Source organism: Eumetopias jubatus, unplaced genomic scaffold (assembly GCF_037043125.1).
Source record: "Eumetopias jubatus isolate StellerSeaLion01/CBP00866 unplaced genomic scaffold, mEumJub1_p1.0 scaffold_6, whole genome shotgun sequence".
In the NCBI taxonomy this organism is placed as follows: domain Eukaryota; kingdom Metazoa; phylum Chordata; class Mammalia; order Carnivora; family Otariidae; genus Eumetopias; species Eumetopias jubatus.
Genome location: NW_028274812.1, coordinates 15,980,080 through 16,556,795, shown reverse-complemented (window position 1 = coordinate 16,556,795; position 576,716 = coordinate 15,980,080). Strand labels below are relative to the sequence as shown.

The 576,716-nt window shown below is 43.2% G+C and overlaps 2 protein-coding genes and 1 pseudogene across 4 annotated transcripts; 2 read left to right on the top strand and 1 right to left on the bottom strand.

Annotated features, from left to right (window-relative positions):
* The first annotated feature begins 206,009 nt into the window (after positions 1–206,009).
* Positions 206,010–371,861, top strand: PLEKHG1 (pleckstrin homology and RhoGEF domain containing G1). 2 transcript variants are annotated; one of them, XM_028103317.2, is made up of 16 exons: positions 206,010–206,064; positions 281,127–281,632; positions 313,884–313,984; positions 328,718–328,787; positions 335,642–335,688; positions 339,426–339,576; positions 343,049–343,180; positions 345,574–345,756; positions 345,842–345,937; positions 346,171–346,257; positions 351,253–351,286; positions 353,870–353,965; positions 355,852–355,890; positions 357,602–357,624; positions 361,247–362,891; positions 368,411–371,861. In XM_028103317.2, exons 2-16 carry the CDS (start codon positions 281,225–281,227, stop codon positions 369,472–369,474), a joined length of 4,176 nt encoding a protein of 1,391 aa, XP_027959118.1. In that variant the 5' UTR covers positions 206,010–206,064; positions 281,127–281,224; the 3' UTR covers positions 369,475–371,861. The 2 variants fall into 2 exon arrangements, with proteins under 2 accessions (XP_027959118.1, XP_087879966.1); XM_088023840.1 differs by lacking the exon at positions 206,010–206,064 and adding an exon at positions 241,809–241,926.
* Positions 371,862–382,973: 11,112 nt separating this feature from the next.
* MTHFD1L (methylenetetrahydrofolate dehydrogenase (NADP+ dependent) 1 like) lies at positions 382,974–568,653 on the top strand. 2 transcript variants are annotated; one of them, XM_028103372.2, is made up of 28 exons: positions 382,974–383,418; positions 390,697–390,781; positions 391,927–391,977; positions 392,068–392,121; positions 394,495–394,619; positions 396,167–396,267; positions 399,304–399,440; positions 414,126–414,237; positions 421,203–421,294; positions 422,882–422,979; positions 425,769–425,942; positions 433,473–433,609; positions 435,068–435,114; positions 439,974–440,081; positions 440,950–441,024; positions 442,262–442,364; positions 446,816–446,892; positions 453,572–453,712; positions 456,584–456,652; positions 462,860–462,971; positions 492,055–492,194; positions 497,569–497,610; positions 498,414–498,514; positions 499,060–499,237; positions 516,293–516,400; positions 518,775–518,927; positions 561,486–561,606; positions 568,286–568,653. In XM_028103372.2, exons 1-27 carry the CDS (start codon positions 383,192–383,194, stop codon positions 561,573–561,575), a joined length of 2,937 nt encoding a protein of 978 aa, XP_027959173.1. In that variant the 5' UTR covers positions 382,974–383,191; the 3' UTR covers positions 561,576–561,606; positions 568,286–568,653. The 2 variants fall into 2 exon arrangements, with proteins under 2 accessions (XP_027959173.1, XP_027959172.1); XM_028103371.2 differs by having other exon boundaries at positions 382,980–383,418; positions 567,766–568,653.
* Positions 556,524–557,259, bottom strand: LOC114209316 (tRNA-splicing ligase complex subunit RTRAF pseudogene; annotated as a pseudogene).
* Positions 568,654–576,716: the final 8,063 nt, after the last annotated feature.

The following is a 576,716-nucleotide window of genomic DNA, read 5'->3' as shown; positions in this document are numbered from 1 at the left end:
CCACAGAAGAGTACTCTGACTTTGTGCTTCCTCCCACCCTCTGAACTCCCACCCATGCTTCCAATCAGCTGAGCCTTTCTCCCTCCCTCTCCTCTTCCCTTCTTCCTTCCTTTCCTATTTTTAAGACTTCCCCCAACATGTTTTTTTAAAAACAGGGGAACTTTTCTGGAGATCTCTAGATACCTCTAGAAAAGAAAACAGCACATTTAAAATTAAAAAGTAAAAAACTATAGTGGTCCCTGGTAGCCATGACTGCAGTGAGGACCTGAGGCCTTCCTCTTCCTGACCTCCAAGCCCCCCCGGAAACCGCAGGGGGAGCCCTGCGCGCCTCACCTGAGGGACAGCCGGCCTGGTGGGCAGGCAACCTTAGTCTGGGCTCCAGCCCACTTCCTAACCGGGTGCTCCTGGGCAAGTGTCCACTTGGTCATGGAGTGCTCCCACTTGTGGGAAGCGGGAAACGATCCGGTAGCCCTTCCCTTATAGGGTGATTGTAAGGATGATGGCGTTAACACACTTCAGGGCCTTAGGACAGTGCCTGGCAACCAATACGGGAGCTCTAATCCCAGGAAGGTTCCTAAGTGGTCCTGTAGTCCTCAAGTGTCCCCTGGCGAGCTCCGGAAAATAGAAAGCTGCAGCGATCCTCCTCCTATGGAAATATTTGGACTTGGAGGTCGGATAGCGTCCATTTTCGGCCCTTAATCTAACGGACGGTATTTCCACCAGCGCACGCCGAGTGCTGCCTTGGCATCCTGCCAAATGTCAACTGGTGAGGACCCAATTAAACTAGCAGCAGGAAGGAGGAGAGACAAAATAAGCCCTTCTTTTGTCTCACGATGGCATTTCAAAGCCTGCCGGGCTCAGCTGCCGCCCCAGCGCAAATCAGGGTCAATGCACTGCACCTGTGGAATGAGGGCCCTGGGCTTGCAATGTGCCCCCACCCCCACCCCCGCCCCCGCACCCGCACCCAGCCCCAGGCGGGAGAGCCGAGAGTCCCCTGCATCACTGCAGGGGCGGAGCCGTATACCTCCCCACCCCCACCCCTGCCCACCCCTGCACCATTTGGCTGGCAGGCCGGGCCTGTTCATCCAAAGCCTGTGCCTCTGTGAACTGGTTTCTTGAATCAGCTGCTTTCGTAGTTCCTGTATGCTCTTGCTTCTTTATCTTGTAAAGTTATAGTATGATTTCTGAAAAAAATAAGAATTGGGCTAGAGATCCCAAACGTTTATACGCCTTATCCTCAACATATTAACCACTGAAACAAGAAAGGACTCTATCAAACACAAGAGACCTCCCAAGTATCGAGGATCCAGTTCACAAAATGGAAATGGAGAAACGCGTGAAACTTTTATCACAAACTCTTTGTGTACCTAGAAGCTAGGGACTTCTGATTTTCAATTAGGTGTTTAAATGTAATTAAATTAACACTTCTGCAATTCCCTTAATTAAGGTCTAAGGAAATGAAGTGATTGAACTTAGGCCAGTTTCCATCCATGCATGATTTTTTTTTCCATGCTGAAAGTAAAACTCAGAATTTCCTAGCTTAGAGGCAGAAACTAAACCAGAGCCAGCATGAACTCTGTCAGTGACCTGTAACGAGAAAATGGTGTGGGGGAGAAGCTGGAGAGAAAATAAAGCTTAAAAGAGGCAGATGTCCACTAATCAAGACTAAAAGGGGACATGAAAATCAAAGCTAATAGATGGTGGCTTTAATTCTTTAAGACATCATGTCCAAACCCTGGTTTTCACGGCCAAGTCCGCACTCAATACAACATGAGTATTTGCTAAATATGGGGACCCCTCTTACTGTTTTAATAGGTGTAGTTTCCATAAAGATTTAAGACTGCTAACACTATCAAAACCCATTTTTTAAACAAAAACAAACAGAAAAAAATAGAAGAGTTAAAGACAATAAGGAAGACAACTTCTAATGAGATATTGTCCTCTTTCAGCATCCTGGGGTGCAAATGTATAGAATTTAAGATGACGACATTTCACTGTTATCTCAGCATAAGAACCCTTGAAAACAGTCTGAATGTGGAAAGGCTTTTCTAAAGACTACTTCTGAGTTTTCTCTCTATCAGGAAAAACTGCAGGCTGAGTCAATTTTAATATGACACATGGTATATCAGTCATAGGAGAAGCTATCGGTCACGGCCATTGAGATAAATGGCCCACTTCAAGATGATGAATTATACTGAAGGATTAAAACAACTCCAAGCCTTACATACGAATAGATATGACTTAAAATACCATTTTTCCTTTTTATAAGCCATATTTCTATGATTGATCATAAAAAGCAAAGTGTAATAGGTGCCAGCCAGTTACGAGAAGATCTATCCTTTTCAAAGCCAAGGTTAGAAAGGAGAGATTCTGACAGCTCACTGATGTTCTTCTACATAACAAATCATGTGTACGGTCCACTAGTTCTAATCTGTAATTATTCGTTTATAAAATGAAGCCTTATGATGAGGATTCTTTATCATAACTTACAATTAAGAAGCAAATACAGATAAAAACTGTAGAGCCAACATGGGTCAGCCAGGACCCTTTGATTACAGAAAATCTGCCTTCTCAAGAACAGATGCTGCCAGGTATTTTGAGTGGTCAAAAGCCTCCTACACCAAGAGACAGAAAACAACCGCTGGGTTCTTCCTCTTTGGGTGAGTAACACCAGCCATGTCTCCTCCTACTGTTCATTGTGAGACTCAAATACCATCCTTTATATCTTGAAGCTATAAAGCACCATTTATATATTAGATGTGATAGTCACAGTAGGGACAGAAATACTGGAGATTCAATGCAAACTATTCTTACTCCAAAAGAGAACCCAAAGTATGTTCCTATAAAATGGAATCAGTGTGTCATTGCCCTCTGTTGTGAAGGACAGCAAGTGAAGGACAGCCACTTTAAAGCAGAACCAAAATAATTCCATCAAATCTGAAAATCAAAAGACAGCTTTTTCTAATGATCTGCAGCTTCAAAACACAATGGACCCAACCATTGGCTTTTTGGGGGAAAATAGAAAACAATCATATAAAATGCATCTTAAACACTCAACAATTGCATAGTTATATATTTACTAACATTAATTCAATAATTAATAATATATTAAAAGAGTACTTTTCAAAAATCAATTTATAATGTCCTAGTCCAAATTGGCTTGATCATGGCACCCAAACCGCTAAGTGAGTTTGCTCCAAATAAAAATTGCTGGATTAGAAAACCAGAATGCTGGGGTGTCTGGGTGGCTCAGTCGGTTGGGTGACCAACTCTTGATTTTGGCCTGGGTCATGATCCCAGGGTCATGAAATCGAGACCTGCATCCAGCTCCTTGCTGATCATAGAGCCTGCTTGGGATTCTCTCTCTCCCTCTGCACCCCCCCCCCACACCCCCCTACCCCTGCTCACATTCTCATGTGCTCTCTCTCTCTCTCTCTCAAAAAAAAAAAAATCAGAAGACTGACTTTCATCATCTAATAGTCTAGAAATAGAAAATAAAACCGTTAATGTCTTCACAATTAGTTTTGAATTTCAAGGCACCACTTTCAGCAGCAAGCAGGTAATTTCTTCATAGACCATCTAAAGGTAAAAATGTCAAGTGTGTAGAGTTTCTATCAAATTCAGAAATGACTTGTTTGACAGATGTTTGGATTTATAAAAATCTCAACCTCCTGGTTCATAAGTTCCAACTCAGAAGAGAACATTTTTTTTTTCCCTCAGAGCCTTAAACAGCTGTTGCAAAACCATTCTAAAGACCCAGAACAATCCACAAGAAAGGTCCTCAGCTCTTTACCCGAAGTCTATTTATTTTATGAACATGTCTAAAAAGCAGAGTTATTTCACTTCCGGCATACAGTAAATTAAATTGCAACCTGGAAGGTGAGAGAAGGTGAGGAAAACAGGAAGAAGCAACATGAGGGAAGACATGATTGTCTGCTCAACAACAGACAGACAGCTATAAACCTAGATGCACTCACAGATACCAGGCTGGGGACAGTTAATTCTCTAGTGTACTTGCAACTTTAATAGTGTTTAGGAGTGTCACTGTGTTACAGCATATAACTTCCAGATGACTATTAAAACAATGGAACACAAAGTAGGATATAGTAAAACAAATTTTTATTTTTTCTGTGGAAAATTTGGAACATATATGAAGAATACGAAAAAAAATCCCTCACAATCTTATAACTTAGAAATACTCATTGTCAGCCATTTGTTTTATTTCCTTCTAGTTGTCAACATGGGCAGTAAATTCGCATAGCACTAAGATTTTTTATTAGCTCATTTCCTAATGGCTTGGCCTAGCTTTTTATAGAGAAGCTTATTGTTAGAGCCTCTGAGAGGAATCCACAGAGCCAAAGGGAATCTGGATATCCTCTCCCCCCCCCCCGTTGTGAGCCAAACTGGTCTTCTAGAAGAAACTATGAAGAATGTTGTAGTCACTCTGAAGGGATTTTTAAATTAATTTTTTACTGATATATGTTAAATGTGTTGTGATACAATGTGAAATCTGAGGACAATTTTGTTGGTTTTTGACTAATCCGATGTCATGAACCACACAAGTGGGCGTCCTCCGCTGGGTAGTGTCTGTTCCCTCATGCAATTACCAGGGGGCAGTGAAAATACCCGTTCCCTTGTTTGTCCCTCTGTTCGGCGGGACTTTCAAAGTTCAAAAAGAATGGTGGCTTCAGCAGTTTCTCATGTATCAAAATGTCCACATACCCGTGGATTTGCTTTTTGAAATACTAGTTTTGCAACTAGTATTCCACTCAGTCAGTTAAGCGTCTGCCTTCCGCTCAGGTCATGATCCCGGGGTCCTGGGATTGAGCCCCGCTTCCGTCTCCCTGCTCAGTGGGAAGTCTGCTTTTCCCTCTCCCTCTGCCCCTCCCCCCTGCTCATGCTCTCTCTCGCTCACTCTTCTCTCTCTTTCAAATAAATAAATAATCTTTTTTAAAAATGCCAGCAAGTATAGAGAACATAAAAACACACATGAGGGGCACCTGGATGGTTCAGTCAGTTAATCGTCAGACTCTTGATCTCAGCTCGGACCTCGAGCTGAGGGTCTTGAATTCAAGTCCTGCATTTGGCCTCCATGCTGGGCATGGAGCCTACTTAAAATAACAACAATAACAAAAAACAACAACAAAAAAACCACACACACGAATCCATTTGAATTAGTGAATATATTTACCTTTTGTAATCGTGCAGGCTTTTTTTTGGAAATAAAAGAAGCAAAGCATTAGAAATGAATATGTAAGACCTCCCCAGTCTCTTCTAGGTCTCAAGCTGTTCCTGCCTCTCTCCCAGGCATCCATTCCCAGGGATTCATTTTTGAAAGACAGGTATCCCAGCCACCAGCAGAAATCTGCGTACCTTACAGGTTTGCTGTGAGGATGGGATGAGGTAGTACATAGAAAACAGTAGCGCACGTAGCACGTAGCTAAGCACGTAGCTAAGCACGTTTTCTAAGCACGTAGAAAAGGCCGAAAAACACCAGGTACTGCTATGGGAACTAGGAAGATAAAGGAGGATGTCTGACAAAGTGAACTAACTGTTAGCTATGCAGAATGTGTCAATGCCCAGCTTTTCATTTTTTCTTTGACCATGGCTTAACATAGCTCAACGGTGGGATTTTAGCGAGAGGCAGGGGGTGTCTCGTGTCGTGTGACTGGGGAGTGGTCCTATCAGCTAAGCTCTAAGCCGGCATTTGAAAGGGAGATTTAGTCCATTTCCATTCAACAGACACATATTGAGTGACTAGTACTGGCGAGTCCCATCAGAGAGACAGACAAGTGAACAGGTATTTCACTGCGTCCTGGTGCTCCATGAGAGAACAGATACTATGCAGGAAGGGACACTTTCTGTCTGGTTCCTAACAATGAGGTAGTCAAAGACCAACAAAAAATGCCTTTCTAATTCATGATGAACATAAAGCTGAGAGAGGTTGTGTAGTGGAGACAAATTCATGAATCCAAAAGAGTCTAGTAAGCTGGATATAGCCTAGAATTTAAAAGATGAGATTTTATAGGGATAGATATAAAGTCCCACAAATTGTAAAAACCAACTGCCCAAAAACAGCCAGGCAACAGCCGGTCATTGACAACGGTCTCAGGGATGTTAGCTGATTGGTGCAAACACAATCTGAGCTAATATATTGCATAGTTGCAAAAAGTCATGTAGTCTTAGACTACGTTATTAGAGGAAGCCCAGTATTATAGCCAAGTTATGCTCTCATTCTATTCCCCACTCCCCGGAGCACATCTTGCTCACATTTGAGTGATACATGTTTAGAGAATATTGACACATTTTAATATGTAGAGGAAGGAAGATGGTGAAGGAATGGAATCCATGAATCTATAGAAAAGGTAAAGGTCTAAAGATAGCTAGCTTAGTGGGGATATACATATTGAGGGCAGGAATATAGTAGATGCCTTGACATAGTTTAAGATTTTTTCACGTGGGGGCTGCCTGGGTGGCTCAGTCAGTGACACATCTGATTCCTAGTTTTAACTCAGGCAATGATCTCAGGATCGTGAGATTAAACCCCACATTGGGCTCCACACTCAGCATGGAATCTGCTTGAGATTCTCTCTCTCCCTCTCCCTCTGCCCCTCCCTCCACTTGCTCTCTCTCTCTCTCTCTCTCTCAAATAAATAAATAAATAAATAAATAAATAAATAAATAAATAAAATCTTTAAAAAAAAAGGATTTTTTCACATGGTCTCAAACTTTACAGGAAGTTATAAGATGACAAACTTTACATGTAAGGAAGACCAGCATAGAAATTATAAATGAAATGGTAAGCCTTGTGAAGAAAACTGTTCCCTGTTATTGGATGAACTGGATGAAAGAAACTGTCAGATACATTGTAGAGAACTTTCTTGCATCAGGTAGAGAAATCTCCGTTCTGACTCCAAGACTCTAGAAGTACCCTGGTCATCGAATATAAATGTAAACAAGCCATATGATTATTCTCCTCTGGGTTAGGTATGGTCAAAGCACATAGCTGACTTTACTATAGCCAAGTCTTTTCTATGCCCAAAGATCATGCATTTTTTTTCCAGTCTATATTTGCCTAAATATTTGCTCTTAAAAATCGGTGACTACTTCACACCCACTAAAATGGCTATAATAATATAGTAATGACAACAACAACAGTAATTTTTTTAAACAGAAAATACCAAGTGCTGGTGAGGATATAGAGAAATTAGAACCTTCATATATTGCTGGTGGGAATGTAATGCCACCTTGAAAAACAGCTGGGTAGTTCTTCAGAGAGTTAGACGTACAATTACCATATGACCCATCAATTCCCCTCCTAGATATAGACCCAAGAACATTGAAGACATACCTTTATACAAAAATTGTGCATTAATATTCAAAGCAGGACTATTTATGATAGCCAAAAAATAGAAACCACCCAAGTGCCCATCAACTACCGAACACATAAATAAAGTGAAATATAGCTAGACAATGGAATATCATTCAGCCACAAAAAGGAATAAAGTGCTGTAATGCTACAAGATAGATGAACTTGGAATACATGCTCAGTGAGAGAAGACAGACACCAAAGGCCACGCACATACCATTTATATGAACTATCTAGGTTTGGCAAATCCAGAGGGAAACAAAGGAGATTATTGGTTGCCAGAGACTGGAGGGGGAGGGGGGATATGAAATGATTGCCATGGGAAAGGGGTTTCTCTGAGGGGTAATGAAAATGTTCTACAATTAGTTTCAGGTGATGATGGTACAACGTTGTGACTGGTCTGAAAAACACTGAACTATACACTTTCAAATGGTGAATTTTGTGTTGTGTTATGTGTATCTCTAAAAAATACCACTAAAAAATAATATTGACTATTTGGAATGTTCTAGTTTCAAACGTCGAATATGTTTCTAGAATTCTGAAACTCTTCTGTTTTTCCCGCTTTTCCAAAGGATACGGAGGCTTTTGCCCCAGCTTTGCTTCCTTCCTGGCTCAGCTAGTTTACCATTCGGTACATTTATATATTTTTCTAGATCCACGTGAAATGCACAGTCATCTCAAAACAACTTGTAAAATAAACCATGAAGATTGTTTTCTAACTTTTCTTTCCTGAATCTCCTTTGACTCTCTCACCATGGTGGGCACTGACCCCCACACTCAAACAGAGAGGAGAAGACCAAGCACAGAACTGCATTTATGTGGGGAAATTGGGGGGGCTGGGGGCTGTCAGAACAGGACAAGGAGGAAGGGATTCCAGGTAAGTAAGAGAGAGCCAAAAGTTTGGTGTGGCTAGGCTTCACATTTAGAACGAAAATTAGCGGAGGTCATCAAATTTCAGAGCAAAGAATTGGGAGGTCAATGTTGTTGCTTCATGAAGAGCGTCAGCCTTTGGTTATTTGAAGGCTGTCTACTGAGTTTGGGAATTCCTCTTCTATTTGTTTATTAGTTGCTACTAATACTATCTCTAACTCCTAGCACCTTAAAAACAGCAGGAAAGAGAAGTCTGTAACTCCTCTCCTCGACACAGGCGTCTGGAGGGTAGTGACTGAATCCAGACAGAGCCGGTTGGTGTATTGAAGACACCGTGATACACACACTGGTGCACATTTTGGCAGTGAGTGGATGAATTCATCATTTTACATGATGAATTCACGGGCGTGAAATCAGGCATTTGTGTGAAGTTCATGAGCTTTCACTCCATTGGCTTCAGTAGTTGGGAAATAGCTACATGTGGGTGCCATAGAAAGCCTCCTTCAACCCCCTTTTACCGCAGCTAATGGGCAATTCAAAGCACATTTCTGAACAGGCAGGAACTCCGGCTGGCGGCAGTTCCCGTGCAGCCACTAGATGGCACCGTGTCGCCGGATGTGATCAAGCTCAGCAGGGAGGAGAATGACTCTCACTAGATAACTCCATCAGATACTTCAGGAGCCGTCGTTGGCATCTTTTTTGCCCCCACCCCTAGAATTTTCCTGTGTGTTCCAGATCATGTAAATACAGATGTGCTAGAGTCAGCCATTCAAATCAACTGTTCGGTGACTAACTCCGCACCGTATAACGGAGCATTTCCCTTTGTTTCCAGTTCAAGTATTTTGACAATTCCTTTGTCACACATTCCTCTGTCTTTCCTACAGTTACATCAGTGGACGGGATCGCTTTTCTGTTGTACACAGACTGAAGGACAGGGAAACGACTATCTTTAATGTGCTCGCAATTCTTTTCCAGTACATCAATTTCCTAGCCCTCTTTAAGGTGTCACTCATCTGATTTTGCGCTGTTAGGGAGCTCCAGCTTTTGGAATGATGTTACGGAAAAGAAATGTCCCGAGACACAAAGTAGACCCGGCTTTGTCTTTGCCTTTTGAAAAACAAAACACAACAAAACAAAAATGAGAGGAAACGTTTTGTTCACAGTCAGAAGCTGAACCAGCAAGACCAGGCATGTTAGTGAGACTGCGCCACCTGTGATCACTTGAGGTGGGCCCCCTCCCCATCCCCCCTGGCCCCAGCCAGCACCCCCTCTAAAGCCAGACACACGCGGGCCCCCGGAGGAAAAGCTAGCAAGTCCAGAGCCAATAGAAGAAACTACTGCAAGACGCTTAGGGGCGAGAAGAGAGAAATGAGACTCCCTTAGTCTAAGGTCACAGTGTTGCACATGCCGCCATCATGAGGCTCGTCCTGCACAAGTGCAAAGCCGGAACCACCCGCAGACTTGGAGCTGGAGGCTGGGAGTTCCACCTCTTGGCTGGGTGCCTGTGGCTGTCTTGAGAAATTCTTGAGTTTGGGATCTCACGGAATCTGAAGAAGAGGCCCCCCTGAGGTGGTGGCAGCCCCTGGAGTGGGAGGTGTTGAGGAAAGGGCAGCAGACCCGACCCAAGATGGTGGAAGGTGTATGGGGTAAGAATAGACACACTGGCATGCTTTCCTCAATTTCCTTATGGTGCTCATTTTCCACAGGGGGAAAACAGAAATAGTGGAGTCTAAATTACAAAACAAGGTGTGATCTAGTTTTGTTGTTGTTGTTGTTTTAAGAGAAAAACATTAAGAAACAGCTCTCAATTGTGTGGACAAGATTTTAGGATCTATTTATAAGTATGTGACTGAGGTCTTCAGAGATGACCTTCAATTCTAGAAGTGTATGGGTAAAGATTTTTTTTTTTTTTTTACTTGCTCTGTCCTTGGGATATAAACAGAACCTTGCATCACTTTGACATTCATTAAAAAGTAGAGTTCTTTTAACTTTTGAATACTCTGGATCAATTTTTATATAGTATTACATTTTTAATAATCCTTATTTCCTTTTTCTTTTTAAACCCCACCTTCCTGGGCATCTGGGTGGCTCAGTCGTTAAGTGTCTGCCTTCGGCTCAGGTCATGATCCCAGGGTCCTGGGATCGAGCCCTGCATCGGGCTCCCTGCTCAGTCAGAAGCCTGCTTCTCCCTCTCTCACTCCCGCTGCTTTTGTTCCTGCTCTCACTATCTCTCTCTGTCAAATAAATAAATAAAATCTTAATAAATGAATAAATAAACCCCACCTTTCTGTTCTTTGGATCCAAATATCGTGTAATAAGATGTGGCATCATACATTTGTACCTTAGAACCATGGTCTAGGGTCTTGGTGCTCTTGTTATTTAAGAGGGTCCATTGGGGAGGGTATGTGCTATGGTGAAGTGCTGTGAATTGTGCAAGACTGATGAATCACAGACCTGTACTTCTGAAACAAATAATACATTATATGTTAAAAAAAAAAGAAGAAGAAGAAGATAGTAGGAAGGGAAAAATGAAGAGGGGGAAATAGGAGGGAGAGATGAACCATGAGAGACTATGGACTGTGAGAAACAATTCCTCACAGGGTTTTAGAGAGGAGGGGGGTGGGGGGATGGGTTAGCCCGGTGATGGGTATTAAAGAGGGCACGTATTGAATGGAGCACTGGGTGTTATATGCAAACAATGACTCATGGAACACTACATCAAAAACTAATGATGTAATGTATGATGACTAACATAACATAATAAAATAAAATAAAATTAATAAATAAAAAATGATATGTCCTATGAGAAAACACAAATGTTAAAGAAAGTAGACCTGGATTCAGCTTTGGGAGAATAAACTACATTCTGGGATGGCAAAGATTTATGTATGATTTATACCCAGCATTAGTCATAATCAAGAAATGCTGGCTGCGGTAACAAAATGCTGATCATTTCAGGGGCTCTATTGCAACAAATGCTTATATCTCACGCTCATCACAGTTGGCCGTGGGTCTCTCAGGATCCACACCCTCATTCAGGGATCCAGGCTCTTTCTCGCTGGCGGTTCTGCCATCTTCTGGGGCTTTTGTTTCCTCCACCAATGCTTTGCATCCTATCAGCCAGGGAGAGAAGAGAAGAATGCAAAAATCATCCTCCACTTAAGTCGGGAGGTGACATCCACCACGTCTACTGGCACTCCACTGTCAAGCACTGTTCCCAGGAACCCATGTCAGGAAGAAGAGAAGCTGGACATTGGGCGTAAAATATTCTGGTATTTACTACACCTGTACACCAGCAATATAGAGTTTGGTGAGATACAAAACTATTTGTTTTTTTGTTTTTTGTTTTTTTAAGTTTTTATTTATTTATTTGACAGAGAGAGGCATAGCGAGAGAGGGAACACAAGCAGGGGGAGTGGGAGAGGGAGAAGCAAGCTTCCTGCGAGCAGGGTGCCTGATGAGGGGCTTGATCCCAGGACCCTGCGATCATGACCTGAGCCGAAGGCAGACGCTTAAAGACCGAGCCACCCAGGTGCCCCGATACAAAATTATTTGTAAGAAATGTCATGTTCCGGGGCGCCTGGGTGGCTCAGTCATTAAGCATCTGCCTTCGGCTCAGGTCATGATCCCAAGGTCCTGGGATCGAGCCCTGCATCGGGCTCCCTGCTCGGCAGGAAGCCTGCTTCTTCCTCTTCCACTCTCCTACTCCCCCTGCTTGTGTTCCCTCTCTCACTTTGTTTTTCTCTCTCAAATAAATAAATGAAATCTTAAAAAAAAAATTAAAAAGAAAAAAGAAAGTAATGTCATGTTCCACTTCTTAATATACAACTCCAACAGATCCAGCCCACTTGTGCCACACCCCGTCAGGCAGGAGCGAAATCTGGCCTTGGGAAAGAGACCCCGAGAGGGGGGCAGTGTCAGTTTGGGGGCATGGTACCTGCCGGGCAGTGAGGGACACAGTGTTTCTGAAGTCAGTTGGAGCAGTTCAATAACTATTTGCTAAGCTCCAACTTAGTAAATTGTGCCCTTAGGTGTTACTGGCCTGTGGATTCTTGATGGTCATAATAATGATGGTAATGACAGCATGGTGCTCACCATATGTCAGAGACTACCCTAACTCATTGCCGCATATTCACTCATTTTCTCCTCACAACAAACCTATGGTAGGAACTGTTGTTCATGCTATTTGATTGATGAGGCACCAAAGCAAAGAAAGGTGAAGTAACCCCTTCAAGGTCACTTGAGGTAGGGTAAGTGGTGGAGCTGGGACTCTAGACCCGAGAGGCTGACTACAGAGTCTGGGCATTTAACTGGACTGTGTGCCTTTCCACGCTGCTTAATTGTTGAGGTTAGGTTTGTGCTATATCTGCTGGTCTACTCACCCCCTGTTATGTGCTGAATTGTGTCTCTCCAAGATTCATATGCCAAAGCGCTAACCCCCAGTATCTCCGAATGTGATGGTACCTGGAGACAGGGCCTTTAAAGAGGTGATGAAGTCACAAAGAAGCCATGAGAGTGGGACCTAATCGAATCTGACTGGTGTCCTCATATGAGAAATTTTGGATACACAATGAGTCATTTGGCGCACATGCACGGGAAGGACCGTGTAAAGGCCCAACAAGAAGGTGGCCATCTGCAAGCCAAGGAGAGAGGCCTCAAAAGGAACCCAACCCAACCAGACCACACCTTGATCTTGGACCTCCAGTCTCCAGAACTGTGAGAAGATAAATGTCTGCTGCTGAAGCCACTGAGTCTGTGGTATTTTGTTATGTCAGCCCTAGGAAGCTAAAACACCCCTCCCTGTTCCCCGCCTCTGGCCTCTGCTCTCCTCGCCATGCCTTCTTGTGTCTTCCTTTCCACATCAGCTCCTAGTCCAGCCACCGCCCCTGTGTTCACACCCTGTGGTCTACCAGCTGCTGATGCCCCCATGGTGGCCATGCTCCTTGCCAGAGCTGTATGGGTTCTAGACTGTTGTTTCACCCACTGTTTCTGTGATGAACTGAATGTGTCTCACCCACCCCCAAATTCATGTTGAAGTCTTACCTCCACGATGTGATAGTATTAGGATAGTGTTAGGGCCTTTGGGAGATAACTTGGTTTGGATGAGGTCATGAGGACAGAGACCTTTTAAAGGTCGTGAGAGAGCCTGCCTCCCCTCTCTGCTCTCTGCCATGTGGGGATGCCACGAGAAGTTGGCAGTCTGCAACCCGAGAGAAGGATCACTCCAGAACTTGACTACAACGGATCCCTGATCTTAGACATTCAGCACCCGGACCCTGAGAAATAAAGTTCTGTTCTTTATAAGCCACCCAGTTTGGGGTATTTTGTTATAGCAGCTCATACTGACTAAGGCACTCCCCAACTTTGACGCAGCCTGAATCAGTCTTCAGAGACAACGAAGGAGTCTGTGTTCAAGCGGTGTGACATGGTTACCCAGCGGCAGGGTGTGGTGAATCACTTGGGGTACCTGTTTAAAATTCAGCTCCCCAGGCTCCACAGGCCATTCTGAGCGGTAGCCGTGGGGTGAGGCTGGTGATTCTGAGGCAAAAAGATATCCCTGGCCCCGGAAGAAACTTGTAACAGAGAAGAACCCTCCCTTCCACATGCTCCACCCTTTGAGGGGTGGCTCTCCTTCCCAGAGTACTCCTGTCCGTGTTCCAAGTACCTCTCATGCTTGCCATAATTACTGCTTCCTTCTCTCCAGGTCAGGTGGCCTTCTGCCCCACAGTGTAATTCTCACACCCTTTCTCACTTACAGTGCTCTGTTCTCCTCAGGGCCCAGGCAAACCAGGGGAGAAGCCTCAGACAACACCCAACTCCACTCAGGCCACTCAAGCCTCAAATCAGGGCTCTGATTCAGTTGGCAGCCCCAAGCCACGCCCTAGAGCCCAGAACAGGGAGACACCAGCCCTGCCCTGGGGGCACTTAGTTGTTAGGAAATCAGACACAGAAGCAGATTATTCCAATACCCTATGGAAAGAGCTGAAAAAGAAGCACGAACTGGGTCCCGTGGGAGTGCAGATGAAGGGCCTTTTGCCCAATATGCCCAACGTTCAGAGAAGTTTCCTGATGCAGGCAACATCTGACACGGCCGCGAAGAGCTAGGATTAGTCTAGATCGGGAACCGGCAGACTACATCCCATGGGCCAAATCCAGGCAATTGGAGGTTTTTATACAATCCATGGACAAGAATAGTTTTTACATTTTTTAAAAAAAGATTTTATTTATTTATTTGAGAGGGAGCATGAGCAGGGGGCAGAGGGGAGGGGCAGAAGGCAGAGGGAGAAGCAGACTCCCCACTGAGCAGGGAGCCCGACATGGTGCTTGATCCCAGGACCCTGAGATCATGACCAGACATGAGGCTCGATCCCAGAACCCTGAGAGCATGACCTGAGCTGAAGGCTTAACCGACTGAGTCACCCAGGCGCCCCTTTCCATGTTTAAGTGATTGGGAAAAAAATCAAGAGAACAAGATCTCACGACTACAAGAATATGGTATGGAATTCTTCTTTTTTTTTTTTTACTTTAAATTTTTATTGCTATGTTAATCACCATACATTACATCATTAGTTTTTGATGTAGTGTTCCATGATTCATTGTTTGCGCATAACACCCAGTGCTCCACGCAGAACGTGCCCTCTTTAATACCCATCGCCAGGCTAACCCATCGTCCCACACCCCTCCCCTCTAGAACCCTCAGTTTGTTTTTCAGAGTCCATCGTCTCTCATGGTTCGTCTCCCCCTTCGATTTACTCCCCTTCATTCTTCCCCTCCTGCTATCTTCTTCTTCTTTTTTTTTTCTTAACATATATTGCATTATTTGTTTCAGAGGTACAGATCTGTGATTCAACAGTCTTGCACAATTCACAGCGCTCACCGTAGCACATACCCTCCCCAATGTCTATCACCCAGCCACCCCATCCCTCCCACCCCCACCACTCCAGCAACCCTCAGTTTGTTTCCTGAGATTAAGAATTCCTCATATCAGTGAGGTCATATGATACACGTCTTTCTCTGATTGACTTATTTCACTCAGCATAACACCCTCCAGTTCCAGCCACGTTGTTGCAAGTGGCAAGAATGATACGGAATTCTAATTCTCTGTGTCTATAAATCAAATTTTATTGGAACCCAGCCATTTTCATTTGTTCATGTATTATCTGTGATTGTTTTCATAACTTGAGTAGCTGCCACAGAAATTGTGTGGCCTGCAAAGCCTCAAATATTGAGTATCTGGCCCTTGAGAGCACAGGTAAGGCAGCCTTCAGCCCAGGCCGAAGCACAAGGTGAGGGCACCACCCGCTCCGAGCAGTGTTGTCAGGGCGGGGAGGGTGAGGTGGGGAGAGGTGGCAGACGGAGCCGAGGGAAGAGCATCAGGGTGGCCAGGGGCCTTGCTCGGACATGGCCCTGTGCATAACGGGGAGCTCTGGGAAGGAGAGAAATGTAGCAATAAGAACCTAACCCCAAGGTCAAGTTGGGGATGGGTAGCCAGTCAGCCCTGAACAGTCTGAGGGGCTGGAGCCCCACAGGTGGAAGAACAGTACAAAAAAAAACATGTAAAAGGAGCAAAGACGGATGAAGGAAAGCCCTCCCATTAGGCAATTTTGCAGGAGCCATCTCTGCTCTTGCAGACGCTTCGTTTGTATAAATAGAAGTCTTAGCTTCATTATTTATTTTCCAAGTCCCTAATGAGCGTCTCCAGTGGGAAGTTGCCCTTTTGCACTTTCTCAGCTCAGGGGCTGGAAGATACGGTAACGTACCTAAAGGCACTTAATAGAGCGCCACGTAAATACCCGCTGCTCTTGATCGACTGAGCCAAAACCAGGGCCAGGTCACCCTGGGACAGGTTAAATGGGTCAATATTGTCTTTTCTCCAACATTTGCCGCTATTTGCAATTTATCCCAGAGGCACTAAATCTCAATTCATTTCGGGTCGCTGTCTGAGTGACTTTTCTCATGTGGTTGTGCTTGTGAGTGGCTGGTTTGGCAAACAGGGTATCCCTTGCCATTCATCTCTGTTCAGGGACAACTAGCATAACCGGCACACCCTCGATGAGCTCTCTAGATAGTTGTACTCAATATTGGGGGGGTGCAGGGGGAGACTAAAGATCCGTGATTAATCCAGTTCATATTTGGCAATTCATCATTGAGCTGTTCCTCCAGTAGAAGAGGTGAAGTTCAGGCAGTGCGGGAGGAGATCAAGGAAGGGGGAAGCACTTCAGAGAATCTTGAACCTCAAGCATACCACGGAGCTTTGTGTCCTGCACGGTAAAATAAGGATTATACAAGGATTTGGAAGCCATAGGAAATGCTTTCTCAGCGCTAATTTGTCTTCATTTACGTTTTTTCGGGGGGGTGATGAAGTCAGAATTATTTTTAAATAAGAAAGATGATAAAAACCCAACCCATTAAAAGGTACTAATTAAATATTCATAAACATAATCCCACATCCTTCATGGGCAATCTTCCAGGGGAGGTAGCTGTCTCCTGCTTATGGGGGGCGGAGGGACTAACATCTCACTGGGAGCTGCCCCTCCAGTGGCTGACTCTGGTCCAGCTGCCACACCCACATCTCAACTGTCCTTTGAACCTGGGTGCTGCCTACTGTGTTCACATTTCTCCACCTTTTCGATTTACTTTCTAAACAACTACCACAAATGCAAACTTAAGTTGGCTCCACTGGTCCTTTCTCCCAAATTCTTACCCTTTTCTTTCTGAGAGGAGGCAGGCAACAGAAAAGCAGGCTTTCGGTGGTGCACATAAACCTAAGGGTGTGTTCTGAATTAATTAGGGAATATGATATGTCCACCAGCCTTGAAAATCAGTGACATCACACCAGCTCCCACAGCCCCTTCCCTCCGTAATTAAACGGGGTGAAAGATGGTTTCTAAAAGCTCAGTCTACTGTGGATGAGGGTTTCAGTGACCAAAGCAGATGCCAAGAGTGCATGTGAATTAACAAACAATTGGACAGAAAACAAAAGATACTAAAGTGATATTTAGAAACTCCCTCTTCTATAATGATCTGGAAGCAGGACCAGCCTCATACTTGGTGGGGTCCAGTACTAAAAGAAAAATGCAGGGTCCCCAGTTCAAAATTATTACGAATTCTGAGAGCAGAGCATTAACCAGGAGCAGGCTCTTCAGAGTGCAGGCCCTCGGCAACTGTACAAGTCTCACGCCCATGATAGTTTGAGGCAGCTTTCAAGACGTGTCTAATTTACTCAAAGAGGGTTAATTTACCCACTAAGAGTTTGTCTCAGAGAGCAAGATTAAAATGTCCTGAAATAATTTTTCTTTAACCTTGCAGAGGAACGAATCTGCCTATGACATGCCTATCAAGTAGGTTCAAACAGGTTCTTGTCGGTGGGATTCTCATGCTGGAGAAAGTCATCAAGATCCACTTGAGTACCACACGTGTCGGCAAATATCCCCATGTTAGCCGAACTCAACACACTTTGGAATTGTAGTACCTACGGATAAAAAACTCCACCGATAATAGGGGGTTTTGAACCTACACTCAGATATTTAGGAATCCCATTTCCTTTGCTGCTTTTTCCTTTCATAAAAATGTATTCACTGCCGTCGACTATTACACTCAAACGTATTGTCTACTTAAGGGCTTGATTGGAAGTTATTTGACAAGTCTGTGTGAAGAGCAATTAGTGTGATTTTTGGCTACAGAACAGAGGGTCAGTAGATGACCCAAGTCTTTCAAGTCTTGAAAGCTAACATGGATGTGGGATCAGGTGAGAGAAGAAAGGAGGAGCCCTGGAAATGGTGGAGGAGCTGGGAGAGGAGTCATCCCACAAGACAGAAAAACACCAGGGAGCCTGCTCTTGGAGGCAGCAGAGACGGGGCAGGGGGCGCCCAGAGCAGCTACGCAGGGAGTGAGCTCAGGGAGCAGGTGGGCCGGCAGGCTAGTCAGGCCCTGTATTCCCACACCTCCCTGGCCCTGAGGCAGGTACCTGAATGTAATGAGCGGAAGCAGGCAGGAGCCGCGCGTAGGACCAAGGGGAAGGGCAGACCTAAGACTAGCAAGAGGATAAGCCAAAGTCCACAGTTAAGGTAGGCCTCTGGTCAGACTGTGGCTGCTAACATTTCTTTGGCCAAAGGAATTCACACGGCCACGCCCAAAGTCAGCCCCTGGGAAAGTACCCTGGACCCCAGCTAGTACAGTACAAGGTCATGTTGCCAGAGGAGTAAAGACTCTAGAACAATCCAGTGCAGCCAGGGTGACGGAGGGCTTCCCACCAGAGGCTCTGCTTCCCTCCTCAACTCAGGTTCACAAAGTCTGATCCATGAAGAAAGGTCAGGAAGGCCTCGGGCCATGGGGCACGTGGGTCTCCATGGGTGGAAGAGATGGGGCACTGCTGTGAAGAAGCCGGCAGAGTAGTTCTGAGGGGCTCTGGCCACCAGACGCGGTTGTCCCAGCAGCAGTTACACCCCTGAACACCCAAAGGACCCGTTCTACTGTTGCAACGGTTGGGGGCCCTCCAGGGTCCCACCCCTGGCATGCTGACTCCTGGGGGCACCACAGGGAGAAGCAGGAGCTGCTCACGGGCCACTGTCGAGCCAGGAGGCTGTGCTGAGGGAGGGGGTCTGCGGGACAAAGTGGAGCTTCCCAAAGTCTGGAGTGTGAGACGCTCAGCGTTCATCCATCCCCAGGCCTGTGAGGCTGGAACCAGAGGGGAAACGGGCATGCGGAGAGAGGGGGGTTTGGCTCATCTAGGCTGAGGTGGTAGGTGAATTCCAAGAGAAGTCTGGCAACAGAAGGCACAAGTGGGTTGGAGAGACAGAGCCTGGAAGTATCCTGGGAGTCAAGAGCACCGGGTCAGTAAGTCCTCTGGGAACTTCTGTGCTGAGCCCAGGGGTGTGGAGGCCATTGTGCGGGGCACCCAGCCCCCTGGGACAATGACTCCACTTTACCAATGAGAATCACAATCACAGAGCTGGTTAAGAATCCATGAACAGGCAACTTCTATAATGCCGTTAGGTTTATGCGAGCCACTCATTTGAATTGTTTTTTTAATTAGATGACCAGTTGAGCCCTTAATCAATGATGTTTGGAGTTCTTAACCAATAATGTTTGGAGCTCCTAATCAATAATGTTTGGAGCTCTTAATCAAAAATGTTTGGATAAAAGGGCTTCCGCCATGTGCGTTGGGAGTCAGGATCTAGGGTTCTAAAATTTTTTCCAATGAGCGAATAACCAATTTATATGTGCACGGTGCCTTTAAATTTTTGCATTAAGCTGTGCAGAGTTAGCGGGGATTCCTGCTGGCCATGACCTTGTGGCCCGTCTTGCAGGAAGAGGCTGCAGCTACAACAATGGCAAGAAGAAGGGCTGTCGCTCCAGCCTTGCCCTGCTGGCCGGTGACAGAGCCAGCTGCAAGGCGACAGGGCTGGGACAGCCGGGGCTGCCGAGGACATCGGGCCTGCATGAGTTGGGAGGCTGTTCTTGCACCCGGGCCCTCCAGCCCTTGGGTCGGTATTAACATGCCCAGGACACAGAGCCGCCTCACCTCCTTTTACCATACTCCCTTCTGAGCACTGGAGTGCAAAAGGCTCCTTCTTTACATCCTGGATCTTTTTTTTCCATAGTAAAAAGGCAGAGAAAGTAGCAGGAGCGAAATGTACATATATGCCATGTGTGTTCTTTGGAATGTATGATAGAGTTCACAACTTAAAAAATGTTGACAAAGGGAAAGATGAAGGCCATGGGATTTTTATATGAGATCCCTCTGGGCAGGTGTCTCGTTTTCCTCCCCGAGCTGCTCCCTTCTGGGGAGGGTTGGGGTGGGCTCAGAGCTCCCTGCTCCAGCCTCACTTTCTCACTGCGGAATGAGGGGGCTCAGCTGGATGATTGCGGGAGCAGCTCACCTCCCTAGCTCTAGCCTTCTATGATTCTGTGTTCCTGGCCCCCTTTCTATAATGGGCACCCATTTTTTTTTTTTGCCTGAGTTTGCAATTTATTCCTGAATGAGGCTTAGATTTATTCTAATAGGGTCAAAGTCTCCAAAGTGAGAAGGGTGTCTCATTTTTCTTTAATTCTCTGTTTTCATTTTAAGGAGTGTGGGACAGGAGCGCTTGGGTGGCTCAGTCAGTTAAACATCCAACTCTTGATTTTGGCTCGGGTCCCGATCTCTCATCAGGTCCCGACCTCTCATCAGGTCATGAGATCGAGCCCCATGTTGGGCTCTGTGCTGAGTGTGAAGCCTGCTTGAGACTCTCTCTTTTCCTTTGCCCCCCCCAACTCTCTCTCGTTCTCAAAAATAAATAAATAAAAATAAATAGTGTGGGGCAGATGAATATGGGGGGCATGGACTCCCCACAGTGGGATGGTGGTTCTTGTCACTTGTCCAATAGCCTGTCCCTCTACACCTGCTCATCTCACTAGGGATTGCTGCCTTATCCACGGGACAGACAACACTTCCCAAACCCTTAACTTGCCTGGGAACATTCACGGGGACTTTTAAGTTTCTGCTTGTCTCTTCTGGAGTATAATGCACAACCAGAATTTTCCCTTTTAGAAGAGGCTAAAATCCATAGAGTCACTTTATGTTTAGGCATTGCATTGAACTCAAATTTCTACTTCAAACTGAATTTAGAAAAGACAGTGCTTAAATTGACTGAAAATGAAATCTGGTTCGTTTACAAGTTTAAAAGAATCTGGCCGCATCTTACCTTGGGCCCTGCAACAATTGAGCATGAAGCAGTCAGGAAGGGTGACGGACAAGGAGTTTATTCTGAAAGGGCCACAACATTCAGTCTTCTCTCTAGGGAGGGACTTATTGTTTAATATGGACCCAACCTGGAAGATATCCACCAAAAAGAGAAGAGTTGGAGAGTGCCTCATTTTGTGCTACAGAACAGACCAAGGAAGAGGAAGCTGGTTTGAGAAAACAGCTGCCTAGATCAGAGCAGACAATTGAAGGACTGTTCCTCAGGAAGAGACATCTCCTGGTGGTAGCTTCTGTTGGCTTTCTAACAACATTTCTTGAAAGAATCATCCATACTTGATGTTTCCAGTTCCTCCTCTCTCATTCTCTTCTCCACCTATTCCAATCAGGTTTTCACCTGCCCCTCTCCATAGATACCACTCTTGACCATGTCATGTATTGGTCCATGGACAATTCTCAAATCCATTTATTTGACCTCTTAGAGACAATGAACCAACTGATCACTTCTCCTTGAACGCTTGGCTGCCAGGTCTCCACAAGTACATGATTTTCCTTTTATCTCCCGGTCTCTCCTTCCTGGTCTTTGTCAGAGTGCTCTGGGACTCACTTTTTAAATGTCTGACAGGCATCTCAAATTAAACATGGCAAAACCAGAACTCTCGATTCTTTCCCTCATATGTGCCCTTACTCCAGCTTCCCCGTGCCCCCCATAGCACAGGCGTTACTCTTGAAAGGGATTAAAAGGATTCTGAAAACCTTTCATGGATCCTTCATGAAGACATCCTAAAATTTCTATGTCATTGCTGGTGAGCCTAGAGAAAGGAGTTATTCCTAATTTTAGGAAATTCTAAAGCATAGATGCAATTAATATATACTGAATGAATGAATGAATGAGAAGTAGAGAATGTCAACAACCACCATAGAACTTCAGGGCCTTGTTTATCTGGGTAGACATTTATCAAAATGTTGATTTAAGAATCTCTGTCTCTGGGTTGACTAGACGTCTCAGCTGTTGTCTGTGGACACTTCTGTGCCTGAATCCCTAGCCCTGAGCATACACATCAACAGCTGGGATGTAAAACTTTGCAATTGAATAGCAGCTTACATTTAACACTATAAGTAGATTACTCTAGGCCCAGCCTATATCAATTCAAAACACTTAAAATTGACCATTTGGTTCTGTTGCTTTTCATATGGTTTGAAATGACCTCTGATAAATGTTTGGAAAAAAGTAGGAATTGCATATTTTCATTTTTTCCCCTTTCCATGAAATTGCACAAAAAGAGGGGAGCTCATACGTTGAAAGATCAATTCATGTCACCTCTAAAGAAGCCCAAGAAATAAAATGGACAATATCAATGTAAGAGAGATACTCTCTTTTTGCTTTTAAATTATTCAATTATTCACATCCTTGGTGTCATCTTCTTTTGGGAGATGATCCTTTTAAATAGCCCCGTCAGATCTTCATATTAAAAATATTGGTGATGACAGAGAAACCAATAATGCAGGATTGGTCTGAAGTCATGAAGCCATTAAATCATTTATTTGACTCTAAATAAAACTCTCATTGTATGCTAAAGAGCTACAGATTCCTTTCTGAGATACAAGAAAGAGGTGGTGGCCCATGAGTCAGGCTCTACTGATAATGCATGGGGAGAAAGTCAACTGCTCTCTTCACTTGGCTGACCAGAGATTAATGAGACCCAGAGCAGGACCAGATATGATAAGGAAGAGCCAGGGACAAAGCATAGGCAGAGGTTTTTATCGGGTCACTTCACATAGGCGGTGGCATCTCTAATCTCTGTTTTTATACTTATGTACATAATACGTGTGTGTATATATACACAATCTTATACTTGTATACCTAGCATGAATATACACACGCATATACATATATATAAGCATATATATACACACATAGTTTTATATTTCGGAAACATTACAGACTAAATAGGGGTTTTGAGGATAGTCGAGGAGCAAATTATCATTTATTTCAAAAGAAGTGCCACACATACAGGAGATGACTCAATATATTGTAAACTACCTACATTATTTAAGTATTTGGACTTAATCATAAAGATAAGTAGTTCGAATATGAATCCTCTGCTCCTGTTTTGTTTGGCTTCCCTGATAATCCACATTGAGCCCGGGGAATTATGCACATGTGTGCTTCCCGCCATTAAGAAAAGAGAAGCATTGAAAGGCAGGACAGCTGGGGAGGAACGTTAGTAGCTGGTGCAAGTATAGCATGGGCTGGTTGGAAGGTCCAGCTGAATTCTAAAGATTTCATTTTTGAGAACAGCTTGCAAAGCTTGATTACATCATGCTATTTTAGAGATTCCCACCACAGGATGTCTCGGCCACAGGATACTGCAGTCCGGTCAATACTTTTCCCTCTTACACTATTGTGTATTACCTCATTCTGCTCATGAGACATCAAGGCCATGGCCATTTCTGTCTTTACTTTATGCACAAGGTAGAAACTCTAAGGCTATGTGGTTGTGTTTATGAGTTTTATCTCAGAACTTGGAATTATATCATAGTAACATCTCAGGGATCACTGGAATGAAAAGAAGTAAAAAGGAAAGTAAGACATGACTTTGGGGCTGGGGCAAGTTGAGAAGGTTACTAAGGCATAACTGGGGTCTTTTCCTGCCCCACTCCACCCTAAGTAGAACAATCTTAAGAGACAAGGAAAAGGAAGAGAAATCCTATTTCTAGGAAAAGAAAGCACTGGTAATTCCTACATTAATACAACATCTCTCAGCATGGTGTCTGAGAATAAGAGCATACACTGGGTTGTCCTAACAGGTCATGTGACTTTCAGCATGCCACCTCACCTCCCTGAGCCCCCGTTCTCTCATGAGTAAACTGAATGGGTGTGCATGGCTGACGCTGTCGGTTTCCCTCCCAAGAACAATGCCCCCTTTCCCCTCATCTATAAAAAACAAAAAACAAAAAAACAAAAAAACAGATTGTTCTGGTGGCCACATGATCAGGGAAGGTAGGTCCTGCTGTCATCCCCCAGATATGAATCTGATTGGTGGGAGCCAAACAGGGCAATTTCCCTTCTCTGGTGTGTGGTTTAGGAGTGGGCATGTGTTGAAACATTCCCCCTTCCTAACACACACACACACACACACACACACACACACACACACACACACACCAGAGTCTTAAGCCCCAGGACCTCAGAATCTGATCTTTTTAGAGATAGGGCCTTCACAATGGTTATCAGGCTGAAATGAGGTCATTAGGGTGAACTTTAATTCAGTGGGATTTGTGTCCTCATAAAAAAGAGAAATCCGGACAGAGACAGATATGCACAGAGGGAAGACAATGTGAAGAGACAGGGACAGAAGACAGCTATGGACAAGCCAAGGAGAGAGGCCGGGGCAGATTCTCTCTCACAAACTTCAGAAGGAAACAACCTGCTGACAGCTTGATTCCTGACCGCTAGCCTCCAGAGCTCCGAGATGATACATTTCCATTGTTTAAGCCACTCACTTGGTACTCCCGTGTTATGGCAGCCCTAAGACATTCCCTCCTTGCTGCCTTACTGGTGAGGTGGGAAGTCTGGGGGCCCCGAGCTCTGGGGCAGTCCTGTGACTGTGCCAGGCACACCCCCAGGACAAAGGCTTCCCAGCCAGGGAGGGTGGGACACTGTGGGAAGGCTGAACTCACCTGGGGCCCTCTACTTCCAGGCTTAGTGTTTTATGATAAAATTATACATCTTTTATGCATAAGCCCATGTTAGATACTGGGAAATAGTTACTTCAGCTCCAAACAAATATGATTCTCACTGTTTACCCTTAATATGCCCCCAAAGCTGATCTTTGTGGGTCTCTTAGTGAATGATGACTATAAGGTTTTGAGGGGTGGTAGAGACTGCACATAAAAGATACTAAAGTCGGAGTGCATATAACTCATTTCTATTCAAGTTTTTTAAATGACTCCCATGGGGTACTAAAGTGTAAGCAATTGAAACTCTCACTCTCCAGTAGCCTATAAAATGCCACCGACCCTGGAAATGAATCACTTGACAGTGAAGACAGGTTCTGGGGATTGAATTACTTAACTTTCACATATGAATTTTGACTGAAAGTTCTTGTGCAAAGGACTATGGGACCTGCATGGAGCATCTGGGTCCTGTCCGTGGCTCTGATGAAGGTAGCAGCAGCTGTCTCTAAACGGTCACACCTAGGTAGGCAGACCCAGGACGCAGGAGCACAGACCAGGGGAGGGGAGCCAAAGCCACCCAGAGGAAAGTGGCGCACACCAAGTGTGACAAGGCAAAAGAAGCTGGAGAAGGGAGAAAGCGAAACTGAGTCTGAAGTAGCAGGACGAGAACAGTGCAGGGGCAAAGCTAGAGCCAGCAGGCTGTGACCACCAGTAAACAGGGTATCATGGTCCTATTTTCAGTTAGTTCTGCCTACAGAAACTGGGGGAAGTGGCGGTCAATTAGAGGAAGCTATAGGATCAGATTCATTACACATGGTAGATTGTTCGGATGCTATTCCCTAAAGGATGCCCTTTCTCCATGGCAATCTCCTTGCCACAGACCAGTGCTATGAGCACATACTCACCTCTGTGATGAGATATGAGCAGCACTGGCAAAGCATCCCTTTTCCCTAAAGGGGAACGAGTCTCCAGACTCTCTACCCAGTTTCCTGAAATCCACCCATACCAAGTCTTTTCTGTGACCATTATTTAAGATAATTATTCAACTTCTGTTTCTGGCAATATGGTGGACTCTGTTATTTGGATCAGTATTTCTGCTGAAAACTAAAAATTCTCAATAAAAAGATTTTAGAATATTTTCTCGAAAGCATCAAAGCAATGAGAAGATAGTAAGGAATGATCAGGCCAAAAATGTAAGTGAAATTTGAAACCTGAGGAGAAGCACCAAAGTTGCTCTTGCTCTGAGGGCATTTGCCAGTCCAGGTGAACTTGAGCTTCAGATCTAATATCCTTCTGGGGCATAGAGGACAAAAGAGATTCATCTATGTTACTGCATGTATCAGTTCTTCGCTACTTTTTATTGCTAAGTGGTATTTTGACGTACAGATGTACCACAGATTAATTATATATTCACCAGTTCATGGACATTTGGTTTGTTTCCAGTCTCTGGCGATTACCAAGCAAGCTATCATAGAGAGTCATGTATGAGTTTTTGTGTGAACCTAAGTCTTCATTTTCACTTGAATAAATATGCAGGAGTGGGATTGTTGGGGTGTATGAAAAGTGCCTGTTTAACTTTATAAGAAATTGCTAAGTGTCAGTGCCATCAATGCATGATGTTCCAGTGGCTTCACATACTCACCAGCACCTAACAGTGTCAGTTCTGTTTTGGTTTGGTTTGGGTTTTTTGCCATTCTAATATAGTTGCCTCTCATTGATTTAAATTTGCATTTTCCCAATGATTAATGATGTCAAGCATCTCTTCATATACTTATTTGCAACTGTATATTTTCTTTGAAGCAGTATCTACTCAATGCTTTTGCTCATTTTTTACTTATTTATTTTTTTAAAAGATTATTTATTTATTTATTTATTTGAGAGCGAGAGAGAGAGAGAGAGAGAGAGAGAGCACGAGCAGGGGGGAAGAGCAGAGGGAGAGGGAGAAGCAGACTCACCACTGAGCAGGAAGCCCAATACGGGGCTCGATCTCAGGACCCTGAGACCATGACCTGAGCCCAAGGCAGACGCTTAACTGACTGAGCCACCCAGATGCCCCAACACTTTTGCTCATTTTTTAATTGAGCTGTTTGATTAATATTTAGTTTTGACAGTTCTTTATATATTCTGGATACAAGTTTTTTTAGTCAGATCTGTGATTTTGCAATTATTTTCCCCACCTGTGCCTTCTCTTTTTATTTTTAACAGTAACTTTTTAAAGATCAAAGCCTTTTAATTTTGATGAAGTTCAATTTATCAAATTATGGGACATGCTTTTTGTATTAGAACCAGTTTTATGTTTCAGTGGCTGGCAGCTCCCAGGCTCTCATGTGGTTTTAGTACTTCCTTTCCACTTACAGCACTTTCTCAGATAAATGGAAAGTCAGTCTTGTAATAAATCACACAGAACAATTCAAAATCTATTATATGGATAGCATCTCCATCTGTCAAAGTCTTCAAGACTTGGGATTAAACAGAACAAGCAGCAGCAAAACCACCATCAATCCTTTATAAAGAATAAAGCAGCCTTTTCTATTACTTTACTGCTTCACCCATTCTGATGTTCATAACAAAAATGAGGTAGTAGGCACAATTTAGGGGACAAAGCGAACTGTAATCTAAAATGAAGAGAGGTAAGAACAGAAGTGCTGGTAGCCAATAATGTTGCTCACAAATTGAAAATCACCCACAATGTTGGGCTTCAAAGATTTGCTCTATCAACTCAACCTCCCTGGATAGCAAGGAGGGTGTGGGTTTTTAAAGACATGAAACTGATGCAGAGGAAAACTATTAGTAAATTGCTGATCTGAATATCTTTTCACTTTGTTGGTCTTCTACCTTTCAAGTTCAATCATTATTTTTTGAAGGGTGACTGCCTAGTAAAAAAAGATTTTGTTCATTCAATGGTTTTGTCACCTAGGATTATATCATTACTCCTAAATCCTAAAATAAGTTTTAAATAATAAAAAAAAAATCCCTAATCACCCATACTGAGCTATTATTGTTTTCTGATTAGCTGTGATCATTGAAATATGGCCTTGATGGCTTCACATATATAGGATAAAATTCTTGTTATCCTCTTAAAGGATCTTCCAGGTATTTTGGTTAAAAGTTTTTAAAGCTTGGTAATATATTTTATCTCCTTTTCAAATCTACTAATAACCTATTATATGCCAAAATAACACTGGATCTAGAACCTAATAAAAAATTCCATCTGACTTACAGTCCAGTAAAATACAAATTAATACCCAGTAGGTATATAACAAGCAGGGTTTATTTCATTCATTAATCATTCCAGAAATATTTCCCAAACACCTTACAGAGGTCAAACTCTGTTGAAGTTGCTGGAGATGTAATAATGAACAATAACTGATGTTTTCCCTGTAATATGGAGCTTGTGGTCTAGTATGGGTACAGGCATTAACCAATACTCTTGCAAGTAAATATATAATTAAAATATGTGATAAGTGCTATGAATGATAATTAAGTCATGATATGAGAGATCTCCTGGGAGTAGGGAAGGTTTTTATAAGAAAACAATGTTTTGGATGAGATCTCAATTAGAGTGAAAATTAACAGGGAAGGGGTGGTAGAGCAAGTGAACATTTCAGACAGAAGTAATAGCATATGCAAAGGCCCTGTGATACATTCAAAGAAGGCTTGAGAGACTGGGGCAAAGAAAACATAGGAGAGAATAAGGTAAAGATGAGGCTCGGCAGGGCCTTTTAGGTCATATGAAAGATTTTGCTTTACGAGCAATGGGAAGCCATGTTTCAGGCCAAGAAGGAGATGTTAGTGGGTGGGGGAGGGTAAGATTTTTCACTTTCTTTGTAGTGTGAAGAGTGTTACTAAAGACGGCAGGTAAGAGTAGATTAAGGAGGGCCAGTTAGGAGGCTACTGAAATACTTCAAGTGAGAAGAAATGGTGGCTTGGATTGAAGTGGTGGCTTTGGAGACAGATGTAGAGGGATTTGTAAGATATGAGTAGGTAGGTAGGAACTGGGGGTTGAGAGACAGGGAGGCCCTAGGCTTCCAGCTTATAGAACTCGATGGAAAAGAGTATCCGTCTGGTAAGAAATCCTAAAAGAGGAACAGGCTGGTATGGAAGATCATGAGGTCATCATCCATGCTGTTGTGGTCACGTTGGGTTTGAAGTCACCCTCATGGAGATGGTGAATAAGCAGTCAGACTCATACATCTGGAACTTAGAAGAGGGGTCTGGGCTGGAGATACAAATTTGAGAGACCCTGGTGTATGATCATTGAACACAGAGGCAAGCATGGAACCAACCAGGGAACGTGTGCAAGGTGAAAAGAGAAGAGCTGGCCGGGGCCTTGATGGATTCTCTGTGTTCATGGTCCGCGAGAGGAGGATAAGCTCACAAAGAAGGGGTTGGCAGAGTCCGATGGAAAAAATCAGGAGAGTTACAGCAGCATGCAATCCACTGTACTGAGTGCTGCTGAGAAGTCAAAAGTCTGGGGAAAAAGACACACTGTACTTAGTGACCTGATGGTTATTGCAGCTGGTTGTAATACAACGACCAGGAAAAAAATGGCCAGATGGGATGGATTGAGACGTGGTTTGGAGGTGAGCAAATGAAGACAGTGAGCGAAGACAGCTCTTGAGAAGTTAGACTCTCAATGAGAGAAAAAAGGTGGGGTTGGCTAAAGGGATACATGTGGCCCAGGTTAAAATAATTAGTGTCATGTAATTAATGACAGCTGCAGATATCGAGAGACTATTATGCAGTACTAAATCCTTGAAATTTGTTATGTAAAATCATTCAAGTTCCTGCATTAAAATCTAACTGCATCTCTATTCCAGAAGTTTTTCAGCCTATTTTTGAAGAAACGGAATTCTTTAACTAAATTTCCACTAATCATTCCAATCTGTAGAACAGATAAAAGCAGAGGTGGTCCTTATGACACCTGCATCAAACACGAGCCTCCTCTCATTACAAACCCATGTCCTTTGCAAAGGTGTTGACAGGTGACACACCTGTTACTAATGAGCAATGTATTTCTTCGAAGCAACTTGCAAAGATACATAAAATGCAAAAGAATGAAAGAGAGGAATGCATCAGGGCGAAGCAGCAATCAGAATAGCGTACCTAAATCGGTTACCAGGAGATTCTATACAGTTGCTAGACAGGATAGAATTCTGTCTCTGAGCTTCCCAGGAGCCAAAGCAAAGAGGTAAAAAAGATTACTCACAAGAATTACATAAGGTAAAATGCCCAGCTGTTCAGGAAGCTAGCTTTTCATGATAACAAGGGCCAAGATGGATGTTTCCTGTAAATTCTCATATGCGAGGAACCAGCATGTAATAGGGCAACACCCTCCACATCTTTTTCAGTAGCTATAGTGACAAATTTTGTGCACCTGTTTCTTATGTTCCTCAAGAGGCCAAAGGGATAACATCAAAGTGCAGTCTAATAAAAGCAGTTTTAGTGGGATTAAGGAAGTATAGCAGGGAGAGCAAAGCAATTTCTGAATATCCAAAACACAGCCCTTTGATGATGTTGCAAATCTCCCCATCCCTCCTCCTTAACACACATATTTATCTTCTCTAGAAAAAAAAGAACAAAACCATTTCTTTAAGATTACAAAAGTAATGCACATTCCTTACAAAAATGCAAATAATTCTGAACTATAAAGCACAAAAAAGTCTAATTTTCAGTAATCCTATGCCTCAAAGAGAAAAGTCCTTTCAGTTTGAGTATGTTCTCCTGAGCTTTTTGCATGCATCTACAGCACTAGTTCATGCACATATTTACTAAATGGGATCATACCCTACCTAGTGTATAAAACCTCATCTTTTAATGATGAGGCTTAGCTCATCCCATGCGTGTAAAATAATCCATCTCCTATTGATGGATATTTGGGTGTTTCATTTTTTTCACTCTTTAAAATAAAGCTTCCACAAAATTTTCATAGGTGTAATTTTACAAAGTTCTTCTCAGAATTCCCTATCTGAACCTCCTCCAGCTAGCAGGACCTGATGTGAGCTCATCTGTTTTCTCTCTTTACGTTCAAAGTTATCTTGTGCTTCATTTCTTAAAGTCCTGACCTCTGTCTGATGACTCATAGCCAGTTAATTCATTTCCATTGCAGTGATGTCCTTCTAGAAAAAATACTTCATCCACAGACATCAACTTTTTGAAAGTTAATCAGATGGGCAGGTGAGGTATCTTAGGCCAGACAGAGCGGGTCAGGGGCCTGGAAACCAAGCCAGTTTGCAAGTGTTCTCAAATACACAGCTGGCGTATTGGGAAGGCTGTGCTGAGCCCGGTGATGAGGGGTGAAGAGTGGGACCCAGCTGCCTAGGTTTGAATCCTGGCTCCAGCGCTGGCTGTGTGTGATCTCGGACAACTTCGTTTGCCTGGGTTCTCCATCTCGAAAATAAATAGAGTGCTATGAAGAGTGAATGCACTAGTAACTACAAAGCACCTAGAACAGTGCTGGCACATAGTAAACAATTTGAGTATTTGAAAATTAAATAAAATCTACTTTTAACCTGCTAGACATGGATGCAGACACTTACAAGCCCTTCCTAACTCCATGCTGCTATTCAGCTGGGCCACAATGAGGATTTGCAGCAAGCAAGGCTCAATTTTTCTGTGGCTAATCAACTCACAGGTTGCTAAATGAGTCTTCAGGTGTTTATACACTCACTGCTACACCCAGAGTTTAATTTTGGTCAAACACAGCTTCATAAATGCCATCAAAATCATTTTTATTCTATTACTATGAAAATTACTCTTTCTTTGGATGAATTCATAACATATTAGACTTTAGCTTAAGAAATGGTTACTATTGTTCAGTTTGTAATAGAGTAAATACTTTGGATACTAGAGAACATGGACATTATTGAACTATATTTTATTAAATGTAATTACAACATTTTTTAAATTCTCAACTTCATTCCAAAACAGACTTGAAGTAGCTTAACAAATATCACTTAAGGAAAGAAAACCCTCCATCAGAGTGCCTCTAAAAACAAACTCTTTCAAAGTGGATCCTAACTCTGCAACAGATTTTACTAGGCTTTTTTCCAGATCTGCCTACAAAAATCATGCTATTATTTTTTGGTGAAGAAAGGCTCAACAATAACCAGCTTTATTCACCTACAGAAGCATGTTCTAGAAACATCCTTTTGAGTACTTACAAACAATGACCTGTTTATGCTCTGTGTAGTCTCCCACTGAGGGCGCATACCAGGTGCTTTGAGAGACTAAAAACACCAAAAATGCTCATAAACATACACACTTAACTCACTCATTTCTTCTGGGAACTTCTGGGCCACAGTATTTGCTTCCTGTATAACCTGAAATGTGAACCAGTGTTGCTCACATAACTAGCTCCAGTCACAGGATTCCTCCAGCAATCACCTTTTTGCATATGAAATTACAATTTTTAGAAACCACACTGCAGCCCTGTTACATAAAACACCTTGAACTAATGCTTAGATTTGCTTCTTTTTTATGGTTTGATATATGGCAATACCTCCTTGTAACCTAAAGCTAATATAACTTCGTATTGAAGCTAAACATATTTACTTGTCTTTGCAGTATGACAAGAAAAGGCACTTCTACCTCCTTCTTTAGGAGAAATCATACTAAAGTTTTTCATTAGTTAGGGGGTTAACCAAACACACAATGCTTAATTTTGTAGAATTGTCATTTTTTGATAGCTAAATCAGTTGGGTAAAAAAAAAAAAAAATTGAATGAAAGAGTCAAACTACCATCTCAAGTCCAATTAGGGAAATTTTCTGAAAGTGTTTGTTTTGAAAGATTCTCTAAAGAGGGTATTTTTTGCTCAATTGAAGGCAGGGGCTGTAACTTTGTTATTTCTGTTCTTGCCATCACAACCAAGATATGATAGGTGCTTGGTAACTGTTGAACTAAATTGAGTGTGAAGAACTGGTAAAAATTTTGTTTTGGACACTTGGCATAAAAGCAAGAACATGAACTTGGGAGTCAAGCATGTCTCTGTTGAAAGTATGTCTCTCCCGCTTACTTGCCATAAAACCAGGCAGCTTAATTATCAGATAAGCTCCAGTCTTCTCATCAATAAGAGGACATGAAGAAGCCCCACATCTCTGGGCTGCTGGGAAAAACAGTAATAATGGATGTCGGGTACCTAGTACGGTGACAAGTAGGCTATGATTATGAGGATTTATGAGAATAAGGTCTGGACCCTACCATCAGAAAGGGAGTTTTTCTCTAAGGGTGCCAGTCAGTCCTTCTCTCTCTTTGTTATTCATCCTATGAGTTGACATTTATGTCCAAAAACTGTTTGATTTCTTGTGTTAGGGTAAAATATTGAAACCAATAGGGCTCTGTCTGATGTTGGATAGGGGCCCCCAGAGTAGTTGTTCATTCTAAACATCAGGCAGGATTATTGAGTACATGTTACTGTAGGAAGGGTAAGAAATTAGACCCAATGCACTCTGCAAGATGTTTTGTTGGTGGTTTATTTTTTCAAAAGCCACAATCTCGGTTTGTTTCCTTTAGGTAGCCTGCCTTCTTTCCCCTAAAAGTAGAGTGCAGAAAACATTTTGATGAGTGATTTGATTGGTTAGTTCCAGTGAGGATTTTAGTGAGCAGAACAGACATACCTTCTTGACACACGCGGAACTCAGGGGCAAAGTGCGGCTTTCAGAGCAGGGGAGGGAGAAGGGGAGTGAAAGACTTTAACCTGCGCAGGTGTCTAAGAGGCAGGATCTCAGATGAGGGTGGGCCATGCCAACAGGTGCTACACACACACACAGATCACAGGATAAGCTCAGGATGTGAAGTGTGAAAAGAACTGCTCACCACCCATTGGGTTTATGGGTGACAGATGGCTCACACACAGGGCTCTTTGTGGGCCATCCTTGAATGACCAAGGGCACCAGCGCAGGGGGTCTGCAAACAGCTTCTGCATGCATGGAGCTGGGCTCAGAGGATCAGAGGTTCAGAGGCAGTTGAGGGGAGAAGATGTCTAGCTGGAAGAGAAGGTAGGAAGCTTTCATCACCTTACTACATTAGGAAGCCTTTGTCAAATGTGAGTGAGGGAGGTTTGCTCGCACAACTGCATTCCTCATTGCTTGATAAAAGGGGAACTACACCTGTCACCAGAGAGCTAATGGAGTGCAACAGCACGTTATTGCACAGCTGCTTAGAATGGACAGGAGTAACAGGCACCGCTTGGCCTTTGGAGCCCATTTTCCCAGTTGAGGCATTTGAAATATCTCTTGCACAGTGGAACATTAGCAACGTTATGAAATCAGAGAAAGAAGATGTTTCTCTGGCTCAGGACCCAGTACTGGTTTTAAGGATGTTTCCTATCATCCTCAGTGAGCAGGCATGTGGACCTCTGGGACCTTCCTCCTTGCTTCATTACCATCTCCTAGAAATGATGTTCCCTGGGGGCCTGGTTGTCTTCCAACTGCAAATGTGGTCCTCAGACCAGCAGCCTCAACATCAAGAAGCTTCCCTCCAAGTAATGGAACTAGAGGAGAAAATTCTGAAACCCATATAGGACATTTCTCGCTCTTTACCCGGACTGGCCATTAAGAAAGGCTGGCTGCCTGGTCACATACTTGCCTGGTTCCTTCCTTTAGGCCATACTGTGTCCACACCTATGACCTGATGCTAAAACTGGGGCCACATGTTATCGTGTGGGCTATGGAAAATAAGGAGCCACCCAGTTTTTTGGATTGTTTCCCAATGTTCATGATTCCTGGCAACTGAAAACCGCTTCCAGGGACAGGACTATTGGGGCGGGGGCAGGGGGGCGGAAGAGGGAGGAGAGGGAAGTGGGGTGAATACTGCTGACACAGTGGAAAAGCTGCCAGGGAGGGACCCTGAATCAGCGGGAGTCCACCTTCCTTCCCGCCCTGCTCTCCAGGCTCCAGTGCTGGGGTCAGTAGTTCATGCATAAGAAATCAGGATTCTTTGGAGCAATTCATGCTGCCAAATCCACACTGACAGTCCAGGCCAACCCCCAACCCTCTTTGTATTTGAAGGTCAGTTGCTCTGCGTCAAGCACACTTGACAATTGCTCAAAGGGAAACAAGGGAACTGTGTAGAAATGAGTCAACTTGCCTTCGATTAACTCAATTTGAAATGAACCTTTCCGTGATAGTCAGACCACTCTGTGGGGCTTTACCTGAATGTTACCCTCATGTAGAACACATAATATGTACTTGTCAGATTATGGTTCTACATCAGGTTTGGGGAAGAAATTAACTTGAACATAACATACAATCCAGGTAATTTCAGCAAGATTGGAGGCAAATGTTAAGAACATGTGTTCAGATTTTAATTATCCACAATGAGGAGAAGAAATCATGAAACTGGTCCAAGGGGGTAGGTAGCCAGCCTTCACCTCCCTACCCTCCATACCCCACCCCTTCATTTCACCCTCTCTCTAGGGATGGCTGGCCCCTTGGGGAGGCAGGTACAAGTAGATAGCCAACACGTGGCACTGTGAGGATTCAGGGAGGCCTTGGGCAGGCTGAGGGCATGGAGAGATGTCCTACCAAGCACGGTTAACCTGTACTATGGATTATGGAGAGTTGGTTATGCACATACCTGGATAAGTATTGGACAATACATTCAGTTGATACAATATTTATAGTCAATACGGGAAAAGGGGTGGGACGCCTGAGTGGCTTAGTCAGTTAAGCACCAGACTCTTGATTTCAGCTCAGGTCATGATCTCAGGGTTGTGAGATTGAGCCCCATATCAGGCTCCGTGCTGGGCATAGAGCCTGTTTGGATTCTCTCTCTCCCTCTCCCCCTGCCTCTCCCTTCCCCACTCTCTAAAAAAAATAAATAAATAAATAATAATAATAAAATAAAATGTAAAAAAAAAGAAAAAGAGAAAATTGGGGTTTCCCCATGTTTCCCAACATCTGCTGTGAAATACAGTGATGCTGCTGGTAGGAAAATGTCATTCCTGGTGGTGTCAGCTATTTGGTATGGAGGCATGAGGCAAAGTTAACCTCAGAAGCTCTTCCAAAACTGTTTTGATCTATGTTATATAACTCCATCGCCAAAGCTGTTGCTTCTGCAGAGGAATTTGCCATACTCACAAGGTTCTCAGAACTTCATAAACGTAAATTTTCAGTTAAAGCCGTATTAGATAGGTATATGTTCTCAAGAAGAACATCTTTACAGCCTGTATCCTACTAACTCCCAACACATCTTTGGTAGGAAGGCAGGAAGAATATCTACAGAGATGCCCCAAACACTACCAGGGACCCCCTGTGGTTGACCACTGCAGTCATATGGCAACCTTTCCTCCTGACTTGGGGGGAAAGTCAAACACTTAGTCTCAGGGCCTACAACCTGATCCAGAAAAGGACCTCCAGCCAGCATCTCCTTGTCCTTCTATATGGCATGCTCAGGACTTTGGGGAAAAAAATATTGTATGCTTCTGCCTCACAGAAATTTGAAGATTCATGGTATAGATTATACCTCACCTAGAAAACCAGGAGAGATAATCCAAGTGAGTGTCCATTTCTCTTGACTTCTAACCCTGTGCTTTATCATATAGTTATCCCTCTAAGTGCTTCCACATTGGAAACCAATTCCCTGGATTGTGCTAGATAATACCCACAAGACCATGTGTGCGTGTGCGTGTGCATGTGCGTGTGTGTGTGTGTGTGTGTGTGTGTGTTGGGGGAAGTGAAACTTGCCTTAGAGCTGTGGAGGAAAGAGATTCTAAATCCTTCTTGGTGTCACAGGGTCGTATAGAACCAGTCAGAGCACTGGAGGCCAAGACAAAGTCCCATCAGGCAGCCGGCATGAGAACCTGGCAGTGCCCACTTGATTGTAGGAGGGAAGAGGAGTTTCCTTCTAAAAAGTTGAAATATTCTGGAAATGAACAGAGGGTACAGACATAGGCCTGGCATTCAGAGGGTCCGTAGAGTAACTGCTGCAAGTCTATTTGGGTTGAGACAAGGTCCAGGCCCCCGGTTCCTTCCACTGAAACCAACCTGGGAGAAAACTATGGAAATTAGAGATCACTGATCTGAGGAATTAGCATACAAACTGGGACAATTCTTGGGTGGACTGAAAGCTGAAACCGGTCAGGTCCAGGCATGGGGTGGGGGTGGGGGTGTGTGGCTGCCTTCCAGGGCAGAGGGTATCGTGAGGGGAGAGGAGGTTGGGGGCAACCTTTTAAGTGTTGCTCTATCGTCTTCTTCTCATTTCCTTGCTAGAGTCTCCAAAACAACCCAAAAAGCAAAGCAAACATAGTGACTATTCTGTGATTAAGCTTGAGATATGTAGAGCTCTGATAGCCCCTGATCTTGCTCTCTACCCCATGTCAGCCACCTACTCCCTGGCACAACTTCGACTCTGACATTACTACTGCCTCATCACCTCCACAATCTCAGTTCCAGACGCCCCGCCATCTGCCCACCACTTCCTATCCTCACAGCTATGACCACTCAGCCAACAATTCTTTAGCTGTATTCAGGATCTACCATCCATTGTCTTTGCCCTCTTTTCTAGGCCACCCCTCCAATATTCTCACTTCCTTGCGTGTCCTGCAAAGGTTTCATATCACCTCATCACAAATATTCCCTTCTTATACTCCAGCACCCTTTACCCTCTCTCCCTGCAGCTTCCTTCCCTGGAAATAACCCCAACTTTGATGAAATCCTACCCCCACCTTCTCTAGGCTGCACCCACGTAGCTTACTTGACTGGAGAACATTAGTCAACGGTGCCTAGCAGTCTCGCCGTATTTCCTTAGAACATTCGATCTCTGACTCTCCGAGATAACCATAATTGACCCTTGAACAACGTGGGTTTGAACTGGGTGGGTCCACTTGTGCATGGATTTTTTTTTTTTGATAAATACAGTACAGTACTATAAATGTATTTTCTCTTCCTTATGATTTTTCTTAATAACATAATAATATGATTTTCTTTTCTCTAGTTTCCTTTATTGTAAGAATATAGCATATAATATGTATAACATACAAAATATGTGTTAATCGACTATGCTATCAAGAAGTCTTCTGGTCAACAGTAGGCTATTAGCAGTTAAGTTTTGGGGGAGTCAAAAGTTATACATGGATTTTCACCTGCACAGCGAGGGGGGCAGTCAGTACCCCAAATCCCATGTTGTTGAAAGGTCGATTGTATTTCACAGCTTCTCCTCTCTCCCTGGCAATCCAGCGGTCCTCCCCGTCCCAGCTGGAGACCATGTTTTTTGTTTAAGACAACAGAAGGCACCCTTATCTTCCCACTCCCAAATTTACCAATCTATCCAGACCTCCTGCCTTCCTTCCCATTCATGGGATGCTACCCTGCTCCCCGCTGAGGCCAGTTTCTTCCTGCTTGGGTTCCTCAGAAGCAGACCCTGAGATGAGCATTTGGGTGAAACAATTTGTTAAAATAATCCCCAGAGAAACCAGGCATGGAGAGGGGAAGCAGAACAGGTCGAGGGGAAGCCAAACAAGGGTATAGTTGCAGACAAAATCCTTCAGAGCATGGTTTGGCCTGCAGAACTCAGGAGTGTCACTTACACCTTGGATTTGTTCCGCCTAAAAGCCCAGGAGCTGGGCTCTCATACCCCTGCACTTAATCAGCCACGGGCCAAAGACCGCCCACGGGGTTGCAAGCTCCCAGGTACTTACAGCCGCTGGTACTCCCATAATAGCTCCCATAGCCCAAGGGCAGGCTCTGCAGAAGGAGGGTAGGGTCAGGCCTTTGGAAGCAAAATACGCTGATAACATAGAATAAGTTTATTATCGAAGATGCTGGAGTATGATCAGATATGGAAAAAAGAGTACCATAAAAGAAACTGGGGGTGTGGGTTCGGGGGAGGAGGGCCCGCTTCATCATCAAATCAGGTGGTCAGGACAGAACTCGTTTAAGAAGATGAGATTTGAGCAGATGGGACTGAAGGAATTAGTGAAGCAGCTCTCTGGGGAAGACGGGCCCAAGCTGAGGAATCTGCTAAAGGGCAGCGCCTTTAGGCACTGACCCCCTCATCTGGCAGGTTCTAGCAGGAGCATTTTGGCCAGTGTAGCTGGTGAAGTAGAGCAGAAAAGAGAAGCAGGAGATGAGGTCCGAGAGGTTGCAGGGATGCGGTCAGGTCAAGTAGGACCCTGTAGGATCAAGTATTTTGCACCAGGGTAAAATGCAGAGCCCTGTGGGGATTTTAAGCAGAGGACTGACTAGATCTGACACATCTTGCGTTTCCTTACTCTCCATGTCCCTACCTGCTTCATTCACGTATTATTATGGTTGATTGATTGACTGATTTAGCACTTACCACTTCTTAACAACATATTTTATATTTGTTGCCTTGCTTATTTATTTTCTGCTTCCCTGAGTAGGATCCAGGCTCCCAAGAGCAGGGTCTTTCTAAGTGAATGAATGGGTGAACCCCTGTTCTGATGTGGAATCAGTAATCAGTAGGATGGAAGTTCTTTTCCTTTTGTGATTAGAAGACAATGGGACCGAGAAAGCCCAACACCCCTGGTGTGTCCTCCCAAAGCACCTGTCTTGATAGGTAGATTTTTTTAAATTCAATTAGCCAACATATAGTACATCATTAGTTTTTGATGTAGTGTTCCATGATTCATCAGGGGCATATAACACCCAGTGATAGGTAGATTTTTAATGAGCAACGTCTTTAAGGGAGAAATTGCCCCACCCCAGGACAGTGTCCTTGGTAGCCAGATCTGAACCATTCTCAGTTATGATTGCAACACAGATTTGTTCTCAAAGAAACATCGAATCCACAAAAATGGTCCAAAACACTGTGTACACGGGTCACACTTAAAGCTCCCGGCAGAATACACTCTTCCGATGCATGTGGGGGAAAACTAAAAGAACTGAAAATCAAACAAAAGTTAAATATTGAGATACATTATGTCAGTTGGTCCAAAACCCTAAAAGAATATTTCTTTTCCTGAAATGAGCAGAAAATACATTTCTAGCTACATTCCTTCAATCCTGAAACAGCCAAGCACGAAATATTTGTCAAAGACACCGCATGTAAGCAGTAAAAATGGTTGAGAATATCTGCTCTATCAAGGATACTTGAGGACAGGTTTATTAACCTCACCTCCCGGTGCTTCCACAGGGATACACAGAGAAAAACGAGGTGATTATGTTGGTCAGTCTTACTCCCAACTGTATCGATTTCTATAGTAAAATTTGCCCACATCCAAATTATTAATTACTTCCATATATTAATCTAGCCTAATTGCCTGGTTGCACCATTATACTTATAATATTAACTTTTCTGATTTTATAATTAGTGCATACATATAGCAGATATTTTTTATTTGCTTCCTCTAATCCATTTTCTTTCCCCTGATCACAGCCCTAGCATAGAAGGGTCGAGAAGTTACTCCTGAATTCATCAGTACTGATGATACTGTTTGTAGAAATTCCATCTGCTTTTGGCATGTGGCCTTTTGCATTTAATACTCAGGAAATTGGAAAGGTTGTATTATTTAGGGGATGTGAGGGCAAAACAGTAGTATTTTCATGGAAGTTGCCAAAAGATAGGTCAGGAGCATTGGACCTGACATGGTATTCAACCAGAATACTATGATCAATCCCATGTCACGAATATCAAAGAGGAGCGATACATTCTAGTTTTTAAAATTAGGTAAAAGTATATATAATAAAAATAGCAAACACCTACACAGGGCTAGTGATAAGGAAAATCTGTGTCCTAAGACGGCCCACCGAGCCAGCGAGAGAGTACCAGTCCTTGCCCCCGGGCTCTTCTGGGTTCTTCTTCCCGCCCCGCTTCGGCGCATGCGCCAAAAGTGCCAAGTATGCGGAAGTAGAAGTGTATAAATTTCCCCCTCTGTGCTCGGGGCTCGGACCTTTGGAGACCACTCTCCTCTGGGCTCCCAGGTGTTAAATAAACCTCCTATCCTCCAAAATCTCCGGGTGCCGCTTGGTTCTTAAGTCGGGGGATCTAGTCCAGGTTCCACAACACTAGTAAATAAATGCCAGGCACTACTCTAAATGCTTTACCTTTACCCACTTTACCCCACCACAACCCTCGAGTAGATACTATCATTATCCCCCACTTGAGAGATGATAAAACTGAAGCAGAGGGGTTGGGTAACTCACTTCGGGTGAGTTCAGATGAGTTACTTAGATCCCAAGGGGCAGCGCTGGGACTCAGGACGGTCTGGCTGGGGCCCCTGTGCTCTCAACAGCACACCCCACAAATTGCAGTCCTTGCTCTCTTTAAGCCCTGCTTTCAAACACGGCACGTTCCACGCTCTGGCCACGCATGGCTTGTGTAGACTAAGTCCGGTCTTCTCCGTTGTTGGTTACACAGCTCGGCTCTAGAAGTAGGTGCACTGTGCTTTGTGAACCTCCTGCCCGATGCTGGAAGCGGCCAGGCTCCCCACTCATTCAGGAAGCCATAAAAGTGAAGGGAAATGCACTGTCCCGGTGAAATTGAGGCTTCCTTGTATCATTTTGCTTTTTCGTTTTGTTGGTTGCTGAATTCTTTTCCCCCTTATCTCTGCTCTTCTGGCTGGTGTAGACAAGCCCCAGGTTTTCCTCTATTTAAAAAGTTCTGGATGTGAAGTTAGTAAACAATTTACGTGAGTGAACATATGTTACGGAAGTGGAAACAGCTGGTGCTGGGGAGGCTGGTGGCCATGAGTTGTTTTTATGGGAGGAGTCATTGGAAAAGCTCCCAAACCGGGCCTGAATTGTCCTTCATGGTTCCTCTGGGTTCTCCTCCACGCCACCCCTTCCCTTACTCCTCCCATCCCCCCCTTATCCCCCTTCCTCTCCTCCCTCACCTTCCCCTACCTACTCCCCTCCTCTGCTGACCCTCCCCTTCCCATGCCCTCCTCTCCTCTCCCCTTCCCATGCTCCTTTCCCTCCTCTCCTTCTTCCCCTTCCCATGCCCTCTCCCCTCCCCTCCTCTCCCCTTCCTGTGCTCCCTTCCCTCCTCTCCTCCCTCCCCTTCCCATGCCCCCTCCCCTCCTCTCCCCTTTCTCTTCTTTCTCCCATCCCTTACTCTCCCCTCCCCTCTGTTCTCCTTCCCGCTCCTCCTTCTTTTCTCCCATTCCATTCCTTCCCTTACTTATGCTTGAATGTTGAAAAGCACGGTCTTTTTCCACAACTTCCTCCCTCCCATCCCGCCTTTTTGGAGGGAGTGGCTAAGACCATTATTTTGCCTCCAACCCCACAGGACACACAAGGGGTGAGAAGGAAAGCAGTGCGCTCTGTGGCCCAGGGAGCCTGTGGCCTGGACAGCAGCTACTTGCCACCTCAATGCAGGACAGCCCCTGGTGGAGAGCCAGGTCTGGAGGGTGGGCACCCAGGCAGGGAAAGCCCAGCGAGGGATGCACGTGAGGACGGGTTCAGAGGGCCACGAGAAGCCCCTCAAAGGGCCAGGCACTCAGGGGCTTGAATTATAACGACAGTGTGAAACCAGACTAAATGATTTCCTCTTGCTTAATAATAACAGGGACAGTATTAATACGGCAATAGTAACAAATACACATAGCGCGTCTTACATTCCAGGTACTACCCGAGGTACTTGATATACATTAACTCTCTTCTTCCTCATAACAGCCCTGTGAAGTAGGTACTACACACGAGCCAGCGGAGGTACAGAGAGCCTAAGTAACTTGCCCGAGGCCACACAGCCAGTAAGTAACAGAGCTGGGACTCGAGCCCAGGCAGTTGGACTGCAGAATTGGAGCTGCAGTTTTGAGATGGCTCATTCTTGTGCCTCACTTTGCAATCACAGAAAAGCAAGCCACCTGACAAATTGGCACGTTTGCTCCCTATGAAGGCCTGTGCGTAACACATTCAAGTAGAATGGGATCTTGATGTTCTCTAATTCTGGTAGTTTCACACACGATTGCGTAGCTGGATGAAGGGCTCCACTAGTGAACACATTTTGTCTACATGTGTGTATCCTCTGGGAGGTCTGCTAGCCTTAGTTGAGAAAGAATACTGGAAATGCAAGTTACCTATTCGTTTACTCAGTCATGTGTTGTTTATTGTGTATCGGAACTGGGCCAGGTTGTAGGGATATAGAGAGAAAAGACTTGGTCCAGTTGAGAAGACAATGGAGCAAATATAAAGAATAGCATGGTATGATAAGAACTATGAAGAGAGGTAAGTGCTGGATGGCAGGTGCTATGGAAGAACCTCTCCCAACCCTCTGGTGGGCAGGCACAGCTGAGGCTGAGGAGGGGAGCTGTCGTGGGGGTGGGGGTGTCCTTTCAGGAAGAGATGGTATATGCACCTCAGCTCAGAGGATGAGCAGGTGTTGAGTTAGTGAACATAAGGAGCATTTCTTCTCTCTGGATGGAGGACCAAAGCATGCCCTCATCCTCGTGGGGACACATTTGACTGATCGTGCTACCTGGCTTGTCATCTGTACCATGGGTGAATCGATACATTAATTTTTCTCTTTTCTGACACAAGCCTCCCCCCGCATCCCCACAGACAGGGGGCAAGTGAAAAGTGTATGAGACAGCATTATGCCGTGCTTTTCAAGGCTGGTTAATGAAAAAAATCCTAATTGCTGTCTCTATGTGGGCTGAATTGTGTGTCCCCCCCCCAAAAAAAAAAACTCATGCATGGAAGCTATAGGCCCGGTAGCTCAGAATATGACTGTATTTGGAGATAGCGGTGTTAGGGTAGTAATTATGTTAAAATGAGGTCAGTAGGGTGGGCCGTAATCCAATATGACAGGTGTCCTTAAACGAGCAGAAGATTAGGACACAGACATGCACAGAGGAAAGACCCCGTGAAGACAAAGGGAGAAAATGACCACCTACAAGCCAAGGAGAGAGGCTGCAGAAGGAAGCACCCTGCCAACACTTTGATCTTGGACTTCTAGCCTCCACTATGGCGAGGAAATAAATTTCTGTCATAAAAGCTAACCACTCTGTAGTATCAATCATGGTAGCCCTCAGAAACTAACTCCCTGCCTGACCCTCACTAAGCCATGCTGAACGAAGGTGTCCCTCGTTGGATCAGTGTCAATCAGGAGAAAATCCTGGTGGAAAGCACCATGGTTGGTAAACGGGGGTTCAGAGAAGAGAATGTCACAGTTCCTTATCTTAAGGAGCTCTGTGCCCTGAAACAGCACGCCAAGAAGGGCCGTCTTCTGCAGACCTGGACTCTTGGCATGATATTGCATCCAGAATGCTGCAAGCCGGGCCTTCCTTTAGACCAGGCTCAGCCAAAAGTTTTAACAAGAAGAGATTTCACAAATACGTATGTACAGCATGGATAGCAGAATTCAAAACCTTTCAATTTGTGTATAAGTTAAATTTGATGAGTTTAATACCACATTGTATCAGATATTTTCTCCCAGAGTGGGACCATTATTTGCTTATGGAGAGCAGATGGACACACACTTGGAATCTTAGAAGCTTTCTAAAGCAGTGTTCCCAGGTAATCCTTGAGCAAATTGAGCAACTGAGTTGGCCGAATCATTTTTTTTTTCTGTCATTTCAAATGTCAATAGTCATTTCTATTTTCCTAAAATAGTCAAAGAGAGAATTGTGCTATTTTTCCTAACCTAGCATGACTTAGAAGTTGATTACGAGCCACTCTCCCCAGCCACTTATTTCTAGTAATAAAAAATTAGCAGATGAGATGGGGCTGCTTATTAACTAGAAATCCCATGTAATTACAGTGATAATACAATTTATCTTTCAAGCTAGGACATTTTTCAAAGTGAAAGAAGAAGACACTATTAAAAATCATGCCAGGATAAAGTCAGGACCCAGGGTTGTTCTAAGCAGACATGCAATCATTGTACTAGACAAATATTTTTGCCCCAGTTACAGCTGTCACTGAAGAATCTTCCGGGGCATTAGCTCATTGTTTCTTAAATCTTAAAAATCACAAGCATCCTTTTTTAATTTGGACAAAGTTATTTGGATAAGCTCATGATAGCACGTATTTCTGGTACTTCCCCAAGCTTGGCCATGTGAAGAACTGCAAGTCTGGGCACCCACATCTGAACGCCTCGTGTGCCGGGACGTGCTGCTGACTAAGGAAGCAGCAAGTGGAGAAGATATAGTGGTGGTCCAGGGGTCAGCTCTGCCACTCCTAGCCTCTGGACAACAGATAGTTTGCTTAGCTATAAAATGTGAAGGTGGGACCATGTAATTTCTACACCAGCCATGGCTCTGTCATTCCCATAGAGGAGCAGCTTAGGGACAGGAGTAGGGTTTGGACAAGGCTGGGGGCCTTGTGTGAAGCTGCATTTATAGCACAATTTTGTTGTTGTTGTTGTTGTTGTTGTTTTAGAGAGAGGGTGGGGAGGGGCAGAGGGAGAGAGAGAATTCCAAGCAGGCTCCACACCCAGCACGGAGCCTGACGTGGGGCTTGATCCCACAACCTTGAGATCATGACCTGAGCCACGATCAAGAGTCAGATACCCAACCAACGGAGCCACCCAGGTGCCCCTACAGTAGCACACTTTTTATAAAATGCTGGAAACAGCAATTGTCCATGTCAGAAAATGGGGAGGCGTTGCTGAAGCTGGTGCTTCGTTGGTCCACAGCCGCCTTCAGTGCTGCATACACAATTCAGCCCTCAAGCTCTGCCACCCTTCTGTGGATCTAGGATTTGGTAAGAATAAGCATAGTGACAAAAAATAAGAGACAAATATTGACTACAAGATGGGAATGAATCTGAAATGTTGAAATTCTTAGAGAAAAATAGAACGTTTGGATAATTATCTAGAATTGAAAACCTGAAGAGGCATACATGATCATGCTAGTAACTCTTTCTCATTAAGCAGAAGCTTTACTTGCAATGGTTTTTAGGATATAAAAAGTGGTGTGGTCTCCGGTCAGAGGTTCCTATTGCATAATATATAAAAGTTCATCTCAAAAGTTGGAAATTGTGTTTTTCACCCACTAGAATGGCAAAAAATTAAAAGTGCAGTAGTAACTGGTGATACAGAGGCTAGCAGGAAATGGACACTTACATGTTGGTAGAAGTATAACTGTTTCAAACTTTTTTTTTTTTTAAGTGGGCTCCCTGCCTGGTGTGGAGCCCAATGTGGGGTTTGAACTCACCAACCTGAGCCCAGCACCACAGTCGGACGTTTAACCAACTGAGCCACCCAGGTGCCCTCAACCATTTTTTAATTAATTTATTAATTTTTTTCAATCATTTTTAAATAAACTTTTAAATTGAGGCATGATTTCCTTACAATAAAATGTACCCATACTAATTGTACATTTGGGTGAGTTTGGACTAGTACACCCATAAATCGCCTCCATAATCATGTAGAGTATGTCTTTCAGCCCCAAAATGTTCCCTTTGTCCCATTCCAGTTAAGTCTCCCAATCTCCCCCACTCCAGGCAACCATTGGTCCATTTTCTATCACCATAGATTAACTTATCTTTTCTAGAAGTTCACATAAGTGCAATCATATGTCTATATTCTTTTGTGTCGTGCTTCTCTTACTAACTCAGTATAAGGGTTTTAAGATTCATCTATGTTGCTGCATGCGTCATCTTATTGATGAGTAATGGTCTATTGCATAGATAAGCCACAATTTGCTTATCCACTCACCTGCTGATAGACCTTTGGGTTGTTTCTAGTCTTTTTATATTACAAACAAAACTGCTCTGAACATTTTTGTACAAGTCTTTGTGTGGATGTATGTTTTCTGCATTTCTCTTGGCAAACACCTGCGAAGGTTAATGGCTGTGATTCTTAATCTTATGTATTTTTAATTTTTTAATTGTGTCCACCTGACTGGCCACAGAGTGCCCAGATTAAACCTTATATTTGGATTGTCTGTGAGGGTGTTTCTGTATGAGATTAACATTTGAGTCAGTGGACTCAGTAAAGGAGACTGCCCTCCCCAGGGTGGGTAGGCATCGTCCAATCTGTTTAGGGCCTAACTAGCGTGAAAGGTGGAGGAAGGGAGAATCTGTCACATTCTTCTGCCTCACCGTGTGAGTGGCGACATCTCATCTCATCTTCCCGGGGCCCTCACACTGCCATCCACTCCCGGATCTCTGGCCTTTGGACTCAGACTGAATTATACCACCAGCTGTCTTGGGTCTCCAGCTCATCCACAGCAGATGGCGGGACTTTTCAGCCTCCGGGATTACTGTTTTCCGACCTGATTCTCCCCTCTAAATTCTCACCAGACAATTCTAATGATGTGTGGTAGGATCCCATTGTGCTTTTAATGTGCCTTTCCCTCATGACTAATAATGCTGAACACCTTTTCATATGTTTATTAGCTTTTGGGAAACATCAGATCAGTGTATTCTTTATACATTTACATATATTCTAGATAGACAATATTTTGGATGATATATAGATAGAGAGAAAGAGAAAGAATATTTTCTGTCAGTCTGTGACTTGTGTTTTTTCTGCTATATATTTTTTATTTAAATTCAGTTAATTAACACAGAGTGTATTATTAGTTTCAGAGGTGGAGGTCAGTGATTCATCAGTCTTATATAACACCCAGTGCTCATTACATCACGTGCCCTCCTTAATGTCCAGCACCCAGCTTCCCCGTCCCCCCACCTCTTCCCCTCCAGCAACCCTCAGTTTGTTTCCTATGATTAAGAGTCTCTCATGGTTTGTCTCCCTCTCTGATTTCGTGACTTGTGTTTTCATTAACAAATTTCTTTTTTAGGAACGGAAATTTAAATTTTGATTTAATTTTGATTGATTAGATTTAATTGAAGATACATATATACATGTGTTGCACACTGAGTTAGGGGTCAGTTTCTCCTTTTTTCCCTCAAGGGTCTCTAAATAACCTAAAACCATTTATTGGGGCGCCTGGGTGGCTCAGTCATTAAGCGTCTGTCTTTGGCTTGGGTCATGATCCCAGGGTCCTGGGATCGAGCCCCGCATCGGGCTCCCTGCTCGGCGGGAAGCTTGCTTCTCCCTCTCCCACCCCCCCTGCTTGTGTTCCCTCTCTAGCTGTGTCTCTCTCTCTCTGTCAAATAAATAAATAAAATCTTTAAAAAAAATAAAACCATTTACGGAAAAGACCATTACCCGCCACTGAATTACAGTGTTTGTTTTCTTATTATTGAATCGTAAAAGGTCTTCATACATTCTAGATGGAAATGCTTTGTCGGTTAGATGTATTGAGAACATTTTCTCCCTGTCACTTACATTTTCATTTTCTTAACAATATCTTCTGGAAAGCAGAAGTTTTTCATTTTGATGAAGTCCAATTGATCATTTTTTTTCTTTTATGATCTGTGCTTTTGTCCTGAGAAATCTTTGTCTAACCTCTGGTCACAAAGATTTCTTCCTCTGTTTTTTTTTTTTTCTCTAGAACTATTATGTTTTTAGGTTTTACATTTAGTGCCATTTTGAGTTGATGTTTGTATGTGGTGTGAAATAAGAATCAAAGTTCAGTTTTTTGGTTGTTACATCTTTTTTATTAATAAGCTTAATTTTTAGAACAGTTGTAGGTTTATAGAAAAATTGAGTAGAGAGTCAAAAATTTCCATATATCCCACACCTGATTTCCCCTATTGTTAACATCTTACATTAGTGTATTTGTTAAACTAATGAGCGAATACTGACACATCATTAGTTTACCTAGTGTCTTTTTTCTGTTCCAGCATCCCATCCATCCCATGACATTTAGTTGTCATGTCTCCTTGGTTTCCTCTGGGCTGTGACAGGTTCTCAGACCTTCCTGTTTTTGATGACTTTGGCCTGCAGTTGTTTATACCCTTTGGTCCTGCTCGCTGCCTGTCCCGAATGTCCCACTCCACTTTATGATGGATTGCTGCTAGATCTGTCCAACCTTTTGGCTTGTGAGTCTCACAGGACCTTGTTCAGGATGGGCAGCCCTGAACACACAGACCATATTTGATGTCACATTGTCAAATACTCCATCTTTACCAGAGGCAAGTAGCACGCCAAGAGGTGGTTTCCCAGTGCTGTGGAATCCTGTCCTAGAGAAGGTATGATCTTTCTCCAGAACTCTGTGGTCTATGCTGAGACTCTCCTACTGAGGCTTGCCGTCGGCTCTGCAAAGTGACTTTTCCTGCCGCAGGTATTTCTAGAGCCATGGTATCTGCTGGATCAACTGGCCTGTGTCAGAGATTCTCGTACTTCTGTCTGTCTGGACTTATTCAGAACCCTTTCCTCTTCTGGGCCTGATTCATACCTTGTAGCCTTTCATAGTACTTAGTAAATGGATCAGACAGCATTCTCAAGTGTGAAATACACTGATTGTGGAGCCAGAAGCCGCCGGCCAAATATTGCACTACCTTCTTTGTGTTGACAAGGAACAGGTGCAATAATTTGTCCTTTAATTTCATGGGACTTTCTGGCACACCCGTAAACACTTCCCTGACATGACAGACCCCTGAATCTTCATAGAGTCTACCCCCCACCGCCATGGATCACACCAGGGCCTCCAACCTCCTAGGCACTTTTTGCTCATCTGGTTAATATAATGTCATTGGTGTAACAGACTAGTGTGATATTCTCTGCGACGTCCTGTGGTTCAGGTCCCCATGGATATATCATGAGAGCTGGTGGGATAGTTAGCCTAGCTCTGGGGCAACCCTGTAACTATATGCTCTTGTCTATCCCCCATGAATAAGAGCTGTTTCTGGTCCTGGAAAAGACTGGGAAAGAAACCATCCACCAAAGCCATGGCGGCATTCCATGACCTCGAGGCTGTGTTGGTCTGCTCTAGCAAAGACACCACACCCCGTGGTGCAGCTGCAGTTGGGGCGGGAAGAGAGGGCCTGTGGCCGAAGATGGGACTGAATGAGGCCGGCACCAGTTTCGAGTGACCCAGAAGAGCTGGGTTAGACTCCTGCCCGAACACAGTGAGGAGCCCTTACAGGTTTGTAGGCCATGTACTCTCTCCCCTCGCTAGTTTCAAACAGAAACTGTTGGCTAACATGGAATAGTTTCTAGGCGCCGTCTCTAGGTGGAATGGGTGCTGTGTGCTGAGATGACCGCCCAGCTCCTACCTTCAGGATTGAGACACGCGTTCTGCGGGCCTCCCAGCCACACCCAGCCGCCATTATTCCCAGGAGAGATGCGCCCTTGCAGTCGTCTGCTGCTCTTTCTTGGGAACATCTCCTCCACTTCCTCCACTTTCAGATATTCTCTTCACTCCACAAGACTTCCTTGGGTGTCTCCTCTCACCCCAGATAGGATTAACTGCTTCCTTCTGTTTCCAGAGCATTTTGTTCATAATGTGAGTTTTGGACAGCAGAGACCCTGTGTATCACATTATGGCTCTTTGCCTGGTTGACCCCTCTGTGAGCACTCTGGACGCAGACTAGGCCATGCCTCCTTTGTCTTCATGTCACCAGAGGTTTGCGTACGGCCCAACACACACAGGCATCCAAGGAATGGTTATTGAATTAAATTTGTTATTTAATTAAATCTGATTCCAATGCTACGGAAGTAAAAAAAAAAAAAAAAAAAATCCAGGCCGGGATGCATACTTTATCTTTTCATAAAATATGTATTTGTTGTCACATAACCAAAAGAAGGACTCAGAGAAGTCTTTCTGTGCTGATATAATTTAGCATTCTGAATTTGCAAAGTACAACTGTCATAAACGAAAACCTTTTCTTTTTTCTCCATCTGAATTGGAACTGTTTAACCAGAAACGCACATGACTCTATTACCTTCAAAAACGATTTAATTTTGTGTGTGTCTGTGTCTGTGTGTGTATGTGTAGATATGAGCTCGTGTTGCATTTGGAAACTCCCACTCTTTGACTCATTGACTTTTTATCTTCAAGCATTAACTTCATAATAATTAAGGAAACAGGATAGTGCTGAAAGCAAAGTTACTTTTGTTTATAGCTTAAAAATTACAACCTGGTTTTTAGTTTAACACAAACCCGAATTCTTTTTAAATTTTGATTGGGGCATAAGCGATTTACTGCCGTGAAGACTGTCAGTTTGACATGTGTTTACCTTTTTCAGGTGCAAATATTCAGTGGCAGGATTTCCAAATTCCAGTTTCTAGCACTTGACTATTTGTTTTAAATGTAGACTGCAGACTGAAATGCATACATAATTTGCCTGTTTCTGCATTATGGACCACGTATGTACGTTTTAGACAACAAACAAGACATTTAACCAAGCCAAAAAGTGCTCATTATATTGGTTAGAACTAACTTGCCATTAACTTTAGGGTCCTAAATCTCAGTGGCTTAAACATGATAGAAGGGTATAGAGTGCATATTTCTCTCATGAAAAGTCTGAGTGTGGGCAGTTTAGGGCTTTGGTGATGGCTCTAGGATCATCTGAGCCATAGGTGCCTCCAATTTTCTGTTCCACCAACTCAGAGATCTGGTCCTCATTCCTCTGGTCCAAGATGGAGCACTGGCCACCAGACCTATATCGCAATGCTGAATGGATAACAGGAACAAGAAATGGCCTCTGTCCCTCAGAACCTGTGGACGTCACTTCCTCTCATATCCCATTGGCCAGAACTTAGTTCTGGGGCTACCCAAACATCTGGCAAATGACACTGAGAAGTGTGGTCTATACCTAGTACGGCCACATGCCCAGCCAAGTATTGGTCCTATTATGAAGACAACGGGGAAAATACATAGGGGGGACCCACTGATATCTCTGCCACAAGCACACGTACCAAAGAGAAAACACAAGGCCAGAAAACATTTTGCACAACAGTACATTGGAGGATTCCAGCTTTTGGGAAGCTGTCTTTGTTTGTCTTCATTTCTTCCACTCGCCCAAACATAAGTCTCCCACTTCCATTTCCTGTTTTTGTGTGTGTGAGACACGTGGTCATCAGAGTCTCTATGGCCTGGCAGGCTCACTCCACAGAGGGCCTTGGAGATGACTTTGGTTATTCCGGAACGCATCTAATTTGTCCTACATGAGCTCAACCCTGAGCAGCCGATTCATTTGGCAACAATAATTTATTTATAAATAATCATGAACCTTTCCTTAAGTGTTTGTTTTGCATTTGGTCAGCTACAACTACCAAAAAAAAAAAAAAAAAAAAAAAACTGGTTTGCTGAGAGTTTAGAAAAATGACACTAGCAATTTGAGATACAGAACTGGGGACATAGGTGGGAGGAGGAAATGGAAGTTAAGAAACACTCAAGTGGTTCTCTTGGAGCAGCTTCAACTGCCAGGGGAGTGGGTTTTCCATCTCTTTCTTTTTCAACTGGGAATTTTTATCACTTTCATAAACCACATCAATGCCAAGAGGTTTTGGTTTTTTCTTTTTTAAATTTTTTTAAGGGCAGGGGAGAAACTTCTATCAGCTTAACATTACCCTTGGTGCTGTGGGAAATACAAGAGATTTTTATTTTCTAGACTTTAAGAAAATGAGAAGGACAAGGGTATGGATTTAGTTGGGATAAAATAAGCTTAGCGGCAGTAACAAATAAATCGCAAAATCTCACTGGCTTAACACAGTAAACATTCCTTTCCTACTCACCTTTCAGTCTGCAGCAGGTCTGCCAGCCACGCTCCATGTCCCAGGACTGCCATCTGGAACTCACATCCTTCACACTTGCCGTGGAAGGAGAAGGGAGGACTGGGCGACTAAGCAGGATGTTTTTAAGGGCCAGGTTTGGAAGCTTCTTTGGCACGGGCCAGAGTTCAGTCAAGTGGCTGGAACCCCAGTGCTGGTTCAGCTGAGGCAGGAAGCCTAGGGTATCTGTGTGCCCAAGGATAGGAAATGGTGGGGCAGACACATGACCATGTCTCCGCCACACCTGGGGTTAACTTCCAGCTCTCGAGCTTTTCATCCTCCTCTGTCTCACATATAAAATATACACAATATCAACTGCTTGGGTGAAAGTTCAGTGCTTGACATCTAGGTCTTCATGAAATACCGGTTCTCTTCCTTTTATTTTGAAGCATCTGCAGCCTTGGAGACAATACTTAACATATGTGTCTAAAACTAGAAGCATCTCTGACCTCGTCCTGAACACTGCCTGCTTCCAAGCACTGAGGGTGATAATTAAAATGAAGGTTTCTCTCCCCCTCACACCCAGACAAGAACATCAAAAATAGGAATCTCGGGGGTGGGCCTGAGAAGCTGCACCTTTATATTCTCTCCCCAGATTATTCTTTTATTTAAAAAATTATGATAAAATATACATAGCATAAATTTACCATCTTAGCCATTTTTAAGTGTACAGTGCATGTTATTGTATGACCAATCTCCAGAACTCTTTTTGCTTGCAAATCTAAAACACTGTATCCATTAAATAACTCCCCATTCTTCCTCCCTCAGCGCCTGGCAACCACCCTTCTATTTTCTGTTTATGAATTTGAGTACTCTAGACACCCCATCTAAGTGAAATCACACAGTATTTGTCTTTTTGTGACTAGCTTATTTCACTTAGCAGAATGCCTTAATTTTCATCCCTGTTATAGCATCTGTAGGAATTCCCTTCTTTTTTAAGGCTTAATAATGTTACAGCGCGTGTATGTGTGTGCATGTGTGCGTGTGTGTGTGTGTGTGTGTGTGTGTACACAACACATTTGCTTAGCCATTCATTCGTCTATGTATACTTGGATAGCTTTCACCTCTTGGCTATTGTAAATAGTGCTGCTATAAACCTGGGTATACAATTATATCATCAAGATCCTGCTTTCAATTTTTGGAGGTAAATACCCAGAATTGGAATTGCTGGATCATATGGTAATTTTATTTTTAATTTTATTTATTTATTTTGAGAGAGAGAGCGTGTTTGTGGGGGGGCAGAGGGAGAGAGATAATCCCAAGCAGACTCCAAGCTGAGTGTGGAGCCCAACGCAGGGCTTTATCTCACAACCCTGAGATCATGACCTAAGCTGAAATCAAGAGTCAGATGCTTAGCTGATGGAGCCACCCATGCACCCCTATTTTTAATTTTTTAAGAAACCAGATGATTCTTCTGCCCATCAAAGTTTGAGAAGCACTGGACTAGGAGATGAGAAAAGATATAATCAGGTGCCAGATTTGTACAGTAGGACCATAAATACTATGGAGGTTAGAAAGGAAGAGGAGACAATAGAAAGAATTAGCATGGGAGGGAAATGCTGCTGAGAAAAGGTGAGGACTGAGAGCAGCCTCAACACTTAGGGTTGAATAAAATGAAGTGCAAGGAGAAGGCAGTCTAGGTGGTATACCACAGAAGCAAGTCAAGGAAGAGGCCATGAGTGAGCAGGTAGGAAGAGAGAAAAATCATGCTGGAGGCTCGTGGGAGATGAGGCTATCAGGAGAGGTTAGTTAGAGGTTAGTTAGATGATTGCAAGCCTTGAAATCCATGCAGATGGGTTCATATTTAATGCACAGACTAGGCAACTCTCAATGGCTCTTGAAGAGAAGTGACATGGTAATTGTTGGGTCATCATCCAGGAAAATTAATATCATCGATAAAATAGCATTAAAAGTGCATTTCTATATGAATTCCATTATAGTAAGAATTTCAATAAAATTATGTAAATTGTTATTGTAGTATTATAAATGATTATAAGTATATAATTATATTGTCCCCCTCTGCCCCCCAGAATCTTCTAACAGAAAAAGGTATAAAGAACAACGAAAGATTAGAGCATCTTCCGCAATACCTGGCAAAATGCAGGAAAAAAAAGTCTTTCCATCTGAATGGGATAAATAATATGAAAATCTGTGTGAAGAAAGTGATGTGTCTTTGGGGTTTTACACAAACGCTACCCAGAGTTGTGGCATTTGGAAGGTTTGTGAAAGGTCCACCACGTACCGGTACCATGACAGTGAACAACCAAACCACTTTATGTGGTAGTTTCCTCATCTGTGAAATGGTGACAAGACTAGAACCTGACTTTTTTGTGATGATTTAATGAGTTAAGGTATGTAAAGCCCTTAGCACAGAGTCTGGTGCTGAATAACAAATAAATGCCATAGGGGCGCCTGGGTGGCTCAGTCGTTAAGCGTCTGCCTTCGGCTCAGGTCATGATCCCGGGGTCCTGGGATTGAGCCCCGCATCGGGCTCCCCGCTCGGCGGGAAGCCTGCTTCTCCCTCTCCCACTCCCCCTGCTTGTGTTCCCTCTCTCGCTGTGTCTCTCTCTGTTAAATAAATAAATAAAATCTTAAAAAAACCAAATAAATGCCATATTAATGTTATTATCTGTACTCTCTGAAGACATAAATGAAAGTCAATAAAATAATTTCCAGTTCCAACAAGAAATCATCAAGCATCAGAAACTTTCAAACTCATAATTTCCCTCAACTAATTTAGGACTTGAAGATATTCTCCATGTGGATTTTCTTATTTGGAGCAAAGCAAATTTAAGGCATTGCTTACAAAATACATAAATTTTAATAGTCCTCAAGAGGAATTCCAAGACTCACTTTTTTTCTGACCAGTCCAATTTTCCATTATTTTAACCTTTTTTTTTTTCTTTCTGCCATCTCTATGCCATCCTTCTTAAAATATAAGATTCTAAACAATAAGGACCTGACTGGGAGTGGGAATAAAACGGTTGGTTGGGCTGATAAGTCTTGGGGGCAGAAACCAACTCTGTTGTGTTCAGTGTGGAGTCTTTGCCTCCCCCTGCCACTCCCCTCCCCGCATCTGACGTGTGGGAGAAGACCAATCAAAGCAACAATGGCTTGTGGCCTCCCAGGCCAACCTTCATCACAACCCATCAGTTGTTGCTATTACTAATTCGAAGGAGCAGATAATGACTCGATGGAAGATGGCGAATCATTGCATATGGCAGCTTTGACAGTGATGACCTCAGGACAAACTTCTGGGAAAAGTGTGAAGTAGGAGAATAGTATTGTACCACCGATAACTACCTGGTTTAATAATTTACGAGCCAAAGCAGGGCTGGGGAAACAACGTGGTGACAAAAAGGAAGGGAGCAGCGCAGGAAAGAGAAAAGAAAACAAAAATGCAAAACAAAAACAATAAACTAGGTTTTGCCTCATGGATACATTTCTAGGCACATGCGCATTTTAGAATGGCACCAATTTATCAGGGAGAAGTATTTGCTGACTGAGTACTGGTCATAGATATTTCTCAGAAGTAATCCTCATGGGGCGCCTGGGTGGCTCAGTCGTTAAGTGTCTGCCTTCGGCTCAGGTCATGATCCCAGGGTCCTGGGATCGAGCCCCACATCGGGCTCCCTGCTCAGCAGGAAGCCTGCTTCTCCCTCTCCCACTCCCCCTGCTTGTGGTCCCTCTCTCGCTGTGTTCTCTCAGTCAGATAAATAAATAAAATCTTGAAGAAAAAAAAAAGAAGTCATCCTCATTAGGAAACATTTTGAGAGTTTATAATCAAGCAGGGACTAGACGAGGATGTCTGTTGATGTGACCAGGGTTCTCGGTCACATACACTCTGGTTCTCAGGTCACTCGGCCATACACTCTGTATTAAGCCACTGACCTGCTTTAATCCCCCACGGAGCTACTGAAGGTCATTGGGGCCTGAGGCCCCAACGGATCAGGACTCTCCGAATTGCGTTGATTCCTGAGTGTTTATGAAAGAAAGCCCCGTGGGGGCCACACAATGGTCTTCAGGGCCCAAAGACTGCATCCAGGCTGTGACTATTGAGGCTCCCATTTGGGTCAATAATAGAAAACTCTAAGAGGACTCTGGATTCCTTTATAAACCAAATCAAACCCCTGAAAAGACAGTGAGAATTAATATTAGCAGACTTGCAAACCGTCTCTCTAAAAATCCCAGATAAGGAGCCTACGACTTGGCTGAGCCACTGGTCACCAAGTCACATCTAAGTCACAAATTGGGACTATCTCTCACGTGGAGTGACAAGAAACCAAACATCTTTCCTGCCCCTGAAGAGAACCCTGGGCTTCATAAAAGAGAGCTGCTCTCTTTGATCTCCCAGTCAGGATTATCTTTGTGTTATAAAACAGAATCATGTGAGTTTGGGAGGTACGATGATTAGTTTTATGTGTCAGCTTGGCTAGGCTGTAGTACATAGATATTCAACCAATTACTAATCTAGGTGGTTCTGTGAAAATACAGTTGACCCTTGAACAATTCGAAGGTTAGGGGCACTGACCCCCACACAGTGGAAAGTCCAGGTATAACTTTTGACTCCCCTAAAACTTAACTACTAATACTCTATTTTTTATCAGAGGCCTCACTGATAAAGTAGATTAGCACATATTTTGTTTGTTATATGTATTATATACTGTATTCTTACAATAAAGTAAGCTAGGGAAAAGAAAATGTTATTAGGAAAATCATAAGAAAGAGAAAATACATTTACAGGACTGCACTGTATTTACCAACACAGCAGTTAAGTTTATATCATCCATTTACATGATGAATTGTCAATACCTATACCATTATTATCTATGTGACACAAATCATTGTAGACGTTATATGTCCTACTAACACTAGACATCCAAAATGAAAAGATGACATGAAAAAAGAAATTCATACTTATTGACAGGTATAGTGATTCTTGCTTTGATAACAAAGAAGCAGCAATATGATTGCTTTATGGTAACCTACTGTAATCAGTACAATCGCTTCAAGGTAGCCCAGCCTATACACCAGTGAATGAATCATAAAATTTTAATGGCATACGGTGTGATAGTCAGAGTCATAATACAGTGTTAGAAACATTGTGATTTTTTTTTAAAAAGCCACTTACTTGTGATGCTAGGCTGATGCACAATTTCTCCAATTATAAAAGAGAGGCATACTGTACTGTAATGTAATTCTTTGAAAGCAAAGTTATAAAACAGTAAGAAAACATTTTTCTTTATTATTATTATTAATTTTATATGAAATATCACTCACTTTATGCCTTCATTAGGCTACGCTCTTCACTTCCATACAAGCCTAGCACACGATTCTACAAGATGAATACTTTAGGGATGGTGATGACACAAAAACATCTCACACATTTTTATGGTTGAGTCATACTCCATTGTGTGTATAAACCACATCTGCTTTATCAATTCATTTATTGATGGATGCTTGGGTTGCTTCCATATCTTGGCTATTATAAATACAGCTGCAATAAACATTCAGGGGTGCATATATCTTTTTGAATTAGTGTTTTCATTTTCTTTGAGTAAACACCCAGTAGTGGAATTGTCGGATCATATGGTATTTCCATTTTTAATTTTTTGAGGAATCGCCGTACTGTTTTCCACAGTGGTTGTATCAATTTACACTCTCACCAACAGTGCACAAGGGTCCCCTTCTCTCCATATCCTCACCAACACTTGTTATTTCTTGTCTTTTTGATACCAGCCATTCTGATAGGTGTGAGGTGATATCTCAGAGAGGTTTTGGTATGCATTTCCCTGATAATTAGTGATGCTGAACATCTTTTCATGTGTCTGTTAGCCATCTATACGTCTTCTTTGGAAAATGTCTATTCAGGTCCTCTGCCCATTTTTAATCAGATTATTTGGTTTTTTGGTATTGACTTATAGAAAAAAGAATGAGATCTTGCCATTCACCACAACATGGATAGACCTAGAGGGTATTATGCTCAGTGAAATAAATCACACTGAGAAAGAAAAATACCATATGATTTCACTTACATGTGGAATCTAAAAAAAAAATAACAAGCCAACAGCAACAAATGAACAAGCAAACAAAAAGTAGAAACTGATCTATAAATACAGAGAACAAGGTGGTGGTTGCCAGAGGAAAGAGGGGTGAGAGATGGGAAAAGGGGTGAAGGGGAGTGGGAGAGACAGGCTTCCAGTTATGGCATGAATAAGCCATGGGGATGAAACGTACAGCATACGGAAGATACTCAGTAGTATTGGAATGCCGTTATATGGTGTCAGGTAGTATCTACATTTCTGGTGAACATAGAGTAACATGTAGAGTTGTCAAATAACTACGTTGTATACCTGAAACTGGTGTAACATAGTGTGTCAACTCTGCTTCACTAAAAAAAAAAATTTAAGTCTTCTACAGTTCATGCCATATACAGTTACTAGATTTTCACATGAAGACACACAAATATACAACAGATAAATTTACTCACGGCATGGCATGATGATTATTCACTACTCATTAAGTGGAAGTGGATCATCATAAAGGGTTTCATCTTTGTCATCTTCGTGGTGAGTAGGCTAAGGAGGAGGAGGAAGAGGAGTAATGGTCTACAGTAATTTGCTGTCCCGGGGGGGGGGGGGGTGGCAGGGGCAGAAGAGGTGGAGGAGGTAGAAGGGAAAGAAAAGAGGAGAGGCAGGTATGTTGAGTGCAACTTTATGGAAATAGATCACCATTTCTGCCTGACTCTTTTGCTTTGTTGTTTCTCTAAAAATGTTTCTCTGCGGTGCCAATCCTTCTTTTACCATTTGCTTTAGTTTCCGTGCCCATATCATAGAAAGATCCGTGTCCTAAAAGAAGTCAAAAGCAATCTTGAATAATCGGAACCCTTCTGCTAGACTAACTAATGTCAATTTGTTTTCTGGCAACGCTTCTTCGAGATCTTCTTCCTCATCGTCTGGCACTCGTTTGGAAGCACTTGTATCCATTAAGTCATCTTCTGTTAATTCCTCTGGTGTTGTGTCTATTAGCTCTTAAATTTCTCTAAGATCCATATCTTAAAACCCTTTATTCCCCCCCACCACCATCTTTTTGCCATATCCACAATCTCTTTCATGATTTCCTTAATTGACTCTGTCGTAAATCCTGTGAAGTCATACACACCATCTGGACACGGTTTTCTCTGGCAGGAATTCATTGTTGTGGGCTTGGTGGTTTTCATGGCTTTTTCTGTAACAGTGATGGCATCTTCATTGGTGTAATGCTTCCAGACTTTCATGATGTTCTCTCTGTCGTGGGTTCTCCTCCATGGTGTTGACAGTCCTTTCCATAGAGTATGATGTGTCATGCGCCTTAAAGATCCTTATGAGCCCCTGACCTGGAGGCTGAATTGGAGACATTGGGTTGGCACTTTGACCCTTTTGGTGTTGAACTCATGGGGTTCTTTCTGGGTGGCCAGGGGTAATGTTCAATATCAAAAGAACTTTAAAAGGCAGTCCCTTATTGCCAAGGTACTTCCTGCTTCACAGACAAAGCGTTGATGGAATCAATCCAGAAAAAAAGGTTCTCATTGTCCAGGCTTCTTGTCACACAACCGAAGTTTGGCAGCTGGTGTTTAGCTTTTCCCTTCAAGGCTCAGGGGTTAGCCTGAGAGATAAGGGCCGTCCTGATCATAAACCCGACTGCATTTTCACAAAACAATAGTTAGCCTATCCCCTCCTGTCTCAAAACCTAGTGATCACTTCTCTTCCTTACTTATAAATGTTCTTGGTAGCATTTTTTTTTTTCCAGAATAAGGCACTTTCATCTGCATTAAAAATCTGCTCAGGCAGATATTCTTTCTCCTCAATGACTTTCTTAATGGAGTCTGGAAACTCAGCTGTTCCTCTTGGCTGGAAGAAGCTGCTTCTCCTGTTATCTTGACATTTTTTAAGCCAAACCTCTTTCTAAAATATCAAACCATTCTTTGCTGGCATTAAATTCTCCAATGTTCATTCTTTCACTTTGGCTTTAAGTTGTCATATACTGTCATGACTTTGCTTTTTCTCAAATCATATTAGAGTCTACAGGTATGCCTTGCTTATAGCAATCCTACACCCACATTTTCAATATGAGATAAAAAGGTATTTCACAAAAAGCACAAGGTTTTCATGTCTGCTGGCGGGCTTATGAATTTCCTTTTCTTTTCTTTACAGTGCTCCTTATGCTGGATTCATTTATCTTGAAATGGCGAGCAACCAAAGCCATGGATCTTGATCTACAGTACATATCAAGCAATTCAACTTTTTCTTGCAATGTCATGTCATGATTTCCCTCGGCTTCTTGGGAGCACTCCCAACATCATCAGTGGTATTTTGTATGGGTCCCATGGTACTAGCCAAGGTTTGCCCCGTTGTACTAAACACAATGAAAAATACACAAGAAGCATGACAGAACACTTTTTACTATGATAAACGATTTACTGGAGAGACAGATTGCTCATATGGAGACAATTGGTGTCACAATGTGTTTTAAGTGGGTACTTGGAACACTTGAGCTCCCTGCAGCAGCAACAGGAGGTGGCTACGAAGTGATTACAGTAGTAGCACATGTACTATAGTCGGTTTTATGCAGTTATGATTTAATACTGCGTCTTTACATTTGTTCACATTTCTCTTGATAGTAAATGGCACTGTGTATGGTCTGTGTTTGCGTGCATAAGTTTTTATAAATTTCAACTTCTTAGAATAGATTTGGGATATTTTATGGTAGTAAGTGATAAAATAGACTAGTATCTGCATTTATTTTATATGTTCATGACATACTAACTTTTTCTTAAGATTTTTGGTATTTCTAGCTTATGCAGTTCATCTTTGCACTTTTTTAATTTGTTGTAAATCTCAAAAAATTTTTCTGATATATTTACTGAAAAAAAAATCCACATACAAGTGGACCTGTGCAGGTCAAACCCTTGTTGTTCAAGAGTTAACTGTATTTTGTAGATGTATTTAACACCTGCAATCAGTTGACTTTAAGTAGAGGAGATCATCCTTTGTAATATTGTGGGCCTCATCCAGTCAGTTGAAGGCCTTCAGAGCCAAACTGAGATTTCCCTGAAGAAAAAGAAATTCCATCTGTGGACTACATTATCAATTCCTTCCCTGGTAAGTCAATTCCTTGTAATCTATCTGTCCATCCATTCATTCATCCGTCCATCCATTCATCCATCCATCTACTGGTTCTGTTTCTTCGTTAGAATCCTGGCTGATACAAAAGGGAATCATTAGGAAATTTCAAACTCCAAAGGGAAAAATTATTTTGACTAACGACAACAAAAACAACAAAAGCCAATGGCCTCATCACTGTTAACCATTGAGTCCCAGACCAAGACCAAAAACTCCAAAAGCAAAGCCATCTGCTCCTTTCATGGTTCAGAGTGAATTCTACTCTGGCCATCCCAATTACACATCGCTCTGCCAGAGATTGTGTAATCCTGAGCAAATTTTTGAAACATATGAAGTCGTAGTTCCCTAATCTACAGACTTTTTTTTAAATTACAGTGCCTAGGGGCGCCTGGGTGGCTCAGTTGGTTAAGCGACTGCCTTCGGCTCAGGTCATGATCCTGGAGTCCTGGGATTGAGTCCCACATCGGGCTCCCTGCTCAGCGGGGAGTCTGCTTCTCCCTCTGACCCTCTTCCTTCTCGTGTTCTCTATCTCTCATTCTCTCTCTCTCAAATAAATAAATAAAATCTTTAAAAATAAATAAATAAATAAATAAATTACAGTGCCTATTAGATGAGATGGTCTATTTAAAATAGGTAGTAAAGGGAGTAGTACTTGATAGGTATAATAAATATAAACCCCTTTTTCTTCCCCCTTTGGATTGTTTCTCCCAAAGAGTTTCAACTGTTTTGCTCCTTTCAAATGACCTTATATAAAAATCGAGCCATTGAAATGGGCATCTTGGATGTCCATGATACTCTTTTGGTTCACTCCGTTTGTTCTGAGGTCTTCCTTTGGTATACAGCACTTGAAATTAATAAATCAGGGGAATGCAAAAGATGGACCCACACTTATGCATTTCCTTCCATAATTAATACTAAAATCAGGCCCTTGGTTGTTCAAAGATATACATATGTGAGCACCAAAGTCCTACTAAAGTATACAAATGTTCACTTATCCCACCTTGCTGGCCTGAACACATTTCCACTGGAAAACATAATTCTTTTTAAATATATTTTCAACATAAAGACACGAAGGAAGCAGAAATATTTTTCAGGTTTGCCAATCTCTCCCTAATCCCCCCATGCTCTGCTCTAAGACCCAACCCTGCTTTCAGCCCCACCCCACAAACTCTATATAGTTTTTCCCCATAGACACTTTCAGCTCCAGTTGGTTCCATCCCCTACCTAATGAACCGAACTTAGTACTACCTCCCTCTGCATCTCAGGTGGGAAGCTGGTGTCATGAGGTCCATATATGGCCCCAACATCTGATTCATGTGGCCTTTGCATCAAGCTCAGACAGGAACTTAAGGTACGAAACTTGGACATAATGGCAGCACTGGCTTGCCATCTATATGACCCATCACTACCCTTCCCATAGGAGTTTGAGTTTGTCATCTTTGCTTTCTACCTGTGTTCAGATTGTTCCATTTGCTTGGTCTGCTCTTCACCCTCGTATGCTAAGTGTCCTTCAAAATCTTGTTGTGCTCCCCTGCTTTCCCCTGCCAACTGTCCGTGTCTTAGGTGCCATTTCAGCTCCTCTTGGATAGGAATGACCTTTACGGCTTGGTCCTAGATTTTCTTCCCATTTATTCTTGTCACGGATCATCCTTGGTTTTGAGCAATTCTGGTTTCCTCTTGTGGACAACCAATCTTTACAAGTTTTGACATAAATAGCCATGCAAATGTAAAAAGCTTCTTTAATTCTTTGAACTCAGAAGATGAGTACAAACAGACATGACTACAAACATAAGATCATTATTGTTGTTTTCTAGCAGTGGTGATGGGTTGTACAGGGCAATTTATTCATCTAGCCTGGCTCCCAGGGTAGTCACGGTGTGAACTTGAGCTCGTAGCTGGAGAATTTAAGTTTGAATCAAGTTGTTAAGCTAGAAAGAATCGAACAATAGAAGAGCTCTTTCTGTCTACCCAGTGACTCAACCCACATCAAAAGACACATTCAGATGCCCCTGTTCAACTCGATCACAGCCTCAAATGACACTTTCTTTTGTTTGATGTCAGAAATTTGCTCCAGTTCTGCAATGGTTGCTTGCCTCGCTGAAAGAATGCAGAATGATTCCTGTTTCCCTGTTGTTTCCTGAAGGATGAACGCTGACCTAAAATCCCTTTTGTCAACAAGTCTGGAAGGAACCCGTCTTCACGTGAGCGTTTTTTCCGGTCCTGCCAGGGTTGTTTGTCACCTCAAAGGCCACGGCAGGATGTTTCTCTCCTCAGTTCATCAGGGCTTCTCATCCCTCAGCTGTCCTTGAAGAACTAAACAGGAATGAAGTAATGCTCTAGATGTCTCCTAATCGACACTCAAGGAGAATGAAATACCTCCCCATGCCTGACCATGCAGCCTTGTCTTAGTAAGTGGAGAACTATGTATGTGTGTGTATAGATGCACCTATATTTATGTGTTTATAATCATACACGTGTGTATCATATATGCATACATATATTCACATGTGTGCGTATATTCATGTGTATGTATATATAAATTGTGTCTGTGTGCGTGTATTTAGAGCTTTAGCTATCAATTATAGCCCTACTCCAACACTTCCACAAAACTATTCAGCTTACTGCTTAGGGCAACTTCACATTTTTGAGTGTCTGCCCTATAACAAGTAACATGCCTGTGTCATATAACCCTGTGTAATGAGTACTATTTTGTAGATGAGTAAGCTGAGGTCCAGCTCACACAGCGTAAGTGTCTGGGCTGAGACGTGACCTCAGACCCATCTGGCTCAGAACCTTGCTCTCCAATTCCTCTTCTGCTCCTTCTTGTGGAGAAAGCTCTGTCCCTTCCTCCTGCATCTGCCTGTCCTTAAGATCCTGCTAAGCTTCTGTTTCTTCCCAAAATCCTCCTTCCCCCAACTTTCAGAGTTCTCAACTTGGTGGGGTACTAAAACTCACTCAGACTGGCTCACACTGACTCCAAGGGCCAAGTGTTAGTTAGCATCTCTTCCTGCTTCAGGTTCGGTGGCGTCACGTTGGGAGCTTGAAATTGGCCATGGTGGGGATATTTATACCACAGAAATAACTACATCACAGCTTCTCCCATGGGTTGTCTACCACTTGGCCAGCTTTCTCGGCCATGTGACCACTTTCTAGATGGGTTTTTGACCTCACTCCATATGTCCACTGATGCCAAGAGGGTCCTCCAGTGGCCTTTTATGGAACATGATGTGCCATAAAATATTTATTAATTCAGTTGAACTGAATGGTTAAAACCAAATGCTAATAAAATAATGTAGGAGAAAGTTCATTTAGAGGATCTTTCTCACTGTGTGTTCCTTGGTTCATCTGCCTCCAAATCTCTAAAAAAATACAGAATTCTGCATCCCACTCTAGAATCAGTAAATTGGAATTGGGAGAGGGGGTAGATTTGAAAATCCACATAGTTCCAAACTGCTTTGTTAAATAGCAAATAGTTTGCTTGGTTCAAAAATCAGTGTATAGAAGCATATATACAGCAAAGCATTTAGACTACTCCCCTTGGCCCCTATATATTATCCTGTTTTTCTTAATGCAAGTAGGCACATATATTCTCACTTCCACCTTTCTTGCAAAAGTTAAATATATGTATATCTGTAATATTTAATTTTTTCATATAACACTAGATCTTAAAGATCTCTTCATGCTAGGAGTACATAGATAGATAGTCCCATCATATTTTTTATACTGCATAATATTCCATTGTGTGGATCTACCATAGTTTAATAACCAATCTCTTATTGCTTTGCACTTGGGTTATTTCCAATCTTTTGCTATTATAAACAATGTCACAATGAATGACTGTACATCTGTCACTTATTATGTGTACAGGTGTCTCTGTGGAACAGATGATCAGAAGTGGGTTTTCTGGGCCAGAAGGTAAATGCACCTGTAATTTTTTAGATATTGCCAGAAACTTCTTCACAGGGACTAGGCCAACAACGTATGAGAATCTCAATTCCTCCCTTAGTGTTGCCAAAAGAGAGTGTCATACATTTGCCAATTTGATAGGTTAGAATGGTATTTTGTGAGTTTTGATTTGTACTTCTCTCATTGCAAATGAAGTTGAGCATCTTTTCATGTTTAAGGTCAAGTAATCTACACTTTTAACAGAATCCTTGGATGAGCCGTATGTACCTAGCTCTTAAACTTTCTGGTCCAAAGCCATAGAACTTGAGGGAAGAAATGGTGAAGTGAACCCTAAGGCTAAGAAGTGGATTCCCGTCCAGTTGACCTCATGCAGACTATTAGCAGCCTCCCCAAGGAATGGTCTCCCACTGGCACATGGTCCCTCAGTGACTTGAACCCAAAAAGTTTACCTTACTCCATCCTAAGCAGATAAGCTAACAGATTTTGTAGGATGTAGTCCATGACTCATGTCTAGGCTAGATAAGAAGACGTTAAGGTACATGGAAATGCTGGCCAAAGACAGGCTTTCTTTGGAGCATTGGCTGTTGTGTTCTGTTCTCCCATTTCAAGGGAAATGGGAGTACACACTTCCCCTATGCTTCACACCTAGCATAAGGGCTTCGCCGGGCCCAATTGGAAGAGTTTGATGGGCTTGGGAATGGATATTTGACTCACCCTGGAAGAACCTAACTACGTGACGCTATAGCTGCTTTGGGTCCCTACGTTCCAGGGTGACCAGCCATCCCAATTTGTCCAGGACTGAAAGATCTCCTGAGATGCGAGACTTCAGTGCCAGGAATAGGACAAAACCAGAATCACTGTCACCAAGAGTAAGGCAAAGATATTTTTCCAAGGAATAGGATGTGGACTCTGAAGATATTACCGAGCCACGAGTCATCCTGAAAAGAGTCCCATTCCAAAGGAGCACCTGGGAAGGCAAGGGATCCGAAGAGAAAGATCAACAACCACATGCCAGGCCTGTGTGGGAACCACAAGCAGCTGGACTGCACTTTGTCAGTGCAAAGAACTGCAGTGAAAGGAAGCCCCAAAGTACCACGCCAAGGATGAGCCTGCACTTGCCTGTCTAGCAGAAGGCGCCAATGGCAGGTCACACCGCTCCTAGCTAAGGATTGTGACCTTTTCCTCCAGCTCCCTGTGGTGGACACTGGGATGCCCTGACACTGGATGAAGGACTTAATCCCAGCTGCTGGAGGGCTGCTGACAGACAGCATTCAGCTATCCGCTGCCTGGAGGCTTAGCTCTGCAGAGAGCCACCTGCTCAAGGCCACACTCCCTTCCTAGGGAAGCCAGCATATCATGGCTGATAGATGTGGGAGAATAAAGGCCTGATCCCCCGGCCACAAATGGGACAACTCTGAAGGGTCATCCCAACTTCAAAACTGTCTGGGATCAGGTAAGGCCCTATAGAGGGAGACAGCATCACAGCTCAGCTTTACCTTCTGGCCTCTCCTCCGGCTCTTCCCCTCTCCCTCTCCTCCCCCTACCCATTCCTCTCTCCTCCCCCTCTCCTCCCCCTCCTCCTGCACAGGGGATGATGACAAGGTTTCACCCTGAGGCAGGTAAAACAACTGGTATGGAGGGAGTTGACTTGGGGCCAAGAGGGTTTTTGTCACATCCACTGAATTCAGTTCATTCAATACACCACTTACAGAAACTTCTAGTGACTCTCACTACCCACAAAATGAGTGAAATAGTGCTAAATCTGCTCCTTGTTTCACAAAGACCTCAAAGACAAACAAAAGGTGATTCAAAGCCTGAGATAAAGGTAATCAAAGATCCCAAGTCACTATTTTAAGACCAAACACAGCCCTCAGAACAGCACCATTAAGGTGACCACAAGTAGGATGTGGGGATTTTTTGAGTCACTTCACCCAATTAGTTATTAACCCAGTTTGCCAAGTGGGCTTAAAGGATCTCCTTAATAGAAATGATAGGGGCCATGTGTTGGCCCCAAGCAAATGTGAAAGTTTGGACTCTCCCCTCAACTTTTTCTGAGCCTTTGAAGACAGACCCCTAATCACATTTGGTCAGGGGCTTATGTTATTTTTGAAAAAGTACTTTACATTTTTAGCTGAGATCATGTCACCAATGCCTCAAGAACAGAAACCTTGGCCTGTCTTCTCAGGGGTGTGAAAATTGTGGGACAGCAGGTCACAACCTCCCACCTCCTTCTTACCAGGTGTTCCAGGCCCTGGGGTACTTGACGGGTTTACAGAACCTAAGAAATGAGTGTGCATCCATGAGGTTTTCATATTAAGGGTCAAACCAAACCAAACCAAACCAAAACAAAACAAAACAAAAACCACCCAAACCACAGGTCAAAGGAACCAGGAAAAGGGAAATAAATACACTTTATCCACAAAATGTATTTTTAAACATCTGTTCTTCCTGTGCAGCTGTCTGGCCTGATTCCTCCACTGAAGAGCAAAACGTTAAAAAAATAATAATAACAATTAAAAATAATTTTGTTTTCAACTTAACATAGGATTAGAGTACATTAGGATTAAAAAGGAACATACAGTTCATTTAGTCAAACCCTTATCTTATGTAGGTGAAGAAATGGCACCAGAAAGGTGACTTGTTGGTTAGTGATGGGACCCAATACTGCCCACTGTAATAATCTCTTACGTATATATTTATTGTATTCCACTGCTAATAATCTCACTTGAGAATTTCGTTCTCCAGTAGGTGAGAAAGGTGGTGTCTCCTCCAGATGACAAAGTTTTAGAAACATTAGGTGATTTGCTTCAAATCTCACAGCTAAAAACTTGTCAAAATTATTCAATGGTTCTCCATACATTTTGAGACAAAGCACTTCCTGTTCCCACCGCTCGCTGGCCCCACCCCTTCCCTGGCCCCATCCTCTCCCTGGCCTCGCCTTCTCTCTGGTCCCTCCTATCCTTCCAGCCCATCTCAGCTCTGGTGGGGTTTCCGACCTGGTCCCGTTCTACACCTGCCGTGGTTCCAGTGGCACATCCGGCCACGCAGAGGCTGCTGGGGCAAATAGCAGAATCCTGCAGAGCGAGGCTGGGGTCTCAGCTCCAACACTAGCTGTGCTGGGTGAGCCATGTGGCCGCCTGAGATCCAGCTTCCTCACCTGTGGAAGGGAAGCCGGGACTAGCCCACCTCTAGGGCTGGCTCCTACAAGTCCAGCCTCTAGCTCTGACACCAGATCCACAGCAAGCCTCAGCCACGCAGCACCCAAGGCCCCAAAGCCTTCATTAGCTCACCTCCTAACTTCCTTTTACTCCTTTTTTCTAATATGTCAGCTGAAACTAAAACCAAGTTCCCAGGGAAAGACAATCCCATTATCAATCCAAGTGATTGGTATGCACTGTTTAAAACTTAAAGGTATTACACGAAGGTTATTTTCAGTGCAGAAATTTTTTTTTTAAGATTTTTATTATTTACTTATTTTGACACACAGAGAGACACAGCGAGAGAGGGAACACAAGCAGGGGGAGTGGGAGAGGGAGAAGCAGGCTTCCCGCGGAGCAGGGAGCCCGATGCGGGGCTCTATCCCAGGACCCTGGGATCATGACCTGAGCCGAAGGCAGACGCTTAACGACTGAGCCACCCAGGTGCCCCTCAGTGCAGAAATTTTATTTTCTTGAATGAGGATTGTGAATGAATGAATGAAAAATACAAATGTGTCCTTTGGAACTTAATTGAAATGGATGCATTCCCTGTTATTTTTAAGTCCCTTGTTACTTGTTGACACAACATCTAGTAGTCTTCCTCATCACAACTGTAACTAAAAAATTATGTATGCAACTATTTAACATCCGCCTATCCATCTAGAATATCAACTCCATTTCTTTTTTGATTGTTTTATCCTGAGGGCTTACTACAGTCTGTGACACAGAACAGAACCTCAATAAATATTTCTTGAATGAATGAATAACCAATCTGATCGAGGCTCTCAAAGTGTGCTTGGTCTGCAGATCAGCCGCAGAGGCCTTACCTGGGAACTTCTAGAAATGTAAATTCTAGGGCCTCACTGGAGCCTTATTGAATCAGGATGGTGGGGGGTGGGGCAGCCCAGCAATCTATGTTTTGATGAGCCCTCCAGGGGACTCTGATGCATTCTCAAGGGTTCTGGTGAAACAGATCAAGACTTAGCACAAAACCCTCTCCCCAAGGAGCTACTGGTGTTGAGACATGAGACTGTCCCTATGCATGTGAGGTGTACATCCTCTGTAACAGGTTCCCTGGCCTCTTATGGTTTGTTTGCTGGAGTAACAAAGTGTGGTAGGGTCCAGATTTGTGATCCCTTGGTGGGAGGGATTGCTGGCCCTGAAAAATATCCTGGAAATTGCTCCCTTCAGTCTGAGAGATAAGTCACCCACTTTTGAGTATGAGTCGGCCATAAGGATGACTGTCTAAAAATGTTTCCTCCCTCAACAGCTATTAGGTGGCTCCCCCCAAGTCCTGCCTGGTGGTCTGGGGACTCCTGAGGCAAGATTGTCCGCTTTGGCTCCCTAGTCTCTTTTTCAAGAATTAGTTAGAAATTTTGACTTAGAAATTACACATTTGATGATGCTTACAATTGTTTAAGGCTCATATGAGTTCCAAAGAGTGAATGGAGAAGGGCACTTGGACACAACCACTTGGATGATTGTCCCCAAAAGGACCAGACTCAAGTCACCATGTCCCCCTGGACTTGAGGATTGGACTGTTAACCCCTTCTGTAGGGCACCTGACTTTCTGTTCCAGTTAATGTTTTCCTGTCCCTGGTGGCCTCCCAATCCGTTCCTCTCCCCAACTCTGTTCTCACAGGTTGTCCTACTGAGCATGGTCTCCTTCCCCACTGAGACTCCCAGCGTGCCACGAGGTTGGGGCTTTGCCCATTAGAACCCTGTGGATGACTAGTTCATCGTTCAACAAACTACTTTTGTGATCTCCCACCTCGTAAGAACATTTGGTTGACTCTGCCCAGCCAAACTTGTGTAATTTTTAAAAATTGCTCTTTTCATTTAAAAAAAAAAAAAGGCCAATGGCTATATTTGTTTAGAAAACAGATACAGAGTTGGGAAAAGAGAAGAGTCCTAGTAAAGAGGGGTGCTTGACTATGAGCTGGGCATTATTGGGGCTACCAAATCATAAGTCTAAATGATGTGGCGGCAATATGTCATACTATGGAAGTGGTAAGTTGAGATTGGAGAATAGGGGCTTCTCAAGAAAGTGACATGAGTAGATAGGTGGTCAAGACTACGACATCACCAGTTGCTGAAGCACTGTAACCTCTATCTTTGCTCATGATCAGGACCTTATGAGTCTTCCTCGGGGCCCACTAGGTGAGAGAGAGGAGAATTTAAAATGGGAGAGAGGAGGGGAGGCTGGGTGGCTCAGCCGGTTAAGCATCTGCCTTTGGCTCAAGTCATGACCCTGGGGTCCTGGGATGGGGCTTCCATTTGGGGTCCCTGCTCAGTGGGGAGCCTGCTTCTCCCTCTCCCTTTACCTGCCTCTCCCCCTACTTGTGCTCTCTCTGTCAAATAAATAATAAATGAAATCTTAAAAAATAAAAAGAGAAAAATAAAACATACATAAAGTCTCCACAATGCTTTTGGAATAAAAGTCAAACTTTATTACATTGTCTTTCCAGTCTCTTTCATTATCTGAACTGCTCTGCTTAATCTTCCAGATTATTTCTGTTATTATGAAATGTTCTTCCTGAAATACTCTTAAGTCTATGTCCAGTGAGTAAAAAAAGTGAGCAAAAGAAAAGTCAGGGCCTGAGCCAGGCTGAGAACCTTTTGGGTCCCTTATTATATTAATAATCACTTTTTCATAAGTGCGTAGTTATTCCCTATGGGTGTGTCCTGATTCCATTGCAAACATCTTGATGACCACAGCAGTGTCTTCAGATGAAGACCCAATGCCTTATCCTAAGCACCTCCGCAGACTTGGCTCAGCCAACAGGCTGGATCATGCCTGTACCAGATGTTCTGGCTTCCCCTGGCTAAGGAGGTCAGTCCCCTCCCAGTAGATGAGACACTTCATCCTTTGGACACGAGAAGCACCTTCCTGATTTCATCAGGCGAGATGACATATTTGTTTGGGAGATGACCCCAATGTCATGGCTTAAGCAAACAAGTCAAATGTACAAACTTAGAGCAGGAACTGTCTATGCACGATTGAGACAATTATATTAGATTTAAAAGAGCACATTCTTCTCTTGATGAGCCAGCGATATGCCAAAAAATGATTTTGTAAAGGGACAGACAAAGCAATCTCTGTAAGAAATCTTCATGTTCTGGAGAACATAATCAAATCGGAGAATTGGAGAACAGCATGTATGATTTCTCAAAAAAACTTTAAAATTTAATTAAAGCCTCAAAGCACAATAAAGCCCTTACTAAAATAGATGGTCAATGTATTTCTTTTGTGTGATCTAGTCAGTGTTCCTCAAAATTTAATGTGAATGTGAAGAACCCAGGGATCTTGTTACAAGGCAGATTCTGATTCCGAAGGGTCTCAGGTGGGGCCCCAGATTCTGCATTTCTAACCAGCTCCATACATGACAGGTGCTGCTGGTCTGTGGCCCGCACTTTGAGTAGCAAGGATGTAGACTATTCTTCCAGCAATGTTTCTTCAAGGATGGTCAGTGGATCCCCTATATGACAATGTCCTGGATCATCTGTTAAAAAATAGCATCCCATGCTCCACCCGTTTACTAAATCTGGAGTGTAAGGTTGAAGCCCAGGAGTCTGCATATGACAGACTGCTTACACGATTCTTAACAATGCTGAAGCTTGAGAATGGTCACTGTTTAATGGATAAATGGTGAATTGGGGATAACTAAGAAACTTGGGCAGGGAGGACTTTGGCTGTGGTCCAGAGGATCTTGTGTAGGTACCAGGAAGGGAAGGTGCCGAGCAGTTGAGCGGATGGGGGCATTCATCGACAGACAGGTGCAAGCCACTCAGGGGTCTAGATGCTAGGGAAGGAATTCTATAAGCATTCATACTGCTACGATGCCGTTCTAGTTTCCGTTGCTAAAATAAACTTTAATTCTCAGTATTGAACACAATGCCCCTCTGTTTAAAAAATAATTATGGTTTGGAAAAAGTTGCAGAAAATCCCGTTTTTATTTTCTTATCTTCTCACTGACTTACATGATAATTTTAGAGGAGTTTAGCATTATTTATGGGGATTCTTAGTTGGTGGTGTGTTCTAGCCTTTAGGTTTTTATATATTTTCACTTCTCAAGTCCCCATCTCTTTGGTGGAGGAGAAAACATTTTGTAAACAAATGCTAACTTTCACCAAGGTCATTGCTTCTCAAGAAAAAATTGTTAAAGATTGTACTTGTTTGGGGGCCGCCTGGGTGGCTCCATTGGTTAAGCGTCCCACTCTTGGTTTCGGTTTAGGTCATGATCTCAGGCTCGTGAGGTGGAGCCCCGCATTGGGCTCTGCGCTGAGTGCGGAGTCCGCTTGGGACTCCCTCTCCCTCTCCCTCTACCCCTCCCCGCCCCCAAATAAATAAGTAAATAAATAAATCTTTTAAAAAAAGATTGTACTCGTTTGGTAATAGCAGCTAGTATTCGCAATGCACTTATGACACACTTGGAACTGTGACAAGTAAATTAAATTAATAATTGCAATTAATCCTAAATATGAGATATGTGCCATCTACTGATTTTTCCTCCATCATAAATGTTCATTGATGTGTGAAGGAGGGGGCTGCTCATTTCTAAGGTGACACCAAGTGACATCATCTGCTGTCTCCACCAGTTTCCCCTCTTCCAAGGTGACATGACGATTTTCTGTGAGAGAAGCTTAAATCCAAGGGATCAGGCTTGGCTTTTCTTAAGTAATATTCACTTTTTTAGGTAGTGCGGGGCAGTGCTGCCAAACACATGCCCTCACTTTGGGCTGGGGCATCTGGGTTTGATCAAAGCCGAAGGGAGCAGGGAAACTGGCTCTGGCAACCAGGGAGGTTTCTATGAACGGAGGGAAGATAGAGCATTGCGGGGTGATGCACTGGCCAAGGACCAGCCAGGAACTCCGGCTCCTCCAGCTCACTTGGGGATAAGAAGAATCTATGTCTCAGATTCAGGATTAATTGCAATTATAAATTTCATTTCCTTTGTCACGGTTCCAAGTGCATAATAAACGCCATCCTGACTCACCTCTTTCACACCACACATGTAACCTGTCAGCAAATCCTGTGGACTCCTTAGCAATCTTTCCAGACTCCCCCGCCCTTCCCACCGCCTCGCCTGTCTGAGCTGCATGGCCTCTCACCTGGATTACGCAGGAGCCACGCACCTAGTGTCTGCTTTTTCTTCCTGTGGTCTGTTCATGTTGCAGCATCTAGAGTGACCCATTTCACTTAGAGTGAATGTCCTATATGATGTGGTCCTGTTTCACCTCTGATCTCACCTCCTTCTACTCTTCCCTCTGCTCTATGCAACCTCCTCAAGCACATGCCAGCCCCAGGATGTTTGCACTTCCTTTGTCTGAAATGCTTTTGCCTTCACATCCACATGGTTCGATTCTTTACCCCCCCTCATATATTTTTTTGAATACTATTTTCTCAGTGAGGCCATTTTCCAAGTTTTTTCCATCCTTAACATATCAATTGCATTTATTTGTCTCATGCTTATCATCATAAGACAAGCCACATGATTTATTCATTCATCTGATTCATTATGTTTCCCCTGACTAGGACAGAAGCTTCATGAATGCAGGTATTTTCTATGTTTTGTTTACTGCTGTATCCCTGGTTCCTAAAACAGTATGTGGCTTTTAGTAGGCACTACATAGTATAATTGTTGAATGAATGAATTTGGGTTTTTTCTACCATCTTTAACTTTGTACAACCATTTTTTTCTCCTTTCTTGCCTTTTTTTTTTGGATTGAGCTTTTGTTTTAGTTTTTTTTATTTGTTCCCTTCTACTTGTTTGGAAGATGTAGTACTCTATTTCTGTTCCTAGATTGGCTAGCCTCTCAGTTTTTATTTTTTTAAGATTTTATTTATTTATTTGAGAGAGAGGAGAGTGCATGCATGCATGCACATGTCAGCCAGTGGGGGTGGGGGGAAAGTAGGAGTAGACGGGGAGGGAGAGGGAGAGGGAGAGAATCTTAAGTAGACTCATGCTGAGCCAGTTAGGGACTGGATCTCAGGATCCTGAGATCCTGACCTGTGCCAAAACCAATAGTCGGGCGCTGAACTGACTGAACCACCCAGGCACCCCTCAGTATTAATTTTTAATTTTACTGTGCATAAATTTAACTGAATCTAATCAGAATCTAATTAAGAATCTAATCGGAATCTTAACCCTGCACAATAATATTGTTTTATCTTTAAGCGATTCATTTCAAGCTGGCTTCCTAGATCATCTCAGTATTTAATTATTTTTAGAGATGTAAATGTGCAACAATAAAACTGGCTGTTGTTACTAAAAATAAATAAATAAATAAAAAGAAAGGGGAAGGGCGCCTGAGTGGCTCCTTTGGTTAAGTGTCCGGCTTCGACTAGGGTCATGATCCCAGGGTCCTGGGATGGAGTCCCCCCTCTGGCTCCCTGTTCCGAGGGGAGCCTGCTTCTCCCTCTGCCTCCCTCTCCTTCTCTCATGAATAAATAAAGAAAATCTTTTTTTTAAAAAAGGGGGTGGGGAAGGAGGAGGAGAAGAAAGAAAAAGCACCCCCCCTCCAGTCGCAGGCCTTTGCTGCCATAGATTGCAGCCCACTATGCTGTTTCTCTTTGACCTGCGAGTTCTTGAACTATGAACTCCGCCTTGCTAGGTGCAAGTAAAAAGGAAATAAGGCGGCTGGCTGTATATTTGCCACATATATGTGATCGTTCCTTTATTTTCTCTTTTTCCTTTATGTGTCGTCTTTTTAAATTAAAAAAATGCCTGTCTTTGTCTTTCACTAGAATTCAGCCCATTCATACCTAATGGACCTACTGGGAAACTCAATGTTATCCCTTCCATCTTAATGATTTTTATTTATTTCACCTTTTTGTTGCTGTTGTTCTTTCTTCCTTCTTTTTTTTCTTCTGGTTTAGTCATTATTATTATTATTTTATTTATTTATTTGTTTTTATTTATTTATTTTTTTTACCTATTTTCTGTTTTACTACTGGGCTGTAGTAAAAGGTTGTCACCTCTGTCCCGATATTCATAAACCAACCCCTACTTTTTTTTTTTTTTTTACCACTACGGCATCACAAATCTAGCCAGATAGTGCACACACCCACCACTTGTTCACGCTTAGGCAACAGGTGGCCTGAGGAGCAGAAACAGGAATAAGGAATAAGGAGCCAAAATGATTTTTTCCTGTACCGTCTAAACTTCTTTGTCGGTTATTTATTATTAATGCCTTTTTGTATAAAGTTCTTTCATTGCTCTGGTTCCACTCTTTATAAAGGTCTAGATTCATCCCAGGCTCCTGGGCGGGAGCGCGATGTTCCCACGACAAGTGCAGAGGAGACACCCCCAGGCGCGGGGCAGACTGGGTAATGCTTACCCAAAGGAGCCACTCAGGCGCCCTTCCCCTTTCTTTTTATTTATTTATTTATTTTTAGTAACAACAGCCAGTTTTATTGTCGAACATTTACATCTCTAAAAATAATTAAATACTGAGATGATCTAGGAAGCCAGCTTGAAATGAGTCGCTTAACACTCTCCACCGTGTTACTGCAGAATTCACACTACCTTCCAGTGGTTACAGCGTGCCATCTTCTGGGGGCTATTTGTGCACTATTATTATTATTATTATTATTATTATCATTATTATGTTTCTATTTTACGTTTACTAAAATAATGTGTGCTCCTTGCAGGAAAGTTGGTCAACAGAAAAAGTGATAAGAAGAAAATAGAAATTGTCGTGATCCCAGCAGCCAGGGAAGACAGCGGCTAAACGTTAGGCGTATTTTCTTTCAGTCTGTGCCCCGCCGCCCGCCCCGTTTTCACATTCATTTAGAATTTTGACTCATTTGCTGTGTGGCTTTGAACTAGTTACTTAACTTCTCTGAATCTCACCTTCTCTTCCGAAAACGGGATATACAAATAGTACTAACTTCACAAAGCTGTTGTAAGCAGTAAATAAGGCAAGGAATATACAGTGTTCAGGATAGACAGTAACACAGAGCAAACACTCGGTAGGTGTTAGCTTTTTTCTCCTCCTTCTCTGCTGCTTCTCTTCCTTCTCCTCCGCTTCTCCCTCCACCCTCACGATGATATAGCCTATCTCATATTGCTAACCTTAAACCTTATAGAGTTGTGAGGATAAAAAGGGATAATGACCATAAATATCATCTTTGTAAACCGCAGGCTCCCAAATTTATTTCTGGTATATTAAATGCCACAGATTTATAATAAAGAAGAACAAATGATTCTTCTTCCCAAAAATATTTTGCAATCACACAGAAGCTAGGTGGATTCTAGGGGGACTACAAAAGTACTTAAGACACTATCCCCTCCCTTCACTTCTAATAATTGGGTTCCTACATTATTTTACAGGAAGATTCCAGATATCAAGTCATACTCTAAAATTAAGAAATTGAACACTGTGTTATTGGCACAGATAGAAGAAAATAAATCATCAGAACATATTAGAGAGTCCAGAAGCAAGTTCTTGTGCATATGGGAATTTAGTTAATGAAAACCATGACATTTCAAATCAGTGATGAAAGAAACTTCAATAAATACTGCTGAGAAAATCAGCCATACAATTTAGTAAAATAAATAAAAACCCCTTAACTACCTCACCCAATGCACAAAAGTAAACTTTCTATGGATTAAAGAGTTAAGAACAAAAAGATGTTCCAAGAAAATATAAGTGAATCAAGTATTTATTGCCTTATAGCAAGAGCCCCAAACTTAGTGCTTTAAAGCTACAATCACTGGGGCATTTGGGTGGCTCAGTCGGTTAAGCATCTGCCTTTTGCTCAGATCATGATTCCAGAATCCTGGGATCGAGTCTGGCGAGTCCGGCTTCGGGCTCCCTGCTCAGTAGGGAGTCTGCTTCTTCCTCTCCCTCTGCCTGCCACTCCCCCTGCTTGTGCGTGCTTGCTCTCTCTCTCTCTCCCTCTCTCTCTCTCTCTCTCTCTCTCTCAAATAAATAAATATATTCTTTAAAAAAAATAAAAATAAAACTACAATCATTTACTATTGCTCACATGTCTTCAGGTCATCTGGGCCATTCTGTTGATCTGGGTCAAGAGTGGCTGATGTCAGTTGGGCTCACTCAGGAAGCTGTGTTCAGCTGCCAGGTGGGCTGGTGCTGACTGTCTCGCATGGCCTTACCCACACTGCCTCTTGGTTGGCCAGATACTGGCATGGGTTGAGGGTAACCAAGCCACTGTCTCTCATCTCCCAGTAAGCCAGCCTGGATTTTTCACATGGCAGAGGTAGGGTTTTAAGAAAGAGAGCAAACGGTGCACCTTGTCACTTCTGCTGCATTCCATTGGCCAGTGCAGGTCATGAGTGGGGAAATAGGTCAACCATTTGATGGGAGACACAGCGAAGGTGCATTGCAAAGCACACAGACACAAGGAGTGAAAAACTGTGGCCATTTTTGCAATCTTCCACAACATAAACTTACTTTTTTAATTTTTATGCTTTCAGCATTGATTTCATAAAAATGTAAAATGTAGGCACAGTAAAAGATTCTATAAAGTAAAAAGAGAAATGTCAAATTGAGAAAAATGTGAGATATGAATAGCAGATGTAGCAGAAAAACCTCCATTAAACTCTCTCTCTCTCTCTCACACACACACACACACACACACACACAATAGTTGGCTCAAAGAAAGAAGAAGAAAAATAAATAGCGAACAATGTTGCTAATAGAGGAAACTGGGTTCGATAATATTCGAAGTTTTTGATCAATGTTAAAAGAGACTATGATGTGTAGGAAATACTTTCACTTATTGTTTGGATTTTTTTTTTTTTAATTTGGTTAGTTGTTTTGTCTTGTTTCCTGAGGGACCAATCCCCTAGGCTAGGACTGTGTGGAATGCACCTCCCAGCAGATGCCTGAAAGAGCTCCAGGGGACACTGAGCCTGAGTCGGCAAGAGGCAGGCCTGCCAGATGCTGGGGCGTGGCCTTGAAGCTACTTACCTGCGTGTCAGGCAGAGCCCCTCCAGACACAAATGGATTTATCTGGCATATGAATTTTATTACTTTTATTTATATGAGCTAATCTACTAAAGCTTTGAAGTTCCTATAATTCATAAAAATTAGAAGGCCCTTAGAGTCTCGGGGGGAAAAAGGAGTCTGTACGCATGAACTATGCCCAGGAAGATGGAATGGGAACAGATCTACAATTCCCTGGGGATAGAAGGAATAAAGCAAGGTGACCCCTCCCCTCAAGAAAATCTGGTTTGAAAAGAAGAGATCATTTTTGTGAAATGAGGTCATTTTGTGTGACACAGAGAAAGAATGAAAGAAGGAGAGGAAGAAAGAAAGAAACGAGGGAAGGAAGGAAAGAAGGAAGGAAGGAAGGAAGGAAAGAAGGAAGGAAGGAAATGGGACCACTTCAGGAAAAAAATACATTATCACTCATTATGTGTGCTAAATAACAAAAATTTAACCAAGTGCTTTTGACGATCCAATTGGCTTTACTAAGCAATTCATGAATCGGGCAGCATCCCACCTAGCAAGTAGAGGGGAGCTCTGAGAAGTTGTATAAAATGGAAGGTTTTTATAGACAGAGGGTAGAGGCAAGAAAGTTATTAGCAAAAAAAAGGATTGTTCCAGACCATGTTGTTTGCTAGGGGGGAAAGCAAGCTGTCTTATCACACAGACAACCTCATCTTTCTTCAGGGGATGGAGAGGACCCAGGTGACAGACTTGTGGACGCTGATGGAACGACAAATTTTCCGGACTGACCGGTTAAGGCCACGTTTCTGGGGAGGGTGGAAACTGCAATTAGATTGAGTTTTAAGCCCCGGTTTAGAAATTCAGTCTAAGTGACACCATTTGGGGCCTGGGGTTTTCTTTTTTGACCATATGTTAAAGTACAGAATTCCTGGTACACTTCAGTGTACATGCTTGTCTGGATCCTGAGTCTTAAAGTATGTATATTTACATTTTGTAAGTGTGTAACCAGCTAGTATTACTTCCATATCACCCTACCGTGAAGTACCTTGTATGTAATGATTACATTTTAAATCACGTTTTCTCTTTTCCCCCACTAGCAAAAACCCAAGAAAATAGTTAAATGATTTTTTTAAAAGTACGGTCATGCAGGAACTTGTATCAATTTCCGGACATGACACAATATTTTAAAACTACTTCAGGCATAATACCCTTCAAATATGGCACTGGTTTGGCTTTCAATTAGAATAATAACAATACGTGTAAAGTCTACAGTCTTTACTTGGCATAAAAATTACAGAAGATTAACTAAAACATGCCAGCATTCTTTAAATTTTCTGAGAGCATAAGATTTCATCTTGACACAAGAATGAACTTCTCCCCAAATGAAAGCACTCGTGATTTCCCCAAATCACACACGTCAACTTAAGCTCACTGGATTACTTACAAAACAGGTACTTTTTACCGTTAAATGCTGTAGATTAGCTGTTGGCTTACTGCTTTGAAGGATTCCCAAAGGGTGGGGTTGGGCTATTTTTTCCTAGGCTAAATCCATATTTTCTGAATATTCCTTCTGAGTGTTCTTTCAGGACTGAACTCTGCCTGGAAGGGACAGAAGCTGGAGTTTTGGGAAAAAATGGAACTGGCATTGGGACTATTACCTCTTGTTGATTCGTGATTAAAAAAAAAAAAGATGCGTTCCTTATTCTTCAGGAGTTGAGAAATATCATCAAACATCAGAACAGGGATCACACACGCATCTGGCTGCAGAAAGATCTCGCACCGTTCTGCCTGTGTCTTCTTAGAGAATATGTCTGCCAAGAGCATCTTCAGCCTCAGCCCGTGCAATAAACTCAGCTGCTTGAAACGTTTTAAAGGATGAAGACAGAGTCCTTTCAGAGGTTTCTCAAAGATGGGGGCTTCAAAAGCCCCCACAGCCATGAACTTCCCATCAGAGGTCTGATCGATTTCACAGAAGGGCACACCGCCGTCAGGTAGATGTTCTCCCTTTGCTGTGTTGAAATTGTTCACATCCTGCATGTACACGGCTAACGTGCTGCACCTTCTATCACATTTGCATCCAATGTTTGCCCCTTGCCAGATGGGGCACATTTGGAGAGAGCCATCACAGTACCCACTGCCCCGAGAACCCCTCCAACTGAGGAAGCCTAAGAAATCTGGTGGTGCAAATGGTTACTCCTATTTGCAGCCAAATTTTGACAACTGATAAAGCCAGAAAGTTTATATCATGCCCTTTGTTTTGGGAATACTTACTGAATACGTGCATTCCAGGAGAAACTTTAGCATAGATGAGTCTTGGATTCTTCTGTAGTATGTCCTCTAGCAAAAGTTTCCCTCTTCCCAGAGCTCCCTGAGGGGAAAGGATCAATCAGCACGTCAGTCAGTCTGAAGACAGATTTTCTCAAGGACGGTGGCACTTTCTGGAGTTTTCAGGTTTACAGCCAGTGAGTGCTTACGTCAATTCGCAAACGAGGTCTTTTTGGTCCCAAACCCCGGGAATCACCTGGTCTCCAAAGGCAGCTGGGGTCAAACCACCGATGGGTGAGGGAAATTTCCCGGCCAGCCCCAGTACCAGCCCTGTGCTCAAGGCCACGTTAGCTTGACTCGCAGAGAGCTGGGAAGAGCTGGGATCAGCCTGAAGCTTTGTTTTTATAAATGTAAGCTCAGGACTTTCTGGGGAGGTACTAGAGAAAGAAAAAGCCCCACCCATCAAAGAGTCAATAAATAACTTTTAAAATTAACTTCATGGGCCGTCTTCCAGCTTCCACTGCTTTTATAGCTTATCTCCTTTCAACTATTAAGTACATTTACCAAATAAAGGCAAACACCTTTCTCCTTGAGACCCTTTTCTGGGATCGTAACAGTTCTTTATCCTTTAGATGTATAAATCAGGGGCAGAGATACCCTTTCATTAGCTGAAAGCAGCCACTGGCCCCCTTTGAAGTGGCGTGACCTTCTGGAAGGGAGGGAAGTGTCTTCTGATGGATATTGCCAGAAGAGAGGAATACAGCACAAAATTTCTTTTCCCGTCAGTGCCAGCAGCCGGTGATTGTAAAATGTTGCAAATGCTCAAATGCTCTTGAGATCTCGATGGCATGACCTCTGCATGTATTAAGTTAAAAAGCTAGGTGCAGAATACTATGTTAGTGTGTCCCCTTTAACTAAGAAGGGGAGGGAATAGAAATGGGTATAAGCATGAGCTTATATTTTTTAAAAACTAATGGCAGAACAAAACACAAACAAATGAAAATGTAAAATATTTCAATAATATCTTACATTGATTACCTGTTGAAATACTAACATTCTGCTACTGAGTTAAATAAAAGAGATTATTAAAATTAATTCCATCTACTTTTTAATGTGGCTACTAGAAAATTTACTTACATATAAGCTTTCATATTCATAAGAATATTAATAGGTTATCTCATGCTCCTAGATCTACTTAGCCCCCAAACCAGGCTCACGGAGTTCCATTCTTAAAATAGGAATCAGGAAATCAGGAATCAGAAAAACACAAACAGTTGATGAAAGAGCTGCTTTTTCTTCGGAACTTAGAGTTTATATTAATGGTGTTAGACTTGACAGTGTGGCTTTCAACCCTCAGAGCAGTTTGTACTTATGAGAACACAGAAACACCTGCCAATACCTCACGACGTCTGCAGGCTTCGTGTACTGGTGCAGACCTGCTGCACGCCTTTTATTTACAGGCACCGAATGTCATCTGTGAAAGGACCTCGTCTCTGTTGTCAATGTTGGCATCATGGAAAATGTAGCACAGTATCAATCACTGCTCATGTCAAAGATTAGGGAGGTTCATCTGAACACTGGTGTTTTCCCTAAGAAGTGATCGCTCCTATATGTATTTAAATATTTATGAAGATTTTTCCTTTTGGTTAGGTTTTTTTCATTTGAATGTAGCTTTTGCTTTATTATTATAAAAATAATATAAAGTTGCCCCAAATTTTTATAAAATACTCAAAGTTAGATTAAAAAAAAAATCTTCTGAAAGTCCACCGTTCAGAGGTAGTCTCCGTTAACATTTAGGAATACCTCTTTCTCTGGTAATTTTCTCTACATATTATAATAATTAGATATGGAATCCTATTTTTTAATAAAAGTGGTATCATATGACCCATCTGTTTTATATCTGGTCCTGATGCTCAAGAATATATTGTGGAGATCTTTTCGTGACATTAAATTTTCATTCTACTCATCACTTTAATAGTTGTGTACTATTTCACCGAACAGATGACGCTTATTTATTTAAAGTCTCTTGTAAATGAACATTTGGACTAATTCCATTTTTTTTTCCTGTTACAAACACTTCTGGAATGAATTCTTTTCCATTGGTGTTTTCCTTGGTATTTATTCTCTCAAGTAAAATAACTGTGAAATTTTACTGTTTTAAGACTTAGGTTACAATTGCTTTCCAGAAACTTTTCCATTATTTGTACTTAAACCAATAGTAAATGCTTATGTTTGTTTTTATTTTAAGTAGGCTCCACACCCAGTGTGGAGCTCAAACTCATGACCCTGAGAGGAAGAGTTACATGCTCTACCAACTGAGCCAGCCAGGTGCCCCAGGTATCTTATATTTTTCATAGAGATGCCGGTCTGCTGTGCTATAACATAGTAAGCGAATCATACAAAATTGCTGCTACTCAACATTTGTTGCTTACAAATGATCAGTTCACATGGATAAACCTAACAGCAATTTCTAGAAACACATTTCATTATCTTACTCTTACATATCATATCTCGTTAACATAAAGAAAGGAACTCAGTCACGAAGCCTTACAGCTTAGCCTTCTTAATAGCCACCAACTCAGTTCTCTCCTCTCAGCTGTAAAATCCTGACCCCACATTGTTGCTAGGATGATGTTCTTATAAATAAATGAAGCTAGTCATGCCATCGTCTGATAAAAACCTTTCACTGTCTCCTTGGGCCATGGTGGTGCCCTCTGCTGAAATCAGAAACAGTGGGGAGGATCGTGTTTCTGGAGGTGGGAGAATAAATTTAGAAGTCCCCCCGGGACACCTTAACTCTGAGACAGTGTGAAATATCCCAGTGGAGATGCCAAATGGCTGGTTAGACAGAGGATTCCAGAATTCAGAGCAGAAGTCTTAGCTGAACATGAAGATTTGGGTAACGTCAGCCCAAGGATGGCATTTATACCTGTCAATGTGCCTGTTCCTCCCACTTCCGCACACTCTGTGTGAGCTGGCTGGGTGACGTTATCCTCAGCAAACCTGGGCAGGACGATGAAAAGCTTTCTCCCAGACTGTCCACAAGTCTGATTTATTAGGGAACATTTATGTGCCCAGAGGAAAGGGAACATGCATTCTCCCACCTGAAGGAGACACAACAATAGTAATTGCAAATACTAGTTGAGAAGTTGGCCAAATCTGCAAGAAAAATCCTTAAAGGAAGGTCCCTCTTATTCAACCTTTGTCACTAACTTTCGCATCCTCAGAGCCTCAGTCGTTTAAGTTGGCTTGTAAATGACTCCAGTCTGGCTTACGAGAAGCGAAGCAATGCTGTGTATCAGGGAATGGAAAGATCTCTGGTGAGAGAGACAATATGAATTCTCCATCACCTGTCCTAGCTCTGTGGTTTTGGAAATTCTTACCTGCTCTGCACCTCCTCACTTGTACGTTCAGAACCATCTGCCTACTCCTCTGGAGGGTGGGTACAGGCATGGTGAACCTACCCACTATCGTTTGGGACTGGGGGTTGCAACTGATCCTGCGTTTGAGGGTGGAGGTGAATTATCTTCCCTCCCTTAGTCACAGGGTGTTAGGAAGGAGTCTGCCCTGTCCTTGGGAAGGCTGAACCAGGGAACTCATCTAAATGCAGGTATTTCAGCCAGTGAGTGCTGACATGTGGGCAGAGCAAGAGATCTGCGGAGATTAAGAAGATGTTGGGTGTCCCTCCCGCTCGGGGCAGAGACTCAGATAGGACGGGGACAAGGGACTCTCGTTAGAGGTTCCTCTTTAGAGAAGGACAGCCAGTAAGAGATTCCTGGAGGGAGGCATGACTCATGGATTTTGGTGGTGAGACCTGATTTTGACTTGTTTTCCTTTTTTACCAGTTGTACTAACCTACTCCACACCCAGCATGGACGGAGGTGGTAATAAAGGCTAACCCTCCTCAAGTGCTGTTCTGACCACTTCACATAAGCAAGCCCACGCAACCCTCACAACTCTAAGCGGAAAGTACTCTGATCATGCCCATTTTTCAGATGAAAAAAACCAAGGCGTAGAGAGATTAAGGAACTTACTCCAGGTCACTCAGATAAGGTGTGTCTTTCCTGCATTATAATCCCCATATACATTAGAGCCGAGCCTTTGTTGAACTCTTATGGAACAGTTGAGTCTATTGGTAGCTGAGTTTCGGGGAATTGAGGTAGGACCTAGGTCTACGCTTTGTGTAAATCAGTGAAGTGCGAAGAGCAGGAGTGAAAAGGAGATGAATAAGTATAGAGAGAATAATAAGTATAGAATATAGAATATTCTTTCCAGAAACTTGGCTGAAAAGGAAATGGGAAAGATGGGACTATAGCTGGAGTAGGACAAAAGGTCAACTGATCCCTTTTTAGGATGGGAGGCACTTGTGCATATTTAGAAGCAGAAAAGAAAGAGCAAAATGGGAGAAGGGTTGAAAATATAAGAGGGAAAGGGAATCATTACAAGATCTTCTGCTGGAGTCAGGAAGGAGTGGAGTTTAGAGTATAGGTGGTGTAGCCTTTGGACAGGAAGTGGCATGGCTCCCCCAGGGGGCCTACAGAGAGGGAGCAAGGGAAGGTGCAGGGCTTAGTAAGCTGACATGATCTCAGAAAGTTGATCTAATTCACACCTGACGACTTTAGTTCTCTTGATAGGACACATCTCTGGCCAAGGGTAAAGACTAGAGTTTGGATAGGGAATTAGAGGGCACAAGTAAAGATTTGAAACAGTGGTTCAGTGGTAAGGCATAAGAGGCCAACATGGGTCAAGAAAAAAGACTTTTGAAAGATGTTCGAGGTCCAACTGAAGGAGGAGACCAGGAGTTTGTAGTGGATCCAGCATATTCTCTTGTGGTTTGCTCCAGTGACAGCAGCATTAGCAACAGATTGTCAGACTGGTCCAGAGGTTTTGCTGGGCTGCGCAAGGGTAGGGGAGGACAGGGGCTTAAAGATCTGAGAAAGAATGTCGTTTGGGGATCCATCCTGTGGCCCAACGTGGATCAAGAAGTCAGACGAGGAAAGGGCTACTAGGTTGGGAGAAGTGAAGGGATATACAGCGGGCACAGTCAAGAGCAGGTGTAGGAGGGACGAGGCTGAGAGAATGTGAGGGTGTGGCCAGAGATGGGGGTCACAGAGCTTAGATTTCAGAGGTGAAACCATTCTGGGTGGTGACAAGGTCTGGGGTGTGAAGATACACCGGGTAGCAGAAATGGAAAGGAGAAGAAACCACTGGAGAGAAGGCCATCAAGACCCTGAGGATGCTCGGGCGCCTGGGTGGCTCAGTTGGTTAAGCGACTGCCTTCGGCTCAGGTCATGATCCCGGAGTCCCGGGATCGAGTCCCACATCGGCCTCCCTGCTCAGCGAGGAGCCTGCTTCTCCCTCTGACCCTCCCCCCCCCATGTACTCTCTCTCTCTCATTCTCGCTCTCTCAAATAAATAAATAAATCTTAAAAAAAAAAAAAAAAAGACCCCGAGGATGCTGCTGTGTGTGTGTTGTTCACATGGACACTGCGGTAACCAAGAACTGGTGGCAGGACCTGAGACAGAGAAGAAGCCTGTGGTCTTCGCCTCTAGGAAGGTGGGCAGTGACCAGGATGTCCACAGAGGGCAGCAATGAGTCAGGTGGCAGGAGCCGCCAAGGAGGCAGCCTTAGCGATGGGGAAGTGGCAAGAATCCAGCAGAAGGGCCATGTGGTAAGTGCATGGGTTTGGGAGCAAAGTAAACATGAGTTCGAATCCCAGTTCTGCTTAGACGTTGTAGGACTTGAGGTCCTTTGTTTCCTCATCCCGGAAGCAGGGATAATAAATAATACATAGTCTGAGAATCCTTGTGAGAACCCAGACCACACATGCTGTGTTGGCAGCACAGTCTTGACCCACGATAATAAGCACCTGATAGAGGCAGCTTCCCTCTGCCTGGAAGGGCCCTGATTTTTCTAATTTATTGGAAGTCCTACTTTTCTATTAGGTTTCAGTTTCAATTTTTCAACTCTTCCCTGTGGAATCTTTTGTATTCCAGGAGTTCAAACTGCTCCTTCTCCTCTCTGAATTCCCCAAGAGGTCTCTGATTTTCCCCTGCAAACATAGTTCTTATAGGTCTCCACGTTATAGCTCTTTCTGGATGTTTTTTGCCCCTACTAGACTACAAACTTATGGAGAGAGGGAATAAGAGCTTACTTGTCTGTATTTCGACTAAATGATTAATAAGTACTTGTTGCATTTTCCCCCTTACCCTGTCAACATTATTCTAATCATTAAACTTACATTCTAAAGCCTTATAATTGATGAGGAAAAACACCAAAAACTTTTAAAGTTGCTGACAAAAATCTTGGGGCCAGATCCCCTAAACACAGAGCCTAAGGACATGAAGAGAAAGATTATGAGAGCACACCCATGAGCTGTAGCTTTGGGTGGTTCTGGGATCAAAAGATTTCCTGTGACAGCCAAGTCATTCATAACCTTAACTGACTGTAGAAATACATTCTAAAATCAGTCAGTGCATTACAACTCAACACATATGTTTTATTTTAAGCCGGTGGTTTAATTGATTGTCCAGTGTACCTTAAGCCGTATAGAAAACTCCATTCATTTCAGGTAAAGGAGACATTATGGAATTTTATTCTGTCTTACTAGAATCTGCAAGAATGCCCTGAAGGACAAAGATCAGATCTTCATTAAAATCTTCTTAACACCAAGTATGCGGTTGCACAGGGCAGCCTCTTTCTCCCTGTATACACATAAAAAGCCACAAAAAGGAAGGAACTGCTGATACAACATGGATGAATCTCAAAAACAGCATGTTGAACAAAGGGAGCCAGACACAAGAGTAAACACTGCATGATTGCGTTTGCGCGAAGTTCTAGAAAGGGCAAAACTAATCTACAGTGACAGAGCACTGGCTGTCTGGGGGCTGGGGAACGACTGCAAAGGGGCAAGTAGAACATTTTGGGATGATGCAAGTAATCTGTATTTCAGTAGGAGTGTACGTCACCTGGGTACATGCATTTGTCACAATTCATAGAGCTGTACATTTTAAATGAGTGCATTTTATTTTAAGTTATACCTCGATAAAGGTGATTTTGACATAAAATTTTTAAAAATTTGAATATAAATTGTGTCCATCTGACCAGTTCTCTATATACCAGGACCGCCTGAGAGCTGGTATTACCAGCAATGTTTGTAGACAGTGGAGGAAGCTTATAGTGAATTAATTAAGATGTTCTAAAATGTTTATTTTAAGTGACAGTAACTTTCTGAGATGGAAATTCTCCTTTCTCTTCCAATTAGACCCAAAGATATGGAGGAAGCCAACTACCAAGCATGGATGAATGCTTTCCCCTAACAAGGTCACGTGTATGGGTCCTTCCTCATGCACGGCAGGCACAGGCTGGATGGAAGGCTTCTGTGGGTGCTTTGGGAGCAAAACTGCGTTGGAGGACCCACAAGTTCAAGAGCTAGAAACAAATTCCCAGGCATTCTGTAACACATTACACACAGAGTGGTTGAACTGAGCCATAATTGATAACAGCTGAAAATTAGAAAGCTGGTTCATAACATCTTCGATGGGTGTCTCTTAAAATTTTTCTATACATGGATCATCCGGCTAAATATAATAGAGACTTCATAAAATTTGACCTTAGTTGGTTTAACAAAGTTTTTTTTTTCTTTTTTTTTCCCCACTTAAAAAAAAATCCTCTCATTGGTGGAAAAATTCTCTAGTTCTGTGTCTGAAAGAAATCCCTCTGTTTGTCCAGGAGGCTTTAGTCCAGATACCACCGAGAGTTGCTACCCAGTTGGTGCAGATCAGGGTGGATGGGCTTTGGCCATCTGGCAAGTCTTAATTTCATCAGACACATAATCTGGCACTTTATAAAATGTTGTTTTCTGTGCTACCCAGTGGGCCTCATTTGTGTTTTATTAGTGTTGTCTCCTAAACTAGAGAGCAAAGGATCTCACTTTGTGTCTCCCAGAATACTTGCCACTCTCAAATTTGGCCCCTGGCCCCATAGTGCTCTATTTTTAATGAGTATTCTATGCATGGTGTCACCTCAAGCCCCCTACCTGAAGCTTGACACTTGTCCCCACTTACCTGCCTCCAACCTTTACCATGCTGCTTTCTAACATCCTGAGAACATACTTCTCCTTGACTAACCCAACCCTAGGACTCCACATTTCTACACAGTCCCCCAGGGGCATGTCCCTCTTCTGCCCCATCAGATTGCCCCAGTCAGATGGCATGAGGCCCACGTCTTTTCCTTGAGGCTGCTAGCGCTCCCCGTACACACCTTTATTCTCCAAAGACTTGGCGTAAACAAAGGTTGGTTACACGTGGCTGCGAATATGTGTACATATATGTAGCTGCGAACACCAGAGGGGGTCCCAGAATACCAACATACAGATTTAATTTTAAAAAAGGGATATCACCTGGCTGTAATGAGTGCCTGTGAGTTTGCTTACAGCCGGCGTCCATACCCAGGTGTGTTTGCTGATCCTGTACACCCCAGCAGTCTCCCCATGGTGAACTGAATCATACCAGGCAGTTACATTCCTGCTTCCCAGAGGTCCTAGAAGATCTGCGTTTGGAATAGCTCTCAAGTCCCCACACAGTGCAGAGATGCTCTACCTGGATGTTTTTCTTTTTTCAAAAAGGAATCTTCTCTCTCCTAATGGAATGTATTCAGAAATTGATTCTGATTCTCAGTTCTATCCTGGCCGTCTCACCTACAAGGCAGATATATAGTCATTTTCTCTCCTCAAAAGCCTCATTTCCACTAATTTTAAGGATTTCGGGAGTTGATAACCACCATCCCAGGAGAAGTTATCTTCCCTCTCGAAGAACAATTAAGATGTTTTCTTTCTCTAAAAATTAGAGATCATCAAAGATTCTTTCTGCTCTATTAAGAGCTACATTATAAGAGATACTATATAAAATATAATATATAGTGCATATTATTATTATTATGTATATCATTATTATGGATATTATATATTATACATAGTATATATATAATATATATAACCCTGAAATAGCTGCCGTTCCCGAAAAGAAGAGACAATTTCGGGTTCGCTGACTATCAAACACAGTTGGGAGGCAGGAATAAAATAAGAAACATCTCAAAAAGAGCAGGACTGCTTCCTTATAGTGTTTGACAATGCACAAGTGCTTACAAAGAGAAATGTGTGGAAGAAATTAATCATAAGGGCAGAGACCTTTGCCAAATAATTTAAAACCATGACATTTGGTGGTTCTTCCATAGGATAAAAGACTTTAACGGAGATGTCACGCCATTTTATGATGATCTTGACTAGCAGACATAAACCAAGGAAGAAAAGTCCTAACAGCAATTGTAACCTAGCAATTCGTCGAGATGAGGACTCCAATGAGTGCTTTGTGGGGTTTTTAGAAGACAGTGTGGCCACTCTCATCAGTTCACAAGACAGTGTGGCCACTCTCATCAGGTCACTGTACATGCAATTCACCACCACCCAGACAGCGGGGAAAGCTGCACAACTGTTTACTAGAGCAGAAAAGAGAAAATATTTTTCTTTTCATGCGAGATGGCAAAGGAATGTGATCATTCTGAAAGCAAAAGGATTTTTAGATGTTTCTCTTTTCTCTCCTATGAAGGAAGCATGAGTATGGGGAATCCAAACAAATGTAGAGCCAAATAATTTACTATTATTCCAAAGATGTCTTCTGTCCATATTCAAATAAAGGTGTGTCTTAGGTCCTAGGAATTCACATTTTTCCTTGCCATAATCATTTCCATACAGGCATAGAGCCTTGTTTCATTCAATCAGGGCTTGGTGTCTGACAAAGGCTACAAGTTACACCTTGTTGGAAGACATGGTTATCATCTCTCAAATGTTAGGATTATAAACTGAATGTACCCATGTTCCTTAATAATCTAGCATAGCCCTGAGATTCTCCATACGCCCTTCCTCTCAGCCCCCACATCTGTATGGTAAAGGAGAACTGAAGTGTATGACCTTAGTCATGTGACCTTAGTCCTCTTTAATCCAAATGGCTCCAAGCTCCTCTCATCCTCCAGTCCTGGCTGTGCTTTCTCACCATTTCCATTCTGACTTTATTCTTCTAATTTGACCCTCTGTACAATGCTCCTACCCCATGTCTTGTTTCCTTTCAACAGAGATTCTGATTCTCCGTCTCGGCTGCCCTCCCTCAAGAAACACCCCTTCCAAACTGTCTGCTTTAGACCTTCCCGTTTGAGGTTTATCGTTGCCCTTTCTGTCAAAATATGTTGTAAATATATATTTGTCTGCTCATTCTGATCTTTTCTGGAGGTAATGAGTACAATTGATTTATTGTAGCATTTCAAGTGGGTAGAAAATTATGTAGACTGAAAACAATTGTATTTTTCCAACTTTCTCCCTAGTAATGTTTACTATTTGGCTTTTTTTTCTTCTTCTTCTAGTTCCAGCAGATGAGACAGGGTCATTTCTGTGTATGAATTAACTTGCACATACCCCCATGCAAACTCAACCCTACTCTTCTGGCCAGTCTGTGAGTCTCTGGTGATCTTCTGGTTATTAACCTCAGATCAGCATTTGACTTGTATAAATATGATTAGTACCATTTGTAAACTTTGAAAATTTATTGTTCATCTTCTCTTCTCTTTCTAATAAATATGTGAAAAATTCTAAGGTTCCGTTCCAACATCATTTCCATTTTTAAAACCTAGCCTGCTCTTGGGAAAGATTCCAGTCCTTTGATCAAACAGTCAATCTACTAGAGTTTACTGAGAATGAGCATTAATGTGCGCAGGATTGTGGAGATCAGGAGAATATTTGTGTCTGACCAGCTTGTCGAGACTGGAAGTTTGAGTCATAGCTTTTGGCCCATAGGGTGCTCCTGAGTGCCTGCCTAGGGATATAAATAACACTGATGGTTCAGCAGTTCTCTATGAAGCACAGTGTTCCTATAAAACTGAAGCTGCATAATTTGGTCAATAAGTCAACAATTTCATTCCACTCCTTCCTAATGGTTTAATTTCACCTCTTCTGTTAATAGGTCTACTATACCCTGTTTATCCACTTACCCATTTCAAAAGACAATTTGGGAGTTAGCTTCTCCCTCTAGCTTTTTCTCCAAGGGTAATTCTGGAGAAGAGCACATTCTTCCTTGCCTTTAAAAAAAAAAAAAAAAAAAAAGTCAGAAAATGAGCAATTAGCAACATCAAGTGCCAGCACTGAGTAGCTCCTATTCTTTGAACAGCCTTTTAGTATTATATTTGGATCCCCCTGAAAGGATCTTGTCCTTTGGTTGGGAAGCTAGCCTGATTTCTGATTGTTCCTGACCTGGAACATATTCAGAAGTTCTTTCTTGGGCCAAAAAAGCGACATCTCCAGCCTCCCTGAAGCCCCTGACGACACCAGGAAAGCTCTCTGCATTTTCTCAGAAGACGTTGTCACTTAACCTCCACAGAGCATTTCCAGTTGAATCCCCTTTTTTACAGAGTGAAATCAAACTGCAGGGTGAAGTCATGGTTAAGACTGTGGGCTCCAGAACCAGGTTACCTGTGTGAATCTGGGCTCCGTGTGACCTTGGGCAAATTAACTAACCTATTGCTGTTTCCCTTTCCTCTGCTTGAATGCGGATATAATAATAGAACAGCCTCTCAAAGGGCTGTTCAGAGGATAAAATGAGTTAGTATAGATGAGATGCTTAGAATATGGTAGTACACAGCAAGTGTTAATTGTTGGTATTAGCTCGTATGAAAGAAAATAGAGTATATCAATTGGAAAACCACTCAACTCCTGACACCAAACCTACAAACTAACTTGCATGCACTTATATCATTTTCTCCTGTTTCTCCATTCTTTTCAGAGGTTCTTTTAGGTTGCCTCAGGTTAATTCTTCCCCTGTGCTTCAGATACATCCCATGACCCCTTACTTTCTCAGGGACCTAATTCATTATACCCCTCACCCTCTTTCTCACTTCACGATGTGGAGGCCTGGGAGGTCTGGGTAAGGTTGTGGGGTAGTCCTTCCTTAGGTGATGTTTTATGAGAGTGCTGTCTTGTGTGGGCAGACAAGTCGTGTTGGGGATCTTAAGAGGGATCCTTGAACAGATTTTAGAATTTCAACTTTCTGAACTTTCAGGCTTCCAAGACTTCGGTTTGATAAAGGAAATTTGTCTAATCAAAAAAATTTTTGTTGTGATTTTTAAAATTGGAATTGGGAGGCGCCTGGGTGGCTCAGTCATTTAAGCATCTGCCTTTGGCTCAGGTTGTGAGTCCAGGGTCCTGGGATTGAGCCCCGCATCAGACTCCCTGCTCTGCGGGAAGTCTGCTTCTCCCTCTCCCTCTCCCCCTGCTTGTGTTCCCTCTCTCTATGTCTCTTTCTGTCAAGTAAATAAAATCTTTAAAAACAAATAAAAATTAAAAAAAATAAAATTGGAATTGAGATTGCACTGAATATATACATCAATTTGAGGAAGACTAATTTCTTTACAATATTGACAATCCATGAACATGGTATATCCTGCCAATTTTTCAAGTTTTTAAATTTTTATCTTAATAATGCTTATTTATTTACAAAGAAGTCTTGCACATCTTTGTTGGATATATTCCTAAGCATTTTATATTTTTGACACAATTTAAATAGAGTCTTTTAAATTATATTTTCTAACTGTTCATTGCTGGCACATAGAAATTATACTGATTTTCGTAGTTTGTCACAAGGTCCAGCTCAGTCTTAGCTCTATATATTCTAATAATATATTTGTTGAATATTTTTTTGGATTTCTACGTAAATATACATATAATCATGTCATCAATTTTATTTCTTCTTCTTCAGAACTTGTACATTTTGTTTCTTTATTTTCCCTCAATACACAGGCTTGAACCTCCAGTGTAATCTTGAATAGAAATGATGACAATGGGTATATTTGTCCCTTTCCCTAATATTATTTTTCTAATATCATTTTCTCCAATATTATTTCCTTGGTTAATTCCAAAGAATAATAGTAGACTTACAGACTATTAGAGTGGGGAAGAAACTTTGAGGACCATCAGTTGAGACAGCAAGAGGTGAATGGAATTCCTTAATCGTTCAATGAGAGTGAACAGGGATCAGAACCCAGATACTCTCACTTCTAGTTTAGTATTCTTTTCCCTATAGCCAAAAACCTCTCTGGAAAAGGAATACAATTAAGACAATTTCTTTTTATCTCCTGAAGTTAAGGAGTGCTTGAAGTTAAAAGTTTTTAGAGTTGAATAACGTGTGGGCTATGCCATTAACAAAGCTGCCACAGCTAGGCCAGAAACAGGGATGCGTCATTGGCAAGTCCAGCTCATTCCACTAAAAGCTCCAGGCCTATTTCACCTCCAGAGAGCTTCCAGAATGGGCAATGGTCCTACTTGATTTGAGATTCTGTAGTAATTTCACTGACCTTTCCTCTTGATCCTATGTCAATCTGTCCTGGCACCACAAGAATAGTTGGTGTGAACAAAGCTGTTTATACACCTATTCTCCTTCAGCCTGATTTCCCATGAGATCAAAGGAAATGATTTTGTCCAGTTTCCTCTTTTCTCTTTGGACTTAAATTACTGGCAGAGCATGACCAGTGAAACTTCCACCTGTCTCTTGCCATTGTCAGCACCTTCAATTCCATGACTTCACTACTCCTCATAACCAGATTGATGATCCCTGCTGGGACTTAGTATGTCAAGAGTGTCACCGACGGCGTAACTGACTGATTTTGAGACGCCACCGCAGAAGGCAGTATACGTATCATACATAGTGATAGACCTTTAAGAGTTTATAATCTAGTTGCAGAGACAAGATTAACTCGCATGAATTAAAGAGCAATAAATGATAACATACATATAATCTCTATTAGTAAATAAGTATACAAATACATATATCAACATAAAAATAAATAGCCCCAGCCACTGAACAAATTCAAGAGTATTAAAGCCTGTGCCCACAGTCCTGACTTCTATATTGCAACTGCTCCGACACATTCCCACACATTGTTACCCCTCTGTCATCTCAGCTCCAATTACTGGTTCTTTCTTCCCCCTCCCCCACCCAAGTCATTAAGGGAAATGTTTGCTGTGGGTATTCTTGTTGGAACTTGGAATGTACTTTACTCCGGGAAACAGTGGTTAGGAATGATGTAAATACTTGAGCCACGTTACAGGTTAAATGAGCTTTTGTGAATGGACTGTAACTATTTCTTTGGGAAAGCTGTTCTAAATACAAAATGACCTGCTTTCGAGTGAAGTTTCAGAACACAGACTCTTCTTTAAATTCCAGATACTCAAAACTAAGCCCTCAGGAAGGATGTCCTGCCAATACCACAATGCTCTCCTTCATCAGCAGTGTTGATTGTCTTATTGTATACCTGCAAAAGGATAAATGTGGATGTAATGAGCAATAGAACATGTTCTTTAATTTCATGGAGACTAGCACTCTTCAGGTCCTCCTGTACAAAGGCAGGAGGGTTAAAAGCATTTCTGGAGAACTGAGAATGGATTGCACATGCTTTGTATACAATCATAGCTCTCAAGACTGCAAAATGAACATATTATCTTAGTTTGCACCCTTGGCCTAACCTGAGGAAAACAGCTTTGGGAATAGATGTTGTTCATAATCCTGAGGCTGCTAAATAATAGAAGTCAGAACTGAGAAGGACAAAACCCCAGTGTGGTATTTGGCAGTGCTACTCCAATTGTGGTCCATGGACCAATTGTGTCCACCTCATTTGGGAGGTTGCTGGAAATGCAGATTCTTGGGCCCACCCAGAATCAGAATCTCTGGGGTGAGGCCCAAATACATGGGCTTTGACAAGTTTCCCAAGTGATTTTTACGCACAGCAAAGAGAACTGGTGCTAAGTTTGTCTTCTCTCCACTCTGTGGAACCAGCATTGGTAGTAGCTGCCAGAACTTGTAAAAGTCCCATAGCCCTCATAGGGGCCCCATCTGATGGGTCCAACAGTCCCTGGAGCAAAGAGCATGGCACAAACAGGCACCCAATACTTGGGAAATGAATAAATGTAGTGCAGCCCATGTACATTCTGCTTCTCCTTACGTTCTATACACTTCTTGCGATCTGTTTTACCCCCCAATTCATACGTTGAAATGCTGACCTCAGAAAGTAACCATATTTAGAGATAAAGTCTTTAGTACCTCAGAAAGTAACCATATTTAGAGATAAAGTCTTTAGTACCTCAGAAAGTAACCATATTTAGAGATAAAGTCTTTAAAGAGGTAATTAAGTGAAAACACAGTCATTAAGGTGGACCCTAATCCAACAGACTGTGTCCTTATAAGAAGAGGACGTTAGGATGTTAGGACAGATGCACACAGAGGAAAGACCATGAGAAGACAACAGGGAGAAGATTAACAAAGAGGGAGTCCTCGGAAGAAACTGACCCTGCTGACACCCTTGATCTTGAACTTCTAGCCTCCTAGAACTATGAAAGAATAAACTTCTGTTGTTTGAGCCATCCACTCTATGATAATTTGTTACAGCAGCCCTAGCCAACGTGACGCACCTCTGCCCTCACGCACGGGGAAAGGTTTATACAGAGCTCTACCCAAAGTAATTGCCAATTCCTATAGCAACACATCGCTGGCCTTTAGAGTGGGGATGGTGCATGGGATTTTCTGTGATGGGCCATTTGTGCAGAGTACCTCTGCCTGATGCTGACTCAGGTGAGAAGGTGCTCCTCTGTGCTGTCATGTCCAACCGGGGAAGGAGGGCAGCATCAGCCTAACACTCAGGGTTCCAGTGTTTACTACTAACTACGCGTGTGTCTGAGGGCAAATGCCATCACTCTGGGTCTGTTTCTTCATGTGTAAAATGGAAACATTCATGACCTTCATAATGTCAATAATTCTGTCTTTTACAGGGATGTTGAAAAAGTCCGGGGGCGGGTAACATGAGTGAGAACATTAAAATGCATTGTTAATGGGAGGTGGGGTTGTGGACTATTGTTTTCACTTTATTAACAGAGCTATTATTAGCAAACCTGCTAGTTCTACAGCTTGGGCGGAACAACAGCTGGGAGCCCGCAAAGAAGCATCTGCTTCCCTGAGCTCCGTCACCTGGTAGAATGGAAGGGCCTTCAGATTCAACCCAGCAGCCACATGTTGGAAACTTGCCAAAGGATCACGTAAACATATTCGTATTTCTGTGATCTGTTTGTCACTGCACACTTTTATCTCGACTTTAGTGTGTGTCCATGTGCATGTGACCAAGTTAACTCATCTATAATTGGGGCTCCCTCTCACCCATGTCCTTAATTTAAATCACATTCCTTCCTACTCTCATTAAAGAATGCTTGAATCTTGGATCGTTAGGAGTACAATGTGATTGAAGATAAAGGCCCCTTATTTCTGAGTTTAGGTCATCAGAACAAAGAAATCATATCAAGGGCTCTGGTCAGCCAGGAAATGGGGCAGATTGAGTGCTAAATGACACCAGACAAAACAAGGGGATGTTTTGAGAGATCATTGGTGGAGTTTAGACTCAAAGACTTCTATTTAATTCGAACCACATAACAAATGATGGTGATATCATTAAGATAAATATCCCACATGGGCCACCCCTTTCCCTCCCATATCATAGCACTGACATCATTTTTGCATATTATATCAATGGCATTTTCATATTCCGCTGAAAGGTCACAATTATGTCAGTAATGAGATGCAGCCCCCAGTCAAGCTGTTCCAAGACACCACCGCCCATTTCCAAAACAATTTTGAGGGCGGCTTCTCAGCAGTGTGAATTCCAGAGAGCAGATGTCTCCTTGGGTGTGAGCCACAAGTTAAGTTGGGGGAGCCTACTCCAGATCACTGTGGTCATTGGAGCTGCAGCCAGGCCACCTAGGAGGACACAGAGTAGCATGCAACCTCCAGGAAGATAGATAGAGCAGGTAGAAGGAAGCTGAAAGCTCAGTGGCACCATCTGTCTGGGCTAACCCCTAGAGTCCTTGCTAGTACAGTCTTGCTAGTTGTCAAACAACGAATCCTTAAAATGAGACTGGTAGGCATTATTGGTCTAAATGTTAAGAGCTCTTTTAAGTGAAGCGGAATTGCGACAGAGACCTGGCCCTGCTCCTTGCATAGGTGTGTGGCTTGAAGCAAATTGTCTATCCTCCCTGAGGCTTCATTTCCCCAGCTATAAGATAGGGAAGGCAACGATGCCTCCATGACAGGAGGATTGTGAGGATTGCCATGTAATGCATGTAAGTCAGCCCTCCATGAAAGCTGGCTGCTACTATCACCCTCTATGGGTATTTTAAGGTTGGGCTAAACTTGAACATCTGTAACAAAAGGGACCTACCACTCCTCCAGTCCCCTGCTGGGGCCGAAAAAAGGGAGAGTAAGGTGCATTTGACACTTGCTGAATCTGGTGACTTTTAGAACAGAAGGGAAGAGAAGGGCATATTTGTGAGCACGTATTGGAATCCTCAGAGGCTATGTAATCAGTTTCATGTCTTTATCTCTTTGTAAATGTGGATCTGTGCATGGGTCCATTCTGAGCTCATTTGCTAAGTCAATAAGATTTATTTTCATTCTCCATTCCGCTGTGACTACACACTTTTATGCTTGTATTAGCAACCCTCCCTTCACTTCCAGTGTTCAGTGACTTCTTCACTCCCAGCTGAGTCGGTTAGAAAGGGGTCTGTTAGATCACTACCAGGTTAGTGTGAATTAATGCAACATGTTGGCTCTCCCAAGAGGGGTTGCCTTTCAAAAGAGAATGCATGGGAGACAGGGGGATCTTTTCACTACTATATCAGGGCAATGACCTAGACATAGACTATCTGGATTTCAGCAGGGCAATTGACAAAAGCTCTCACAATATTCATGTGGAAGAGAGGGAGAAACATAGACCAGAAAAGAGCACAGTTCTATTTATAACTTGCTCAATGTCCCTGACCAAGGAATGCTTGTTAAAGAAAGAAGGCACAAGAGGATGGTGTCCCTACCGAAGGTCACAGGGCTCTTTCTAAAGCCACATCCTGGCCAACATTTTTATCAGTAACCTAAAAGAAAACACAGATGGCGTGTTGAACATGTTCACAGTTGGCTGGGTTTGTGGCTGATACATTTTGATGATCGAGACTATTCCATGCTCTTATTTGACCTAATAGCATGGCATAATGGACCCAACTGTTCTCCGTGACGGCCCACCTGCTCAGCCCAGGTGATGTGCCAGGCAGTTTGCACATATTATCTCTGCCCCTCCAAAACAGAGACTATTCTCTCCATGTGATAAATAACAAAATCGACGTTCATCATGGTCAAGAAACTTGACTGGACCCTACAGCAAAATGGAAGGACAGCGCTGGAACTTGAATTCAGATCCCTGTAGCACTGAAGTCGTTCATGACTAAGGTGAGTTCTACGCTTCCCTTTAAGAGACAAGTGTACATGGTGTACAGTGGAGGGAAGGCCTTCTAGCACAGTGATTGGCACATATAGACGCAGAAATATTGTGCGGAGAAAACCAGCCACAAGTAGGAAGAAGGAGAGAGGGAAGGATAGTATCTGCTTTAATCTGGGCTGGTAATCATGACCAGTGGGAAACAGCTGATAATATTTTGTTTGGCAAATGGAGACACGCTAGTTCTCTTCAAGTATTTACAGGGCTATTGCGTGGAAGAAATATGAGATGTAAACTGGGGGTGGTGGTGGTGGTGGTGGTGGTGGTGGATTTTAATTCAATGTGAACTGGAACTTTCTAAAGTAATGAGCACTATTTGTCCACACAGCAGGCTCCCTGCCGAGGTGCTCCTTGTCCCTGGAGGTCCCCAAGCAGGACCAGGTCACAGCTCACTGGAGGTGACAGGGATGAGCAGCAGACAGAAGGCCTCTACTTCATGAGGGTCGTAGTGGTATTTCAGATACTTCAGTGCCTGGGTGGGGGACACCTTTTGGAGCAGAGGGAGTTCTCTCCCTCCCGAAGTGTACCACACAGATTTCTGCCTTCTCCATGGAATATGCCGAGATTATAAGTGTGAGATAGAGACTGCCCTTCCTTTGACCAAACACCAGCAGAACAGTGGCCTCATTTAGTTCTTTGAAGGAGAGGGCTAAAAATTCCCTCAAACAGGCTTCTGGGGAAAAGAAAAACCCTCGAAAGTACAACAGGGGTGCTTTGGGAAGCACAAAATAGGCTTTGTTCTGCCTCTGCAGGCCTGTGCCAGAAGAGTAGTGAGCAAATGGAAAAACGTCCTGACAGACCATGTTTATCACCCATGCCATCTTGCACTATTCACAGATTCTTATACAGACTTTCTTGCTGGGATACTCATGCTCATGAACTTGAGTATTTTTTCTTTTAATGTTCAAGGCAGTAAACCAGGAAGAGCTTGAGACATCCTCCCGGTAACTGGAATACTAACAATGAAATGCACCAAGAGCACAGCCTACTTGATTATTTCCTAATTTTCTCTTTATGCTGGTTCCAGCCCGGAGACCCTGCCAGATGCAGAAAGCTTCCTTCATGGCCGCACAAATAGTTTCCATTTCCCAGCTGAGAGCCAGCATCCAAGAGGATCTTCTGATTTGAGACTGAATGAAACAAAAGATGGCCCAGAGCTTGACTACAGCCAGGAAACAGAGGCTCACAAGCCAGAAAACTTCTGCAATGTCCCAGAAATCCCCATGAGGCAGAGAGGGCACATTGGCTACTCTATGCAAGTAAGCAAGCTTGCAGTCAGTACAATCTCCCAGCTACTTTTCGATCAAAGATTTCTTCAGGCTTTTGGTGAAATTTTGCAAAAAATGCATTCCACATTATATTCCCCATAGTATGCCCTGAGTCTGACTCTCTTCTCATTTATTGTTATGGGACTTCATAAATTCATCATCCAGTCATTTGGTTTTTGATTTACTTCTTTCATTTATTAATTTAGCAAACATATATTGAGCATCTCATAATTCATTCATTTCTTTGTTATTTCTTGAGCACCCATCACCAGCAAGAATGGGGTTGGGTTAAGGAGATGTATACAACATGGTTTCTACTCAGTAGCATTTCCCTCATGCTGAACCCTCACTAAATGCTCTGCACTTTCGAAGAGCTTTCGGTTACATGGAAAATGTTCTCAACTATGTATTTCCAATTCTGGCTGCTTTCCAGAGTTGCCAGATTTCAACATGCCCACTAGATTCAATTTCATTGGGAACATCCCGCTGACAGCTGCACTTCAACATGGTCAAAAGTGAACTCGTGCCTTGCTCCTCTAAGCCTGCTCTTCTCTGTGACTTTCCATTTCTGTTCAATGTCACCATCTTTGCATTGCATGGGCTCAGGCTAAGATACCTTTGAAGTTCCTCTTCCCTTTACCCAGGACAATAGTGACTTTCACCTCCAAAATGTCTCTCAAACATTTGTTTTTTTTTCCATTTCTGTGGCTACTATTCAAGGACAGGATGGAAACTCAGCAGTTCTTACTTGGACTATTGCAATAGCCTTTCGACCAGTCTTCCCACCTTCGTATTACCAAATTCTGGTCTATCCTGAGCTTTGCCTCCAGAATAACCTCCTACTCCCATGTCCTCTGTGCCCACCCAAACTGGTCAAATACCCTTTGCCACATATTCTCTAGGCTGTCCTGTCTCTATGCCTTTTCTTATGCTGTTCCCTCTGGCTGGTGCCCCCTTTCCAATTTCTGCCAGCAGAACTTCTCCCAGATGTAGTCTTCTAGCCCAGGTCCTCCATGAAAACTTGACCGCCTCTTTGGTGACAAGTGCCCTCTCCTTCCTTGAATATGATGGCATCTCATGTCCATGCAGCACTGCCTTAGGTCCCATCTCCCCTTCCAGAATCTGAGCTTCATGACTTCAGCACTCTGCTAAATAAATCATCGAAATGGAAATGTTACTTTGCACGAGGGGGTAAATGGACCATGCCTTTTTCATGAAAAGGAGTGAGTAGAGAATGAAAGATCAAAGGTACTCAAAAGGAAGTGTTTGGAAGAAGGACTTCATAGAATAGAAAAGAACTGAATCAAGGGAGAGCATTTTGTTCATTTTAGACCAGAGGTGAAACATCTCTTTTTTCTGACCTCTCAGGGAAGGATGAATGGTTGAGGAAATGTTCAGGTGGTGATGAGCAGTGCTCCTGCTCTGATGCGGGAGGGTACGGCAGAGTCAGAGATGCATGTGCTTCGTTCCGTGGTCTGGGGCAAGTCACTCTCCAAGCCTATTCCATCCTCTATGAGATGGGAGAAGAGCAGTGCCTATGCATTTGCTGCGAGGAGTATATGAAATAATGTATGGGCTTAACACAGAGTCTGGCCCCACACTAACAAAAATTGGTGTGGGTACTTGCTACATTGTGGCCCAAAAGGGGTGGAGCTGAAAGTTCTGGATTCTAGAAATAGCAGAAAGTGTACAGGAGATGTAAGTAACAAGCTGCAATAGCGGATGTGAAAGTTCAGAAGAGGTGTGATCACAGATGGGGGAAGGTGTGCTTCGGCAGAAAAGGGAGTAAGAACTAAGACAACCTCGGCCTTTATCTAGGATGCTACAGATCGGGAAGAGCTATAAACTACCACTCTCCTGGGGTAGTCAGGGAGTTCCGGTGGAACTTAGCTGGCAAATGGCTATAATCAGAAACTGTTGTAGAGAATGACACAAACAAAAGTGGTAAGTTCCTTCCCTCCTGAATGCAGTTCCTTTGATTGCATCGTCAGTAAACGTTCTTTCTTAGTTCTTTCCTTCCTAGGACTCACCTCATCCTCCTCTATGGACTCTAAGACTGTTAAGTGGCACTTCAGAGTGTCCGAGGGACACTTCAATAGCCAGAGGTCCCCGACCACCTTAGCTTCTCCATTTACTCACATGGGAGTCACACTTCCCTAGAGCATGGTGATTTGGGGAGTGAGCAGAGGAATTAAAGACAAATGTCCACCCAGGGGACGACATGCAACTAATCATTAGTCAGAAACAGGAATTCTGGGACATCTATACAGAGCGTTATTGAGGTAGCCCATAAAAGAAATTCATGTCAGTTTGCGTGGGCCTGGTCTCCTTGTTAAAAAGATTTTCAGCGTTTGGGGGGAGGGTATTAGGGGGTGATCAGGTGGTTTTCCAACCTATCTTAGTACAACTTGATTACGGAAAAAGCTCTAAACCTGGGATTGTCTTAGAGACCCAACTGGTGCCTCCAACTGGCCTGATCTGTTGGCAGCAACCTGAGGAACCAGCAGCCCCAGGATGGCCCTCTTTGCCTTGGGAAGCGATTCAATACAGGACCCATTTTCTCATTCTGACTCCCCTGTCAGGATCAAGAGTAGAAAACAACTCTAGGAAGTCACCTTTTTATACGTATTCTGATTAACTGGTATCTGAGGCTAGACAGATGCCAGATTTAACTTGGGAAGACCGAAGGCAGCCCCTTTTCAACTGAAAGAGGTGGCTGAATTAGGATTGCAGGTTGCTAAAGGCATGGGCTTGTTATTTTGGCTTTCATTTCGTGGATATAGGAGGAAGACTAAATTTCCATGGACTTTAACCTAGAACTCCTGGGAGTTGTTGCAAGTAGCATTTTCTTTCTCTCTCAGTTTCATTTTCTTTCCTAATTCTTCTGTTGGAAGGTCAACAACAAGGAGCTCATATTATTTTCCTATCATAATCTCTTGTCCATTTTTAAACACACACACACACACACACACACACATTATATATTAGTCTGCTTGGGTTGCCATAACAAAACACCATAGACTATGTGACTTCAACAACAGAAATTTCTTTCTCACGGTGCTGGAGACCAGAGAGTCCAAGATCAGCGTGCCAGGATGGATGGTGGGCTCCCGGTGAGAGCCATCTTCCTGGTTTGCAGATTACTGCCTTCTCGTGGGTTTTCACATGGTGGGTGAGAGAAGGGCAGGGGTGGCTCTCTAGTGTCTCTTCTTATAAGGACACTGATCCTATTGGATCAGAACCCCACCCTTAGGACTTCATTTAACCTTAATTTCTTCCATTAAGGCCTCCTTTCCAAATATAGTCACCTCGGGGGTTAGGGCTTCAACATATGAATTTGAGGGGGGAGGGCACAAACATTTAGTCTGTAACAATACATGAATTCTTAACATGAGTTAGGGATGCTGATAAGCATCTAGATTGTTAAAAGAGTAAGCTCATTACTTGGGCTCATAGTACAGTTTCTCTTTCATCTCCAGTTCTCAGATAAAGACAAACATGAATAAGCCATTAGATGAATGCAAATCCCAGTCTCACACATTTTTTCTTCCTTGATTTTAATGTGATTCTTTGCTCATTTGATGATTTGTCAACCTTATTTTATTCAATACATAACTGCCTGACAACAATATAAATCCTAATTTGTTGTTTGATTATTTCTACCTTACCCTCTTCCAAACAGAAGTGTGTGAGGACGTTTACAGAAATGTAGACAGGACAATAGAATTTTTCAGTGAAAGGATGGAAAGGGAGAACCAGCATCGGAAAGGAGGATGGAGCCAAGGGTAATGCTAGAACCCAAAATGGTTGCCATAAACTCATGGGTAGTGCCCGTAACGAGCTCCGATTTTGTGACTGAGCTCCCCAGTAGCTAAAGCCGAAAGAAAAGCAGGAAGACGGGTTTTCTCTGTTGATGGTGAACGGTGAGTCCATGTTCTTTGAAGGCTGAACAAGTGGGAGGGAAAAGGGAAAGAATAGAGTGGACACGTCCTTATGGAAATTAAGAAGCCAGTCGGAAGACAGACTCACCACAGGTGTGCTGAGGGCATACGTAAGGTAAAGCCAAGATTTTCCTAAGAAGACTGCTTTTTCTGATATAGAGCAGGCGTCCTCAAGCTTTCGAGTGCAAAAGAATCACCTAGGATTGTTTGTGAAAGTGCAGAGGATTGTGGGATCCGACCTCAGAGATCTTTGTTTAGGAAGTTAAGGGCAGGAGCTAGGAATCTGTATATTTAGCAAGTTTTCAGGTGATGCTAATTCTGGTGGTCCACAGACCACACGGCGAGAGACATTACCAGAGAGTGCTTGTCTGTGATAACTTTGCCAAGAAACTTTTTCAAAACAGAATGTACAAGTTGCTTACTGTGCATAGAACTGTACGTGTGTGTGTGTGTGTATACAAAGAATCCATAGAAATCTAATCTTAGGCAGTACTCCTCCTGGTTAACCTTCCAACATAAACTAGTTGTAAAATAAATCCCTAGGAAGTTAAATAAGTTGATTTGCTATACATGGATTTTGGATAGAAGCCAATTAAAACTCCCAGGTTTTTTTCACATGAGCGGCCCTTGAGTTATTGGGTTGTTTTTTTTTTTTAAGCTCAAACACAGAACTTTACATTTATTCTTGTTACTTTCCACCTGTGATTCCATTTGATTGGCTGGCCTGAGTCCATGGAGTTGGCCCTATTTGCCCTCTACTCTAAACAGCTGAATTCATAAAGGGCGCCCCTCCCCTCAACATTTAAGCCTACGGAACACTTATCAAAGCCAATTTTCTTGAATTGACAATGAACAACATACTCTATTTAAAGTTTTTTTTTAATTTTCTTCCTAAATTCAAGTTTTTACTAGAGCAGTTAAGAACTAAACAAAATAACTTAATGCTTCCTAAAGTCTCTCAGCACGTGAAGGCAATAACGACTTTTCTTCCATAGAACTTATCACCAGCTGACCTACATTTTCTTGGTTGCTGGTGCTTTTTTTTGTTTTTTGTTTTTTGTTTTTTTTTTCCCACAGAAACGAGTCAGACTCCATCATGGCTAAGAGATCTGTAATTTCAGAGGCTTCAATAGTGCCAGTCACTGTGAGCAATAAATATTGAATGAATGAATGAATGGTTGACACAGCATACGTGAAAAATGCTTTGGAAAATATGAAGATGCTACCACCATAAACAAGTTCTACAAATAAGTGGCAGACTGGAAGAAGTTATTTGTGACATGTATAATTGACCAAAAATATAGCTATACTATATTTCTTAAAATCCTAGATATTGATACGAAAAAGACCAGCAACATAATAGAAAAAATGGGTAAAGGGTATTAATAGGAAATTTATAGTAGAGGGAATGTGGTGGCCAATGACCTTGGCAGGTAACTTGACATCTGGATCTAATTTTCCTAACCCAGTAAAAGAGCTCCCTGCCTCCTAGGATTGAAAGAATAAAATTAGTTAATACAAATTAACTGCTTGAAAAGTGGCTGGCACGTACTGCTATTCAAGTGCTACCTAGCATCATCGTCAGTGGTGATCAGAGAAATATAACTGAGAAAAAAATACCGCTTTTCCCCATCAGATCAGTAAAAATTTTTAAACAGGTGATGGGGATTAAGGCGTGCACTTGTCATGCTGAGCACTGGGTGATGTATGGAATTCTTGAATCACTATATTGTACCCCTGAAACTAATATAACACTAACTAACTGGAATTAAAATAAAAACTTTTTAAAAATTTGCTACGAGGGTAGGTCTCAATGTTACATGTTCTTAGTACAATAAAATAATTTACTTGAAAAAGAAAAAAAGCAAAATACACATAAAAATGTACCCTATATTTTCTGGGCATATATTTTATGTAAAATATGAAAATGGGCTTGAATCACACATACCAAACTCATGATACCATTGCCTAGGTTGGGGTGTTGGGAATGACAAAGCTTTCTGGGACCAAGGATGATGGTTAAACTTTCACCACCTCTGTGATGCTTTAAATATTTCCGCCCCCCCAGGGGGAAAAAAGTGGCTGGCAGGGGGGAAAAAAGCTAGATGCAAATCCAATAAATATTAAGTTGATGAGTCTGGATGATGAAAATATGTGTGTGGCATTACATTATTCTTTGGTTTTTCTATTTTTAGAACTCAAAATTTTTTTAAATATAAGAAAAAACATTCTAAAGAGCAAAATTTTTAAATTAAGGCATTGCTAAGTTTGAGGGGAAATATTCATGTGTTATAGATGAGCCACAAACAGATGAAGTAATTTTTCTTAGTCACTTTAATAAGAGTGGCATTTCTCTAAAGTCTTCATTAATGATTGAATTTGGAGAATAAAATGAAACAGTAATGTTTGTTATACCCTTCAGCCCATCCATCCGCTGCTACAGTATGCCGCAAAAAACCCCTGGACGTTCACAACGTCATTGTTTTATTGTTAATAGTGAAACTGAAAAAATCTTGTTTGCTTGTAGGGACACAAAGACTGGAGCTCTCCCACTCTAACAGAGTTGCAAAAATTCAGATGGACTGTCTGCAGCCCAAGACATGGTTTGGCCCAGAGGATGCTCTTGCCGACACAATTGACTTCCTGGTCTCTGCACTGAGATAAAGCCATTCTCAAAGAAGGATGCCAAAAATAGGGAGTCTTAAAATACAAAGGAAACAACCACTGTTTTTTCCTGACATTGATCCTCTTGACGCGGGCCACCAGAAGATAAGTTATCCCCCCTTAAGAGAACATGTCCCAGAAAAAGAAAAAACATTGCAGCTACACCTGTGAGCCGTTTGATTTCAGGTTGGACATTCCCGAGGCTCAGGAACAGCTTTGTGACCACGGTCAAAAGCTCCTGAAGAGCTGGATCCAAACACCTCCATGACAGCTTTTAAGGTCTGTAATTTACAGCCAATAATTAAGCTTTTAATTGTTATCATTTTCCTGTGTATTTGCTTAGCAGTAAAAACTCTGCTTCTCTTTGTTTACCTACCTTCCTCAGCCTGGATGGGGGGCCAGCCAAAAACGAACAGGGGACTCAACCAGAGGAGGGGCAAATTTGTGATCAGGCCCACTGAATGTTTGTTCAAAGTCCCCTACACAAGGATGAACCAATGTTATGTTGGTTTGATGGCTTGTGTTTTGTCCAGGATTCTCTTCTTTCCTTTTGGCCGGAAGTTGCTTTTTGCACGTAGTCTTAGGAGAGAGGAAACCCGTCGTCTAGCACCTCCCTCCTAATTCTCTAAGGATTTGGTTTCTTACTCTCAGACAGCCAGTCTCATGCTCATTTTGGAAAATGTGAAAGTAGATGTCGGTGTCCAGAAGTGCTCTTCTTTGTCAAGTGCTCCCTACTTCTCCAGGGCCAGGCAAGCCCCTCGGTCCAGTCCTCCACATGGAGCTCGGTTCCACACCAATACCTGCGCGACTCATTTCTCCAAGCCCCCCGGTCTTGTGTCTGGGGTGGGGCGGGGGGGGCGGGTTGTGAAAGAAGGAAGAGAAGGAGAGAGAGAGGGAGGGGGGTATCACAGGGCATGGAGTCCCTGGAGGTGAAGGAGAGGAAGACAAGAGAAGCATGGGTTTGACTGTAAAACAAGAAACAAGAATTTCTAATGTGGCTAGAAACTCGCTCTGAAGGGAATCTCTGTGGGAAAGTCTGAAAATCTAAATTTTGAGTGGATTTTGAGGTGGTATTTTGGTAGGGGGAGAAATCTCATGCCTCATAGTCAAGCCTTACATATACTTGCCAAGCAGAAATGCAGACACCTGGCAAGGGTTACCAGAGGGATGTTCAGTGCAGGAGTGGCAGCATGAATAAATAGACTCTTCATTTTATGGCCTCAAGCTCAATCTCTGTACCACATGCCATTGACGTTACCTTCAACGTAAGCCAAAATTTGAAGCTCCTTGACAATGGGAAGTCACAATGTGGTGGAGGATCAAAAGCTGGGCTATTTGGTGTTTGGCATGAAGGAATAAACTAAAATGGCCAGTGACAGTGAGAGGGAGGCCCACAGAAAACCCTGAGGGGTATTTATGATGAGAAAGGGGGGTGGGCAGCAAAGCATAGATCTAACAGAATTCTTCAAAAGTGCCTGTCAATATCAATTCTAATCAGCCTTCCCGAATTCCATGAGTTGATTGTTGTAGTGACCGCATACACATATTATGTCATTTACAGTATGTGTGACTGGTCACCACATAGTATTTTAAAGTTATATATTCTTTAGAAATCTCCTTAAGGGGGTGCCTCAGTGGCTGAGTTAAGTGTCCAGCTCTTGATTTTGGCTCAGGTCAGGATCTCAGGGTCGTGAGATCGAGCCCCACATTGGGCTCCACACTGGGCAAGGAACCTGTTTAAGATTCTTTCTCGTGGGACGCCTGCACGGCTCAGTTGGTTAAGTGTCTGCCTTCGGCTCAGGTCATGATCCCAGTATCCTGGGATTGAGTCTCACATTGGGCTCTTTCCTCAGCGGGGAGCCTGCTTCCTCTGCCTGCTGCTCCCCCTGCTTGTGCTCTCTCCCTCTCTGACAAATAAATAAATAAAATCTTTAAAACAAAATTCTCTCTCACTCTTTCCCTCTCTCTCTGCCCTTCCTCCCCAGCTCACATACTCTCTCTCTCAAAGAAATGAAGAAAGAGATAGAAGAAAGAGAAAGAAAGAAAGAAAGAAAAAAGAAAGAAAGAAGGAAAGAGAGAAAGAAAGAAAGAAAAAAGAAAGAAAGAAGTAAAGAAAGAAAGAAAGAAAGAAAGAAAGAAAGAAAGAAAGAAAGAAAGAAAGGAAGGAAGGAAGGAAGGAAGGAAGAAAGAAAGAAAGAAAAAGAAAATCTCCTTAGAGATGGGGGAAATGGATCTGGAGGGGCAAATGGAAAATATGGAGGTTGTATCTGGGTCTCACTCTCTTCCCATTCTTGCCAGTGTTTCCCTTTGACACACCCAGCAAGTGCCTGTGAGCAAGAGGGCCCACTGATGCGTACATAGGGGTAGCTCCTGAGACATAGCGCAGGTGTTTCATAGCAGAAAATCCATCTAGGAGAGCAAAGAGAGATGAGTTCTTCATCCTGGGAGACCACCCCCGCCCCCAGTTAGTGGCCCTGGAGGCTGAAGGGATTGCTGACCCTGTGCCACAGAGAGAGGTGGCATCCCATGGCCTGAATGGTCTGCAGAACAAGCTCATTTTACCTCATGACACCACTTCCGGCCTGCACCGATGTCTGCAACTGTCATCAGAAGAGGGTGAAGGGCTCTTTTGGGTGTCTGAGGGGGCCACAGCTCTGCTGGGCCCATCCCACCTTGGAGCAACCCAAGGTCTGGAGCCCTGGGAGAGGACGGGGTCACCGTACTGAGAAACAGCCATGCACCATTTTTGTGCCTCTGAAAGTCATGACTCAAAAATCCCACCAAAGAGTCCACCAGAAGCTTATAAAAGTCTTGTCACAGTCTTATCCTCACATTTTAATCCAATAATCCTCTTAGACCTTAGACCTAACAGGCCCTTCTTGCTCTGGTGAGTTGGTGACATGTGAGGGTGTGCTTTTTAGTCATCTGCAAGTCTTGGTCAGACAAGAATTTCAGGTCCTGGTTGCCTGGACCACTTCCTAGCACCAGGGCTACTACACTATAAAAGCCTCAGTCCTAGGGGCCCAGCTTGTTGGGGCCTTCCCTCCCAGCCAGTTTCTCCCTCCGTCTTATACTATGAATTGCTGGATATCAGAGCTGAGAGGACCACACAAGCCTTCCCACCCAACATTCTCCTTTTCTGTGATGACTGGAGGCTGCAGAGTCGCACAGGATCGCATGGCCAGTCATGCTGGGGCAGTACTACACTGGTGAACTCCTAGCCAGAGAGTTTTTTTCTAGGTGGCATTCTCTGTAGCTTTTCTGAGGAAAATGTCCTTTGAGAAGAGCGGAAGCTACAGCCTTATTTTGAGACTTTGCTGTTTTGGAGGATGTCACAGGACTAACCTTACCGGAATATCTGTCACACTTCTTCCCTCCCCCTTACGTATCTCGGCCCTCCTCCTCTTCCTGGCTCCCTCATAACCCCCTCTTCTCCCATTTTTTGTCCCCACCACCTCTCCTTCTAGCTCAGCCTCTCCCCTTCTGGTTGTTTGCAAGAGATTTTGAAAGGGTGGCGGGCGGCGAGGAAAAAGCAAAAAACAGGCAAGACTGGGGAGTCAGGAGAGGGGGGAAGTACCTGGAGCTCCCCTCAAGCTGTCTTTGTGTTATTGCACTTTGAATAAATGACCTCATTTCCCAGGGAGTCTGTTTATGTGAATTTTTCATCGCACTCTATAACAAAGTCCTCCACATTCCAATGACTGGAAAGTGCATCCGGGTGCTCTCTCTTTAATTAAGCGCACTACTCTTGATCCACTTACAGCCTTGGAAAATTCTTTCGGAGTGACTGTCTCTTCTTCGTTGAACCCTGCTGGAAGAGTGGGCGGGAGGAAGATGGCAAGGGAAAGAAAATGCTAAACCGCAAGCTTGCGCCCTGCCTTGCGCTGCTCGGGGCCTGATCGGGCCACCCAGTGATGCCGCGCACCCCTGAGCTCAGCTCTCCTAAACTGACCTGTTGCCCTGCCTTGGTGTCCTATTACTCATTGCCTGAGGTCCTTGCTTTCACTGAATATGGCCTGTTCCCTAAAAGACTGGATTTTGACCTCTAATCTGCCCACAGATTGGTTGTGACAACCCCTGAATTCCTTTTAGCTCTGACATTCTCTGAATCAAAGTACATTTGTTAAGGGTGCTACGTGTGTGTGCACGTGCACACACACACGCACACACGCCAGGGCCTTCTTCATCAAAGGTGTATCTACCGTTGCATTTTTTATGTATGTATTTTATTTGTCTCACATACAGTGGCAATTCTGATAGTGCTCACCTCAAGCCAGATGGGCAGAATCTGTAGTGCTGATGAGTCACGAGTACATTTGAGCAGATAAAACCTCGCAGCGGGAACGTCGCCACACCACATCATGTAGCCGCCGCACCATACGTGGGCCAAGGTGGGCACAGTACTTCTTTCTGGAGACTAACTGATATTGATGGCTGCTTCTGATCAGTAAGAATGTGCAATTCAGCCAAAGGGCCATTCATATCCACAAGACAAGAAATTTATCTTTCTTATTTTCCCTAGGGTAACAGCAGCATGTCTATGGAGATTAGTCCTTGACATTTTTCTGAAGCTAGAACAAAATTGCTACCCGAGGGGCTACAAACCGATTCTGCTTTGAATGTAAAAGCTTGATTTTACATCAGGGCAGAGTGTTCCTTTTAAGGGAAAAGCTGCTTTATTGGACTATTAATAGTTCATTAATGCAGTTGTCCACAATTGACTAAATGCCAAAACTAGAGTTTCTAGGTTTATGGTGGTGAACAAAACAGAGTCCCTGCCATCTCTAAGCTTGCAGCATAGTGAAGTATAAATACAGTCAAGTAACCAAACATTTCATTGCTCTCAAGTACACAAACGGGGCACAAATGGGATCCATGATGGGTAATAATAGAAGTTCAATTTAGACAAAGCATTCATTATTCAGGGAAAGTGAAGACCTAAAGAATGAAAAAATGTCAGTTAGGCATGACGGGGGAAGAGAGGATGTACTGAGGAAGGGGAACAGTATGTGTAGGTGGTGGGGGGTGGGGGCTATGGAGAAGATTTTGCTTGTCTGAGGAAATGAAGGTGTGAAACATAGTGTATGAAGTAAAAGGTGAGGTAGAAGGACATGACGTTGGAGAGGTAGGCAGGGATTAGGTCATGTAGGTCTGTGTAAGCCATGGGAATGGGTTTACACTCTATTCAAAATGTATTGGAAACCACTGTACAATTTTATTTATTTTTTTTAAAGATTTATTTATTTATTTTGAGAGAGTGAGAATGAGAGAGAGAGAGAGAGAGAGAGAGAGAGAGAGAGTACATGAGAGTGGGGAAGGTTAGAAGGAGAAGCAGGCCCCTCGCCGAGCAGGGAGCCCGATGCGGGACTCGATCCCGGGACTCCAGGATCATGACCTGAGCCGAAGGCAGTTGCTTAACCAACTGAGCCACCCAGGCGCCCACCACTGTACAATTTTAAACAGAAGGGCAACAGTGTTCAGTTAATATCTGGCAAAGGACAACTGGCTGCTGGGAAGAAAAGTTCAGGGGAAGGCCAAGGTATCTGATGGAGGCCGGTGGGGAGGCAATTGCTAGGTCTGAGCAGGAGATGGTCACCTGACCAGTGGGATGACCGATAAACTGCTATGAGGTGCTTTGGCTCCTGAAGGGAAACATACGGTAGGAGTTACTGAGGCATTAGATTGGGGTGGGGGAGCGGGGGAGAGGTGAGGGAAAGAGGGAACTAAGAATGAGATGCAGATTTCTGGCATGACAAACTGAGTTCATGGAGTGTCATTCAGGAAAAGAGAAGCCTAAAGAAGAGCAGTCTGAAGAGAGCGTAGGGGTCGGTCAGAATTTCCATTTTGAGGTGTCTATGAGCCATTCTACATCTGGACTTAGCCTATGCCTGTTAATTGATGCTTGTTTCTGTGAATATGCATGCTGCTTGAGCACTCTGCAGAAGAGGCGGGGTTTGGGCCAGAAGGAATGCAGGAGAGCCAGCTCTTCATCTCAGTACACTCGCTGTTGAGATGCCCCAGTGTGATTTGGTGTTTTACACAAGATGTTAAATCTGATATTTGTGAAGTGCACCCTAGGCCCCAACTACACCCTGTGGATGAGTCGGGGGGAGGAGGAGGGTCACTAAAGGGAAGCACCAAGACCATTCAATGAGGAAAGAACCATCTTTTCAACAAATGATGCTAGGAAAACTGGATATCCACATGCAAAACAATGAGGTTGGATCCTTACCTTATACCACATACAAAAATTAACTCAGAATGAATCACACCTAAATGTAAGAGCTAAAAGCTATGAAATCTTAGAGGAAAACAGATTTATGACATTGGATTTAGCAATAATTTTTTGGATGCAATACCAAAAGTATAGGTAACAAAAGTGAAAGTAGATAAATTGAACTACATCAAAATTTAAAACTTCTGTGCATCAAAGGACACAATCAGCAGAGTTAAAAATAATGACTTACCAAATGGGAGAAAATATTTGCAAATCATATTTCAGATAAGGGGTTAATGTCCAGAATATATAAAGAACTTCTACAACTTAATAACAACAACAAAAAGCAACCCAACTTAAAAATGAGCAAGGAAGTTGAATAGACATTTTTCCAAAGAAGATATACACATGGCCAACAAACACATGAAAAGATATTCAACATCACTCAACATCAGGGAAATACAAATCAAAACCACAATGAGACATCACTTCACACTCATTAGAATGGCTACTAAACAAACACAAAAACAGAAAATAACAGAATCACAAGTGTTAGCAAGGATGTGGAAAATTTGGAACCCTTGCGCACTAATGGTGGAATGAAAAATGACGCAACTGTTATCAAAAACAGCATGGCAGCTTCTTGAAAAATGAAAAATGGAATTATCATATGATCTGGTAATTCCACTTCTGGGTATATACTCAAAAGTATTGAGAGCAGGGCCTCAAAAAGATATCTGTACACCTATATTCACAGCAGCATTACTTACAATAGCCAGAGGTGAAAGCAACCCAAGTATCTATCTATGGATAAATGGATAAACAAAATGTGGTGTATATGTACAACGGAATATTATTCAACCTTAAAAGAACAGAAATTCTGACACATGCCACACTTAACCTGGTGGACATTCTGCAAAGTGGAATAAGACAGTCACAAAAAGACAAATGCTGTATGATTCCATTTATCTGGAGTACCTAAGGTAGTCAAATTCATAGAGACAGAAAGTAGGATGGTGGTTGCCAGGGGCTTAGGGGGGGTGGGGAGTTTAACGAATGCAGGGTTTCAGTTTTGCAAGATTAAAAGATTTCTGGAGATTGATTGCACAACAATGTGAATGTAGTTCACAACACTGAACTGTACATTTAAAAATGGTTAAGATGGTAAATTTTATGATATATGTATTTTACCACAATAAAAAAAATAAAGCAATAAGACATTTTTAGAATTAAAAAAGCTGAGAGATTTTATTTCTAGCATAATTCCACCATAAAAATACTGAAGGAATTTCTTCAGGCTAAAGGGAAATGCCATCAGAATGCAACTTGGATTCACATGAAGAAATAAAGAGCACAAGAAATGGTAACTTTGCTATAACTATTTTTTTCTTTTCTTAATTTCTTTAAGAGATAACTGAACTATTTAGCACAAAAATAATAAAGCATACTGTGGGCTTTATAAAGAAGTAAAATGTAAAACAACAAAACAATAAAAAATGGGAGTAAATGGAAGTTATACTGTTTTAAGGCTCTTACATATGAGGTAGTATAATATTGATTCAGGGGTAGATTGTATTTAAATAAGCATAGTGAGGAGTGCCTGGGTGGCTCAGTCAGTTAAGCATCTACCTTCAAATCAAGTCATGATCCCAGGGTCCTGGGATTGAGCCCCACATCAGGCTCTCTGCTCAGCAGGGAGCCTGATTCTCCCTTTCCCACAGCCTGCCACTCCCTTGCTTGTGCTCACTCTCTCTCTCTCTCTCTCTCTCTCTCTCTGTCAAATAAATAAATAAAATCTTTAAAAAAATAAAATAAAATAAATAAGCACAGTGAAATTTTCAAAGCAATGACTAAAAGAGTAAAACAAATAGGTACAGGTGATGTGCCAATGGATGAAAAAAAGTGCAATACTACAGAATATACAATTAATTCAAAAGAAGGCAGGAAAATAAGAAAACAACAAATAAGGCTTTGTGATAAAAAAAAACAATAGCAAAATGGCAGTCTTAAATATGGGACATTTCATAATAATAAAAGTATCAATTCATCAAGAAGAGATAACAGTGTTGAATATATATGCAGCTATTAATAGAGCTTCAAAATACATAAAGCAAAAAGTGACAGAAGCAAAAAGAGAAATAGACTAATCCAGAAGTACAGTTCAATATTTTAATATTCCTCCCTCAATAGTCGATAGAGCATGTGCACATAACTCTCAATCAATTTGGCCTAATTGACATTTATGGAATATTCATGTTCTTGCAAATGCATGTGGAACATTCTCTAATATGGACTCTATGCTGGGCTGTTAAAAAGTCTGTAAATTTGAAATAAAGTATATGAAGTATGTTTTCTGAACATAATGAAATTAAGTTAGAAATCAATAAAAAGATATCTAGAGGATCTCTAAATATTTGAAAATTAAAATGTGAGCTGTAGCTAAAGCAGTGAAATAGAAAATAGAGAAACAACAGAGAAATTTAATTAAACAAAAAGATGGCTCTTTAAAAAGATCAATAAAATTGATACACTCACGCTGGATTGATCAAGGAACGAGATCAATTCATTCATCAATTCCATTAACAGGAAGTGTAGAGAAAAACTACTACAGGCATTACAGACATTAAAAGGAAATAAGATAATTATATATACAAATATATATATATTAACTATATAATATATTATATAATTATATTATAAACAAGTTTAGTCCAAAAATTCTACAACCTAGATAAAATGGACAAATTCCTTCAAGTAGACAAATTATCAATACTGATTCATGTAAAAATAAAAAACCTGACTAGCCCTACATCAGTAAAATAAATTGATTTTATATTTAACCTTCTCACAAAGAAAACTCTAGATCTTGATCCTAACAATATATAAGGAAGAACGTAGTATGTCTATGTCACAAGTTTTTTCCAGAAAATGGAAAAGTATTAAACACTTCCAAACTCATTTTATGAGTGTAGTATCATCATGGTATAAAAACTAGACAAAAATATAACAATGAAAGAAAACTACAGACATATATTCCTTATGATCATAAATACAAAAATTTTTAACCCAATATTAGCATATCAATTCCCAGAAATATATGAGAAGAATAATATATCATGACTAAAGGGGGTTTATTCCAGGCATGTAAGATTGGCTTAACATTTAAAAACCTATCCATGTAAGGTAGCATAGTAACAGAATAAGGGAGAAAAACCATATGATCATATTAATAGATATAGCAAAATTACTTAAGAAAATTCAATGCCTAGTCACAATAAAAATTAAACAAACTAAAAATAGAAACTTCATCATTCTGATATGAGGAAAAGCATACAATTACCCCATCAAACTTAATGATAGGAGCCTGAATACTTTCCTCCTATGACTGAGAACAAAGCCAAATGTCTACTCTCACAATTTCTATTTAACAGTGTGCTGAATACCCTTGCCACTGCAATAAGGAAAGAAAAAAAAATCAATCAGATTGAAAAGAAAAATTTTAAACCTTTCTTCACAGATGTTGTCAATATGTAATAGAAAATTCTATGAAACTTATTAAAAATACCAGAACTAATAAGAGAATTTAGAAAGGCCACAAGATATTTAGTTAGTACACAAAACATAGTTTTGGTCCTATATTCTAGCAGCAAGCAAAACTTTAAAAACAATACCATTTATTTTGGCATCAAAAAAATAAAATACTTCAGGATAAATTTAACAAATATATGAACAAGACCTGCACACTGTAAACCACAGTGCATTGCAGAGAGAAAAATTTAAAGATCTAGTAAGTCGATAAACATATTCATGGCTTGAAAGTCTTGATTTACAGATTTAACATTACTCCTATCAAAATTTCTGGTAGAGTTTTTTGTAGAACTTGGCAAACTTAATCTAAAATTTATATGAAAATGCAAAGGACCTGGAATTGATCCTTGAATATTGACCTACTTCTTGTTTCAAAAAACATTTTTGAAAACTAACACCAAAGGTAGAGAATTTACAATAATGGATTTTCAAGACTTACGTTAAAGCTACAGTAATCAAAAACATATACTAGCTCTGGCATAAGGATAGACAAACAGGTTAATGTAATACAAGAGAGTCCAAAAATATTATACACACATATATAGTCAGTTGATTTTGACAATGGTACTGAAGGAATTTAATAAGGAAAGGTTAATCTTTTAAGCAAATGGTGTTGAAAAACCTGGCTATATTCATATAGGGAGAAAAAATAAATCTTGACTTATATTTCATATCATGCACAAAAACCAATTTGAAATGGATTATAGAGCAAAATGTAAGACCTAAAACTTTCTTTAAATTCTAGGAAAAAATCATGTGTTAAGCCAAAATTTCTTAGCTAGGATGCAAAAATTTAAAACATAAAAGAAAAAAAGAATGGTAAATTAGACATAAGCTAGAATTTAAAACTTTTCCCTTTCTAAATGCATGATTAAGAAGATAAAAATCCAAGACACAGGCTGGGGAAAACATACTGCAAAACATGTATCTGATGAAGGACTTGTATTCAGAACATGTAAATGACTCTTACAACTCAACAATAAGAAGATAACCTACTTTTTTTAATGGACAGAAGATTTGAGTAACACTTCACAGAAGAAGATGTACAAATGGAAAATAAGCACATGAAAAGATAAATATCATTGGAAGAAGACATAAAAATTAAAACCACAATGAGATACTAATATATATCTGATAGAATGGCTAAAATTAAAAAGACTGACAATATGAAGTGTTGACAAAAATAGGGAAGAACTGGAACCCTCATACATTGCTGATGAGATGCAAATGATACAATCACTTTTGAAAACAGTTTGGTTTTCTTATAAAGTTTGGATTTCTTATAAAGTTAAATATACACTTAACATTATATTATAAATTGTATAATTAGGCATTTACTCAAGAAAAATGAACAACTTATGTCTACAACAACATGGGTACATGAATATTGATAGACGCCTTATTCATAATTGCCAAAAAGTAGAAGCAACCCCAATGTCTATCAATAATGAGTAAGTAAACAAAATGTGGTCTATTCACATACTGGAATAATATTAAGCAATAAGAAGCAACAGAGTATTGATAAATGCAACAACTTGCATTAATCTCAAAAGCATTATGGTGAACAAAAGAAGCCAGCCACAAACTGATATATACCATTTGTTTTCTTTTTATGAAATCCTTGGACAAGCAAAATTAATTTATAGAGACAATAAGCTGATCAGTGGTTGCTTAGTACCAAAAATGGGGAGCATTCACTGCAAGGGAGCAACAATTTTGGGGTGATGGAAATGTTCCACAGCTTGATTGGATAGTGGCTACACAGATATACACATAGAACCTAAAATAGGTGCATTTTATGGGAGGTAAATTGTACCTCAATAAGGTGGAATTAAAAAGAAGAAAAAAAATTGAGGTATTTGCTACACACCTACTCAAATGTCTATAACTAAAAACACTGACAATACTGTTACCAAGTATGGGAACAACTCTCATCCACGCTCATCCACTGCTGATGAGTGTGTAAACTGGTAAAATCATTCTAGAAAACTCTTTGGCACTCATCATATGAGTAACCTTTGACACACCGAAATTCCTTTTCCAAGTATATACCCAACAGAAATGTGTACATGCATGCACCAAAAGAATGCTCATGGTAGCAACAGCTAAAAACTGGAAACAATGTGATTTACCAGAAATAGCAGAATGACTAGTGGTATATTATATGATGGAATACTAGACAGCAATGAAAATGAACGAACTGCTCCTATACGCAGGAAACAGGAGCGAATCTCACAAACTTTATACTGAGGGAAATAAGGCAGATACAAAAGTCTGCATACTGTATGATTCCATTTATATAAAACATTAAATGTGTAAAATTAACCCAGGACGTTGGAAATCAGAATAGCATTTTTCTTTGAAGAAGAGGGAAGGGGTCACAGCTGGAAGGGGGCAGGAAAGGAGCTTCTGGGAAGCTGTTAAGATTTCTGAGAGATATTTTTGGATTAAAAACATTTGAGTAATGTAGGGATCTGAAGGGGTACGTGCACCCCGATGTTTATAGCAGCAATGTCCACAATAGCCAAACTGTGGAAAGAGCCAAGATATCCATCGACAGATGAATGGATAAAGAAGATGTGGTATATATATACAATGGAATATTATGCAGCCATCAAAAGGAATGAAATCTTGCCATTTGCAATGAAGTGGATAGAACTGGAGAGTGTTATGCTGAGCGAAATAAGTCAATCAGAGAAAGACATGTATCATATGACCTCACTGATATGAGGAATTCTTAATCTCAGGAAACAAACTGAGGGTTGCTGGAGTGGGGGTGGGGTGGGAGGGATGGGGTGGCTGGGTGATAGACATTGGGGAGGGTATGTGCTATGGTGAGCGCTGTGAATTGTGCAAGACTGTTGAGTCACAGATCTGTACCTCTGAAACAAATAATACATGTTTAAAAAAAGAAGAAGAAGAAGAAGATAGCAGGAGGAGAAGAATGAAGGGGGGAAATTGGAGGGGGAGATGAACCATGAGAGACTATGGACTCTGAAAAATAAACTGAGCGTTCTAGAGGAGAGGGGGGTGGGGGGATGGGTCAGCCTGGTGATGGGTATTAAAGAGGGCACGTTCTGCGTGGAGCACTGGGTGTTATACACAGATAATGAATCATGGAACACTACATCAAAAACTAATGATGTAATGTATGGTGATTAACATAACATAATAATAAAATAAATAAATAAATAAATAAATAAATAAAACATTTGAGTAGCCCCTATTCTAATTTATTTAAAGCCAGTGAAAGGGAAGAATTAATGCTATAGGAAATAAATGGTTAGAATGATGAAGCACTGTTTTAAAAAATTTCTGAAGGAGAGACTCATGAGAAAGCAAAGAGGGTGTATGTGGACGTGCTAATCTTTTATAAGAATGACTTTTTTCTCTCCAACTCTCAAAAAAAAAGATAATAATGGGACTCTACAAAAGGATGGAGGAAGCATGGGAAGTTTGGGGAACAAAGCTAAGGGAGTTTGTATCTGATAACAAAGCAAAGGCAAATGCCGAGAAGTTGTGAATCAGGCTTGGGATCTTAAGAAAAAAGTCATCAAAGTTGGCACATTCACCCCTGGAAACGTGAGGGGCTGCTGCTAGGGATAAATGAAAGGAAAACTGAGTCACATTGGGGGTTTAGCTAAATTTAGAAACTACATTCTTCTCGCTCTGCTAATTGGCACCATCATTCTCTTGGACACCCAGGCAGGAGAGCTGGAAGTTACTGGTTTAGGAAATGTTTTATTCCCCCCTCCCACAGTGTTCTCATATCTCGCACTCCTTCCCATTCAGCTTCCTGCAGTGCAGGCCCTACCAGAGACAACCTACACCACCAGCTTCCCAGTGGGGACTCTGTCTCCAGTCTCTCCTTTCCATACTTGTCTTCTTAGTAAGGTTCAAAAACCTTCCATGGCTCCTAGTGTTGGATGCCATTTAAACAAAAGAGCCTCATCAGCTAAGTCCACCTCACATTTCAGACCATAATGGAATCCAGAGCACATGGCACCTTCATGGACCAAAGACTCACTCAGCAGCTTTCTCATAACGCTGCCAAGCCTTCTCCCAGCCACATATAAACTGATAATAGCTGACATTGATGACCTATGATGTGTGACACATTGTTCTAAGCACCTGGCATATGTTGGCCTATTCAATTCTCAGAACAACCTCCGGGGAAAGTTCGGGTTTTCTCATTTGGTAGCAGGGAGAATAAGATACAGAGAGGCCAAGAAAATTGCCCCACTCAGAGTCAACGAGTGAGAGCGCAAGGATTCAAAGCCCAGGCAGCTGGGCTCCAAAACCATGCACTTAACCCCCACACTAAGAACAGGAACTTGCTTGCCTTATAACACCTGTGTCTGGATCTGCTTGTCCAAGTCACAGTCTGGGCTCTGTGATCCACCTTCCCTCAGCATGGCTCAAGAGAACATTGGTTTTCTCCGGTTCTGGAAGCTACATGCCATTTTGAAGCAAAACTCTCTCCTCCCCCAACTCTTTGTTGGGGTTTGACCCCCAGCCGCAGCCCTTGTCTGTGATGTTTCTCAGTGATGTATTCATGTTTCTGTCCTCCCTGCTCAACAGTGAGAAATGATTACTAATTTTTAAATTCTGATTACGAGTATTAGGAAGTTAAAAAAAAAAAAAAAAAGATTGTAAGGGAAAGCCCATCCTTGTAATGACTAAGTGGTTCCCTAAAAGATTATTTTCACTCTTCCCTGTACCTTGTAATTCGAGTTCCAACACAAAACTATCTTTATTTTATTAATATCTTAGCTTACCCTGTTCTGGTGGATTGAGTCTCATTTACAAAAAGACTTGTTCTTTTCTTCATTGCTTTTCTTAAGAAAGTCATGGTTGGAAAAAAAGAAATGTTTAGAGAGTTGGTTTTACCTGCCTCAGAAGTTTGTTTCCCCTTTCCAAACTCAATGGTTACCCCCTTTCCCCCCCGCCTAGAGATTTTTTTTTTACAGGATCTTTTTTAGCAAGCTAGAGGTCACAACCACCTTTGCTATCTGAGACACTTTCAAGATTCCATCATAGCTATAACACTTATCAGTTTGAATGTGTTTACCACGTCACATAAAGTCAAAGATAAATGCTGGTATTCTTCAGCCTCAAATCCTGCAGCCTTGGAAAGTTTCTCAGGCACACTCTGTCCCTCAAGACAGAGCGAAAGGGCCGGTTGTGAGGGGCGAGACACCCCTACCTTCCCACGCTTCGATGTGAAAGCCCTATCGTAAAAACATGGTACATTATCCTTAAAACAAATTTCTCTCTGACTTCAGTGACACTAAAAGGCAGGGCAAACAATGGCTCTGGCATAGTTCCAGGGTCTCTGGACACTGCTTCTTAACATAAAGTGAGTTCACAAAGGCTGGGGTTTCATTTCTGAGGATAGCAGATACTTTAAATACTGTGCACTTTTGTGTCCACACAGACAAAGTAAAGCAGTGAATTGGGGCAATTATCCTTGTAATTCAAGTGCGCCCGTTCCTCCCCGCATACATATTTTGGCTTCAATTATCTGAATGTTTCAAACAAAATGTATCTTTATTCCCCCCTTGGATAATTGTTTCATTTCTCTTTCTCGTGTATATAAATTCCAAGTATTCCCTAGTCCGTATCGACAGATGAGAGAAACGTGTGCACATAAATTATCTCAGAAGCAACGCTTCTCTTTTTTTCTAATGGAGGGCCATCGAGCACCTCCAATATGGTGCAACAGGCAAAAAAAAAAAAGGTTGCCTGTGAGGCTGGAGTCCCACCCAGGCAGGGCCACCCTGCTCCCCATCCTCTAGCGCCGAGGAGCAGAGAAGACAGGAGAGGCCCAGCCACCCGGCATCTGACAGAAGCTGTCATCCAGTAGACAGGAACGCAATTCACCTGTGGCCTGCGTGTTATCACCAGACGTGTTGACAGGCGTGGGGGCTGGGGAGGGAGGCAAAGTCTTCTATGCCAGCAGGTGAAAGGCTGGAAGCTTCCTTCCCCTCTGGCCCAACAGGAGTGAGAGACAGCTGCGGCACTGTTGACGGGCATGAGCCTTTCCAGGCATGGACAGGAAGTCCCTAGACCCTTTGTGGAGCCCTTCTCGGGGCTTCAGGGTGCCGGTGGGGGTAGGGGAGTGGGGGGGGGCGGGTGGGGGGAGGGTTCTCACAGGATGGGATTCGAAATCGTTGTCCTCAGTGTGTTAAGAGTGAACGCATTATGGGATTAGCTGGCCACCCCGGGACCGGGATGAATCGCCCATCCCAATGCGCTCACATTAGTTGAAGGGAAAAAGTTTCTGTGCTTTGGCAAGGTGAACCGAGCCGTCCTTTTTTATTGTTGTCTGTCCTTTGAACTAGGCTATGAAAGGAATGTGTCGCTTTCTTTCGAAACTATGTAGACAGAGATGAGGACTTTGTTTCGGGAACCCCTTAATGGAGTATAATTGAGTGAAGAAAAACAACCCACATGTTTAAACTCCCTAGGAAGTTCATCCTCCAATTATACACCAGAATCTCTGAAAATGACTGATTTTTGGTGTTCTCAAACACAGGACAAACAGGGAAGTGCAACTCTGAAAGACCTCGCATAACTGAAGGAGAAAGCTGTATGGTTTCCATTGTACCTCGGCTACCGTTCCAAGGTTTCAGACTACAAGAGATTCTAAAACAGTCTTGGTTCCCTTGGTGTTAACTGGATAGCTTGTTGATTCCAAATGACTGCAAAGTGAGCAAGCGTGGGTGTATCCTGCTCGGAAGTTGATTTCTTTGTAACCAGCTGGTAATGAGAACAAGATGCCCCATTTCTGGAAAGGGGAACTCTACAGGGCCATACAAACCAAGAGATGTCAAGAGGCTGGATTCATGAGAGCTGTGAAGAATGAGGTGACTGGTGGGAGCTGTTTAAGATAAATGGCCCAGATAAGAAGTCTGTTACCAAGTTCTGGGAATTGTCAGCAACCCATGTGGCCATGGATATGAAAGAAAAATTATTTCATGATGCTAAGGTTTTTGTTTTCTGGTCATAAATCTGTATTTTTATGTCACTTTACCTTAAAAGGAACACTTAGTTATATGGGATATTTTACCATAATTTATTATTGCTTTGGGTCACAAACAGCAGAAGGGAGCCAGAAATACAAGGCCCTGAAGGGAATGAACCTTGTGTAGAGCTTGAGTGGTTCAGTTGGGTGGTCAGTGGTGTGAGCCACCTGCTGAAGGTCTGCAGCCATTCCTCCTTTCCTCCGTGGATGTGTTTAGGGATCCCCAAAACTCGCTTGCTGAAGCTTAATCCCCGTGTACCATTCAGCCTCTGTCATTTTCCCACTAAAACCTTCAAGCCTATAACCATCCATTTGGTCCCCTCTTCAACCCCTGAAATTTCCACCTCCACCATCCAGATGGAACCACACCTTTCAAAGTCTTCCATGACCTCCCTCTCTTTCTTGCTCCTCCTCTACTTCTTCCTCCTCCTTTCTCTCTATGTCCCCACAACCCCCACCCTGCTCTCTCCCCGACCCTCTCTCCCCAGTTCAAATGCAGGGCACGGGTCAGTGTATCCTTCTCCTTAGCCCTTTGATCTTGGACACTTTTGACCACTAGATCCTTTTAAAAATAATTCCTTTGACTTCCAAGGTCTCAGCAATTCTCTGTCTGATCCTGTGTCACCTTGGCATTTCCCTTCTTCCTCCCGCCCCCTTACCTGTGGGTGCCTTCAAGTCTCTACCATGTAGACACTCATTCCTCCCCCCATATTCTTCCCAAGACCTTTCATTCCCTCTCTAGCTCCACTGAAATCCTCATCTCCAGGATTAATCCCTTTCATGCCTGCTACAGTCAGGCTGACCCACTCAACTGGTATCGGGAACCTGTCTTATGTGTCCAACTGACTACAAGATAGCTCTCGCTGTTTTTCCTGATGGCACGGGCAGCCCAAAATGTCCAAACCCAGCATCTTCCCTCCTAAAACTACCTCCGCTTCTCAATGGCCCCATTTCCGGTACCGCTCTTCCTGCTTCCTGTCTTTGAAGCTAAAAACCCTGACATGTGATTCTTTCCTGTTCCTCAGTCTGCATATCCAAGCTGTCACGTTTCTGACTTCAAGAGGTCTCTGTGTACTGCCTTTCCTTGCTCCCTCTCCTTAGCTACCATTTCTCTTGGTTTCTTTCCTCTTTGACAATTATTTCTACGGGTCCTGTACCAGTGGATCTTCTGCTACTTCGTCCCTGCACCAGGCTGGCCTTTGATCCTCCATATCTGTCCCTCTGCCCATCACTGCAGTAAGCCCGAGCAGCTACTATACCCTCTGCATGGAAACTCACAAGTCCCCCTGCAGGCTGTGGCCACGATGGCCTGTATTTGAACCGTAATTGTAACACAGACCATTTACTGCCCATCCTTAAGAACTGGATTTTTCTTTTTCAATATCTCTGACACTTGCCTCTTCCTTCCCATTCCCCCCCCCACCACCACCACCACCTGAGTGCAGACCCGCTCCCATGGTCACCTGGACAGGGCCAAAAGCTCCCCAACTAGTCCTCATTCCAAATCCCCTTTTCTATCCATTCTCATCACCGTCTTCTTCCTCAGCATCATCCTTGCTATGGTGCTCTGCATCCCAGTTTACTGAAGGCTTTCATATATATATTCCTAGCATGTCATCTCCATAATAACCTTTTGCAGTGCAGAGAGGAGAGGAGCAGATGAAGAAACTGAAGCTTAGGATGGTTCAGTGGTGGTCCAAGATTTCAGGGCTGGGTGACTGGTGGAAGCAGGACCCACATCCCTCAAGTCCCAGGATCTGAGCCCTGTGTTCACTTACAGCGCTCAGAAGCTAAACAACAATCATCACTTTTCTGCTTAAGTCTTCCAATATCTCCTCACTGTCTACAAAATAGGGTCTAATGGCATTAGTCTGGCTCTCAAGGTGGAAACCCCATAGCCTGGTTCCAGATCACTTCCCCAGGATTATTTCTTAAAGAAATTAATTCCTTCTGCAATTCCTTATCTATAAACCAAACTCCAGGCAAAGGTGCCCCCTGCAACTCAGAGCTCATCTCACAACTTTAGCCTATTGTATAGTCCTTTCCCCTCTCAGCAGCTAGTGTCATCGTTTAGAAATGTGAGACCATGTCACTGCTCCCTGTCACACGCAGGATAAAATACCCAGCCGTTCCTGTTGCTCACACATGTCATGTGGTCCGCTCCCAACACTCTCTCTGGCCCCCGGGTCCTGTCATTCACCTCCTCTGACGCGTGCCCGGTTGGTTCACCTGGGCTCCTCAGACCTGCCCAGTATGATCTCTCCGCAGGCCCTTGGTACCTGCTGCTCCCCTTCATGTGGTGCTTCAGCCTCTGAAAGCCACTCTCACGTCCATCCGGTTTCTGTTTGTCAGAAGGACTTTCCCCACCACCTTCCCCTGTCACTCTCTGCCCTGTTATCTGACCCTAGTTTTCTTTTCAGTGCCTAACACCACCTGATACGTTAGTCTTATTTGTTGAGTGTCTTTCTCCTGCCCCTGGAATGTGAGCTCGGTGAGAGTGGAGACTTCGTGTGTCTACTTTATTCCTGCATCCCCAAATCCAGAACCATGCCGGCTGCACGGTAAATGAACATTTGCCAGACGAATCAATCAATCAGTGGAAATGAGGCTGCTTGTCATTGACTGTCTCTGCGTTTTCTCTTGCGCTGCTCTTTCTGCCTAGAATTCATGGAGTGTCCACTTTGCACCGGGGCCTCACAAAGGGATCAGTGCCATGCCTCAGTCCCTCAACCCCCAATTCACCTCCCTTGCCTGCAGGTGCGCTCACTATCCTCTGTGCTCCAACAGCAGTGTCTTTGTGTCCCTTTCGTAACCTCCATTGCCTCCTACCTGTGGTGTGGATAGTTGTGACGTATCCCAGCTGAGGGATGAGACCAACTGCCCCAGGGGCAGAGACCCCCTTGTATCTGTTACGGCACCCGGTACACATCTCAACACATAGTAATTATTTAAGTAGAGTAGTATTTTTAAATATATTGTAAGAGCATGACTGCATTTGTAATTAAATGCATACGTAGGAAAGTAAATACAATGAAAGAATAGGATGGATACAGGAGCATAAGTAACTAAGGAAAGAGAAATATGGAGGAAAACCCAAGAGAAGCATAGATTTCTCCTCTTTCCAAAAAGTGCGCCCCTTTCTTTGGGTTAACCCCTTTCCTTGGGAAAATGCCCCGGGCAACATGACTGGTTAATTTCAGATGACCTCGACTTCCATTTGTTCGTGAAAGTCCGCGGCCGGCCGCGGGGGGAGGCGGGAAAGCCGAGCTCGGGTCAGAGAGCCCCCAGGCCTCCGTGCGAGGGGCCCGCTCCGCGGTCCTCGGTCCACGGTCGTCCGCGCTCTTCCCCACTGACCCGCTGACGGTGTGCGCCCTAACTCGTGTGCCGCCAGAAAGTCCAGTGACCCTCGGCCAGCGGGGCTCACAGGTGCCTTTCCCAGCGTCCTCGGGCTGCGCGCTGAGCCGGAGCGGGGACCGGTGGTCCGCGGGGGCGGCGGGCAGCGGCGGGGCCAGGGCAGAGGCCCAGGACGGCCCGAGCCCCCGGCTGCAGTCTGGCGTGTTGCTCCGCCGCGAGAACTCAGAAGCAGGACGCGGGAGCGGAGGGCAGGCCTCTCGGCCCAGGGCGGCAGCGCGGTGGCCGGTTTGCCCGGCCAGGCGTAGGGCAAGTCTGGGGAGAGCACGGCCAGCGCCCCCCGCCGCCCCTCTCCAGCTCAGCCTGTCGGGGGAGGGGCTGTGCTGACTTGGTCCCCTGCTGGCCCAGCGTCAGCGGCCCTCGGGATTCACCTCCCAGCTCCCGGGTACCCCTCCGCTGTCCACCTCTGTCCTCCGCGCCTCCCACGGGCAGTTTGGGACAGGCACTACATGCAACGTCTACGAAAATTCAAGTCTTCGAGGAGAGTCAGGTACCCCCTGTACCCCAAGGTTCCCATCTGTAAAATGGGTAAGAGAATGCTTATCTGATCTGTGCCTCAAATAAAATGCTTATGAAACATTTCCTGGTAAACTGTTATTCTTACCATACTGACGTTCGCTTCCTTCAGCCTCCCTTTAGAATATAAAAATATTAGTTACGTAAAATTGAAAGGCGGTCACAGGGATTTTATTTCAAACCACCTCTGGTGGGTGCGGGAAATGGGGCTTGCTAAGCAGATCTGAGCCCCGAGGGTGACTTTGACAACAGCAGAGTTGCAGGCTGCCCCTGTGGTGTGATTCTAAGGGCTGGCAGGAATCATTCCGGACCAGCTTTATACCTCCCACCCCAAAACTCACTCTCTCTGGCCAGTACCTGATGCCTAAAACGCCGCCATCACTTAAGCCAAGGCAAGAGTTCAAGGTTAAAATGAGAACCTAGGTTAAGTCATTGGCATGACTGAACTCTAGCTCTTTTCTCACCAAGGGGGGTAGCTTTCCAGAGAAGGACACAGATGAAAAACAACTGTTCGTGCGTTTCACAGAGAAGAGGGCGTTGTTTTAAAAATGTTTGTGAAGAAAAAGCAAAGAGGCTATTAGACACTGCTTTTGTCCTCAAAGAATTTGTACAACTTTGAGATGGTATATAAATGCTGGTACCCTAACTCCAGAATCAGAGTTCTGTCTGGAAACAGAACGGGGGGGCCCGGGAGGAGTATTTTACCTCATAGGCCAAGTAGACAGCAGAGAGTCCTAGACATTCCGGGGGGTGGGAGGAGGGGATTTGGGGTCAGCCCAAAGATAGGAAAAAGCACCCCCACGTCAGGAAGAATGATCTTTCATGCCATCCCTGTCGATGGCTGAATTTGGCCTGATCATACTAGATCGGTAAGAAGTAGGAGACATGATCTCATATTTATTGTGTCCTGCTCAAATAAGCCAGCTACCTTGATTGAATACTTACTCTGTGCCAAGTGCTATCTTAACCACTTTACATTTAAGCCTTTGCAACAATTGCATGAGGAGGGTCTACTTACTGTCCCCATTTCGCAGATAAGGAAACTGAAGCCCAGAGTTGTTAAATTAGCTGCCACAGGGCCCCCAGGCCTTAGGAGACAGAACTAGGATTTGAACCCAGGCACTTGGACTTTAAAATCCACTCTCTTAGCCGGATACCTGACTAGCTTGAGCAAGGGAATTGACACAAGGCCAATGGAAGGTTTTCCTTCTCTTGGGACACTGACCCAGCCAGAAGTACACCCTTCTCCTCGCTGCTCCCACCTGCCGCCTTCCGGGGGCACAGCATAGCTTCAACTCCTTTCTCTTTCGGTCTTACAAAGGCTATGTTTTCAAGAGTGCCCACAGCAAGAAGCTGGTCAGAGAGGGCTGGATTCTCCATCTTACCTCCGCCCAGATGTAGGGGCCAGTCCTCCACTGTGGCCAGAGCTGAGCCCCCACCACCCTTCCAGGGAGGAGGGCGGAGTGAGGACTCAGAGCACCCTAGGTAACAACTGTTTCTCCTCAGGCACGCCCACACACATAGGCACACACACACACACGCACAGGTGCACACACACACGCACGCATGCAGGCGCATGGGCATGCACGCACGCATGCAGGCACATGGGCATGCACACACACAGGCGCACACACGCACGCACGCATGTAGGAGCATGGGCATGCACACACACACACACGCAGGCACGTGGGCATGTACACACACGCATGCATGCAGGCGCATGGGCATGCACACACACAGGCACGCACACACACGCATGCACGCATGCAGGCGCATGGGCATGCACACACACACAGGCGCACACACGCACACATGCAGGTGCATGGGCATGCACACACACATGCATGCATGCAAGCAGGCACATGGGCATGCACACACACACGCACGCAGGCAGGCACATGGGCATGCACACACACATGCACGCATGCAGGCGCATGGGCATGCGCACACACACAGGTGCACACACACACGCATGCAGGCGCATGGGCATGCACACACACAGATGCACACACGCACGCATGCAGGCACATGGGCATGCACACGCACGCATGCAGGCACATGGGCATGCACACACACAGGCGCGCGTCACAGGCGCACACACGCACGCACGCATGTAGGAGCATGGGCATGCACACACACACGCATGCAGGCACGTGGGCATGCACACATGCATGCATGCAGGCGCATGGGCATGCACACGCACCATGCAGGCACATGGGCATGCACACACACAGGCGCACACACGCACGCATGCATGTAAGAGCATGGGCATGCACACACACACACACACACACACACACACAGGCACATGCACAAAACATGGACACGGAGCAGGGACCTTGGTGCATTTAACCCTCTTCCAGGGATCACACAGAAAAGTTACTGATTGCTGCGTCTGAGACTGAATTGCTTCCCTCCGTGTATTTTCACCTTGCCCTCTTCCCTCCTCCACTGCAAAGGGGGGCTCCCCTCAGGCATTACACCCAGGCCTGTTGGGTCTGCACAGAATGAGCCTTCCGCTCAGTTCTGAGACATGGGGTTTGCAAAGAAGAGGTCAGGCTCATGTATTTCAAGAATGGCTCAAAAGGATGGAGAGTGAGTTCGGGAGCTTGGGGTCTGCTGTCCTTACCCATCAATGTTGGTAATTATCTGAATCTCTAAACAATGAGCTCCAAAAGAATAGGGACAATTCCTTGACTATGTTTATTTCTCCAAATCCTAGGATTTGGACCTGGCATATGGGAAGGAAGGAGAAACGGAATGTGTAACTCAAACACCACCCTGCCTTCATGGGGCACACACTCTCTCTGTATTTCTCTGTAGATATAAGGAAAGTTCAAACGATGACAGGGGTAAGAAGAGAAAGAAATGACACCTGGTTGGGCAGATTGGGAAAGACTGGATGAAGACTCCGACCTTGGAGAGGGACCTTGAAGGACAAGTAGGATTTCAGTAGGAAAAGAGGCATGAACAAGGCATGCTTCAGGAAAGCGTGGGAATATTCAGGAAACAGGAGGTGGTTTCCTTTGGCCGGAGCACAAGGTACATATAAAAGAGCAGTAGGGGCCAGAGTGAGGGCGGTGTTTGGACCAGGCTGACAAGGATGTGAGCACCCCCAGCAGCATTGGGCTGGATGGCGCAGCAGGAAGGCCAAGGTGAAAGGGCCTGGCTGCCTTCCATGTTGTCCCACCTCCATTTCTCCACTGGTTCCAAGAATCGGTTCCTCTGCGTTGAGTGAACGGAGGGACTTTCCTGGCCTCCTGTCTATGCTTGTAACTAGACTTCGCAGAGCCTGCAACAATGGCTTTCTGTTTAGAACCAGAAATCAGGCTTTGGGACGTCATTTTCCATAGGTGGGGAAGGGAATAGATTGTTACTGACTTGTGGAAAGACTATCTGGAGGATGTAACAATTCTACCAAACTCCAATAGACTGCTTTCTTTATTAATAACGATTAATAGCACAAGCCTTTGGTCAAAAGCATATCTTCAACTTCCCACATTTGAATTATTCAACTGGACTCCTAAGTGGGGAGAGCTGAAGTGCAAGAATAGTTGGCATTTGGGGGCGCCTGGGTGGCTCAGTTGGTTAAGCGTCAGCCTTCAGCTCAGGTCATGATCCCAGGGTCCTGGGATCGAGCCCCACATCGGGCTCCCTGCTCAGCGGGGAGTCTGCTTCTCCCTCTGCCTCTGTCTGCAGCTCTACCTCCTTGTGCTCTCTCTCTCTCTCTCTCTCTGTCAAATAAATACAAAAAATCTTAAAAAAAAAAAAAGAATAGTTGGCAAGCCTGTACAGGATTCTAGAAATAAGGCAAATGAGTAAAACATATTCTCCATGTAAAATGTTACAAGGCTGATGAGGCTACAATCCTGTAGGACCAACCTCTGCTCCATCCTCTCACCCATGCCTCTACTGAGCTGACCGTTAGGAACATGCTGTTGTCTCTGTCTCCACTACTTTTCCCTGTGTATTTGCATATTTAGAAAATTTATACTCATGTTTGGTGTTCATGTACCTAAATGTATTGTTTATGTGGTTTCAAAATTAATTTTGAAAAAGCTGGATGCAGGTCAACAGAACACGGTACTTGCTGCAGTGGAAATTTATTTTCGATAAATAGGGCATTTGTTCACTTACACTTGGATTTTCCTTTCATGCTCAGGAAGATGTGGAAGCATAAAGTTGATACTGTGTGTTCCTGCTTGGGTTTCTTACCCCTTTCTGGAAATCTCCGCCCTATGTCCCACCTCACACAGTCATTAGCACACCTAATAAGCATAAGCAGAAGAAGAAACCCACAGATGGATGGGACTGTCACCCATTCTGCTCACACAGAGCTGAAGAAACCCCCCACCTGCTGGAAGAATACTGGCATCTGGGGGCTCCTGATACATACACCCCCCCATTTCAATAGGGAAAACCTGTCTCAGCCTAAAGGTGGGGAGTTCATCTCCTTCGCTTGCTTAGATCTCTGGTTTGATAGCGATATTGTGCAAGTTCTCTTGCTTTCTTTTTATTTGAAATCTGTTCTTCTACCAGGAGACACAGGGTTCAAATCCTTGCAGATAAAGGCCTTCCATCGGGAAAAACAAGAGACTTAGATAACTCATAGACTGGAAATGTTTAGGCGAATTACTAATAAAATGAACAATAAAGATTTCTTCACTTGGAAGTACACATTTTGGGCACTTTTGAGTTCATTTGCTTTTCCTGTCACCACTAAAAGTGTTAGCTCTCACAGCATAAAACTTGTAAAGTTAGAATGCATTTTCACATCACCCATTGGCAAGGATCAGCTCTCTCTCCGGATGAATTAACTACTGATCCTTATTCTGTTCTCCTAAAGTGACGTGGGTTATTTTGCCTATGATGATTTCATTAGGGGACGAGCTAAGGGCACATCATCCTCCCCTGACAATCTGTCTTCCTCTTTATCTCCATGTAGCACTCAGGTCCACGTTGGTTATTGTCAAATAATTATAAAAACTTCTGCTTTCATTGCAAAGGCCAATGACAAATTGCTTTGGGGTCAGGTTTTAAGAAGATGGTAAAATCCTCTAATCCTCTAATGGGCTTCAGGTGCATCTTTACCACCAGCCATGAGGCTCTCTTGAGGTCACTGAATGGATATTATCATAGTTTAGGGATATGGATAGGACAGGTGCACCTGATGTTTTTCTTCCACCCTGTCTTTTAAAGGATTTCCATTAGAATCTGGAAGTCTTGATGCTGAGATTTGCTAAGTGAAGGGAAAATGATTTTACCTTTCAAACGTCCTCAACAATTCTATTTCTGCTGTGACTTTATAATCCTCAAGAGCAATCGTCCCTATTGCCTCTCTTGTGCCATGAAGCCATGCATCTCTGCTTATCACCAAGCATGGTTCCCCGTCGGTATATAAATCATGCCTGATGACAGTACCGCAGTGGCAGCATCGGCTTTCGATGTCAGGCAGTCCTTTGCCTCCTACAGCTGCTTTCTTGCATGTGAGTGGGGATGCAGTACAGCGGATTTGGGAATCTGCGGTCCGATCTCTTACGGTAGCATTAGGAAGATAGGCATTAAAAGAGGGAGCATTGTGCTATGCTAACCTCATAAGTTACAATGTATCCATTACACTCAACTATAACTTTTGCCAAATTTTGAAATCTTCATATTAAAATGTTCAAGATTTATATTAAAATAGTCGTCTCCAGGGGCGCCTGGGTGGCTCAGTCGGTTAAAGCATCTGCCTTCAGCTCAGGTCATGATCCTGGGGTCCTGGGATTGAGCCCCGCATCGGGCTCCCTGCTCAGTGGGGAGTCTGCTTCTCCCTCTGCCACTCTCCCCAGTTTATGCTCTTTCTCTCTCTCTCAAATAAATAAATAACATCTTTGAAAAAAATAAAATAATAAAATAAAATAATTATCTCCAGGGGATCGCAAACCTGATGAGTGAAGGGAAGGGGTTTGGTATTCCCTTTATCATGCCTCAGAATGATAAGCACATCCAGGGGATGCCTCTGGAGCATCTTTGGACGGTCAGTGTTGCCATGTCTCGTGGAACACCATCCTCCCCCGCGGGATTCCACAGCTCCTTCCTGGGCAGAACACCACTCTGGTCCTCCACCCTAGCCTCCTGCCCACCTCGCCTCATGCCTGGCTAAAAGGAAGAATGAGCGAGCACCCTGTTCCCAGTAGCTGACCCTAAGTTCTGCCTGCTGGCCCCTCTGTGGCATCTACAGCCAGTGGTGACAGAGAATGTGGCGTCTCCACTTCCCAAAAGGCTGGGCGGGCCACATCCCATCAGGAGCTGAGTCTCAACCAAGCCCGGCCCTAAGGCTCGCCTGGGTTACATCGCATGTTCGTCTGATGTGGTTTCCTCTCCTGAAGAAAAGCCCTTTCAGTCAGCTCAGTCTGCCTGCAGAGCACGGCTTTCCTTCTCCCAGGAGGCTGTGACGCGCCATTACAGTGCGTACCATGCAGAGCGCAGAAGGCACGGGCATTACGGCATCGGGCGGGGCCAGACACCACCGCGCTCAAACCCGAGCCCGGCACCTTCTAGCTGGGTGGCCCTGGGAAAATTCCCAACCTCTCTAGTGCTCCACTTCTTTATCAGGGAAATGGAAGCAAGGACGATGTGCTATCTTTTTCATATGAAATAATACAAGCAATATAGCGATCTCTCAAAAAAACAGTAGCCAAATGAAATGTCTTTTTCCAACTCCCATGTTCTTTTACATATTCTGTAGCACACAGTATGTATTTTTGCCCTTTCCTTAATCACTAAAAAAATGCTAGACTACAGGATGTTAGAGGTCATGTCAGTCATCCAGACACTAAATGGACCTCAGTTAAATAGATTAACTGTATGTGTCCCATTGATGAAGAAAGCAACAAACTAAAAGAAAATAACCTATCGGAGATGCAGACATATTTTCAAGTGACTTCTATGATGAGGCCCAAGTGTCCGTTCAATCTCCCCTTGGCCCAGTCAACCCCGGCATTACACAGTTAGAATAAATTTTCAGAAAGGTAACTCTGAGCTAATACAAGATTGTATTAGGGAGAAAAGCATCCAGTCATTTTAAGACAACATTTTTAGGCATCAATATGCCTAGAGATTTTCTACATAATATATTACAAAAGAAAGGGAGTTCTGGTGACCTGAAAATTCAGTGAGTCCTGCTTCCTGAGGTTTCATTTTATCCAAACTTGACTGGAGTGGAGAACCTTTGTGAATCAGAAGATTTGGGGCTACGTGGGGCAGAACTAGCATACATCATGTTTCTCTTCTCTGTCCTCCAAGACTGTGCCATTAGTCATTATCTATGGCTTAAGCCTTGGAGTAGAGCACAGAAAATGCATCACCAGATAATATGCTCCACTCAAATCATGTTTTGTCATACTGTATCATTAACCCTAAAGATACTCCTATGAGGCAAACATTCATATGCAGAAATTATGAATTCCTTTTCATTGCTGGAGAAATGAGGGCCCATAAGCAGTTGAAAGGCCACTTGAAATTGCAACAGGAGCTAGTCTTCTCCAACTAATACCAGTATTTAGGTCTGTGGTTCCTCTACCACCTACCGCATTGTTTTTGAAGACTTGTGAAGAGCTACAGTACTGACCTCCCCCCCAAACCTGCATATGACTGATTTAGGGGAGAATGACCATTTCAGGGAGAGTGTGCTCTGTCTCCTGGGTGGAAGCACAGTAACCCATTCACTGTGCTGATCTCCAACTGACTAATAATGCAGCTGCTTAGATTTATGGCCAGTTGATGGATTTAAGGGCTCTTGGCTCTTTTGTTGAAATTCATATTAATAAAGAAGGGGGCTTTATAAAAACTTACTGTTGCATGGAGCGAATGCATGAAGCATCGCAGTGCAAGGATTATGATGTCTTCACAGCTAAAAAAGTAGGGGAGAACCATGCTTTCTTTCATCAGTTTCTGCAGTCTTAAAAGCAAATAGGCTTTGAGGGAATTTACCCATAAAATTTTCAGGATAAAGTAAACTCTGGCAATTATATATAAAATCCTGTTTTCCTCTTCACCATTGCCACCACCAAGAAGTTACTTTGACTGCCAAGACATATTTTCTTTTAAGATCAGACATAAACACCCCAAGGTTGAATTCTGGCAAGTTCTCTTCTTGTCCAAGTTCTTAATTTATGTCTATATGCAGCATACATCAGTTCTCAGCTACTTAAGAGAAACCAAATCCTGGTTATGTCATGCAGTAGCATAAAACTCTAAAAGAACTTTCCAAACTTGTAAGGCAGAGGACCCATTGCTCTTTTTTACAAAAAAATTAAAATTAAATAAAATAAATCTCATCTGGCATTAGGAGTTAACCAGTCTCTTAATGTACAAAACTGAATGTGAGATAAATCAGGAAAAGAGTATTCATATTTGTTGCATATCTGCTATGTTTCAGACACAGTGTCTGTCTTATTTTACTTATCAACAAAATAATGCTTCAAGGTATGATTTCACTCCCTCGTACAGATGAGGAAACTAAGACTGATACAGATTAAGTAACCATCTCATCAGGGTCATGTTGAGAGATTGCAGTAGACAGAATTCTGAAAATGTTCCTAGGATTCCATGCCTTAATCCCTGAAACCTGTAAATATAATGAGATATCATTCCCATGATTATATCATAGTGCTTAGTTGACCTTAAAATAAGAGATTATCCATGGACCTGACTTAATCACATAGAACCATAAGAGCGGAGAGATTTCTCTGCCTGCCACTGGGAAAAGAAGTTGGAGAGAGTCAAAGCATGAGGAGGCCTGAGGAACCACTGCTGGCTTGAAGATGGAGGATGGAGAGATGCCTCTAAAGGCTGAGAATGTCCCTTAGCTGACAGCCAGCAAGGAAACCAGGACCTCAGTCCTACAACCACAAGAAACTGACTTCTGCCAACAATCTCAATTGAGCCTGGAAGGCCCTTCGCCAAAACCTCAGATGAGAACATGGCTAGCCAACACCTTGCATGGGAGGTCTTTAGCAGAAGACCCAGTTGAGCCATGCTGGATTTCTGACCTTAGGAAATTATGCAACAATAAATGGGAATTGTTTTAATTTGCTAAATTTATGAAACTCTATTATGCAGCAATAAAAAACTAATACAGCAATTAAGTAGAGGAACTGAGATTAAAATTCAGCTCCATTTGGTTTCAACCAAGTAGATAAGACAACTTCTAACCTACTCATAAAACTTGCTTCAATAGATTAATGTGAAATAAAGAACTATCTCATTTCCATAACAGATTAGAACATTTAGAAGATTAGAATTTGTGTCCACCCCATCCCTGATTTCATCTTCAGGAACATCCACCTTTTCCGGATGAACAAACGGAAGAGCAAAGTAGTTAACTAATTTTTGTAATAGTCACCTAATTAGTAAGTAAGAGGAAAACCACTCCTGGCTTTCCTCCAAATGCAACTTTTTTGTAGAGATTAGGAAACTGAAATTCAGGGAAGTCGAGTGACAAGCTCTGGGTCAAAAATCTACTGGCCTCATAATTCCTGGTCTTCCTGGCACATTGACCTGCAATTCCTTGTACCTCAGCTATCTGACCCCAGTCGTTCTGCCCCTGAAGCCCCCACAGCCTCTGTTGAAGCAACAGCCTCTGACTTGGGTCTCCTCCTCACTCACGGCCCTCCAACCTTTTCCCCAGTGGCTAACCATCCTGCCCCAGGGCCTTTGAATTGACTGCAAATGTTTTCTCTGCCTGGAACACTCTCTCTGTCTTCATCCCTTCCCCCTTAACCATGTTAACTCCTATTCATTCTTCTGATCCCAGTTCAAATGACCGTTTTAGGGACAACTCCCCTGAACCTCTAGAGCACATTAATTTCTATGTATGCATCCTTTGGTTTCCACAGTTGGCAATTTATACTGATTTGGGGATTAAGTCATTGAAGTCTTTTCCACCCATTATATGACAATTCCAGCGGGACTAGAATAGCATCTCTTTTGCTCACCTGTGTCTAGTATGGTCCTGGCATATACACGGGTTTCAGCAAATATTGGATGAATTCATGAGTACCTTCATGGATTTGTGCATTACTGAAATAATGTAGCTACTCTCTAGGTAGGCAGTCCATTACATTAAAGACTGTCCCTCCAAAGGGTCAGCCAGTGAAGGTACTTTGGCAATACTAGACCACATCTGTCTCCCTCCACCCTGTCCATGCCAAGCCCAAGAAGTGAGTGTAGGGCTTTTCCATCTCCAAAAAAAAAAAAAATCCCAAAACAAAAAACAAAATCCACTTCACAGTCATGATGGGAAAGCACCCTGTGCCTCCTGAGTACTTCCTCCATTTCATGGGCCGGTGTGGAGGTATTTCTCTCCTCTCACCTTTATAGCTTTATTGACAGATCCGCTGAGAAAGAGCCGCCCACCCCACCACCAGGGGACTGGCCGTAACCCAGCCACACTGGGAGCTGCTATGTAGACCGTTACTTCCATGACTGGGTCAATCCTTTCTCACAGCAGAATTCACTTATAAAAAACTGTTCCACATACTAGTCATTCATGAATAAATTGGCATTTTTATTTTATTTTCTTGACAGGTGTTATTTGGAAAATTGTTTGAAAAGTGGCACTAGACTATCTCCAAGTTCTTTCCAGTTCTGGAAATTTGTCAGTCTGTGATTTTTCACTTCGGATGTTACAGCCACAGATTTACAGCATCACCACGCTCATTAAATGAAACCAAACAGCACCAGATTCCAGGAAGTTATAGGGCAGCAGAGAGAATGCCTTCTTCTGTAAAGAGGGACTGGAGTAAGGCACTAAAGGTACTTTTAATCCAATCTAAGCTTACATATCCCCTACGCTCCTGCCAAGTGGTTAGCTGTCTATTAAAAAATACTTTGGTAGAGAAGCTGGGGCTCTAAGAACCCATCAATAAATCAGTTTATTAGATGACTACCTTCAATTATATCAATTTAAAGACAAAAAATCATGTACATGCAAGCTGACCATTATGAAATTAAATGTCTTGCCTGCCTTATTCTATCATTGTCAATAGTTACACTTTGAGTACATAGCGGGTAAAGGATTTTGGTCCTCATTGCAGTTTGTGGGGAAGACAACAGATGCAGGGCAGGGTTTGGACATTCTGAGAGAGGAACTCTTCCCTGGGATTTTAGGAAAACCTAACACAAGAAGTGGAACCAGAACCATTCTTTGGAGGAAGAGTATATCTCCTCAACGAACACATGGGAAGGCACATCCCAACCACAAACACAAGACAGTCACATGCTAATGATACGCTCTGATATGGGACCACTACTTATTGGTGGATTTGTTTGACTGAAAACTTTTGGTGGAAGAAGAAAAGGCAGGATGGTCAGATAGGGGCTAGATTAATTGGCCTTGAATATTGGACTAAGAAATTTGAACTTGATTCTAAAACTAGGGACCCACTGAAGTTTGTTCAAGGAGTGGCTGCTGATATGCATGTAATTGAGGTTCACCCAGCCCCATGAGGGCAGTTGTCCCTGACTTACCTGTACACTCTGAGTATCAAGTTGAGAGTGAGGTCCCCATGGTTTAGCATCTTCCTTTAACAATCCTGAGGGATTCTTTGAAGATATAATATTGTGACATCATCAAACAAGAAATTAATTGAAAATGAACATATCCACATTATGGGATATGCATATACAGTTTTTTTTTAAGATTTTTTATTTATTTATTTGAGAGAGAGAGCATGAGCAGGGGCGAGGGGCAAAGGGAGAGGGAGAAGCAGGCTCCCCGCTGAGCAGGGAGCCCGAGACGGGGCTTGATCCCAGGACCCCGGGATCATGACCTGAGCGGAAGGCAGACGCTTCACCAACGAGCCACCCAGGCTCCCTGCATATACAGTTTTTAAAAACAATGAATATGGGCACCTGGATGACTCAGGCAGTTAAGCATCTGATTCTTGATTTCAGCTCAGGTCATGATCTCAGGTTTGTGAGATTAGGCCCTGAGTCAGGCTCCACGCTGAGGGTGCAGCCTGCTTGAGATTCTCTCTCTCTGTCTGCCCCCGTCCCCATCTAAAAAAATAAATAAATAAAAGCAATGAATGTCAGTAAGTATGTAGACAACACACTGCAAATAATATGCAGAAGTTCCAGTGTTTGAGCCTATCTTAATAAGAAATCTGTGAAACAAGATTGATAGTGTGAGGATTCACAACCATCACCTTCTTTTAAGGGAAATATCTTCGTCCCAAGCCTGTCAAGTTCTTCTTTTATCTTTCTGCTTTAGGATAATTAGGTGATCCTTGTAGGCATCCCATGGGTCCACTTTCCATGATAATTGAGAGTGGGTTGATTATTTCCTTACATCAGAAATAAAACAGTATAATTCAAAGATCAATTGCCAGTCAAGCCTGCAATTACTCAAAGCTAAGGGCATAAGTAGAGCAACTTCCTCAACTATAATCCCAAACTCTAGCTACATCTTTTTCCGCTTAACCCCCGTGCGAGTCTGGACAACACTGACATTTAATTAGATGTGGTCTTCTCCAACGGGAGCGCTACAAAACCACTTGTCCCAACCCCAAGTGACTGCCCACGGAATAGCTTCCCTTCTGGAAAGCAAGGGTAGAATTGGGGGGCAGGAGGTGGGGTGATCCGCCTCACACCTTGGGAAGAACAGTGGCCAGGAGTTAGCATCACAGAGAGAGAGAACGCACAGGTTGCAGGCCACTGGGCAAGTCTCCCCACTACTCAGAAGTCTTTGAGTCTTTGCTTACTCTCTGGGTCACACTCTCAAAGTCCTTCCTGAGCACACAGTCTGGTTTTCTTTTAACCCTTTGGGGTCCCTTTCTGCGTTGTTAGCTATGCAAACAGTATCCTGCTGAGATCAGGCTCGCAGCAGGTTATGTAGACTACAGTGGAGCCAGAAAGCGGACACAGCCTAGTCGGGGAATTACTTGATGAGGACTTGAACTCAAGCTGGAGGACGGGGACAGAAAGAAGAAATAGATGTGGGTGCTCCTAGGAGGTATGTAGTTATTTCAGCCTTATGTATTATATTTTGAATGGTAAGATTACAGATGCTTGTTAATTTAATTAGCCCACAGCAAGGCTATCTTCTTCTTTGGTGGATAGTTTCTTGTTTGTTTGTTTGTTTTTTACTTACTGAATAGTTTTAAAAGACCCTTTCTGTTCTTGAAAGGATACATTTCCTATGAGAAATAGGAGCTCAAAACATCTTGCTTGGAATGTAGGGATCAACTCTAAGGAAGGTATTGGGTTGCTGGAAAGTGGTCATGAAATTGGGTTCTTCATAAACAAAGTCCTTCTGTAATTTCAGAAAAAGTTACTTTGAAACCGGTATATAGAATGTGCCTGAGGTTAATCACATTACAAAGGACTCGAATCTACAGAGGCAGCTGAGTCCGTGTAATCTGTGAGGTCTCTACCTTCTATGGAATCTCTGTCTAGGTATTTGGCAGGTGGTTTTCTTCTATACCTATGTCAGTTGTCCAAGTATGGTGAATTAGTCAAAGGAATTATAAAAATAAGAAATTAGTTTTTAAAAGAATGATCTTTTTTAAGATAAATTGAGAAAAGGCGTGATGTTTCTTTGGCTTCTGGTTTAATTTATTCTATCACAAAATTCCAAAGAAAAGTGTAACATCTCAGAATTTATATGCAGTATGTTAATATTATGTAATCAGGCTTTGCTGAATTCAGCTGGAAGAAAATGCTGATGGGAATAAGGATTTTATAACGTGAATGAAGTTGAGCTTGTTGGCAGAAGCGGGCTCAGAAATTAAGAGAAAAAGAGAAAGGAAGTCTGGACGAATGGACCTGTACAAAGAGGAACAAATACATATGCAAATGGGATTGCAATGTGGAGGGGGATTTTATTTCTGTTCTGAGAAGGCTGATACACACAAGTGAAACAGCTAGATCTCACCCGTCTTAAACTGATGCAGATATGATTCTCCATATTTGGGGTGTATTCACTGAACGAGCATGAAGGAACTAATATGTAGTAAGAATCTTTCATTTATTCTTACTAATTCTTAAGTTTATCCAAGATCCTCCATATGAATAAAGTCTGATTGCTAAAATTAATGAATAAAATTGTTCCCAAATTTAATAACAAATTAGGAGAAAAAATGAATTTGAGATATTTTATTATAAATTGCCTGTATGACAGAGCGCCTGGGTGTCTCAGCCGTTTGAGTGCTCGATTCTTGGTTTCGGCTCAGGTCCTGATCTCCTGGGTCGTGGGATGGAGGCCTGCATCAGGCTCTGCGCTCGGCGGGGAGTCTGCTTGAAGATTCTCTCCCTCTGCCCCTCCTCCCACTCACTCGTGCTCTCTCTCTCCCTCTCTCAAACAAATAAATAAATCTTTAAAGATAAATAAATAAATGTGTGTATGGTAAAAACTCAGTCCACCATATTTTAGCAGATCAGAAACCTTGGTCATGCTAACTTGAAGAAAGTATCTTGGGGTTAGAAGGATACTGTCTCCAATCCTCTCTTTCCAAGGAGCTCCCAGAAATAAAAAAGAAATCTCAGCTTCCTCCCTCGGCTCTTTAATCACCCTTGCTCCCCATATTGTCCTACTGTTCTTCCAAGCCTGAGTACTATCAGCCTGCTGATAACTTCTTCCTTCAGCATTAAACTCTGTTTAAATTTCAGGTCTTCATATTTTCAAGTACCAACATTCCCCAATCAAAATTTTCCTTTTTTTTTTTTTTTTGAGAATATCATGGGACTTAATTTTATTGTTAATCTTGCGTTTGTCTTACAGGGCTGGGCTACATTGAGCTATATTTCAAAGTTCATGTTTTAACTTAGTATATATGTAATATGAAAACCCAGTTCTAGATCATCGTATTCCTACTACCAGACATTTGGAACAACATTTTGCAATTGATTTGAGAACAACCTTGAAAACCTGATTTCACTGGAACTTTTCCTTCTAGAGTTTTTGCTTGGAATAAGGTTATGTTTTATTCTTCAGGAACCATAGCCTGCCACCACTTAAAATGGAAGTGAAAAAGGAATAGCATTTTATTGAATATCCCAAGTCTCTAAATTTGCCAGTAGCTTCTAAAGAGTTGTTATAGAGACCTCAGTGATGGCCCTAGATCATTATTTCTGAGATGATCGTGTCCGAAAGAGCATTGCCAATCTACAGTCTCAAAGACCTTTTTTTGGTGTAAATGAGTAAGAATAATTATGGGGCTTTTCCCCTTTCTTCTGATCACTTTGTTCTTCATAATTATTCAGTTCCCTTTTTATTCTTTCGATAGCATGTGCATTCAGATCTTGAGTGTAAAATTCCTTTCCTTGCAGGTAGTGAAGTTAGCCTGAAAACATAAAAAAAGGAAAACTGGATAATCACTAAACTCCATTTGAAGGTAGCAGTGTAGAAGGGCTTCTTTGGGCTAAAAATCTTTTCCCTCCAAATTTGTGTTGGTTCGTGTACTAACTGAGCCTCCCATGTGCTCTTGCTTCAATCCATACACTCCCCGTGGCCCATAAGGTCTAAACATCTTGCCTGGTTGAGTGCAGGAGGCATGGGTCCCACGGAATCCTTGTGACTGGCAACATCGTGAAGACTTTGCCTGGCCTCTGCACAACCTTAATCTGACTATTTTTCATGTCTTCCTTTAAAAAGAGAGACAGAGAGGAGGACGAGGAGAAAATTCACACCTCGGTCTTTATCACAACATGTGTAAAACTGAGATTGCCCCAACGTGGTGGCAATAATTGTTCACAATACTGAATTCCCTGGGGAGAACTTGGATGGACATTCTAAGGCAATTCCACGGGATCTCCTTTTATTGATGTACCAATATAGTGCACCTCGAATACGTAACTCCTTATTCCCTTCTATCTCTAAATTCCTGCTGCGTCTCACTTGTCAGAAAACCTTGGCCACGTTACCCACGCCTCTAAGCCTTTGTTTCCTGAGAAGTCTCAATGCCCTAACAATCTTGATCAGCACTGTCAAAATTATCCCCAAGACAAAAAGATTAAGTTAGTCTATGAAAAGTGTTTTGCCCCAGTGAAACCAACACTACATTTTCTCTTCGTCCTCGACCGTCCCTTAACACCTTCCAACTTGCAGGGAGGGTGGACTGGGAAGAGCTCACAGCATGGTATTTCACCCCCTTTCTTATCTCATCCCTACTTCAGTGGTGTGCTGGTAAATGTTTAACAATGAGCTTCCAGGCAAGACAGGAGCTTCCGGGCAAGGCAGAGGAGGGAAATCTGATTTGTAGCATTTGCCACTTTCTGCAGTGTAAATATTCCTACCATGGCTCATTTCAGGCTAACCAACTTGATTTCCACTGGCTTACAGAATTCTGGAAATGTTAACAACCAGCTCTTGCAAACTAGTACAAGCCAACTCCAACACGCCACTGCTTCTTACCATTCAGGAAATAGAGTTTTATTAGTATCTCTTCAATATAATGTGGGCTTTTTGAAGCTCCAGATTCATAATCTCTCACGCAAGACGCTAGGGGTTTTTTGATGGGGGCTCTTAGAAAGGCAATACAGTGCATATAACATATATATGTAGTAGTCTTGCAGGAGTCTGGGATGGCACCCCGAAATCAATCACCCTCATATTTCTGCAGCTAAATGAAAAATTCATACCCAATGGGATTAAAAGCAAAAACTACAAATAGTCTCTAACTACTGAAGGTGAGGTTTTATTGCATAATGATTTCAGGTCAGGGCAGGCTTTGGTACAAAGGATTTCAGAAAAACTTCCCATTTGCAGAGTTGTTGGATTTCAGATTGAGGGAAAAAGATTTTGAACTGCAAATATTTACAGTACCTCCTTATCAGGGCACATGTGTGCATTAGCCCATGAAATTCTGTGTAGAAGTCATGACTACTGGTCGTGAACTTGTAAAAGGTGACCAAAATGGAGAGATGAAGATGGCTGATGCACGGAGAAGCTCATGTCAGTGGTACATGGCACTTAGGGCAGGTTTGGGAATCACAGAATCTGATTCCGGATTCTGGCGCTTCTTCTTACTATTTATAAAGCCTTGACCACATCACCTGAGCTCTCTAAGCCTTGGTGTCCTCACTTACAAAATGGAGAAAATACACTTAATTGTGAAGATTAAATAAGAGGCAGAGCATCTTAATGTAGACTTAAAACATGGTAGGGGTTCAGAATCCAGTAGTACTCACTGTTATGTCTACTAACTTGTAAGGATTTGTTGTACATCATCAACATCAGAGAAGAGGAGACACAGAAGGATGAGAGAACACGCTAGAAGCCTCTGTCATCAGTTTATTATTTAAATTTTTAATTAACTCAATTTTTCATGGTTAAAAATAGTCTGATTTTCCCCCCACTCATTTTATCATTTCAATTAAAGCATCCATGGCATTGAATTCTTAGAGGAGAAAAGCATTTTCTATTAATCTTTCCCCATGCAGTTGATTATATGTCTTTAAGAAAGATGCAGGAGGTGGAGCACTGGATGTTACATGCAAACAATGAATCATGGAACACTACATCAAAAACTAATGATGTCATGTATGGTAATTACCATAACATAATAATAAAAAATAAAAATAAAAATAAAGAAAGATGCAGGAGGAGATGGAGGAGGGAAGAAAGATCCTTTCTTTCATTTTTGTCTGAAAAGTCATCCGAAGCAACGGAAGTGAAAGGGAAGGAGCAAATTGGAGGTCTGCGAGAAGCTCCTGGATTTGGGGAGTGTATGTTTGGCCAAAACAGTGTTTAAGAAAATTTGAATGATATGCCTTAAGTGTGCACCACATGCTAACAATTCTGAGCTGCTGAACAAATTTTTTTTACTGGCCTGGCCCCAGAAGGCATTTAAATTTGTGATGCCCAATCTACAGGGACACCTCACAGTGGGTCCTTCAGGAGATGCTTTGGTATTTAGGATGGGACCACCCTTCATGGTGCAGGACTGTCCCAACATTGCAGAAAGTTTATTGACTTGGCACCCTACCACCAGTAGAACCCACCTCCCACAGTGACAGCCGAAAACACCCACCCCCAACACACACATTTCTGTAAGACTCCAAGGGCTGTGAGAGTACTCTTGTGGAGAACTTCTAAACATAATATTTTTGAGAAACAAAGTTGTAAGCAGCTCCTCCTTCGAACACGTCTGACATAGAGAAAACAGCCCAAAAAATACATTAAATTTTAAAAGCTTCCACATATATACTGTTATAAATTTGAAAATACAACTAATTTTGAGGCAGAAGCATAAACTGTTCAGTGTTGCTTTATTTCATATAACACAATGAAGAGCGTTCTCTATTACAGAGATGTTCAGGCCATTTGCATAAAATAATACTGGATTTCATTTAACCAAGACAAATTAAAAGTTTCGAGTTAGAGGGGAATTTTTTTTCTGCAAATGTCAATATTTATAAAGCATGTCCACGTACATCTTTGCTGTATTGGTCAAAATTGAGGAAATTTAGGCAATTAGAGAAATAGACAAAATTATGATGTTGACTATGAGAAATTTACATGATGCTCACAGGCTTCTGTTCTCCCGGCACATTTCTGTTGTCCTTTTTGGCATTTGTTGGTGTCCCTTTGCTCTCTTCCTGCCCTGGCTGGTATCTGGGATCCTCTTCTTCCCCTGGGGCCTTCTTTACCAGCAGGAAATTATGCTTTTTAAGAAGATCTGGTTCACTCAATAGACTAGTTCAATAATGGGCAGGATAATCCTTCACCATATTATCTATCCTTTGATAAATAATGAATTCACACTTGCCTCCTGGACACCAGGTCTTAATCCACTCGGCTTCTAGGGAGGGGAATTTTAGAGACCGTGCTGCAGGTCAGCAATGGAGATACTATAAAGTGTCAGGATTTCCAAATGGCCTCAAAATCCTCTACCTACTTTTAGACCCAACTCAGCAAGCTTCTAATAATCATGGGCATTTCTTATTTTAGCTTGCACTCTTTGAGATCAGCACAGTTTCTTAATTTTTCAATCTTCTAGCTAATTTGAGACTTGAGAAGGATCAAATTAGGGATCACCAGCACCAATACAGATGCTGATCCCCACTCCTGGCTGGAGAGAATTTGAAGGTGCTTGTCACCCTACCATGCATTTACTTACGCTCTTGGTTTTCTGTCTTCCCTACATGAGACGCTATACCGTAAGACCCTTCACTTACCCTAATCTCTCTCACTGGCCAGAATATTCTAGATCATTTCCTGAAAGCCTCACAAAAATCAAATTTGAAATTGAAACGGCTTTTCCAAAAAAGAACAAATAAACGATACCCATGTTTTTCCTGAGGTACTCTGACAATCCAATGGACACGATGTTTCTGATCTTGTGTGATCATAAATTCAGCCCAGCCATCATCGGCATCATAAAAGTTATCACCATAAGTCGTAAAATGAAAGCAAGGCGCGATCCAGCCTTTTGACTCTGTAAGCTTTGCAAACATTAACTCCCATATGGGCATGGACTGGTGACCCTGAAATGTGATTCTATACAAGACTGTGTATGATTGCACTGCTTTTCGTTAGAAACAGCTGAGTTAGTGGGACACGCGGGAGAGCTGAAACCTGCTCCACCACGTATGGCTGTGTGGCCTTGACCAAATGACTGAAACTTCCAGAATCTCTGTGACCTTGTATGTAATCTAGGGATTATATTATCTATCTATAGAATCTATCTCACCAGGTCTGTATGAGGAATGAATGAGATGCTATGGGGGACACTCAATAATCTCAAAAGGCAAGAGCATTTCTTTGGCAGAAGTACAATTGGTAGACCCAACCTTATTTGAGAGGGGAGAGGTATGCTTTGAGGGATAGGCTAGGCCTGGGCTGGCTGTCCTCAGGTCCTCCTGGCCTTTTTTCTGTTCAGTATCACAGGATTACAGGGGTGGCAATGGGCACCTCTATAGGCTGAGTGTTCTGGGTTCCCCTGTCAGCTGGGTTCAACCCATGTTGGGTTATGGGGCAAAGGAAGGGAAAAACCAGGGTGTTTCTCCCCCTCTCTGCAAGTGTCTAAGGCAGTGGCTGTTTCTCCAGCTCTCAAAGACAGGTTCCATCCAGGACAGCCCCTCTCCCTGCTTCTCCAACCTGGAGGAGTGAGGAGTGGCTTTCTGCTGTTGATAATTTCTGGGCTGCTTCGTCATCTCTCCTTTTGGATTCTTGGTTCTTTCATCACTTGTGGAGTCCAGTCCTTGCATAAAATCTCTCTTTTGTAAATACTTTAAGAGGTTTCTTTTTCCCTTTTTTGACCTTGACTGACATTGGAATTAATAATAAGAAAACCTCTCACCCAGAGAATTTTCCTGATACTAGATGTACCATTAGAAAGTCATTCCATTGGAAGGGCACCTAGGTGGCTCAGCCTGTTGAGCGTCTGCCTTCAGCACAGGTCATGATCCCAGGGTCCTGGGATTGAGCCCCAATTTGGGCTCCCTGCTCAGCAGGGAGCCTGCTTCTCCCTCTCCCTCTGCCTGCCACTCTGCCTACTTGTGCTCTCTCGCTTTCTCTGTCAAATAAATAAATAAAATCTTAAAAAAAAGAAAGAAAGAGCCATTCCAAGGATTCTTTTCCTTAAAGGGGAGAGTAGGAAATTACTAACGTGGAAGGCTACATACTAGCATGTTCACGAGTCTTACATTGCCCTTTCTTTCATCCATCCATCCATCCATCTACCCACCCACAGAACTTTTATTTCTGTTGTGTTAGGAGTTGAGCAAAGTGCTGGGCACACACAGATAAACTAGATACACAGTGTGATAAACCAGGTGATTTCAAGATCGCTCTCTAGTGCATTCATTTGGGAAATCAGGAATGGCAATGCAGATTAGGTGCCTCGTGCTGTACTTGGCACTCAGTATCAATAAAAGAGATTTCACGCACCTGTTTCTACTTCCTACCTCCCACCTCTCACCTCATTAATAAACTGAGGTGCAGTGAATAATAACCATTCCATTGATAAAGAACCAAAGTTCACAACTGTTATCTGCCTAAGGGTGAGCAGCTAGTAAGTGACAGAGTCTGCGACTGGTGGTCAGATCACACTGCTTCTCTAAGTCCTCTGCGCAAAGAAATGTGTGAGTATGTGGGGTCAGGGAGTAGAGGAGCAGAGAGAGCATTTTCCAGGAATTGGGAAACCCTAATTCTCGTCCCTTCTTTTCCAAGCTGTCCCCAACACCCTATCCAGCAGACACACACATACACACCCACACAAACACGCACACACACACACGTACAACAATTAGCTTCTTTGAGCCTGAGGCCCCTGGAGTGTCAAGTGAGACCAGCACCTACCTCACAGGAGTGCTAAAGACCATCGGTGTGTACCAGCTCACAAATGTTGTACAAGTGTGAGGTATTCCTGCTCACTTCTATTGCGAGTAACAACAGAGAGAGATGAGGTTATAGGCACGGTTTTGTGTGAGCTCCATGTCCTGGAAAGGGTCCTGATTAAGCCTCCCCAGCCTCCATTTCCTGTCTGTGGAAAGAAGCTAGCATCTGTCCTGTCGACCTCACAAGGTTATTGCACGACCATCTGAAACGATGCTTTGAAGATGGCAAAGATCTGTTTTAGTCCCATTGCAAATCTTCCGTGGTAGTGTAGTCCAAGCATAACCCAGTCTCATCGCTTTAGGTAATACAAGTCAGTCGCGGAGACAAAATAAATTGTAAAACTGAACATAAACTGCACGTTGTGGGGCAAGAACTGTGACATGTGTAACCTTACTGCACAAAACCTTGTTTTGTTTCAGATCTTTATTATATTCTCCATAATCAGGTACACGCATAAAAGCGGACGAGAGGAGCTAATCAACAACGGTAACAGCTTCTATCTAGGCTTTATTATCCAGGCTTAGTCTCCTAAGCCTTTCCTGTGCATTACCTTGTTTAAATCACACACAGCAGCTCTGGGGTAGGTACTACCATTACTATCCCCATTTTACAGATGAGGGAACTGAGGCACAGAGAGGGTAACTAATTTGCTCAAGGTCACATAGCTAATAACTGGTAAAGCTGGAGGTCTGTAAACGGTGTGAGAATGCATTCCTACAAATTACAAAACCTAATGGAGCCAATAGGCAAACATGGCATGTCTGCTTTTGACGGGATAAGTGTTAAGAAATCACTTCGCATGCCTTTGACGGTCATCCTAGGCACCTTTGACTGAAGTCATAATTTTACTGCAGAGCCGGCGCCTTTAAACATTTATCAGGCTATTACAAAGGTTAGTCTTCTTCGCTCCTTTTCACTTTTACTTTCTCTAAGCAAAGGTTATTTGGTACATGAACTTAGGTGACTAGGGTAATGATGTCTGAAAACCTGAGCTTCCCCCCTCTTTTTACATAGTATTACCCCAAAGCTTCTGTGCAATACTAGAAAGTTGACTTAAAGAAATGATTTTTGGTATTATTTTAAGGAAATTGTATGGGAAATTATCACGTCCAAGAGAAAGATAGACCCGAGGATCCCGGAAAATGAAGAAAAATGATGTGTCTGCGAAAACGGTAGCTGGGATTTAAAAAAAAAAAAAAAAATTTCCCCCAGGGGTTGTAATTTGACTGCGCTCTTTGGCAATGCTCCAGTGACAAGTCCAAGTGCTTAATCTCGCTCTTCGGCTCTCCCCCTCCTCCTCCCCACCTTGCTCGCCCGGGGGCCGCGGGGAGGAGGGACCGAAGATCCGCTGCTCTCGGCGGCCGAGCCGGCGGCATCTCGGCGCTGGGAGGGGCGGGCCCGGGCGCGGCCGAGACGGGGAGCGCGGCCGAGCGGCGGGGCCGAGCCGAGGAAGAGGAAGTCCGAGCCCGAGCGGCTGCGCAGGGCGCTCGGCGGGCGCGGGAGCCGGAGCCGGAGCCCGCGCAGCGCAGCCGCACCTTCCCCGCCGACCTGCGAGCGCGGAGCCCGGCGCAGGAGCCGCCCCTCTCCGGGTAAGCGCCCCGCTTCGCCCCGACGCCCGGGGTCCTTTTCCAGGGATGGGACCGCTCGCCGGGAGCCCCGGGGAATGGGGAGGGGACCCAGGGACCCTCGGTCTGGCACCCCAATCCGCAGGTGGCGGCGGGCGGAGCGTGGTGCCCCGGGCCCCCTCTCCCCTGCGCGCTCCCTCCGGGGTGGGGGCAGACGGTGTTCCCGGAGCGCGCCCCCGCCGCCGGGACCCGGGGCCCGCCGCTGCCCGCCGCCGCCTGGAGGGGGCGACGCGCCGCCGCCCGGGCTCCGGGGACTCCCGGTCCCCGAGTCCCGGCCCCAGCCCCAGCGCAGCCTCGATCTGCCGGCCTCGCGCTCCCGCCCCTCCGCCCGCTCCGAGAAGGGGTTTCTGCGTGCACCCAGGAGTGTTACAAACCCCAACCCCACAACTCAAACAGGATCGTCCGAAAACGGGACGCGTCGGCCAGACACCCGAGGTTAACTCCCCAACACAGGTCCCGGCCCCTGGCCTCCCAGGACCGGCGAACCGCGGTGGGAGTCGGAGGGCAGGGCGCCGCGTTTGGCTTGGGGGACCCCTGCCTTTGTGGGAACTAACCTTGGGGTCCCGGCGCTGCAAATATGCTCCCTGGGGTGGGGGGCGGCGGTTGAGGTGGCTCCTCCGTCACGGGGGTAAATGGTAGCACCTGGTCCGCTGGGACGTTGCCGACCTCCTGGCCTCGGAGGACGGCGGGGGTCTGCGGGGGATGCCCCAAGCCCAGCCCCTCTTTGTGTCCTCCGTTGAGAGTCTGGTTCCTAAACCAGACGCCTAAGGAGGTTCTAACTGGGAGAAGTTAGGCTGTTATATTTCTTTCGCTTCTTGGGAGACAATGAGGTGGGTGACTTTTCAAGTGCGCCTTGGAGTCTTGTTTGTAGAGCCGCTGTTGTATTAAGTTCTGGTCCTTAACACTCCGTTTGTACCACCCTCAGGTGGCCCCGGCTACTGCACAGATTTTTGAAATCGTTGAGTGGGAGCCCCGGGGAAGGCTGTTTCCAGCCGGCATCTATGTGGAGCTCCGGGGGAGAGTTGGTGTGGGGGTTTGCCGACGGGGTGGATACCGAACTACCTCGTGTTTCGTATTTAAACCAGGAGGAGTCCAGAATGTTGACTCTAGGTCAAATTTGTCATCTCACAGAATTCCAGGCCTAGATAGGTCGTGTAAATTCTGTGAAAATAGTTATCAGGTGTTAAAATCAGCTGCTTCTGGCTTCTCAGTTTCTGTAGTTGACTGACTTTTAAAGAATTTATAGGCTTTGGACTTTGATTAGACGCTATTAAAACATTCCCAAGCCCGTCGTGTCCGGGAATAAGAAAACTCTATTCTAACTTGAGACCTGAGCAGGCTACTCGCTCCGGTGCCCTTGGCTTCCCGATTATAAAGCGATGTACAGGAACCAGATAGTTTCTAAAGCTTCATGCTCACTCCCCCTGCCCCAAACCTCTGGTGATATTGATTTGGGCTATAATATTCAAGACTTACATAGAAAAGTGATGGTTTGACATATGATCCTTTAGTGTCTTTGAGTCTGGATCCCTAATTCTTCACTTTCCTTTTTGTCCGATTTGAGGCCCCTGTCAGGCCCCCAAATCACCTGAAGAAATGTTGTCCCATCTTGCTGACCTCATACTGCATAGGTCACCCATAGCCATCACTGCCTGACCTTCCCCTTCCGTCCTGCATCCGCTCTCCGAAGCTTATTGTTGAGGGGCAAAGTGAGAAAATTATCTGGCAGTCGGATCCGTGACCCAATCATGCTTTCCTTGATTGGTTTCCCTGCTCATCTCCATCTTCACCATGGGCACCAATTCTTCCAGTGACTTGAATATGGATGATGCTACCAGGTATAAGCTTAAATGTTTCCATGGGACACTCAGTCTGTGCTCCGAAGACGTTAAGCAATCACTTTTAAACAAATCAATAGAAAGCAGCAGTGTAATTTTTCAAAACCAAGAATAACTCGTACTATTTTGTTCTCCTTTGAGGTTATGATTTTGAGTGATTTAATTAAGATTTAACGGTTCGTAATCTGACACATACATATGGGGATTGCTTGAGTAGCACTGAATCTTTTGAGCTGTTAGTAAACTAAAAGCAGTTCCTGGATCTAGGCTCCGATTCTTTTTTTTTTTTTTAAGATTTTATTTATTTATTTGGCAGAGAGCACAAGTAGGCAGAGTGGCAGGCAGAGGGAGAGGCAGAAGCAGGCCCCCCACTGAGCAGAGAGCCCGACTCAGGGCTCCATCCCAGGACCCCGGGATCATGACCTGAGCCGAAGGCAGATGCTTACCCGCCTGAGCCGCCCAGGCGCCCCTGTGCCCTGATTCTTATTGGCTGCAATCCATTTTTTGCAGCGTTCTCCCTCCTGTTTTCATTGCTGGTGGTTGGTCTCTCAAATAATTATCACCTTTTAATCCTCTTGCAAGGATTTAGATGCATGGAATATTAAAGCTAGAATGCCTGGATGATCTTGGTCAGCCCCTGCATCTTAAAGATTTGGGAAAGCAGGGGCACCTGGGTGGCTCAGTCGTTAAGCGTCTGCCTTCCGCTCAGGTCATGATCCCAGGGTCCTGGGATCGAGCCCCGCATCGGGCGCCCTGCGTAGCAGGAAGCCTGCTTCTCCCTCTCCCACTCCCCCTGCTTGTGTTCCCTCTCTCACTGTGTCTCTGTCAAATAAATAAATAAAGTCTTAAAAAAAAAAAGATTTGGGAAAGCATGAGTTGGGAAGAACCAAGTGCTCTGGAATTAACCCGTGAATGAAATTTGCCTCCCTACAGCTCATTAGCACTGAGACCTTGACCCCTCTAAGGAAATTATTTAGACGTAGATTATTTTATAATCAGGAAAATGTAACAATTATAGGTAGTCACTCTCTCTGAATTATCTCACCTTTACCCATTTCTTCCTCTGTAAATTTAGGAAATAATGACTCTTCCCTGTGGAGTCATGCTGAGCATTGATGATTATTAATGAGACGATCCATTGTGTTTGCCACATTCTGTGCTTTAAAGGTGATTGTTGTTGATAAACCAAGTCCCAGGAGTGAGTGTTTTTGCTGGAGGTTACAAAGCTCTCTACTAGCAGAACTGTGATTTAACCCAGGTTCACTTGTCTTTACCCCAGTCGGTACAATCTAGAAATGATGGTGGCATAGGGACATATGTTTTGTTAATTGTAATGGTTCATTCTTTCAGAAAAAAAAAATCACTTGTCTCTTTTGTCTTAGGAAAAACATGGTTCCTAAAGCAAAATGGTCATGTATTCAGCAGGGATGGAAATGGGAACATTTTCTGGACAGAGACTGTAAGCAGCCGAGTATTTGGGGGTGGCAAGCATCTCAACTACTAATGTTTCATCACAGCCTGCATCAATCTTGATAAAATGAAAGGCTGATCCCAAAGACCCCAAAGAGCCATGGGTGTCTGTGCCAAGTAGAACTTAGGACTACAGAGCCAGCTTTCAAGTAATTAAGAGACAACTACACGTTCAGCTTTATATTGCTCACGCTGATGAAAAGCAACAGATGTTTTAGCAACGATAATAGAAGTGTAGGCTAATCCTCCTAGTGAGGAGGCCCGGGTTTGTTTGTAGGATAACAGGGCCACAGGTTACCCAGATGCTACAGAACAACTTCCAGTATGCCTGGGTGATTCCTCTCCCAGTGATCAGGAGTTGACTGTATATCTAGAATAGTTTTCATGTTTGAGTCATGCTTTGCTATCTTTTCAATCTGTATATACAAGATTACCCCCCCCAAAAAAAAAAAAAGTTTTTCTGGTGAGATAGAAGCCAAGTAAAAATTTCCAAGCCTAAACATCTTCTTTTGGTAAATATTGAATTACTCTTTGATGGAAAGCTAAAGTATGTTACATTCGTGGATCCAAAAACCCATAACCTTCTTCTTCTTCCTTCCCCCATCCCATACAATCCTGGAGAAAAAGTCGACTTGAAGCATGTGAGGCTAAGTTTTGGAAAAAGATTCCAGCTACACCCGCTTGATGTACTAACCCGATGGGAGGAGAGGCAGGGTTTTCACGGGTCTTTAATTAAGAAAGTTGTTTTGGTAAGCTTTAATAACCAGGCTGCTATGGGGCCTGCAGAAGCCACTTACCACCAGCATGAGGAAAGGCAAAACCGTTACAACAGGTGGCCAAAAGCCAGCAAGCCCTTGAGTGTAAGGAGGACATCTTAAAATATCAAAGACAAAGTTGAAATGGGTGTGAGTCTAACAATCGGCTAAAAATTTAGAATTTTCCTAAGAGGAATTCCTAAAGCAATAAATTATCATACGATTGAATTGGCTTTCATTTCTGAGGTGGTAGATAGATCTAGTTCTCTACATGTCTGGTCACACTAGGCACTAACTCAGATGACCTGTGTCAGAATGGAGGTGGCGGAGGACGCTAGATGGTAAGCCTTTTCCCGTAAAGAGCCAGATAGTAAGTATTTTCTGGCACCTGGATGCCTCTGCCATATATTCTTTGTGTGGGGGAGGGGAATGTTGTTTATTTACAGTCCTTTTAAAATATTAAAACTGATCTTTCCTCGACTGCCACGTAAGACAGGCTGCAGGCTGGCCTTGACCTATAACCATAGTTTGTCACCTCTGTCCTAAATGAAATAGGCTATGTTTGTGGTATCCTTCAGTATTTTTGCAGAAACCCAAAATAACCAATAGGCTCTATTTAAGCTGGCTCAATAGAAATGGACTTATAATCAAATCTCCTTTGTCATTCCTTTTTCCAGTCGTTCTCTATTTTCTCTTTATACTAGCCTTAGAGGTCTGTTCGACATAGCCATCAGTTGACATGGGAATGCCAGTGCCAAATTTCAATATTTTTCCTTCAGTTGGATGCTGAATGGGAGAGAAGCTTGGCTGAGATGGAGTAAAGCCCACACTGAAATGGGTTATTGATGAAGAGTACTGATCATATGAAATGAAGTTCAAACCCCCCAGCGTGGCACCCAAGGCCCTTGGACCTACTTTTCTTCTGGCACCTCCCATGCATACTCTATGTGCCTATCAGTGCAGGTAACTCAGAGAGCCCTAAGTTGGGCTATGCTGTCTGTCATCGATGGAATCTTTCCATACAAAGTTTAAATATCCATCACTCCTATGGAGCCTCTCCTCATCTTATCAGGCAGAGATGTAGACACCTGCACTTCTATATTAACACAGGACCTTACACATGAGGCACTTGGAAAGACAGAGGAATGTGGTGATCCCCAGTAGACAAATATTACTTTTTGAGGGTGGGGGAAGTTTTATTTTTCTCTGTAGCTTCAGGGATCTTCCCATATAGCTTTGGACTAGCACAGAACTCTTTCCAGACTTTATATGTGATACACAGAATAGCATCGTGCCTATGGGTCTGGTTTTTGAAGTCAGGATGTGCCGAGGTCTAGTCCTGGCTTCTCCACTTAAAAGTAGATAATAAGAATGACCTCTAAATTGCTAGGATTAAATGAGATTTGCCTCAGTAAAACATTTAGTTCAGGTTCTGACATGTAGTAATTGCTCAGTAAATGGTAACTTTCCTTCATTCCAGAGCCAGTTAATCAGAACTTACCATGTTTAGAATGATGCCTGATCAGGTTCTGGGCATAGTGGTGAACACAAGAGATGTGATCTCCACGGAGATGGGATGACCAAGGGGGAAGAATCAGGGTAATGGGTGGGCCACCTTAGACCGGTGCTCCAGGAAGCCTCTCAGAGAAGGTAACGTTAGGAACTGTGACTTGAATGATAACTATGAGTTCCTGTCTCATCAAATCTAAGATACTTGTGAATTAGACCATCTTTTAAGGTCCCACTAAGAGGAAATGGTGTCAGTAAAATTGACACCCTCTCCTATAAGATACATCCGTAAGTTGTGAAAAATGTACATCTTAACATCAGTGAAATTTATTGATATTTGTTGCTAAGTAAATATCCATTGAATACATTAGTGATACTCTGTGGTTGCATACAAGATTGGGTTCCAGTGGTTTACATTCTGAGTTTCTCTCTTCTGTTTCATAGCTCTGAAAGGTTGACTTGGATCCACCAAAGATAAATTAAGAATATAGTACATTAAGACATTGTAAGACACCTAAGACATTTGTGATCTGATGTGTTTTTTAAAATAGTTTAAAACTTTTACTTCGGTCATTTAAAGGAACAAAGCGTATAAGAGAATCCTGTCTACGTGGAATTGACCAACACATACCTTGGGTAGGAGTGAAGTCGAGCGGCTTCTGCAGCTGGATAATTCCTTTTGGCAGGTATCTGCAGGGATGTGTGAATCTTTAATGCACATAAATGCCTTTCTAGGGACAGTGAAGGCATTAGCTGGAGCTTATGTCCTTCTGTTTTCTAGAGTTAATTTAACATAAATACGCCTTCTCTCCTCTGTCTCCCAAGGGGCTGATCATTGTTCTGACCAAGTAGGTCCTTTCTGATAATGAAGTGGAAGGGGCTCCATTTAGATCAGCCCCCTTTTCTCCTCTGGCAAGTCTCCAGGTTTTCACCCTCCAAGGAATGTTCTCTTCCCATATTTCCCCACCTGCCTCCCTGTTCAGAGAGTAAAATACTGCTTAAGTCTTTGCTTTCTGACCACGCTCTAAACTCTGAATCCTTGCTCATCAAGGTCTTTTTCTGCACCCAGTGTGGACCCTTCCTGTCTCTCCTTGTCCAGCTCACCCCATCTGTCCAAGATTCTTTTAACGCCTCGGTTTCTGAATGGATGACTCCATGGGAGCTTTGACAATACTTGGCTATTTCTAGCTGTCATAAAATGTGCTTTCATGCTGTTTTGGTATGAATTTCATCATGTCACCCAAATCCCTAGCACTCAGTGGCATGCTGTTCCCCTGCACATAGTAACTTCCTGGGGTCTCTTCCTTTGTGCCCTACCCTCTCCCAGTGGTCGACTGAAGCGCCAGCAAAGTCCCCTTCCGTGCTCCACCTGACTGGGAGGGGTGGTCAGCGCTTGGCCAAGGAGGAAACACAGTGCAGACCTTTTTCTCTTCCAGAGCCACTCTCTGCGTCCCTCCGCCTTCTCCTGCGACAGAAGCCCTCATGTTTTAGGTGGTCTTCAGACTCGACACCAACTCTAGCTGAAATAGGAGTCTTTGCAAACAAGTAGATGCAAAGGAAAGGTCATCTGTGGGCATTCCAGGGATGCCCATTAACCACAGTCCAGCCTTAGGATGATTTAAGGCTGCTCCAACCTGTGACTAGAAAGCTGGCTGGGGTGGAGGGGGCTGGGGGCAGACATGAGGCCACGAGGAAGGGGCGGGGGCGCCGAACTGAGGCCATCACAGAGGTCAGCTTCCCGGGGCTGTGGGATTACACATGGTCCTCAAACACTAACATCTGTGCTTCTCTGACATGCTGGGAGAGAGGGAAAACTGTAATCTGGAGCATAAATATACGATCCTGTGTTTGTTCCCTTTAAACCATGTAAACCTGTTATTAGTTTAAGCATCTGTGTTGTGCTAAAATATTATCGACGCCTCAAAGGAGGATAGCGTAGCTTGTCTGAAGCAGCTTACAGTCTAAATATTCAGGTGTCTTACACTTCTTAAAATGTGAATCAACTAAACACATGAATTATGGAGCCTAAGAGTCAGACTCAGGAATATAGGATTACCTAGCAGGGGACAGTGGAGCATACCAGAGATGTAGACTTTAGAAGTTAATTTTTTAAAAGAAAAACCTTCTCTTACTTTATGCCTTTCCCATCTTCGATCAGATCTTTTGGAGATTTGCTGAGGAATAATTAGGGTGACGCTCAAAGGGTGATGAAGTGGGCAGGAGACAGATGGGAAATGGGCACGTGGATGGGCTGCCTGGGATTGGCTGTGTCTGGGAAAGTGCTTGGGGAAATATTTGGAAGCTTCTGGAATATAGTTATGGAACAAAATCTTGGTGGTCCTGGCTTTTTTCCACTATTCTTCACTGTGTATATGAGATAAATGCTTCTTTTCCCCTCTCTCCTTTAACAGTTGTTTGGGTTAAGCTCTAAGGAATGCCATTTAATCACAATATTTAATGATATCCGATCTGAAGCTAAAATGGTAAGGAAAGTAATGTGAAAATAATGTTTTTGTGGCACATGGAACCCCGTGGCCGCCGGGGTACCCTGTCACAACAAGACATACCTCTAGCAACTTACAATCCAGATGACTTCCAGAAAGTGTCATCATTATAAAGCACTCTTATTTTTGTTGTTGTTGTTATTTCTTTCTTTTTAGAAGTTACCCTGATGTGAAAGAAAATACCAAGAAGTTCTAAAAATTTGTCATGAGCCCCACAATAGCAATGCCTTTCAAAATCCAGAATAGCCCCAAGGAGCAAAAAGAGATTTATTTCGCTTTATGGTCTGCCATATCAAGATGTGATACTATCTAACCTAGTACTATAGTTCAAGAAATTTCCAAATAGGAAGTTAACAGGTATTTGTTTTTACCTTCTTATATAAATGAAGGAGAGAATACATGTCTGTACGAGCTAAAGACATAATAGCTAGTGACAGCTAGCCTAAAAGTCCCCTTGGTTTTGGATTACTGATACATGTCATAAACATATTTTACAAATGTTCAGAAACTATATACCATATACCAATGAGAAGATTCGTATTTGATACTCTAATATGTACAATAGATATGGCAATCAAATGTCATACTCTCATGCTCTCTTTGCTTCCTTATTGTAATACTAGTCCAGACACTCTTTCTGTGGCATCAATTATGGGAAAAATGGTGTGCATGGAAAAGATTAACTTGTTTTTCTAAGGTTTGAATCCTCAGAGTTGAGACGGGGGTGGGTGGAATATCCTGGAACTGGGCACTCTACACATGTCATTTAGAAGTTATTTGAAAATGCCTTCGGTAATGGGGTTAAAACCATATAACGAAGGTGTTATGAGATTTAAACATGCAATGTGTGTATACTGCCTAGTAAATAATAAGCCCTTGCTAAATAGTGGCTCTTTTACTGTGTTCACTGGGTGTCACTCTTCAGTTTTATTCCCTGCTACCAGATGCTGGAACAATAAACCAACATGACAATAACAGAGGCAAAATTCAATGGTAAGACGGAGGGAAGAACACATTTTTTTGGTTTGTTTTACTGTTGTAGAGACACGATATTCATTATACTTGAACATTCCAATGAGAATTAGTTTATTCCACAAAGATAATTTCTAAATTCTGGGGATACGTTGAACAAAACAGTCCAAGTCTGGAATGAAGGGAAACTCTGTGAGGAGTGCTCTAAAGAAAAGAAGATAGGAAAAATGTGAGAGGGGTGGGGCACTCTCTTTGCCGCGGGGGGTGGGGGGGGTGGGGGGGGTGGCGAAGGGCCTATCTGAGCTGGTTACGTTGAGCCAGGGCTTAAATAATAAGTGACCCTGAGAAGATCTGAGGGAAGAACATTTTAGGCAGAGGGGGGAAAAAAGTGAGGAGGACCTAAGAGAAATAAGCTTAGTAAGTTCTAGGAAAGGAAAGGCAGGCTGTGGGTGTGAGACAGGAGAGCAGCGGTAGTGGGGGAATGAAGCTGGAGAGGTAGGCAGGACCTGGATCGTGTCGATCTTTATATTATCAGAGGTCTTTACCATGGCTTAAAAGTGCAGTGCAAAGCCCCTGGAAGGTTTGAAGCGGGGGAGTGACATGATATGATTAATGCCCAATTATCACTCTGGCTGCCGCGCAGAGAAAGGACTGCCATGGAAAGTTCTGGAAACAGAATAGTTGGGGCGCTATCGCATCGGTTCAGAGGATGCTCGCAGAGGAGGTGGTGAGAAGCGGGTTGATTCAGAACTGGAAAGTCAGCCAAGATGGCACAGCTCAAGGAGAAGGAATTTATGAGGATTTGGAAGCAGCCTGGCTACTGTTACTTGTTTTGACATACATGCTTACCAGTCCCCATCTTGGCTTCCATCACCCTCTCTTTTTCAGCTCCCCTAGGTGGAGTCACAGAGCAATACATGGCTGCAGGTCTCTGTGAAGCCAGGACCGATCAGCTCACCTCCCCCTAAACCCCTTCACAACCAAGTGCCCCTTCCTTCCAGCTCCGTAGCATCCTCATTACCTCATTTCTAGCGCTTGGCAATGTGGTATTTCTGATAACCACTTAGTTGGTCTGCCTTCCCTCACTAAACTGTGAGCTCCTTTTTTTTTTTTTTTTAAAGATTTTATTTATTTATTTGAGCGAGAGAGAATGAGAGATAGAGAGCACGAGAGGGAAGAGGGTCAGACGGAGAAGCAGACTCCCCGCCGAGCAGGGAGCCCGATGTGGGACTCGATCCCGGGACTCCAGGATCATGACCTGAGCCGAAGGCAGTCGCTTAACCAACTGAGCCACCCAGGTGCCCCAAACTGTGAGCTCCTTGACAGCAAGTATTTGCACAAAATAATTTTTCTTCTACTGGTTGAAATGAGCATTAAGAAATCTGGGCCAAAACCTTTGTTTTCACAAATTAGTTGAAAAAAAGGAAATTCTGAGTAGGTAGCTAAATATCTGAAGGAGGAGGAGGAAGGAAAGGAGAAAAAAAGAAAAGAAAATGAAAGGAGGAGGCAAACCCCCTGGAGAAATTCGGAGGTTCTCTGATTCAACACTTCATGAAGGTTTCTTTAGGAGAGTGTTTGTGTTCAAATGCCTTTCTGCAAGAGGAGTCCAGTAGCTATTGGTTTGAGAGTTGCGTGGGTCTGCAGTAAATGTGGTGCTCTATAAATATGTATGTTCATTGCCTGCCTTTCGCTGGTTTATAGTGTAGTTGGAAGCTCAGCAGTGTTTATTCTGGAGCAGAAACAACTATCAGAGAAATTGTAGTGGTAAGAAGTCTCTCTAATGTTGCCGCAGTTGAGTGACGGCTCTGCATTTCCAGACAGGATATCAACCCTATGCCAACTCTGTAAACAGGCTCCCTAATGCAGGGGGAGGGCCCCTCAGACCTTTTGGTAGGTCGTGAATCTCCTGGGGCATGGAGGTTATGCCGTATTCATCCTGGAATTCCCAGTACAGAGCATGGTCAGTAGATGCCCTTGACCTTTAATCAATTGTTTGATTTCAAGTTTGATCTGGTTCTTGATTTCCACTGTAAAGTGGGATTGAGAAGTCTGATGTTCAATGTTAATGTTTGGGTTTTGGATGAAAACCTTAATTCTAGTTTACCAACTTTGAGCTTAGACATGTAAAAACAAGTTTGAGAAGTCTGTGTGTGTTATTCTCATATTCAGAATTTAGCACTCTTACTGGAAAAAACCGAATATGGCTAAACCACGTTGTTTCGTGTTATTTTAAGTGGTGCAATGCTTGTTCTGTTATTTGCAAATTTAACTTATTAAGACAGGTCTTCGAAGGATCCTGTCATGTTAGAAGGGATTGGATTCTGGTAGCCTTGTTTTAGTGACTAGGCTTATTAGGAAATAATCAAATGACACTTCTTTTAGATATTCCGATTTAGATTTTCTGGCTCAGGTAGGGAGGCACTATTGTGTTTCAAAAGAAATCAAGGGAAAAACTGCAGTGGGCCTGTCTAAGCCTCCCACTTATTTGCACACCTCCTGGGATTTATCTGTTGGCTTTTGCACAATTGATTCAAAGTCACCCACTCAGAATGGGGCTCATAATCTCTCTTTCCAGACCTACCTCCAACTTCCTGGGGTTGTTTTTTTCCCTCCTTTTCCAATTCTTAGTTAATAGCACTGTAACTCACTAGTCACGGCAAGCTATTTCCTTCTCTCTCCTGCCTTGTCCAATCAGTTAGCAGTGACTTCCTAAACAGTTCTCAATCCAAATTCACTTATGCATGCCCCCCCACCCCGTCCCATCCTCTTAGACACTTTTCTCTTTCCTAGACCGTTTGAATAATTGTTGATCTAGCATTGATTGATGTATCTAGAACACAAGTTTGGCCAGTGACTACCTTGTCACAGGGGCCCCTTGTAATGGCTTAACCCAAAGGAAGGGTTGATGGTAGAACTTAAGGCAGAGATAAAAGCCCCAGACAGAGAGACTTTTAGCATTTCTCTGGTCACATCCCTCCCTCCTGTCTCGTGTCCAGTGGGGTAGGCATACTCTGCGGGCTGTACCTCCAGAACATCCAGAATCCTACTTCTCATGGACTTCACTGCTCCCACTGGGTCCAATTCCTTTGCCCTCTCTGCCTGGATTAGTGCAATAGGTTCCTAACTGGTCTCCCTGCTTAGATCCGTGCTGTCTACTATCTCTTTTCTACACGGCAGCCAAAGTGCTGCTGTCCATAGGTTTGCTAATTCAGACCCCCCTCATGGTTTCCCAACTCACTTGGAGTCAAAAGCAAATCCATGAAACAGCCTCCCAGACCCTTCCCAGTTGGCCCCTGCTCCCTTCTTTCTCTCTGATCCCGTCTCCAGCTCTTGCCTACATACTCCCCCTGCCTTGGCTCACTGGCCTCTTTGCAGTTCCCACATACGCTGAACAAGCTCCAGGCTCGGAGTGTTTTCATGACCTCTGCCTGGAAAATTCTTCCCTGGATATCAGAGCTTTACTGTCTTTCTGCTTGTAATTCCCTGCTCAAGTGTCACCTTATCAAAGAAGTCTTCGTCATCACGCTTTATAAAATAGGAACCCCCATACCTTGCAAGTCATATCCTTCTTGCCCTAATTCATTTTTATTTTTGGCATTTATCAGCACCTAACAAAGGATATATTTGTTTCTTTTCTGTTCTTCATGAGAGGAGAGGCTTTGTGTTGTTTTCACTGTATTTCCAATATTTTAGAACAGTGCCCAGCACAGAGAGAAGCTTATACATTCTTCGAATAAATCCTAATCACCATTGCCATCTCTGGCTTTTAAGTAAGGTAGGTTCTGGTTGTCTGATACCGTTAACCCACATTCTAGAACAAGATCAGCAGCCTAAGGTGGTGTCTGTGGTTGCGGGTGAGTGGTTGGGTGAATACTTACGAGTAGAAATGGTGAGAACCTGCCCTGTGAGTCCACTTTTTTTGATGCCAACACTCCTGCTCCTGGGCTTTGAAGACATTTCCTTAGGGAATCCCCCTGGGCCAATTGTCTGCCCTCTAGCGCCATCTTTCCCCAGAAAGCTTTGGCTGTTCTCTCATATCCGCCTGGACTCCACCCAGGTTGCTTCCCTACATCCCGCCTTACTCCTCCACAGTGCCCACAGAACCAAATAACAGCTCACGTGTCGCGGACACTCAAAAAATACCAAGTCACTGCTTGATATCTAGGTCCACTCATTTACCCTTCATTATCCAAATGCTACATATCCATCAAAATAGGCAGTGTGGTATGACAGTTAAATGTTTAGACTCTGGAGCTGGACTACCTGCTTCCACACCAGGTTCCCCCATTCAGAGTTGGCATGACTTTGGACAAGCTATCTGGCCTCCCTAGCTTAGGGGCAGCACCTCACAGACAAGGGAAACAGTACCAGCTCCCAGGCTTAGGATGAGGATCAGATCCAGTCCTTCTTTAACATGCTTGCAAAACCTACTTCTAGCGTCCAGAAAACACTGGTAAATGCTAGCCGTTATTTTCATTAGCATTTCTTTAAAACTGACATCTTTCAGAAAAGTCAAATTGCTCTCTTTTTAATTACCAGGTTAATCAGCTTCATGTATATTAATGCCTGATATGGATTACCAACTTGTCCATGTCTTATTAATTTATATATCTGTATATATGTATAATATTACATTCATTTAGGAAATATTATATTTATCCACCCTCTTCTCAGCATTTTCTTCCTTCCTTGCTTTATTTTTTTCTACATAGCACATATTTCTGTCTGATTGACACACTGTAAATTACTATTTATCTTTTTAAGTCCTTCAGGGAGGAATCTCTCCTCTAATTAAAGAAATTTCCAAATAAACACAAGTAGAGAAGATAGTATGATGAACCCCAAGTACCCATCTTGCAGATTGGACAACTATAATGGCCAACCTTGCTTCGTCTGTGTCCCCATGAACCTCCCTCCCCTGCTTTGTAGCAGTAAAAGCAAATCTTAGCTATCATGTTGTTTTACTCATAAATATTTCAATATGTATTTCCAATGGATAAGAACACTTCCATAATAACCACCAATTAATTAATATGTCTACTAAAAATAGCAGTAGTTCCTTAATATCTATTCTTATTCTGTCTGTACTCAAGTCTCCCTGTTGGAGCAGGGGTGTTTTTTTGCCTGTTTTGGTTGCTGCTGCCTCCCAGCTACCTAACAGGCACTGCAGCATTTAACCGAATGAGTGGATAAGTTGTATTCTCGAATTTTATTTTTGAAAGACAACTCCATAAAAATATTATAAATGGTGATTGTGATCTTGGGCTAATGAAAGAAAACCCACTTGACTCATAGTGTAGCTGAGGCATAATTCTGTCTAATGTTTACATGTCGATAGAACTAACACCGGCGTCTTTAATGAGTTCTCAGTTGGGACGGGCCGTCTTTGAACCTGCTGCTCTTGCCTCAGAGGACGTGAAACTCCATCTCTCTTCACCTTCTTGAACAGGGAATGAAGATAGCCTGGTTCGTACTTTTCGAGCTGAATGGACTGTTTTTGAACGTGAACTGTACTACCTACCTGCTGTTTCTTCTTTCGTACGGTGGGGGATAAAAATAACTACTACATAGGATTGTTAGGAACATGTAATGATAGTAGATAAACTGTTACACGGTGCTTGGGCTTTAGCAGCTATTTAATGAACAGTCGAGACCTGTCCATTGTCACCAAGCCACTGTTGTTGGCAGTCTCCAAGGCAAGAGTCCCCAGGTGAGAGAGGAAGGCCCCCAAGGGTTGACTGGGGGGTAGCAGGTGGCTACTGAATGAAAGCTGACCCTCAGCAGGGCTCTTCCCCAGGACTTCCGGTCCCTCCATCCAGACTCCCTCTCTCTCCGTTCAGGTTGGCCCTTTAGGGTTTCTTACTTTTGCTGGGGTCTCCTGCAGAATGGGAAAGGGGTGTTGTACTTTTACTTCGGGGCAGTACACTGCCCTTTCAGGGATTACTTTGAAGAGCTTTTACTGCTAATAATGAGATTGAAAAACATCATAGTTCTGCCTTTTCTTTTGAGTAAACACTAGGGAAAAATAGTTGCATGAAAATCAGATTTTGTGCTTTCTTGAATGAATGACTAGGTTACACTATAGATTCCTATCTAAGTAAGATTATTTTCAGGTACACTGGGCTCCCTCGTGAATCTGGGGGCACAACTGGTCTTGTCAATGACATGTCGGCAAATCACTTCTCTTAATGAGCTTAGATACAAGGTCAGTTTTTCTCTCCATCATTCATCTAATACATGGACATGTCGTCTCGATTTTGTGATTTGAAGTAGCTTCCCTCTATTTCCAATACTGCAGCTTGCTCTGAGGCGGATTAACTTGGTATTTGAGGTGAACGAGGCTTTGTATAATCTACAACTTCTGCAAAGCTCAATCTCTCTCCACAGCACAGAGAGGTTCAAAATGTTAGATCCAACTCTGATAGCTTGACCAGAACATGCACCGGTGAGCCCTCTTCTGCATTCCGTGCCTGTGGCCCCTCCCCTCACACCAACCCCAAAATACAATCCAGAGTCTTCTGTTTGCTCTCGCTTGGCCAATGTCACCCTCTGAGAGCTGGCATCTGCTTTATTTCCTTCCTTCCCCATTGCAACGCTCCTCTTTTCCAAATCTCAATGGACATTCTGTAATATGCATATATTTAAATTCTCCCAACAGGGAAAATACACAGATGTAAATTCTCAAAGGCTAGAATTTGTTGTGAGAAGAATCAGAATGAAGAGGGATTACAGTGGGCGAAGTCAGCTATGAGGAATAGAGTGGAAATTCTAAATAAGCAATAAGAAGACAGGAAGGGGCAGAGCATCTGGAGAGTGGGCATGGGGGAAAGGTAAGGCAGTGCAAGGGCTATGGTGAAGGGAATGAAGCTTCGCCTTCTAATTCCCATTTGCCTCCTGTTATAGCAAAGAAGAGCAGACCCTGGAGAGATGGCCCTGGTGGTGGAGGTGGTAGAAGCTAACATTGACTGAGCACTTACCAGCCCGGGCAGACTTCCAGAGGCTTTGCATACACTTACTAATTTCATGCTCACAAGCACTTTGTGGACAATCGCTCCCATTTTGAAGAGGAAGAAGCAGGCGTCGTAATAGTTAGATGTCTGGTCCAAAGACACCTAACTAATCAACGGCAGCACTGGGATGAGTGCCCAGTGGCCCGACTCCAGATCTCAGGCGCACAGTATGCTTGGTGTGTGGGTTGGGATTGGATTCAACTGCCAGTGGGGGTGGGGAGGGGGACACAGGTCTGAGTAAGTCCAAGGCCAGTAGGTAGCTGTCTGCTCATAGGGACCCAAGCTCCTTCCATCTTGTTGCTCTGAAAGATATCATCTTAAGCCTGGGCAGCCATATGCCCAGTTAAAATTGAGGATTGCATTATTATAGAAGAAAAGGGTGGCTAGTTGGGGGACAACTCAGCTGCTAAGATAAAAGGAAGGTGACATGTGCAAGGTGTGGCATTCCAGAGGGAAGGAGCACCTATGGCCAGAGTCACTGAACTCTACTGCTCAAGCGCCTTGCCGACCTATGACTCAGGGTAGCTACTGAAGTACTTGATTGACAACTGAGCTATCTTCTCTAAAAGTCAAAACCGTATCTAAAATACGTAACATCTGGCAGGATGCCCTAAAGTACAAATAAATATTAGATTCTAGTGTTTGATTAACAACTGGGTATTTCCAACAAACACTTCATTTTGGCAAGGGCTGTTTACTAACAGAGTCAGAAGCAGTTTCTCCTGGAGAGGAAGCTTCTAAAGATGCTAATCATCGTAGGATGTCAGTCATTCATGGAGACATCAGGAAACACCTGAAAACTGATACGGTCTGCTTGCTTCCATCAGCTTAATGTCTTGTACGAACTTGCTTTTCTGTCAAAGAGCTGGACTTATCAGACACTTGCTTGAAGGACTCCACATTTGGAATGAATTGATTAATCAAAGAAATGCTTGCAGTTTCAACATTCTCAATCTACTGTGATAGAAAAGAAACCACTGGTAAATGCTGAACTTCTTAGAATTAAGACCTACGTTGAGGGTGGGCTGATTGCATCATTATTGAGAGGATTAGAAAGAAAATCAGAACCGAGAACGAGGATAGCAAAGATTTTTGCCAAGAGGAGGAATTTGAAGAAGTGCAGTCAAGTTAAATGGTATATTTTCAGAAATGTAGATTCTGTGAATTTTCTTCTGTTGCATATCCCCAGAGAATTACAGGAACTCCTTTGTTACAGGGTATCCTGAGTTGGAGGGTTTGTTAAGTTAAAAAACAAAACAAAACAAAAAAAACCACTCATTTGGTGGCAGGCTTCTGGTGAAGATTATAGAATCCATTTATGCTCCGCTGAGTTTGAGGAACAACAATCACTTTCATCATACTTGTTTGCATGGTGGTGGCCCAGAGAAGAATTAAGAGACTTCCTTTTTAAAAAGTTTTTGCTAAGACAGCACTTTTATTTTCCAGTTGAGTCAATGGGATTGTCTTCCATTGGAATTCCAGAAGCAAACTTGATGTCCTAGTGAGATTTAAAAGTAAATTGATGAGAAGTAATTAACTAGTTAATTACCAGTGTGGCAAAATAAACTTGTGCTTTAAAAGTCGCTGAACTACTCAAATGGCTGGGACTTTCAGAAGAGGGCTATTTGTTGATGTTGCGAAGATTTTGGCAGTACTCTAAATGTCCCTGGCCAAGTTTCCTGTAGAACTCAGCAAGGTTTTTGGTCTACTTTAGAGGTGTTTGTCTCTTTCCAAGCTGCCCATGAAAGTTAAGAACAGTGATGCTGATAGTAAGTGGTGAATAAAGCTGCCAACTGGTGTGAGTGGGCTTGTGAGGGGAGCTCAGCAGAGCGCTCACCAGGCCTTATAAATGCAAAGGATTTCCTTCCATTCTCTGAGGCCTTTTGACAGACAAATGATTACAGTTTATTGATGGGCATATCAGCAAGCATTGTTCTGTGGAGGGCCTGGGGTGTGGGAACAGGTCTTAAGGGGCGAGGGAATACATCCGATGATACGCGGGAGGATGGAAAGCGAATATGGTGTGTGTGGGGTCGGGGTAGGGGGCTCTGTGTGTGTGTGTGTGTGTGTGTGTGTGTGTGTACACGATACACATCGCACACAATTTGCAAATAATAATACAAATGCAAAATGATTTTCACAGAATGCTTTTGTTAATGTTTGCCAAACACATTTGTAAGCAACCTGTTAATAAGCAAATATAGTCTCCATGTGAATATTGTTATTTCTTTCACATTACTAAGACAATGAAGATGTGTGTCAGAGTTTCACTCATTCAGCAGTGATGCGGGTGACTATCTACTGAACTGAAAGCTGGATGAATATTTCCCCATTTTTTGTGCTATTTCTACAATGCAACAGCTATGTTTTAATTTGCATTATTAACGTTTTCTTCAGCGCTTTCTTAGACATGAAGAGAACAAATCAAGCCCAGATTTGTAGTGTTTGCCAACTTCCAAGGTGTAACTATCCCCACTGTGGCTACTTCCCTGCTATGGATGTGACATCGTTGAATGCAGACTGGGGCAGAAAGGGGCACTGGCCCACTGTTAATACAGGGTTTCTACGACACAGGGAAAATAGATGTCACTGACCTCAAGAGCATAGGTAGCAGTAAAATAATTAAGAAAGGATGAGTTTGGGGCATTTATATCTTTGTTTTTAATACAACTTATTTAATGTTAAGTTTATATTATTTATGTTTTAATGCTGCCTCTAACCATGGACTCACAACATTCCTGAAATGTAACACTGGGCTCCTGCAAGCTGCTAAGGCAGAGTCTTGAGGAGGAGAGTGCCCCCTCTCCCAGCCTAGGGACGAAGGGAGGAAGCATGGCTGAGAGTGGTCATCTACGCAGCTTTTGACCTGACGAAACATTTTGGAAGACAGCCGCAATTTCCCTTCAAGTGTGGGGCAAACTAAATAAAGGTGGTCCCTAAATTACTAAGGGCAATTCAGATCCAAAGGGTGGTGCAGCCTCTGCCCAGCCACTGCTAGAAGTTTCCCCGCTGGTTACCCCAGGCTTTTTACTTGGAGGAGAGGGTGGTAGCCGCAGAACAAGAGAAGGGACTGTCAAATTTGTGAAAAACCTACCAATTCAGAAACCAAAGGGAAGAAACTATGAAAAGCAAAAACACAGTTTAGACTTGCTTTGGGAACCGATTCTAGACAGTTTGACTCAAGTGAGGACTTTTCTCAAAATTCTACCCATTGAGAGATCCACGTGGTTAAAGACTTGGGGGTGGGGTGGGTTCAAAGGTCACCTCGGTTCCGTGCCTGCTTGCTTTAGCAGGTCCCACCTCCACACACCCCTGCCCCCCCCACAGGCCCCCAGGAAGGCTCGCACATTCTTGCACATTCTCCCTTCTTCCACCCTTGTAGACAGGTGTTTAGCTTTATCCACACTTGCATTGGCTCCTACCTATCACCCAGCGCAGAGAAGACCCTCAGAATTCATACACCCTTGGAAGGCAATAGAAGATTGTAAAAATAGGCATATTTCTGACACGTTTTCATTTGAACTAATTCAACCTGAACCGCTTTATTCCTAATGCCCACTGAGACCTTCCATACTAAGGGAGCAGATAGGTGGGAAGCGAGGCAGTTTTGGAGCAGGGAACTTTGCGAAGCCAAGGGAGGCTTTCATGGGACAGATGGACGGGTAAAAGAAAATAAAATGCATGCTTCTAGATGCTTCCTCTCCTCGGGCTTGAAAGAAGAAATGTCTTTTGTTTTTTTTCCTCCCTCCCACTTTTTGCTGCCCACAAGGCTCCAAATAGCACCACTCTGCTTCTCACAGGAGCGAATCGTGAAAACCAACTCTGACTTCTAGGTGGGATGACAGAGCTTGCAGAGGACAACCCATTTGCTGCTTGGACTGCTTACAGTTTTGGCCATCAATTGATTTCTTTTTCCCAAAGGATGTGTTTTGAGTTAAGGAGGGTGGATTATAGCATTAACACTAACATTGATGCTGCCACATCTTGTGTATAAATGCCACGTTTTATTGGGTCACAGTCACACAATCATTACCATCTTTATATTTTTATGATGTGTGTTTATTTTTTTTTGCCTTTGTGTTTACTTTTACTGTTTCTTGTGCATGTTTTTACAATTTTTACTGACTTTTCAATAGGAAAGGAGATTTTTATGTATGGGAAGCAAAGGAAAACTACTGATTCAGGTTGGGTCGTTAGAAGTAATTCCAAACCTGTACTCCTCAAAATCCTTGTCCGGCCGTTCAGGTAGCCCCAGACACGGGGCAGCCTGACTGCGTTCTCATGGCAGGAAGACACCCTGACTCAGTTGCCCCTCTGCTCTGCCCACTCCCGGCCACACCCAGGCCAGACCTGGCAGGTCCCGATCCCACAGGAGTTTGCTGCAGCTGCCTGGCCTATCCTTTGTCCCTCCAGACCCCTTCAGTATTTGTGCAAGGGGGGAAGGGCTCTATGTAAACACCGTCACTCCCTCTGTGACCACTGGGCATTCCACACCCACTTCATCCAGGTGAGGGTGAACAGAGCCAATTGTGTGTTCTGTCTTGCTTGTCTTTTAAATTGCCAGATCCTTTTGACTGACTTGGCTATTTTTTTGAGGTTGTCTAGACTTCTGCTGTAATGATGAGTGTGTGTGTGTGTGTGTGTGTGTGTGTGTGTGTGTGTGTGTGTGTGTTCATTCAGTAAATATCTGCGTGCCTGCTCCTTGCCAGGTGTCGTTCTGCTGGTGTGTGGGCACAGGGGTGAACGAGGCTGAGGATCTACCCTCTTGGAGTTTGCATTCTCTGCAGAAGACAGATACAAACAAGTAAGCATCAGATGCTCTCAGGACAATGAAGAAAAGTAAGGCAGGGTGGCGGGACAGAGAAGGAATATGGATTGGGAAAGAAGGGCTCTTTTTCTTAGTGTTACCCAAATAAAGCTCATTCGTCAATGTTAAAAAGTGGTAGTCGGAGGAAGTAAATACATCTCTGCAATTTATTCTGCCTCCATAAGGAGAAGACCACCTCTGGCTTCGCTTTCTCAGATCGAATCTCCAAGATTTCGTTTCTGTGCCTCAGTTTTCCCATTGTAATATGCATCAGTAACGCACCCCTGGAGTCGCTGAAAGAGTAATTGAGTGACTACTTGTAATGTGGTTGGAGTGGTGCCCGGCAGATAGTAAGTCCTCAAGTGTTACCTCTGATGCTGTATGATGGCATTTAGTGGGTGTCTAGCATTCATGCAAGGAGGCTCTGTTCCAGAAGGGCAGGATGCTGGAGCTGCTGCTTCGCTGGGGGATAGGAGGCGAGCCACGTCCCTGAACCTCACCTTCCTTCTTTGTAAAATGGGTCCACCTAGCCATTCAGTGGTTTGTGGGGCTGATCACCTGAAACAAGATGGGAGCACAATTTGAAAACTGGAAAATACCATGAATATCGGTGGTGCAATTGATCACTACTAGGGCCTATTTAAAATACCTAATAAGGAATGCTATCAGAATATCCGGCTGTAATCATTTATGCTCCACATCCTGTCCTCCTGACTTTCTGATGCCTGTTTTCTATTTTGCTTTCCGTCTTGTCCCTTGAACACCTTACACATCCCTGTGAGACGTCAGGTGTTCGGCCTTGTCGTGCTGTGCCTCTTGCTGCTCGCAGCCAATTGCATTGTGTCAGGGCAGTTGGCTCTGAGCTGGAGATGAGAGAGGCACCTCCGACTCACACTCACACTTGAGCCTCTTTCCCTGGCGTGTCCCCAGCACGATCCCCTCCCCTGAGAAGTCTGTCAACCTCTAGCCAGCTCCTCACATCATACCAGGAGGAAGGAAGCAAAGAGCTGCGTGAGACTAGCCTACGGAAGGATACGTTCGTTAAATTAGCAAATCTCGATGAACGCAAAAATGTTATACGAGCACTTATTATATATAAGGCACTATCCTAGCGACCATATGGTGAGTGGAAATTTTAGCCCAAAGGTAACCAATAGTTTGTTATGCTACCTACAGTAACAAAAGGGAACGCTTCCCAGGGACAGACTTTTTTGGAAATTTGCAAAAATTAAAATAACTGGAGGCATGTGGCTGTGTTCCCGTGTTGGGGGGCAGCTTGGTGGAGCACCCACCGAGGCCCTGTCTCCCCGGCCCACCACACCGATCATCAGGCACTCTTTTGTGCCAGAGCCTCTCAGGCAGCAGCGTTTCCTCAAGAACCCTCCCCACTGTGCCACGCTTCTTGAGCCAGGACCCTTCGGGGAGGCCCGTGAGGTATACATTCCTCAAAGGCATTCCACACACCACCCCCTGCTCTCCTCACCAGAGTGTAGAGTCAGCAGGAACCCCTCTCTTATCCCCTCCAGACAGGTTTTGTTAAAGGGAGTTACTCCCAGAGGATGTACTATTGGGGGCTCGCGTGGTGTTTTATTGCCACGGAAAATTGGAGACTTTCCCCTTAAATTGAAATAAGAAATCAACAACTGTTTGTTTTAATGCCTCCCAAATGCCTAAAAGTGTAGAAGTCTCTTTTAGGGGATGGAAGAACAAAGGAGCAGACCCAGTTAGGGGCTTTGTCTCAGCCCATCTGTCAGAAAGGAGCTGCCACTTCCTTTTGTGTCAACAGATACGGAGTCTGCACTAGAATCTTTTTCTGCTGTTGTGCTGTAGGAAATGAGTGAGCAAGCTTGCTGAGGCCGCTTCTGTCGTTTGTTAAGGATCCTGCATGTCAGGGACACAGTCTTACGGTTTCACTTCTTTTTACCCCAAACCTCACTCCGGTGTAATTCATCAGGTGACACTGAAGTCACGTTTGATGTGATGGTGCCTTCAGCCGCACAGGTGCAGCCAGAAAGAGGAAGACAGATGGGATGATTTCCCCCCCATTTTGCAAGTTAAATAACCTTGGTGTTGGGGATAGGGGGACATTATATCATTTTGTGAGGGCTGGTGCTGTTGAGGTCAATGACAGAGCCATCTTCTGATAGTACTGTGTGAGGATGTAGGCACCATTTTATTTTTTTAAGATTTATTTATTTGAGAGAGAGGGAGCGCACACGGACACACACACACGCACACACACACACACACACACACACACACACACACACACACGAGTGGGGGGAGGGGCAGAGGGAGAAACTCTCCAGCAGACTCCCCACTGAGCATGGAACCCAGCGCAGGGCTCTATCTCACAGCCCACGAGACCATGACCTGAGCAGAAACCAAGAGTTGGGTACTTAACCGGCCCAGCCACCCAGGCACCCCTGTAGGCACCGTTTTAAATATTCCTTAGTAAAAAGCATTAACAGGGCATTTTGGGTTTTGTTTTTAGCCCCCCACTCCCCATCCCCTAGAATCATTAGGTTCTAGATCAGCAGTCTTCAAAGTCTGGTCTGTGGTTCACATGTAGGTCCCTAAGACCTTTTCAGAGGGTCCAGAAGGCCAAACTATTTTTATAATAATATGTAAACATTATTTGCCTTTTTTACTCCTTTCTCTCGCAAGGGTCCCACAGAGTTCTCCAGGTAGTACACGCCATAGGATATCCCAATATACTGGATGCTGAGGTAGGTATGAGAAGCTGGCTGTTTTCCTTCTGTAAAGCCAGACAATTGAGACACTTAGAAGACTGTAAAACAACACCAGTCTTCTCACTAAAGAATGTTTATGTTCCATTAAAATGTTATTTACATCAACCTGTAATGGGTTTATGAATGTTATTTTAAAATCAATTAATACATATTTTGAAAATTGTTCGGGTTTTGTTTCTAATATGATAAATATTAGAATTCATAAGCCACACCAGCTAGAGCTCTTTGGGTTCCTCAGGGGTTTTTAAAGATGTAAAAGGGATCCTGAGAAAAGTTTGAGAACCACTGATCTAATACAAGCGCTCTTCACAGAAGAGCCGGGAAGATCTATTTTCCACAGCCAGCAGCGCCTAGGAGGGAATGATACCAGTCTGAAACCTGCCGTGATTGCCTGTGTCTGCAGAATGTATTACAGAGTTTTCACTCCAAACCTCAGCCCCCGAGATAAGAGCTTTACCTCTCCTTCCAGCACGTTCTCCTATCACTGCTCTGTGCTCCAGGTGGGCTGGAAGAGCATGTGCCTAGGGCGTGCTGATGCCTTCCTACTTTACCCATCTCTACTCCTTGTCCTTGGTCCCTGCCCTGCACCCCAGAGACACCACTGCAAGGGAACCCCCCTTCCTCCCCCCATACCCTCAATACCTGAACCTCAATTTCCCTGCCTGTCGTGTCCCTATAAGGAGAAAACAGTTCCTGTCTCACAGGGTTGTTGCAGAGAAGGAATGAGCTCATTTCCAAGGTGTTTGACACAAAGGGAGTGCTCAAGTATCACCTTCTGTTATGAATAAAAATGCTTTTGTCATATACATTTCACCCCCATTCAGATTATAACTCCTCACGGGTAAAGGAGGCCATTGGCACTCTATGGGACTGGCCCAGCGACTGCTGGAAGGCAGTTTCTCTTAAGAAATTCAACCAGGAAGGTGGTAGTTTGCAAAAGAAAATGGAGGAGACTCTGTTACCATCATCATGATTCTTACAGACACGGTGATCTATTCTTCATCCTTCCCTCAAACAGATGGAATTTTTGTTTGGATTAAGGAATGAGAAGGACATTTACTGCAGACTTTCTACGCACCAGACACTTTCTGTAGTTTTGGGTTTTTTCTCAGGGCAAATTTGCAATATATATATTTATATATATATTTAGCAGTGGCAGGCAGTGTTCGCTGTCCTCTCTGATGAGGAAAGTGAAGCCCAGAAATAGGAACCTTGCTTCAAAGTGCCCTGCACCGAGAAGCAACTCTGTATTTGAAATCCAGATTGTCTGAAATAAATGGCCATACATTTTTCCATAATGGGGCATGTGGGTGGCTCAGTCAGTTGAGCGACCGACTCTTGGTTTGGGCTCAGGTTGTGATCTCCAGGTCATGAGATTGAGCCCTGCATGGGGCCATGCTCAGCATGGAGTCTGCTTAGATTCTCCCTCTCTCTCTCTCTCTCTCTGCCCCTCCCCCCTGTGCTCTCTCTCTCTAAAATAAATAAATAATTTTAAAAAACCTTTCTACAACCACCAGATGTAATGAGTGAAACTGGATTGAGTCATAGGTCAAAAAACTATTAGATAATCTTGGGATAGTAGGTTAACTTGTTAAGGCTGCCTTAAATTACCATAGACTCAGTGGCTTGAACCAACAGAAATTTATGTCTCACAGCCTGCAGGCTAGAAGTCCAAGATCAGGGTGTTGGCAGGGTCGGTTTCATTCTGACCTTAGCTGGTAGATGGCTGTCTTCTCCCCATAACTTCATATGGTCTTCTTACTGTGTGTGTTCAGCCAGATTTCCTCTTTTTACAAGAACAGGAGTCATATTGGACTAGGGCCCACCCTAATGACCTCATTTTAATTCAATTACCTCTTTAAAAACCCTGTCTGCAAATGTATCACATTCTGAGATACTGGGGGTAGGACTTCAACCTATGAATTTTAAAGGGACACAGTTGGACCCATAACAGAAAACCAGTTAACTTTGGACATGGACTGGGTATCCAGTGGCATTATGGAATTGTTGATTTTCCCAGGTGCAACAATGGGTTGTAGTTCTATAGGAAAATGTCACTTTGGGGGATGCATGATGATGATGTGTGTAGAGGTAGGGAGTGACATCTCTATATTACTTTCAAACAGTTCAACAATAACAATAACAAAAGTCATAAGGGCAATGAGAAAACTGCAAAAGACACCAAAACAGGGGCAGACTCAGAGGAAGTGTCTGCGACACAGGCAATGGACAGGGATGTAGGGTCCCAAATATGTCACAATTCCTGCGGGTCATTTGAAAGGGGGAGGGAGGGGACATATTTTGTTTCGGGTAAGGAAGGGTGTGTGTGTGTGTGTGTGTGTGTGTGTGTGTGTGTGTGTGTTACAAATTTGCCCGAAGAGAGTGTGTTGTCCTCTCTAGAGGTCTTCAGGCAAAGGTTCAGAGTTCCCTGGCCTGGCTGAGTGTCATTGTGGTCTTCCCTGAAGGCTAAAAGTATCGAACGTGTAGGCCTTGAACATTCCGTCCAGTGCCTTGTGATCAGGAGTCAGTACTGATCTCCCGTGTGTTTCCAGCCGTGGAGGGAGGTGATGGGGACCTGGGAAGTCAGTTCCATTCACTGCTTGGGCTTCTGAGTGAAGGGAAAAGCTTCCACGAACCCTGCACCCATCTTGGCAAACTCACTTTTTCTGGCCTCACAAGGCTCCGATGTACCCTGTTGGCAAGCCTTCTTTATGTTTTCAAGGTTCGGCTATGACACCAGCCAAGTATTATGGGATATGACTAAGATAAGTAAATCTCTTTAAATAGGTGCTTATCCATTCCATTTCAAAAGGCTCAAGGCCCAATATCAAAGAATTCAAGCCCATTGTTTGGAATGCCTGAGGGATAATAGCCTATCAAGTATTAGGAGTAGTTCCATTTTCATCCTGAAACTGTGTGTGTGTGTGTGTGTGTGTGTGTGTGTGTGTGTGTGTGTGTGTGTGTGTGTGTGTGTGGTATTTTTACCCTCATTTTAGGTCAAGGCTATAGAAAACTATTTAAAGTTAAATATCTTTGTGCTCAACTGTTAGCAAACTCAGGAAATCTTATGGGAAAGGAAAATAGCAAATCAACCACGCTTTCTGGTGAATGGGACATTTGAGAGAAAAGCAAGCCAGAAAAGCCACTGTCTAGACTCCGTGGTGTGGCAAGTTCCTTTGTCATCGATCAAGGGAAGGGTGTGCTCACAGAGCCCAGTTCTAGAGATGTGATATAACAGGTCAGATCAGCAAGTCCATAAACAGATATGTTTGTTTATACCGTGTCAAATTCTGGACAAAATATTTATTTGAAAAATGAAAAATATTTATGTCTTGAAAGGTGTTTTTGTGGCAGACAGAGATGGAAAGAAAGGTTTTAATCATTTTTCTTCCCAAAGCTTCCCAAGCTCTATTATAAGCTACAAAATCTGCTCTTAAGTAACCTGCACTTGCAAGAGAATCAAAGGCATCATTATCTCCACTCTTGAATTTTGCTAACATCGCAATGATCCCTGATCCGAATTGAAATTTTTCCTTTGTTCAAAAATCAGGTTATCGTGGTTTCTTCCATTAGGACAAGTGAACATTTCCACGGATTACTGTGGTGCAAATCTCAGGAGTAAAGAGAAATGAAACTTAAGCTTACCAATGATAGTGGTCTTTTTTTTTTTTTTAATTCAACACTAACATCATTTTTGAGAAGAAAACTTAAAATATCTGGTTTCCTTCTGGGAAATTGCACTGTTGTGTTTTTTTTTTTTTTTTTGACCTTCATCTTAAAAAAAAAGTCTTTACTCGTCTAGGCTCAAGTATGAAGTTAAAATAATTACTACATACCTGAAAAATCCAACATTGACTCATAGATTTTGTTTACTAAGATGGCAGGGTTAACAAAACTGGATAGAACATGTGTCCTGCCTGGCAAAATTGAACATAAATATTTGTGTCAACATATGCTTGCCACAATTAGAAAAGATTTCCATCACACTCTTGCCTTGAGCACCTTTGGAGGAGTTGATTTGCCATCTGCGATCATTAGAAACTTAAATCCCAGATTAGAGAGATAATAACGAACAATTGCCGCTTTGTTGCCTTCCAAACATGTTGCCATATGACATGCAGGGAGTTTTATGGAATGCAGGCTTTATTCTGTTTTAAGCACAGACATAAGCCTCCATTAATATTGATTTTTAATGATAGCCTTGTAACCACATGATAATGGGATTTTTAAATAGAACCCGTCCTTGTAGAGCATCAGCATTTGCAAATTTAACTATTCTTACATCTGACATGTGGGAAACAGATTGAACCCAGAGTAAATGTTTTAAAGGTTGGGTAATATTGGAATGATGGAGGAAATGCTGTTTCTGTAGTAAAACTGAACAGTGAAGCAATGATTTAGGCATTTGAACTCCCACTTTGAGAGGCTTGAAATGTAATATGTTTCTGGTTGTTTTCTTCTCTGGGATTTTCTGTTTTACTGTAAATTGCCACCGCTATTTAATATGTGTGTGTTTTTCTTGGTATAAACTTCAAAAGGGATGTGGACCTAGTAGAAAACCCCTCGCCTGAAAGAATAGCATAAAGTAGCAGCCTTCCACACATAGCACTTTCATCCTGGTTTCTCTTCAGATGCCTTTGAGATCAGTTTTCAAAGAGCCTGCAGCAAACGGACATTGGTTTGGGGATGGTATGGAGGTAGGAAAATACACATGTGCACATGCACACGCAGGCACGTGCACACACGGAGTTGTCCTTGCCCTGCTGGTCTATACGCTCTGTATCTAGGTTATGCATTAACTTGACTCACTTGGAGGGACTCGGGGTTGAATTCATTTAGTTTGGCAGGGTTGGTTAATATTCTGCCTCTACTATTAACAGCCTTACGATCCAGCAGAGACAGTAAGATGATTGCACGGTCATTGTATCATCCTGTAGAGTAAGAGGCTGTGTGGTAACAACATCCCCAGCTGATTGTCAGGCACATAATGGTAGAGAAGTTCTTCCACTGACAAGTGGGCATGCGATGCTGTCACCCACACGCAGATGATGAAGCCTCGAAGTAGACTCGGAAGCAGTGGAAATGGAGAAGTCGATCCAAGAGAAAGCACGTGTGTACATGTGTGTCTGCGCACGTGTGAGACCACTCTTCAATTTGAGCAGTACTGTCCATAGTGCCCTCTGAGCAGCCTCTGCCTTGTTCTGCTGGGAGGCCACGGGAAGAGTGGTTCTCAGGGAGCGGGTCCGGGTTTGGACCCTGACATCACTCTGGGCGTGATGAGAAGCCCCTGGAGGGGTGTGAACCCGCAAGTGCCATGATCTGGCATATGAGTGGATTTGCTCTGGCTTCTATACACAGAATCAGGTGTGAGGATAGCAAGATTAATTGCAGGAGGCTTGTAGCGGTCCAGATGAGAGATGGTGGGTGCCGAGACCAGGGAGGAGCTGTAGGATTGGTGAGCCGTGGTTGAGTATCTGCTGAGAGAGGACCCGGTGGGATTTGAGGGCAGCTTAGTTGTGGGGGCATTGGAAGAAGAGAATAAAGGATGAAGCCAAGGATCAAGCCTGAACATCTGAGTGCATTTGGCATCATCGGCTGAGGTGGGGAACATGGGGGAAAGGCAGGTCAGCAAGGGTGAGAAAGTAGGAGTCTATGGTCATGCTGGACCTTGAATGGGCATTTCAGCTCTAAGCAGTGATGTCAAGTGGGCACTTGGAAGTGTGAATCTGGTGTTGCAGAAAGAGGTCCAGGAAGGAGACATACACCAGAAAACTATTGTCAATTCTGTTGTATTTACTATATACGATCTCTTAGAGTAGACAAAGAAGAGGCGGGAAGACTGATCCTGGGGTGCCCCAACAGTGAGGATGGATGAGAAGGAAGCCCCAGCCCAGGAGACTGGGAAGGAGCAGCCAGTAGGGGAGGAAAACCAGGAGTCTGTGGTCTCCTGGAAGCCAAGTGGAGAAAGTAGATCATAACAGCTGCAAAGTAAAGCAAGATTCTGAGAGTGATCACTGCATTTTGTGGTAGGAGGTCAAACAGTTGAACAATTTCAAGTTAATGAACAGTTTGAGTGGCGTGGAGGGGGCAAAAGCCTGATAATTCCTCTTACTTGCAAGAGAAAGCTGAAATCCTCAAAGATTTTACGAACTACTATGGAAGAGTAAGAAGGGCAAAGAAAATCTCATATGCCCAGGAATTCGAAAGCTCACGGAGTACAGGTTTCTGGATTTTCTGTGGTTGTGGCTTCCCAAGGCTTTGTCATCCTCCCAGCCTGTGATCACCCCACCTGTTGATCACCATGATTTCTCTCTTTCCCAATTAAAACCAAGAAGCCCGGGGCACCTGGGTGGCTCAGTCGTTGGGCATCTGCCTTCAGCTCAGGTCATGATCCCGGGGTCCTGGGTTCGAGCCCCGCATCGGGCTCCCTGCTCAGCGGGAAGCCTGCTTCTCCCTCTCCCAGGCCCCCTACTCTCTCTGTCAAATAAATAAATAAAATCTTTAAAAAAAAATAAAAAAGATAAATAAATAAAACCAAGAAGCCCATTCCACCTGCCCTCCAGCCAGCAGCCTCCTTGCCAGGTCTGCTTTCAGGTGATAGACAGGACCACAGGGAGTGATGCAATGGATGATGTTACTCCTTTGGGAACATCCCCTCCCCTATACACAGGGCATCAGGGGACCCCTAGGGGCCCAGCACGACAGCCCACACGTTACACCTAGTCTTGTCTGACCAAGTCTTATGGCCACTCACACCATAATGACAGCATCTTTAAGTCACCTAGCAGGATTCCCAAAGGAACTGAACTGCCATGTGCCGAAAGAGTCCTAGGAAAATGCAACGTCTGAGCTTGCATTTCAGAAGACTTCTCCCCTGCAACAGTGGGTTTGGGGCTTCCTTTTCCTCTTGCAGTAACTACTCCCCACTCGGCTGCCAGAAGGCTCACAGATGCTTCAGAGCAGGGGGGAGGCTTCTGGAGATGGGGATGAAGGGTTGAAGTGGCTGGTAAAAAGGGGATTTGGGCTGGTGGAAGGGGTGCCTCTAAGGGGAAGACCCCCGGGAGCAGGGAACAGGGCTTTGGAGGGGGTCAGCCTCCTGCCAGGGCTTCTTGGCCACAGGTGCTCCCGGGGGCCGGCTGCCTGCTTTTTTCTGCCACCTCCGCCAGGCTGTCCACCAGCTCCCCTGGCCCTGAGCCCACTGGGCATGGCAGCAGTCTCTCCACTCACAGCTCTCTGATTCCTAAAACAAGCGTGTGGCATTTCTAATCTTTTTGGAGGAGTTTTTGCTGCAAGTCGCAAAGGTCAACAGTTTAAACTTCTCAGAAATGCCTGTATTATAATAGTGGGGGGGGAAAGGGAAGAAAGGTCAGAGGGCACTAAATTATTTCATCTCCATTCTCCTTATAAAAAAACAAACAAAGAGGCAAGACCGGAAGGAAAGTACCCCACGATTAGCTGTGATGGTCTCTGAGTTATAAGTGGTACCCTTTCCTCGTTTTTCTTTACAATGTGCATCTATTTGTATAACCAACAAAATGTAAATTTAAAGATCTCTTCCAAAGTTCAGTTCTCTGTTTGTATACTTTTACCATCTGCTTTGGCCACGTGGATGCCGGCAGGCTTCTATCAGAGTCTCGGGTGCTATAGCGGATGGTCAGATGGTCAGGGGACGCACCAAGCTGAAGCTGCTGCCCAGGCTGGCTCTGCCTCTCCTCCTGGCTTCTCGTCCCTCTTCCTCCATGTCTTGTTCCCCGTAGGGTGGCAGGGGCGGGTGCCTCTGGTAGAGAAGATAGTCCAGTGGCCACCATCCTTTAGGGACATAAATGGCAGGACTAATGTGCGTTTTCTGTCATGATCACCAGGTAGCCCTGCAAGGTGGACAAGAAAGACACTCTTGCTTCTTGGCTACTGATGAAGAAATGGATGATTCCAAAGTCAGGACAAGAAAGTCTGAACCCTTATTTCCTTACGCTAGTCAATGACAGTTTTTAAGGCTCTTAAAACCACCAGTCTATGTAGAAACAACATTTTGCGTGAAAAATTTTATACGCATGTAAAAAACATAGCATTGAACTGTTTGGAGCAGGAGTGAGAAGTAAGGTTCCCCCTCCGCCACAGGGAAGGGCACTTTATGATTGCCTGCGCTCCGGGGAGCAAAGATGGAAGCCCACTGGCCCAACCCAGACCGAGCACTGAGGATGGAAAGAAACCAAAGCCAGCAAAGGACTTAGAGAAGATAATAGAAGCCTCGGAATGCCTCAGGCAAGTTCGGCGTCACACAACTCTCGAGGAAACTTTCGTGGGGCTTAGTGTTGTTAAAGGTACCTGAGGGGTAAAAGATGATTGACACCAAGTAAGAGCTCACCTTGCAGTAAGAGGAGGCCTGCCTCTGTTCCGGAAGAGTCTCTGGAGTGGGAGGCAACTGAGTCTGTGCAAGGCAATGGATGTCTCAGGAATGTGAGCATTGAAAATTCTCCGCTCGTTCGGTGCTTTCGTTTAGAAAAGAACAGAACCAGGACTAGCCTGGAGGAGCAGGAATTAGAGAGGGTGGCCCTGAGTCCAATTTGGGAGTTGAAGAGAAAGAGACTCATGAGGGGAACCAGATGAGGGACTAGGGGAGTCACTGGGGAGATAAGAAGGGGCAGGGTGTGCTTTCTGACGCGCTGTGAGGGAGAGAGGACCCCCTTCCTGTGAGAACCACCTATAAGGATAAGTAGAACTGGAGGCTCTGTTTGCTGAGGCCAAGTCCAAGGTGCCCTGGACTGATCTTGTCTGAAGTCAGAGGTGAGCTCATTCACGGAAGACAGCTGTGCAAGGGGAGACATAGAAGTATTGAGGCCTAAGTTTCTCCAGCTTGTTAGGACATCCAGCACAGCTTTCTTCTGCCTGCTTCGCCGAACAGAATTTATCTGCAGCTCCCCCAGCTTGTCACAGCTGTCTTCCTGCCAGCCTCCATTATCATGCATCTGGAATCTCCGGTGGGAGGCTGTGTGTTTGTGTGTGCCCACGCACCTAACTCAAAAGCTGCTTCCAGAGCTTTGACTACGGGTATCCTTGACTCATTTATCCTTGACTCAGTCCATTTTTATTGAGTTCCAGGTGTGTGCTGAACCCATTGCGTGTTCCGACCTCCAGAAGCTATCTGCCTTTAAACTCTCAACTGACTTGGTGACTCCCTGACCTGTTTTTTCCCTAGCTCTAAGTTCCTTCAGATACCTTATCTCTGCAGCACCTGGCTTATTAATCATCACCAGTCCTTTGGCCTAAGGCCATGTTGGACGCCATACTCCCCAGTCTTGACTACGGTCTGACCTCTCTTTGCAGAACTCACTGTGGCCACCAGGGTCCCAGCAGGAGAGAGAGCCCCACAGGCCTTCCAGGGGGTCAGCACAGCGTGGGAGCCCAAGGGAGGTGGCCCAGGGCTGTGGGTTGGCCTTGCAGGCTTGGTGCTAGGCTGGGTGCTGCCTGAGCAGCATTACAGAAAGTGGAAGGAAGGAGGGGTCTGTGATGGGCAGTGTAAAGGGAGTCGACTCTTGAGTTCTGGAGAAGAGAGCAAGTAGATGTCTGGATGTATGTGTGGTAGCGGGTTCTGTGAAGAGGTTGTGGTTAGAGAGGCTACTTCGGATCTAGGGGCCACAGATGAAGCCCTGTCTCGTGTGGTAAAGTCTAGTGCTCTAGACTTCTCCACTTTACTTTACGTCAGAGGCGCCGGGGGAGCTAGGCTCCAGGGGGGCTGGGGCAGGGCTGAAGACGCTTGTGCCGGATGATCCTTGGAGTAGCAAGGCTCTGAGGGCACCCCAGGGCACAGCCGGTCCCTCGATGGAGGCCTGTCTTCAGTGTGGGGGCTGAAGCTGTCAGGAGCAGTAGCTGGCTGACAGAGCAGAGAAACAGGCTGGGCGCAGAAGGCAGGGGGTGCCGGTAGGAGCCCCTCGGCGGTGACCCCGACTGGGGACATACATTTCCTCTGGCTGGAGAATTGTGGGAACTTTTTAAATACTTGTGTTCTTCATTGCAGTCATGAAGCTACTTGGCTTGTGTATGACTCTCCGTTATTTTGGGGCAGGGTAATACTTTTGTCATGGGAGAGTCAATTTATGAGTTTAAAGAGCTTGTTATTTGCTAGAGACCAGCTTGGGCACACTGCCTAACAAATGTCCTGAATTTTAGACAGACCCCTTGGCTGTTTCTGTCTATACCATAGGCTTTGTCTTTCAGAGAAGCAATATATTTGCATATGTGTGTTGTATGTAGTATTTATTATGTAAATGTTTCTACTTTTGTATGAATATGATATATACATAAGCACCACAGTCTATAAATCCTAGCATCTTGGAGCTAACTGGTAATTTACAGATTAGTCCAATCCTCTTATTTTTATAGGAACCATTAAGGTACGAGAAGAACAGGAAGTAACATGGGCACACTCATATTTAGAGGTCTTATTGGCTCATTGATGATGTAAAGGACTAACCTAGACCTCATTATCACATTCTATTATGAATGGGATGAAGCGGGGTCACTTTCCTTTTGAGAAAAGAAAAAGCAGCGTAATAGTAAGGTTGCGTTTCACATTTCCAAGGTCACCATGTGTGGGCGGCCCGAGCATCCAGTCCCTGTGAAGGGTCATCTTTTGCACAAATAGTATACACAGGCTGTGATGTTGTAATTTTTAGTATTTTTTAAAAATCTTATTATATTCGTTCTTATAAATACTTTTCCACACAACCTCTCTTAATGATTACCATACAAAACAGTCCTTTATTTGTGTATAGAATGGACATTTGAAAGTGACGAGGGATCTCCTGGCCCTGATTTGCCCTGGGGTTTGTGTCCACTCATGAGTGTCAGCTGCCTGGGGCGACATGACTCAGAGAACAAGGTCTATCTTTTGAATCGTTTCCTTCTATTGCTTTTCATTGATGGCAACAAAGCTGTTCATGGTTACAAGCACAGTATAAAGTTGTTCTAATAAATATATGCAGCACAACTAAATGGATAAGTGAGAACTGACCGTTTAGCTGGTGGAGATTAGGGGGAAGGTAAGGAAGGAGGCACCTCTCTGACGGTAGTTCGGCCAACACCAACAAGATGTGAATTGTCCGCCAGACAGGTCCAGAAACCGTGCAGGTAAACTCATTAGGCTTCTAACTAGGCTTCTAACAGGCATCGCAGGGCTTATGTAGGAAGGCAGGAATGGTGGCTGGGGCAGAGGCAGCCTGCTCAAGTGCCAAGTGCCCCTTGATCCAGCAGAGCCTGAAGGTGCATCCTTGACTATGAAAACTGCCCTGACCCGGGTTCTGAGACCCAGCGGCTGCACAGTTCTGTAATAAGCTTTTGACTCTTGCATGTTAGGTGAGATTCCTGTTCAGATGTGAATCAGTCCAGCATGTTTGAAAGCTACCATGTGAATGGCACTTTGGGAACCCCCCAAATTACAGTTACAACACTGTTCTCTTGCATATACATAGTAGGATAAGGGACATGCCACACATATCCATCTGGTAAATAACACAAGGGTATGGAGGCGGCACACATGGTTTACAGGAAGTATAGACAGTGTGTAGAAAGTGAACTCTGAGTTAGATGAGAGAGGAAATCACTGTTGATCTGAAGAGGAATGACATATTCCTGGCTCCACAGGTGTCCCGTGTAAGAGGTAGGAAAGACGGAGAGAATAAAGACCATAAAGGTGGTGAAGGAATTAGGCCAAGTGGGGAACATGGGTTAGTCCGGAGAGATGTATAATCTTCTGTTTGTGATGTGTCTTCGTCTCACACACACTGTGTTTTCTCCTGCCTCTGACCCTTGCTGTCAACATTCTCCTCCTGGAAGTTCTTCTCCTTTCCATCTTGAAGTCCTGCGTGAGCTTTCAGATATGCCCCTTTTGCTGCCTTCACATGGGCATTGCTGGGCTATCTCAATCTAAGGAAAAGACCTCCTGCTCATTTCTTAGGCCAGCTTATTGGGCATTCTGTCCCCTTCGCTTCTTGGGCAACAGAGTGGTGCATACCCGTCGTGGAAGGGCAGCCCCCCACTGTACCCAGGATTGAGCAGAGTACTCCATATGGGTGGATTCATTCAGTCAGTCAGTGCTTGTCGAACACCGAGTACCATAGTTCTTGTCAGGTGATGAGTAAAAGAGAGAAGAGACCACCCCCTTGTCATACAGGGTCTAGTTGGGAACACAGACAGGAAGGAGTAACTTACTGCAGTACAGGGGAAGGAATGCCGGGCTGGTAGAAATGTGCAGAGTTCAAGAGCACATAGGAGGGGCACTTAGCCTAACCCAGACCGAGCAGGAAAAGATTCCCAGAGGAGGTTGCATATGGAGTGAGTCTTGATGAGTTAGACATGAAGTATAGATGAGGAACTATCCATTGAACATGTAAAACGCATTTAGAAAATCTTGCCAGGCACACATATGCAAATACCTGAATTTCAGTCCCTTTCCTGCGTTATTATATTAAGCCTTCTCAGCCCAGAAACATTGTCACTGTTTTCTTATGGATCCAACTGCTCTCAGGCTGATCTCAGCGCTCAGGCTGCTGCTCCTCCAGTGAATGTAAGAGGAACACTTAGAGGGGATCAGAGCTTCTGAGGTCCATGAAATACATCTCAGTTTACTTATTACCTAAAAGACTTTAAATAGAAAAGTATATAAGTGATACGTGATGACTGGGGGCAGGGAGGGGAAAACAGCTCATACACCTAAATCCCACCAGCCAGAGGGAACCATGTGTAACATTTTTGTTTTCCATCCTCTAGATGTTTTCCTGCAAACATGTCTTTTTTCAAAAATGGGATCCTGCTATACTATGCATCCTAGTTTTCAGCCCCTATCTTGGGACCACATTGAGCATTTCTTAGAATATAAGCTTTGTAATAAAGTATCTTAAGTGCCTAATCCGTCATAATGCCTACATTTAGCTCTGTGAGTCCAACTTCAGGAAGCAATAAATGGAGAGACAGAATCATTTTGCAAACTTTTTATTCTGACAGATGCAATGTTGGTAGTAGGGACATTCGTGGTTAAAAGACTAGGCAGAGGAGGCTAAAGAACTCCGCCTCGAAGTGATGTTTTCAGGAATACTTTCAAAAACATTTTGCAATGAAATGATACATATCACTGATGGCTGGTTTTATTTGCCAAAAAGTTTCTGGGGAAACTAGCTGGCTTTAAGTTAGAGGTTACCAAATACTGAAGTTTGCAGGCACTTCTAGTATGATTTCATTTGAATTTCCTTTTCCCAACTTGGTTGATATTTTGCTAATGACTGACTTATTTATTTAGGCTTTTAAGCCATTCTGTGCAAATACCTTATGCAATGCTTTTGTTTTTTTCCCCCAAAGTTTATTTATTTTTACCAAGCCAAAAACACACTTCACATCCGGGAGCAACCAACAAATGGATTGACTCTCCTTTGAAGACTCTTAATCCAGCTTCGCATTTTTGAATAGTGACTCTGGGCCTGAGGTCCCACCGATGAGACGGTGTTTCCGCCCTGGAGGTCCGAGTTCTGATGAAGAGAAGGAACAGCAATTCCCGGGAAATGCCCTGCTTGGGGGTGTCCTCCCGAAGGAGGTCATCGGTGCTGGAGCTGAATTGCGAGGGAGGAGAGGGAGGAGGCCAGGCACGGAAGGGCGGGAGTGGTGTGGCGGGCAAGGGGAGGGCAGGGCAGAGTCAGGCGGGGCAGGTGAAGGCCATCCAGCCGCCGTGGCTGCAGGCAGTGCGGTCCTGCTGGTGCAGGGGGGCGCGGCGCCCGGTTCACAGGGACCGGGGAAAGCAGGCCACGATCAGGTGGGGTGAGGGGCTTTCGGCTGCTGGGGAGTCAGCCACGGTGCTGCCCTGGAGCTGCTTCACGGGCGGTTGGAGACACAAGTCTGAGGGCTTTGCTTAAAGCTGCAGGTAAAGATCAGGAGCCTCTGAATACCCGTGCCTCACCCGGTTCCTCTTTTGCTCATCTCGGTGGCAGCACAACAGAATAGAAGCATGAGTAGAGTCAGTGAGAGACCAGGAAGTAGAGGATCATGAACAGTGACCCTAGGGGCGCCTGGGTAACTCAGTCCGCAGAGCATCTGCCTTCGGCTCAGGTCGTGATCCCGGGGTCCTGGGATGGAGCCCCCGCATCGGGCTCCCTGCTCGGCAGGAAGCCTGCTTCTCCCTCCCCCACTCCCCCTGCTTGTGTTCCCTCTCTAGCTGTGTCTCTCTCTCTCTGTGTCAAATAAATACATAAAATCTTTAAAAAAAAAAAAAAAAGGAATAGAAAATTAAAATAATAATGTCAAGGGGTGCCTGGGTGACTCAGTGGGTTAAACGTCTGACTCTTGATTTTGGCTCAGGTCATGACCTCAGGGTCCTGGGATGGAGCCCTGTGTGGGGCTCCACACTCAGCAGGGAAGCTGTTTGAGATTTTTCCCCTCTGCCCCTCCCCCAACTCTCTCTCTCTCTCAAATAAATAAATAAATGAATCTTTTTAAAAAAAATGTCAAAAGATGGTTGAAGAGTATCAAGAACCCAAGTGAGGTTGGCAACCATGGGTTTATCGTGGTATCATTATGCACGTGTGGTGGGTCTTCAGTTTTCAGCCTCAGAGAGATATCACTTAAAATAGGAAGATGGAAATGACCCCAGTGTGGCACTTTTCCTGGGCAGTAGCAAAATTCAAGAATGGAAGGGAGTGAAGGATATCATTCAGAGAGTGGTTAGGGGTGAGCCAGGCAGTATCCGACCCACTAGGAGAAAAAGGAGGGGTTCAGGGGTTTGAGGGGACGGAGACAGTAAGGGTTGGAAAAGTGGGGACCATCACTTTTTTATTATGTACCCATACTGCATACCATAACTACAAAAGTTTCCTCACTTTTTAAATAATGATATTGGCGTGTTGTTCATTCTAGGGTCTGTAAGATAAAATGAGAAGTAGTCTCAATTTCCAACAACAAAATCCTAAGTTCAAAGTGGTACATGATATCTTTGGGAATCAGTGATGGTGTCACATTTGACTCAGGTAAATATGGGGCTGGGAGAAGTGTCAATATCCAGCACAGTATTAACAATCAGATCTGGTTTTTTCTCCCTCTGAGAATCAAGGATTGTGCTGACTGCAGAGTGATGGCTAAGATATGTACTCCCCCATTCAAAAACATGAGGACTTACTGCATGCCGGTCAGTGTGGTGTGGGGTACCACTTACGTCCAGAGTGCCACAAGTAACGAGAAGCCATGGGAGAGACTCCCTGACCCTCAGACTGGTTTCTCATGTGATTTTTAGGAGAAAGGGTCAACTAACCTATATGCCTTTAAAACAAAGCGTGTGATCAAGTGGCCACATGAGCACTGGAGTGTAGTGTAGTGTAGTGTAGGAAAAGTGTGTAGCCCAGGGCAGTCTTGGAAAGCTGGATGGATTTGGAGAAATGTTATACAGTAGTTGGGGTGAAAAAGGATGGGAAGCTCAGAAGGCACACAGCATACCCACGGTTCATTACCCGTTGCCACATTGACTTCTATCATTGAACTACATTCTAGACTAACTTGAGAACTGCACGGAAGCCTGAAACTTAGCTTTGAGATAAAGCTTTTTTAAAAAAAAAAAATAGTAATAATAAAGTGAATAGAAATAAACATTTAGAATATCTTAACTGAAAGAGTAAATCAGTTTTTCCATGACTAGATCAAGTGGTTTAAATTCAAACATATGGAAAAATTTAACTTTCAATTCCAGATTCGAAGCCTAATTTGGGGAGAAAACCCATTCCGGGGAGAAAACCCATTAAAGTGATGAAGCAATTGAACAATAAATCTTTAATTTGTAGAGAATACAGTGAGTGCTTGGAGGTACATCGTTATTTCCGTGCTTTGGGATTATTACAAACACCAGCATCGTTTCCTGAGAGTTATAAGGCTGTGATTTGTAACTGACTTCAGGGCAGGGGTGGGTAGGAATTTATGGGATGTTACCCTTCCAGGAAGAATTAGGACAATTTTTTTTTCTTTTGGATGAAGATACTTAAAACAACCCAGGTTTTAAAGTAGTTGAGTGACTCTTCTCCTGGAAAAACAATTAGTTTTCAATCCTGTTGCATTTGAACATTCAATAGAGCTGTCACTGGAAATGGAAGAAAATGAAAATGCGGACAGATACACTCCCTCCCCAGGAAGGGTTTATAACAGAATACTTTGAATTTCACACAAATGTTTTACATTATTCATTAAGTTTACTCCAGTACATTTCAATCTGTTGCCTGGAGTATGAGTAAATTGCAATTTTCACTGCTTTAAAAAAAATTTTTTTTGGAGGGGGGGTGCCTGAGTGGCTCAGTCGGTTAGGTGTCGGTTAGGTGTCTGCCTTCGGCTCAGGTTATGATCCTAGGGTCAGGGATCAAGCCCTACGTCGGGCTCCCTGCTCAGTGGGGAGCCTGCTTCTCACTCTCCCTCTGCCTGCTGCTCTCTGCCTCTCTCTGTAAATAAATAAATAAAATCTTTAAAGGGAAAAAAAATTTTTTGTTTTGGGGAGTCATGGAGACTTAACGCACTGCAAATTTCACTTTTAATAAATGACACTGAAATATTTTTAATGCCCTGAAATAAACAAATGAGCATTTTAAGAGTCTTGTAATTAAAATAAGAAATATTAAAGCCAGGGTGCCTGGGTGGCTCAGTTGTTAAGCATCTGCCTTCGGCTCAGGTCATGATCCCAGGGTCCTGGGATCGAGCCCCGCATCAGACTCCCTGCTCCGTGGGAGGCCTGCTTCTCCCTCTCCCACACCCCCTGCTTGTGTTCCCTCTCTCCCTGTGTCTCTCTCTGTCAAATAAATAGATAAAAATCTTAAAAAAAAAAAAAATATGAAAGCCATGGGTGGACATGGTAGAGCAATCATGGTTCTGTTGTTTTTTTCTGCTGGAACTTGTGGATTAACTGTATGTAATCTGTAATTCACAAGAACTGGGAAGTGTGTCTGTTTCGGTCTGATTTTGTCCTTTTTAATGTTTCTCATCTAGGTTGTCTTCACTTGTACGACTAACATCTCAGCTTATCTGGAGCTATATTTTTTTATATTCCTTTCACGGGTTCAAACATGTTTCCAGTGAGTTATGGATGGGATATTTTTGGATTTTCTCAGTTTCTGCACTCTGGATTTTTAAGATACTCAATTGACCGAACAGCTTCAGGGAGCCCAAGTAAACCCAGCCATGCTAAATGTTCATGTTGATTATAAGCTATGTCCTGATCTCAGGTATGTTTTTAAAATGTTAAGTGGATCTTAAAATAAGGAAACCTGATAGATGTGCAGTGATTTTGGCAGGTACCCAGTAAGTTGTTAAATGCATCGTGGGCCCTCGTTCCGTGCACTGGATGGCACTCATAATGGATTTTGATTATGTGCTTGGTAGTTAGTGACTTATGGAAGGCAGGATGATGGGCTTTTTCCATTTTAAATTTTAAATAATATATCTTTGAGGTGTTAACAGAGGGCATTCTTAAGTTGAAGGAAATGAAACAATCGTTATCTTTTGGGGTTGTGTTATCCTTTGTAGATAAGTCAATAGCTTACTGTGTAAATGATTGGCTTCAGCATACCTAAGATTTGGGTTCTCTTTAAAGACAAAAAAAAAAAAAAATCTATAGATACAAATCCCTCTTCAGGGTCATTAGGCAAACTTCAAAGTGTTAATGCTCATGAAAAGAAGCCCTATTTTGAATTTTTTAAAAGATTTTACTTATTTGAGAGAGAGTGAGCATGAGGGGTGGAGGGAAGCAGAGGAAGAGGGAGAAACAGACTCCCCGCTGAGCGGGGAGCCTGACTGGATCCCAGAAACCAGAGGTCATGACCTGAGCTGACGGCAGATTCTTAACCAACTGAGCCACCCAGGTGCCCCTTGAATTTTTTATATGAGTAACAATTTTGGCATAAAACAGCCAGATCATGGTATATCATTCAAGCTTTTTTTTTCCTTTATGTTAGTGTAATATATGACATCCATAAATAGTCACACCTCTAGAGAGGGAACAGAATGTCTTTTGAGCAGCTTGTAGGTAGAGGGACCAGACTACGATGGTTTACCCAGCAGCAGCTATAATGACAGTATGGCTTCCAATGACCTGTTACATGATTAACTCGGCTCACTCGGTCCCTTTTCCTGGTTCACTGAAGACTTCCTCCTCCCGTCCTTTCTTGTGACCACCCATTCTTCACGAGAGGTTAGGCACTGCTTCTGGAACAGATCCTCCTTTCCCCAGTTTTGTTTGTATTCTTGCTTTCCTATCATAGTTTGGATAAAAATCCCGTTTGATCATTTTTAGTTAGCTCCCCACGGTCAGAGCCTTAGGTTTTGCTCATTTTGAAACATTCTCTTTGTTAGAAGTTAGATGCCTCATGAATAAGACTTGACTTCTTCGACTCTAAATGGATGTATTGTTTTAAAAATCTAAATCGTTGGAAGGGGTTGAAATCAAACATAAAAACCCCATTTTCAAGTTCAGCCGCAGCTAACAGTTGCTATATTGATGTTGGTTTTCACCAACTTATTTCTTTTCTAAAGCTTCTATTGAGCCTTGGCTCTGCAAAACGGGGATATTAACATCTTTCATTCACCTCTTCTCCACTATGACTAAGGTGACAAACTAGTCCTGGCTTACCCAAGACTTTCCCAGTTTTAGCACTGGAAGTCCCATGCCCGGGAACACTCTCAGTGCCAGGAGGGTCAGCCCTACCTATAACCTCCCAGCGTGTTAGACTCTAATTTTTTTACAGTATCATGGTTTAATACTTCTGTTATACTTATTGTCACAGCGTAACTATGAATGATTACTTGGTCTGTGGATTGTTCCTAACAAATGAAAGCCAATATGCAAATATTATTCACTGCGGAGCCAAGTAATATATACCCAGATCCATGGAGAATGAAATTCCATTCTGGATCACTAAATTTTGGTGCTTGAAAATTTTTCCAACAGCTTCATTTATACACTCCTCTACTTTGGGGTTATATTTGGCTCCTACTATCTTTTTCATGCCATGTTCTCTTCCTTATGGTAGAGAGGAATCATTTGGTAGACTGTTTCTTGGAGTAACTTTTTATATATCTTCATTTGGTAGACTATTCCTTGGAGTAACTTTTTATATATCTTCATTTGGTAGACTATTCCTTGGAGTAATTTTTTATATATAATATGCATGGATGGTAAGCTCTGTTACTGCACGTTTGAAAATGTCTGATTTTGCCTTCACACTTGATTGATAATTTCAGTCTAGATTCACAATGATAGTTCTACTTTGAAGGCATTGCCCCTTGGATACCTACAATCTAGTGTAACCAGTGAGTCTGGTGCTGGACTGATTCTTGTAACTTAGTTGATTGTATATGCATCTGTCTGTTTACCTCTTTGAAGCTTATGGGAATTTTTATTTTATCCTTACTTCTGATATTTCACCAGTGATCTGTTTTTGAATCTTTTTTGTTGACCTTTGTGATCTGAAGTCTGCTCAGGCTCAGGATATTTTCTCCCCACTAATACTTACGCAGTCTTCACAGAGAACTCCTGTAGATGAGTTTAGGACCTCTTGGAATCAATTCTCCATATCTTTCATATTTTCCTTCTCTTTGTTTTGGCTATATGTTCTGGAGATTTAAATTTTGCAGCCTACTGAGTGAGTCTTTAGCCATATAAATTCTATCATTTAGGCCATTAGTTTTCTGTTTTGGCACTTATTTATTTAATAATCTGATAACTTTCCCATTCTTGTTCTTTTTTCCATGAAAGGAATATGAATATCTGTGAGTATTATTCCAGTCCTTGTGAAAGTATTGTTCTTGACAATGATGAAATTGACAGATGATCTTCTTGGATTGCTTAGAATTTTTCTTTTCCAGCATCAAACACTACTTTAATTTGTTAATTTTTAGATAGAACGCATTACTGTTTTCCACCCAAACCCTAGCTCTAGCTGAGTTACCTCTCTTGGTTTTTTGAAGCAGTTTAGGCTTTCCTACTTTCCTGTGCTCTCCAGTTGCTTGTAAAATGTCTTTCCTTCCATTTCCTGACTCTTCCCTAGAACTCACTCTGATTGCCCTCCCTCCACCCCATTTACATAAAAGGTTCTGGGGCCCTGTCAGGCACAAGCAGTCTCCCCTTTCTCTTAACACTCCTTGGCCCTTGCTTGAACCTTTCTTGTCATTGCTTCTCTCTCACTCCTGCTGAGGATCACCACTGCTTCTGTGTGATTCCTGAAATGACGGCAAATAAGGGTGTCAAGAGGACAAGCAAATGCCCAGGCACAGGAGGGAGAAGATGGGGAGTTCTGGTGACCGGGAGGAGGCTGTCCCTGCCGGGTACCTCTTGTATAAAAATAGCTACTCGGGTGGTTAGGGGTTTAAACCATTTCCACCTCTCAAGTAGAAACTTCATTGGTTTGCAACAGTTTTTCAAATTATTTTGTGTTGCAACATTCTTTTAAGTAACAATTAGTCAATAGATGACCAAAATAGAAGCTATTAAGATTCTTTTTATATAGCTGAGAATAGGATAATACAATCTGGATGCATTCTTGAAATTTCTCTGTGGTTTGGCTTCAGTAAATTACTACTTTACATACAGCTTTTAAAATATATTTAGATTTAAGTTTAAAAGTGAGAACCACTTGTGTAAACATCATTGAATACCATTCTTTTAATGAATGGGGTAATGTTATTTATATTCTTTCTTCACTTCCTCTGGAAAGCCCATTTCTTTTAGGAAGGCTTTAACTTACACTGTAGTCACCTTGAAAAGTGAAAGGAATTCACTTTAGTATATTTTAACTCAGCCACAAATTCTTACTGTTGCTACCAAGAAGTGCTGGGCCCAAATCTCTGAGTCTGATGTTTCTAAATTGGGCTAAAAATAGCAAACGACAATACACGTATCCCTAAAGTAGTGAATAGGAATGTTTAGGGGCTGAAGAACCCTTATTTTATTTTCCCTTTAATAGAGAAAATGCTCTTTTTTTCTTTTCTTTTCTTTCCTCCCTCCCTCCCTCCCTTCCTTCCTCTCTCTCTCTCCCTTTCTCTCTCTCTCTTTCTTTCTTCCTCTCTTTCTTTTTAAATCCATTTTGCAGTTTGTGTTTCAGGGAAGCTGTGAGGCCAGAACTGATGATGCAGGGTTTCCTGGGCTGGACTGAGGAATCTGGACTCACCCAGACAGCAGTGGGGGGACCTTTGGAAGGATGGAAGCAGAGAAGCAGAAAGTCACGTGATCATGTTGGTTGTATAGATGGCAGGATGGCAGAAGGGTTAAAGGCAGAGCAGAGGGGAGGTCGTGCTGTAATCCATGCCAGAAAGCCGTGTGCCAAGACAGTTAAAATTCTGAATTTTTATTCTGTGTTAATTATACAGCCATTAGACCATTTGCCGGTTATTTTATAAAGACTTAGCCCTTTTAGAGCTAGAAGGGGCCTTGGAGATCTTTAAGCCACCTGTGATTTTTACAAATGGCAGAAACCTGGGAGCTAAGGAAACAAAGTGATTCCTCCAAGTCTAGCAACTCATTGCTGGCAGAGCTTGGGCACGGACGCAGCTGTCCTGATGCCAAAGCCAAGGCTTTTCCTGTGGTGCCACCTACCCTTCCTCCCTGCTCTCTGCTATGTGCATGCCCAGGCCAGTGTCCCACCTGAGGTCCTATTACCTGGTCATTGATGACACACAGTGTGATACCGACAGACGTAGTCAGCTCATGCCCCACTCTTGCAAATGACTTATCTCGCTTTCCCTACTCTTCCCAAATACACATTCTCGCTCATCACATTCAGAAGATGATCTCGTCTTTTACTTCCCAGGAAAAAAATAAATAAATAGATAAACCAGAAATCACCTAAGAACATGCTGGCCACTGCCTGCCATCAAACCCAGTAACTGCCATGTGCCTGTCCCTTGTGATAACCAGCCAAAGTAGCCCAACCTTACTTAATACTGCACTCCGGGCCCTAGGTCCCAGTTCCTCCTGTCTTTTCAGGGAACTTTGGAAGAGTTCCCCGTTTCTCTATTTTCAACCCCTTCTTCAGTAAACAATCTGTTCTGTCAACATTTATATAGCCTTTGGACGCTCCCACTGGAAACCCTGCTTACCATACGTACTCAGCATATTTTACTCATTCATTTAATAATTACTTGGGAGCAACTACACTGTGGTAGGCATTGGGCATCCTGTTGCACACAAAGGAAATGGGGTGTTATGTGGTCCAATGGGGCAAATGGATGCTAAACAATATCTGTGGTTGCTGAGCATTTACATTGGAAAGTGCAATTCTAACTAACTTTATGGCAGTAGGTACTACATCTCAGTGTTTTCATATAGCTACTGTATTTCAGTGTCATAGTGAAAATTGTGGCAGCATGTCCTGTCTAGTATATCTATGTACTACTAGAGTCCTGCCCGTTGTTCTGGGTTTAAAATCATATGACCAAAGGCCCATGCTATTGCAGGCTCTTGTAACTTGTATATACCCAAGTATCTGGGCTAAAAATGCATCTAAGCAGAAGCCGAAGAAATATTTATCTGGGGCGCCTGGGTGGCTCAGTTGGTTAAGGACTGCCTTCGGCTCAGTTCATGATCCTGGAGTCCCGGGATCGAGTCCCGGGATCGAGTCCCTCATTGGGCTCCCTGCTCAGCAGGGAGTCTGCTTCTCCCTCTGACCCAGCCCCCTCTCATGCTCTCTCTCTCTCTCATTCTCTCTCTCTCAAATAAATAAATAAAAAATCTTAAAAAAATAAAAAGAAATATTTATCTGCTCATGGTGTCAAGTGCAGACTCCCTGAAGTATTTTTGAAATAGCGTTCGTGTTAAGTTTGAATCTTTTTAAATCAGCAAAATAACTGTCTAAGCACACACAACGTACCCTAATGACATATTTAATAAAAAGACAAATAGTTTTCTCAAGTACAGATTTAAAATGACAAGGTCTCTATGCATATGTCAATTATCACCCGTCTATTTTCCTCATGGGCTACATAATTCAATTTTAGCATTTCCCCTCTTTTTAGAAGTAAAAACAGACCACATTTGCAAAACCAAAGATTTCCAGGAAGTCCTAGTTGCTGTAATGGCAAGGAAGACGTAGATGAATAAATCACTGTTTGGTAGGGACTGTAAAATGTTTTATTGGAAGTCTGCCCTCCACATGCATGTTTCCTTTTTTTTTTTTCCTCCATGAACCTGAAAGCTCATTGAAATATCCTCAAGATGGATGTTAAATAAAAACTCTGTGATATATTTGGTAGTTCATTTTTAAAAAACTGAAGTCAAAGCCTGTTTTTCTTGACTGATGTGGAAAGGTTAAAAAAAAAAAAACCTTCAGTGAAAGGAAATTACCTTTCTAAATATAACATTCTGAAATGATGTAACAGTTTTTTCCATATGTTGCCTGAATAAAAGTAGTGTTTTTACAGAAGCCTGGTTAAAAAAAAAAAGGAAAAATCAGTACTCTACCATTAAATAAACAGGCAAACACAAATTCAGATCTCTAACGCTGTCTCCCAAAATATCAGATTATTAAATATCTGGCATAAGAAACATGGTATCTTCTGTTTCCTTATACTAAAATCAATTTTACTTGTAAAATATTCCAGCTTTCAAAACCACAGCCATCTGAATTCTGTTCATTTTAGGGAATTTCTCTGTGTTAATTAACATCTTTCATTTTTCCCTGCTTGCTTCCACATCTCAGTTACTCCAAACAGTTATTGATCTAGATTGAAAGAGGCTCATGGACTCTAACCTTAGAAGGCATTCCTTATAAAATTCTAGAAATGTTCATCCATTTCCGTGACTTCCTCCATTTTATTAAATACAGAATCTGCCAAATCTTACAACTTTCCTAGTCACCTCCCTGCTTCTTATTTATGTCTGGACTTGCAGATCTTTGGAAACATTTGCCCTACCTATAGTATTCCTCCACTGATGTGTTACCAAGCCCCAAGTTTTAATATTAAAATTGTATTACTTTTATGCTTTCAAGAGCACACCGTGTAACTGCAGCTACCTCTGGACTTTGTTGTTAGCTGAATCTGAGACCCCCTCCCCCAACCCCATCCCACTGGCTGGAAGGTCTGTGAGGGTAAGTACCGAATCTGTCCTAGTCGCTGTTGGATCATCAGCACCAGCGCCCAGTGCCCGGTTGGTGCTCAGCTGTTGGATGCCTTCCAGGTACTTCACGAGTGGCATGGGTTGCTGGGGTGATAGGGAAGTGAGTTGGGAATGTGTTGATAACCGTACAGTAGCCCTTGAGATATAGCCACCATCCAGTCTGTTCCCTGATATGTATCCCTCCGAAGCCTGCTGTCTCGGGCAAAGTCTTGGTATTTCTCTTTGTAACCCTAGTGCCTTTCACAGCCCTTGAATGAAGGTCATTCATTCAAGAATCATTCACTACTTCACATTTTTGCGCAGTGACACCTCCAACATTGGGGAAAAAGAAAATGATGTTGAAATCCCCAGTTCTATTTGGCCAGCTTTCCTTATTAAGAGGTCCACTTTGTTGTAAGAATGAAAAAAAGAGAGGAACATAGGGGAAAGTACGAGGCAGGGGTCACCTGCTGGAACTCCTAATTTCTGACTAAGTATTAGAATTAACAATCCTTTGGTAAGTAATTACGCCGACTGTTGGTCTCTTCAAAAACAAAGCAAAACTAAGGTCTGGGCCATCAGAATCTAGTATGCACAGTTTTTGTTGTCTATCTGCTTTTGGTTTCTTTAAAAAAAAAAAAATTCACAGCCAACTTACCATTAAGTATGGCTCAGGGTTGGAACGTAGCCGGTATTAGCCTACCATATCTTAATAATGTATAAAGAACTTTAATCATTTCTACCTACTTTGGTGTGTGACCCTGTGGATCCCAGGAATCGATACAGACTAAAAACTGAACTTGTCTTAAAAGTTCAACTCACTTCTAAATTTTATTCATATGCAGCATGTAGTGCCTGATCAGATATGCAAACCTGATATATAACATCAGGGTTGAGTGAGTAGAACCTTCATTTTGTATCTGTTAAAATGCCACTGAAAATAATTCAACTTATCCGAACTGCTTGATGTGTATAGTTTTTTCAAGAACACATCCATTTTGTTATAGGAGAAGATTTTCTTGGAGGCACTGTCCTTTACTCCATAACCCCACACCTGGCATACATTAGGTGCTCACTGCATAATTTAATCAAATTGTAGGTAAGAGTGGTATATTGACTGGTAAGGAAACCAACAAATATTAGCTATTGAAAGATTTTTACCCCTTTTCCATAGTCTCCACTTCCAAATTCTAGGGTTTGGGTTTTTTTAAGTGGTCGAGACCCGCTGTATTTCTTTCAAAGAAAGAAATGACCAATTAGACATGTCAAATCAGAAATAAAGATTGACTTGATTCAGGGGTACAGGTCTGGGATTAAGCTTGCAAGGAAAGCTATAGAATGTCTGTCTTTGGAGGTCTCTTTGGGAATAGAAATGTATGTTTGTACGTAATAGATCCTAAATACTTGATGAATGAATGAATAAAAACCAAGTCTCAGTATTTAAATAATTACCTGCATGAATGAAAAATTCATGAAATTGTTTAACGTTCTTATTCTGAAATGTTTGATCATTTTAATTCTCCCCATTCCCTTTCCACCTTGGTCAACCAGTTTCTATTGTGAATTTCATTGCTAGTGGGTTTTCTTGCTTATGTCTGAACAATTATGTGTACATATAGCATCTCAGAACCAAAACTTGGCTCTCTGAAAGGACAAATACAATAAATACTACTTTTCTGTATATTTTCAAATATAACATTTAAAAGGTGTCTTCACCAGTGATAAGAAAAATAAGGTTCCTAGAAATATATCTAATGAGAGATCTGTGAGACCTTTATGTAAAAAAAATGGAATAACTTTAACTTTATTAAAGATATATTTAAAAGATCTAAACAAATGGGGGGGGGGTAAAAGATGTCAAGTCTCCCAAATACAGGTCCAGTACAATCCCAGTCAAAATCCAGCAAGTTTTTGGTGGAACTTGGGTTGATTCTAAAATTTATATAGAACAAAGATCCAGAAATAGCCAAAAAACTCCTGAAGAAAAATCAGGTAGAAGGATTTAGAGATGTTATTTATATTGTTATAATGCCACAGTATTTTAGAAGTGATTTTGGCGATAGAGGTAAACAATTAGACCCATAAAAGAGTAGTTCTGAAACAGGCCCTTGTTTATATAGAAACCTAATATGTGACAGAGCTGGACCTGAAATTAGTGGAAAGAATAAATTAATAAGTGATACTGGGGTAATAGGTTATCCTTATGGAAAAAAATGAAAATAGATCCCTGCCTCACAGCATGAATAGTAATTTCAAATGGATCAAGGACTTAAATGTGAAATACACAATTTTAAAGTTTTGTTGAAAATGTGATAGAATAGCTTCGTATCCTTGGGGTAGCTAAATAAGAAACAAAAATCATTACAGCAAAAAGAGATATATATTAGAGCATCATATTTAAGCACTTCTGTTTGTCAAGAGAGAGACTGAAGATAAACCATAATCCAAAACAGGCATATGAATTTTTATATTGGGGAATATATAAAAAGCTCCAACGAATTCATTAGAAAAAGATAATTCTATAGTAAAATGGGCAAAATGCATGAACAAGTTTTTCACAGTGAAGGGAACATGAATGGCCAACATACATATGAAAATGTGTTTAACCTCATTAGTAATTGGGAAAATACAATTTTAAGCCACAAAAATATCATTTCCTACCCAGAATAGCTATAATTAAAATATTTTAGTATCAGATGTTGGCCATAATATGGAGCAAAGTGAACTCTCATATACTGTGGGCAGAGTGTAAATTGGTACAGTTACTCTGGGGAAAAAAATTTGGCGTTACCCAACAATGTTCATGTGTATAATGAACATCCCAGCAGTTCCAATTCCTGTTCTACAAGGTAGAACATGAAATCAAGGACCATGTACAACATTGCTTGTAATAGGGAGGAAAAAAATGGAAATAATCTAAAAGTCCAACAGTAAAGCATATGGTCTGCTTGGGCCATGTCCTATTCATGAACCAATCACAGTAATCAGGGGGGTGAAACATGATGAATAGCTTAGCCTAATTAATGTCATTCAGAGTGCAGGAGCTGGGAGGAGGGGAAAGGAGAGGAAATGTTAATGTGGTTGCTACAAGGAGGGTAGATAGATGTTGGGCTTCTGAAACCAGCAGATGATATCACTCCACCCACTTTCAACAACCAATTTAAGAAGGTTTGAATTACACTAGCTGTTGTTACCCGCTTATGGTCTATGAAGGATGGGAAGTAGCTCAAAGCAGGGCAGGTAGAAGCTAGAAGAGGGTTTTATGTTGCACGGACCTAGAATCACAGGTTACCTCACCTTCTCAAATCAGAATGGACAGCTGTGGAGTGGCACTCCAAGGAGGTAGGTCTGGGGCAGAAGCAGAACTCTAGTCCAAATGCAGGGATCCCTTTGGATTTACATGATCCAATTGCATATCGCCTCAGAAATACTGTGTTTTTGTCCATTTGACCATTTGTGTTACCGATTTAAAGAATGCTTTCTGGGGGGGGGGGGGGGCAAAAAAGGAATACTTTCTGGATACTTACAGGAGGAACTTTGGGAGATTTGCCCCTTGTTGGCATTATGAATATTAACTCCATTATGGTCTACACTGGTCTAAAGTCTTATGATTTCTGGTAGCCCATTATGTGTATCTCTACCCTAATTTTGTTTCTTCTGTGAAGTTCATGTGTTTCACCGAAGAAATAAAGATAAGAAATTTTGTGCTTATGTACAGATCTCTGGGGCTCCTGTATTTCAAATAGTTGACATTTTAGGAGAAATGTTTATGCTTTGGGTCTTTGCAAAGTCATTATCATGAGTACAAGTGTTTTATCACACATGACTTTAAATTGTGCCTTGTTTAAGCCCTGCCTACTCAGACCATTAAAAGCTGTTTTACTAGTCACTGGGTATTACGGTTCTGCAAAGCTAACAGGCCTTTTATTGTGTCCTCCACATAAAGAGCGAAGTTGGTCCCTTTTGTGTATAATTTTTGTTCACATTCATTCTGATTAACTAGAATTGATCATGTAGTTGTTGTCAGGGCATTTAACATTTAGTCTCCTCACTCTTTAATACTAAAGGTAAACTTATTTTAGACACTGTAGCAAAAAGGACATGGTGACATATTTTGGACTTCTGTCTCCTTTTTATAAGACCAATCCTGACATTTTATTTATTTTTATTCTCAAACTCACATTACTTGTATTTTGCCTATGTAACTTATTTTAAACATCACCTTGCATGTATTTCAGAAGTTTAGCATTGTTCTTTGGCCAAAAGCAATAAAATGTCACCTGTTTTAGAATGATTCAGTGACGTGCAATCAGCGTTTTCTTTTCACAAATATAACATCAATGAGTATTTATAACCCTTCCTCAACCTTTAAAAGAGTAATGATGTGTTTTAGGGGCTTTTTTAAAAATATCAAATTCTGTTTGTTTCTAATGACCTGAGTGGATTTTGCACTTAAGGCCGGATAATCAAATATTCGTAATGTGTTTTTTTCTAGAAATCCCATCTTGAATTTATAGAATAGCCTCTGAGGTCCTCAAGTATTCACCTATAAATAAGCATCGCTGATTGTAAAAGTCTCTTGCTATTCTCATATTCTCATACAGGCAGTTCACCATCTCAGACTCAAACTATAAATACATTGGTTTACCTCATATTGAATTTCCTGGCCAAGTACTGCTTTTTTTTTCCGTTTCTAAAAAAGCATATTTGTGCTTTTTATCATTTCTCACAAGGAAACCATTATCATAAAGATTTCCTTAAATGTACTCTACGTAGATTCTTTACTGTAAGCATCATTTTTCTGAATCTGATCTATTTTCTGACTGTCTCCATTTTCATTTGTTTGTGACTGGTCATTGCTGCAAATGAACAACAACAACAACAACCAAAAAAAAAAAAATTGCTTTTTTTCTTTTTTTGGTCTATTTTCAGACTGTCTCCATTTTCATTTATTTGTGACTGGTCATTGCTGCAAATGAACAACAACAACAAAAAAAAACCATTGCTTTTTATGTACTGTGTTTCAAATAATCTTACGGCACCTTCTCTTTTTCCACTAGGCTTTTTTTAGATATATCTTTTGACTTTTCTGGGTATTCAACCTTGTCACCTGCTGATGGTGGTAATTTGGCTTGTTCATTTCCTTTCATATTGCACCGTGAGCATATTTTATGATGGACTTTTTCATAAAAATGTCTGTTGTTTTTAGATTTTTAAAAAAGATTTATTTCAGAGAGAGAGAGAGAGCATGCACATGCGAGGGGGGAGGGACAGAGGGAGAGAGAATCTCAAGCAGACTCCACACTGAGTGCAGAGCCCAGTCGGGGCTCAATCGCACAACCATGAGTTCATGACCTGAACCAAAACCAAGAGTTGGACGCTTAACCCACTACCACCCAGCACCCCTGTTGTTTTTAGATCTTTTTAAAAATCATGGTCAATGATCTTTTGATTTCTCGGTTACTGAGAGGTTATCAGATATAGACACTGAGTTTAATCCTGTTGTTTCAGCATCTTTGAACATAGGAATATGTGTTGATCTCTTGTGACCTACTGACAGAACACAAGAGATCTATTTATATAATATTTCTAGAATAAGCCCAATTTATATCGTTGTGTCATTATTTTAATATACTCGAAATTGAGTTTTCTGAGCACATTATTTAGTATTCTTCTGCCTTATTTATCTAAGTTAAACAAGCCTCTTCTCTCTTAGTGTCTTGTCAAGTCCGCTTATCAGGCTTGTACTAGCTTTTTCAAACAAACTGGGGAGCCTCGTCTGTTCTATATCCTCAGAGTTTTTTATGTAGTTTGGGAATCATTTAATCCTTGCACTAATCCCTATTTATTAGCTCTGTAGCTTTTATATTTCTGGTTTAGTTTTAATAATTGAATACCATCTAAGAAACTGTTTCTACTGAGATGTTAAGTTATTCACAAGGATATTTTTACATAACACTCAATTCTTAGTCTCTTCCATGTCTGTGATGTATTCCTTTAGTAATTCTATTCATGTTGGATTTTAAGACTAGATTTGCCTGAAATCTCTCTATGAGGCATTTCATTCTGTAATGAACCAATGACTGCTTTTTAAATATCTAAATTACAAATTCCTGCTTTTATTTCTATTTCTGCCTTTCCTGTATTATGTTTATTACTGTTTTCAAAGTTAACTAAGTTTAAATACGTATTTCCCTTCTTTATTCTCTCCAGTTTAAAACAAAACAAAACAAAAAATACCAAGCAGTTACTAGTGCCACAGTAAAACTACATTTTCTTTAATCCCTCATATATAAAATAAAATTAGCTCACTTTCACTCTCCATCCCTACTCAGTTCTCCACTTTTTATAACATGATCTAGGACTTCAGACTTAGATGGAGCTAATTATTAAAGTAAAGTTTTTTAAAAATAATTTTTCAAGGGGTGCCTGGTTGGCTCAGTCGTTAAGCGTCTGCCTTCAGCTCAGGTCATGATCCCAGAGTCCTGGGATCGAGCCCCGCATCAGGTTCCCTGCTCAGCAGGAAGCCTGCTTCTCCCTCTCCCCCACTTGCGTTCCCTCTCTCGCTGTGTCTCTCTCTAACAAATAAATAACATCTTTAAAATAAATGAATGAATGAATGAATGAATATATAAATAAATAATTTTTCAAAACTTTTGAAAATTTTCACTCTATTTGGACTATTCTTAGAATAATTAGCATACCTTACTCCTTTTTTACCTGCTTTTAACACTTACCACCACTGCTACTTTTTCACTCCTAACTTTTTATTTTGATTCATCCCTCAATCAACTGGAATATTTTTAAGTTTTTATCAGGAAGCTATCCAGATGATAAATTTCTAAGCACATTTGGTTTTTCTTTTAAAACTCTACAAACATAGAAATGTCTGTGGTTCCTTCTTTTTAAAAATAGTGACCAGAAAAAAAAGCCACCCCAAATTTTATCAGATGTAAACCTCACCCCTGTAGACTTCCACCCCCACCCCAACTACTTTGCAAAGATAGAAAGGGGGACGAGTTATGGGATACAGCCCTGGAGAGGAATCAGGGACAGAGTGGCCATGACCTTAGGAAGTTGCTCATCCAATGGACAACTTGGGCTTCAGGGGTAGGGATAGTGTGGTTGAGACTGAGTATCACCCACTCTCCTCCTGCTTTCATCTCTTCTCCAGAAAGGAGAAAATTCTTCCCGGCTTCTGGGAGGTCATTGAACTTAGTTTTTGTTTTGTTTTGTTTTTTGTTTTTGTTTTTGAGAGAGAGAGAGAGCAAGAGAGTGCAAGCAGTGGGGGGAGGGGCAGAGAGAGAGAGAGAGAGAGAGAGAATCCCAAGCATGCTCCATGTGGAGCCCAACGCAGGGCTCAATCCCATGACCCTGAAACCATGACCTGAGCCTAAATCACGAATTGGACGCTCAACTGACTGAGCCACCCAGGCACCCCGTGGTCACTGAACTTAGTTTTTAGTGCTATTGGAAGTTCACCTTTTTTTGAACTTTGTGTGGATTTCAAGGGAAAGGGAAAAATCAAGGATTGAACATCAGTAACTTTCCTAATACCACATCCTGTAAGTTTTTGTTTTTTAATTGAATCATTATGATTATTGTTATAGGTCTATTACAGACCCGTAGTATAGATGTGGCATTTTCCTCAGAAAATGCTGGCCTTTTTGCAGCCAGTGTTCCTTCTGGCACTTAGAATTAGCCCTGATATGTCATCTATGTTCCACTGAAGTAATTCCAGAAAAGTAATAAGAAGCAAGTTAATTTTTGTGTTTCCACTACAGGTGAAGACAGACATTGGGAGTCTTGGAGTGCAGACACTGGAAAGGCTTCAACTGTAAAAGTGAGCTACTTTCTTTTTTTGTCACTTGAATATGAAACATGTTAAAAGATTAATATATTCATAATTTAGGTTTGCTGGGTATTTTTATATAAGTACACTGCAGGCAAAATTTTTCTTGCTTTTAACTATTTTGTGAGCCAGAATAACATATATGGTAACCACAGGATGAAATATAAAAGAAAATGCATACTTTGAATATATATATATATATATATAGAGAGAGAGAGAGAGAGAGAATAAAAATGAAGTCAGGAAGAGTAAGCCACAGTGTGACCCGATTTGGAGTCATTTCTTCCCATTGGCCTTCAGCTATTAATGAGTTAGTCTTTTAGGTAATATTTTAAATGCTTTTTATCAGCTAGAAAAGTTCTTCTTGTCCTTTTAACTTCTAGTTTTTCTTCAAGATTTAAAATCTCAATCTAATTTTGTGGTGGTGGTATTTGAAAAACCACAATGAATGATAAAAGGCGAAGGAAGGGACATGCCTTTTTTTTTTTTTTAAGGTTGAGGCAATTATTTTGCTTTGCTTCTTTCCTAAGTATTTGATCATTCTCTGACCACATGATAAACTATTGGTCAAGACATGGAATGTTGAGCTAATGTTGCTCGATGATGTATCAAATGCTTACTAGAACCGTAGGAATAGGTGAAGAAACCCAGTCTGCTAAGCATAGAATTATCATTTTTTACTCATCCGTTTATACTTTAAATTTTATACCAGGCCTTTTTTTTTTTAACCAAATAGTAAAACAAACAAACAAACCAAAAAAAACCCCACAAAATTAAAAGCATAAGTACAGCAGTGGGTTAGAGTTTTATTGCCTTTAACTAGCAAAATAATAATGCTTTATTGCAATCATAAATATTTGATACACTGCATTATTCTTCTTGAAGTACTCAAAGTTATTACAAGGACAAATGGTATTTTAATGGAGTAAAGATGACTGCTGTGTCAGAGTTCAGAATTCATCAATGTTTTTTTAACTGGTAAAAACAATGGTTTTCTTGCTGCAGATCTTCATTGCTGGCAATAAAGTCCCAGAAATTCTTTTGCCTAACTTACAATAGAATGCTGAGTAGCTTAAAAATCAAGAGCCTAGGGGCACCTGGGTAGCTCAGTAGGTTAATCATCCGACTCTTGACTTCAACCCAGGTCTTGATCTCAGGGTTGTGAGTTCAAGCCCTTCATTGGGCTCCACACTGGGTGTGGAACCTGCCTAAAAAAAAAATCAGGAGTCTGTGGTCCAGAGCTGACTTACTCATTAGGCACAGTGCCCAGAATCCATGACATTTTTAAGGACTCATGAAAATGTTTTCATTTTAATTTCTTTTAAAAGCAGGGGACAAGTGAATATGATAACAAATATATGATAATGAAGCCCAGCCTGGATGATGTTTTTCTTTATAACAATGCAGTCATAAAATACAATTTTCGGTCCTTTTTGTGGAGGAAGGGCCCAGAGTGCCCACAAAAGTCTGAGTCACAGCCAGGCACCCTCTACATATGTGAGATTCAATCATTTGAATGCTTTTTTTTCTTTCTTTTTTGGAAGAGAATTATTAATTTTTAGAAATGATAGTCTTCTCTGTGAATGAGTCCATGGACTTGTCTGCTTATCAGAGAGAGAGACACCATTCTAGCTACAAAGAAAGAAGTGACATGTTGTTAGGTTGAGTAGCTGTGATTATTTGCACTGTTTTTCTAGATTAAAATAAATAATTTTTCCCTTGAGAGTTCCACTGATATTCTGTTTACTTTCTAATCTGATATGGAAAAATAAGGGAAGGGAAAGCAAAACTTGACTCAGGATTCTTTGGTCCATTTCAGACAAGTGTTTTTGCCTGGGGGGGTGATGTTCATGAGAACAGTGGCTCACCTCACCTCCTTGCTGCTGTGGGAGTCTAGAATTTTAGTTCTTCCCTAGTTGCTGATCTCTATTACTGAGTATACAACATTTTCAATTACCGTGACTGATCTGGTTTTGTTTGTGTCTGAAGCCATGATCTGGTTTTGAAGAAAATATTTTTGTTAGTCTTCAACTGTACTGACTATATAAATTATGTCCAGAATATCTTCTGAAAAGTCATTTGTTGATTTAAAGTAAGTGTGTTGCATGTCTGAAGAACTTTTTTCAAAGCAGGTACTCACTCAAAGATAAGCTCCCTGAGAGCTAGGATCTTTGTCTGTTTTGCTCGTTGTTATATATTCTAGAAAAAGCCAGACATATGAGAGAAGCTCAAATATTTGCTCAAAGAATGAATGAGCTAATGTCCTCCTTTAGCCATGTTGTACCTCAGAAGTATCCTGAAATTTCTTTGGGTGTGTAAGTGAGCTGCTAACCCTCTGCTCCTCAGACTAGCAGGTGTCTGGGCATGTACACAAAAATGTACATAGCACGTTAATATAAAACGGTAATCTACCACACTGTTACCACTAACTGTAGGTAAGAGCTTTCCTCTCTAGATTAACAAACCAGTATATGCCACTGGACACCACTTAATCACATTAAGCTAGGCAAGCAAGAGAATCCTAGAGAAAGGCACCCCTCTCCCCAGCTATGGAAAACATAAGTCTAGGATTATAAACAGAAGGAATCAACTGACTTTAATTAATAGTACTTGGTTAGATGGTCCTAGATTACTGAAAAATCAGAGGAGTATAGTTCTATTATGCATTATTTTTCTGTTAATGTGACATGAGTGCGTGTGAGAGAGATTCAGCTTCAAGACTACATTTTAAAAGTCACCCTCCCAAATATATGCATATATACACACCCACATGTACGTAACTTTTTTCTGAATAAACTTGCCTCTGCGTTTCATTCTCCGCGCCTTCTTGCCCAGGGTTTCACCTGCCCTCTGATGGAAGTGTGTGGGGCAGAGCTGCTGTGAGGAGGGCACAGTATAGAGCTACCCAAATAGCAGAAAGATGCTAACTGAATGTTCCAAGGCATGCGCCAGGCGCTGGGGTACTCCAGTGCCCTGATCTTTACTGTTCTTGCGAGCAGTTTCCAAGCCCCTTACACTGTCGAGTGGGGGCACAGGACAGTGGGGTGCTTTTTGATGGAGACACCAAAGGCTAGACGTGGTAGATCTCCCCTGCCAGATTTGCCATTACCCAGCACTGCTGTGTGGGTTCTTTCGGGACCTGCAATATGGTTGTGCTCTTCCCTGGTGGGTGAGGATCTCTTCTGTCCAGCATCTCCATCAGAGCATTCTTCCTGCCCTTCCGCGAGCAGTTGTGGGAGGCACACACATTGAGCCCAGGTCAGTAGCTGCTTCTGTGGTGCCTCAAAAGTCTCTTGTTTTGGAGCTGAAGGCTTTGTGGGATGGAAATGTTGGGGCTTACTACCCCTAGGACTTACAAACAGTACAATGCACGCATGCTCAGGGAGGGATCGTCTCTGCATGGCCCTTCCATGTCCTGCCCGTGTCCTTGCCACTGTGTTCCCAAGGCCCAGTAAGTGTCTTACTTGGGGCTGATAGATTTGTCGGAAGGCAGCTGTTAGAAGGCTCATCAGTGGCTGCAGCATAAATGATTCACATTGTGAATATAGACCTTGTTGTCTTGAGCTAGGCACTGCTAATAACATAACCATCCAGCACAACTCTTGGCACAGTGCTAGAGGACAGGGACTTAATGCAGTATGGGATCTTTAAAAAGTCATTGAGATGCTCTCCTTCCGTGTCTTCCATTGCAAAATCCCCTGACTCGGTGTCATGGAAATGATTTTTAATGCATAATTGAAGATTAAAGGTGTATAACTTATAAATATAGTGGTTACAGAAATATAGCACAAAATTACAACACTCAGAAAGATGTACCGATTTGACTCTGCACATAGAGTGGGCATCTCTCCCACGTTAAAAAAATATCTTCTTTTGAAGAATTCTTGAGATTGCTTGCATTACCGTGTGAATGGGCTTCACACTACCAAACTGCACACTTAAAAATGGTCAAGGTGGGAAATTGGATGTTATGTGTATTCTACCACAATCAAAAATTTAAAAATATTTTTTTAAAAGTATCTCCAGAGGTTTGCGTAGCTTAAGCTGGAGTAGGGATTAGACACCTTTTCGGGGTGAGGGGAGGGTGGAGGAGGAGGGCTTTCTCATTGTACATCTTTCATTAGAGATAGTGAAAGGTGTGAGAAGGGCCCCAGCCATTCTGGAGGGAAAAAAAGGATATTCATTAAAAAAAAAAAAAAAAAGTACTTGTTTTCTCATGAAAGGATGACCTTTGGAATGAGGAACTAGTTCCTATTTCTGGCATTCTCAGGACAGTGTGACATCGATTTTGTAGAATTATGGGCATAGGTTCCTGTCAAAAACTAGGAGCGGGCGGGAGGGCTTCGTGATCAAGTGCGTTTGGGATTTAAGCAACGTTTATGAGGTCCTTTTTCTGCAGAGTCTTTACCAGGCTGCTCTGAATCGTCTGTCTTCAACGAGGAGGTGCTACCGGCAGGCTTTCTCAAGCTTACTGAAGTGTGGACTGTCTCCCCACATTCCCCGCCTGGCCTTATGGCTTTTTAATCTATGAATTGTGTTGTTCTGTGGAAGGTAGTTTGGTAAATACAGATGTAAGGTCGAGTATGGGAACACAAACACAGAAATCGGTTGTAGAAAGAAATGTAGATGTGGGACGCCTGGGTGGCTCAGTCGGTTAAGCGGCTGCCTTCGGCTCAGGTCATGATCCCAGGGTCCTGGGATCCAGTCCCACATCAGGCTCCCTGCTCAGCGGGGAGCTTCTGCTTCTCCCTCTGCTTGTGCTTTCTTGCGTTCACTCTCTCTCTGACAAATAAATAATTAAAATCTTAATAAAAAAAAGAAAAGAAATACAGACGAACTGAAGCCGTAATCGTGACCTGTCCCTGTGGGAGGAGCTAGGAGAGCCGACATTTCTGGAATGCAAAGCCCTGTTACACAGCTCTGTACTACTCCGTCTGTGTACCCGGTAACGGAGCCACGCCTCTGATGTGCTCATTAGGGATCCCTCACCTTTTGCTCTCCCCTCAGAGTGGCCTGAAGGTCCCATGCATGAAACTTGTGGGACATCTTGAAGCGTTTTGCTAAGGCCCTGGCCCAAGGTTCAGCAAAGATGACATTTAGTCATCTGAAATTCTAATGTGGAAGAAAGTTTCCTTAGATCTTTCACTGTTAAACTACCGCCAGTCTAATAACATTTGATGGATCCTGATGGACTCCTTATGTAAAACATTATTGGAAGTAGCATAAAAGGACTTAGCCGAAGTTGCGAGTGACACTGCATTGCTGAAAGTGACCTGTGTCAGGGTGATCATTTCATAAATGAGCACCTACTTTGTATGAAGCGCTAAGTATAAGGCACTGAGCACTGTGAGGGGTGCCAAGGCAAGAAGCCAAGGCTTCTGCTCTTGGAGAAGTTATAAAGTGAGGCAGAGAAGGTAAGACACGTCTAACAAATAACCTTTCTGTGAAGCAAGCCTGTGAGAAAAAGTGGTATCAGAAATGTATTATACCAAAGAGGTGAGAAATGCGACCTGAAGAGATGTACTTCCCCTATAAAGCATTCACTTGTGTATGGTCTGTGCCTTTGAAAGTGATGCTTATTTTTGTTGGTTGGGTATGAAGTTATTAATTAAAACAAAATTGTTTTAATTGTTATTCAGATCATCAATATCCTCACTTAACCTTTTTCCTCCTGGACCTGTCATTTTCTGAAGAGCTGTTTAGAGCTCTCGCTGTGTGAGGGGGTTGTCGGTTTTTCCTTTTAATTCGATCACTTTTTCCTTTATATGTTTCAAAACTCTGCTTTTGATATATTAAGGTTCCTAAGTTATTTACTTGTTATATAGTTAGGTGCAAGTCATTGTTGTATTTTAGAAAGCAGATAGACTATCAGATCCCCACGGAGTATGGGGTCACAGAGGATTATGGGAAGTTTCATGTTCTTAACATCTGCAGCTGATGGTGAACCTCAGCTGGGCTTGCCCGGGGACCATCTAATAGGCATGAAAAAGCTGTCACATAAAATGTCAAAAGAACCAGATGCGCTGAGGGGTGCCAGATCGGCTTTCAGCAGCTGTAGATAATAAATCCAGTGTCTGGAACAGACAACTAGTTTTCATGTTTGAGAACCTTGTAGAAGCGCTGGGCCGGATTCACCAAGCATAAGAAGTCAGTACAACAGAATTATCCACCATGGCGGGCGGGAATCAAGGCCCGTGGTTGTGGGGACTGCATAATGCGGCCAACACCACCTCCACCGTGGCCTCGGCCCCTTTCTTCCGGGCTCATTCCAGACCCCAGCCATCTCTAGGGCAGTTGCCTTTTCCAAGATACATGCCCTTTTGGAAATGTATGTGGGTTCTGTTGTTGTTGTTGTTGTTTTAACATATAATGTATTATTTGTTTCAGAGGTACAGGTCTGTGATTCAACAGTCTTACACAATTCACAGCGCTCACCGTAGCACATACCCTCCCCAATGCCCTTCACCCAGGCACCCCATCCCTCCCACCCCCCACCACTCCAGCAACCCTCAGTTTGTTTCCTGAGATTAAGAGTCCCTTGTGGTTTGTCTCCCTCTCCGGTTTCATCTTGTTTCATTTTTCCCTTCCTTCCCCTATGATTCTCTATCTTGTTTCTCAAATTCCTCATTATCCATGAGATCATATGAAACTTGTCTTTCTCTGATTGACTTATTTCGCTTAGCATAATACCCTCTAGTTCCATAGTTCCATCCACGTCGTTGCAAATGGCAAGATTTCATTCCTTTTGATGGCTGCATAATATTCCATTGTGTGTGTGTGTGTGTGTGTGTGTGTGTGTGTGTGTGTGTGTGTGTGTGTGTATACATACCACATCTTCTTTATCCATTCATCTGTCGATGGACATCTTGGCTCTTTCCATAGTTTGGCTATTGTGGACATTGCTGCTGTAAACATTGGGGTGCACGTGCCCCTTAGGATCCCTACATTTGTATCTTTGGGGTAAATACCCAGGAGTGCAATTGCTGGGTCGTAGGGTAGCTCTATTTTCAACTTTTTGAGGAACCTCCATACTGTTTTCCAGAGTGGCTGCACCAGCCTGCATTCCCACCAACAGTGTAGGAGGGTTCCCCTTTCTCCGCATCCTTGCCAACGTGTCGTTTCTGGACTTGTTAATTTTAGCCATTCTGACTGGTGTGAGGTGGTGTCTCATTGAGGTTTTTATTTGTATGGAAATGTGTGTTTTATTGCCTTTCCCCGCCAGGGCTTTTCTATGCGGTCCAGAAAGCCTGTTCTGGAGGAAGATTACATTCGTGATAAAGACTTTTGAAAGTGAAGTTGGGTATTAAAACAGTCATTGTGTTTTAAAATTGAAAGACACGCAGTTGCAAGTGATCTTAAGTCCTGCATTAAGTATTTTCTTTTAATATTCTTTGTCTTAAAAAAAAAAAAGGTGGGGTCTGGTTTCCTAAAATGTTGTGACTTCATATATGTCCCTTTGATTTCTAAAGCATGGTCATTCAAAGGAAAATAGAGTTGAGCAAGTTCACAGGTCCTCAGAAATGGAGTATTCGAGCAACCAGGCTCCCAGGCAGGTGATCGCCAAGTCCCGTTTCCTGGTTTCCCTGTTCTTCCTAAGCCCTCTGCCTTAGTTCTAACTCTTCTTTGGGTGTTTTCAACTGGGGATCTCCCAGTCACCTTCCTAAAACTAACTCTTAACTCCTATTTGGGGAAATAAAGATATTTTTGTGCAGGCTTTTCATTTTAAATGCATGTTCGGCTCTTCTCTCCCTCCTTCTACCCCAGTCCCCACTCCAAGCCCCTATATCTTTTGTCACCAAATCTCACTAAATTTACCTCACCATCTATTTTTCATCCTCTCTTTTCCATTTCCACAGCCTTCATAAAGGAAAAAATACTGAACACTTGAGCATTTACCACCCGCCACACACTGCAGTTGACCCTTGAACAACACGGGTTTGAACAACACAGGTTTGAACTGCACGGGTCCACTCACACATGGAATTTTTTTCAATAAGTACTGCACGGCACTGTAAATGTATTTGCCTTATGATGGTCTTAATAAGATTTTCTTTTCAGGGCGCCTGGGTGGCTCAGTCGTTAAGCATCTGCCTTCAGCTCAGGTCATGATCCCAGGGTCCTGGGATCGAGCCCCGCATCGGGCTCCCTGCTCGGTGGGGAAGCCTGCTTCTCCCTTTCTCTCTGCCCCTCCCCCTGCTTGTGTGCTCTCTCTCGCTGTGTCTCTCTCTGTCAAATAAATAAATAAAATCTTTAAAAAAAGAAAAAAGATTTTCTTTTCTCTAGCTTACTTTATTGTAAGAATAGGGTGCCTTTTTGGCTCCTTCAGTGCCTCATGCACCCTGTAATCCATGCCCCCATGATTCGACTGCATTAAGGAGTCTGAAGAAGACTTTATTGTATGAATACAGTATATAATACATGTACAAAATATGTGTTAATTGACTGTCTATGTTATCCGTAAGGCTTCTGGGCAACAATAGGCCATTGGTAGTTAAGTTTTGGGGATAGTCAAAAGTTATAAGCTGGGGGGGGGTCGGTGCCCTTAACACCCACATCATTCAAGGGTCAACTGCATATACTTTTTCTTAATTCTTTTAGCCTTGTGCAAGTTATTATCATGAATTGGACTTCACATGTTAGGAGACTGAAGTGCTCGGTAATTTAAGTCATTGCCCAAAGTCACAAAATTAGTAATTTTTTTGAAACAAGACAAGTTATAAATACCCAGGTACAAGTCCAAGTCCAGTATCTTCTTTGCTGCTGTGAAATGTGAAATGCCACCCACAGCCCAGACATGCCATGTGACTCTGTGTTGCTACATCGGGGCAGAATTACCAGATTCTCTTTCTCTCTCCTTTTTCTGAACTTGCGAACCTCCTGTTCCTTCTGCCTACCAGCCTGATCCACCCAACATGCGGGGTTAATTATGTCAGGTGTCTGGTCTAAAATTCACAGTGACATGTTGCTTGCTCTGTAAGATCTGATCTTTTTGTTTGTTTGTTTTTTCTTCTCTCTTTAAGCCACCTGTTCTAGAAAAATGTATTTTGTACCACCCAGAACTCTCTCTGCTCCTGGGAGTTGGTCTGCAAGAAACAGTGGGCTCTGGGGTCAGCAGGACCCGGAGGTATGTCTCTGCTCACCTCCTGCCTTGGACCTTGAGCAAGTGTTTTGCCATCCTTATCTGTAAAATCATGGCAATAAATTCACTTCAGTTTCATTGTGAGCCTAGAGAGTGCATGTTCAGTGCCAACTGTAGTGAGAGCCTGGCCCTTGGCAGGTTCTCAAACAGAGCTGGAAGGTAGTAGCAGTAATACTGTTATCTGAACCTTATCTATCCTTTAAAACTCAGTTCAAATTCCTCCTCCTTTTTAAATTACTCTGACTTGATTTTACCTTTCCTCTCCCCAAAGCCACTATATATATATATATCAGTTAGACTCTGAACAATGCATTTAGTAATTTTAATTACGTGACACTGCTTTGTGATCTTAAAAATCCGTCTTGAAATGCCTTCTCGGGCATTTAATTCCTGCTCTAATGGACTGAGGTAATTCAAAGGCAGAACTAGGTCTTATGTGTAGTACGTAGCCTGGTCCCTGACATGTAAATATTCACAAACTTTTTTGATTCAAAATTAAGAAATTTCACATACATTCATAGGAAATCAATAAGCTGGGTTAGTTTTAAATACAGAGATATTTAAGACCAGGTAGATGCCTCTATTTTACATGATGAACTTAAATTTCTTTGTCCGTTGTTCTGAATGTGAAGACAATTGCAGAGTAAATTTTAAAACTCCAAGACATTTTACTATCCAATATTTCTGATAAAACTGTCTTTTAAACCCTTAAAACCTGGATGTATGTGTGGTCATTTGTGTTTCTTGGAATGATTCCAAATTAGAAAATATTCTAGTCTTCCCTGTAACTGTTATTTTCCAGGCTTAATCTTTTTTTTTCCCCTCCCTTAGGCAGAACTCCACCTTTCTTCTTTGCCTCTTGAGTCCAGGTCACTTCTTCTCCCCTCCCCCAACCAAGTTTTCCCTGGGAAAGGTCTAGTGGGAACGACCGTGCTGGTCTTTATGCCTGAGGAAGAGTCTTAGAGATGAAAATCTGGTGGCACTTTTAAACTGAAGGGACAGCTTGGTTAATTATGGGCTTTTTAGCTTCGTTGAATCACCTTTAATTCAGAGCAGGTTTTTACAACTCCATAGTTTATCATTTTAACTGGAGGGTTGGGGGCCCCTCTCTAGACAACACAAGGATTGGTGAAAGAAAAATCATTTGAAACAAGTTGCAGACAAGATGTGTGTTCCATCCTGACGTCCCATTTTGGTGCACTTGCACAAAGATGATTTCCAAACAAAATATATATTACAAATTTGGGCGATCTTTTGCCTACATAGGAAAAGTTATTTGTTGAAATATTTATTTAAGGATGGGGCACCTGGGTGGCTCATTCGGTTGAGTGGCCAACTCTTGGTTTCAGCTCAGATCATGATCTTGGGGTCCTGGGACAGAGCCCTGAGTCAGGCTCCATGCTCAGCATAAAGTCTGCTTGAGATTCTTTCTCCTTCTCCTTGCCCCTACCCCTGCTCCCACTCGCTCACTCTCTCTCTCTAAAATAAATAAATAAAATCTTTAAAAAAAAGATATTTTTTTAAGGCAAAAAACAGTCTCCTTGGTCTGCCAGGTCTAAAGTTGTAAAATTGAACTGTGTGAAATCCTTTGGAAAAGCCCTCCCCAGGGAAATGGCCTTCTGCCTTCTTGGGGGTTGGGGTCGGGGGTGAGGAGTTGGAAACCACTCCCCCAGCTGTGGAGATGTGTCATCTCATCAGAGGCTGAGCTCAGTGAGTGATTCCTTTCGTCTGTGCCCTCAATCTCAATGTCTGCCTATGAGGTGATGCTGATAAAGCCGCGGAAGGAACGCAGGCACAGGCCGGCTTGCCTGCACCACTATCTGGGTCTAGCAAGATCCCCCTCTTGGCAAAATGCCCTTCCCAAAATTTTCTGAAGAACATTTGAACATTCGAGACTAGGATTCTGTAGGGAAAGACTGGGAACCAATAAGGATTCAGGCAATAAAACTATGTATATACACAGCATATGTTATGTGCAAGCAATCTTCAATTTAAGCCAGAGTTGTTTTCCAAAAGTTCATTTGAAAAACATTTTGGAGTTTATTTTTTCCTCATTAGACGTAAAACTATGCATGGGAAGTCCTCAAGCAAACAGAGCCTCATTAACCCATACAGTTCCTGAGATGCAGTTAGGGCCATTTGGAGGGCCAGTTCCTGTGATCTGTGTTCTTCCCCACCATTCCTGCAGACACCTGAAAGTCCAGTTTGTGTAAACAAACGTCATCTCCTAGAGAACTTCTCACCTAGAGGATGTGGCATCCACGTTTTGTACTAGGTCACGTATCTTGATACTGGATTTTAGAGTTAGACATATGAGCTATAAAACTGTAGTAATACAGACATGAGTAATCGTGTGTAAGAATGAATCAGGAGAGCCTCAAAAACACATCAGAGCAATAACAGGACACATTCCGATTATATAGCACTTTAAAGTTTTATGCATTTGCATTTTATCCCAGCTTTAATTTTGAAACTCTAAGACCCAGGCATTCTCTTATCTCGTAGCAAGGGCTTAGGTGGAGTGTGTTGGAATGAACAATAAGACAGGGCCTTGTCTGCTGACAGGAGAATGAAGAGATGGTGAGGATGGTGCCTATTTGAGCCTCATGGAGGGTACTGTACATATCATGGAAGAAGAAAGGAGAGACATACCTATCATGACAGTACATTCCAGGGTAAGGATTTGCTAGTTATGGGTGATGCGAGGTTGAAGGAGAGAAGAGAGAAGATAAGGAAGTCGTTGCTTTTCCCTCCTCCTCTCAACTCCTCGTCTTCCCACTGAGGGTTACCCCCTGGCCTCCTAGACATGTTCTTTCATAAAGACACTGATCACCTAGAGTCGGATCCCACATTGAGGATTATTGTGTGTCAAAAGCTTTTATATGGCTTTTTATATGACTGGAAACCATATATACCATTAGAACCTGGAACACATTTTCCTGCAGAAATAAACAACCATTTACCAGGAGTCTTTTGGAACGTACTCCATTTTTAAATTGGTTCTGCCTGTACATGTTCAGTTCAGTGAGCCTGAAAACACTGTAAAGTTTTCATAGTAAATTAGTAAAGCACTGGATTCTTATGGGAGATGGAGGGCTTCTCTCCTTTGGAAGTCAGTGAACTGGTCTACCACTTGGTACAGCTTGAGACCAGTCTCAGCTATGTATTTCTTAGGCACAAAATACAATTTCAAAGTTTTCCATGTGATTTTTTATGAACATGAGCTCTCCTATCTAAGAAACTTTAAACACTTATGAGATGATTATGATGCTCATGGGGTCACTTATGAGTACAAAAAACAGATGGTAGAAGGTTCGTTGACATGACCAGCTGACCTGCCATGAGATATTGAACACATTAATTTATTTTTCTTCCTCCGTGATCGTTCTTCTGACCATCTTGAAAGGCAGCCAAGAAAACTTTTTCTTCTAATTATTTCCAACCACTTCTCGGCAGTTCATTCAAACTCACGATTAAACAAATCTTCTCTGCTTTGGGAGCACCAATTTAAACATCAAAATGTTTGCTTTATATTGCAGAGAGAGGATTAATTCTCTCTCCCGCCACCAGATTTTAGCCTGAAACGCAAGTTATTTACTGTTTCTCACTCTTGTATACTGAGCAGTTGTTGAGTAAATGGGTTAAATAATATGGTATCTTGATTCAGGAAAATGTGTTTCCCAAGTGAACCATTTAGAGAAAATGATGACCACTATGTATTTTAGATTTATAGCAAATTGAAGACTTATCTTCTCAAGAATTTTTATTTTAGCAGATCAGTGTATGTTCTGGAAGAAAATACGAGAGATATGTAAGGCACTTTCTTTCCTAACATTCAAAGCACATTCACATTTATTACATCTACTGTCTCCCACTATCCCCGTGGTTTCATATTTCCCTGGTTTACTGGTTTCATTATTTTTCCCCCCCATTGGTGTTTCACTTGATGAGATAGAACATTTTCAACTATGATAAAGACTCTAATTCAAATGTGCTGAAACAAAAAGAAATTACTAAACTCTTGAGGGAGGATGTCCTTTAACATTCATTGACTCAGTGACTTAGGATCATCACTGATCGTGCAGTTTCTCCTCATCTTTCTGCTCTGCCATCTTTCTTGGCTTCTTTCTCTGGCAGTTTCCCCTAAATGATCACAAAATGGCTGCTAAACACAAATGGATTAGCAGAGTCCCTTGTCCATCTGCACAAGGAGAAAGAGAGGGGTCTCTCCCTAGCCATGGAATACGAGTCCCTCCTTCCAATCTGGTGAAGGCTCTTACATCACAGAGAGGAATAACCGTACTACGAATGCCATGAACTGATTGGCTTAGATTAATCGGGATCGACCAGTACAGTTGGGGATGGGATCCGCTGCTGCACCTATACCATATGACTCTGAGTAGAAGAGATGAAGAGGCAGACACTGCAACAAGACCAGGGGTTGCTGGGAAGGGAGAAGCGGAGAGTAGATGTTGGGTAAGCAACCTATGTGCACATGAAAGTGTGGCTGTTGTACTTACTTTTTGCACTCTTATTTTCTAAGTAAAACTTTGTTGTGAGTATAATCTGTCAACCCCTGGCTCTTATCCCTTTGCAGATGGTCCATTCTTCTATAAAGTTCTTTCTTGGCACCTTGGGGAAGGGGAACATGTCTCCTGTTATGAACAACTGTTGTAGTGATGTCCTCATCTTCCGGTCTAAGTTGCTGAGGTCTCTATGACTGGGAGGTGCCCACAGTCCAGCCGACCACACTGTGCAGAATGGCTCATGCACAGAGCCCACCATGGGCCAACTGGCACTTTGTTTTTTGGAGCATGTGCCAGAGTCATACTATATTCTCTGCAGAACTGGAGATGTTTTCTGTGTCTCATGGAGTTCTAAGTGAAAATTATTCTGTTAGAAAAGACTGTCTGCTCTCCATTCCTCTATCTTTGGGACTCAGATGTAAACCATAGGGCCTATGGGGCCTGAGGACAGGAGACCAATAACTGAACTGCTAAGAGTGGTTTCTAGGCTTCTGGCTTGGACAGCTGGGTGAAACTAGGTTGCAAAACCAGAGGGCAGGCTCCCTCTGCTATTCAGTGCCAAGGTTAAATAGACCAATGTAGGCAATTTCATTACCTATTTATCCTTTAGAATGTTATGTCCGTGGGAAAATGTGTTTCAGACTCCAGACTTTAAGTCTGGGCTCAGAATGATTTAGAATGCAATCTGTTTGTAGGTTGCAAGTTACTTAAATAAACTGCAGTCCTTTGTGCCTCTGTCACTGGGGGACAAAATTCCTTGTTGTCCTCCTCTTCCAACAACATTAAGTCATTGGAAGAGAAAGTTGTAGGGGGAAAAAATGGAACTTTTTTCTGCCTGTGTCAAGGCTTTAATGATTTGATTTAATAATTAATGTCAAGGCTAGGCACGGGGCTTTCTTCCTGCTGGATCATGTTTCTCAATTCCTTAAAGACACCAGCACAGACCACTAGGGAAAGGCTTTTGTTTCTCTCAGCTATAAAACAGATGGCAAAACCCCCAGCTGCTTCTGGCATTTTTTCCTTTGTTCCTTAAGGTTTGTGGATCCAGGAAAGTTGGTGAAGGTAGTGTGGGGAGCTGCTGGGGATGGGATCCGCTGCTGCACCTGTACCATATGACTCTGAGTAGAAGAGATGAAGAGGCAGACACTGCAACAAGACAAGGGGTTGCTGGGAAGGGAGAAGCGGAGAGTAGATGTTGGGTAAGCAAGCTACATGCACACGAAAGTGTGGCTGTTGTACTTAATTTTTGCACTCTTATTTTCTAAGTAATTTCCAGAGCCCCACTCTGGAACTCAGGTCCAATTAAGACCAAAGAAATTCATAATCTATAAACTCGGCCTCAGTGGGCCTGTCTGCTGTAATGGGGCCTTGCTTCTGGCCCTTAAGTGGAAATGGTGATCTGACAGATGATCTGATGTTTCCTTCCCTTCTTTCCACATTGGAAATGGCCTTGTTTGAGCAAGAATTCCTCCTTTAAAGCAATAACAACAAAACAACAAAACATGGAACAGAGATGTATGACTTTTTTTCTGAGTCTTCCTTCACCCTGGCAGTACTCTGGGTAAAAGAGGCAAGTTATATAAATATAGTGTGGACAAAATGTGTTAAAAGGGTCAAATGTTCCATTTTCTGCAGTTGGGTGGAGTTGTGGTTGTGGGAAGTAAGCCAATATATTAAGATTGGAATGTTGCCCAGAGAAAAGAGTTTAAGAACAGGGTAGACTTGACCTTCCTCTCAACAAGCTGAGCTCACCACTATCTACCATTGTCTCCCCCTTCAAGGGCTTCTATGGTCTGGCTCTGTCCAGCCATCTCCGGTTACTTTCCCAACCCAGATCCCTGTGCTAACTTGAGCCTGTTTTTCATCTTGCCCCATTCATGAAACATCTCTCTTCTCTGCTTGGGGCAGAATTCTGCCTTCTAGATAACCAGTGAGTCTAGTGTGTCTCTACCACTCTGTGCTCACTTCAGTTGCACTAGGTATTAATTTTAGACACCAAAAGACCTAGTCCTAAATATCTCATGTTACTTGTGAGAAAATTGAGGCCCAGAAAGAGTTGGTGATGCCGCCAAATGCACGCAGAAAGTATACATCAGAGAGTGAACTGGAATCAAGATATCCTGTCTTCTAGCTTAGCACAGTTGCCATCAGACCAAATGCAGATTCTTTATTTTCTTCACAAAGGATGTGTGTGTGTTGTATATTTACTTATACGTATACACACACACACATATATACACACATATTTAAAGTAATGAGCAATAAGAAAGGTGGATTTTTAAAAATTGGTTTGCTAAATTAGCCTGGAGCTGGAAATGCCAACCGTTTAAATCTCACAATGTGAAAATTGGACCCATTTAAACATATAGTAAGGCTGAGTTTGTATCCCCTTGGGTTACCTAACTACTAAGATTTCAAGTTTCTCATATCCCTAATTTTTTGATCACTAGCCTTTTAAAATATTGTATTGCTGCAGACATAACTTCTTAAAAGAATTTCCACACATGACCTCACGGACACTCAGTCTCTGAGGAAGGCTGCTTGTTTCTACTATCCGTTCGGTTGAGTCCTGTGTTTTCAGCAAACTTACAAGAGATGGCATTATGTTGTCTTAATACAACACGAAAATGGGCTTTGTGCAGAATGGGATTCTGTTTGTTACACATAATCTAACATTATAAAATATCTTGGAAAAGAGTAATTTGAAGCACAGAATCCAGTGGCAGCCACCAATAATACAGTTTTCCTTGTTCATAGCAGCCTAGTTTTTCGTATTTGCAACAGATGTGCCTAAGCAATATGCTTCACTAATTCAAGCAGAAATATTTTCCTGCATTCTAATTACTGAATGTCACATGGTTTTTCTTATAAGAAAAAGCAGCCTCTATTCTGCTTAGAACTTTTAGAGAAACTGAATTCAGAAGTACAGAAATTGATGGAGCAGTGAAAAGCAGCATTGGCCCTCCCATACACCCAATGGTGATATTAAATCCAGCCATAACAAGGAAAAATACTATCTTATTGTTGTTGAGTGCTACTTGTTAAAGATTTCTCAGTCAGTCAGCAGGTATAAAAGGTTTCAAGACCTCTTGTCTGTTGGTGAGATGTGTGTCTAAAGAGACATAAAGAGCAGAGGTATTTGAAAAATGACATATACAAAAGTGGCTAAAATGCCTGTGTACAAATAGGTCTTTCCAGGAATATAAAGTGAAGATTGATTCTAAAAGTCTACTTGCTGTTTGTTTTTTTTAAGCTGGTTTCTGTTGGGTGTGAGAGCTTATCTGTGAACTAGAAGCTTCTTGGGCCCACGCATTGCTGTGTCCTTGTGCCAACACATGGCCTGAATGAGGACCTTGCCGCCATCTGTACCAGCCAATAAAAGACATAAAGGACTGGCTGTCCTATCGTAACTTTCCTAAAACCATAACAAAAAAAATTACCACAGAAGCATGAAACAATCAGAATACCTTCTAAACAAAGTGCAAAATGATTGGGTTCTTTATGGCTCCTTCAGATATTTTTCAACCTCTCTGTAGCCAAGTTCCAAAGAAAGAATTATGGTTTTCTTTGAAAGCCAACAGTTCCCTTTGTAAATTTCTGGATTTGGGGTGATATTTTGAGTTCTATAATAAAATTTAATGGTCCATTTGAGAAATTGTACCCTTATTGAGCACAGTTTCTATTATTGGGTTATTTGAGGCAATTCTTGAGTACTAAACTCTTCTTTGATCTGTTAGGACTCACTGGTTTCCATGGAGTCTTGCTGGCTCATGACCAAGGGAGAGCTCAGTGTTCCAGTCAGCTGGGGGTCAGTATTCCTAATCAGCCCTGACCTGAAATACTCACACAAAAGACTTTAAAATCAGAATGTTTTATATGGGATCATGAAAATAAGTTGATTATTTGGGGGGGGGGGAGAAGAATACAGAAAAAGTTTAAAAACTTGTGTTTCTATCATTTAGTAAAATTTTGATTTGTTTCTGGAAAAATACTCTTCTGATGATACAGAATACATGGTTTTTCCAGTCCTCCTACTTTGCACAAAGTAATACAAAACAGAATGTCTTATTCGACCTTAAATATAAATAAGATGAGAGCTAAATTATTGTGACCGATATTTTTCATACATCTGGCAGTAATCTTTTTATTTTATGGCAGTGACGACTCAAAGCAATTGCTAATCCTAATTTATTTTTAAACATTTTAACTTAAGCTTTCTTCTCAGGGCTTCTTTGTTTCTCCCCCACCTAGTTCTGGAGGGCGGCTGAAATAAGATCACTGTAAACACCGACATTCATTTTTTTAACTCAAACATTTGCACAGCTACACTGTGGATTCAGGGGAGACAAAAGGAGACCCATGGCTTAGATGTAGCCCTCAAATAGAGGGAGCAAAAGCCTTCAAGGCTCCTGATTGTAGAGAGCTGGGATGTATCTTTGTTGCACAGAATGAATAGGAGCAACAAGAAAGAAAAGGTGAATTTTGCCTGGGTGGACAGGGATTGAAGAGGCTTCTGAGGTGGGATTTGAGCTTTTACAGAGGTTCTCTGACCTAGTTTGATGCCTGACACCCTTGCAGTTACTTCTGCTTCAACCCGTAAGGCTATAATATAAGGGGAGAATTAACCCTTTAGTAAACATACAAGATTATGAGATGCTCTTTGGGGTAAACTTTTACCTCAATTACTTTCAATGCCATATTTGTTGTCAAAGTTGCTTGAATTATTGAGGTCCTTTGGCAGAATCCTGTGAAACAATTGATCCTGTAAAGAACGATCCTGTACAGAATTGTAAAGACTGATTCTTAAGCTCAACCAAGTAGTTCTTACCAAAGGTGTTCTTCATGTTGACATTGCACTTACCCAGATTTTGACCTTAAAGTGTATCTCTAATTTCCTTTTGAAACCAATCCTGGGATTACTGAGGGATTTTTGTATTTAAGGAAAGCAGTGGCTTTATTAATTTTTATCCCCGTTCCCTCAATGAAATGGACATTTATTTTTCTTCATAAGCCCCATGGATCTTGATGGAAATTTCAAGAAAAATAATCAAGAAAAAAATTTTATACAATATTTTCATTTGTGCTTATGTTTTCAAAGTAAATAAACAATGAGGAATCAATGTTCAAAAATCAGTCATGGTAGGGGGTGTTTTTCTAATAAAAAACTGACTTAGGTAGATTCTCTTTTCATAGCCTCTCACTGACTTTAATTTCATTGACTTTATAAGGACTATGATCCATTTAATCATATTTTTAAAGACATGTATAAGGTAAATGTTGGGTTTGTAACAAAGAATAAACCTAGGAGCAAAGCATAGAGCTGGAAGAATAATCCAAAATGTAAACATTGAGGAACTGAACAGAGCCACCACCTAGGGCCACACAGACCTGCTCTACACAGGGGGTTGATCACAAAACCCGTTGGGAACAGAGCCCCCTGGAGTTGTGCCAACATGTCAGCCCTAGAGCGAAGGGTTATAAAAAAATATTTTCGCATTCTGGGATTCATTCAATAAACCTTGGGGTTCCCTAATTATCCTGGGGATGGGGACACCTGGGATCACATAAGCATTCATAGCTAAAGGACCTATTAGTTGTTGACTCCAAATAATAGTCCATTTAGCCAAGGGAAATGACATAATGTTGTAACTCTCATGTTGCTTCCCTTTCGTCCATCGTAAAGAGTGCTCCTTTAAAGAGGAAAAGGCAGAGCCATTGTGGGTGAGAAGGAACCAAAGCCCAAAACTGTTGAGGAATTGGTCAGATCAGGAGTCCCCTCACTCCTCACTGCTTAGGCTTTCGTGCAGCCAACACTTACGCAAAGGCTCCATTTGCCACGCACTGTGGTAGGTGTTGCAGCTGAAGAGGCACTCATAGGCTGCTTAGAGTCTAGAGGAGCTGAAAGATCATCTTAAAGACCAGGAGAGTGTATAATTACAAATCACGGTGTGTTCTGGGTACTCCCAAGCATATAGATTTCCATTGGCAGAGGGAGATTGGGGAAGGCCTGTGTGAAGTTGGGCTGGGAATGAAAGAATGAATGAAAACCAGAGACACTAGTGAGCAATGGACAAGGGGGACAATGAGGTGGGATGAGAGGGACAGATGGGGACACTATCACGTGTGGCCTTGCAGGCCACATTAAGCAGTTTGGCTTTTATTCTAAATGCAAGGAGAATATACTTCCGGGTTTTAAGCAGGGGAGTGATGCAATCCAGTTGAAGTTTTTGAAGACTGACTTTAGCTCTTGGGTGGAGATTGAATTGCAGATAAGAGTGAAAAAAAGATGGTAAGCAAGTAGGAATATTTTGCAGAAGGCTAGTCAGGAGCTAATGATCCCTTGGGCTAGGGGGTCCCTGATGCTAAAGAAATTACCCTGTAGGTCACACAGAAGATGTGCTGATGGTATCAAGGAACCGCTGTCTGGGTAATGGAAAGGGAGAGTGATATCAGAAGTCTTCATACCAATATTTCTCTTACCTAACTCACCGGGGAAGTGGTGCAGGGGCTCCCTGGGCCCGGGTTCTCTCTATACCATGGAGAAAACCAGAGACCGATGCCATGGATGGCCACATGAATAAATTAATGCTACCAGGTGCTTTGCGGTACAGTGCAGATTCTAGAAATTGCTGCTGCCTCCCCTGCTTTCCCCTCTGTTCCTTTAAGTTCCTGGGAGAAGCCAGAGGGCATTTATATTGTTTGATCTTAAGAGATGTGCACGTCAACATTTAGGATCTTCAGTTGTCTTAGAAGTTGAACCTTTTTAAAAAGATCTAATTAGTTGTTCATTTTAACTAGAAGCCTATATTAAACGGATGCTCTTTTTCACCAAGAGTAGCATTTAGGTGAAGTAAGAGAACACAGAAAATTTTAAGTCATCATCACTTTGACACGTGTAATATAATTAATATAAACTAATATATAAATGTACATATTAAATTATAATACATATATAAGATATAATCACTAATATATTTATATTTATTACAGTATATTTACATATGATATGCATCCATTAAATTATTTATAAGATACAAGACATATTCGGGGAATGTTTCCCATTATTATTTTAAGTAATATTAATGCATTGGTGCTTAATACCTTCAGCTCTTTGCTAGTGTGCTATGATTTTTCCTCTGAATGTCAGAACAGAAAATCATTATCAAAGGCTTTCGACTTAGAAGGAAGGAATTTTTAAGGATGAGTAGGTATAACATCCCAGTTTGGGTTTCCTTGTTTGTTTGTTTTATGGAAGTAAATGACATAAAAGCACTTCCTTATCTTGGGCATTTCCTTATCATGCTCTTCCCCTCCCCAGAAGAGAAATGCAGGCACAGTCTGACAGTGCAAACTGAATAAAATTTTAGTTGATAACTAATGAAAAGATAAAATATGATTATTTGATTTTTTCTTTGTGGATTTTTTTTTTTTTTTGGTAGATGTTAATCTCATTTCCACACAGGTAGTTTTATAATGAAAGGAAAGTGAGAACTCTTCATTTTCCAAGTTTGGGTGGGAAGGAAGAGCACCATTTAGAGATAAAAAGGAAGAAAAGATTTAATAAAGTAACTGGCCCTCTGATGCTCTCCTTTCTCTTCCAGTATTTCTGCAGGTAGTCTGAGTGTCTGCTTCTGAGTAGCATGAAATAAATAATTCAGCATTTTCTGCTACATATCAACCCTCTGCTTATTTTCCCCCTCAAATTACATATTCTGGCAAGATTTCTCCCTTGTTAAAGCATTTAATTATTGTGTTTGGCAGTCATGGTTGGTTGCATTATATAAACAAATGCCTACTTCAAACATTGAAACTGATTTTTTTCATAGTCTGCCAGAAAGTGAGACTACTTGATGTGCAGTTCGAATGCTCTATTTCTGATTATATAATTTAGGTCTGGGAATAGAATTTTGGCATTTGTCTGCAGTCCTTATGCCACAGAAAATTAACCTTTAGCATCCTCTTTAAAAGGGCAGATCATCATGCATACAAGTTCCAAAAACACTTTTAAGGTAAGCTCCATTCTATTAAAAGATCCTTTTATCTTTAGGCATATGCACATCTGTCTGGGGCTGCATCGTTTTTAAAATGTTCTGTGTAATCCGTGACCTCTGCAGAGCCGTAGCTAACTCAGCCCCCACTTCTAGTAAGCATTTCAATGGAGAGCCTGGGAGACAAAGCAGATATCCGTCTGCCTCTCTGCCAGTGTTTGCTATTAGATGCTTAAATATGTTCAAGAACACTCCTCAGGGCTTTAGACTCTCAGGGCATTACAGACACCTGTAGTCCAGCAAAATGTAGGGAAGCCAAAGCCCTTAATGGACTATTTCTTCTAAATTCAGTTTCTCAGAGAAAATCTAACCCTCCCCTCTACTGCACACACGAAGTACTTAGACATGAGGAACCGATTTCGGGAAATAAGATAATCCTGCTGAAGTATGTTATCCTAGGTCTCCATTCAACCCATTTCCCCCATCTTTCTCTTTCCGCACACTCTGGTGATGCTCCTTGTGCAGAGCTGACCCTGAGGTAGAGCAAGAGCCTGAATCATCAGAGGAAGGTTAAGTGATAGTTTGGACACCATACTTACTTATAGAGGCGGGAACTTGTATGACCCAGTTTAGAGAAAAAGAAATGTAACAGGGGTTGAAAGAGGGTTTTATTGTTAACCCTAAAGTGACCAGACAGTTCATTTAGGCAGAATTTCTCATCTCTTGAGGAATTTGGATAATTGCTATTTTACTCTAATAATCGTGACAGAACCAATGACCTCAGAGGTCAAGCTCTCTTCCCCCGCTTCCTTTCTCAGAGGTAGCTTGCTACTGGGGCAGGGATGGGGTTGATACAAGCTCATCTGAGAATGATACCCAAATGAGAAGCAGAGAGCCAGCCAAGGTCAGGCTACTGTTACACAGTTTTGTAGACCTACATTTTTGACACGCGGGTTTCACGTTGATTTCAAATCACATAATACTATATACCTTGTACCTTTCCTAGAAGAGGTGCTCACAAAGTAGAACTGTTTCCTATTTGGAAAAGTGGAGTGCTAAACTCAAAACTTTCATAACAACTGATGAAGTGGCCTTGCTGAGAAATGTTCAGCAATCACGAGCGCCATTTTGGGAGCTGACTGGGTGCCAGCAGGCGGTGTGGGGTTAAGTACTTAGTGTGCACTTTGTCATTTCCTTTCATCTCTACCGCCCCATGAGAGCAGCTCCTGCCCAGCCTGCCTGTGCTAATTCCTGTCCCCTTTAGTGTGCTCTCCATGACATGATGTGGGGACTTGCCTGAGGTCACACTGCTACCAAGTGGCAGAGACAGGACTTGAACCCAGATCTGTTGTAGACCAAAGTGCGTGCCTTTGACCTCTTGAGCTGTCTGTCCCGGGGACATTTTCTCACATGTGCTCATATGTTCTTGCTATTTTACCAGGTTCTTCTCTCATGCTTTCCAGGTCAGCGTAAGGGGTTGGGAGAAGGGAGGTCCTACCCCTACAACCTTGTCTTTCAGTTTTTCAGATTTCTAATATATTTGGGGATCTTGAGTCTTTTACCCCCTTCCTAAGATAGCTTTACATTGGCCTCTTATCTTTAATGGTAAAACTTATTTTTCTTATTGGAAGAATATGCATGAGGATTATTTAAATCTAAGATGATAAGATTAAATAGAAAAAATGGATCTATATAAATATTTCTTGCAGATATCATGAGACCATATTTATAAACTATAGATGAATCAAGTAAAAAACTAGTAAAGATAAAGTTACAAACCACAAGATATAAAGGAAAAAATATCGAAGATTCAGACCGTGTACCACAAAATATATAACTCAACACAATTCCAGTAATTAAGGAATAGTAGCCTTGGATAGCAGTTTCAGCTACAAAGGAGAAGATTTGGTTGGAGGAAAAATAATTGAAAAGGGAATGATGCACGAATGTATTTGTATAAAATTTTAAAACCTTCTGGGCATCTGGGTGGCTCAGTCAGTTGGGCGACTGCCTTCGGCTCAGGTCATGATCTCATGGTCCTGGAATCGATTCCCACATCAGGCTCCCTGCTTGGGGGAGAGCCTGCTTCTCCCTCTCCCTCTGCCCCTCCTCCCTGCTTGTGCTCTCTCTCTCTTAAATTAATAAATAAAATCTTCAAAAAATAATAAAATAAAGATTTAAAACCTTCTAAAGCTGAGACAGAATAAAAGCAACAAAATGGGGAAATGCACATAGCAAAAATTAAATACTTGATAACACACACACACACACACACACACACACACACACACACACGAATTTATATAATGTGAGCACACTGTCAGATTGTAACTGGGTGAGTGGTCCAAGGATACAGACAGCCGTTTCACCCAAATGAAAGCAAATAGGAAAGCATATCTGAAGATGCATCCAACTTCACTCAATTTTAAAACGAAAACATTTTACACCAACCAAGTGAAGGAATGTCGAAGGCCCATGCTGGAAAGTCTGTAGGGCAGAGGGGTATCCTCACACGTTATTGTTGACAGTGCAAATGGATTCGTTCTTTCTGGAGAAAACCTGGCAGCCTATAACAAGAATTATCAAAGCCTCATCTCTTTAAGCCTGCAGTGCTCTTTCTGGGAATTTATCCCAAGGATATCCCGAGACAAGCAACTTGAGCAACTGCGGTGTTAGAAGGTGTGAGAAATGGGGATGACGGAGATAGATTCTGACCTAAAGGAGTAACTAATGCAATTCAAAGGCTCTAAAGAAGTACATGTTCAAAAATGCTTTCAAAGGATTAGCTGTAACGGAGAAGAAAATACTAGAGTAGCCTAAATGTCTAGAAAAAAACGGAGAACTCACTGTTTACCTGAACCACTGCCCCGCACCCCAAACTCCTCTGCTGTCGTGCGCAGAGCCCGGTGAGCGAATGGCAGTGCTAACCCCGGAGTGTCTACACCACAGGCCTCAGCCCTCGCCCTCGCCTCTCCCTGTCCTTCACCCGCATCCCAGCCTAACCTGCCGCAAGCCGTAGGCGTCCCCACTCCAGGCCGCCATCATCTCTTTCCCCACTGGCCTCTGCCTCCAGAGTGCCAAGCCTTCTTACTTCCTCACCCGTTCTCCAACTTCATCGAGAGTCTTCTTTGCGAAACATGGATCTGATCGTGGTATTCCTCAATTGCAAACCTTTCAAAACCTTCCCATTGCTTTTGGATAAAGTCAGACGCTTTGTGAAGAAGGGCGCCCGGGTGGCTCAGTTGGTTAAGCGACTGCCTTCGGCTCAGGTCATGATCCTGGAGTCCCGGGATCGAGTCCCGCATCGGGCTCCCTGCTCGGCGGGGAGTCTGCTTCTCCCTCTGACCCTCCTCTCTCTCATGCTATCATTCTCTCTCTCTCAATAAATAAATAAAAATCTTAAAAAAATAAATAAAATTGAGATATAAAAAAAAAAAGAGAGAGAGAAACCAGACTCTTTGTGAAGATATATAAGACCCTTGGTGGCCTGGTTCCTGCTTACCTCTGTTGTCCTTCTCTTGTGAACTTAATCTTCATCCTTATAACTCCTACACACATGCATGCACGCACCCCCCAGTTTCCGCTTACTGCATTGTTTGCAGTTCCCCCAAAGAGGAACCACAGGTCTTTGCACTTGACATTCCCTATACCTGCTCCTCACCTCTTCCTACAACTCCAGCCTGGCTGACTCCTATTAATTCCTATTTGTTCTTCTGGGCTCAATTTATATATCATCCATCAGGGGACATCTTCACGACACACACACAGACATGAGACCAGGTTAGGGTGGGACCCACGTATGTTCATCCCAACACCTGACATATGCAAGTAAAATATTCTTAATTGGGAAAGAAATTCTAAATTCTGATGTCTGAATAGTCTATTTTTTATTTAACTATATACTGGCGCAAAATATATCAGCCAGCTTAATCCCTAATATGGTGTAACACTATCTTTTACTCTTTGGTTTCTTTTTAATATTTTATTTATTTATTTGAGAGAGAGAGAGCATGAGCGGGGGGAGGGGCAAAAGGAGAGGAAGAAGCAGACTCCCCACTGAGCAGGGAGCCCAATATGGGGCTCTATCCCAGGACCCTGAGATCATGACCCGAGCCAAAGGCAGACGCTTAAGGGACTGAGTCACCCAGGCGCCCCTGTCTTTTACAGGTTATTGATAGTAGTCACTCCAGCCATTTAAAATTGTGCATAAGAACTGTATTTCTATGCTCGCTTCCTTGCTGTCTGCAGAAGCAAGAACAGATTTCTGGGACTGCAGATTTGGGAGCCTTCAATGACTATAGCGGAAGAGGAAGGAGAGGAGAGATATACTTCCAGTGACAGCGAGGCGGAGGTTTAGACCATTGGGAGGTGAAAGAGAGCTTACTACCAGGAGCTGACCAGGGTAAAGGTTCTCTGATCTGAGATTGCCCAAATTCCGTTTGCTAGAAAATCCAGTTAGCTGACTGTTTATTAATTAAAATGTCTAATGTCAAATATTTTCAGCAAGATAGAAGGGAGCCTTATAAGGTCTTGTCAGTGCGTTACCTTGTCTTTAATGTAAGTGGTATTTATGACCCCTTAAATGTTGGTATGAGTAACATCTGATATGTAAAGACAAAATGTGGCCAAAGAGGTAGGTTTCTTCACTTTTTCTAGTCAAATGTTTAAAACTGTTCCAAATGGACACCTAAATTCAGCAGTGCCTGAATAAGCTTTAATAATTCCATAAAGTGAGCATGGAAAAATTTAACTCCTGGTGCCATGAATATGCCCCATATATAAACAAGAATTATTTCTTAACAGAAATAATCCATGTTAACTTCAGATGATTTAGTAAACAGAAGTTTTTATATTAGGTTCAGCCCTAGTTACCCATCTTGACCCAATCCAATTGATGTAAGTGATAGGAATTAATTTTGTGCAGACAGGGATCAAGACTAATCCTGGTCAATCAGCACCTTATAATTAATCCACCTACTCTTTTTATAAGAGAGAGAGAAATGTTGGCACGGTCCCTGGTTTAAGGTTCTGCACCAATCTAATATTGAGGTCTAACATTTTATGGGGTTCAGATTTCAGAGTGGAATCACAAATAACAAAGGTTTTACCAGAGCAGATGGTCATTTCCAACCACCAAATTTGTTGAGGATTTCTTGGGACTCTGTTCTAACCATCCGTGAGTGAATGAATGAAGATGTGAATTAAAGACAAAACATTTCTAGGTGCCTTTTAAATTGTGTTAGAAAGCCTGGGTTTTATCAACTGGGCTAGCATTGATATTGGAGTTTTTAAAGCCTGAAATCTCTGGATACTAAGTAATTATAAACTGGAGTTCAGTCTAAACCTGTCACTTTTCCCCTCCACCTGCTCGCATGCTCTCTCTCTCTCTCTCTCTCTCTCTCTCTCTCTCTCTCTCCCTTTTTCTCTCTCTCTAAAATAAATAAGTAAAACTCTAAAAATAATAATAATCAGGGGTGCCTGGGTGGCTGAGTCGGTTAAGCGTCCAACTCTTGATTTCAGCGCAGGTCATGATCTCAGGGTCCTGGGATTGAGCCCGTGTCGGACTCCACGCTCAGCACAGAGTCTGCTTGAGATTCTCTCTCTCCCACTCCCTCTGCCATCCCCCCCCCAATAAATAAATAAATCTTTAAACCTATTGCTTTTCATGTCTGAGAATATAGATAAATACCTTAAAAAAAAGGGAAAAAATATTAATGATTTTTCTACAAAATCAATATGTTAAACAAATTCTTAGTAAATTGTAGTTGTAAGTGAGGATGTCACACTATTGTAGGGTGTAGCCTGCCTTCCTTCAGTGTAGACCCCAGAGCAGCTTGGGCTGGAAATACATGGGGCCACGTACATGCTTTTTTTTTTTTTTTTTTGATAAATACAGCACAGCCCTGTAAATGTATTTTCCCCTCCTTATGACTTTCTTAATACCATTTTCTTTTCTCTAACTTTATTGTAAGAATACAGCATATAATGCATATAACATACAAGGTATGTGTTAATCGACTATTTATGTTATTGGTAAAGCTTCCCATCAGTAGTCAGCTATTAGCAAAGTTTTGGGGAGTTGGAAGTTACACGTGGATTTTCTACTGTGGGAGGAAGACGGGTACCCCTAACCTCCACGTCATTCAAGGGTCAAATGTAAATGTGAAAGTCATTTTTGCGGTTTACTAAGAGTTAGGCACGAGAGGGCTCTGCAGCCTTAATTTTCTTAGTTGTTATGTTGTTAATAGAGTGCAAGTTTAACAGGATTTTTTTTTTTAAATATGATTTAACCTCGGTTTTAATCTTTTAATGAATACTAAGCTGCAAAGGGCTGTTTAGTCATTTGTTAAACTTCTGGAGCTTTATGGCTGTAGACAGCAATACAGATAGGATTTCTAGGGGCACAGAAGATATGAATCTTAAATCTAAATAGGAGCTAAATAGAGACAGCCCACTTTGCACCACAGTGCTTTTTGAAGAATTCGCAAAATAAGGTAGGTATCATAAAGTAGATCATGTTTTCCCATGGGAATGATTTTATAATTATGGGCTGCTTTCTTGAACAGAACTTAGTTTCTAATTATAACAGTAGCCTGTTTTTTTTAAATTACAACAGCTGTGATAGAAATATCATGCACACTAATTATACCAACACCCCAGTGCACAATAGTTGTTCATTCATTCATTCAAGAAGTACTCATTGAGTGTGTACTATGTGCCAAGCACTATTCTGGGGTTTTGATGTGAGCAAAATCACATGACCCCCCCCCCACATCAATATTACAGAGTGGGCTGGTGGGGAGATGACTCTAAAGCAAGCATTCATGGCAAATTATAAATGCTAGAAAGGAAACACAGACAGACACCGCCTTGAGGAGGTGGCAGATGGACCGAGACCAGTTGTAGCTGCAGCGAAAAGTCATCCGTCACAGGAAAGCAATGTGTAGGGACCCTGACTCCCTAGACGAACTCAGAGAAGTGTGATGATGAGTCTGGAGCCGTCCGGGAGAGAATCCAGTAAGTTAGCAAGGAGGCTGGGCCCGGGACGTGCCAGGTGTTGGGAACCATGGGAAAGACTTGATCATTGTCCTCGATGAAGTGAAAAGGCATAGAAGAGTTTTCAGTGCATGAAGTAAGGATGGGGTGACATCGCATCTGCAGTTTGCCCAGCTTGTGGCATGATGGTCCTATGCCCCAGGAGAAGGTTTCAGAGAATATTATGCCTAGTACAGGCGAAAGGTGACCAGGACAGAAATGGAGAAAAGTAAGTGACATTTGAGAGTGAGCTAAAAAGTAAAAACAAACAAACAAACAAACAGAAACACTGGTGGGGGTCACGATTTGAATATCTGGAGAAAAAATGGTGGAAAGGGCAGCTCCAATTTCTGGCCGGTAGAGCCACATAAGTGGGGTGGCATTCCCTGGAAGAGGACCAGATTTGGGAGGAAGATGGCATTTCATTTTGGGTATCTGACACTCCAGCTTCTCGTGAATTCTCAGATATCAAACAGTCACTTGCATGTGCTGGTCTGGTGCTTGGGTTTTGGGCCACAGAGGAAGATGAGTCATTGGCGATCCTACAAAGGAGGACTGAAAAGGAATGTCAGTACAGGGAGCAGGAAAACCAGGATAATAGGGACCATGGTCCCCAAAGGAAGACAGTGCTTCAAGAAGAAAGGAGGGGCTAAAAGTGTCAGGCACTACCAGAAATTCCATGCGAAAGCAACGGATAAATACCAGCTGGATTAAGCAACAGAGCCGTTCTGATGGTTGCAAACTAGATTGGAGTGAATTGGGAAAGAGATGAAGAGGTGAGTGCAGATAACCCTGTGTGACTTTTACCCTTGAAGAGAAGAGAGCTGCGGCCCCCCCACCACCACCACCAAGAAGCTGGACACCGGGAGAGTCCAGGGAAGGCTTCTTGGATGCGCAAGTTTGACCACATTTTCCTATCGCTAGGGCGGATAGAGAAGAGATGTCTTGACAGCTAATAAATGTTTCTAGACTGCAAGATGTGCTTGTGTATGTGAGAATCCAAATTGTATATGAATTTACAGAGAAGTTTTTCAGGGATTGGCTTTTATTAACAGACACCACACGTTGATATTTTCCCCATCTGTGAGCCCTACAACACGGAGGTCCGTAAATAAGGCATTTGGGAATTAGTGTAATGTGGGCTGAATTTTGTACAGCATCCAGGTCAGAACGATTCAGCCTGGGTTATGCTTATTACTTCGAGAGAAGAAATGGCCCAAGAGCATCATCTTTTTCTTCTCATTTTGATTTCTTTTTTTTTTTAACTTTAGAATTTCTTCCATGTTCTCCATGTTGAGAACTAAGCAAATACCAGTGACTCTAGGCCCTCCACATTTAGAAAATCAGTTTTTATTTCCCATCCCCTGGAGCAGTTAGTTATCTTCCCAACAGGCAGTACTTTGATCCAAAGACCATTGCCAAGTCCAGAGCGGGGTCTCCATGGTATGTGAGTGAGATAACCAATTGATCTAGAACCAACGTAAGGCCCCATAGTGTGGGGAGACTCTCAAACCTGTGGATGAACCACCCAAATCCAAATTTTGCCCCTCCCACCCCCCCCCCCGACTTCCTCTTGGCCTTGAATACAGAATGGAATTTGGAGCAGCTAATCCAGTGCTGCCTGGTGGGCCTGCCAGTAAGCCCTCGAGGCTACACCCTACTCGGCAGTGCCTCCAGAACTTGCTGCCTTGCATACTGGTCCACCCTTGATGTCTAAAAAGCCTTTAAACACAAGGACTCTCCTTTTCCTATTGTTGATTCTTTGCCTCAATACACCTTCAGATACCCTGCACCTATGTAGGTCAAGGGCAAGCAATGGTAGCCCACCTCCTAAAGGCTAAGCTGGTAGTTGCTGGAGCCACCTAGCCATCTGCTTGGGGGAGTGAGGCCTGAGCCCTGCTTGCCGAGGGTCTGATGCTGCAGGCCTGACTTTCTGTCGGTCTATTTATTTCATTGAAGTATAGTTGACACACAATGTCACATTAGTTTCAGGTGTACAACATAGTGATTTGACCACTTTACACATTATGCTGTGCTCACCGCAAGCGTGGCTACCCTCTATCACCAGACAACACTATCACAATACCATTGACTGTAGTCCCCGTGACTTACTCATCCCATAACTGGAAGCCTGCATCTCCTGCTCCCCTCTAGCCATTGTGCTCATCCCCCCCACCTCCTCCCCCCCGACTCTGGCAACCACCAGCATGTTCTCTGTATTTAGGGCCTGTTTCTGCTTCTTCTGTTTGTTTATTCATTTGGGGATTTGGGGTTTTTTGTTTTTTTTTTTTTTACATTGCACATATAGGGGAAATCACATGGTATTTGTCTTTCTCTGTCTGACTTATGTCACTTAGCATAATACCCTCTGGGTCCATCTGTGTTGCCACAGATGGCAGGATCTCACTCATATGTGGCTGAGTTATATCCCATTGTGTGTGTGTGTGTGTGTGTATATATATATATATATACACCACATCTCCTTTATCCATTCATCCGTTGATGGACAGCCCTGATACTCTAGAAAGAGCCACTCACCTGTAGGCAAAGCCATCTTAAGCTGACTCCGCTTAAGTAAAAACTGCACATGGTATAAGGCTTAAAGCTGCCCACCAAATTATAAGAAAAGCTACCTGTGGGACCCTAAAAGCTAATTGTGGCATAAAACTATTTACTATAAATCGCCAAATAAACACCAATGGCCCGCACTTAGAATATGGGGGAACAGGGCAATAAAGATGCTGTCCTCCCACCCACGTTCTGAACCAATTTGAAAATTTAAAACAAAGGAGTAAGGCAGAGAGGGGCTACACCCTCACCTTGATCACTGATAAAGCTGACATTAGAGATTGTGTCTTCTGTCGGTGGGCAGGTGGGCATCCTCATACTAAACTCAGGATCAGAAGCTTTCCCGTGCAGCAGGGTGAATGGGGCAGCCTTCCACCTCACAGGAGCAGATTTTGCATATGTCGCACTTACGACATCAACAGGTAGAGCAAAATGTGTGTTACTTGTGGGGCGTTCTCTGCCGAAAGAGCCAGAGTGGGGCTAGATTCTGCCTGCCCAATTTTCCCTTCTACACTTGCCGATCAAATTCCTGATTTCTGCCCAAAGAGAAGTCCGTGTGTGGGGTCAAAGAGACCAGGAGCTCCTGGAACCCCACCCAGGTGGATAAAAGCAATGAGGAGCTTGGAAGAAACTACCCCCCACACAGCCCCTCCTTCTGCCCCAAAAGCTCCTTCCTGACATCATAATACGAGAGCAGATATTCGCTGCCGAGATGGAAGTCATACTTAATTCGGATGGCTTAATGCACCTTTTAACAACTGAGAGCCATATCACAGTCTGACATGCTTTTATAGAGTCTGCATTTGCTAAGTGCCCTCCGTGTGCCCTGAACTGTGATAGGCCCTAAGAGATTACAAAGAAGCAAATGGCTGGAGTCAGCCCTCATCCTCTATAGTGGGTGGGTGGGAACAGTATTTATGTTAGTGAAATTTTGGGACTACTTGGTAACTCATAGTTGCCAGAGGAAATTAGAGGCGAACATCTATGAACTAAAGTTCGTCGTGAACCATACTGGCCTTCAAAGAGCCCTCAGCAGGATTCTGGTTTTCTAGACCTCTGCAATCTGAAGAAAAAGTGTGTTTCCTTCCTCAATGTGTCCTTTTTCATGAAGAGGGGGAGGATATGTCATAAGAAGACTAATTTGGAGGAAAATGACCTCATGGGCTCACAATTAAGCTGTTTCCCTTTGCATCTTGGTGGAAGAACCCCATCGGCCTATGGCAGGTCCGTTTAAGGAAGTATATGTGTATGAATTAGGAAGGGTGGGGTTGACCTACACAGGCAGGACATTACTCTTCTTCCTCTTCCTGACCACACTTCCCACAGCAGTCATGGTCATTGCTCAACTTCCTGTTGGGGAAAACCTCTTGGATACTGAGCGTCCACCTGCTCCAGCGAGCAAACTAAGGATAGCAACATGTTCGCTGCTGTTGGGAAACCTGAGTGTTGAGCTTGCCTACAGACCACTTTTCCGTACTATCTGAAGCAAAAATGGAGCCAATCTGCGTGGGGCGGAAGGGACCGGAAATGGCAGCCTTGACAGCCCACCGCCTGGAGTAAGACATGACAGGCGTGTGAAATGTGGGGATTCGGGGCGGGGGGGGCTGGGGTGCAGAGACAACAAGCGGATGTCCTAAGGTAGCACCTGCAGCCAGGGTAGTGTTGGCTCTAGCGGCAAGCAAGAGGTAGGTGGAAGGACGGGGGTATTGGGCCATCGGGCCCTGGGGAACACTGTTGAGCCCCTGGCCACAGTGCTGATGCTCTTCATCCAACAAACCATGTGGTGGGTACCACACTGCGCTGGGCGCAACAATAACAAACGTCGTGGCCCCTGGCTTCCAGAGGCCCAGAGTCTGGTCACTTGGTTTCATGCCCTCCTCAGCTGGGTTCCAGGTTGGTAAGGGAAGAAAGTGGGTGCCGGGGCGGGGGATAAGCGGCTAGAGGAAACACAGGCCCGGCACTGTCTTAGACCGAGTGGGGCAAGCCCTGGGAATCTGCATTTTATGCAGAGTTCCGGATCCATAGTGAGGTTTGGGGGGAGCCGGCTGCATGGACAGAGTAAGTAAGTGTGGTGAGTGGTGTGCTGTGCTCATGGGCCCGGGGACCCATGAGAGCCCAAGGGAGGCAGACCTGTGGGGAAAATTCCGGTGTGAGGCTCAGGGAATTTTCTTGGAATGAACTGTTGGTTCCATTTACCTCCTTTTTCGCCTTTATGTTACCTCTGGTGGCTAATCACAGCAGCTGCGCCGAATTCTCAGTGTCTGAATTTGGGCATTTCACTGTGCTTCAGGCTCTGGCCATCCACCCTGTGGCTCTCATCTTGCTTGGACTTCTGATTCGCCCACCACGGACCAATGTCGGTTGTTTATGGGGATCTCAGATACGGGGCAGCAGTGATGATCAGGGCCTCAAAGAAGAGCTCCATTTGGAGAATGTTAGTTCTCTATCATCTTCACAGCAGATCTTTTGCTTTTTCAGCATCACTGTGTTCTCTCAACCCCCCCCACCCCAAAGACGAGGCCAAGGTGACTTCTGTTTGTCTTGAGGAAGCCTCTCCTGGAATCCCGACTAGGCCTCATCCCCAGCCCACTCGGTCTCCCACAGCCCGAGTTCCTAAACAGAATGATTCACGGTAACCACACACGCTGTGTTTCCACCTCCTGGTCCTGTCCCCTGATGGGTGACCCTGGACCATCCCAAAGGTTCCTGCTTCATCCCCCACCTCCAAGCCAGAATCAGACCCCAGGCTGGAACACCTGATTCCTCTGATGTCCTTCCTGGATGCCACTCCACACCCACAGGCAGTATTCCCAGCAAAGGCATTTTCAGCCTGTCCTTGTGACACTGGAGGTCATGGGAACTAAGAGACTATTGAAGGCCCTGTGGCCTTTTCCCTGAAGGGCAGTTAGCATCACACCCTGAGTAGCTCTCTGCTGACCCCGTCAGAGTCCAGCTCAGCCCCCAGTGGCAGAAGGCATGCTCCAAGGCAGAGGGAGTCCCCACTCTGGGGTGCACCACAAGGAGAAATAGCACCCGTACCTTTCATCAAATGCTGCCCCCCTGTGATCACGCACTGTGCCCCGGCTTTATGGTTGAACCCCATCTTGAGGTTGGGACCAGGAGGGACGAGTGCCAACAGCCTCCTACTCTGGTACCATTTCAAGTCCCCATCCCCCATTTCTACTTTCCCTCCATCTGCAGTGACACTAAAGTTTGTCTAAATTTGGGGAATGTCAGAATAATGAGCAAATGAGCAAAATTTCAACTAAATGAATATGTAAAGTGTGTATCCTCAAAACTCTGCTGCTTTTAGTAAACTGTAGGCATTTTTTTTTTTATTGTGAAGACTATGGAGGGATTTGGGGAATTTGCCTCCTGCAAAAACAGTCTTCATCTTGTTAAGTAAGGTGCTTGCGGGAAGGGAGAAAAAAAGCGAAGTCAGGTGTGGATATGGATCATTTCATTCGCATAAGCCACAGAAGTCATAAGACAGTAAATAATATCAAAACCTCTGAGGCTGGCTACAATTAATTCAATTTTAGGACCGTCCAGGGTGAATGAACATAGCATCCAGAGACGCGCAAGGGATTCTAGAGCTTTCTGCTTCTTGCCCCTCCCACAACTTTAATGCAGTCATTGGTCTCCAAACAATGTGCACCTGGCATCTTGACCAGTAGGGGGCATAAGTGAGCAGTGTACTAAATGAGTGGAGCTCAGGTCCCACCTCCGCAGTAAGAGGCGGCTCCAGCCGGCTCACCAGGAGAGAGAAAAGAATGAGGCCATTGGAATCAATTCATTTTTTTAAAAAAGTCTTTGAGAGTTTACATGATTGTGCATTCTTATTAAATTACCTTAATCAACTTTCCTCAGCCACAAAAGCTGATGTAATTCTGTGACTTGAACCCTCAGAACACTAGAAATGGTTTTCATAGATTGTGAGTGAATCCTGTTGATCTAGAAGAATGGTTCTCTTTGGAAAAGCAATTGCCCCAGAGCTGTTCCAGTTCAGAAAAGAAATGGGATGGGGAAAAGAGAAATAGATGCATAGGTACACGCTTCCCATACTCCCCCCCCCAACACGCAGTCATGTTTAAATGTTAAAAAATGAGGCTTAAGTAAAAAGGGAAGATTTAAAAACATGTTCTCTCCAAGAAAGAAGACGGGCACTTCTGTAATCCTGATCATCCCCTCCTATTGATCGGCTCTATTCCTATCCCTCATCTTTATTTTTGCATTGCCTGCTTTTCTCATCCCATCTCCCCAAACTTTCCAAGGGCCTCCTGAGGGAGGGCAAACAACAGCAGCCAGGGAGAATGTGGGTGGAGGACACAGGCGGTGGAACTGCCCGGACCTGTCTGCCTTGGGTGTAGTACCTCGTCCTGCCCCCAGCTGGACATGGTTCTCCTGACGGTGGTGGCAGCCTGACAGGGCTGTCCACCCCTCCTCGTCACCCGGCAGGGCCACGGCTGCCCGGGGAACATGCTGTCCACAACCATGGTGGGGACCCTGATCCGCGGGTGGAGGAATCGAAGCGCCCCTCGAAGGCCTGAATCCAAGCTCCTTATTCCGCAGAGCCAAGATGGACCTCAGACTCAGGGTATGTTTGACCCTCGGCTATGACTGTGTGATTTTTTTTTTCTTAAGGGTTCAGGAAGGTGATGATGAGCATCCAAGCTTACCCCTACTTCAGATAGAATTGACAAACTAGAGTCTGTTTTCCTTCTCAGGTTATTATAAGTTATGGCTAGCTCATTTTCCTTCCAAAGCTTTTATTTTCAGATGTAATCCCTGTTCTGTGATATTTGTATTTGACTAGTACGACAAAAGGTGTACTGGCTTTTGGCAAATTCTAGTCTAAAGCACATCACTTTATTATTATTATTATTATTTCCAGTATGGAAAATGGTAAAACACAGTTAGCTCCTGGGTTTCCCCATTAATTATTTTTATTTTCTGTTACTATTGTTTTGAGGCGACAATAGTACTATGACCAAATCCTAGCCCTCCTGTTAACTGAGCTCAGAACGTTACTGTGGCCTTTTCTGAGACAAATTTTCATTGGAATGAAATACTATTGAAACACCTGACCTCATTCTGTTCTGTCTAGACCTTGAACTTTTTAATGACACTTATTTAGAAAGGAACTCTTTGGTCTTGCTGATGATTGACCTAGGAGAGCAGCTCAGAGCCAACAGAGGAAGTGAGCATGAGCCCAGGAGTCATAAGCTCCCAGGGCCTTTCTGAGTTGGCCTGCAGCCCCTCAAAATGCTTTTATCTGACCCATAGCCCCGAGAGCTGTCTGAGCAGTAAATGCAACTGTTCTTTCATTTCAACAAATATATATCGAAAGTCAGTATGTGCCAGGCATTTTTCTAGATACTGTCATGCTCTGATCTGTAGCTAACCTACGATTGAGTGGTACAAAAACTAAATGTTGTGATTTGTTTTGTTCTGACGGTGGTTTCCAGCCCTACTTTTCAGGCTGACTGTGTTCAAGAACCAGGCCAAGAGATTATTTTGAAAATAGTCTGATAAGTATTCGTTGCAAGATAGAAAAACCAGTTATTTAACCAGGCATACAAAAAATAGAAGGCTCTTCTGTGTTCTAAACTGCCAAAAGGATTAGTGATTATTTGTAGAACCTAGGTATTCAGTAAGAAGTATGAGTCATAGTATTTCAAACATTGATCACCTGGTTCTGCTCCTGGTAAATTTCTTTAACAATACTCAGAGCTTTACGAGATGACAAAGTAATATGCTAACATGAAAGCGATGGTGTGGTTTTTTTAACAGGTTTCTTGAAATATAATTTATAATTTTATAATTTAAATTCACCCAGTTAAAGGGTACAACTCAATAGTGTCTGGTATGCTACATTATTCATTTTTTTAAGTGGTAGCAAAATATATATAACATAAAATTTGCCATTTTATCCATTTTTAAGGGCACAATTCAGTAGCATGAATTACAGTCATAATTTTATGCCACCATCACCACTGTCTACTCCCCAAACTTTTTCATCACCCCAAACAGAAATCCCACAATCATTAAGCAGGAGCAACTCACCACCCCCACCCGTGTATCCTCCCTTGGTAACCTGTCATCAACTTTCTGTCTATAAATTTGCCTCTTCTAGATATTTCATATAAATACAGTCATACAATATTTGTCCTTTCGTGTCTGGTTTACTTCACTTAGCATAATGTTTTCAAGATTCATCCATAGCCTGTATCAGAACTTCATTCCCTTTTATGGCTGATGCAATAGTATATTTTAATTCCCTTGTATTTTATTCTCCCTCCCTTAAATATACCTTAACTTCTAACCTACTCATGAAGAAATCTTTGGGTGTTTTCAGTCTGATGGTATTTTTATATTTAAGTTATGTAAAGCATGAAGAGACTCTCAAGAAGGTACTTATTTTCAGTTATTTCTTTAAAGGCAGGGGCCATAGATTAATCTTTTCAAAAATCTTTTTATCCTAATGCCCAGTCCAGGTCCTGGTGCAGAGTAATGATTCAACAAATTTCTCTTGAGAGGGACTGATGAATGGTTTTTAAGGTTTTACTTTTAGGTACCGGGAAAGAGATTTTAAATAAAAAAGAATATGGTTTTTATGCTTTAGTTCTTAGTTCTCTAGAGCAATGATACTTTCTTTTGACATAAAATTTAATAGTTGCAATTGTTTCACACTCCATAGAATCACTAAGTATAAAGAGTAAATCTGTTATATAAATATTTCACTGTGACGTGGTAAAAGTTAACTCAGGAAACCTGACAACACCTAGTTTGTGCCTTTCGTGAAAGTTTAGTGACATTTTTTAAATGAGAGTGATCAGAGCGTCCCAGCGGCTAGGCAGTGTGACTTGGGACGAGTCTTTGCAACTCATAACTGCTCTTGGCCTTGCCTACCTGGCTGTTCTTTCTCAGCGCTGAGTTCAGAAATGGAGAGGAAATTGAGGCAGAAGCCACTACAATTCAAGGAGCCCTTTTACACCTTACAGGGGTGAGGAAACTGAAGGCGAAGGCAAATTTGGGTCATTTCACAGCTTAGATCTTTAAATACAAAATGTAACTGTGTTGCTGCCAGTTCTGCCCAAATAAAGTAAGGATGCATATTTTATATATGGGCAGCCAGCCCCCCACTCGGCATACTAAAACATGCTGTAATTGTGCTTTGACTATTTCAGAAGTCGGGAAGGACAGGCGAGGAAGGTCGAGGAATGCAAAATGATGCCCTTGATCAAGGCTTGAAAACCATCAAAGGACATCTTTGCTATAGGCAATTTCCCCACCCACTTTCTCAAAATCTAATCAACGACGAACACTTGCAAATTTTAAATTGTGACCAAGTTATTTGCTTTGTTGAATGAAATCATGTTCATTTTAGCGCATAGGTTCTTTCAGAAGTTCTGCTCTTTGTTGAAGCTCCTGGGAGCACCGAAAAGACTTGGCTGTGAGGCAGCCTGCATCATTCATTCACTTTCCCTGTGATCCTCCCTCCTTATCCAGATGGTGAGCCCAGGTAGAGCTCCATGGCTTGCTCCTCTCTTAATCCACCAGGCCCAGTGTCCTATGTAGAGCAGGCATTCAATGACTATTTGATAACCGGTGACTTCAGAACCATGAAATGCAAGATGTTACAAAGCCAGGAGCCTGATTTTCATATATGGCCAGTGGAATCTATCTTGATGCTTTGGAAGTCATACCAGATACTTAAGTTATTATTGCTTTTTACATTTCAAAGGCATATAGACTACCATTGGCCTAAATATAAAATAATAATTTCTGTCTGTAGAGCTATACACCCTATAGTCGAAAAGAAAGCCCTTCCTTCCTCATTTCTCAGTGACAGCCTGTAATCATCTTTGAGTAATTTTTAAGATTCTTTCTTAACCACCATTTCCTTCATTGTGTCGGCCGGGGACGGCTTCTCCTTGTATCGATGGAATGATTCTCATTCCTTCCCAAGCCCAACCACCCACCTAGTGAGAAGAGGTAGCTGTAAATCTCAGCCAACTTTCTTTTTCAACAATAACGCTGCATAGAAAGTCAGATGATAAGGTCAGATAACCTACCAAATATTTCTTGAGGACCTGGGAGGAGCTTCAGATAGCCATTAAAGAGGATATGACTGAGTTCTACCCAAACCTGATTTCCTCATTCAGGTCTAACATTGGCTTGAAGGAACAGAGACCGGGGTGCATCTGGGTTCCTGTCCAGCCAGGACATGGCCCATTTCTTTCTTTAGGACCGGGAACAGTTTGAAGAAGCCTGGTTAGACAGCTGTAAGTTCCAGCTGGAATTGTTGACTTTACCCCATATTTGGCCTAGCAACTTCCGGCATGAATAAAATGCACACTGAGAAATTGCACCTGACAGCTTGGTCTATGGTTTGTTTATAAACTAAAAAGCATTTTGTCTTTGTAAGCCAAAATTAGTATTAACTCCATTATATAATTAATAGTTATGACTAAATATGGCAATAACACTTTAAAATGATCTTTATATTGTCACTGTTTTCTGACAGAATTTAACAGACTCTTATACTCTGACCTGTACTAATTGTTTTTCATTTAAATGAGCCTATAAGCCTTTTCCCATATTTCCCCAAAATTAACTATGCAATTACCACTTGATAAGAGCCCTTTATTTTAATTAGAATAATCACAGGGCTTATGGTTCAATAAATATTCACTAAGCAGCTGCTATGTGTAAGACTAATGGGCATGCCAGAAAGATAAAAGAATTACTAAGGCTTGTCCTTTTTTTATAGAGTCATAATCGACATATAACATCATATTAGGTTCAGGTGTACAACATAATGATTCAGTATTTGTATATATTGTAAAATGATCACCATGGTAAGTCTGGTTAACATCCATCACCACATATAGTTACAGAATTTTTTTCCCTTGTGATGACAACCTTTAAGATCTATCTAAAGCTTACCCTTGACCTCAAAACACTGTTTGTGATCTAGGGCAAACAAATGTAAAGAAATGCAACAACTATAATATGAGTAGACAGAATTAAGTAAGTGCAAATTGATATCAGAGGAATAAATGATTAATTTTAAGAGACAGTATAGAGTTTCCCAAGTAGAACTTAAATTGGGCCTTCCAAACCACTGAGGACACTTTCAAGTCTGAGATTAGAGCTAATAGAAAGTAAATATTTGCTCCTGTTACACCTTCAGTCTTTCTTTTATCTCTTGAAGGTTCTACTAAGTCAAACTCAAGATTTGAAATGAATTTAGTTATAGACTCTGAGAAACAATTATATAAGCAGATTCAAAGGCCCCCAAAACCCTGTGATTGCCATATTTAGAGAACAGTGGGAAGCATCCCAAGGGCAGTCACTAGCCTGAGCAAAGACAGAGAGGCGTGAAAAGCTGTGACCTTAGTGGGCAATGTTGAGTTGTCTGATATGGCAGCAGTTCTGGGCCAGACCCTGGAAGGTCTAACTGCCAAGATAAGGAGTTGGACTGGATCTTTAGAAGAGAGGGAACTATATCAAGTTTCTGGCAGAGGGTAACCTACATCCTGAGTTTTAGAAGAGAGTCATGTGAAGGGGTGGTTTGAGGAAGCAAGAGATTGGATTTAGCAAGATGTACTCAGGAGGTTATTGCAATGATTCAGGTCAAGACCACGAAAGTAATAGTAAGGAGAGAAGGGATGGAGAGAAGAGACATAAGCTGAACTGATTTGTTGTATGGCCTGTGGAAAAGTTATCACAGCTGTTGTTTACTGAGCTCTATTGTCTCGATGGTTGCACCTGTACGGTTTTAATTTATAGAAGCGACTGAGTGACAGAAGAGACAGACTCATGCCCCTCAAAGGAGATTTTTTATTACTTATATTTCCCAAGAGGAGAGGCGTGGCATGCCACCCAGGACCACATGGGGAAGCACCAGACTCAGGCAGGAGGCAGTAAGGAGCAAGAAGAAAGCCTAGGCTGAGCCTTTATTGGGGTTTCCATGGGGTTGCCCATGCAAGGCAGAACAGGCTAAACAGTTTAGGATTGGCTAGTCTGAATAATCCCAGCAGGCCTTGGGGCATAGGGGCTGTGCCCGGTTATCTGGTCCCTGGCCCTGGGATGAGTAGGGCAGGGAAGTATTGGTTTGGGGTATACAAGTTAGATAGAGGTGGTTCTGAGTGTGGGCTCTGGATCATAGGGGAGATGTAAACGGCTTTGGCTGTTAGCATGGCCCTGTAATGAATGGATGCCAAATGGACAAATACAGAAGCTAAGAAAACACAAGTTAGAAAATCTCTCCATGTACCAGGACTCTTGGCTAAATGCTTTTTGTCCTTTATCTCATTTAATCCCCTCAACAATCTGCAGTAAGTACTAAATCGTCCCCATTTTACACATGGAGCAACTGAGACCTAAGGCAGGTCAACAAGTGCAACAGTTTACCCAAGTTCACTCGAGTAATAATGATTTTTCAAGCTGGATCCAATCCTAGGCCTTGCCAACACCAACCCCCTGCTCTAGTGCATGTGGCCTTCTCCACCTGATTATCCTTCCTCACTCTGGGCTCCGGACATGAGACAAGCCCTCCGGAAAATGGAGTGGTGGAAACTCACAGAAGTGAGTTCCCCAGAAGTTCACTGGAACGAGGAACAGAGGTGAATTCACATAGTCCACTGTCTCTCCGCAAGTCTTTCTGTTTCTACCTGCTTTGTCAGAATAGCGTGAAGATGCCTGCACTGGATACTGGCAGCCTACCATTCAGCATGTTAAAATTAAATAAATAAAATGTGTGACTTAATCACTGTCTTCTCCCTTCCTGGAAATTGCTTCTTGACTTTTGGCTTCTCTCTCTCTGATCATTCTAACTCTGGGACTTGGAAGCTCTCATGTCAGCAAACAAAGCCCTTGGCAGATTGCTTCCTCCCGGGTGTCATCAGCCAATGATCCTAATTGCCTATGGAGTGATCTCCAAATTCCCTGGGATAGGCTATGAGGTCCTGCATCAGTGACTGCCCTATTTGGTCGCAGTCCAGCCCAGTTCCTTGGTTCACGCCAACCACTCCCCATGAGTTCTGTCTCTTCATAACCGCCGTGGCTTTGTTCCCTTATACTCGGGGCTGCCTTCTCATCCCCTCTTATCTCTTCACATATCACTTCCCTGAGGAGTCAGCTCAGGGCTCAACCTCCCTGGAAAATGTCCACAGCACACATAAATCATGCAGCAGCATCTGTGACATAGTATCCACTTTGCGCAAACTGTTGGGGGGATACAGAGCGTGAGCGGTCCAGGGCAGGAGTTTAGAGAGGTCATGACTAGTTTGAGAGGCAGGGTAAAATGGAAGAAGATGCAAAGAATATGTCAAGAAAATGGAGGGTTAGACGCCATTCCCCACCAAACTGGCCCCTCTTTGTATGTAATTATCACTTTGGTCATCTTCATCTTTCTCCTTGCTCCTGAGAGTTCGCCTGGGAGGTTTGGCTCTCCTACAGCACTGTGAACCATCAGGGAGAGGCACCACATGTCCAGCCCTAAGAGATTCTGCTGGAGGAACATGGCGGAAAATCCTGTTTTCTCTCCACCATTAGTTCAGTTCTGTGGGGACAGTCCCTGTCCTCATGTGCAGGGCTTTGCCCAGTGAGTTGTCAGAGACGAGGGAGTAAAAGTCTCAGTCCCAGACTGGCTGGTTCCCGTGGTTCCAGTTTTACTACTTCCCAATTGTATGACTGCAAATCTCTCAGTGCCTCCGTTTTCTCAAGTGCAAAATAGGGCTGATAGTAATACTTGCCTTTTAGAGACTTGAGAATGATGTGAGTTAATTTAAATGTTTTAAAAAATCTTCAAAATGGCACCTGGCGCATCGTGAGAAATCGGAAGTGTCAGCTCTCTTTATTAGCTGTCACTGTGTGGTCCTTGTGACTTCTGGATGCGGTCTTGGCAATTCCTAGTAACCAGACCTGCCTATCCTTAGACATCATCACTTCCGTCAATCTTCCTTGCTAGTAAATTTTTATAAAACCAGAGTTTAAAACCTTCAGCATAAACATTTCCTCTGGAATACTAGAGTTATTGGTATTTTATGATTTCTACATTGACATTTTAATAGCCAACAATGGCTTTTGAAAGAATTGGGAAGACATGCAGCATCTGTTGGTCTCCATATTGGAGTTCCTGTTGTGTTTTTGTTTCCATGCGAACCTTATTTTTTCAAAAGTTTATAAGCCTTTTGCTCCATGGTGAGATTCAGCAACAAGTTTCCGTTCCAAAGAACAATATTTGTTCTACTTGAAAATCGACCCTGGTTTCCATTTTCATTACAAAGGAGTTGCTCAATGCTTTATGCTTCTAGAACTTGAATTTAGCTTGATGTTTTTGCATATGTAACTTTTCATATTTGACCATTTAGAGAAACTTCTTAAAAGCTGTAAATACAGCTCATTGTCCTTCTTTCCTGTTTTCTTTTTCTCTTTGTCCTTTGGTTTTTAGATGCTGAGTTGCCTTTAGTTGGTCTTTGAGGTAAGGGTGTAGAAAGTGTTCCGAATTTACTAGAAGTATGTCTCTGTTCTACAGAGTGGGATCCTAGACTGCAGAAAGTTATTTCTTCTTACAAAGAAAACTGCCGATTCCCCTTTCCTTGAAATTTTCAAGTACAGGGCAGTGTTTGAGAACATAACACAGGAGTAAGCAGATCTGGATGGAACCCTGGCTTTGTGCTTACCAGTTGTGTGACTTGGGATGTGTTACATGGCTTGCGCGAGCCTCAAATCAGCCATCTTGAAATGGGGATTATGAAATTCTTAGGACTGAATGAAACAGTGCATTTCAAGTACTCATGACAGTGCCTAAGAAACACAAGAGCTCAAATGTTCATTGCTGTTGTTTTGCAGAGATCTGACCCTCAGGTTTCTAGGATGAATTATATCTGGTTGTTGAAGTTTTCCTGAAACAAAATGTACCCACCCTGAATGGAGGGGGATTTTGTATGAAAATGTCTGTATGTACTTATTGTAGTCACAGCATTTAGGAAGAAAGAAGGGAGAAAAACCATTAAAATAATAATTCAAATTTAGAGTTCTCACCTTATAAATGTGAATTGATGGTTTTCTTGGCCCCTTTTACAACTAGTCAGCTGAACTTGGGGTACCCTTTATATAAGTTATGCAGAGAGTACCGAAAAGAGGTTATCAGCCTAAAATGGGTCAAAAGCCCTGCCTATCTATCAAGGCTGTGGTGAGGAAGAATTCAGATCACAGAGAATATTGTAGAACACCTTCCCTCTGTAAAGACTTTTTGAAGTCTGTATATCCTTTAAATTATTTCTTTGGTGGTTTAAGATGAAAGTCTGGGAAGTCCGGCCATGGAATCCATCCTAAAACCAAGAGAACCATGGTAGTACAGTGGGTGGGAGCATGAGAGTGCCTCATGACTGAGGTCTCCCCCTATCCCTAAAGCCACGAGCCCCACTTGAGGCCTGCAGGGATGGCAGGCTGTCAGCTCCGAAAGAAAACCTGAGATTTTAACTTGAAATCAGAGGATGACATTTGCACATGTTCATCTTGCACTAAAGCACTCTGACTAACTAGTTACACGCACACACGCACGCATGTACACTTCCCCCCGTCCTTGGGGACATATCCGTGCAGGATCCCGTGGTCTGTTTTTCTTCAGCCCCATTGAGCTCGCTTTGTGGCTGTGTTTCTGAACAACAGCATCTCTATGCAAACTGCACGAAAGGAATCTTAAGCCAGCCAGAGTTTGAAATCTGAGTCACTGATTCATGAGCATAGATTTATAAGCACTTTTTAAGTCCAGAGATCTAAAAATCTGTGCAGCAGAGAAATGTCTCAAGGTGAATGTTTTAAAGGTCTTCTTTGTAGGCATGAGACTGAGTCCACTGATGGTGTGATGGTGGTTTTAGAAGTCAATTTGAAAGCTTTTACAGAGGTGGTTTTCTCTTTATGTGTAATCTATTTAATAGAAGACTTTGTTGTATTTCAAAGAATAAAGTTACTTTTTGTTCTACTTTAACAACTACCAAAAAGAATGTGCTATGGTCAATGAAAAGTTCCTTGGTTTTGATTATTTTGGTGGTTTTTAATTTTCTCTATGTACACGTTTGTATGTACACGTGCACACATGCGTATATATGCACACGCACACACACAGTGTGCACACTTCGCTGAAGATTGGTTGTAAACCATACGTTATGAGGCACCTGGGTGGCCCAGTTAAGTGTCTGACTCTTGATTTCAGCTCAGGTCATGATCTGAGGGTCAGGATCATGGGATGGAGCCCCAAGTCGGGCTCTGCACTAAGTGTGGAGCCTGCTTAAGATTCTCTCTCCCTCTCCCTCTGTCCCCCACTCTCTCTCTCTCTCTCTCTCTCTCTCTCTAAAGAAAACAAAAACAAAAACATAAGATACTATCAGCAGTACTTTTAAAAAATAAAAGTACTTCTAAGCATTTTAAAATTTCTCTGGGAGCTGAAATAGAATGTATATGACGATTTGATTCTGAAGAAATAGGGACCATCATAAAAAATTTGTAAATTCTTGAGCTTAAGAAAAATGAATAAAATAGTCAGTTTCCAACTACTCAGACCTACAGAGCCATTCAACACCCTGTAGGCAATGGACAGAGCACTGAACTTGGAGTCAGGCCTGAGGCTCTCTAGCTCTTTGCCTTGGGCAGGTTATTTGAGGGCACTCCCAGTGTCATCAGAATCTTTGTGACGTGGCCAAGCTTAAGACACCAGCCCTGGAAGGAGAGAGTCTCAGGTGGGCAGGGGCGGGGGGGAGGGGCAAGGGGAGACCTCAGGACCCTCAACTGGGATGGGTAGGGATGCCTGGGGACAGGGAGACTGCAACAGTGTGGTCCTATTTCAGAGCCTTGCCTAGGGCTGGCCTAGAAGGGGTAGGGGTTGGCGGGGGGGGGGGGGGGGAGTGGGTCTGCAAAGGTTCCGCTTGGTCATTTGGAATTCAGATGACCCCAGCGGGGGTCATCAGCTCTGTGTGTGCAGTGGAGGGGAATTTGGCTCCTCCACCAAGTGAAGCATCTGTTTACTCTGGCTGGCCTTGCTGGTGGGAGACCCACACAGACAACTCCCCACCATGCAAAAGGAAAATGCTGTGTTTTGTTTCCTAATACCAGAGCAGCTTTCTTAGGGTGAATCATCAAAAAGGCTACCACGTCATTACCTGCTTATTAGGAAAGTACAGCTAGTCCTTTTTGATAGACCTGGGGAATCTGCTTCTTATGAGCTTCTGGAGACATCTTGTTCTTCTGGTGGGCTGCCGCTGCTTTTTTAAAAAGCATTTCAGCCAAAGACCAAATCCTGGCAAATACATCACACCGGAAGGGCCACTGGGAACCACCTCGCGGTACATCAGTTTTGAAAGAAGTTGTTAGTGAAGGAAGATGCTTGCGTATTAATGGTTTGATGTCCTGACTATATATTATGAAAATGAGATACACAGTAAAACCTTACCTATTCCAGCTAATTAAAATATTCCATTTTCATATTTCCAAATATATATATATATGTATTTCATATGTATAGATGAAAACAAGAATGCTCAACGAGGAATATTTGTGGAACCTTTAATGACTTGATAAGACTAATTTATAACGAATACAAGAATAGGGGCTTCTAGGGCGCCAGGGTGGCTGTCAGCTGAGTGTCTGCCATCAGCTCAGGTCATGATCCCAGGGTCCTGGGATCAAGCCCCACATCGGGCTCCCTGCTCAGTGGGGAGTGTGCTTCTCCCTCTCTCTCTGCCCCTCCCCCCTTGCTCCTGTGCTCTCTCTCTCTCTCTCAAATAAATAAATAAATTCTTTAAAAAAAAAAGAATAGGGGCTTCTAAAGATTACTTAGGGAAAATAGCAAAATCCGAGTGCCTTCTACATGCCATTCCAGGCCTGGCAATATATAGCAAGTTCTAAAGCTCCTCATTTAATCATTTTATGAATTGTAAAGATTGTGAAGATTGTGTATGAGTTTGGGTGGGGCTGGGGTCTGTGTATAGTAACCCCCCTTATCCATGGGGATATGTTCCAAGACCCCAAGTGGATGCCGGAAACCACAGATAGTCCTGAAGTATCTTATACGTACATACCTATGATAAAGTTTAATTTAACAACTAGGCACAGTAAGAGATAAACACCAATAACTAATAACACAATAGAACAATTACAACAATATACTGTAATAAAAGCTCTGTGAAGATGGTCTCTCTCTCTCTTTCACAATATTTTATTGTACTATACTCACCTTCCTTCTTGTAAAGATGTGAGATGATGAAATGCCCACGTGATGAGGTGAAGTGAGGGGAATGACGCAGGCATCGTGACCCAGCACTAGGCTGTTTATTGACCTTCTGACGCTGCACCAGAAGGAGGGTCATCTGCTTCCAGACCGCCACGGACCGCGGATCCTGGGGAACTACTGAGTATCAAGTCTGGGATTCACCTCTCACGTCACTAATAAGTGTTCCCATCTACAGAGGATTTGAAAAACAAGTTAATTTGAATATAATGGTTAAGCTTAGTCTCTGGGAAAAATAAATTTTAAAGGTCTTTTTTCCAGGGAGAGTCTTATTGATGTAATTTTAGGTGCTTACCATTTATCTTCTTCTCATGACTAGGGAAAAGACAAATTTCAAAGTAACACCAGAGGAGTTGGCATTGCTCATTGTGTTCATTGGGTATCGCCTTTTGTTTCTCCTTTTTGTTTTTGTGTCCTTCACAACCAAAATGCCCCTGTCCTTAAAACTGATAAGGTTCGAATGTACTTCGTGGTCTGGGATGATATCGGTGTCCTGGTTTTGTGTCTATAGTGTAATCACACAAAGGTTACCACTGGGGGAAACTGGGTGAGGGTACAGGAGACCTCCTTGCATAGTTTTTTGGTTTTTTGCAGTTTCTTATGGATTTATACTTATTTCAAAAAAAATTTTTTTTTAATGTAAGTATTCTTGAGAACCTTTACCTGAAATCTCTAGTGCCTAGCCGGTATTCTGAAAAGATGCTTTAGTTCAGTAAGTGACAACCAAGTATTAAGTCCTGGGAGGTTTTGTGGGTGATAGATGGTTACCTTGTAAATGGAGATGCCCCCTAAATGCTTCTTGAGTGTCATGCTTTTAAATCCCCTTCCTCCTGGGGAAGAGAGAGTTCTGATTCTGAGGTCTGTCTACTTACTCAGGTCATGCCATTTCACCCCACCTACTTGCCCAAGCAAATGGGCAAACCCCTGGGTTCTCTTAAATAATAGGAGCAATGATCTCCAGAGCTGGCTGGCACTCTGGACACATTTCCTACGTGCCAGGCTCGCTCATCCCTGACACTCATAAAGTGCTTAAGCCTCAGAGCACCCCGTGACAGCACGAACACTAAGCAGTGTTAACTGTGGCAAGTTTGAGCAATAATTAAATAATGTCCCTACTTCCAAAATAGTTCACTCTACTAGGGATCCTAATGAAAGGCAAGGGATCCTCTTAGCTCAACAAATAAGCAAAAAAAAAAAAAAAATTTCCTTTTGAATTATAATGTAAACCAAAGAAAACTTTGAAATGGTCTCATCATCCTTTTCTTCTGAGAATAAATACTGGCAGATTGTTCATGACCCCCTGCTCCTTTTGCTAAAACCCCTGCTGTGTTTAGCATTCAAAGAGCCACATTTTAGAGGGTAAGTTTTGGTCAATAGCTCAGAGTGAGAATCATACCTAAAACGGGCGGTAAGCAGGTCTGTGTTGTTTCAGATGGGGTATGTGCAGAGGTAGGTGGAGAGGGTCAATAGTAAAATACCAGCATTATAGTAAATCATGGTGTCATATGCCTGCTTGCTGGAAAGAAGCTTCCAGATGTCTCAGCTAAACTAGGAGGAGGAGGGCATTCTGTGCCTGGGTCCAGGACTGCTCTAGCAGGCTGCCCAGTCTCCCTCAGAATTCTCACTGTTACAGAGGCCCTGATATCCACCATTTTGGGGGAAGATGCAAAGGGAGGAGAGCAGAAGCTTCATTCTGGCTCAGGCAGGGAACGAAATAGGTCATTGGTTCTTAAACTGTATTCCCAAGACCAGCGGCATCAACACCATGTGGGGACTTGCTGGAGATTCTCAGGCCCCACCCCAGCCCCACGGAATCAGACTCCAGGGGTGGGTCCCAGCAGTCTGTGTTTAGCAAGCCTCCTGGGATGATTCTGATGCCAGATACAGCTGGAGAGCCACTGGCCTAGCTGACCTTGGGTGATCTTCTTTCCAGGCTCTGGAATTTCTTCTTCCATAAAATGAAAGATTTATAGTAACCATTTCTAAGGCCCCTCTCTGAACGTCCAAGGCACACACCCCAAGCTCTTGAATTCTATAAATCTGTGGCATAAATGTACACATCTGGCAGAATTGTATAGTGAGTAAGAGGACAGGCTCGGAAATCTGATGGCCTGGCTTCAAATTCTGGTGCCTCCCCTTGATAGCATTGTACGCGCAAGCAACCTCCTGAAAGTTCCTGTTCATTGAATTCTTCCTTCATAAAATTGAGATAATAGCACCTTCGTCCTGAGGGGGTTGTGAGGAATTGACCCAAAGCATGTAGAAGAGCACATTGCACAGGGGAAGTCACCCACATGTTGGGAACTAGCAGACCTCTCTCTCTCCCCCCAGAAAATTTTGGGACTTCAGGGATGAGAACCGCAGCTTGTAGAGCGCCATTTCCTATATATGAGCTATATATTAAAAATGCTCTTAAACACTTGCTAAAGAAATAATAAACCCATCAAAAATGTTTATTCCTAGGAAGGTTCCACATTAGGGCTCAGCTAAGGGTGGCATGGAAACTGAATTTTTAAAGAATAAGCAGTACTTCTTCAGGAAGGCGTTGGTGGTGCTTACAGATGCATGTAACATATGTGACTGCATCCGTGTTATAACTAGAAGAATGTGAATAAATGAGTTTCGCTTATTTGTGTTTTGGGTTCTTTTTTTAACCATTTGACAGCAGTCTATCCATATTGGGCAGGAAACTAATATGACTGGATGTCTGTTGGTGCCATGTACCATGGTGGATGTAAGTGTCCTATCACTAAAATCAAACGGTAACCCTGTGAAATAAGATGGTCCCTGATTTTATTTTTTTAAGATTTTATTTGTTTGACAGAGAGAGAGTGAGCACAAGTGGGGGGGGGCACAACAGAGGGAGAGGGAGAAGCAGACTCCCTACTGAGCAGGGAGCCCGATGTGGGACTTGATCCTAGGACCCTGAGATCATGACCTGAGCCGAAGACAGACACTTAACCGACTGAGCCACCCAGGCACCCCTAGAATGGCCCCTGATTTTAAAGAGACTAAGGTTGATTGAAATTCTGGTCCATGATCACACGGTAAGTTATAGGTCCAAGATTTGAAACTCAGTGTAATTCGCTCCGTAATTCACCCTTCGGCATCCCTAGTGTAGCCATTATACTTTAAAAATATAAACCAAACTTTCAACAAATGAGACCCAGACATCTTTTGCTACTTCACAAACAAACCTGGACAACACAGCAGTTCTCGAGAGCTCTGGTGTGTGGAGCACCTTCTGAAGGGCGTTGGAACTTCTGACCATCAACCACGCTTCTCTCATTTGTGCCTACAAAGATCAAAGCACCACACCTAGACCTATGTTTGGATCTTCATCATTCTCCCTCTGTCTGTGTGGCCTTCAGAAGAGAAAATGGCTGGTGTACTTGGGAGAGGTACCACGCTGCGGAGGGGGAAAGCCACACCCAGGTTTTCAGGCTTACAGTGGAGAGAATCATACTAACTCTCTCCTTACGGACCTTCTTCCCATGATTTTAGGATCAAAGCAAGTTAGGATACACAGATTATCTACTAATGGCTGTTAGAGTTTTTTTCTTTTTTCTTTTTTCTTTTTTTCTTTTTTTTTTGAGAGAGAGAGAGCACTTCCCAAGCAGGCTCCACATTCAGCACAGAGCCCAACATGGGGCTCGATCTCATGACCCTGAGATCATGACCTGAGCTGAAATCAAAAGTCAGATGCTTAACTGATTGAGCCACCCAGGCACCCCGATGGGGCTTTTAGATTTTGACTCAATACCTAAAATATAATTTTATTTTGTCCATTAGAAAAGCCCCATTCCACTTGAAGGGTGCTTCTTATAGTATTTTTTAAAAAATCTAGAACATATTCTGCTCTTCAGTTAAATTTTACCTTAATTTGGAGTATGGTAACTTTCTTACCGTACAGCCATGGCTCTCTGTCTTGGCAATAGATAAAAATCACTTTGAAAAAAAAAAAAATTCCTAATGCCCTGGGCTCACCTTCAGAGAATATGCCAGTTTTAAAATAGTGTTTGGTTGTTGTTCAGATTTTTGAAGATTTACAGGATTTTGTGTAGCACTTTTACATAGTTGAATGTACTCGGTGCCTTTCAATTTGCTTTATATGTTATTATTCCTGACAATATAACTCAATTTCAAGTCTGTTCAGTTGGACTGACTTAGTAGGATCTTCACTCAGGTGATTTTTCATGAGTGATTTTCACAAAAGTATAACAATAACCAATATTTATTTTCTATAGGCCCTTGAATTTCAGAGTCAAAAGTATCTTCAATGGTTGGTAGTTCAACTCCATTTTTTACCTTTTAGGATGTCGAAATGCAATCTTAGTTGATTCTTTGAGGAAGGGAAAGAGACAGCCAGGGTCCCAAGCATTAACCCCTCATATCCAGCCAACCACCTCCACTCTGATCCCTGCAGGCCATTATGACCACAGCAAAAAGGCACTCTTAATGTCACCTTTGCTTCACACCAAATCTTTATGTGGTCTCCTCACAGTGGAATTGGACTCATCTCACATGGGTCTCGAGGTCCCCTATTGTCCTTTGAGAACCAGCCCAGGTATGAAACTGATGTGGATTTTCCTACAAAGTACTTCACCTCTGACTCCAACCTGATTTCTGATGAGTTCTATTCATAATCTTCTGTCCCCCTTTTGGGGAGCCTAATTTTTTTTTTTAAAGATTTTATTTATTTGAGAGAGAGAGAATGAGAGATAGCACGAGAGGGAAGAGGGTCAGAGGGAGAAGCAGACTCCCCGCCGAGCAGGGAGCCCGACGCAGGACTCGATCCCGGGTCATCCCGGGATCAGGATCATGACCTGAGCCGAAGGCAGTCGCTTAACCGACTGAGCCACCCAGTCGCCCGGGGAGCCTAATTTTAAGTGCTTGAGATGTCTGTTTTATCATTGACCCCATAAGCTTTTCCTCTTTGGGGTGGTGGAATAGGGGAGGCTGAGGGAGGGGCTTGGGGGCTGGTAGGCAGCCTTGAGCTCCCCCCTGAAATAATGATTCTCAACCTTTACAATGACAGCTTTCCCCCAGGGAGTTAGTGACCAATGTCCGTTCCAGGTTCCCATCCCTAAAGGTTCCTCTTTGGTGTCAGGGGCCCAGCATTCGGTTGCTTGTTGAAAATACAAGCTGATGGTGATTGTATTAGTCTGCATACAGAATACCCCAGACTGGGTGCCTTAAATAACAGGCATTCATTTTCTCCCAGTTCTACTGGCTGGAGGCCCAAGGTCAGGGTGTCAGCAGGGTGGTTTCTGGTGAGGCCTCTCTTCTTGGACTGTAGGCGGCTGCCTTCTCTCTGTGTCTTCACATAGCCTTTGCTTTGGGTGGGAGCAAAGAGAGATCTCTTGTCTTTTCTCCTTCTTAAAAAGACTCCAGACCTGGGGCACCTGGCTGGCTCATTTAAGTTAATTACCTCCTTCAAGGCCCTGTCTCCAATTACAGTCATGTTGGGCTTCACCATATGAATTTGGGGGTGGGGAGCACACAATTCAGTCCTTATCAGTGACTTAGGAGGTGCTGCACCACTCCTGAAAAAATGCTGGGTTAGGGTTTGTACTCATAGTCACCGACTTCATTCATCAAGTATTTGGTTTACAACACCATTATGGTAACGGATGTATTAAAATATCTAAATAGATTAAAATCTCTAAATGCCTACAAAAGAATGAAATGCTTTTCCAGAGCATATCTGGAAGGTAGGCCATTAGAGGAGTCTTTTTGATGAATTATAAATGGTTTAGCTCATCTTCAGAACTTTTTTGTTTTTTTGTTTTTTTTTATTTGCATCATATTTTTTTAAGTTTTTTTTTTAATAAAATCATGAAATGGGATTTATTGACGCAGAAGAGAGAGAGAATCTCCCGCTCACTAACACTTTCTTGTCACAGGGTTTCCAGAGAAGCATCCCAGAAAAAAAGAGACACGAGTACCAACCCATCCTCCCTTGGCCTGGACCGGGGTTTTTCAGGCCTTGCTCCCCTCTGGCCCTCACCGTAAATGTCTAGGCCCACCTGAGCCTATTCCCCGGGGGCTGGGGGTGGGGAGCAGTGAGGAGGTGTGCTGAAAACGCGTGGCCTCATAAACACGTTTCAGAATTGGGCAGAGAAACGTAAGCAAGTTAAGTAGCCTGAAGTTTGTTAAACTTGCTTGATCCATCTCCGTCTGGAGTAGCTTTTTCCCTCAGGGAAGCTTTTAGCTTTCTGCTTTTCTGCCACATCGGGACTAGGGGAGAGTAGCTGGGTTTGTTTCCTATCCCCCGCGCCCCTCCCCTCCTCCTGGTACTCCTGAGGGAAGATGTCACATGTCAGAGACGTTTCTTCTTCAGAAAGACTCAGGTATGCACGCAAATCCTCATTGAGGCCTCTGTGTATTAAAAATTTTATCTCCAGGGTTCAGAAAGAAATAAACACCGGTATGGGGTGCAGGATGGGGTTTTTTTCCCCTTTCTAGGAAAAATGCTGATGAGTAACTAATGCCTCTGGGTGTCTCCTTAAACGCCCAGTGTCAGAATGCACAAATGCTCTTCCAAGTGGGGGGGGCTGTTTATTCTTTGTTTTTTCTTGCCCATAAACCTAATCAGACAGCCTTCGTTTATTTTGATGGGACCGGGATCTCCACTTCTAAGTCTTAACTTCTCTCCTATTATTTTTGTTAAAGTTACAACCAAACTAATGTTTTATGAGATGAGGCCGATATGTTAATTTGGACATTTATAGCTGATCTTGGCTTGTTCAGAAGAGCATCGACCAACAAATCCCCACTTCCATCCTTGTATGAGGGCCTGTGGATGGCTGGGACCCCCACGTGTTGCCACATGAGTCAGTGTGTCATTCTTCTGGGACTGTGGCTTTTGTCTTACTGTCCCAGGGTTTTTAAATGTCAAAAACTCTGATACAGGTTATTTGGGTGTTGCTTTGGCAGAATTACCAATTAAATTGTTTCTTCTGTTGTGATTCCTTCATAAAGACCTTGAACAAATTCTAAACTTTATTGACCTGTTGTAGGCTTGTGAAAGACCTAGAAGGATAAAGATTTTGGTTAATAGGAAGCATGGAAAAACAGAAACAAGAGCTGAGAAGGTTAAGTAATGAAGACCTGCAGTGAACATTTTCCCCACCCTCCGCCAGAAACGTTTTCCCTCACTCCCTTCGCTAAATCTTTCCACGGTGCTTCTTGGTCTTATAGCACCGTCCCCCCCCCCCCAGCTTTTCTAGAACAACACGCAAGTGATATTTTAAATTCTTTATGTTTCATTTTTATAAGACTCACAAACTGTAGAGAAATACATCGTTCTCACCAGATTATTTCTAGTCATCGGGTCATTCTAGGACTGCATCCAAATGTGTCCATGTACAGCCAGAGTCAAATGGCTCCAGGCTACAGGGCCAGGCGGGTCATGGAAAGGAGTGAGAGGGATTGGTATAATACTAAAGGGGGTGGTGGGGACTGTGGCAAACAGGGAGCACGCACGCCAGAGTAAAGGAAGCAAGCTCAGCATCCCCATTGCTGCTAAGCAGGACTATCCGACCGGTGGTAATTAATGTTAATTGTCCCTTTATGTGCTACTCTCCCTCCCCAAGCAAAAAAAAAAAAGTCTGGATTTTAATGGGAAATATCCTGATGTTCAAAATTTGGTTCATCAGTTCAAAGAAATTTAAAGAAAGTCTTCAGGTCCCACTGTTCCTGCTCGGGCTCAGATCATAACTCTTGGGGGAGTCTTCCGCTCACACCAGGGCTCACCAGCCCTGGGGGTATGGGTTCAGTCACATTAAAAAACTAAACTTTGCCACTTCAGTGTCCCTTCCCACTGGCACTGGGACAAGACCTCCTTCGCCTCCCAGGCTGGGCCTCCCTGGCTCCCTAGTCCCCCTCCCCACGCTATCACCGCCCTTTGTCCAGGATGCCTACTCTCCCTGGGACCCCTGCCCTGAGATATCTGAGGTCCCCAAGCTTCCCACGGGGGTTCCCCTGGTTGGCCACCCATCCCCCACCCCCAAGCTGCTGGTGCTCATCTCTCTGTCTTTATGGGGAAAGGGCTCGCTTCCTCTTACGTTTTCTTCCCTTCAATAGAAGCTAAGTTGCCTGAGATGTTACAGCTGTCCTCTCCCTCCCTCCCACTCTCTCCCCCTCTCGCCCTCTGTCCCCCTCTCTCCACCCAATTTCCATGGAGGCTCAACCAGGACACCCATTACAATGAATTTGTTCTAATCACCATAATTGCCTGGGTATAAAGTATATGAGTTCTTGGATAATTTAGAACTAGCCATAACTTTTCATTATCTGTGTACTATAAGAGCATGATTTTTGCAGTGCTACAGTTATATTGACTTTTATGTTACCACTATTCCAGAGGTATATTTGGGCTGGTACTTGGTTGGGATGCAACCCCAAATGATATACCTCTGTGGTAAAATGAGCTATTTCATAATCTACATCCTAACCTGGTTTCCAGAATGCAATTTTGCAGAAAGTAGAGATGATGTCAGTAAGTAAAAAGCATGATCTTGATGCCAGTGGTCTCCTGTCAGATGATGCTGTTAAAAATGTTTGTGGGGAGGGGCGCCTGGGTGGCTCAGTTGGTTAAGCGACTGCCTTTGGCTCAGGTCATGATCCTGGAGTCTCAGGATCAAGTCCCGCATCGGGCTCCCTGCTCAGCAGGGAGTCTGCTTCTCCTTCTGACCCTCCCCCCTCTGGTGCTCGCTCTCATTCTCTCTCTCAAATAAATTTTAAAAAAAATGTTTGTGGGGAATCTTTCTCTTGATAATAGTTAAGGTGTCCACACAGTTCTACCACATAAGGGATTATAGGTAATTTAAAATAGTTTCCCTATACAAACACCACGTGCTCCTGGCTTTTGCATCAACTCATGGTTATCTGACTATAATAGTGGGACCACATTTAAGATCATCACGTTACATAAGAGCCTCAAGAGAGACTGTTGAAGGATTTAAGAAGTGGGTCATCATGTCAACATATCCCCTAAAACCATGGAATCTTAGGTTTATAGATTTTAAAAGTGTTCTTAAATGTCATAGTCTCCTGAGTTCTCATTTTACTAATCCAGAGGAATTTGGAACCTAAAGAGCTTAGTGACTTGCCCAAGATAACACAGTTGTCAGTAGAGCTAAGTTTCCACACATCTCAACTCTGGGTCCGGGGTCCCTTCCACACGTCATGAGCAGTAAATCATGGCTGGAATTGAACAAAGTAAGTTCTGTTGGGGGAATGGCTTTTATTATTACATCACTAAGATGATAACCAGTGATCATTGTAAAAATCTGACTCCCCGGTACTCTCAGAGCAGCTTCATCCATTGGGGTCTGCCATTTTGTTATGTCCTCATTTACACAGACTCCTAAACAGATGTCATGTTTGGAGCCATACTGGCACTGGGAAGTTGTCCCTGGCTTTGGATCTCCTAGGAAAGGTGACCACGTGCTTGGGAAGTACTCAAGGCTCAAATGCACACAGTCAATCCCTAAGTCCCCTGAAAGTAGTAAGACAAACTGAGTGGGGTGACCCCCTCCCCCAGTCTGTCCTTTTGTGACCCTTCTCCTTTTAGGACTCCTCTGATGTTCACTTTAATCTGATTACACTGATGAAAATGCCGGGCAGGGAAATTTACATCATGATGTGCTGTCACCATACCTGATAAGGGGCCCTGTCTCAGTGATTGGGCAAGAAGAGAGTCATGGTTACTGCCTGAGTAACCATGTAAGTCCAGTGACTGGACAGGACAGAAGAAAAGCCAACAAGAGAGAGGCTGATACATTAGGATTGGAGGACGGGGTCACCCCAGAGTAGAGAAGGAAACTAGCAGATACTTTAATAAGGAGGTATTGTTGCACTTAAAATAGTTATATAATGCAACAGTATATTTGCAAACAAGATTGTCCAGGGACAAATCTAAGCTCAGTGGTGACTGCAGGTGAAATGCAAAATATACCAGCAATCTGCACTCACAGGACGTAAAACTACCTGGACGGTCTCTTCTCTGCCTGGCTTCCCCAAGCTGGCTTCTTCTCAGCCTTCAGATGTCAGTTCACACATCCCTCCCACAAGGACACTTTCCCTGAGCACCCCAAACCAGGCCTGGTCCCCCCTTTATATGTTTCCATAGCAGCCCATGCCTTCCTTGCATTGTATACATCTCACATAGAATTCAGCACTTCTTCATGTGATGGCCTAGTGTCTGTCTCCCTGGCCATACTGTGCCTTTTGGGGACAGGGTGTTCCTGCATCTAAAAGTATGACTTAAGAGGAGCAGGGAGACCATTTACTTTCCAGAGGAATGGTGTCTTTGCAACATTTTTTACAGTAGTAAGTTGTTATAAAGGTTAAAATTCTGAAAAGACTTCGGTGGAAGCCACAGGAAAGCAAGATCTTGAGACACGGCGAGAAGGTGGTCACAGGGTGGCACCATTTTTAAGCACGCTCCCCACAGCGCAAGGGGCAAACTCCCCACTTTCCACATCACTGAACCCTACCCCCCAGGAATCACTTAGGGTAGTTACTCAATAAATATTGGAATAAAGAGGCAAATATGTATGGGCAACTTGATAGCATCTCAAATAATTAATGCACTTCAAAATGGAGGTGAGGTGTGATTTGTCTTATGTTTTCCTGAAGTGGTCCTTGAAGAACTTCTGCTAAATGTGAGAAAATAAAGATTCGGACTGCCCAAAGTGTGATGGACTATCTGAGCAGGGATCAAATGGCAGGACCCAAGCAAAGATTCGGCATTGCTAGTGAGCTACTATTAAGTGGTAATTTGAACACCAAGTGAGGAATTAGATTAGAAAAACTCAAAGCATCTTTCCAATACCAATATCCTGCTGTCTTAGGATTAAAATCCATATATTCCCCCACTCAAAAATAAATTCCATAAAGGCAGGACTTGTTAACTGTTCACTGGTATGTCTTTTGGGCTTAAGGCACATAGTAGCTGCTCAAGAAATATTGTTGAGGAAATGAATTATATCCGTAGATATCAAATTCAAAAGTATGTTTCTGGCATAGAATAGGTTCTAATTAAATGCCTATTTCATTGACAAGAGTCAAGCAGGCCATGAACCAAAAAAAAAAAAAAAAAAAAAAAAGGCTAAAATTTGGCAGTGTGCCCCCTAGTAAAAAGCTGTGGTTAACATTCTGACTAAGCACGTGAAGTCCAACTGTATCAGCTTTTCAGCCCAGAGATTCTGGAGTGCATATAAAATTGTATCAGCCAGGGACCTGACAAGAAAATGAATCAGTTCAGCTGGCTCAAATGGAGAATTTAATGAAGGGGTCACTTCATTAAAGGTGGTGTGGCCAAGGGAGCCAGCAAGGAGTGTGACACCCAGGGACTGAAGCAATGACAGGCAGCCTTAACCACTGCTCTTGGGGACAACCCAGAGGGACCCCCAAGGGACAAGGGGACCCAATGAGAACTGGAACCATGGAGGTGGGGCTACCTCTGATGCAGCCACTGCTGAACACCTCTAGGTGTTCAGGCCTCTGCTCAGCCCCCTTTTCCATCTCCTCCTACCTCATAATATTGGGGCTTCCCAGGAGCTTGCCAATAGCCAAACCCAGCAGAAAGCCACCCGTCAGAAAGCCAGGCACGCAGACCTGGGCAGAGCAGGGCCGAAGAAGATGGGCTTGGGGGATGGTGTCCGCATAGGGGGAATAACTATCACATAAATTTTGTCCTTTTTTTAAATTTTATTTAATTATTTGAGAGAGAGAGTACACGGAGGGGAGGGGCAGAGGGAGAGGGAGAAACAGACTCCCCGCTGAGCAGGGAGCCCGATGCGGGGCTCAATCCCTCATGACCTGCGCCGAAGGCAGACGCTTAACCGACTGAGCGACCCAGGCGCCCCTGATTCTACTTTGATTACACAAATAATATATATTCATTAAAGAAAATGTAGAGACTAGATCACAGCGGGTAATAAGGGGTCTCCCCCATAATCCCACCTCTCAACTGCTGGTATATTTTGGCTGTTTCTCCTTCTTTTTCTTTCATGTACTTGTACAGGATTCGAAAACTTCTCTTCAGAATAAACCAAAGTAAATTGGGTTACACTTGTTTCTTGGCCTAATTAAGATGAAACCTGCAGCCTAACAGAGAGCTCTGTTTCCCTTCCTTTGTTCTCTTAACATAAACAAGTTACTTCATGTATCTCTGTGGGAACTGGAAAGTAGGCAAGTGTTTAGACTCACAAAAACTTCCAGCAAATTTGGCTCTCAGCTTGGTTACCTTGTAATTAAATATAAGATGAAAGATGAGTCCAATGGAGCTTACTCTCCAAGACTGGGAGGGGAATCGAAGGAAAGGCAGCCCCACGTCGCTTGATTTTACTGTCAACATAAAGTTACTATCCACTTTTAGTATCACTTGAAGGGCAGCTTGAATAGGAGGAAGGGCAGTTTAGGAAGAGGGAGCAGATACGTATGTATATAGTTCTTGTTACCTCTGATTCGTAACACTTGTCACACTTGTCACTAACTCTCTGATGCTTGTCTGGTCCTGCTAGGCTGGAACGCCCAGAAGGCAAAGCCAGTGCCATTCATTCACTGAGCCCAGCACAGAACCCGGCGTTGACTAGGTTCCCAGTCAGTGAGGGTGAGGGGTCGGCGCTGTTAAAGTAGAGAAAAGATGTGAAGGGAGAAGAAGCGTCAGCAGGTTGTTGCTGTGTGTGCCAAAGCGCTAAAAGGCAAAGATCAGTACACACGGTGACGGATGGGTGTTTACGACCACTGTAATAATATACATCTCACCTGGCAGCCCTCTTTGCCTTCTTCAGTTTAAAAAAGAAATCCTGGAAGGGCGCCTGGGTAACTCAGTCGTTAAGCGTCTGCCTTCAGCTCAGGTCATGATCCCGGGGTCCTGGGGTCGAGCCCCACATCGGGCTCCCTGCTCAATCAGAAGCCTGCTTCTCCCTCCCCCACTACCCCCCCTCCCCGCTTGTGTTCCCTCTCTCACTATGTCTCTGTTAAATAAATAAATAAAATCTTTAAAAAAATAAAAAAGATCCTGGAAAGTAATAAATCATCTCAGTCCCTTTGGAGAAAAATAAGTTCTGCTTTCCTGGAATGGGATCTATCCTGGGCCCTTTAGAAATTTCTACATGAATGGGATTGGCCTCGTGACTTGGCCCAGGAGGCCAGAGGAATAGCCCAACCGACCCCTCTTCAGTTCTAGAAATGAGGTAGCCTCCCCTGCAATAAATCCATTTGCTATTAAAGGTTAAGCTGTCAGCCACGGCGACATTGAAGGTAGCCTTGGGATTGGGGGAAGGAGATGGATGGTGGCAATCCCAGAGGATGGCAGGAACCATGCAGAAGATTCAGCTGCGGTTCAGAAGAGATTCTGACTGCCCTGTGCAGCTGGGCTGTGTCTCCCCCACAAGCCTCGTACTCACCTCTGCTGCTTTTGATCTTCGGCTCTCTGAACCAACCATCGAGCCCTGAGTCTGCAGGCCAGGGGTGCAGCTGGAGATGTCTACCTGGCCTCGTTCTTCCCTCTCACTCCATCACCTGGGAGTTGGGGGGTGGGGTGGGGGAAGCTGGCCAAGAGGGTTTGTCTCTGTCCTCTGCCAGCAGGTGAAATGGTTTTGCAAGCTCACATAAAGGTTATGAACCTCCAAGGTTGTTACTCTAAAACAAGAATCGATTCTTGTTTTAATTATGATTTTGGAAAAGAGTGCTGTGGGATATCAATAAAGTATCCAAGCCTTTTTTTTTACAAGTTCAAGTACATTTTTTTGAAGAGTGTTTTCAGAAGGATAGAGTGTGTTGAATGCCTTTCGTTATGAATGGATTAGATGTGTGTTATCTCCTGGAGAAAAATGTGTCTGGAAACATACTGCATTCTTAGAGGGATAATTAGTTCATTGTGCTTAGCACAGCGAGTCCTCCCATGGTGTCCTTAAAGATGGGACTGATCTAGGATTGAAAGCAAGAGACGATTTGCAACATATTGCTTGCTCGATATCTAAAAATTGTTTGGTTCAGAAATAACTAAGACTTGATTTCATCGTCTCTGGACAATAAAGACCAAAATATCCTAATAGAAGAACAGAGTGAAAAACAGAGCTAATGATTGTCCTAGAGTCGGAGGAATGAGCCCATGGAGGAAGTCCTGAAACAGCAGAATTTTAGAGCCCCGGAGTATGTGCCTTCCTTCCAGGCGATCTCAGCTGACTTTCATGGCCAACTAACATGATCGAGAAGTTAAAGCATGACTTGATTGCAAGGTAAAGAGTTGACTGTCAGAAAGTGTTGTGCATAATGGGCTTTGTGTGTTTGGTTCCTAAAATTCTTACGACCATGACTCGATACTGACATTTTAGTGCAGTAGGGGGTGAGGAATTATGTTTTCAGGTGGATGGTTTGAGTCCTGGGAAACCATTTATTATTTATAGTTTGGTTTCTATGATTAGATTCAGTACTTCAGGGCTAACAAAAAAAATAATACTTTCATTTAATTTCTCCTATACGTGAGTGCTTTTGTCTGCCTTAGATCTATATCTTTTGTTGAGAGTAAACACTTTTTAAATTTGCAAAGACAAACTCACTTACCATTAAAATTATTTCACTTTGAGAAGAGTCTCTTAGAAAGAAAAAAACCAGATTAGCTTTTTTTGTTTGTTTAACAAAGTATATAGTCTTGTTTGTATAACAATAGCAAGGCAGGATTTATGGTTAGTGACATTTTCTGGGTTTAGAGTAGGCTGTCTGGAAGAGTGTATATAGATTTTTAATAAACACCCGTGATGCAGAAGGGTGTTAGTACATTACATCCCACTTTAAGGAGGAAGGTCAGTGTGTCCTTCAAAGGGACATCACTGGGGCTGTGTGGCACCTCTTGGCAGGCAACCGGTTCTAATGTTTGTCATATTTATTCTGTGGCATGCACTTAGAAAAAGGTAATCTTGTGCCTCATTCTTTCAAATAAAAGAGTTCTAATAAACTAAAAATATAAGAATGTTTTGTCAATGGCCTGTGCTTTAGAAAACGGTTGGTTTTACCATTTGTTTTGGGAAGTGTATTACAATGGCAATATCTCAAATTGCAAGATAACCAGGCCCCCGCTCCAGCGTTTTAGTTGTTACGTTCTGTGTATAAAAATATTAGTTGTGTTTTGAAGCAAAGCCCCTTGTAACTTCTAGCACCTTTGTATCTGAAAATGCGAGATGATTTTCTAAATTGGCCTTATCCAGTATTGATTGTATAAAGCAAAATCTTTCCCTGAATTCAGAAAAACAGTGTGCCTGACTTTGTCCTTCTTCCTTTCTCCAGGACATTCTTTCGCCCTTTGTTGCCCAGCTCCTTGGAGCTGTTGCAATTAGGTCAGACCTTGTTAAGCCCCTAGAACTGCGTGCTCTCTCTGCTTCCCCCGTCAGCCTCCCAGTCCTCCCCATTCTGTCCCATCCTGGCTTCTTCCTAAAAGGCCCGTATGGTTCCTTGGAAGGATGCGGTCGACCAGGCTAACTCACAGGACTGTGGCGATGACACCCTAACCCTTCCCAGGGGAGATGAGAGTGTTAACTGACAACTTTTACCTTAAACCAAAAGGAGCTGGTTTCTCAGAGTAGAAGCGTGGGCCCTATGGCAGATTTCTGGGAAGGGATGTTTTTCAACAGTGGGGCTTTCTGGTCCTCTTCCAATTAGGCCACAAGGCTGGACTGCACTTGGCTGGCTGGCCGGTTCGTGCCTGCTGGCCGTGGACATGTGTTCTGTGGGTGCTGCTCTTTCACCCCTGGGCCCCCACCCCTGGCGGGGAAACTGGGAATCGTTCCTGCACTTCTGATTGTGTAACCAGTGCTGCCCGTGAAGGAAAAAGAGCCGCTTTCCAGTAAGAGTTATCTTTTTCACCCAACAAGGCATCAACGTGCAGTTTATCTGCGGCCGATCTCACTATCATTTACAAGGATATTTTGCCGAGCAGTCTTTTTACCTGCTGTTAATATTGGCAAATCAATTATACAAGAAGAAGCAGCAAGGATGCCTTTTGCACGTCTTGGAATTTATTTTGCTCCACACACAGAAGTCCAGCAGGGCCCCTGCAAGGACCGGTACTAGCTGGTGTGAGCGATGTGTGGGATCAGAGATGGGAAGGACTGGAAAGCGAAAACCTTGCAGAGTAAGGTGGGGCAGAGAGAGGGGCCTTAAGAAAACACTGAGGCACAGGAACACTACATCAAAAACTAATGATGTAATATATGGTGATTAACATAACAATAAAAAAATTTTTTTTAAAAAGGGGCGCCTGGGTGACTCAGATGGTTAAGCATCTGCCTTCGGCTCAGGTCATGATCCTGGGGTCCTGGGATCGAGCCCCACATCGGGCTCCCTGCTAGGCAGGGAGCCTGCTTCTCCCTCTGCCTCTGCCTCTCTCTCTCTCTCTCTGACTCTCATGAATAAATAAATAAAACATTTTTAAAAAAATTTTTAAAAAAAAAAGAAAACACTGAGGCACAGAAGGCTCTTTTGCTCTCAGGCTCTCAGGTGTGAAAGAACCTTGAATGTTGCTCAAGAAATGTTCCTCTCCCTTCCCTTTTCCCTTCCTCTCCCCTGTTAGGCCTCTGTATTGTCCCTCCTTGGGCCTTGGGCTCCGTTCATGTGTTAATTCACTTAGCAAATATGTGGTACTGGGATAAATAGAAAGGCAAAGAGTGTGTGAGTGTGTGTGTGTATGTGTGTGTGTATTCCCCGCTCTGAAAAAGCTAGATTTTTTTTTTAAGTTAGATTTTAAAAGACTAGATTCAAAATCCTATGAACCACCCACGTTTCCAGGTGTGATAGAGAGTGGTTGCAGTTACTTGTGAGTGATATGAGCGGTGTTTCCTTACTTAAGTTGATGATTTTGCTAAAACAGGAAACACAGGTGAAGTGACAAACGACTGACCCATGGGACCAAATACGCCCGGTGCTGCCCCCGCAAGTCAAGTCACTTGTCCAATGGGGATGTTTACTGACCGCCCAGCATTCGCACTGGATACAGCCTTGCTGTTTTGTTCACCTACAATGTACACAGCATCTCTCAGAAATGGCTTTTAAGAAATGTTTCTTGGCCGGATGCCTAGGTGGCTCAGTCAGTTAAGCATCTGCCTTTGGCTCAGGTCATGATCCCGGGATCCTGGGATCAAGCCCCACATCAGGCTCCCTGCTCAGCAGGAAGTCTGCTTCTCCCTCTCCCTCTGCCACTCCCCCATACTCGTTTTCTCTCACGCGCGCTCAAAAATAAATAAATCTTTTAAAAAAATTAAAAATGGAGGTTAGTATGGAGGATTAAGAGAGTCCCCAAAGGGGTGCCTGGGTGGCTCAGTTGTTAAGCATCTGCCTTTGGCTCAGGTCATGATCCCAGCGTCCTGGGATCGAGCCCAGTATCAGGCTCCCTGCTCGGCAGGAGGCCTGCTTCTCCCTCTCCCGCTCCCCCCTGCTGTGTTCCCTCTCTCGCTGTCTTTCTCTGTCAAATAAAGAAAATCTTAAAAAAAAAAAAAAAAAGAGAGAGAGTCCCCACAGCCCAGGGAGGACCCTGCCTCACAAACTGCCTTTTCAGCATCTGCGATTTAGTGACCCGTCAAACTGGTGAATTTGGTGGGAGAGAAACTATTCGAAAAGTTGTCTTCTGAACTGACTGATCAGTTTCCATCAAAATGGCTTACTTAAGTGGCCTTGCATATGTTCAGCCTTATTCGAGAGGAAATAGGCATTAAGGCAAATTATCCTATTATGTTGTTAGTTTAAAATCACTTAATAGGTATGCTAGAAATAGCTATATTAAAGATAATCAGCTAATGTTATTTTCCATAACCACAAACGAATGCTTTAAATGAAACTTCTATTTAAACGATTTTGATCGTTTGAAAGAGTTTACATTTCCGTGTCTATACATGGGCATAATCCATAATTTGAGTTTTAACTCCATGGTGCAGTCATACCAGTTTTCAGTAACATTTTGTACTTTTGAAGACCCTTCAATTAAAGAACTCAATATCTTTTTCAAATATGAACATTTTGAGTCTTTCTATAAAAATACGTATAGCATTTTAAGGACAGGTGGCCTTAAGGAAATCGAAATCCAAAATAATTTAGAAGTCTCTTGTACTAAAGTGTTGGAGTTCGATCATTCTGTCTTTCCTACCTCGTATTTGTGAATTAGAAGATCACAGAATTTGACTGTTTTTCTAAGAAATGCCTATGAGTTTACATTTTAGATGTTTTTCTTCAGATGGGTTTTTAAACGCTGTTTTTTTAAAAAATCAAACTTAAATATATTCATGTTTAACGTTGCCTACTTAAAACTGTATTAAATGTCTCGTTAAAGGAAACCAAGTGCCCAAACTTCCTCCAACTGTGTGATTCGCTGCCACCCGCAAACTTCAGTTTTAAAACTTACGTTAGAGATGTGTCCATTTACTTCGAAACACACTTACAATTCAGGAAGTGAACTTGAAAATATCAGCGCTCCCGAGATCTTGATTCTTTTGTGGAATTTAATGAGAATGGTGGCCAGAGCCAGGAAGGTAAAGCCCAAGCCGCTTTAGGCGAGTGTGGGTTGTATTTGATGTTCACAAAAGAATGGCAGGCGCAGGGTGTTGCTCAGCGAAGTGTGCATTTTCAAGTTACCCACAGTGGTGTCTATTGTCCTGTTTCTCAATTGAATGATGTCATGTTTCATTTAAGGCTCTTGGTGATGCTGAAGTCTGTGGTCTGCACACTAGGGGGGAAAAGGCAGTGAGAAAGTTGCAAATCAGGTTTTTGTAAAGCCTTTGTGTGTTGGCTTTTGAGAGATAAAAGCTGACTCATGCAATATTTCTACGGAAGGAGCTGCACGGACTAGTAAAGACTTCTTGTTTTACCTGAGCTCCCAGTGAGGTCACTGCATCAGCTGGAGGCAGACGATGTGGCTCAGCCTGGGGAGAGCACAGGTAGGTGCCCACGTGAATGTGCCCAAAGCACCGATGCCCGTGCGGGGACAAACTCGTGCCTTCCATCTTGGAGCAGCCGGAGACGGTCCATGGTGGGGAGAACCCATTGCAGGGGCTTTTCTTCACAACACAGTACAGGGAAAGCAGCTTCCTGGGATATGTCACAACTGTTCTGTTATAAATGCGATCTATGGAAACAAGTTATCCAACAATGGAATTAGTCCAGAAGGTGATTTTTTTTTTCTCTCTCTCTGAACTGGTGTCTAAAATGGTTTTTGCCTTGTTTGGGTTTGGTTTTTTGATCTTTCCTTAAAGTGAGGTTGAAATACCTAGAGAGCTGGTTGGTGTTTGTGATTCTGGGGGGAAAACGAAAATCCCAGGTTGTTGCGCATCGAATGCCCAGTATTTTAATGTGCTTTCTTTCTGAGGTTCACTGCAGGCTGAGCAGAGGGGCTGGAGGGGGGGGGGGCGTGGAATAAATGTTTGTAAATTTCGTGCTTAGCAACTGTAGTGGTGAAATTTAGTCTGAGTCTAGTGGGAACCAAAGTTGAGGAAGTAAATGCAATTTCCATTTTGAATATTTATTGGTAAGAAATACTTTTTTTAGGAGGAATAATCGGGGTGAAGGAGGCATGCACTGTATTCAACACTGCACGTTGAAACTGATTTTATTTTTATTATTTTAATGTAGTGATAGTTATATATTTCAAAGAAGATATATGGCATTCTCTTCCATTTATCATATTGAACATAAAAATCAATTATTTTAATATAAAATATTTAAATATTTGATACAAACTGAGGTTGTGGTTTTAATTTCTTTAAATAACTTTTTTCAGAGTATAAAACCAATACACATGTGGAGGAAAGTGATATTTACAGATAAATATCAAAAGGAAAAAAATCACTATGCTCCTACTTGGTAAAACCAGTTCTATTATTTTATTGTACCTTTCAATCTTTTTCTAATGTGGATAATAAATAAGTGGCATTTTAAATTCAAAATTGGGTTCACATTGTACATTTAAGCTGTCCATTTTACCAAACGGCATATTTTGTCCATTTTCTACACCCTTCAGAATTTGAAAGGACATGACATTTAATAGTTTTATATTGTTCCTTCTAGATGGATGTATTTACTCAGATCTCTATTGTTGACACTTCGAATTCTCTTCCTCTTTTTCTCTAAGAAAATGTTTAGTGTACTTTGTGGATGGATTTATTTACTCACAGTGCTATTGTTAGTCACTTGAATTTCTCCCCTTCTTCCTCCTCCTCCCTCTAAGCCCCCCTCCTCGCCTGAAAATGTTATTTAGCCTAATGCCTCCCTTTCAACTGTGTGGAAATGTTTTGGGAACTGAGTGCATTCAATACAAATAGAGCCTTAATATATAGCTATCCTTGTTTAGTTACTGCCCTGAAACCAGTATTTCCACACTAACAGGAAGGTGCTATTCAAAGAAGCATAGATTTTTAATCTAAATTAAAAATAGAGATTTTTTTTTAATAGCCTTTGGCAGAGTCACTGAACTACGTGTTAGCATCCAAGACCTGGCATTAGTAGGATGGAGAAGAAAATTGCTATTTTGCAGTTACTGCGTATGCTGTGATTCCAGCCAGGAACGGACCTGCTGTCTATTTCAGGGTTGGAGTCACATTCCGAAGGTTGGCTGGGATCATGGAATCTGGCCACCTAACTTACACATGAGGAAACCTGAAACCCAAAGACTGTAGTACAAACCTTGAATGGTACAGGGCCAGGGCACGAATGCAAACCCTCCAACCACAAGAGAGAGTGTTATGTCATAACCTAATTTCTGGCCCATCCTCTGAGCTCTTTCTATACATACAGTTGGGTACATATTCATTCCTTCACACACACACACACACACACACACACACACACACTATGTAGGCCCTTTTGGCTTTTAGCACATTGGTACCATGTGCTTTATGCAAGGAGCTTATGTTAAAGTGCATTTCCTGATCTCTAAGCGCCTTTTCTGCCCTACTGTTTTATGCATCTATACCCAAGGGCAAAGAACAGTGGACTAGAAATCAGAAACCATAGTCTCTGATCCACAGTCCAACTTTGAACCCTCTCTGTTTATTTTTCTCCCCTGTAAAATTTTAAGAAGTAGTGACACATGTGAATGAACTTTGAGGCTTTAGTTTGTTTTGGTTTTTTTTTTTTTTTAGGATAATTTTGATGCGGAGTTAAAGCAGTGGCATATTATGGCAAAGCTAATCTGTTATAATAGAGACTGTTCAGGTTATCTCTTGCTGCATAACAAATCATTCCAAACCTAGTGGTTTGGAACAACAACAATCATTTATAATCTCTCCAAGTTTTGTGAGTCAGGAGTTCAGAGGAGGCTCTGTTCTGTGGTTCTGAATCAGGGACTTGAGAAATGCAGTCAGACATGACAGTGCTGAGGTCACCTGGGAGGCTTCTCACTCACACAGCTGGTACCTTGGCTGGAAACACTCAAACAGAAGGCCCCGGAGCAGCTAGGGTTGCTTGAGCGTCTCTGTACATGTCAATGTGGTCTCACCACATGGCTTCTCCAGCATGTCAGCTTCAGGATAACCAGACTTTTCTATGTGGTGGCCCAGGGCATGTCCACACCCAGTTTTAATGCAAGCCTCCTTCTGTCTTCGTGCTCTGCCATATTCTAGGGCACTGGTGCCATGTTCATGGTTCAGGCAAGGTCCCTGCCCCATCTGGGTTCCCGTGGGAAGGGAAAGAATGTGGAGAAATGATAATGAATGCTTGAGAAACAGACTCCCCCCAAAGAGGCACTTATCACTTCCACTGGCGAGGAGAACTTGACCGCCATGCTGTTATGTATGGTGAGAAGGCCGGGAAGTGTACTCAGCTGAAACTCTATTCGCTGAAGCCGACCATAAAGGTAAAAACAGCTGCATTTGTATAAAAGGCCTTAAGGGAATTCCCTTTTAACCAAACTGTGGCATGCTTGTGCCCTTGAATGTAGAAATTCTAGAGTCACCACTTAGCTGAGGCACTTTATCTATTAGCTGCATTAACTATCAACTACCGTAGCCACTGTATCCCTTAGTTTCCATCCATTGGCCTGGGAATCCATTAGTAAATTCCCTGAATATTTAGTATCAGACTTTACAGCTTGAAAGAATCTTTGTTTTTGCTTTCTCATTCAACCTCTCGCCTCTTGTTTGAACAAGAGCATTTTCGCAAAATATCTCTTCCCGTTCTTGATCTTCTTGTACAAATACTGACTTAACTGACTCTTCTATGGTAATGCCATTTTTTTTAACTATTTACTTTGGAAAATTTTTTTAATTTACAGAAAAGTTTCCAAGATCGTCCAGAGTTCCTTTACGTCTTGCATCGAGCTTCCCCTAATGTTAGCATCTGGCATCACGGTAGTAATTCGGTCAAAGCTAAGAAATTAACGTGGTAGTATGATTATTTTTTTTTCTTTATTTCCAAAGAACTGCAGATTAGTGTGAAAATCATGTTACTGGGAGTAAATACTCCGAGCATTAAGGAACATGTGAAATTGTGGTCCTGGCCTTGACATTAATGAAGAATCACGTTGGTATTTTAGAAATTCATGTTGCTATCTGGTGGCTTTGATCTAGTGAGCTATCCACTATCTCAGAGGTGTAGAGCGGAGGAGGATTCTCCTCAAATACCAGGTGTTGTCTTTGACATATAGAAATGTACATTTCTTTTTTTTAATAATTTTTTATTGTTATGTTAATCACCATACATTACATCATTAGTTTTTGATGTAGTGTTCCATGATTCATTGTTTGTGCATAACACCCAGTGCTCCACACAGAATGTGCCCTCTTTAATACCCATCACCAGGCTAACCCATCCCCCCACCCCCTCCCCTCTAGAACCCTCAGTTTGTTTTTCAGAGTCCATCGTCTCTAATGGTTCGTCTATATAACTTCAACTCTAAAAAGTTTTTTTCGTTTGCTTTATTTGTATACAACTTTGAGGCTCTGCCTGAGACTGGCTCTGTATTAAATGGCTTTGCCGGCTGGGAGAAGAACTTCTTGCTTATACTTTAGTGTCTCTGTCGGTTTCCCCCTTTTGAGAAATTCACAGGCAGTATAATAAGGAACTACATAATGTTAGTTATTCATTGGTCTTGAGCGCAACACGTTCTCTTGATTTCCATGACTGCCCTGCCAAGGAACTCAAACTAGGTATTTGAAGTCTAGAATAGCAATGAGCAGAACTTGGAAATCCTGATCACACATCAGCCCCCACTGTGCATAGAGTTCTGCCTTGCCTCATAAAGCTCCTCTTGGGGGTTGTGACAGGGAGTGGTCAGCTGTGGACCCCTCTGTCCCCCCTTCAACATGTAAACATGGTCACGGGAAGCCTGGGCCTCACTTGCCATGGAAAGTTCTGCCTCAGCCCTAAATCAGCCTGAGACAAGTTAGAGCCAAGAAGGGCTGCTTTTGATTCCGGTAGTGACATTCCAAAGGAGAGCAGTTAAAATGATGGAAATTTGAGGAGCAAACAAAGAAAAGCCAAGGAATTAAATCTCTCTCACCTAGAAACAATTAGTGAGAGACTTGTCATGAAGTAAAATGTGGGAAAGCATACCTATGTGGAGCTCTATAGCCATTATTTTCCTTTTCTTGAAGATGGCACAAGAAGGACTATTTTATGTTAATGGCTTTGAGGCTGACAGTACCGTACTCTGGCTATAAGATAGAAGAATCATTAAGACTCTGAGACCTTCGACTTGGGTTTCCAGCACCACCTCTGGGTTTACCAAAGATCAGATGGATTAAGACCCTCTGGGCAGGCAGAACCAGCTTCTTTCAGGATATTCACAGTCAAAAGACCCGCTGACATGGGCCATTAGCAATGGTGGGCAAGTTCTCAGAAGATGCTATGTAATCTCCCAGTGTTTGGGTTTTGGTAAGAAGAAAGAAAGGTTATAAGAAGAAAAATAAAGCATCACGTTAGCCAAATGGTAATACAAACTGTCAACGTCCTTCACTCAAGGTGGAGGAAGAGGCTTTCTTGCTCTACAGCTTTTTATCTGGGTGTTGCCGATACCAGGGGGATGATGACCCCAATATCTAGTACACAGTGACTGCCTTCACCTCTGTTTTTATTAGCTCATAACAACATGGCATATTAATGAATGGAGGGGAAGAAAAGACAACCTCGGAATTATAGGTGCCTCTCCATTCACTATTATTTGAATAAAGATTGATAAGGAAATAAATGTGAATCTTACAGAACAATATAATGATCTAGAGGACTTCATTGTCCAACTAAAATACAATGCAGGCCACATATATAATTTGTAATTTTCCAGTAGCAATATTAAAAAAAGCAAAATGAAACCAGTTAAAATAATTTTAAGAAGATATTTTATCTAACTCATTATCCCCAAATATTATTTCACCCTGTAATTAATGTAAAAATTATTAAGGCAGTGTTTTGTACTAAGTCTTTGAAATCTGGTATGTATCTTATCCTTACACCATGTCTCAATTTGGACTAGCTGCATTTCCAGTGCTCAGTGGTCACATGGGGCTACTGGTCACATGTCAGCTACTGTGCTGACCAGGACAGCTCTGGAGACAAATATCAGTAATTGGTGTGCTATATTACGAAGAATAATCCAGACAGGGTGGAAATTTTAAATTATTTCACGGGAGGTGAGAACAAGACTAGGCAGTTTTTATGAGGTCCATTTCCTCATGTGAGAGAACTATAATTATCTTCTAAGCAATGAATCAACATAAAAATGTGATCCATTAGCAAATTCAGTCTCATATCATATGAGACCTAGCATTAAATGTTTCACTTCTGTCCTTGGCAATTTTGGAAGGTGTATAATTTGGGGCGGTAAGCTTGGTTAAATATTAGATACCAAATATCTCAAATACTCTATTTTAAAATAAAGCCTAGTTGGCAGTCTGAAGAATAGGCCAGCCCAGTGGCCTAGAATACATGGCCTGGTATTAGAATATATGAAGCTTTACCTGGAACAGGGCCCAAATTCATGCTGCCATTTAAGATTTATCCATGAAGGGACCTCCTGTTGATGTGAGTTTCATATCCCACTTTTTCCCACCTTTGAAAGTGTGAAAGGTACTCTCATCCCTAGCAGCCCAGCATGGACTCCTCTGAAACACCTGGCCGCTTCTAGTCCCCTTTAATCCCTCAGTCCCAGTACTGGCTGGCTAACGTGGCATGAAAGTAAAGAAATGAGTCTCTATTGTGTTCATTTCCACCAATCCTGATAATGGTATATGCCAAGAGTTTTATAACTGTTATAGTTTTCCATACTGGAGAGAAGGTGTGTCCAGGTCTATGGGAAGTAGGTTGATCTGGACCTTTCCAGATGCCCTGGCTTTCATGGACAGTATATCCAGTTTATTTTCGGTACTAAATCATTGCCTCACTGGACCTGGGGGACCTTAAGAATAATCATATACTTCCCCCAAAGTAGTGCCCATTTCTGAAAGTGAGATCAACCTCACGGTTATGGTTATGATGGATGCCATCATGAGGGGAAGAAAACCTTGCTGGGTCTGCTTCCACTTTTGACAGCCTAGGACTTTCTTAACACCAGTCCCAAATGTGGGCAAGTGTCTTCTGCTGAAAGCACACCTACATGCCTGGCTGATTCTTGGATTTTTGCCATACTCAAGTTGGATCAGGCTTTTTAGGGCAAGTGCATTTTAACTACTATAACCAATCCATGTTTTATAGGCCATAACGTTGTTATAGAGCAAGCAGAAAGAATATTGCAAAAGTTTTAAAAATTTGTGGCAAGTTTATACCATGTGGTAGTGGTTATGCTGATAAATTACTCATTTCCTACACATTTCTTACTATTCCTGCTTGTTGACCCAATTTAGTTCTTTGATTTTACATTTATAATTGCCATATTTGCATTATAAGTTGGCACTAATACTTGCCGTGAATATAAGCTATCTGGAGAAAGTTAGGTTGTGGAAGGATACAGACCGGATGGATTCTTTATATTCTAGAAACATCGCTACCAGCTCTTTGAAAATCTTCATTACAGAGCCAAACCAAATTCATGTTTTGAAAAATGATCATCTATATTCTTCTTGTTGTGTGTTTTGTTATAAACTTCCAAACATAAGTTGCACTCTTGTATTTTTCTAAGAAAACCCCTAGGTATGGATCCTGGTGGTAAGTAACCTGCCAAAATGAAGCAAATGTCTTCGTTCATCACACTCTTCATTGCAAGGCATATTGTTCCATAAACTTGGGATCTCATTAGGGGCAAACAATGTTGGTCCTGCCTTGCAAATGAAGAAGACTGGAACTTTGTGTGTTTCACCAAAATAGCTTCTGTGAGTTTCTTTCACGTAGGGCCTCAAGATTTAAATGCTACATAGATTAAATGACCTTTGGACTTTGCAGTTACTCTCTTCTTGTGCCCTCTTCTAAACACTAACGGCCCTTTCTCTTTAAAAATACATAATTTTTCTCATAATTGAGTTTCTATATTATTTAATTGTATATTTACCCTGCTGTGTTGTCAACTTTATGTGGGGAATGTTGTAGTTAATCAAGTATCCTCTATAACAATATAACTTCATATGCACCACAAATGGGATGTCAATTTTCTTTTGTTTTGTTTTTTTTAAGATTTTATTGATTTATTTGAGACAGAGAGAGCAAGCACAAGCAGGGGGAGAGACAGAGGGAGAGGGAGAAGCAGACTCCCCGCTGAGCAAGCAGCCCAATGCAGAACTTGATCCCAGGACGCTGGGATCACGACCCCAGCCGAAGGCAGCCACTTACCTGACTGAGCCACCCAGGCGCCCCGCTGTCAACTTTCAAGTAGAAATTGAGAGAAATGTGTTGAGAGAGAACGTTTGAAAGGACGTATGGGTCTTAATAGTTTGGCTTTTGTTGCCCAGGATCAGAAAGTTATTGTCCCAACACTTTTTTTTCATGCCGTATCCAAGTGAAATGTGAAATTGTCAGCGTCCGTTAAGTAGAAAATTTTGTGGAACGAGAGTGGGGTACTTAAAATGTAGATCAGTGTTTCGTAAAATTCCATACGAATCATGCAGGGTGTGTTTTAAGCACATAAGAATCACGTGCGGCACTTGTTAACGCTACCGAGGCCTTATGCCCTGACCACTGAGCCTTTGATTCAGTAAATCTGGACGGGTCTGTGTGTATGAGTCACTCCAGGTGATCCCACTTTGAGGCAGTGGCTGCTGGGCTTCTCGAACTTTATGCACAATGGCATTGGTGTCTTGTGAAAGTGCGGACTGAAGTTCAGTAGGTCTGGGGTGGTGCCTGAGACTCTGCATTTCTCATGTGTTCCCAGGTGATGCTTTAGAAACCCTGACTTTGCAACTCGACCTACCATGGGTGCCTTTGTATTTCCTTCTACAACGAACCCACTACCTTTTTTACGTTTGACCATATATACTTTTGGGCTAGGTTTTAACCTCCTTTAAACCTTGTCTGATGTAATTTAAAAATACCTTCTCCTTTTCTTTCTTTTGTTCTTTCCTTAAAAAAAAAAATGAATATAGATGTGCACCCGTTGTGTCTTGAAGTGCCATCAGCTGTAACAGAAACTCCAGATCGCAAGGCCTCCGCCAAGCATCCACACACCCTGGAACCCAAGGCCATGGAGCTCTCCGACAGCGACCGTCCGGTCAGCTTCGGCTCCACGTCGTCCTCCGCCTCTTCCCGGGATAGCCATGGCTCCTTTGGCAGCAGAATGACCTTAGTCTCAAACAGCCACTTGGGCTTGTTTCACCCAGATAAGGAAGCCGGGGCCATAAAACTGGAGCTGCTTCCAGCCGGGCCGTTTTCCAGCAGCGAGCTTCAGCGGGAGAGCCGGGCTGGGCCGCAGGACACAGACCAGGGTGGTGACGTTCAGCCCAGGGCCCCGCGGGGCATGGAAGCAAGTGGGGCGAGCAGAACAGGGGCCGAGTCAGCCACCAGCCCCAAGCTCCTCTATGTGGACAGAGTTGTTCAGGAGATTCTGGAGACCGAAAGGACTTATGTGCAGGACTTAAAAAGCATCGTAGAGGTAAGGCAAACTTTCTTCTTTGGTTCTTTTAAAGCTTGTCGTGCAGGATAAATATGCTTGCAAAATAAAGAGCAAACAAAGCCAGGGATTGGGGATGTTTTGTCTCCTAAGACGCAGGAGTAGGGTGAATGTTTAAACAGATCATCACCTAAGAGGAACCCGAGGTCCATATTCGTTGTGTTAAAAATCCTCTTCATATTTGCAGCAATGCACTAATGATGTGTTAGAAGCAAGAACAAGGGTGCCAACGCGCCCACCAGTAGATTGTGTGAATAACTTCTCCACCTGAGAGCTCCCAAGTGCTCCGCAGGGCCTGGAGCAGGACTGGAAGTGTCCTGACTTGCAGATGTCAGGTGTATCTGGACTGAAGCCATCCGGCTATCTCCACCTTAATCACAATTGTCTACTGGTATCTGGGAGCTTCCCAGACAGGTACTGATACCTGTGTCCCACCTCCAGAGACTGTGATTTCAGGGGCCTTGGGTATGGCCCCGGCAGAGGGCTGGTAGAAGATCCCAGCCCTCTGGGATTCAGATGAGCTTGGGAGTCACTGTTTGATGCTGTTCTCTATTGGTTGGTGTTTGGGAGAAGATAGGGAAAGGAAGAGAAAAAACATGGGCTTTGTCTTGTCTCGGGCATCTACTTTCTTTTCACTTTGATAGTGAACAAGTTTGCGTAAATTACTTGACCCCACGTGAATCGGGCTCAGCTGATGGGCCAGATTAGGTACTCTGGAAACTGAGTTATGAATCGACTTTGATTTATAGATAGGTTTTTAAGGATAAAGTAAAAATTACCATAGCAGCTCAGATACTAACTCATTCTCAATTAATGATTAAAAATATGAATATTTTAAAGGCAAATTTATATACTATAAAGCTGGACCCACGTTGCTGCCTGGGAATATACCAAGTTCTTTGATTGGTTAGTGCCCTCCTCCTGTTTTAGACTTTTAATCTAAAATGTTTCAGAGTATAGTGGAATATTTGCTGATGAGCACATTCTGCACCAAATACATGCATTCTTAGAGCTTTAGAAAAAAAATTCTGAGGCATAATTGTGTGTTGAGTTCCATAAATGACAGAACCAGACACTGTCTACTAAAAATAGTTATGACATAACTTCCTGGTAAAAATAGAAAAATCAATTGATGCTCAACCAAAACAATATGGGATACCAAATGTAGAATACAGCAGGCCAATTTTCTTTTTAATTTCAACAATGATGTCATTTGTACTTGCGAAGAAATACCTGTGAAACTGCCAAAAATTTTGCAACCTCTCAGGAAATTCATGGTTGTCAAAGCTTGCTTTGGTCTGTCCTTTTTCTTTTCTTTTCTTGAAATCTCTCCACCTGGCCAAAAGTCACCATACTGAGAGAGAGCCGTGAGTTACTGAACTGATATTCCATGAACACTGTTGTTTTTTTCTGAGGCTGGTTGCTAAGCCTTGGTGAGAGGAAATGGGTAAGATCTGAACAAAAGGGGACCAATAAAGACAGGATATTCTCTGCTAAGAAAGTTTCGGTAGAAGTTCTCGTCCAGGCTGCCCAGGTGTTCTTGCCCCTTTTTTTTTTTTTTCCTCTCCATGATTGGTGAATTGAGCATGTTTTACACTGGGGGTTGGTGGACTTTTTCTATAAAGAGCCAGAGAGTAAATGTTAGGGTTTCTGGGCCCTAAAGTCTCACTTACAATCGCTCAGGTCTGCTGTTGTAGCTCAAATGCAGCCACAGGACATTATGTCAATGAATGGGTATGGATTTTCCAGTAAAACTTTAGGGCTAGGTTTGACCCAGGGACCATACATAGTTTGAGGCTATGAATTGGTGCCTGTGTTTTATTAACTCTAAAATGAGACTAATAAGTAGTACCCACCTCATAGGATTAGTATGAGAATTAAAAAATACATGAAAAACTCTTAGAACAGGATGTGGCACATAGTAAGCTGTTAATAAGAGGAGAGTATCCTCAGCAGCAGCCTCCTCTGAATTTGCTGGTTGAGAGCGGTCACCATTCAACTATACTGTGTTTTACCTAAAGTCTTTCACAGAAATAAACAGATTAGTCAGTTTGCTACAGCAGACGTTTAATTAGAAAAAAAATTTAAACCGGTGATCCCAGCATTACTATTTTGCATGCAACTGGATTATTTCCAATGAATCCACTGAAAACCTGAGGTGACACATTAGGTGACACATGAGGATGTTGGGAGGAGGAGTATTTGGGGAAGAAAAGTCCCAAACATAGTGGGAGGCACCCATGTAGGTTGAAGTAAATGCTGCTTTGTTCCAGAATTCACCAGAATGCTTTGGCTTTATTTACCCTCTCCACCTAGAAAAAGCCAGACTCTTTAGATGAGGGATTAGTTGTCACAGCCTTTTCTTCACGTACTTTTGTTATGGGGCCACCTCTGTTTCTCAAGATCACAATTTTCACAAAATGGTTAAACTCATTTTATCTAGTTCTTTCCTTGACGAAGAATAATCAATTATTTTTCCACTTGCAGCAACTCTACCCAATAGAGACGGTGAAAATCGATATTCTTTTAAAGTACAAAGTGTCGATTCCATTCAAATGTATTTTCCTTGATCCATTTCTAACTTATTTTTATAATTCTGTAGCCGACTTCTCTCAGATCCTCAATTTTTCAAATGCAGAATTTCAAAATGGGAAAAGAGCTGCTCATTAACAACCTGCTAATACAAGTTCTCACCACACCTAAGGGGTGGAGCTTGTTAGTTGGCTCCTTCTCAGCAAGAATTATTTCTGAGGGGGAAAAAAAAAGTCTAAGCATTTATAGAGATACTGGTAAGTCACCTTTCATCTCTGCAGGAGCACATTTCTGATTTTCTGCACACTGCTTAACAAATTCCGTCTAATGCGCTTCATCCTCAATTTCCCCTGTAAGTAGCGTCTTTTATCCATATACCATATACATCATCCCCACAGGTCAGGTTTAGATTTGTTTGTAGGATTTATAAATGGAAACATTTTTGTGAAAGATCGCGGATATATACATAGATTTAAGAGACATTAACACAGAGGCCCCTGGCTGGCTAGGTCAGTGGATCATGCAACTCTTGATCTCGGAGTTGAGTTTGAGCACCACATTGGGTGTAGAGATTGCTTAAAAATAAAATCTTAAAAAGAGAGAGAGAGAGAGAGAGACATTAACACCATGTGCTTTGACCTATTCAGCGTGGTCCCAGAATAACTGGCTTCGGAGAAGAGATCCTTCCAACCTTATTTAGGCAAAAGAATCCCCAGATGTTGGTTACACCTACAAAGAAGGTTATCTGCCTTTCTTTCCCATATGTAGAGAGATTGTACTAATCCCAAATATATAGGTCTTTTTCCTTTCCCGTTTCCTGAACATTTTAAAAATGTCATTGTTCTTATCCCTATTGCTGTTTATTTCTTGCATTCCTCCCCAGATCCTTTGTTCTGAGCCCCCTGCTCCTCCTTCCCCCACCATGGCTACTCCATCCTCTGCTTCTTTGCCTGACATGCTAGTCGTCTAATTTTATACACTTGACATTTGAGAGAAAGAAGGAAAGAAAGAGAGGTGAGATCTTGACTGTCCCCCCTACTCAAAGGAACAATGGAGCTGTTATTTCCATTTCTATATATGGCTCCTAATAGCATTCACAGATAAAATGAGGTAATAAATAAGAAAGCAGGTTTTAAAAGTTAAAAGTAAAATAACCAATGAGACAACTTGTGGAGAGATAGAAATCCGTGGTTGGAAAGTAGAAAATAAGTATCTCTTTCATGTTTAATGGACCTTACAGTGACTGAGTAGGGACTCTCATGGGTAGAGGGGGTTTCTTTAATCTTCCTAAATGATCTATAAAAGAGCCTTTGAAAGCCTCATAAGATTTGGCCCCAGATATACTTTATGGCCTGTTTTAGCCTTTTAGGAAAGTTTTTAAATAGTTCATAATGTTATATAATGCTGTGCAATTAGAAGTTAATTCCCTACTACAAAATATCATCTTTGAACTATAAGAGATGCTACATTAAATCATCTTTTTGGACATTGAGGACATGTGTATTTAGTAGAAAAAAGTGGGTAAAGTACTAAATGTAACATGACTTTATTTTTTTCTATCATCTTCTAGAGAGCTAAAATTCTTTTCAAGCACCTTTGTCCACACAGTGTGTTTAAAAGCTGAGAAGTGAGTATCCCAGCCTTAATGTTTAAAACTTAAAGAGCCAAAGCCTTATTAAACATAGCTTTGTGGAGAGCATTCAGCATTGTTCAAAAGCTGTAGCTGAACAAGGATTAGAATGTTGATCTCAGAGACCCCCTCTCTGCCCCCTCCCCCACCAGCTCTTATGTTTAGCAGTCTCCAGGGACTCTTTGTTTTAGTTCATGATAGTGTAGACAGTGTCAGGGTAGGTGGAGGAAAGAAGGATGCTTTTCACATGCTTGCTGACGTGAAACACACTGAAAGCTATTCTGCCGATTGCCATGGCTTCCAGAAGAGGTTGCTCTTAGTACTGGAGACACCACGTTAGTTGGAAGAATAACCTTCTTACACATGGGAAGCAAGCCTTCTCTCAAATCAGCAGAGGGGAAGAAAGAAACCTAGTGATCAGTCCTGAGGCGTCTGTAGGGCCTGTCCACCGTTTTCTCTGTCTAGAGACTTAGGGTAGAGACTCAGACTCTGATAGAATGCAATCTGAGTTAGCATTTGTCCAGGGCCGCCCCTCCCTCCAGGACAACGCTGTCGGTTTGGATGTGGTTTTCTGATGAAGTCTGGCTTGCTTTGGATCCTGTTGGAGAAACAAGACTGTTTGGTATGGAAAAGGGGCAGTTTGCGTCTCTGCCGCTCTCTTCCCTTAGCCATGAAAATAGGATTCTCTGTGAGCATCTCCTGGACCAGCCATAACTGCGTAGGACTGTGAAGAGGAGAAAGGTCTCAAACTAAGAGATAAGGCTCTTGAGAAGAGGTGAACTGTCATGGCTTTTATTACCCTTTTATTTGCAGATGTCCTCACTAAATACTTTCCCTCCAGTTTAAATAACATTTATTATACTGGCACTTTCTATGAGGTCGTGTAGAGTTTTTTGAATACTGGGGGAAATATGTGCTCAATGCTGGAGTGTAGGACTTGGCAGGAATTGTTTTTAATGAAGGCTTGTTATGTGGGTAGATTTCATAAAGAACTTACACTGTGGGATTTGGCACAATTTAATGTACTTTTTTTTTACGTGGCATTGGAGTACTTTTTTTGAATGTCTCTATTTGTTTTTCCCTCCAAGGGCTTTTATCATAAAACCACTTAAGATCTATGAGAATTTAGAAGCAAACCTGTTAAATAGTTTTCTGCTTGTGTCGGAGCTATTCTTTAAGTAGCACATCTAATCGCTGTACCTAACCCCCCCAGTCTCACTTCGACCATGCACCATGCACCATGCGCCATGCGCCATGCGCCATGCACCATGCATGTCCAGATCTCTCTATTATTGTTGTCCTTGTTACCATGTTCCCTCCTCTCCTCCCCTACCTCATCCTCCTCTCTCGCCACCTCAATGACGAAAACTTAGAAGGTAGAAACACGGTGATTTCTTTCCACTTCTCTTTTTGTTTGTTTTTATTGAAGCATAATTGACATACGATATCCTGTTAGTTTCCTGTGTCCGATGTAGTGATTTGACATTTGTATACATTGTGAACTGATCACAGTAAGCGCATTTACCATCTGTCATCGTACAAAGTTAACACAATATTACTGACTGTATTCCGGTGCTGTACATTACATCCTCATAACTTATTTATTTTATAACTAAAAGTTTGTACCTCTTAATCCCCTTCGCCCATTTCGCGCCCCACCCCCAGCCCCCACTCCCTCCGGCAACCTCTGTTCTCTGTACCTGCGAGTCTTGGTTCTGTTTGGTTTTTCTGTTTTGTTTTTTATATTCCACTTAGAAAAGTAAAATCACATGGTATTTGTCTTTCTCTGACTGACCTATTTCACTTAGCATAATGTCCTCAAGGCCCACAAATGGCAAGATCTCATTCTTTTTTGTCGCTGAGTAGTACCTCACTGTGTATGTACACCCCAGCTTCTTTATCCATTAATTTGTCTGTGGCTGTTAGGTTGTTTCCATATCTTCATATCCATATCTATTATAAACAATGCTGCAATGAACATGGTGCAGATATCTTTTCAAATGAGTGTTTTCATTTTCTTTGAATAAATACCAAGAAGTGAAATTGCTGGATCATATGGTAGCTCTTTTGGAGGAAACTCCATACTGTTTTCCGCAGTGGCTGCACCAAGTTGCGTTCCCACTGTGTCTGAGGGTTCCCTTTTATCTACATCCTTGCCAACACTTGTTGTTTCTTGTCTTTGATAATAGCCATTCTGACAAGTGTGAGATAACATCTCATCGTGGTTTTGATTTACATTTCCCTGATGATTAGTGATGTTGAGCATCTTTTCATGTGCCTATTGGCCATCTGTATGTCTTCTTTGAAAAGTATCTAGGGGCGCCTGGGTGGCTCAGTCGTTGGGCGTCTGCCTTCGGCTCAGGTCATGGTCCCAGGGTCCTGGGATCGAGCCCCGCATCGGGCTGTCTGCTCAGCGGGAAGCCTGCTTCTCCCTCTCCCACTCCCCCTGCTTGTGGTTCCCTTTCTCACTGTCTCACTCTCTGTCAAATAAATAAAATATTTTGGGGCGCCTGGGTGGCTCAGTTGGTTAAGCGACTGCCTTCGGCTCAGGTCATGATCCTGGAGTCCCGGGATCGAGTCCCGCATTGGGCTCCCTGCTCAGCAGTGAGTCTGCTTCTCCCTCGGACCCTCACCGCTCTCTCTCTCTCTCTCTCTCTCTCATTCTCTCTCTCAAATAAATAAATAAAATCTTTAAAAAAAATAAATAAAAAAAATAAAATATTTTTTAAAAAGTATTCAGATCATCTGCCCACGTTTTAATCAGATTGTTTGGTTTTGTGTTACTAAGTTATATGCATTCTTTTTATATCTTGGATATTAACCCCTTATTAGAGATATGATTTGCAAATATTTCTCCCATTCACTACATTGCCTTTTTCATTTTGTTGATGGTTTCCTTTGCTTTGCAGACGCTTTTTCGTTTGATGTAGTCCCATTTGTTTATTTTTGCTTTTGTTGCCCTTACCTGAAGAGACAGATCCAAAAAAAAAAAAAAAATCACTAAGACTGGTGTTGAGGAGCTTACCACTTAGGTTTTCTTCTAGCAGTTTTATGCTTTCAGGTCTTACATTCAAATCTTTAATTCACTTTGCGTTAATTTTTGTATATGGTGTAGGAAAGTGGTCCATTTTCATTCTTTTGCATATGGTTGTCTAGTGTTCCTGACATTGTTTATTGGAGAGACTGTCTTTTCCCCATTATATATTCTTCTTCCCTCTTTTGGAAATTAATGAACAATATGTATATACATAGGTTTATTTCTGGGCTTTGTATTCTGTTCCGTGGATCTATGTGACTGTTTTGATGCCAATCCTGTAGTGTTTTAATTACTATAGCTTTGTATTATAGTTTGAAATCAGGCATTATGATACCTCTGGCTTTTTTTTTTTTTTTTCTTTTCTTTTTCAAGATGCTTTGGCTATTTGGGTCCTTTGTGGTTCCATACAAATTTTAGAATTATTTGTTCTAGCTCTATGAAAAATGCCTTTGGAATTTTGATAGGATTGCAATGAATCTGTAGACTGCATTAGATAGTACGGATATTTTAACAATATTAATTCTTCCAACCCATGAGCACAGACTATCTTTCCATTTATTTATGTCTTCTTCAATTTCAGCACAGTGATTCTGAGTGTTCATCTGTTCTACCCATTGTAATGTAATGTGGGTGGGAGGGCAGAGACCTGGGTTTTCACTTTTTTCCGGTCCTAATGAGTTGGCTCATGTTGATGTTCTGTTCCTTTACAGTCAGTCAGAAGGTATTAATAATGCAAATGTTCAAGGTGGGCAGCATTTAATGAAAGCAAGGCCAGTAGAAGTTTTCAGAGCTGATGAGTAAAAGTAGCATAGAAAAGTAGCTGTTGGCTCTTGACAAGAGTTCGTGTGTACTTAATGATGGCTGCCAGTTTAGGTTATTCTCTCCAAATCTTTATGGTTAGATCTTCAGTGAAAACTTAGGAACATTATTTAAAATACTTACATTAATCAGATTCTCCTGGGAGCATGGTAGAGAGTGACATCATCAAGCTTTGTGACCATTCCTAACACCTCACTGGTTCCCAACAGCTGTAAACACACTATGTATCTAACACTTCTAAATTTTCTCAATATGTGCCTTGATAACAACAACAAAAACACTAATAAATAAACATGAACAGCAACTAATATTTGAGTACTTACCGTATATCAGGTGCCGCCTTAAGCCCCATCCTCACTCACAGCCCCATCATGTGGGCATTATTATAATTTTCCTATTTTAGCACAAGAATATGGAGTGTGCAGAAGGTTAAGTAAGTTGTCCAAGGCCACATAGGCAGTGGTAGAGCTGGAACTGAAATGGGTCTCATTCCAGAGCCCACTCCTTTTACCAGTAGTCTACACTGTTACTGCAAATCTTCTCTTAGAACCTAGCAAAGAGTTCAAAGATCTTGCCCTCTTCTTACTCTCTCTGGAGCAGGGTTTTGCAACAGGAGCCCCACAGACATTTTGGATTGGACAATTCTTGGTTGTGGGAGACAGTCATGAGTGTTGTAGGATGTCTCACAGCAAACCTGGCCTCTACCCACTAGATGCCAATAGAACCACCACCATCTCCTTTCGTAACAACCAAAAAGATCTCTAGACATTGCCGAACATCCCCTGCAGGACAAAATCACCTCTGGCTGAGAACCTCTGCTCTATAGATTCGGAACACGTCTTACACGTCTGTGTAAGAATAGGCTAAGCCACAGTCACAGATAGAAACTCTCCAATGTAGTGGCTTAATAGAACAGGAGTATATTTCTTTCTTTTGGAACAGTAAGTGTGCAGGTTGGTGGGAGCAGTGCTCCTGCATGCACTCATTCCAGGACCCCAGCTGATGAGGCTCTGCCATCTTCAAGATTGCTGCAGTCTGCACCATCTCATTCAGCTAGAAGCACAAGGAGACAGGGAGACATGCCTGGGGAGGTCTCTAAGACAGGCCCAGAAGGGGCTCACCCCCCTGGCCTCATTCCCCAGGTGAGACTCTTCTCAGATGGCCACAACCAACTGCAGATGGAGTCTAGCTGTGTGCCCAAAGAAGGTGGGAAACATTTGGTGAGCACCTGGCAATCTCCAGTGACACATTGTATAGAATGAAAACATTCTCGTTGTGAAACTACACCATGTGTCTCCCCTCCCCGCCCCCCCACCCCCGCTAACCATCACTAAAAATAAAAATGAACAAGGAAGAAAGCAAAAACGATTTTGGTGATGCTTACTGCTGAGATTATGGTGACTCCCTCTACCAAGTGGTGCTACAGAATATTTTAAATGAATTCTTCATTTTGGTCTTGGAACAGACTCAGACCAATGTGTCTTTTTTGCTCCTCTCTCCCTTCTCATGTATCTTCATCACCCCCTTTTTCTTTACCCTTTCTCCCATTATTCTACTCATTCCCATCCACACAACCAGCCAATAGGGCTCTTTGGAATTATTGAACACCATAAGTAGTATTCCAGTTTAAAAACAGGGCTGCTGGGTCTAGCAATAGTTCAAAAGCAGGGTTTGTGCTTATCTTGCTAGTGTTCTGGGAACCTTGTGAACAGAAAGCAAATCAATGAAGATAATGGACCGAAGCCATTAACCACTTAACGGAATGATGCTTGGGATCTACAAGGTTATGGCCACACTGCTAAAGTTTATTTGAAAACTGAATGCTCTCCTTTTTACTGCTCTGCTCTTCTTTAAAACTCATTTCTTAGCCATTCTGAGAAGTCAAAATGAGAATTATGGATATTTCAACAAAAAATGAGTAATGAAAGGCCAAACTGTGAAAATTGTTTTTATACATTCTTAGCTTTTTACTCCCCAAACTAACTGACGTTATTATGGATGCTTTTCGGTAAGAAGCTGAAGTCAATTTGCATCCTTCCAGAATTGAACTTACAGAAAATAAATTTACCATTGATAAACGGTAGTCTGTTTATATTGTTAACTTTCACCTGGGGTACGGTTTTGAAATTACTTTGTAGCAATAGCATAATGATCACCAATTGTTATAATAATTATGGGTGCAGTGATGGTCTCATTGTCTCCCTGAGAAATACTAAACCTCAGATAATGGAAAAGTCACCCTTGAGTTCCTGACAGTCCTGATTTGTGACTTGCTTCTTGAAATGTGGGGCGGGATGAATAGTTGAGGTCAGTCTAAGGATGTCAAGGGTATTGGGGCCGTGAGTCAGGCTTTGTAGGGTATTCTTACTGGGTTACAAGAGTTTATATTTTGAGAATAGATTATAGATGGGGATTGTTTTAATGCCCATATCAAATATCTAAGACCCAAGAAAGAGAACATACAGATGAGAGAGGGAAGATCTATATGCATGTCAAAGTGCCTACAATTGGTTGTGCTATAATGTGACATATGTATGACATGTGTGTTCCTAAAAATCCCACCCTGGGCAAAGTCAACTTGGGGGAAAAATAAGACTTAGAGGAAAAATGAGTTTTGAATACAACATTCAAAAACATCATCCGTGATACATTAAAAAAGATAGGAATCTGAGGAAAATTGGAGACAGTTTTAGACCTGTTAAATGGTTAAGAAATACATACCTTGTATGTAGATATGACACTTGACCTTGAAGTTGCTTGTGGAAGCCCCCTGGTTGCCACAGCTGCCACCCTCTGTAGGAGAGGGAGCGAGAGGGAAAGAGTGAGAAAAAAGAATAGTAGAGAGGGAAAAGAAGACAAAAAACAGAAACAGAGAACAGAGAGGGTAAATGCAAGATAGGCTAAGAGGAATGAGAAAGATTAAAGAGAGAGGAAACCATCCAGAGGGTTGCCATTTAGGAGTTACTATGAAGGCACAGAAGGGGCTCACCCCCCTGTGAAGTAAGAGTACCTGACGTGGGTGGGTGTGGCACACGACGCCCGCGCAGGTGGACCCAGTTCCCTGGTAGGCATTTGGGGTGAGTGTGAGTGTTTTGAATTCCTGTGCGGCTCTCAGGAACTGGGGGCATTTTTTTGCACCCACCTACTGTTTCTCATGGATGAAATCCTGCACAAGCGAAGGCAAAGTTAGGAAATTTGAATTAAGTTCAAATTGTTCCTTTGTGGGGCGCCTGGGTGGCTCAGTCCATTAGGCATCTGCCTTCGGCTCAGATCGTGATCCCAGAGTCCTGGGATCGAGTCCCACTCCCCCTGCTTGTGTTCTGTCTCTCTCTCTCTGGCAAACAAATAAAATCTAAAAAAAAATGAAATAAAATTGTTCCTTTGTATTAATCATGTTGGGAACAAATTCATGTTTTCAAAACAAACATTATGGCAGAACTGACTGTACTTATTCTTTGAAGTAATATGACCTATTACAAGTAAGTCTCCCCACCACCCTCCCCCCCCATCTTTGCTCAGAGTAGAAGATTGAAGAACAGTATCCCCACTGTCAAAAAACATGGCCTCCCATTTATCTTAAATGAGACTAATAAGGACTATGACAAATATCCTTAAGGCTCTTTTCATTTCCACCTTTTAAGAAAAAATGGTTTGAAAGAATTTCAAGTTCTCTTAGCAGTTTGACAGTTCATTTCTGGAAACTAACAAATAGGTTTTTTTTTTTTTTACCCTACTCTCAAACCAACAAATATGATTACTTATAAACACAAATAGTTGTAGGAACTTTTTCTTTTACTGAAAGGATGTGCACAATTTGGTCGAATGTTCTTGCACAGATGCTAGCATTTTCTGTCTATGAAACTCTTCGTACACCAAGGAGAGTTAAGGGGTAAATGTTAGTGTGTCTCTGATGTTAAAATTAGAATGATTTTTTCCACCTATACTTGCAGATTCAGTTAGTCGATGTATTAAAGGAAAGTGTAGCCTTACAATGCAATGGGGGGGGGGGGCATGGGGAAGAAAACAAAAACTGTCCTTTTCACAAACCTAAGTACATTCATTTCTTCTGCATGATCAAGCACTTCTAGAAATACCTGCAACCAAAAAAGTCCTTCCCATTCTATTAGGCTTTTCTTTTGAGGCAACATTTTGATTTTTAATAAAAAGGCATTTCAGAAACTTGAGTTAACTCAAGTGATTGAGTAGCTATTATTACTGGTCTGCTAAAGAACTGCTCATGGGGCGCCTGGGTGGCTCAGTCGTTAAGCATCTGCCTTCGGCTCAAGTCATGATCCCAGGGTCCTGGGATCGAGCCCCGCATCGGGCTCCCTGCTCGGGGGGGAGCCTGCTTCTCCCTCTCCCACTCCCCCTGCTTGTGTTCCCTCTCTCGCTGTGTCTCTCTCTGTCAAATAAATAAAATCTTTAAAAAAAAAAAAAGAACTGCTCATATATTTCAAAGACCGCCCGTGGGCAAAATTCTATTGCAGATTTGCTAAAACAGGTCCTGTTCAGTTGGGTTAGAATCATGCTGCCTTTTGGATGTGTGCCATCTTGAATATTCAGTTATACTGAGTGGGTAGAAAATTATAGAATTCAGGAAATTATGCTCTAAACAAACCAACCTTCAGTTGGAAGAAGTTTCCCATGGCCAGAAATATCTTCCAAAGATGTTTGCACCTTGTGAAACTAATCACATGGAAGAATTTACCCAGATTATGTGATAAGCCTAAAGCCAAGTGCAACCCTGCTCTTTAACACCTAGAAGAGAAAAACGTAGCTCGGGCTAATGCACAGCTTGTCAGCCTCGCACAACATAGTAGTTAACTATTTTCCCATCATTCATGTCTTTGGCTTCTCCTTTGAACACCAAGACTACTTTGCCACTTAAGGGGTGTAGCACTGTTCTGTATAGTAGCTCGCATAGAATTTTTTCATCTCTTTTTTAAATTGGTAAAATATACATAAAATTTATCATTTTAACCATTTTAAGTGTACAATTCAGTGACACTGAGTACATTTACATTACATGGTTGTAAATCCATGTAAAGCCATCACCACCGTCCTTCTCTAGAACTTTTCTATCAACTGAAACTGTGTACCCATTACACAATAACTCCCCATTCCGCCTTCCCTCAACCTCAGGCAACCCCCATTCTATTTTCTGTCTCTCTGAATTTGACGACTCTAGGTACCCCCATATAAGGGGATTCGTACAGCATTTGTCCTTTTGTGATTGCCTTATCTCATTTAGATCATGTCTTCAAGGTCTATCCTTATTTTATAGAGTAAGCGTCAGAATTTTCTTCCTCTTTAAGGTTACATAATATTCCAGTGTCTATATAGACCACATATTATTATTTTTTTAAAGATTTTATTTATTTATTTGTCAGAGAGAGCGTGAGAGAGCACACAAGCGGGGAAGTGGCAGGCAGAGGGAGAAGCAGGCTCCCCGCTGAGCAGAGAGCCCGATGCAGGACTCCATCCCAGAACCCTGCGATCATGACCCAAGCCGAAGGCAGACGCCTAACTGACTGAGCCACCCAGGTGTCCCTAGACCACATTTTATTTACAAATCACACGCAATTACAGAACCAGGAAATAACTCAGGTCTGACTGCAGATTCTGCAAGAGCTGAGGTGTGTTGGTATGTTTTCCTCCCCTTTCTTTCCTCTCCTCTCAGCACTGTATCTGACCCTCAACGGGCCATCCCTGAATACCTGCTGTAGGAATGATCTCGTTCTACCCAGGCATTTTTATTTTTATAGGTGAGGAAGTAGAGATTCAGAGAACCAAGTGATTTCCCCAGCTGGATGCAAATCCTAGTTGTCGTGACCTCTGATCTTAAGCAGTTACTTAACTTCTGTAACCCCGGTTTCTTCGTCTTAAAAAGAAAGTGATATTGCACCCATCCTAGGACCGGGTGAGGATTAAATGAGGTAAAATGCTCAAGCGCCCGACAGCTGATAGCCGCTCAAACCCAGACCCTGAGGCTAAGGATTGGCAGCACCAGGACGTACCCAGGTCCTCTCTCCCAGCCATTTCCCTTAGAAACAACTGGGAAACCTAAGATTTAGCAAGCGCCCCCTTACAGACCAATGAAGGAGAGTTCTCATACATAGTTGTTAACGAAATTTTCTGGAAACCTATTACTTTTATTGCCCAGTTTCCTCTCTCTCGGCCACTGATGGGCATCAAATCAAGCCTCTTCTGTGTCTAGCCACCACAGAGCTGAGACACGACCAGAGGGCTGATACAGAAGGGACGTGGCAACAGGTGGAGTCCCCTCCTTAGCAACTTCTTGGGACAAGTCTAATACAGGGGGTGAAATTGCCCCAGCACAGGGGGAGGTAGGCTTTGGAAGGTCTCCTGCAGCCCCGAGAATGTGTCTGGGCTAGTCCGCTGGTGCTGATCATCCGGATGGTGCTCTGGGACCCTTTTTTGCCATTGCCCGCTCTGAAGTAGGAATCGGCTTTGAGGTTTGCTTCCTAATTTTAAAAAGTATAAGGTAAAGAAGGTTACTGATTAAATGTATAAATTTACTTAACACTCAAACATAGCCAGACTCTTCAAAAACCACTTTTATTAAGATCCACTAGACGAAAACTCCTACTTCAAAAATAGGAAAAAGTAGAACATAATGAAGATCCCTTATGAGGAACACGCAATTAAGAGGTCACCAGCTAGATTTATACCAAGGATAGTAAGCCTCATAAACAGGTTCAAAGGGGCTATTATTTGAGCAATTAAAAGCTATCACCTCAGAAATCTGGTTAGGAGGAGCAGCTAAAAGATCGGGTGTAGCCCAAGCTACACCCTGGGCTAATGAAATCCGTTTCTCCGGGGGTGGTGTGTGTTTTTTTCTTTCTTTTTTTTGTTTTTGTTTTTTTTTAGATTTTTATTTATTTGAGAGAGAGAGAATGAGAGAGAGAGAGAGAGAGCATGAGAGGGGGGAGGGTCAGAGGGAGAAGCAGACTTCCCGCTGAGCGGGGAGCCGGATGTGGGACTCAATCCCAGGACCGTGGGATCATGACCTGAGCCGAAGGCAGACACTTAACCGACTGAGCCACCCAGGCGCCCTCTGGGGGTGGTGTCTGTTTTTCTGAAGCCCTCCAGATTCCAAAAGGCAATCAATGTTGAGGTCTACAGTTCTAAAGGGATTTTTTCCCCATTGTTATGAAGCAAACAGCCGACATTTAAAGACAGCATAAATTACAGCCCCCCCCACCTCCTGCAAAATATAACAAAATGATGAAAAGCTAAACTCTGTGAGAACGGAACCCAAATCCTGACTCTGCCATTTTCCTGTGTCATCTTGGACAAGTTACTGAACTTTTCTACGTCTCTACATTTTCACCTGTGAAATGGAAATAATAGGGTCATTATGAAAATATATAAGGTTTTCCCTGCAAAGTGCTTTAGCACAATGCTAGGCACACAGTAAGCCCTCAAATGAGAGTTATTATTATAGGATTATTAATATAATTGGCATTATTTGCAAAGGCCAGTAATTTCTGGTAGGTTTTAAAGTATCATCCGTTGTTGTGTTTGTTAATCTGTGTTATTTCCGAAAATTATTTTAACCGTGAAATTTAAAAAAGGATAGGTTATACCTCATTGCAATTTTTAGTTTACCTGGCATACCTACATGTAGTTGGAATTCATCTCCAATATAAAGGGCTGCAGTGGTGGAAGGAAATTACTTTCAGAATTTTGATTTGAACTAGGTCAAACTGAGATTGATTTTAGGGACAGAGGGTTGGCCTGGGCCCTGGTCCCATAGCTATGTGCCCATGGACGACCCACCAGTCTGACCTCAGCTTCATCCTCTATAAATGAGTTTAATTCAAAAAGCTGAAATCTAAAGATGACTGGAGATCTCATCTCCTCCAGTCTCAGCTCTCAAGAATGTAACCAGGAAATAAGCAAGTCCTTTGAGCAGCCAAAATAGATTATTTCAAACGCCAAACAGTAACTCCTATGTCTTTACCCCAGGAGAGGCCCCAAGCTCTCACTAAGAGCCTATTTACCCTACATGTTTAAAATAAGCTTAATTATTTGGTTTCCTCACCCACAGCAAGGGAGGGTGGGCATGGGGGTGACAGCACAAGGAGCCAGAGGAAGGAACTCCTTAGCAGATCAACTAATGTAAGGCCATCTAGAACTCACCTCGGTCACCCTGGTGAATTTTTTTTTTTTAAAGATTTGTATGTATTTATTTGAGAGAGAGAGAATGAGAGATAGAGAGCATGAGAGGGAAGAGGGTCAGTGGGAGAAGCAGACTCCCCGCTGAGCGGGGAGCCCGATGCGGGACTCCATCCCGGGACTCCAGGACCATGACCCGAGCCGAAGGCAGTCGCCCAACCAACTGAGCCACCCAGGCGCCCCACCCTGGTGAATTTTACTTGTGAATTAGGGCTTAGAGCATAACCAAAGTCCTTACTGATGTTCCAGAAGAGCAAGAAAAAACTTTCCTTATGTTTGGTAAAGCATCTAAAATCTACCATCTGATGCCTGGCCTTCATAAACAAAGTGATTTTGTAATTATAGTAATTGACTTTTTCAACGTCTTCTGCTCTTGTAAAAAAATATACATTACAGAAAATTTACCATCTTAACCATTTTTAAGTGTACAATTCAGGGGCCTTAAGCACATTCACAGTGTTGTGCAATCACCACCACCAGCACCCCTTTCTAGAACTCTCTTAGCATTCCAAACAGAATTCTGTACCCATTAAATGATAACTCCCCATTTTCCACTCCCCCCCCCAGCCCCTGGCAACCTCCAGTCTGCTTTCTGTCTATGAATTTGCCCGAATTAAGCAATATTTCTCCTTCTGTGTCTCACTTATTTCCCTTAGCATAATGTTACCAAGGTTCACCCATGCCGTAGCTGGTACCCGAATTTCATTAATTACAATGAGCTTTTCATACTTAGAGAAGATTCTTGTACAATAACCCATCCATTAACAAAAGTGAGATGACGCTCCCTGAAAAGCGAGAATCAACCTTGCTCTGCAAGGGGAAGTATTAAGCTAATAATAAAGACGTGATGGGAAGTTGCAGGCATCTGTCCCACCCAAAGTGAAATGGAATGCTTGTTCTAAATGTTAAGATTCTTGTTTTGTTAAACTAATAGGAAAGAATCCATAATGATTCTCGTGTTGGAATCACTGACACTCCTCTTCCCTAAAGTAGGCCCCTGAAGGATAGAAGGTGCCGCCTACATCTGTGCTTTCGAATGGCAAATGGCAAAATCAAAATCACATTGAGGCAAAATTACTCCTCAGTTTTCTCCGCAAGCTGCCTAAGGGACATTATGGGGTGTGTGTGTGTGTGTGTGTGTGTGTGTGTGTGTGTGTCTTGAGAGGAGGCAGAACAAGCCATTCCTTTAAACTGCACTTTAAAATATTTTCTTCTGAAACAAACCATTTTTTTCTCTTTGGATCAACAAGAAATGTCACAAGAGTTCCTTCAGTTTTATAATGGGGCTTCAAGTTATGCTGTTAACCTTTCAGAAGCTCTAAGTGGGAGATGAGTCGGGAGGGGCGCCCAGCACTGGCCAGAGCAGCAGACTGCAAATACAGAACTGCTGAGAAGACACAGCTTTTGTCCAGTTTTCCCTAAAGCCCTGGATAAATCATGCAACCCAGGGGTCCATTTGTAGCCTCATAAATGGTGTTCCAAATGCAAATGTAGGTAGAGAAAAGGGTGTGAGTTAATCTACTTTTGATTAGGGGAACGTTTCTTTTCTTGTGCTAAACGGGGAGTTATGTGGGTGGGAAGCGAGTTGAAAATGAAATGCAACTTCAAGAGGTCTGTGGTCGAAATCGCGGTCCGGGGACAAAAGGAGGGTAGGGTGCAGAAGAGGAATGCCGGGTTGGGTTACAATTCAATACAACTCCAGCCTTAGGGAGTTTGAGAGCAGCCTGACTCCTTAACCCTTGCCTTCCTGGCTTGGCTTCAGGAAGTTAGCAGACAGACTTGGTGTCAGGAATTCACCGCCCTCATTCTGCAGACACTCGGGGGCTGGGAAAGCTAAGGGTAACACCTGCAAATTGTTGACGTCAGTTTTGAGGGCTAGCGGGAGCTCAAAGGCATTCTTGCAGAGCTGTGTGTGCCGCTGACTCCAGCCTCCCCTATCATGGAATTATAAATGCAAATGCTCAGAGGAGCACCTGACCCTCAAGGGGTGGGAAGGATCCAGAAGGATTCCGGGGAAGAATCTTAGCCTGGATTTGCCAGTAGGAGGGGCCACGTTGGCAGCAAAAATAGAATGTGTAAAGACAGTGAAGCCAGGGGACGGGGGACATTCCTGAAAGTACCAGGAGTGAGTGCCTGTGGGTTGGGGGTAAGGGCAGGAGGGGAAGCAAGAAAGTGGTGAAAGTTGAGTCTGGAAAGGTGCACAGGGGTGCAGGCCTTGAAGGACCTCCCTCCATGCTGAAGACTCTGGGAAGTCATTAAAGCATTTTTTTGCAGGACAACAAATTTGACTTCTAGAAAGATCACACTGGCTTCCTTCCAAAAAGTTGGAGGGATCAGAGCCCCATAGAGGGATTAGTTAGGATGCCCATGCAGTGGGCACGATGGGAGATAACTAGAACCAAAGCAGGGATGGGAGGGAGGAGGGGTCAGTTTTAAGACAGGTAGGAGACGCAGGATTTCTTGTCTGGGTGGGCATAGCAAGTGAGAGGGCCAGGGTCTGGGAAACTTCTGAGTGTCATGGAGACCTTGGGTGCATATATCTCCTCTAACCATCTTCAGACCCTGTACCCAAAGTGCTGGTTAACAGCAAGCTGCTCAAATCCATCGGCCTTCCTGTGGCACTGTGAATACCTGTGGCAGCGAAAGGGGGTAGAAGCTTTTAGTATAATTTATCTGTGCAGATAATTTGCTTTTGAACCAAAGGAGGTTCCAATCTGGTTCCTTCCCTGCCCTCCTGAGGAGGAAACGGGCACACAGAAGGCCACACATGAGCCACAGTTGCCAACCAGTGTGTGCTGGGCATGCCAGGCAGGCAGGGCTCCTTGGATGGGCCTGGTCGTTTAACCCACAGAATGAAGACAAGGTGCGGATGTTGCATTATCCCTACTCAGAGGCTGAGGCAGTGGGGTCTCAGCAAAGCCAATAAACCATGAGAGGGGTAGCTCCCAGCCTCTGGCTGCCTGCCCTTGTGGTCCGGGCACTTTCCACCACGCTGCATCTGGAGGCTGCCCTGGCGTGGAGGCCTTTGTAAGGAATCTGCTGCCCCTTTGCCCATGTCATGCTCTGTCCTCCTCTAAATCTCCTGTCCTGGGAGGGCAGGTTTGCAGCGATGGAAACTGCATCTATTACAAGAAAAAGCACGTAGTATACGTCTGTTCAGATTGTAAAGTGCTGCTGTAGAAATTCATTCTACACCATCTCTTGACGGTTCACTTATGGACATTTCATCCTAGGAGGTCAGTCTCTCTCCCTCCCTCTCACTTCTAAGTACCAAGATGGCCATGGGCATCGTGCCTGAGATTTAGGACAAGAGAAGAATTCGTTTTCCCCAAGTGGGCAAGAATTGAGATCAGGCCTCCAGGAGGACAGAAGGAAACTGCTGGGTTTACCCCATTCACGGAGCCCAGCACTCTGAGATAGGTTTCTGAGGAGCACCCCATCTTGCTGGCCCACCTGCACCCCCATTCTACCCTCCGTTCCCCTGCAAATCTCCAGGCCCGGCTTGTTTCTGTGCCAATACGTAACTTCTGGATAAGATTCTACCGTGATGAGATCAACACAGTGTAGCCGAGAAGCAATGAGATATGTCCTTAGGGCTACTCATTGTTTTTGGTACAACGAACGGAATAGTTTAGCCTATGCATCTCCATATTTAGCCCTTGGATTACCTAATGCCGCCAAAGCATAATCACATTCATCCGCGTTGAAAAACTGCCCATAAAGAGATCAGTCCTTGTGCAGTTCTTTATTTTAACATACACAGCCTCATTGCGTTGCAGTGTTCAAATAGAATAGCTTGACCTTGAGGGTCGTTATCAAACTGTGTGACTCAGTCGATGGAGGGTTGAGCTAATGTCTTCCAGCTTTTTGTGCTCACTACTTAATATAGCCCAGGTAGCTCCAGCCTTTTGGCCTCAGTTTCAGGGTTAGAGTTCCAAGTAAAGTAGCACAAATAGCACTAGGCTTTGGTGTCTGAGGCCTTGTTTCCTCTCCCTCGAGTGCATGCTCCTTGAGCACCTACTGCATACAGATCCATTGCTATGAACATTACCTGTATTATAGTTCCCGTTCCAGGAAAAGAGAGTAGAAAGTGTTCCAACTCATTACTAAGTCATATAGTTAATTACTGTCCAATACATGATCAGGGGACGCATGCAGTCACCCGTGATGTGTCTGTGGCAAAACCGTGTATCTGTTTGAATGGGCCATTATTTGCTGTCCTTACTTCACAATCTCTGGTCCTCCAGAATTCTGAGTGAAGTGTGGGCAGTGATGTGATTTGCGGACAGGAAATGTTTTTGCTGCCGAAAGCGCCCGCATTGTGATGTTGAGTGAAGGTTTTGAAGCCATCAGTGTGCTGATGTGATGTGCAGAGCTCTGGGAAGGAAGTCAGAGCCCCACAACAACAATCCAGGCTGACTGTCAGGTAGAAGAGCATGCCAGGGGCGCCTGGGTGGCTCAGTTGGTTAAGCGACTGCCTTCGGCTCAGGTCATGATCCCTGAGTTCCGGGATCGAGTCCCACATCAGGCTCCCTGCTCAGCAAGGAGCCTGCTTCTCCCTCTGACCCAACCCCCTCTCTTGTGCTCTCTCTCAAATAAATAAATAAATCTTTAAAAAAAAAAAAAAAGAGCATGCTAGAAGTCCCTCTCATAAGCCTACCGCTTAGACCCGCTCCCAGGTGAAGCGTTAGAGCACCTGCCACAGTGGCTACACACACCTGCGAGGGAGCCTTCTTTCCTCCGCACGCCCTGCACCCCTACCTACCCACGTTCCGCTCCTGTCAGTCGGCCTTGTCCTGTGGCAAAGCCCATGCCCGCAGAGCTGCTAGACCTCTTTTAATTTCTGATGGATCTTCATTTTATAACAATCACCAGATCGATCGCTTCTAAGTGCTCTGCGTTCCCGGCTCGCCATCATGTAGCGTTTGTTGAATAGACTTAAAAAGTAGTGCGGAACTGGGAGATCTGGGAGGATTCTTTGGTGAGGATTCCGCATGACCATTGTGCAGAGACGTGTGTTCCTCTGGGGAGAGCTACCCCAAGTCAGGGCCCTGAAGAGGAATGCAGTGACAGACCTGTGGGGTGACTGGAAAGGGGAGGGAGACATTTCAAAGGAGAGGGAGAGGGAAGGAAGAGAACTTGGGAACTGAACGGAACAGGAAGGTGTGGCGAACGCTGGGAGTCCAATGCCAGCTTGTTGAAAGCTGGTGTGCTTGGCTGCTGGGAAAGCATGCCCTGGGATGTGTATTGATGAGCACACGAAGGAGGTGGGCTCGGCGTGTCAGTGGACTGGTACTGATTCAGATATGGGTCCGTGACGATCCTACAAGGTGGTAGGTGCCGAGTCCGTGAGAGTGGTTGTCTTTGTAAGGCTCCTACCTCAAACCTAATAAAAACCACATTTCGTCCCCAGATAAAGTCAACAGCAAACATTTCCTATGGTGTAAAGATACTGCATTAAGGACTAAAGCCTTAGGAGCAGTACTGCAGGGTTCCAGTGCACAGGCAGGCTATCATCAGCTGGTCCCAGTTTGAACGGGACTGAGTCACTCACTCTCTGTGTGACCTTGGGAAACAATTGAAATTTTCTAAACTTCCAGGAAAATGGGACTAATAATGGGACCCACCCCCTAGGTTGTTGTGTAGATAAGATAACACATATAGCGGCGGGTGCCTAGGTGGCTCAGTCGTTAAAGCGGCTGCCTTCCGCTCAGGTCATCATCCCAGGACCCTGGGATCCTGCTCCGCAGGAAGCCTGCTTCTCCCTCTCCCACTCCCCCAGCTTGTGTTCCCTCTCTTGCTTTGTCTCTCTCTGTCAAATAAATAAATAAGAATCTTTAAAAAAAAAAAAAAAAGATAATGCACATAAAGCAGTAAGCTCAGTATAGCAAGAAACATAAAGGTAATATGACTCGTAATAGTAAGTAGCAGTGAGGAGGCGTTGAACTTCAGACGATCTAATAATGTAAATTTATTTTACTGATCTTTTATTTTCTTTCCCATATACAAAATCCTTTGGGCTTTATTTAATTTTCCTTAATTACCATGTTTCAAATTACACCAGCAGTACCGTGATTATAATGGAGATGAATCAGTTCTCATTTTCAGGTACTTAAAGCTTTGCCAAGACATCACATCTCTTTGCTGTTTTCCTCCTTAAGGATTATAGCCACATCTAATTGTCTCTGTCTGCTTCCTTCCCTGGCTTGGGACCTGGAGAGAAAAATGGCAGTAAAATAACGATGCTGTATGAAGTTAGCCCAGTGAGGAGAAAGACCTAAAAAAGAGAGTTGGAGAAAAGTAGGGTGACGGGGTGGGGGGTGGGGCTCCTTCTCGAGGAAGTGTACAATAAACTTCCTTCGCTTTCCTGTCTCATCAGCACCCCCTGGGACGCTGTTGTGCTTCATTCCAGATGGTTCTGGCAAATTCTCTGGTTACCCATTCTGAAGATGTTAAACATACTTTACATTAATGCATATTCAGTAAGCACGTGGATTATCCCAGAAATGCTTTACTCTTTTTTGGTCATTAGAAATGATGATGGGATTAAAGAGTATAGAAAACAAAAAGCAATGGTGGGTTTCGAGTAAGTGTGGAAAGCTAGCTCAGTGTGAGCAGGACTTCTTCATGGGCGTATGTCCACTGCTCTTATTTTAAGAAGAGCTTTACATATGAGAATGCCGTCAATGTGATTTGAAAACTCTGAACATGGCTTTTAAAAATAAATATTATTTTTATTATATTAACAAAGCCAATAGAAAATTAAGTTTCCTGCCATGTTTTTGTTACAAAAGGGACTGTTTTGTTACAGAAGAAAAGTAAGAACTTTTCTGTTGTAACGTGGTAAGATAAGAGATTAATTGTAGCATTATATTTGCACCAAACCTTTTTAATTTTGGTGACATTTTTAGATTTATTTACACTTATATACATCAAATTCTTCCTCTGGATGTCCACATGAAGTAAATAAAGACAATTGATTTCCATAATGGTTGTCAGAAGCACAGGAAAAATGGGCATTCAGCTGCTTGAAGAACTCTAATGTATTAACACTAATCCTGTTTCTTCTTTCGGTTACTGTAGACTGCCAATTCATGTGTATTTTCTGCTTAAAGTCTTTGGGGAAAACCAAACAAATACACCAGTTGTCTTCAAGCAAAGATCTATTTCTCTTTCTACTCAACGTTGCTGTTTTTAACAGAATTCCTGTTTGTCCCCAGCAGGTTTCTCTTTCCGGAAGGACCTGCCCAACCCCCCCCCCCCCCCCCCCCCGCGCCTTTCTAGGGCAGGCTGTTCCATCTCCTCCCCGAGAGGAACCTCCTAGGTCCCCTCCTCTCAAGAGGGGGCCGCGAAACAATGGAGGGGACAGAACAGGCTGTATCATTTGTCACAGCTGAGCAAGAAAGCCATTCCTGACATTTTTTACTGATGTCTTATGTATTGAAAGTATTATACTGGGTAAATGAGGCTGAAAGCTCCCAGTTTTTTATGATTCTTTTACTCAAATATCTCAGAGGCATTAATTCTGACTTTCACATATCACCAATTAAGATCAGCCTCTATACCATCAGCGAGGAAAACTGAATGAGAACCAATACCACACCAGGAACAGAAGCTGCTTTGAACTCCCCCCCCCTCCACTCCCCCTCTCCCTCCACCCCCCCCGCCCCCTTCCCCGTGTCTGTGGGTCTTCCTCTCTTGCTCTCTCCCTTGCTCTCCCCATCTTCTTTCCCTTTTACTTTCTACTCCCCCTTTTTCTTCCCTCTTCTCTTCCCTCCTTGGGCTCCCCTCCATTCATTCTTCCCCCCACCCTCTCCCCCCACCCCCGCAACAAGTTGGCAGGAAGAGTTTGCCCTGGTGATGATATAGTGCATTTTCATTGCGGTTCTCTGCCGTGTGGGGGCTCCGTTATATAGACTCAGGGAAAACACTGTTCCCACAATAAGAGCTTTGTTTCCAGCTTGATGAAGTGGCCAGAGACCCCCAGCTCTCATTTCTTTAGCTGTACCTTCCTCCCTGTGGATGTGGACAGAGAAATAAGAGAAAAGAGATCAAGTGGAAGATTAGACTTCTGATACTTTATCTGCAGGCTACAGATGGAGATTTTACTATAAACCCTGATTAGTGGCTTCTTTGGAAGAAAGATAAAGGGCTTCTTTCATCATTGCCCCACAGCACTTTGTAAATAATCCCTATATCCTCACATTGTCGTACTCTGTATGACACACACATGTCTCTCCTCTCCTCTCTTGTGAGCACCTGGAACACAGGCATCACATCTTCGTTTCCAGATGCACCTGCTTAATTCGGAAACCTGCACATAGGATGGGCCCCCCAAAAGTCTTTATCAAGTACATTATAATAAAACTATTGGATGGAATACAGTGCAGCCACTATAAAGAATGAGAAAGAATTCTACTGACATATAGGAATCATGTGCGTTTATATACAATAAATGGAAAAAACAAAGTTGCGAATCAAGCAAAGATCTCATTTTTGACAGATGTAATTATGCGCCAGCACATAGTCGAGAAGCGTGCATACCACGTCATTGACGAGCGTTACCTCTGCACAGTGACACCTGGGCAGAAAAGGAAGGTTCTCGAGGAGGGAGAGGGAACTTTTTACTTCTGTGCTCTGACTCGTTAGAATTTTATTTTCTACGGCAAAAATGGAAGCTGACCTGTGTCATTTTGGCCTCTCCCTGCCTCACTCAGAGAGACAGTGTTCCCAGCCTGGACCCCCGCGAGAGAGGGGCTTCTCTTCCTCTCCCCCACCTCTTGTCTTGTCCGCTGACCTGGCTCCAGTCGTCACCTTGCCAGAAATTCTTGTCATTCCCAGCTTCCTCCCTCTACCTTCTACCTTCTCCTTCCCGCCCTCCACCACCATCCTGTTCGTGGGTGCATGAATGCATGCGTGGGTGCATGAATGCATGCGTGGGTGCATGGCTGTGTGGGTGTGTGCATGGGCGCATGCAAGTGTGGGTGTGGGGGGTGTGCAGATCCATCAGTCAGTCCTCCCTGGTCCTACATCCCTTCCGGTTACTGCTCCTTCCTGGGTAGCCCAGCATCTCAAAATTGGTATTCCCCTTACCCACTTCCGACTCAGTCTGCAATTCTCTCTAATCCCTGCACTCAGGACTCTGTTATCCCCACTCGGTTTCCCTGGGACTGTCTGGAAGAGGTGGGCCCGCCAGGCTCCGTGGGACCCCTCCAAAACCCCTCACCGCCACTCCCACTCAGGGGTGCAGTCTCGTCAGCGTGAGCCGCAGAGTTCCTTGCCGCCCCTGGCCTGGCAGCTCATCATTTACTTCCTCATTTCCTTCGCAAGGGCCCTTTGGTGTCCTCACGGCCACAGGGGACGTCCTGGGGGGTGCCCTGGCCTGCTGACCCTCACCGAGGTTGCAATTTGCAGACACTGAGCTACTCTGAAGCTGCCTTTGTGTGGTTAGGTGGCCCCCGAAGAAGCGTGGGAGAATGTTTTGGCCTCCCCGCTGTGTCAGTGCTGCAGAAGCCGAAGCCCAGAGCTGCACAGCCACGCACGGCCAGCTCCCTGCAGAGCTTTCCGAGCAAACTGCTGTTCTTCCCAGATCCTGTGCCTGACAAACCTCCCCTGCGAGATGTCCTACGGTTATGTCTGTCTTCACTGAGGCCGAAACGGAGGCCCTGTCTTTGCCCCCGCACCGCCGCCCGCTTCTCTTCAGGTGTCTCAGGAATGGGGAGAGGAAGTGCTCAAGTGGGGCCTGGGCAGGCCGGTGATTCCGAACCCGTCATTACCCATCGTGATGCTCCTGCGGGCACTATTTGTGCAGAGGACAATGGCTGGAAAATAAAACCCATATTTCTTCTCAGAGCTTTGACCCTAAGAAGAAAATGAGCCAGCTGGAGCTGCATGAAGACCTACTGTCTCGATGAGCGAGGCCAGAATATCTGCCTTGTCTCCTCTTTACCACAGATCCGTCGAGGTGTTTCTCAGTGTTGGATCTGGGCGTGAGGCAGTCCAGTACAGCGGGTACCAGCAGCCAACAAGGCCTAGAGCCGCCCCGCCAAGGCCTCTGTAGGCCTGGCCACAGGAGCAACCCTGGGTTAGCTTTCCCTCACCAGCCACCAGGCAAAGAGAAAGGAGGAGAGCCGGTGGGTCCTCTTCCCGGAGGGAGCATTCCAGTTGCCTCCATGCCGAAGCCAAATGGATGGGGAGGTGAGGGGTTGGTCTCACTGCCTTTTAATTCCCTCACTACCAGTGAGGGTAAGGACAAGGTCTTGCTGAGAGTGAGAGGAACGGTGCTCCCCCTCCTCAGCGTGGAAAGTGAGAGAGAAGCGCAGACTCCCCGCTCCATGTTGGGCAGCAAGAATTCCTGTCCCCTTCAAGGTCCTTCCAGCCAGACTAAGAATCAAATGGACATGAAACAGATTAATAGGAGAAAATCAAATTTAACAGCATATGTACAGACAGACACGGAAACTCTAAAGACAGGCACAATGAGACCTGTAAGTCATCCTCAACTAAGGAGAAGGAGGCAAGGGTCTGGGACTTCAGAGGAAAGGAATCCAATTTACAGGAAGATGAAAAAAAGTAAATGGTAAATGAATGTTTGCTGGGCCACTCAGAAACAATGGGACAAAGAGAGGACTTGGCTCCAAGTGGCCTTGCTCAGGTCCCTCCCTGTCTGCCATACCTAGTTCCTATCATAATGGAGTTATCTATGGTGATAGCTCTCTTTCTGGAGCAGCTCCTCGCTCTAAATTCTTTCTAGGCATTTGAGGGGGAGGTAAAGAGCTTTTCCTGAAATCACTGGGTTTTGATTGCTTTTTTAAAAAAATTTTATTTTTTAATTTATTATTTTTTTTAAAGATTTTATTTATTTGACAGAGACACAGTGAGAGAGGGAACACAAGCAGGGGCAGTGGGAGAGGGAGAAGCAGGCTCCCCACTGAGCAGGGAGCCCGATGCAGGGCTCGATCCCAGGACCCTGGGATCATGACTGGAGCTGAAGGCAGATGCTTCACCGACTGAGCCATCCAGGCGCCCCCTATTTATTTATTTGAGAGAGAGAGAGCACAGGAGCTGGGTTGGGGTGGGGGGCAGAAGCAGACACTCCTCCGAGCAGGGAGCCTGGACGGATGCAGGGCTCGATCCCAGGACCCTGAGATCAGGACCTGAGCCAAAGGCAGATGCTTAACCTGCTGAGCCACCCAGGCGCCCCAGGTTTCGATTGATTTTTAACTCAAAATAGTCTTCATGCCAAAGTGGCCCATTTTGGGGCAGCCTGCCATTGGCCTCTACATCCTGAAAGCCAACAACGTCCCTCATCCCGTGACTGTCACCCCTGACTGGCTCCTTTCTCTCCTTCATGCCTCTCTGTAGAACCTGTGGAGGGCTTGGTCCGGGTTTACCTGCGCTGCTCTGCTGGTCTAACTGGTCTCCCCACCCCAGTTTTACAGCTTCTGTTCTGTTTCACTGATGCTGGGATGGTCTGTGGTCTCCCACCATCCTTCAGGGGTTGCCACCACCTACGGAGCACAGACGGTTCTCTATGATCAGCTCTAACTCCAGGACCTGCGTGCGCATGCGCCGGGGTTCCTGGCTTTCCCCGCCCCGCTCAGCACCTTTGAGGGTCCTGACTGCGGGCGGCATACCTTGCCCTGTGCCTCTGTTTGCACTTCTCTATTTCTTGGATGTCGTCTCCTCCCTTTCCCTCCATCCAGACTGCTGCTGCTTAAAGGCTCAGATCCATGCGCACCTCCTCTAGAGAGCCTCTGCCAGCCCAGGAATCAACCACTTCTTTTTCTGCCTCCCCTCTCTGCCAAAACTGAATATTTATCAGCCATGCGCCCTAAACACTGTATTGTACTTACTTGTTTACACTTGTCTTTCAACTACACAGAGAGCTCCTTGGGGGGAGGGGTCATGTTTTATTCATTTTTTTAATTCCTAGCTTGTAAAACAGAGCTTGGCACACATTCTTATGTCCTCAAAAAAGGTGGGGAGGAAGGGGAGGATGGTTTGTATGAATGAATGTGAGTGCTTTTAAACTGTAAATTGATATACAAGTGTACGTTATTGTGGTATCAATGGCGTCCCACTGTAACACATGGCATTTGGAGGGCAGGTTTGGGGATAAACCGATGACTGTGTTCTAGAAGAGGTGCAGGGGTTGGAGAAACAAGAAAAAATGCTTCCTTCAAAATAAAGACCAAAGAAAAAAGTCTTACATAGGAGTTATATCAAAGAGCTCGGAATCTGGAAGCGCTAAAAAGAGAAAAACCAACCAGAAAGAGTAAACTATAAAACCACTAGGTCGAACTTTGAAATGTGAGCAAGAGGATTTAGGAATGGAATTTTTTTGTCTCTTACAATGGACTCTACACAAGGGTGGGGGGGTGCGGGAAAGGGTCGAAGGGACGTAAAGTAGTATTTCTTTCCCTCTTGTGGTTTATCTTCATTATGTCAAACAGGTTATAATTTTAAAACGTTTTAAATGTTATTTTAGAGGAAGAAGGGAAACGGGGGCGGGGACATTAATTCTATAGGCATCTTAGAGAAATAAGGTGAACTACCAAGAACAGTGAATTTGAGTTTAAATCTGAATTTGAATTCTGTCCATTTCTCCATCATCTCTGCGGGAGGGCTGCCTAGACCAGTGCTTCTCTATCTGTGGTGAGGGACAGGGATGTGTGTGCGTGCATTTTCTGTCAGTCACATGCCGACACTTTTGGAAAACACAATAAAAAGTGAATTGCTAGAAGAAGAAAATAGAAGAAATCGGACAGGCAAGATACAAGCCCAAATTGATCATTAGAGTCAACAGATCTCATTCTGTCAAAAGGCTGTAAGTTTCCATGCACTTACTCTCAGTTTCTGCACTGAATTCATTGTAGTTCGGTAACACTTTGCAAACTGGCTCCTTTTCCATTTGCCACACTTTAAATGGCACCAGGTCAGTCTTCAGTTGGATGTTTTCAATAAGACATTACAGGCAATGACAAAGTTAATGTGAGGAGGACACCCATGCACAAATCTTGCAATCTTAAGGAGATCCTAAGGACATGAATTGATTAGAAAATAAATAGACAGAATTTAAAATGGCATAATAGGCATTTTTTTTCCACCAGTGGAAAGCTCTTTCTTGTGCGTATCTCCCCGCCTCATCCCTCTCCCAGTTGAGTGAACTCTTTGATCTTCTTGGCGAATAATTGTTTTCAATGCAAATGTTTTAAATTGATCCTTCATTGTTAACTGTAGGGTAGCCATAGATGCTGACATCAAGCCAATAAAATTAATAAGCAGTGTGACAGGCTCTAATAAATTTCATGGGTGTCTTTACTCTGTCATTTGAGCACAGACCCAACTGTTATTATCACTGAGCTTCGAACCTCTCATTTTGGCTGGAGATGATTATAGCTGCTAATGCCGTGCATGCTACAGTAGTTCTCCGTAACTAGTTTAGGGTTAAAGTATCATATTTAAAAGACTTAATTATGATCAGTGGGGGGAACAGTTGTGGCCATAGGACTTTGATCTGTTTTCTAGAGTGGCCTACAAAAATTTGGACTCCTAACGATCCGTTTTCTCAACAATTTCGGAAAACAAGCGGCTTTTAAAACCTAGTTTCCCTACCACGGACTGGGGGGTTTTGAAACTCTTTCATTTGGAGAGGGGCCATTATTTGTTGGAAGTGGGCCACGGTTCTTTGTCTCTAACCCCAGCTGAAGTTCTTCAAGCCCCTTAACTCAGTCTTTCCCTCACATGAAGAATTTAGTATCAGGTTTCTGCAAATGAGCAAGCTCTTCACTTGAAGTGAGAAAAAGGGTTGTTCGGTTTCTTATTTAAACCCCATGGCAGCCCGCAAGGTGAATTTGGCATGCGTACGTCATCTCTGTCCTGCCCTTTATCCTGCTATTTGGTGTGGCTCATGCCTATCCATATCCTTCTGGTTAAGTTCACGCCCATCTGGAACCTTTTACTGCCTTAATTTTGCATATGATGTGTCCTTTTAAAATCTTGATCAAAGTATAAACAGCTATCAAATATAAGTGTTCAAGGCAAGTTAAATATTAGCCCATCTTTTTGTACCATGTGTAATTTTATGTAAATATCAATGACTACATTTATGTTTTTGAGAAAGTATAGGTTAGGTTTACATGTTATTCAAAAGGCATTCATTTCACTTCTGGTTTTCTTGAGCATTTTTTATTTAGGCATTAACTCTATATCCTATGCAGATACTCAAGCTCCTTCTAATTGTTCCATTTATAAAAGTCCTTACTTTTATAGTAAGGACACAAGGCTATGTCTTGCTATTGTGGGTTTGGGGTGCTGGTTACACTTACACCTTATGAATTTAACTTCTTACTGAGATGACCACTGTCTTAAGAAGAAAAGATGTTCCCAAAAAGCTTGTTAAAAGAGAATAAAGGGGGCACTCCTGCGTGGCTCAGTCGGTTAAGCATCTGCCTTCAGCTCAGGTCATGATCCCAGGGTCCTGGGATCGAGCCCCGCATCGGGCTCCCTGCTCAGAGATGAGTCTGCTTCTCCCTCTCCCTCTGCCGCTCCCCCTGCTTGTGATCTCTCTCTCGCTTGCTCGCTCTCTCTCTGACAAATACATAAAATCATTTAAAAAAATAAAAGAAAAAGGGTTTATAAACGTTGGTTCGTGCATGCCAGTGATTTTAGTGTTAAAGAACAGGATGGTGAGTTATGGGATGCAGTCTGTGAAACGTGCTCCCGAGAACGGTAATGGTGAAGCCCTGCCTGTGTTTCCTTTGAGGGCATAAAGAGCATGAGAGAATGAATGTGGCTTATTAAAATGGAGAAGGAAGAATTTATCTGATGGTTTTTACATTTCATCTCTCCTTTGGCTGGTTGCACCTAAGTGCTATTGTGTTTGCGATGGAACACTGGAATGTGGCTGTAGCCTGGGATTTTCACAGGGTCTGTTCCTCCCCCCGGGCTGCACGACGCCATGTGACATTTGGTCGAGGGCCATAGTACATTGTGCAGTCCGGAGCAGGGGATTGTATTTATTTTTTATTTTACGTTATTTCAGCTGTTTTCACTTTTTTCTTTATTGTTTTCTAGTCTCCTACTGAGTTCTTTTTTCAAGCATTGCTGGGGAAGGGGGAACACTCTGTTATGAACTCTCACACCCAGGGTGGAAAACAGCTTTCTCTCAGCAGCTCGAAGCTTCCAAGCCATGGACATTTAACCCACTGTGGATCTGAGCCCACATTAGCTTGGCTTGGGAGCTGTTGCTGTGTTAAAAGATATAAAATCATTTCAAAGTTTTCCATGGCTCATTAACATAGCCTACTAGATAGCATAAGTGAGTTATGTGCGTATTAAAATAAAAAGAGGCTTTTTTTCTATAAAATGGTGTTTGAGGAAGAATTTGGTTCTGCATTTTAACAACTGATAGCTTCCTGATTTCAAGATTATGTTTAAACAACGCTCTCTTTCCCCAGTTTATTGAGATATAATTCACATAGAACATTGTATTAGTTTAAGGTGTACAACATAATGACTTGATGCATGTGTATATTGTGAAATGATCACCACAATGAGTGTAATTAACAGCCATTACCACACACAGTTACAAATTCTTTTTCTTGTGATGAGAAATTTTAAGGTCTGTATTTCTGGCTTTCCGCTAAATGAATTTGAGTATCTTTTTATCACATAAATCAGTCAAGGAAGCAGAAGATGATGTTGTTATGCCAAAAATCTGACATTATGAGAAACTATGGTCATTATATTATCCATCTAGGGATGCTCTAATACATTTGGGGGTTATATAGCCTAATGTATACCATACTCCTCCTCCTTGCTCCAACTCCCCATTCTATAAATTGGTGAGTATTGTCAACATTAATAAAAGTGACACTCTGTATTCCATAGTACAGTTAATGAGCACATTAGTATAATTGCTTGAAATTGATATGAGAGATTCATCTTGCATAAAAAAGATGACTTGGAGGACAGGAGTGTTTAACACATCCTTCTCATTGATTTCCCAGGATTACCTTGACTGCATCAGGGACCAAACAAAACTTCCTCTGGGGACAGAAGAAAGATCAGCCCTCTTTGGAAACATACAGGATATCTACCACTTCAATAGGTAAGTTCATACTCAAAAGATCATTCTCACCTAGGAATATGACTTTCTCTCAGATGAATGCCACCTAAGAGAACTTTACCTGTAATCCTTGATTCAACTTCCTACATTTCTGTGTGCTATCATGCCATGAAGTCTTCTACCCAGAAGCATCCTTGTCCTAGAAGGGTCTCACATTTATTTTATATTCCATCCAAATCCATCTTCCTGGCTCAGAGAAGAGACCTGTCTTCCCTGACAGAGCAGTGACATCATTCTTCTACAACACAACATGAACAGGGCATCCAAAAATGCATGCATGCTTCGTCTGTGGCACCCCCACCTCCACTGAATTTTCTAGAAACTTTCTTCTGCCTAGGGAGTGGGCAGGACACAGTAAACACACAAATACTTTAAGTCATAGCGTACTGATCCAAATTAATTAATAATTTAAATGATTAACTCAAACATACGTTAAGTACCTACTATGTAAAAGACACTGGGCTTAGGAAATTTGCTGAAGGGGCTGGGACAAGCAAATCGGTTGTGAAACTTCTGCCAGGCAGTAGGCAAGTTAGGAGCAGACTCTCATTTCCCACATGCCTGGGTTTGCATCCCAGCTGAGCCATGTAGGGATCCTTGGGTGAGTCTTGAAATGGAGTGGAAGAACTAACTCCTTCCCTACAAGTCTGTGCTCATGTCTCCCTTTCTCAATGAAGCTTGCCGGACACCCACAGAACACCTCACCGGCTCTGCCTTTTCTTTCTGGCATTTATCAAATTCTGTCACGCACCCTATGACCGACTTCTGGTTTACATCAGTTCTTTCTTTCCTCGCCACCCCCACTCATGGACACTCCCCGAGGCCTGGGGCCTGTTTTGTTACCGTCCAGGTGCCTGAACAGTGCCTGGCCCGGGACCCCTGGGTGGCTCAGTCAGTTAAGCAGCTGCCTTCGGCCCGGGTCATGATCCCAGGGTCCTGGGATTGAGTCCCACATCGGGCTCCTTGCTCAGCAGGGAGCCTGCTTCTCCCTCTCTCTCCCTCTGCTTGTGCTCTCTCAGATAAATAAAAATCTTAAAAAAAAAAAAAAAAACCCAGTGCCTGGCCCATCAGAGGTATGCAAGCTTTTGTGGAATGAATGAGTGGAAATAATAAGAATATCTATCTCCATGGTTATTGTGAAGCTTCAGTGCACTCAAACACTGAAAGTGCCTACCTTGCTCAATTCCAGCCCAGAGAAAGCATCAAAATATCAACCAGTGATGATGTTGATTTTGTTAGAGTAAAATCCCATTATAAAATTCTACAGTGCCTTGTCATTGTGTGACTCAACCATAGTGCAATTTATAAATCTTATCCCTCTTTGCTTAGTGAAATTGGTGTAAGTGACACCTTGGGGGAAGGATCCACATCTCCTTTGCTACCTTCGAATCCCTAACATGTAGCACAAGCCTGACCTCTGGGAGATCTGTGTATAGACTTGCATCAACGCCTCCTTTCATATTGAAAGCCTAGGATGTAAAAACTGCCCGTGTTGTAACATCTCCCGGATTTGACTCAGGAGACTTTGGAAACTGATCAGCATGTTCCAAGACTGTAATTCTGGACCTGAACTACACTACCAGAATCACCTGGGAAGATTTTTTTTTTATATAATATGATGGATCCCACCCCCAGAAAATATAATGAATTGGTTTGGGGTTAGGCCAGGGCATCAGAAGTTTTTAAAAGGTCCTCAGATGTTTGTAATGTATAGCTGTGGCTGGGAAACACTGTCTACATAAAATAGACACAATAATAAGAAAATAGAGAAAGGTCATAAAGAAATTGAATTAGGCTGGGGCGCCTCGGTGGCTCATTCGGTTAGGCATCCAACTCTTGATTTCAGCTCAGGTCATGATCACAGGGTCATGAGATCGAGCCCTGCCTCTGGCTTCTTTTTTTTTTTTTTTTTTAAGATATTTTTTATTTATTTATTTGACAGAGAGATAGAGAGCACAAGTAGGCAGAGTGGCAGGGAGAGGGAGAAGCAGGCTCTCTGCTGAGCAGGAGCCCAATGCAGGGCTTGATCCCAGGACCCTGGGACCATGACCTGAGCTGAAGGCAGCCGCCTAACCGACTGAGCCACCCAGGGGCCCCTTTGCCTCTGGCTCCTTGATGGGCATAGAGTCTGCTTAAGATTCCTTCCTTCCCTCACCCCCTCCCCCTCCCCATCGATCATGCATGCTCACGCTCTCAAAAAAAAAAAAAAAAAAATTAGGGAATTTAGAGTTCTACATGTTCCTTGGTATTAAAACAGGCTCCCATTTAGCAGCCGCTGATGGTAAAATCCCATGAATCCCCGAGTGGCTTCTCCTTCCAGAGGCTACCAGTGGCCCTGTAACTCAGGGAGAGGGTTGAGGCATATATGTGCGGAGGCCCCTGGCCTAAGCCTCTGGTGGTTTGGCTGTAAGTTGATGGTAATGACTATTTGTCTCCTGCTTAGTTCATGCCAGAGGCCATAGAGCTTTATGTGCATTATCACTTTATATGCCTCATCTGGGCTTCTCTGACCCCAAGCCCCAGGGATTTAACCACATTCCCTCTTGCCAGAGTGGAGCCCTGCTTTTCAGGCCATGGTTTGGGACATGGTAGCATAGTCCAGAAGGGCTTTTTTTTTTTTTTTACTCCCTGGAGTTTAAATCTTCCTGTGTCTCCTAATTTAAAGAAAGATAAGAATGACGTAGCCCCCTAGGTCAACAAGAAGGGACTTTGGTGGTAGAGCCCATTCTGCAAAAGTTGGAAGACTGAGAAGACCTTTGTATTCCTGAATTGGTTCTCAGTTCTTTTCTCTTTGGTGTTCTCTGAACAAGGAAGCCAGACCTGTCAGCCTGAGTCAGAGTGAACGAGTACCCAGATGATGATGTGTTAGGGATCCATGTGGTGACACAATGTGCACACAGTGAACATCACGTATTTATGCCTGTCCCTTTTGTAGATCCCAATTATCTATCCCTGGCACATGCATGATCTCCTGTAATCCTCTTAACAGCTCTGGGAGGCAGATAGAATGCATACTATATGCACATCTTATAGATGAATCAGGAGTGCGGTATGGAAAGTCCTTTGCTCAAGGACATAGAACTAGGCATCCAATCTAGCCTGTTTTGAATACCTGGTTTTGTCACGTTTCTATTGGTATTCCTATTATTTTATTTTATTATTTTCTTTTTTTTAATTTTATTTATTTGAGAGAGTAAGACAGACAGGGAGAGAGAGAGCACGAGCCGGGTGAGGGGCAGAGGGAGAGGGAGAAGCAGACTCCCCGGCTGAGCAGGGAAGCCCAAGGTGGGGTTCGATCCCAGGACCCTGGGATCACGACCTGAGCTGAAGGCAGATGCTTAACCAACTGAGCCAGCCAGGCGCCCCTCATTATTATTTTCAAGAGTATCTGCTTGCTGGGGGCGCCACCTTGGGCTTCCCTGCTCAGCCAGGGAGTCTGCTTCTCCCTCTCCCTCTGCCCCTCACCCGGCTCGTGCTCTCTCTCACTTGCTCTCTCTCAAATAAATAAAATCTTAAAAAAAGGTAGAATAATTCTATTAAAAAAAAGCATCTGCTTGTTTAACTTTTACAGCTGAGTCATCTATACGATTGTGTCCCTATTTGTTTTTATTTCCTTCCCCTTAGATCTGGAGTCTACATTTAGAGCTCAAATGTCTTTGCTGTTATATTTGCTTAAGTAAGAAGTATTGATGTGACTTTTTTTATTAATGCCTCTTATGAATCTTTTATTATATACCCTACATCAGTTGATTTCAAAGGTCTGACTCTCTGGCAAACCTATGGTTGGGGCTTGAACTAATTTTAAAGTTTCTGTTATTTCAGATCCAGGTTTTTCAACATAATATAATATTATTGTGACCAACTAAGCAAGATTTAAATCTCTAAAATTAAAGAGGGGAAAAAGAAATGGTTTTGTGCTGGCCTAAAAAAACTCTGCTGACTAGATTGTGTTTTCAGGGTATATTTCCAAAGTACAGAAAAGTAGCATGATAAATACCCATGAACCCTATCCCCACTCTATCAAAGCCTTTTCTTGTGTCATATTTACTTTAGAAATTCTTTAAAGCATAAAGACATTACAAATACTGTTGAAGCCCCTTATGTATTCCTCCCAGTTGCATCTCACTCTGTGGAGAGTGACACAGTAATGTGCTGGTAAACCAGTTCTCCGGCATTAGGACAAGAGAGGGAGATTCTGGGATTTATATTGTTTGCCACTTTCTGTGGTGTAAACACTCCATCACAGCAGATTTCAAGCTACTAGCAAGACATCACTGAACATGAAATTAGGAAGAGGTACACAGAATTGGCTCAGGCAAGCCAGTATAATCCGGTTCAGTGTACCCCCAGAACTGGAACTACTGCGATCCAAGACTTGGTGTTTCACTCCCAACTATGATTTTGTTCCATGACTATATATGTAAGCTTTTATTTGAAATATGTAACATGCGTTCAGTTATTTCAAACATGGCATAAAGTGTGCCAACCTTTCACAAAATTTTTTTCTCTCAACATTGTTTTTGAGATTGATACCTCTCCTTTGTTTAACTGTGATGTAATATTCCATTGGGGGATACATTACTTTGCATTTTGCCAATTACAATTAAGACCGAGAATCTTTTCTTGTTTGTTGGCCACTTAGATTTTTGTGCATGTGAATTTCTGCCTTCTATTCACTGCCCATTTTTCTGTCAGGATGTTTCTTTTTCTTATTGCCGTGTAGGCATTCCTGATGAATTTTGGCTAGTGATCTTTGTGGATTATTTGAGTTGCAAACCATCTCCTACTATCAGACTTGTCTTTTCACTTTAATTATGGTTTCTTTGAAAAGAAATCATATAATTTATAAGTTTGGCCACACTAAATATAAATGTACATTTTATAACGTAGATTTTGCGTTGTGTCTAAAAAATTATCTTATAGGGGCGCCTGGGTGCACAGTTCGTGAAGTGTCTGCCTTCGGCTCAGGTCATGATCCTAGGGTCCTAACCTTGGGCCTTGAGTCGGGCTCCCTGCTCAGCGGGAAGTCTGCTTCTCCCTCTCCCTCTGCCGCTCCGAGCCCCTGCTTGTGCTCTCTCTCAAATAAATAAATGAAATCTTTAAAAAAATTATCTTGTAATCTCTGTTCATAAATATGCTCTATTATTTTTCTAAAAGTCTTAAAATTTTGCCTTGTCCTTAACCTTACTACAGTTGATGTAGGTATGGTATATGGTAGGAAATCCAAATTCTTGTTTTCCTATGTCTAGCCAAAAGCCTGATCACCACTGATTGAAAAGTACATCTTTCTGTGCTGATTTGTACCTCCACATTCCTCTCATGTGAGGTTTACATGTATGTATGGGTCTGTTTCTGAGCTCTGCATTACTCTATTTGTCCATCCCTGCCCCATACCGCATTGTCTTCATTATTAAGCCCACATTACTCTTCAACATTGGCTTAGCTTTTCCTGACTCTTGACGCTGTCAAGTGATTTTTTAGTTTGTCAAATTCCCTGAAGAACTCCGTTAGGGTTTTTATTGGAACTACATTTAATGTAGATTAATTTTGGCAGAATTGACATCTTTACAATATTGAGTCATCCCATCCATAAACATTATTTCTCTTCAACCAAGCCTTTTTGGTTGGTTGGGAATAAAAACTTATTCCTTTTGATGTTATTTTGACTAGGATATTTGTTCTGTTTTGAAATTGACTATTACTGTCCTCTGGGAATGCTGTTGATTCTTCTGTGTTGATAGTGTATCCTACTAACTTTCTAAGCTTTTCCATTAGTTCTAACAGTGGTTTATAGATCCTTTTGGGTTTTCTGTGTGGACACTAGTATCTGAAATTGAGGAAATCTTTTTGTCTTCCTTTATAGTTCTTCTACCCATTACGTTTTTTCGTATCTTATTGTTTGGTTAAGTCTTCTCATACTGTGTTGATTCAATGTTGGTACCCTTATCGTCTTTCTGACATTAGCAGGAATGCTTTAACTCTCTTAATAATAACTATGATGTTTGTTCTCGGATTTACATAAATGCTTTTTCCTATTCTGCTAGGATATTGTGAATGAATATTAAATTTCATTGAATGCTTAATCTGCCTTCAAGAAAATTAGCATATGATTTTTCTCTTTCTATTCATAATATGATAAATTATATTAACAGGCATTCTATTTGAATCATACATTCATTACTGAAATAAACCCTACCTGGTCATGATGTTTTATATATTTGTGCCCTGATAAGTTTGATTTGTTTGTATTTTTTTTAAGAAATTTTTCATGCATGTTCATAAATGACCATAATCTATAACTTTTTTCCTCGCACTATCTTTATTTAATTTTGGTGTGTGACTAGATTTAAATCGTTATTTCACAAAATCTTCCAACATAAAACATTTTGGAATGCAGTTGATACTTCATTTTTGTTTTCCTTTTTGTAGCCAAATTTCTCCTTCCTCTTGTAATCCCTGTGATAGCCTAGAAATTTAAGTCTCTGGTTTGGTGTCTGGAAGAAATCCCTAAATGGTCAGGAAACTAGGTCAGTCAAAAGAAACTACTTTCCCCTTTGAATGTGCCCCTAAAATCCCACAACTTTTATTTGTTTGTCTACTTCCAATTGAAGAAAATGCCAATTGTTTTTTTTTTTTTAAGATTTTATTTATTTGAGAGAGAGAAACAGCATGAAAGGGGAGGGGGTCAGAGGGAGAAGCAGGCTCCCCGCTGAGCCGGGAGCCCGATGTGGGACTCGATCCCAGGACTCCAGGATCATGACCTAAGCCGAAGGCAGTCACTTAACCAACTGAGCCACCCAGGTACCCAAAACATGCCAACTGTTTTATACACTCATCCTTCTCTTGGAATAAAGAAGAGTTACCTAAACTGTAATTTGACTCTTTCTTTAAGAATGAAGAGTGAGGAAAGAGAGACCATTCCTTATATTGAATTTCTATTTTAAAATTATTAGCAAATTAAAATCATCTAAGCTCTCTTCCTTCCTCAGAAGTTGAGAGTAAATCTCCCCTTTCCCTTTAATTCTTTCTCTTTATTCTGTATATGTCAAATCACTGCTTATAAAACACTCAGCTAAGTCTAGTCTAAGTCTAAAAAAAAAAAGGTTTTTGGGTCATCCTTTTTTTCTTCCTTGAAATGTAATTTAGAAAGTGAATCATGGGATATATAGAACATGAAGGCAAGGAAGGTGGGGGGAGTTCTCTTTTCTTTTTTTTTAAGATTTTATTTATTTATTTGACAGAGAGAGAATGAGAGATAGAGAGCACAAGAGGGAAGAGGGTCAGAGGGAGAAGCAGACTCTCTGCTGAGCAGGGAGCCCGATGTGGGACTCGATCCCGGGACTCCAGGATCATGACCTGAGCCGAAGGCAGCCGCTCAACCAACTGAGCCACTCAGGTGCCCGGGAAGTTTTCTTTTCTTTTAGAGCATTTTCCCACTACCAAAATCTCTTTAACTTCTGCACAGTGGTAGAAATGTTTTCACCTGCAGGCTTTTTTCAAGTGGACTTTCAAGGCCAGTGTTAATGTATCAGTGAGATTAAGGGAACATTTGGTGCTGTTAACCTCATTCCATTTCCTGTTCCCACATGCACGTGTGCCTGTGTGGACGCAACAGCTTGGAATGCCAGCTGACCTAGTTAGGTAGGTGGGGAAAGGAAGTGGTGCTCAGAGGCTATTGTAGACCAGAAGGGGAGAGGCCCCTTTCCTGCCTCTTATTTCCTGTGAGGCAGTAGAATCTTCAAGGTTAAAATACAGTTCCTGCCTTCAAGTTCACATCACTGGTCAGAGAAAATTTTACATGTAATATGTTCCGTAAAAGAGAACGGTGTTTCCTCTAATTGCACACCCGAACAAGAAATGTAAGTAAGAAATGTTACCTTCTTTTTCATCGCCCGACTCAAAAAGGAAGAAATATTTGGAACTCAGGGAAAAGGGAAAATACCCAAAACCCGAAGGTGGGATGACTCTAATTTTAGCTGTGAGTACAGAACACAATCTATGAATCACTCCCTCCTGCCAATGTACAGGTAGAGTTGTTCATTAGATACACTGATGCAATGAGAAACCTGGTCTCCACCCTTAGGCTGTAACTCCAGAACGATGGTCCTGTTCTTTCTGGAGTATCTTCGGTGGCTGATATACCACATTCCGTGGCCACATTTGTGCTCCCCTAGTACAGGGCATATTATTGTTTAGTTAGTCTTTTTCCTGTATCTCCCATGCTCCTATTTTCACCAAACTCCAGCCACAAGGGCTTCCTTTCTGTAACCTCACGCAAACGAGTCCAGAATGAGCTTGGTGTGCTCAACTGATTTCTTAAAGGACTTTCTCCTTCAGCCCTCCCCATACTCCAATATCGCCTCCTTCAGGAGCCCTCCATGACTGCTCCAGTGCCCTTCCACGCCCACCCAGCTTCAGTTGCTCTCCCCACATTGCCCTTTTTGCTTTGTATCACATAGCAGAGTGTCATATTGTGTTGTTTTGTTTCTTTTTTCAGTAAAACCAATACTTGATTATTTTTCACATAAATGTTTCTCATTAAGTGATAATGTGTTATGACATGTGAGTTTCTATTGTAATTTCATTTAGGTTTTTCTGTTTTTAGCAAAATGGTGCTTTCAAACTTTATTTTATTACATAAGAAAGCTTAACGTGAAAGCTACCCTCTTTACTGTACAGCAGATCTCTCAGATTTGTTCATCTTGTTTAACTGGAACTTTTTGCCCATTGAATAGCAACTCCTCCATTTCTCCCCATCCGCCATCAAACCCCTGGTAACTACCATTCTACTCTCTGATTCAATGAATTTGACTACTTTAGATTCCTCAAGTAAGTGGAATCATACCGTATGTGTCTTTTGTGACTAGCTTGTTTCACTTAGCATGATGTCTTCAAGGTTTACCCATGTTATCTCAGATTACAGAATTTCCTCCCTTTTCAAAGGCTAAATAATATTTCATTGTATGTATATACCACATTTTCTTTATCCATCCATGGATTAAGTTGTTTCCACATACTGGCTATTGCAACTAGTGTTGCCGTGACCATGAGTGTGTTTATATCTCTTCAAGATCCTGATTTCAGTTCTTTTGGATAAATACCCAGAAATTGGAATGCTGGCTTATATGGTAGTTCTATTTTTAATTTTTTGAAGAACTGCTTTCCATAGAGGCTGCAGCATTTTGTACTCCCACCAACAGTGTACAAGGGTTCCAATTCTTCACATCTCTGCCCACACGTATCTTTTGTTTGATACTATGTTCTTTATGTATTCAATTATTAACATTTACCACCCCTGATCGGAGCATAAGCGCCATAGGACAGGCCTGTGTTCTTTATCCCGTACCTTCATACCTATAACAATGCCTGACACGGAGGCTTTCAATAATTACTATTGAAAAGGAGAGCAAACAAGATGGTGGGCCGAATACGTTAGGACAGTGGCCCTATAACAAGAGCACAAAAGAAATCCCATTACTTCCTCCTCATTGTTGCCATCCTTCGTGTTTGTCCTATTTTGGAAAATGATTGTAAAGGAAAGCTAGCCAGGTGATTCAAGCTAGGGCTCCCAGGTAGACAAGGTCTCCCACCGAAAACACCATAATGCAGAGTCCAGCCCTCGGCTTTCTTGAGTCGGTCAGGAAATAAATCTTTCAATAGATGTGTTTATAATAGAGTGCATGACTGGGATTCAACAGCCCTGATACTAACCCCAGCTGTGGCCATTAATTATTAGCTGCGTGAACTAAGGTAAGCTACTTCCCTTGTATGAGCCATGATTTCCTCATCTTAAAATTAGGGGTTGGACTGGAAAGTGTGTGAGCCCCTCCCACCCTGTGGTTTGAGCAATGAATGCCAGTCATTCATTTACAGGTGAGCTATACCTGGAGCCTGGGTGCGTCCCCCGAGACACTTCCTCCTACCAGGTAGTCCACTCTGGAGATGAAGGTAGAGCTCAAAGGGAGATTGATTAGCATAACATATAGAACACAGGGAGTTGAGTATTGTCAAGGAATATTTCTGTTAAGCTAGATGGATTCTGCTCAAAATTCTTCTCTGATCAGGAAGAGGATTTGTATTGAAAGACCTGGACACAAAACCTAGATCTTGAGCACTCCATCCTCCAGTAATGGAAATCACTGGCCCAGAAATATTGCTGCTTTGACTATTACTTTTCTTCAACCATTTCTCTTCATCCAGTGCTTAGGTCCCAATGATTAGATTTCAACTCTCTTTAATTTATTCATACCCATCTATCTGTAAGAGATATTGGTATAAATATCAGGATTGTATTTTCCGAAGTAAAAATAATCTTACAAAGGGAATGTTTTTATAGGAATATCAGGAATGGGGGCACCTGGGTGGCTCAGTCAGTTAGTCGTCTGCCTTTGGCTCAGGTCATGATCCCAGGGTCCTGGGGTCGAGCCCCACGTCGGGCTCCCTGCTCGGCGGAGAGCCCGCTTCTCCCTCTCCCTCCGCCTGCCACTCCCCCTGCTTGTGCTCTCTCTCTCTGTGTCAAATACATAAATAAAATCTTAAAAAAAAAAAAAAGGAATATTAGGAATGAATGTTTGTAATTGGGACTATCCTGAAATCATGCTTTGGTAACATTGGTAAAAGATCCTTTCAATGTGCAAGGTAGACCAATGGATTTTAAAGTAACAAGGTATAGTGCATTGGTATGGTTTCAGACTCCAACAGATCTCTAAGAAATTATCATACATTCAGTTTCAGTGTAATATCAAAGAGTATCCACACTTTTCTCAATAGGTATTCAAAGACTCCTCTCTTTTCCAGTGATATATCTATGTGAGGCTAGATTGTTTTCTGTGTATTTCATCAAAATAACAGGGGTGCCTGCCTGGCTCAGTCGGTTAAGCATCTGCCTTTAGCTCAGGTCATGATCTCAGGGTCCTGGGATCGAGTTCCACGTTGGGCTCCCTGCTTAGCGGGGAGTCTGCTTGTCCTTCTGCACCTCCTCCTCCACTCATACTCTCTTTCTCTCTCTCTCAAATAAATAAATAAAATCTTAAAAAAAAATAACAGATTGTGACAGATTGAATGTAGAAGCAGATAAGAGAATCCATCGGTGTTCCATTAAGGTCAACATTAGAGATTTGCAAAAATGTAAAACCAAGCTACTCCTCTCACTAACTTTGGTTTTATAAAATCTGTTTTTCACAAAAGTTATTTATATTAACATGTATTGGACTTATTAAATGAATTGACCGATTTCAAAAATATTTAATTTTAATTTCTAATAAATATCAGTAGATACAATTCACATAAAGAATTTTTTAGAGTGTATACAGGTCATAATAGTACAAAGTTGGAGAACAGCTGCCTTGAGTGAAGAGGGCCCGTGGAAAGCTCCACTTCTCACGTAGTTTACAGTCGGCATTGTCATCTCTCACCTTCAAATAGGAAAGGACAATTGAAGATCCCAGATATTTGGGGAGAGCCTCTAACATGAATGACAGAAGCCAAAAGGATCGAACAGAGTAAAGAGAGCTCAGCAGAAAGCAAAAAGGCAGGAAAGAAAAGCCGCAAATAATTAATAATAATAATAATAGTAATACCATCATCTTTAGAGAGAAATTTTGCACTCATAAGAACAGAAATATAAGAACCATCTAAAGAGCATATTTAAAAAAAACACTCTGGAATTAAAAATCAGGTAGTAGAAAGGAAAACATTTAATAGAGGGGACAGAAAATAAAATTGAAGTCTCCCAGAAAACGAATAATAAACAAGAAGATAGAAAATAGGAGAGGAAGAATAAGAAAGATTAGAGTTTCACACCAGGAAATCTAAACTGTGAATAATAGGAGCTGCAAAGAGAGAAGAGAAAATGGGGGAAGGAAATATCAAAGACCTAATTTAGGCGTAGAGGTTCCTTAGCTTTTTGGTCCCAGGATCTGTACATAACTTCAAAATTACTAAGGACCCAAAAAGTTTTTTTTTAATTTATGGTGTATGATGTTTTGGTTACCATGATAGAAATTAAAACTGAAAAATTGTTAAAACTTCAATTTATTCAATAATAACCCACACATTTTTAGAAAAATAATTTTACTGCTTTTCCCCCTAACATTTGTGTATATTTTGGAATTGGTTTACATTTTTGCAAATTTCCTTATTGTCTGACTTACTAGAAAATCACTGGATTCTTAAGTGAGCTTCTACTTTCCATCTGTTTCCTCATCCCAAGTCATGTCACCTCTGAAAAAGTCCACTGTATGCTCATGAAAGAATGAAAGTAAAAAAGCCAATATTGCCTAAGAATTTTTATGAAAATAGTGACACTACGGACTCCTGAAGGGGTCTCAGGAATCCAGGAGTCACTTGGAGAAGTAATGCTCAAGAACATTTCCCAAATAGTCAAGTTGGCTCAGTGCATGAAAAGACTCACCCCTTGTTGGGGTACCTGGGTGGCTCAGATGGTTAAGCGTCTGCCTTTGGCTCAGGTCGTGATCCCGGGGTCCTGGGATTGAGCCCCACATCGGGCTCCCTGCTCACCCCAGGGAGCCTGCTTCTCCTTCTCCCTCTGCCTGCCGCTCCCCCTGCTGTGCTCTCTCTCTAATAAAAAATTAAAAATCTTAAAAAAAAAAAAGACCCCAAAGTCAGCCATCACAGAATTTCAGAATTATGTTAACAAAGGGACAATTCTAAGAGCTTCCAGAATAGAAAATCAGGTCACATGAATCCTGGATCATGGATCAGAATGTTACTGGACTTCTCAGCAGCATTAGAATTCATAAGGCAACAGATAGTTTCCCGAATACTCAGAGAAAATTATTTCCAACCAAGAATTCTATATCCAGTAACATGATCAGCCAAGTGGGAAGGGAGAACATTCTAAAACAGGAAGAGTCTCAGAAAATGTATTGCCTATTACCTTGACTCAGACAGCTACTGGCTGTTGTAATCGCCCAAAGAAGGATACATCTGAAATGGTAGCTAAGAAACAGGGCATCTAACACAGGAGCCGGTGAAGTGCATCATCAGGATGGTGCTGGGAGAACCCAGGAGGTGTGGAGAGCAGGTTAACCTGTTCAGATGAGGGCATAAGGACTGACGGCTCCAGCAGGGAGATGACCAAGAAAGAATACAACCAATAGGTGATCTGATGTTTGAACACAGGGAGGCGAGAGTTACCCTTCCAGCGCAAAGTTTGAGGATAAATTAGTGGTGTGTACTTGGAAAACTAAGAAAAAAAAAGGGGGGGGGGAAGGGGTGGATGATTTTAACTCTAGGGAAAACATGGTTGTACAAGAAAGGAAATGTAATTATGGTATACTCCCAGCCTCAGCTGAGGATAATATTTATACAGTCTTCAAAATGTAAGCTCTGACTTTTAACTAATCAAATTTCATAATAGAAATCATTGAGATCAGATGAGGGGAAGTTTGGGAAATTAAGAAGTAAATAATATCTCAAATTAAAAAATGCTGAAAATGCTGCATCGGCATGTTTAGAGCCGTGGATAGAAACAGCAAGACGTTGAGAATGCTTCTCGAGAGTGGCAGTAGAGAACAGGAAACAGAAAGTAAGAAACTGCTTGTTTTTATTATTTAGCTTTACTATTTAACTTATTTTCATCTTTTTAAAGTAGTCTCCACGCCCAGTGTGGGGCCTGAACTCACGACCCTGAGATCAGGAATCCTATGCTCTACCGACCGAGCCAGCCAGGCGCCCCTATTTAACTTTTTATTAAATATGTAATATACCTCTTATTAAAATAAACACTGAACATAATAAAATATGTATTAATACAACTTATAGAAAGTGCAATTTGGAAATGTGTTACCATTTAACTCTGTGATGCCCTTTGAGGCAGGAATTTAATTTTATCTAATAGTAAGTTTGTTACATTAATTATACTGTATCCACACAAAGAAATAGTATGCAGTTCCTTAAAATAATGCTACTGCCATTAAAAAATAAGATAGATTTTCATCCGAGGAAAGATATTGTCTCCCAGCATATTTTTCCTTTAGAGCACTATCTCCAGTTATAATTTTTTTTTTTTTTTTTTTAAGTAAGCTCTATGCCCAACCTGAGGCTTGACCTCCTGACTCCGAGATCAAGAGCCCCATGCTCTACCAACTGAGCCAGGCAGGCGCTCCCACTCTGTTTATAATTTTAAATTTGTTAGTGTGATCTTTCATGGAATGTCTGACTCTTCCAATGGATTCTGAGCTCCAAGCACTCAGGGACCATATCTCCTTTAGCTCACTGATGTGTTTGCTCTTATGCCTTGCCTGGCATTTGGTACCTAGACAGCTATTTGATGAATGAGTAAGTAAGTGTGTGTGAACATGCATACAGACAATGCCAACCGTCTAGAAGACTTAAATGTCAGGCAGGGCTTGTTATCTCTAGGTGAGAGAGTTAAAGGTCGGACCTGTATTTAAATCCCTGGGGTACCATGACCTTGGGCAAGTCCCTAATCTAAGCCTTGGACCTAATGACAATAGGTCCTCAGTTATCCAGTTAAGTATGATTCCTTGTAGCAGTTGCCACCTCTGGGCCTGCCTGCTCTCCTACCTCGAGAGTGTACTTTGGCTTTGACCGCTATTAAATCCTTACCTAAAAAAAAAAAAAAAAATTCCTTGTAAATGCCATATAAATGTGTAGACCTATGAGTTACATAAAATGGTCTCAATCATCAGACTATAATCTAATACTTTCTGCCTATTATTTTTTTATTAGTGACCTTCTGCAAGATTTGGAAAACTGTGAAAATGATCCTGTGGCCATAGCAGAATGTTTTGTGTCCAAGGTAAGCAGGGTTCATTTCTCTGGGCCAACCAAGACGGACGCAGATTGCAAATTGTTTTCATTTTAAAGTTAAAATGACTGGTTTGTTCCATACTGAATGAAGTTAGCCGCTAATCTCTCTCACTCTGTTTTTCTTTCTTTCCACTAGCAAGGAAAAAAAAAGTGTTACTGTCCCCAGTAAGTTAGGAAATGCTAACTTAGTAGTTGTCTTAGAACTTGTATCATTACTGAATGATGCTTATGCATCTTTCCTAAGAAAGAAATTTGAGCTTGGTGGGGAGGAAAATCCAGAATAGAATAATGTTTGAAAAATAAATACGCACAGAATACCTCAAGACCAGCTACAGAAATCTGCTAGAATCTAGGTATTTTATCTATAATATACGTGGCACTAGCCTAGGCTATGTAATTATCATTGCGGGGAGGGGACTAAGGAGAGGCAGAATTAATCTCTTATATCTTAAAAATACATTCGCATTTTCCTACATTTTTTCTTAAGCTGTATTGATGGTTTAGAAAAATAGAAGAAAAGGATCTGACCTTTAAAAGTTTATGAAACGGTCAGCTCCCACCCCGCACCAGGATTCTGAAACATACAAGACAATCCTTTACAGAGTTTTCCCACGTGCTACCTACTCTATATAGAATCTTATCTTAAGTTTCTCTTAAAAATGCAACAACTTTTGTTTGGAAAAGGTCTCGTGGAAATTATTTTGCAGCAAAACGTCATGTGATTTCCGCAGTTGTGGTCTCAAGGGTACAGAAGTGTAAGCAAGTTTCGTGATGGTGCTCGGGGATCAACCAGGCATTAGCACCTCATTTAGAGCTGCGGAGTGCGCTGTGAACTTCGAGATGAGATCCGGACCTGGCTCAGGATTTGTTTCAGGGTTGTTTCTTACAGCCACAGACCATCCAGTGGTTTCAAATCCAGACATAACACTCCAGGTTTTATTGAAGCATGATTCCTTAAAGGCAGTTGATGGGCTTGCATATAAAACCCTCCTGACTGTGGGCGGGTGCGTGGATGCCCACGTGTTAACATGTGAAGTTTACACACGTGCTTACACACACAATTCTTGTCATACGTTGCCGTCATAATTAATTCTTATAAAGGGCAGGAATTTGAAAAAGAGAGGGAAGAGGGAGGACAGGGAAAAAGATGTGCCGCGTGTATCAAAGAAGATATATTAAAACAGCCACGGCGCGTAAACAACATGGGAGCGATCGGAAACGCTCGGGCTTTTACCGGTAACTGTAATCACAAGTTGATTAAAGACGGTCCAGCATATGCTTAGCTCCGGCTTAATTATTCACATAAAAGTTTGTTTATGTGCCACGTTGCCAACTCCCAGATCTCATTTTTTCATTGTAATATTGCCAAGTTTAATTAGAAGCCTGACTTCAGCACTCCACACTTTCACATGGAGGCAGGGTGCTGTGAGAGAGTGTTTGGTCCTGGCACGGGGTGCTTCTCACTCAGCACCCTGAAATTTAGACGATGTTACGTTTTCTGAAACACAACCAGCTGCTCGACTCTGGGGAGGAATGGAAAATTGCTTTAATTGAGAGGCCATTAATGAAAGAGGGAAGGCTGGTGGTTGACTTCTGCTTTAATCTGAATCACTGGGGCTTACACAGAGATTCATCTTTGACCTTGATTTTGTGGCATGTGGAGGTTACCGAAATCCTTCCTGACAAAAGGAGAATACATTACTTCTTACCTGCTGCTTATCGAAGCACAAGGGGCTGCAGGGGCCATTCTCTGGAGGGACAGAAATACAAGTTCCCCAGTGGGCGGGCCAAGCTGTCTCCCAGCTGATTCAGCTCCCATTTGTCTGCTCCTAGGGCTCTAGAAACACCTGGAACAGGTTTCCTTGCTTTCCTGCTTGCTTCACCTCCATCCTCATTTCTGTCTCTTATCTTGGCTATCAGCTGGGCTGACCCTAGGCAGCATTTAGGAGGGAGACAGAGTTTATCTTCAGAGACCCAACTTCCCCTGAACCTCCTCTCCCCTCCCGTTGGTGCCCTTCTCCCTTCAGTGCCTAGACATGCTCACCCACGTATGCGCTGCACACACACCCTGCCCACTTATTGAGATTATCCTCAAGAAAGTGCTGACATTGAACATTCATATCATTGGAATGAATTCAAGTCCATGTTACCTCACCCAGATGCTACTTACATATTAAGCCTTTTCTCATGTGTCTAGTGAAAACTTCTCAGGAATCAAAGTGTGTGTGTGTGAGAGAGAGAGAGAGAGAGATAGACCCCATGACAGAAGAAACCCTAAAATCATACAGATTTCTTTACTATTCAACCAATAAACAGCCAAATGCCCCCATGTGCCCAATTGGCCAGCCCTAACTGTCTCTTTTATTTTGGTTCTTTCATAATTAAACATCTCATTTTTGCATCTCTAATTACAATTTGATAGAGTTGAATCAGAAAGAAATATCTATTTTTATCTAATTTCTTTATCATTGTCTTCTTTTTCCCTAATTACTTCTAAAAAGTATTTGGGGTAGCACATATATTGAATAACAGGCATTTAAGGATTAACTAGGAGCTATTGATTTTTGTATAAACCATTGTTTGGATTGTCCACAGAACTTATAAATCTAAGATCAAACATACATTCAATTCTACATTAAGAACATAGAGCTGATTTAAATCAAAACCTAATTTAATATTGGAATAGAGCCATGAGGTGACAAAATACACAGCAATTCCATTGTGCAGAAGTCTTGAGGCTTTATTGGGGATAGGTGTATGTAGGTGAAGCATATGATGTAATTTAGATATATTTTCACTGAAGCCTTTTTTTTCAAGATTTTAGTTCTTTATTTAGAGAGAGAGTGCGCAAGAGTGCAAGTGGTGTGGGGGGTGGGGAGGATTCCTAAGCAGGCTCCACACCCAGAGGGGAGTCCGACATGGGGCTCGATCCCAGGATCCTGAGATCATGATCTGAGCCGAAATCAAGAGGTAGATGCTTAACTGACTGAGCCAGCCACCCAGGAGCCCCTGAAACCATTATTTTCAAGTTTGGCATTTCAGATGATCCTAAAAGTCCCTAAACTTAAGGAAAGTCAACCTGATTATTATTCAATTGCATGTTGAGTGCTGCAGGAGGCAGGCAGGAGAAAAGCAAGAAACTCAGAGTGTGTGAGCAAATGCAGAGAAAGGCTCCATCTGACATTACTTTACTAGACTACCTTGGGCAAATCACTTTGCCGGTCTTGTCCATGGAGCCAGGGCTGGACGCTCCAGCGCCTTCAAAGCACACCGGTGAGTGTAGCACGTGTGTGGGCCCAGGTGGAGGCAAGAGCCACCACAGCACCCAGGTTCATGAGGGCAGAAGTGTCACATGAAACTGGGCTCCAGGCCCCGTGGATCTAATATGTTTTCAGGAGAAACCAGAAATTAAGATATTTTGATCTTGCAACTTTTGGAAACTGACAACTAATTTAAACTTTTAAAAAGTACTATGTTTGAAAATTTGGCAGCCTACGCAGTTGGTGAGGGCATGGGGAAACAGGCACTCTTGTAATTGTGGAAGAACAGAATGGCACAGGCCCTGTGGAGGAGAATTTGAGTATATCTAGCAAGATTACATTTGAATTCATCCTGTAATCCAGCAGTCCTCCTTCCAGAAATCTGCTCCAAAGAGACAGTGACAAAAACACAAGTGTAGAGATGCCTGAGTGGCTCAGTCGCTTAAGCGTCTGCCTTCAGCTCAACATGATCCCAGGGTCCTGGGATCGAGCCCTGCATCAGACTCCCTGCTCGGCCAGAGGCCTGCTTCTCCCTCTGCCTGCCACTCCCCCTGCTTGTACTCTCTCTCTCTCTCTCTCTGACAAATAAAATAAATAAAATCTTAAAAAAAAAAAAAAAAATCGGGGCACCTGGGTGGCTCAGTTGGTTAAGCGACTGCCTTCGGCTCGGGTCATGATCCTGGAGTCCCTGGATCGAGTCCCGCATCAGGCTCCCTGCTTGGCAGGGAGTCTGCTTCGCCCTCTGACCCTCACCCCTCTGGTGTGCTCTCTCTCTCTCTCAAATAAATAAACAAATCTTTAAAAGAAAAAAAAAAACTGTAAAATTAAAAATTGATCACTGATAAGGGAGGGATAGACCAAAATGGAAAGGAACAGAAGCTAGGCTTCTTTGAATATGCATTTTCTTATAGAGTTGACCCTGAAATGATGTAAATATTTTTTCTCATAATTATAAAACTAAAGTTAAAAAGGCAGTCTCCAAAAAACTGAAAGCAAAATGAAATGATGAGCCTACTGATATAGCCACTTTGTGGCATAATCACACAAAAGAAATCCCAATTGATTTTAAAATAGACAATGGAGAAAATACAGCAAATACACTTTTAACTGTTGTCAGTAATGATACCAAATACGGTGGTGTTGATATTGTTATGCTGAAATCGAGTGTATTGTGGGATAAAACAAATGAGTATTTATGTTAGTGTCATTGAACTGGATTTGGTAGGAGACAGAAAACACAGGGTAATCATGAGGCTAATTAAAAACACTGTAATCCTGAATCAGAATTGCACGTTTGAACCAAGAATGTATTTTATGTTTAAAAAACACCATATTCCTAAGTCTGTCCACTGAAAGGGCCTAGAAATAACGATTAACCCAGTGGCAAGACCATCTCTGATACCCAGACTGTGGTCTCCAAATACAAGTTGCACCCAAAGGGAATCAGGGCCCCGTGAAGAAGGAGTGTGGGCCAGGAAATGTATAAGGTGGTCTGGAACATCTTGTCATTCCAGAAAACAAGGAAGCTCCCGGAATCTGTAGGTCAAGGTCACGGATACTAGAGAAGAGGCTCCTGCTGATCAAAGCTGGGATCATTTCAGCATCAGTAAAGATAATTAATTAGAAACAACTGAAACCCATTAAATATGTTTATATTCATGAATTCACAGTGATTAAAAAACCCAGAATGGTGGCTTTTGTGGGATGCTAGAAAACCAATGCATTATCTTGAAAGCAGAGGGAAAGAATCAAAGCATTCATCCTGTCTTTCCCATACCAACTACAAACTGCAGGGTAACAGTTAATAGAAGGAAGTTCCTTTTTTTGGAAAGATTCTGGCTAATAAATGAGGAAGGAATAGCAGAGTCAGAGATATCACCTTCCGGCAGCTCCTAATGCATTAATGGATCAGGCAATAATGACCAGTGGTGGTTAACATCACAGAAAGAGAGACAACCAGACGTTCTGTGCCTCCTGATGGAAGCACGATACAATTATGATGCATTCCTGCCAAACTGTGGAACTTAAATCTATCCGATCTCCCCTGAACCACACCAGTGCAGGGGGCAGGGGAACATATTAACGGAAACCGTAGGGATATAACCGGCAAAACAGACCATGAGAAACTCTGTAGGACAAACCATCTGGTTTCTTCAACTAAATTGCAAGGGGAAAAAGGATAAAGGGAGGAATTTATCGATTAGAAGAGTCTTAAGAGATACCAGCTGGTTGCTTTGTGGAGTTATTTGGACTCCAAATCAAATAGGCCAACGATTTAAAAAAAGAAGATAGAAATTTGAATAGTGACTGTTGAATATTCACATTATGGAATTATTTAAATATGATAATGGCATTGTGGTGATGCTTCTTTATAAAAGTCCTTATACTGGAGATATATACTAAAATATTTACAAGTGTGGTGATCTGATATCTAGAATTTGCTTCAGAGGGATGGGGAAACAGCGTAGTAGGTGGATATAGATCATGAGTTACTACTGAGGTCAGGTGATGGATACTTGGTGATTCATTATACCATCCTCTCTACTTTTATATATATATATGCTGGAGACTTTGTATAATATCACATTTTAAATCTAATCCTAGTCAAGTGAACAGAAAGGATTCTAAGTAGACATTCCTTTTAAATAAGAAAAAAATTAAAGCATTAACATTACAAAACAAAAGTCACTGTCTTGGAGTCACATGTGAATCTAGCATGAAGTAGCTTACGAAGTAAAAAGAGCAGAATATGAAATACCACCAAAATAACGTAATGTCTCTTTTTCATAATGTAATTCCATGTTAGAGTTTGCAAAAACAATGACTCCTGCTCTCAGATAATTTTCAGTTTAGTAGAAAAGAGGGGGATTCCGTGGTTCAATGAGCAATCTGTGCCAGATGAACACCATATGACCCCTACCTTGCAGGAACTCACAGCCTAGAGCGGGAGACAGAGAGGCAGAGAAAACGTCGCTGTCGTTTGGTAAATGCTACTAGAGATTTGGGTGTTGTGGAAGCCCAGGGTAGGAGCAGTGGGCTCTGCCCAAGCTCCAGGGAGGCTCCTTGGAGGAAATAAAGCCTAAGTTCAATGTCAAAGGAAGCATAGTGGCTATCCAATACAAGAGGTAGGAAAGACAGTGGGCAGAGATAATTGTATACGTGAGGGCCTGAAGGTATATGGCAGCTTTCTTGTGCCCTGCACATACTTCAACCATGTTCTTACCACCCTAATTAAATTATCTACTTCTATTTCTCTTTCACGTTGCAAATCTACTGGAGGACTATAAGTACCTGGGGCAGAAACCTTACTTTCCTCCTCTTCCTTTTCACCTTCAGATTCACCTAACATAGCAGGTGCTCAGTAAGTGTTTACTGACCTCAGATGAGTTCAAGTCGAGGTGGATTCTAGTATGAAACAAGGTAGATAAAAAGGCATAGGTCATTGCCATGGGGGCTCAGGCAGGCCTGCGTGATGACAGAGCCAAATTTATGGGTATGAACGGTATTTCTTTTTATTGTTTTTAAATGCCTACTGATGCCTGTGCTTTTTTTGCCTCTGAACATCTCTTTTGTTTCCTTGCAGAGTGAAGATTTCCACATTTACACGCAGTACTGCACTAACTATCCAAGGTACACGTTGTCGATACGCAGCTGTGCATCTCTGTGTTTGCATCCTGGTTCAGGCTGAGGGGTCCCGTGCATGCTGGTGGTAGGCGTTCTGTGCCTGGCACTGCACTGAATGCCACGGAGAGACCAACACAGTGTGCTGAGAATGGATTACGGGGTAGCCAGATAGGGATCCACTCAGCTTAGGGACTCCCGGGGGAACCAGTGGGAGGGACATTGTGAAAGACCATGAAAGAGACCAAAAAGATCGTGAGGTGTCTAATTCTTGCCCATTACCGCTCTTGTATGTGTGGCACGTTTTGAAGAATTTGGGGTGCCCATAGAATGAGTTTATATAATCTAGCTGGGGATAAAATATCTTATATTTTTACTATATAAGCTCTGAGAACTATGTAAAAAGGACTCCTCGTCTCACCTGGATCTTGGCGTCAGTTTTGCTGACCCAGGGAGCCACACAGCGGGACGGGGCGGGAGGGGGGGGTGGGGTCCAGGGAGGGCGGGGTTCAGGGAATGCCATATGGACAATATCATGACCATTTCAGTAAGGGAGCCAGGCCCAAGGTCACTGTTGTCATTTCTTTTTTTCAGCAAAAGACTTTTATTGAGCATTTCTTGAGTCCTGATCACTGTTAAATGCTATAAATGCAAAATGTTGTTGAATTTAACTTGCACAATAATCCAGAGATGTCAAGGGATTCCAGAAAAGCGAAGCATCCATCACAGTGCAGGGCACGGGATGATAGGTTCTCAACAGTTGCTTCCTCATCATCGCCCCTGCCCCAACCCAGTGTATGCACGAAGGAACCGAGACTCCGATAGTTTGCTGATTTTACGAGGACCACATAGCTAATGGGTGGCCCAGCTAGGATTTGAATCAAGGTTTCTCCAACCTCCGACCTACAAGGTTTCTACTACATCCTTGTAAAATTTCTCAGCAGAACTTGAGTTGCTATCTCAGGGGACAAGCTGGGAAGATAAGAGCGACAGGCTCTGTTGTCTGTCTTGGTGGAAACCTGTCCCTAAGGCTAAGGTGGGTAGCAGGATCCACCTAGAAGCCAGTAGGCTGCCCTCCCTGCCCCCACAGCTACCACAGCAAGGAAGAAATAGGACCCCTGCTCTGAAGTGGCCTCAGAAAGCCAATTTGGATTCAGAGGCATGAAGCCAGAGGCCGAGACTTACGTACAAATACTTTCCACTGGAAGACTGTAGTCTCCCTCTCTAAACATCGGTCAGGATATTGTGCTGTGGGGATTTATTTGGTTAGCGGCCGACCGCGCTTTTCCCAGGTTTCCCTAAAAACCAAACCAAACCCACCAAAACCCACATGCCAGTTAATACGCTACCACCATATCCTTATCATAGACACACCTATAGTTTACACAGTTTCACTTAATGCTCTCTCCTGTAGTATTTGTTTCCACCTCTATGCTGAAGGTAGCAGAAAATTGTAGGATGCACCAACTAAATCCCATGAACCGGAAGCTAAAATCCAGCATGGCACCACACCCCAATCCAGAGAAATCACAGAATCGGCCTTCAACTTCTCCACTCGGCATCAAAGGGGAAAAAAAAAATTCAAACTCCAAAGATTTAACACGTTTCTTGACCCCATTATCAGCATGGGAGACCCTGGAGGGGCTTGTCTGGGGGATTATGTCTGTATAAGTTTCATTATACACATGTCATTTGAAGAAATGACTTCTGAATTTGCAATTTGGGAAGTTTATATTAAGAAGATTTTTCGGACTTAGTAATAAGAGAGTACAAAATAAAAGGCAGCTTTTTCTCTCTGAGGCTGCTTCAGGGTCAAAAGACAGGCAAAATCACTCATGCAAGAACACCATGGAACCTGGTCCCAAGCCCACTGTGTGTTGGCAGGAAATAGGAACTAATATCCTTGTCTTCTAGCAACTTTTAGGGGTTTTTTTGAGCATCAAACTCAACTAAATGCAATCGTGGAATAGGGTGTTAGGGAAGATCAAATCAGTAAATACAAATTAATGTAGTACGGACTCAGTCGTGTGTACTGGAAGCTAAAGATGCATGAGAGAAAGGAGTAGTAAGTCCCAGGGAGGAGAGTTAAGAACAGTTTCTGTGAAGAAGTGTGTTTTTCTATTTGGGTTTTTTTTGTATTTTCATGTTTTCTTTTTTATCGTATATCTTCAACTTCGAAGAAGGAAAGAAACAGGTTAGCAGAGAGATGCTCACAAGGCATGCTCAGTGAAGCAGGCGTGTCCGGTTCTTGCCCAATTGTGTGGTTTTCATATTCATAGAAGAATATTTCCTCTTGGCTCCTTGTCTCCAATCCAGTTTGCTTTCTGAAGCCCTGGTCTCCTTTTCCCTATCTTAACAAGCCAAGAGTGCCAGGTGTTTCAGCCCATCTGACAACATTTCTTCTCCCTTCGGATCCAGGCTAGAGATATTAAATGTCGCCGGCACACCTTGACAGATGTCCACCTTCTTCATACCAGTCACGCCCCAGCAGTTTCGCTGGGAAGAGACACAAGCCCTCCCTCCTTTCCCGAAGGAGGGGCCCAGGCCCTGTCAGGTCATTGTCCTCAGATGTCTCCCTGGGCCCTGAACCGGGAGTTCAGTGTGCTCCCAATTTGTTGCAGGTGTCCTGTCCGTGGGCACGAGCTGAAGCCTTCAGATGGCCAAAGGGCAACTGGGCAGCCGATTCTGGCCCTGGAAGAACCTTTAAAAAGACCCTCGGCTACATGATAAGGAGTAGTTTTGAAATCTCAACTTCTGGGGGGAATAAATCCGTTTGGACAGATAATTCTCAAAGCAGATGGGCACAAAAGTGATTCTAATAGGTTCATTAAGAGACCTCCACTTCACTTCCTTCCAAGGAGTCTAATTTGGCCCTAATTTTCTAAATTAATCCTGAAAACATATTACTGCCTTGGGGAGAGGGGCTGAAATCACTTCCACCTGCTTTCTTCTAAGTTATGAGACCATACGATTTTAATTTACGCGTGTGTGTGACTTCACAAGCCCACTGGCTTTCATGTATAAGATATGAATACTGGTTCAACTATTCCCCTGGGGTGTTAGGGGGCTATACTTACTACCTTTGGGGAAGCTGGGATGCAGAAGGAATTCTGACCCGCTTTCCAAGTCCACTGAGGCACACTCCCGACGAAGTGAAGTTCTCTAGCTGTTTCAGAAACTGTCTTTAGAGCGATCTGTTCAGAGATTCTCAAAGGGAATTTAACTTGTGGGCCACAGCCTCCAAAGATCTGCACGGGGTATCATGCAGTTTGTGCATTCTACAAAGGCAGCCGGCAGAAGGGGTGACAAATGTCCGGCACGGGGCTGGCTCTACTGAAGAAGGAGCTCCTTTTTTCCTAATATAGAGGTGCCCCGGCCTTGCATTCTGGCCTGTGGAGACTGAATACAGATGTGTGTTTCGTGCACCACACAGATACCCATATGGGATGCAACTGGGGGCTAACATCTGACTCAGATCCCCCTTTTGCCAAGCATGTGTCCTGGCCGGGGACTTCATCCCTAGAAGGGAGGAGCTTGCTGCTTAGAAACCATCTGTCCATGTGCAGCCAGCTTTTTCTTGTGCCTTTATCTAATGCATCCACCCAAAGAGACACCTTTTTCTAACTTGTCCAGAGGCATTTTAGTCTAGCTATAGCTCTGTTGCTGCCCCACCTGTTTTAGGACATTTAAAACTTACATACCCATCTCACTATTACAACTGAGATAAAAACGTGTCCTTCCTGCAGGTCAGTGGCTGTGTTAACAGAGTGCATGCGGAACAAGATGCTGGCCAAATTCTTCAGGGAACGTCAGGAAACTCTGAAACACTCTCTGCCTCTGGGGTCCTATCTCTTGAAACCAGTTCAGCGGATTCTCAAATATCATCTCCTTTTGCATGTAAGTTTCTGCCTGCCCTTGAATACTTTCCAGGGGATGGTGATTTTGTGCATTTATCCTCCATTAAGCTTCGGGGAAAAAATATCAGAACAGGCTGTGGACATATGGAAACGTTTTCCACACTCATACTTTACAACGGACTAATCTGCTTTGAGGAATTAGAGATATTTATATTCTGGGCCTACAGCCCCATTGACACCAGCCAAGTGAAAAGATTCATTTTAGCTCTGATTCTGATAGGGCTTAGGAATACCTCACTCTGGGCAGTGAATGGTTTCAGACAGAGAGCTATCACCGTAATGAAAAACAGATTTTTGTGTGTCTTATCTCCACAAGCCTAGATTCAGTAGGCAGTTGGGCAGGAGAGCTATCTGTCATAGACTGGCTTTTGTATGAGCAAAGAGAAGGTGCCGAAAAAGGAGAAGACCAATGAGTGGTGTGATGAATGATCTTTGAGTGGGGCTTAGCATCACTTCATTGTATTTGTTGCATTTCCCATTATTTGTATACAATGCAAGGAGGCTTTATAAACAAGGGTAGACATAGCTCTCACATTCTCATGTCTTCCCTCTAAGGAAGTTGATAAAATCGGGGAAAAGTTTTGTTGCAAGTCATTTCCATTGGGTCAGTACGATTGGATTGCCCTTGTAACACAAGGGAGACCTAGCGTGGTGGTTAGGGGCCAGGCTCTGGGTTCAAATCCTGTAAATTGTCCATGTTCACTGTAGCTCACGGGCAGTCCATAAAAGTGAACTATTGTTTTTGTTTAATTATTTTCATACTACATTAAAGTCTTGAAATTTGAATCCAGAGCTCTTATCTGTATCACCATACCTGCAATTTATATATATCTCTTTTTAAATGATTCCAGGTTCCCAACTTAGATAACCATTCCAGTTTTGCTCAGTTCACACACATGTACAATTTTAAGAACGCTTATGGTCCAACTTTGCTAGAAATTTCTCAACTTTGTTTGCCTGGGTGGCTCATGTTTGGAGAATCCTGTGTCCTGTGAAGCCACATCAGGAATATTACTTTAATTGTTAAACTAATATTCATGACCTCTTAGATTAGTGGGATTAATTTGCTAAACCAGTGTCCAAATAATGCTGAGATAATGCCTGTCCCAGGATAGATCTCTGCTGGACTCTGCTAATATGGCATTTAAGACTAGTATTTCTCAATAATCTCTAAATATAGCCTTCTAGATAGTTAGGGGGCCATTGATCAAAAGCAAAGTCTAAGATGGCAGTTACTTAAGCATGTGAAACATAGTCAAGATCCTTACAAAAAAGTAATTAATAGGGAAAAATAGCTCTTACCCTCTAAATTAGGAACTGGTGTCTTAGTTTAGGCTGCTATAAGAAAATACCATAGCCTGGGTGGCTTCAACAGCAAACATTTATTTCTCACAGTTCTAGCGGTTGGAAGGCCAAGATCAAGGTGCAAGTCTGGTCAGGTTCTGATGATGTCGCTGTCCAGGGTTGCATTCTTGTTTCATTCTATAGTGGAAAGAGACAAGAGAGCTCCCCGGGATCCCTTTTATAAGAGCACTAATCCCACCCATGAGGGCTCCACCCTCATGACCTAATCACCTCCCAAAGGCCCCACATCCTGAGACCAGCACAATGGGGGTTAGGATTTCAACATGTGGCTTCTCGGGGGGACACAAACATTCCATCCATAACAGCTGGTAATGAAGAACAGTGGTTAGATTAATCAAAAACTAACTTCTGGTTGCCTTTGAAGTATTTTTGCTTTTATGGGTGATTTAGAGTGTTCCTTCTGTGTCATTTACATCACTTCAAAGTTGTGTAGCCAACCATGAAGATCCGCACAAGAATACACTCTGTACTCCCGAGTCTGTTTGTTGTTGAACAGGATTGCCTCTCAGACCAAAAGAAGAAATTATTATTATTTTTTTTAATCTGCTGTTGATCTGGAGCTTACCTGGGAGCTGTTATTTTAGCGGTATAGTTTCATAGTACCTTTCTAACAGCTGAGTCTGAACGTGGAAAGAAAATGCAAATTCCTTCCCAGTTTCAAGCTTAGATGGAAAACTTGAGTATTTAGTAAAAGTAAACAGAGATTTATGAAGTAGGATTATAAAATAATGGAACTAACCTTCATAAGTTATACCGTAAGATTCAACCTCCATCCTTTGGCTCAATGACATCATCAATGTCCCAGAAATGATCTCATTGACTATAATATCTTCTTACTGTTTTACATAATTTATGTAGGTTACTGTTATTGTTTTAAGAAGATAGAGCTTCAACTTAATAAGCATTTATTGACCACCCAGCTCTCTGGTGTTACTATTGAGTAGATAAAGAATTAAATAAGTGATACAACAGTCCCTCTCCATAAGAGGCTCTTGAGGGGTCTAGGGACTTGTGTCTTATGTGCTGGAAAGAATTAGAGCAGAGATCATGTCCCTTTCGTGGCCCTAGGATTGTGGAACTCCAGTGCTAAGCTGAGTGCTGATCCCCAGAGAATACTTGAACCATGAGATCATCCTCGACACTCTGAAGACTTGTCTTTTGTGAACTCTCTTTGGGGCTTTAAAGCTTTGACTTGGGTGCCTGGGTGGCTCAGATGGTTAAGCGTCTGCCTTCGGCTCAGGTCATGATCCCGGGGTCCTGGGATCGGGTCCCGCATCGGGCTCCCTGCTCCTTGGGAGCCTGCTTCTCCCTCTGCCTCTCTCTCTCTCTCTCTGTCTCTGTCTGTCATGAATAAATAAATAAAATCTTTAAAAAAAAAAAAAAAAAACCTTGACTACATGAAAAGGCACTTGCTATAGACGTACTTTTAAAGATAATGTCCAATGGTTTAGTCTGTTACGCAGTCCTGTGTGACACCTTTATTTCCTCTGGGAGAAAAAGGAAAGTACGTCTTCTCTCCTGTAGGGGTGAGAACTCTACTACATTGGCCACCAGGAAACTTGCTAGTCCCCAACTGTAATAGCAACTCCTGTATCTGTTAAAACTGGAGCATCTCTACGAGACTTACTGGACTGTACAGTGTTTTCTTTTATCCTCCTCGTCATGAAATTCTAACCCACTTCTATTTTTCTTCCCCCGCCCCCCATTTTCATTCCTGTCTTACCATTTTCTTGCAGGTATCTCTGGTAAGTCATCTCAGACTCTTAAGGCATGATGGTGGTGTGTAAATAAATAGGCAAAAGTAGGGCACCTGGGTGGCTCAGTAGCCTTCGGCTCAGGTCATGATCCTGGAGTCCCGGGATCGAGTCCCGCATCGGGCTCCCTGCTCAGCGGGGAGTCTGCTTCTCCCTCTGACCGTCTTCCCTCTCATGCTCTCTATCTCTCATTCTCTCTCTCTCAAATAAATAAATAAAATCTTTAAAAATAAATAAATAGGCAAAAGTAAAATACAAGGAACTCATCATAGAGATGCCCTGTGTGAAAAAAAAAGTGAAAATAGCTAGTTCTCTCTTTTTTTTTTTTTAAAGGAAATAGAAAATCACCTTGACAAGGACACAGAGGGCTATGATGTGGTGCTCGATGCTATTGACACGATGCAGAGAGTGGCTTGGCACATCAACGACATGAAGAGGAAGCATGAGCACGCAGTCCGGCTGCAGGTAAGCCCTTGAGCTGCTGGTACCTGGCGGAGCTGCGGAGGCACTGACCTATGACCGTGTTCTTTGGGGGTTTTTTTAAGATTTTATTTCTTTGAGAGAGCATGAGCAGAGGGAGGGGCAGAGGCAGAGGGAGAAGCAGGCCCCCCACTGAGCAGGGAGCCAGATGCAGGACTCGATCCCAGGACCCTGGGGTCATGACCTGAGCCAAAGGCAGACGCTTCACCGACTGAGCCACCCAGGCACCCCTACCATTTTCCAAATCAGACACTAAGGCTGCTCAAGTGTTGCATTTCATCCATGATCTTCATTGTAGGTCTCCTTGAAGAAAGATCAGGACATGGCTAATACTGATCACTGTTTAAGGTGATATTTTAAGAGAAGTTACATTATAACTTTTAAACTAAGAGTTTGCTCATAGCCCCTTCAATTACCCAAGTTATAAATTGGAGTCTCCCACGCCCTTATCTTAGGTTAATTACAAATAAATTCTTGTTGGAAGCAACTTTCTCTAAGCTGTTGAAAGGGTTTTTGAGCCTCACTTCCTGTCTCCCTAGTGAATGCAAAATTGTGGGTTGGTACGTGTGTGCTATGGGGCAGGGACTCAGAGAAAGGAGAGCTAAGTCTGGAAGCAGGTTCTTTGCAGTTCCACTTGGGACGAAGCTCACCATTGCATGTTAGAGTCCTCATTTCTAAAATAAGACAGACAAGAGCTTTGCTAAGGCTCCTTCCAGCACCAATGTTTTGGATCTGAAATCCTTGGAGACATTTGATGAATGCTAAGCCAATGATCATGTCCCGGGCACTATTTAAAAACAAAAGGTCAGGTGCCTGGATGGCTCAGTTGGTTAAGCATCTGCCTTTGGCTCAGGTCATGATCCCAGGGTCCTAGGATCAAGTTCCCACATCGGGCTCCCTGCTCAACGGGGAGTCTGCTTCTCCCTCTCCCTCTGCTGTGTGCTCTCTTTCTCTCTCTGTCAAATAAATAAATAAAATCTTAAAATACTTACAAACATACATAAAAATAAATAAAAATTTAAAAAAAGTCGGGGTGCTGGGTGGCTCAGTCAGTTAAGTGCCTTCAACTCAGGTCATGATCTCGGGGTTCTGGGACCTAGCCCTGTGTGGGGCTCCCTGCTGAGGAGAGAGTCTGCTTCTCTCTCTCCCTCTCTGCTCTGGCTCCCTGGCTTCTGCTCTCTCCCTCTCAAATAAATAAATATAATATTTTTTTAAAAAATAAAAACAAAAGGTCATGCGGGCCTAGAGGCTGGTCACAGGCTCCTGCGTGTCCCTGGAGTGAGACATGAAAGCCCAGAGTGACTCCACACTGTGCAGAGCGCCTATGCCCAACTCAAGAAAAAAGACACATTATTCAGCTCACAAATTCAAACAAAACTCTAGGATTCATCTATAGGCAGCCAGAATGTGGTGTGATGCAATTGATGCTCAAAAATGGAGGGAAGGGGACATTCTCATCTTTCAGGCCATGTCCAGAAAAGGTTTAATGTGTCATCAGCCACGTGTTCTGTGGACATAAGGTCCATTGCATATTCAGAAATGGCTAAATGACTGGTTTTTCATGCCTTATGAATCCGTTTGGCATTCTGAAGACACTGCTAAATCAGGCTGTGGCTCAGACTTTTATCTCCATTTCGATCCACTTCCACTTTCAACCAGTGAAATTTGGCGTTGTCAATTAAATGCTGTTTGTGAATATTTTCATTTTTCAAAACAGTAAAAAATCAACTTCCTCAAAAAACGTTGATATGGATGGACAGCAAATCCCAAAGATACTTCAAAGTCATGTTCTCAATTTATGTTTATCAAGTACCATTAAAAACATAGTGGTGATGAACTTCATTTCCTTTCCCCAAATAAATGGGATTAATATCAGGAAATTTCTAAGATGTATCTTCCGTGACTTCTCACGGGCCTTAGTTTTGAGTTACTTATATGTAGTATGGATTTCAGTTTCTGGAAGAAGGTTTGCATGTCAGTCACTCTGCAGGCTTTTTTGCAGAGAATATGGGTGAGAATGTCAAGGGAAAGATGCCTATTGGAGAAGGTCACATACCTGTGGCCCCTTCCCCCTGCTTTTGAGAGACGTAACTGCTGTCTCCAGCCGTAGAAGACGGATTATCAAGGAATGGAAATAAGGAATTGGCAACTCATCAACTAACAACTTGATTCATTTCTGTTAGCCCTTAAGTGACGGCACCCACACCTGTGGATTCAGGTCATGGATCATTAGACACCACTGGACACCAAATAGAGCCATTAGACCCAGTCAGAGATAGTTAGACACTGTTCTTGAGACTCAGCAAATGGGCCACCTTGTTCTCATTGCCACGTCTCCCCACCTCCTGTGTAGTCACACAGAATGGTCACTTTTTCAGGAGATCCAGAGTCTGCTCACTAACTGGAAGGGGCCAGACCTGACCAGCTACGGGGAACTGGTGCTGGAAGGCACCTTTCGCATCCAGCGTGCCAAGAATGAGCGGACGCTCTTCCTCTTTGACAAGCTGCTGCTCATCACAAAGAAGAGAGACGACACGTTTACATACAAAGCCCACATCCTGGTAGGTCTCAGTGTTGGTCATGGGCCAGGGCTTCGTTCTGTTCTCTTCCAAGCGTGCCTCACCCTCCCTCTGCTCTCATGCTCAGTGTGGCAACCTCATGCTTGTGGAAGTGATACCCAAGGAGCCGCTCAGCTTCAGCGTCTTCCACTACAAGAACCCGAAGCTGCAGCACACAGTTCAGGTAACATCAGGGCCCCCCCCCACCGGCCACCCCACACACACACACCCCTGCGGGGCTCGTTCTTGGAAATGAGGAGCGCCACGTGCCGGCCACGGTGTATTTCCAGAGCCTCTGGCCAGAGCCTTCTGGCCACGCAGTGTATTTCCCACCTTGTCGGAGGGTTATTGGAGGGTCTGAATCTTGTGAGTGGGGGAGGCGTGAGTCGTCTGACTGTCCACATTGCCTTCCGGTAGGCTAAATCCCAGCAGGACAAACGCCTCTGGGTTCTGCACCTGAAGAGACTGATCCTGGAGAACCACGCGGCCAAGATCCCGGCTAAGGTAAGACGATGAGGTCAACAAACAGTAAAATGTGAAGGAATTCAAGGAAGATTCACATGTAGGGAGATTGTCGAAGGTTGTTTTTTGGTTTTGGTTTTTAAGATTTATTGATTTATTTTAGAGTACAAGTGGTGGGTGCAGAGGGAGAGGGAGAGAATCCTCAAGCAGACTCCCCACTGAGGGTGGAGTCCAATACAGGGCTTGATCCCAGGACCCTGAGATCATGACCTGAGCCAAAACCAAGAGCCAGACACTTACCCGACTAAGCCACCCAGGCACCTCCAAAGGTTTTTTGTTTGTTTGTTTTTTATAATTGTTGTTATACTTTCTTTCTGGGCTTGAGCAAAGAAAAAATTAGGAAAAGACTTTAAGAAAATTTCTAGAGAACTAGTAGAATACAGTTGTGAGAAGTGTTCAAAGCTACACTAAAGCACCTATTGTGAACAGAGCTAGCTTAGGTTCTGTGGGAATGCTAGGGGAAAAAAGATACAGACTCAGCTGTGAAGGAATTTGTCGATGAGGGAGCTAGCCATGTAAACAACAAACTGTTTGCTAAAGAGGATGCATTAATAGAGGTATAAGCCAAGTGTTGTGGAAGGATAAAGTGTTCAATTACAGTTGACTGGGGGAAGGAAGGAAATGCCTTTTACCTCAGTCTGGAAGGATGAAGAATATTTTTATTAGGTAGAGGAAGAAGAAGACCAGGCTGAGGGAACAGCATAAACAAAAACAAATGTGAATGGGTGCACCGTGTTCACAGCACGCAGACGGTGCCTAGGTGGAAAGGCTGAATCCTCAAGAGATGGAGTAGGCGGTGAGGCTGGAGAAGTGGAAGGCAGCCCGCTGGGCTACGAAGGTCTTTGAAGGCACACACCAAGGAGTCTGGTGGTATTGGGGGTAGGAAACTACCAAAGGCTTTGGAGAAAGGGGATGGCATGGTCTTCCCTATGTTCTGAGAGGGGGACCCTTAGGGACAGGGTGATAAGTGAGTTGAAGGAGTGACACTGGAGGGAGAAGAATTAGCAAGCCACCATAGTAGTCTAGAAAAGAGGTGAGGGGCACTTCCGGGGGGCCCCAGCAACAGAGGGGGAGCAGATGGAAAAGCTTTCACAGAGGCAGAGGGAACAATATGTTGCCCACTAGGTGCAGGAGGAGAGAAAGAAATAGGAGGCAAGGATGAGTCAGGGGTTGGGCCCGGAAGACGGTGTTGAGTCCTGAGATAAGCTGCCAAGGGGAGGAACCGGTTGGATGGGAGCGAGGAAGAGCTCTCGCTGCTGCCTGTGCAGGGGCCAGTCAGCCCAGGTGGAAATTCAGGTCTTGGGAGCTGCGGATCTGGAGGCTCTCTTGACACAGTCACTGAGCCCTGAGCTTTGATGGGATGGCCCGTAAAAGTGTGTAAAGGAAAGAACCCCTGAGAACGGCACCATCTCGGTGATCTGCGAGCCAGTGGGGACTTAGAGGACCACCAACGGGAGAGTGACCAGGGAGGCAGTAAGAAAAGCGAAGGGGAGAGATGTGGTGACAATGGAAAGAAAGGGTCTCAAAGAGGGAGAGGGTAACAAGAGTCTCAAATGCTGCGGACGTCACAACAGATTCAAACAGAAACGTAGATATTCAGTTTGGCAACTAAGAGATCAGGGAGAGCTTGCAGGGCTTTGGAGAGAAAAGCCGAAATGAGAAGCAGCAGACTGAGTGCAGACTTCTTTAACAGAGTGCAGAAAAGATGCAAGGTGGTGGTTTGAGGAGAGGCGGGATCAGAGCATGACGCTTGGCGTAGGTGAAGAACACCATGGACGTGACAGTGGGCGGCGGGCAGGGGAAGGGGAGCGTAGTGATAAGCAGAGGGGTGCTCTTCGGAATCCACCTTGGGGAGCTGGGAGGGTGGGATCAGGAGCGCTGGGTGAAAGGGAGGTCTGGGAGGCTGAAACCTCCTTCCCAGAGCTGGGAGAGAAGAAAGCTGAGACAGGACCGAGAACCTTTGAGACGGACTCGAGTGAGCATATGGAGTTTGATTTCACTGGAGTTGGTGATGTTGTCGTGTGTCTGGTGCGAGGAGCCCGGGTGGGTTTGGGCACCTGAGGGAAAGTGGCAAGGCTCGGAACACTTGCTAAAGGAAATGGACCAGTCTGTAGGGATGACTACAATAATTTGTGCATCCAAGACCTGAGGGACGTGGGTCACCAAGGATCAGTGTGGTGAGGTCATTTGGAAATCCGCTCAGCAATCTGGAAGCTAGTGTTGAGGAACCACGGCGCAGGGGGGCTCCCCAAGGTGAGGCTCAGCCGAGCCACTAAAGGGGAAGATTAGCAGCACAGGGGAAAGTGGGTGCCCATCAGCACAGTGAATGAGCATGCTTTCCAGGCTGAGTGGAGAGGGAAGCCAACAGAGAGAATAGGCACGGCTTGAAGGACCGGGGGCCTGTGGAGTCAAGAACTGGCTTAGAAGGGGTTGAAGGTGGAGAGATGGAAATACAGATGTCTGTAGTTGAAAAGGGAACTTTTAGAGTTCTGGGCGCTGCTAAGGTCCTGGGGGCCGCTCTGATTGTGTGTTGCTGTTCTGGAGCTGAGGGAAAGCTTACCAGAGATAAAGTGGCTAGGCGCTAAGGTGAGGGTGGAGAATGGATTGTCCATGTGGTTGGTGAAAAGGTCCTTGCTGGGCTGGGGGAAATGGAGCAGAAGGTGGGTTGGTGGTCATGAGAATAGAACTGGGGCGGTGGGCCGGGGGGGGGGGGCAGGGAGGCAGATAAGGAACAGGGACATTCCTGAGAAAGGAACATCTATTTTGCTCTGTGTATTTTGAGAAGCATTTGAAGCTCGTTCTCAGGCACTGTCAGCACTGATTTGGTGCCCAGGAAATGAATGTGCATAGGTGTGTGCTTTGAGTTAAGCATGAGTCTCATTTCATCAGGGTGTTGTGAGATGTAAAGGAGCTCATGCAAAGAAGTGATTGTGTTTTCTTCATGGTTAGTTATTCAGTTGCTGGCCCTGTGCCTTGGAATGCCCTGAGCAATGACAAAGTGTCTTTGATATGCCCCACCTACGGTTTACCTGTCTCCTGGGAAAATCAAAGCTGCCACAGGATTCTGAAAGGCCATTACAAAACCAGACCAGCTTGCATACCTGTCTTCTTTCTCCCCCACAAGACGTTTGTATTCCAGGCCATTTTCCCTTTATGCATTAAAATGGTTCATATAGTCACCATAGAATTGCACTTTTTTACCCAAATTCCTGACCCTTTTAGAACTAAAATTATTGTTTCAGCTACAGCGTCTTGAGCACACACACCTACTTTGTATTTCGCCCTCAGCAAAACACCTTCTGAGGAGGGCCTTATTCTCCCCATTCTAGAGAAGTAAAAGCAGAAGCTCAGTGACATTAAGTGCTCTGCCCAAGTTTATACAGCTTGTACATGACCGAGCCTGAGTCAGACCCAGGTCTGTCTGGGTCCAGGGAGCAAGCCTTAGCCACATTGCTCCCAGTGGAAAACACTTATTTAAGACACTTGATCCACTATAATGTAGTAATAATTTTCCATTTTATTTAAGCAGGTTTATTATTAAGTTGAACTTTTCACTTCTTTCTTCAAGACTTCTTCTTAAATCTTTTTCTCCAAAGCTTTCAAAATCTGTTTATTCCTAGTAAATAAAAGAAATGCGTAACGGGGAATTTCTGTAAACCTCAAAAATCGCCTCACCATTCTAACACAGTTAACTTGCACAAGCTGTTGGAAGTTCATTTGTGTGACTCCCAACCTCCTTCCGGTCGTTCAGTTCAGTGATGGTCCCTGGCTGACTCCTAGAGGAAAATATGGGAATAGTACTCTTCTGAAATTCAGTGTCAAGATGGGGGGAAAAAATACTGAATTCTTAAAGTCTAAGTTTATAGATACCAGGAAACTTCTTGGAAATAGCCATTTTGTTCATCCATATACATGAGATATACACTCAGTCTCCTCTAGATTGAGAACAAAGATAAAAGTAGAGCCTTCTGCATTTTATATATTCACCTGGTTCTGGAAATGCACTTCACAGAAATTGAGCTCACATATGTGTTTGAAATTAATTCCAACTAGTAATCCCAAACTGACTAGATGATAAAAATATCAATGTCATAAAAATATAACCATTTGTTTTCTCAAACTTATATGGTTGCATCAAGGCCTTTTTTTTTAACCTCCCTCTTTTGTGTGTGTGTAACTAAATATTACCATTTAGCCTGAATATTTTTACTGCTAAAAATTTTTACTAAAGTAAATTGCTAAAAAAATTTACTAAAAATTTTTCTTTAAAATTTTTTATTGTTATGTTAATCACATACATTACATCATTAGTTTTTTATTACAATTAAATTATTTTTAAGGTAATTTTTAGCCCAGTGTTTGGAGGTTAAGTTACACGACTCTTGAACTATGAAAATGACACGGGGGGAGCAAGACAGTCTACCTAAAGTAATTTTTTTTCCCTTTTTGAATCCTCAGGCAACATGATTCATGTTAGGGTAATTAACTATCTTTTTATATTTCCCTAAACATTAATACCATTGGCAGCAATAACAATAAAAAGAAGCCTCAAAGCATTAAAGCTGCGACGGTTGGGGTTGAAGGGAGAAGAAAGCCAGAGCTGAGGATTATCCGGCCCAATCCCTTGGCGGGCGGGTGGTAACTTCATTGGATTGAGGGCCTGTCATGTGGGCCTAGTAGTAGCAACCCTGGAAGGTAGGTCCTGTCTTGCCATCTGTGGCTTCCTTCCACGTGGGGGCTGCAAGCTTAGCTCTGGTGCATCCGTTGTGTAGCATCTACTACCCACAGGAGGGCGCTTGTCTGCTTGAAGCCCTTGTGTTCATGCCTCAAAGAAATAATGAGTTGTTTAAAGCTTTTCCATAAATCCCTGTTCAGGTGGCATAGTGTAGGTAATACAGGTCTTCTGTATTACGACTGGTAGCTTAAAGAAGAAACAAAAAGTAATTGCAATTAAAGCCATACTTTTCTTTCTTTCAGGCCAAGCAAGCAATACTTGAAATGGATGCCATTCGTAAGTTTGGTTCTCTTAATACAGTTTGAAATTTTCTTGTCTCCTTGCATCTGTCATATTGTCTAGCTTAAAGTTTACAAAAATGTCAATTGTAAGAAAGGAGCTCTATTCACTGTGTTAACAAACAGAGCCGGCAGACGGTATAATCTCTTCCTAACACATTGGCTTATTTGTACATTGATTTTGCCTGGTTTATCTGAGTCCCCTGATGGCTGGCCACATGTCTAGATCTCTGCATCAGCTAAGAATGTAAGATCTGCTGCCAGGGTCCATTCTTACCCTCCTTTCTACCACCACCAGAAATTAAGGTTTCACATACACTTCCCACCGCACCCCATCGGAGGGAAATCTATGTTGATTTCCTGCAAGAATCGTGCCAACAAGATAGTTCATGCTTTCCCTGATGCGGCACAAATTTCAAAATTACAGCGGCCCCACAAGTGTGACGGTAGTTCAAGGCTTCTAAAACAGGCAGAAAATAAACAGAGGTGAGGTCTGTCCTACAAAATAAAACCTCGTTCAACGGCATTTATCACACCCTTATTCTCCCCCAGATGAAATAGGAAAAAAAGAATCAGTGGCTTTAAAGATTTACAACCGGGTCTGACAAAAACTTTTACCTACAGCATGTGAAAGAACTTACTTTTGAGGCATCTTGCCCCAGGTGGGAACATTGATTCACGTCCCCTCCACACCGCTGGTGCTCAGCTCTGCAGGGGAAACAGGAAGCATTCGTGAGGTAGAAAGATGAGCACTCCCACCACGTGACTAAGACCCCCCATGTCATGCCCCACAGCTCCTGAGAGTGACCCCTACCAGAGGGCTGGGCTGGGGCCTGCTGCCCTGTCTTCTTGAAAGTCCCCCCATTTTATTCAGTGGAAAGCTCTTTAAGATTTTTTTTTTTTTTTTGGATAATAACACTCTATAAAGAGAAGGCAAGGTCATGGATGAGCATGTTAGGTTTAGGAGGAAAGGTGGAGGAAGATGGGGGTCTGAAGAAGTCTGCTATTTCTGTGACCGACTTCATTCAACAGAACCAAGTCCTCGTTCCCAGCCTCTGGGCGAGTCCATGGACACCAGTAAGGTTCTGTGAGTGCACAGAATGATTTCGAGCCACTAACTGGTGCCACGTGCCTTTCTTCCAGGCCCAAGACTAGGCCAGAGCAACCCCGCCTGGGAAAATCCCCCCCATTTGCCCTGCCTTGACTCTGGACTTGGCTGGGTATGAGCAGAGTAGGCCAGTCCATTGGGCCAAATGACTTCATTTATGTAACTTTGCCACTGACATTGGACAAACATGTGTGGTCTTTACAGTCCTCAGAACTCTCTCCAGCTTTGGACACCCTTAAAGAGCCTTAACCCTATTACAGCCATGTCCTAAAATTGTTTACCCTCAGGCTTCAGATATCAGTGAAAGTGCTAGAGTACTTTAGGATTGGACCCAATTTTCTTTCTTTCCTTTTTTTTTTTTTTAAGGTAGGCTTCATGCCCTATGTGGAGGCCAGCGAGGGGCTTGAACTCACAATTCTGAGATCAAGACCTGAGCTGAGATCAAGAGTCTGATGCTTAACCGAGACAACCAGGTGCCCCTAGACCCAATTTTCTTAATATGATGTCCGTGTACCCCTTAGCATAAACTGCGAAATTAAATGAAAATCCTGGGGGCGCCTGGGTGGCTCAGTTGGTTAAGTGCCTGCCTTCAGCTCAGGTCATGATCCCAGGGTCCTGGGATCAAGCCCCACATTGGGCCCCTTGCTCAGTGGGGAGCCTGGTTCTTCCTCTCCCTCTGCCCCTCCCCCCCACTCATTGCTCTCTATCTCTCTCTCTCTCACTCGCTCGCTCTCTCTATCTCAAGTAAATAAAATCTTTTAAAAAATAAATGAAAATCCCTTTTCTGGTAAGAGAACCTAAAGCACCTATCAAATATTCAAAAGAACAATGTCTAGAAAAACACTAAGAGTCACGGCCCTAGAGGACAGCTTCCATAGGGCAGGAATAGCTTGATATCCTCCACCACCAAGCCAGGCATAGACGCCTCGCAAATATTGTACTTCAGTTGAATTCTCAAGATGGCTTCGCCCTCCCTGACAGAGCCCCTGTTGTGGCTCGTCACCACAGCCTGTCAGGGGCCTTGTTGGCAAGTTCAGCAGTGATGTTTATTGTAATAGAATTTTCTGACCTCTGTGGGTCATCAAGTTGCAGATGATCCTGAGTGGCAGTAGGAGTTTAATCACACCTTACACATCTTAACTAACTTCCTACAAAGGGTAAAGACAATGGTTATGGCTCTTTCTGCTAGTGAGCAAAAAAGGAGAGTGTGTGTGTGTGTGTGTGTGTGTGTAACAGAGAACCTGAGAGCACACACGTGTACAAGAAACGCAGCTTACCTTGCTGACAGACTCCTGGAAGTCCCAATGTAAACAAAAAGTCCCGTGATACATATTCAACACCAGTTATGGAAAGGAGAGATTATACCCTGTCTGATGAAAATGAGTAAATCCATAGATACCCAAAACAAGTTGTACTGATCTCAGAAGTCACTGAACACCTCCTTCTTATTGATGCGTGTGGTTATCTTTTCAGATTATCCTGGGTTCTGTTACAGTCCTGAGGGAGAAACAAAAGCATTGTGTGGTTCGAAAGACGGTTCTGCTCCATATCGGCTGAGAAGGAAATCTGGTAAATAGGATGTTGTGATCAAAATTTAATAATCTGGGGGGATAAGCAATGAAAGATCCTTTCGGTCTGTCAGGCTTTTGCTCTAAACAAAAACTTTCTACATAACTCTATTTTCCAGGGGATATAAAACATACCAATCAACTAATTTTGCTTTGCATAGCATCTTTTTTTGTGTGTAAATTTATGTTTTTTATTTTTTTAACTTAATCTTATTATGTTATGTTCGTCACATACAATACATCACTAGTTTTTGATGTAGTGATCCACGCTTCATTGTTTGCATATAACACCCAGGGCTCCAGACAGTGCATGCCCTCCTTAATACCCATCACCCGGCTCACCCGTCCCCCCGCCCCCCTCCCCGCTAAAACCCTCAGTTTGTTGCTCGGAGTCCATCGTCTCTCATGGTTCGTCTCCCTCTCCGAGTTGACCCCTTCATTTTTCCCTTCCTTCTCCTAATGTCCTCCAGGCTATTCCTTCTGTTCCACAAGTGAAACCATATGATAATTGACTTTCTCTGCCTGACTTATTTCACTGAGCATAATCTCCTCCAGTCCCATCCACGTTGATGCATCTTACCACTAGCATGCAGGTACTTAAAGCCTGTTGACTAACACTGGGGAAAAATTGTATCCTATAAATGACACATACAAAAGATTATTCAAGCCTAAACCTTTAACACGTGTTTGCTGAACCAAACTCCATGTAGTATTCTCTTAGCCCTCAGATCTTTTTTTTTTTTAATTTGAATCAGTATTTATTGAGTACCTACCTAACCCCCTGCACTGTGCTAAGGACCCAGAATGCAAGAATAAATAATACATATGATTCCTGCTTCCTAGGAGGTTATAGTCCAGTGGGAGAGTCTAACAGGTGAATACGTACCAGTCCGTGATGGACTGTGGTAGAGGCTGAGTGGGAGGAAGAGTGGAAAGACAAAGGGGGGAGAGAGGGGCTAACTGTCTAGGAAGGAGAGAGAAGGCTTCCCAGAGCAGAAGACCTGGGATGGAGTCTGGGGGCTGAGGAGGCAGATGGGGCAGGACTAGCACATGCAAAGGCCCTGAGACTTGAGCCGGCATACCTTAGCTCAGGCCTCTATTGTCAGTTGTTCAGCCCGGCTGGAACGTGGGATGGAGGTGGGGGAGGTGGAGATGTGCAAGGTAAACCAGAAGGAAAAGTGGCTGGAGTTGCGGAAGGTATGAGCTTGATCCTGCAAGCTACAAGACGGATCTTCAGCAATGAAATGTTTGCCTTTTAAAAAGAGAATTCTGCCTTGATGTGGAAACTGAAGTAGGCTGTCCATCTAGTCTGGGGGAGAGATGATAATGGCCTGGATTGAGACAGTAGTGTGGGGGGAGGCGTTATTAGGATCCCACAGGACTGTGATGGATGAAAACAGGAGAAATTTAGAATGATGTCCTGACAGCTAACTTGGGCAGGTAATGTCAGTGACAACCAGGATAAGAACTTGATTAAAGGACAGTTATGGGGGGAGACTGGTGACTTCGAGGCATGTTGGGTTGCTCGGTCTGTGGGCACATTGGGGAATCGTCAGTTTGACACTTAACATTAGAGGCTTGGGAGAGGAGTGGCTTAAGGATATAAAATTGAACACTGTCACCTTACAGGTGGTAGTTAAAGCTAAGGAAATTTCTCTACTAGTTGTTGGTAGGGTAGTTTTCTATGTGACCCCTGATTGCACAGCTTAAATTTTATCCTACAGCTTTGTCAGAGTGAATGTCTTGCTGTTAAGTGTCTCTAAGTGATGGGGATTTCGGTATATTTGATAAAAAAAATTTTTTTCTAGAGCTCAAATAATTCATTTATAAAGGAAAAAAACCCTGATTTGGTTTTGCAAATGATGCCGGCCTTATTTTTTCTCCTAGAACCTTCCTCAAGATCACATAAAGTTTTGAAGACCAGTGGTAAGTCCTGAAATTATCTTTCTTTTTTTCATTCTTGCTGGTATTCACTAAGTAAAACCATACAAAAACATAAACACCAGATAAATTACAGATTGACAAATTTTATTAACTTCTATAAGTAATAGTACCCCATTATATGATATAAAGCCAAATGACATAAAATGTCTGCAATATAGATAACTGGCATAAAAAAATTAATATCCCTATTATGTAAAAAAAAACCCCATACATCAAAGAGAAGAGACAAAGGACTCTCTTTTAAAAGGCAGAGGGGCACCTGGGTGGCTGAGCTGGTTAAGCATCCAAGTCTTGCTTTTGGCTCAGGTCGTGATCTCATGGGCATGGGATTGAGCCCTGCATCAGGCTCCGTGCTCAGTGCAGAGTCTGCTTCGGATTCTCTCTTTCTCTCTCAAATAAATAAATAAAATCTTCTAAAAAGGATAATAAAAATGAAAAGCAGAGAATATAATTGGGCAGTTTCATAGAAAAAACACAAACTGTCGATACAATTTATAAATGGTCATCCATGTTAGTAATCAGAAAAATCATACATTTAAAGGAGATAAATAGAAAGGGGAAAGCTGTGAATTCAACCAAAATATAGAGAAAAACAGGCACTCCAAAACGAATGGTGTCTAAATTTCTGCAACCTTTTTGGAGCAAAATTTGGAGCATTTAAATTTAAAATCCACATTTGCCCTTGACAATTTCACTTTTTTCACTTTTATAAATGTCACAACATGTACTTCCTATATAAAAGTGCTCCCCCAAGTGTGGCTAGATCCAAGTGTGTGTGTGTTTTCTTTGCAGCATTTGTAATAGGACAGCACATAAAATGCCCATCTAGTGGGAAAGAGTTAAATAAATTGTAGTATATCCTGGAAGGCTGTGTGGAATATTCTGCAGTTTCTGTCAAAAACAGTGCAGTACCTCCTTCCCTACTGACAAGCGTGTCCACGTACATTTAGCAGGAAATGCAATGCTGCCCATCGCACCTTTACTTCATAAAACCGTGCATTGTGGTGGGCTAGGGTCAGTGGGTATGGAACTGGAAAGAGGGCCGTCGACTGCTACGTATGATAACTTCCACAGGGTGGGATTTGTGGAGGGGATTCGATCACCGTTTACTTTATATGCTTCTGTAATTAAACAGTGTTTAAAGAGGAGCCACACATCATCGAGGTATCTGAAAGGGCATCTGTAAGGATGTGGCTATGTACAGGTCCCCCAGAAACCCACCTTTACTGCTCCTTAGCACAGTGCCAAGGTGACCCCAGTGATAAATGCTGTTTGTGACATTCAGGGAAAACCAGTAAAATGTTTAAAAATTAACAGAAGCATAGTCTTATGTTTAAGTGATTCTCATGGCTTAAGGTGGGTATTTCAGATAATACATATTTGGGGGGAAGATTTTGAGACTTATTACCATGAATCGGTCTGTTGCTCTCTGGGATTAAGAAAGGTACTTGACACTCAGATGTATGTAAGGTTTTGGGTTTTGTTTTGTTTTTTTTTTTTACACATATACTACAGGATATATAACGAAGATAACTGAGAGGCATTTTCTGAGAATTAGGTCTAAAGGGTCCAAAAGCCTCTCGGGCTTCAGTTATTAACAAGTTTTAAAATCCTATAAAATAGGGGCGCTTACCTATGTATGAGATATTTTTTTAATCCTCAAAAATTCTTTTAAAACCCTTTTATTTTTCAGAAACAGCACAAGACATCCAAAAGGTAAGCACAATTACCTTTCTTATTTTGGAAATGTTTACTTAACGCACCCCTTATAGGTACCCTTATATATCTCATCCCCAGCCTATATTCCAATGTAAACAATTATTTTACGTTTTGAGATGGACTTAAGGACTCATCCTTATAACCTCCTCCCTCCCCCTGCTTCATTTCTCAGAACTAAGGCAATGATTTCTTCATCCCCCTCTCGCCCCACCTCTCACCTCAAAAGCTGTAAGGTGACCGAGGGTGTAATACATGCACCCTAAGTGCTAGTGTGGTGCACCCGACTTTGTCACAAGACCAAGGCTCCTGCCTCCCAAATGTTGCCCCCTTCTCAAAGCATTAGCCTTTGGTCACAGAGATCCCCTTCTAAGAATATGGTCCTGCTGCTGGTATGAGAAGTATGATCCTATGTCCTATAATGAAACTTCACTATATGAAGTTGGGGCTTTTCTTCCTCTGATAAAAGGTTAGGAGAGGGGGCATAAAAATGGTATGCTCTATTGGAAGATGTATATCCAAATGTATTACCTATGAAGAAGAGATATTGTATCCTGACCTGAGTAAACCATGTCCAATTGTCTACAGACCAGTTGTCTAAGTTAACAACTCTTAGAGAACTGATCGTGGTTTCTTGCTTAATGTTCTGTATCTGTAAGGATGTGGTTATGAAACTCTCTCCCCACAATTCCACTGCATTGCTTCTTAGCACAGGGCCCAAGTAACCCTGCTGATAAACTCCGTACCTTTCCAATAAATCCAATAAAATGTCTAAAAATCAGCAATCTTACCTCAAGGTAATTTTCTTAAAATTGGAGCATGTGAATTTCTTTCGGGTAGTATATATTTTTGTTTGGAAGCTTTTGAAACTTATTAGTTGGTTGTTGTTCTGAAATATAGCATGAGATTTTGATTTTTTTTTTAAATCTACATTGTTTCCATAAACAAACACTGCAGAAGGCGCCCAACTCTTTAAGGCTGCCAAACTAGGATCATGGAGCTAAGCCCTGCTCAGTACCAGGTGGGGGGATTTCTCCACCAGCCCTAAAGAGGGAATCTCAAGAGCTTGTTGGAAACTTTCGACAATAGTGATCAAGCCAAGTCTCCATATGGGGACTAACTAAACCTTTTAAAATTTGAAGACAAGAAAGAAGTAAAGCCATGTACTTTTTTCTTAGTGGTAAAATTCCATCTCCTAACACTAATGAACAACACCAAATGCAAGGAGAACAGATTTACTAATGGTTAAAGAGTTTATAACAGGAAATATTCCTTAATAATAGCCTCACATTTCTCCCAGAATATGTATTCCAAGGCCATGCGTGTGTGTGTGTGTGTGTGTGTGTGTGTGTGTGTGTGTGTGTGTGTGTGTGTGTGTGTGTGTGTGTGGAGAGACAGAGAAAGGGGAAGGAGGGAGGGGGAGAGAGAGCAAGAGCAAGGGGGGGGCAGTTAAGGTCATATACATGCTGTGGATTCAGACATGGATTCAAATCCATTTCTGTCAATCCTAAGCTATATGACTTACAAGGATCTTGTTAGAAAACTTAGTTTTCTAACTTATGGAATTATTATAAAGACTAAATGCAAAAATATATTTTTTTAAAAGTACTTAGTACAGGAGTGCTTGGCTGGCTCAGTTGGTGGAGCATGTGACTCCCGATCTCGGGGTTGTGAGTTTGAGCCCCACGTTGGGTGTAGAGATTACTTAAAAATAAAATCTTAAAAGAAAAAAATGCTTAGTCCAGAATCTGGAACAAAGCAAGTGCTCCACAAATGATAGCTATTGTCATATTATTATTAATAGCCATAATGCTAAGAATATAGAAAAACAGTGGGGGAAAAATGTTCATCATGGCTCTAGTGAAATCAAGGTATCTAAACCAGACACTTCTATGTTGTGCGTAATATACATACTGATTATTTCTCAATCTAAGAGCTTCTTCAGTTCTCCTGAAGATTTCATGTAAAATTTCAGTTTCCAAAGTTCCAAGCAATTACCCTAAAAATATCAAATTTGATATTAAAAATTCAGGTTTCCTAGTTTCCTAAGATGTCTGGGAATCTTTCTGGGATGGAAGATTTTAAGAAGGTATTACTTCTGGCTGTTCACAAAATCCTTTTGTTACACTTTCAAAGTGTTTTGTCATGATTTCACTAGTTAATACTAACTTGCTTTTTTAAAAATGTAGTTCCTGGGTGTCTGTATTTTATAAACATGGTACCAGGACAATCTGAGTAAGAAAAAGGGAGAGATACTAAAGGGTAAAGAAAAAAATAGTGCCATAAATAAAATGTAATACTCTATATGTGTATGTGCGTATATACCCATATGTATGCATATTCATATATTTCTAGGCCTCAGATGGTCCACAGTTTGACCATGTGAAAAAAGGCAAAAGATTAAATGACTAATTAGGTTATTTTTAGTTTCAAATTTTAATGGAAAAATAACCTTCAGGATGAAATTTTATTCTTGCCCTCCCTACTTCCCTTCCCTCCCTGATAGGCAGGCGGGCAGGCCAGCAGAGAGAAAGACATATTGATAGGAGGTTATTCCAAGGCAATATATATATCGCAGTTTCATTGACAAGTGAGGAAAAGTTCTTGCTAACTTAACATTTCTAATAGGTTACAAAAAATATTCCTAATAGTGTTTGGGTCAGAAAATATGCCCCTGGTACTAATGAGTTTGAACTGGTCTCAACCCTTTCAACCCTTTGAAGCTAATCCTTATACCTATAGAGGGCATCAGAGGGCAGTCTGCTTCCTGTCTGCACAATTGAGCTCCATCAAGAAAGGTTCCAAGTTATAAAAGACCCCATTGGTTTTGTGATTAGAAATTGTTAACGTCACTCACATTTTATTTCCTAATAGGCATCTAAATATTACTTAATTAAATGTATTTTGAAAGAAAGTAAAACGTTCATTAGCTCAATAGTGGATTAAGTTACATGTCTGCCACAAAGGCTCTTTGCCTAGAATCTATAAACCAAGGCAATGCCAGTCAGGTCTATGGCAAGTCTGCAGATTTCAGAGAAAGCCTTAAGGTGTGCAGTCGGATTACCGACTGAGGCTTCTGGTATACCAGAAACCACAATAAAACTCCTAGCAGTCAAGCCTCAAATAGAAACCAGATACAGTGGCCCTTGATACCTATATATGTTCATTTATAGAATGTTATTCACCAAGTGCACACTGGAATTATGTGAAGTATTTAAGAGTTTTCTGTATTTTGCTGATTCCCTGCACTGGGGTAAGGGATTTGGAGTCAGACTTAGTTTGCGTCCTAGCCTTTCTACTGCCTGGGGAGAGCCTGGATTTCCTTACCTTGAAATTAGTACCATCATGTCTAATTCACAGAGTGATTGTAAACGTTAAGTGTGGAGAATGTCTGCACATGGCCTAGCCTGTTTCTAAGTAAATATCAGTTCCTGTCCTTTCTGCACCTTTTGCAAAAATCCGAAGTGCTTTTCAACTCCATTAAAATCAACAACATTTACTGGTCATTTGCTTTAAGACTATTATAGTCCAGTGGGAGAGGCAATGTGTAAAACCAGGAGAGTGTCATAAGTTATGTGGTCATGTCACTGCAGTTCAATCAGTATGTTTCTATCCACCTCAGGCTTCCAGAGAGGAGGGGTCTCCCCAGCGGACCTCAGCGGGGCCATCTCCCGCCCCAAGGAACAGCCAGCCGAGCAGTTCTGCCATCATCAGCGTGCTTCGCGGGGGTGGAGCCATCAGAAACATCTGGACGGACCACCAGATCAGACAAGCCTTGTTCCCGAGTCGTCGGTCCCCTCAGGAGAACGAAGATGATGAAGATGATTATCAGATGTTCGTGCCATCCTTCTCCTCCTCAGATCTGAACTCTACCAGACTCTGTGAAGATAGCACTTCCAGTCGCCCTTGCAGTTGGCACATGGGACAGATTGAGCCCACGGAGACCACCAGCTCCGGCCACCGGGTGGTCAGGCGGGCCAGCAGCGCTGGCGAGAACAACACATGCGCTCCTGAAATAAGAACTAGGGACTGTGGTGGCTCTCAGTACAGCCCCCGACGGGAACTGCAGAGTGACCCTAAAACAGAAGGGCAGGACGGAATGACTCCCTTTGGGTCATCTGTGGAGTTGACTATTGATGACATAGACCACGTCTATGATAACATAAGTTATGAGGACTTAAAACTAATGGTTGCTAAACGGGAAGAAGCTGAATCCACACCCCCCAAAACAGCCAGGGACTCTGTTCGCCCCAAGAGCACGCCAGAGCTCGCCTTCTCAAAGAGGCAAGCTGGCCCCGAGAAGAGCTCTCTGCACACAGAGAGGGATGGAGCTCTAACAGGTCGCCAGGCATCGAACCAAAGCACACATGAACTCCAGATGGTGGAGGAAAACATCTACGACACCATAGGGCTCCCAGATCCGCCCTCCCTGGATTTCAAATGCAGCAGCCTGAAGCGCCCCAAGAGGAGCACCTTCTTAGGGCTGGAAACCGACTTTGCATGCTGTGACAGTCTGAGGCCCTTTGTTTCCCAGGATAGCCTCCAGTTCAGCGAGGACGAAACTCCTTACCCCCAGGGACCCTCCGATAATGATTATTTGAGTCTGCTCTATAACTCTTTCAGCTGTAACCTGTCTTTAGGTGATAAATCTATATCTGATAAACTGTCTGAAGAAGTAGACGAAATCTGGAATGACCTGGAAAATTACATCAAGAAAAACGAAGTCAAAGCTAGAGACCGGCTCCTCGCAGCCTTCCCTGTCAGTAAAGAGGATGTGACAGACAGCCTGCACTCCGAGAGCACCCCCGAGCTGGGCAGAGACACGGTGCGTTCCGTGTCTACCCTCTCGCTTCCTGAGGGCCATGCTTTCCTCACGCCACTGAAAGACAAGCCCGGCAGAGCTGGCCGGACCCACTGCCCGTTTGAGGAGGACCTGATTTCTAAAGAGGGCTCCTTTATGAGTCTTAACCGGCTGTCTCTGGCCAGTGAAACACCTCCCATGGAAAACCCCTACGACTTGGCCAACAGCAGTCTATCCCAACCAGACTTGGAAAACCCTGACCCTGGGATGGATGCCACAGATAAGACAAAAAGCAGGGTCTTTATGATGGCCAGGCAGTACAGTCAGAAGATCAAGAAGGCAAATCAGCTTTTAAAAGTGAGAAGCCCAGAGCTGGAGCAGGCACTGGCCAGCCAGCAGCATAAACCCACGCACAAAGACCTGGCAGCCATCTTAGAAGAAAAGAAGCAAGGGGGTCCTGCCATCGGTACGTTCCTTCACACTGCTTTCCCTCCTTCTTGAAAGTAGGATGTGAGGGCAGCTTTCAGGTCCTAAAAGTCCTTGAAACGGTGAGAATATTGCCACTCAGACATTCATTCTCTCAAATTGAGACCACAGCTTTACTAACAAACACCGATGAGGCCGTTCCTAATTCTTTTCCCACTTTAGCTCACAGAGTCGCCCAAGCTGGAGCAAGATTCGGTCTCGGAGGGTTTCGTTGTTTGTGTCACATTGTCACTACCAGACTTGATGTTTTAAGAAGTTTTCTCTGATCTGAAGTGTGAAAAATAGCAATCCGCTGAACTCGTGGCAGGTAGAACTTTTCCCTGTGTATCGCTGTGTCCGGAGGAGTCATGGCTCATGTCAGCTTTGAAGATTCGGAAGCCTGTGGAATAGGGTTGCTCCAGAATCCCAACAAACATGCCCACTCATCCTAATAGATGAAAAGGAGTCCTTTCACACTATATCCTCAGGGATTTGCTCACGTATTTCTCTTACCAGTTGACTTTTTGTTTAATAGTTGCCGTAAAATAGCCCGTGTCATGCATTTAATACTATCTCCCTTTAGTATTCTCGGGTAGCTTCCAAAAAGTGTGATTCTTTCGGTCAAGCCTCCTTTGTGGGGCAGAAAACTGGGATCTCGGGTATGATGTTGGTAGGATTAGGGCCAAAGGTTTGACTTCTTTCTCTGTTATAAAGAAGTGCAGAGACCAAGCTTGACACCGAGACACTGATCTCGGTTGAAGAACACAGGTGTGAATGAGACACATGATTGTCACGGGAAGAAGAAACCCCAGGGCCCTGGCTCTCACCTCAGGAGCTTTTCACCTCTAGACCCAGACAGATTTCTGGGGTTAAGCCCCGGAATCTGCAATTTAAAACAGTGTGGCCTTTTGAGCCTATTTTAAGATTCCCTGGCCTAGATTTTCTGACAAAGGACCCCCTTGGTATCAAATGAGAGGAGACCTTTCTCCAGTTAAAAGTAAAAGCCCGATGGCTCGGTATCAAGGCACACTGAGACAGGTAGCAGGACGATGACATGGCTCATCTGGCCAGATCGATGCCACTAACCCCCTTTCTTTGAGATTGATGTCTTTATCTCTGCGAAAACCAGAGAATAAGGAGGGGATATCCAAATCCTAAATGAAGCCACAAGTTACAAGTTACGTGACGAGAATCTATAGGGAATTTTTTTTAAGTTTGGGAGTATTTAAGAATTGTCTAAAGCTTTACTCTTTTCTAGAGTTCCTCCTACAGTAAGGTTTCCTATCAAATAGGGAAGGTAAGTGCTGGAATTTGCTACCTGAAGGATTTTACACACTCTCTTGAGTTGTTCTTCTTTTTAAATAAAGGTGGAAAGTGAATTTTGTATGAATGTAAGAGACTAGATGGCATATATTTTTCTCCTTGCAAGAATATGCTGGAATTAATTCATGTCCCTCTTCCAGTACTAGCGTTGCTAAGCTGGTTTGTTGTTACCCATGGAAAAAGTGACTGAGTTCCAGCTGTAAAGGACCCTGTGGGGGCATAGATGGCATTGGAAGCAGTGGTATGTGGGCAATGCAACCACTGACTGAACCTGGGCTAGAGAGAGAATAGAATAGGGTTTCTGATGATCATGGATTATGCCAGTAGACTCTTGTTTCAAGAGTGGTAATTGCCTGAGCCAGGTTGTTTTGAATATGGACCATCCATTAAAATGCAGAACTCAAACCTTGATAGAAGCATGTCCTCCAATGCTGAATCATTAGGGCTTACAACTACCTTGAGTAGTCTTCTTTTTTGCCCACCTTTTAAATATTCATAGATGTCCCTTTGGGGTTTTCTTTTGCTTCTTTTTACTTTTGGTTTGTTCTCCTTTTGGTTTTGCCTACTGATGTCTTCTTGAGATCCCATGGGATCTTTTCCCAGCTCTGCGTCTGGGTCCTTTCTTGACATGGTGGGCTACTACCGACGTTCTCCCCAACCGAGAGGAGGAGATCTCTCCAAAGTCATCTTCTGAGAATGGGGTCTCCCCTGCTATCTGGCAGGAGCACGTCCCTAGGGCCTGCCATCTCTCGGACCTGAGGAATCTTCCATCTGGGTGGATCGAGACCACTTCCTGTGCCCACTAGGCTTTCAATCAGTTGACATGATGACTCCTTTTCTCTCTCTCGTTTATCTGGGCACAGGACGTCATAATCGAACGGACCGATTCTCCAGACTTCTTCGTATGGGCCTTGCCACTTTGCCAGGAGCTTGCTCTCGGTGTTGTACGGAAGGAGGAACGCCCTATTCACCTGCTGAAACTCTCGAGCACCTTTATTGAACTCTCTGGCGGGGGTCTACAGGCCCCGGGTCAGATTTCTGCCTCTAAGTCACCCATCCAGGTCTAGTTACTCCCACCGTCCAGAGCCTGTTGTCGTATGCCAACATTCTTGTTCAGTCAGACCTCCCTCCTCATAGTCTTGGAGGCCAACGAGGCCTTTGGGTTCCCTTTCTTGGTGATGTTTTACATGGGGGAAAACTCCATACAGGCTTGAGGGATTTTTCCTTTTTGTGCAGCGAAGGCAAAATCACATTTTATGCTTTGGTCTACGTCTCAAGCAGCATCAGAAGCTTTGATTTGAATCCTCTGTCTTGAAAACAGTTTATTTCATACTTTTCTCAGCAAGGATCATTTCCAGTTTTTATCTGGAATCCTAAGAACGCCACCTTTTAAACTTACAAAAGAGAAATAAACCAGAGACGGCCCTGAGGTTGTCACATAATGATAATATACATATTCTATAAAAGGTATTAATGCCGGGACTGGGATGATGGGGAACTTGGATCCACCTGGCTAATACTAAGGTTTTTAGACTGGAGATGTCTTCTTGGGCTGGCTATTTCCTACACATCTGGGTAAAGAAAGCTAATGACAGCTGTTGCTTTGGAAGCATTCTCTTGTTCACATTGCCATCAAACAAGTTACAGAATGAGACAAACAAACAAAATCCCTAAAACTTAGATAGGCACTGTGTGTTATCTACCTGTGAGATAACTTTTATTCCAAATTTATAAATGGTCAACTTTTTATTATTCAAAGATAAACTGTGCCCATTATGAGTTATCTATAGGAAGCATTTTAATCAAAGGCTACTTTCCTGCCTTTTTTTTTTTTTTTTTTGCTATGCCCCTGATTTTCTAGGCTGCCTGTCACTCTCTGTGGTATGGTCTTAGGGAAAGCACGTCCATTTTTAAAACTATGCTTAAAATAAAAGGAGGAAATCCAAAATATATCTGGATAAGTAGTTCTTGAGACCAATTTATATCTAGAATTGTGCTTGGTGCTCTGTGAGGATTGTTCTCCAAGAGTAAATGCTCATGGACTAGCTGGAATGATAAACCAGCCCATGTAAAAAAAAAAAAAAAAAAAAAGCAACACGAGATTGTGTGCACGTGTGCGTGCATGCCCATGCATGTGTGTGCAGCCAATAGCTGAATATTATGGTCCACACTAAGTATATAAGACTTCAGAGAAGAGAAATGGGTTAGAAAATGATTAATGGAAGGGGTAGTGCTTATAGAGGGTCTTGAGTGGTAAATAGGATTTGATTAAGCAAAGGAAGAAGAGAGTGTGATTAGGAAGAAAGAGGCATGAGAAATACTGTGGATATTTTGAGTAATACATGGTTTCAGATCATCTGGGCTATCGCAGTCAAAAGTCAAAAGCCAATTTTTCATCCACGACTCTATGGTTAAACTTTGGTACTGAAATAGTTGAACCAAATGTTTTAATTAGTCCTCATTACTTTCCCCCAAATTGTCATCTCATTGGAACCTTGTGAAAGTTCAGAACCTTCCTGACTTAGCTGTGGGATCATGTTCAGGGTCATCGTGTAGATAAGAATGGTTTGGGCAGAACGAGTTGATGTTCAGGAGGGACTGCTAACCAGTGACTCTGTCTCAAGGTCCAGCTGCCTTTGTTTGGGCTTCACAGTTAATGAAACATTATAGACTTCAGAATGGCTAACATGGGCACTTTAGTGTTCACGTAGACTTTCAGTCTCTTAAGGGGTTGCCAAATTTAATTGGTATCAAGAGTCTTTACTATGCCATTTAAGGAATAATAGCTCAAGTTTTTGTTACTAGAAATTCTAAACTATTATTCTCTGTTCTTCCAAGGAATTTGGACTTGAAAACCTGAAGGATCTGAATATAGGATCTATGAGAAGTTAAACATGATTTACCCTGATTTGGGGAGTTGGGAATGCAAACAATGTGAGAAGGTTGCAATTAAAGGAACACCAGCGGGTGTCTTCTGTCCTCATAGAAGATAGAGTTGAAAGAAATGGCAGAAACTCAACTAAATATTTTGTTTAAATTCAAGGAAGAATTTACTAACAATAGGTTACTAAAAATATAAATAGCTTAAGAAGAAAATGCAATGTCACTTGCTGGTCATCGTACATGGGATAGATCTGTTTTGTAGGGGCTGTGTAGATGTGGTCTGGGAAATTTATAGGATGCATGGAATTCTTTGATTCTAGGGCGGTCCTGTGGATACCTGGATTGGGGTGATGGTGTGTGTGGGCGGGGGGGCAGCTCTTGAAATTGACATCTCTGGGCTCTGTCTCTTAAATCATTCCTGGCCCAAGAGAGTATTCTATCCATAGCAGCGTTCTGTTAATGTCTTTAGAAATGTAGAAATGTCTGTACTCACAAGTAGAGTAGAGAGGAGAATGGCCTCCTAGCTGAATTTGAAGTGGCAATAGCTTTCATGGATATAACAGTCAAATCCTGTTCTGGACAAACACCAGAGAGTATTACATTATCAATTATATGCATAGATGATTCATTCTCAATATCTTAGGGGCATAGACTTCAGTGCCTGGCTTCTTGGGGATGGGAACGAAGATGTGGCTCAGTCAATACACGTGGTTTTGAAATCCTGGAAGGGAGGGCCTCCTGTAGACACTTGTTTCCCAGATGGTAGCAGTGAACGGCTGCTCAGAAACAGGAAATACAGGAACAGTGACCAGGAGCGGACTCTTCTGGGAGTCCTTGTCTCAGAGAGATTAAGTCTAGTGAGAAGCCAGGGGCAGCCACTGCATGGTGGATTGTGTCATCTTCCTTTTAATGACTACTTGAGTTATTTGTCATTGACCAGGGTTTAAGAGCTGACCTTCTTGTTTTTATGATGCCTGTTCTGTAGCACTGACACGATTTCATACTTGTAAAGAACGCTAGAAATTTTCATTACAAGTAGTGATCATTTGCAGACCTAAAATAAAATAAGCCAGAATTTGATCAAATTAAATGAACCTGTAGGTGACCTCTTTTTACATTTTTGTGTCTTATTAAACTATGGATTATTTTATTAGTTCACATTGCTTAGTATTCAATGGTGACTCACCCTCAAACTTAAAGGTCCTATCTATTTAAATTTTTTAAATCTGTTAGGATGTTAGATTTTTTTTTTTTTAATCTTTGCATGTGGAACTAATCCTCTGTACGTTTATTGTTTCCATATTTGCCTTCCAGGTGCCAGGATTGCTGAGTATTCCCAACTGTATGACCAGATTGTATTCAGAGAGACCCCCTTCAAGGCTCAGAAGGATAGCTGGGCCAGCCCTCAAGAACCCTGCCACCTCAGGTCCACCTCACCTTCCCAGGCCCAACATAGCAGCGAGGATTGGCTTTTGCATTCAACCTACAGTAACGGAGAGTTAGTGGATTTCTGTCCCCGGCCAGAGCCAGACTTGAAGTCGAAACATCCTACCTTAGCGATCAGTGCAAAGAGTGCTCCAAGACAGCTGTCTGCAGCTTGCTCTGTGCCTTCTCTTCAAACCTCCGACCCCCTGCTGGGCTCCTTGCAGAGACACAGTGTCATAGTCAGTCAGCCCAACAAAGAGAACTCTTTTCAGGGCCACCTTTACAACTCTTTGGGTCGCAAAGGCCTCAGTGCAAAATGTCAGCCATACAGCAGGTCCCGGTCCTCTTCCTCCATCTTGATAAACAAGTCGGGGGACTCCATCAGCTACCCTGGGGAGATGGGAAAGAGACAGCTGCTGTCTTCACACAAAAGTTCGAGGTGTGAGAGTCCCCAGGATTTGCTGCCAGGTATGGCTGACTCATGTCCTCAGGGCGCTGAAAAACACTCAGATCTCACGCTCCGAGACTCACAGAAGGTTCTGGTAGTAAGTAGAAATTCACCCTTCAGTGCCCAAATAGCGACCCAGAACTACTTCTCCAATTTCAAAGAGACTGAAGGAGACGAAGACGACTATGTGGAAATCAAGTCAGAAGAGGACGAGCCGGAGCTAGAGTTCTCGCACGGCCGGAGGAAGAAATCCGCCCCGGGGGTCATGGAGGCCGACTTGCCCGAGAACGCCTGCAGCAGCAACACCCCGTACTCTTTGAATAGTCCATGCACTCCAAAAAAGCCAATAAGCGACAAGCTGGGGCTGTCCCCCTATCTGACGTCGTACAGCGATTCGGACAAACTGAATGACTATCTCTGGAGGGGGCCGTCTCCCAACCAGCAAAATATCGTCCAGTCGCTGAGGGAGAAATTTCAGTGTCTCAGTTCCAGCAGCTTTGCCTGAGGTTCTTCGGAGAAGCCGCCCCGGGTCAACGTGGCGCGATGGCTTGTAAAGGACCGATACCCAGAGGTGTTTTCTATGTACCAGATTAAAACAGTTTTGTAATAACCAGGCGTGTCAACCATGCTTTCTTTTACACAACAGCTCTCTGAAATGGCTGCCAAGCCAGCCGGGACTGTACTGTCTAGCCGGCGTCAGCATCTCACGGCGTGTCTTCCTGATGCTGACTGCCTTCATGTTTCATGCAAGTCAATCTTACTTGGAAAGTTTTAGGCTTTTTTTTGTTTGTTTGTTTAACATGATGGCCATGACATTTTGTCCCGTGCCCTTGGCAATAGTGCCCAGAGTCTAAGAAGTGCAGTAGCCCTCGCCTATCATCCAGAAGCCACGAGTAGTTTGATTTTAGGACCCAAAGGCAGCAAGGAGGCTTTTCCACGTTTAAAAAAAAAAAGGAAGGAAAACTAAAGCTGTTTGAAGGATTAGGCTTATTATACCTGGCATTTTGGTTACGTTCGGGACAAGACCCCAGAATAACGTAAGCTAGAGATCTCTAGTTAGGGGTGTAAGTGCACACTGCCCGTCTCCCTCTGCATGGGTCACTCCTACATCTGTTCACTCTATTGTAGAAATCGGGTAGCTGTGGGACATCAGGAGGGAGCAAGAACGATTATAAGCAAAGACCCTTACCTCTATTCCTGGACACGTTCCAGAGAATGCGCTGCTTATCGTGTTTATTTTTGATTGCTGGAGTAAAATGAATGATTTCCTCCAATGCTCAAAGGAAACTACAAGCAAGAAAATGCAGATTGACTTACCTGTTAGAAAGGATGGGGACAACTTGGTGATCTCCTCATATTCCAGTGGAAGGCAGGGGTGGAAATGGGAACTCTTCGTGCAATATTTTTGTGCGGATGTCTAATCAACACAAAGTAAGCCATGAGCTAAAATAAAACACTTTAGGGCCACCCTTTCCAGAGCAGTTTTTCCATGTGTACTTTCCCGAGTTTTGTACCTCAGCCAAATGACCTGATCCCAGCCTTGAGGATTTCGTTTGCTGCGGTGAAATCTATTTTCCAAACTCAACATAACAGGGGGGCCTTTTCTCATTGTTTTGAGGCACATAAAAGAAAAGAATCTTTGGCTACTAAGCTCTGACAAATACCGTCTTTGATGTTGTCATTATGGTCTTCAAATAGCCGTCCATTGTGATAATCATGGACTAACCTAAGGTTTTATGGAAGGAAACAGAAGATCAAAAGCAAGGCCTTGTGAGTAAAAAGCAAAAATCAAAGAAGCAAAAGAGAAAAGTGAAGGCCAATCTGTTGCTATTTTATAAAAATGTTCTATTTTATGGAAGACTCCAGTCAATGCAACAAGGATGTTTTCTCAAAACAAGAATGTTGTATTCTCCTTTCAAGCAATTTTACATTCTAGAACCCTTTCCCCAGTGGGCTCAGTTTTCATTAATATCTGTGTAGGAAAGGGGATCTAGGCTTTCTATTTGAAGGCAAGCTCTGATACTGATTGCAATCGGTGACATCTAACCATAATTCTTTTCCTCTTTTTAAAGTCCTGTGCCTCTTTTTCTTAACCATGAAGCATCAGATGTGACCATCCTTATTTTACAAACAAGTACCTACGGCACTCATTTTTCCTCTTAAATAACAAAAAATAACCCAAGCTTCTTGTTTCTCCGTAAGATTCTTTCTTCTCGTAGCTTACAAAACCAAGTCCATGTTGAATGGCATGGTTCTAGAAACATTCCTGCTTTCACTGCCTTTCTTTAAACTTGATACAAGTTTTCAAGAGTAGGAGTATCAACAAAGACAAGCCCTGTAGGAAAGTATGTTCTTAGTTTGCAAAACAAAGTTACCTGATTCTTCTTGTCCTAAGAATGGAGTTTCCTATTTTTCCCTTTTAGTTTGTACGACCCCCAACTCTATATTGTCCATATATTACTCTGGTGTCTTACTCTCAGAAATTATTAATTCTTCACACCAGGGTCTCGTTGCACAGCTTTGATGTCACCCTATAGGAGTTACCCTGCTGCACGAAGGTGGATGTCTTGCTGTATAAAATGTGTGGTTGTTTTAGGTTCTAGGACAAATCTTTAGCTTTATAGACCACTTCGGTCAGCCAGGATGCAGATTTTGAGAGCTGTGTGTATATGTATAATCATGTTTGTATTTTTTCTCAAAGTTACCAATTAAAAGCTTTTGTTTAAGATAGTTTCTTTTGGAGGTGGGGTAAGATTGTATATAATTGGGGGGAAAAGTTATATGTACTTAAAATTATGTCAAGTTCTTACTAGGTCTCTGTACTGAAGGTTCAATTTTTTTTTAAGAGTTCACTTTTCACCTACTCTTTGTGCAAAAAAAAAAAATGCATCTAGGAAAAGATAGTTTAAATATTGTATATAAGATAATGAAAGTTAGTAATGCTCATTATTTAATAAAGTTTGTAAAGTACAAAGTAAATTATAGTGTGAATTCGTGTGTTTGTTCTAGGAAGGTCAAGATTTTTCCAAACTACACTGAGTTGTAATGCTTTGCCTTGCCTTCTGAGCCTTGCAGACAAAGGTTCTGGGTTAATGACGATATACCATGTTTCAGTGACAGTATATTTTCTGTATCTTTGGATTACTTTTAAAATACTGAATTTAATGTCTGGGATGGTATGTGTTTTCTTGATAGGTGGCTAAGTTAGATCAATCACTAGATTATCCTTTTTATTTTGTAGTAACAGAAGACATCTTTTTTAACTATTTCATTATTGAATCAAAAAAATTAAAACTTTGGGGGCACAAATTAAGGTGGGTTTTTCTGTGTGTAACTTCATGTTCCAAATTTTTTTGACAAAACTTTTATAGAGAACAGAAGCATGTTAATATAAATTGGTAATTATAGATCATTTCTTAAAGCAATTCTATTTCCAAACATAAGCATAATACCCTACCCCAACATAACAAAAATATATGTTGCCTAACTTTCTTTGTACAGAGGAAAATAACTTTTAAATTTTTCTTGAGAGTGTTTTAAAGTGGAGAACTTCTAAACCTCACACTGAGGATCCATCACACTTACCTTACTTTTCTGCCTTGAGGTTGAAAGTAGGTGGGGTTTTCTGTAAGTTATGAAAGGTCAACTTATTTTTTTTAAGATTTTATTTATTTGATAGAAAGCAAGCAAGCAAGAGAGCACGAGCAGAGAGAGCAACAGTGGGAGAGGGAGAAGGAGGCTCTCTGCTGAGCAGGGAGCCTGGTGCGGGGCTTGACCCTGGACGTTGGGATCACGACCCAAGCCAAAGGCAGACGCTTAACCAACTGAGCCACCCAGGTGCCCCTTGAAAAGTCAATTTATAGAAGCAAATGATAGTAGAAAAACCATGCCCTGTGTAAATCCCATACATAAATCCTTAGGGGATAGACAGAAAAATCTTAAAAATCAGGCTTGTAATGAACTATAAACACAGCTGTTAAACATGAATATTTATTAACATTTGTTAAGTTTTCTTTTTGTTAAGAGGAATTTGTTTAGGGACACCTTAGTGGCTCAGTCAGTTAAGCGTCTGCCTTTGGTTCAATCAGGTCATGATCCCAGGGTCCTGGGATCGAGTCCTGCATCGGGCTCCCTGCTCATTGAGGAGCCTGCTTCTCCCTCTGCCTTCGGCCTGCTCTGCCTTCAGCTCCCCCTGCTTGTGCTCTTTCTCTCTCTCTCTTTCTCTCTCTCTGTCAAATAAATAAAATCTTTTTTTATTATTAGTATGTTATGTTAATCACCATACATTACATCATTAGTTTTGGATGTAGTGTTCCATGATTCATTGTGCATAACACCCAGTGCTCCACGCAGAACGTGCCCTCTTTAATACCCATCACCAGGCTAACCCATCCCCCCACCCCTTCCCCTCTAGGACCCTCAGTTTGTTTCTCAGAGTCCGTAGTCTCTCATGGTTCGTCTCCCCCTCTGATTTCCCCCCCTTCATTCTTCCCTTCCTGCTATCTTCTTTTTTTTATTTTTAACATATAATGTATTATTTGTTTCAGAGGTAAAAATTAAAAAAAAAATTTTTTTTTAAAGATTTATTTGGGAGTGCATATGAGCTGGGGATGGGGGGTGGAGCAGAGGGAGAGAGAGAATCCTCAAGCTGACACCCCGCTGAGCTCAGAGCCCCAAAAAACTCTTTTATAGGAGATCGTAAGTTTCTTTTTGGAAGAATATTCTAAAATTTAGCACGTAACTCATTTGACCCCTTGAGATGGAAAAAATTTTTTTAAAGATTTTATTTATTTGACAGAGAAAGACACAGCGAGAGAGGGAACACAAGCAGGGGGAGTGGGAGAGGGAGAAGCAGGCTCCCCAGTGAGCAAGGAACCCGATGAGGGGCTCCATCCCAGGACCCCAGGATCATGACCTGAGCCGAAGGCAGACGCTTAACGACTGAGCCACCCAGGCGCCCCAAGTTGGAAATGTTTTTACCAGCTCAGTACCTTGCCTGACAATTTGTAGGTGTTCCATAAATATTTAATGATTGAATAGATAGAGTCAAAAACTTGTATGAGCACAAAATACGAGAAAAACATTCACATCAGAGACACAAAGGAGGGAAGAACAACAGGGTCTACATTGCTTTTTAAAATTCGCAGCAGCCACCCTCAGAAATCCAACATCTTGGAATTTCTATTGGGTGGGTCAGAGAAAAGCCTGTAGGCCCCTTTCCCATCTCTTGGCTGATAGGATTCCAGGGAAATTTACTCTGTGTGAGATTTCCAGTGACCTTTTCAACCAAGAATCTACATGGTCATGGGAGAGTCAGATGATCAGGCCCCTCTCTAAAGTTTAGACAAAACACCTTTCCCAAGAACTGGTTTTGAGGATGTTCGGACAGCAAAGAAGAACCAAGAGTGCAGCGGTGGGGTTGAAGTCAGGTGAGGGAGAGGGGGAGAGCCCAAAATGCTGAGATGTTACGGTGCCGAAAGACAAACTTGCCTACTTTACAACGTAAAGTTTCTTTTTGGAAGAATATTCTAAAATTTAGCACGTAACTCATGAGCAAAATCCCATGCATTTTGTGCATGCCCTTGAGCAAAATCCACTTTGTCTATGAAAAACAATAAAGCTTGATTTTCCTGACAATGGCTTAGACACCAACACACAATAGGGGAAAAAAAAGAAGCAAGCAGTTCTACTTCATTAGTTCTAAAACCATGTTTATTCAGCTGAATTTAAAAGAACAAGGCTTGGATGGTGAGCAAATCATCCGCTCTGTGGGGCAAATACAAGCTCCCAGATGTCCTAGTGTTTGAATGGCAGTGTATGGATCTCCACGTGGTCCTCATAGAACTGTTCACGCCAAGACCTTGACTCAGATGCTGAACCTCACTTGCACATTTTAAAAAAGTTTTAACGTAAAAATTCCAATTCCCAGCTTCTTTAAATGAAAAAAAAAAAAATCTGGCCTGTTTGGGCCTGGACACTGGCGAGGCAACTCTTTGAGATCTGAGGAAATCTAAGGGCAGAAATCACCCTAAAACGTGGTGACTTGCTCTAACATTTGGGGAGACTGTTCCTTTGTTCTCCATCATAGACTTCATCAGCCAATTTAAAGCAGCCATTGCGTACTTTCATGCAGATGTTGTAGATAGAAAATAAAGGCTCTTAACATAAAATAAAACATCATAGAGGGGCACCTGGGTGGCTCAGTCGGTTAAGCGTCTGCCTTCGGCTCGGGTTATGATCCTGGGGTCCTGGGATCGAGGCCTGCATTAGGCTCCCTGCTCAGCGGGGAGTCTGCTTCTCCCTCTGCCCCTCACCCCTGCCCATGCGCACGTGCGCACTCTTTTCAAATAAATAAATAAAATATTTATAAAAAATGTCATAGAAAGTCTGTTGTACCTATTGCTGCTTTTTTTTTTTTTTTTTTAATTTGAGAGCAAGAGAAAGAGAACAAGTCAGGGGGAGTGGTAGAGGGAGAGGTAGAAGCAGACTCCCCACTGAGCAGGAGGGAGCCCAACATGCCTGAGATTCTCTCCTCTCTCCCTCTCCCTGTGCCCCTCTCCCTGCTCATGCTCTCTCTTTCTCTAAAATAGATAAATAAATCCTTAAAAAAAAAAAAAGGAATCCTCAGTCATAAAGGGCTACTAGCAAACCTGTCCCACCTTTGCATCTGGAGGGAGCCATTATCTTTACTCTTTGGACAATAAACATATCTGTCCTCTGCCCCAGAGGGAGATCCTGTATCTTCCAAGGCTATGCAAATGTCCCTGCAGGGACGGCCTGGAACAAGACTAATACAGTGCAAGAAGAAATGCAAAATAAAAGAGATACATAGAGAGTTGTCTAAGAACAATGATACAATTCTGTGACATAGAAAAAAAAATTTTATTTATCCAATATTGTTAAGGATAGAGAAAGATGGTTACTCTTAACCAAATGAGAATATAAGCTGGTACAAATTTTTCAGAAATGAATTTGGTAGTAGGGATCAATAACATCAAAAATCTCTGACCCAGAAATTATACATCTAGGAATTTATTCAAAGAAAAGCATCAGCTGGGCACCTGGGTGGTTCAGTCGTTAAGCGTCTGCCTTCAGCTCAGGTCATGATCCCAGCGTGTTGGGATTGAGCCCCGCATCGGGCTCCCTGCCCGGCGGGAAGCCTGCTTCTCCCTCTCCCATTCGCCCTGCTTGTGTTCCCTCTCTTGCTGTCTCTGTCAAATAAATAAATAAAATCTTAAAAAAATAAAATAAAACGTTTAAAAAAAGAAAGAAAGAAAGAAAAGCATCAGCTGCAGCTAAAAGATACATGTATCAAGTATCTCCAAGCCTGGCCTCACCTGCAGAGCTGGTTGGTAATAATGTAGATTTTGCAGACCAGTGTTGGTGTGGGCCACTCCTCGAGAGCTGCCCATGAGCTGCATTAAATTCAGAGCTTCTCTTTCTTTTTTTTAAGATTTTATTTGAGAGAGAGAGAATGACAGATAGAAAGCACGAGAGGGAAGAGGGTCAGAGGGAGAAGCAGACTCCCCGCTGAGCAGGAAGCCCGATGTGGGACTCGATCCCGGGACTCCAGGATCATGGCCTGAGCCGAAGGCAGTCGCTTAACCAACTGAGCCACCCAGGCACCCAGAGCTTCTCTTTCTAAGTCCAGGCAAATCATTCAAGATTCAGGTAGTCCCTCCTGCAAGACTAAAGTCTCATCCATCCAAGGTTCGAATTCCCGTGGAAGTGAAATCTGTCCTGACCCTTGAAAAGTCCAAGTGTCCTCACTACACTTTTTTTATTTTTTTAAAGATTTTTTATTTATTTATTTGACAGAGAGAGAGTTAGCTAGCGCAGAAACACAAGCAGGGGGAGCGAGAGAGGGAGAAGCAGGCTTCCCGCTGAGCAGGGAGCGCGATGTGGGACTCGATCCCAGGACCCTGGGATCATGACCTGAGCCGAAGGCAGACGCTTAACAACTGAGCCACCCAGGCACCCCCTCACTACACTTTTAACCTTCCTGATATGTACAGGTCTGTCTCTTTGGCATGTGGACCACTTTAATCACTGTGCTCCATTTCCCTGATGTCTTGGGCCACGTCAAAAGACACGCGCCCCTCCCACCATCTTTCCTTGGCCGCAGCTCTGTCTTACTTTTTCCTAAACCACCTCTCTTGGCTGCCATTCTTCCCATATCTTTTCCTTGTGTGCATCAATTCCATGCTTCAACTCCTCTACATCCTCACCTTTTAAGTTAAATAGTCCCTTAATTCATTTCCTTTTTTAAACCAAAATTTAGCTCTTCCTTTCAGGTTGCTGTTCCTCCTAAGGCTATCTTAGGGGGAGGCTGTTCCTTTTCCTACAGTCCAACACCTTTCCGGAGGTGGAGTCAGCACTCTCTCTCACTCCCGACTATGGCTCATGCAGTTCTTCTACTCTGAATGCTTGTTTCCAGCATCGTCCTCTTAGATCGACTCCTAAGTCATCTTTAAGTATTGCCTTCAGGCGTCATTTCCTTCAGGAAGCTTTTTATGACTCTCCAGGTCTAGGAAGATGCCTTTCTTTTTTTTTTTTTTTAAGATTTTATTTATGTGAGAGAGAGAGAGCATTAGCAGGGAGAGCAGCAGAGGGAGAGAGAGAAGCAGACTCCCCACTGAGCAGGGAGCCCGATGCAGGACTTGATCCTGGGACTCCAGGATCATGACCTGAGCTGAACACAGACGCTTAACCGACTGAGCCACCCAGGTGCCCCGGAAGGTGCCTTTTGTGGTATTCTTAAAAGACTTTGAACTATCATACTTCTAACTTTCCATTCACATGCCTGTGTTCTGGTGGATAGTTGTGCACAACTCAGTGAGGCCAGTTCACAGTTGACTCCTTAATTATGTGCCTAGCATAGAGCCTGGTATAAAGCAAATGCACTTATGTATAAAAATTATTTTAATTTCAAGTGCATATTCCTTATGCTGAAAACGAAATTTCTTTGACTTATGTCCAAATATCATCTCAAAGTGCACCGAAACGATCTCCATCCACTAGGGGAAGAACATTAGTGAGTGAATTTTTAAAGGCTTCAACATAACGGAGTCCCTTCCTTTGAGCGTGGTTGACTTTTGCTAAGCAGACTAATGCATATTTGAGTTTTGGGTAAATGGATTCCGACGTATCTGTCAAAATGAGATAATGATCCCTATGAAACAAACCTGGGACTATGAAGGATCCTAAATTTATTTTCATAAATCTTTCTCCCTTTCCTATTCTTTGGCCGGGCAAGTGTGCATTATGAGCATGCAAGAACCCAAATCCCTTTCTTCAGGAATGTGAGCACCTTGGGCTCAGGCTGTGTTGACTTCAGGATCAGGCCCATGAGGGAGTGAAAGTGAACAGAAGACAAGGCCTCCATATCATACACATCAAGATTCAAAGAAGTCAAAGCAGATAGTTTAACTGGCTCGATCAGCACAGACATTTGTTGTCCCAGGCCTTTTAAAGAAATTTTTAAAAATTACATATTAAGGCCACAATCATAATAGACAGATCTTTTTTTTTTTTTTTTTTTGGACAGAGAGAGAAAGAGAATGCAAGCAGACGGAGAGACAGGCAGAAAGAGATGGAGAGGCAGGCTCCCTGCTGAGCAAGGAGCCCAGTGCTTAGCTGACTGAGCCACCCAGGTGCCCCTAATAGACAGATCTTAATTAAGCAGCAACTATTATAAAGAAATCATGTGCTATTAACTGGTCCTACATGTCATATACATAATGTCCCCCCCTTGTTTTGTTCCACTATTTCACGGTCAAAGCAGAATGGGAGATCTAACTCCTTTAATAGCATTTATTATAACTCATTGTTCTCTGATTCAAAAAATGTTTTATTACCTTAATGTTAAAAATAGCAACTCATTTTCACCTAAAATTATTTAAGATTAGAAAGCAGAATATTAATTCAATTTGGGGCATCTGGGTGGCTCAGTCGGTTAAGCGTCTGCCTTCGGCTCAGGTCATGATCCTGGGGTCCTGGGATCGAGCCCAGCATCGGGCTCCCAGCTCAGCGGAGAGCCTACTTCTCCCTCTCCCTCTGCTACTCCCCCTGCTTGTGCTCTCTCTCTCTCTCTGTCAAATGAATAAATAAATAAAATCTTTAAAAAATATACTAGTTCAGTTAAAAAAAACAATGTGTCTCTAGGTACGGGACATTACGACACTTGAACATACCATCTACTTTAAAGATGTAGAGTATCATCTCAGAGGTATGGATCGCCATGGGCTTCTGCTAATGACTGAGAACAGTCTCCAAAGTGCCTTATCCAAAATGGCTTCGCAGCACATATACAGAGTCTAAGTGATTTCAGTATCAGCGATTTCCAATAACAAGTTAGTTTTGTGGTTCCTCATTAGTTTGGCTTAGGTGTGACCTTTTTAACTTAATCTTATCTATTCAAATTTTCATCCATACAGATTATTTAATTAAATGTTGAGGTCTTCTTTGGAAATTACTGTGCCATGCAGAGCCATGGAATTCCTAAAACTGCTGTAATTTCCCTGCAATTCAGGATGATAAAGAGGGTTGCCCTTTAATATGAAGCTGTTACGTTATTGTCCGCTTCTCTGTACTGTACTATTTCTTTCTCAGTTTAACAACTACTAGTTCTGAGTTTTCTGAGAACTGCTTCAGCAAAGGATGACTGAGAGGTCAGTGACGCCCCCCCACCCTCCACCCGCTTCCCGTTAACCTTCTTCCGGTTCTTCCCCAGCACACAGAAGGATCTCACTACAGAGCTACTGACGAATGAATGAAAGGATATTCGCAGCAGCATTGTCACATCGAAAACTAGAAACAATACAACCAGCAACAGGGAGAGGTAAAATAAACTATGATCTACCCACAAAATAGTTATAATATATAACCATTATTTCAAATGTTCTCCTTTCTAACATCATTAAATCAGATATATAGTAAGTGAAGAGACATACACACACACACACACACACACACACACACACATACATATACATATATATAGTGTGGTTGCAATTTTATAAAATAATTTCAAATAAGATCGAAATTAATTGTTATGTTTCAGTGATAGTGTTATGAGTGATTTCATTTTTTACTTTATGCTCCTCTGTAGATTATAAATAAATAGTATATATATATATATTTTTTAAAGATTTTTATTTTTATTTATTTGAGAAAGAGAGCACACAAGAGGGGGTAGGGTCAGAGGGAGCAGACTCCCTGCCAAGCAGGGAACCTGATGCGGGACTCGATCCCGGGACTCCGGGATCATGACCTGAGCCGAAGGCAGTCTCTTAGCTTAACCAACTGAGCCAACCAGGCACCCAATAGTATATATATTTTTAAAGACCACTCAGCTCAAGCTCCTTTGGTGTTGTCACCAATTCTCCTCCAGAACAGTTAAACCCCAGCACTCTCAACACTTTATCTCACAAGCCTTTTTTTGGAGGGTGGGCGGGACAGCTTTATTGACATAGAATTCACATATCATACAAGTCACCCACTGAAAGTGTACAATTCAGGGGCGCCTGGGTGGCTCAGTCGGTTAAGCATCTGCCTTCGGCTCGGGTCATGATCCCAGGGTCCTGGGATCAAGCCCTGCGTCAGGCTCCCAGCGTAGCGGAGAGCCTGCTTCTCCCTCTCCCTTTGCCCGTCCCTCCCCACTTGTATTCTCTCTTGCACGCTCTGCTCTATTCCTCATAAATAATTTTGGGGGTTAAAGATTTTATTTATTTATTTGACACGGAGGGAGAAAAACACAAGCGGGGGTGGGGGAGGGGCAGAGGGAGAGGGAGAAGCGATGTGGGACTGGATCCCAGGACCCTGGGATCATGACCTGAGCCGAAGACAGATGCTTAACTAACTGGGCCACCTAGGCACCCCTAAAAAAAAATCTTTTTTCTAAAAAAAAGTGTACAATTCAATGATTTTCAGAATATTAATGAATTTGTGCAACCATCACCACCATTAATTTTAGAACATTTTCATCTACTGTACCCATTAGCCCTAGTCCTAGCTGTAAGCAACCACTAATGTATCTTCTGTCTCTACAGATTTGCCTATTCTGGGCATTTCCTGTAATTAGGATCATACAATATATGGTCTCCACTGTGATTTTAAATATCATTATTGTCAGCATTCATTAGGTGGAGTAGCTAATTGTCACTATTGTGGTGGAGTTACCATTGGAACTTCTTGAGAACAGAGACTGGGTAATTTTTTTTTAAGACTTTATTTTTTAGAGCAGTTTTAGATTCACAGCAAAATTAAGAGGAAGATGCAGAGCTCTCCCATATACTCCCTATGGACTGGGTGATTTTCATTTTGGTGAGCAGTAGTCCATGTTCACTAGTGTCCCATGAATGTCTGCTAAGTGAATGGCCACCAATTTATAATCAGACAAGCCTCCAAAGGGTTTTATGATTTGCCCAAGATCATCACTGGCAGCCGGTGAATCAACTACTCGAGTCTCCTTTCCAATATTCATATGCTTGTGCAAGGCATAACTTCTGTGATTTTGTTTCCTCCAATATAAAATGGTAGTTTTATAACCACCTCACAGGGTTGTGGCAATGTTAAGTATTCTTCTACCCTACAAAGTCAAATTGTGTCAAATGAGACCATCGCCCTATAATGAAAACTGCAGACAACAGTATAAAATTAAGAACATGACCAGGGGCGCCTAGGTGGCTCAGTTGGTTGAGTGTCTGCCTTCGGCTCAGGTCATGATCGTGGAGTCCCGGGATCAAGCCCCAAATGGGGCTCCCTGCTCAGCAGGAATCTGCTTCTCCCTCTCCCTCTGTTTTCCCCCTGCTCGTTCTCTCTCTCTCTCAAATAAATAAAGGGGATTTGAAAAAAAAAAGATTAAGAACATGATCATTTGACTCAGGTAATCCTCCATACAACTGACCTCTCTGGACCCATTTCCCCCAGGTTGAAAGTCAGGACAATATTGAACACATTACAGACAGTCTCTGACTTATGACTGTTCAACTTATGATTTTTCCACTTCATGATGGTGTGAGCATTCAGTAGATATGAAACTGCAACCAGATCTTTTCTTTTCCTGGGCTATCAATACACAGCAGTATGCTCTCCTCATTCTGGGCAGTTTTGTAGCCAGAGGAGGCTCCCAGTCAGCCACGTGGTCACAGGGATAAACAACCCATATACTGACAACCAATCTGTACCCATATAACCACTCTTTCTTCCACTTTCAGCACAACATTCAATAAATTATTCGAGATACTCAACACTTTATTATAAAACAGGCTCTGTGTTAGATGATTTTGTTCTGAGCACTTTTAGGGTAGGCTAGGCTAACCTATGATGTTCAGGTTAGGTGTATTCAATGCATTTTCAATTTACATAGTTCCAATTTTAGGATCGGTTTATCAGAGGGTAACCTCATCATGACTCCAGAAAGATCTGTACATTTACTAGGATTAAATGAAATGGCACTCCAGTACTTTGTACAATGTTTAGCTACTGGAAAACCCGTGTTTGGAGTTTGCACTAGTTTTATTCCCGCTTTACTTGGGAATTATAATCCTGATAAGATTATAAACAAAGTATCGATAATCTCATTTTAACTGTGCAGGCAGCTGAGATTCACAGAGATTAACTCGCCCAAGGCTACAAGTCAGCCTCTGAACTCCTAGACCCACACATCCCTTCACTGCTAGACCACCTCCAGCCAAAAAAAAAATCCAAGCCCGGGTATCTAAGCCTGGGGCACGGCCAAGTGGCCTTCCGGGAAGCAAACTCCAACCTGGGGCAAGGTTTTATCAGCATCATGGGCAGAGGGAGGATGTACTCTCTCTCTGGGCTGGACCAGAGGCCGCCCTGACGCCCCACCCTCCTCTGATTTTTATCGCTAGTCAGATTTCCAGCAGCGACGGAGTGCCCGAAAGCCTGCCTCCGAGGGCCAGGCCACTAGGAGCAGCCCCGCGTCCCGCAGGCCCCCGCCCTCTCCGCGTCACGGCCTCTAGGTGCAGTGCCCCCTAGGGGCTCCCGCTCCGGCTGAGGAGGAAGGTGCTGGTCCTTCCTGCCACACCGGCCCGTTACCCGCCAGCCGGTTCCCTGCCCGGCGCCCGCCCCGCCACCCTCCGGAGGAGCCTGACGCCGCCGCCTCTCCGTGCTCCGCAGCCACATCTCCGCCTGGACGGAGGACCCGCCGCCCCTCGCTCTCGCCGCCTCCCGTGTCCCGCCTGCGCCCCGGCGCCATGAGCGCGCGCCTGCCGCTCTTCCTGCGCGGGCTCCGCCGTCTGCAGCCGCCCCCGGGCCCGCCGCTCCGCCTCCGAGCGCCCTGTCGCGCCAGCAGCAGCGGCGGCGGCGGCGGCTGTGGCGGCGGGGAGGGCCTGCTCGAGCAGCGGCGGCTGCGGGACTCCCAAGTCGGGAGCAGCCGCGGCCAGGGCAGCCAGGCGCCCCCCGCGCGGGACTCGATCGTCAGGTGAGTGGCCGGCGCTCGCCGCCGCTCCGGTGCCGGGTGGCGGCGGCCGGGGACGCAGGGGGTGGGGCATCCGGGGCGCTCAGGTCTCGGCGAGGTCCTGCCCCCCCCCCCCCCCCCCGCCGCGGGTATTTCGCCGGGCTCCGACTCGGAGTGCTTGGTGCTAACTTGTTAGGGGCGCCCGGCGGCTGGCGGGGCGGGGGGGGGAGCGCGGGCACCGCAGGGCCGGAGTGCGTGCGGGGCGGGGGACGGCGGCGCCCGGGCCGGCGCGGGGCGGGGATCGCGCGGGCGCGGGCATCCCGGGCGGGTGCCGCGCCCCTAGCCCGCGCGCCCCGCTCCACGTGCGCCACCCCGGCCGGCTCTGATGCAACGGCGCCGAGCGCGGCGGGGCGGGAAAGGGGCGGTGCGGCGGAGGGCGGGAGCGCGGAGGAGGAGGGGCGCCCGGGGCCGGGCCGGGCGGGGCCGGGGCGGCGGGGGACGTGATGCGGCCCCGGGCGCGGGAGAGGCGGCCCCTGCCGGGCTCCCGCGCCTACCTGCGCGGTCCTCCGCGTCCGGCAACGCCGCAGCCTCCTGCGGGTGGGGAAGCGTGTTTTCTTGAGTTACATAATCCTTTTCTGGGCGCGTTCACGTGGAGCCGGACCCACCTGACAACAGGCAGAACGCGGCCGAGGAGTCGGGCCCACTCGTGCCCCCATCGCGGCACGGGTGGGCCAGGAGTCCCCAGCGCAGCTGCGTATAGAAAGTTCTCGCCCGACCCAGAGATGAACTGTGGGAGTTCTGGGCCCAGCCTTTCCCTGCCCCCCCACCGGAGACGCCACTTGTGCCCTTCCCCCCCCCCGCATCGCCCCGCACCCCGTCCTTGCCCCTCAGTGGGAGAGAGGGCAGGAAGAGCCTTGAATGGCCCTTCCTGGAGACGTGGGTTCACTGGGGGACTAAACCTGTGGAGCGAAGCACTCAGGACAAACCTGGAGGTGCCGGGAAAGCCCTTACCTGCCTCCCCACCCTCCAGGAGGATTCCTGGTTCCAGGTTGCCTTGTCACTGAGGGCTGTTCGCCATCCATTCACATCCTCTTCGTTTTTCCTTCTGTCCCTGCTTGTGAAAGTAACTGCCTTTCCCTCCTCCGTTCCCAAAGCCCTTTGTGGTGTAGCCGATGACTCTAAGGAGCCTTCTGCTTAGTTTATCTTGTCTTCTTTCGGAATGTAGTACTTCGGGCCTCTCTTCAGGTCATTAGAATTTCACCAGGGTACAGCTGAGCTCCCCTTAGTGGGTCAGGGTTTGAAGACAGTATGGGAGGCAGAAATCACCACCCCATCCCCTTCTTATTTTCTGGGTAGCTCTTATGGCTACCTGCCACTTTCTTCTTCATTTATTGCCTGTCTCCCCCAACCTCCCTGGAATGAAAGCTCTGTGGGGCCAGGGGCTTTGTCTCTTGTTCACTGCTAGATGCTTCCTCCTGGAAGGAGTGCCATGTGTAGGGTGGCCGCTTGGGACATGATGCCTGAATGCATCACTCAAGATTTGGGTTCATTTGTGGATTGTATTCACGAATGTTCTTTTCATTGCCCGACTTAGAGATGAGCAGAGTGGTCAGTAGGGGGCCTGGGTCAGGATCCTGTTGGCCCTGGGCGGCAGTCTCAATTCCCGCACTCCAGTGGGGGAATGGTCGCCTACCTTGCGGGGTTACGGAAAGGAATGCGTGAGAGAACACGTACAAAATGCATAACCCAGGAACTGCCATAGCAAGACCTCCACAAATATTGGCTATTATTTATTTATTTATTTTAGAGCATTCTAAGCCAGGGGTTAGCAATTCTGCCAAGGACTAGATAGTAAATAGTTTAAGTTTTGCAGGCCAATAGGCAAAATAGAAGCTATTTATGTAGAAACTTTTACGTGAGGAAAAAAACATTTTGATAATTTTTTTATTGACAAAAGCCAGTTTTATTTATGGATACTGACATTTGAGTTGCACATAATATTCACATGCTACAAAATGTTATTATTTTGATTTTTCTAACCATTTAAAAGTGCAAAAGCTGTTTTTAACCTGGTGTGTCAAAGTTTGCTGGCCCTTCTGTTCTAAACTAAGAGGAGAAAGTGTTGTACAATGAATTACTGCTTCATAGGATTATGGTTAAGGGATAGGTGCTTTGCTTTGCAATATGACTCCAGTACTTCCTAGGTGTGGGAATTGGGGCAAGCTGTTTGATCTCTGTTCATATACAAAATGGGAACCATTATCACCAGTTTCAAAAGTTGTTGTGGACATCACTATACTCTGCTGATCCTAAAAGGCATATTTTTTAGTATCTCCAGAACTAGTCTTTAATCAATTGTCTGACAATTGCTGTTGGCCACGTGACAGTCATCGCCTATTTGTCATTGCCTGTACCTGTAGGAACCTGGCCATGCATATTGTTGTAACTTAATTGACTTATGTGCATCATCTAGCAAAACTTTCCTCCAAGAGATTCCCCGAGGACTTGGAGGAAATAGGGGAGGTGGGCCTAGCTAGGAGTCACCTAGGATAGACATCCACAAATCTGTGTATGTGAGGTTTTTTTTTTAATTTCATGAAATATACCAGAAAAGTGAACGAATAAGCTCCCTCAAAAGCATAGTGACCTCTCATTTCTCCAGTAATCCCCAATATTTCCATCAACAAGTCATGGAAGGGCTATTTTAGGAAATGAAATGATTTCTGGTTTTTGTCTGACAACTGCCCCGTGATACCTGGTAGAATCGAGAACGCTCTAACAAGAAAACTTGCAGAATGGGTGTCAGGAATTTAAGGAAAACCCCAGGGACAAAAGTGATATGGTTTTTCAAAAAATGCCACATCACTAACACCTTTGATGGCATAGAGGGCGATATTGAATGGGGGGAAAAAACGAAACTGCCGTCAAGGACTCTTGAATCAAGAAACTCACTTGGGGTGCCTGGCTGGCTTAGTCCAAGGAACGTGCGTCTCTTCATCTCAGGGTCATGGGTTCGAGCCCCACGCTGAGTATACAGATTACTTACTTTTTTTTTTTTTTTAAGTCACTCAGAAGAGTCATATCCTGAATGTGAAGTTTTAGGAACGTTTCAGTTTGGTAGTTTTACTTTTTTTTTTTTTTAAAGATTTTTTATTTATTTATTTGAGAGAGAGAGAATGAGAGACAGAGAGCACGAGAGGGAAGAGGGTCAGAGGGAGAAGCAGACTCCCCGCTGAGTAGGGAGCCCGATGTGGGACTCGATCCCGGGACTCCGGGACCATGACCTGAGCCGAAGGCAGTCGCCTAACCAACTGAGCCACCCAGGCACCCGGTAGTTTTACTTTTTATGCTCATACGAGTGCTTTATGGCAAACAAAATATCTATGCCTAAATCAGTCTTAAAAATTCTTTTAATACTCACAGAATACACAGTCTGTGAAGAAAAGATTGTGCCGTAGTTTAACTGCCAGCTTGTTTTTCTTTCTTAGGGGTTTGTAAAACAGTGGCATGTCTTTCATTCTGTATCTGAAATTGGATGAAACACAGCAAATAAGATTCGAGCTCCCAGATCAGGCCTATGCATGAGTAGGAAGCAGGCTAGGCTGCTTTAATAAAGATACCGCCAAGTGTTGTGGACCTTAGTGTCCAGAAGGAGGCAGACAGGGAAGGTAGGATGATGACCCTATGATATCTGCTCACTGCTCCAGCTCCTGCCTCCCAGCCAGCACGAGGGAAAGGGGCCAGGGTGCTGGCGGATCTTTCTCTTCGCTGCATGTTCCTCGCCTCCGTCTGGCCAGTGCTCACAACCCAGTTGGCCAGCAGTTAATGTCATGAGCCCATCAAGTCACAGGTGAACCGGGAAATGTGCTCTCTAGCCGATGCCATGTGCAGCTTACACTCCGAACTCTGTTAAAGAGGAAAATGAGTGGAAGTGTTCATAGGAAGTACCCAATCATCCAGACCATCGTCAGTTGTGTCCATACTACTGTTACTATTATATTGAATGTATCCACGAAATTACCAATGCTGTAGGTTTATTAAACTGCTCTGCCGGGCTTTCAGCCTGGGCTATTTCTCCGAATACTGATGGCTGTCTTTAGAAGACACTGTTTTGGACATTTTAACCCTATGTGTGCACTGGTACCTCTTTTGCCTTTGAAATCAATAAAGGGGCTCTGCATTCAGGGATGTCCTTAAGTTGGTAGTTTTAAATAACCTTGTCAGCGGCTGCCTCTGAGACTGTGGCGTGACCACAGCTAGCTGCAAGGGAGACAGAGAAATGAGGTCATTATTCCAGCAGCCTTATGCCCAGTGGACACATTATTTCCCAGCCAAAGGGAGACCGACGTGTTGTAGAGTGAGTGCTAGTGTAACTTGGGCACCGGCATGCGAGAGCACCTGCCTCTGAAGGTCCCGGACCAGCAGGTTCAGCTACTCACAGCTGACAAAATCCAAAGGCAGAGAGACAAGGAGTGAAACAAGGAGGAAATTTATTTCAGTGAGGCCAACACCAGGAAGATAGTGGACTAACATCTCAAAGACTCTCCCAAGTGCTGAAAATACTTCTAGGTTTATGTAAGGAAAATGTGGGACTAAGGTTGGTGGGTACAGGCAGGTGGGTGGTCAAGGTCGGGTCATTGTCTTGGGGTCAATCACTGGTGGGGTCTTGCTGGCGCAGGGCAGTCCTTATTGCTTGAGGGGGTGGTTTGTGTTCCCCCCATCTAGGGATGCTTTGCCTTCCAAGTCTTTTGCCTGAGTTAAGAGATAAGCTGGAAGGAAGAAATACATCAATTAGAAAGTTAAAGGTCAGGGGCGCCTGGGTGGCTCAGTTGTTGAGTGTCTGCCTTCAGCTCAGGTCATGATCCCAGGGTCCTGGGATCGAGCCCCGCATCGGACTCCGTGCTCCTCAGGAAGCCTGCTTCTCCCTCTCCCACTCCCCCTGCTTGTGTTCCCTCTCTCGCTGTCTCTCTCTCTCTGTGTCAAATAAATAAATAAAATCTTAAAAAAAAAAAAAAAAGTTAAAGGTCAAAATGGAGGTAATTGAAGTCTTTTCCAGTAGTAGATACTTTGATCTACTAGTTACATTATTATAAATTCTTACAATCTTCTTCAGTAATGACACATGGCAGCCTGGCTGGAGAGTCACACATTCCTTCTAGCTGGAAATTGACAAGGCAGCTTTTCTCCCAGGAGTGAGAAAATCTCTGATTAGAAACATTTATGCTACTTTTTAGATCTGTTAAGCCTGGTGACTGCTTTCGTGCTTACTTTGCTTGTCACTGTAGGAATCATGAATAACCCCAAAGAATGAAACATCACACGTGCAAGAGGTGGGGAGAAACTAGCCAGCTTTATTTGCTTTGTTGGTGACAGGTTTGTGCTTTTATAGAAGTGTTTGGTCCCTTCATGCTATTGAGGGTGGTGGTCAAGGCTATGAACAGTTTTTTGGGGAAACTTGCTGTCAAATGAGTATTTTTTATTGTCCTAGGGTAGCCATAGGACACCTGTTTCACGGATGAGGCTACTGGAGTTTCTTAGAGATTCAGTAAACTGATCATGTAGGTCCGTTGGAGGCCCACATCCTGGTGCATGGCTGTTTCCCTTCTACCCAAGCCTAAGAGCCACCTGGCTCCCTTGTTGAAAACGCACGTTCCTGGGCCTCACCCAGCCCTGTCGAATCTGACTTTCTGGGGTGAGACACAGAAACCTTGCTTCTTACCAACCTGCCGAGGTGATCCTCATGCACATTGCCAAAAACCACTTGGGTCCTACGCTCCAGTGACTTCCGGAACCAGGCAGAAGTAAGGACCCACTTGGCCCAAATTAACAGTCATGAAAGGCAGGGAAACAGCGTAGCATGTGGCCCTCAGCCGCACATTATTGGACAGGAGATTTTAGTGCTCATTTATAAGGCAATTTGTAAACTTTCACATAGTCTCAGTTATTCAACACAATAATATAGTTATTTCTCGGAGAATTAAGTTGCTTTGGCCAACTGTTTGGAAACAAAACAGACGAAAATCTTCACAGGCCATGTACAGTTGCATGCCTCCCTATTCTGTCTCGGGTAGCCCAGGGTCAGGTGGGAAGGCTCATCGTGGTTGAGTTTTAAAGCTTTTCAGTGTCTCCTGAGCACCCCTCTCTTTCCATCTACCTACTGAAGAGCAGCTTCCTCCAGTATGCTCAGCAGCTTCTTTGAAAACTGGGCGAAGCTGAGCAATGCCTTTGTGCCCTCAGCCATGTACTACTAATGCTATCTGGCTGGAACTTCACCTTGTAGTTTTTGGAAGCTGTTGGGTGCACGTAAGACCCTATCAGAGACAGAAAACAAAATTTAAAGACGGTCTTAACACAGGGCCTGGGTCCTGCCTTGGCTGAGCCTTTTGTCTATTATCATGAGAGAAGAAAAGCCAACTTCATGTGCAGGTAAGGACCATGTCACAGTGATGGGGGTGAAGGAATCTGCAATCCCTCATCCCAGAAGACTGCAGAAGGAGCACGTGACTTGTACCTCATCACCTAGGTCTGCCCTGCCTGGGCTGGCACCCCTTGTCCTCCCGCCCACCAGTGATAGTAAGGTGGTGATGGCACCTGCTGGGACTTTTAGGAAGTCCAAATGCAGACTTGGGTGGTGGGGCACCCCGAGGACTGACAGGCTTTCTCCCTAAGAGGCCTGGGGAGAGTGTCAAATTCTGATGCAGCCCTAGTGTTTCCGTTCCCATCCACCCTTCTCTTCCCCCACTTCCCTTTTCCTATCCCTCCCCCTCAACCCTTCCTCCAACCTCCCCCTCCCTTCCCCTCTGTTTTCTTCCTCACCCTCTCCCTTCACATTCCTTTGAATTCTGGGACCTGGCATTTATCCGTGACCCACCCGGTTGTCTGACAGCAAGCCCCCTCTTCAGTCTCTGCTACCCTCCCCCCACCAATGTTTTCAGTCCCCGTGGGAACCCCTAGGGATGGATGTAGGTGGAGGAAGGGGGTTATTTAAAAAGAAATGCAACAGTTTTATTACAGTCAACTTGGAAAATACAAGAGAATTCACCCCTGGAAAATAATTGTTAACATCTAGTTTGCACACCTCTGCTTATTTTAAAAATCAGATGGTCACAGTTTACTCTGTGTTGTACTTCAAGATGGTTACCCTGCCCCTCCTCGCCACACTTCCCACGCTTGGAGCGCATCCTTATGTCGTCTAACTATTTTCACTTACAGGAACAAACTTTCTAGGAAAATGTGTTGGATCAGTCCTTTCTAGTCATTAACAAAGACATGACTGTGTGTTGGTTTTCTTTCTCAATGCAGAGAAGTCATTCAGAATTCAAAAGAGGTTCTGAATTTATTGCAAGAAAAAAACCCTACCTTTAAGCCGGTGCTTGCTATTATTCAGGTAAGCTGAGACCATGGTTCAGTGCTCCTCTTTTAGGATGCCTTTCAATGTAGAAGAGAATTGTCTGCAGAAGACCAGGGCATTTCTTGTCACAGAAGTGGTCTTAACAGGGAGGAGAGGGCAGAGATGAAAATACGGTCATGTCCCTCTTCCTTTGGTCATTTTGCTTCTACCAGGTCACTGGTTAGTTACCTCCCTGCTTGAATGGGTCTTTTGTGAATTGCTTTGAGAGGTTAGGAGGTAGGCACCCACGTCAGTTGTGTTACATAGGACATTATTGTGTCCACATGTGCTCAGAGATGCTTATCAGATGTGACTTGAACGTGATAAGGAGAAAAGTTCCCCCTTCGTTTCTGTGGAAGAAGGAGGCTTGATGAGGCATGGTACTTAGTGATCTTACTATGAAACCTGGTAAAGCCTGCCATAGGCCTGAAGGGCCAAACGTCAATACATGTCAGAAGGACTTGGCATTTCATATACATCTCTTGACTGCGGCCCCTTCGTTCCCAACTGTAGTTGGTGCTGTTTGCCCTCCTTCTTGGCAGCCCTATGGGGTAACAGGTGCAGGGCAGTCAGGAGGTGAGCCAAGCCTGGAAGCTCACACAGCACAGCAGGTGGGCCGCCGCCTCATTTTGGCACGCACGTAATGTGTCAGAATAGCAGCCTGGAGTCCCATCGGCGCTGTGATTTTCAAGACTGTGGAGCTATGCTCATGTCACTTGCATTCTTGGGGCCCGTCACCATATCCCCTACAAAGCTAGGCAAGCAAGAAGGTTGAAAGAAAAGTGATCTGAGCCTGGACCTCCTGGGATTCTGCTTGCTGATGGGTTTCCAGCTACGGACAAGTCATCTAAAGCCCTGTCTGTGGTGTCCTCATTTAGAAAGGGTGCTGGCTGGGTGGCTACATGAGCCTTAGGAGGGCTGTTACTTTTTAAAAGTAACATAATTTGAAAGCGGAGAAATTGATATGCCAATAAATACCAGCTATTAGTCTCCTTCTGTGAGCAATAAGATTCTGCATTTCCTTCCCTTTCTAATAAATTGGATAATTGATAGTCACAAAATTAGTCTCTGTATTACGTTTTGTGCTTTGTCAAGATATTTTTGTTGCTGTTACATTCTCCTTCTTACTCCCATCTTCTAAGGCAGGTGATGATAACTTGATGCAGGAAATAAACCAGAATTTGGCAGAGGAGGTGAGGATTATTGAATTCTACAAATTCACCATAATTTTTTGACGCTACATTCTCTCACAGTGACAGAACAACCTTGTGTTCCTTTTGCAGGCTGGTCTGAACATCACTCACATTTGCCTTCCTCCGGATAGCAGTGAAGCCGAGGTAACTACCACATGTGGCACTTGAACACCTGAACAGAGGGTGCTTTCCTCTTGAGACATAATATACCTGTTAGCATCTCTTCGTTGTCATTCGAAAAGATCAGTCTTGTCTTTGTTGCTGAATTCTTGGAAAAGTTCCCTTTTCCCTCTAGGATACATGCTCCTTGATCTGCTTGTCCCTTACTACGTGTTTCTAGTGAAGACTTGAGTTAGACTTGGTGACTCGGGTTGTGTTTTTCTGGCCACCGCAGCAGTGTCTAGTGGAAAATGCCTGGCTGCCGGGGTCTGGAGGACTAGCTGTGGTTTTGCGCTGTCATGAAGGCTTGTCTGTCCTTGGCCATTCCTTTGGCTTCCCTGTGTCACAGTTGCCTTATTAAGAAAATAAGGGGATAGGATGAGATATAATCTTTGGCGTCCTTTCCAGGCAAATGTTCTGGGAGTAATAGCCTTTGCAAGCGTCATCTCAAGCCTGGGAGAAGTGGCTACCCCCATCCGGAGTGGTAAGGAAATGGCACCGTGGGCCATGCTAGCGTTTCGCCCTTCTGTGACTAGCTTTTCTCCAGACGGGCTGCGGCAGTGAAGCTTTGATTTGACTGCCCATGATGGAAAACTTCAAGTCACAGAATATGAAATAACACAGACGTTTATTTTTCTTGTACCTAAGTAAAGTTTAGAAGCAGGCTGGTTATTGTGGCATCACAGGGTCACCAGAAACTTGGGCTCCTTCGATCGTGCTGCTCTATCGTCTATTGGACTATCTCGTATCCAAGACGGCAGATTCAACTCTGCAGATCACATCCACATTCTAGCCAGTGTCAAACAAATCCAGACTTCGTAAGGAGAGACATAATTCAAAAGGATTATTGCAATAGGTCAGAGTATACAAGAGTAAGGATCTTAATTTATTAATTAAGGTTTTGTTGTTGCGTCTGCCACATCCTAGGTATGGGTGACCACAGACCCCTCACTTCATTCTGGGCTCTCGTTCGATGTCACTCCCTCTGACCACCCCCAACCCGCCATTACTCCATTAGCCCTTTACCTTGCTTAATCTGCTTTAGTTTTCTTTACCATCATTTACCATTTCCAGAGATTATACCATTATTATTTTTCGTTTTCCCTCATGTCTTCCCCACTGGAATATAAGCTCTGGGGGAGCAGGCATTTTATTCACAACTGTATTTCCTGTCTTAGAACTGGCAGAGAATAGGTACTCAAAACATGCAATATCTATTGAATGAATGAAAGCACGGTGAATAAATGAAATAAAGTTTTCTTTCTGGTTTTTTGTATCAAACAGCGTTTTCCCTCTCTTACCAGGTAGAAATACCACAGTGATTTTTGCTAGACAGTGAAACAGAGGTGGTAAAGCAAGACTTCTCACAGTGAGACCCATATCCATGGGCTGGTATCTCTTTTACTTATGAACGAATAATATTGTGAAGTGAAATGAATCCATATGTTATCCCCTGGCATAAAATAGAGAGATAGAGCATTTCTTATTGAAAGACACACCTAGCCGTTCATTAGCTTTTACATTTTTACATTAACCTTCCCAAGCTGTACTTTGGTCTTTTTCAGAAATAGTGAATTATTTTAGTGTTCCCTATAAAAAGGAGGTATCTGTGCTTTGAATTTATCAATCACAAGCCTTTGGAAGTGCTTCCTGGGTCCATTCAGATCCAAGGAACATGAGGACCTGAGTGATGGCTTCTTGGGGTTGAGAGTTGGGAAGGTTTTGTTGAACACGTTGTGTTTGAAACACAGGCTTGTCTGGGCCAGGATGGAACTCTTGAGATTCGTGCCTCCTGGTCTCCCTGAAGGCTGGCAGTGTGTTTCACTCAAGTATAATCATGGAGTTATCTTTTGCCTAACTCAACGTTTGGTTTGGTTTGGTTTGGTTTGGTTTGGTTCTGTTGTGGCAGGGAGTAGCGCAATAAGAAAGATTGAGAAGTCATTAAAATTCTGCTGCACTGCTTTTGAAAGCTTTAATAAACATGATGAAAAGATGGGGCGCCTGGGTGGCTCCGTCATTAAGCATCTGCCTTCAGCTTGGATCATGATCCCAGGGTCCTGGGATCGAGCCCCGCGTCGGGCTCCCTGCTCGGCGGGAAGCCTGCTTCTCCCTCTCCCGCTCCCCCTGCTTGTGTTCCCTCTTTCGCTGTGTCTCTCTCTGTCAAATAAATAAAGTCTTTTAAAAAAAACTGATGACAAGAGAAAATAGACTTTCTTCATTCTGCTTTACCGCAAGCCTTCAACAAGGAGTGAAAAAGAAACGATGCATTTTTATGAATCTATTTTTTTTAATGTAAAGCTTCTTTTGTTGGGTCTTATTTTTGTAATGCTGATTTTAGGGTTTTTTTTTTCTCTGTAGATTATAGATGAAATCTTGAAGATTAACGAAGACACCAGAGTACACGGCCTTGCCCTTCAGATCTCCGAGAACTCGTTTAGCAACAAAGTCCTCAATGCCTTGAAACCAGAAAAAGATGTGGATGGGTGAGAAAATAGAAAACAGTCAAGTCTTATTGCTAAATGAGCTTTTCTACTGTGACCTTCTTTCCTTTTAGTTCCACTGTTTCAGCTGTGTCTGTAATTAAGAGTGGAAGAAATCCTTTAACTAGTTCAGGAATTTGAGGGCTTTTTAAATTCCGTATAAGAAAGTTACATATTTTGGAATAGGTACTTGCCCTTGGCTTGGGTGCTGTTCTGGAAATAACGTCCTTCACACCATCACATTCATTTCGTAACCTCCTGCCTGACTTACGGAGTCCTTGACCAGCCTCCCTTTTCTAAATAAGCTTTTCCTTGCAAATTCTGCCAGAGCAAAGAAACACCCGAGTCCTGAGTCACCAGCAGTACCACATGCTTCCTTAGTCCCAGGCCAGTTGAGAAAAGCAAAACAAGCACTTTTATTCATAACACAAGGTTTTATTTGAAATTAGAGGGAAAAACTACAAATATGTGGTGTGCTAGTATTGTGTCTGACTCACGTCTGGCGTGACATCCGCTTCATGAGATGAGGAGTACTGCCCATTCATGTGGGCGATTAGGGCTTTTCATGGAGAGCAAAAACCTCATTTTCCGACATGGAAATAGGAAATGTTTTGTACTGCGACCGAAAAGAACATCAGGTATTTAGTGTTACAAGGTTGTAAGCAAATTCAAAAATTAGACTCCCAATCCAGTGTGTCTCACGGGAGCTGGATGGAAAGGTTGCCGCCTGGCGGACACACCCAGGCTCCTTCCGTTACTCTAGCCTCTGTGGGCAGTCAGACCGAGGATAGACCCAAACACAGGTTGAAAAGTTGTCATGAAAACCTCTGATCCAGTACCAGACTAACTAGAAAGGAGAAGCCCTAATCAATGAGAAAAATCCAGAACCCAAAGGTATCAAAGTGTAATTTCAAATCTTTCGTGAAAGCTTTTCTGTGTCTCCATTTTGTTACTAACTTGTATTGAGACCGTCACTTTCAGCTAGATAGTTATGGACCATTTGGTCCTGGATTTGAATGAGGAAGAGCACAGAAGCCATTCAAAGTACATGGTCACTCAGATTTGATTTCTGAGTGACCATGGAGGTAAGTACTGATGTTAAATGGGGATCAGACTTGTGAATCCCACGTCTTGCTAGGTCACCCCAGACTTCTAGGATTGGTCCTGGATTTTGATACTGATTGAGATATAAATGCCCTCAAGGAAAAAATGAGTTTGGCTGCATGACAACGGTGTTGCACACTTTAGGGGCACCATTGTGCACAGTGAGGCCTTCTATGGCCTTATGCTGTGGTCCTGCTATCCAGGCAGAACCAGAATTCCCAAGGTTGTCCCAGCCCACAGGGGCAACTGCAGAGTTTCCCAAGGGACTGCTCTAAGAAACTAATGGTCTTCATTCCTGCCCACTCCTTAATTTATATTTAATGATTTCATATAGCCTATCTGTCCAACGTTGATGGGGATATTATTTGGGATTAATACATGTGAGTTATAGATGAGTGAGTTTTGACCAAGTTTTGACTTACAACTTTCCTTTTTTTCAAATTCAGAGTAACAGATATAAACCTGGGGAGGCTGGTCCGTGGAGATGCCCATGAATGTTACATCTCACCTGTGGCCAGAGCTGTGATTGCACTTCTTGAAAAGTCAGGTATGATTGCTCCTTCAGAAATGCTGTGATTTTCTCTTTTTTGGGACTTAACTTGATTTATTTTTATTTATTTATTTAAAGATTTTATTTATCTATTTGACAGAGACACAGTGAGAGAGGGAACACAAGCAGGGAGAGTGGGAGAGGGAGAAGCAGGCTTCCCGCGGAGCAGGGAGCCTGATACGGGGCTCGATCCCAGGACCCTGAGATCATGACCTGAGCCGAAGGCAGACACTTAACGACTGAGCCACCCACGCACCCCCCTTTTTTTTAAAGATTATTTATTTATTTATTAACAGAGATAGCACAAGTAGGCAGAGCAGCAGACAGAGGTAGAGGGAGAAGCAGGCTCTCCGCCGAGCAGGGACCCTGGGATCATGACCTGAGCCGAAGGCAGTCGCTTAACCAACTGAGCCACCCAGGTGCCCCCCACCCAGGCGCCCCTTAACGTGATTTTTAAACAGGATTTCTTTCCTGAAGATTCTAACTGAAACATAGATAATACAAGTGATATTCAACATAGAAACAAGTGATATTCAAAGTCGGCTCTTTTTCTCATCGTCTGGGAGATACAAATGACTATGACAAATTTTTCTAACAAGATAACTGTATTATAGTTTTAAAAAGAAACTGGTAAGGTTGAGTGGCCTGTTGTGAACAAAGGCTTGGCTTCTCTCAGGAAACACTCAAAATAACCACAATGAAAAATGTTCCAAGTTTCAACTTCTCAAATCTGTCAATATGTAAATGTAAATAAAACTTACATTTAACATTTAAATGAGGAAGCTGTCAGATATAGTTCAGGGTGTGGAAACCTCAATTGGGATTTATCAGTGAGCAGTATCTCTTTCAGTAATCAGTATTTAATTTCCATCGTTCTCCCCTTGACCTTTCTCTTTTACGTCAGTGACATAGAAATGAACAATTTCTTTTTCTTGGTTATCAGATTGATGAGTAAATTATTACCGTGTGTTTTATATATTTTAAGGACTTTCTAGCTGAGTATATAAAAATTTAACTAAGTTTTTCTCTATTCCAGCTTAGTAAAAGAGAAGCAAATGTCCCTCCTCCATACCAAAACACACAACCATCAAACAAAAATTGCAAAATATTTAATATGCCAAATATATAAAGAACTTATACAACTCAATACCCAATAATAATAATAATCCGATTAAAATATTAGAAATGTCTGGGGTACCTGGGTGGCTGTCGGTTAAGCGTCTGCCTTCGGCTCAGGTCATGATCCCAGGGTCCTGGAATCGAGCCCCACATCCGGCTCCCTGCTCAGTGGGAAGCCTGCTTCTCCCTCTCCCTCTGCCTGCCGCTCCCCCGCTTGTGCTCTCTATCTCCCTGTCAAATAAATAAATAAAATCTTTAAAAAATATATTAGAAATGTCTGAATAGACGTTCTTCCAAAGAAGACATGCAGATGGCCTACAAGCGTGTGAAAAAGTGCTCAATATCACTCATCATCAGGGAAATGCAAATAAAAACCACAATGAGATATCACCTCACACCAATCAGAATGGCTAGAATCAAAAACAGAAGAAATAACAAGTGTTGATGAGGATGTGGAGAAAAAAGAACCTTCGTGCACTGTTGGTGGGATTGCAAACTGGTGCAGCCACTGTGGAAAACAGTATGGAGGTTCCTCAAAAAATTAAAAATAAAAATACTATATGATCCAGTAATTCCACTACCCGGGTGTTTACCCAAAGAAAATGAAAACAGCAATTCCAAGAGATATATGCTCCCCTATGTTTATTGCAGCATTATTTACAATAGCCAAGATATGGAAGGAAGCTAAGTATCTACTGATAGATGAATGGATAGAGAAGACGTGGTATACATATACAATGGAATATTACTGAGCTGTAAAAAAGAGTGAGGTTTTGGGGCGCCTGGGTGGCTCAGTCGTTAAGCGTCTGCCTTCGGCTCAAGGTCATGGTCCCAGGGTCCTGGGATTGAGCCCCGCGTCGGGCTCCCTGCTCAGTGGGAGACCTGCTTCTCCCTCTCCCACTCCCCCTGCTTGTGTTCCCTCTCTCACTGTGTCTCTGTCAAATAAATAAATAAAATCTTAAAAAAAAAAAAAGTAAGGTTTTGCCATTTGTGACAACATGGATGGACCTAGAGGGTATGCTAAGTGAAATAAGTCAGAGAAAGACAAATATCATATGATTTCACTTATATGTGGTATCTAAAAAACAAACAAAGGCAGAAACAGACCCATAAACATAGAGAACAAACTGGTGGTTGCCATGCAGGGTTTGTGGGCAAAATGGGTGAAGGGGGGTAGGAAGCACAGGCTTCTAGTTATGGAATGAATAAGTCATAGGAATAAAAGGTTCAGCAAAAGGAATATAGTCAATGGTATTGAAATAGCGTTTATGGTGACAGATGGCACTATGCTTATAGTGAGCACAGCGTGACATATAGTCTTATTGAATCCCTTTGTTGTACACCTGAAACTAATGTAACATTGTGTGTCAACTCTACTTCAGTAAAAAAAACTCCTCCAAAATAATATACCAAAGTTCCATTAGAAGATTAATTTTTTTTTTAAGATTTTATTTATGTATTTGACAGAAAGAGACACAGCGAGAGAGGGAACACAAGCAGGGGGAATGGGAGAGGGAGAAGCAGACCTCCCGACCGACAAGCAGGGATCCCGACGCGGGACTCGATCCCAGGACCCCGGGATCATGACCCGAGCCGAAGGCAGACACTTAATGACTGAGCCACCCAGGAGCCCCAGAAGATTAATTTTTAATACATACCTCTAAGACATTAGCCATTAAGCTGAGATAAGCCATGTAGACACTGTTTTTCCATCATGTGAATGATCAGGATGATGATTCTCACTCAACCATAACATTCACAAAGAAAGAGTAAATCGTGGCTGATAGTCCTTATAGGCTCTAACTTGGCTCAGAGGGCCAAGTTTTAAAAAGTTCTTTTTTGTAATGCTAAAGCTGCATGGGAGAAAGGCTCTGAAGTTTTGATTATAATACTGAATTTCCATTTGGTGGATAGGTGTCAACTTAGATGGAAAGAAGATCTTGGTAATAGGAGCCCATGGGTCTTTGGAAGCTGCCTTGCAATGCCTATTCCAGAGGAGAGGGTCCATGACAATGAGCTCCCAGTGGGAAACACCTCAGCTTCAAAGCAAGGTAAGCATCTTTCATGGGGGAAACATAATTTTAAGTGCTTATATTAGAAAAGGAAAAGGACTAGAAATGTATAGGCTAATCATTGAACATAAGAAGTGAGAGAAGGAACAGAAAATCTCAAAGGATGAAAACAATAAAGAGCAGAGATTCATGAAATAGAAAGCAAATATATGTCAGAGATTATCAACTAAGCCAAAAGTTGGTTTTTGGAAGAGTCTAGTAAAATGGAAACACCACTAGCCAAAATAATCAAAACCAAAAGAGAACACCAGCAATGTTAGGAATGAACAAAGGGACATGACCGCAGAACAAAAATTGTTTTCTAAAAAGGAGGCTATGAACTATTTAGACTGGTAAATTTGAAAATTTGTATGAAATGAAAACATCTATGTAACTTACAAAATGGATTTAAGTAAAATTGATTAGACTTATATACATTAAAGATATTGGATCAGTCTACCCACCAAACATGCAAACAAAAGGAGTTCTACTCTCATCAAAGAACAGATCATAATCTTTTCTCCAAAGAATAGAAAAAGAACACTTTCTAACCCATTTTTATGAGTGCCCAGACCAGAGGACAGGATGCTCAAGGACAATTACAGGCTCATTCCATCTGTGAACATAGATAAAATAATCATTATCAGAATGTTAGCAAACCAAATCCAGCACCAGGTTGGGGTCATCATAGGATTGCAAGTGTGGTTTAATATCAGAAAATTCCATTAAAATCTACTGACATAATTCACAACATTATCAGATTAAAAACTATGCTGTCACCATCATAGATACAGAAAAGTCATTTGATAAAATCCTTTATGATTTTTTTCCTAAAAAACCTCTTACTCTAGGAAAGTAAAGGAATTTCTTAACCCAGGAAATATCTATAAAAAGTTAGAGCAAGTATCTCATTTAATAATGAAATACTGGAAACATTTCTTTTAAAATTTGGAAAAATATAAGGGTGCCTGTTATCAGTACTCCTAATCAGCTCTGTATGGGAATTACTAGACAGTGCCGTAATGTGAAGAAAGGGAGAATTTATAATGATTGGAAAGGAAGACACCAGACTGTCATCAATCCTAGATGATACCATTACCGACATTAAAAACTCAAAAGAATCTATAAAAAAATATGAGAATGAGTAAGAGTTCACTTGGGTTCTTGGATATAAGATCAGCATGCAAAAACCAAGTGCATTTCTAAACACCACATCCATAGTTAAAAGATTAATTATTTTTTAAAGATTTATTTATTTGAGAGAAAGAGAGCACACATGTGAGTAGTAGAGGGAGAGGGAGAGGGAGAGAAAGCCCTAAACAGACTCTGCCCTGAGTACAGAGCCTGACTCGGGGCTCAGGTTCAATCTCACAACCCAGAAACCTCGACCTGAGTTCAACCAACTGTGCCACCCAGGCTCCCTGTAATTTTTTATTAATTTTTTTAAATTCTTAAATTAGAGTTTATAATAGCAATGAGAATATAAGGCACTTAGGAATATATTTAACAAGTTATTTATGATCTTTTGAAAGAAATTATGTAATTTTGATGAAGGTCATTAAGAAGACTCAAAAACAGAGATACCATGTTCATGGATAAGAGGACTCAATTTCAAGAGAAACGAACATGGCAGCATGTTGGTGGCTTTGTAATAAAGAGATTTGGCCTTGTTAAAAAAAAAAGAGGACTCAATATCTTAAAGATACTGATCCTGCCCAAATTAATCTATAAATTTGAGTCAAAGTCCTGACTTTTATTGTTTTGGAGAGTTTGACAAACTGATTCTAAAATTTAATGGAAGGGGTGCCTGGGTGGCTCAGTCAGTTAAGCGTCTGCCCCTGCTTGTGCTCTCTCTCTCTCTCTCTCTCTCTCTCTCTCTCTGTTAAATAAATAAATAAAATCTTTAAAAAATAAAATAAAATTTACACAGAGGTAGAAGGGCAAAAACAAGACAATGTTGAAGAGGTCTTGAGCTGTGGAAAAAAAGCATTTGCAAAAGGGTATATTGCATGTGACACCATTTATTTAAGTCTAAAAGCAATACCATATATATCTATGCTTTAGGACTACATATATAAAGTAAAAGACTAAAGAAATGTCCAGGAAACCATTTACCAGGACAAAGATGTGGATGTAGGTGGAAAGGATCACTAGTATTGGTCATGCCTTTTTTCTGGGCAGTGGGCTGGGTGTCCAGGTGCATTCTATCATCCTTTTACATTTTCATGGCTGGAACAGTTAATAAAGTTTTTAATTTCCAAAAATGGCAATGAATTTTTACAAATTTCATGCAAAGTGAAGTTAAATTAAAAGTGTGTTAAAGACAGTAAAGTAACCGCAGAACAACATTGAAAATACATGTTCTCATGTTGCCCCATGAGAACAGAAGTAGTTGTAGTCCTGCCCAGGGAAAGCAGGTGTCTCAACGACAGAGAAGTGTAATATTTGAGTGGCAGCTGGATCTAATCAATGTAACTCTCCTATTAAGACAGCTGAGAAACGTGGTCTCCCAAGTAAGCTCAAAACCTATGTGCCTTTCTAGTGGTCACCACATGGTGGCAGGCTATTCAAGAAAATTCAAGGACTGTGCTTTGTAATTCAGAGACGAGAATTTTTGATTTGGAAGCTTAGCAGAAGAAAACAAACCCTGCTCTCAACTGAACAGCTGGGGTGAAAAAGAGAAAAATACCTTCATTGGCAACTGAATGTTTTCACAGCTGTCACAGATACTTTGCTGGTTGTATCTGTATTTTGGTAAAACAAAGACATCTTTCAAAGTACTTTTTTATTATGGAAATAAATCACCTTGACTCTTCTTTGGGATAAATCTCATCCTAACTTTGAGACCGATCTAGTGGCTCTACTCTCTAGAGAATCTAGAAATTGGGTAACTTTCCTGTTTTCCAATATCCAGGAAGGTTCTCTTGAATAGTTCTTGTTGCACACACATTCTGCTTCCTGAGTCCTGGGTACTTAAAATGGCACCACCGTGAATCTTAGAGACTGTGGCCTTTCTCCTTATTGCTTCATCTTTGTAGCCAAAAATATGGAAAGGAAGGTTCAGGGCTCCTCATACTGGTCTTTGAAATTTATTTGGCTTCTGGCATTTGGCCCCCCTGTACCTGGCCTCCTACTTACTACTTGTCGCACCACAAGACAAAGCCTTATTCTTTCCATTTTTCATGCCACCAGCTAACACTTCACTAGCCACCTACCTCCCAGCGGACAAGCCTCCATGCTTCTGCCTGACATTTGACTTTTCCCTCTTCCTGTATTTTATTTCTAAAACACAAGCCATTGCTGGGACTTGTTTCAAAGAATTCAGACTGCAGACCTCTGCAGACTACAGTGGTAGCAGGTAATGTGGTACCAACAGCACCTGGGCACAGGGTTGGCATTCTGGGTCACCTGCCCGGGTCAGGGTGTGTGTCCACCCTTGCTTGCCACACCCTTAGCCGACCTTCCCTGTGAAAAACAGTGAACGTGTAAGTTTAACAAGGGTTTGGGATTTTTGTTTTCTTGCTTCATCAACAACGAATAGTACAATGTAAGATTATAGTACATTTAGATTCTCCTTATCAGCAGTGCTAAGTGTTGGGGAAAGAAAAGGGAAAACAAAGGATTATAGCTATTAAGTCGAAGGAAATCATCTTTGCAAAGCATTTCTTACAGGCTTGTTTGTACCTGACATGAAGCAAGCTTTCCCATTTGAAGGATCAAAGGGTGTCTTTTTTTTTTTTTTGAGCAAAGTTAAGTGATTACAAAATCATATCCAGTTTAAATGGAAAGAATAAGTTGGCCGTCTGGTTGGGGACTTCCATCATGAAAGGTTTCGGGATCAGGAGGTGACCACGTAACATTAGAGTCCTGCTTACCACCTCCTACACTACATGCAGTCTCTCAAGTATGGGATGATGTATAGGCAGTCACAGCCTACTGCAACCAGTAGGAACTGCCTTGGAGCATTCGGAGTCAGACACGTTTGTGTTCTCAGTAAGCGGTAGGACATAGGCTTTGGTGACAGACAGCTCTGGGTTCAAGCCTTAGCTGTCACTTAACTTTTCTGAACCTTGTCTCTTCATGTGTAGAGTGGGGATCATACTACTCCCCCCCTCATAGGGCTGCTGCGGGGGGTGGGTTCAGTCGTACAAGTGTGCTTAGCACAAAACTTGGCACCTACGAACATCACATTAATAACTTGGCTGCTATTAATGGTGAGTCAGGAAAGACACTGGCCAGTTTCACAATGTGGAAAAGTCAGTGGGTCAATGAAATCATAAGGAGATTTAAACTAATATAATAGTGGGACCTGGGTCCCTCATTGGAAGCCCAGTAGACATAATTCCAATGTATGGCTGGCAGAAGGAGTCGCTGTGGGAGGGCCTTGCAACATCTGGAGGTGCAAAGGATGAAACCAAAGCAAGACTAAGAGAGAGTGTCTGGGAGAGAGTGGGTGCCCAGCTTTGGCCTTTATCACCGCCCCCCCCAACACACACCAGTATTACCAACTTTAAGTAATGTGGACCTCTTCCTTCCCGCAAGCTCTGTCCCTCAGAAGCCACTCTACTTCAAGTCCGGTCTGGTGGGGGTTCCTTGTTTATTAATTACTTCTTACGGGAATATATTCCTTCCTACAATGTTGAGGGATGTTTACATAGAGTTAGTTGAATAGAAACGGATTCTGATTGCACATAAAATCTCCATGGAGCCTAAGCATGAAGAATTGAGATTTGCCTTTTCAGAGTTTTGTGGAAAATAGAGTAGACTCCTGTAATTTTCAACTTTACCGCTTACTTACCCTCTGAGTGTGTCACTGAAAATTAAGAATAAGTTTCCTGCTTTGTTTCTGAGCTTCACTTTTGGGCTTTGCTAGAAGTTAATGCATTTATACGTGGGGGAGGGGAAGAATGTCTGGGCATTTGTCCAAATTAGCTGCATGTAATGGAGGATCATCGGCTGTCAGTAAGCAAAAGCACTGGGTATGATGTTTTTGGGTAGGGTTCCTTCCACCACCAGAACATAGGCCCCACACTTAATCTTCCCAGGCTCCTGGAGTAGAATGTCTCCCCGGTGCGGGGACTGGACAGAGCCACCCGCCCAGTGAGAACTGGCTTCTCTCTGCCTCACCCTGATGAGTTTACCCTGACGCTAAAAGCAGTTTGAGGTGAGAGAATGTTCTGCATTTAGTATTTATGAGGTGGAGTGGTGCCCCTCTCAAGGAAAGAGAGGCTGACAGGTTCCTTGGGGCCCTGCGTGCACACCCCCTTACTCACACTGCTAGCAGGAGAGCCTCTTCTGAATTTGTGGTTAGACACAGCTGGAGGACAGGGTGAAATGGCCTCCAGCTGTGACAAATCGGGTCAATCCCAGCTGTGTGTATAAGAAATAACCCAGAAATAAGAGAACTGTTTTATTTTGTTTTTCTCAGAGGATCTCATTTCTCCTCCTTCTGAGCACAGAGACCCTCAAAACTAGTACTAACACAAGAAGGGAAAAATACAAGTCTTTCCCATTTGAAGGATCAAAGGGTGTCTTTTTTTTTTTTTTTGAGCAAAGTTAAGTGATTACAAAATCATATCCAGTTTAAATTCACTACATAGCGTGGCTTATAGAAGGCTTTTAAAGGTGAATTGGAAAATTCTAAATAGACTTGTATGGTACATATGAAATCTTGAAAAAAGAATAATCTTTTTTCCAAAGATTGGGGAAAAAATTCCAGCTTTTAAACTGGATGAGATTAGTGAGTTTACATGATTGGGTTTTTTTTTTTAATATATTTTAATTTTTAATGCATTTGCCTTTTAAATGTTGTGGGAAGAAAACATATAGTTACAAACCCAAGACACAATAATACTGGTTCTTCTGGAGATCTTTATCTCCAGATCTTCATAAGGCTTGGAGTTAGTGTCAAGTGACTTGCCATTTCTACCTGAGGGCTCCTTTTTGCATTTTCTGTAGGGCAGCTCTAGTGATAATGTACTCTCTTAGCTTTTGTTAATATGCAAATATACTAATCTCTCCCTTGTTTTTGAAGTACCTTTTTGCTGGATGGAGAATTTTCAGTTGACAGATATGCTTTTCTTCAGCACTTTAAATATGTCACCCCACAGGTCTTCTGGCCTTCAGGGTTTCTGGTGAGCATAATCACTCTTTTTCACAAGAGACGCCACAAACCAGTGCCTTATTATAATGGCAGGAACGGTACCTCACATTAATTGAGTTAGTGAGTCCTGTGAACCAGGCTCAGCGCTTTGCTCATGCTGTGTCCTTGATTCTGCCCAGATTTCCTGTTCGGCAGGACCCTCATTCTCCCCATCGCAGAGGAGGAAACTGAGACTCAGAAGTAAAGAGACTTTCCAAATCTAATTTTAAAATGATGGAGTGGCACTACAGCCTGAATTTTTAGCCACTGTCCTGAGTCAGCTCATTCCAGACAATCACAAAACCCAGTCTTTAAAAATACCTTTAAAGTCTAATCTTTTACACCCTAAAGCACCTGACAGCTCAGATGTGGAACATCCGAGAGACCAAGGCCCAAGACGTTAGACTTGCGTTGAGTTCACTCTTGTTTTATTCCAACAGTTTATCACCCCACAGACATCCTGTTAAGAGAGGAAGCTGAAGTAGACTCAGTACTGTTCCCTCCCTGAGGCCTTGGACTTGTCACCAGCCCTCCAGGGAGGGTGTCCACCCTATTGAGAGGGTTCGTGGGGGCACCCTGGTCACGTGTGGAGGTGCACAGGATGGCGCCTCGACGGGGGTCTCTCTTCTCCCCCCACCCACACCGGTTACAGGTGGCAAGGAGACTGCCCGGGTCTCGGGGCGCCACAGATCTTGTGCCAAGCAAATACCAAGGTTATTCAGTAATGTGTGACTAAGTGACCTGAGTCATGTAGGGCCCTGAGCATTCTTTGACAGATTTTTCCACGTTCGTGGACTGAAAATGCCTTTGGATGTCACCTCCCATTCTCTTCACCCCCCCTACTCTCTGATCATTGCATTCCTTAATAACAGCAGATAAGGAGGTGAATGGGACTTTTTGAAAAGTCCCCAAATCAGGCTAATCGATTATATCTAGCACTGGTGAGAAGAGGATTTGTGAGAGAACCTGCTGGAACTGATGGGCATGCCCTCCAGGGGGCCACATATGGTGACACACCTGTTAGTCGTACATAGTTTGAGGTGTATACTGCACAAAAGAAGGGCTCCCAGCTATGTCCTGTGGCGAACAGGCCGGTGACGTCCCCTCCAGCACACCTGCTGTTATCCCTCTTGGCCCTTCTGCCCATTGGCAGAGCCTCGCTCCACCTTTCAGCCCTTTTTCCCCAGTGTAAATGATGTTTAAGGAATTAAAATCTAATTTAAGGAATTAGAATTAGAATACTCTAATGGGTAGGTATTAAACGTGATCCACAACAGTAAAGCACCTTACGTTTGGGTAAAGATATCCTTCTCAAAGCTTTTTTCCTCTATCACCTCATTAATGTTATACGTACAAATGAAGTGTGGCGAGCCTAGTCACCCATGAGAAGCAGCGGAGCCTGCACTTGAACCGAGGTCTTGTAACCCCAGAGCATTCTTCCCACTGCACCTCAGTCCCCTTCCGTCGAGTGCAACTTCTTCACTTTGCAGAGGAGGTGACCGAGGCCCCGGAGAGTGACTCAGAAGAAGTGGAATGCAAAAACGGCCCGATGTGTAATCCAAGGTTCAGAATTGGAAAATGCGAGCATGTCGGGAAATGCACAGTTCAGTTTCCCACAGCTGCCTCACCTTACATTAACTCCACCAGGCTGCAGCTACTGAGGTTTGGGGTTAACAAAATAAAGGCAGATCGTCCTGCCTCCGTGAGGCCTGGCTGGCCAAGTGCTGCTTTGAGAACTGTAACTTGGGTCTTTTCCTCCTTTTTGTGCCACGTGGTTCTGAGTCTCTGTCATACCAGATTCTCTCTCACCACCCACAGACTCTCTCTTTTTCTCTGTGTCTCCTACCCATCCTTTTTAATTTTCTCCCCAGAGTGGGAGGAAGGGAATTATTTTTGATGAATCAAAGAATACCCATTACCAGATGTGAGGTTGTGTTTGCCTTCTCTTGTGTTGTAACCCACGTCAGCAGCAGGCGCACCGGAAGACGGGGTAACTATCTTTTCTATCACTCTGGACACAGCTGAATCTCTTTGGTATTCTTCTCAAATACGGAGCGGTAAGTATGTCAAATGGTGAAGTAAGAGGTGAACTTAGGAACATGTAGAAAAAGGAAGGTCATTTATTATCCTGTGAGGGAAAATGTTGGTAGATGGGTGCTGTAATCATAATCCTTAGCTGTCCATTTGGCTTGTAGTCATTCTGATTTATGAAATAAGCACAAGATAGGTGTTCATTTTAAAAAGCCAATGATCGGGGCGCCTGGGTGGCTCAGTCGCTGGGCGTCTGCCTTCAGCTCAGGTCATGATCCCAGGGTCCTGGGATCGAGCCCCACATCGGGCTCCCTGCTCAGCGGGAAGCCTGCTTCTCCCTCTCCCACTCCCCCTGCTTGTGTTCCCTCTCTTGCTGTGTCTCTCTCTGTCAAATAAATAAATAAAATCTTAAAAAAAAATAAAAGCCAATGATCTGGGTGCCTGGGTGGCTCAGTCAGTGAAGCCTCTGCCTTCGGCTCAGGTCATGATCCCAGGGTCCTGGGATCGAGCCCCGAGTTGGGCGCCCTGCTCAGCGGGGAGCTTGCTTCTGCTACTCCCCCTTCTCATGCTCTCTCTCTGTCTCAGGTAAATAAATAAAATCTTAAAAAAGAAAAGAAAAGCCAATGATCTGTTCTGATCACAGAGGAGAGTGGAAAAAAGATGCACACCCAATCTGTGAAAGGAAAAGAATTCTCCCAGGATGAGATCACTTGGTGTGCGGGGAAGAGGGTAGGGGAATACCTTTTGCTGAAATCGTCATTCTCTCATCTTGCCAAAGTATTACAGTATCTGAGTGAAAATGGGCTGGTGTTCTTATTTCAGAGTATTTACAGTTATTTTAATGTTTCTATTTGATAGCATGCTTAATATTTCGGTAAAGTATGGATATCGATCCATAGGTACAAAGCTGTAATCCTATGGTAGAGGTTCAGTTAATTCAAATAAAAAGTTAGACGTCCTAAGTTAAAATAACGCATGAATAAATAGGGACTCTGCTCATGAAACACTCGGCCTGAATGAAGTCTCCATCTGCAGGGAACACACTTGACTCAAATGGCAGGAATTTGCCAGGCACAGGTGCTAATGACCATTTCTATAGGCAAGTCACGGATAGATTCCTAATTGCCAAAGATGGATTTTGTTGCTTTTAGTTTGGCCATTGGGTGTCACTCAAACCTGTCTCCTGTGCCCTTTCCCCTTCACCTGTGTGACTACACCACACTTCCTACGGGGCCACACCAGAGTCACCGTTTGCTTCTCTTCTCTTTCCTGGATTCTGAGTTCTCCCAGGGGTGACTTAAGGCCCCTTTCCTTCCCATTCTACCCATTTCTCTCAGATCTCCAAGCTTCTGAGTCTAACTCAATCCGTCTGCTGACGAGTCCCAGCCTACCTCCCCTCCTCCCTGACCATCCTGAGTTCCAAACCCCTGCATCCAGCTTCCCACCAAATGTCTCCTCCTCTTGCACGTTTCCCTCCCACTCCCTCCGACCCCTTCTCGGTCCAGCTTCCAGAGTAACCTTCCTAAAACACGTTTGGTGGCCTGAGGGCGACCAGAGTAGCCCAGTCTAACAGATACTTGTCAGTCAGCAAGAAAAGGTCAGCACATTTGGGAATTTGGCACTTACAGAAAGAAAAGTGACATTCCATTAAAACTTAAAAAAGGGGGGGTGGGGGATGGGTTAGGAAAAAAAAACTTTGTTTTCTGTTTGTGGATTTCATTAAATATCTATGTTCCTAAAAAAAGAAAAAAAAAAGGAGAACCTAACTCTTTTTAGGACTTTGCCATGAGATCGTCAAGGAGCCTCTGTGCCCTGTAAGACTTCACAGACTCTCGTTGTTGCAAAGCACCATGAGGAATCTGCTATGGAAGATGTGATCTATAAAGCCATGTGGCCGGGCTCACCCAGACGACAGTGTGTCCCAGTTCATTGAAAGCGGAAGAACGAGGGGCACCTGGGTGGCTCAGTCCGTTAAGCATCGAACTCTTGGTTTCAGCACTGGTCATGCTCTCACAGGTTGTGGGATTGAGCCCCGCATCAGTCCCCACGCTCAGTGCGGAGTCTGCTTGAGATTCTCTCCCCTCCCTCTCCCCCCAGTCAAATGAATCTTTTTTTTTTCAAGGAATAGAGAACATTTATTCACAACTCATTTTATGAGGCCAGCATAACCCTGATACAAAAATATAACAAGAAGATTACAGTCGTTCTTTTAACAGACACACAAATCAGAGCAAAATATTAGAAAACCAAACCCAGAGAATATGTTAAAAGGATATGTCATGATCAAATTGGCTTATTCTAGGAATTTAAAAAATGGTGTTTTTTTAAAGATTTTTATTTATTTGAGAGAGAGAGAGAGAGAGAGAGCACATGAGATGGGGGGAGGGTCAGAGGGAGAAGCAGACTCCCCGCTGAGCAGGGAGCCCGATGCGGGACTCGATCCAGGGACTCCAGGATCATGACCTGAGCCGAAGGCAGTCGCTTTACCAACTGAGCCACCCAGGCGCCTAAAAAAGGGTTTAAATCAAAGAAATCTCTTTAAGAAAAAAAAGTGGAAGAACAAGTTCAAGGCACCCTTCCTTCAAGACCCCTCTCTGTACTTAGTGTGATGCTCCCAGCTCGTGTGCAGGGACAGATCAAGAACGCCGACGTCTGTGGGGGCAAAATGAGTAGAAATGTGATGTTTAATCATTTCTTTTCCTCTCCGAGTGGTTTGTCCTCTGCCCCCCTCCCCCCCTCCATCTAGAAGATCCTAGTTCTAAAATCTTGTAGGCAGGGAATTTTTTTCTTCAGATCCTCAGCGACCTCAGTGTCTGCCCCAAGTAGCCCTTGAGGGCCTGAGGGGTGGCCGCTGAGTTTATTCACTAAGAAATTCTGGACTTTTTTTATTCTAAGTGACTATAATTTTAGAAGCACAGCTTCCCTGGAGAAAGGACCCATTGGTTTATTTGTATTTTTTTGGAATTCTGTTTTCTGAACTGTGCTGATAACAGGTTGTATAGGTCTCAAGTAATATAATCACGATTCAACAAAACCTCTCTCTCGACCTTGTTTTTTTTTTTTTACTCATCCCAGCTTCTGGTATATATGTATATCTCATATCTGAGATTCCCATATGTGCCCTTTTTTTTTTTAAGATTTTATTTATTTGACAGAGAGAGAGAGCGAGGGCAGGAACACAAGCAGGGGGAGTGGGAGAAGGAGAAGCAGACTCCCCACCGAGCAGGGAGCCCGATGCGGGGCTCCATCCCAGGACCCTGGGACCATGACCTGAGCCGAAGACAGCTGCTTTAACAACTGAGCCACCCAGGCGCCCCTGCCCATATGTGCCCTTTGAAAACACATCGATAGCAAAAGATAAATTCTGTCTTCTAGTCAAGTGGCGGGGGGGCTGTACTTCCTGTAATTTGAATTTTAAGATGCTTTTTTTTTTTTTTGCTAAATACAAAACCATGATGTTCCTTATGACCTTGAAATCACATGTCCTCTATCTCCCTCTGTCCAGTTCTGATGCTTGCCCCCTGCTCTTAAAAATCAATGACGTAGAGAAAAATAGTTTTCGTGATATCTGAACTATACGTTACTCCCAAATGCCCCACATTAAACGTCAGCATTTCTGTGTCTTGCTATTGTTTTAACATTTGGTCTTCTGCCTGGGGAGTGGGCGGTGCTCTGTAAGCTGCTTCTACTCAAGCCTCAGCAGAGAAAGCAATATTTTGTTATGAGGTAGTTTCAAGCCAGGCTTTGGCCAGGGTCTTTCCCATTTGGGAGGAGGAAAGTAGAAACAGCCAGCAAGACGATAATTCTCCTTGAGTTTTAGCTCATTAAAATCTTCCTTGCTCCTCGGTGAGTTACTTATTGATTTAAGCATTTAGCAGTTTTCCTCTCCAGAAAGAATTAGCATCTCCAATGTGATCATTGCTAATGGCGGAGACTTTTGTCTTTTCTCTATGGGATCAACTGTCCTCCAGTTGCTTATTAGCACAGCCCACTTTAGGGTTGTGTTTAAACATGGAGTTGAGGAGTCGGAATGAGATCCCTGAGATTTATAGGTAATGAAAAGAACAGGTTGTATCAAAGGCACCACGTGTAGGAAACTAAGTGTTCTTAGGGGACTTGTGTGAACCTCTGATCCTTGGCTTTTTCCAAAATGAATGTTTCAGTCTTGTACATATTAACTTCCTCTTTATAGAAGTTTTAACATGTTCTGTTTTTGCTGCTATTGTATGTGAAAATGTAGTGCCATGGCGTTTCTTATCTGCTGATCGTTTCCAACAGGAGTTAAACATTGAGTTTCTCTTGAGGCTTACTGTGGTTGAGTATCTGCCATGGTATCAGTACATGAAGAAATACAAATTTTTATTCAGATGTTTAAAATCCTCTTTCCTTAAGAACACTTTTTGCCCCTAAATATAACATCACCCAAAAATCTTGCTGCTTTTCAGATCTGTCTGTGGAGAACATCTGACATGAACTGCACTAGGGTGCTGGTGATGTTAGCAGTAAACTTCTGAATTCTGTTGCATAGTGTTGTGGTCCCACAGCATAAAAAAAAAAAGATGGTTGTTTTGGTAGGGACTTCTCTTCTTTTTAATGTAATTAATGCAGTTGATTTACTGTGACACCATTTCAGTGTATTCTTCCTGTGCCTTAATGAAGTACGACAGAGAAAAGCAGTGAGCACTGTTTGGCTCATTAGTGGGACCCGGCGAATGTTAATTCCCTTTTCCCTGTTGGCGTGATTAAACTGATCAATGTTCCCGGGATGTTAACTTTAAAGGTTGGCTTTATCAGCTCTTTGATAAAAGTCCCCGTGCCGGGCACCTGGGTGGCTCAGTTGGTTAAGTGACTGCCTTCGGCTCAGGTCATGATCCTGGGGTCCTGGGATCGAGTCCCACATCGGGCTCCCGGCTCAGCGGGGAGCCTGCTTCTCCCTCTGACCCTCTCCCCTCTCATGCTGTTTCTCTCTCACTCGCTCTCTAATAAATAAATAAAATCTTAAAAAAAAAAAAGAAAGAAAGAAGCCATGCCTTTTAAATTGTTACCATGTTCCTCCTCTATCAGGACACTTGGAGCTTTTCTAGATCCTGGCGTTTTTTTCTTCATAAACCAGGTAGGACCGTCATGGATTTGCTTTCCCTCGCTGCCATCTCTTGTTCCGAGATTTCTAAGAGACGTTAGCAGATGCAGCCTCTTGCCCAGGCTGTGTTACAGACTCTTAGGCTGAGTTGCTCACCTGGTGCTTCCCTGGGCTCTTCAGCAATCAGCCTGTCCAAGTTAAGAACGGATGAGGGCACGTGGAGCACGTTCACTGATGGGGTGGTTGGGTGGTGGTCACTGCCAGTGGGGCTGTTTTCATGTTTTGTCTGCCACTCCTTTGTCTGATTCTAAAGAATCTGCAGTCAGTTGCAGGGCACCGAAGTCTGTGGAAAAAGCAATGGAAGAAGGAAAGCAGTGTGGGAGAGTGGAGGCCAGGCAGCTGTCTCTTTCTCCCCTCATTGAGTGTTCTAAGACTGGCTCCTCTAGGGGAAACAGGACTTCCCAGAGAGCTGCTTACACTCTCTGAGGCTCAGTTTCCTTGTCTATTAAGTGGGTGTAGTAGCACCAACCCACATAGCTGACATGCGCAGTCATAGCTGTTTTCCCCCACAGGGTCTCAGATTCCTCCTTTACTTTTCTGGCTCTCCACGTAGGGATCCGGTTTGTGATCGTCGGTTGCTTAGTCGGGATGGTATGGGGACAGGTGGCCATTCTTTGGTTGAGGTCAGAGCTGATCTCTTCTAAATGTTACCTTCCTACCAGACATGTTCCTCCAGCACTGTTATCAAAATTGGACAGGACGGTTGTGATGAATGTGTTTTGTGCTAATAGTTGCATTCTTCCCTTTTTCTCAAAAAAAAAAAAAAAAAAAAAAAACAAAAATGAGCAGTTTGACAGGAGACTAAGCAGAGCCTCCAGGAAAATGAGATTCTTTCTTGAGCTCTTGAAAATCTTCCCATAGATCCAGTAAAAGTTCCATATGGGCCTAATTTGGATTGTGTAGTTGAACAAGCCAGCAGCACCGCCCCCCCGCCCCCGCGCCAAACTGGCCAGATCTTAGAGTGGCTCCCCTCCAACGCGCATCTTCCTCCTGAGCCGCTGCGTGAATCCAGATGCCACCCACCCCCATACACCTTTCAGTCTCCTGCTTCCATCTGTGCAGTTTTCATGGCACCATCCTTTTTCTTGATACTGTAGTTAGTGGTGAAGACGTGTGGATGGCGATAACTGCCCACAGTGGAGGCCCTGAACTGACTGCCCCTTTTCCTTTTCTTTCTGGGATATGACAGTCACGCCCTGTGCTGATTTGTGCTGCATTAGAAAATCAGTGACGTGAGTCTGTCCATGTCACCCGTGTCGCACCAACCTCCGGATGGTCATCTGTTGCGTCGGAAGCTAGTTGACACGGATCGCTAGTCACGTGTCTCTGCCACAGATTAAAACGTGCGCGGTGTTTTTCTTTTTCTTTCTAGCTTCATGAGGCTGATATTGTGGTCTTGGGCTCTCCCAAGCCAGAAGAGATTCCCCTTTCTTGGATACAACCAGGAACTACAGTTCTCAACTGTTCCCATGACTTCCTGTCAGGTGGGTAAATGTCTTAAAATTGGTGTTGGGCTGCTGAAGAAAAGAGGTGAGATTGTTATGAGAAACGAGAACCTTATTCAGAAGAGAGGACATCCCTGAAAGGTTGGTCATCGTCAACATCCGTGCACAGGATAGGAAACTCGGAATGTTGATGTGCCTACCTTTTGGATTACCTGATATTGAAACCATATCGTTGGGCAAAGAGAAGCCAAGATGCCAACCACAGTAGCCACCTCCTGCGCCCACATGCAGACGTGCCCCTGTTGGCCTCTAGTGTTGAGCAGTCCAGTCAGCTGTGACCTGAAGTAGGTAATTTGTCCATGTGTGAGGTACACTAGAAATAGTGGTTTTCAGTCTTATACAACAAAGCAGAATCTGTTCTCCCAAAGAAACCTTAGGTGAATTTCCACATGTCAAAGCAGATGAAAACAGTTGCTGCAAGGGATGGGAACAGAGACCAGCCCTTCTGTGTCTCCCCGATTTCCCCTTGCGGTGGCTCCTCAGAAACTTCCCTGGAGCCCCAGAGTCACCTCAGAGCAGTGTGAAAGTCACCATCAGAAACAGGTGGGGGCGCCTGGGTGGCTCAGTCGGTTAAGCGGCTGCCTTCGGCTCAGGTCATGATCCCAGGGTGCTGGGATCGAGCCCCACATTGGGCTTCTTGCTCAGCAGGGAGCCTGCTTCTCCCTCTGCCTGCCATTCCCCCTGCTTGTGCCCTCTCTCTCTCTCTCTGTGTCAAATAAATGAATAAAATCTTTAAAAAAAAGAAAAGAAAGAAACAGAGGTGGTCTGAGGATGGTATTTCACCAAGGGATCCAGGACTGCCTGAGACCACACGAGACCCACCTTCAAAGGAGCTCAGGCTGTGCCCACAGCAGGGCACTCAGGCGAGGGGCCAGTAGAGTGGGCCCAGAGGGATGCCCTTTTCGCACTCACCGAAAGACACTTTGAGGCTCAGAAAGCTTTTCACCGTACCTAGCCCACCTTTACGAGTCCCTGAGTAACATGTGTGTGCAAGAGACCCTCCCTCCCTCCTTCCCCATTACCTGCAGCCTTCAGATTTCAGCGTTGGAGAGGACTGTGCTGAGCTGGCGTGGTGTGCGGCATTTTTCCCCAAAGGTGGTCAGAAGTGGAGCCAAAGTGGGTGGAGGCCTCGGCCCTCTTCCACTTCTGCCAGGACCACACTGGGGTTCTAGATCTTGAAACCTAGACTGCTCTACAAGGAGAGTGAAATAGAGAATAGTATCAGATTGTGTATGTGTATGTAAAACTTTGATCCAGTCACCTTGAGATAACTATTTTACATTTTTCCATTTATAAAATGCACTAAACTTAATTCGATTGGAATGTAATGGAAGGAAAAGAAAACAATGTGATATTATAAATGTTACTGAAATTCATATAATAACTGTTTCTTCAAAAAGAAAAATAATGGACCCACCCCTATAGAAAATGTCCCACCTCCCATAATTAACCAGTCAGATTAAAAATCCTCTGGGGCTGCAGGGGGTGGGGTGGATCGGAAGATGCAAGGGATGATGCTCAGGAATTTCCCAGAATGCTCAGGTACTCAGCTCTTGGATGAAGAGCACACAGATGAATGAAGCAATTAGAGGTATAATATAATGTGAATATAGGGTTCATTGCTCTTTTTAGCAAATAGAAGGCTTGCACTAAAATGACCTCTTTGAAGTATATGTAGTTTTGGGGTATAACTTTCTTTTCCCTCCTGAAAAAACCAATGCCTAACCCATAAATGATGGGCATGGCAGATTTGCTCCTCTGCTTAGAATTTAGATTAGGAAAGCCAGTTCTGACTTTATGTTCTTTTAAATGAGCACTGCTTTGCTGTTACATTTACTTGCTGTTTTTTTAAATTAGAGTTTATATATTTAGGACAATTTTGGCATAACCCTGGCTGGTAGGAGAAGCTACTTTTTGGAATCCCTTTGAGCCCTATGCTTCAATATATGAAGGTGACATATATTTTTTTAGTGAAATTGTGCCTTATTTTAATACGTTTCTTTTGAGGACCTTTAGTTTTTTAAAGGCATTCATAAAAACATTCTATTTCAATGCAGTGATCCTTCTAGGGGAACAAAAAAGACCAAGGCATTATATTTTGACAGAACAATTATGTAGACTGACTATGGTTAGTTTATTTTAAATGTGTCTGGTCCAGTACTAGTAGTTTTCTTCTTGATTTTTGAATGCCTAGTGCCCAAAATAATATGTGACACATAGTACATGCTTAGTAAATACTGAGTGTTAAATGAATGAATAAACTTGGACTCAGAATTGTACTGTGATTGCAGTTTTAACTTCGTTGCAAATATAGAGACATCTTGAACTTGTCTCCTACTCAAAAATAGGGCTGAGAGGGCAAAGAGAAAGATGAAAAATGCTCTACTGATTAAATAGATATAGATGAACATTTTGCAGTCAGCACTGTTCATAAGAGCATGGTATATCCTGATAGTTTTAATTTTATTTATCTATTTAATTTTTATTTTTTAGAGAGATCCCCCTTTTTTATAAAGATTTTATTTTTGAGTAATCTCTAAACTCAACATGGGGCTTGAACTTAACAACTGTGAGATCAAGAGTCCCACACTGTACTGACTGAGCCAACCAGGTACCCCAGTCAGTTTTAATTTTAACAAGTTTGATTAGTATGAAAATTTGATCTCTAAATAGATTGAAGAAAGGCTTTTCTCCCTTCTTTTTTGCATAACCTTGCCACCTTAAACAAAGAGACTTTTTAAAGCATTATGAAAAGGAAAGGTGCTTTTATTTCAAAAGAATTCTTAATAAACTGGTGATTGGGTGAAGGCAGGGTTTATAATGAAATTTTCACACTCATCTTAATGGTACAGGGATTCCCCCCCCCCGCCCCCGCTGTAAAAATAGATGGGATGCGGTGATTTATAATGAGGTAATTCTATAGAGGCATTTTATTGAATACCTAATCCCAGGAGAGATTTTTTTCAGATGGCTGATATCCCAGAAGCAGTGCTCAGAAAACAATTACACCTACCTTGTTGAATCTGTTCACTCTTCTGTGTCATGAGTCTAATGTTTAGATTTAAAAGAGGGACATGTATCTTCTCTGAATAGCACTGAATGATACTAGGTACTTTACTCTGGCATATAAAAATCTGTGAGATGCCAAAGGGAAAATCTGATCTATTGGAAGTGAGTTGAGAAGATGAATGACAATGATTAGGTAATAAATCCTTACCAAGTAACACTAACTAACTAAATAAATAAATAAAAGAGGGATATGTTAATGTTCAGTTTGCTAGCTATAAGAATAATATTTTAGGGGCGCCTGGGTGGCTCAGTTGTTAAGTGTCTGCCTTCGGCTCAGGTCATGATCCCAGGGTCCTGGGATCGAGCCCCGCATCGGGCTCCCTGCTCAGCTGGAAGCCTGCTTCTCCCTCTCCCACTCTCTCTGCTTGTGTTCCCTCTTTCGCTGTGTCTCCATCTCTCTCTGTCAAATAAATAAATAAAATCTTTAAAAAAAAAGAATAATATTTTATTATTAAGTTTCAAATCACAGAAGCTGTGATTTTGTAATGCTCTCCTTGCTAAAGAGCAGAATTCATCCTAAGCAAGACCATTTCACACTCTAATATTAAGACTTATTTCCTGGGGTGCCTGGGTGGCTCAGTCATTAGGCGTCTGCCTTCGGCTCAGGTCATGATCCCGGGGTCCTGGGATGGAGCCCCGCATCGGGCTCCCTGCTCAGTGGGAAGCCTGCTTCTCCCTCTCCCACTCCCCCTGTTTGTGTTCCTTCTCTCGCTGTGTCTCTCTCTCTCAAATAAATAAATAAAATATTTTTTAAAAAAAGACTTATTTCCTGATGTGCCAAATGGGACAAAGGAGAAGCTGGTCTTAAGTCTTGGGCCCAGAGAAGAGTATCAAAACAGCAATTTGTGGGTCAGAGTATTTGACAGCATCATTTTAAGTGAGCATAAGTGTATTTAGTGTGGGGTGCATCTCAGGGTTCATGCTAATGGCCTGGGGGATCCTGGGAGGCCTCGAGCTTCCTCTCCTATGGTCCCAAAGGGAGATAGTATAATTAATGTAGTGGGAAAAGCATGGAATTTAGGTCAGATTGATCTTACTCAAAGAGAAGAGGGGGTTTTTGGTTTTGGTTTTGGTTTTCTCTCAGTTGCATCGTATTTACAAGCTGTGTGATTTTGAGCAAATAACTTAAGCTCTCTGATCTTCAGTTTCCTGTGGGTAAGGTGGGAACAAGGCTCTTGAGAGGAATAAATGAACTCTTGCCTCACAGCACCTCTTTCTTTGGAGCTGCCACCCAGTGGCTCCCCTCCCCTCTCCCTCCACTTCACTGTCCTCACACCTCTAGCATACAGAATAGCTGTAGACTTCATATTAGCAAAATGTAAGTCTGTATTTGAAAATCAAGCCCAGGGAAGGACTCTTCCCAGTGAGTTTCTGAGAATGTAAGAAGGTAGCTTTAGAGACCTTAGACATGCATGTAATATGGTTGTTATCTTCGTGCACTTGGAATAAAATAAGGATATTTGCTTATAAATTTTGAACTCCAATTATTCTAAAATCTCTTATATCTATAAACTGTTTCCCTTACCTTCTTTTTCCAGGAAATTCTGGAAGATTTGGACTTAGATGGTATTGCCGGATTTCATTTCAAATTTTAACTAGTTCTCAGTATAACACATTTAATGTTCTGACTTTTTAAAAAAGTCTCAAGCTGTTTAGAATAAACAGCTCTGTGTTAATTCCTTCCTACTTCAGTATCAGTGATTTCAAAAGGGCTGTTTATATAAGTTGATGCTAATATTTTAAGTATATTTCTTTTTTGGAAGATTCTTACATTATATTCTGTTTTAAAAATAGTAAGACATTGTTATTTGATAGTGGAATTCAGATGTTTTAAGCTAGGAGTTCAATCCTTGCGAGTACTATTACAAACATTATATTAAGATTTCATTTATTGCATTTTACTGTTATCCTATAAGATGAATATATTTAACTTAAAACTAATGGCCAGTGATTTTGAAAGTGTTATCTGTACTGATTTTGTAATTTTTTAGCTTTTCCTGTTTTCAAAACTTCACATAAAAGTTTTTTGAGTTCCTTGTTCTACCCGAGGTTGAGAAAATATTTGAGAGTTCAATCTATGGGTTCATACAGCACTTTTGTGATAAGAAGGGTACCCTGGGCCAGACTGCAGAAAGCTGAAATGTTTCCATATAGCAGAGATAGCAGGAAGACTGAAGAAGAATTTGCATTGGTCCCTCCCATTTCATTTATTCTGGCAAAATTCCTGGGGTGGTCTCAAAACAGCTTCTGTCAGGGAAAGCACCGTTCTGATTTCCAGGGAAAGCAATATGACACGTTAGCCTTAAATTTTCTTATTGTAGCAAGTTTGGTTAGCAAGAAAAAATTATAAATGAAAGGCCATCTTTTAAAGTGATTCATTGACCTGTGCTTGGAAGAACCACGGGGAGTGTTTAGTGGGAAGTGAAAAGACCCGTTTGGTTTGGGACAGGACCCCTGGGGCCCCTGCTGGACTCGCAGGCTGAGTGCAGACAGCCTTGGCAAGCCGAGTGTAGACAGCCTCCGGGTGGAGCCCTGCCTGTACACAGGCAGAGGGGTGAGGTAATGATTTCCTTTCTCGATTCTCTTTAGCCATGAAATTTGTTAAGAATGTTATTCCTGATGCACTGAGTTATCATCTTCATTGCTTCAAGTTCTCTGGATTCAGAACTTTTTAACCAGGTCATCCCTAATATTAATATCCTAAAATACAGTTTCTCAGTTTCTATGGAAGAATGGTCATATCACTTTTATGGCAGGGTACTTGTGATTCTGTTCTGGGAATGTGCGTTGATAAATTGATACCAGCTCCTGGCATGTAGCTTTTTCTTATTTCCTCGTCATTTAAAGATAGAGATAAAAATGAGAGAAGCATATTTCTTTTCCATAATGGTTGGACAAGACCCTTAGATCAGATCTCTAGTGGTTCAAACAAAACAAAACAAATCTCATTCTCTAGACTCTTGGCTTTTGCCTAAATATGATTTATAAAACTGTGAAGTGTTGCTAATCTTGAAATGATACCGGAGGGATATGATTTTCCAACACCCTTAATACATTTGACTATAGAACATCACAAAACACTTACTCTTAAGTGTTTTGTGCTCTTTCTTGCAAAGGACTGTCAGCAAAATGGATAATTTAAAAGTAGAGTGGTCCAAACTAGAGGAAAATAGTTTCTTAATTCAAAAAAGTTGCTATTAGAAATGTTTCTTTTCTCTAAGGGAGGATATAGACTAAAGCATTTTACATGTGTGCTTACTTTTCATAGCCTCTGTAAGTGCCAACTGAAGAAGGGAGTAGAATCCTTCCAAATGCCTCTGTAGTTTGAAAACCAGGTCATCCCTAAAATTAATATCCTAAAACACAATCTCTCAGTTCCTATGGAAAATTGGTCATATCACTTTTATGATGGGGATTTTTAAAGTTATCAAAGACAGCCTGATCTTTCACACAGTACTTTGCGATTATGCTGTGTTTGAGTCCCCTTTCCTATACTTTGTATACTTAAGTGAAATTGCTTTTATTTCGTATGTGTCATTTAAACATATACATCAGATGCCAAGGACTTTGGTGTCACATTTAATTCTCACAGACGTGTGGGGTTGTAACTGCCTACAGTAGTTAACAGGCCCAAAGTCACAGTCACTGGTTAGAGGTAGAAGCACGATTTTTACCCAGTCTTGACTCAAGTCAGTCAAGAACCCCAAGGCTGTGCCGGGGACTGGTGACCCACCTGGAGCTGTGCATGACAGTCTAAGTCCCTTGGTTGAAAAGGAGAACATCACTCAGTGTGCTGGCTTTTTACTAGGAGCAATTGGTTGTAAATGACAGTATCCCAAAAGTCTGTTGTTTTTTTTCCCTCAAATTTTTTCTAGGGAAGCTTGGAGGTGGTTCTCTTGGGGTACATCTTAATGGTCTCATTGCAGAGAATGATGTGAGTCTCCTTGCTGCAGCTCTGCGGATTCAGGTTGGTTTGATGCAGCTCTTTGAGAATTTTTGAGTTGAGAGCTTTGATGAATAGTTGCCAACATTTTGCAAGTGTTTTCTGTTGAGCAGACACAGTGTTAAGCACCTTACACACATAATGTCATTTAATTCTTACAACAGCCCTGGAAGATAATGTCATCCCCGTTTGGTAGATAAGGCCTTTGGTGACATGACAAGTGTGGGACAGGGACCCAAATCAGGGTCTGTTGTTAGTTATCGATTGCTGTGGAATAAATTATCCCCCAAATTTTGCAACCTAGGACAATAAACATTTATTATCTCACAGTGTTTGTGGGTCAGAGATTTGGGAACAGCTCAGCTGTATGGTTTTGGCTCAGGGTCTCTCATGCAGTTGAAATCAGGAGGTCAACGGAAGGCTTTACTGGGGCCAGAGCCTCCCACTTCCAAGATGGCTCACTCATATGGCTGTTGGCAAGATGCCTTAGACCCTCACCATGCACACTTCTTAGTAGAGCTGCTCGTGATAGGAGCAGCTAACCTCCCCCAGAATGACTGATCCAAAGGAGAAGGCAAGGAGGAAGCCGCAGTAGGTTTTATGACCTAGCTGTCAAAGTCAGCCACCACCATTTACCTGTTTCCTCTTTGCTAGAAGCAAGCCACCAATCTAGTTCACATTCAGGGGAAAGGGAATCGGGCTCACCTTTCAAAGACAGGAGTATTAAAGATTGTGGACTGCTTTTCAAACCACAACCATCTATATGACCCAAAGTCCAAGATCTCCAGCTCGCCACCATGCGAGCTATGCATTCTGCTGGCAGTGACCTTGACTATCAGGAGAGAAACCAGAGCCTGTGATTCCAGCCACATTGGAATTCAGCAAAAGCAAGCTTTAGTTTCTTTCTTATGTACATGGTATATACAATGAAACTTCTTACTTCCAGAGGCGCCTGGCTGGCTCATTCGGTAGAGCATGTGACTCTTGATCTCAGGGCCGTGAGTTCAAGCCCCACGATGGCCATGGCGCTCACTAAAAATAAACAAATAAATAAACTGACCCCCCCCTTTAAAAAAATAAAAATAAATAAAACTTGTTACTTCCAAATGGGATATGATACCTTTCTGTAGGTATTGTGTGCCGCATTTCAACCTAAGCCAAATTTTATTTCTCTGGCTCTCTTTGTGTATCACCGTTTAACAATTCAGTGCTCTTGTTCTAGTACATCAACTGTAAAAGGATCACACTTGAAATGGTGTTGCAGAGTTTGGGAGCTGGGCATCCAAGCTGATCATTCATGCATTCTCACATTTCCCTCATTTTTTCCCTTCTAACTGAGATGAAGAACCCATTCTATAATTTTATTCTAGTACTTGACGACTTTAGCGAACACGTAACCTATTTTAAAAGTCCCTATATCTCACATTTTCCTTTTTAAGACAAATCTACAACGCTAATTACATGTGAACAAAAGTGTTCCTGATACTTGGGTTATTGTGCAACTCTAATCCTATTCATGACATAACATCCCCGAACTGTATCTTCATAGTTTAGATACGTACCCTGTCAGCCTTTACTTGGATAACATGCTTTCCTTTCTGTCCCTTGAAGAACATGGTCAGCAGTGGAAGGAGATGGCTACGTGAACAGCAGCATGCAAGGTGGAGACTTCACTGCTTGAAACTCCAGCCTCTCTCCCCCGTGCCAAGGTATCCGCCAGATTTGTTTATAGTGACGTCAGGGCACCAAAGTGCCTCAGATATCCAAAGTTACCCATTGGGTGGGGGCACACTTCATGGTATTATGGCTCTGATGGTGGATAATTTTCTCTAATCACATTGCTGCACTATTTATTCTATTGTTTAAGCCCTAAAAATTAAATACTAGTGAACATGTGTACCATATTCAATCAGTTCTAGGGTGTGTATTTCTTTCATTTCTGAAGTCAGGATGTCCCTTACTGTTGATGTATCCTGCATTAAAAGGCATTGTTTTTTCTTCTTAGTGGTCTGTAACATAATGCTGTCTTCTATTTGACAAAATACGGTAATATGATGTTTGGAATATGCTTTCCAGTGTTAGAAATGCCCAACTCACCTGTCAGCTTGGTCTTCACAGCTACGTAGGTGTCTACGCTGGGGGCATATGATCAACCAAACCAAACCCCATTCTATGTGGGAAGTGAGTTTAGCTTTCCTCAGAACATAGTAATATCTACTATCTGACAGGGTAATGCTGTGATACTCCAGATGGATATTTTCTTCAGAGGAGCATTTAATGAAGTGCAAGCTCTATATTCTCTGCATAAATTTGGAAATACATACTGCAGGAATAATTCATTAGATAAGATATCAGAGCCAGGGGCAAACTGAGGGTTCTAGAGGGGAGGGGTGTGGGGGGATGGGTTAGCCCGGTGATGGGAATTAAGGAGGGCACGTATTGCATGGAGCACTGGGCGTTATATGCAAACAATGAATCATGGAACGCTACATCAAAAACTATTGATGTACTGTATGGTGACTAACATAATAAAATAAAATTTAAAAAAAAATGGTATCAGGGCCAGAGAAATGCATTTTCCAGCCTCATCGTGGGCCCCCTGGCTGCCCCCCACTCCAGTGAATCGACCCCACCCTCTTCGTCCAGGCATGCACAAATGCCATTGGAAAACAATGCACTGAAAACAACACATCATCAGTAGATAAAGCCTCCAGGAATTGATGAATTTTCATTTGATAACAACTTGCTTTTTAGATTTGATCTGTTTCCTTGGGTCATGGTTCCATTCCTCCCACCTGACCATGTTTTCACCCCTGAAATAGACTGAATTTCGTAGTCCCCTTCTGTGTTCATTAATATATAAATTCTAGGGAAGGTGTGTTTTGTAATGTCACCCCTCTTGTTGTAATCTGTTTCATCAAATATCTTAATTTAAGTTACTTACGTTGTTAAAGGACTTTAATTTTTAAAAGTAAATGAGTACGTTCTACTTACAGAGAGCGGGGAAAAAAAATGAGGTGGACTCTGCCAAATTGTGTACCAAAGTCTTTGCATAAATCTAAATAAATTCCACTTGGGGGAAGAAGTGTTTTATTTGCTGAACCAAATTTGACTTCTGAGGTATGGCGGGGGAAGAAAGACAGGCTGAGTAGTTTATAAATTCCTCAAAAATCAGAACGGTATCACTGTCACTCTTTAGCTAGTGAGGAGAAAACTTTGGAGGTTTTCCAAGAGTCGGCGTTTCCATTTAGGAGATTTGGGGAGGAGAGAAAGAGAAAACCAGGTGTAGACAGGAAGGCAAAATGAAGTGGGAGCATAGGCAGTGAAGCGAGTGGGGGAGAGCTGGAAACGAAAATGCAGGTGCAGCCAGGGAAGGCAGCAGAGAGCTCCGCCCTCATCTGCATCTGGGCTGAGCCGCGCTGACCTTCTCCAAGCTGCCGTACTTAGCGCGCTTCAGAGAAGTTCGGGTTGGGAGTGGGTTCACTGTTACCTCGTGCCCCAAGGTCAGACTTCCATGGGGTCGTGGAGGAGAACACAGAGCAGTGGGTGGGCTTCAAGTCGAGTCTCAGCAGGAGCGAGAGAAAGAAAAATCAGAGCAGGGGGCCGCCTGCCAGTGGAGACCACTGGGCCCCCAAATAAGGGCCCCAGCGTGAGGCAGGGCACTGCTGTCTCCCCAAGTGTCAACCCTGATGACCGACCGAGTCTCTGAGGTCTGCTGTCTCCGGCTCTGTCTTGTGCCTGCTATGTCTTCCGCTCAAACAGGTGCTCAGTACAGCAGATGGATGGCCCGAGCCCCCATTAAAACAAGTAGCTGAGCTCAGGAGCCCCAAAAGATTCTTCTGAGAAGCTCAGCACCTGCCGATGTCATAGCACTCCTGTAAGCTGAACAGTGGTGTTCTCATCTTGCGAGGAAAATAGAATAAACGATTTGCCCAGTGACACTCGGGAGTTCCTAAACTTTCCTGTGTCTGAACTTGAGCTTCGAGTGCTAGGACCTTTTACTGATGGTTATGCAATTAATAAAATATTTGGAAATATGATTTTGGATTCGAAGTAGGAAAAAGAGAGGGAAAAGCATGGACACAGATAAAACAAAATAGCATTTCCACATTTTTGAAGAGCCAAGAGACATGCAGCAGCCTCGTAAGAGCATTATGCAATGACCCATCTATTCATGGTTAGCGGTGACAGTGATGAGCCACAGAGAGCACTGTACTCTACAAGGAGTATACAATTCTCTTCTATAGTATCGGTGTTACCTTTGTACCTGGGCAGAGTTCTACGATCCTCATGAGTTTTTAAGAGTTGCTTCCCTAAAGAAATGTACCATTTTTTCATGCACATTAATTATTAGCAGTTGTACTTAATACTGCTTGGGAGAGAGGAACACAAAGCAATTGCTTTGAGTGAATTGTTGGCGTGGCGTATGACTTTTCACTCTAGCGGTGACCACCTAAGCTGAGGAGACTCTCGCCTCTTATGTGTTTTCCCCCCACAGTGATCTTGAGATTTCAAGAGCACAGACTCCAAAAGCTGTGGATGTCCTTGCCAAGGAGATAGGATTGCTTGCAGATGAAATTGAAATCTATGGCAAAAGCAAAGCCAAAGTACGTTTGTCCCTGTTGGAAAGGTTAAAGGATCAAGCAGATGGAAAATACGTTTTAGTAGCTGGGTAAGACTACTTTTAAAATCTATTTTACTAAGAAAGCATGTTTATAAAACTTTCTTCCCTGTTTCTGTCTGTCATCACACCCCTCACATCTGTCGTTTTCTCAAGCTTGACATTTTTGTCCATTTCACTTGGCATTCCTTCATTTGACATGAGGTAAGTTTTCATTTTCAGTGTAAAACAAATTAGTCTCCTCCACAAAATATATAAAGTGTAACGAGTTGCCAATCCAGTATTTTATTTTTTTGTTTCTCATATTATGTTTTGATTATCCTTGTTCTGTCTTGGATTTTTCATTTAGTTTTTTTGTGATAAAAATCAAAATAAGAGTTAAAAGTACAATATTTTGAACTGAGCAGGGGGGTATTTGTGTTCTACTCAGAAATAACATCTTAATGGAAAATGTACAGGTGATTTTCCTGTAAATATCCTTAATGTTTATTTATGTATTTGTATTATAAAAGTTCATTATTTCTCTTTTCTTGCATTTTAAAATTAATGTTGGGCCATTTTCATTTGTGTTGGTCATTTTATAAAAGATAAATGCAGAGCTTTTGTGAAAAGGAGTGTTTATTTTCCCTCTTTTTAAAAGAAGAAATATGTTCACGGGCTGAAAAATGATAGAAAACAAGGGATTTAAAATATTTTTTCAATGTGACCTGAGGGAACATCAGAAGACCATACAAATTCCTTTGTTGTCTTGAAATTTCATTGTAGTGACTTAGTGATGATATATAGGCCAAGGCTTAAGGCACAAAAACCTGTTTGTTAACAGGCAGAGACATCTCTTACAACTGGACCCTTCTCTTGGTTAACTTTATTTTTCCAGATTTTATTATTAATGTAAACGCCTTGTTTCTTTTTCCGGTTATAAAGTCATGCATCCTCCTAAAGCCATTCCAAAATGCAGAAAAGTATCAACAAAGAAGTAAAACATCCCAAATCCTACCACTTGGAGGAAGGAGCTGGTAACCTTTGAGATCATCTTGACACAGGGAATCTTTCATAAATGAGCTCATCTTCCCTGAGCTATTCTGTAAACAGTGTGATTATTCAGCAGTGTGTCGGGTACCTAGCTCCCTCCGTGTGGGCCAGTGTAGAGCTGGCGATCATTTTGCATGACTATGTATCATTCCACTGCTTCCATCCTAGATTCTGGGTCAGGGGGCACTAAAAATGCCTGGGATGCGGGTGGATTCCATGTCACACATCTTCTCAGCACCGTGAAGCCCCGGGTGGCTCAGTGGCCGACAGGTCAGCATGCTTCCAATTCTTCAAGGATATTCAGGCCAGAAAATGATTTGAAAATATCATAAGGATGTGCCACAATTTATTTAGCCAACTCTCTGTTGATGGGCACTCAAATTGCTTCCCATGTTTGGCCACTATAAACGGTGATAAAATCAACAGCCCTGCATGTGCTCACTTGTATACTTTTTTTTTTTTAAAGATTTTATTTATTTATTTGAGAGAGAGAGAGAGAGAGAGTGAGAGATAGAGAGCACGAGAGGGAAGAGGGTCAGAGGGAGAAGCAGACCCCCTGCCGAGCAGGGAGCCCGATGCGGGACTCGATCCCGGGACTCCAGGATCATGACCTGAGCCAAAGGCAGTCGCCCAACCAACTGAGCCACCCAGGCGCCCTGCTCACTTGTATACTTGCCTAATGACCTCCTTAGGAAAAATCCCTAGAGGTTTTAAATTCAATGTTTTAAAACTATTTAAAATAAAGATAAAACTACAATCCATAATTTCACCTCCTTAATGGCCAAATAATTTCCTCATATTTCTTTCCCTCCCCTTCTCCCTTCTCTTTCTCCAGCTCCTCTGTCACTCTTTTGGAAGGATAGACAGCTAGGGCTCTCAGAGTCACTCAGTGCCTGTGGTTTTAAGGAATTTATACCTTGCCTGTGGCTTAAGTTGCCCTCGGGCTTTCAGGCTCACTACAGTTGGACTCCCAGTCCTACCAGGGTCCTTTCCAAGCTAGGACCCCACCCCTAATGTCTCCGTAACTGAGCTGCAAGAAAGCTCCATGTTGAGAGGAAAGGTTGGCCTCACCTACAGGCACCCCCGGGGCCAGATCCGTGAAAGGAGCCAGCTGACTTGGGGAGTGGGTTGGGGGACCCCTGGGTCCCAGCGTATGGAGCACACATGGAATCAGTGTTGCTTTTCTGGAATGTGCTTGATACAAGTTTATTTTCAGAAATAAACTCTGGGACATTCAGAACTTCAAAAGTAAATTTAGTATTTTATCCACAAATTTGCTTCCCTTTTTCCAGGCTCTGAGTGATTTTGGTAGGTGGATTTGTTGGTTTTCTCCCCGTGCTTAAGATGAGAAGATTTAAGGAAAACTCAGGAGGATGGGCTCTCCGTATACCAAGGAAGAATCAAGCAGTAATTTTTCATATGGAGTGGCTGTGACTTACTCTTTTGGGCACTTGTTAATACTGGAAATAAAAACAAATCTATACATGGCCCTGCCCTTAGCTGGGAACACAGAAGTGATATTTCTGAAACAAAAGCTCTGATGGTATTGTTATCGGATTCTTAACTTGAAGTCCTACCGTCAAGGGCTGTCCGCATGCTGGAGAGTGACAGCTAGCCTGGTTTCCCAGGATTATGGCTGTGTGTCGGCCCATGCCCAGTAGAACGTTGCTTCTTGCCCCGCCCTATCTCTTTGCTGGCATTGGTATGTGCATCTGAGCTGAAGAAGCCAGGTTGTCGTTTTGTGGATAGAAATGAAGTGAAACCTCAATTTTCAAGTACACATTTAACCCCAAGAGATAAACAGTTCTTTTTCTGAAATTGTGGTGTATGTTCCTTTTAAAACAAAGATCTATGAAGGAACAAAAATTAAATTGTGTTCCTTTCAACTGCATCAGGAAAAAAAGCTGTGAGGGTAGGAATTTGAGACGTACCTGCGTCTGCAGGAAAGCCTGAAGGATTTTAGAAAATAGATACCACGCTGTGTAAACCACACAAACAACAAATGCATTTTTTAAGTGTGTAAGCTGCCTTTTTAATCTAACTTTTTAATAGCTGGATATTTGAGATCAGTTTAAAACACCAGACAGTCATTTTATTTATAATCTAAAATGAAAAGTTCATTTGCAATAAAGTCCCCCTCCATAGTTTTACTTTTGGTCACATCAGTTATGGAAAGTGACAATTGTCAAACCATTACACATGCTGTCCCTGCTTCTTCAGAAATAGAAAGGACCCCTCCATTAAATGGAGAATTATTTCCTTTTCCTGCAAGATTTTTTATATTCTGGAAATAATACTGGCTTACAGTATAAAAATTACATTACCATGTTAAAAGCAAAAAGGAGAAAACGAAATCTCTCATGACTTGGAAATGTTAAAAAATTTTTATATTTCCTTCCAGGATTTTCTCTGTATATCTATCCTTTTTACACGTTGAGATCATGCTATAAATACCATTTGGTGTCCTGCTTTTATTTCTGAATACTGTAACATGAGTCTTTCCCCATGCTTTAGCAGAATTCAGAAACTCAAGTAATTCTTCAAGAAACCTAAATAATATATTTGTGGTTGTACATTTGAACTTACACATAAATGTGATTTAAATGTGTCAACAGTAGAAATAAAATATAAAACAATGGGATTTTAAAAAATCTTCTGTTAATAACCCAAATGCAGCACAGATTAATTCGTTTTAAAAGCTATTCTTCAAACTTCAGAATTTCTCATTCCATCAGAATCATCTGTATTCCATCAGCTACACATTGCGTGGTATTTACACCTATACATCACTGTATTTGCTTTGCCTGACAAAATGAAAAGTATTGGGACTTGTTCAGGGAAATATGCCAAAAGAATCTTAGGGGCTCTTGAGTTTTACATATTTTCCCAGTTACACTAATGAAAAGGAATTTGTTTGAGAACTTGCCTCGGAGTGCAGTTGTAGGGCATTGGATGTGTGTAGGCTCGGGCTCCGTTGGCCCTTCACCGATCCCTGTGCAGAAGTTTGTAGAACTTCTCTGAATTGCTCAGACAGAGCAGTTCACAAAGAAGCCCAAATTTGTCTGTGAACAGACTGAATTTCACATTAAAGAGTAATTAAAATCATTCACATCACTTTCTTTCATGTGTAGCATGCCAAATACCTCATTCGATTTTTTTTTTCTTTTAATATTCCTTTTGGTAAGTGTAAAAATAACCTTTACTGACTTTTTTTAAGATTTTGCTTTTCTGCCTTGGGTAACTATTTAAATATCTGTTGAGTTTTTTGCTACATGCACAACTTGCAAAATAAAACAAAGGTATTCAGAAGAAACCACTACTGACGGGGCCTTTGAACTGCTCACATCAGTCACGTGCAATGGGAAACACAAGCCAGTGGACTATACAGTTTGTTGTCAGGCATAAAAGCCTTTAAAAACTTCCCAGTCAGGAAGGTACCTGGGATGAGTGATATATATTCACACGCTGCTTGAGTGTGTAGTTTTGGAGTTCCTGGTTAGACCCATGGCTCATGACAATAATACTGTTCTCGAGTCTAGATTTTGAGAACCATGCACAGTTTTACCACTACAATCTGCATAAGCAATCTCTTTGACCTTGGAGTAAATGGTAAACTTCTTTTAGTATGTGTCTAAACTGTCACAGAGTACTTCAATACATTGTTACTGTAGTCGACAGTAAAGGTATTTGTCTTAGAAAAGACATCATTGCTTTGTCAAGCGTTCTTTGTTCACGTGTGCCTGGACAGGTGACAGAAACGCAATGAGAATGCGCATAGTCCTTGACCTTAGCAAGCTTGTAGGCTGGTAGGCAGGACATCCGTGTCAGGAGGCTCGTAATGATACCCTCAGAAAATTTACATAATAAATACACAATAAATGCTGTGGGATATAGAGAGGAGCAGATAAAACTGCAGGGAGATGTTGAGGAAGAGAATGAACGAAAACCACACTTCCCACTCCATAAACTCTAAGCTCTTATAGAAAAAAGAAATTAGGTTAACATGGTGCTCATTGTTTTCTGAATCAACTTGATAATTTGGAGTCAGAGTTAAGGATAGTGGGACAACAATTAAACCTAAGTCTGCAATCAAGTATAGGAATGAGGTAAAATAAAATTTTTATTGTAGCTCTCCTTTTATTGCTCCCAATAAATACTTCCTGCTTTTTGATTTTTCTGAATTGTATTAGTTGGCAGGAAGCTAAGCGGTCCTGTGTTTCTAATTAAGAATTGGATGGTTAGCTGAAGTTTTGAGGAGGTCACTTCTGGGTGTGTCTGCTTTGGGCCTTCTCCAGCAGCTGTGTTAGCACATCCTTGGGAATGAAAATGTAATTCTTCATGTGACACACTGAAGCAAACCACCTATTCCTTTGCAAACAGTAAATGGTCAGTACGGTACTTAATCTACCCTAACTTTGATACCACATTTTTTTTCAGGCTATCATAAGATTCTGATGCCTGTGGCTGACCAACTGCTTTTTTTCTTGTTGTACTAAGAAAATAGAAAGTTTACTCAAAGTGTAAACACTCACTTGTAACTGACTTCATGATGACCAAGTGTTGTGTGGCTTGAGGAGTTTTGAGGTTTGGGTTGGCGCAACCAGCTCCCTACCACCAGCCTTGTCGCTACGTGCAGTGATGGCTGCCGGGCCCTCACCTGGCCTCAGGCATCTCTGCGTCACGTGATTCTGTGCGTACTTCCGTGGTTCCCTTCAGAGACTCCCCTGTCACACCCCTGCCTCACCCTCAAGATTTCTCTCTTCTGCTCCTTCTGAGTTTCCTTTTGCTTTCTTCTGACTGTTCCTTAAGAGAACATGTTCTGGACAGTTCTGTCCTTACCCCTCTTTGTACTGTGTTTACTTTCACTGAGGGATCTTTCCTGTTGCCATGCTTTAAATTGCTAATTAGTGGTTAACAGCAGTTAAATAATTTCTATCCATAGAAGTAACCTGGAATTTCTTCTGTTTCCATAGAAGTGACCTGGGGAAGTCCGGTGGCTTGCCTGGTTTTGATGTCCAGCTCTACTGCTTACTGTTGTGTGGCCCCGGGCGAGTTACTGAACCTTCTCATTCCTGTTTCCTCATCAATCAAATGAGGATAAAAAAGAACCCAATAAGTGTAAAGCACAGAGCTTCACATACTAACTACCCCAAACCCACACTCAATTTTATCTGGCTAACGTTTATTCATTTGCCAGGTCTCAGCTTCGGTGTTACTTTCTCTCTGAAGACTTGCTCCAATGCTCCAAATCTCATCAGATCCTCCCGCCACGTGCTCTCGTAACACAGTCTCTTTGCCAAGTTTCTGTCCTATGTGTTTATCACTTTCATTTTAATTGCCAGTGGATCTGTCCACATCTCCCATCTGCTGTAAGCTCTGGGAGGGCAGTGATGCAGTCCAACTTGGACTTGCATCCCTAGGATCTAGTGGCCTGGCACATAGTAGTGCTTAATAAGTGTTTAATAAAAGAAGGATTGATTGTATTGCCATGGTGTGTCTGAGGTAGTCGGGGATGGGATGATATATCTAAGGGCCTTACTTCATTGTGGTCATATCACTAGGTTTCGTAGGTGAAAAAACTCTGATTATCAGCTTTGTTGTGATGGAGCATCCTGGACAGCCTGACTCGCGCCATCTAACTCACTGAGACCAAGTTGTAAGCCACAAGGATGGTTTTTAAATCTTGGAACACTGGTTAGAGTATGCTAAGGAACAGTTTTATGGGTCCTGACTTGGGAGTGTAATACACGCTTGTCCTCTTACTTGATGCTGTGATGGGGTAACTGTGGTGTGATGTTTGGTTTTGTAGAGTGTTGTTGGTCAACAAGCTCCTCCAGAGTAGTTCTGTTCTCCTTAGTGTGCTGAGGAGTGTTGGGCTAATTCTTTCCCAATATTTGAGGGGCTGTTGGATGAGAAGGAATGGAGTTGAGTATGTCTGACTCCAGGAGATAGGAGCTGCTGGAAAGCAAACATCTCTTCTTTGGCACAAAAAAACTCTCTAACTGTAAAAACTATCTGGAAATGAATGGGCTACCCTAGAGGTAATGAGCCTCCATCACTGTGTTGGAACATGGCAAAGACAAGCCCTGAACACTAATATCTAAAAGGAGATGGAAGAGTGGGGACGACAGGATGCCTTCCAATCCTGAGAGTCTGGCCATGGATCATTGAGTAGGCCTTGTGCCCACATTGGGCTCCCAGTAAATGGCCCTAGAAGAGAGGATGAGACACAACATTGTCTTGATTATTTAAACCATTTGATGGATAATTCTATGGCATTTCTTGAAGCTGAGAATGTTATCACTGCTGAATAACTTTTCTTTTTTGGTCTCTTGCTGAAGATGGTCTGTATCTTGGCTTCAGCGTAAGCATGGCCTGTGTCATGTGGGTAGACTGTAAAGGTCCATGAAAATTGAAACACTTAAGTGAATTTTGGGATGATGTGTTCTCTTCCAGTATCCTCTGATTTGGTTCTGGTACCTTAGGTTGATTTTGCATAGGTTGTTCAGGAAATATTATGAAATTCACTTTTCCCTCTCCCCAAACCAGGATCACACCCACCCCTCTCGGGGAAGGGAAAAGCACAGTGACAGTTGGGCTCGTACAAGCAATGACCGCACACCTGAACATCAACTCCTTTGCCTGTCTCAGGCAGCCTTCTCAAGGACCAACTTTTGGAGTTAAAGGTATGTGATTTAACAACTAGTACATTTTTCAGGGCAAAATTTGGGGCAGAGAAAAGCTGTGAAAGAACATTATCAACAGGGAGTTAAAACTTGTCAGAAGAACTGGTACATTTCATCCCCACGGGCACCCCCCGACACACACACTCAGTACGTGGTGGTCACCCCAAGGTGTTCCCCCCCGCAGACGGGGCTGCAGTGCGGGGCGTTCAGCTGAGCCCCCCAGGAAGCCCATTTCCCTGGTTCCCTGGAGCAGTCACTGGGCCTGTGCTCACCACTCCAGCCTTGGGCAGAAGCCTTCAAGCTCATCAGGACCTTCTTTGCCAAGCCATTTTGCAATTCTGCCATTCATATTGGTGTTTTATCATCCCTGCCACAGAGAAAGGCCTTTTCCTCCAAACAGTTAGAGAGCCTTTCAGTTGGGCCCGAGGGCTCATCCTGTCAAAGCTGCTGTCAGGCCTGCCGAGCTCTGGAAACTGACTGGCCGTGGCCAGAGATGTGGTGAAATTTCTGCCTGGCTGTGCTGGGCGCACATCCGTCACCTTCACACTCACTACTCCTCCGCTGATTTAGCGTGAGGTCATCCTTCAGCTCACATTACAATAGCATTTGTTGCTGCGATTACTATTTGTTCTTGGCACTTTGTGGGTTTTAACAGAATAATATTTATGTTACTGTCACAGCTGTTAATAAGCCCTAGCTCATTAAGTACTGATAACTCATAGGATGTCGTACATTATGCGGCGGATTGAGCACTAAACTCGGAGCAGGAAGGCTGTGGTTTAATTCATGGATGTGTCGTTTACCGCTGGTGTGACCATTAGCCAGTTGTCACCTCTCTGAGCCACATCTGTGATTGTGCAAAATGGTTTATAGTATCTGGCTTACTGGGTTGTGAGGACCAAATGAGAGCATATAAAGAACATGGCACACTGTAAAAATGACAGGATGCGGAAGGTATCACTCTTGTTTAAAGAAAGCAAAATCTTTTTAATGTAGTAACTGTACTATTTTGAGCAATAGTCAGCATACCAAACCTTACATACTATTATCTAAAGTCAATTGACTGAATTTTATAATGTGTTAGTCTGAGTTCACCAGATGGATTTTTTCGAACAAAGTTTTTTGGTACTTCAAGCATGTGCAATTTAGATAACATGGAGCTGCATAGATCTGACAATAAATGAACAAAATAATCTCATATTTGCTATATTATTTTTACCTTTTTTTTTTTAAACCAAGAAACTGAAGTCCTTCCATTGCATAGTTGGACAAAGTCGGGACTTTTTTCCCCTTTTATTCTGCTTTGAAAGCCAGTTAATATTTTTTACTACCTGTTGTTTCATCTTGGGGGTGCAGGCCTTCCTGCTGGGTTTGGGGAGCTGTGTCCCTAGGACGCCGTTCATCCTGTGTAGCTGTACTTGGTGAATGATTTCAAATGGTACCTGCTCTATTGTTCAGGAGGCGCTGCGGGTGGCGGATATGCCCAGGTCATCCCCATGGAGGAGGTAAGATCTCAGCGAAAAACATGTCATGTGTCATTGTTTTTCCTTCCTGGAACCTTTTTTCTGGGCGCCATAAGCCCAGGCCCACAGTCCTTTATCCTCAATCCCAGAATCCTAAAGGCTCTGAAAACCAAAAACATTTGCATGACTTACAGTGGCAAAACCTGACATTTACTCTTATGAGCTATTTATGTCTATGGCATTTGGCATAAATATTCATGTATTTTGCCGCAGATTTGATTAATAGATGCCGACCTAGACCCTGCTTGGGGTGTATTATTAAAAAATTAGAGGTATATCACACTATGTTTCTAAATTACCAAAAATTCTGAATCCCAAACCCCACATGGCTCCAAGGCTTCTGGGTAAGAGAGTGGAGACGTATCTCCTCGTCAGCCATCAGTTATACTGCCCAATTCAGGGGGACTTGGACTCCTCCCTTGGGCAAAGTGAGACTCCAGAATAGTTCTGAAGAGGGGCGCCTGGGTGGCTCAGATGGTTAATTAAGCGTCTGCCTTCGGCTCAGGTCCTGATCCCAGGGTCCTGGGATCGAGCCCCACATTGGGCTCCCTGCTCACCAGGGAGCCTGCTTCTCCCTCTCCCTCTGAGGCTCCCCCTGCTTGTGCTCTTTCTTTCTGTCTCTCTCAAATGAATAAATTAAAAAAAAAAATCTTTATAAAAAACAAAATAGTTCCTAAGAAAAAATGGGCAAAAGGGCCAAAGGTGTCCATTCTTCTTTCTGCAAGAACTCCAACTCCCACATAACCACCCCCTTATCCCCTACATCTGACCAGCTGTCCAGGTCTCATCACCTCTGCTCTCTGCACTGGCCTCTTAGTTCTGGTCCCAAGAAATCTTCCCAAAACCCAAGTCTGAGCCAGTTGCTTTCCTGTTGAGTGTATTTCAGTAGTTACTCCATCACTGTCTGTGCAGTGTAGCGAGGCAGGTCCTCACATGCTGCTCCAGCCTCCCTGTCTCAGGTTCCCACGGGCCACCCTCTCTCTCCCCACTTCATCATCTCTGGATTCCAAGCCTGGAGCGTTCTTCCCTTCCCGTTCTGCCCTCCCTGTCCGTGCCTGTCCTTCTCTAGGTTTTGTTCTACCCCCCAGATCCCCTCATATTCTGTCGCTCTCATCCAGTTCCGTAGGCCATGGTGGGTTAGTGGCCATAGACCCAGCACTCAGCCCAGCGCCCAGCGCACAATAGAGGCTCACTAGGAAATGTTTGTTGGTTTCGTTGAGTGAATAGGAAAGGTGTTTACCTATGAAGGCCTGAGTGTCAGGGAAGCTACAGGGAAAATCTGGACACTTTTCAAGTATTGGGGGTGGGGTGAGAAAGAATAGTGCAGGGCATTGCTGAAAAGATAGCCCCGAGCCTCCCATCTGAGAGGGGGTGAGTAATATTCACAAGCCAGGAAGACCCAGAGCCAGGAGGCCAGGTTGGGGATATGGAATACAAGGAACATGCCCAGGGGAATGGCTCGAGAATTTCTGCGCAGATATTCAAAGGGCATTGGTGTCCTGCTGTCATATGGCATCAGCTGCATGGCTCAGACTTGGGGCAAACTTGAGGCATATGATAGTTGTAACTGCCTTATGATCGTTAAGTAAGCCAGAAACAATCAGGCAGTTTGTTCCTTGAGTTCCAAGACCTCCCGTATCTTCTTCATCTCCCTATCCCCAGCTCTGAGCACAATGCCCGGCACTCAGACCACATTTGTTGACCGACTGCATGAATAGACAATGTGTACCAAAAGAACTTTAATAAATAATCATAGGAAGATGTTTGAATAATTTCCAGATGGGTTGAGGAATTGAAGGTGAAAATACTAAGACTTGAAGGGTGAGAAGGAGCCAGGGTTGTGCAGAATGTGGGGGAAGTATCCCAGGCAGTGGCACCTGCTCGGTGGACAGCACTGAGGCAGGAAGGGGTTTGGTCTCTTCAGGGAACGAGAGGCCAACAGCGTGTGTCCATGGGCCAGCAGGGGTGGAGGGAGTGAGGTATAGAAATGGACGGGGACCAGCTCTTTCAGGCTACGAAGTTCATGGCCAAGAGCCTGGGTATTACTTGAATATCATGGTCTGCCATGGAAGGGATCTTGGCAAAGTAATAATATTGATATAAACTGAGTTTTATAAGAAGAGGGCTGACTAAAGTGCAGAGAATAGACTGCTAGGAGTCCAGAGCAGATGCTAAGAGTCTAGTAAGGAGGCCCAGGGGAAAGATGGTGGTGTGGCCCAGGGTGGTGGCATTGAGGACAGAGAAAGGATGGTAGTGCTGTAAGACATGTTTGCTGGGTTTGCAGAATTAGATGTGGGGAGTGAGGAAGGGGGGGGACGTCCAAGATAGTGGGCTGAGCAACTCCATTTATTGAAATGGGGGAGGGGGGGCAGAACGGCTGCGTGGCTTAATCAGCTAATCGTACAACTCTTGATCTTGGCTCAGGTCTTGATCTCGGGGTCATGAGTTCAAGCCCCCCATTGGCTCCACACTGGTCATGGAGCCTACTAAAAAAAAAAAAAGGATCAAATATGGAGGATGGGGTCAGCAGGGAGTCTGCTTGTCCCTCTGGCCCTTCTCCCTCTCATGCTCTCTCACTCTCTGTCCCTCAAATAAATAATAAAAAAACAAAATCTTTAGGACGCCTGGGTGGCTCAGTTGGTTAAGAAATGGAGGATGGGGGTGGTAATGGCCATGTGGCTGGAGATGCAGGGGCAAAGGGGTTTGTGGTCAGAAGAAGAGAAGCCTGTTTGGGGCCAATGGACACCCCAGTGCATATCAAATAGGCAGCAGGAAAGAAAAACAAGCCAGTTGTAACGTGAGGGAAGGATTCAATAGAAACATCAGAAAAGAAATATTAACGAGCCAATGACTGTTTATTTTCACTAATAATCAAATTAATCTACATTAAAACTACTACCAGGTATTTGACTTACCAAATTGACAGAGTTGGATTTTTTTTTGATAATAATAATACTAAATTTTAGCAGCGAGAGATTGAAATATACTTTTATACACTGCTGGGAAGCAGATATTGGTAAAGCTCTCCTGGAAGGCAAGTAAAAATATGTATCAGGTGCCTTAAAACAGTATCATACCTTCTGGCCCAAATAAATCCATTCTTAGTTTATCCTAAGCAAAAACTGGCTGTGTGTGCAAAGATTTAATTTTAAGCTATTTTCACACAGCTTGTAGCATTAAAAAAAAAAAAAAAACAGGGAGACCATCTTAAATGTCTAACAATAGGATATCATATTAACTATATTTTGAAGACTATTTAATGATGTAAAGTTGCTAGTAATATTAACACTAAGTATAAAAGTTAAGGTGTAGGGGCACCTGGGTGGCTCAGTCTGTTGAGTGACTGACTCTTCATCTCAGCTCAGGTCTTGATCTCATGGTTGTGAGTTCGAGCCCTGTCTTGGGCTCATACTAGGTGTGGAACCTACTTAAGAAAAAAAAAAAAAGCCAAGGTGTAAACTGTTATGGTGTTATGATCTTGATATTAAAAATGACAAATTTTAGGGGCGCCTGGGTGGCTCAGTCGTTAAGCGTCTGCCTTCGGCTCAGGTCATGATCCCAGGATCTTGGGTTCGAGCCCCACATCGGGCTCCCTGCTCAGCGGGAAGCCTGCTTCTCCCTCTCCCACTCCCCCTGCTTGTGTTCCTTCTCTCGCTTTGTCTCTCTCTGTCAAATAAATAAAATCTTTAAAAAAAATGACAATTTTATAAAATATACATATGTAATTTTCCATATTTTCTACTGATCATATACTTTATTTTATAAAATGAGGTTTTAACTAATCAGCTGGTGTTTTGGGGGTGGTACTTCAATTCTTTCAAAAAGCAATTTTGGTGGTATTATCAAGATCTTTTAACCACACTGCTGGAAATATATGGCTTATTAGCAACTAATTTAAAAATATTATTTGCATGTATTCTTTGCAATTGTAGCCTTCTTTGCAAAAGTGAAAATTTGGTAGCAATTTAAATGTCTGGACATAGGAGACTGAAAACTTTTGGTACATCAACTCTATTATACAGACCCTATGAACTATAACTCTATTATACAGACCCTATGAACTATAAAACAAGATTATTACATTAAAATATGTAGTAATAAGTTCTAAAACAAAAAGTTACCAAATGTATTATAAGTATTCTGAGTCTACAAATAAGAAACATGCATGCACCTGAGACTGGAAGGAAAATAACTGAATAGAGTCTCGAGGGTGATACATGTTTTTTTACTTCTGTCATATTTTATATTATTCTGTTGTTACTGTTTGTTTTACTCCCTGCCTCATTTTAAAGTATATCTGACATGACTCTATTTTCTAAATCATAAAAACAATGCATGAAAACAAGGGCCACAACATACTTTATATGGGGATCATTAAGGCCATCAGAATGTCTCACCCTTAACCCAGGAACAAAAGACGAAAGAATCTGTGGTGAGCCAGTCCGCTTAAGAGTTCTCTGGTGTTGGGGCGCCGGGGTGGCTCAGTCGTTAAGTGTCTGCCTTCGGCTCAAGTCATGATCCCGGGGTCCTGGGATCGAGCCCCGCCATCGGGCTTCCGCTCAGCGGGAAGCCTGCTTCTCCCTCTCCCACTCCCCCTGCTTGTGTTCCCTCTCTTGCTGTGTCTCTCTCTGTCAAATAAATAAATAAAATCTTAAAAAAAAAAAAAGTTCTCTGGTGTCAAGTGGAAAACTCTGACATTGATTTTTTTGATGTAGGCTGTTTTGTGGACTTAGCTCATTATAAGGGTATGTGTAATTAGTGCAATAGTTTATTTGTTCAGAAACCCCTTGTTTCTGTGCTTGTCGGAGACAAGTAGAAGGATGTTTTCATGTCATTTATAGTTCAACCTTCACTTGACCGGGGACATCCACGCCATCACCGCTGCCAATAACCTGCTGGCCGCCGCTATTGACACAAGGATTTTACATGAAAACACTCAAACCGATAAGGTGAGAAAGTTTCCTTGTTGGCCCATCTGGACATCTTAGCCTGGGATTTCCGGATTCTTAAGAAGTTCATGGGAAAGCTTTAGAGTCTGTAAACTGTCTGAAATTGTATTAAACATTTTGTGAACTCTCTATGTCCTTATTTCTTGGGGAGAAGATCCATACTTGTGGTCAGATTCTCAAATGAGTTTATGACCCCTGCCACGTTGTTGGGTGAATTATGTTGTACGTTTTAAGGCAAATATTCTTTGAGACAGGACTTCAGTTTTAAAGGCAGTTGGTAGACCAGTTCTCTTCATTCTGTCCAAAGGTCTAGTCTCTGCTCTGTACTAAGGGGATTGGAAAGATACCTTTTGAAGCCTGTAATGTTACGGGTAGCCATTCTAGATGTGCTGTGAAAGAGATTAGACCCCCTTTTTGGGCTGCAGGTGCATGCAGCTGATGTAAACACACACCTGATGGGGATAGAGTACAGATGCTAATTCCTCAGAGACGTAGGCCATGGATAAAAGTGGGACTTTCTGGCCTATTTACAAGGGTCCTGACTTCCTCCAATGAAAGTAATCCCTTGTGAGTTTTGGAAGCCAAAGATAGATATTAATTTGATGGTTGTGAGGCTATGTAGATAAAGAAATATTTATATTTATGCAAAGTCTTTTGCAATGTTCCTTATTTCAGATCTAGTCAGATTTATTAAAAACGATAGAACTTAAGGCTACATTGCTTATATTAGCCAAGAATTTTAATAGGGTCTCTAATCTAAACAGTTTGGTTATAAATGTGATGAACTTTGTCATATCCTGTGAATTATCCAAGTTCATAGTTGGCTCTTAAGCTTATGTGGTGTTTTATTTTTGTTTTGTGTTTTTAGGCGCTGTATAATCGACTTGTTCCTTCAGTGAATGGTGTCCGAGAGTTTTCAAGCATTCAGCTTGCTCGGCTGAAAGTAAGTTTGCAGTTAGTGGCTCTTCAACAAGAAAATAATCCTAGAGGCAAATCAGAAAAATGATCAAAGCCAGCAATTTTGAACGTGATTTGATTTGGGTTTTCAGACACTCTTTGGGGAGTTACACTCTAGAGACAGAACAATGTAACGGAGAGAAGAGAACCCAAAGCCTCAGACCTGCCGATGCCAAAGAGCAGGTGGACAAATTAGTTCCCCTTTAGAGGTCTTAGTTCCTTCACTTATAAACTGAGAGGACTGCTTTGCAGATCTAGGATACCCTAGTCAACGGGTACTCAATCAAATTTCTGAGAGTTCTTCTCTTTCATGAATTTTCTTTGTTTTCGAGGAAGTAAGATCTAGCCTCTGAAAATGTATCTCTGTGAGGTTTTATTGCGGGAAGATGCAGAGGTTGTCCTAGTAGAAGCGGTCTTAATTCTCACCCATATTATCATTTCCTAGTTCTGTTTGTTGCTGTTCTACTTATCACATTGACTCCCCCCTGGCTCTTTTCAGAGACTAAAAACTAACTTTAATGGTATAAGCAGCAGCCACCGGTGAGTGATCATTGATTTTAAAGACTCACCCCTGCTTCTTCCTGAACCACGTTTGGTCTGTTTGAGAATACTGTACAATATACCAACCCCAGCAGCCACAACATACGTCATTTCTGTTGGCGTTTGTATTTTCAGGTTACTTTCTTACACCTCATTATGAACTTTCTTAGAATGTTTCCTTTACAGAAAGAGATGCACTGAGAGTTTTAATGCTTTTTTTTTCCCACAGTGAATTAGAGATAACTTGTTTAAAAAAAAAAATAGGTATCAACTTGACCTGAGTTATTGGTATTTGTATTTGAAAGAAGAGCTAATGAGCTGGAACATCAATTATGTGAACAGCAGTCGATGTCCCTTCTGAGTAGAGCGTGTGGCCACGTAGCACAGTCCCGAGAGTCTCTGTGTCCTAGCAACCACGCCTCATTTTCATGTCATTTTAGGGTATATTGCAAATATCCGTGCCCTCCATTTCGGGGATATTGGGGCATCTGTTTAGGAATTGGCCTAATCTACAATTTACTCAAAGTTCAGTGTAGTTTGGGTGTTTTTTATTGTTGTTGTTTTGTTTTTAGTTCAGTGTAGTTTTAAAAAGACTTTCCAGTCATGGAAGAAATAAAATAAGAGGGATAATTTGGGTTACATTTTGCTTTCTCTTCCTCACATTTTCCCCCCCTCATCGTTAGAAACTGGGAATAAATAAGACAGATCCAAATGCACTGACGGAAGAGGAAATGGGTAAATTCGCCCGTCTCGACATCGACCCCTCCACCATCACATGGCAGAGAGGTGGGTGCTGGCTGCGGGTCGGGATGACATTTATTCATCACTTTCCCAAGCACCCGGTTTCATTTCTTCCCCTCAGGCTCCCAGACTGGGATCCGGAATCCCCCCATGGGCTGCAAGCACAGCCCTCCCCTCAGCCTTGCCTCCTGTTGTGGAGGCGACGTCACTCCCCATCTTGCCCCAGCTGCCCTGCTTGGTTCTGTCCCATTCACTCGCCCTGACACGCGTCCAAAGAGGATGACTTAGCTTTCTCCTCCATGGCTGGGAGCGCGTGACGATGCTCCGAGCGTCTCGGGAGGGTTAGGAGGTGGTCTGGGTCCCTGACCTTCTGTCTGTTCTCCTCAGACCTGCCCACTCGCCTTCCTCCTTTCTGCCCACTTCCGGAACCTTTTTTTTATCAGATGCCTGATGGATTGCAGTTACCTTGTAATAGAAGTTCTTGTGAGCAGTGCCATCTCCCAGTTCAGTAGGTTTATAACACAGAGATGTTGTTTTGTCACCTCTTTGCTCAGAAGCCCCCAGTGTGTTGATAAGATCCTGTGTGGGGCCCAAGGGCCACCACAAAACTTGGCCGGAGGCATCACCGCGGTGTGGCCCCAGGGGCTTTTCCTCCCTGTCTGCTTTCCAGGCAGCTGGGCCTAACCTCGTCCTTCCCTCTGTCCTCCCACCGTCCCCACCCTGTCTCCTGGCCTAGACTCTCCCGGACACAGCCCGGGTCCACCCCGTCCTGAAGCTTCCCTTCTGAGAATCCACTTAACCAGTTCATTAAGAGCTTAGTGTTTTCCCGCAAACGGTGAGGTGGAGAGACAGAGACCAGAGACTGAGTCTTAGCTCCACCATGTATGAGCTGTGCAGCTTTTAATGAACGACCTACTCTGTTTTCTCATCTGTAAAATGGAGTAATAATTACCAGCGTCTGCCTTGCGTGGCTCTCCTGTAGCACAGAGTGCTTTGCAAACTCGCCGGTGCTGCCCAAGCCATCAATAGATGCCACAGTGGGAATAGTTGCATAATGGAGTTTTCTGAGTGTGGGTCTCCCAAACTGAAGGAGAGTAACATCATTTTGGAAACTCAAAAAAATGTTTCATTTAGGTCCATAGGTTTTAGAGCCTACCGGCTTCATTTTTAAGTAGCATGTTCCATTTAGTTGGCTCTTTGTTGTGATGGTAATTTTAAATGGATCTAGAATATTCCTTTGTAGATGAACCACAATTTATTATTAACAGACATACATCAATTGTAGTAATGGTTATGAACATTATCAGCATTTTATTGGGAAGCCTACTGACTTTTTTAAATAATGGAAGTGGCAACTTTTATCTTTTTTTAAATTTTTTTAAAGATTTTATTTATTTATTTATTTATTTATTAGAGAGAGAGAGAGAGAGAGGACCAGTAGGGGGAGGAGCAGAGGGAGAGGGAGAAGCATACTCCCACTGAGCAGGGAGCCCGATGTGGATGATCCCAGGACCCCAGGATCGTGACCTGAGCTGAAGGCAGCCAGGTGCCCCTGGAAGTGACAACTTTTAAAAAGTTGTTCCAGATAAATACTAGAATTATATGATTGTTTATGGCATGAAAGTGAAGAAAATGTTATTCGTGTAGACAGGCAACCTGGATCGGAGGAGTTTAGAATGACGTTTGCTAAGTAGTTTGGCTCTCACGCTCATGAATTAATATAAAAAAATGGAACTCTTTATCATGTGAATTTTAGGACATTTAATGTAGGGTCTTTTTCCTTTTTTTTTTAAGGCAGTATGAGATTTGACCTAGAAATAGTGTAACCCTTGTGATGAGGTTAGGTCCTTATATGATTTGATAACTGGAGGGGGACACTCGGGGACGGCATGGGACTGAACACCTCCTCTCAGACTGTATGGATGGTGTGTATTTATGTAATGGCCACCCTTTCTGTCTCTGTAAGAAATGTTACTGGTGGTTCTTTCATCCTGTGCCTCCTATCAGACTATCAGTAGCTTATATAAGTCCTCACTGCCTGGCAACAATGTGGGACCAGAGCCCGTAGACTATTCCAGAAACAATTAACATAAAAAGAAGGAACAGTAGCCATCGAGTCATTTTGTGGTTCCTAGAAGAGCATGAGCCCCTGCCTCTCTGAGCACCGTCCCAACCCCAGCCTTCCCTTCCCCCTGTCTCATTGGTTCATCCGCCTCCAGGCCGTTAGCCAAGGTCCCACAAGCCTCAGTCACCCTCAGTGAGGTGACATCAATTACTGGTTCCCAGCACTGCCCCGACAACCTTGCAGGGAATCATGACAGATCTTCCACCTAAACCAAAACAGTGGCCCTGCCCGTGACGGAGTACCTTGTACCGCCCAGAACCTGAACCGCTATTATTGTTCAGGAGGCCGCTAGGCGCACCCTGGGTGTTCCTCAAGACCCGGGCAGCACAGTAGTGCCCAAGGCCCCCTTCAGACCCACACTCCCTTGCACCTTCCTTATCTCCCCTGTGCAAGTCAACGCCTCCGAGCAGAGACTGACGTCTTGTTCATCTTTGCATCCCTGCCCAGCTTGCGTGGGACCTGCCACAAAATTGGCCCTCAGAAACTATTCCTGGAATGAATATGTGCATTCCGCATTCCACCTTTAGCTCTGTCATTGAGAGGCCGGGAATTAAGCATCACTAACTTAGGGTTCCTTTCTGGTATCTATGTTGTGTGTAGGAATTTAATTTTCATGCCTCTTCCATAGCCCTGACACAACCACATGCCTCCCCCCGCCATGAACATCCGAAGCCCGCTGGGCTGTGAGGCGCCCCGCTCTGCCAGGACCCCACTAAATGCACACGCGGGCTTCCGATGCCCGTGCTTCGAGTGGATCCTGCCAGCCTTTTTAATTTTTTTCTTTCTGGCTTGTTTGTGTTCTCTTTGCTAAATAACAGCAGCTGAATTTCCAACACAAACATCATACCCATCTTATGCCAAGATTGCGTATCCCGCACATAAGACTGTGCCACAGGTCTTGGGAATAAGTACTAGCTAGTGAGAGTTTCGAAAAGTGTTCCTTTCTCTGTATAGACTCTGCTTGGACCTTAAAATCATCAAGGCTTTGATGCGTTTGACGCGTGATGTTTGTGCACTTGAGTGGGTTAGTGTTGAGTGTGTGCGGGAGAGAGGGCGTGTTGTATGGAGAGGGGGACCAGCTGAGTCAGGGAACAACACGTGGGCAAGGTGGGCAGGCCGGCTGGTGCTTCGTGTGTGAAAGAAAAGGTTAACATTTTTCATCTTACAGATGCTCTCAGTCCCAAAATGCAGAATTCTTGTCATCATTTTTGTCAGTGCTATATAATGCGTTTAGTAAATTGGCTGTACGCTGTCACGGTGGGCAGCTTGTTGTTTGAAGCCACATGAATTATTAATGAAACCTACGTCCTTCTTGCAGATTTCCTGCCATTGTAATTTTGGTTTTCACTCAACAAACCTAGTTTTTACAAACAAATACAAATCAGTGCAGTTCAGACCAACCAGTGAAAGCCATACAAAGAATCAGTGCCTGCTTTGATCAGAATTGACTTCTCCCCCCAACACACGTTACTACTTTATTTATTGTATTGGGGTAAAATATACGTATCATGACATTTTAACCATTTATGAGTGTGCAGTCCGTGGTGTTAAATATGTTCACAAGGCTTATGGAGGTTATACCATCTCCAATGTCTATACCCGAAACCTTTCATCATCCCCAAGAAAAACTGTGTACCCATTAAACAATAACTCCTCATCCCCCCTCAGCCCCTGATAACCACTGTTCCACTTTCTCTCTCTCTGAATTTGGTAGTTCATCTAAGTGGGATCATACAATGTTTGTCCTTCTCCATCTGGCTTATTCCACTATGCATAATATTTTCAATGTCTGTCCATGTTGTTCATTCCCTTGGTTTTGGCTGTGTAATTTCTACAGACCACATTTTGTTTATCCATTCACCTGTTGGTGGACGCTTGGTTGTCCCACCTTTGGGTGCTGGGAATAATGCTGCAGTGAACATGAATGCTCAAAGATGTGTTCAAGTCCCTGCTTTCAGTTCTGTTGGTTATATACCTAGGAGTGTCATTGCTGGATCTTAATGGTTGTTCAGTGTTTAACCCTTTCAGAAACGAATTGGCTTCTTCTTGTGACTCAGGTTCAGTGTAAAATGTGACCACTTCAAAAATGGTTTTCCTTTACTACCTAGTCAAAAAATGGCACTCCATCCTCACCCCCACCCTGACACACTCTATCATATCACTGCCTTTATTTGCTTACGGCGCTTACCCCGGACTGATATTTTCTTGTTTATTCGATCCCTCTCTATGTCTGTTCACCGGAATGTCAGCTGCAGCATAGCTAGACTTTGTCTCTTGCTCCCCACTGCCTCCTTGGCACTCAAAACAGCTCTAGACACATGGGGCAGCCAGTCCATACTTGTGGATTGAAGACACTTTTTCTCTTTTTCAGTATTGGATACAAATGACCGATTTCTACGAAAAATAACGATTGGGCAGGCACCCACAGAGAAGGGGTATTCCCGGCAGGTACGTGACATTTCTTCAGGGGAATGGCTTTGTTCTTGCTAGCATTGGTTTATACCAGCCCCGAAGCTGGTTCTCTGCGTCTCTCTTCTCGGACGTCCACCTGCAGTGGCCAGGGGGTTTCTCATCATTTCAGGGTGTTGCTTCCCATCCCTCAGCAGGACTGGGAGAGGATCAGGAGGCAGGAAGGCCCTGGTATTTTGTTACCATCCTTTTCCTGGGTGACTTCAGTTGTAGTTCTGGGAAGAACCACTCAAGGTGTCTTTTGAATATAAATCTTTACATATTTTATTGCAAATCCACCAAGTTAATACTACATCTGCTTAACGGCTGAAAAAATAAAATCTCAGGGGCGTCTGGGTGGCTCAGTTGGTTAAGCAGCTGCCTTTGGCTAGGGTCATGATCTCCAGGTCCTGGGATTGAGCTCCGAGTTGGGCTCCTTGCTCAGTGGGGAGCCTGCTTCTCCCTCTCCCTCTGCCTGCCGCTTCCCCTGCTTGTGCTCTCTCTCTGTCAAATAAATAAAATCTTTAAAAAAAAAAAAGAAAGAAAATCTCAAACACATTACTCAAGTCTCATAAACCAAAGAATAAACACCCCATTATTTGTTTAATAGCCTGAAGTGTTTTTAAGGATTACATCTTATTACCCAAATGCAGAAAATGCAGAAGGTAAATTATGATGCTCACCTTCATTTCATGTGGAGAAGGATGCTTAGGGAACATAAAACCATTCTGTGATTTTTCAATCAGGTGTAGCAAGCCTCTAGAGTATAATAAACTTCATAGATGGTATTAGATTTATGGCCTTTACGTTGTCAAATTTTTATTAGTGAAAAAAATAATCACTTTTCCTATAATATTCAGTTCTCATACCTAATAGACTTTTGGACCATTCGAAATTTTGAATTAAGCAGCAAATCTGAGAATTGAATCAAGACGAACTAAGCCCATGTACCTTCCCTCCCTGCTCCTCTGTATCCTGGAACTTGGACCCATGAACTGATTTCCAACAGTTAGTCCACATCCATGCTAGGAAACCAGAATCATTGCCATATAATTTCGGGAAGCTTCTGAAAGCTGGGAAGATGGAGTTGGATTCGTGGAGGAAAGCACAGCCCCAAACATGTTGGGAGTGTTTTAGGGGTCTCTACATTCAAAGGCAAGAGATGTCCTACTTCAGAGTTAGAGTGGGCCTGCACACCCGTCAGCATCAGTGGATGGGGACAGCTCCCGAGAGGGAAACAGGCACCGTCCCGGGACACCTATGCTGAGCTGCAGCACGGGATCCTGAGTGTGGTCCTGAGGCCCGTGCCTCAGTGTACCGCCCGGCCCGGGGGACCCCTCAAGTCACAGTCAAAACCTTGCGTGTGTACTGTGCCTCCTGTAGGCAGTGAAAAGCATCTTTCTCAAAGGAAAGTAGTATATTGTGGCACTTTTTTTTTTTTTAAGATTTATTTATTTGAGAGAGAGCACGAACAGGAGGGGCAGAGGGGAAGGAAGAGAGAATTTCAAGCAGACTCCCACTGAGCGTGGAGCCTGACGTGGGGCTTGATCTCAACACCCTGAGATCACGACCTGAGCCAAAACCAAGAGTTGGACGCTCAACCGACTGTGCCACCCAGGTGCCCTGATTGCAGCACTTTTTTTAAGGAAAGGGCAACCTTTTCTCACCTCGCGGATGGCATCCAAAGGACTAGCCATGGCCCTGTGAGTGTGCACAGGCCTGGTAATGGAACATCGGCGAGTCCTGGGTCCTGCCCTCTCTGATCTCTACAGGTAAGCTGGGGTCGTCAGAAATCAGGGCCACTGACAGGTAAAAATGCGGATCAAAGCCAGGCATCACCAGCATCAAAAGTAAACGTGCATCACGAAACGTGACACCAAAGCCAGCAAAGGGACGCTCACAATGGCCAAGGAAAAGAAGATGTCAAGTCCTGTGGGAGGAGTCTTTACAAAGAATACCATCGGTATCCTCAGAAGACTGAGAGAGCCTTCGTACAAGGAAAAATGCCTGCTGTGAAAAAAAGAGGTAGAAATCTTGGAAGGAAAACCATGAAGTGAAAATAAAAATCGAGTTTGTGGACTGGATAAGAGAATAAGCCTTAAATGAATTGGAGAGGGCAGGGCAAGCCTAGGAATTCTGTCTGAACACGGTACGAAAGGGAAAGCTGTAGCAAATGTAAAGAAAAAGGCCGGAGACATGGGAAACCTATCAAGAAGTTCTAATATGCATCTCATAGGAGGTCCAGGTGAGAGCAACAGAAGGGAGGCAAGAAGGTGTTCAGGGAAATAACAGAAAGCAAATGCACCGGCTTGATGGAAAACATGAATTTGCACATTTGAGACTCTAACAAGGGCCACGCAGGATGAGTGTAACACTCACACCAACACTAAGGGTGCAACAAAATTCCAAAGAACTGCTGCAGACAAAAAAGTCCTGGCTGGTCCCTCAGGATCGAGCCCCGGGTGGGCATCAGACTTCTCACCAGCAGCACTCAATGCAAAATGACCCTGGGAAATGGATTCCGACTCCTGAAGGAAAAGGAGTTTTCAGGCTCCTTGAGGAGAAGAAAAGCAACAACAGTCGGGCACGCTGAGTAGAAGATGCAAAAGCAGTAGGGACAAGTCGGACACGTCAGCAGCCACTGCAGGTGTGAATGTCACGGACGTGAAATGCAGAGACCCGAAAGAAGAGACCATTTTGACATCATAAAAAGTTAAGCTCTTGAACATGAGAAGTGGACACATAGAAAAACATCAAAAGACCAGTAACAGAGTGGGAGGGAATGTTTGCATTAGCTATAATGAAAGAGTAATGCACCAGACTTAAAAAGAGCTTCCACGATGTGCTATTCCCATACTCTGCGCTCTGTGCGGCCTTCACTGCTCACCTTTACAGCCGGGGCTGCCTGGGGGCGCCTGGGGGGGTTCAGGCGGTGGGGCGTCTGCCTTCAGCTGGGGTCATGATCTCAGGGTCCTGGATGGAGCCCCGCTCAGCGGGGAGTCTGCTGCTCCCTCTCCCTCTGCCCCTCCCCCTGCTCATGCGCATGCTCTCTCTAATAAATAAAATCTTAAAAAAACAAAAAACCAGGACTGCCTGTCCCACAACGCCCTCTTTCCTTTGCCTGCACTCTTTATCTTGCATACTTTCTGCCTCTCCCTCCTCAAACCTGAGTTTTATAAGGGCAGGGGTTTTATTGTCAGAGCTGCGAACTTTGTTATATAGCAGTAGTTAGGTATTCGATAATTGCTAAATAAATGCATAGAATAAGAGCAGTTTGTAAACACAAATAAAATGCCAACAAGTGATCGTAAAACTGCAAGTTAAAACAATGAGGTACTATTTACCCGTGAGCTTATAAAAACAAATAAATTAGTATTGAATGGTACTGAGTTTACAAAGAAGTAGAGGCGTTTATACAGTGTTCGTTGGAGTTTAAATTAGTAAAGTGTCTTGGATGATAGTTTGTTTGTACTAAGATTTGAAATGACCCAAGAATTCAGCTTTAGGATATAGAAAAAGTAAAGGTGGAGGAATTTTTGCTCATGTGCAAGAAAAAAAAAGTCTATATATAGGGATATTAATTGCAGTATTATTTGTAATGGTGAAATTTGAAACAGTCTAAACATCCATCAGGAGGGGCAGTTACATATCTTCCGTACATCATTCTGTACCATAGATATGGCAGGTGGAAATATTATAGTGCCCATAGGGGAAGTAGCAAGTAGAGTTCTCATCCCAATTGGGAAATGGAAAGGTTAAAAAAAAAATTACACATGAAAATAATTTGAAGTCTGTATAGTTTAATCCAGGGTATATTCAGAAAAAGCCAGCATATGTGTTCCTGTATGTATATAAACACAGAATGGAAGCTGGAAAGATGTACACCAACTTCTGACATGAATTACTTCTGAAAAAGGGTTGCAAATGAGGGGGGATTGGTAACTAAGCCCTTTCACACTTTCTCCAAGTATTTTTGTACTGTAACCAGGTACTGGAGAGATGAGAGGTTAATAATGGCTGTGATTTGAATGCCTGTTAAGTGCCTTATAATCATTACACATAGTGCATCTAGTTTGTAAGTCTGGTTTACAAATGGGAAAGGCAGGCATATTATCTTCAGTTACTTACCCAAGGTTATATCTTGTATTGCTTTATGCATACATCTATTTTTAAATAAAAAGATTATATTTACGAGCTTTAATTATTTTCTTTAACCATAAGACTCTATTGACTTTTTTTTTAAAAGATATACTTATTTGAGAGAGAGGAAAGGGGGCAGGGGAGGAGCAGAGGGAGAGGGAGACTTCCTGCTGAACGCAGTCCGATTCGGAGCTCGATCTCACCACCCAAGATGATGACCTGAGCCAAATTCAGGAGTTGAACGCTCAACCAACTGAAGCACTCAGGCACCCCTGACATATTTTTATGTTAGTAAAGGTAGATCTGTATCATCGTTTTTAACGGCTCTATTACTCCTCTTGTGGATGTACTGTAACCAATTCAGCCAGTTCCTGTAAATGGACACTTGGAGTACTTGTTATGTTGGACTATTATAAGCTGCAGGAACATACACACATATTTGTGTGGATTGTCTGATGATATCCTTAGGACACATTCCCAGATCTGCCATTGAAGAGTCAAAGAAGAAGATTCCCAATGTTGATACATGTTTCAACATTACCTTCCAGAAAAGCCATGCTGATTCACATACATCCAATGTCGCATATCGTTCTTTGTGTAAATTTGTGAAAAACAATAAAAATCTCTATATAATTCTGAAATACTTTATTTGCAAAACAAAAATGAGCAGCCTGATAATAGGTACATCTTTCGGTCAATAAGATTAATGAGTGGGGGCGCCTGGGTGGCTCAGTTGTTAAGCATCTGCCTTCGGCTCGGGTCATGATCCCAGGGTCCTGGGATCAAGTCCCACATCCAGCTCCCTGCTCAGCAGGAAGTCTGCTTCTCCCTCTCCCACTCCCCCTGCTTCTTTTCCCTCTCTCGCTGTGTATCTGTCAAATAAATGAATAAATAAAAAATAAAAAATTAATATTTTTTAAAGATTTTATTTGTCAGAGAAAGAGCAAGCAGAGAGAGAGATAGCAGAAGCAGGGGGAGTGGCGGGCAGAAGAAGCAGGCCCCCCACTGAGCAGGGAGCCCAATATGGGACTCGATCCCAGGACCCTGAGATCATGAACTGAGCCAAAGGCAGATGCTTAACCCTCTGAGCCACCCAGGGGTCCCAATAAGTGATATTTAAATTGACCTAATTTGTTTCATTTTTCATGTTTTTCAAGGTACAGAATTTTGAAGTTATAATGACTACAAATGTAGAGCTTATATGTGTATTATAAATGCTACTTAATTACTTATATAGTTAATATTTTAAGAGTATCTCTAGTTTCATGTTTTGCATAGAAAGCCTCAGAATTTTCAGGCGTTTTTAATATGCACTGTTTATAATGGAATAGTAGTATAGAGAATCCTAAATATCATACAATGAAAAGTCACTGGTGTTTGGAATGGGTTATATTGAAAATGTAATAATTGAGCATAGTTGTATTTGACTTTCAGGTAATATTTTTTCACTACATCCGTGACTAATGAAATCTCACCTGGAAGTAGCCAGAAAGCTCCTTATTTCATTTCCTTTCTTGTCAGTGACAGCAAGGGACAATAAAATGTTTCTAAGGTGTGACCCCTGCCCATTTCCTCTCTATGTAAGCTTGCATTTGGCTGCCGCACAGACCCCTTGGGAAGAAGAGAATTCAGGCAGAGCTGAATGAAGTGATCTTGTCCAGTGGCTGAACTATGAGGAGGAGGAAGGCATGTTCCTCATTTCTCTTGTAGTTCCTGTTGGACCGTGTACAGCCTGCAGTGAGAGCCAGGAGAGGGACTAGGAAGGCCTAGACATATTTCACAGAAAGTCGCTTCTGTCCAGTGTTCATTGCTGGGCACTTCAAGGTCTGATGGGGCCAAGCCCCCATGGGCAGCGGAAATTTGATTCTGTGTCACCTTTTAACTTGGGGGGACTATACACGACGGGCTGTCCACACTGCCGTGTGAAGCTCTGACTCTGGGAAACTGGCCCCAGCACCATCTCTCACTGTCTGCTCCTCATCTCTTTGCTGGACAAATGCCACCCCTTGGACACACCAACGATAACAGTGGAGACAGCCAGCAGGTGTTTATTTAGGGGACATGTACTGAGTGCCTGCTGGGTTTCACACCCCGTGCGCCACGCTGGGGACTCAGGAGTAAAGCCTTCCCAAGGTTCTTGCCTTCGTGGCACCACTTTCGGTCGTGGAGAGACATGCGTCAGACAGACAGTCGCATTAATCATTAATTACGTGTCTGAGACATGCTGCAAAAGCCAACCACAGAGTGCCACGGACGGGGGTCGCAGCGGTCCAGCCAGCCTGAGTCCTGTTCAGCAGAACAAAATCAAAGAAGTGCCTGGTCACCAGTAGAGAGCCCGCCCCAGAGGGCACCAAGCACGAGAGTGTGCATGTGTCCAGCACTGCAAACACTTGCCAATGCGAGATTGACGCTTTGAGGCTGGACCCCCCCCCCCCCGCCCCCGGCCTTCAGGAATTTAATTGCTGAAATACCACTCCCGGTGCAAATGGATGTCCAGATGGCACTGTCGCTGACCAGTACTTCTGCTTTGGCTTTTCAGGCACAGTTTGACATCGCAGTGGCCAGCGAGATCATGGCAGTGCTGGCCTTGACTGACAGCCTGGCGGACATGAAGGAGCGGCTGGGAAGAATGGTGGTGGCCAGTGACAAAAATGGGCAGCCCGTGACAGCAGAAGATTTGGTGAGTGTGTCTATCTCAGGAGCTCGAGAGAGCTCGCCGTGGCCCTGCTCTGTGTTCAGGAGAATGGAGGTCTTCTTACCAACATGTGTCGTAGAAATCCCAGACCACGTCTACACTCACGTTTTCCCCTCCCAAGCCTGTTTGTCTTACAGCGTCTATAATGTTCTCGTCCCTGGCTGCAGCCAAAGTGCGTGACATTTATTTCCTAAGCCTTCCAGGACTCTTGGCAGCCCTGATCTGTGCTCTCTGCGCTGGGCGGGGCAACCTCTTAGCTCACGGCTTTTTCGCAAAGGGCCATCGTGCCTGCTTTAAATGGAGGACAAATCGCCCCTTCCAATGAATAAGAAAGTGACTCCACCTGTATGAAAGGGAAGGTAGAGTGAAAATTGGCCCTGGCTTGTTTAATTCTGTGCTTTATATTTGGGTGTCGCGTTATGACACCAGATCTTCCCCTTAATCCGTTTTACTCATCTAGCTCCCTTTTGAGTGCAACGATGCCTTCTATCAGCTTTCTGGGTATCCTGGCGCATCACTTCCTCTTGTGAGCGCTCATTCTAATTTGGCATGCTCATCTTTTTTCCTCTTTGTAGTTACTTTGCTGTTAACTTAAACCCCGTTGGTGGTATAGCTGTTTCACGTGTTTGTGCGTAGGTAGGACGGAGGCGTTGGGAAAGCCATTAAGCACTCTGATCTTCAGCTAACTCTCCCACATACGGCTCACGTACCGTGATGGCAGCTAAAATGCACGCTGATAGTTGGAAACAGAAAAGGCAAATTAATATTTTAATTCTGAGGGCTTAGGATGTAATTGGAATCCTTTGCCAGAGTGTCTTGATTACTTTTTGGCTGCTTTTGGAGAGATGAATCTGACTGACTCATCTTGTAGGTCTTGTCAACTCAATTAGGTATTTTATTAGCAGCCCCTAGGATGCTTCGTGTAAAGCTTGATGAGAAAACCCAAATCCAGGTTGCTGTAAAGGTACTGTTTTTTAAACATTACGAACATTGCAACATTTCTACATAAACTAACATATTACGGTTTCTGTATCAGTATATTTCCCTGTGTCCTCTTAATCTTGGGTATCAAATATGCATCCGAAATAGTCTGAAACTTAATCTGCAAATATGATTTCCCTACATTTATTTTTGCGTGTGTGTGATAAAAACCTCAGATCTGAAAATAAACCCCAAGTTTACTCTTTTTAGTCATCTTTTGTGTCTCTTGTTTACCAAAAGCGCCTAACTTCTTCCGATTATGTTTTATCCAGCTGGAACTCTCAAGAGCTGGTCTTTTGTGGAAAATTGAGGGAGGATTTTAGGAGCTTCTGTCTTTTGGTTTCACTACTTTATAATTTTTTTATATACTCTGATTTGGCCAAAAGGACTTACGTATTGCCATGAGAATTCGAGTAGATGGCTTTTAAACGTTTCTCCTAAGATGATCGATTTTGGCATCCTCTGGAAGAATGTATGCAGACTCTCTCCCCCTGGACTCGGAATATGGAACAGGTGCAGGGTTCAGGGTGACCATGACAGCCGCAGAGCTACTCTCTCTTCATGGGCTCGAGGATCGTCAGTGTGTTAGAAGGAACATAAGATAAGAGATGTCCCAGGAAAATAAGCAGGTGCACTCTACCTGAGGCAGTCCAGTCGAAATGTCCACCTTCCGTCCTCCTCTAGTTTCTCGCTTATACTGGGAAGTATAAGCAAACACAGCATCCAGAAAGCTCAGCGGACGTCTACTTTGCTGTCTGCTTTGTGTAAAGAATAGAGAACTAATTTCTTTGAGCCCTTCCTGACCAACAGCTTTCACAGTAAAACATCCTAATATTATTTGTAATAGGTAGGTGACATTTCTTATACTTTGTACAGGAAAGCAGAAAATAAATTGGATTTTCCTGTAAACCTTACACCCTCAAGATTCTGCCACCTGATGTGTTGAGATCCGTGACGTGCCCTGATTAACTTTTCAAGGCGATGTTCCCACGGCGCTTACTCATTGTTGCCTTACGGTCCTGGTGTTTTGAAGGCACTTGGCCGGTGTCTGTTGAGAAGGTGGAAGGGTTTTGTATTGTGGGTTTTGTTTTCCTAAAGCTTTCCTTGTGGCCTTTTTTTGGCCCACTTTTCCTAGCAGTTCTCAGATTTCTCCCCTGTTTCTTCTTCTCCCATCTGTCTCTTCCAGGAATGGGAAACGGGGGCGCAGTGGGAGCCCCAGCCAGAGCTTTGCAGGCTTGGGGGAGGAGGCAGCTGCATTTTATGTGCAGGTGACATCAGCTCTGTTTCAGGCAGACAGACAGCCGGAGGCACGGAAAACGAGAAGCTTTTCCAATGTAGCCGCTTCCTGAGTGCCTTCTTTCTCTGTGGGATGAGGCATTGGGAAACCAGTGGTTTCTTCGTTGCTTTTAGAAAAATGGGTGCTTTTAGACCTTCCCCTTTATCCCTCTCCGTTTCCTGCTCAGTCAACAGCCTGATTTTCCTACTTTATCTGATTTCTTCAGGCAATAGCATAATCTCTGGTAATGAAAAAATAATGTGCGTAATTGCCAGAAGACACTTTTAGGCAGACTGAAAGATCTGTTTTATGGCAAGCCTCGTAAACACCATCAAGGAAGGTTTTCTTAAAAAAGGCGAGGACTGCTAGTTCCCCATCACGTCACATCTGAGAATGGTTGACTCCATTCAAGTGGGGGAGAGAAGGATCCAGCCTGTGTCCCCTGCAGCTCGGAGGTGAACGCAGCCTGCGGGAATGCCCACCTGCGAGGCAGGCTGCTCAGAAACGGCCACGAGATTCACCTTGGCACGGATGATCTTTTGTCAACAATCTAAAGCAGGTTTTGTTTTGTTTTGTTTTGTTTTGTTTCTCTCCTTTAGGGGGTCACAGGTGCCTTGACAGTTTTGATGAAAGATGCAATAAAACCAAATCTGATGCAGACCCTAGAAGTAAGTGATTTTCTTTTTATAGAAATTGTTGACATCAGAGAAAGATAATTATCATATGATCTCACTGATATGCGGAATTTAAGAAACAAGGCAGGGGATCATAGGGGAAGAGAGGAAAAAATGAAACAAGGCGAAACCAGAGACGAAACCATAAGAGACTCTTAATCTTAGGAAACAAACTGAGGGTTGCTGGAGAGGGGTGGGGGGATGGGGTGGTTGGGTGATGGACTTCAGGGAGGGTATGTGTTGTGCTGAGCACTGGGTATTGTGTAAGACTGATGAACCACAGACCACTACTCCTGAAACAAATAATACATTCTATGTTAATAATTTTAAAAAATATGTATTGTGATAAATTAAAAGTCATAATAGCTGCTAGTATTGAATTAAGTCTCCAATTATTTTTTATATATTAAAAAACATTTAAATATTTAAAAAAAGAAGAAATTGTTGACATTGCATTCATCGCATTGCGTGTGCATCCCCACACAAAGTGAGAATTTCCAGCCAATGTGAGCCCACAGGGAGCATCAGAATAAGTCCTTGGACATCCGAAAAAAGTTAGAAGTGTATGTATAGATTCTTTCCTTGGGTAATGCAGTAGAAACATAAAAATTCTGTATCTAATATGTCGGTAAGTTGTGGAGCGATGTTTACGTGATGTTTTCTGTTTTGCCTTTTTTTGGACTTAGCTTCTCATAATCATTAGGTTTAGGGTTTTTTGGTTTGTTTTTCCCAAGCAAAACACAGAGTATATGCTGAGAAATGCTTCCCAGGAAAACATGCTGTACCCCCCTTTCATTAGATTTACCCTGCCCTTGCCCAGGGCACAGGTAGATTGGAGGAAGACAAGCAGAATCTCCATCCATTTATTCATTCAGCCGATAGAAAGCTCAGTTTGAATGTACCCTCTGCCATTTACTGACTGTGACCTTGGCCAAGTATTTGCTAATCTCAGCCTCTGTTTTCCCCCATGTAAAATGGTGATAGTAACGAAGACTTACTTAGCCGGGCTATTGTGAAGATTGAGTGTTCACTGAACCCATGACTTGGGCAGGCCTTGCAGTAGGAGCTTAGGACAACAAAGTCCCGCCCTCTTGGAGCTTGTCCCTTAGTGGGGGAGACAGAGGATAGAGAAATGAGTCAGTACATAACATGTCAGCTGGTGGCAAGGACTGAATTAGAAAAATAAGAAGGAATGAGAGAACAGAGGGCGAGGTGGGTGGCGTCTGATGACCAGAGATGTGAACAAACCAGGAGACTGAGCTGCGTGTGAGGAAGAGCTTTCTGGGCGGAGGGTAACATGTAGCTCAAAGGCCTGTGGGCAGGGATGTGCTCTACAGTCAGAAAGGCTCCAGCAGAGAGCAAGAATCCAAATGCAAGGCAACATGCCAGAAATGGCAGAACCAGCCAGAGCTGGAAGGTCCGAGGTAAGGGTGCAGTGCTGAGCCGGGGGCTGAGAGCACAAGCACCTTCTGGTGGGGCCTCTCCCTCCTGCAGCGTGAGCTCCTTCCTCTCTCCTGCTGTTCCGTCAGCATGCAAGTAGGCTCTGATAGAAGTCTTAAAATAAAACAGTCCCCCAAATTCCCAGGACCCAGTGTCCCCACCCAGCTACTGCTCCATTTCTCTGCTCTCTGTCACAGTCAGATACTAATGTCTGTGACCTGGGTCTCCGCCTTGCCACCCGCCTCTCCTCGGTAACTTCAGCTTGACCTAAGCTTCCACATCTCCTGGATGCTTCTGTCACGGTCACCTGTCCCTCTGTGTGACCAAGTCTTTGTTTCTCTGTCCTTCTCTGTGTGGCCTCTTCACAGGGTCTGACCCAGCTGATGTTTCTTCTTTCTGGAGCCCTTGGTTCTTCTGGCTTCTGGGACACCTTGTGGCCCTGGGCCTCCTGCTATCTTCCCCTCGGTCTCGTTTGCTGGCCTGGCCTTGGCTCAGCTTCTAAATGTCGGAGAGTCTGAGCCCTCGCTTCTCCAGCTGTACTTCCCCCCCATCAGCCATGTGCTGACCCCCAAACATTTTTTTTTTTTAAGATTTCATTTATTTGAGAGAGAGAGAGAGAGTGAGCACCAGCAAAGGGAGTGGCAGGGGGAGAGGGAGAAGCAGGCTCCCCGCCGAGCAGAGAGCCCGATGCGGGGCTCCATCCCAGGACCCTGGGAACACGACCTGAGCTGAAGGCAGATGCTTAACCGACTGAGCCACCCAGACGCCCCATGACCCCTGAACTCTTGCTCTGAATCTCGTGACCTCAGAATTTCAGAGTTGTGGATGTACTTGCCAAGAGCCATTGCATATCAAACTTGGTTATAAAATAGGGTCTTTGATTTCAAACCTAGTCAGTGGTTCCAGCCAAAATCCGAGAAGTCGTCCTGGAGCCCGGTTCCCTCTCCTCGGCCCCCCACCTCCATCCCTGCAGAGCCTCCCTTCCTGAAGCGTCTCCGAGCTGTCCACTTCTCTTGCTGCCCCGGCCTCCAGCGTACCCTCCCGCCTTGCCACAGTGGCTACTGCTAACACTCTTTCTTCCAGAATCCTTTCTCTGCTCAGCCACCCTAGAGCTCTGAAACTGAATCAGGTCCTGTTGCCCTCCTGCTTAGAGCTCTTGGGTGGTTTACACTGGTCCTCATTCTGGCTAGAAACCCTGCAGGATGGGGCCCTCCCCTGCCTCCTCCCTCATTCTCTCTGCCCCTGCCTGGGATGCCCCTCCCAGTTTCATGTGTCTGGCTCCTTCTTGTCCGTTGGGACTCATGTATGTCCTTTAATCTCAGCACCCTGGAGAGGCCTTCCCGGGCCACTGAGTCCAACACAGCCCCAGTCATGTGACCTATCACTGTCTTGTCATTCTGGGTGTGGCACGGAGCATCATCCAAGAGTTCCCTACTTCTTTGTCCATCCATCCACCAGGATGGGAGCAGGATCTTTTTCACCTGGCTCACCACCAGATCGCAGCTCCTAGAAGGTGCCTCACACACATTAGGTGCTCAGCAAGCATTTGTTGAATAATTAAATGAATACTTATTTTTACCATATGGCTCCTAAAAATACATATCTGTTTAATAAATAAGTGAATGAAAATAAAAAACTCACAAAGAAACGTGATATTGCTTCCTCATAACACTTCTCCCTTAAAAACGAACATGTTATTATCATCATTATTAGGGATAATCAGCTTACTGTTTTAAATACTTATCTTTCTTTTATTTTTTTAAGATTTTATTTATTTGTTTGACAGAGAGAGACACAGCGAGAGAGGGAACACAAGTCAGGGGGAGTGGGAGAGGGAGAGGCAGGCTTCCTGCTGAGCGGGGAGCCCGATGCGGGGCTCGATCCCAGGACCCTGGGATCATGACCTGAGCCGAAGGCAGATGCTTAACAACTGAGCCACCCAGGCACCCCAGATACTTATCTTTCTTAAATTAAAAATTACCTACACCTTGGGCACCTGGATGGCTCAGTCGGTTGGGCGTCTGCCTTTAGCTCGGGTCACGATCCTGGGGTTCTGGGATCAAGTCCCGTGTTGGGCTCTCTGCTCGGCGGGGAGTCTGCTTCTCCCCCTCCCTCTGCCCCCTCCCCTGCTTGTGCATGCTCTCTTTCTCTCACACATAAATAAAATCTTTAAAAAAAATTACCCACACCTTTAAGATAACACCCATTCTAAAAGTCTAGTTTCTATTAGGGAATGAATCAGAGGGCTGGGCTGCTCCTCGACCATTCTTGTGGTACTCACATTTCTGTCTATTTTTCATTTAAGACTAGGCCACTTTGTCATTACTTTAACCAACAGTGGGCATCATTTAAAAAGTAAACACAACATTCAGTTAAAATATCTGCATGTATGAATTCTGCTACTTGGGTCCTTATCATTCCAGATGCACCTGGCTAATGAGTGGCACTAGGAATCTAAATTGGCCAATAGTCTGAAAATCACTGATCAGTGTACAGATTGTGCTCTAGTGCTCATGTTCGGATACACTTGATTGTTACTCCCATAGTGGGCTTTCAAGGGTTACCATGCGGCAGGTTGCTGGGAGACTGGTAGTTCTCAGTTCTGCACGTTAAAATCTCCTGGAAAGATTTTTTTTTTTTTTTTAAGATTCTATTTATTTATTTTAGAGAGAGAGAGCAGGAGTGCAAGCGGGGGGAGGGCCACAGGCAGAGGGAGAGGGAACCTCAAGCAGACTCCGCGCTCAGTGCAGAGCCCAACATGGGGCTTGATCTCAGGACCCTACCATCATGATCTGAGCCAAAATCAAAAGAGTCTGCCACTCAGTCAACTGAGCCACCCAGATGCCCCATCACAGTTTTTTAACTAAGTACTTAACTCCGTGTACTGTATCATAGCCATAAATATTAGGTGAGCATGTGAGCATGTGTGTCTCTGTGTTTCAATGTCTAATAATGATGTTTGACAGATTTGTCCATTCAGACTCCAGACTAGGAGTTTGAAAAACAGGGCTCTAATACTGCGTTAGTGAGTAATTCACGATGAGGCCATTAATTTTAAATTAAAACTCTGCTGACCTAGTCCTGGGAGTGGTTATCTCAGGAACAGTGAAGTGTTTATGCTGACCTGGCCACACCCTGTCACCTGTCCCCCGCCAGAGACCAGTGTTCGGTGCTTCTCAGACGGAGGCCCTCACTGCGTGCTGCAGTGTGTAGACCCAGGGACAGAGCCTGTGACCCTGTCCTCACAATACTGTCCCCAGCTCCAGTAGCTTACCACAGGTGGCCACGGACCCGGACTGCAAGGGGAGGAGGTGATGGAGACTTGAAGTTCTTCTAAACAGTGTTTTCTTCAGAGCTTTTAAAAGGTTTATCTGGACAGAAGTGAGAAGTTAAAGAGAGGTATACAGATCTAGACACTAGACACACACACGAAAATACCCGTAGGCACCTACGTTTGGATTGCATAGTGCCAGCTTTATTTCCATAGACATTTGTGTGACCTCATCAGGACCCTGTCATTGTGCCTCCTGAGGACTCTGGGAAGAAAAGTAAATAGAGAACTCACAGAATGGCTTTGATAAACTCTGTCTTTTTCATTCTCAGAGATGATTTTTCTTTCACTGCCTTTCTTCCTGCTTTTGTTCAGCTCTCTTGTCTTTGAAATATGTTCGGCTAGCCGCCCATCGTGGTTCATGGGAATTTTCCGTGGCTCCCAGCCTCCCTCCCCCCGTCACTCCCTGCCTCCCCCTGTCAGTAAGAGGGCAGCCTCTGTTTTCACAGGTGGAACCAAGGCCTCACAGACACACCCCAGCAGCCCCGGCTGGGCTCGGAATAAAACCCCAACATTGCAACGCATGTGGATAAATTCCTTTAGCTAGGGCTACAGTCTGTTCTCACTGATAAAGGACAACTATAGAAATGGCATTTAAAATGAAAATATCGACAGATTTTCTTTAATGAATCAAATCTAAAAGTTTGGATAATTCCTTTATATTGAGGTTGATTTGGTGTTTTGTTGTTCTTGTTGTTGTTGTTTTTTGCCTTTTTAGTAAGAATTACTCTAGCATTTTACCAAGAGTGAAAATTTTCTTTGCTTTTATTGTCTTAATACTTACCAGATTTTTAATATGTAAGCCAGTTAAACAATGAGAAAGACTTAAAACAGAATTTGTAAAAATCAGAAGAGCAAGTTTATTATTGTAGATATAAAAACGGGCTATAATGAACGTAAACCTTATGGGATTTGCTTCCATACTACACAGGTCATTAGTTGTATTGTTTTGTTTTGTTTTTTTTTGCTTTCTTTAGATTTTTCTTGAAGTGATTGATTTCTCAGTGGAGGAAAAAAATAAATTTAAATAAGCCTCTTAGACCATTGGGGTTTAATTCTATTCTTTAAAAAAATAAATATATATAAAATGCAAAATACTATGAAGTGAGGTAAATAGTTTACTTCATAGTCAGTGAGGCAGCTAATGAGTGCTTTATCAAAATTATAGTAGGAAATAATCAATCCTTACAGGTTTTTCTCCCTAGTTCAGCATTTAGTGTAGAATGACACTGTTGTAGAATATACCAGGAATTTGGTCCTTTGAGAGAGTCAAGGTGTTTTCTTTTTCTTCGAGAGAAGTTGCACACTGAATATGCAGTATTAATAAAAGCAGAATGGCTTCAGTGAGTCTTTAAATACCAAGATTCACCATCTTGGTTCATTCCTCCCTTTGTCTTTGGGGGTTTTAATTTGTTCTTCAATTTCTGTAGGGGACACCTGTCTTTGTGCATGCTGGCCCCTTTGCTAACATCGCCCATGGCAACTCTTCAGTGTTGGCTGATAAAATCGCCCTGAAACTGGTTGGTCAAGAAGGATTTGTAGGTAAGTCATTTCTGTTAAATTTAGTTGTAGAATATGGAAGAAATCTAAAAGTTGATGACTGAACAAGAGTGCTGTCCATTCTGACTCAAAATATATTCTTTTAGACCGACCTTTCATAGATGGTCTCAGTACTGGAAAAGCACTATGGTCTCTTCTATACTAGTAAAATGATGTTGTGTTCGAACTGTAGATTCTGATGTCAAGTACCCATGGGTTTGCATATGAGCTCGGACACTTGCTGCTAGAGTGATTTTGGACACATTTTAATGACATCTGAGCCTCAGTCTTCTCATCTATAAAATGGTGATTACAGTATTGTAGCAAACCTTATGGAGTTATTGTGAAAACCAAATGAGATTATTTATTGATTCAGCCAGTATTTATTGAGGACCCTCTATGCACAAGGCATGCAACTCAGAGCTGGAGATACACAGTGAGGAAAACAGACCCAGTCCTGCCTTCATGGAGCATACTGCCTAATGCTGTATGTAATTAATAGAAGAAATGCTCGTTAACTGTCAGCTGTTATTAGCAGTCGAAATCACTTTGCTCTTCCTCAAATTGGAGTATGTTTTTGTGTTGAATAGAGGGGAGATTCCCAACCATCAGACATGGAAATTTTAATTGGTAAGACTTCAGACGTTGTGCTGCTGCAAAGGTGTCCTTTGGTGGCACCTGCTGGTCTTCGGTTTTTGATGGAAATTCCAGTCAGGAAGAGGGGGTAGCTGCCATAGAGCTTGCTCTGTCAGGGCTAGTCCCAGTCCCACCCGTGAGCTGGAAGCAACAAAGGGCAAACAAATAAGGATTCTTGGAATAACACCATCATTTGATATCAGACAGACCACCGTGGCAGTTTTTTCACATGCCAACAGGTAATTGCCACTCGCCACATTTGTGCCTGTAATCATCAAGTCTAGCAGTTGCTTCTTTCACACTCATCATCAGCCTCATAATCAAACTCAGAAGTGAGTTATTTTACTAGAAAAGATTCTACTGGGCTAAAGAACTTAGCACTGCACTTTTATGCTCAGCCATTATAAAGTTCACTCAGGGCTGTTGAGACCGTTTTTAAGAATTCCCTGTAGACATGCAGTCAGGATCCAATGAGAATTTATGTAGTTCATTCCTCAAGGTCTGTACTGTATAGTTCTTGTGTACTTTGCTGCTTTGGTACGGAATCTACTATGAGAGTGGCTAGACATGCCATCTAAATGGATTTGCTCCATTGATCACAGCATAACTGTAGAGCTAATGGACCAGGAGTCTGGGAAGGGCAGGCACTGAAAAGTTGGGTGCTTATGTGAAGTAGTGGTTCTAATGCATCAACTCCACAAATGAAAGAGCTTTTAGAAGAAAGCACTCTGTATGTGCTGACAGAGCTCTCTGCTCCTGTACCAATCCTTACTTTGTCCCTCTACATTTACAGAATATGTGTTATCGTGGCAAAGCATCTTTAAAGGTATAGGCTGATGATGTATGCAAAACATACTGCTTTCTGTGTGACCTTGGACCATCCATTAGCCTCTCTGGGAGGGTTCCTTGTAGACATTCCCATGTGAAAAAGGTGAAATGAGGAATTGTGTATCTCTGACCCTGAGATGAAAGCTGTGGGATCATAACCCTACCTGGTAGTGTGACCTGAACTAAGTTACTTAGCTTCTCTAGGGTTCAGTTCCCTCCTTTCATAACTGCAGTATTTTGATGAGTAGTATCAAGTGAGAAATGGCTGTGTAAACCATGGCAAACCAGTCAAATGTCAGTGATTTTGCTAATGCTTTCTATGACCTCTTCTAGTCTAAGAGGCTGTAGGTGGGGGAGGATGCAGTGACAGAATTCTGCCCACTGCCAGATGGGTTAGGGTGCTAGCTCTAGAGTCAGAGTAACTGGCTCTACTCCTTTCAAGTTGTGTGACATTAGGCAACTTAACCCTTCTTAGCCTCAGTTTCTTTATCTGTAGAATGGGGCTTTAAATAGAACCCTATTTAAACCCCGTAGGTTTGAAATGAGGTTTGAATGAGACTGCTTGCTAAGTCCTGGCACAGCACCTGACCCATGGTGAGACTCGGTGATAATTCTTAGCCACTTCTCATTATTACTCTCCCCATCATTGATCCTTGACTAATAAAGGTTAAATTTCCCCTTTTTCATTTAGGGTTTTGGGGTGATTCTTTTCTTTGGGGGGGTGGGGAGTGATTTTATTTTTAACTGTGGTAGAATACATCGAACAAAGTTTATCATTTTAACCATTTTTAAGCGCACCATTCAGTAGTCAAATACTTTTGCATTGGTGTGCAACCATCACCACCATTCATCTTGCAAAACTGAAACTCTGTACCCATTAAACAATAACTCCCCACTCCCCATTCCCCCAGCCCCTGGCAACCACCCTTCTACTTTCTGTCTCTGAGTTTTTGACTATTCCTCATATCAGTGTTTGTGCCCTCCTGTGACTGGCTTATTTCTTAGCATAATATCCTCAGAGTTCACCCGTGTTGGATCATCTGTTCAAATTTCCTTGTTTTTCCAGGCTGAATAATGCTCCAATTTATGTATGCCATGTTTTGTTTATCCACTCATCTGTCTGTGGGAACACTTGGGTTGCTTTCACCTTTCGGCTTTTGTGAATAACGCTGCTATGACATGGTATGCAAGTAACTCAATGTTAGTTTTAATATAAATAAAGATCGCGTTTCCTTATGTATAACTGTGTGACAGCAGTGACTTGCAAAATATGTGTAGACTCAAGACCTGTAATGTTAAACTCTCATGAAGGTGCTACCCTAATGCCATGGCTGCACTGGAATGTGGGAAGCAAAGCCAAGGTATTGAACTGTGGGAGCAGGGCATGATCAGGAAACAGTGCTCTTACCCCGCCTTGCCTGGTCAAGCCTGGTCTGTGGGCTACATTGGATGACATTTCAATTAATATCTGGTTCCTCTAAACATTGTTTTAAAGTCCTCTAATCACTTTCTTTCATAAGAATAGTCTCATTCTAATAAAAAATGTGGGTGTAGTCTTATATAAAATAACTCCAAATTTCATTCCAGTTTAAGTCTCTCCCATCTTGGGCCTGCGTTTGGCTGATAATGAGAAGGGAACGGTAGCTTTTTCTCTGTCCCCCGTTACCGTGCATTTAGTCTGCCTCTGGCCCCTCTAGGGTTGAAGCTTGGACATTCGATGGTACCCGTCCAGCCTCTTCCAGCAGAGAACCCACACTTTTGGCAGAAACCCTCTGGGCGGTATCCCCTTGAGAAAGTCCTACTGCCAATTCAGTACCTGATCTCCAGGCACCACAGAACTTTGACCTGTGACCTTACCATTGGCAGGAGTGCAGTTACAACTCTCACCTGAGTCTCTGTTCCGCTGCAGGGGCTGTTTCTCTTCAGCCTGCAGACTGGTAGTCATCCCCAACCCACCACTGTGCCCCTGCCTTAGAGGGACCTCCAGTTGTGCATTTAGAGTCTCCCTCGTTAGCTCCGTATCCTTTCCACTGGGTTGTGGGCAGTGGGATTCTGCACATTGATAACTTTCTTTGAAGAAATCCTTTCTGGGCTTCTAACTTTGATCAACCCTTTGAAATCTCAAGGTAGCTGTTGGGCTAAAGGATACAGAATCTATTTTCAAATAATGTCTTTGCAAATGCTGCTAGGTTTAGCTTCATCCTTAAACATGAGAACAATTGACGCTGTTTTGGGGCTTCAGACAAAAGTGAAACCAAAAGAGCCCCATTTTAATGTCCTCCCACAGAAGTTAAATGCAGTAGACATGGGTTTATCTGAAGTCTGAGAGAATTTATGTCCCCAGAAAAGTCATTGTTTATAGAAGTCTGTGCCTCTTAAGATATAAAAAACCCAAATCCAAAAGAAGATTGATAATTTGGGTTACATTAAAAGATAAATTCTGTATGATAAAAGACATAGGATTTCAAAAACAAGTGACAGGGTAGGAGAAACCTTTGTAGAGGTAATAGACAAATGACTAACATTTGGAATATATATAAACCACCAAGAATTATGGATTGATTTTTTTTAAGACAAGAAAGCCAATAGAAAAATGGGCAAAGGATTAGAGAGGGTAATTTACAGAAAAAGAGCACTCTGACAGAATTTCTGGGTCAAAATGAAAATGTGCAAACCATCTAGCAACTTCAGTTCTATGTCATACCTTGGAAAAGAAGTAACTGAAGATTTATTTAAGTCCTTTGAAATAATTTACTTCAGTACACATTTATCGAGCTTCTGCTGTTATGTTAAGTAATATATGGTAGGAGCTGGGAATCAGAGATACAGAACAAGTTTCTTAGCCTCCAGTCATTTATAATGTGGTGTGAGGAGTAAGCCCATAAACAGAACCTCAGTGGTAAGTGCAATGCACTTGTGAGATTAAGTATCCTATTGATTAACGAAGAACCTTAAGAGATGATAGGCATCTCTTAGAATTTTCCCCATACTATGGGTTTTGTGAGGTATATTTAGTCTAGTTTTTTTGTTCTATCCCATCACACACGGGGAGGGAATTATTTTGTCTACTCTGCAATAATTATTCCAAGATAATGGAATCAATATTCCGTTTAGACTAAAAATAGAGTGAAATTTATTTAATTACAGTTGACCCTTGAACAGTTTGGTGGTTGGGGCACTGACCCCCATCCTGTGTAGTTGAAAATCCCCATATAACTTTTGACTCCCCCACAACTTAACTACTAATAGCCTACAGTTGATCAGAACCCAGTCAATGACATAAACAGTCAGTTAACACATATTTTGTATGTTATATATATTATATACCGTAACCTTAAGATAAAGCAAGCTAGATAAAAGAAAATAGTATTTTTATTTTTTAAGGTTTTATTTATTTATCGAGGGGCGGGTAGAGGGAGAGAGAGAATCTCAAGCAGGCTCCCCAGTGAGCGCAGAGCCAGTGGGGCTCGATCCCAGGACCCTGAGATCATGACCTGAGCCAAAATCAAAGAGTCAGCCACTGAACCTACTGAGCCACCCAAAAGAAAATAGTATTAAGAAAATCATAAGGAAAAGAAAATACATTTACAGTACTATACTGTATTTATCAAAAAGAAAATCTGGGGGTACCTGGGTGCCTCAGTCAGCTAAGCGTCTGCCTTTAGCGCAGGTCATGATCCCAGGGTCCTGGGAACGAGCCCCGCATCGGGCTCCCTGCTCTGCGGGGGGCCTGCTTCTCCCTCTCCTGTGCACTGTGCTGTCTCGCTATCTCTGTCTCTCTCTCTCAAATAGATAAATAAGTCTTAAAAAATACACACACACACACACACACACACAAAGAAAGAAAATTTGTATATAAGTGGACCTATCCAGTTCATACCCGTGTTGTTCAGTTAACTGTAATTGCACAAATTTGTCAGACTAGACCAAAATAGCCCCTGAGAATTTGGGGGTAAAATGCTGTGGTCCCCGTGATAGCTATTTCTATTCCTCCTTTAGCCAACAGTCCTCAAGGGAGTCCACTTAACCTCCATTCACTGCTGTAAAAGCAAACATTTCTTTGGCTTCAAATCCTAATCATGTGTTATTTTTTAAAAAATAAGAAGAAAAGGAAAACAACATTGAGTTTCTAGGCTTTAATAAATTATCTCATTTTTAAACTATTTGTAAGGATTTCAAACTTACACATGATCCTTGGTTTTTTAAATTTGCTTTCTGTTTTCTTAATTTGGTTTGGATTCCCATTTCGAATGAATACCTTTCCTTCACTCTGGAATTCAGCATACACTTGTACGTGTTTAAGCTAGGAGTTCTTAACGGGTAGCTACCAGCCACTCCTCCCATGATTAAATACGGAATTCTATACGTACCTATATGGTTAATTGGTTGGTTTTTTTTTCTTTTTTTAACAAGAGAAGGGCTCCACGACTCTCACTAGATTTTTCAAAAGGGTCCATGATCCAAAAAAATCAAGACCCAGGGTCCTCTCATAGCCTAAGGGATGCTGTGTGGCATTTCCCCATACTTCCTTTACAGTGACCTATACGAAGCTTTGGTGGCTTTTCATGTTCCACTTACATTTGACATTTAGTGTCCTCTTCTGAAGTGCTGGTCAAGACGCAGCCTGAACTGAGTGTGAGTCTTCTCCTTGCCATCTGCAGAGAGCACCACTGACCCGCCCTGGGTTCTCCCCTGGCTGCCTGGGTACATAAGCAGAGCAGACTGTGGGTCAGAAGAAAACGTTAGACCAATGCCCGGTGGTTAAATCATGCCCTGAGCTTCGCCCTGAACGTTTCAGGATCAGGGTTTCGAGATCAGAATAAATAACCAAGGTCATTCTAAGACACACTGAGGGGGATTGGGACGCAAAGGCTCGTTAATATTTTCATTACAAATGCTGCCATTCTCTGAGAGGTTCCCGAGCTGCAGACCTGTGTTCCAAACCAGCCGTCACCTGCGTTCTCACCGAAGCCTGAAACAGTTCTGGGGGGTGGGGTTGTTAATCCTCATTTTTACAGATGACCCAGCTGAAGCCTAGAGAGATTACAACATGTGTCCTCTGTCACCCAGCCAGTAAGTGGAAGAGGGTGCAACCTCAGGGCCCCCTTCTGCTGAAACCTGTGCAGACGGTCAGTTGGCCACTGTGCTTACAGTGATTTTCTCGTTTCTCTTTAGCCGGTTCCCACCCACTCCCACGAAAAAACACCAAGCTTCAGATGACCTGTCTACAGGGGATGGCCACAACTTAAAATCGTACCAGTATAATTATACTGTGCCGAACTGTAATAATGTCTGCCAACAGTGGTGGGATACTTTTGGGTTTTCTTTCTTTCTTTTTTTTTTGTAAATTATTATTATTATTTTTTTTAATTTTAATTCCAGTGTAGGGGATTTTTTCTTCTTCTTCTTTTCTCCTGACTACTTTAAGAGATGTTTCTCCCTAATACAGTACTAATTAAAAGGTTATCTTGTTGAGTCACAACATCTTACTGCTCCCCTTACTTATCCACTGTCCTTTTGCAAAACATTTAAATCTTGCTCCTTGGGCTTCAGGAAACCCTGCTCGCAGCTTCAACCAGTCACCGGCTTGCTGTCTGTTTCCATTTTTTATTGCCATCAAATTTTAAATATCCTTTCATTTTGGTAGAAGAGAACCAGACCAAACTAAACATTCCTATAATTTCACCCACTCTTTAAAAAAATCTGACGTCAAGTGGCCTCCCAGCTTTCTAAGCTGGAATTCTCCCAGACCTCACTCTGTTTACATTATTTAGAAACACAGATCTCAGCCTAGGCTCTATTTTTCTTAGGATATTTCCAATTTTTTTTCCTCCAGTGATTATATCTGTAATTAAATCAAGGACAAGAAGTGCAGAGGTGTCCGTCACGTGCTAACCTTCGGGGAAACTACTCATCACCAGTGGTGTTCTTTTTTTTTTTTTTTAAAGATTTTATTTATTTATTTGACAGAGAGAGAGAGAGAGCGAGAAAGGGAACACAAGCAGGGGGAGTGGAGGAGGGAGAAGCAGGCTTCCTGCCCAGCAGGGAGCCCGATGCGGGGCTCGATCCCAGGACCCCGGGATCATGACCTGAGCCGAAGGCAGACGCTTAACGACGACTGAGCCACCCAGGTGCCCCACCAGTGGTGTTCTTTTTTTTTTTTTTAAAGATTTTGTTTATTTATTTGAGAGAGAGAATGAGAGAGAGAGAGAGAGCAGGAGAGGGGGGGAAGGTCAGAGGGAGAAGCAGACTCCCCGCTGAGCAGGGAGCCCGATGCGGGACTCGATCCCAAGACTCCAGGATCATGACCTGAGCCGAAAGTAGTCACCCAACCAACTGAGCCACCCAGGCGCCCCCAGTGGTGTTCTTTAAGCCCGATGTTCAGAAGCCCAGTCCGAGAAGGTGCTTCTCACTGTCTGGGGAGTTCTGATGTCTCTAATGGAGCTTGAGACCTGACCACATTCTCCCTCGTTCTCAGGGCTGGTCCTTATTCCACCCCAACTTTCTCTGCCTGTGCTTCTGTATAAAGTCACCCTTCCCTCTTTCATCAGCTAGTCTTCTGCCCTTAAAAAACATAAGTAGGGAAAAAAAGGTGAAATATACTGAGTATACAGTATCCAGGAAAATATGCAGATTAATATAATAAGTGCCTGTATTCCCATCATTCACTCGGTTATGTTAAAATCATAACATCGCTATGTGCGCTTTAGTTTGTTGTTTTGTTTTTTTAAATAAAACATTCAACACAGAGTTGAGGTCCCTGTGAATCCCTCCCTGATCTCCTTCCCTTTTCTGCTTCTCTAGAGGAAGCCACTCTCCCAATTTAGGGATTATCATTTCCAGACGTGGTTTATACTTTTATTCTGTAAGTATGTATCCGCAAAAGATCTACAACAGGTTCCTGGACCTTCTCTGTTCATGTACTGTCTCAGCAATTTTTTCCTAAGGCATATGAGGCCAACAGAAATACCTAACACATCCATTTATTAAGTAGTTAGGTCCACACAACTTCATGGATATTTATGTCTTGACACCTTAGTAGCTTCTGAAAAAAAGAATACATACAAATTGAAAGGAAAGATATTATTTCATTTTTAAATAGCCACCATAACTTATTATTGAGATGTGTGTCTTTGTTGGGCACTGAACAACTTCTCGGTCCTTGAGATTGGTGGATGCTTCAAAGTTCATTTCCTGTTTCCCATTGGCTTTCACACCATTCTTGCTCTTACTGCAGCAACCGTCAAAAATTTGGCTTCACAAACATAATGTCATTGAAAGGAGCGTAGGGCAATAAAGTGGAAACCAGGAACTACCTCAGAGTAGAACTTGCAGGGCTCAACAGATGTCAAGTACTATCGAGCTTCCCTCCAAACTTGAAAACACCCCATGGCTCCTCCAAGTTCAGTGCAGTGGCTCAGGACAGCCCAGCACATCAATTTGGGAACCGCAGATGTGCATGTTTCTGTAGCATTTTATAGGTTTGAAAGTTTTATGCATTAATAAATCTTACTATCTGCATTGCTCTATAGGAGGGATCAGCAAACTTTTTCTCTAGGCTTTGTGTGTCATAGCATCTCTGTGCAAATATTCAACTGCAAAAGGCAGCCACAGGGAGCCCCCAAAAATGCAGGAAGGAAGCCGTGTTCTAATAGATTTATTCATAGACTCTGACATTTGAATTTCACCTAATTCTCACATGCAATGAAGTATTAGTCCTCTTTTTTTCCCCCAAACATTAAAAAATGTAAAAAAAAAAAATTAAAGACTATGAAAAAAGTTGCAGGCCACCCAAAAGCAGAAGGCAGGCTATTTTTGTTCAACCTGACATTCCCGCATTTATCCGAGTAGCTGTGATCAAAGAAGCCTCATCCAACCCGTAGTGAAGTCTTCCTTGGCATGAACAGAGGCACATGCATTTGTGTGCTCTTCCTTCAGGGGCACTGAAATTCCTTTCTGGTGTTCTGTTGCAAATAATGCTACCGGGAACCTTCTAGTTTGTGTCTCTGAGAATATAAACACAAGTCTCCGTGCAGCAGTCTTCGAGGTTCTGTTCCCAGGAGTGAGGTGTTAGGGGGGTTATGTTCTGAATATGACCACTTGGCCATTATGTGTTACAAGTATCTTCTCCTGTCCATGCCTTGTTTTTTAAATGTGTTCATTGTACCTTTTCTTTTCCATCCTTTCTGTTCATGATTTCTGCTTTTGGAATCACAAAGATCATCTATATTGGCTTATAAAATGCTGCCTCTTACATGTAGGCCTTTAAATATCTCAGAATTTCTGTTTGTTTAGGGTGGCCCTTTTCCCAAAGTCATACCATTTGTGAAATTTTTTCCTCCCCAGTGTCTCTTTCAGAGGTAGCTGTCAGGCCCAGCCCTTAAAAAAAAAAAAAAAAAAAACGGGCCAAGCAGGTTCCGTAGATTTAAATCAATCAGGAGCTCAGTTCCCCTCGTCCCATGCCCTGTTCAAGGCCACTGCCGGTGGTGGGGCCTGCACTTGGAACTGCTTTCTAATCCACCTACTCTGGCCAAGTGAGGGTCTCCCTCCTACTCCGCCTCCCCAGGGAAGAGCAGCAGAACAGTTAGATGGTCTCCAGTACTGCTTCCCAGCCGCAGAGCCCAGGCTTTCTGCAAGAAGGAGATCCACGCATCATCTCCCCCTTCCCCTGACTAGTCACCTCTTGATGCTGGACTTGCCTTGGCAGTGGTACCTGGTTTTTGGAGAAATGAAAAGCTATCCTACTGCCTCTTCTGACTCTGTGTTGTCCAGTTCTGGACATTTGTCATCAATAGTCCCGTGGACCTTTGAAAAGAAGGTTTAATTTTATGGCCTATTTACTTTTCTGTTTGACAAGATCCTTTGAATAAAACTATCTTAACTTTTGCAATACTTACAGTTCATCTGTTTGCTTATTATTTGTATTGCTGATATGGTCTCTAAATATAAATCAATCCAAAAGTGTTTTTGAGATAAGGAAGAAATAACCTTCACTATAGAAGATGACAAAAACTTCAGGTCTTTATTATCTAGCTCAGCAGAAAAAGGAGTATGTGATGATACCAATTTTCTAGAATTGATTTGCAGAAGAAGAATACAAAACATTTATCCCCTTTCTTGTGGGAAAGTAATTGAAGAGTTTTTGATTAGAAGCCTAGTTTCTGTTTGTCTTTTTCCATGGTGCACATGGGATAGTAAATTATGAGAAGTCAGGCCCCCCCGACCCCATTTCTCTGCCTCTCCACAAAGTGCCCACCATCCTGAATTTTGTGTATTGATGATAAGACTTTTTAGTTATTGCTACCAACTTACATATGTTTTGTATGTATCAATTCTCATAATTTTTTTTTAAAAACTTAGAAACAGGATTTGTTAATTAACGATCACCAGATTTTACAGCCTGATCTTTCAGAGTTTTGGTGGAATTAAGTTAGAGTAATATTAAGTTACACTAATATTTTTTGGTTCCTGTTTTGGCCGATAACAGTTTTGGGGTCATTTTCTGCTACATATGCTGAAAATCAAGATAATGGAGATGATTTTCCACAGAGCAGCCAAATATATTAGATTGCCAGCTCCAGCTGCCTAGGTTTGTTTATTTATTTTTTATTCAGGTAGAGTTAACATACAGTGCTGTATTAGTTTCAGGTGTACAATATAGCGATTCAACAGTCGTATACGTTGCTCAGTGCTCCTCATGATAAGTGCATTTCTTAATCCCCATCACCCATTTAACCCATTCCCCCTCCCCCCTCCCCTCTGGTAACTGCCAGTTTGTTCTCTATAGTTAAATGTCTGTTTGTCTTTTTTTCCCCCTTTGTTTTTTTTTGCTTCTTAAATTCCACTTATGAGTGAAATCATATGGTATTTGTCTTTCTCTGTCTGGCTTATTTCACTTAGCATTTTACCCTCTAGGTCCATCCATTGTTGTTGCAAATGGCAAGATTTCATTCTCTTTTTATTTAATAATTTTTTATTGTTATGTTAATCACCATACATTACATCATTAGTTTTTGATGTAGTGTTCCATGATTCATTGTTTGTGCATAACACCCAGTGCTCCACGCAGAATGTGCCCTCTTTAATACCCAACACCAGGCTAACCCATCCCCCCACCCCCCTCCCCTCTAGAACCCTCAGTTTGTTTTTCAGAGTCCATCGTCTCTAATGGCTCCTCTCCCCCTCCGACTTACTCCCCTTCATTCTTCCCCTCCTGCTATCTTCTTCTTTTTTTATTTCTTAACATATATTGCATTATTTGTTTCAGAGGTACAGATCCGTGATTCATCAGTCTTGCACAATTCACAGCGCTCACCATAGCACATACCCTCCCCAATGTCTATCACCCAGCCACCCCCATCCCTCCCAATTTCATTCTTTTTTATGGTGGCGTAATATTGCATTGTATATATATCCCATCTTCTTTACCCATTCATCTGTCGATGGACACTTGAGTTGCTTCCATTATCTTGACAGTAAATAATGCTGCAGTAAACCTAGGGGTGCATGTATCTTTTCGATAAATATCCAAAGGAAACTAAAACACTAATCCAGCTGCCTAGGTTTGAATTGTCCTCTGCCGTGTGCTGGACGTATCCTTGGGTAGGTCACTTAACCTCCCCAAATCACAGTGGCTCCAGTACCTATCACAAGGCTTATTCTGCGGATGATGTGCAGTAACGCTGGAAAAAGTACAGACCCAGACCCACACGGAACAGTGGATGCCAGCTACCGTCTCCACCTTAAGATGCTAAGGATCTTTACTTTTTAGGTAACTCTTCACAAATACTAATTCATTTTTCAAGTGAAGAATAGCTGTGTGAGTACACTTGATGAAACTCCTATGAAACTCATAGAGGGATTTGAGTTCTGCCAGTGGGAAACGCTGTTGCTTGTATCTCTTCTTATACAGAGGCATCCAGGACCATCCACACCAGGGCTCTAAGAGATCTAAGGGAATTGGATTGCTTCAAACACCCTCCTTTTGGGTTAGGGAAATCCTTCTAGAAGGCCTTGTTCAAAATGCTCTGTGGTTACCAGGCAGAATGCCGGATGCCCTGGAGCCCAGTGGATTCACAGGTGCATGATGTCATTCCAGCATCTCCCTGTCTTGCCTAAGCCTTGCACTATGGAATGCAAAAGAGCTCAAGAAACTGAAACTCAAAAATTGTTGAGAAACAATGCAGAGAGTCTTTGCAATGGCATTAAACATGAAAATTAAAAACATATGGTCTGAAATTCAACTGGCATATTTAACATCTCAGATATACTGTGGTGCCAAAAGGGATGCTAATCAAAACATGAGGGATTCGGCTTCTTATTTGGGAAAGACCATCACTGCCAAGGGGAGAGAGGCAGGATGCAAATCATTTTGCAATTTGAAAAACTAGAGTAGCTAAGTCACGCAGGATATGCTACTTTTAACCATCTTGCAGAGTCAATAGGTCCAGTATTCTTGCTCTTATTTCCCGGTGCGCTTGTGTAAGAATTTCACCTAGGGGAAATGTGAATATCTTGGGACCATCCCACATGTATGTAATATAAAACAAATACCTTTTGTTTGTTAAAGTAATATTCTAATCATTATAGAGGACTCAGGAACTTTTCATAAGAAGAAAATCCAAGTCCTGTCCAGTATGTCTGTCCATACAGATACTTCACATATTGTTCTAATCCTGCCCTTCTTCTATGTAGGCTTCCTTGTAAAGGACATTGTAATCCTATTGAGATGAGTTATTCACTTTTATCTATTTATGTAGACCTTGTAGAGTCTATAGGTCCAACACTCTTCTGAAAAAAAGCCATTCTCCAAACTGTTTCTCTCTTTCCGCTGCGCCCACACCCACCGTTCCCCACCATGTAATCTCTTATTGGGGAATCTGTTCTTTCTGACGTTCTGCTGGTCAGTTCTGAGCTTCATCCTGCTCAGCTCTTAACCACATCGGGTGGGGCTTCTCTCCTCTTCCTTAAAGCTCTTTCTAAACGTCAGGCTCTCCCGGCGCCTCCCAGCTGCTCTTTCCAGTGCCATCCCTTTGTGGGAGCGCCCCATCTGTATACAGCTGTAATCTAGCTTCTCCATAAAAAGTCATTAAATGTCTTCCCAATTCAGAGAACTTTGTAGAGGCAGGGAAGGGAACAGTTCATAACTTTTTCATCAGTATTTCAATTACATTAGAAGATGTTCCGAGTGGTCAGGTGTTTGCACACATCTGTAAGACTGAGTGCACAGGGTAGGCATGAATGCAGAAGGATTAGGTGTTCTTGGCCACTCAGATGTCACAAGTGGTTATTGGCATTGGTGACATGATCTTCTGAAAAAGCACACAACTCGTGGCAAAGTTAAGGCTAACCTTTCTTCAGTGTTCACTGTTGTTTGCATTCCTTGAAAACTGGGCATATATTGATAGCTTGAAAAAATATTATATTTCTGTGTAAAACAAACTAGGGGGAAGGTTCTAGCCCCCTATAATCATAAGCAGGTTTTTCAACTACAAGAGTGTCTGGAGGGAAGATCCTGTGGGCAGAGGACAAATTTCTGTGGGACTACCCTGCATGTTGCAAGATGTCCAGCATCCTGCCCCACCCACAGCTCCTCCCACTCACTAGGACAACCAGATAGACCCCCAGGTGGTACCCCTCTGTTGGGCGCTGACAATCCTTCCGCACCTCCATTCTTTCATCTGTAAAGCCAGGGAAAACCATGCATCTAAAGCACATAGAGAGGTTCCTGGCATGGATAAGTGTTTACTCCTAGGGACAAGAGTTCACCTTCCTTGAGGACCTGCTGTGTGCTGGGCACCCTCCTGGGGGCTTTATAGGTGTTATATATGTTCATATGTTTTATAACAACCCTAGGAGATAGTTACCAGGATAACCTCCTGTTCTAGGAGAGGAAATGGAACGTCAGGGTGAATTATTAGTTTGTCTGAAGGCAAACAGGTAGTGCAATGAGGATCAGGGATTTGAACCTAAGTCCTTGGCCCCAGAGCCTTTGCTCTTTCCGCTGTGCCTTACTGTTTCCTCAGTGGTCGCTGTCATTCCATATCATCATCATACGGCCTATGCAGAGCTCCTAATGGGCACTAAATGTTTTTTGAATGAAAAATCATTAATACACGAGTTGGCTAAATGACTTACCTGCTGGTAAATGTGTCCAAATTTCCAGTAGGCCTTTAATGGTGAATATGGACATATTTGCCAGGTAGTTTGTTGAAGCGGTATTTAAATAAAGAGCAATTAAATAAAAAGTAAGAAGTTTGGGGAAAGTATTGAAAGAAGTTTTGAACTTTAGGAATGTCTAACCTAACCTCAACTGTTTACATTTACAAAATGCCAGTTTATTTTCAATGAGATATCTAGCCCATCCCTCATTAAGATTTATGCATATTCTAAATAATGTTCCTAATGTAATTGTGCTTACCATCATAAAACGTGGAGCTAAAGTAGACCTTTGTCAAGACATGTTTTACGGAGATTAGTACTATGAAAGTTAACATAAAATGATTTTTAAATGTGATCAAGATTAAACTTGAGGTTTGAAATTCACAAAATGCAAGGCTATTTAAGGAGGTTATTAAGACCCAGTGTTCAGTGAGTGACTTCTAAATTTCCATTGTGTGACTGTTATTTTACCCTATCTTGGCTGAGAACTTTCAACCTAAAAAGAGTCAAATTACCCTTACCTAATATGTAAATTGTAGTTTAGAAAATTATAATTCCATGAGGTTGTTTTAAACTTTTAGCAATGTTTGGTGTAATTACAATATTGTACTGTCTTATTCAAAGAAAGCAGTAGAATTTCTGGCAAGGAATATTAGGAAACTGGTAACTGTTAAAGGAACAGTGGAGCCTTTTGTGGACCTCTTTATGTCTTTTGGGAGGCAGAGACAGAAACATTAATTATTAGTGTTTTCTAAAACCCTCCTTTCTTACCAGATTCAACCATAAAGTTGTTTTATCTATTAATACTTTGGGGGATTTTTTTGTGTTTTTTTTTTTTTTTAAGATTTTATTTATTTAGAAAGAGAGAAGACAGAGAGAGCACAAGCAGGGAGAGGGAGAAGCAGGCTCTCTACTGAGGGCTTCCAGAATGATACTGTAGAATTACTGTTGCCAGGACTCCCCATGAAGATGGTGTTTCTTTCCACCCCCGCCTCCCTCACATAAGTCATTCCCCCTTCTCGAAGGGGAATAGTTGGGGGGGGGGGAAGGGCAAGGGTCCTATCCAAGGGTGCTCCCTCCCTAGGAAGGGGTTCTGTCAGCAGGTAAAAATGGGGGTGCTGTAGACCTGCAAGACTATCTCTGTGTATTTCCACAAACACAAGATCACAGAAATACAATGTCTAGTGAAAAAGCAGGTTGTGGGATTGTAAGTATAGTCTAACACGTTCATAAGATACAAAAATAGCACTATATTTTATTTATGCCTTTGTATGTATTTATTTATGCCTCTGGGATGTGGGGGAGGAGGGAGCTCAACTGGGGGCCCAGGCATGGGAGATGGGGGAGGCTTCAGCTCTCTCTATGTTGTTTACCTTCTTTGTAAAAGGAAAGTAGGCAATTGTGGCAAAATGTTAATGTTTGTTAGTTATGCATTGAGGGAGGGGTGGAGAGGAAATGCAGGTCTGTAATTTAGGACAGAGGCTGAGACCAGAGCCTCTGATTGGCAGTCCTCATTAGAATGTGGTCAAGTATTTAGCATTTTTGAGCTAAATCTAGATGTTAATAGTCATGCTTAGAGGGTCAGGGCTTTACATTACTTTCTAGCGGAAGTGATGGATGAATGCCAGTAACTGATGTAGTCAGGCCAGCCCAGCCAGGTGGTGAGGCTTCCCCTACACACTGAACTGGGAGAAACCGAGGCTGCGTGCCCCGCTTTCCAGGGGCAGCGAGGATGGCTTATTTGTCCACGAAGTGCTCCTTATTCCACACTGAGATGTTCAGTTATATTCGAATGAGTGAGGTTCTTAGAAAATTTTCCATATTTTCAGGGCACCTGGGTGGCTCAGTCGGTTAAGCGTCTACCTTCGGCTCAGGTCAAGATTCTGGGGTCCTGGGGCGCTTGGGTGGCTCAGTCGTTAGGCGTCTGCCTTCAGCTCAGGTCATGGTCCCAGGGTCCTGGGATCAAGCCCCGGATGGGGCTCCCTGCTCAGCAGGAAGCCTGCTTCTCCCTCTCCCACTCCCCCTGCTTGTGTTCCCTCTCTGGCTGTCTCTCTCTCTCTGTGTCAAAATAAATAAATAAAATCTTAAAAAAAAAAAAAAAAGATCCTGGGATCAAGCCCGCATCAGGGTCCCTCCTCAGCGGGAATCTCCTTCTCTCCCTCTCCTCCTCCCCCTCTCCCCTGCTCATGCTCTCTCTCTCTCTCAAATGAATAAATAAAATCCTTTTAAAAATGTCCATATTTTCAAGTGTTGCGGCACACAAACATTCTGAATGTCAAACACCAGCAATGTGAGTACCTTCTCTTGATTTGCCCCCATCTTGTTTAGTCCTTTTTTGTTTGTTTTCTAAAATTGCGTGAATGTTTTGTTTGAGTGTGGATTGTTATTACTTTTTAGGGCTAGGCAATAATTTAATGATGTAACTTCTAAAAATATTCAGAACAACTAAAAAACAGTTTTTTTACCTCCAAAAAGCATTTCTTTGTTTAGCACTTAACACACACAAAGGAGGTAGCGTTGAGAGCAAGAACCGTTCTTGAAGTCAGATGAGCAGGAAACCCTTTGGAGTTCCACACGTATAGCCTGTCCTTCTGCATACTGGCATACATACTTGTTCCCGCTTTCCTGCCTGAATTCTGGAGCTTGTGATCAGACCCTCTTCTAACAGTTACTTTGCATTGCATAGCTGTAGGGAATTAATGGGCACATCTCAACCTCTAAAATTTCAGCTCTTTCATCAGCAAAACTTTAAACAAATCTCACACATCTTTTCTAAATTAGAAATGTAACCTTGACCTCAGTCCCAGAGTTACTATTGTGCACAGAAAGAAAACACTGTGTAATGTTGAAATAATGTGCAAACTGAAATGATAGAAATGAAAAATGCTTTAATGTTTCTGAATAGGCTTTATTTTCACAAACACATCAGTTAAAATTAGGTTCACCCACAAATAACAGCAACAGCAAAAGAAAGGGGTCCAAAGCAAATGCAAGTTTATTTCTCTGTCACATAAAAGAAATCCAGTCTAGACTGGAATGGCAGCTCCTCAATCATCAGGGGCTCTGTGCTGCCTAGTAGTCCAAAATGGTTGCCCAAGCCCCTGCCATCACATCTGTATCCCAGCCAACAGGAAGAAGGAAGAAAGGCACACCCCCTTTTTAGGAGCCTTCCTGGAAGTTACACCCTACACTTCTGTTAATTAATCACCTGAGTCACACTTAACTACAGCTAAGCCATACTTAGCTACAAGAGAAGCTAAGACATTTTCTGATTCTACATGGTCTCTTTCAAATAGAAAGGTGGGTTGATAACCCACTGTCAGCATGACATAGCTCCAGAGGTTTTCCAAACATACAGTTGACTTAATGCCACATCACCCATGTCACCATCTCCTTTTTTTTTTTTTTAAGATTTTATTTATGTATTTGAGAGAGAGAGAATGAGAGAGAGAGAGAGAGAGAGAGCACATGAGAGGGGGGAGGGTCAGAGGGAGAAGCAGACTCTCTGCTGAGCAGGGAGCCTGATGCGGGACTCAATCCTGGGACTCCAGGATCATGACCTGAGCCGTAGGCAGTCGCTTAACCAACTGAGCCACCCAGGCACCTGTCACCATCTCCTTTTTGACAGCACCTGCCAGGTGGCCAGGCTGGGTGGAGGAGAGCAGACTTTTGGCTTCTCTACATAACCATGCTTAGGATTATTTTTAAGTCAGCCAAACCGACCAGCTCACTTTCATTCTTAAGTACATCACAGATCATTTTTGAAGAAGAGTTTAGAACATGGCCAAAAGTAAGACCGGTTTTATAAATCGTGACTCCTTATAATAGAATACTATATAATATTACCTGACAGATGTTAATATCTTGAGGAAATGCTCCATATTAGGTTCACTGAAAAGACCAGGATATAAAAGTATCTATAGAGCATGACACCCATTATGTTGGAGATACAGGCATGTTAGTAGGGACCTCTGTCCTTGTGACAGCCACCACTCACTGGCCTACAGACCCATCTCAGAAATTTGCAAGCTAGGTGGGCATAATGAAGCCTTGTATGAACGCTTACCTTTGCCAGTATAATAATAATGAGTATTTCTATACACTTAGCATTTCCCCGTATAATACAAATAATCCTATTTTAATCAGCAGCTTTACCCAAGTCAGACCCACTTTTAGAGAAAAGGCCAAGCTAGGGACATACCAAAGAGAAGCAGAGGAGAAAGAAGTGGCAAATTGAGGTTCGCTCTTTGTTTATACAAAATGAGAAGTAAGGCAAACTGTGGTTTCAGCACCTTTGGGGCTTAGGCATAGAGTAGAGGTCAGGAGGTGGGAACATTAGAATTATTCCTCATTATTTGTTACCTTTTCCCTAGAAAATATGTTACCAGACATCTCAAGGGTATCTTTCCTCTGTCAACAGTAGAGTGATAGCCAGGAACATAGATTCTAGTGAAAATAGTTAAAAGTGCCTGATTTGTTTTTTTTCTTCACATCAAATTTTCCAATAATGTATCACTAATAATATATCCATTTTTTAAACAGAAAAAGCCTATACTGAAAATAAGCCAAAGAAAAAATATGTGCCTGCCTCCTTTTCAAGGTTATTTTCTTAACTTGGAGCTTTTTACAAATATAAACATGAATTACTAGTCTTTTCAGCGTGTTCTCATTTTATTGTCTTAAAATTGGATCCTTTCAAGGTCCAGTCCTGTTGGACAGGCATGGGGGGTGGGGGGCTAGTCTTAACGTTTCTGTCTATGTCACAACTACCGCAGGAAACGAAGAAAGCAGGACCGTGCGGACCATTCCCGCCTCCATGCCCAGCAATAGAGCCTCAGGATCAGTGAGAGGAACATTGCACCTGTCACCCTAAATATAAAGATAATTGTTGATAACACTGAGCTTGCGATCACTGTTCCTTGTGAGCTCCCTGTACTGTTTGCACCAATGCTGAGCAGAATGGAGCCAGGCTTGAATAATCATGACATTGATCTTTCAGGAAACCAGTAGGACTAGACATGAATGTAAAAACAGCAGGTCTAGCCTCCTCCCTTCTTAGATAGGAAACCTGCAAAGTAGAGTCTGGGCCAGTGACCCTTGGATGTTTTGACCAAAATTGAGAGCGTGAAGTACATTTTTTACACACGTGCATGTGCGCATGTACAAAAAAACTGAATCACGCCTTCTGAAACAATACTACTTACTCTTGTGTGCTGTATCTTATTATTGCCTATACTGTTTCTTTTTCTCTTTTTAATTCTGGGTGCAACCCCATACGTTGATTTTGTGACCCACTAATGGGTCTCTGCCTTCAGTTTGGATAATCCCAGCTCTGCCTGTTTGTTGAATACATTGTAGTATCTTCCAGCTTTCAAGGTTAAAATGTTTTTTTCTGTCTTAGTGTCTTCTATTAGAAGTTGCCATACTAGGAATGTTGATGTATTTCATTTGTTCTCAAGCTCCATAATCATAGTTTCACTTGCTGGGTTTCTTGTACTTGCAGAAAAAGCTATTACTGGTTTTTTTATGTTTTTTTTTCCCCCCTTGGAAGCTTTCAGATAAAATATATTTCTCTTTTGACCTCTTTACTTTTTTCCTCCTTGGGTTTGTTTTCATAAAATGCTCCATGAAAATTGTCCTATTTCATCTTTTGATTATTGTAGAGTGAGACATGTTAGGAGCAAATCCTTTCCGAATTGGCCACTCTTTTGAGTTGTTTTCCTTGTGTCCAGTTCTTGGGAGCAGCAAGAGAACAGCTCTGCCCCCATGCAATCATCCGAAATTCCAGGCCTCTGGCCAGAACTCTGGGACGCCATTGTTTGCTAAAAACAGAAGGGTTAAAACCCTGGTCATGGTGATGACATTGTACAAATGCTCATGATTGCAACAAGAAGATGGGAACTATTTGGATAATGGATTCATGAATTTAATTCAGTTGGATTTTATAAGGGAGGTAAAAATAACATGTATAATTTAATTTTCATCTTCAACATTTTTTTCCAAAATTAAATTTCACTTTGGTCAAAATTATTTTATAAAATAGGATGATTAATGGTGGTTTCAAATAATGGGAACCAGCTTCTATAATTAATTAACTCCAGAGGAAGGAAATTCTGGGTCCTGACACCAAAGCGCATCTTAGTGGCATTACTGGTATTTTCAACATTTTTTTTGTCATTACTGAAAACTTAGGGTTCAAGCTGTTCTATGTCCTTTTGATATTTTGCTTATTTTTTTTCTTTCCTTTCCCCAGATACATCCTCTATAACTTTCTCATGCATTCTTTACTACTACCAAATTCCCTAATATATATATATATTGTGTATACACAATATACACATAAGCATTACCATCACCAAAAGGGTAAGTGGAAAGACTCAGGCTAGTATAAATACTGTTTAATTACTGATTTCTTTATGTGGGTCTCCTAATATGTGCCCGGTTGGTTCTACATATTCTTAGGGAAATTTCACCTTAAGACATTTAATAAAACCAAAAAAGAACATAGATTAAATAGACAAATCCAAAAGACCAGAAAGGATTTGATTTTTTGTAAAATTTCATAGACTTAAGATGATTCAGATCCTCAAAATTAATATGTGACTTTGAATGGAGTCTTCCCTGAGTTTATCTGCAGACAGCTGCAGCTGGATAGACATGTTTACATGGGGCAGAAAGAGTCGGTTTGAAGAGTCTAGTTTCCACTTGCTTTAGTGCTGTTCAGGAATTATAGCCCATGGTGCTTCAGAATGTCCAGCATATTCCTTGCTTCCTCCTGTACAAAGATTTTATTTTTATTTCTGATTTGTTGGGAGAAAATAAATGCTGACTACATGGAGGCTACAGTTTCATTCCTCCCTCTGTTGAGAAGAAATCTTCCGAGGATTCAGTTAGAATCGGCCCTGTGCAGACATATTTCTTACCTCAACCCCTTTTGAGCCAAGTGGATTTTCGAGGAGTAGTTCTTCCGTGAGCCCTCTCACAGTCCATAAACTCAAGTTCATGTCCAAAGTAATGGGGAACTCAGTATGTCATCTATTTGATACCCGTGTTTTTGCATGTATCATAAAGGAAAAAAACTATCGCCGTTATAAATTGGCTCTGAAATCTGAAAGTTTTGATCTTCTGAGGACACATGGAATCAAGGGCACCTTAGTTACCCAGCAGGTGGAAATTCCGCTAGCAATTCTCAGGACAGCATCAGGCATATCAAGTAGCCAGAAACTCAGGGAAAAATGATCTTGGTGCCTCAGTTTAACTCAGTTTAACTTTGTTAAACTGGAGGGGTTTCCCCAAGGTAAAAACAAACATGAGAATTTAGATCTAAAGCAGTTGTTGCCTTTTCTCCCACTGTGTACGTGGTGATAACGGGAACGTGCGAGAGAGTGGGCATCGTTCGTTTCCCCAACCAGTGCCTGGCTGGAGGAGGCTGGGAAGTCAAGTCTTGGGGGCTGACTCTCCCAGTGGAAGGGGCCATTTGGTTCTCGGTAGGCCAGGTGACCAAGCGAGTGTTCTCTGCTGTGGCCCATTGCTGCATTGGGTACCAAGCCCAATGGAACTGGTCTGGGGAGCTTCATCTCTGGGAGCTCTCTCCTTGTTCCCTTGTAAACTCCCCACTGCTGCCCAGGACTTGGCCCTGTTGGCACGCAGACCAAGAAGTAACAGGAGATTGTGATTCACAATCCCTGGATTATTTGCTCCAAGAGAGAAAACAAATTTATGGATTCCATTTAAAAAAGAAAGAAAGGCATATCATAATGAACAAGACTCCAGATTACACGCTTTCTGTTATCACAGCAGACCCATATTGCAATGAGAAAACAAGTCACCAGTCAGAGTTCAGGAAAAGAGTTCAGAGCTATGTTTCCTGTACCAAAATATTGAAGTACAAGGTGTCAAGATTTTCTCTGGAAGCACCACCTACCAAGCAGTTCAGCTGGAGAAATGCGGCATGATTAGTTGGCTCGTGGGCAGGACGGCAGGGCAGGGACGCTGGCATAGACCGCGGTCAGATGGGCCTTGGTTTCAACCTAAGCTCCATCCCTCAGGGCAGTGTGAGCTTGGGAAGAATGGTTTATCCTTAGCCTTACGAGCTGTATGTGACAGGTCAAGGTCCCTCCCAGGTACTGAAGAGTGAAACAAGACAGACGACGTCTAGTATGTTGCCTAACACATAGGCAGTGCTTAGTGAATGTTAGTCTCTGTGCTCTCCCTGTGCCCAGTCTCTAATTAGAATAGCTTTCCCCATTGTATATGTTTCTTCTTGGCAGGAAGACCGACCATTGTTCCCACCTGTGTTGTTCCATATTGATTTTGTTCTGTCCATCCTTCCTTTCTTTCTCGGTGAGGGGAGTGCAGCATCCCCCAGTGAGGCGCTCGCTACTTTTCATCTGCAGGAGTTGCCATGGTGTAGTGAGCATGCAGAAATTATCCTGCCATTCTCCTATTTCAGGAACTTATGGTATAGACGGGTATCGTTAGCATAACAATTTTATATAATTTTTTTTATTCCGGCGTCTAATGGATTTGTAACATTCTCAGGAAGAGTATCTAGAAAGTATAAGACTCCTTCGTCATGCTTGAACCACAGCAATAACAACCTCTGTTGTTATTTTGGTGGATAATTCTAGTTTGGGGGTTTTTTTAGAAGGGGGTTGGTGAGAATACTGTGCATTGTAGGATATCCGGCAGCATCCCTGGCCTCTGCTTCCTAGATGCCAGTTACGACAACCAAAAATGACTGCAGACATTGCCAAATGTCCCGTGGAGGGGGGGGGTGGGCAGAATCAGCCCCCATTAGAGAACTACTGATCTATCCTTAAGGTTTGCGATTCCATAGTAATGGGTTCAGTAAATGTACCAAAGCATGAACCATTCAGAAGTCAGTGTGCTGCCCCTGAAGCTAATAATGCAGTATATGTTCACTAAATTGAGTTTAAATTTAAAAAAAATTTTTTAAAAGAAGTAAATGTGAAACAGACTTGAATTCAAATTTACTATGTACTGGTAAATAAATAAAAATTTTAAAATACCAGAGGGAATTCAAGCAAGAAAAAGTACAATGGGGAAAAGTCAGAAAGATGTTCCTTTTTAATGGAGGTGATTCATATTTCTGATCTTGGTCATGTTAAAAATGTACTCTGTTTCCTCCCTAAATGAAGACATGAGTACATACATGACTGCTTAAGGGCCAGGCAACATAATATAGATTCAGTAATTGTTAGATGAGAAAAAAAATGGAGGTTTTTCCTTAATGCTGAGATGCATGTGTTTAATTAAAAGTGCATAAAGCGTGTAGTGCAGAAGAGAGCTCTGAGCTGAGCATCCGAGGGACCCAGGACACCATCTCAGGTAGGTAACTGGCCAGGCACCTGGGAGCCCCGAGGAAGTTCATTCCCTCAGAACTCTAGAATTTTGTGAACCCATACTTTTTAGGTCCCCCCATGAGGTAGTGATGTAAATGCTTTTTTTTTTTTTTTGTAAGTTAGCTGATTGGTACTTGCTTATCTGAGTCCTCATTGTGATGAAAATCTTCAGTGCATTGTGTACTGCACATTGGACACATGATAGGATAATTTGACATAGAAAAATCATCCCTCTGCCTCATCAAAGAATTTCCTAGACACGGTATGTGCCTGCCAGTCGTGTTTTATTGGCGTTTCTGTTCAGTTTGTCCGGTGTGACTCAGGGCGCCCTCGCAGAGCTGCACGGAAAGCAGGGGCCTGGTTGTGCAGGATTGGTTGTCACTTTCCACCTGAACCTTGAGCTCTGTTTCCTGAGAAAGTCCTAACAGTCTTTGTCCAAACAGCTAGTCCCTTCCCAGCGCAGACCCACCGACACTTCCTTTCTGAACAGATTATGGGTTATAAAGTTTAAATCAAGCCTTGCTACCAAATCACGACCTAACAGCTTCTGTGCTTACACAGAAGATTATCAGTCAGTTTCCTGTTTTCCGTCATGCTGTAAGGTGAATAGATGTGACCTCCGCCCCCCCCAAAGAGATTGCCAAGACAAATAATTGTTGTGGCACACGCAAATATTTTCCTACAAGCCTTTTTAAATACGCAGCTTTCAGAAAAGCATATTACATGCTTTTCAAGAATGCAAAGTCATAGTAAGTATCCCTGCTTCATGACTCAAGAAGAGCTGTCTATTAAAATCAACATTAAGTAACTCTTTAGCATGTACGTCTTTTAAAATTTATCAATAGCAGCAAATAGGATAAGTGACTAAATTGCTTATTTCAGATCACTAGGAAAACTTAACTTACAGGTTGCTCTGTTGACCATTCTCAGGAAGTGTCTGGGAACTAGAACCTGCCTGTGGGAGTGGCTTGTCCCCTGCTCACGTCAAGACGCAGATACACAGCTGTCCATTTCCAAGCCGCTATGTGTGGATGTCGCCTTAGGAAGTGGTGCTTCCTTGTGTGATTAGCGACTGTGCACCAGCATACCTTTTCCACACTGTTTTCCTTAGCAGCCCGATATTCGAAAACAAATAACCTAGAAAATGATTCCATGCCATATTTCAGAGCAGTCTGCAAAGTGTGAGAATCTGGCACTTTCTTCTGTTTGCTACACATTATTTGCCTCCATATTTCCTTTGCATTGGGAAGCCACAGCCCCTGGACCTTTATTAATGTATCCTGTTTCCTTCCCCAACTGCAGTTCTCTTTGTTGCTGCTTTTTTTTTTTTTTCAGTTTGTCTCTTAAAATATGAAATTAAGCTTAGCTGGCCCATGTAGACATCTGCGATGGTCATACCTTTATCGGATATGACATTTACACCTTTTATTAAGCCTATTTTGCTACTGTAAGGGAAAAAGGAAGCATGATAGGGAGATATAAGAACATTGTTAATTATTTTTTTTTTTTTGTATCTTCCTGTCTCCACTGAACGATGGCCCTGACTCAATCACCGCTGGCTCTGAATCCCACTCCACTAGTTTCTTCACATCTCTAATAATTCGTTCATTTGTATGCACCAGGTACCGTGGCAGGTAGCAGACATACAGAGATGAGTAGGACATGGTCCCTGTCCTCTGAGTGGGAGATGCCACCTAAGTCTAATTGGGATGCCGCATGCAGAGATAGGTATGGGCCCGGTGAAGGAGCAAACCAGAGGGCCGGGACAGGCAGGAGGGCTGGCCATCTCCCCTGAGAGGATTGGGGCAAACTTCTGGAGCATCTGGGCCGAGGCTTGGACAATGAGTTAAAGAAGAGAGGTGGGAGAGAGGAGCATTCCAGTTGTTCCCATCTGGAGGAGGGTCAGAGGTGACAAACATAGTATGTGCGGGCTCTGCAGGAAGCTTGATATTAGTAAAGCACAAGATTTCAGGCAGAGTGAACATGGACATAGGCGTGTGCTTGAGGTTACGTCGGGGTGGCCTTAGTTTTTATAAGGAAGTTGAATGTCCTCCTTGAGGCAGTAGTGAGCTGATGAAGGTAGGAGAGCATGGTGACTACATGGCGAAGTTGAAGGAAGAGAAGAGACGGTTCCTGAAGTGACCTTGAGCTTGCACTTTCCAGGGGAATGAAAGGATTATAAATGAACTGTGCTATTGATACACGTGTGACCAAGTGTTAGAAAACCTTGCTATTCTCCTGCTCCCTTTTTGTTTGTTTTAGAGATATACACATTCATCCAGTGCCTACTGTATGCCTTGCAGTGTCAGTCTCTCAAACAGACATGACCCCTTTCCTCTTGGAGCTTAGTCTAATAGGGGAGCTTCAAGTGGAAAAGGCGTCCAACTGGAAAGACCTTGATCAAATGCCGCACACATTCGTCTACTTCCAACCATAGGGCAACATTGAGCAGTTTTTCCAATATAACAACATTGAAAAGACACACACACCACTCTGTTACTTGTATCCCTACTCCTCAGAGCTGATCAGACCAGAGAACAGGTCGTGTTGGTTGAGATGACGGACTTCTCCAGTCGTCATGGATCATTTCTCTTCATCTTCCCCAAGCTGATTTCTGCTCTTGCTCTCTCCTTTACCTGTGAATCCCTTCACTCCTCCCTCACCTCCCTCCACTCCCAACTCCTTACTTCTCTGCCTGGAGAAATCCTGCTGTCCCTCAGAGCCTGACTCCATCATCCCCATTCTCCAGCCCTGCCCTGCAACATCCCCACGCACCACGTCCTCCTCTGCAGTCCAATAGCAGACAGTCTCTCCCCCTCAGCTCCCTGGACTGCTTGATGTTAGGGACCCTAATCCTGGGCCATTACCGTGAGCAAAATGCCTGGACGTAGCAGGAATTCAACAAATGCTTAAGAATTGAGTATGATTTCTAGCAAGTGGGAGAATTGTTCTCTTGGTAATAATGTAAGCTCCCACTATGCAACCATAAAGCAGTAGTGGAGTACTTGACATGTGCTATCTCGCTTAATTCCCCCAACAAGTCAAATGAGGACATTGAGATTCTAATAGGTTAAGTAACTCACCAGCATTCACTCGTTGGTTGTCACTGTTCAGTTGACAGCTCATATGCACAGCTGTCCGGACTGGACCCGGAGGTTCCAGTATCCCTCCTGGATACTAACCAGGAGGATGGTCACCTTTCCCCTACTGGGAGCCCACTCTGTAAGGACCATGGACAAAACCAACTGAACATTCCTCTTCTGGGAGCCACTATACCACTACCATGCCTCTTCTGGGAGCCACTATACCACTACCATGCCTCTTCTGGGAGCCACTATACCACTACCATGCCTCTTCTGGGGGCCACTATACCACTACCAAGTCACCACTGCTTTTCCCAAGAGGTACCACTGAGATAGGAATTGTTACTTTCATGATCTCTCATTTTGACCACCACTAATCAAATCACTAGAATTGTCCCAAACAGTGCTAAAAAGGAATGTCTTTTGCTTCTTTAGCTCATTCTGCTATATCACTTATTCAAAGAAAATAAAATAAAGGACAAAGTGACTTTATAGCTAAATTCATTCCAAATTGAATATTTTTAAAGAAATACTTTTCAATTTGTCAAAAGCATATCAACAGTCATAAAAATTTTTTTACATTCTCTGGCATCATGCTCTCACCCTTGGGAATTTATTCCAAGAATATAATTTGAAAGAGGTTAAATCTCATATGCACAGATATTTTGCAGCATTATTTATATTGGAAACAAGCCAAATGTCTAATAACGGGGAACAATTTTGTAAATCTTGATACATCAACCTAACAAAATTATAAGCTGCCACTTAAGATCGTAAATTTTGAGTTTGTAGTACAGGGAGAAAACTCTGAAAATTTTTAAAGTAAAGGAGCAAACTACAAAATTCTACCTATTCTGTAAAAATTATACAGGCATATGAAGTACTTAAAGGAAACAATAAAGGTTTAGAACGACGGGTTGATGTATTTAGAATTTGAAATTATATGTGACACTTCATGATTTTATTTTCTGAATTCTTGTTAAAATGTGTGCATTCAGTGACTGCTCAAAATATCTTCATTCATTCACATTTTAAATGTTTTGATTTTATCTTAGTAATTTTTTTACTGCCAATTCCTGTCTCTGCCATAAATTATGGCCTTGGTTGGACAGTCAATATATAGTGCATATTTCATAAATGTTTACTTCCTATTGCATTTAGATTATTCTTTTCCTAGAGTGTGCATCTCAAATTTTAATGGGCATTCATCTCACCTGGGGATCTCATTAAAATGCTTATTCTGATTCACTGGGTCTGGGGTACCTAAAATCTGTGTTTCTCATAAGCCCCCTGGTGGTGCTGGTGCTGGTGCTGCCCATCCCAGAGCTCTCCTCTGTGTGTGGAAATGATGCTGCTGACCACATGCCAGTCAGTAGTCGTATCTTGGAAGGCAGTGTTAGGTATTCTCTCAGCTACCTCCACAGTAACATTTCTGGTAGTTTGGGGGCAGAGGAGAGGATGGCTAAAGATGAATGTCATCTGTGCTTACGGAAGAAAGATGCTATCTTATCAAGCCTGATGATTAATCTTCTTAAGCCTCTCAACTAACTTGAATTTTGTCAGTCGACAGAAATGACCAGGTGGCATTAAATAAATGATTCTCTGCATGCTGTAAAAAAGTAAGAAGGGCCTTCTATAGTAATCATGCTAGCAATGTCCTTTGATACAATCTGGAACCCAATTAAAAAGTTGACAGTCCCACCTGTGGTAAGAAATGCTTTGCTTTGGGTGTCCATACTGGAAGAAGAATCTTGGCCTTGGCAATGAATCCTTAAGGCATGGTAGTCTAAAGCAGAGTGGAGAGCCATCTTTTTAGAGAATGGAGGGAAGTGGAACATTTTCTATGACTGTGGGAAAACCGGTTTCCCGTTGCATAGGAACAAGATGCAATGCATAGGAACAAGGTGGTGGGGAATTTCAGCTGTCCTTTGAACCTGGGTCATACCGACGATGGCCAAAACTTACTCTTGTTTTGAGAAGATGATAACAAGTTTCCACCTTGATTCTCCACAGTAACTGAAGCTGGTTTTGGTGCTGATATTGGAATGGAGAAATTTTTCAACATCAAGTGCCGAGCATCTGGCTTGGTGCCCAACGTGGTGGTGCTGGTGGCAACGGTGCGCGCTCTGAAGATGCACGGAGGCGGGCCAAGCGTAAGTCTCCTACTTCCTTCCCAGCAAAACACGTTTTAAAATTAAGATGAAGCAGAATTTCACATCTGAAACCTTCAAACCCACTCCATAGCTGCGGTATTTTTATACGTCTCCTTTTTTATAAGTCTCCATTATAAGGCACTTACCATTTGGTAAATTCCAGTAAATGGTGACACTCACAAAGTCATTTCTAAGCAGTATTTTGGGAAGGAGCATAATGTGAGCACTTTTGAGTCCTAAGATTTATACCTGAACCTCAGGTCAACATTTTATAACCCTATGGTGATGGGAGGATGGAAGCTCTTGTTCCTGAGCAGAGAACATAAGGATTAGAGTGATTGCTTTTGTGGGTGAGGTTTTTTAGTGTTCGTACAGATAGTTTTTTGGTTCACTGATGCAATGTCTCATCAGATTTCATCTAGAACTATTTTCCTTCTGTTTCTGCTTATTCTGATTTCACTTTATAGCTCTGTTACAGCACTGAATTATTTCTAAAAGAGCTTTGCTTGGAAAAGACGCCCTATTTTAACATTTTTTACAGACTTTTGGTATTAACCTGTCATATATGTAATTCACATACATCTGAAAGAAAATTTTTTCTTTTTTCATTTTGAGGTTTCTTTCAAAGGGAGAATAAGAAATGTTATACTGAGTAACATACTTTATTTTTGAAATAAAATTAAGTTGGAGTGTCATTATCATTTATAACATTGTTATACTAGACAAACTACCAAATCTGATTGCTTAATTGGTAATACTGTGTATACAGAAGTCACATAATCAATGATTATTACATAGCAAATACATTTTTGCCATCATGAAATCCATCTCTGATGGGCATTGTATAATCATGTTAGCAATTCTTTGTCCTAGGAGAAGCTGACATTATTTTATCCCATTTTATAGCAAAGGGATTTGAGGTTCAGACCAGTTTGGGGAATGTGAGCAGTGTGACCTGGCTTGCCGAGAGCCAGATCTGAAGTCTGAGGTTTAGATCCAAATTCCTTTCTCTGTCCACCAGGCAGAGCTGAGCATTAATGAAGGGTAAACATTTTCTGAATCCCAAATCCACTAGTAAAACCAAACACTTCAGAAGTTCATTGTAGCCGAAAGCTTCATCTTCAGGTACAAGATTGACACATGTATTATTAAGCGGTAGATCCTAAAGAATTCTGATTTTGTTCAGAACACCCTTTGTTGCTACAATGACTCCTTAACTTTAGATTTTGAATCTGTATTCCAATTTCCATTTCTCCCTCACTGTTTTGCACCCTGAACGTTATAAAATCCAAAGACTTTGATACTGGAAAGGGCTTAGACATTGTCTGAGTCTGGCTCAGTCCTTGTAAAGATGAAATAACTAAGCTAACAGAAGGATTCAGTGATTTGCTTCATATCATCCGTCGTCTTAAGGGACTAACCAGACTCTTGAGTTCTAGTCAAGTGTTTTTCCATAGTCTCCTTTCTGTCTCATAAAAATTCTCTACGTCATTTATAATCCTATTTTAGTTCCTCTTAGTGTGTGTGCTTGTTTTACACTGGTTGCTTTTCCCTCTTGACCTTACTCTTGTACGTCTTCCACTTCACATCATGGTTCCAGCCCAGTGATTGTTAACAGGGCTCACGATTGGTAGGCACAGATCTGGGTGGAGGATGATAGAAGGAAAGGATCGGGAAGCCTGGGAAAGCTTAGTATCCCTCTCCTGAGCTCCAGAGGAGCCTTCCACATTGCATTGGTTTATGACTGTCTCTGGGTGTCTCCCTTCTCTACTCTGAATTCCTTGAGATCAGGGACTATATCTTATTAATGTGTGTATCCCTAATGCCTGGCAGAGTCTTTATCCAGGAAGTGTTTTCAACAACTAAATAATAAATGAACTTTCATCTTCTTAATCCTATACTCTGTATTATCCATCTCAGTGTCTTTCCTTCTTACTTGAAACAACTGTGTGGTAATGTTTTTGATCCATTATAATTTCTACTTCCTTTAGGTATCATTACACAAATAACCATGGCAGTCTCTTATGTTTATTCAGCTTGTTTTTTTCCATAATCTGTGCAGTGGAAAATCCTGTCACCCTTGAACTTGCCCATTTTAGCCCCAATAATTCTAAATTCATATCCTGTCTTCCAAAGTGCTGACCATTCATGCTGCAATGTAAGAACTAATAATTGTTATACTTACGGATCTCGACATCCTTTACCATTAATTCTTTAAAATACATTGTATTAAGAACCAATATGCTGTGTATTTATGCAAAAAGAGATTTATTATAAGGAATTGGCTTACACATCTCTGGAGGCTAACAAGTCCAAAATCTACAGAGTGGGTCAGCAGGCTGGAGATTTAGGAGGGCTCACGTTCCAGTTCCAGTCCCACTCTGAAGGCAGTCCGCTGGAGAATTTTTCTTGCACAGAATCTTTCTGTTCTATTAGGGCCTTCAACTAATGGATACAGACCACCCACATGGTGTGCGTGGAGTGGAAGGGCAGGGCACGGATCTGTTTTACTCAGAGTCCACGAGTTTAAATGTTCTTCTCACCCCAAAGACACCCCATAGAAACACTCAGAATAATGTTTGACCAACTGTCTGCTACCCTGTGGCACAAACTGATACCTAAAATTAACCATCGCACCCATTGCTACTGATTTTCTTGCATGATGCAATCACCAGATCTTCTTTTCTTTCCTTTTCTTTTTTTTATATTAATAACCAGTTGGTCTAGTACTATTTATTTAAATAGTCCCTCCTTCTGTCTTATCTTTAGGCCTACTTTGTGATACATGTGTAGGTCTTTTTCTGGAATCTCTCTTCGGTTCTGCTGGCCTATTTACATATAATTGTGTCTGTGCTGCCCTGATACCTTTATGGCAAACTCCACACCAGGGTGTTCTGTTTCTTCATGTGTGCCCAGCCTGGTATTGGTCCTTTTGACTTCCATCTGTATTTTAGAATTAGCTCATAAAGTTCCATAAAGAATCTTTCCAGGATTTTTATTGGAAGGGCATCATATCAATAGATCGATTTAGGGAAATTTGACAGATTGCCATCTAAGATGATGGGAATGCCTCTTCACTGATTTGGGTCTTTTTAAGTGTATTTTAATAACGATTTACAGTTTATTCCACAAACAGCTTCTTCATCTTTTTATGGATTTGTTACTGTGTGCTTTACATTTTTGTATAGTTTTAACAGGTTACTTCTGGATTCTTATATATTACTTTTATATCCACTGACTTTTTAAAATTAAGGTGTAATTGACACAAAACTTTAGTTTTAAGTGTAAAATAGAATGATTGGACATTTGTATACATTACAAAAGGATCACAAATCTAGTTAGCATCTGTCGCCATGCATAGTTAAAAAATTTTCTCGCAATGAGGGCTTTTAAGATCTACTCTCGGGGCGCCTGAGTGGCTCATTGGTTAAGCATCTGCCTTCGGCTCAGGTCATGATCTCGGAGTCCTGGGATCAAGCCCCGCATCATCAGGCTCCCTGCTCAGCAGGGAGTCTGCTTCTCCCTCCCTCTGCCCCTCTCCCTGCTTGTGCACATGCATGCTCTCTCTCTCTCTCTCTATCTCAAATAAATAAATAAAATCTTTAAAAAAAATCTACTCTCAGCAACTTTCAAGTATGCAATACAGTATTATTAACTATAGTCACAGGCTATACATTACATCCCTGTGACTTTAGAATTGTCTTAGTAATTGTACTAATTTATCTGTAGACACTTGAGAGTTCCATGTGGGCAGTCATGTCTGAAAATAATGACAGTTCTGTTTCTTCCTTTCTAATCTTTATACTTTTTTCTTGTCGCTAACCAGGTCTTTCTAGTTGGCAGTGCAGTATTAGGTAGGGGTGCTAATAGTAGACCTCCTTTTATTATCCTGATCTGGAAGAGAATATGTTTAATACTTCTTCACTACATCTGATTTTTCTATAGGTTTGTAGTATATATTTTTATCAAATTAAGGAAACTGGCTTCTCTTCTTATTTTGCCAACATTTTATTCTAAATAAATGTTGAGTAACTTTCTTGGTCTTTTAAGATGATATGTTTAATAGATTAAACTATTAAAATTACAAATTATATTACTTACTCAACTTTAATACTTCATCTTTAAACTGCCCTTGCCACCTCCTACATTGTTGTGAGAAATAGGCCCTGAAAAGGGGAAAGTAATGGCAATTACTTTAACATTATTTAGAATTTATTGAGAATGATGGTACACCTTATATAAGTCAGGTTTCACTCAAATTATAAGTTCCATTTTATGCTAGGATAATGGGCACCAGTAAGAAAATTCTCAGTGTAGGCTCAAGTTAGAATCACCTGTACTGATCCTGGGTCTCACTCCCAGAAATCCTGGATAAATTGGTCTGGACATCAGTGTTTTGGTTTTTTTTTTAAGATTTCATTTATTTATTTGACAGAGAGAGACACAGCGAGAGAGGGAACACAAGCAGGGGGAGTGGGAGAGGGAGAAGCAGGCTTCCCGCGGAGCAGGGAGCCCGATGCGGGACTCGATCCCAGGACCCTGGGACCATGACCTGAGCCGAAGGCAGACGCCCAACGACTGAGCCACCCGGGCGCCTACATCAGTGTTTTTTAAAAGCTTCCAATAAGACTTAGGTTCAGCTGGGGCTGCCAGTTGTTGGTTTAAAAGTACATTTTGTGCTTTTTAAATGCACCTTCTCAAAAAGTGACCATGTTTTGTTTTTCCTTCAGATCTTTATCAGAGTAAGCTTTTTTTTTAACAACAACAACAACAACAACAACAACAAAAGACAGGATAAAGTGGTCAAGATTCCCAGTAACAATAAATAAATCTTCCTCCCTTCAGTGTTTAGTACGATGCCAATTAACCATTTATTTTTTTAAAGATAAGAAAACCAAGCCCCCAGATTAGCAAACACATTGGCAAGTTGCTGGTTTCCAAGCGAGTTACCCTTGTCAAATCACTCAAATCTTTTCAATATATTTGGGCTTTTCAACACTTCCAGCCTGCTGGGCACAGTTAAGTAAAAGGCATTTGCTCTAAGAGCTCCCTGCTACCGTCCTGTACCCTTGTGGACGTATTTGGCTTCCATGGAAGTGGGTACAGGAGATGAAGCGGGGGTTGTGCATCTGCTGGGTGGTGGCATGCACAGGATTGGAGGTGGGTGCAGGTGTGCGGGCAAGAGGTAGGGCGGGAGAAAGGAAGTCCTTCAGCCCCTACGGAAACAAACACTACAATCCAGTAGGGCTCATTCGGATGCATTTTCCATGAAGCTGCTAGAAATTCAACCCACCTGGCTACTCGTAAATGCAACAAGTATCAGAATAAGCATTCTAATGGGTTTGTTCTTCATTTTTGCCTTTTCTTGTCTCAGGTAACTGCTGGTGTCCCGCTAAAGAAAGAATATACAGAGGAGGTAAGAGCAGGTGTCTTGAAGGCTTATGTGCAGAACCATTTAAATCCAGTTAACCATTGGCTAGCAATTGAATCTCAATCAGTCAATGAGTCCTCCACCAGTGGCCTCTTGGAAAACTGCTTTTCTAATGATCCCGGAGGAAATGGGTGGGGGCGAGAGATAAAGTCCATTCAGTTAACTCTTCATTCTTAAGAAATGATGGATGTAGGATTCACATATGTACTGTTTCCTACCCTCTGAGCAGCCATCAGAGCAGGAACCCAGTCTCCAGCACAGAAACAAATAGGAAGCTTTCACCCATGTATTCTTCTGCTATGGAAAAAACTGACTTTTGGAGCATATACAATTGGCTTTAATCACTCACTTGAGTTGCTTGACTCTTGGATAAATAGACTTTGATTTACTGGCAACAGTACCTCCTCGCTCCTACAGGTGGCACCAGGGATTTGAGCCGGGAATGGCTGGGCCACACTCCTCACCCTCCCCGGGGCCTTGTACCAACCTACAAGAGAACGAGCACATTGCTTATGCCCTGGCCGCCAGTCAGCAGCAGAAATAGCTGCCTGGCTCAAGACCTTGATACACCATTGGGTCCAGACTGATTTCAGAAATTATTTTGAAAATGAGCCTCCTCCTTCTGTAAGCCACCTTTTCTTGGAGGAAAAAGTGTTTTATGGGCTTGTTTAATAGCTTCTAGGACAGTAAAGGGAGCAGGATGGAAGCAAAACCCGCCAGAGTGGACTGGCCAGTTTAGTTTGGCAGCATTGGTCGGAGGCATACATGGGGGTCTGGTTTTCTTCTAGAACATCCAGCTGGTGGCAGACGGCTGCTGTAACCTTCAGAAGCAGATTCAGATTGCTCAGCTCTTTGGGGTTCCCGTTATTGTGGCTCTGAATGTCTTCAAGTAAGTGAAGCCCCCCACTTAAAATGTGTTCCTCTTGCTGGGCCACCCTGTGAACTCTATTTGTGTCTTGAGGGTGTTTGGTCTTTCTCGGCTTCATCTAAAACTATATAGAAATACTCTGCTCCTTCTGTTTGTTTGGTTGGTTTGGGTTGGGTTGGTTTCATTTTAACAGAAGTTTCTCAACTGTTTATGGGAAATGAAATCTATATAGTGAGTTAACATTTCCTTGGCTTTTATTTTATTTTTTTTTTAAATTCCACCCAGCATTTCTGTCTGAAAGACTGTGGATGATCAAAGGGTTATGTTATGGGATTTTCTCAATAAAACCCTTAACAACTTGAAATATTTGAGTCCTGTTGGAGAGGGGTTTTTTTCCTGCCAACGCTTTTCTTTAAGTCTGATTTATCTAAACACAACGTAACCACTTTTGATGTTGAGAATATATTCAGTGTTAGGGAGCAAAGTTCTGTATAAACGGTTAGTCTTTCTTTAAAAACATCACTAAATGAATACAGATGCAAAACCACAAACGTTTTCATCACTAGGACCGACACCCGCGCTGAGATTGACTTAGTTTGTGAGCTTGCGAAGCGGGCTGGCGCCTTTGATGCGGTCCCCTGCTATCACTGGTCCGTTGGTGGGAAAGGGTCGGTGCAGCTGGCTCGGGCTGTGAGAGACGCTGCCAATAAGGGAAGCCGTTTCCGGTTCCTGTATGATGTTCAGGTAAGCTCCACCTACCCTGTGCATTGGGCCAGTGGGGGGGGGGGGGCGGGGCACGACTTGTCCCGTTTATTGGCCACAACAACCCTCCAGATATGGAAAGTGCAGGGGAAAGAGGTTGAACCACCTGACCAAGGCCCATGGCCATAGGCAGAAGCTATCCTTGCCCCAGGGCCTGTGCTCCCAAAGCTACCCTCTACTTCCCAGGAGCAGGCCTGAGCGAGGAGGGGCTTTTGGGAACAGGGTTCGACAGCTGACACATTCAGGACTTGCTCTTTTGAGCAACTTATTTTTTTTTCCTTTTTTTTTTTTTTTAAAGATTTTATTTATTTGACAGAGAGACACAGCCAGAGCGGGAACCCAAGCAGGGGGGGTGGGAGAGGGAGAAGCAGGCCTCCCGCGGAGCAGGGAGCCCGATGCGGGGCTCGATCCCAGGACCCCGGGATCATGACCTGAGCCGAAGGCAGACGCTTAACGACTGAGCCACCCCGGCGCCCCATCTTTTGAGCAACTTCTTAAGGCTTGTGAAATCATGAGCAGTGTCTTCCTCGTCTGTTTCCGCCATGGTTCTCGTCCTTCACTGTGGTTTTCTGCAGCTCTATGTATGATATTTGTGAAATGCGTTTAGTTGTATAAATCCACGTGACTTGACACTTACCATCTCTACCATGTTGGGGTGTACAGTTCAAAAGTGTTAAGTACATTCACACTGTGGTGCAACCACCACCTATCCCCAGAGCTCTTTTTGTCTGGCAAAACCTAAACTCTACACCCATTAAACCCCGGCACCCCATTCCCACCGCCACCCCCACCCTGGGTAACCACCCTTCCCCTTTCTGTATCTATGAATCTGACTGGTCTGTGCAGCTCATGCAAGTGAAACCATCCAGTTCTGGTCTTTTTCGTGATGGACTTACTCTCCATCTCAGTCCTTTCAGGCTGCTGGGAGGAATAGCACGTACTGGGTCACTAATGAACAGCAGAAGTGGAGGCTGGGGCGTCCAAGATCAAGGTTTGGGCGGGCGTCTGGTGGGGCCGGATTCCTCTGTCACGCACGGCTGCGTACTCATTGCATCCTCAGGTGGAAGAGAACTGGGGTATCACTAGGGTCTGTTTTAGGAGGACACTAATCCCATTCCTGAGGCTTCCCATCTCCTGACCTAATCACCCTGAAAGCCCCACCTCCTCCTAATTCCATCAACCTAGTTGCCCCCAAAGTCCCCATGTCCCCTAACGCTGATCACATTGACGATTAGTCTTTAACACATGAATGGCAGGCGAGGGTACGAACACTCCGTTTGTATCATTTACTTAGAGTAATGTCAGCGTTCATCCATGTTCTTGCACATGTCAGAATTTTCTTCCTTCCATTGTATGTATATGTCACATTTTGTTGATTCATTCATCCGTCAGTGACCATTTTGGCTAATAAACAATGCTGGTATGAACATATGTATAAATATATCTCTTTAAGACTCTGCTTTCAATTCTTTGGGGTATACACCCAGAAGTAGAGTTGCTGGATTGTCTAATGCATTTCTTTTTTTTTTTTTTTTAAAGATTTTATTTATTTATTTGAGAGAGAGAATGAGATAGAGAGAGCACGAGAGGGAAGAGGGTCAGAGGGAGAAGCAGACTCCCTGCCGAGCAGGGAGCCCAATGCGGGACTCGATCCCGGGACTCCAGGATCATGACCTGAGCCGAAGGCAGTTGCTTAACCAACTGAGCCACCCAGGCGCCCCTGTCTAATGCATTTCTAAACAGCTGGATAATGAGCCTTCAGTCAGAAAATCTGAACTTCCCAGGACCTCACTCAGTTCATCTTGGCACCCAGCTGCACATCTCTATTTTGAATCCTGCGGCTTCAGCCCTGGCTCCTGGATTTGTCCCCATTGATAGTGCATGATTGTCAGGGTGCTCAGCCTTTAAGCTGGTTGATTCTTCTCCCATTCCTTCATCCCTCACACATTCTGTGGGTCTCTCAAATGTCACAGACAGTAACATCGCTCCTCTTTCCAGATCAGATGCATAAACCAACAGTATACGTGGAGAGAGGGCATAGCAGAGTCACATCATCCAAGAGCTTGACTTTAATCTTATTACTAAGCCTCATGCTTACCGAGGGCTTTCTGTGTGCCAGGCATGCAGTCACCTCGTGCCTGTTAACTGCTTTAGTCTCGGCATCCCTTTTGGGTAGGAACTGATGATATTCGCCCCATTTTATACACATGGAAACTAAAGTACAAGGACATTACATAGCTTCCCGGTGTCCCATATCCTGAAAGAAGCAGAGCTGGGAGAGTATCTAGAAGGATGGAGGTGATCTTCCTGCCCTGTTCTTCAGAATTCAGTACTGTGTTTGAAAGTGGGGATGAGAGTGGGGTACTACTTAAAGGGGGACCCACCTGCAGAGGAAGGACGGCGGTGACGGGCACAGGACAGACATTGTGGGCACTCCGTAAATGTATGTGAACGGATGAATTTCAGTACCGAATTGGGACGGTTAGGCCACAAAAGTTTCGTCATGTTGAAAGGCCATATCATGAACAAGAGACGAGCTTGTTCTGGGATACAGAGGGGGTGGAGATCAGTAAACGGAGGACACCCGGGTTCGACATAAAGAAAAATGGTCTAATTAGAAGAGGTGAGTTCTCTGACCCTGGAGATCTGAAACAGGAGGTAGATGCGGCCCTGTGTTCCTTCCCATACCTTCCTGCCCAGGCGAGCCTGTCCTGTTGTCTGCAGCGCCTGTCCCCGCCCTGGGCCCTCTCACACAGACCACTGTCGGGGCCTCCCTCTCCCTGGCCTGCTCCAGGAGCCTCAGACCACTGTCGTCTGATCTGGAACCACCTCACTCTGAGTGGCAAAGGCAGGTTCTGAATGAATGATTTCACAAAGTAGGGCTGTTTTCAAGGAAACCTTCCCAAGTGAAAAGATGGTGGGTAAAGAGAAGAAATGTTTCTGAGTTATGCCGTCTCACACATGCACTACCCTAAAGATGAACCCCTTTCCTTTCCGATATTTTAATTTTCTTTCTGAATTCCCATTCTTCATGGAGATAATGCTGTTAAAATATCTGCTTCCCTATAAATGGGGCGGGGGGGGGAGATTTTTAGTACTGTGGACTAAAGTCCTGCGTTTGCTAGGATTCTTGCCTCCTCTGCCAGCATACTCTTCTCCCTTTTCTTATAACACACAAATTAGATGTGGATTGCATAATTATTTATTAGAGAACCAACAACATCTCAGCGTATGGCCGCACAACGACAAGAGCGATTGCTGCTTCTGGCTCACTGCGTGCTGCCTCCCTCATCGCTGTGTTCCTCACATTGGCAGGATGATTTTAGATAATAGAAGACCATCTATAATCTTGTAGAAATCTGTATCCCTTGGTGCAGTCTGTAACATAGCTCAAACGTTTCTTCCCTCCTCATTTCTTGTGTATCATGTTGGTGAACCTTTACAGGCTAATTCAGGGTTTTCCTGAAACTCTTTATTCCCCCGCAACTAACCCTTTAGCGCTTGGCAAGTTGATATGTGTGGGATTGCCCTACAGGAAAAAAGAAGTAATAAAGTACTTTGGATAAATCACCCTGCTGCCTTTGCTTCTGAGCACAAACTGAGCTCCTTTGTGCCTTTTGCTATCTCCCCAGACTGTGTTCCACCAAGAATGCATTCCGTGCAGGGCTGATGGCGTCTTCATCTCTGCGTTACAGAAGAAAGTCACCTGAGACCATTTAGAGGCATTTGACATAGTATAGGAAGGCAGGACATGATTGCTTTTGTATGGGGAGGAGGAATCATCTCAAAACCCCAGTGGAAGGAGGAACAGCTAGAGAGCAGAAGAAACTCTTGACCTCAGAGACCCTGTGGGGCCGGACAGCTCCTAGAGTGAGAAGCTTGATGATGGTGAGCCCGGAGTTAAAGCAGGAAACAGGCTGCACTTCTGATTTGGGGGTCTGTGCTGAACTTGATAGAAAATTGAGTTAAGCAGCCACTGTTCTTCCGAGAACAATTCTGCACCTCTTTTATCAGAGTAGCTTCTTTTTTTAAAAGATGTTCTTTTTAGGGGCACCTGGGTGGCTCAGTCAGTTAAGCGTCTGCCTTCAGCTCAGGTCATGATCTTGGGTCCTGGGATTGAGTCCTGCATGGGGCTCCCTGCTCAGTGGGGAGTCTGCTTCTCCCTCTCTCTCTACACCTCCCCCCACTCCCCATCCCCCCACCCCCACTCATGTTCTCTGTCGCTCTCTCTCTCTCAAATAAATAAGTAAAATATTTTTTAAAATAAAAGATTTTGTTTTTAAATTATCTCCACACCCATCGTGGGGCTCTAACTCACAACCCCGAGATCAAGAGTCACACGCTCCACAGATGGAGCCAGCCAGGTGCCCCCAGAGTAGCCTCTAATTCAAGAGTAGACAACTTTTTTTAAGTAGGCAACTTTTGATTATGGAACTGGAGGCAGCTGGTGATTAATTCTGAATAATAACTTTTTAAAACAAGGAATAAGAGGGGCCCCTGGCTGGCTCAGTTGGTGGAGTGTGCAACTCTTGATCTCAAGGGTCATGAGTTTGAGCCCCACGTTGGGTGTAGAGATTACTTAAAAAAAAATCTTTTAAAAAAATGTCTTAATAAAAAATAGAACAGGAAATAAGATACAGTGGCCTAATTGCTCAAAGGAAGTTCATCCGGTGAGAATAAATATGTTTAAACTTAAGTTCATGGTTTCCTTACAGCCCTTTGGGATGATCACAGTCCCCTAGAAGTCATCTTCTCTGTAACTTTTCCTTTTGTAGCAGGACTTTTGAGAGATCTTTCCAGTTGACCAGTATCTCCATTCCTGCAAGGACATAGCAAAATAGTTTAAGAAAGAAAAACGAATCTCTTTTTACGGTTTATTAGCTTTCAAATCCCTGTTCCATGCATTACCTCAAGCACATCTCACCCAGTGCCTTAGGGTGTGTGGGCTCTACTCTGCGTTTCAAACGCAGAAGCACAAGCTTGGAGAAGGTGAGGGACTTGCCCCATAACAAATGGGCAATTGAAAACATAAGGATAGTTAAAAGAAGAAAGCTTTGAGGTCATGCAGAATTAAGTTTAAATCTTGACTGGGCCTCCTACGATGGATATAGATTTGAGCAAGTTAACTCATCTCTCTGAGCCTCAGCTTCTTTATCTAGAAAATTGTGTCTGATATCGACATCAGCACCTGTGAGTTGCTGTGAAGACCAAATGAAAAGCCTCAGAGTAAAATGTAGGAACACAGGAAGCTGGCAATCAAGGTCAGCTGTCCCTCTCTCTTCACATTCACTTCTGGTGGAGAGAGGGCTTCCTGAATTGACCTTCAAGAATTGTCTTGTAACGCAGGTGACTGTGTTGGGCTCTAGGATTGGTTTCCTGTTCACGTGGGTTGAAACCAGGAATTAGAAGCCAAGTTTCCTATTGCACCAAGAATGAAAGGCGCCAAATCAAAGGAAGATGTTCAGCATTCTTTCTGCATTAGAACTGGGAGCCATTAGGGATAGAATAAAAAGTCAGTCACTTTTGCAGAGGCCTGGGGGCCCCGAAAGTCAGCTTGCAAATCCGACTCGGAATCTTGCGTGTTAAATCAGGAGTTAAGGTTGAAAATCATCTTGGTACCCTTCCTCTAGCCTTGCAAACATTTCGAGGTGTAACCTTGACAGCGAGAGAGGATAGTGTTTGTTTTTATTAGAAGGTCTTTCCTGTGCTTTGTGTGAAGCCACTCTCTTGATCGCAGCGGGGACTAGATGGAGGGAGATCAAAACAGACCTGCTGGGAGGGAAGACTCAGCCCAGGGCAGCCAGCGTCCCTGATTTCTGAGCTACTGCACTCTCACCGCCCGCACGCGTGTTTAGGAGGGTTTGCTCTCCTGCCGGTCTGTTTAAGGCAGGAGGGTCGGGGGGGGGGGTGGTATTTAGGTTGGTTACTGAGGAACTGTTTTCTATTTCTTAACGATTCAAACTTAAACATACGTCAGTTGTTAGGGTTGCTTTGTGAGCTCTCTTCTAATTGGCCTGCAGGCACTTGCAGCTAGAACCTCAAATTTGAAATAAATATATAAAGATCAGTGTAAGTACTTCTATATATGTATATATAGTTTTTAAAATTGCAGTACAGATACACACAATGTGAAATTTCCCATTTTAACCATTTTTAAACGTACAGTTCTGGGGCATTAAGTCCATGCACATTGTATATATAGTTATAATTAATAGGATTTTAACACTTAAAATGGTATTTATGCACATCTCTATATGTCTTTTATATTTCCCAGTAATTGAAAAGAAAAGAAAAGAAGAGAAAAGAAACCCCACTCTAAGGAGAAGGGATGTGCTTTGTTTTTGTTGCCCTGGTCCTTGTACCATTATCTCCCCCCGCAGGCCCTTTGACCTCGTCTGGCTCCTTCCTCCCTTTTTCAGACTTGCCCTTGGCCTGCCTGCTCCCAGTGTCCTTTGAGCTCTCCCCCCTTGCTGTGCAACAGATTGTTTGGAGTATTCTATTAGAAAGCAGCCTCTTCTATTTTCCAGACAGTTCGGTATCTCATTCAGAAATCCTACACTCTCTCATGTTCTGCTTTCTCTTATGATCCCGCTCTGGTCTTTCAACCCGGACTTCTTCAAGCCCGTCAGCAGCCTCTTGGCCCTGGCCTCCTTTCCACAATTCAGCTGCAAATTCCCACATTGCCTTCCCTTAACCAAACCACACCCTTCTGTAGACACACCTCAAATCTCCATCAGACTAAGATTCTGTTTCAGCCCTGGCTTCTGTGTTTTCTGTCAAGTCTCATTTGGCCCGCCGTATATCGCTTCCTCGCCAGCCTACTGGCTGCCTCACCCTTCTGTCTTTGGTCGGTTTCATCAGATCAGAGCCTATTGTTAGAACCCGCCCAGCTTCCTCAGTGCGGTCTACTCTGCCCCACGTAATTTTGGCAGGGCACGTCCCAGCTTTGTTTCCTTGGTGCTAGAAATAGCACCTGACAGGAAAGAAAGAGTGGTCTGTATGTTTCACTTGGGCATTCCACAAGGCTTCCTGTAATTTCATTTAAATGCTCTCTTCTAACATGAAAAATGGAATGTCACTAAGATAGACGTTTCCAGAAATGCATTCTTGGATCTAAAATCATGGGCCAGTCAAGAAAGGCTGAGGTATGTACAGTGGACTATCAGTGTCCCCCCTCATGGTAGCCAGCCACCTTCTACCACCACTCCATCCATTCCCCAGACATTCTGACTTAAATTTAGGTGACAGGAGACCATTGTGTAGGGACAGTATCCATATCCACTTGAGGAACGTTACTTAATATTATCACAGATACTATCCTTAAAGGTACCACATACGACATACCACTTCAAAAGAAAAACCTTCAACTTTAGGGTTTTAGGGAAAAAACATTCAAAACAGCATAGGTTTTCAGTCACGCCAGTATCGGAGAGTTTGGGGACTTGTTTTAGGAATAATTTTTTATCGAAAAATGATCTCTCTTTCATGAAAGGAGAGTTGACCCTTGAACAACACAGGTTTGAACCTTGCAGGTCCACTCATGCGGATCTTTTCCAGTAAATACAATACAGTCCTGTAAATATATTTTCTCTTTCTTATGATTTTCTTGATAACATTTTCTTTTCTCTAGCTTACTTCATGGTAAGGATACAGTCTGTAAGACATGTAACATACAAAATATGTGTTAATCAACTATTTATGTTATGGGCAAGGCTTCCAATCAGCAGTAAGCGATTAGTCATTAAGTTGGGGGTGGGGGGGAGTCAAAAGTTATTCATGGATTTTTGACTATGGGTGAGGGTGGTCAGTGCCCCAACTCTCACATTGTTCAAAGGTCACCTGTAGTTTACTGTGCTCTTCAGTGAGACTGTTACACCCAGAGTTTTTTCTTTGGAAGCACATCTCCAGGAGATCCATAAGGGAAATTATGACTCCTGCTGAACAGCCAAGAAAAAGAGACACTTGTAAAAACAAGGGCTCCTTGCACTTGAAAATAGAACCCAAACCACACCTTGCATTCATTTGTACTAGTCTTAGAACACATTGAGGTTTATAAGCAAGGTTTGTGGAAAGAGAATCAAAACATATGCCATAAAAATACATTATGTGTTAGTTAGCAAAGCCACATGCTCAGTCCACAATCATCTTTTCCTCATTTGGATGGGAAGAGATCATTAAAATCCCCTAAAGGGGGGGAAATCGGAGGGGGAGACGAACCATGAGAGACTATGGACTCCAAGTAACAAACTGAGGGTTCTAGAGGGGAGGGGGCGGGGGGATGGGTTAGCCTGGTGATGGGTATTAAAGAGGGCACGTTCTACATGGAGCACTGGGTGTTATGCGCAAACAATGAATCTTGGAACACTACATCAAAAACTAATGATGTAATGTATGGTGATTAACATAGTAATAAAAAAAGAAAAAGGAAAAAGACTATCCCGAAATTAATAATACACTATATGTTAAGTAACTTGAATTTAAATAAACCCAAAAAATTTTAATTAAAAAAAATCACCTATTCCTAATGTTGCTTCCTTGACATTGCTGTTATGTTCTATTTGAGAATATAAAAGATCACCCATGTGAATTCCTTATGCTCCTCACTTGACGTAGACAAATAGAGATTCTTTGGCAATGAGCATTTTTTCTGTTCCCAGACCCCAGCTATATCCACCACACATCCCGGTTGCCTTAGGAGAACGAGATTCCTCTGGGAGTCTTCTGGGTTAACCTGTTGCTCAGAGCCAACAAGCCAGCAGGGATAGCTGCTCAGTGAGCTGGCTCATGGAAGTCAGCACGTCCACCTTTAGTAGCTCAGATGTGCTGGTTTTCAGCCAGGGACAGACTTCTTCAAAGATACAAGGGTCCATTGTTCTCAGTAAGAGCACTGCCCCCGTGACACTGAGGTATGTTGCAATGAACCCCTAATACCTTCTGTGTGCTCAGGATAAATTAACATCGATGGTTTCACGTTATACTTTCATTTGAAGTACCAGAAAGGCTATTTATACCAAACTGCACTTGTAGATCATTTAAAATTCATGCCTCATTTAAAATACAAAATAGGAATTGACATAATTACTATGGGTCCAGAGATTTCTGTTCAGCTAACAAGTTTATTAATTGATCCTTCTCTTTAAACATTTTATGGGCATTGGAATACATTTTGCTGGTATCACAGCATAGGATCGCTTAACTTAATTTTTAAGTTTTTATTTAAATTTCAGTTAGTTAACAGACAGTGTAAGTTTAGTTTCAGATGTATTCAGTGATTCAATACTTCCATCCAACACCTGGTGCTCATCGCAACAAATGCACTCCTTAATCCCCAGGATCGCTTAACTTATATGAATTTCAGTCTATGGGCTTGGTAAAACAATAGAACTTTCAGTGTGGCTGCAGAATGTGTTCCAGTACGTCAACAGTCGTGGGCTTAAGAAATTCCGGGTTATTGATAGTAGAGTATTGCCTAGTGTTTTCATGGGTCTTCTAAGAGACCCTCAGGGCTGCTGACTTTAGAACTTGACCTCCCAGTAAAATGAGATACAACTATGTTGTAATACCTTCACATTTCATTTTCTTTGATTCTAGAAGCTTTTTAACTCTTCTTTTAAATTTTGTTCTATTTTAGTTTTGTCCTGTTTCACTTTCTTTTTGTGCATTTTCTTCTCATGAAAAAATATTTTAAAAATTTAAGTAATTGCTTTTCTGGAATTTGTAGACCAATTTTATTTCACTACAAAACAGGTCTTAAATAATTTAATAGGCGGGCCTGGGTGGCTTGGTCGGTTAAGCGTCTGCCTTCGACTCTGGTCATGATCCCAGGGTCTTGGGATCGAGTCCCACATCAGGCTCCTTGCTGAGCAGGGAGCCTGCTTCTCCCTCTCCCTCTGCTGCTCCCCCTGATCATTCTCTCTCTCTCTCAAATAAATAAAAATTTTAAAAAGAGAGAGAGAACATTCCCACCATCACAGAAAGTTGCCATTGGACACCTCTGTTCTAGAGTGTTTCCATTTCTTAAATATGCATTTAAGAGGTCTGGGAGGGAATAAATGTAGAATATATTCACTTATGATCTTGGTGAAGATGAAGATTTAACATGACATTAGTTCAAAAATGATCAAAGATACTAGCATTGACACCAGACTCTGTGAAGGGGCTTATTAATATGTTAAGCAATTGTGCATAATACACATAGAACAGTCCTATTTCCAGAAGACACTTTGTGTTGCCATTCATACCTTGACATGTGCCTTTCCCTTTGTGTAGAATCACCTTTCCTTTCATTGCTTAATTAAAACCTTCCCTGTCCTTCAAGCATGACTCGACTTCCTTTATACATGTCACTCGCTTTTGCTGATTCCTGTGCCTTCCCCTCTGCCCTGAAATCTTACATCTTCTTCCGTCTTTAGTAGTAATGCTTATGCAGAGCCTTTATCACACACTCTAATGTCACGTTTGTGTGATGTGTCACCGTCCCCACCCCATCAGAAGTGCTTTGTTCAAGAGGTGCCCCAAGTCCTTTGCCTATCATGACATCTTGAAAATACTTGCCCTCGGTGGTAATTTATTCATTCAGCAGAAGTTTGTGGAACGCCTACTGCGTGCAAGCCACTCTCCTAGACCTTAGGGATAGGAGGGTAAACGATGTGGTGCACAAAGAAATTAGTAAATATTTACAGAGTCAGGGAAAGCCAGGAGTGATTAATGCATAAACATTCGTAATTTATCTTACCATTTTATTTGTTTTCTAAAAATTGTCGTTTAGAACAAAGCAGTATAAATGAATATCAAGTTAAGATCAAGATCATTGGAATGAGCTTGGCTCTTTTTTTTTTCCTTTAACGGTTGCACTTCTCCCCAAAGTGAGCAGAGGTACAACAGGAAGTCCCTTGCCTATGGACATAATATAAATAGGTTGTATGCAATGGGAACTACCTTATCAGGACAGTTTTTTGTTTTCATATTAAACCCAAAAGATATATGAACCGAGATCATCTTTTTATTTTATTTATTCACTTGTACACGTGAGTGAAAAAGAAGAATTGTAGTAGGGTCCTGGAAGGATTCTGGCCTTGGGGTACATAGCTCCATCCGCTGATAACTCGATTTATTCAGCATGGGGCTGCAGGACACACGCCAGGCGGGGGAGGGGTGGGGGGAGGGGTTGCATTCTCTTCGGCTCACGTTGGACAGCATTGCACGTGTGAGAGCTCTCAGGGGAGCATCCTTACCTTCTCCAGGCATAGCAAGACTGGAGGCAGGGCATCAAAAATGTGGACTGGCCGGGGGCAGGTATCAGTACTTGTTGGGAAGCATGGAGGTCTGGCATCTGAGGGTAAGGAGGGGAAACAAAGCACCCAACTAGGACTCATGCGGCTGGCCCTTTCCTGCTTTTCCACACATTGTGTTTGGATCATCTGTCATGTTTGGGTGGTAGCAATTTTCCTATAGGAATTTAAAAAACCGTAATTACACAACTCACAAAGTCGGTCTGGCACCTGCTTGAAATTCGCAAAATACTTTCAAGTAAACATTAGAAAGGAAGGCGGTTTAGTCGTAGACCAACAATATGTATCTTTGAATGCCCAAAAGAATTGAAAGCTGGGGGGCGCCTGGGTGGCTCAGTCGTTAAGCGTCTGCCTTCGGCTCAGGTCATGATCCCAGGGTCCTGGGATCGAGCCCCGCATCGGGCTCCCTGCTCCGCGGGGAGACTGCTTCTCCCTCTCCCACTCCCCCTGGGAGTGTTCCCTCTCTCGCTGTGTCTCTCTGTCAAATAAATAAAATCTTAAAAAAAAAAAAAAAGAATTGAAAGCTGGGTGTCAAGGAGGTATTTGTCCAGCTGTGCTCATCACAGCATCATTCCCAACCGTGAAAAGGTAGAAACAACACAAGTGCCCAATGGTGGATGAATGGATAAGAAAAAATGTGGTGGATGCATATAATGGAATAGGAAGGAAATTCAGACACGGGCTACAACATGAATGAACCTTGAGGTTCATGCTAATTGAAATAACCCAAATGCAAAAGGACAAGCGTCGTCTGATTCCACTTGTATGAGGTTGCTGGTGTAACCAAATTCAGAGACGGAAGGTGCAAGAGCAGTTGCCAGGAGCTGAGGGCAGGGAGTTAGTGTTTAATGGAGCCACAGTTTTAGTTTTGCAAAATGAAAATAGTTCTGGAGATTGGTTTTACAACATGAATGTACTTAATATGGAACTATGTACTTCAAAATGGTTAAGATGGGGGCGCCTGGGTGGGTCAGTGAGTTAAGTGTCTTCCTTAGGCTCCAGTCATGATTTCAGGCGTCGGGCTCCCTGCTTAGTAGCCATGTGGGGCTGGCAGCTACTAGACTGGGAAGCATGTATATAGAACATTCCCACCATCACAGAAAGTTGCCATTGGACACCTCTGTTCTAGAGTGTTTCCATTTCTGCTTCTCCCTCTGCCCCTCACCCTGCTCATGCTATCTCTCAAATAAATAAATAAAATCCTTCTTAAAAAATAAAAAACAAAATGGTTAAGATAGTTAACTTTCTATTATGTATATTTTACTCTAACTGAAAATTAAATATACATATATTTCTTGAAATGAAATATATTCCTGTTTAAAAACCTGTAATGCATCAGCTAAATACCTACTCACTAATTCTTCACTAATCATCCTTCTACTATTACCCTGTTCACATGTGAGCTCTTTAATTATTATCTTAATAGAAATTGCTGACCTTTTAGGGCACCTGGGTGGCTCAGTCGGTTAAGCATCTGCCTTTGGCTCAGGTCATGATCCCGGGGTCCTGGGATCAAGCCCCTCGTTGGGCTCCCTGCCCAGCAGGGAGTCTGCTTCTCCCTCTCCCTCTGCCTGCCGCTCTACCAGCTTGTGCGTGCGCTCTCTCTCTCAAATAAATATTCTTTAAAAAATTGGCTGACCTTTTAATTTCAAATCATAACCTAGAGCTCAGTAAATAGTGCACTGTGTTCACTAAATATGTTATAAGTAGTACTATCTGTTTTGTTGTCATTTTGGTTTACTTCCAGAGCAAACGTAATTCTCTTTGTCAACCCTGTGGCCCTTGCTCCATAATGATAGCACTTAGGGTTTGTGCGGAGTGACGTGCACAGCTCCCCTTCTCCACATTGCTTCAATGGTGGCAGCAGAGCAGTACACAGTTCCTACCTGCCCATCGGAGGGACGCGGAAACCTATTCAGAGAGGTGACATGATTTAACCAGGCATAAAAAGGGGCCGTGTTCTTTCTTAGGCCCCTCGCCCCAGAGCTGCCACCCAGCTGTGCTGTTGTGCCCATGGGGACACTGCCTGTGGCCCAGGACCCGCTCTTACACTACTTGGGAAACACAGTACCCTGAGATCGGACTCCCCCCGACCAAGCATGGTCATTGTGTTTGCTCTGTGTGATGCTAGAAATATTTTCCAGCATCCTCTTAACTTCTGTTTCTTAAAAAGGTTTGCTACTTGCAAAGCATTTATTGACCAGCAGAGGAGATCATATTACCTTAAGTGCAGCGTCGAAAGCAAGCACTTCAGTGCCCATCAATATATTATGCTAATGAGTGAGATCGGAGGTTCAGTAAAAAGTCCCTTCTCGTTGCTGTCTTCAGCACATCAGTACCTGAACTTTCTTGTAATTGTTATAAACGCTGGACCACATGGAAGCCTTGTGTGGTCAACAGGTGATATTCATTCTCCAGGAGGCTGTATTACATCCCACCTCCAGCTGGTCCTTGACCTCCAGGAGTTTATGGACTGGGCGTTCTTCTCACCTGATATGAATCTGGTGTCGTTCACAGTAGAAATCACTCTAAGGCTATCTCTGTAGTCCATCCTCAACTTTGCACTCACGCAGTAACTCTTTCTACAACATTCCTGGCACCATCACTGGCTTATACTGATCTCTCCTGGAGTGGACAGGTCACTGTTTAGGGAGGCGTCTCTGGTTATTACAGCTTTTCCTTAAACACTGGGCTGAGAATGACTTCGCTCCCATTTCTGCCCATGCTCCACATTCTGCCTTCCTGGAAAATAATGATCATTTCTTTCTGGAGTTGTTCCTACTAGAGGTGCAGATTATTTGCTGATTTCTTCTGTGACGTGGTTTACAAAAGGCCCCTTTGCCATCTGGTAGACTTCAGTGTCATAGTTTGATCCTGGGACCATTACCATCTGATGTCCATCAGTGCACCCTAAAATAGCCTGAGCTTCGCCAGCAGCCCCTCACTGCCAGGCCCTGTTGAACCCCTGGTCCTGTGTAGCACCCATATACGTTAAGAGCATTCCAGGGCCATCTGGACAGAAGAGAAGAGAAGGCCTACATGTGCTTTGGGAGGCTCAGTAAAGGCTTCCTGGAGAAGCTGACCTTGGAGATGGACCTTACAGAGCTCAGGGAGTCTTAGCCCAGACTGAGCTTGCAGGATTACAAAGAGGCTTTATGTGTAAGGGCCCAGAAGCAAGAAGACATGGGGAAAAATTAAGAGATGCAGGCCTATCCTAGTTATGCTTCAGAGCACATATTGTACAAATCCTTAAATGTCACAACCGGATTGTGTTCTTCAGTAGGCCACGACAAGCTGAAGATTTTTTAGTTTTTCTTAGTTAGGTACCTTCTAGGGAGGTTAGACTGTGGTAGAGTGGACGGTGTATTGAAAGGGAAGGGACCAGTTAGGAAGCTTCATGATGGGCTAGACCATGAGCATCACAACCAAGGCAGGAGTACTTAGAAGGATCATTGCCCCCACATCCTTACCTCTACTTGATATTCTCATGCTTTTTGTTCTTGCTAATCTAATGAGTGTGAATTGGATTTTCATCATTTTAGTTTGCCTTTCTTTGATTATTAATGAGATTGGGCATTTTTTCATATGGTTATTAGTGACTCCTTCTGCCCAGAATTAAATATTTGTCTTTTTCTTCATTTGTAGGAGTTTTTTTTAATTCATTCCAGTAGCTAATCTTTTGACTTTTAAATATTTGCATGTATCTATCTTCTCCCAGACTGTTCCTTATTCTATACCCTTATTTATGGAGTCTTTTTTTTTATACAAGAAATTTAAAATTTGGATGTCAAATCTATAAATCATTTCTTTTAGGGTGTCTCCTGTTCTTGTTTAAGAAATCCTTCCCTACCTCGTGACCATAAAGAGAGTTCCCAATGTTTTGTTCCCATTACTTAGAGTTTTAATTTCAAAAGTTTTGTCTTTGTTCTATATTGGATTTATTTGGGTACCCTCAGTCTTGAGGTAGGAATCTTAATTTGATTTCTCTCCAGCCAAAAGTCAGTTGGATTGTCAGCCCTTTCCCTGTTTTATGTCATTTCTACTATATACTATCCCACACCTGCTGTGGTATCCTTCTGGGTTCTTTCTTACCTTCCATGGATTGATTTGTCTAGTCTTGTGCCAATACCGTATGGAATTAATTACCATAGTTTTGTAGTGTGAGTGATACCTGGAAAGACCAGTCCCCTATCTTCCTTCTTTAGGTTTTATTTATCTCTGAAGTTATCTTACCTAAGTGCTCTCTTACTCTTTGTTGTGAATTTAAGAATGGGTTGGCCAAGCATCCCAAAGTGCTCTTGGGATTTTTATTGGAATCGCATTGAGCTAATAGGTTAAGTTTAAGAGAACTGACATCTTTATAGTATTAAGTCTTCTCACCAATGAACAAAGTATTCCTCTCCATTGATTCAGACCATCCTTTATGTCCTTCAATGAAAGGTTATAAGGACTTGCACCTTCATTTATTATTTGTTGAAACGTCCAATATTTCAGTTCCAGACTACAGAATAACTCTATAGTAATAAATGCAAGAATAATGAAAAACACGTTTTAAAGCAGTTTGGGGTTTTATCAGATTGAGGGGATAGAGCTAGCTTTTATTTTCTCCTGTTGGATAACTCTCCTTTCTGTGAATATCAACAGTAATTAATACAAATGTACCATTTGCCATTGCTGAGCAAAGTTTTGGAGCAGGCCATGAAAGACTTCTGCCCCTCGGTTGACATTCATTCCCCCAGTGGGCATTTGGCCCAATAGCTATTCACCAAACAGTAAATCCACCAACTGGATGACGCCTGTGCATGTTCTCTGCACAGTAAAATTATGAATGATTTTGTCAAATGATTGGCGTAAATAAGGGTCCCTTTATCTATAGCATATTCCTTTCCCAATGAATCATTGTTGTTTCTCCAGATCACTTTCAGTATTTTACCAGCCATCGGCATCCAGGCTTCCCGTCCAGCATTATGGAAGGTTGTTTCTCTCCACCCCACACACTCATTTGCCCATACCTAGCCTTCTTGGATTCTTTCCCAGCCTCCGTGATTTCTCATAATTTGCTAAAGTGACACTAGGTTTCAACCTCTGATTTCCCAATTAAGTGATCACATCAACATTTAAAATCTCAGCCCATTCTGGGGTGCCTGGGTGGCTCAGTTGGTTAAGTGTCAGACTCTTGATTTCAGCTCAGGTCATGATCTCAGGGTCATGAGATTAAGCCCCGCATTGTGCTCCAGAGTCTGCTTGAGAGTCTCTCTCCTCCCTCTCCTGCTGCCCCTCCCCAACCCTGCTCGTGCTCTTGCAATAAATAAATAAAATCTTTAAAAATATGTATCAGCCCATTCCTACTCACAAAAAATGTACTTGTTTTTAGTATTGCTATGTTCTCTGTCATATAACCTGAGTTCAGAGGCACTTAAACACCAGCATTAAGTATTTGTTCAGCAGACTCCTGTTCTGACTTCTAAGACCATGGTATAAGGTACATTTTTTTAAAACAATGCAATGGATAAAAATGATTAACTAGATAAGCAGCCTTTGAGTTGGCTGAAAATCTAAAGTTTCTTGATACTTCTTCCTACTTTAAGGGTGATAGAGGAAAGAGTATTTGCTTCAAATGCCACGGCTCTTGAGGGGAAAATCTGGTAGGAAATTTTAGGCGACTGCAGAAAAGCTCACTCAGCTTTCCTTCGATTCTTTAACCGGATTGACATTAACGATTTCGTTGTCATTTGTGTTTTTCCAGCTTCCAATTGTAGAAAAGATAAGAACCATTGCGCAGGCTGTGTACGGAGCCAAAGATATCGAACTGTCTCCTGAGGCACAATCCAAAATAAATCGTTACACACAACAGGTAAAAGTTACACTTTTAAGGGGAAAAAATCCGCCTTAGGCTCTTAAAATACTCACCTTGAGGTCAGGACTGTTATAAGTCTCACCAGCCAAACGTGATTTAATCTACGTGGTCTACAAAAATTGAATTAATATCCTTGGGTAGTTTGTTGACTGTAAGTAGAACCGTAGGGCAAGGGTGTATACCTTCTGATAGATACATCATTGACTTTCGTGGTTATCAGGTGGCTGATATGGGTGGTGTTGTGTCTGTGACATGTGGTGGTTAGTCCCTCCTGCTCAGCCAGAAACACTGAAACTTCTTGCATGTGTGGCTGTGGTGTCAGAGCTGGATAGATCTGTAGCGCCCCCTCTTCATTGCAGGGCTCTTAGCACCTTAAAAATGTGACACGGTGCCAGGTAAGGCAAGTCGTCATGCAGCTTTTAAAGATGGGGGTGTTTGGTGTTCCTTTTTTATGCAAGTGGTTCACTGGCTTGGTGCTGAGATTGTCCACCCAAGTGGAAGGTCCTGTCATCGTCTACCTCTAGAGAGTGACAAAGGCAAATTGGCAAGCGGCTGTGAAGGTGGCGGGGACTCAGCAGCCTGAGTCTGGTCCTAAAATGATCGTGTTTCATGGATTCCATCCACTGCAGCTCATTCAGCCACCCCGACCAAAATGACCCTAAGCCCTGAATACCCGCTCCGGTTTGCTGTGATATGATAGAAATCAAAGCACTTCCAAGAGCTGGCCGGCAAAAGAGCTTCATCATGAGCATCACGGATCTCCTTTTTTTTCAGTTCCCAACTCCTAAATCCTATTTGTAAATTGTATTTGACATTATGCTAAATACTACCAGTGCTGACTAGAGTATCCTCCCAGGTTTGGTAAGATAGTCAGCAATTCGTTTGTTCGTAGAATTTTCCAAGTATGACCTCGGCTTGTGCTTTTAAAAAATAAATAAATAAATAAATAAATCCAGGGGCACCTGGATGGCTCGGTCAGTTAAGCGTCCGACTCTTGATTTTAGCTCAGGTCATGATCTCAGGGTCCTGGGGTCGAGCGCTGCATCAGACCCCACGTTCAGTGGGGAGTCTGCTTGAAATTCTCTCTTTCTCCCACTGCTGCTCCCTTGCACGCTCTCTCTCTCTCAAATAAATAAATAAATCTTTAAAAAATAAATAATTCCCCAGAATTATTCTACACACACTGGCATGGATCTGCAGTGAAATTTCACTCATGTATAACAAAATGAGTAAAGTAAGGTCATTGTCATGAGTTTTTTTTTCACAAGTTTTTAATAATATTTAAGGACTGTTATTTATTCTAACATTAGTTCCTTCCCTTCTTTCCAGTCTTAAAAACTTCTTTTTTATATGAACTAATATGGTGCTACTATATACCATATTGGTTTTTTTTCTTTTTTTTTAAATATCTGTACTGGCAAAATGTTAAGTTGGAAACGTACATCAGTTCAAATTATTTCACTAGTGAATGATCTCTGGGACCCAAAATTCCTACCCAGAGCAATTGCGATTGTCCCGCAGCAGAATTCTGATCATTGTAGGAGAGTATTCCAGCATTGCAAAAAAGAATAGCCCCACCCCTCAAATGAAAATATCCTAAAATCGTCCAAATACTTTTAAATTGAATCATAAGAAAGTCTGCATGCGTTACCTCTGAAGACTGCATTCCTTTTATCCCTGTCTACTGAGGGAATATTCCTTAAAAGTTATGTGTCCTGTATGTGGTTGCCATTAATTAGCAAAGTCTCTAAAGGGACACTATGTACTGTTTAATCGGAAACAGGCTGCAAGGACACTGTCCTTTTTGTGAGACCCACATGTGACTTCCTGCCCTTTCACCTTTGGAACTGTGGGTCAGGCGTTGCCTTTGGTCCTTAAAAATAAGAGGCTTAAAAAGTGACCTCATCTTAGTTCATATAATGTAATCGCAGATCAAATAGCCATGATTCATAAACCAACACAAAGGGACCCTTTGCTTCCTGACAGCCTCCAAGAATGAGGGAACAACGGGACTGAGAGCCTCATTACAGAGCCTTTCTCCAGATTACCTTTCTGAGCCCCATATATTAATATCCTTGGAAATAGTTTCGACAGCTGCTATTGCTTCTACTTTGCCTGAAAATAGCCACACTTTCTCCCAAATGCACACGTCATGGCGCCTTCCTTAAGGAGATTTCTCTGAAATAAATAACAGACACCCTCAACCACGTGACGATCACTTGGAATTGAGGGTTCCTTCCATCTTCTTGCCCAGTGAACCGGCACCTGCCGTGTGCCTGATCTGAGCCTCGGGGATGGTGTGTAGTCAAGTTGAACACACACAGGAGACTAATTTGTACTCAGTGAACACCTTTCCTTTCCTTTCTTACAGGGTTTTGGAAATTTGCCCATCTGCATGGCAAAGACCCACCTTTCTCTATCTCATGAACCTGACAAGAAAGGGGTACCCAGAGATTTCATTTTGCCCATTAGTGATGTCCGGGCCAGCATAGGTGCTGGATTCATCTACCCTTTGGTTGGAACGGTGAGTAACATTCTCCAGAAGCCTTCCCCAGGCTGTGTTGTCCTGATACCTTAAATCCTTATGTTCTGCCTACACTTTGCAAGTCAGGTGTTGGGAAGTAATAGTATTTGCTATTTTTCTAAACATTCTCTTCCACCATGGAAAACTACTCTGCCGTCAGGGTTTGGATTTTTCTTTTTCTTTTTTTAAGATCAGGTGTTCAGGATCTCTTGAGTTATAAAACTGATTCCACTCATAGAAGTCGGAAGAGAGTAACTTGGTACAATTTGGTCTGATACTTAAACAGTCGAATGGCTTAGTGTAGTGTCTCTGGACCTTTTTCACATTATTGTATTGAAAATGATAAGATTTTACTCTATTCAGATAAATGGACGTGACTGCTCATGCCGGACACCCCCAAAGGCTGGGAAAATCCGTGTTTCACCATCTGCCTTCCTCCTCAGCACAAGGGGGAAGCTCTGCCTTAGAAAATGAGCGAATTAAATGAGTTTTCATTTTTAACAGTGTGGTGGGATTTCATTACTGTAGGATGATAATTATGTTATTTCAGATTTTTTATGGATGGAAGGGAGATACCAAAGATGTAAACATTTATCAAAGCACTTAGAATACGTGATGTTGGGCTTCATACATAAAATGCTTCATTGTAGCCACACAGTGATAGACCTTCCATTGGTAACCATCAACAGCCAAAATCCGACTTCTCATCCTTGGAGTGCTCCTGGATTAGATTTAGAACAAAAAAATTCTAAGTCACCATTATCCTTATTGTTGTTGTTACAAATGGATCCAAGTCCAAGCAGGAAACATTGTAACAATTTTTAAATAAGCCCATGTGGCTCTGTTGTGATGTAAATAAGCAGTGGATAGGCAAAAATACATAAAAAGTGCAGAATTTTTGCCTTGATGTTTACACATTTCATCTAGCGTTGGGCAAAATGTTTTCAGTAGGCATTTCTTGAATTCTTTATTGCATCTGAGGCGTGGAGATAACCAGTAGGGGCGTGAGGAGCACAGGGTCGTCTAGAAAGCGTGGTGTTGGCATTCTGAATGCCCTCAGCCAGGGGTAGCAAGAACAGCTTCCGACTGAGGTGGGTGAGAGAGGAAAGTATATGGAAGAAGAGAGTCAAGAATACTTCACAGAAACCTAAACCTCTGACCCGGGGAAACAGTGAATTTCAACTCAAGGCCACAATGTACATGACAGGCCCAGGGAAGTCCAGTGTGGCTGGGGTTGCACAGGATGGGGAGGCTGAGAAATGTCATTGGGATAGCAAGACGGGGCCAGGCTCTTACAGAGCTTGATTACCATCAGTGGGAACTTGGGTTTCTCTCCTGTGCACACTGGAGAGTCACTTTAGGATGGTTTCTGCGTTTGTTTGGGGTTTTTGTATTTTTTGTAAGAAGAAGAAGAAGAAGGTGATCTGACTTTTATTTTAGAAAAAGAGCTCTGACAGCTGATGGAGAATGTTCAGAGGGCCAAGGGCCAGAGCCAGGGAAATATCAGTTGAGGCCAGAGTTCATCAAGGTCAACACTGTGATCACTGAAGCTAATATGGAGAGAGGGGCGACTTCGAGACATATTTAAGGGTAGCCACCTACACGTGGGGTCATGGCGTGGGCCACCTGTAGCTTGACTGGGATGGTGGTGCTGTCAGTCCTGGAAGGAACATGGCGGGAGGCAGATGGGCAGAGCCAGAAATGAGTCTGGCTTAGATGTAGAGGCCTGCGAGGGTTAACAGGGTATATAAAGTGGTCTATGGATCTATGAGAAATATAGACACAGCACTTACGGGGAAGGAATAGAAAGGAAGGCCTTGAGAGTTTTAAGAATATAGATGAAGGCAGATGTTGAGCAGGGGAGAAGCAAGGATAAGCATGACAGAAGTGAGAAGAGGGTGAAGGACCATACTCTAAAAATGTCTACATTTACAGAGCCCCGCGAGGAGTCTGGGAGGACCCGCCGAAGGTCTGGGGGGTGTGAGGAGACCAGGGAATCCCACAGGAGTCCGCGGGAGGTGTAGCAACAGTGTTGGTACAGGGAGAAGGGTTGAAATTTTATGGGTGCCGGATGACATTTCCAGAAGGGCAGAGGGGCGTGATTGCAGTCTGGGGTGATGGAAATACTCTATATTTTGATTATTTTGATTGTGGTGATAGTTCCATGACTATATACCTTTGTCAGAACTCATAGACCTACACACCTAAAAAAGATGAATTTTACTGAGTATAACTTATCTATACCTCAATTAACAAAAATTGATAGTGAGAAGAGTTTGCTTTTTATGCTCCTTGGAATGGCCTCAATGATGGGAGCTCCTCAGTGCTAAAAGTCTCCGGAGCATTGGTCCATGAAGGAGAGCAGGCCAGAGAGACTGGAAGACTGAGAGACGAGGGGCCGTGCTGCAGGGCGGGGGGGGGGGGGGGGGGGGTAGGGCAGAACTGAGGAGAAAGTCGGCTTCCTTCAAAATCTATCCTGTCTTGCCCAGATTAAAACCCTGCAGTAGCTTACCCAACAAATTCATTCATTCATTCAGCCAGTGTGCATAAGGCACTGTGCTCAGCACTCTGGGTAACCCCCCAAATAAAGAAGCTTTCCGCTTCTGGCAGCTTACAGCTAATAGAGGTAGATAGAACTGAATTAGAAAGACAATGGTTTGGTATAAAAATTAGGAACCAATAATTGATAGCCTTAATAGTTCTGAGCATTTGATAGTCATTAAATAAAAATCATATAATCTAAAATCCTCTGGTCACTAATAAGCAAATGTATGCTATGCATCCTTGCCTGTCCCGCCACCACCACATCCACGTGTGAGAGCAGTTCTGACATCAGAATTCTAGAACCGCTGCTGCTCCACTCACAGGACAAAGACTGTGTGGATTTGACCCCGGGGGGGGGGGGGGGTCGGCCGTGGGCTCACTGGGTGTCCTGAGGAGAGCCCTCTGCCACGGTGTGGCGCCCCCACCTCAGGGCAAGGCCGGGAGAATCAGTGAAACAATCCAGTGTGAGGAACCAGGAAGGAAGTGGTGTCTGACTAAAGAAGTTCCTGGAAGTCAAGGAACGGTCACGGTCACATGGAGGCGGTGGCCTTAGAGTTCCGCTTTCCATTACCAGCGGGAAGTTGCGCGTGGATCAGGGCAAACGCACCGCTGGGAGGCCAGGATCGCCTAATAAGGGCTGGTATTTACTTTTACTTGATCCCATTTTGGCCCCTGCCCCAGTCTGCTGAAATGCTTCTAACATTCATCACCCATGCGGGATACACGGTGTAGTAATTTCCTGCCGAGATGACCGAGGGAAAAGGGAATGGGGACACCGGAGGGACTGGTTCCTGCAGGTGGGAAAATTCTAGCATCGTGAGTCACTCTTACTCTTAATCACGAAACATGTGCTTATTTGAGTACTTGTGAAACACATATCCATCTATCCATTCCGGAAGGAAAGCCCAAACTCAGACCTCAAAAATCAGAAAGCTTCTCATTTTCTCTGCAGTGTTCATTCACTCTGTCAGTCTCTCATACAACCACGTGGAGGTGAACAAGATCAAGTCCTTCCCTAATGGGTCTTATGATGTACTCTAGTAAAAGAAAACAAGTACAGAAAGCTGTGGACTTGAGAACAAAGGAGAAGTACCCTCTGGCTACGTAGTAGGTCTAAAAGGGGAGAATGTCAATAAAGCAAGTCTGTCCTCAAACAATAAACATCTCCAGCCCTGCTGACTTTGAGCAATCACGCGGTAAAATGCTGGGGAGTTCAGTTTCCCCTCCAGATTTAGCTTTGTAAATATCTACTGCTTAACCTTCCCTTCCCCACTGTCTTTACTTATAGGCTGGTGTTTTTTGCCATTTAATTATTTCATCATGTTCTATTTACTTATTACACAATACAATAATAATGGAAATAAATACCATTAACTGCCATAGACCCTTCACCAGTACATTTCACTTTTCCCTAAGCTGTTTGTATAGAAACACCCAATACACGGATTATGCAGCTTATGGACATCTGAGGCCTTTGTTACCACTCTAACATGCGTTCACAGCGTTTCCCGTCTGGCTGTAGCTAATTTTTCCTTCGTAAAATAAGTCTTCATTCCTACTAAGCGCCATATGTATTCTTGTTTCTCTTTAGTGACATACTTAGATATTATTTCTGGCGTATTATTGAAAACTCCAAAACAGTGCAAACATTCTTGCCCAGCTCCTCACTACTTAGTGAATCTCCCTGTAAGAAACGGTTTAGCAAATACAGATCTTTGATGTGGGGAGAAAAGAGCAAATTGTTTTCAAGATTTTCCTACCCCGTATTCTACAGATTACCCTGTTACGTTATGTTTCCAAAATTCTTTCAAAGCTTATGGTTTATGGTGTTCAATAAACCTAATAGCTTATTAAATTTCTCCAACACAGTTTTGGGCCAAAAGAAATCTACTAGGTGGTCTTTGTCTTCTGGTCACATTGTTTTGATATTGTCTTTAAGTTTCTATAATTTACAAGGTTCTTTAATCATGTGGCATAAATTTCACGACATAAAAATATTAGCCTGTAAGCGAAATATGTGCCGTGATAGTACTGAGAAGTAAATTACACCCCACATAGAAAAAGACTATGAAAGACACCAAAATGGTAACATTGGGCTGCTATGTTATAAATAGCTTTTTTTCTTTACTTTTCTGCTTATTTCAATATCTGCATGGAGCATGTGTCCCTTTTATAACATAAAAATACAATAAATAGCGGCACCTGGGTAGCTCAGCCGGTGAAGCGTCTGCCTTCGACTCAGGTCATGATCTCAGGGTCCTGGGATCGAGCCCCACATCGGGCTCCCTGCTCAGCGGGGAACCTGCTTCTCCCTCTCCCTCTGCCCCTCCCCCTGTTCATGCTCTCTCTCTCTGTCTCAAATAAATAAAATCTTAAAAGAAAATACACTAAATAGGCAGGTGAATAACTAAAAGCACTTGGAAACAATGTTTTTTGGTTTTTTTTAAGACTTTATTCATTTATTTGACAGAGACACAGCAAGAGAGGGAACACAAGCAGGGGGAGTGGCAGAGGGAGAAGCGGGCTTCCCACAGAGCAGGGAGCCCGATGTGGGACTCGATCCCAGGACCCTGGGACCATGACCTGAGCCGAAGGCAGACGCTTAATGACTGAGCCACCCAGGCGCCCAGAAACAATGTTTATATAAGGCCGGTCGGTTGCCAGGGAGTCAGGACACGTGTGCAGCAGGTGGAATCTGGCAGGTCGCATCACCTTGCCCATCGCAGCTGCCCCGCAGTGTTTAAACACTTGTAAAGTTGAGACACTGAAGGAAGCACAGAGGACCTAGGATGTTCCCATAAGAAATGCACTCCTGAGTGTGGTTCGTCTGGTTCTGTCTAATGTCTGCTGGCCCCAGATCTGCCATGGAAGCGCAAGACTGTTTTTTCTCTGCTCACTTGTCCAGGGGCTCTTCTTGGCCACTGTCATGGGGTAGAGAGCAGATGAGTACGTCCTCCCTTCTCAGGCGCTCTCACACAGCTCTGCATGGAGCTCACAGCTGCATGGAGAGGTGTCCGGCTACCTGTGAATTCCACCAAAGTTCCATTTGATGTTAGTGTTCAGTGTATCTGACTATTCTCTTTTGATCACACACCGAGCCTCCCAAAGAACTTAGAAAGAAGTCCTCATGTAGCGAGGTCCTCTTGAATATGAAATCTTCTTTATTGACAAACATGGTGCATAAAATGAGGACATGACGACTCTCAGGGACAAGAATATGGGCTAGAATCTTGGGATTAAGCAGCCTCCCGGTTCACACCTAAGGGATTATGTTGTCCTAGGCCACTGATATGGGGATCACTGCCAGGTAGAGCATTTCTGGGAGGCAGAGCGGCCTCTTGAAACCATACAGAAATAGACTGAGTGCTTTCGCCTCACAGACCAACGAGCAGAGAAAGACATCTTGGCTGGGGGACTGGACGACGCAGCAGGTCAAAGCTCCCTCCTCCCTTCCCACGCCCTTCACTTTGGTCCCTGTGCTCTTCCTGGAGCAGAGCAGTGTTTGTGCATCTTTTGCTCCTGCCGTGATTGGCCTGGCCTGGACCCATCACGGTGTGCAGGTCTATCCAAGGAAGAGGGGCCGAAAGATCAGTGGTAAAGCAAGCAGTTTACGGAGCGAACAAACGAACGAGCACTGGTGTGGCCTTCATCTCCACTCTGACCTGACCCGGCCCCATCTCTGCCCAGGTCTGACCTGGTCAGCCACTGACCGCATTGCTTGGCTGGGCTCTGGAAAGCAGGAAACTGCTGGAATGTAGTTGGGAAGTGAGTGATGTCATCCACAACTCATGCTGGGTGGAGACTTAGTGGACTGGGGGGCAGGGGGTGGGGGGTGTGAAAAAGTAGACTGTGGCCCCACCCCGCTAAGTCATGGCCATTTTGTTCTTTCTCATGTTTCGGTTAAGCTCACTTTGTAAAAGTATGTCCTGAATGTTTAGTTTCTACTGGATCTGATTCAGGTCAGCGACGTTATTCTCAAGCTCCGTGGGGATATGTTCTCTCCTCTGTGTGCCGGCCCCACTTAGGGACGCGTGGTTATAAACTTGCTTCACTCGGTTAAGCATGAAGGTGAATTAATTCAGACCTTGTAGGTTCAAATCAAATGCATCACTCCCCACATTTTCCAGAGATTTATGGCCAGTTACGTAGTGAAAAAATTAAACATTCACTCCCCGGGCTGCACTTTAAGATTTTATTTATTTATTTGACAGAGAGAGAGAGAGAAAGAGCACAAGGAGGCAGAGCGGCAGGCAGAGCGGCAGGCAGAGGGAGAGGGAGAAGCAGGCTCTCCGCGGAGCAGGGAGCCCGACGTGGGGCTCCATCCCAGGACCCTGGGATCATGACCTGAGCCGAAGGCAGCCACTTAACTGACTGAGCCACACAAGCGCCCACCCCGCCCCCCACCCCGAGCCACCCAGGTGGCTCCCCGCACCAGGGTGTACTTTAAATGCAGTGGATAAGCAGTCACGTAGTAAAGGGCTCACTGTCCCGTGAGATCACGCGGAGCTCCCTTGGCCATGGAGCATCCCTCAGACCCTCAGAAACTATAAAGTCGCCCCCTCCTTTTTACTCCTTGCCCTCCCTCTCTTGCTTTCCCTGCCTTCCCCCCCCAATCCTCCCAAATAAACAAAGAATTCTAAGCTGATTTCTTTTAAGTCCTGTAAACAGCCTTTCTGTCACCCCTGCTCCTTGGCCCTGGTGACCCCAACACCTGAAATGAACCAGCCTCCCACCCTGTCCATGGCTGTCTCTCCCCAGCTGGGCTCTGTTTCTTCGTACCATGTCCTTTCACTCCATTCCTGGGGATCTGCTAGGTTTCCTCTGCCCACCCAGCTTGGATCCCCTGCCCACCGCCCTTCCTCATCTCTACATCAGAATTTCCTGCTTTCTCCCCAACATGCCTTCCTCTGGCTCAGGCATCCACTCGGCTCCTCCCCACGACATCCCTGCAGCAGGCTGCCTGGTTGCTCTGTGACCACATCTCCCTCCCCAGTGTCCAGAGGCCAGCTGCACGTGTGTCTGTCCAGCAGGAGAGAAGTCGTCCCTGTCTTCCGGTGTGACGTGTTTTAGGGGAAGGGAAGGTGACCAGCAGCACTCTCAATTTCCAGAAACCGTTTATCAGATTGATGAGCCAGGGGAAGCTCTGTGACTCATGAAAATGACATTTCTTCTCTATTGCAGAAGGTTGCCTGGGTCCAAGTCCATTTGCTTACAGGATCTTTTTTCTCCCCTAGTTTGATGCTGATTTATTTTTAGCATAAATATAAAATTACTTTAAATGAAATCGGCCTCGGCTGGGGTAGTAGGCCGGGTAATAACATTTTCAGGTATCTCTGTCATTGAGTTAAAGTTTTCACCTATGGTTATCAATCCCCATGTGTTGGTTCTTTCTTACTTTTCTACAAACCGAGAGGAGGGTGTTTACAGTGTTTAGGCATCCAGCCCTACGATCAGCATATTGATCTTTTGTTTTCTCTAGGGATTCGTGAAATATTGGCCCCTTCCTCCTCCACTTCCATCTACAGGCCACTTGTTTTCTCCCTGTGTTTGGTTTTGATTTAGAGCATAACATTGATAATGGAAGCATTCCCCAGTCCAGAACTTCTGAAAGACACCCGTAGAATTATCTGGTACTCCTGGAGCTTCTCTTTATTCTGTGCCTCTTTGTTGTGTACTTAGATATCCCAGTCTTTAGTAAGATGCATATAATCAGAAGCAGCTCAGTAATTTATGTGAGAGAAATAAAATTAACACAAACGAGAATACCAGTTTTCCCAACTAAAGGGCCCAGTGGTCCTCAGAGTCAGTTTGAGGGCATGGTGGGAATGGATAAGTAGAAAGAGAAGCTAGATTTATTGGAAAATATCACACTTTAAACCTACAATTATAATTTTTGAGGAAAATATAATTGATAATATCTGAACTCAGGGCAGTTTACAGGCCTAAATATATATGTGTTCATTCATGTATCCACCCATGGATATCAGATTTTTAAATGTTAAAATACATAATTGACATATTATGTGTCTCCATAAAATATCTGCTCTATATCACTTTTGAAAGAATTGTCCTTTAGTCTTTACTAGGTATCACTGAAAATTCAAAATATTTTATACCAGTGAGTATCACAGATCTAATTTAATCAGGGAACAAATATAAAGCTCTTAGGTATTGGGGATATAACTTATGTTAGATTAAGTGATCAAATGGAGGTATTTATTTATAAAGTCCGTGGAAAACCTGTGAAGAAAATTCATAGACATATTGCCAACCCCCCGTGAGAATTTGCTGGGGTGCCTGCATTAAGTATTAGTAATAAAGGTACCATGTTCTGCTAACGAGGAGACCTAGGGCTGGCAACAGAAGTTGCTGCATTGATCATGTTCATCATTCTTCTGTTGGAGACTCATTCCAACCCCAAGAATCAGCTCTAGAGACTGTAGGACCCATAAAACTATCTTCCTTACACTTTACAAAATCCATCATCCCATTCCCAAATTTATCTGTGTTTCTCCTCTGAATACAGACTTTCCCAAGCTCCAGACCTTGCCCCCCAGGACTGGCATTGGGGAGACAGTCTCCTGCGACACCTGCTCACCTCCAGCCAGTCCATCTCTCACTTGAGTGCGCCCTTGCCCTTGTGCCGCCAACTCCGCCCAGCTAAGAGGTGGGGTCTCTGTGTCTTTCCCACGCCGCCTTGCCCAGTATCTCCTGTCCGTCCGGACCCTCCTGGGTAAGGACCATGTCTTCAGTTCTCTTGACCTTTCCACCCTTGGAAGCCCAGTGTAGGACATACATTTGGAGCTGCCCGTGTATGTTGGTAGCCTGCCAATTCCATAGAATTCTCTGCCAGTGTGACCTCACCCTTCGTATGATCCCAAAGTGAAGTTCCAGTTGGGAAAAACAGTCTTTTAGGAAGTTAATAGCAGCAGCTTTAGTGCCCACCAGCGTATCTGCTCATAACCCCAGCCTTTCCCGGTCAGTGCCCTAGTCTTTCTTCTTGAGCCCATTACTGACTATAAACCATGTCCAAATATATTTTTATTACTGTGGTTACATATGGACTGGCAGATCAAGTATCCCGCCAAACGGTATAGCTTGGCAGTCTGGCCATTTGTGTGGAAACTGCTTATCCACATTTTGCATGGACGTATCCAGTGCTCCTCCTGTGTGCTGCATCTTCCATCCCTCCTTCTCCTCCTCCACACAATAGTAATTTAACCACAGGTCAGACACTGTTCCCAGTGCTTTATACAGATGAGCTCATTCCTCTCCATACCAGCCCTCGGAGCATGGTTGATGATAAATGGCAAGGGAGAGTGTTAGTGTTCTGAATATTAAAGCTTATGAGGTCTTTACTCAAGAATAACTTAGATTGTAAATGTCTTGATATTTTCTTTTCGTGAATCAATCAGTGTGTATTCATCGCGCCAGGTGTGTTAAACCCTGACACATATAACAAAGCATCAAATGTGATGTCACCCTAAGGGGGGGGGGGTGGAGAATATTTGGATTAATAAGGTGGCAACATTTTCAAAATCGCAACAAATAGCTTGTGCGTTTGCTTGCCGAACGAAAGGTGTAAATGATAAATGGAATAGAACTTCAAAGAAAGCAAAGGCCACTTGGGAAGATTGGTTCAAGAGATGATAGCTTTGAATGACACACTGAGGTGTCCTAGGGCTTTTGAGATTTTGTGGGCAGAGAACCACCCTGGTTGTGATCTCCTGAAGGAGAGACTGCGGCCAAGAGCCTTTGAGGGGCCTGTGCCAAGGTCTGAGTGAATGTCATGGGCCTGTGTTGGGGGAAGGACAGGGGACGTGGAGAGGAATGTGTGTGTGTGCTGGGAGTCCAGTAGAAGTCACAGGAGCCAACAAGGGATGGAATGTAAGGAAGGAGTGTCAGATGCCTCTTGGGACCTAGAAAGAACAAAGCTGGCAAGCTGCTGTGGCCGTGAACGTGGAGACTTACATGTTGTCTGAGGTGCCCACTGAACTTCCTGCTGAGTCATCTGTGAGACAGAAATTAGTGTCCAGAGTTCTGGAGACAGGCCAGGAGTGACACTTGGAGAGTTTTTTACATTGGAGTGATGTACAATTTCTAAATTTCGTTCTAATTAAAAACATTTTTGCATGTCTAATTTGCACGGGGCACTGAGGTTACCAAGACCGGAAACACCCAGCCGCTGCCCCAGATGCTCTATGCTAGGGGGAGGAGCTAAACGCATGCGTGCCAGCAACGTGCTGATGGTGCCAGGGTGCAGAGGGATACTAAGGACTCACATCGCTTGTGAGAAGGGGCAGCAATGCAGAGAACCTCCCGGCTGTGCCCTTGAGGTGTCCTGAAAAAGAGCAGTGCTTAGGGTGGTGGGGGGCTCAGGTGAAGCGTTCCAGACACAGCAGTGGGCAGGAGCCCCACCATGGAGGGCCTTAGTGGCCATAGCTGGGAGTTGAATACAGGGGGAGTGAGCCATCAGAAGACCTTAGCCAGTGGACTGATGTGAGCAGACCATTTCAAAACCTAGCAGTCTCTTTGAATGGTGGTCCCGGGGGCTGTGCTGCATGCCCACGATGCACGCTCTCCGGGCCACTCTTTATTGTCTTTAAAACAGAGAAACAAAACCTCTAGCAGTTTCCATCACCCAGGCTGTGTGAGTCCTTTTACAGGATGGATCTTGTACCAGGTAACCAAGGAGGCTAAAAGTGTCAAAACGGACAACTCCGGGCTGGGGCAGGGGACAAATGGGTTGCTTCTGCACTGCAGGGCCGTCTGTGGGGACAGTGGAGAAATACTCTTTCTCTATCCATTTAGTCATTAAGCTTCAATCATTTGGTTTCTGAGTGAGCTGTTATTTGCTACGAATCAAAAGCTTTTAAAGTTGCTTCAAACTACATTACACAAATAAAGAGAACTGGCCTACAAATAAAGGAAGCAGTCTCTTCTGTGAGGCGCCATGCATTACTTGTCTGACTTGCACTGATATCGCCGATCCATTAGAATCCTCCGTTTTCATCTCCTTTGCTGCTCTATCACTGTTATTGTAAGTCCACTGGGACCAATAACCTGTGTTTCCGTTAGCTTTGCTCTCTTTTTTTATGGCATGGTTGAAGCTATTTCCAAATGGCAAAGAGTTAACTTGTCGTCAAACCTATAAAATCACAATGATATGCAAAAGGCTCCTTTTGAGCAGTGAAAACTCCTGAGTACCGCTCGTATTAAGAGACAGTTTTTATTTTCATTTTTTTTAAAGATTTTATTTATTTGAGGGAGAGAGAAAGAGAGAGAAAGCACATGAGAGGGGGAGAGGGTCAGAGGGAGAAGCAGACTCCCTGCCGAGCAGGGAGCCCGATGTGGGACTCGATCCAGGGACTCCAGGATCATGACCTGAGCCGAAGGCAGTCGCTTAACCAACTGAGCCACCCAGGCGCCCAAGAGACAGTTTTTAGTTTGGGCCCGCAAATTCTTGTTACAAGGACTGGTCTGCTAAAGGTCAAGTTGAGGATGGGCGGTCCAGCTACCAGATCCACACTGGTATTGGCCTTCTGTCCCTAATGAATTTAGCAGATTACTCCTTTGGCATCCTTCATGCTGATTAAAAACTGTTTACTTACCCGTACTTTTCACGTGGGTAAAAATCATTACATAGATGGTTGTAAGTTCTCTGTTATTTATAATAACCATCACTGACTTTTTCTTCAAGCTGTTTTGACAGCTGGAGGTCATTTTATTTTTGATAAGTTTGTCATAAAGAATGGAATGTGCTCGGTTTTGGAAATGGAATCGTTTTGGCAGGAAGGCACAGAAGAGACACCAAACCACCTAACAATGGGATTCCAACAGGACATCTATCCGGCTTCTTTGAAGCCCTTTTAGTTTTCATTCGAGGCATAAATTGGAACCTTATATCTTTCTGTTGAGTAGGAAGTATTTCAGACGGGGGGATAAAGATGGCCACCACCACATCACTGGAAAAAGAACAGAAGCTTTAGGAAGACTACATTAAGTTCACAGATGATGGCTTCAGATAGATTCTTCTTTTATTTGGACGGTAGGCAGTTAATAAGATGTGGAAGCCTTGGTGGGGAATATCTGCAGCACTGAAAGAACATTTGCCCATAAATCTGCTCTAGTGCTTCTTTGTGATCACAGATTCAGGCTCCCCAGCTTGATGGAGTGTCCAGTTCATTTCAAGTGCACCAGCCTACTCTGCGTCTCTCCCTGACACCCGAATCCTCCCTCCTGGGTTATTATCCGCATGCAGACACTGCTCCGCATGTGTCATAACTCTGAAAACAAAAACTCTGCCTACACTCGTTCAGTAAATGTTCACAGATCTGCAGTTGTAACTCTTTTTTTCTGTATCTTGACGATGAGCACATGAGCTGACATCTTCCTAGCCCCAAAAGAATCCATTCTTTTCTCCTAAATGGATTATGTAATTTTTAAAAAGATTCACTGAAGGGAGGGTTAAAGATACTAATGTCCGGATAGTTTCAGGACCAGAATGATTGTCTGTAAATATATTCCATGTTTGTATGTTTATGATGTTTAATGACTTGGAGAAATAATTGATTTGCTTAGTGGGAAAAGAAATGAGATTCATAGCCCATAATTCAACAATGTGAAAATGCATAGAAAAGCAGCTAGAAAGAAAGGGATGCTTACATAAATTATAAAGGTAATAAAAATTAAAACTGTAATCAGAGCGAACATTTACTGAGCACTTGCTGGGGGTCAGGTGGTATTTTGAGCGATTTGTATGTATTGGTTGATTTAATGCTCACAGCGCCTTTTCCAGGTAGGCAATATCATTGTCCTTGTTTTACACACAGGGAAGCCAAGGCACAGAGAGGTTAAGTAACTTTCCCTGATCAAAGAGCTAGTAAGGGGCAGAACCACCATTCAAGCCTGGCATTGCCCCGTAAGAAATAGTATACCATCTTTGTACTGTTTGTACTGATTATATGGTCTTATTTTCACATCCTAGGAGTTACTGAAAGTGACCCTTGGTTCTGGTAACCATCTAATTAGAAAGAGTGGCTTCAAATGATCTACTCCAAAACCAATCCCATTATGGGAGCATATGGTATCCAAAACCGTATTGCTTGATATTCATTAATTTCAATATAATCTTTAAAATTGTAGTAAGTCAGGATACACTTTCTGAATAATTTTTCTACTTGGTTAGCGGAAGGCTATGTCACTCAAAAGATAAACTTTTACTTGTGACATGTTGAGATTTTCCTGTGACTTTTCTAGTTGAAACCTTTGCTTTGAATATCAGCCAGAATAACACCAGCCACTTTTTAGGGTGCAGATCTTAGCGTTTCTGTCCCCCATTAATTAATGTGCTTGGAGCAGGTCCAGAACCGTTTTCAAAGCCAAGCCCTGGCCTCTGTGCCTTTGGAATGGATTGATCATCTCTTTAGGTGAGAGACTAGATTTGGTTCCCTGATTTCACAGATACATTGTCGACCCTGCCAGCCGCATGGTTGATCTGCCAGGCCTAAGGACACAGTGTGGTCCAAGAGATTCCCTCCATGCCATTGCCAGAGAGTATAATCTTGAACTATCAGTTGCCTGGCTTTTTATCAGACCTGCTTGGAAATGGTGATTCTGAAAGACTATGAAGCCTGTCTGTCCCTCTGGAACAGTGTCCTCTTTTGAGGACTTTCCCAACTTGCTAATGCGGGACACTCCTCTGATCTGGGCCCCTTCCAGGTAGTTCACAGGAGAGGGTCCTCTGGGTTCAATAACTTCTTTGCATTCCTTTTATACCATGACTTCTGTTGCAGTGTTCATAGCTCCAAGCTATGAAACCCGTGTGCTTGTCTTTTCTTAGAAAGTAATGGGTTGTAGTTCTGTGGTGAGTCCTGGGAGGGTGGGGACTTCCTATTCATCCCTGAGTCTTAAATGCCAGGCCTTGCGCTTAACACACAGTAAGTTCCAGGCATTGAATGACTTTCTTCCAGTCCTAACTGTCGATAACATTTGGGGGTTTTTTACCTTGTTTTCTCTGCTGCTTTCCCCGGAGAATGAAAATACATGTTCAAGGCACATCCTAGGCCTGAGCGTTTTCCCCTTTCTGCTTTGGTTGTTGAGAAGGTCTAAAACTATTAAACAGTTGAGCCCTAATAATTGTAGGATGTCTGGACCACACACCTACTGGCTTGACTTCTATTCAGTTTATATTTTCTGAGATCCTGATTTCTATCAATCCTATTTTTAAATTTTATTGAAAGGTAAGCTCCCTCAAGTTCTTTGCTGAAAACCTCCATCTCCTGGAACAGACATACGGAAGGTTAGGGAGCAAAACATAAGTAATGATATCACGTCAGCATGTTCTAAGACCAAAGAGATCTAGACTTAAAAGAGACAATTCCATACACACAAAGATGTATTGCCACCTTATCTTTCTCAAGTAGAACACGCCAAGGGGCGCCTGGGTGGCTCAGTCGTTAAGCATCTGCCTTCGGCTCAGGTCACGGTCCCAGGGTCCTGGGATCGAGCCCTGCATCGGGCTCCCTGCTCGGCAGAGAGTCTGCTTCTCCCTCTCCCACTCCCCCTGCTTGTGTTCCCTCTCTCACTGTGTCTTGCTCTGTCAAATAAATAAATAAAATCTTAAAAAAAAAAAAAAAACGCCAGGAAATAGTCTTCTCCTTGAGGAAAGCGGGTACACAGAATCCTCACTCTCGCTGCCATTCAGTGACAACCCATGGCTTATGTACTGAGCGTTTCACTTTCTTCTTTTCTTGTTTCATTTCAGCACCTAGTAAGAGCTTAGGCTGACTCCCCACGTTGCTATTTTGATGAAATCGAAACAGCTTCACACAGAGTTAAGCAAGATGTGCATCTGGTGCAGCTTGACCCTCTGGGAGGGTCGGGGCCATGTTAAGGTTCATGGAGGAGCAGGACGTATGGGAGCACTGAGTGTTGGGGTCTGTCGCATCTGTTTTTGGCCTCTACACTGGTGGAGGAGGCTGCATTTCTGGTCTTTTGGAACGCTCCTTCAGCACGCTTTGCCAAATTGTGTTTTGCTGGCTGGCTTATAAGGGTGACCTACAGGCCGACTGCCATCAAAAGTCATTCATTCCCTTACATGTTTGCAAATTTTTCAATATGATAGATGGTAATTAGCCTACAGAAGCCCATCCCCCCCCCAAGATAGAGCTGTATCATGAAAGTTAGGGTTTAGGGGGAGAGGTACAATTTGTCCCCCAAGAAGGAAAGGCTGTGACTCATGCGCATCCTTGACCCCATGCCTTCCAAAAGCCCTGGTCCTCTCCTTTCTGAGGACTCCGGACCCCACCTGCATGGCTGGGTGGGCGTGGCCTGGCCAAGCAAGTTGGGGGCGGGACATCTGCACGTGTGCACCAAGGGTTGTTTTTTTACTGTTTTAACTTATTTGATAGCAGTTCACCAATATTATACATTCCACAATACTTCTAAAGGAACGTTTATTTTTAAACCAAAAGACGGCTAATCAGTGAAGGGCAGGATGCTGCGGTGGTGAGTGCACTGAATTTGGACACCTGGATGAAAGTCTCGCCTCTGCCACAGAGCAAGTCCCTATACCACTTAGGTAGGATGATATCCCCAGGTCCCTGGTAGCTGTAAGCCTCTGTAGTTATAAAATTTAAGAATGTTCTTCTTTTTTTATGAGAAATGACAACTACAAAAGGATGCAAATGTGTAAAACCTATCCCTGAGTACTGAGGCTCTTCTCTTACCATTTTGTTAAATAGTGTTAAATTTGTTCCTGGAAACTGTTAGAGATGTTGAGTATTTCTTGCTAACCAGACTACATGGAGATTGGCATGTCCCAGAATGGTTCCTCGGGTGTCCTTGACACGGCATTCAGAACCCTCACCCTGGAGACTGGCAGTGCTTTCTGTCCTGTGGACATGTATAGATCAGCCACGAGATGGTAAGGAAAGGCTCCTCCTCGGTGTATTACATAATGCACCAGGGAATCATCCGTTTTATTTATGAGGAAGTCAGTGCTTCCAGTAGATTTTGGCTTTGCTTGGTTCCAGACTCAAATCCTTCATGTAATGTAGGGAGGGAACAGTAGAGACTTGGAGAAAGATATTAGGATTTAAATGAAGGGCAAAGCAGGCCAAGGTCAGTAAGCGGACATCTCTTAGATAAACAGCTCTGAATTTGTGGGAAGCGATTCTGAAAAATCTGATCAAAACAACTCTGTTAATATTTACGTAGTGAAGAATTAAGTTCTTTGCCCCAGGGTGGAATGTGGACAGCAGAAGGTATAAGGCCACCTGGAATTGAGAAAAGGAGACCCTGAGGAATACGGTTTTATTGCTGTCACCAAGAGAGTCCAGGTGACAGAGTTCTCTCATTGAAACTAATTCTCTCATTGACTAACCCACTTCCTTTAGGTACACTTTAGATACTCAGGCAAACAGTTATGATTCATTAGGCCATTCTAGCTAAATGAATGCATCGCTCTGCAACCACACAAATTCCTCATTTCCGATTTCACTCCTTCGATATTTATGGAAGAGCGCTGTGTACTAGGCCATGAGAAAGAACAAGACAACAAAGGCCTGGACCCTAACCTCAAGGAGTTCAAAGGCTGGTGCGGGACAGCAGTTAAATATACGGATGCTTGAAAAGCTGAGAGCTCTTTCCTTCTGAGAGACCAAGCACGTCAACGTGCTCCAAAGCGCATGGGAGCAGGTGACACTGAGGGCTGGCAGGGCTGGGGAGGGCGGAAGGCAGGACATGGGCTTGCCTGATTGTGAAGGATGAGGGCAAGTTAGCCAGGTGACATGGGACAGGAATATAAAGCATCAAGGCATTAGAAAGCATGGCTAAAACTCTGTGTGACAGTGATCGTGTGTGCAAGCAACAAGATTCTGAGTGAGTGTCAGCAATGACAGTGGGCAGGAAGGCAACATCCAGGGCTGGGGGATTTTAAACAGAGCAATATCATGATTGTGTTCACATTTTAGAAAGATTCCCTCAGACAGCGGTCTGGAGGGTGGAGTGGAGAGAAGAGAGATTAGAAGCATGAAAACCTAGTTAGGAGGTGGTAGTAAGGGGAATACGTGGGTCTAGACGGAGGCCTAGGGAGATGAGAGGAGGAAGCAGGTGTGAGAGATATGACAGGGCTTAAATAAACTGGGCTGTACGAACAGGAGAGGGGAGGAGAGAATTCAAGGTGGACTCACATTTCTGACTTGTTCCTCCAGTAGGTCTGTTTGTCCTTTATTCAGATAAGCAATAAAAGAGGAACATACAGCTTTGGGAGGAAGATAACAGAACCCAAGACTACCCCCAGGTTCAATGAGTCACCAGAGTCACAGACTGCATATAGTCACACTCGGGCCTATGACTTTATTACAACAAAATCAGCAGAGGGAAAAGGCATGTGCGGTGAAGTCCCCAGGAGGCCAGGCTTAAGCTGCCAAGAGCCCTCTTCCAGGGAAGTCACACTGGACATGTTTAATCCCTCTGGCATCGAATTATGACAACACATATGAAAGGTGGTCTGCCAGGGAAGCTCATTAGAGACAGCACTGAGGACTTTTTGGGGGGGAGCTGATTGCGTAGGCCCTCTCTGCCTGGCACATACCGATTCCAGACTGCAAAAAACAAAGCATCCTCAGTATAAACCATGCTGCTGGGGGCATCTGGGTGGCTCAGTCATTAAGCGTCTGCCTTCAGCTCCAGGTCATGATCCCAGGGTCCTGGGATCGAGCCCCACATCGGGCTCCCTGCTCGGCGGGAAGCCTGCTTCTCCCTCTCCCACTCCCCGTGCTTGTGTTCCTTCTCTCGCTGTATCTCTCTCTGTGAAATAAATAAATAAAATCTTTAAAAATAAATAAATAAATAGAATAACCTTTAAAGAATAAAATATATAAAGAATAAATAAAGAATAAAATAAATAAACCATGTTGCTAGCCCCCGTTGGGAGTTAGAGAGTGGAAGGAAGCCTCCCAAAATCCAAGTTTTAGACACCAGCCTTGCAGGCAGGTCCAAGGATAGCATTCTCGGGCCTGCTGTGTTAACTCTTTTCTGTACAATAATGAATTCCGCCTCGAACATGTTGAGTGACGCATCTGTCATTAGTTCAAGTGAAGATGTTCATTGGACAGCTGGGTATTGGATCTAATAGGGTTCAATGAAGAAATCTGTGCTATAAATTCTGGAGTCGTTAGCGCCTCAAAATAGTTACTAAAACCAAAGTCAGACAGTGAGAAAGCCCAACGTTGTGTTTCTCCAGATCCTCATGCTAGAGGTCATCTGGTCCAACTGTCCCAATACGTAAAAGAGAAAATGGAGGCCCTTCAACGTGCCCCTGGTTGCACGTTCTTCTGTTCCACATCTGTTGCTGTCCCATCATTCCACACTGTCTCTCAAAATGGCAAAGTCATGCATTGTCTGTAAGTGAATAGAATGGCATTTATATTATAAAACGGGCCCTTTGTAAGTTTGCTTAATGCAGCTTATTTCACCAAAAGCCTGATTCTTAGAACCCGAAAAGTCAAGTTGATCACATCAAGGCCTCTACCTGGATGGAATTTCTAAGCAACTGCTAAGCCAGTCACTGATGTTCAGTCAACCTGGGGTATCAAAGGGCAATAAGTGACTAAGGCCTGTTTTCTTCTCTTTACTCTCGTCTCTATTCATATTTTTATGTTTCCAGGCACTTTGTTAGCTACCACGAATAAAACCATAAATCTGACAAAGTCTTTGCCATCACATTACTTATATTCTAGGGCCAGGAGCGAGATTTAAAAACTGCATTTTGTATATTTGGTGTATGTTGGGGGCAAGAGGGAGCAGAGTGACCCCTTGGATATGGGAAATGAAAATAAGTCAAACTCAAAACAAGTTAATTATTTGCTTGAAGCTCTGATAGATGATATGGTGGAAATTGAAGACTGTAAAATAAGATTGCTGCATATTTATTCAGTTTTGGATTTCATTCTTGGGTGGCCTTAAGCTTGGATAGAGCAGACGAGAAGGCAGTAAGATTGCTGTTCTGTGAGACATCGTTTAGCTCAGCACATGTAATTTGGCTTTGGTTCTAGGAGGTAACCTTGATGCCTAAACCCTTAACCTTCTCTGATGGCCACTCTGGCCTTTTTGTGACTAGACTGGATGCATTTACCTGTGTTTGCTACTTTCTGCGTGGTTATTAACAGGCAGTTTTGCATTATTCTCAGTTGTCTCAGGGGATATGGTAAAATATATACAAAGTCAAACTCAATGGTAGAATGTAGATTCTAAACCAAGTTTCAATCATTTGTATCATCTGAGCGTATATACTGAAAAGGAATCAAAATACCTCCCTCTTGAATCTTTATTCCTATCTCAGCTTCATTTACTGTCTCATTTGTCATCAAAACAGTCTTTGCTCTTTCAGCTTTCCAACATGATTAATTGACGTTGTGCAGCATAGCATAGGAAAAGGGGAGAATATTTCGCAAAATGGGTAATCCAGTTAAACACCCATCTCTCTCTTTTCTATTTTACCAACGAATATGTCTCCTATAGAGGTAAGAGCAATTTGCTTATTTCCCTGTTCAGAATTTTGTGCTTTCAGCATAGCATGTTTCCTTTCCATGAAGCAAGCCAAAAATAATATCGACAAATTCATGAAGCCTTCCATCTGATACTGCTGCAAACTTAGGCAAATGTGTTTAGACATTTAAGCAAACAGAATAATTAAACACCCAAAGTCAAGGATGGGAAGGGAGAAAGTAATGGCAGTTGTCATATTACATTACCTGGCCTCAGGTTGGAAATTAATGTAGGGTTTGAAAACATACCTTTAAAACCAAAGATCTGAATTGTGTTCCAGTTTTTGGTTTTGTTTTATTTTGTTTTTTTCCAAGGGGGCAATAATTTGAATAGAGTACTGTGTAATATTATAGTTGCTGCAAGGAGTTGTGAGCATTTGGGGGAATTTAAAAGATAATCAGTGTATCTTTGTCATGAATCTTTCCACTGGGACCTGGCCACTCCTGGATGAACTCACAGATTGAGAGTTTCTCAAAACATATAATCAAATTGTTTGTCTTAAAAATATACTATCTTAAAGTCTTGGAAAATCGGAGAATGAAAATAAGGTTAATATTTGGCAAAAATAGTCAGTTTGAGGAGTTGTCTCTTAAAAACCACTGATTTCACTTACAGAATTCACTTGCAAAGAAATTCACTTTGTTTTCGTAAATCTAAAATTTGTCTCTTCATGCCATTTCTTACATTCCTGAAACATTCCCTTGAAGTGTTAAATTGTTTTTTAACTTGTCAGAAATAGGGGTTTGATTTTTTTTTTTTTTGCCATCTTAATGAAGATTGGTTTAATACCATTCTTCAAAAAAATATATATATGTATAAAATATTAAACCAAATCATAGCTTATAACTTTTCAAGATTAGCAAACATGTTAATATTCTTAAACGACCTCCTGCACATTTATTTACACTTTTGCGCCTTTGGTGTGATTTAATTTAGGAGTATCTGAAATGCCACTCCAGGCTAACAGCAAGGACAGGTTAGCAAAAGGAAGAGCTTCTAAGGCAGGCAAGTGAGCATGCAAGTCTTCCTTCCCTTGTCTGTGGGAAGGAAGGCCTGCAGGGGACTCAGGCGCCACAGCCCCCACCCCCCACCCCACCACCCCGCCCCTGGCGGCTTCTGGCTGGTCTCCCGCCTCCCTCCAGCACCTCCCTTCCCTGGAGGCCGAGGGCCCTGGGCAGGGGCCTGTGGTGGAATCATTCCTAGCCAGTGAGGCCTGACACTCACTGTCAGAACGCTGTTCTAGTTGCAAATAAGAGAAACTCAACTCAAACTTAGACACAAAGAAGGAAGGCGTTAACCCAGAAAACAAACAAGTTCTAGGGTCATGTGGCTCTAGCCACGGCTGAGGTCAGGATTCTGTCTTTTGCTCTCCGGTTCTCAGCCTGGCCTCCCTCGGAGCGATGCCCTTCCTGTCACCGAATGACCTACTTCACACTTAAAAACTCGCTTATCTTGGAGAAAGAGGAACCCTCTCTGTTCTGTCATCTGCTGCATCGCAGGATGCAGGAATCCCCCGACAGGCCCTGTTTGCTTCCTGTCCCAGGGCTGACCCCATCACTGAGGAGAGGCAGGCCCGCCCACACCACAGGGAGTGGCCTCTGGTTACAAGAAAACCTCGATAAGCGTGCTGGGCAGGCAGGACCCCAAAGGCTGTGCCTGGTCTGTGGAGCAAATAAATCAAGCATCTCCCATAAGGCAGAAACTACGATCTGTTTAGTTACGGGCAGAGGGGTAGCATACATGAACTACAAAGCATTATCACTTTAAAAGCATTAACACTCAATTTACAGTGGTCCTTCTCATGACACATTTCCATGCTCAACGGATTCCGCGCACAGGAACTCATTTTCTACTTCGCAGAGAAGTCCCCATACTCATAAAGTTTGGATAGCATTAGTGTGTTTTTTAAACATAATGATTTGGCTTAAAAAGAACCACAGGAAAAGGGGGCCAATCCTTTATCTATGGCTGGCCCTTCCAGAAGGTCAGCAACCAGACTGCGTCCTTGTTGGGATGATTAAGACCGCCCCCCCCCCCGCCAGCCCCCTAAGAAAGGTCCTCTCAAACTTAAGGTTTCTCATCTTATTCCCCCAGAATTCCTACTGTTGCTCACCTCATTCCTATCATGCTCAGCGTGAAAGCGGCGTATGCAGGTCTTTGTTGTACATATGTTAAAACCATATCCATTTCATTATTGTAAAATCAACTTCTGTTAGTTTCACCACTGAACAATATCGCAAATTATCTCATCCCTCTTTTAAATCACAATTTTTATTAGCTTCATAAGGAATAGATAACAGCTTCTTGCCTGCGAACCCTGGAAATAAGATTGCATGTGAACTATAAGTAAGGTAGATGGCTGTATGTAAGCACGTATCTCTGTGCACTTGGGGAGTGAAATCTCTCAGACCCCGTGACCCAGACCCACCACGTGGTCAGTTCTCCAGGAACTGGAACGGAAGTAGCAGCCTGGCAGCTTGGCGTCACCATTAATTCCTTCCTTTCTGCCGATGTCCCGCGGACACAGTGTCCCACGTATTGCATGGGGCCGTAGTGCCTATAAACTGCGGATGGTTACTTTTGATTGCACATTCGTAGTTTTTAGCAAGGCACCAAGGGACATCCAAGATGACTTGAAAGTAGCATTTGAATAACAAGCTGACTCTCAGGCATGGCTACATGAAAGAGATGATTAATGCTGAACAGATAACACAATTCTGATTCACTCCATTGGCAGCAGAGGAGACTTCTGGGTAAACAAACCGAAATAGCAGCTAGAATACAGATCTGATAGCAGCCCTGTGTTTTGATTAAATCAAAAGATGACAAAGGGGAGTTTATGCTGCCCTCCTGTCCGCAGCCACGGAGGCATGCCTGCCTGACCGCACCGTAATAAAAAGCCACATTGTGATTTTGCGGGCCACCAGTGCCTTTTGCCTAGTGACCCATTGAGAGGAACTTGAGCCAAGATCTTATCAGTGATGAAGGTGGAGACACCTCAGGATTTTCCAGTATCATTTTTCACTTTTTATTCTTGGACGCGGTTAATAACGCTACCGGGGCTTTCAAATCCTGAGGCATTTCCTCATGGCTCCAAGTAGCCGCTGCGGGTCAGCTTCTTCTTGAACTGAGGATTCAGTTACAACATCCATATGCTTCCCAGCCCACTCTCTGACCTTTCTTCTCTTTCAGGACTTTTGCAGGCTTTTAATGTTTCCATTCACGAATCCCAGGAGACTCTCTCGATACTCTGAGTATCCAGCCCAAATTATTTTTTTCCAAAGTTAAATAGAAATTTCTTAAGCTTCTTAGGAATTGCATAAATTTTTGAACCTAGAAATCATTTACTTACAACATAAGACAGTTAAACTTGACAGAATATAAAAGCTAAAAATTCAAGAACTTTCTTATGTGGGCCAGAAAGGAACCATTTTCACCACACTTAGCATTGTCAACAGTGATACATTCATGGGACCGACCGTCAGTATTCTTAAGAATGGCATCAATACTTGTCCACAGCCTTATTTCTTTTGAACTCAGCTCAGTTTCTTTGAAGCAGTGGTCATGGTATCCAGCTTTGATTCCTTTCGTGTGGACTTGTGCCAGTGTGCCTGATTTCATTAAATTTTTGGAAAGGACTAAAACTATGGTATCATTTTATTGCAGTCTGTACATCAATCATAATTTGGGATGGTCTTGGTGAAAGATGAGGAATTCAGACTGGGATGCTGGGAAAGGCGGGTCCAGGGGCAGGGGGCTGGGGGGATGGGGTACATTGAGTACTGACTTCATATTTTAAGTTCAGCCGCCTCTCCCCTATGATACTTTAGCTGTGGCTTCATTCCAAAATGACTGCAGTCATAAGGCCCAAACCCAGGTACACGGAGATCACGATGTTTTTAATTAGGTACTTTTTTTTTTTTTTAATGGGGTGCCCCTAGCCCTCCCGGTTATGTAGCCAAGAGGAGTAAGGGATGGTCAGAAACAAGCCAGGTGCTCTCTTGCTGGCTTGAGAGGCCACAGGACTTTTGGATGTTGGCCACTCGTGGCAAAAGCTAAATACAAAATCCATCCAGTAGAGTCTAGCTTACTCTGTGCTTTTTCCCTTTACCACTCCTCACCCTCGATCAAATTCGCCACCGTATTATTTTCCTATTGCAGTCCCTTACCCGGGATTTATAACTTGGGTTTTTCATTTAGGAAAGTGCCCCTTTCCACTGTTAGCTAAACCACTTCACTGTAGCAGCTTCCCTTCTTCCAGCAGGCCTCGGTGTTTCTGGAGTAAGCATCGTGTCCTTGGTTCTGCTTAACTGCCTACCCAGGGATCACTTCCCTCCTAAGGTCCCTCTGGTGACTCTCCTGTCTCACAGCCAATCAAGGCCTTTGGGCCCACTTGCCAGACAGTCCTACATGAGAAAGGCCCAGGTCTAAAAGGACAGTAACAAGTGCTAGATCATTCCAACTGCCATCTCAGAATTCTGAGATCATAGATCCCTCAACAATTCCCACTGATAATATGAACATGACATAGAACCTTTGTTTTCTATTTCAGTGCAGAGTAGAACACTAACCTCTCCCACATAGAGTAAGTGTTCCTCTTATATTGACATAGGACCTGGTTCCATTGACTCTTAGCAAGAGTAAGTGTCATTCGTTCAGCCTTCAGATGACACAGAGACAGATAGACTTCCCACCTCTGGCCCAGGTGGAACAGAATGTTATAGCCTTGGGTGCAAGAAGAGGTCACATCTCCAAGAAGTAAGGAGATTAAAACTAAAGAAAATCAGAATCCAAGTAAAACTTTTATCTACAATCTACAAATCAGGTTTTATGAAGTAGATTCTAAGTTTTAAAAAATGCTATAAATTAATACTACCACTTATAAATAAGTATCTTTTAACTTGAGAATGATTCCACCCCACCAATCCCCTAAAACACTGAGAGTATACCAGGTTAATGCCCCTTTTGAAAAATGTGTTTATTGTTCAACCAGTAATCTAGATTCTAAGACTGTCACCAGCCTGTCTCATTCAGTTGACATCTGCACTTCACTAGTTACAAAATGTTTTTGATGTCTTTAAGGAAAGTTGTAGAATACCCACATTCTTCTCAAGTTCTCTTTTAGAATGGAAGTCAACAAACATTGTCCATAAAGGGCCAGATGGTAAATACTTTAGGCTTTTCAGACTATACAGTGTCTGTCCCGATTCACCTCCACTACTCTAGTGCAAAAGCAGCCATAGACAATATATAAACAAATGAGTGTTGCTATATTCCAATAAAACTTTATTTATAGAAATAGGAGGCCAGCTAGATTTGGCATGTGGGCCGTTGTTTTTCAACCTGTGATTTATAAGAAGAGAGGTCCATGCAATTTTATGTTTGGGTAATAAATACGTCATACTGTCTTAGGACCCCCTAACCTCTTTTCCATGGGGAACTATTTTTACTTTCCCTGTGTCCCCCAAATACTGGTGGGAATGATATGAAAAGGGCCTGAGGCAGAGAGCCAGTTCTCATCCTTTCCCCTATGGAAATCCCCGTTGACTGCAGGGAGGGAGGCAGCTGGTTGGGAAGCCCCCCACTAGTCCCAGTTCATTTAGGGAAATTGGAGCCCTGCTCCAGTCACTTCTGAAACATAACAGCATATGAAACAAATCTAGGAGATTTTTGTGCTTGAAATTATATTTTCACATAAGCACCAGATTGACTTTTGGCTTCCAGAAAATTACATTGCAATAGGTGTAATGGTTGGGGGGATAGAATGAGGAATAAGGAAAAGTGAGATTTTAGTGAAAATGAAACTAGGCTGGGAGACGGATGGTGCTGATACAACTGTTTGCTGATGGAAAGTGCGTCTACATTGATACTTTGTGTCCTATACATACATGTACATGTATGTAATATAACATATATGTATGTATAGGAAATATCCAGGCTTTATTGGCTTGGTTTCTGTGGGAGAATAGCTAATGGGCTGTTGGTATCATTGTACTTCAACATGCTAGTGAATTACTCAGACCCTTGTCAGATGCCTGAGCCACAGATTTATTTGAGAATGTGCCATCATGAGAAGCTTTATTCACCAAGGTCACTGAGAGGCCAGCTGACAGAGGCACACTGAACTTCAAATGGTGCTTGCGGCTTGTGTCAGTAGCAAAGCAAGGAAGTAAGGAGCTGACTTGCCAAAAAAAGAAAAGTTCAGAGAAAACCAGTTTGTTCTGATTGAGAAAAGCAGATAACTAAACAGTAACTAAAGAACCCGCTTCTTTTAATATTGGTTTTCAATTTATAAACTTAAACGTAAAACGATGTTGCTTTATTCCTAATCATTTCTACAGTTTGCTTTTTAAAAAGTACACATTTTAATCTGAATCACAAGTATAGAATTTCTCGTGTTCCCTTTTAAAGACCGCAAGCTTTTTACTCACACACACACACACACACACAGAGAATTCCTGTATTTATTTTACATGTTAATAAATGAATGGAATTTTGGCTCTGGGTTTAAGAAAGTGATTTAATTGTTAGCCCTTTGTATTGTGCCATTGAACCTTAATTATAAATATAATTTTATTCTTGGACTACATATCTTAAAGTCCAATTATGTTATTATATGTAAAAATACCATGTTTCCAATAACCTTACCTAGTAGGTAGAGTGAGTGGCATAATAGTAACCTTTAAAACCTCCATCAGCCTATAAAATTCATACTCAACATTTATAACATAATAATATCTCCCCCAATGGCATATAATAGTCTTAAAAGTAAATTGCATTCTAGTGAAGATAGAAAAAGAGGGACCAGATTTACCCTTCCATTTGAAACAACTAAAAAACTAGGCGACGTATTTGAGGAAATACCACACAAGACTTCAGGCATCAGGCAGCAAAGGATATTGATCCCTGAGAAATGGGAAACAAACAAGATGTGTCCAACAAGTGGCCTCCACTGTTGTCTAGAGAAGAGACTCCATGCTGCTGCGTAGCAAGAGGAAACCCAGACGGCTTCAGCTGTCTCACTGAGTTGAAGGCATGGAGCTGGGGGTCCAAAGCATCTGGAGTTTGCAGGGCAGATGGCAGAGACAGAGAGAGCGAGAGCTCTGAAGGCCTGCTGAGGGTCGTCCTTGAGTTTTCAAGTGAACAGTTCCTGTGTGTAGAGAAGGCCAAGAAAGAATCACCCAAAAGAATGAGAGGTGCCAGTGCATGGCTCCCACAGAGAGCCAGGAAAAGGTGCCTGCTTCCTGTGCTTTAACCTCTTAATCAGGGGACCCTGGTTAGAATACTAAGGATCTTGCCTCGGTAGGGGAAGAGATAATCCTAGACTCGATACAGTTCCAGCCCCACCCAACAACACTGTAAAACAAAATTCCAGAAGATCAACTTGTTTCTAAGTAACTAAATGTGTCCCAGAACTAAATATAAAAATACAAAAATATCCAGGATCCAACAAGATCAAATATCTGCCAACCAGTCCAAAATTACCAGACATGCAAACAAGTAGGAAAATACAACCTATGATGAGAAAAGTCAATCAAAATTAACCTGTAAATGACACAGATGATAGAATTAATAGACAGGGACATTAGAACAGTTATTATGATGGTAGTCCATATATATGTTCAAGAAACCAGAGGAAAGACTTAACATGTTAAATGGAGCCAGAAGACATAAAAATGACAAATCAGACTTCTAGAGATAAAAACTATAGTGTTTGAGATGAAAAAAATATTCTAATTAATAACAGATTAGATATTGCAGAAGAACAACTTGAAGACATAACGGTAGAAACTACCTAAAATGAGACAAAAAAGGCTAAAAAAAAATGAAAAGAGCATCAGTGAATTTTGGGACAATTTCAGGTGTTAAAAAATACATATGATTAGAGTCCCACAGGAGAGAAAGAAGAGGAGTGAAAATATTTTAAGAAATAATGGCCAAGGGGCACCTGGGTGGCTCAGTCGTTAAGCGTCTGCCTTCGGCTCAGGTCATGATCCCAGGGTCCTGGGATCAAGGCCCGCATCGGGCTCCCTGCTCCACGGGAAGCCTGCTTCTCCCCCTCCCACCTCCCCTGCTTGTGTTCCCTCTCTTGCTGTGTGTGTCCCTCTGTCAAATAAATAAATAAAATCTTAAAAAAGAAAAAAGAAATAATGGCCAAAATTTTCCTAATTTGACACAAACTATAAACCCACAGATCTGAGATGTTGAGCAAACTCCAAATACAAGAAATATGTAGAATATTACACCAAGGCACATCTTAATCAAATCCCTTAAGGGGGTCAAAAGGTATAAATTTCCAGTTATAAAAAGATAATGTCAAGGGATGTAATGGATAGCAGGATGACTATAATTAATACTGTATTGCACATCTGAACATTGAGAAGAGAGTAGATCTTAAAAGTTCTCATCACAAGAAAAAATGTTTTGTAACTATTCATGGTGACACATGTTAACTGGACTCTGTGGTGATCATTTCTCAATATATACAAATATCAAACCATATGATGTACACCTGAAACTAATATAAAGTTATAGGGCAATTATACCTCAATAAAAAATATTTTTAATATAAAAAATTGCTTAGGGCCAATGATAAAGAGAAAATCATAAAAATAAGCAAAGAATAAAAGACACATTATGTACAGAGGAAAAAAAGATAAATTGGCAGCTGGTTTCTCGTCAGAAAAAATGCAGACCAGAAGACAGTGGGGTGACATCTTTAAAACACTAAAAGAAAATTCTCAACCTAGGTTTCCTTACCCAGTTAAAATGCCTTTCAAATACTGTGGTGAAATAAGGACCTTTATTAGATAAGCAAAAGCTGAAAGAATTGATCACCAGCCAACCTGAAGTATAAGAGCTATTGAAAGAAGTCCTTCAGGCAGAATGAACATTAGACCAGACAGGAACCTGGATTTACTCAAAGGGCTGAAGAGCACCAGAAATAGTAACCACATGGGTAAACATAAAGACTTCTGTTCTTAGTATTTAAGTCTCTTTGAGAGATAAATGACTGTATTAAACAAAAATAATAGAAATGTGGGGTTTATAAAATATATAGAAGCAAAATATATGACCACAATAGCACAAGGTCCCTACATGAAGCAGAGTAATATCACTCGATGGTACACTGTGAAAAATTAAATGTGTGTAGCGTAAACACTAAGGAAGCCACTAAAATAATATAGCAAAGAGTTGGAGTTAATAAACCAACCAAGGAAGAAAATGAAATCGTTAAAAATATTCAATCCAAAAAAGGCAGAGAAAGAGGAAACAAGGAACAAAGAGAAAAAGAATAGTGAGACAGCAGACTTAAACCGAACCGTAGCAATAGTCCCGTTAAATATAAATAGTCTAAATGGCAGAGAGTTGTCAGATTGACTACAAAGGCAAGTCTCAAATATATGACAAGAAACCCGCGTTAAATGTAAAGACATAAGTAGTTTAGAAAGAAAGGGCTGGGAAAATGGCAATAGCAATCAGAAGAAAACTAGAGTGGTATCAAAACAGAACTAGAACTGGAGCAAAGAACATTTCCAAGGATATTAAGGGTGGTTTCATAATTGTAAAAGGGCCATTCCATTAGTAGGACATAATAATCCTATGTGTTTGTGTATCTAGTGACAAAGCTTCAGCACACACGGAGCAAAACTGTAAGGGAAAATAGACAAAGCCACAAATATGGTCAGAGATTTTAAAACCCCTCAGAACAAATAAACAGAAAATTAATAAAGATATATCGAGGACCTGGACAATACTACAGTCCAACTTGACCTAGGCGACAGTAATAGAACACTCTGTCTAACAACAGAGTACACATTCTTTTCAAACATACACAGAATATTTGCCAAGATAGATTGTATTCTGGGCCACAAATTAAGTGTCAATAAATTTTAAAGGATTCAAATCATACTAAATAGGTTCTCTAACTACAATGGAATTAACTTAGAAATCAACACTGGAAAAAAAAAAATCAACACTGAAAGACATCTGGAAAAACCCCAAATATTTGGAAACTAAATAAGCCACAGAGGGGAGAGAACATTTGCAAATCATCTATCTGATAGGGACTTGTAGCCAGAATATAGAAAGAAGTCTCAAAACCCTATAATGAGAAATCAAACAACTCCTTTAAAACAAATGAATAAAAGATTTGAATGGATACTTCTACCCAGGCAAATATATGGGTAATAAGCACAGGAAAATTAGGGAAATGCACATGAAAGCCCCAGGGAGATACCAGTACATGGCTATCAGAATACCTAGAATTAAAGAGACTGACTGTATAGGGGAAGGAAGGGAAAACTGAATGGGAGGAAATCAGAGAGGGAAATAAACCGTAAGAGGCTCTTAACTCTAGGAAACATACTGAGGGTTCCTGTAGGGGAGGTGGGTGTGGGGATGGGCATGTTTGAGGGCACGTGATGTGATGAGCACTGGGTGTTATATGCACCTGATGAATCACTGATCTCTCCATCTGAAACTAATGATGTACTATATGTTGGCTAATTGAATTTAAATTAAAAAAAATTTTAAAAGACTGACCATACCAAATATGCGTGAGGATGTGGAGCAACTGGAACTCTCCTAAGCTGCTGGAAGGAATTCATGACAGCACTACCCTTTAGAAAATAAGTCGATAGTTTATTAAAGTAAAAAAAAAAATTTAAATTAAATTAAATTAAAAAATAAAGTTAAATGTACCTACCATATGACCAAAAAAAAAATTCCTTTCCTAATTATTTACTCAAAAGAAATGAAACCTATAAAGACCCACATAAAGATCTGTATATAAATGCTTATAGCAGCCTGTTCTGCAAATAGCATACCGTAAACTTTACCCTTGAACGTGTGCAGCTTATTGTATGCCAAGTTACTAAATAATGCGGTTTTTAAAATAAAGTTGCGGTGGGTCGCCTGGGTGGCTCAGTCAGTTAAAGCATCCAACTCTTGATTCCGGCTCAGGTCATGATCTCTGGGTCGTGGGATCAAGCCCTTCACAGGGCTCTGTGCTGAGCATGGAGCCTGCTTGAGATTCTCTGTCTCCCTCTCCCTCTGCCCCTCACCATCCGCCCCCCATGCACACGTGCACACACACTCTCTCTCTCTCTAATAAAGAGATAATAAAATAAAAATTGCAGTAAGTAGAGAAACAAGGGAAAAGGTGTTTAAAAGAGGAAGATACATGTGTTGATTTTCTATTTTCCATGCTGTGTAACAAATTCCCACAAATTTACCAACTGAAAACAATACACATTTGTTATGTCACGGTTGTCATGGATCAGGAGTCCAGGTACAGATTAGCGAAGTTTTCTCCTTCAGGCTGCAGTAATGGCTTCAGCTGGGACTGTGGTCTCATCTGAGGGTGGCGCTCCTCTCACAGCATTGTTGGCCGATTGGAGCTCCTTGCAGTTGTAGGACTGAAGGCCCAGCTTTTCGATGGCCATCAGCTGGAGGCTACATGCGGTTTTTGTGGCCTTCTCAGCCCGTTCATAACGTGCGTGGTACTCACGGAAAGCCAGCAGGCGGGACAGGCAAAGCGCCATCCCCTCACCTCCGCCATATTCTCTTGGTTAAGGGCGAGCGACAGGTCACAGCATGAAGAAGCAGTTCCTAGAAGTCACCTGAGGGTGTATCTACCACAAGGTGGGTTCCGCAGATGGAAACAGACAATAGAAAGGACTAGCAGGGAATCCCCAGGATCGTGGCAAAGAGAGACCCCACCACACGGTAGCTTTCGCTGGGCTGCAGGAAAGGCCACAAAGGGCACTGGCAGGCTCATGTCATGCTTGGCCACAGGACGCGGGCCTGGAGTGCCGTCCCAGGGTTCTGGTGCGTGAGTGATGGGCACGCCGCAAGCTGAGCTCATGACCACACGAGACCGTTTCTAACTCTAGGAGAGGCGGGAGCTGCACCAGAATGGCAGTGTGTTCAGAAGACGTGTGGTGGCCTCAGTTCGGGTCATATTTATAAGTCCAGTAAATCCTGACCTCACCGGAGGTAATGATAGGTGTGCCTTTGAGAGAGGGAAAGCGGAGGAGAGGGGAGCGCGAGCGCGAGTGGTAGGATGTCAGAACGAAGTCCTCATCTTCGGTCGGAGAAAGCCAACAGATAATAACTGATGTTGCAAAATCCAGAGGAGCGAACAGGAAAAAGCAAAACTGCGAGTGGGGAGAGGCTTCCGCTATGGAATGGGAAGGCCGTTGGAGGGCCGGCGGGCAGCGGCAGACGGGGAACTGTCCCCTCGTACGGGACGCCTTGAGGAGCCGTGTGACCTTTGAAGCCATGTACGTGATTCACTTTGATAAAAATTAAATTTAAACGAAGAGCATCTGCCATCGTGCTCTGTTAGCCCGTTGCCTTGTTTTGAATGTATTCATTCTCTGTGTGAGAAACGGAAGGGGGAGGGCCGTGAATGGTGAATGATGCAGATAAGTGGTCCACAGTGTTCTGTTTCTTCCAGGGCGTTAACCCAGAGGAAGCAGGTCTGGTCAGCTGCTGTGCCCCCAAGTGTTAGAGGCCCCGGGGATCAGGGGTGAAGAGGGAGGGGAGAAATCCAGGAGGGGCGGCTGGCTGTGCCCCCCCCTCCTCCCGGGCAGTGGCTGCACCCACAAAGTCCTGTAATTATCGTCTGGCCCTGCCATGAGCAAAAAGGTTCTGTTTAGAGAAGCCTTGGCGAGTAGCGGAGGTAGGACTCCTTCAGTCCAGGCATCCGGGAAAATGACAGAAGAAAAACATGTTCTGTTGACCTGCAGGAAAGGGTGTTGAGGGAAGGAATTACTCACATAAGGACGGTATGTCTGCTCGCTTGGGCCACCACCACAAAGTGCCACGGACCCGGGGGCTTGAGCAGCAGGGATTATTTCCTCACAGCTCTGGAGGCCAGAAGTCCGAGACCGAGGTGTCTGAAGGGTTGGTTTCTCCCGAGGCCCCTCTCCTTGGCTTCCGGGTAGTCTCATCCTCATAGAGCCTCTCCCTATGTGTGCATGCGTCTCTGGTGGCTCTTCCTCTCACAGGGACGCCAGTCCTATCGAATCGGGGCCCAGCTCTTAGGACCTCATTTACTCAAAGTCCTGGCTCCATCTAGTCCTGTTGGAGTGGAGGGCTTCACCACGTGGTGGGGGGGGTGCATAACTCAGTCCATTGCGTGCCTTACGGAGACCCCGTCTGAGGTCCTGGGCCCTCCCCAGCATCTGGTCTGAACCCCCTTACAAAAAACATTGCAGAACAAAGTAGAACTCTAGTATTTAAAATAGTTAAATTAGGTGGCATGGTAGAGCCTTGGAGGAAGCAGCTCCCCCCGCTCTCCTCCTCTGGGCAGGCTCCCCGGACCACCAAACTGCCTCGGTTCCAAGAGCAGCATAAAGGAGACATTAAAGAAATGGGTACCATTTCCCTCCATCTTGTGTGTTCCTGCTGCAGGAGCTTCTTATCCCTGGGGAGGGGCCGGGCGGGGCGAAGACTAAAGGGAAAGAGTAAATGATGGGGCAGCTCTGTCTCTGTAACAAGCACCTGGGGGAGAAAGAGCAGATCAGCTAAGTAAAAGCAGTTTTCATCCCCCACTCCTGCCTTCCTCCTTCCGGTTCTCCCCTTCCCCTGCCTCTTCTCTCCCCTTTAAGTGGGTAACAGAATAATGATTTAATTGCCATTAGGACCTTGGGATGAAACTCATGCCCAGAACATCTCGGTTGCTGTTCAGATGACGAGCTTCCCAGAAACCAGAATTTGATTACTTAATATTGAGTTTCCAAATGGTGAAGCATTATTCAGTTGGTTTGTTTTGCCAGCGCTGCTGGGGGGTGCTCGCGGCTTGCCACTTGTCCGGCAGCTGGCTGATGACCGAACGTGCCCCTGCCCCCACACACACAGGGGTCTTCGTCTCCTCCCCACTCAGCCCAGGTTAGAGTCACGCCTGCTTTCCGGTCATCATCACGCTTCTAGGGGCTTCTCCTCGGAAAAGATTTGTCCTCAGTAAGAGCAGTCCCTGTTTGCTTGAATACTTTGGGGCTGGACTGTTGTGGGGTTAGCTTCAGATTTGATTATCATAAGTAGGAAGACCAGAAAGCCTGGCTTTTAAAATTGTTTGTAGGGCCAGAAAAGTTAGGGGGGAATCTCACCAGACCACCGAACATTTTTTTCTTAGAAAAGAAATCTATAATTCATCCTAGATCAGAATTGTTTTCGAATCTCCTTTTCCCGTGTCTACCATAAGTAACTTACAACACACTCACTTCAAGACACAGTTACAGTTGTCCATTCTGTAATAAAATGATAGTAGCATCGATTGTGGGTGAGCACTAAACTAGGGTCCTTTCTTTACCTCGTTTGAGTTTTGAAATGACCCTGTAATGTAGATATTTTGATACTCAGACTGTGTTTCCAGGTAAGGAACCAAGGCTCAGTGAAGTAACTTACTCAAGGACACACAAGTCCTACAGGCGCGGAGCCTATCCCACCACAGCTCGGTCTTGAGTGGGTTACTGCCGCCCGCCCCCTCCCCCCCCCCCCCCCCCCCGCCCCGGACGTCCCCTGAGAGCCTCTGCACAGGCGATTCCTGTCCTCATGGGCCTCAAGGAAGGCCACACAACTGCCTAGAGCCCGTTGCTGCACCTGTGTAAATGTGGCTTTCATGGATCTTTTTGGTAATGAATAAAAACAAAGGCCTGTAAGTGACAGAGAAACCAACTGGTTGGTCCAAGGTTAGCATTGTTTTAGATTTGTCTATTTTAGATTTTGCCGTCCCTCTAAAATTAGTTACCAGAACAAATTCCAAACATAGTTATGAAATAGTTTCCCTGAAATTTTTAAGTAAAAAATTGATGTGGCTCTTCATGTATTTCAGTGGATTGCGGTATTTACACGTTTCAGAGGAGAGTAAATAATCCATGTCTCACAGAGGATCTTTAAAGAGTAGCAAGCCTGTTATTTTTAAGAAAAAAACTCTTGGTGTTATTGTATGTATATCATTTTGGAGACTTTTTTTTAACAGTCATAAGGTATTTACTCACTGCTAACTGCTCTGACTAGATTTTTAAGATGTAATTTGGAAAGATACGACCCCAAGCACAAGCCGTGTAACATGTTCTTAAATAAATGTTATAGTTTAGAAGGAATCCAGGCTAAAGTTGTAAGGTAGCTGAGTTTACATTACAAATCCATGTAAACTTATTTACCTGAATGCTGTAGCTGAGAAGTCAGTAGCTTGATAGGACGGGTCGATGTCCAGCCGCGGGGAGACCTTCCTGTCCCGCTGGGGCTCCAGCACACCTGCTGTCACCTAGGGGCAGTGAACTCAGTGCCGTGACAGAAGGGGCGTAGGGCTCCGTGGTTATGGGTAGGGCCGGGTCTCGGGAGTCACGCTGCATTTGAATTCCAGCTCCATCAGGTCTGGGCTGTGTGATTTGAGGCACATGATTATGCGTTTCCACGTCTTGTTTTCCTTATGTGCAAAGTGGGGATAATAGCAGCAGGGTAACACTAACACCAGCCTTGGAGGGTTGTAGGAAGTACATGGGATACAGTGCACGTTAAGTGCTGATATATATATAGCACCAGAGGTGTTACCATTGGAGTTGCCAGGGCACCAAGTTATTAAGTGGAAATTGATAAATAAAAGAAAGGAATCCAGAAAAAAAAGAAGACATTCTTACTTGCTTGGGTGTCTTGGGGTATGAGTCTTTGGCCTAGAGCTGCCCGCACAGCAAGAAGCCTGAGGATGAGGCCAACACCCAGAGGACAGCCGAGAGAAACCTGGGGGCTGCAGGACCCAGCCAAGCCTTCAGTGTGCCGCCCCTGAGCTTCCAGGCACAGGGACTGGAAGGACATTGTCTTACTGAACAAGCCAACATGAAGGCATTCCCGATAACCACAGATAAAAGCGGACTAAGGAGTACCATCCCTACAATCAGAACAAATAAAGGAAAAAATTCTGGAGTGGGGGGAGACTTCTCAAAGTCTTTCAACTCCAAACTGTTAGTCCTTTATAAAACATGTGAATTTTTTAGCTGATGCTTGAGGCACTGCAAAAAAGTTGCAAAATTTCTTCATTTCCTTTGTGTATGTCTGGTCAGTCAAACCCTGCGTCACATTTATCTTTGTTTCTCTCTAAAAGGACTCCTGCCATCTCTCCTTTTCCAAAAGGTAGGCCCATGGACCTCACGCATTGAATATGTTAGTGACAACTCTTGACTCACGCACTCTGGCGAGCATTCCTTTGTTTAGGGGGAATTTTACCAGTTACCTCTTTTCAATGTTAATCTCCCTGAAAATCAGATTTCAGAATTGTCCATGTGGAATTATCCGATTTCTCTACAAAATGACAGAAGTATACGTTACAGAGACGCGTGGCTTGAATAGGAAGAGAAACTTACCCAGGAGTTGACACAAGAAATTGTTTACAGGGCTTCCGTCTGGGAAGTGTATAAGGACAGGAGGAGTCTGCCTTTTACTTCTACTGTTTTTTACTTTTATGTTTAAAATATTTTTTTAAGTAGATTTTTTAAAATGGCAAGAAAAGTTAGTTAGGGACTATCTTCCTACCACTAGAAGAAAATGATAATCATCCCTCACAGAAGATGAGAAGAATAACTGTGCTTGCTCATTCTTTCATTCAAGGCCATTGACATAAATCAGAATAATCTCAGCTATGTAATACTGGCACGATATGTGAGCACAATATGGTAATGTTTATAATAATCGAACATGACTTAGATCTTAGAAAGTCATAAGTTAAGAATTTAGTACATAAATTCTTTTTGTAAAAAAAAAAAATTTTTTTAACTAAAAATTAAGGTGACTTGGTCCAAATAGTCCAGTGGTCTGCTTTATTGGTCTGTCCATCTGGAAGCGGGGACCAGGTCCTGGTCACCTTCATGTCCCCATAGTGAGCCCTCAACAAAGGTTGCTGAGTTGAATGAAACATCACTGCGTCCCTTCACACAGGAACAGGACCTCATCGGCCACCGGGAAAGATAAGTACACTCCAACAGGACACACCCCCATGCTCTCAAGAGTATTGCTAGCCACTAACCAGAGATCACCTTTGGAATGTGGTCACAAGCTGTGCAGGTGAATGTTCCCTAACTGCCCAGGAAAAAAATCCCAGAACATCCCTCTCCACTAAGTCAGGCAAATGGAAATTCCAGTGGTAGCAGCAATATCTGTTTTTATTAGAATGATTTTTCATATCCTTCTCTTTCAGTCATTGGACATCGACGCTTGGCCATTTTTCCTTACACATCATCTTAGAGTAGCTTATTTCACATTCAAAGGGGAAGGGAAGAAACAAAGAAAAAGCCCCATCCTCAAGAAAGTTTTCTTTCTTTTTTCTTCCACTTTCCTGAACTTTATTAAAGAAAAAGCAATGATGGTAAATCCCGAGAACATAGTCAATTTTCTAGGATTCTTCCCTTGAAAATGTGACATTTGATTTCCAAACACATGCCAGAGTGTACATGGTTCCCAGTTGTATTAAGTAGATGAGAAGCTGAAATCCTAAAATGTTCATCTTCCAACTTTCCCCAGTCTGTGGTCTGTCTTTGGATCAGCAATAATTGCCTGAACAGCTACTTTGGCTTCATGAATTTTTGTCTGTGGCTCTCTGAGCTCTTCTATATGCAGCAATCGCAGAATTTGAGCAGCTTCATTAAGAACTGCATCTCCTGTGTCTAAACCAAGAATATGTTTGTCTAAAGCAACAGGCAAGCCCTCTTTCATTTGATTTGCTTTAGCAACTGCATCCTGGGTCAGGCGCTCCTGGACCAAAATGCGAATTGCCTTAAGCATTACCAGGTAATCATCATGACGCTGAATCTGAAGAAGGCTAGCCAAAGCCATTACACCAGCCTTAAAATCAGGATTATTTACATCCAAGTCGATCAACGGCTCTGCATTTTTAGCTGCATGGTCAGCATTTTTTGTATTACCAGGTACCAAGTCCTTGTATTTTTCAGCATTATCTCCATATTCAAGTCTAACAGCTAAACCAAGAAGCCAGTCAATTGCTTCTTGTCAATCTTGAATCTTGAAAGGACAGTTAACATCTTTGGTACTTTTCAAAGAACTTGGGCCAGTCACTGCTGTGGATGTTTCTTAAATTACCTCTGTCTTCAGTCTTGTAGTGTCTGATTGTCTGGTCCTCAAGCCAAACAATAAAGTTTCTAAATTCTGTTTCATCTTTGCAGTTGAAGCCAGCCGGGTTGTGGTAGTCGAGGGCCATCAGCTTGTGTCGGAACATGGTCCCCGCATCTCGCCCTGGTCCCCCGGGCTTCAGCAGGGAGAGGACAGGCGGGAAGAAAGTATCTTTTTGTTTGTTTCCTAATTCACTAATTATCCTAATTTCCTAATTATCCTCCATTTTTACTCATCTATTTTAAAAAGTATTTTTCTGAGGCCTAATATTGCTAGGCACTGTATTTAAGCTTGATCTTAGCCAAAAGGTTGAGAAGCAGTGGACACTATAGTTACAACTCAGAAAATACTTTGGCTTAATAAGGAATTTACATTTTTGAGTTATTATTTCATAAGAATCTTTTTATTTAAGTTATATCATAATGGACTTAACCATTGCAGTCTTTTTCAATTCTTACATTTTTGAAACAAGATGATATATATCAACTGTGCACTACCATCTCTTGGAGGGAGGGGAGAAGTGTGCAGAAGGGAGTCCACCTTGGATCATGAGCTGCAAGAATAAAATAGTTGTGCATAAAAATACTTGTCTCTGAACCAAAATAAAACTGGATGATTTATTCAGTATGAAAAGTAGTAGATTTAAGGAGAAGTCAAAAAATTACACAAACACAACAAAACTACAACGATATGTTGGTTAAGTAGAAATTATGACTCCATCACTTTAAGAAAGAGAAGTTTTAGTAATTTTTCTACTCATGCTGAGAATATTCTTTTACTTACAATGACTACTTTGAAGTATATGAATATTTTCTCTTGAACTAGGTTTAATATATGTTTATATCATAGAACTCATCGTTTCTCCAAAATAAGCTTACCCCGAAATCAGTAAAGATTTGGAAGATTCATTGTAGTTAAAATGGGGGTCATGAAGGGCAAAAGCCCATGTTTTTCAGCCTTTGTGAAAGAATCCATTGATGCAGCGTGACAAATAAGTACAATTTAGTGGCTCCCCCGTTATTTTAAGCAGGTGGCCTTCTTAGAGGACACGCAAATAAAGTCAGCACAGATCACCTCTGACCCCAGGCGTGGGGCCAGAGGTCAACTCCCAAGGGCTGTCCAAAGTCTTTCTTCCCCATAGTGCAGTTCTGACTCTTGTCTGGGGCCACAATCCCTTGATAACAGAGTTTTTTACTGGAGAGAATTTGATGTGAGTGTATTCGGTCTTGCTAACATAATTCCATATTGTGTCTGCTCAGCAGGAGAACTTTTATTTTAGAAGGAGATTTACTGGGGGTTAGCTCTCTGTCCATGGGGCAGGGAGTCCCTTGGCTCTTCAGACTGTGTGCTTTCCCGTCTGCTGTTGCCGGTCCTGACTCTTGGAAGTGACGATTGCACAACTGGAGGGGAACATGAGTCTTCTGATTGAACTTCTTTTCCCCCATTTGAGAGAAATGGGTTGAAAATAGAGGAAACACATTTCACACCTCCCGGCATTTAATATCTTGGCTCCTCTTAGTTCCCAGTTTTGCTCTGAAAGCATCGGAATGACCAAAAGATGCATGCTCCGTTCCGCTGCAGCCAGTAGACCAGCTCCTGGATCAACACGAACCACACTCTCCCTTTGTCAGCCTCTATCCTGCCTCAGCTAAAAAAGTTAATGATGAAGCATTGAATTTTCACGTCGGTAAAACTAGCATAAACAAGCAGGCAGGGGAGTGGTGTTCTCTGCAGTAGAAGCTGCCCCCGTGGCTTTGGTCGGACGGGCCGAGATGCACAGGGTTCTTCCTGGGCCTTCTCACCGGGTGTGGAGGCAGGCCTGCCTCCCACCGAAGTCGGCTCTGGGGCCCATAGCATGGCGGCCTCCAAAGCAGCAAAGTCTGGGTAACGTTCTTCCAACTAAATGTGCCTTCGACCCCCAGAGCTGATTCAAGGGATGGGGCAGCATGGCTGTGGCTGAATGTGATCAGACATTTCTTCAACTACAAGATGCTGGTTCCTTTTCCCAAATCCACGCCCCCCCCCCCACACACACACATACAGACACATTATGAAGGCATCGCCAAATGCCCACGTCAGAATGTAGTCAGGCAGGGAAACTGCTATAAAGCGCCTGCTGTGGGTTATACACAGGCAACTGGCAAAAAAAAAAAAATGGCAGCAGTTGCCACCAATGGCCTTTGTGTTTGGGGTCCCAGGGCCAGAAGAGTAAGCATGGGCTTCTTTCTGGGGTCCCTCGGATATGTGCAGCCACTGTAGTAACCAGAGAAAAATGTCACTGCTCTGCTAGGAACAGTAACTTAACAGGGATAAGTAGCCATCCACATAAGTGAAGTTTGAAAACGCAGGAAGTCGTACCCCCCACCCCCCTGCACAAGCAGGCTATGTGCCGAAACCTTATTTGCAGTTAATTGTTTGGAACGCAGAGCATGTTTTCTCCAAGACATGTTACAAATGGTAGCTATATTCCAGGCAGGCCTCAGAAGCCTTTTTAGTCCATAATATACCTAAAGTACAGTCCTGTGCAATTAGCAAGACAGGACCTAGTTGCGCCTCACAGTGGGAGAGCGTACCCTGTGGCTCCCTCACCACACTCTCGGGGAGCAGGTGGTTAGTGAGGCCAACGGGTGCATGGATGTCCCCCACCTACGGCTGTCAGGGGTGCAGCGGGCTTTCCGGTCCCTTTCCTCCTCACCGCCTCTACCGGGGGAGCCCCCTTCCCAGTGCGAAAGGAGTCCTCCTCGGCCACATTGTCCAAGCGGTGCGTATCAAGCAGTCACGTGCACACGAATCACGTGGGAATTGCTAAAATTGCAGATTCTGATTCAGCAGGCCTGCGGCGGGTTCTGAGATTTGAGATTTCAAACAGGCTCCCAGTGATATCGATGCTCCTGGTCCACAGACCCGTGTACGAGAAGAGCATCGTGGACAGGGGGCGGGGGCGGGGGCGGGGGGGGGGCGCGCGCGCACGGCAGAGGGGGAAATGCCAAGTCAGTGCAGAAGCAAGTGAGAGAGCTGAGCTCTGTTGCCAGGTGGGAACACAAGGGCGGACCGTGGAGCTGTAAGTGCTAGCTGTTTCACAGCCTCATCTCACTAGGATGTTCTCCGGCCAGGACAGACAGGAGTTTTGCAAGGCGCGGCACTTAATCCTCGAAGAAGAGCAAAGCTAAGCACAGTCCCAGGTGTCTTTCCTCCAAACAAGTGCATGCAACATTGCTTTATGAGCATCCTTTTTGTGCAAAGTGCAATATTAAAGCATAGTAGGAAATACTAAAATAATCAATAAGGAGTAGATCATCCAGGAGCCTCACAGTCTAGGTCCTAGACTGTGTTTTAGTGTGTGTCACCGGGGGAATCCGCAGTTTTCTCCAGGATACCAAGGGTTTCTGGTGCAAGTGGGCAGAGACGCACTTTGATAAACTGGACACACTGCAGCAAAGCAGCGAGGAGTGGGGGCCTGGTTTTAATCAGTTCTCCCCCACCGACTTGCTGGATGTCCTTGAGCACATGCCTTTGTGCCTGAATGTGCTCTGTGCTATCCAGAAAGTGGGGCTGAAATTAGTACCCACCTCTCAGGGTGGTGGGGGATTTAATTAAGATAATCCGTGTAAAACCCATAACCCACAGAGTGCCCCAGCGGTCGTGGTGGTGGTTAAATGAGTCATTTGAGGTTATAGGCCTGGAGTCCAATTTCCCATTTTGCTACTTATTACCTGTGTGACCTTGGGCAAGTGGCTTAACCTCCGTAAACCTCCGTGTCCTTCCTCGTAGCATGGAGATAATAAAAGTACCCACCTCACAGGGTTGTTGGGAGGGTCAAAAAAGGGAAACGTGGCACCACATCTGGTGCATGGTAAGCGGTCAGCAAACATCAGTTACTGTTCTTACGGCGGGCAGAGCAGCTGGTTCCAAACTGTCCTCCGAGAGTTGTAGATTTTACAAAAACGTGTCTTGGGGGTGAGGAAAAGGCTATTGTTCACTTCACCCACCCCCACTGGCCCCTTCAACCAAAGGGGTTCAACTTTTTTAAAGCTGTCATCTAGAAAGAAAGGGTTTGAAAATCAGTCTCGGAGCTGTGATGTGCTGTGGGGTCATGGGGGGAGGTAAGTGGTCTCCATTTTCAGGAAGTTGACATTTGCCTTTTCTATTTCATTTCCTAAACAAAGACTGAAATAGCAGATGGTGAATTTAGAGAGCTACAGGTACATGGGACCTAAAGTGACGGGAGGCTGAATTGAATTATGTAGATAATTCTGGTCATTAGATGTACCATGTTCGGAGTGATTGCTTGGCAGCATCTGCTAATAGCTCATGTTCTGTTTTCTCCTCTAGATGAGCACCATGCCGGGACTGCCGACCCGGCCCTGCTTCTATGATATAGATCTTGATACAGAAACAGAGCAAGTTAAAGGCTTGTTCTAAATGAACCCAACTTCCACAGGACCCAATTCAGGTGGGCTACTTGTGATTTCTACTGTTTTTTTTCCTCCCTCCCCGCCCCAAGCCAAATGTTTTTTAGTTTTATTTTGTTTTGGTTTTCTAGTATGTACTACAAAATATGGTCTGATAAGTAATTTCCTGACTTGGTTACTATGAATTCCTACCTAATAAGAGCCTGTGGCTTGGGCCACTCCTAGACGTAGATATACAGTTAGATGGGCTCCTGTCCAGTAAGTCAAATCATGTCCCCTCTGAGTATAGATTTGTTTAAGGCATCTCTTGCCACAAAAAAGGAGCCCTGTGGGGGCGCCTGGGTGGCTCAGTCGGTTAAGCATCTGCCATGGGCTCAGGTCACCATCCCAGAGTCCTGGGATCAAGCCCTGCAGCATCAGGCTCCCTCTCCCTCTGCCCCACCCCCTCTGCTCATGCTGTCTCTCGCTTTCTCTCTCTCAAATAAATAAATAAAATCCTTAAAAGAAAGAAAGAACCCTTAAACTCATAAGAAGAATATTTCCAGAATTAAAGCTAATAGAGTGTGCCTCTATGTTCACACGTCTACGAGACACACAAGCCCACCCCACCCCGCGGTGGATAGTACTGAACACCGCGTATACCGTGCCTTGGCCTGTACGCACACGCATGCGGTCAAGTTTCATTTACAAATTGGGCACAGTAAGATTAACAACGATAACTGCTGATAAAAGGGAATAATCGTAACATGCCATAACCAAAGTTATACGAGTGTGCTCTTTTTCTCTCCGTCTCTCAAAACACCTTATTGTCCTGCACCCGCCCGTCTTCATGTGCTGACGTGAGACGATAAAATGACTATGGCTACATGATGCGGTGACGTGAGGCAGTGACGGAGGCGTCGTGACATAGCTTTAGGCTGCTGTTGACCTTTTGACACTAGGTCAGGAGGATCATCTGCTTCCAGACCACACCGCTTGTGGATAACTAAAACCGTGGAAAGCGAATCCGCAGATGCGGGGGGACTGCTGTGTCTGCAGTCCTTTTAAAAAGCATAACTCTAGCTTCCTACCGCCCCTCTCTCGGCACAGAGTCAGACTCCCGTGACAGAGGAGTTGGGGTGCGTCCCTTCCCTAGGGCTGCCCTAACAGCTTCGCACAACGGGACAGCTCAAAACAACAGAAAAGTCTTGTCCCGCAGTTTTGAAGGCTAGACATCCCGAGTCAAGGTGTCGGCCAAGTCATGCCCCCTCAGAGACTCCTCGTGTCTTCCCCACTTCTGGGAGCTCCCAACAATCCTTGATGTCCCTCAGCTGCAGCCGCATCACTTCAGTCTCTGCCTACCCGGCCACAGCCTCCCCCCCGTGTGTCTCTCTGTCTTCCCGTGGCAATCTCTTCTTGTAAGGACATCAGTCACATGGAGTCAGGGCCCGCCTCACTGACCTCATCTTAACTCGATGACATCTACAAAGACCTTATTTCCAAATAAGGTCGCCGTCTTCGGTCCTGGGGGTCAGGACTTCAGCCTCTCTATTTGGGGACAGTTTAACCTGTAACACTCAGCTGCGGCAGAACAGATGCATTCGGCTCTTATACCACTGGAAAGACACATGGAGACGGGACAGGTCCTCTAACGCAGAGTGCCCAGTGAGTCATAGGAAGGACAGAGCAGCAGAAATGAGACCCCTTGATCACTCAGGGTCCACACAGTTTAAGGGGGAGCTGGGCTCAACTTGGAGCTCCCTTAGGCAGCCCGCAGTGGGGGTCCCTGGTCTTACTCATGTCTCCCCCTCAGTACTGCAGCCACACCTGCTGGCTACTGTCCTCGCTTCCGTTCATGAAGAGAAATGACCAACCTCCTAATCGTGCTGCCTGAAGAACTCCCCATCAGCGGTTGTAAAGGCTTGAAGCGGCTTTTCTCCATCCCATATATCAAACATGTCCTCACCATATTCTCAAAACACATTCCTTTTCCCAAACACCCCAGTGCAGTCTCCCCACTCCTGTTGCTGTTCCTTAGCCCAGCACGCCTCCCTTCTGCCAGTACACCTGCCAGATGAACTTACTTGACCTAAAGAGCCTTTTCTCCAGCTGCCTGAGTGATGGCCCTGAGCCAGGCAGACAGGAGCCTCACTCTTGGGGGTTTCACGACCAGTAGTCAACATGGGGAGATGGCTTTCTCTTTTTTTTTTTTTTTTTGGTAAGTCTTTGTTACTAAAACGCAAAAGACCTAGGCTATGATGAGAAAGGTAAGGGACCATACCTCTGTGAAATTACATTAACACAGGTGTGGAACTGTTTGGTTTTGGTGGTGTGTGGGGTTTGGTGTTGGTCACTGAGGGGCATGGGCTATATTTAGCTTTAACCACAACCATGCTTCCTATCTGTGCCAGTTCTGAAAAAGAAAACTCCACAAAATGAACTCAGGGAGACTAACAAAGAAGCCTGTAAACAGGAGCCTTGATAATGGTGTCATTTGGTCTTCTCACATCAGGAACCCATTATGCTATATCGCCATGGGTCACTTTTCCCCAGAACAAGAGTGTATCATCCTTCGTCTCTCGTGGATAGTGCTTTTCCAGCCTTGTGGTCCATTTTCATGTGTTCTCCAAGAAGGTGATAAAAACCCAATTTTAGACCTTAATTATTGCAGTTAAGACTCAGGTAATGCCGAGGGACGCGTCCTTCACTTTCCTGTCTCGTGCACTTAAATCCTTAGGTTTGTGTTCCCTCCGGATTTTATTGAAAGGTTGAGCAAGGGTTGGAAGCCAGGATGTTGGCCTGTGGAGATTACCTCGGTGTGCCAGGCCCTGTGCTGAGCACCTTGCATGGGTGGTCACAGCACCCCGTGGAGGCAGGTGCTTCCCCTGGGGTCTCTGAGAGGGCGTAGCTGAGGAGTGACCCTGACCCACGGGACCGTAGAGCTCTTTCCCCTGCTCGGCCCTGCCTCTCCTTCTGTAGCTGGCACGAGTCGCTTTGCCATCCCTGTCCCACGTCGTGCTGGCATCAACCCAGCGAGGTGAGCAGTTTTATTTCAGCGCCATGAAAACTCTGGCCCAGGAAGGCCAGCAGCGTGCTCAAGTCACACAGCTAATAAACACAAATGCCGAGGCTCCACCAGGCCGTGCTTACTCTCTCTCACCCCATCCTTGATGCCCAAACCAAAGGATGCCCTTTGCATCTCAGTCACAGAGTAAGTGAACTTTGGCCCATTCTAGAAGATGGTAACCAGTTATTTGAGCAGACCTATAATTTTGGGATCACTGGGTGAGTTTTTTTTTATAACAAAAGATATTTATTTGGGTGTTAAAAGCTATGACTTTGTCCAAGCTCTTTTTCGTCAAAGTATAATAGGGCTACCTCCCACTGAACTCTCTCATCGAACGTCGTTTTCTCTTCCCACTCACTCATCCAAGGCTCCTTTCTGCTTCATGAACTGCCCAATCCCGTTTCTAGGCTTGCTGAGCAGTTGTTCAAAACCCATCACTTGACTCTTGCATGCACAACTGGAAAATGGATCCGGTGTTGCAGGAGAAAACCACTATACAAAGCAAACATTCCTTCTCAGGAACTCCTCAATGTATTTTTTGCTGGTTTTTTTTGTTGTTGTTGTTGGGTGTTTTTTTTTTTTTTAAGATTTTATTTATTTATATGAGAGAGAGAGCAAGCGAGCACAAGCAGGGGGAGCGGCAGGCAGAGGGAGAAGCAGGCTCGCCACTGAGCAAGGAGCCCGATGCGGGACTCGATCCCAGGACCCGAGGATCATGACCTGAGAGACTAACTGACTGAGCCACTCAGGCACCCCCTGGACTTCTCAATATAATGACCCCACAAAACAGTCTGTTTCCTGTGCCCTCACGCATACGGCAGTCAGGGACCACCTCTACTGACAGCCAAAGGTCTGTGGCTATTAAAAGTACAAAATATAAAAATGTGAACCTTTGGATGACAGTCAACTTAGACAAATTTGGGCATCGGAAGAGGAAATGTCCCATAGTGGTCAGACTCCAGATGGTTCCGTGCACTCGGCTGCAGTGTCCTTTGTGGCACGTGCTGCAGACATCTACCACGTGGGAGACTGCACTCCGCTGATGTCTGTTTCTCTCCTTTCCTGCTCAGCTCACTCTCTAGGAAATCGAGTGAGACTTAATATGAACAGGAGACGCCAAGAAGTCACCAGAGTTTGAGTTCTTGCTCCTTTCCAGGGCTCCCCTGTGGTGCTTTCACTATTGTCAGAAAAAGGGCCTGATTCATTCTTTTGGACAGCACCAAACAGAACTAATTAGAATAAGTTGTTTGTCCCAATGGAACGGGCCCTGCCACATTACTCTTCAGTCTTTCGTTCGGATTTTTTCCCTCCCCTTTTGGTATCTCATCCTGAACCTTTATCATACTTCTGAGTCTCAGCAGGTTTCAAGTGGACACAATAAAGTCTGGCAGATTTCCTAAAGAATTCAGATACTCCCTTCATCCCCATGGGCAGTTAGGCTGAGTACAGCATCAGACTGACTCTAGTCCTGCTCTAGATGTTAGTTATTTACCAAAAAAGGTTTTTCTTGAAGCTCATTTCTTCCTTGAACAACTGCCTTTAGAGCAGAAATGTTTGATGATATTTAATAATCATAAATTCATCCTGAGTGTGGTTGCTGCCCAGCACTTCTATGGGCAGGGTTTGTCATCCCCAGTTTATAAACCACAAGGTTTCGGGGCTCCCGAGGGGAGCACCTGGGCTCTGTGCTTTGGGTCTTTTTTTTTTCTTTTTTAATTTAAATTTTAGTTAGTGAACATACAAAGCAATATTGGTTCTGGAATAGAATTCAGTGATTCATCACTTACATATAACACTCAGTGCTCATTGAAACTATCTTTCTAAGGAACCGCTCAAAAACTGTTGATCACCATTGTGCTCCCAGAAAAAGGTCAGTGAGTGCATCATCCTGAGCCATCATCTTTGGAGTTGGAAGCCCAAGCCACTTAAATAAAAGATGCTGGTGACTAAATCAGCCATCCTGTCTTTACCATCTCATTGACATCTGTCTAACTAAAATGGAATATTTGGAAGCTTAATAGGTGGGAAGTTCTTATTAACTCTTTTTGGGGACGCCTGAGTGGCTCAGTCAGTTAGCATCCGACTGGATTTCGGCTCAGGTTATGATCTCAGGGTCCTGAGATGGAGCCCCAAGTTGGGCTTCGCCCTGCGTAAGGAACCTGATTAAGATTCTCCCTCCCTCTGTCCCTGCTCCCGCTCATACACTGTCTCTCTCTCTCTCGCTCGCTCGCTCACTTCTCCCCCACCCCCCCAAAAAAAGAAGAAGAAAAGAAACTTGTCTGGGCACTCTTTGATTACTTATCAGTCCCATACCAAGATAGAATGTTTCATATATTCTGTCTTCATAAAATTCTGAAATTGGTTTTGGTTTTCTGAATAACTGGTAACACTGAACAGCTGATTCCGTTTTAAATTCTCACCGTAGCTATTGCATTTCCAATTCGTAAAATCTATATTCAGACTTTCTGTACTTCTGCCAATACTCTGCCTTTTCTTAAAACATGGAACCACCTACTCTAAGCCCCTTTAAACACAAAACCACTGGATCCTGAGGTCACGTGGCTACCATGTACCTCAAGTTTGGAAGGTCTTTCCAGACTTGCCCTCCTTGGGTTATTTCCAGTCCACGAAGCCCCCCACCCCCACCCCACTTCCTCCGCAGGAGTCACTGAGCCTCAGGTCGAGGAGCAGCACCAGAGCGACTGAAGGAGGCTGGCCACCTCTCTGGGTGGGGGGGTCGGGGGCTACACCAGGCAAACCTCCCTTCCTCACCTCAAAAATACTTCCTTTTTGTTAATGATGATTATGCTTGCAGTACTTGTTTTCTGTTTACTTCCCTGACTTGAGTCAGATGCTAGGGGAGTATTCCGAGTTCCTGGCCCCCTGTCTTCATCCCTGTCTTCTCTTCTGAAGCTAAGCAAGCATCCTTTCTGGCTCCAGACCCCTCCCTCATCTGTGGGAGACCGACTCGCTGTATTCCAGCCAAGTGTGAACTCCTGGCCCCACAGATAAGTTCTTGCATGCATAAATTCAGATTAAAGGCCCAGTACCTGCCTTTACATTTCTTCTGCAGTGGTGACCACGTATTTTCTGGAACTGAGGTGTTTGCCTTGTTTGTTCTTTCTAAAATGTAGTTTGATCACTTCTATTTCAGAAAAGATGGCGGGCTCCAGCGGCGTCCGAGACTTTGAGAGAAAACAGCAAACCTTTCAGATCAGTAAGAAGGGTCAGATCTCCTCCCTTCCATTCGCGCCCTAAATGCATTTTTCAGACCTCGCTTTCTGTGCCGACCATAAAAGAGAAACCGAAATCTGAGGCGGCAGGATTCCTAATCTGAAATCCCGAGCGTTCTCACTCAGCAGGATCTTAGAGACTGTAGAGCCCAAATTTAGAATTTTGGAATTTCTGCCTGATCTTCTCAGGGGTTCTGATCGCTGCCTGCGGTGTCTACGCAGACTCGGTCACAGAGCGGTGCAGCATCGGATTTTCCACGGCTCTCGAGTAAAAAGATTCCAAACAGGGACCCCGGCCTCGGCCTCGTCTTGTGAAGAGAATCACTTATCTGCTGTTGAATTTTCTTTCAGTCTCCGGCTTTTTAGAGCCCTATTAACAGTTTAACACCACAGGGTAAGAAGCTATTCTTCAACCCCCGGAAACGTGTTTTTGTCTTCCAGGCTCGGGAAGCAGACTGCTCCTTGCCTTTTTGCTGCTGCTGGCGAAGAAAGTGAACTTGAAATATGCCTCTTACGCAACGTGGGAGAAATGGGGAAATAGGCCAAAGATTTATTCTTTGTTCAAGACTGAATTCTGTGTGCGACCGAGGACAGTGTCCAGTAAAAAGGACCTCCACCGAGTTTGAGAGAAACTAATTTATTTTCCGTTTCTGCAGAGTTTACATTATTTCCCACTGCTTACACTTCAGAAAGTTTATTTTATGGGGATGGAAGGATTAAAAGAGTGTGAACTAAAAGGTAGCATTTTCCACTCTGGAGTTTTCTGTTTTGTCTTTGACCTGCAAATAAACACGTATCTAGAAAACCAACCAGGAAGTTTTCCAGGCCAGATAAAACTCTGCTCTCTAGAGGTAACTGTTCACGCTGGGGTGGTGACCTGACACCAGTCTTCTGGAAAATTGGGAATACAACCAGGGCTTTGGAAACCTAACAAAGAAATCACACACACACTCACACACACACACTCACACACACTCTCACACACACACTCGCTCACACTCACACACACTCGCTCTCACACACTCGCACACACTCATACACACTCACACTCACACACACAGAAATACCTGGCCCGTTGTGAAATCTTCTGACTGCCAGAGAGTTGTAATACCCTGGAAAACAAAGTACATTTTATATCCAGAACTGTTTTCAGTGCCAGTGAAGTTTGCATCACTTACCTAAAAACTAAAAGGCTGATGCTCATTTCTTCCCCCAGCGAACGAATCTCAATGGCCATTAAGCTCTCCAGGCCCATAGGGCAAAGGAAGGCGACTCTTAAAGGTCAGGTGTTTGGCAAATGTTTGTCCATTTGTCCAACCCTTCATTCGTAGGAAAGAATGTTCTATGGCCTGGACCCCCTTCCCGGGAGTTGCTGACCGTTTTTTGTTTCCATGTCTTCCTACAATAACAAAATTGTATAAAAGTTAAGACAAAACCAAGGATTCAGGAGCAAACAAGAAGTGATTGTCCTCGAAGCAGTATAAGTAAAATAGTCACCATAAATATCTTAACATGTCCTGCAGGCACATCCTGCAGGAGACCTTGCCATCGGATCTTTCCTACATCTTCTTGCACTACACCCTTCAGTGACCCTGCTCGGTAGCTGCTCTACCCGTAATGTGTCTTTATGCACAATTTAATTTGTTCCAGAACGTAGCTTAATAACTAGAAAGCTCGGGGCGCCTGGGTGGCTCAGTCGGTTAAGCGTCTGCCTTCGGCTGGAGTCATGATCCCAGGGTCCTGGGATCGAGCCCGGCATCGGACTCCCTGCTCCGCGGGGAAGCCTGCTTCTCCCTCTCCCTCTGCCACTCCCCCTGCTTATACTCTCTTGCTCACTCTCTCTCAAATAAATAAATAAAATCTTAAAAATTAAAAAATAAATTTAAAAAATAACAAGAGAGCCTCCCCACACCAAGCCTGTGTCTCAAGAACGATTTTGCTTGGTGGTTCCGAAGGGTGTGTGTGTGGCGCTCCCCGTCCCCGTCCTTTATCGGGGAGTACACCTCTGCAAACATACAACCAACTCGTCAACACTCTGAAGGTCTTAAGAGTCCACAGTAAACTTGTTCTCCATGGGATGCCCTCAGGAAGCAGTCTTGCTCAGAAAATCATTTTTAAGCAGTCGCCTTCTGTTTTTTGACTTTTCATGATTTTCCTCTGCTATTCAATTTCATTTTTGGTTTTTGAAAGTGTTTTTACAAAACATGTTTTTAGAAATCTATATTCCACGGGCTTTAGACCAGAGACTTCTTCCATTACCTCCTTTCCCCAGGCAGTTAGCCAATAAATAAACAAACAAATAAATAAATAAAGCATCCCAAACACAGATGTGGGAGAGCTTTTCAAACGCTCACGGTGAACGGCCTGTAGCCCAGGTGTTGCTGGGCACCCCAAACTGTTTTCCCCTTGTGTGGCCTCATTTACCTCCCCTAGATGTCCTAAGGCGAGCTCTGATGGATTTGTTTTCTCCCATTCACTAACCTGCTACAATACACTCCTGCCAAATGATAAGAGGCCTCTAGCAGGTTAATCGACGAGCTTATCAACTCAATGGTTTGAGGCCTTCGTAGACTGGAGAAGGTATTATTTTAGGGAAGAGCTCGTTATCTACCATCTCTTCGGAGGCCAAGGCCTATGGAAAAGAAATCATACAACCTTTGACATGGTGGTTTTAAGTGAGAAATCTTCCCAAGAAGTCTAGATCCTGATCTCTCTCTGTCTCTATAATTGACATGGGAGAAAGCACCAACAGACCCAAAATGGCGGGAGACCCCGGTGACCCACCCTGCCACATAGACGAGTGGGGGCTTGCTCCTACCCTGCTCGCAGTCCTGTAGCATCCACCCTGGCAAAGGTTAAGACCCAGACCAAAAGAAGCCTCTGAGAGCTCCCAGGGGAACACACCATGGGGATTAACTGATAACAGGGAGAGATGAATGCAGACTCAGGAAAGTAGCAGCCAGGCCCTTAGCCAAACTATTCTTTACTATTCTTTTTATTCTTCTATTTCTGGGGTTATTTTGTTTGTTTTAACTGGAATGTGCTGACCCTATTAAAACAATATATGAGTATTCTTCACACTAGATATTTAAAAAGAATCCTCAGGTCTGACATTAGCCAGGTGGGTTGGTTGGTTTGTTTGTAATTTACACATTCCCATAAATAAGAGTGTATATGAAACTTAGCTTATTTATTCCAGAAAAATCTGCACACACATATTCATCCCTTGCTTTTGTATACATGTGTATGTACGTGGGGGTACAAGTTAACTCATAATAATAAGTACATTTTTGTAGCATTTGTTACAAACCTATAATACATATCCATTGAAGAAGTTAACTACTGTGGCAGACCAGTTGGTTAGTAAACAGACCTTCATGTGGTTCCTTAAACTCTAATAGACAAACTGACCAGCCCCTCCCCAAAAAGCTCTTCTATAGCTACACTTCAAACAAGTGAGAATACACCAGAATTCAGGAGTGCATGAACTTGAATGGGGGGGGGGGGGACACTCCATCTTTGTTTTTACTAACCTCTGACTGTAATGTAGCAATTCCCTCAATTACGTATGTCAGCCACAAACCACAGCAGTAAAACAGTACCTGTGTCTGCTACCGAAAGAATCACTGGTATTTTAATATGACATTCCAGTTTCTGCAGAGATTCCGGGTGGCATTGATGCTCGTCAGGGCCTCAAAATGGTAGCTATTAGACCACCACTACCTCGTCACCTCACGTGTAAGGAAAGAGCCACGTATATTGCTATCATCAAATTTGATTACCTTTCAGTATTTTAAAAATCACATTCCACTCTCACACTGGCTTGCCTTAAACTCATACATGGCATTTAAAAACATGACTCCAGGGAGCGGTGTACAGATCTCACCACACTGGGAACGGGATCCGTGGCACAAAAAAGGTTATGATAGAATTCTAGCAGCCTACATCCTGCTTCTTTGGTAGCATTGCACTGCTCTGCGGTGTTGGCGTGTCTACATTTGTGCCCCAGGTCACTCCTGAGGGTCCCTGCTCTATCCAGGGCTCCTGCTCTGAATCTTAAGATTCTAGTTCCAGGAGTAGTGCAGGCAGGCAACATAAAAGAAGCCTAACTCGGACGATATGAGAGAAGCTCTGCAAAGTGCAGAGTGCCGTGTCAGTGTAGGAAAAGGAAATCAACTTCCGAGTTCCATGACTGAAGGGCTCGTGTTGAGGTGTTCCCCACTGAATCCCCAACCCCCAGAATGGTGGACGGGAGAGGGTGGTCATTGATCCACAAGTATTTTCTGAGCGCATTCACCCATCCATTCGTTGAGCCTGTGTCAGCCCACTTGAGACTGGCGTCAGAAGTGAGGCAGAGGCAGTCTTGTTGGGGACCCTGCCCTTTAATCTGTGGGGTCCCCACTAACTCCATGTAGTGGGTGTCAGGACTGAATTGAATTGAGTCGTAGGAAACCCAGCCAGGTGGTGTAGGAGACTTGGTGTGAGACCGTACACCAATGGAGGAATTCAAAACAAAAGGTCTCAGTTCATGTCATGAGAAAATATTGAGATACATAAGCGTCAAAAGTTTCAGGGGGAAAAAAAAGTTTCAGAAATGACGGGGCAGATTTCATGGCCTCGATGGATTGCCCTGAGACCCCAGATCACACTTAGAACCACTCTTAAAGGGAGGCCTTCATTTTCAGATTCAGTGAATTGGTCAATTAAGTTTGGTTTGACTTCAAGCCCTTATCCAACAAGAGATTGGCAACATTTCTGCTAAAGCCCATAAACTTCCCCAGAGCAAGCCAGTGTCTAGAACTCTGGGCGGATACCATTGGTGATTGGAGATGAGACAGAGCTAAATAGCCAGTGTCCCCCCTACTGGGCAGTTGTTCGTGCAATATGAACTACAGATGCATCATGTTCTGAGCATGGATTAAAATAACCATAGATTCAAGAGACTGTCCAACTCATTAAGATTACTGCTGGGCCTTCCTACGGACCACAGTAAGATGTTGGTTCTATGACAGAAGGTGGATGTCACAAACCAAAAAGAACGGAGAAAATACTTGACGAAGTCAGACCACGTCATTGAGCCTTTGGCATGAGACAAAACAGAATGAAATTCTTCCTGTGATCTCAGCCTTACCATTGCAGGAAGTCATCCCAAGTCATCTAATGCTCATTCCTCTCTGCTGTGTAAGCTCTGGGGTAGGCACCCTTCCCAGGTCCAAAGTACGGTCTCCTGACCTAGCACTGTTTATAGAGTGCCAGGCTATCGGTGTGTCGTTTCAGCTATAATTTTTCATGAACCAGCACTGACTGGCCACAACTGGTGTATTCAACGTAAGCTAAGTGCATATGAGCTAGTTGAACATAGAAATAAATCCTCCCTGGGCAATTAACAGACTCCCAAGCATTTAGGCTAGTTTCATAGGTGTTTTGTTTTGTTTTGTTTTGTTTTGTTTTGTTTTGTTTTGTTTTGTTTTGTTTTTTAACTGATCCCAGGACTATCTGCATTAGAATTACCCGAGATGCTTGTTAAAAATGCAGCTCCCCGTCTCCATTTAGACCTAATAAATTGGATTCTCTGGAATCCTGGGAATCTGTATTTTGAGAAGTTCACTAAATTTTTCTCCTGCATACTAAAGTTTAAAAATTAACACCAAATCCACTTTTGTATCACCATTGTGCCTAATGCAGTGTATAACAGGTAGACGGGGCTAAAGAAATACTCATTGAAAGAATGAGTACACATTTATAGCCGTCGATCTCCTGGCCTTTTGTGGCCCTGCCTGTAGGTTAGGCATCACCACTCTACCTTCTCAATTCGTGATACCTCTTCAGAACCAAGGAATTAAATGTTTTTTCACACATTTCCACCCTGCCTTATCAGCTCTGTGCTCTCTAGACTCCCAAGGCTCTCAAGTGCAATCCTTATGCCGTCTTGGCAACCACAGACCCTTAGGAAGGCTCAATGGACAATGAAGAAGTGTATGGAGTCAGTCAAATTCTGATCTCCCGTCCCAGAATCTTGTCTAATAGTCCAGGATGGGTTGAGTGCCTTCCCAGGCAAGGCTCACACTGAGCTCAGTATGTTGAAGAGGACAATCGGGCTGAGGGAGGGGAGCTGGTGAAAGGATCCCAGAAGCCACCGGAAGGATCGCGGAGGGACGGGCTGTGCTGGTGGGAGCATCTGCAAACCGCTCGGGCTGGCCCTGGAGCAATGGCTTTTCACCCATGTGCCCTACGTGCATATGTACATGCATGCTTTGAGTTCATTTTCATAAAATCACACTGAGTGGGCTCCCCTTCTCTTCAGCACCCTAGGTTTGTATTTTTGTCTCCTGAAATGCTTTGCAAATCAAATCTTGCAGAAACTTTGTCAAACCATATTTCATCGCAGGATTAGTAGGAGACTACGGGCAGGTTTGTTCTGTTTTGGCAGGGCAGAGCCCAGAGGAGAGGGACTGAGTTTGAGGTTGGAGTGTTTATGTAACAAATCAGCTAACTCTACATATTTCTCGTGGTGGGTTAGGGACGCAAACCTTTGCCCAGCACACCACCCTGAATGTCAAATGTTTACTCAGCCCTGTGTGGGTACCTCCATTTATGTGAAAGGACGCTGCTCGTTTAAAGCCAGTTAATATTTTCAATCACACATCATGTTGCTGACATATCTTACAATAAGGATTTCAAGGACAATTTTTCAAAAACAATCAGACCCCTTAAATTCCTGTGCACACTGATGAGCAGATATATTTAATGCATGTTCATTTGGCAAAGTCCTGCAATTAAGGAATTTTTCTTCTCCAGATAATTCTATGATAATTTTCCTCCAAGTCAGCCCCTCTTGATTACCTCCCCCCTTGACAGAGACAGTGTGTACCAGACAAATAGCTGAACAGACACCCTGAAGGGACTGGAAAGGCTCTCCTGGGTCCAGAACAAGCCAACTATATGAGAAGTGATGCTTTCCAACTTCATCATAGAGTTGAGAGCCAGAAAATATTTCAGGGGCTAGAGGAAAAAATGCTGAATAACTCCCCCATTCCTCCCAAGGCAGTCTATACTTTGGCTTCATTACCAAGTTTGATGTGTGAATTCCCAGACTATCAGACACCCCCCACACCCAAAGTGTGAATACAGAAATGCATTCCAGAGGCAAATGTAAATTATTTTAAATTATTCATGCTGCCTCGCTCACCATTAGAACGGATAATTGACCAACCGTAAATATGTAGAAACAAAAGCGACCGACACAGAAACATCGGCCCCAAACCACAGATGAACAGAAAACATTTGGAGGTGCCGAATAATTAGGGTGAAGGGAAGCCAAGGAAAGTGGGAGGCCCTGGTACTGAAGTGACGAGCAAGCTGGGACTGAAAACTGGAACTAGCCACAGAGACAGGAGGTGACTGAAGAGGAGGGATGGGGTTTGGCAGGAGAAGGAGGGAGCGGGGACGAGCTAGGCTGGCAGGGAAAGACAGAGCTGGGGTGGGTGCTGGTTTCTGACAGATCTGAACTCAGCGAGGCCAAAGTGACAGATGGAGCCGTGGCCAATGTGAAAAAGAAAGTATGCAAGGCAGGAGATGTTTGAGGGCCTCCTGGAACCACGAGACCACGCACATGGACATACCATTTCACCTACAGCCTTCCACCCCAGGACGCCCCGCTCCTCTGCCCAGTGAACTAGGAGGGCAAATGCTCCTGCAGCTGGCGGCAAGCTGGGAGCAAGAATATGCTAACTGGTAAGTAGTTTGGGATTCCCCCGTTTTAAAAAAAATTAGAGGGTTCAAAGCAGCTGGTTAGAACACACAGGTTTGAGGAGGAAAAGACTGTGATGGCGTCCCCCCAAAACAGCCCCGTTCACCACTGCGGTGGGTTCCCATTTAAATACACGAAAGTCATCAACAATAAGAAACTCCATCCAACTCCATCCAAACCTAATGAGGTTGGCATGCAAACTGAGAATTCGAGCCCAAAATTAGCTGGCGACGTTGAGAGTTGCTAAGGAAAAATCAAGCATGAAGAGTTCAGTTCTTAGCAGATTTTGAAGTGGGAACAGGAATGTGAGCAGATGTCCCTCATCCATGCAGGCACCCAACGGTGGCTGGTAGCTCTCGGACTGAGCCAGTCAACAGCCCAGGGACTAAAGTAGAGCAGCCCCTGCTCCCCACCCCCATGCCAGGGAGGGGCAGGAACCGTCTACAAGAAGGCTCAAGGCAACCCAAACGGCAGGAGCAGGGAATCTGTGAGTAAAGGCAGGGGTCTATTTATTTAACTGCCAGAGAGATTGTCTCCAACATGTGGAAGAAGACAGTAACGAACCCGGAGCTTGTGCCCTGTCTTACAAGGCCAACAAGCTCTCCCGACCAGGACTTTAATATCAGTGTGACCCAAGTGGGCAAATGTCCTGGGAGGCAAACCCTTCTTCCTACCGTGTGAACCAGGCCCCCGCACAGAGGATGCAAAGAGGCATTGTTTGTACACACCTACCAATTCCACACCAACTCCACGTAGAAATTGGAGGCCCTGACCTTACACTGATTCTGGGCCTGAGTTAGGCGATCAAAACAGGGAAATTAATGTTACCATTGGTAATATTTCCACCTAGATAATTTTAGGCTAATGTTATTTAAAAATCTGTGATCTTGGGGCGCCTGGGGGGCTCAGCTGATTAAGCATCTGCCTTCTGCTCAGGTCGTGGTCCCGGGGTCCTGGGATCAAGCCCCGCATCAGGCTCGCTGCTTAGCGGGGAGTCTGCCTCTCCCTCTGCCCCTTCCCCTTCCCCTACTCATGAGTGTGCTCTCTCTCAAATAAATAAAATCTTTAAAAATAAATAAATACAAATTAAAAAAAATAAAATTCTATAGTCTTATGGAATCA

Bases quoted from the DNA above. Each gene is read 5' to 3' on its own strand.
- PLEKHG1 (XM_088023840.1), top strand. From the start codon at position 241,809: ATGCTGTCCACAACCATGGTGGGGACCCTGATCCGCGGGTGGAGGAAT. The intron at 351,287-353,869 runs GTAAGTTTGGTT...TTATCTTTTCAG, and splicing joins ACTTGAAATGGATGCCATTC to ATTATCCTGGGTTCTGTTAC. The intron at 355,891-357,601 runs GTAAGTCCTGAA...TTTATTTTTCAG, and splicing joins TAAAGTTTTGAAGACCAGTG to AAACAGCACAAGACATCCAA.
- MTHFD1L (XM_028103372.2), top strand. From the start codon at position 383,192: ATGAGCGCGCGCCTGCCGCTCTTCCTGCGCGGGCTCCGCCGTCTGCAG. The intron at 394,620-396,166 runs GTGAGAAAATAG...TTTCAAATTCAG, and splicing joins CCAGAAAAAGATGTGGATGG to AGTAACAGATATAAACCTGG. The intron at 421,295-422,881 runs GTTGGTTTGATG...TGTCCCTTGAAG, and splicing joins CTGCAGCTCTGCGGATTCAG to AACATGGTCAGCAGTGGAAG.